Here is a 508,378-nt window from a genome sequence, read left to right as displayed (position 1 = left end):
CCGTATCCATCAAGACCTCCAGGTCGTCTTGAGTGTCATAAGTGAAGTTGAACCACCTGCAACTAAAATGCATCTGAAATTATTCAGAATCAAGATCAGTCAAAAGTTGTCCAAGTGCTCACTAATCCTAGCAGTTTCATTTGATTCTTGTGCCTTTTATGATGTAATAAAACACAGGTTCAGCAGAATGAGCAGCTTTTATGTAGATTGTACTTTGTAAAAACTTTGGATTTGGTAAATTCATACTGTATTAGCCAGAGGTTATTTTTTTCTTGCCACTGCACATTTGTTATTGTGGAAAAAATATACATAACTCAGTGGTCTCTTTAAATATTACATTTGAAAAAACTGTAACCTTGATTTTTAGAATTTACTCTGTAAACCAATAAACCATATTTATATAATAACACAGATTAGGATAAATTAACCTCAATGCTTGCACATTTCTGAATTGCTTAATGATGTAATGCAGATTTATACACACAGCTAGTCTCAAATAGTTCTTACAGTAAAACAGTGAACAGTAAAATATGAATTACAACAAAAATATCAACTTCGGAAGAAGTCACTATAATTATAAACTTCAAGTTACTGACGTTTAGCTGTAAAGAGCCTTTTGCAACAAGAAAAAGAAGGAAAAAAAAGATCAGTGTTTGAGCCGTGCAGAAATGCATGAAGTGCATGAAGTTTATTCTTCACACAAAAATTATATTAAATATGTGCAACTCCACAAAGTACAGGCCTCTGTTGTGAAGGTTTTGTTCCTAACAAGAAGGCAACAACAATATTAGAACATTATATATTTTGTAAAATGCTCAATATTGCATGCAAAAACAAATAAAACTTTATAAAATGTATCACGCATATAACTTCTGTAAGTGTCTTACAAACTCCCCCCTTCAGATTATGTAGATATGTGGCTTTAAGAGTTGTGGTGTTGCCATATGATGTTGCCCTCATATGTGCATCAAACTGCTAAGATATTAAACGGTGTTTTGACAAGAACCACCACATTCAGGCTTTTATTTTGAAAGTAAAACCCATAACTCTCTTTCATTCTTAACAGCCGTCTTGACCCACCTCAGCTTATCATACCTGTGCATGACTTCCGTAATTTGATCACTTATTGTGGCCGAGCTCCACCCTCTGGTGCTCAGGCTGTTCAAGCGGTGGATAAAACATTGATGAGGGCAAGGAGGCAGCCTAATTCCGGTTTCACTGCAGGACAACACACAGGCACTTCACGAAGGAACCAGGGCAGCCCGGGGATGCTTACAACTGAAGCCATTTATACATTTTTACAGTTACTGCTGAACGCTTGAAAAGCACGTTTAAGGATTTTTGCAACTTCTGCTCTCCATTGTCAAGCTTGCATTGTGATGTCTGAAATCAAAAGGATTACAAAAGAAACAAAGGAAATGCAAATCAATGAAAAGAAAGAGGAAAGAAGTTGAGGGGGAAAAGCACCTGAATGCATCTTGGACACATAACAAACCGGCACCCTCTGGTTGAATATAAGAGTGCCCTGTAGTGAGATTAATATTCCTATTATTCAACATAGTGGGATTACCAATACATGCTAATTTGAAACACTAAAATTCATTCATGATAGCATTCAGATAGGCGCCACAATTTCTGCACGACTTCTAACAAGCTTGTTGCCTTGATGCCCCAGGTTGACTGCAGTACCAGGTGGGACAAAATAAGTACGAAGGTTCACGGCAGTTCTGGACTCTTATAAAATATGATAAAAACCATAAACACCATACATGTCAACACAGTTCTGCAACTTAATGTTTTGTAGAAACATCGTCAAGTTGTGTCACTAAAAAAAGGTCCACTGTGTCAGAAAAAGTAATTTTCTTCGCAAGCAGCACTTGTTTCTCATGGAAAACATCATATCATGTTTTATCCCAAACGGTCTTGAAAATAAAGTTACATCTGCATTTTTTTTTGACTGTGTAATACATTTAATTTTTTTCTTATTTATTTATTTATTTATTTTTACACCTGAAACTGCCTAAAGAGGGAGCAAAATAGCTTTTTGGAAAACACAGGATAGCCACATGACACAAATAAAGAGAAGTCGATTTTTATGTGGTGTGTGACATGAATCGTGGCCAAAGCCGATGAGGGGTAGCGAGAAAAAAAACACCCAGCCCTAGAGGCAGCACCAAAGGCCGTTAAGTCCTGAGAGAGGAGCCAGATGGTGCTTGTGTGTTGTGTCCACTTATCAGCCGAGAGAACGGTTGTAAAAACACGCAGTTTGTGTAATTATGAGACCACAAACACAAACAGCTGACCCAAACCCCTGTAACAAGGCTCACACGGGTGTTAAATGCAGAAGGATAAATATTATTCTCAGTCCATTTTCAAATCTGCTGAGAACATGAGTATATTTACGAGTTTCCGTGCCAATAACTAATGATGTGACACCCGGAGGACTGGACTCATTTACACCAACCGACTCAGAGCTGAGCCTTGAAACAGACCCCAAATTGCACATTAAAGCCCAGAAATGAAGGAGGCAGCCAAGCAGCAGTGGATAAAATGAAAGGACACTCGCTGAGTTCAGTTTCTTTTTCTTTATTTTCAAGCAGCTGAATCGGCATTTTTACCTTCATAACGTTGATAAGCTTAAATAAAGGACATTTGGTGTGCAACATGCAATGTTCAGTGCACATTTAGCAATGGAGAATATAGCCACTCATCTTTCAGCACAGTGCTTCATTTCACATTTTTAACCCCAACTATGGGATCATAAAGACAGAGGAAATATTAAATGAGAAGTCCTCGCTTTCAGTTAATCGTTTCATCAAGTTCAGGCATAATTAAGGGCCCCGATTGGTTAGGTATAGCAGGAGCCAATTATATGGCAGATGAGGGATTAGTGTACTTAGAGTAAACACTTTTTCTCACTTTGTGTGTGGTTTGGGCATGAGTGGAAATCTGCAACTCTTCTGTGGCGAGTGTAAATTTCAGAAAGTCTGTGGGCATCTGCCTAATTCATAAACTGGCACCTTCTGTTCATATTGTTTGTTGTTTTGATTGCATGATGTCTGGAAGTCGTGCACTGTAGGTTGGGAACGTGTTCAATGCAAAGAAGGGCAAAAATTGGAGAAATACGTCCAGCAGACCTTCTTTTCAAATCAAACTTGTCATTGCGCACGATGCTGAATAACTTTCACATCCGAAGACTGACCAGTTCTTGGTTGGTTGAGTCTGTTTGTTTCTTGGGATTAAGTTCTTAAGTCATTTTCTGTTTCTGAGGTTTGCATCTGAGGCTAAGAAGATGAACTGCTCCAAGACAAGACTCCTAATGGGCACCACCCAAAGAAGAGCGGATTTTTGGATGACTTAAGAGCTGCGTCATTCAGACTGAGTCTAGGACTAGTTGGTCGGAGATCTTCCTGCGTAAAACACAGAACACACAGGCGTAACGATATCTGGAAACTTTTGCTTTTAAATTAAATATTGTCGGCAAGGAGTTGTTTTAACACCAAGGGCATTTTAGGACTCATAATAGGACCATACAAGTAGTTCATTTATGTATGGATTTCTCAAATAATTTTGTAATTCAGTACATTTATGTTTAAGAAAACATAAATGAACTGTATTTTTTGTATCTATTCGGTATCGACTGATACTTTTATCAGAAGTAATAAAAAAAAGCGTATTGGTGCGTCCCTACTCGCAGATGGCTTTGCATACTCATGATGTTCAGAGAAAGACAGATTGTTGTGGCTAAAGTAAAGGTTTATAGAGAATAAATGATATGACTGAGGAAGCTCAGTTTTTATTGAATTTTGAGATGAGGGAAAATCAAAAGGTGGCCTAGAAGGAGAGCTGAGTGGTGTGAAGGTGGAAAGGAATGGAAGAATAAGAGAGATGACGTTGAAGGAGACAAAGGTGGAGGAGAAGGAGGCAGATGATGAAGATGATGACGGAGACCGAGGACACGCTCTTGTCCAGACCCAACAGTTTCATTGGCCATGGTGCTGCTGTGACACTTCCAGAAGGTGCTCCTCTCCTTTTCTGTCTCCACCTCTTTATCCTGTTTTTTCAGATGCTTTTCCATCTTTTTCCTCTCTTTCTCCATCTTCTTATCCATCTTTGTCGCAATCCGCAAAGCCCTCCGTTCTTCCTCCAGCTCCTCCTCTAAAACCTTCCTCTCAAACTGTAGCTTTTCCGTCACTGATTCGAGTCTGGACGTCTTGCTGACAAACTTCTGCTTTTCCTCCTCCGCTTCCTTCCGGATCGACGTCAAGTGCTTCTTTTCCTGCAGCAGATCTTTGTTTATGGTTTGAAGCATTTCTTTTTCCTTCTGCAGATCTCTCCGTTCTTGTCTCAGCTGTGATTTTAACTCGTTCAACTCTTTCATCTCCAGCTGTAACTCCTGGTTACTGTCCTTCATTTTCCTCTTCTCTTTCGCCAAATCTTTTTTCTCCGACTCCAGGCTTTTGACTTCCTTATTCAGGCATTGTCTGAGTGCTTGCATCTTCTTGCTTTCACCTTTTTCTTTGACTCTTTGAGTTTCTTCTTTTCATTCTTAATCCATCTCTTTCTCTTCCAGCTCCATGCTTACTTCCTCTAAATATATTATTGTATCTTTCAGTTGTTTATCCATGTTCTTTAAATCCTTCTTTGCAGCCAGCAGGGTCTTTCCCCCCCTTCTCCAAAGCCTGCCTGTCCTGTTCTAGGTTGCCTCCTGTATTTTTCTTTTTGAACCATATTTCATCTGTTGAAACCACATTTTTCTTTTCATCAAAAGCTGATGATGTTCCAGTTACAAGCCATACAGAAACAACTGCAAACTGAGAACAGTACAGTGTATTTTTTATTGAAAATGTTCAAACACAGGGACGCCAAGCAGGTGAGCAGAAAACAGTAACTCCCCCCCCCCCTACCACACTGAAGAGTGTATGGACATTATTCTGACATTTTATGGATCATGTGGAATGTGTCTGATAAGGCATCGGTCCAGTTGGATTGAATGTACATGTCCACAGGAACTGTTCGTAACTGCACGGATGATAACCTGAACAGTTAAGACTAGTGAGAGTTGCTGACGGTGAACTGAGCTTACAGGGACAACGGGTTGTGTTTACAGGTGACGGCCGATCTGCGGGAATCGGTCCATTTATTCAGTTATTTCTCTACAGACTCAACATGGGAAATCACAAGTCCAAGTTTTAACCGTGGATTTATAAAAAGAGGTTCTAACAACCATAAAGTCTTACTAAAAATAATTAAAAAAAAACAACAAGTGGATGTCTGACAGGTGTGCTGATTCTTCATGTTCACAGGCCGATGGTGTAGGAGCGGCCGGCTGGATTGTGGATGGCAGAGCAGGAGGGCTCCGTCACTGCCCACTCGTACCAAACCTTCTTCCCATTGTTGCAGCGCCAGAATCGCACAACGATGTCATCGTCTCGGGATATAGTGATGGGTTGCTGTTAGAAAAAGGAAAGGATGTTTACTCCCTACTCTAATTATTACATTTCGACCCGTGTGGAGCTCTGACTTACTTTGAGTGGGAACAGAATGGGAAACCAGGAGAACATTCCAGGTGAATGCGTGTCTGGTTTTATACCTGCAACAAACGAGTTCATGAATTAAACCGCATCAACTGCCAACCATTACTTCTTCTTCTTCTTCACTCTAACTTACTAAGTGTGACATCTTTGTAGAGAATGGTTTCAAAGTAGCCTGCGAAGCCATGGAGCACAGAGTTGCAATCCACAGAGAAGCGAAGACACTGGTACCGGTTATTGTTCATGTCTGACAGAAAAAAAAAAGATAAACTTATTAATTTTAATAATGTCTTGTGATAATATTCTACAGCCTACAGCAGGGACAAGGTAAGCTAAAATACAACAAGATTGTATGTCTTGAAATGTTATACAATGACATTGATGAGTGTCTACCTTTTGTGGGGTGTGTAAATGTGAAGCAGGGCTTAGGTTCTGCTAGCTGGTGGAAGTTATGGAGTCGCACAACGTATGGGGTCTCAAAATGACACTCTGGGTCCTTGTCGCGTTCCCGGCACCCTCGGACTTCGTTGTACAGCTTGGAGGAAGACAGGGGAGCCAGGTAGGACGTGTAGGAACAGGGGATGCTGACTCCATCGTCTGCGTTGAAGAGGAAAGAAAAATGATACACGACGCAAGCAAGCGGTGATGGGAATGAAGCGGAACAAATGCTTCTTCAGGGTTTCACTCACTCAAATTTATTACTTTTTAAGACGGCTAAGAGTGAAATGTAAGACCTGGTAAGACTGAAGCTTGACCAACGTGTTCTAAGACCAGTAAACCTCCAACATCAGAGTTTGTGTCGCACCAAATGTTGATCAGATTAGTGGCAGTAGCAGCATTGACTTTTTTCTGGGAATCTTTTGCCACTGTCACGTCAAAACTGTGACATTTCTGGAGTCTGTTTGTGGCTCTTGGCAGCAGCTTTTGCTCATCACACTAGACACGGCTCTCTACAGTCTTAATCCCCGTAATTCTAAGTTTTTTTGACAGAATAAATGTAGCATTATGCAAGTTAGCATCACTGGTTCATTAGCATCACTGGTTCATGAACCAATGATGAGTTGGATGTCATCCGGTGAACTGGTGATAAATTTGAACTTATTTAGGATAAGCACGAAAAAGCCAGCTAGGTATAAAGGGTCTTTTAGCAGCTAGTTAGCGGTAGAATGTCATTTAGATGTCTACAGGCGACTCAAATTGTTGCCTGATAGAAAGGTCCAGCAGTTATTTACAATATATGACACTAAACAGCCCTGCCACGACAAAATTTAAGACCTGTGATTAACGTATTTAAAACCAACTTGTTTTTTTATTTATTTATGAATTTAAGACTTTTTAAGGATGCGCAGACATCCTGTTCTTGTATATCTTGGAGAGACATAGAAGTTTGTAGGAAGCTCCGGTATTAGTACCTTTGAGAAAGTGCTGCGCTCCATCCAAGCATTCGGGGGAGAGCTCATTGTCGCCAAACGAGCCCAGCAGCTCGCTGACGATGATATCGGCTTTCTCTGGTGCTTCCCACTCCCGCATGTCACATGACACCACAGTCACCTGGTCGCCCCACTCCTCAAAGCGCCAGTTCTCCAATCTGAACAAAAGAAGTTCTTTAAATTAAACAGTTAAGTCCTTTAAATGTTCCAGAAATGAAGCAGCTCTACTCACGTGATTACAGCATTGGGGTTTTTCTCAACAGCATATACTCTCAGCTTTCGGTCTGCCTGTCTGGCAGCGCGCAGGGATGCATTGACCAGAGGACCCCTTCCTGCACCCAACACCATCAACACCCTAAAACAACAAAACAAATTGATCAGAAGAAGAAGAAGAAGAAGAAGAATTACTTTATTCATCCCAGCAGGGAAATTATTTCGCAGTTACAGCAAGAATTTTTTATACACAGATTAACACACACACGACAGGAGCTGCGTCTGCAGGCAGCCAGCTGAGCAGGCGCCATTTTTGGAGGAGGACATGCGGCAAAGGTCGTCGGGACCTGTTTTTCCGCGACGTCCGCGGGTCTAAGGCCTCCAAATGTGGGGCGTGCTAACCCCCTGTGCCACCATAGCACGCCCCATCACACTTCTGGTGCTTCATACACCTTAAAGTGTTTGTGGTACTATTGTGAAAATGCTAAAAATGATGAGCAAAAAAAAAAATTACTATTTACTTTTTAAGTAACCGTATGGCTGTCAATGTCATGGCACAACATTCATAACAGCACAAATACTGCTCTTGAAAAACATGCCCATTTGAAATAAGTGTCTTCAGGACGCCACTTACAGAAGTGTGATATAACTGTACATTTAACTGAAATGTTCAAATTTACTGATATTAATTGATTCTGTCTTGGGACAAAGAAAGGAAAATAATAGTATGGCTAACGTTTCTGATAACGCTGACAAATATTTTTTTAAACACTTTTCTCCAGAACCAGTGAAGTTTACAATCAGCCTGACGTCGTTTTAGGTGAGTAATTCAGCTAAGTGTACCTTATTGCTATTGAAAGATGCAGATTCTGACTGATATTTGTTGCATGGATGTGTATACGGTTATTTTTCTCTTGTTCTATCACATAAAATCCATTGAACTCCAGTGAATTTCTAACATAAAGCCTCCCTGTGTTTCTTTTTTTAACCAAGAGTATTACAGGATGAAGGTAATGAAGGGTAGAGGGGAGCATTGACTGAGCTACAAATCATTACCCAGCTCAATTAAGAGTCCTAATTGTAATTTCATACAAATATAAGAACATCTTACTTACTGAACATTAGTGTCTTTCTGCTCTTCTGGTACTCTGTCCAAAAGACATTTATATACAGCCTGAAAGAAACCAAGACTATTAGACAAATGTGCATTCTGCACAAAAAACATTTTAGATACAAGCATTATTTAGATTCAATTTAATGTCAATAAATGTTTTCCCTTTCTCACCAGGCACATTTTAAAAAAGTCTCATAAGAAAATCACTTATTTAAAATTGGGTTTAAGGCCTTAACTTTAGATACATGAATGTAAGACTTTGTAAGGATGTGCGGCCAACCTGTGACTGGGATTGCATGGCGCAGCAGTCAAACATTATTCTTGAAAAATATTTCCATTTACAATATACCTATTATTCATATCACTAAATGCACTCTGTGACAGCCTTTAATTATGTTTTCAAATTTACCGACATTTATTGACGCTTTCGTGGATCAAAGAGCGGAGAAATTAAAGAAATAATATTTCCTATCGCCATCGACAACTGCAATTTATTGAGAAAATAAGTCAAAATTCTTGTCATGACAAGAAATCTTTCACAATAAATGCCCACACCCTCCTTAAAAATACAAAACAACATATGTCCATTGGCTCACCTGTTGGTACTGAGAATATTTAATGGGATCCTTCTCAAATACTTCATATGTCTGAGACTCCAGGTTGTCCATGAGGGGCTAAATGAAGGACAAAAAACAAGAAATCAATTTAGCTACAAATCAAAAAGCTGATTAAAGAAAAAAAAAATTGTGAGCACAGAGTGGAGGTGCTGACCTGTAGAGGTGACTGCAGGTAGTCTTCGTAGCCTTTGGCAAACAGCTCATAGGCGTTGGGCGCAGGCCTGTTCTGGTTGAGGTATTCCAGGTATTGCAGGTAGGACCTGAAGTCCTTCTCAGTGTGCCGACTGGCGCCTGTGAAGATAAATTGAGCCTCCAACTGGAAAGACAAGTGTGTTTTTGTTAAAAAGGAAACTTTGAAATTTGGATAATCAGCCAAACCACCGGGAGCTTTGATGTCGGACCTTAAAAAGCCGGAAGATTATCCTCTGATGGGCCTTAGACAAAACAGGGAAGCCTTTCTTATTGGTTAGGAAGATGCTAGTGGGAAGCACAGCTGCTTTGATCGGCTCTCCCAGCCACTTATCGATCACAGCGTCTGACGGCATGTCTGCTCCCACTTCAATCGCTGCAAGAATAGAAAACGAGCACATTCTCAGTAGGGGAAAAAAAAAAAAAAGACTTGTAACGCTTTAATTTGCTGCCTGGCAGTGAGTTCTCTCACCAAGACAGATCCTCTTGTTGTAATCACAGAGGGTTCTGAACGAGTGCCACCTGAAAAGACAAAGATTGATAAAGAAACTGAGCCGCAGTTTTCATTTGATGCAGCTCTCCTGCTGATGAGGAAGCAGTATAAAACTAACCAGCTCCAGGTTTTTTCATCTGTACTCGTCTCGTCTAAGCAAACGGTCGGTTCGTTCTCGATCAGGTCATCCCGCATGTCTTCTGGGGCCATCAACGGGACGCGGATCCAGAACTAACGAACAGAAAGAGAAGCTGGGGTTAAACAAGAACTGCAGCACGGATGCGTCAAATCCAATTACAGGCGTCCGCCGGATGCCCCGATGCTGTGTCTTACGTTTGAGGTGTGGTGTCCAGTGTGGATGTGGTTTAGCAGCATTCGGGCCAGATTGGCATTATTGGGGCCCTTCAAAGGGATCATGAAGACAGGCAGACCCAGGTAGGCTGAGAAGTTCAGTTCCTGTGTGAGAGCCTGGAGAGAAACGCAGAAAAACAAAAGGATGAGAGGAGAAAGTGACGGCAGATGCAAACAGAGAGGAGCTCTGATGAGACAAAGGAACTGCCCAGCCTCACAGCGGCAAAGGAAGTGAAAAATGTTCAGACTGAGGAACGTACAGCTTCCGAGTTCCTCCGTTCCGTCTCCAATTCTGAATCCGCGTCGACCCATTGGGAGAGCTTCCCAACAATCAGAGTATTCCAGTCTACAAAAAGACAGAGAATAGCCAACTTATTGTTTTTAAAAAAACAAAACATGTCCTCCATTTGCATTTACCATCAATCAGTTCAATATCGACATTTGTAAACCAGTTTACTGATGGAAGGTTCTGAGCCAGATCACCCCAGTTTTATCTGCATTAACTTTTGTGTTAAACGTTAAATTATCAGAGGCTCCCTCAATCTAGACAGCCTGATTTATTTATTTGGTCATTTTCAACCTTTACATACACAAGTAAAAATAAAAAACCCAATGCTTAGGCCTGTCGCAATAAACAACAAATCAATTAATCGCATCATCATTTTCCTCTCTTTTTCTGCCAAAGACTGGATGACAAAAGTCTTCAGTCTGGTAAATTGGGTCTCAACTAGCCTTTATTTTGAAGGACAATTTTCTTTATGGAGACTTCATAATTCATTTCATTTTTGGATTCTCTTGTTTTGTTTTGGATATTTACAATGTCTTCCAGTTTCAGTGTTCAATGTCGGTTAGAATTAACGTTTTGGATTTTCGGGAATGGGTTCTTGCATTATTTGCAATGGAAATTTCGTTGAATTCTGTTCAATGACAATAAATGCTATCTATCTATCTATCTATCTATCTATCTATCTATCTATCTATCTATCTATCTATCTATCTATCTATCTATTGTGCAATTATTGTTACATTACTTGAAAATGGTGTCAAAAGAACAATGTCATCATTTGTCGCAATAACTTCTGGGGCAATTTATTGTCAGAATAACAAATTTTGCTGAAAAATACAAAAACACAAAACAAAATAAAACAGCAAGACAAAACTAGGAATTTAAATATTGAAATTCCTGTGGGTGGCAAGAATACAACGTGTAGACCGAAAATCTGCAGATGGAAGCATAACTTTATAGATTTGGTTTCTGATACAATGTCACACGAACGGGTCAAGCTTTGACGGGTCACTAACGTGTCATGGAGAATGTACATGTACAATGCATGTACATTCATGTCAGTGCATGTTAGTAGTGTATTAACAGACACTACTAACACTGATACCACTTTGATAGAAAACTGGGATGTATTTGGCTGGGATGTTATTTGTCCAAACACAGAAATATCACACAGAGGTATCTGACTCTCTGATTCATGATCACAGTATTTGTGTTCCTAGACCTACAAGGTTAATGAAAATGAATTCTTCTACAAAGTTACCTTGTTTATTTGGATGTAGGTCTGTCTTATTTTAAATCAACAGTTTAAAATGAAACTGAAAGCCATGCAAGTTCAATCTGATTACACAGCTGCTTACGATAGTCAAGTCAAAATTATGAGCAAATTTAAGGAGACGTATCGACTAAAGTGGAGTAGGTACTTTAATTAGTTTTAGAAATATCAATTATTGGCTAGGTTTTAGGGCAAACAGGGGATTTTTGTCCAAAAGTTAAACAGAAAATAGTTGCTAGAATTCCTGTTTAACTCAGCTTAAGCATAACTAGGTCATAAAATTAGATACTTTGATGCATTTAGTTTTGCTGGACGTCTGTATAGTAAACGTTTTCATGTTCATGACTAATGTTAAGATGTTTTACATGATCTAATATTAATAGCATTAAAAGTATTAGTCAACATGAACTAGTTCTTTACAAAAAAAACATGAACATGAACTAGTTCTTTTAAAAAAAACATGAACATGAACTAGTTCTTTTTAAAAAAAGAGAAAAACCTTGAAACTCAACTTCATTTCCTAATGGGCATTAGGTTTGCATTTTTCTGGACACGGTTAAACATTACTCAATTGATACTTTATATAAGCCATCTGAGGAATTTCAAAGAGTAGGAAAATGGCCAATTATTTTTCTAACTGTAAATAAAAAAAACAGTACATCTCCTAGCTTTGCTGTGGCATAAAAACTAACCTCTTCCACAAAGCAGCAGGTCTGAACGGGTCTGGGCTCCGGATCTGGACTTAGCGGGCTCCAACTCAGACTCTCTCTTGAACCTCGGATGGAACAGGGGCATGCACAGGAAGTCAAACCTGTGGAGGAAAAATGAACCTTAAATAACGCCGACACGCTTAAAATAGACGCCTGGAGAACAGCGACAGGCACTTCCTAGAACACGTTTTGAAAAGGCGAGGAAATATTAAACACAGCAGCCCACGCTCCAGTTATAAACACTTCACAGGATCATCAAGCATCGTTGTGATGCGGGCACGTGCTGAGAACTCGCCGGCTAGCTTAGCCAGCATCCCGCTCTGACAAAAAGCAACAAGCGCAGGACGTATTATTACGGCTAAAAACCGACACGCAGGGTGGAACACTCTCCTCACCCGAGTTTGGCGACCGCAGCTAACGTGTCAGCTATCTCTGGCACGCAATTCAAATCTCTCCCACAGGACACTCTGCTCCCCGTACTGGCGGACGCCATGGCTTCTGTCCGACTGAACGGGGGGGACCGTCTTGCTCCTTCGTTCGGGGAAACTGGCGCCATTTTGGATCCAAAAGGACGTGGAAAGGCACCGCCTGAGGAGGCATTCAGAGCCAAAATGGCTTCACAAGGACGCCGGTTGCATATCCCGTAAATTACCGCGATAATTATCCAGTGTCGGGAATTTTTCCAAATTCCCTTAATTCAGTGACATACATAAATAAAATAAATGGATTAATGAAACCATACATACATATGAAAACGTTTTTGATAAATATCAAGGGAAAACCGAAAACTCTGATGTAACTATTGAACAATATCCTAATATATAATTATGATTTTAAAACGCTCTCTATATTTTTAAAAATAGTCTTAATACACGAAAAGTATATCATAATAGCACAAAGTCCCATTCAGAGTCTTCAGTGATTTTTCTGGCCACAGCCATTACTCCCAATATTGGTTCTTAAATCACACTAAAGCAAGTTACTATATCATCTAATTTCCCTTTAGGATTAACAAAGTGTTATAAATTGAATTAATGTACCTGCAATTGTTTACTGTATAAAGAAAAAAAAAGATAAACCAAAAATAAATAAATAAATAATCTAAGCTGTTGATATACTGGTGGTTCTAGCTCTCATCTGCTGAATGAAAGCAAAATAAAAAGTGTAACTGTTTCATAACTAGATAACTTACTCACCACACACACACATCTACATATTCACACTCTCTTCTCAGAATGAAAGCTTTGCAGAAAGAGGCTTCACTACATATCAAATTCACAGCAAGAAGAGTGAAACATTGCTTACAGATATGTTTGTACATGTATGCAGTGCAGGCTGCAGCATTTGCTAGAGCTATAAAAGGATAAAAAGGCACCCTTAGGAGCAGATAAAAAAGTGGACTTCGAGGGAATGATTCTTTATCAGAACCCTAGCTGTGTTTGGAAAACATATGGCTTTTGTCAGATCATTGCTTGGTTTTCTTGTGGACTACCAATCTTCTATGTTAACTGAAAGGATTTACAGATTGTGTGATCAACCCAGCTATTTACGGCTTTTTTCAACACTAATATGGCTCTGGAAGATATTTGTTGCTTCAAAGACAAGCCTACACAGCAATTGTTTCCTTTTCCAGCTTTGGAGACAGATTATCACAACCTTGAGTTGGAAAGACTGAAGACATCTCAGACAAACTGGGGGGATCCACAGCACATTTTCATACCACCTTTCCCACAAGCCACTCCATTCATCAGCAGACGCACGTCTCGTTTCAGACCACCAAACCATGCGTTGACCGTGCAAAGGCCTTTCCCTCTGTCTCATGGAACAACAACCTTGGGTTTCATTTTCCAAGGTGGTGTAATTGCAGCAGCAGACACACGTGCCAGCGCGGGTGGCCTTGTTGCATGTCCGGCTGTACACAAGATCACCCCTATTCACTCCCATTTAGTGGTCACCTCCTCAGGCAGTGGTGCAGACTGCATGCTTTGGGAGCGCATCCTGATCAGAGAGATCAGACTATATGAACTGCGGCATAAGCGTCGACTCTCCATAAGAGCTTCTGCCAAGCTTCTTTCCTTTATGTTGCATCCATTTAAAGGGACTGATGTATGTGTGGCACTCACTCTGTGTGGTTGGGAAAAGGAAGGAGGGAGCTCTGGGCTGGTTCACAACTTTGGCAACCAATCTCTTGTGACTGATGTAAGCTCTCCAGGCACTGCCGGCAACACTTCAGCAGCAGATCCGCTATCCCCAAACAGTGGCCCACAGGTTATCTACGTGTGCAGCGATGGCGCCCGACTGCAAGGAGATATTATCTCTGTTGGATCAGGGTCTCCTTATGCTTACGGAGTCCTGGATGGGGGTCTGAGTTGGGGTTTGAGTAAAGAAGAAGCCATCTCCTTGGCAAGAGAAGCAGTTTTCAGAGCCACTCATAGGGATGCCTACTCTGGAAACAATGTGGATCTTTTTCACATCGATGCCCAGGGTTGGATCCAAAGACCAAGGGAGGACCTGAAAGAAGAATATTACAGAGAGTTGGAGAGAAGGTCCAAGCGCAGAAGAGAAAAGAAAAAGAGAGATACAATAGAAAGCAGTTAGAGCAAACAACACAAGGGAACTGTGTTGGGCTTTGGAGATGAAAATTATGCACCTAGGCTGATCAAAAAGTAGTTATAAGTTGTGGGAAACCTCTTCTAGTTTTTAAGGGTACTTCATGAAACTTATAGACCTTTAGGGATATTCCCTAAAGTTAAATTCCCTAAATGTTACATCAGGAAAATGGTAGCTAACATTCAAGGAATCTTTATGTAACCCAGAGGTAACATAATCAAAGTTGTAGATAACCTTCAATGGACCTCTATAGAACGTTAAAGATTTTCTACAAAGAGTTCAAAACAACTTTTATTTACCTTTTGGGGATTGACCTCTGAACACTAACATTGTAAGAACATTGTGAAAGTTGCATGTATTGTTCCAAGACTCTTTATGGAAATTTCCCTGAAGATTCTTTAAAGGGTACATAACTAAAGTACCATTTAACCTTGCGGAAAAAGTTACATAACTAAATTACTTAACCTTCTGGATGACATTGTGAATTGAACATATTCTTCTTTGAACTTGTAGAGAACATGTCAGTTCCTAAATGTCACACTATTAATGGAGAGAACCTCCTGGTAACATGCCCTCCATGTTCTCTGAAGGATAGAAATGATCTAACCCTCTGAGGATGTTCCTCCAAGTAAACTTCAGGGACTGTTCAAAAATAATAACCAAAAGTTCAAACCGTTTTGGAAATCTTCCCTCAGGTTCTGGTAAGGTTAGTGCTTGTTGGGTACGTCCTTCAACAACCCATTAAATTATTTGGAAGTTAGTCTACACAGAATAAGGTTCAAAAACCTCGCTTTTTTCCCCTTTGTTTGGCCGTGACATATTTTTGACTGTTTCAGTCAATCACCACACGGGGGCGCTGTGTAATTTTTGCAGCCATGAAGAATACGTCTTCCTGCTCTTGCCGGAAGTTGCTTGCTCATCGCACTCTTTCAAAGATGGCTCTTGCTAGTGTGTTAAGTAGTGATTGTCCGGATTTTTCGTCTGATTATCGGCAGCCGTTCGCTTTCGGCTGCGGTTCCGGACAGAACGAAGGAGAATCTGAAGCTGGACCGGGGGAAAGTCTCAGTTTTTCCGTTAAGAACTCGCTGCTCGCTGGGGATGAAGATGGCGTTGAGAGGAAAATAGAGTTTCTGCACGGCACAACCACATTAGCGTTTAAAGTAAGTGCAGTAATCTTTTGTTGTTGCTAGACGTTTTCATTAGAGTCATACTAATTGGATATGTTTCAGAAAGAACATTTAGATTTGCTATAAATCACACGCAATGATTCATATCAGACAATGACCCAAACGTTAGCTTGGTGCCGCTAGCTCGGCTAAAAACTGCTTTCTCATGGCAGAGAAACTGACTGGTTTATTGATGAATAATGTCAAAACCAGAAGACCGTTAATGCCATACGTAGCTTTACCAACCTTTTTACCTCTACAAGCAGACATTAATCTGTACATCTTTTTATTCCCATATTGTAATTGTTAATAACATTACATCTTCAGATAAACTAGTTGGGTCCTGGACCCTGTGTTGTTGTCTTTGGCAGTAGGAAAGCAGACAGTGAATGCCTCAGATCTCTAGCCTGTGTTGTGTCTCTTATGGCAGCTATGTGACATTATGTTTATTCTTTAAAAAAAAAAAAGAAATGCCAAGAGGACCTGTCATCATTCTGTATAGGGGGCTACAAACCAAATAATAAAAGTTAAAATGGATAACTAAATATAATTAACAGATAAATAAAAATTAAACAGTATTATATAACGATCTTGTAGATTAGGATTCATTTCTTGCAAGTAAATACGGATTCATGGCACCAGTCAACATTCTGACATGAATTGAGTTCTGTTATTGTAAAATTTGCTTCAAACTCAGGACCGATTCCAAACTCCTATAATGTGATGTTTTTTATGTAGACAGAAACATCAAAGTAATCAGCATCTTATGCCGAAGCAGAAGATGGATTGCTTTCATGGGGAGATGGATTATTTTCTCGCCTTAAAAATAATTAAAATTGTAGTTTCCATTTTTTTTCTGACCGCTGTTCTATGAAAGTAGATGAATAGCATCAACATATTTAATTTTTTCCTTGTTTCTTTGAAAAATAGAGATTAGCAATGATATAGTTTTGAAAATGCTTTTTTTATTGGACTTTATTAGTACACATAAATAGATTCAAGATTAGTAGCTGAAATTTACAGAAACAAAGAACCATGTTTTACATTTACCTGATATGTGTTGTTTTGACCATAATTGTTTAAACATTGTTGCCATACCTAAATTTGTATTGTGTTGATTCCTGTGTTATAACACTTGATTAGTTACTGTGAATGGAGCATAACACGGGTCTTCTCCCCTTGTATCATTCAGTTCCAGCATGGAGTTATCGTGGCGGTGGACTCTCGGGCCACGGCGGGCTCCTACATCGCCTCGCAGACGGTGAAGAAGGTGATCGAGATCAACCCTTACCTCCTGGGGACCATGGCCGGAGGCGCCGCAGACTGCAGCTTCTGGGAGCGCCTGCTCGCCCGTCAGTGCCGCATCTACGAGCTGCGCAACAAAGAGCGCATCTCTGTGGCGGCCGCCTCGAAGCTGCTGGCCAACATGGTGTACCAGTACAAAGGCATGGGACTCAGCATGGGCACCATGGTGTGTGGCTGGGACAAGAGAGGACCTGGTAAGCACAACAAATGCATTGAAAATGTGCTTTTTTAAAAAAGAAAATGATAATAAAATTACTAGAAGTAGATTTTAGTTAAATTTTCTTTACCTTAATAAAACATTATATAAAGTACATCTTTTTAAAATCATTGTTTGCAGCTCAAAGCAAGTTTTATTTTATAGCAGCGGGAGCAAAAGTGGTTCTTTAAATAGGAAAAGGTAGTTGACCCCTAGTGTAGACTCTGCAAATCTGGTGGAGATATACCCAAGAATACTTGCAGTTGCACAAAAAGTTGTGCAAAATATTTTTTTCAGGGAGCTAAATACAAATGCATGTCACATTTTTAGTTGTTTTTTTTATTGTTATTATTATGAAAAAAAGAAAATCATACGTCATTTTTCTTTCTCCTTTGTATTTGTGCACGACTTTGTGTTGGCATGGCTGTACTGTAGATAGGAAGCATTTTTCTCAGAACTCAGGGGGTTAACAAATGTGCAGTTCCTTTGCCTAACCAGTAGATGGTGCTGCAGCGCCTCCTTTCCTCTCCCCTTGTTGATAATGTCACGCTATGCATTTTGGATGCCACACGCTGCAAGGCTCTACATCAGAAGGTGTGTTTAAAGAGGCCAAAACAGTGACACAGTAATAGGAAATCAATGATCCCTACGGGCTAGTGAGAGTGCCGCCGGATGATGGGCGGCGGGGGTCTCTGCTGGGACAATCCAGGTCGCACGTATAAATGCCACGACATGGAACGGTGATCAATGCCAGCTTTATCTTGTAAGGCTGACGCCGACAAACGCGCTGGACACACGCCTGATCCCCAGCAATCAATTGAGGAAATAAGGATCCTGTTATGAGTTCAACAGGTCAAGCAATGTAAATATGTCCGCGCTCAGCGCCTTTGTGACTGAGCGGAGAGGTAAATGTCAGGATAATTAAATCAATCACCATAAGGCAGAAAGCTCATTAAGCCGACTACAACCACGTCAAGTGCACTTATTCCCCTCAGATGAAGTTTCTTAAGCTGCATGCAAAATAAATGGAATAATAGCCACGCTAAGGAGCCTGACAAATGCGGCTCCATGTAATAACATTACATATTATGACACTTTGTAATCAGCGTACAGTTAACAGCTTTTATTTCAAGGGGAAAAAAAGTGACGGCGTAATGTACAGACTCCTTTCAAGGACAGGACAGGTTTGTAATAGGGTCGCATATGAATAATCGGGCCTCATTAGAGGAAAGAAGGGTACCGTGTCATCTGAAGCCTCGTCAGACGACCAGTGTGGCAGATGGGTTTTTACCGCCGCTCCCAAGAGGATGATGTAACGACTTCTTTTTTTTTTCATTTTTTCGTCCCTGCTCATTTTTAAATGGATTCAAGGACCGACCCAGTGGATGGCAGTCGTCCATGCACCACGCTGCGCTCATCACCTACATCTAAATACTGTTATTCCAGCCAGCTGCACAGCCTGCTGCTTAAAAAGGAACTCCTTAAGCACCTGTCAGCCGGTTGATAAAGTAGAAGAAGTCTCCGTCGGCCGGCGCGGCCTCACCGTCCGGACTGTGTTTCCGCTGCCTCCGCTCGTCGTTTCTTTCGCGAGCACGCACGGCGGCTGAGTCAGAGTTGGAGGGGGCAGAGACTATGAAGCGAAGCCACATTGGCTCCACAAAGGCCCCAGGTGTGCGCTCGTATACCGCTTCTATACTTGGACCTCTTAAAGAGTCCTCAGCCCTCCCCGCAGCCCCTTCCCATCAAGCATGCCACTCGACAAAAGAGGGCCGCCTTTACAGTTCTCTTTCCCTGCCTATTATGTTTTTAACGAGTCCCTCGCAGTTTCCAAGTGGAACAGGCAGGTCTTGGAATGGCAAATTGCCCCCGTGCGCATGCCGGCGCTGGATGATTATCATGGCAATCTAACGACAGGCTCAGGAAGCTGCAATTTGCCAGCTGAAACCAATACTAAGATTCTTTTCCTTTCTTGCTTCTTTCCTTTTTTTCTTTTCTTTTAACGCCCTGAAAAGCAAGTGGCTCTCGAGCTTTAATAGACTGTCACTAGTTAAGCTGAGAATCAGCGAGCGGGGTTGATCTGCATGCGTTCCCGGATTGGTTTTCACAGGTTTCAGCTCTGTGAAAGCGTTCTGAGGAAGGAAAAAAAAAAAAAAAAGAAGAAAAAAAAATTCATGCCTTTTTGCAGGCTGGCTTCTTTTCACCGCTCGTGGGCGAACTCGCAGGCTGGTGTTCGTCACTCTGGAGCCGGGCCCGTGGGGAGCGTGTGTCACGGCTCAGAACAAAATGTTGCGCATGTGTCTGTGACGCGTGGTGTGGAGCAAACTGTCCCTCACATGTCCGTCGAAGCGTTGCGGAAGTTGCGTTCGCTCGAGGGCTTGGGGCGGGTGGGTGGGCTCACGGCCCCAAACTCCGTGTAGACGGCTGCGAACGTGCCCGTCTGATGTCCACGGGATGTGAGCACGCTGTAGTAGTGTTGTTTTTTTCATTTTCTCATCCTCCACGATGAGGCGTGAGCCGCAGTTACCTGGACAGCTCAGGTTATGGGTCGATAGTTAATTTTTGGCCTGTTTGCAGAGAATCAATAAGAACCAGAGAAGGGGGCCTTTGGGCAGACGGCGTTATGGGGCCACGCCTCGTCAGCAGGTTCCGTGGTCGGCTTCATTTTGCTTGAAGAGGATGCAGCTGTTCATATCTGCCAGCCCTCGCTTCACTTGGAGGGGCTGCAGCTGCTCTTATTTTCTCTCCGGAGGACGTGCATGTGTATGTGTGTGTGTGCACGCGTTTACAGACTTGTGTGTTTTGTGCTACATCATTTTAGCAACACCTGAATCGGGAGAAGTAACTCCCCCGACGCCACCTCCTCACCTTCCCGACCTACCTTTTTGCCCTTTCTCTTTAGGGCTGTACTACGTTGACTCGGAGGGCAATCGGGTGTGCGGCGACCTGTTTGCGGTGGGCTCAGGCTCCATGTACGCCTACGGCGTAATGGACAGCGGCCTGCGGCACAGCCTCAGTGTGGAGGAGGCTTGCGAGCTGGGCCGCCGTGCCATCTACCAGGCGACGTACCGTGACGCCTACAGCGGAGGGCAGGTCAACTTGTACCACGTCCACAGCGAAGGTTGGACACGGGTCTCCCAGACCGACGTGCTGACGCTGCACCAGCAGTACAAAGAGCAAGCGTAACGGAAGGGGAAGAAGGAAGTTGAGAGGAGTGGTTGGAGAGCGGGGGAAACAAGAAAAAGTTTTCTAAATTTCAGTCTTTAAAAATGTTCTGAAAGGTTAACACATAATAAAAAGGTCTCAGTTACTCATCACCTTCCAGTTTCATCACTTCTGTTACTCGTTGCTAGCTTCATATTGTACATGTTAACAATGCCAGTAAGCTCCACTCACCTTGTACAGAGGGATAATTTGAGGGGCTGCAGAGAGGGCGCCGATGATTCAAACAAGCTTAACTCAGTGTGGGAGTAGTGTGGTGCTCACCCGGTGTACCATTCATTTCAGGTCCTACCCTTGAAAACTAAAATATCTTCCACAATAAAGCCTGTGTTCTTTCTCAAAATTGTGCCTCTGCGGTTTCTGTTTAACTTTGTGTCAAAGGATGTACAGATTAAAACCAATAGAAAACCAGTGATCACAGATCAATCAACGTTTTGGTAGGATTTTCACACATTTATTTCTTATGTAATCCTCAATGGCCACTGTGGGAGAACCCTCCTTTGTAATTGTCCAGAGGTAGATTGTTATAGCAAAATACAATGCAATAATGAAATATTGTGATTAAAACACTCCAAAAGTACATTGATAATATATACACTGCTCAAAAAAATAAAGGGAACACTTAAACAGGTGTTTCACACTTAAAGTGTTCCCTTTATTTTTTTGAGCAGTATATATATATATATATATATATATATATATATATATATATATATATATATATATATATATATGAAAAAAAATACTTTATTCTTTTTCATGTGTCTTATCCTGGTTTATTTTTCATGTTTTTTATGTTTTACCTTCTGTAAAGCACTTTGTGTAACCTAGTGGTTATTTGTAAATACAAATTTATAATTATTAGTGCAGTGCATTTGAAGAGCCAAGCAGATTTTTCATGATCTGCACAAATGTTTGAAACTTGTAAGATTAGTCACAGTTATAAACAGGTGAAATATCTACTAATGTTTCTGGAACACATTCACGGGGTTCCATATGTAGATGTAAATGGTGAAAAATTAACAGCAACCTGAATTATTTAGAGTGGGGAAAAAAGGGATTAAATTTCCAATGTCATATTGTAACCATGTTATTCAGTGACTTATAAATGTTCCACGTTTAACTAATATTTAACTAGCAAACTAGATATTCAGTTTGAACACTGAATATCTAGTAGAGGTCAACTTATATACAGTATATATATATATATATTAGCCTCAAGCTCTATATATTTAGCTTCAAGCTAGATATATAGTTGTAGCTGTATATATAGCATAGTTATTGAAGCTAAATATATAGCTTCAAGCTAAGTATTTAGTGAACTAAATATTTAATTAGCTCTATAAGCTAAATATTTAGCTTTCTAACTATTTAGTTGGCAAACAAATTATTTTATTTAGCTTCAAGGTTAAGCTCATTAGTTAGCTAACTAATGAGCTTAATGTTCATTAGTTAGCTTCAAGCTAAATATTTGGCTTTGTGCTAAATAATTAGCTTGCTGATCTTTTTTTTTTTTTTTTTGGACTAACTTCACAAACAGCAACCCATACATACGCAGCTCTGATAAGTAGATAAGTATACTTATAGGTTTTTGTGAGTTAAATTAAAACCACTGATCTCTAACCATGGCCAAAGCTAGTGAGACAAAATGTACAGTGTTATTTCATAGCTACCCACTGTAATGAATCCAAAAGCAGAGCTTTTGAAGTTGCATTTCTACATGGCCTCGAACTGACCAGTTGTTGCATTAGAAACCAGCAGTTATTGAATGCAGGCTGCTGGTTGCGTAATTAAATCATTAATTAAAAGGGCTGTGTTTAAAATAGTAGTGTGGGGTTTAATCAGTGAGTTTATTCATTCTGTGAAAAATCAGTTAGCTCCTATTTAAGCATAAATGTAGCTACTGTTAGGCATGCTGGTTATTGTCCACTCTCTGAAATCCTGAATCAGATGGATGGCTTCTAGAAGAGCATGCTTTGATTAAAGCTGATGTGAGAGTTGAAAATGTACACAGAAGCGCAGAAACTGATGGTCTGCATGAATGGTCTTGGCGATCGAAACCAGAAAAAAGAAAACTACAAACTACCATTTAAAGGATGAGAGCTAAGCTAAAATAACTCAAATCGGCGACTCCGGGGTGAATCTATAGTTACCTGTAAGGACTGCAACAAACATATGTGAAACCAGGCTTTCAGCAAGAAGCCAAAAATAAAACAATGTCAGCTGAAAAGGTTAATTTGTCAAAGAACACAACGACTGATTTTAACTCCGTCTGAAGACCTACCCAAACACTCAATTTAATCCATGATACACTGTGAAACGTGGTAGCAAATGTGTCATGATGTTTCTTGATCCTTGGACCTTTATCCAATAGTAATGTGACAGTTTTTGTTTGGTTTGAGCCTTTTTGGGTCCTTGCATATGGAATAGTTTTGGTTTGATGTTTGAATCCTCAACATAACAGGATGGTAGGAGCCAACACACATCAAAACTGGTTTCACAATGGAGAAAGTGGGTTGAAACATTATTGTCAAGATGAATCTGGTGGGATCTATGTGAACACAAGGCTTAATATGTGTTTATTTGAGGGTTTATGTATTTCTCTAATCACAGATAGATTAAAATAAATCCAAACGTCTTCAGCCAGTTCTAGTTTTGGATATTTATTGAAATTGTTATATAATCGTTACGCCCTGGAGTAAGAACGATTGAAATGGATCTTTGCATACAGCACATCAACCATGACGTGAACTTTTCCATCAGTGTTGTATTCAATGCCAATGCCTCCATCTTCCTTTTAATGAAGTTGATTTTCTTTTTTTTTTAAACCGCAGTTTGTGTTTACATTTTCGTCATCTGTTCCCCCAGCTGTTGGGATTTGGAGGTACAGCCAAAGCCTGTTTTGTCTCCTCTATATGTTCTGCATGTATTAGCAGGGAGTAGCTCTGTCTAAATAGCAGTATTTAATTGCACACCACCAGCCCCAGTAATTGTGCCTCCTGAGTTGTAACAGTGTGTTGTCTTCCCTTCACTGATAATGTTTCCTTCCTCTGCTCACGTTGCACAAACGCGTCTTTTAATTGGGAGGGGAGAGGAAATTTATTCTTTAATTCCTCCCAGACACGCTTTAGTTTTTTGCTTTTTGTTTTTTGGTTGTTTTTTTTTTGTGTCGCTCTCTGTGCAATGTTCTGTGGCACCCTGTCATGGTGTTTACAATAAAACGAGCGGTGTTGCAAGTAGGTGCCCCTCCGCTGGTTTTTATGCTTTGTAGTAAACACTAATAAAGGGAATTGGGTGGAGGGCTGCAGCAAGTGCACTTTGAAACCATGGTTAAAAACTAGTTTCACAGGTGACTAGTTGGCAGATGGAAAAGAAATAGGATTTCGATAAATGGAAATGAGCAAATCTCGTATGGGATGCTGCGCCGGGTAAATGAAGTGATGCTAGCTGCAACATCAATAGAAGCACACACTGATGGAGAGGCAGGGTTCCTTGGAGATATGCTAAGCAGCTGCAGAGTTGCAGGGATGCTTGTCCCTTAAATGTCCTCTGTAGCTGGCCTAACAAGCGAAGACACGGATTGACTGTGATTCTACATCAATGTCACGAAAGTGGAAAAAGTCAGGTTTGTTGTGAATGGGAAGTGTGAGAACGCCTGGAGGAATTTAAAAACGAGAGTCATATCCGAGAGATGCCTTTTTTTTTTTTTGATTCACCAGCTTTACAGTTTTATCCAGTATCTGGATGTTTACTCTCAAATGATTCAAGTAATCCCCCCCCAAAAATTAATTCTGCTCCTCTTTCTCCAAAGTTGTTTCTGTACAGAGTTGCAGTAACAATCTAGGAAGCAAACCATTCCAAGAATTTTGTCCACTGTTTGGGATCCTTAAACACTCAGAAATTTTTTTTGTCTAACAGTAAACCAGCTGTGCAAATGAATCATTTATACTAGAACTGCATTAGATCTTCAAGGCACAGATTCTACAAGGTGACAGAAACAATCCTAAGTGTTTTTGATCTATAATTTTTGAAATTTGTTTGAGGCAAATCTCCTCTTCTGCCCCATCCCAATTGAGGTTAATTGAGTTCTGGTGATTGTGGAAGCTCAAAAATACATTTGAGATGATAGCAGTGTTTTTTTAATTTATTTTTGGTGGTGCTTCATTCTGTTGGAGTAAACCATTAGGGATTAATGCTAATGGAGAATGAGCATTTGTCTACCAATATTAGTTGACCCAATAACATTTTTAACACAATTTTAGTCAATATTTGCATCTGTTTTGATCTTTAACACACATCTACGGACACAAACACCCACACCAAAGCACAATTTAAAGTGGCCAATTAGCCTAAAATGATTTTGGACCCCAGTACACATCTACGGGCGGGTGGGGGGGTACATTTGAAACAAAAAATATGCAAGAGAACAAATACTTTTTCATACCAAGGTATGACCGAGTTCCGTCCGACTGGTTGTAGAGAATCTGTGAATCATAATTTAACATTTTTATCTTGGTCTCAAGTCTTTTGCTTGGTTTTCTACCAGTATTTTCCACGTTTAGCTGGTTTGAGCAAACTAAAGCACCATCCTTTTTATGTTTGCTGTACTTGATACACAAATTGGCTTTAAACAGGACTTCTCAAGGCCTTTTATTTGTTTTTTTTTTGCAATTCCCACAGTTTTGTGGAGTGCATGACAAATAGTTGTCTCCACAAATTCTCCCACCTAAGCTGGGAATCTCCTCCAGTGATGCGTCTCCCTCTTGTATCGGCTACACAATGTTGTGTAGAGAATGGATGGATAGATGGGCAGGAAATTCTGAAGAAAACAGCTGGTGGTTTTAAACGTTTGCATAGTCCTGAATCTTACCCAAGTGCGTGAGCACGTTAACCAAAACACCATAAAAACAACCTTTCTAAAATGCAGCTCTGAATGCCCCTGTTTATGAGTCAGTGAGTCTGTCCGTCTTCCTAGCAGTAGGGATTTCCACTTGTCTTTTGAGTGAGGCACATGAAAGCGTCACTGCCTGTGGCTCAGGTCACCTTAAGTGTCCACAGTCGCCAAGCAGACTTTTATTTTTGCACCTCGGGTTCAAGAACCTGTTTGTGTAGGTGGGCATGTTCCTGTCTGCCCTTTTGGCCTGTCCTGTTGCGCAAACACTTCTCACCTGTACTTTTTGCTTCGCCGTGTTTGGACTCAGCCGGCCCTTCTTGTGTTTACGTCTGACCTTGACACTCGACCAGCAGACGCCCGTGCGGTGCCAGTGTAGACACTCGACCGCGTCTGGTGGGTCTGTCGCCAGGTATTTTCAGAGCGGCTGCTGTTATCGGCGCCTGGCTTTCAGAATAGCCTGACACTTCGTCGGGGTAAGTCGGTGAAATGCAGGCGAGGCATGACAAAAATGAAGGAACTGGGTGGGTTTTTTTTAGCTCCAGTTTTGACTGAACGCGGTGAAAAAGACCAGCTGGCGACATTGAAAGGTGCCAAGACTATGATTTTCACACACTGTCAGAAAATAACCCCTGTGCCCACATTATGCCATCTGTCAGGTGGTCATATATGATTTCACTCCCCAGCAGCTGATCAAACCTGAACAGTCATAATGAAACTCCGACACCCTCTTTGTGGATTCAGGGACACCTTGAATATGAGGTGTTATTCGCCACGATTTGATGCTTGGACTTTATAATTGGATCTTGGAGGAAAAAAAACAAACAAACAACAAAACACCCACTACAGGAGTGCGAGTATCTGTTGATTGAGAATCTCGCAGCCATTGTTTATTCTTGTTGATGCTTTATCCCCTTGGAATAAACAAACGAGAAGTCTATTTGGCTTGGGTAATGACTCCCGGCTGGCGGCCCCTTGTCCAGCCTGAGGGCTCTCCGGGTGTCATATAATCAGCACCCCCATGTCCTTTAATGCGTGCCAATTTTGACAAACAGCGAAGCTGGCATGAGGATAATTGTGTTTGTGGTCTCTGTGCATCCCCTTCCTCTGTGGCGCAAAAGGCAGCTGCTGCCTCGCCTCGTCTGAGAGGTGCTGTTTTTCATCCCTTGTGATGACAGGCTCACTCTTGTCATTCCCATCGCGTACTTGCCTTGGCGGTCTTAACTCCAGATGCCCCCCTCCCCACTTTTCCTTCCCTATTCCTTCTTCTGCAGCAATGTTTCTGGCAATTGCTGTTCTTTTTCTTTTTCACTCCCCCCCCGATTAATTCAGTGACACGGTAGAATACAAGCTGGCAAAATAAACATCGGAGCCCTTCAGTTCTGTCCAAACTGAGTCGGTGCTTGTCCGTTTCCCAGCAGGCACTTAAGAGCTTCTGCCAGCACCTCTATTGCTGCTCTTGATGATGACGATCATGAGGGTGATTGTGAGGATGAAGAAGATTACAGCCTTATACCGTAGCAGCAGACTGCGCCTCAAGAGGCCCAAAGCAGCCGGCTGTTTATCCCTTGTCATGACACCTGACTGTATAAATGGGGCCTGTCTGTTTGTTTTATCGTCAATGGTACCAGGCCTTGGCTCCCAGGCAAACAGAGACAGGGTCAGGGAGACTACAGCTAAAGACATGGCAGTAAGAGCGATGGTGGCTGCCATGGTCACTCCACTTTCTCCCATGTGGCTCTTGGCTTTTTATTATTCTTTCTTTTGTACTGCAGTTCATCCTTTAAAACACGAGGACCAGTTCCCCCGGGGGCGGGGAAAAGTAAATTGCAGATTGTGTTATTTTCTGTGTATCAGCGCGTTTTCCCCCCACAGCTTCTTGCTGTTTTACTGGCAGTTCAGTTCTGGTAATGGGAACAGAACCGTTGGTGTTGGTGACCGGGCCAATCGGCAAACAGGAGGAGAAGTTGTGCACGATGACGGCGATTTTCTGCGCCATTGTGTAAATGCAGTCTGCCTGTAGTTTTAGCAATGGCAGCGGAGGAAGTGACAGAAGCCGTCGAGTCTGCGTAGGCCACACTTCCAAATATTGAATTTCAAGTAAGCTTTACAGCATCAAAATAGCTCCTTACACACGTCACGGTCAAACGTTACCGATTGGGTAACATTTAAAACTTCAACAGAAACCATGTCTCCAGGAAGCAATCGTTTCTCATGTTCGTTTTGTGTTTGAAAGCGTAAAGAGCGGAGACATACATTGTCATTAGGTTGCAGTGCTAGTAGTCATCAGTCTGTTCATTGGGTGATGCATTCTGCAACTAGAGTTTATTTTATGTTGGGTTTTATATTAAATGGAAAAACGCCCCACATTTGATATAGAGTACTTTACTAATAATGCTTCAGCTCGTAAAGTCAACATAATATAATTTTTCAGAACAGTAGGCCGTTTTGTAGTTCTGATTTTCAATGGATATCTCAAGCTAATATTAACTGGATCATTAGTTGGGCTATTTACTCAGTCAGCTGCTTATAACAGACAGATTATCATAGGAAGTTTAAAAACAGCACTACCGTCAGTGAGAGATAAGTGGAGTTCCCTTTGTGTCCACATTATGACTGTCTTGGTTCGTCAGGTCTGGAAAGACTGCCGGGTAGCTGAATGTCTTGTGTGTTAGGAAAGCCATCAAGCTAGCTGAAAGAAGGCTACTTCTGACCAGCAGAGGGCAGCAACAGCTAGAGGAGAGGGAAAATACTTCAAACCTTTATGCTACATACTGCCACCAAAATCTACAGTCACCTTTCACATGGAGTCTTGCAAGAACCTAATGGCTTAATTTCAGAAAACATTGTCTGCTTAGTTCATTGTCGTCTACCTCAGTTTCTACTAGGGAGTATTTGAAATATTCTTCAGTGTACCACCTTGTAGAGTATTACATGTTTGAAAAAAGAAGGTTGGGCTCGCTACCATCACATTTTCAGTAATTTGCTTCATATTTACCTCGTTGATAACCTTTACAATGAGTACTTTTGAAGATAGCCCAAGTACAACCAGTGGAATTATAATAGTCAAACCTTTAGTTAGTTTTATAAATTACCAACCCAATCATCACCTTAGATATCTCTGATTCACAATATCAATGTAATTTTGAGAGGAAGAGTTTGAAAAACTCAAACGGTCCCTATCACTCCTTCATTTTACTCCTGCTTTCCTTCACCTCTACATTCAGGCGTCTCGTTTTTCCAACGCTGCATCATGACTTCCGGTGCCTCCAGCCTCCAGCTTGCCTTCCTCCAGCCTGATCCTGCTGTAATCAGTGCCACCTTCATCTCTTCAAACCAAAGGGGGGGAAATGAAGGAATTAATTACCCTCCCCAGCGCTCGTTACTCTGGCTCACCCCTTTCAGCTTCCTGCCATCGACTACAATTGTAGCTCAGCCCGGGGGCCTGGACGCGAAGGTAATAACAGAGGGCGCCCATCCAAAGCGGACGAGAGCTTGCTGATGAATGATTCTGCCAGGGCCGGATGTGACGGAACCGAAGTGAAGCGGCCTCCGAGAGACTTTGACGTGATTGACACGCAGCTTCGGCGGCAGGATTACTTGCGAGAAAAAAGTAATTGATGACTTTTTCTTCCGGAGCTTAGACTAATACCAGAAATGAGTAATGACCTCTTGAGGGTTCAGCTTCTTCTGATTGCAAACAATAGGCTAGGTTGTCACCGCTGTGAATATGACAGGATTGATGGCATAATGAGTGCGAGGGGCTAATGGAGTAAAACACGGAAATGGCAGTTTAATTGAACATCAGGGCCCACGTTTGAACAACATTGTAACATTAGAGACGTCCTCTCTGATCAATATGGCTCTCATGGTACAACTGAAAAATTGACGCTCATTTTAAACGTAACTGCTTCTCACTTCCAATCCCCCACTGCCTTGTAATTCTTCCTCTTGCTTATCTTTTTTGTGCAGTACTTTGCCTCTCTAGTCTTAAGTGTGGAGTGCCCAGCAGTTGTCCCTCCTTTGTGCTACTCGACCTCTCGTTCTTCTAAAGCACTGGTATGAAAAAACCCACAAACATTTTCATTTACTTTGTCACTGTCCCTCCTTATGCATCGCCATTCTTTGCCGTAACCCTAAACCCATTCACTCTCGTTTCCTCTATCAGAGACTCCTTCTTATCCTCTTATGCTACACCCAGCATCCTGCTTCACTGCCATTTTCTCTCTCTTTTTTTTTTTTCCTCACTGCTTTCCACCATCCACCCCTCCCTCCGTCTCGTTCTTTCTCCACTTTATGCCTGTATCTTTTTTTTTTCTCCCGCTTTCCCCTCCTAGGCGTTTTTGCTCACAATCATTCTGCTCTCATTACATTGATGGCCCTGATGATTCACTTGAATGGTGCACTCTCTCCTTCTGTGTCTCTCCAAGGCCCTTTTCTTGCAGCCCTTTTAGACAGAAGTACTTTCTCCGTGGGCACCATGACTGTGTGGCACCTGCTACTGGGTCGTGTGACTCCGTATCATTATATACAGGCCAGAGCGAGATAAGCACACTGACATGTTCTTTATTTAACCCGGACTCATGGGAATAAATGTTGCTGCTGTAACAAGTTAGAACAAATTGTCGGTGCGTTAATGTGTTAAATATACTCGCCCGAGTCTGTGGAAGAGATTAAAGTATATTTTTATTTAGGCTGCTCAGGTATTAGACTTCCCTTTGATCTTGGAACCTGGCAATGAGTACAAACTCTGCACTCAATCTGAACCACCGTCCTCCTCATAGCGCAAATTTCCACTTGGAGAATTACCTGCAGAGCAGCCGACTCTACTCCCACTCATTCGTTAATCTCAGATATGCCAAAGTGCAAACAGTGCTGGCTCAAACTCTGCCTGGCCATAAATGCATAACAATGCAATGTTTTTACTGCTGAACATAATGCTGATCATTTACTCATCAGTTCCCCTGATGTGTTTTTATGACTGCATTATTTCAACGCTTAACCCAAGCAGTTATTCGAACTCCCATCGAGTCCATCCATGGGATCAGGACACTCAGATATAAAGCTTTCAAACATGTTGTACAGTTGGAAAACAATGTTAACATGCAACGATACTAGGCATAGAGGATAAATGACATGGCATAAAATAAGAAGTCTGGCAACTCAGTTTGGATTTTGTAGCCATTCAATTGAAGTGTCACCAGGACTTCAATATTTTAGCCTGGAAATACTTAGACCAGGCCAGAAAACTTGTAAGACATGTAATTTTGGTTAAGAGCCAGAATTAGTTTAATCATGTAAATCAATTTAATTCCTTTAAAATTTCAAAGTTTTTAGAGTTTTGCAGCCATAACATTCAAGACAGCTTCTTATCAAATTGCAAGAAGGAAAATTTTAAAATCCAATGATAAATCACAAAGATCAGAAGACACTATAAAAATATGACAGGATTTTAAAAAGTTACTGTTTAAAAAACTGCCAAAATACACCCTTCCTGTGATTTAAACTCATTTCAATGAGTTATCAGAGAATGTGTCGTGTCCGTGAGCTAGCTAGCTTAAGGATGGCTATATTATTTCTAGCATAGCTTTTCATAAATGAAAACACAATTTCGGCACTAAGACACAAAGCTTGGAAACTGAAAGAGTTCTTGGTTGCGAGATCAAACTGCAGTAAACATGTCTATTTTCAAGCTAGCTTGGTCATTGGCTGAGCTATTAGCCAGCTAACATTATCTTGCTGTATTTTTTTTTATCTATTTAATGAAATAAGACATGTTACACAACAGAAATATTCCATTACTACCCCTCTTACAACAAGACATGATGAAGGGAACCAAGCCCACCACAGGGCAGGACACACAAAAGAAAAAAAAATTATAATATTAAATGTGGTCTAAGTGTGTGTATCCATCCATCCATCCATCCATCCATCCATCCATCCATCCATCCATCTTACACCCTTATCCCATTGAGGTCATGATTGTGCTGGTGCCTCTCGCCCAGCTGTCAACGGACGAGAGGCAGGGTACACCCTGGACAGGTCACCAGCGTATCCTCAATGTTAAAATTTGTTCTTTTCCTTACTTGGACAACTTAAAGTTAATATGAGCTAAAAGAACAGAAATAGACTGAATGTGCAGTAAAGATGATGTCACATTTGCTCTCTATTGGCAACACTTGCTTCGGGTCAGCACATTCTGATCTTTTAAGCTGAAATATAATATATATAATATATCACATTGCCCAACCCTCGATGTCACCTACAGTACTCTCTTGTAATTCTCTCTGTTAAACTACTTTTTTTTTGCTAGAATTGCTTTGCTAGTTTTGTTCAAAACTGTACTATAATTTGTACTTGCCTAAAAGTTACTTACAGAGCACTTTTCAAGTCTTGAAGGGCTTTCTTTATGTTGCATTGCTGAGACAGCTTCATCTGTCAGCTGCACACTGACGGAGCTTTGTAGCATCAAACCAGGTTATTATACTTTTCACGCACATTGTTTCTTAAACATAACCCAGCTTCTGAAAAGGTCAAAGGACTGCTAATAATGCAAATCGCGTAACTCTCAAACACATTACTGTCTGAATCTATAATGACATTGTACAAATGAGTATGGTTTGCGGTCGCACTCTATGCTACTGTATTATTGTAATGCAGCCTAGAGCATGCTTTTTAAGCCTGTGTTGCATGACAGTGGGATAAGATGAACGGTCTCAAGGTGGACTTGAAGATGTTGGCTGTGAAAAAAAAAAGAGGAGTTCTTTAGTCCCAGTCAACCATGACTTTCTTTGAGTGACATCACTTGAGACTTGACAGGCCCTTATTAAATTTGACACGGCTCCCTCTAGGGTTATAAAGAGCTTTAAAGAACGTCTACAGTGTTCTCTAACACCTTCTAACACACACTGATATGCAGCATAGCTTGTTAGGTTAAAAATACACTCCTATTCTATTTGGCTCTAATTGAATTCCATCTTCCTTTGCTCAGAGAACAACGCCGTTTTGCTTGTTGAGCCTCAATATGTTAGCTCTGAACTGGTAACCTATCTTATGCCACCAGTGTATCAAAAAGTTTTTACTTATACCAGGTCACTGAAAAAAGAAGATTATTGACAGCTAAAAAAACTTTGATTTTTTTTGTTGTAGTCCTGCAACAGAATGAAATGTTCGCCACCAAAGACACAAGTAGAGAATTGGTCAGTTCTGCTATTTCTCCTGGTCTGCTTGGGGTAAAGCTACATTCCCCTTGTAAGAAGAGTCATGTAGGTTAAAAGACTGTATTTTGACATGATTTTTTCCTCAGGAGAATCTTTTTCGTCTCTGCTTTTAAGATTCTGGATCTAAAGCCTGATTTTCTTACGCTTTTTATTCGAGTGTAGCTAATCCACTTTTCAGAGGGTCTCATTACCAATGACTTCTCATTTAGGCATTTAGACTCATGTTTGACAGAGACACACTTTGATTGCTATGTCATTCTGGTGTCCAGCACAGTGTCAGTGTTTCCTACGTTTTAAAATGCAACTCCTGTAGTCATGTTCTGCTAGAAATTGAGGGCCATTTTGAAAATTGTAAAGCAACGATATCAGGTTAATTTACTCTAGCAAGTCCAGGTTTAATAGGTTCATTTATATTATGAGTCATCAAGAAACTGTGTAGCTGAAAGGAACTAGCAGAAGAAAATGTGACCTTTGGAAGAAATTGTAATCATAGTCAATTCCAAAAAAAGTCTTACATTTATTCAATATTTTATTAGCTGCTTCTCTTGTGACACTGAGTAAAAATGTGACTATAAAGTTTCGATTTTCCTCAGATACACAAAAACAAACTGATTCTGAAGTTTCCATTGAAGCAAGATGATGCCAAAATGAAAAAGCAACCATCAAGAAAAATAAAAGGATCTAGACCAGGGGCGTCAAACTCATTTTAATTTTCGGCCATATCAAAACTCGGAATGTTCTTAAAGGGCCGGTTCTGCCAGAATATATTGATAAAACCAATTAAACTGTGAAAATATCAGTAAATAGCTGTTCCTCTGGGATTTCGTGATCATTTTAGGATTTTTTTGCAATCAAAATGACAGATTTTGTGGTGAACATTTAGAAATGTTTGCAAGGAATTTTTACCAAATTTGTGGTAATGTATGATGTTATATGTTACTCTTTATCACCTGCCGTATCAGTTACGGATTCCATGTTTTTGACCAATTTTGAGAAAATTTGCAGTAAAATCAGAAAAAGTTTGGAAATTTGTTGATTTTGTGTGAATTTTGCAGATTGGTGAAAAACTGGAAGGACTTACTGATGTAATTTAGAGTTTAGAGGGCCACATAAAAAGCTGCGGTGGGCCATATTTGGCCCCCGGGCCTTGAGTTTGACTCCTGTGATCTAGACAAAACTGTAATCCTTTGCACAGCTTAACGGGTGTTACGTCAATCTGTGTTGCGTTTCCCCATCGAAAAGCATTTCACCTAAAGCGTCACACCACCAAGGGACGAAAACCATGTGAGCCCATTGTTTCTGGCTTCTAATTGCTCGCACCACATGCATGCTACTGCCACTGTTAAAGCTCAACGTGTTTTGGCAAGGCCGATCCAACGAAACTCCACAAAAACGGTCCTTTCACCAAAAAACATACACATAAACCGTAATTTGTACCATTAGGCAAGTACAAATGATAAAACAAAAGGTTTTCTTCACAAAAACCTTCAGAACAAATAGCTTGAGGTAGATAGTATTTCACGAATGACTTTAATAGTATCTCACATTGTGGTGGAAGAATTTTGTCTCTCTCGTCTTTATATCGTCACTGAAGTTCATTGAACAACAGCAATTCAATCAGGCTATTGGAAAATCTTGATTTAGTTTTCTTTTTCAGTGATTCTATTGTTTAATAGCTGGGGTCGGCTTTTATCCTGTCTCACATCCGACTCTCTTACTTTGGCACATAGAGGAGGTCATGAGAGATTCACTGACTGGAATGTGCCCAAGTTCTTTGGCTGGAACGCAAGTCCAAGTCATTACGATCCACCACCATGCTTAACAACCAAGCTATTTCTGTTGATATATTGTGCTTGTTTTTCACTAAGCATGATGCTATGGTCTGGTTAGGGCTGCATGATATTAAACTCAGAAGGCAGGCATTTACAGTATATGCAGGTCCATTATCGCTCCATGGAAGCCAGTAAAAAACGTTCCCTCCACACATCTTTATGTTCTCCCAGTGAAAATAACGCTTGGGGGCGGTAACTCTTCTGATTAATCTGATTGACCGGATTTTAAGCTAAAATCCATTGACAACCAGCCACCACGGGACTTGGGCTAATAGAAGAAGAGGAGGAGATGGAAGACAAAGAAGAATGAGAAAGCAAGGAATAGGAAAGGAAAAAAAATCAACAAACTTACCTTTTCCTTACCTGTTTTTTCTTCTATTCCTCGACATCCTTCTCTTCTTCTCCAATGCTTTGAATCCACATCACACTTCTTTCCTCGGCCACTCACCCTCAGTTAATATATGTGCTGTTGAGATTGCTTAGTACACTCCTCTGGTTTCTGGCAGCAATGTGACACCATAGAACATGACATGCTACCAACTTTTGAATCCAAACAGTCCTTTGAGATTGCAGTATTGGAATAATTATTACTGCAAAGTCTATTTGACAAATTGTGCAGCTCAAATGTTGGTCAACCACTTTTACTGTGATTTTGTCTTTTCACAGAGTCTTGCAGGTTCTTTAGATCCGTCTTTATGAACCTAATTCAGGTTGTCGCATTTCGTTTTAGGGAGAACAGAGAGACAAGGCAAGAAATGCACAGTCTGGTCTTGAGGGAATTTCCTAGACTGTCAACAGTTTTGAGAGTTTCCTACTTGTGAATAGTCTTTTTTACATGCCTTCCCAGATTGAATGGATAGCAATAACTGCTTCTTTAAGGCTCATTGTCTTTTCTCCTTGGAATTGATGCCAGACATCTGGATGCTGCAATCCAGCAAACTACCAGAAGCTGGCTTTCATAGAGGCGATCTCATTTGCTGATGATTGTAGTATCAAGTGCATTTAATTACTTCCTCTCCAAAAGTCAATGAATGGGGTGTACTTAGTTTTTCATACGCAGCTTTCTTATTTTGTCTTTATCTTTGTTTAATAAATCATGACACTGTAAAATGGATTGTGTGGTTTAGAACACTTAAGCTTGAATAATCATTTTTAGAACCTGATTAAGTCTAGGTAATTTTGAAAACCCTAATATATATATATATATATATATATATATATATATATATATATATATATATATATATATATATATATATATATATATATATATATAAGGTGTACTTTCTTTTTTATTATGGCTGACATTTTATTGGTACTTTTTCCATACTCCTGTCAGGCGCGTTGTAGTATAAGGATGTGTTCAGTTCGGTGTAGAAAAATGTTCTTACAGCACCTTGTTAGATTGAGAAAACTTTCTCATGAAAGCACGATTCTTATTTCTGGACTTACTATTAAAAGAATGGGAACTCAGAAACTACTGTGCTTGCAAAAAGTTGGGCAGATGAACAAAAAATGAGAGTGCAAGCTGTCCCATAAGGGGTGGGAGGAAAGAAAGCAACAGCTTCAGTGTTTCTTTGGTAAAGACTAAGATCCTATGCTAGATAATAAAATCTCCCAGCAGCAAAGCATCAGATAAGACAGAATCTCATCTTTGGTCATGAAATTAATGTCAGATTCAAGCATGCAGCATTTTGTACTGGGTATAAAGTGCTCCACTTTTGAATTGGGCACATGAATAAACCTCAGACACAATAGTCTGAAAAGTTCAAATCCAAATGTCATTAGAGTTTTTCATGCAGCCAGAATTTCTGGTAACTCCAGAACGTACATGATATTGTTCACTGGGCTTCATAGGAGCTTTTAAAGCTCTCTCTCTCAACTTTAGCTGCTGTTTCACTTACTTTCAATGCTTGTGTATCTAACCACTTCCAGAGTAATGGTTTTTATAGATCAAGCTAGTTTACACCTTATACATAACAAAGATTCGAAGGCTGTGTAAGAATACTAATGCTGAGAGAGTTTGACAGTTTTATTTAGGCTGCATGTGAGAGAGCACGAAGCAGATATAAAGGCTGAATAATATACAACAAATACAAACGTCTGTTGTGGAAACAAGATCGTTTCAGGGTGCATCCACCAGTCCTGTCTGCTTTAATCAAACTCTAGTTCTTTTGCCTAGAAAGTCCGGTTCATTTGGGGAGATGTGAATGCGCAATCAAACTCTGATGTGGACCAAAAAAAAACAAACTTTGGTCTACCTAAAACCAGACCGGTTTTTAGGAAGTCAATTCTGACATGGTTCAAATGCATACAGTATGTGAACACCCAGCAGACTGGAGACCACTCCAAAAGCAGGAATTGGACAATAGCCCTGGGCATTCTGGGTAAATACAACCAAACCAAACGCAAGCGCCTGGCGCTAGCGGGAAAAATGGGTCCTGGTCTTTTACCAACGACAAGAGAAAAATCCTACAATTCCTAAAATCTGACACCACTCAAGTGGTGAAAGAAAGTTGTGCTCAGTGTTTTCTTGAGAGTTTTTTTTGTGTCATGTCCTTCAGTGGTTCTTGATGCAACACCACCACAGGCGAGGGGGTAAGTAGGTTGCTCAAAGGGTTTGATTTGTTTGACACAGTTCAGTGTGGAATAAACCTATACCAGCTGCAAATGTAATAACTGGTGCAATATTTTACTGAGTCTACGGGTATGTCAGTTGTGAAAACAACCCTAAGAAACATTGAAATCTCCAAGTTCAGGTAAGGATGTACTTTCTCTTGGAAATAGACTGCTTCTGGCAATGCTAGCCATGCTTATGCTTAGCGTGATGCTGCTAATATGTAGTGTAATACACTTCTCTGCTTCTTTACAGACTTTTGATTTTACTTTTCTGCTTAGTCTCATTTAAAGGTTTCAGATCAGGCAAAGGTAAACCAAGGAAATACATGAAACGGCTGTTAAATTATATTTTTTGGAGGAGTTTTTTTTTTTTTTTTTAATGGGCATAGGGGGATCAGACCAGTATTGCAACCTTGTTAAATCATGAATGAGCTATAGTTTTCCCTCATATGTTAATTTTCATTTTTCACCTGTGTGTTTGAGGGGAAAAACACAAAGACAAAGAGAATTGAGAAGACCATGGAGAGGTTACACATAGTTATATGTAGTATAACAAGTATACATAGTTGGGTGTTTTGGAAGAAAGCTACTCTTAGCAATCCCAGAGGTTTTTACCCTGAGGAAAAGCCACCTTTTAAAATGAAAACTGAACTGAAAGCCTGTCACTGCGCTGGCTGTTCTCTGACCCATTGGACTGAGGTGTTGATGAGAAGCTGTTTTCCAGAGGGCTAACTGGTGAGCTAGCTATCCCATTGTTTTCTTGTGGCTGCCTAGGCCAGTCCCTACAGCTGTTATTTCCATGCATTTTCCCCACAAAGGCAGTAATTGTTACGTTTAAGTCTTTTGGCATTATTCTCCTTCCGCTAGCCATAACGACTGATACGACATAACGGTTGATATAAAAACATACTTGATGAGCCGACATGTACAGAGAGGAGCTCCATTTGACTGACTGAAACTCTTAACTCTTCCTAATTTGACCTCTATTAAACTCCATCAAGTGCTGTTGCAACTATAAAACCGGTCTGTATGCTGTGATTTTCACTCAAAGTTTTGACTGAATGCCAAACCTGTTAGCATTGCTGCCCAACCTCTGCATGAGCTTGGGCAGCGGCCCTTCGACAACGCGCTGAGGCACCTTTTTGTAGTAATGCCTCGACAACAGGGAGCTAAAGATGGGGCGGCAGAAAAAAACTCCGGGGCTCAAAACAGAAAACGGAAGAGGAGGAGGGATAAAGATGTTGGAGAGACAAAGAAAAACTTTTCAAAGTGGTTGAAAGACAGAAGGTAAGTAATGTCAGTGTATCAACAAGAGAGTTGTAAATATTCAGGTTAGCTTAAGCTAGGCTAAAATGACAGGCGGTTGTTGTTGTCCAATACGGGACGCGATTTATTCCGTATTGCTATAAATGTCTGATAGACGCAGCTACCACACACATCTTAACAATAAGTGTAATAATAATGACCAAAACAAAACACGGGAAATAATAAGGTCAACTAAATTGTCGTTGCATGACCTAAATACAACCCCTCCACGAACTGACGCTGTTGTCATGGTTGCTTAGAGACGGACACTACGCAGCCGCAGTGAGCTGCTATCAACCGGCGTCTTTTTAAAATGTCCACCCGATAAAACACCGTCCTTAGAAATAAAACCTCTGGCAAAAATACAGGTGGTAGTAGGAAGACACAGGCTGAACAACCACAGTGAAGTTTAATAGGGGCATTAAAATAAATGTGTCGGCGATATTCAGCGGGTTTGACATCAGACAGAATGGGTCAGGAGAGGAACCGCAGACCCGTCAGAACCTAAAGAACCAGACATCAGCCTCTTCATCCCTCAATCATTTCCTGAGACCGAAAAATAATTTAAATGGTAGTTTAAAGAACAAATCATACAATAGATTAATAGTCAATAAATAAATATTCTGAAGAGAACATTAAAAACGTTTGTTAGGATTGTGTAGGAAAAATGTTGATATCTTTTATAAATACAGTGTTTTGTGGTCAATATTATTTCACCATTTTATTAATGTAGGTTATTAGTTTTCATAAGGCTTCCTATCAAGCTATAAGAATGATAGAAAACATGCTAACAATATACCTCAGACCTGCAGCCCAAAGGCGGTTCTAGACACAGGCTAACAGAAGTGGCTCTTTGGCTCACTTATATATTAAATGATGAAATATTGCCCTGTTTTTTGTTTCAATCTTTTTAAATTGCCCTTTATTTATTCACATATATGTACATATATATTATTGATACTTTAATTAAAGATGAGTTGTACTAGTTTATGTCATCGGAGCGGGTGGGGGGTAGGGGGGTTGACATATTCGCATACACCTCAGAAAGTATATAGTTGCACCCCTGGTCTAATACCACACATATCCCTCTCATAGCCTTAAATCCAAATCCAACTATTCTCTGTATGAGCTCAGTTTATTTAACTTTTTTATCATTAAGCATATAATTCGAAATGATTAAGATGCTTGAAAAAGGACAGCTTTGTAGTGAAGTATATAACAGGTAGGACTGCTGTGAGGCAGGATTTTATCAGCAAAGCTTAAAAAATCACGAGAGTTTTCATGAATAATTTTGATAGTGTTATCTGTTGTTTTTCGTGCCAAAATACCTTATCTCCGTGTAAATAAAACTCCGAGAAATAAATGCAAAGGCTGTTAAATCTCCATCGCGCCGTAGCCATTGTTTTTACTGTCACGGAGTGCTGCTCGTGCAGGTGGCCAAGTAATATCCACTTACCAGTGTTTAGTTGGGGCCATTCCAAACCACAATGCTTGGAGATGTTTGGAGATGAAGAAACAAATACAAGACAAAGCGTGCAGCAGAAGGATGCCACACAAAGATGCACATAATTAGCCAACCATACCGAAATGGAGCAAAGAAATCCAACGTTCTGCTGCCTTTAATGCGGTACGAGCCTGCTTGCTGCTTTTGTTGCAGAATGGCAAGAATAAGAGCAAAACAACTGAAAAACAGAATTTAGACAGGCTTCTTCTAAATTATATAGCCATGAATGCCTAAAGAATAAACAGACTGTTGCTGCAGCAACAAAAAAAAAGCCTGGGGTAAGGCAGTGTTTGCTAAATAACGATGACTTTATCCTAATTCAGGATAGATTGTTGCATTGCTAAACTTGAAATGTAAAAAAAAAAAAAAAAAAAAAGGAAATCCAGACAGATTAAGTTCTCATTTAAGATGTGTGCAAAATAATCTATTGTTGAAAGTTTCCACATACAGAATTTTTCTGTGACCTTTCATTTGAAAACTCATAGAGGGAAAAAAAGTACAAAAAAAAAGTTTTGACTCAAAGTTGTTTTTTATGATGCAAATGTGCTCTTTTCTTTCGGGCCTGCCCTGCCTTTCTGTCAGGCTGGCTCCTTTTTATGAGAAATTCTCCAAACTGAGAGAAATTACTCTAACTTCTGTCGACTGCAGATACTGCTGCTGCCAAAGAACAATAGATAAAACCTATGATTAGTAGGAGGCTTTCTAGAATCCATTTTTGCTATAGAATGGCAAAACGTCAGTCAAACTGATTATTTTTGACTGAATTTTACATGGTGTCTAAATGTGAAGCACTAGGTAATTTAATGAGGCCAAGTAATTATTAGCCAAGATATTCAGGAAGTGTGTTAAACTGCTCCCCTGTTAAAGCTACCTTGGGATTTTGACTTGTGGAGGTGAGTGACTCTTTATTAGTGCAGAGAGAGCCTCTGCATAGAGCAGCACGGGATTTTATTTTTAAAGTCACTGCTGTGACATTTGAGTAGCACTTGCAGTATCTTTGGAGTCTCTAAATTGCAGCGGCAATGTCTTCGGAGGCCTAAGGGGCGGTACACATTGGTTGTCAGATGTCAAAAAAATAAATACGCCCCTATTATTTTTCATTAATCAGACTAAGACTGGCTGCCTGGATCAAACAGTGTTTAAGCTTCAGAAAAAGCTCTGAGGTTGAAGTCCAGTAATTTGTCCTACCTTGGGGCACTTTAGTATGAGGTACACAATGTGTGTCAGTCAGAGGCATCATTTGACGAGCATTAGTAGATGAGACACACCACAAGTCTTCCCATTAACTTAGCTTAAGATCACATTACATATTATTTACATTTGGCTGCAGATGTTTGTTTGCCATTGAAGTACTATACATGGCAGATATTTGACAGTACGTTGGCGAACTAAGAAGAATTTTGTTCCTCTGTTTTTAATGGATTGGCGATCTGTCCAGGGTGGACCCTGCCTTTCGCCCGATGATTGCTGGAGAGAGGTTCCAATGCCCTTTGGCAACCCTGCAAGGATAAGTGAGGATAGAAGATGGATGGGTTGTTGTTATGACCTGAAAGAAAGGTTGTTTGTAGAATGTTCCTCTCAGAAAGTTTAGCAAACACGGGACCCTGGACTGAAGAGGTAGAAGAAGCTACCTTGTGCATATTACATGACCAGCCACTCTGGATCCTGTTTTATGTTTTTACACTGTTGGAGGTATGTACTTTTTTTTTTTTTTTTTAAACTCCGCTAGGGGTTTGTAGAACAAACAAGGACAAAAGTAATGTTTTTGTTGAAACTGAATCTAAAAGCAGACCGTTTGGCCACAAGAGATAAAAAGGATTTGTAACCGCTAATATACTGGGATTAATTTAGACAGTTCACTTGCAGAGAACTAACAGGAAAATCCCTTAACAGCCAGCAACAATTTGTTAGGGCTAGAAGTAACAAAAAAAAAAAAAAGAAAGAAAGAAAAAAAACTCGGATAGGATTGCAGATAGATATTGTGACCTATCGGAGAAAACCCAACTGTAACTAATAACTTTAATAACCACTCAGACGTACCAGCTCAAAGGTCCTGGTATTGTGCATGTTGACTTGCTGCCAGCAGCTTAGCGGGAAACTTCAGTGGAACAGAGCCATCATTAGTGTGATTAGTTCCACCGGTGCTGGTCTTGCTTTGACAAGTCAGCGTCTGCTGTGGGGGAAATAGGAGGCTGAAAAAGTGTTAGAAAAGTTACAGTAGTGCGTTTTAGTTCAAAGTCGTCATTCATTCACAGCCTTTATTAGTAGAGGTGAGTCCCAATGAGACGGGTCTTATGTTAAACAAATACATATTGAACTACTACTTTTGAAAAGGCTAAATGTTCCATTGGCTGACTGGTTTTTTCAGAACAACTAAAGCAGGAATTGCCATTTGCTGCCATTGGAACAATGTACTTTTGTGACCCCCCCAGGTACTCAGGTACAGTATTTTTTTGTCTTAATGCTTAAGTGGCAGCAGAATGATCTCACTGACTGAACTCCACAGTGTGATTACATTGGACACACCACTTTGAGTTAGTGATTCAAAGTGTCTGTGCCAAACTGGTTCTGATCGTATTTAGCAGACAGTTTGTGTCATTTTGCAATCATAAATCTGAGCACACAAATATTTAATGTGGGGTTTCTCAAGGCTCTGTTCTCGCACCGCTTTTATTTAACAGTTAACTTATCCTTCTTGGTGCAAGTTATGCAATATCTGAGTATTTCAGCGTCAAAACCTGACTACAGTCGCTGAGTCGGCATAGTCGATGGAGTCTGAATTTCTTCCACCTTAAATCAGTTTGACTCCATTTCCCCCTCAAGAATAAATTACTCGCTGAGCTCCACACTGCTGTTCCTATTACTCTACTGCCTACTGGTAAATTATTTGCCATGTAGGAATATTATTTTTTACAAAAGCGAAAAGATGCTTAGTGATAGTTTTCTGTTATTTTGAACTTTGCTGTTAGTACTGAGACCCAGAGATACCAATTACTCCACAAAAATTGGGCTCAAAAGAGTAAAAAAGACAACCTCAGAACACTACAGCTGTGCTTTATGTTCTTCTTTGTGTGTTTGTTTAAAACAAAACCCCTCGCTTTTGAAACACTTCATTAATATATGATGTGGATTATTCCCTGACTCTACCTTTGAAAAATATACGCGTGTCTCACGCAAGTCTGAAGAAAAAACTAAAGCCTTTTCCACATTTTAAAATTCCTGCTGTCCATCCACTGTTTTTCTCTGCTTCCTGTCTGCTTCTTTCATGTCAGCTATGTTATTTTATTCCCTCCGTTATTTTATTTTATTTTTGTTTGTGTTTTTTGTCCCTCATGTGAAAACATATCAGAGCAAGCTTTGCCTTTGCCTGTAATCCCTTTAGAGCTTGTAAGTACAACACCCTTCATCTGACTATTCACTTGTGTGGCTTGTTATTGCTTTGGGAAGGTTTTCCAGGGCTGATGCTTGTTGCGGATATTTACCACTGTGCACTGCTTCTGCTGTGTATTGTTGTTCCTCAAGACAACCTTGTAAAACTGTTCAGCTATATTTATATGGTGTATTCTCCACAGTCAGATGTGCTGTGGCTGTCCCAGACCATAAAACATTAAGGCGTTCTTCTCACCTTGGAGTGTGGCAACACTTCTTTTTGTAGCCTGCGCCTTTTCTCTTCATAAATCCGCTTTTACAAGGCTGACCCCCATTATCTGTTGCTGCCTTTTCTTTTAGGATCTGTTTATTCACATAAAGCTTTTGCTTATTGCTGGATCTCCTGTCCAATTCTTAAGGATAGCTCCTGCTCTTTGCGAAGCTGGAGTGAGCGAAGGTAAACATTTGCACTATCACTGCGATCCTCTCCTTTGCGAGTGAAACTTGTTTGCATGCGCTTCTTCTCTTCACCTGAGTCTTGATCATCTCTCCTCTCTGTCGGGGAGCTCACGGCCTCACTCTGGCGCAGGCTTTCATCTCGCCTAATTGCTTCTGATGGCCTATGCAGGGAATTTCAGGGCGAGAGATACTGCAGTGCTCAGCAGGAGCAGCCGGAGAGGGGTTAAAAACTCCCCATGAAGGATTAATGAAGGGTTAAAGCAGCTGACGAGGGGAGAGGGGAAGAGGTGCGGACCGCCGTTTGAAGCCACATAACTCAAAAACCCCAGGCGGCACGTAAAAAAGGGGAAAAAAAGAGGTGTTGGTGGTAACCCTAGGGGGGGGTTGTAGAACGATGCTTATTAGCATGTGGGACACATTCTGCTCACTTGTCTTCGCCTGTGGTCTAATTTGTTTGCATCTAGTCAATGTTGTGTGAATGTTTGTCTGTGCGGAGAAGCATCTGTGCGTGCTGCTACCATCCAAGTGGACAGCATCACGGTCACTGTTTTGTTTCCGAGTTGTTTCATCTGGCCCGTCGGGGGACGCGGCACGGGTTGTAACGCGCTTCCACTCGAGATAAAATGGCCCAGTTGCAATGGCAAGAATGCGGGACTATGGCACCTTGCGAGAATTTATACATATTTTTTTTGTCTAATGGCCAAACTCAAATAAAGTAAAGTGATGTGTGGTATTCAATACGTCTTACAGGAAAAACCGTACAAATGTATTCCACCCCTATTCTTTGCCTCAAAGAATAGGCAAAGAATAGAATACCGGCTGCACCGGTAAGCCCTTGTTAAAGCTCGGTAACTTTTATAAAAAATGTTTTTTAAATTTTAAAAAAAATATTTGTTAGAACTGTCACTATGTCCTTACACTATGGGATGAGATGGGTAATCTTTGAAAAGCTCGAGCTCCTCCATCTTCTCCCAGAGTGGCTGTGTCTGAAGAAATGCACCGCTCCTGGTCCAAAACAACCAATCAGAGGAAGGGGGAGGGTCTTAATCGCTGTCAATCACGCACCAAGTTTTTTCTCATACTACTGTATACCGTCATAACCTAGTGACAGTTTTAACAAATGTGTAAAAAAGCAGATTTTTAAAAAATAAGTTGCATGCCCCAGGTTTATTAAAGCCCACACCACCTTTTGACCCCCTTGCTTTTTTGCACTTACCCCCTCACCTCCGTCTGCCCCCTTATTTATGGTTTTTGCCTCGTCTTACCACACCTGGGGTCTCAGAGGCTCCACTCCTCTACTTCCAGGTGTGTCCCCAATACCAAAGGAGACACACCTAAATGAATTGCCTGAAAGCCCTGCTTACGCCGCACAAATGCACGCAGCACGAGCGCTTTTCCTGTTCTTCCGCACGCATTGTTTTCCTCCCCTTTTTATTTAATATTTAAACAAGCAGGAGATCTGAGAGGGTGGCTCGTCACCGCAGTCTCTCTTCTCCCTCCGTTTTATCCATCAAACGGCTCTGATTCTGTTTGTGACATAACTCTTCCATCTCCAAATCACGTATCGCTTCCCTCACATCTAAAGCAAACACGCACGGTGTCGCTGAAGGTTATTTGGTGTGTGTGATGGAGTTCTTTTTTTTTTTGTAAATGTCAAAATTCGGTTTGTTTTTCATTTTCAACCCTTCCTGGCGCCTGTGCCTAAATATTCATAGCAGGGCAAAGCAGCAGGGGCTTCCATAGCAAACATTAGTCAGTCTGCCTGTCATTTGCCCATCTGTGCTGCATCTGTGTGACCGCCCAGCAGCTTTCTCAGATCCCTTCTCCGTCCCTCTTGTCATTTTCTAGTCTTCTTGTTGACTCTCGCCACATGTGTCTGAAGTAATCAGTCCCCCACTCAGGCTTGTGCCATTATACGCATTTGCGCCTGAGTCCCAGGCTCTTTCCCGTGTGCGTGTGTGTGTGCTTGTGTGTTCTCCGTGGCAACGGAGAATCTGTGTTTCGGCATGTTTATGCGTCTCTCTGTGTTTGTGTAAGGCCTCCACGTACCCGCCTGCCAGTCAAACGTCCATCAGGAGGGCAGTATCTATCGGTAAAGACAAGGTCACGGTGACTCGGAGCAGCACGAGCAGGTAGAGTTACTACAAAACCCTCGAGTCAAGATAGTAGAACAATCCTTTTCACTACTTATTCTATTTGAGGTGGAGCAGCAGCAACACAGAACTGGGTTGGAACAAGCCACATACATGCTGAATGTGTTTGGAAGGCATAAGAAAGCCACACACCGATACCCTGCAGCGTGTATTGCTAGCATCCATCTCAGTTCTCCGACGGGCTTCTCCAATAGTGTTTTTTTATATATACTTATATGTATTTGTGTCCTTGCTTTCACCGTATGGCATGAGATTGCTGCTGACATTTTGGCCACACTCATTTTTAGCTACCTGCAACGCAGAGAGTGGCTGAGCTGGCGGCTTAATCACAACTGCCAGACGGATCTAAACCGTGAACTTTGGGAGAGCGGCTGTAGCTGAGGAGGAACCTGCAAAGGCATTTCTTTTAGGTGCTGCCTTACAAACATTTTCCCCATCTGCAGACCTGATTTCAGATTAAGATTAACTTTCAGATTGGATTCGGATTCACTTTGCAACATTACAAAAAAAAGCATACAAAATAAAATACTTTTACGCGCCAATAATTTACCAAAGGAATAGGAAGACTTGTACTTGCCCACCCTATTCGTAGACTCATTAGTCTACTAGGGACGCACTGATCCGCATTTTTACTCCCGATACAGATATCTGAAAAAAAGCACAAATCACCATTCAAGTCATTCCACAGTTTAAAACGCATTTATGTTTTACTTCAAACTTCGTAAATTATATTTAGACTCTAATTTCTGAATTCCAGAAGGAAGACTTTGGCTCAATGCTTTATACATTATTTCAGATATTTATATATATATTGTGTCTTTAAATTTCAAAGTATTTCTCTGAGTAAAAGGTTTAAAGGGTGATTCACAATATTCCACTTTAATAAGCCTAATAGCTTTTTGTTGTAACTTTGTCATTCGTTGTTTATTTGCATTTCCCCATATTTCAAGGAGGATAGAAAATGCAATCTCAGTTTCAAGGGTTGAAGTAAGCCTTGTTCAGTCATAAGTCAAGGTTAAAACCATTATGTAAAACAAGTTTTCAATATTTAGATCATGGGTAGACTGAGCTGATTTGCCATTATAAGTCAATTTATTCACACTGACTGTATTCCACCCAGCATGTTTCTGAGGCCACGCACTGGACTTACTCATAACATATGTTATCAGTCATACATGTCGGGATCTCTGATCAGTCATGTGAATTTTTTAGTGACAGCCATTTCACTCACCATGAGAGAGAGAGGTTATGTTCAAGTACTAAGAGTTTCAGCCATGCTTTAAATAGTACGTCATGCATCCCGCCTACAACTTCAGATTTTAACGATTTCAACAGAAAACTGGGCACGACTCTGGACTTAGTTTCTCATTTAAAAGTAGAAAGGCCAATCCCAGCACGAAGAAATGATGAAATAATGGCTTTGAAATGGAGAGAAAACGGAGAAAGAAAAATATTCACTATATATTTATCCAATCTTTAAAGATCAACTACACCGTGATGCCACGATGGTAAAACAGCCAATACCAAAACACTCCTCAAAACTCATAATGACCCCAGAACATATAGTCAGTGTAGTAGATCTCTCTAGACCAGTGTGTTTCCATCTTTGCGTAACAGTACTTCTAGGGAGATTAACTCTGATTACATGGAATATTGGTGCTAGATGAGGTAATGATCCTGATCTGACAAAGCCACCGATGGCTGATTGGGAGTCGCCTGCTCAGCCCTGTTCACATGCAGCTACAAAGCCGTTTCCTCATGGTCACATTACACACCAGGCTACACTGTTACTCACTCTGGTTAATGACAGCCTCACAATTACATGCAAGTATTCCTCATGCAAAACTTTTTGTACAAGTTTCACATCGGTGAAATCTTAAAGAGGCAGTACTGCATAAAACTCACTTTTTTGAGCGTTACATCGTGGTATGATGATGCTCCTTTCATGCTTGTTTGATAAATCCTTTTTAATCTCCCATGGGAACCATTGAGCTGTGCAAAATTCTTAGGGGGACAGAGCGCTGCTTTCGAGGATGCAGCCTGTGAACTTCCACCTCAGAGAGCTTCCCTCCCTCACCACTCCACCACTCATCTCCTTCAGACTAGCCAGCAGCAATTAGCAAACACCTGATGGAGCTGCACATCTGTTGAGTTCCTGAGCTACTTCTCAGTGCAGTGCTGGTAAAAACATTGTTAAAGGGTTAATAGAGGAGCCATGTTGTGATGCTTTTCTGACGGCAGTTTTAGAAAGAGCAGGAGTTTTTTTTTTTTAAAGAGACAGAGGCACAATTTCAAGTCATATTTGATAAATTTGGCTTTTTTTTCAATAACTGAAGGTAACATGTTACTTGATTGTGCTATGAAACTATTCTATGTGGCTGGAAATCACAATACTGGCTCTTTAGCAATTATAAGACAAATTATTCTGTTTTCTAATTAAGATGGTTAATCAATTTACTTATCACAAAAAAAGTTTAGAATGGTGTTTTGTTGCAGCCCCGGTATGTGTTGAGAATTTTTTTAATTATTTCAGTGCTAATCAGTTTTTTTTCTTTTAACAAAGTTGGAGGATATTTGAGCCACAAATTGAATGCATTCATAAATTTTTAAAGAGTACCTACAAAAGGCTGGACGCTGCCAACAAGAAACTTGAGTCAACACACGTTAAGTGAATTTTGCTCTCTTCTCAAGCTGGAGCCCTGACGACCCGCAGTCAAATTTGTAGTGATACAGATGCGGCTCTTAAAGTGGTTTCCACTCTGACATGCCACCAGCACAAGAAAAAAAAAATGCAGGCCTTTTAGCTTATTTAGGAATTGCATCTTCAAGTGCTCCTCTGGCAATGTCCCCTTTTCCTTTGCTTGAATCAGCAACAAGATTCTTTAGGGGTTTGTATCGAAATAGTTGCACACATCAGCAACGAAGACCCCAGATTGGATCATCGGATCTTTACTTTTCCTCATTGCTAGTCCTGGCGAAATTGGAGCTAAATGAGAACCTTTTGATAAACTCCTTTAATTTTGCATCAGAGAAAATAAACGTTTACTTTCAAGCCGTATTGGATGGTCTTCTACTTGCATTAATTCTTTACTCAGTAGTTAACGCGTATGCATAGATAAACTAAAGGTGACTAATATCACATGCACAATTTGCACTGAAGCGAACCACTGTTTAGTCTCTAATCAAGCAAATTCTGTCTGAATGCAGATATACTGTAACAGATGGTGGATGTGCCGCATATAGACACACAAACAGACATGTTTTGGCTACCTAAGCAGATGTGCACTCTACATAAAAAAAACACACACACACACACACACAACCATAAGTTTGAAAGAAGAACCGTCGTCAGAGATGACTTCAAAACGTGGGCACACGCGTGCGCGCGCAAACACGCAGACTGGCAAGGAAGCAGGCCAGATGCCCGCAAACACATGCAATGATTGCAAGAGGGAAGCTAGTCACCCATGTGAGTGCACACTGCGTCGGAGGGAGCTGAGGGTCCTGGGCGTACAGAACTTGGATCTCCACCGCATGAAGCAGGAGAGGAGGGAGGAGGAGGAGGAGAAAGAGAGAGAGAGAGCGACGGAGGTGGAGAGTGAGGGAAAGGGAGAGGGAGCAGATGGGTCAGCCATCTGGTGGATGGAGCAAAAGTAAGGGAGATGAAAAGAAGAGGGGAGTGTGCACTGGAGAGAGGGTTGAAGAGATGTGTGTGTTTGGGGACGGGGATGCAAAATATATTAAAAACGAGTGTGTGAATGGAGAGAGGGTATGCGTGTTCGGTTTGTGTGGGAATGCGTGCGCACAGCAGGGCTGTTCAACTGAGGCTCAGGTGGCTGCAGACAATCCAGTTGAGTTACTTTGGCAGGCTGTTGAAAACATTTTGCTACCTCTGCACACATGCAGCGTTGCATTTTTATTAGATTACATTCATTTCATTGATACTTTACAAAAACAAAACAAAACAAAACAAAAAAAAACCAACCCCACAAAACTTTAACCAGAGTCGACTTCAAATGGGGACCGCGCTGTGCTGCAATCTTCTTCCATATCCATTTAGGACAAATTTGTGGCAAATACGGCCAGTGTGAGGTGGGACATGGAACTGTGAGTGTGGACACTGTGCACAGTGATCACTCCTTGATGTGTCCTTTTGAAGGGTGCTGCTCACAAAATGGGTCTGCGTCGCCGTGACCCGATCCCTTCCTGGTTCCGCTGAAATGATTGGGAGTCGTCTTATTGCAGGGAGGGCAGAATGACTGTTTCATCTAAATTTATTATCAAACTGCTTCTATGCTAAGTGTGTTGTTTCTAAAAAATAGATTTCTTTTGGTGGAGCCTCAAGTCCTGCTACGTCTAACTAAGTATATGGGCCTATTGGCAGGGCTGGCCCAAGGTATAAGCAAACTAAGTAGCCGCTTGGGGCCCAAAGGCCACTAAGGGGCCCCCTCAGTGGAGCTGATTTTTTTTTTTTTTAGCAATAATTTCTATGTCATTCTAATATCAAAAATAGACAATTTCATCATGAATAATTAGTTTTTACAGTAATATATATTTGATAATGTATGTAGAAATGATTATTTTATTGATAAAAAGAAAAAAAAAAAAAGCTCTTGGGGGCCCCTGGTGGTCGCAGTAGGTACCGCATGCTTCCCCGGTAACATGAGCTGCTGTCAGAGCGCATCCAAACATCCAAACGTCCAAAGCTTCGGTCAGAAGTTAAATAAGCAAAACAATGTCTCAAAAAAGGGCTTATCCTTCAGGGAAGGAGAAAGGAAAGAAGAAGAATAGAAAAAAGCCAAGATAAAGATTTGTTTTAATGTGCCTTGGTAATGTAATGTAATGTAAAAGATTTGTAAAGCTGCTAATAGAAAATTAGCTTGATAGCGACCTGGAACGGTTGAACGGCCAAACATTTATGCTCGGGTCTTTGTGTTGGTGTGATACTGAGTTTAAACTTTAAATGAGTTGATTCTCATGGTTGGCTCTGTATATTTCTGAGGTATTTTGACTTCAAAACGACGTGTTTGATAACGTTTGATAACAATTAAAACTTCTCAATGTCTGACATTGTCTAGCAAAATGTTTTTACTACATAGCTATAGGCTACATAGCTGCTACATGGATGAGCTGCTCTAGGCTGTAGTTGGGGACATGTTGTTTGCTGCTGAGGATAATCATTTTGTGGCTAAAAACATTATTTTTACACCAACTTCTAAATTATGCGAAACTTCTGTTCAAATCATTTGAATGCACAGAACAGGCCAGTTCCAGTCTCGACTTCCCTTGGTCTTGGTCTTGACTCGGTCTCGGACCCTAAAAGTCTTGGTCTTGTCTCGGTCTCGATACACTCTGGTCTTGGTCTTGACTTGGTCTCGGGTTAGGTGGTCTTGACTACAACACTGACATCTGTTTTGTATAGTATGTGTATATTGGGATGAAATATGTTAAATTTATGAAATAAGGACCCCTAGTGACCAAAAGAAATGGTGAAATCTGATTCAGAGAAATACAGCAAATGTGATTAGGACAAAAAGTTGACAAGTGTTCATCATAAAACTATTTTGGCTATTCAGTGACTGATTAACTCAATAGTACCATTAACATGGTAGGCATCAGCACACTTCATTTCAGTGACACTTTATTAATCCCAAATAGGGATTGCCTTCAAATAACATTGGACAGGAGGAGTTGTTTAAAAACAATTCTCACTAAAACTTATTCAGTTTTTATCTGTAAACAAATTCAACTGTTGAGCTAATTAACACTTCATATTAAAACTTGTATCTAATTGTTTTTCAAAGTGCACACATTTTACAAAAATATTTTCTCACACAAAGGTTTTGCTTTTTCTTATCATTTTGAAGGTCAAGTGTAACTTTAACTTACAAGCATTTTCAAAAAAGCAAAAACAAATTATTGTTGTAGAGCTAAACATATGGCCTTAAAACAGCATCTGACTTTAAAAATACAATAACCAAGAATCAACAGTGAAGTAAATTAAATGTTTTCTTAACAAAATCTTTATTTTCCGTAAACAATTTGTGGTTTGAGTCGTTCACACTTCCTATCCTTAACTGCATAAAACTTAAGATTGCACAACATAACAAGGGAAAAATCAGAAAACATAGTGACTCATTTTCCTCTTATACAATGCAAAGTAATGACCCTTCTGAACATATTTACATAGACGTGAACAACGGATTCATCTTGACAATCATCTTACAACATGCGGTTAATGAGCGACGTGGAAGTTAAAGTAGCTCACTTTTACTGGAATCTTGCCCATCGCCCTTTCAGAACAGCAAAGTGATCAATGACCTTCTCATTAAAGCTATATAGATTCCTGACTTCCTTCCCACTGAAAGCATTGCCAGTGAACCTGACCCCCAAGCATTTCGCAGGAACGTCTTCATTCTTTTTAAAGTGGAGAAAAACCTCTCAGCTTCACCTGTTGTCATCGGAGTGGCAGTGTTTGACGGAGTCGCGGTCTCCTGGAAGTTGGATCTCTGGAGAGCCTAAAGTGGGCCCAGTGCATCACAGCACACCTTGAATTCAAGATCCTGACAAATAAGGGACATTTCTGCCTTGGGCCTGGACTTGTTTAACACTGGACATGCCTTCATTGTAGCATTTAGAGCCTCAGCTGGAAACATGTGGCAATGCTATCTCTCTGGTCTTGCAGGTTTGATGTTTCGTAGATCAATATACCTTGCCGTATTAATGTCCTTTGCTTCATTTTCCCAGCATTAAAACAGCTTTACTGCATGTATTCATTTAACTAGGGCAGCTCTGACCTAAAAAGGGCTGAGCAATATAATCCAATCTTACCTTATTGCCTCCACACAGCTTGTGAAGCTCCGGAGGACACCTTAATCAAGAGCGCATCAATGTCCTTCGGCAGCCGGTACAGCATGTCAACATCAGGCATGATTTTTGTGAAACGGCTGCAGAAAATACTGTGATGGGTACTCATCATCTCATCACACTTACAAAGCCAGACGCCTCCATCAGTGTGGTACTGTTAAAAAATTCTGATATCCTGATGGTTTTCAAAACACTAGGAGGTCATCTTGGTTTCACATGATATTGGTAGCCGCCGCTGCTAAACTCCTGTCTTGCAATGGAAACTCTTAGCAACCTTCTTGTAGCAGTCTTACTTTGAATGCTGGTGTTTTTGGCCTGCTAAAACTGCCTGTGCCACTCAATATTGAAAAAAAAAAACCTCACTGCTTGTCAAATTACATTGGTGTGCACTGGAATTTAAATCCCCATGGAATTTTGCTGCACTCAAACATGTCAAACGTGCAAGGTACATGTTTTTGCACCCCATTGTCCTATCGCGCACCAATAGGACAATGGCACAAGCCGTGTCTGCGTTGAAACGTCGACGGTCACATCAGCTTTGATGGCGAGGAATTTCTCAGCACTGGTCTCCTCCGCCAACATGCTTTTTGGCAGCTTGACGTGGACGGTTTATGAATTGCAGTTTTCAGGTGCTCCTCAAATGCATCGTCCTACCAGGCTTGTGACGCCACAATGTGTGATAAAATTGTGTTTTGAAATGTAATGACATCACCAAAACTACATTATGTTGTAATCAACGCAAAATGCAATAAAATCCTTGAATGCATTTTGAATCCATTTACCTTGAACAGCATATAGATTAATACAGACGGTTCTGCTTTCGATGTGGAATGGCAGCTAACTGACCAAAAGTTCACCATTTATTGACTAAAGTTTCAATTTAAATGAGTATGGTATCTACAAGATGATTGCTAGAAATAGATTAGGATGAACACAGTTAGTTTATTACATAAACAACATTATTACATTTTAATTTCTAAAGTGGAGCTACCTCCCCATTTTGTAATAATTGGTGCAAGACGTAGTAATGTTATTACACATGCGGCAGAAAGTATTGCCAAATGCGTACATAATGCGGTTCAAGTTTTTTGACATTTTCAAGTGCGATTTTTGTTACATTATAACGCAGTGTTTACAAAGGCTACCAAAACCACCAAGCCATGGGAAAAACATCTGGGTTGTTTGAGCCCCGATCTTCGTCTTTACCCCGCAGGGCTAACTCAAACGCTTCCCACGGTCTATCAGACGGGCTAGAATAGAACAGGTCTGACGCTTGTTTCTTCACCTTTTCAGTCAGGTGGTAGACGTTGACGCTTTAGTTGTCCAGACATTAGCATCTGTGCTGCCATCTGGATGGGGAAAAAAATGCTGGGGAAGCAGAAAAAAGCACCTTATGTTTTTCCATTCAAACCAAATGCAGGAAAATCCTCAAATACAACTGTCTGTCCTTTGTGAAAACTTTATTTAAATAAATTATGAAACATTTCTTTCTTCATCTCCAAGGTGACAAATTCTGTCAGTGATGCGTCTGAGTTGCTCCTTTACATCGCCCACATTGACACTCAATGCGGTCGTGTAACTGTTCGGGGTTAATTGCTTGATTTGCATGATGAAATCACACAGGGCTTGCCCTTACGAACCTGTAGGCAGTGTGTATCGCTGTGTCTGAATGTTGATATTTCAAAACAAATCAATCAAAACAGGAAGTAGGTCTGGGGTGACGCGGACTGTGGCCTCTGTCGGCTTTGCAGGGCTTCAGACAGCAGGGCGTTATGTTGAGTGGAAAATAACAGAGGCAGGGCAAATTTCTCAAAATTCAAAAGTCCTCACTGCTCCTCAGTTTTCACTGCTTGCGTCTTTGCCCAGCCACGGAACGGACTCTACGGTAATTGTGTACCCTTTATGGTCAATGAGCGGATTTATATTGCCTCCGCAGGGCGCAACTCCAATCTATCAATCAATCAATCAATCAATCAAATTTTATTTGTATAGCACATTTCAGCAGCAAGACATTTCAAAGTGCTTTACATCATTACAAACACAGAATCACAATGCAATATAGAATCAATCATTAAGTCAAGTTACATCAATAAATTTGTAATTGATTACTCCACACCACAACGCGGCAAAAATTATTGTGCTCAAAAACTAGGTATAAAAGAAAAGATGGCAATTTTTTCCTTTTCTTGACTTGTCGACCAGTTGCTCCATGAACAAGCCACCCATGTTCAAATAGGTATAAGCTAAATGACCCAGAATGCCCTGCATTCCCTCTGGCAACAGGCAACGATTAGTTAATACGTTTAAAGATGTCCACTTTTTAGCACTTTAAAAAAAAAAAAAAATTCAAATTTTTAACTCAGTAACAGATTACTTCAATTGTATTTGAGTAAAATATGTAAAACACACATCACCAAAGTAAAAGTACCGATTATTAAACCTGATAAAAAAAACAAACTTATACGATTAGTCGCAATTGAACATTCAGTACATCTATATGACAGGAATGGATTTTATTTCTTTTGTTAAAACCCACATAAAATGTTTTCAAAAACGGAACAATAAAAAAACGGTGTGAGCGGAGCTTAAGTCCAGATGAGACACTTTTTTTTAACACACACCGTCACACACTTTGATTTATTTTTCTTTTCCCGGCGACTTACAGCAAACGCATCACTTTTATTTTGTGTTTTGTGATAATACTTTATCCCCCCCCCCTGTTTCCTCCAGCTCAAAACCATCAGTCCTATTTGCAGCTCTTTTGTTTGCTGTCAAACGCCATTAAATCCTCTCTGTATGCTGTCCAAAAACAATTAAAACCACATCAAAGAGGCGCACTGTTGCATCTGGCAGCGTGCTCTTCACCTCTGTGGGCATATCGCTTGCTGAGTGCCAGCCCCGCATGCATCCGCCTGTGCTCCAGCCAGAAAAAGCGCAGAACGTGTATTCATACCTGAGAGACTGAAGCTTCCCTCTGTATGCATTATTTACTTACGATCACCGGAGTCTGGCTGCAAAACAAAACCGCAGATGTTAAGAAGCCGCCCACATAGCGCCGCGTAATGAGAGCGAAATCCACACCGTCTTTCCTTTCGAGCGTTAAAACAGTCAGGCAGTTATTAATAAAACTGGGAACTGTATTTGCTTTAGTTTAACAAGGCTCCTTGCTAAGGAGGTTGTTTGCACCACTCTTTGCATTTGTCATGAAGCTGAATTACGTGTTTGTTATGACCAGAATTGAACCTGCAGCACGTTTGACGTATTAATAACTTTTGTCGTCCCATAAAAGTCACGTCCTCGAGTTAGAATATCTTCATCCGTTGGGTGTTGTTTTGCGTGACTTGGTAACATTGCTAAACATGAATAAAAAGCTTGTACAAGTTGGTAAGTTATGAGTAGTTTTAGTGCAGTCAGCTGACTTCAACAATAAATCGGGTGAGTTCTTTGCCTTTTTTTCCCCCCCTCTGGTGAAGATGAGAACTTTCTAAGAGCATAATAAATTATGATATCAGACAAACAATCCCAAGCGTTACAAAGCAGTGACCCAATTTCAACAGAGTTCGATGTTATTGTGCAGTGTTTGGATGTCTCCTGCAGCTTGGTGAGGACAAGTGTCATCGCTGTTTTTGTAGTACGCCGTCAGAGCGTTTTGAACTTTACAGTCACAATAATGTGGAAGAAAAGTAGCTTTCAAATGGTTTTCATATGTGGGGACTTAATTAAGCGCAGTTCTAATTATTAATTGTAACTATTTTGTCCGGGTGGAAAGAAAACACTTCAAACAGCTTGATGTGATTTGAAAAAGAATTGAATGCATGAGAACTGCAAAAACAATCTTGCAAAGCATTATGTATTCCAAGGCTTTGCAAATATCTCAGTACTTGAAATAAGTACCAATAATTTCTTAATATTGGTAAAAAGTTCTAGTAAGTGAAATAATCTTATAGAGAAACTAGTAAAAAAACAATAGTTTCACTGATATAATTCAATTTTTGATTGACGTGTATATTTGTACCTATAAGTATAATTTTGACCATGTGTGAAATGGGAAAAACAAGTAGCTCAATTCTTAATTTTTGTAGCAACTTCCCTTTTTATGAAATTGGTGATTTTTCATTTATTTATTTATTTTTAAAGGTTTTATATTATATTCATCGACATTCTGGGTGTATGTTAATGCCATCCCCAGCACTCTATACTCTAAAAGCCTTCCAGGTTTTTCAGCCATGAAGCTGGCGGGGACACTGTCAAGAGCTCATAGACCTATATGGATATTTTTAGCATGTCGAAAACTGTCAAGACAACCGTAAAACAAACTGAACGCACTCACTGGTGAGTCCTAATATTCGACTGGCGCTGGATGCAAAAGAAAACAGAATAAAACAGCTCCTGCGTAGGATTTACCTGCCAGAAAAGTTTGAGCAACAACCGTTTCTTTTCTTTTCCAGACTTTTAATTACCACGTACAGAAAGTCACTGTATAAATACACGCGAGCACAAAACGCGTAAGAGAAACATGCTCATACTTGAGAGAGCAATTAAAGGCTCAGGAAACCTTGAGTTAATGAGCTAATTGAGGTGTGACAAAATGAGTTTAGAAATACTGTGTTTCTCACAACGCTCCAATTTTCTGGGTTTTTTATAATTTGTAAGCGATAATCATCAGACATGGTTTTCTGTGTTTAAATTTACATATTAATTTAGCAGTAGTGAACCAAGTGCAAAGTAAAGGAATAGTAAAATATGCAACCCTGATTTAAGCAGCTCTTGTCTTTGGTAAATATTTACATGGGAAAGGTGTAGCTACAGCTCCATAAGTTTTATACAGTTGCGTCAGATTGCCAAAGTACCCCCGCCTGTCAAGTATTGACTTTTCAGTATTTAAGTCCGATCAGGTTTGGCGTTCCCGATCAGGAAGAGAATGAACAGTGAATTTGATCCTTTATCCCAACTTCCGAGGTCTGGCTGATTTCGCCTTATTTTATACGTGCATGTTCAAAAGCGCCGACCATCTGTGGAAACAGATTTGTGCGTTTCTTTACAAACTTATTTATATTTAGAAAATCGTTTGCGGGGCTGAGCTGCTCACGTATTTTAAGTGAGAAAGTACACAGAGATCTTAGTGTTTACTAAGACGCATAAAAAAGGCACGACATTATATGGAGCGGTTAATGAAAGCTGCACCGACACAGAGAGTACAAAGATGAAAGAAGTGGATAAAAAAAAAAACAAGCAATAAAGAAAATGTAACTGACAGATTGAGAGGGGGGGGGGGGGTTTAAAAATAAGGCAGGCAGATGGCTCAGAGTACGATAGACGGGACAAGAAGCGAAGAAGAAAGCATGAAAAGGAAGGACGCAAAATGGAATACCAGAAAATTTCCTGTCAGGCTGAAAGGATCAAAGAAATCGTCAGCTTCCAAAAGCCTTGATGTTGTGGAATAGAGACCAATTTACTGTGGATGGCAGAAAGCCTGGCTTCACCTGTAAATTACACTATGTCAGCCGGAGCAGAGCGGAAACAAAACCGGGTCTAATGAAAGGGAAACTGAACATGACGGAAAATGACTTAACGTGTTGAAGCGACAAAGATTCAGCGACGGGGCTTCGTATCCCGCTCACAGTGCTCACTTCTGTTGCTGTACGAAGGAAGCCAACGCTCTGATTATTGTTGATAATGCACAATTTATCACTGTTGGTTGTACATAATCAAGCTCAAGGTTCCCTGCATGCTGAGTAGGGTAAAACTACACAGCATATAATTTGTCTTAACTTTTATTTTGTGCTTTGCTTGGATGGTAGATTATTGTCATCCTAATGGCGATTAACTCTCAATTTGCTCTTGTTGTGTTTTTTTTTTTTTTTTGTTGATAACAATGCTCGCCCCAAATGACTCTGCAGGAATGTTGGAGCCACCTCTATGTGTTTTTATTTTTTTTTACTTTTCGCTCTGTGTTTCACCTATTCTAATATAAATCACAAGGACACAACGCATCTTTAACAAAGGCTCCGAGAGTCAAAACAAAACAAAACAAAACAAACAGTTATCTTCTGTCCATCAGATCCTTGACATTGAGCCTGTACTCTTCAAGCTTTTGAAGTATTCCAGCCACATTCACACAGGAATATGTCTCCAGATTTATTACTTGATGATGCTCAAAAATCCAACATTCGGTTTGAAACTCTGAAGTACTTTTGCTCATGGGGCTTTAAAGACTTGTTCTAAATGTGTTTAAAAAAATAAAAATCTAATTTCTTTTGTAATTATCTAAGAGGCCCTTGCGCAACTGCTGAAAGTAACTCTTTATTGTCCCAATTCTGCACTATTAGTTGTAGAAGTAGCAATCATAGTTGACTAATGTTGGGAACAAAAAAACACGCCACGCATTTAAAGACTGTAAATTAGGGGTGTCAAACTCATTTTCGTTTCGGGCCACATCCAGATAAACAGCATCTTTAGAGGGCCGATTGTGTCACAAAACTACCATGAACAAACTTTTTTTTCATTTGAGCACTTCTTGAAATTAAAAATTACTCATCTGTTCCCCTTCACCTAATTTGGCAGAATACGGAAAAAAAAAACAGTTTTGATTGATAAAATACTGTTTAAGCACGCTGCTATTGTGAAGATTTCATTCCCAGAGTGTCAAGAACCGCATGAAATCTTCTGACGGGCCGGATCTGACCCACGGGCCTTGAGTCTGACACATGTTCTGTAAGTAAACATTGGAGAACCTCAGTCAGCAGTGGCCTCTCTGGAAAGAGATAAGGATGAAAGATCCTTTCACACATGACGGAACCAAACTGCTGCTGCTTTGTCCATCCTACACTTCTTTTTGTACAAAACCTATCATGTACGAGAAACGGATAGATTTTGTACAGCCATAAAGATGCATGCAAGCATGCACGTCCTCCAGCAGGAGCCTTTTGTGTTTTGCTTTTCGGCCATTTTCCATCTCCGACTGCATTTGGATCTAGTAGTGGTGCTGGCAGCTCCTTTTTTTGTCCAAAGCCTACATTCTGGTGCTGTGGTGCATGTCTTGAGCTAAATCCGAAAGCTGCAACAGAAATGGCACAAACTGCAACAAACCGTTGGCCAGTCCGTCAGTTGTTTGCAAGCAAAATACAGGCTGCTAAACCGATTTGATTGAAGTATTTTTTTATTAAAAATTGTTTTTCCGTAATAACAAAATCTCAAAAAAACAAACCCTGACACCCTGTCAGGATCTGTGTTTTCTGTGTTCATTTAGAGTTTTTTGTGTCCTTGAGTCTCTTCGTTGTCCTGTCCTCCCCTTGATTGTTCCCAGGTGTGTCTCGTCTCTGTGATTACCCTCCTGTGTATTTAACTCCACCTGTGTTCCTTGTTCCTCGTCGGGTCCTCGTCAATGTTCGTCAATGTTAGCTTCAGTGTCGTCAGTGTGTCCTTGTTCCTGCTGTTCGTAGTTTTGCCTGGTTTTCTTTATTAAAAAATCATCATTTTCTTCTTACCTGGGTCCGCTGCGTCTGCCTCACCACCTCTACACCCCGCTTCATGACAGTAGGACCCGACCAGACTGAACGGTGAGGCTCGCTTCATGATGGACCCAGCAGCATTAAGGAGGTTCCCTCCAAAAGGGCAGAGCGGATCGAGGCGGAGATCCGGCAGGGAGGAGAGGACACTGGCTGAAGCTCTCTCTGACCTGCAGCGGGAGCTTTTCCGGGGAACGAGGCTGGTGTTGGCACCCCCCGGATTCGGCCCCCGTCGATACCTCCATCCGGAAGGTCAGCGACGTGAGCCGCCGGTGGAGCCGGCCCCTCGTCGCTTTCCGGAGCCGCCACCTCCACGGTCAGCCCGGAGACAGCGACGTGAGCCGCCGGCAGACCCGGCCCCTCGTCGCCTTCCGGAGTTGTCACCTCAGCTGTCTGCCCGGAGACAGCGACGTGAGCCGCCGGTGAACCCGGCCCCTCGTCGCCTTCCGGATCCGTCACCTCCGCTGTCAGCCCGGAGACGGCGACGTGAGCCGCCGGCAGACCCGGCCCCTCGTCGCTTTCCGGAGCCGCCACCTCCACGGTCAGCCCGGAGACAGCGACGTGAGCCGCCGGTGGACCCGGCCCCTCGTCGCCTTCCGGAGCTGTCACCCCCGCGGCCGGTTCCAAGGCTTCGCTGCGGCTCGCCCCCGCGGCCGGTTCCAAGGCTTCGCTGCGGCTCGCCCCCGCGGCCGGTTCCAAGGCTTCGCTGCGGCTCCCCCCGCGGCCGGTTCCAAGGCTTCGCTGCGGCTCCCCCCCGCGGCCGGTTCCAAGGCTTCGCTGCGGCTCGCCCCCGCGGCCGGTTCCAAGGCTTCGCTGCGGCTCGCCTCCGCGGCCGGTTCCAAGGCTTCGCTGCGGCTCGCCTCCGCGGCCGGTTCCAAGGCTTCGCTGCGGCTCGCCTCCGCGGCCGGTTCCAAGGCTTCGCTGCGGCTCGCCTCCGCGGCCGGTTCCAAGGCTTCGCTCTGGCGCACCCGAGGCCGAGTCAGCCGGCGTTCCAGCCGGCGCACCCGAGGCCGAGTCAGCCGGCGTTCCAGCCGGCGCACCCGAGGCCGAATCAGCCGGCGTTCCAGCCGGCGCACCCGAGGCCGAATCAGCCGGCGTTCCAGCCGGCGCACCCGAGGCCGAATCAGCCGGCGTTCCAGCCGGCGCACCCGAGGCCGAATCAGCCGGCGTTCCAGCCGGCGCACCCGAGGCCGAATCAGCCGGCGTTCCAGCCGGCGTTCCTTCCGAGACTCCCAGTGTTCCTTCCGAGACTCCCAGTGTTCCTTCCGAGACCCAGACCCCCAGCGCTCCGACTCAGACTCCCTGTGTTCCTCCAGAGACTCCCTGTGTTCCTACCGAGACCCAGACCCTCTACGTTCCTTCCGAGACCCCGACTCCCGAGACCCTCTACGTTCCCTCCGAGACCCCGACTCCCGAGACCCTCTGCGTTCCTCCTGAGACCCTGACCTCCTGCGTTCCTCCTGAGACCCTGACCTCCTGCGTTCCACCCGAGACCCTGACCTCCTGCGTTCCACCCGAGACCGAGACTCCCTGCGTTCCACCCGAGACCGAGACTCCCTGCGTTCCACCCGAGACCGAGACTCCCTGCGTTCCACCCGAGACCGAGACTCCCTGCGTTCCACCCGAGACCGAGACTCCCTGCGTTCCACCCGAGACCGAGACTCCCTGCGTTCCACCCGAGACCGAGACTCCCTGCGTTCCACCCGAGACCGAGACTCCCTGCGTTCCGACCGAGACCCCCTGCGTTCCGACCGAGACCCCCTGTGCTCCACCAGAGACCCTGCCTCGGGGGGCTCGTCGTCGCCGTCTGTGGGCGGCCCCCGGGACTCATCGCCACCTCCAGCGCCGCGGACGGCCGCCGGACCGCCTCCGTGGTTCCCGCCTCCAGCGCCGCGGACGGCCGCCGGACCGCCTCCGTGGTTCCCGCCTCCAGCGCCGCGGACGGGCCGCCGGACCGCCTCCGTGGTTCCCGCCTCCAGCGCCGCGGACGGGCCGCCGGACCGCCTCCGTGGTTCCCGCCTCCAGCGCCGCGGACGGGCCGCCGGACCGCCTCCGTGGTTCCCGCCGCCGCGGACGACCGCCGGACCACCTCCGTGGTTCCTGCCTCCTTTGCCTCCGCCCACCCTGTGGGTAGTTTTTTGTTTGTTTTTGGACTCTTGGCCCCTCTTGTGTTTCCGCCCACGATGGTGGGTTGTTTTTTGTTTTTCTGGACTCTGGCCCCCCGTCCAGCGCCCCTCCGCCCACCCTTGTTGTGTTTTTGTTTTTTCTGGACTCTGGCCCCCCATCCGGCGCCCCTCCGCCCACCCTTGTTGTGGTTTTTTTTTTTTTGGGCGTCTGGTAGCCGCCCTTGAGGGGGGGGTACTGTCAGGATCTGTGTTTTCTGTGTTCATTTAGAGTTTTTTGTGTCCTTGAGTCTCTTCGTTGTCCTGTCCTCCCCTTGATTGTTCCCAGGTGTGTCTCGTCTCTGTGATTACCCTCCTGTGTATTTAACTCCACCTGTGTTCCTTGTTCCTCGTCGGGTCCTCGTCAATGTTCGTCAATGTTAGCTTCAGTGTCGTCAGTGTGTCCTTGTTCCTGCTGTTCGTAGTTTTGCCTGGTTTTCTTTATTAAAAAATCATCATTTTCTTCTTACCTGGGTCCGCTGCGTCTGCCTCACCACCTCTACACCCCGCTTCATGACACACCCGGCCAATAGGAGAGCCACTTCTTTTGGGCAAATTCTGTTAAATTTCTCAGCATACAAAGAATGTAGCAACACAATCGCTGTCTTTCTATGAAAGAAAACCACTGCTCTTTGATTTATTTAAATATGTACGTTTATAAAATTTCATTACATACACTTTTTATGTATAAAATATTTTTCTATTTAAGATTTCCCCCTGCTTTTACTCTGTTGTTGGACTTTTAATTTTTCAGGCCATCAGAAATTTTTTTTTATCAGTATATCAATCGACCTGAATAAATAAATAAAAACAAATAGATGTATTAATAACTTTATTCAGGAGGGAGCCACAGTACCTTGCACCACGTTCAGTTTCGCTAACCACAGCTAGGACTACTTACCGTCAGACCTGAAGAGCAAAAGAAATCGCTTTAACCGAGCCCGTCTAAGAACGAGACTTTAGGACTCCAGGAAACCGCACTGAGAGCCATTACCCGTAATGTCCTTCCCGAAATGACTTTAAGAACGCAACAATGACTCATCCTGGAGGATTGGACAAAAAACGGCGAAAACCTCTGGCTAAAAAAAGAACACAAGGGCCCATCTCACAGTTTGCAAAAGTCTTGGCCTCTTTTCTTTATTTTTCGGAAGTATTCTGTACCGATGAAACAAAAATTGAGCTTTCTGGATGAATAGATCAAGTCAGAAAAAGAACGTAGTACCCAAAGTTTAAATGTGCTGCAATTCTGACCAGCTGTCAATTGACCAGCTTGGCTAACTTATTACCCCTTTGGACAATGATCCAAGGAAGGCACCCTAATCAGCAAATCCACCTCTGAATGCGTAACCTCTGAAGTTAAGGTTATGGACTAGCCTAGTCAAAGTCTGGACTGACGTCCAATTTAGATACTGAAGCATGAAATTAGACTATAAAGCAGAGTAGGCCAAAACTCATTTTAAGAAATGTGATTCTTACAACCGAGATCATTTTGAGAAAGTAAAAGTAATGTATTATTAATTTAGTTGGTGGCAAATGAGGATGTCAGAATTGTGCATCATACGAACCTGCACAGAAGGTTTTGTTTGTTTTTTACAAAGCACAACATCACAGAATTATTGACCAGTGTAATTGCATTCGCATGTGAACTGAAAATGAAAAGAAAAAGAAAAAAAAAAACATCTCTTGTGTTTGATCTTGTAAAAAGCTTCAAGGACTCTGGGGAAATTTCAATACATAAAAGGCCAATAACAGAGTAGTGCCAGTATTAGATGCGCCCTTTAAGCTCTTAGGTGCCACTACATGACAAGCCATCATGTTATTGTAATCGATAGACTCACAGAAGCTGGGGATCATCTCGGAAAACCAATGTCGATCACCTCCAACCTTCTGACGCATCAGTAAATACGACCTGAGGGTGAACACCGCAAGGACGAAGACGTGCCTCGCTTTGTGCAAAGTTCTGTAGCTCGTCTCAGACGGTGGATGTGTGTTCTCAGATGACTTCTTGTTTCTTCTTTGTGTTAGGCAAAAACGAGAAAAGAACCCTGCCTGTGTTTCTAGACGTCTACAAATTAGAATAATGTCCTGATAGCTGTCAACGAAAGCTGCCACCGCCAGCAATTGTGATGATGTACACCCAAGAACGTTTGAGGATATCCGTTCAGTATGCATGTGTCAAACAAATGGTTGTTTTATAGTGCACAATGCAGCCTTCTGCTACACAAGTTTCAAAAAGTGACAACAAAACAGAAAGGACTTCAAGCTATTTCTAAACTCTTATTTGGGAACATTGAGGTTTCTCCTGCAGCTACACTGCAGAAGAAAACGATGGACCAAACCACAGCCTTATGCCACAGTATGCAACCTTCAACAGCAATAAGGTATATAGTTGGCTCTGCACTTTACTGAATTATTAATCTGAATGAACATCGCGGTAAATGTAAACGCAAATGTGAGTGGTACTGCAGAAAAATCAGCTAAAGTTCAAATTCAGCCGCCTGCAGCATTCAACCAGTGTCCCAAACCATTCATATCAAATGACATGCAACAACACAACAGTGCTGTCATGGCAGAGGGGATTTCACTCCAGCTGCACTTTTATGGTGCATTCAAGTACATCTTAAACGTTGGATTGGCTAAATATTAAAACCAACGTGATGTAAATTTTTTTAATTTTCAATTGTCTGTACCTTCTTATAAAAATTCTTAGACAGTTTGGAGTAGTTTTATTGGTTTAGCCGATGGCAACTGGTGAATGTGCATTGTCCACCTTCCAGGCATTCTGGAAAGCTTTTTTTTTGTTTGTTTGTTTTTGTGCCTTTATGCAACCTTGGTCTGATCTTTTCATGACGGATCCGAATTTTACAAATGCAACTCAGGGCATATCTGGTCCTAAATTTGATGCATATTCGATCTCTTCAAATGTGACCTGTGTCTGTACGCCATTCATCCGACTTGTACGTCAAACGTCACTATTCTGCATACTGATACGCAGAAGCGTGAAGAAAAACAACAACCACGATGCAGATTGAGTTGTTTAATGTGCTGGCTCCAGTTACAACAACTTTATAATCTCAGGATGCGCTTCACCATTACCATCCATGTTTACTTCTGTAAACACTGACTTTGTGAAAGTAAAGTCAGTGTTTGCTGACTTTAATGCGATGTTATTGCCCTCCCCCCAAAAAAGTGGAGGTCGAACATGTTAGGTCAGCTGGTTTTACCGCTGTATTTGCTGTGCAATGGCTGCTGGAAAAGACAAAGGTTTTTTTTGTGGTCTTACCATCTACAAACCAATTTACTGCATTCTTGTTGGTTGAGCTGGAGGTACTACTTCTGCTTTTGGGCCAAAGATTTACGGTTGTACAGTTGTGCATCTGTTTGTAGCCATTTTTATGCGTGTTAAGTACGAGTGTAAACACTGATTTGAGCGTAGGGGGTGCGGGCAGCAGCAGCTTATTTGGATTTGAAATGATGGAGTCTGAAAACAGCTCATTCTGAAAGATCAATCTAGGCAGAACTCAGCAGATGAAACCTCATTATCCAAGAATGATTTTGTGAAAGAATTGTAGTGAAGTTGTTTTGTATAGCCTACAGGCCTACGCTAACTTGTTCAAGGAAGCAAAATAAGTCCCCTTTAAGAAGACCCCAAAGTAAATATTTAGTCTGGTGAAACATCTAGGTTACATTCTCCAATAATCAGAGCAGAAATTGCATGGAAAACCACTTTGAGACAAGAACGAGGCTGCTATGAACAATGTATTGCACTTTTGCATAATTTTCTCCAGCCTATCAATTAAATAATACATGTTGTTTCACACTTCCAACCTCCTCACTTTTTGTTCCTCACATCAGATCTGAAAATCTCTAAAATGCACTATTCTGAAAGATTTCTCCAACAGTAGTGTTAAATTTGAATATATTCACAGTTTCTTTGATGGTGTGCAGTTTGTATTTCAAAAACTTTTCGCATTAAGCGTTAAACATCTTTGTCATTGTTAGTTAATGGGAAAAGGCAAAATTCAGAATGAGAGGCAGTTTCTAAAAGAACGCGCATCATTATTGAGCAAAACAATGGACAAAAGGGATGCAGCCAAAGTGAACGCAACTTTATATATAAATACAAGAACGGAAAACATAAAAATATAAGACAAACACCAACAATTTTACCCAAAACAAAAACTGTTCCACCAAAGCAGTCTTTAAAAAGTTGCTTAATTTACAACGGTAATGAACCTCAGGTATGTTATGGACATACCATGCACAAAGAACAAATGTATGGAAAGCAGTTTTGCCAAATTCTGCTTATGACCTAGGAACCGTCAGTCTTCGGAGGACTAGATGTTACACATAAAGGTATTTTAGCAGACTGGAGACCTAAGATGGAAACTCGCTAAGCAGTGCATTAGCAATGAGAGTTCAAATGCGAGCTTTTCTTTAGACTGATGAGACGATCAAGCTAACCAGGTTAAGTTCACAAAAGTGAATCCTTGCTGTGGCAGCTGTAACAAAACGCAGAGCACCATGACAGGCCGGGACCAGAATATGTTCTGATGAGGCTCGCTTTGTCAGATGGAAAGCATCTTATGAAAATAACCTTTAAGCGGGCATTAAACATATTTTATTAAGCCCAAATTTCTCAATTAAATGTTTTTTTTTTTTTGAAATTATCTGTAATATTGTTAGAGCAGAAATATATTTAAAATTATTCTAAATATATTTTTTTTCCATTAAATGGAAAATCATCATAATTAACCAATGAAGGTTTTCAAATGTCCCTTTTGTGTGCAGTTAAATCGATATGCCAGTGATACTTAGAGTTTTTAATAAATTGTATTTTCAACAATATTCAAATTTACTCATTGGGTCTATGTAATACAAACATATGTACAAAACATAACTCTACTTAAGTGTGGGTGTGGTTTGGTTGGTACGACGGCCTTAACTATTGAGCTAAAATGTGACAAAAAAAAAAAGCACCAGCTGCTTGAGTGTCAGATAACGATGATGTGTCTTTATCTGTCGTCCACTGACGACATACAAAAAAATATATTGGTGAGGAAACCTGTCCATTGGACGAGGCAGACACTCAAAACTACCAGTGTGCTTAGAATGACAAATCCCAGACAGTAGAAAATGCGATGGCACAAGCACTTTCCTTATTAAGAGTGAGACCTGTCTGGGCAGAGTGAGAGAGACGGGAAGAGCGCGAATAGAGGTTAACCCCGACTGCATCACTGTCGGCAACACGACAAGTAAAGAAAATAAACCGAGAAGACTAGATTCTATTCGAAAGTCCTCCAGTTGCAGCATTAAAGCGAACATCTTTTCTCAACGTGTTCGACTCACAGTGTGGTCTTTGATTTAATATTTTATAGTGAAAGTTGTTAACTTCTAACTGTACAACACAAACATTTGTAAGAAGGTTAAGCCCCTGAAAGTAGAAATATGGTGGCCCATGGTTCGGCATCATCTATCAAATATGCGAGCGTGTCTCCTCAGGCCTTTGGGCTCTTTGAGAAAGTAAACTTTAACCAGTGTGTGTGTAGCGGTTTTCCTGGAGGTCTAAAGTTTGTCTTGAATTGGTTTGGAAGCTTGGAGTAACTAGCTGGACAGATGCACAGCCACTGGCCTGGAGCTGCTGGACGGAGCAGGACAGGTGACCCAGCAGCCAAGCAGAACAGTGTGTAGTCTCTGAGAATCTATTAAAACCTCTTTTTTTACACTTTGGCTGAAATTGTGGAGCATCTAAATGAGGAGCGTCAAACTCATTCAAATTTCGGGCCACATCAAGATTATAAATGTCTTAGTTTTACTGCCACTCCTCTACAAACTGAAATCATAAGGGGGAAAAAAAGACTCTTCTCTCAAATTACATTGTTTTCCCCCAAACTAAACTAGCCCCCTTTCTGTCACGTTGCTGCCAATGATGCCAAAAAAAAATCTACAATTTTTAGAAATTAAATAAAAAAAATTATTTCATAGTTCTTGCAGTTGGAGATGTTTTTCAACTAACAAACATATCAAATTATCCCTGGATACAAGTTTCCGTAAAAAATCTCAAAGTTAAACAGCTGCAAAATAAAAAATATCTTGACATGTAGATTTAGCGTTTCTCAGTGTTCTTGTCGCCACTTTGCTTTCTTTTTTTTTTTTTTTGAGCGTGTGGATCCATCTGTAGTGTTGCCGCTGACGCTCGGTCCTCTGCTGGCACTTGGCTTTCGTTTGGTCATTTAGCAGCTTTCCAGCTTGAAGCCAGCGAACATCTGGGCACACGAGCCGATTAGTTCTCCAGAGCGCTCTCCGATATTTAATATGCTCGCTGACATGGGTAATATTCGTCACGTTATTCTAAGTGGAATGCATTGGCCGCCTCGCTTTAACATCCACGTTAAAGTTAAAACTGCAGCCGCGTACGTTTAATTATGCCGCCGCTGACTCGCTACATGTCTGCTTCTGTGTGTGTGTGTGTGTGTGTAGCGTAATGGCACACTTTTATTTGATGAGTACTATAATGTAGTACAGGTTGGAGCTTATAGGCTATAATTGGGAGGCATTATCATGATATGGTGGAGAACTTTCTCATTGTGTTGCACATTAATTGGCCCGCCTACATGTAAGAAAATATAGGGTGCATTTATCTTCCCACAGGCTCCCACAAGGTGTCAAAGACTTACTTACATGTAATTACAACATTTTTGGATTTTGCCATCAATAGAACCGCCTCACTGTAAACTGCAAAAAGGTAGACGTAGTTTTGCTCAGTTGCAAGGTTGCAGGAGATAAGACCCGATATATTGCCTCTTCTTGTAGTTTTAGTTGAGTCTTAAAGCGGCAGTGATTCCTTCGTCCATGTGTGCAAAATCACTTAATCTCCTATGGGAATCAGCTGTGCAAAACATATGGGTGGAGCTACAGTTTCCCAGCTTCCGCCTCACAGAGCAGCCTCTCCCTCGCGACTCCTTCACTCAGCTCCTTTAGGCTAGCCAGCAGCATTTAGTAAACATGTGTTGAGCTACTTCCCAGTGAAACGCTGGTAAAAACGTTAAAGGATTAATAGAGGAGCGATGTTATAATGCCTCCCTGAAGGCAGGGTTTCAGAAAGAGCAGGTGTTTCTAAAGCGACAAGAGGCCCAATTTCAGGAAGTAAAATTTCTTGTCATCTTTGATATATAGCATTCATAACCACTGAGGTTACTTTTTTTTTGGCAAGAAAAGTTAAAAACTGTATAATTTTCACTCCTCTATACAATTAGGCACCACGTTTGTACGAATGTGTGAAATTTGAGTGGTTCTGAATACTTTGGCAGGGCGCTGAATGATTGCTCTGTTGACACACTACTTGCTTTAAGGTTTTATGTTGGTGTTTTGTTAAATGTGTTTCTCCCCAGTAGCCTACACATATGCAAATTAGCATAAAACAATGACCCCCCCCCCCCAAAGCAAAACCTTTTCATCAGAAGTTTGGTAAAAAGTTGAAGTTCTACATACCAGCTGTTGGTTTCGTGGGTGGAGGATTGTTAGTGGAAGCAGAACTAGTCACACAAAAAATGTTAACTTTCCTTCTGCAACAAGATTATTAGAAAAACAATTTTTTTATAGTGAACATTAAACTCTGGATCTTCACCTGGATCCTGTCTCAATGGCTTGGATCCAGGTTCCTAATTATTAGACTTGGGGCTTTCTGAAACCTTTTACAGGCGCATAGAACGCTGTATAAAATGCTGAAGAGAAGGGGTAAAATCTTACAAAAACACAACGGCGGCCCCTTTAAGGTCTGGGAAAGACTGGAAGTGGACAAATAGACATTAACTCCACTCTCGGCTCATCATCGCAATGCCTGCCTTTGTACACAATCTTGCAAATGGCCCAGTCATTAGGATACACTGTATGAATATGAAACTTGCACTTCCCTCAACAATTTACCTGATGCTCTGCCAAGCAGCACTGGCAGTCGGAGGCAGAAAAGACAGCTCTCAGAAAATGCGCTGTTGTTGGAAATCAAAAATGTCCCGACATGATCGTTGCCAGCCTTTCTGCAAAATAACATAGCCTTTCAATTTTTCTTTTTCTTTTCTTTTTATAAAACTGAAAATGTTTTGCATTGTTGGCCCAACCTATCACTGGAAATCTCAGTGTCTTGCACACAGACTGTTTCACATAGAAGAATATGTATGTATATATATATATATATATATATATATATATATATACATATATATAGAGAGAGAGAGAGAGAGAGAAGCAACATTATCTCGCGTTCCTGAATCTATAATGCTATCGCTGTCGCTGGGTGGAATGGCTATTGTCTCCTGTGAGAGATTATGTCAGCTCTACTAAGTACAATTGTATATTTTCATACATTCGAAAACAATATTTTCTGGCATGTGAATTTTTAACTCTGTGTGGAACCCCCCCCCAAAAAACACAATTACCCAACTGGAAATAGCAGGCCATCACCAGCTGCAAATCTAAAACTTGGGAGAAGGTTTTAGCTTTGCAGCTCTGCAGGAATGATGTGACAGCAGCACTGCTGCCTTGCACCAAGAATGTCCTTGGTTCAAATCCTGGCCTGTCGTTTTTCTGCATGGAGTTTGCGTCGGTCCTCTCCCAAGCTCTCCAGCTTCCTCCCACAGTCCCAAAAGCATGACTGTTAGGCGTTTCTCTAACTTGCCCTAAGGTACTAGTGTATGACTGATTTTGATTGCTCGTTAAGAGTTGTGCACCATTGGCTCCATTAAGCTTTTAAGACACTCCGCATACAAAACGTACAAAGCAAAACAGCCCCATACAAATCACGAGCTCCACAGAAATATCATTATATCTTTAAACTCAACCTTCAATTCAGTCTTCCGAAGCTTCGCAGAAAAAAGCAACAAAAGCCAAAAAAAAAACAACAAAAGAAAACACCGTACTATACAGCCAACTCATAATTTTATCCTCAGAAAACCAAAATACATCTGCATTCCCTCTACTGATGCAATCAAACACCAACAATCTAAAATGTTAGTTAGAATTGCCTGGTGATGACTTGTTATTGTCTCTTCATTAATTTTACATCCTAGCATTGTGCTGGTGGTGTAACGCTCTGGGGAGATTTTGGTACTAAGTAGTGCTTGGTGTAAAGGGAGTGGATTAATAAAGAAGGAGGAAACTACATCCAAATTCTTCAACTTCGCTTTAAGTCAACATCTGAACAGGAATAGGGGGGCGTTCCAGCAGGATAACGATCCCAAACCTTCCTCAAAACTACTTTTGGAACGGAGAAAGAAGTAAACAATAAGCGTCAGAAATGATCTCCACAGTTCTGCTGAAGTGCTTTGAAGCCAGAGCTCTGGTAGGAAAGTCATTTTTAAATTAGCTTTTGTTTCGATATTCAGCCAGAAATGATGTCGGAGGCTAAAAACTGAAGCTACCTTGTGACTCGATAGAGGGCTGTGATCCAAATATTAGAGGGGAGGTATTCATGATCCTCTGGGTATTAGAAGCTTTGTAATAAAATCAAACTCGTGATCATAATTTAATTTGTATATTGATTATTTACAACAAATGACTCTGAAAGAGGCCTCGATGAGCCTGATGAACGCCTGTAAACTTCCCACCAGTTCTGCGTGTCCAACACACTAAGACTTTTTTTCTCTTTTGTGTATATTTTCCGTAGGTCTTCACAAATCTGGACGCATGGCTTTTTAATTTATTTGTTTGTTCATTTAAACAAGGCCGCCTCCTCTGCCTTTTCCGTCCTCAGCCCATATCTTTCTCTCCCCGGCTGTCAGCCGTTCAGAGGCTGAAATAACAGGCGGAAAGGACTGAAGAGTCGGTTGAATGACAGAGAGGAAATAAAGGGGGGATAGGAAAGCTAAATAACAACGCATTCATTTACAGCCATTAGCATTCAAACAATCGTTCGGGCCTCGCAATCTGGCACAAAGCCCCCCCTGTCACATCCTCACCTTGGACTCTTGCCACCAAAACAGCCTCGCGCCTCATACAGTCGTTCCTCGCGCCTGCCGTCCACCGGCTTTATTTTGAGGGCGTCGGCACTTAAATGCCACTCAGAAAAAAAGGGAAAAGGGAGAGGAGCGGGATGGAGGGGAGGGTGGTGACAGAGCCTGAGGGAACAAACATCACCACCTGTCTGGCTCTCTGACAGCAAGGAGCAGACAGGTGGAGAGAGGAGGAGGACAAGCAGAGCACAGTGTGTGTGTGAGAGAGACTTCTTCTTCTTCTTTTTGTGTGTGTGTGTGTGTGTACAGAGCTGAAGCATCTTTCCAGCCGAGAGATTGGCATCTGTCTCCATTTGATTCAGACTATGCCGTGCGGCAGCTGTCCGTGACTGTCTGCGTAGCGTGCTATTAGACGCCATACCTGGCCAGTTCCTCTGGAATACCTACATGCATCTGTCCGTCCGTCTGTTATCCTCACGCCGACTGTCAATCCGCCCGCCTTCACTCATGTCCGTCTCCGTGGCAAAGCCGCGCGTCCTCATTGTGACGGGAATGCTTTCCGTCGGTTCCCCTGTCACTCTGCAAGATTTTCTGCTTTCGCGCTGCAAACTCCGCCGTGTTCTTGTCCGTTTGTTCCCAAAGGGAACCCGTACACTGGTGGATGACTGGGAGATGTACTGGGATCAAAGCGTAGCCTTCCCCCCACCCACGCACCCACCTCATCCCGTGTTTCCATTCCTCAGACTTCCAGGCTCCTGACGGTGGCCTTCAAAAACAGGCTCAAGCTGGCAACTTCCAGACACAACCGATATGAGACACAGTCACCGGTTAAGTAAGGTGTGCAGAAGCTGTCATAAAATTTAACGTGCAGCTGATAAATCAAGTTCCCATGTGCGCTTGAATGTCAGAGAAGGTGAAGGTCTGTTTGATTTCCACAGCTGATGCCACTGGGTTAAAGAGAAGCTTAGCATTAATCATCTGAAGGAGAAATAAATGCCATATTACGCCACAGAAATGTTAACGCGCCTGCTTGCTTAATAGGATGTGATTTGGAATTAAAATGGCAAAATAATTTTCACGGACGCTGATATTTTATTACTTTAATAAAGACAAACATTCTGGATTTGATTTCAAAATGACTAAGCACGATCAGGGCCGGCCCTAGCCTCTTTGGTGTTTGTAGGCGAGATTTATTTTGTCCTCCCCCCGCCCCCCAATCAATTCAATGTGTATTTATGACTACACTCAACACTTTTGATTTTATTTTTAATTAAAAAATATATCTAAAACACATTGTCTACGAACCAAAAAGTATTCTTACTAGTGACATCAAATGAAAGAGGATTAGGACCGCTGGAAAAAAAGAGGAAATTCTGACTTAAATCTCAGAAATCCGACTTTTTTCTCAGAAGATTAAAGTCGGAATTCTACGCAAAGTTAGATTTCTGAGATAAGTCGGAATTATGAAAAGTGAATATTTTTTTTCTAAGTGGCCCTAATCCTCTTCCATAGAGTCATGCACCGAAGAAGTTTAAGGTAGGGAGAAATTCAGATGTATAAATCTGTGTATAGACGTGTCACCTCATGCACTGCTGTTATAAATCTGCATTTGCGGTGAATTGGAGGCAGCTGCACCTGCTTTCCAAGCCACTCTATCTCTGTCACTAAATGGATACACAAATTAGTATTCGTACCCGGGACGCTCCCTGCATGTGTCTGAATAACCACGGCAGTGACCCTCGCTGAAGTCTGTTTCAAATCGCTACAACTAATGAAAGATTTATTTTATTAAAGGAGCCTTTTGATGAAATTTGTCATGGAATTCACCTTCCAAAAAAATTAAAAGCAAAAAAAGGAAATTTAGAGAATTGAGTCATATTTTGTTGTATATTATTGCTGACTGAAAAGGCTTGTGTTGCCACTTGCATTTTGACAGCAAGTCAAAAGTTTGCATGCATGTGGACGACTGTACACTTTCACAAAACTTTAATTTTTGTACATGCCGCGTTGTTTGTGTAAAATATTGTCCCACTTTCCTCTCCATTTTGCAAAGCGGTTCACTCAAATGTCATTTCATCAGTCCAAACTCCATTGTTTCAGCTACGTTAATCAAACAGAAATCGCCTGTTCCTAACTATTAGAATAATAGTCTGTTTCACACTCCTTCACACGATTCTTCAATTGGCAAAATGTCCGTGTTGCACTTTATCAGCATGGATGGAGGAGGTCCAAGGCAGGTGAGAATGAGCGATATTTCTTTTTACTGCAACAGATTTCTTTTACACCTATTTTCTTATTCTCTGGTATATTTCATCTGTCATTTACATTTGCAGTATTATCTGTAATCTGTATACATGTATATTTCAGTTTTCAGCCACAGTTTGAAAAAATGTCACGGTATTTGCTTGAAAGAATTTCTGATTCTGGGTCCTATTTATTTTATTTTATTTTATTCCAGAAGGAAATTTTTCGACAGCCTTGAAATATCAACAAATGGTGCTGGCATGAAAGCGATGTAATAGGCTTCAATGACATCGGTGCACTTAGTGCTGCATTGTCGTCCATTATGCAACGATTGCTTGGAAGCGCACGTACACTTGTTTGCAAGTTGTGTTATTTGAAGGTACTGTTTACTTTTGTTTCACATCTTCAGTGATTTGGCACGTTAAAGACTTTTGCGAAGAAAATGTCTCTTGGACCATGAATGCCATTGTTTAGGCCTGTGTGTGTTTAACTGTTCTGAAAATGTGGGGTTTTGAGTTGACAGCTGCATGAAAGCAATCAAGAAAAACTGTTTGGTGATATAATTTAACATTCAGCACCGCCGCACCCACAACAACTAGGCTAACAAAATAAAAATGTGACCAGATACAAATGAAGAAAAAATGTAGTTGTGCCAACTGAGCAATGTAGAAATAAGCAACCAAAGAAACTAATGGTGACGTTGTTAGAACCTAGCTAGGCTATATATCGATTAGCTTCATGTTTGGCTGGCTAGGTAGCCTAGCCTCTACCACAGCAAATGAAAACTGCACAGGTGGGGCGTGCTGTGGTGGCGTAGGGAATAGCGCGACCCATGTTTGGAGGCCTTGAGTCCTCGACGCGGCCGTCGCATGTTCAACTCCTGGACCCAACAATATTTCCCCCTCCTCTTCCCCCTGTCCTGTCAGCCTACTGTCATATAAGGGACACTAGAGCCCACAAAAGACCCACCTGGAGGGTTAAAAAAAAATTAAACTACACAGGCAATTTTATCACGTTACTTTTGTACCTCTCTGACTCTGGCTCATTTTCCCTCATCTTTTCTTTTTTGGTCACCAGACAATGTGAAATATTTTGACATAATGCTTTCTGAAGCCACTTACATTACAAACTCACGCCACTCATCCCACCCAGAGCGCGACTGTCAGTGAGCAGCAATGGGGCAGTGAAGGGAGATGGATGAAGGAGTAAATTATCATTATTATTATCATTAGATGTTATGTTTAATATTCTTTGCTATTCAGTTGAATTGGTGTACAATCTTTAACATTACAAAGTTATACTACTGTTTACTTTGGATCAACACTATTAGCTTTTTCTTCTTTTGCTCTTTCTTTTGGTTTGCTATTTTGTTTGTATTTCCTTTTAAATCCTGTTAAGCACTTTGTATTGCGTGGTTGCTGAAAATGTGCTATATAAATACAATTACCGTTACCTATTACCTATACATTTTAAAAAGAATAGTTACTCTTTTCTTAAACAATTTTATGGCGCCCCTGGTCTTTTGGTGCCCTTAGCATTTCCCTATACTAGCTACGCCGTCAGCCGGTCCAGAGTATGATGAATGATAATGAAGGGACTTGGGTCAAGCCATAAATTACGGGTAGATGGACAGACAGAGATGTCGTCTAAGCTGGGTCAAAGATGAATAAATGCAGTTTAGACATTAATTCATTGTTTTGTGGCCCACTACCAAAATAATCAAATAGAAACCATAACAGCTCAACATCCATTTGTGTCTATCTAAAAGCTGGAAAACCATTTCGCTCGTTTTATGAGAGTAAGCAAGAAAATGCCATCAACTTAACTTTTGCGATCGAGAGTATTGAAAACTCTAACATACCTGAATTGGTCTATTTCACACAAAAACAGAAGGAGGGGCTCGACTAGAGTACCAGTCATGCTAAAACCGCCTCTTCTCTCATGGTCATAGTGAATAATCACAATTCGTCGACAGTCCTGACATCAGGATGTGACGCAAAACATTTAGTTTTGGCTCAGGTTCTGCTGAGAAGCTTGGTTTGCTCCTCATTTTACCAGTAGCTGCCGTTATGCTCAATGTGGACGTTCATTGATTCAGCATTTTGAGGTAAAGCTGATCTGTAAACACTTACTGATCTGCTCTTTTTGAAAAATAAAAAATCTTAAAAATGTTTATGAAAAAATAGAACGGTTGGCATCAAGTAAGCAGAAGTGACAGGGTTAGAGCACTTCCTGTCGTTCATTAAAAACAAAAAAAATCCTCTTCAGCTGAGATTTATTTTGACTTGCAAGCTGAAATTGTTGCGTCTGAATTCCAGATGAAGTACACCCACTGGCATTTTGTTGTGCAGGTTGTTTTCTTCATCTTTTTCTTTTTTTTGATTCTGGAAACAATATATTCAGCCTGCTTCTGTGGCTCATCCAACTCAGAGTGCCTGCCAAACACATGTATGGCAAAACTGGCTCTCCAAGCCGCAGAAAATCCAGGCAGATGTGTTCCTTGGCCTGAATGGGGAAGAATCGGATGCATTCAAAACCCACAGAAACGAGCACAAATGTATATTTTTAATCCAATGTAATAGTCTCCCACTCCATTTTTTCCTTTAATAATAGAACCCCCCCTCCCTCAAAAAAGAAAAATAAAAAGGAAAAAAAGAGGCAAGAGCATACAGGTTTCTCTCGCTCTTTTGACAAACACTCTCACAGTCTCTCTCCGGTGGATAAATCAGCCCTTTCATGCTCTGTCGTCTGGCCGGCCCCGTTATTCTCTGCTCTTACAACACAGTCCCTCTCTCTCTCTCCCCCTCTGTCTCTCTTTTTTTATTTTAAAAAAAAACTTTTCTAATATTCACACATACTTCTCTTCTCGGCCTCCTTCGTTCTTCAAAGAGATTCCGCTGGAGTCAATCTACAAGTACCGAGTCGACTGGAGATGTGGGGGTTTGCAGCACGCGTAATGACCGGCGAAACGTGTGCGCTCACAAGAGAGGGTGTGTGTGTGTGTGTGTGTGTGTGTGTGTGTGTGTGTGTGTGTGTGTGTGTGTGTGCGCGCGAAGACGACAAGGTTTAATTTGTTCCGTGGTGATAAGGAACGAGGTAATGGCCCTTTGAAATAAAACCGTGACTGCGATACAGATGGTCTGATTAACATAAATATAGAAATATTATCACTTGATTGTCAGCTGGTGACCACTTTGGTGTGAGAATGAGGGTAAAAATGTTTGCTCAGGACAAGAAACGGGGACGGATTCAAAATGATCTCGGTGGATATTTGTGTTCTGTTCCTTGTTTGTTCTTTGTACCCAAACTGAGGCTGTATTTTAAATTTGTCGACAGCAAAACGCGCCGCTGATGTTATGCTCTGCTTTCGATGTTTGTAATTAAAAGGATTCCCTGCAAATTATTGCAGTCAGATTAGCAGTAACGTTGTGATTAATGCAGCAGTAAGGTTCACACTATGGATTTATTCCTTAGCATTCTTAACAAAAGGTTGCTAATAGCATAACTGTGTGAGGGCCAGGCAGCCAAGTACGGCATAAAATAGGATCCAATTAAAAGTGCCAGCAAACTTAATACTTAGAAATTGTAATTATTTTAAATTTTTACCCATAGTGCATTGGAAAAGTTTGTGTACCTGATGAATGTTTCTCCATTTTGTTATGCCACAAGCAGAAATATAACTTTTTTTATTCTTAGTTTTGTTGTGGTTACAGATGGGACTCCATAATTTCAAAGTCTTGCCTTAGATCGGTGCTTTGACTGGGCCGTTTTATCACATGAACATTAGAGGTGCACCGATTTATCGGCCAGCCTATTTATCGGTGCCGATTTCCTCAACTTTGGGAGCTCGGTGATAGGACGATTTTTACATGTGAGGCCGATCTTATCCACCGATCTTATCAACCTCGGCAAAGGTCTAAAAATCAACCACTGTGGTTTTTAAAGAGTCCACGAGTTATGGGGGGAGTTCATTTAAAATCAGTGTTGAAGTCGACCAGATCATGTCTGCACATTTACAGTTAACGATAGTCACCCCATTGTTGCCAGTTCTTTCTTGATATATTGAGCAACATTTCAGACAAAAAACTGCTATCAGCCAAAAACAGAATTGGTAAGTTAGGCTTTTTAAAAGATTGGTAATTGGCGATCGGCCAGATAATTGCAATCGCTGCACCGCTAAAGAACATGCTTTTGTGTTTAAGGTGCTTCTGCTGGATGGTAAATATCCACTCCAATCTCATGTCTTTTCCTGCCTCTGTTACAGTATTGATCTGTATTTACCTCCATCTAATTTTATCATTATTTCTGACAAGAAAAGCATGATTTGGCCACCACCATGTTTCACTGTGGGGATTGTATGTTCAGGGTGTAGTGGAGACAGGAAGTCCAGACAGTCCAGCTGTGACCTCATCTGACCAAAAATTCAGATGTTAGTTTTCAATTTCCTTTTAGAAATACGTATTTGTCTGCGTCGATGTGTCACATAAAAATCACAGTAAAAAACATTGTTTGTGGTTCAGTTTGAATTCTCAACTTGCCACATAGCTGAGCTCAAAGCTGTTACCACAGCAACACAAAATGCACAGGTCAAGAGTCCCGGTCTGACCCTTTCAGGTCCGTTTTTACATGTCTGCTGGTTAGCAGCAGGTTCTGGGGCCACAAACAAAACCCCGAAGGCCTCATGCCTTCTGAGATTCATAGACGTTTATTCTCAGAAACCCTCAACGAATATTTGATTGTTTGAGAGAGCAGGGTGTGTTAGAGCTCACTTTTCCAGAAACCAGAGAGAGAACTACTTTTCTATGTTTTCATTTATGCTCTTCATCTCTGTTTCTGCTGCTGACAGGATTGGCGCTGAGCCTTCTTTTTCTGCACACATCAAGTCTCCTCTGCTGCATGCAGACTCCATAAACCCCCGAGCTTTGCAGTTGATCCAGTACTTAGTTTTTCCTAGCTTTTTAGTGATTGAAAGTAAGAACTGTAGCTGAAATCTCTGCTGCCCCCGCTGCCCGACCTTTTGGTTCGGCAGAAGACGATGGATGGATGGGTATAATTTATGGAGTGCTGTGTACAGCGGCTCTCGTAAGTGTTGAGATGTTTTTATGGTAGGGAACAAAAACAACATTATAAAGATTTAAACTCTTTCCACCTTTAACATGACGTGTCCATGTTTAGCCCTTGAGCTAAACCTTTGTCGAAGCTCATTTTGATTCAGTTTCTGCAACAAAAGTAATCTTTTGTTGAAGGCGATTATCATCCCACATCTTGACTTCTCCAAATTTCTGACTTTCTCTAATATGGTCTTTAGGTGACCCCACTGATGTTCTGTCAAATTTATCTGCGGACTCTTAAGCCATTCCAAAATTTGACTCTCGTTCCAGTCAGGATTTCTTTTGTTGAATAAAAAATAAGTTTGGACTCGCTACAATTCTGTTGAAAGAAAGGTGGAAGGGACAAAACATGAATGAGGACAAAAGGTGTTCAAAAGGAGAAATAAAATCTGTTAAATAACTTCAAAAAAGGTCAAACTTCAATGTAAAATAAATCAAATTACACATAGCATGGATTGGGCCCAACTCAAGTGACGTCAACGAAACGCAAAACTGACCAAAGAACAAAAGTTGTTTAAATTGGGGGTGGAGTAACTCAAACTTGCCACATGAGGGAGGTACAACATAATAAAGGAACAAAAAGTGCAAAATTAGCAAAAACACATGTAAAACAAATAAAGCAAACGTGACTAAACTTAACTTATTCACCAAATAACTTAATATTAAAGTGACAAAATTTAACAAATACAGTTCCAACGCTTCGGCCCTTTGTAAAAGCTGTATGTTCCTGACTTCAGCAACTCTATTTTTTGCAGAGCCTCAAAATAAAACAAAACAAACAAAAAAACAAGTGTAAGTAAACCAGACAAATATTAACTAAAGTGCGCAACCAATAGAAAATAAATTGAACTTATGCATAGTGCAGTTTCCCTCAATGTTAGCCAAAACAAGCCATGCTAACTCTGTGGTGGGAGGAGCATCCACTATAGGTGGACACCGGATTTTTGTTAGATGTTCACAAAGGAAGGATGAAGGCTAAAGTTTTAATTGGGTATTCCACCAAAGTACAAGGTTAAAAGCATGTGCATGCATCACACCAGGGACAGCTCCTTGTTTTTAATTGTTCTCCTAGATTTGTTTTTCATTTGAATGTGTGAGATGAAAAAATGGAGAAACTCTTTCAGGTCATAAATCATTAGGTTGCCGAAACATGTCTGACCTAAAACAGTTATATATATTAAAAGAGAGAAAAAAAAAGATGTCGGTGGTCATGGGGTGTGTTTGGGACGGTTGACCTTTTGTTTCCATGAAGTTTTAATTGGGTTGATTTGAACCTTGGCCATGCAGTTCTGTGTCTCAATGTTTCCCTCGATGTTAGCTTAATTGCTGGTTGCTGCTAGGAGTTCTGGTTCTGAGTGGGTTTGTCCCCATCACTCTGCAACCTTGAACAGGTCAAGGGGATTACAGGAAATTCATGAATATGTCTTTCGTGAACTTTTCATCAATGTGTATTAATGAATGAGGGAATTGTAAATGATCCAATCCATCTGGGGTGGATTGGATCTCTAATGAAGAGATTTCTTCTTTTTTTTTTTTAACAGCTAAATTCTTTGTCAAATTAAATTGGGGGGGTGGGGGTGGGGATGAAGTATTGAGAACTTGCTGTTGTTAGGAAAGCCCAAGCCCAGAGGGAGCGTTTTGACGTCCTGCTGAAAGCGGCATCATTTTGAGTTAAAGGCTCCGAGCCGAGCCTGTGACATAACGGCGCCTTTCAAATCCGAACGGCCCGCTGAATGAGACATTTTGAGACGTAGGCAGCCCGCGAACAAAGCGAGAGGATTGTGTAATATTAAAAGTTTTTATTCCACAGATCCCTCCCAGCCCCCCAAACAAGCGCTCTCGAGCAATAAAAAGTGATTATGTGTCACACGTCTCCTCTAATCTTGCATTTCCTGAAACGGCAGGGAAAGGTCCGAATCAAGAGTATTAATGGCGAACGGTAATAACTTGCACTCTACCACCGATGAATTTACGAGACACTTTAAAAGTATTAGAACCGCCTTTGACAGCAAACTCTAAAAGCTTTACACCAAACGTGAAAATGTATTAGTTAGGATCGCAGCTGCGCCGGAGGGCTGTTCATCTGTTTTGCCATTAGCTAAATTGCACAAAATCAAATTAATGCACAATGCAAACTATGTGCAAGCTGAGTCTAAGTACCCCTTGTAAATCCCTTTTGTCAGAACTGCGAGAGCTCCTGTGGCGCTCTGAGAATCAAGTCTCGTGTTTTTACATTGCCACGTACTTTATCAGCCGTTCACCGAATAAGTAAGAGTACGGGAAGCAAAGGCTATCGACTTGTGCGTTCATGCTGCATTTCTAAATTAAGTTTAAATAAGGACTAATGGATGCTTTGTAGCTCCAATGTGCCCATGTGGAAAGCTTGGAAGAGCTGGAGCATAAATATGACGGCACTGCAAATTCTACAACTAGAGACCAGGAAGGGACATAGTGACTTAGTTATTTATACAGGTCTTTACCTTTCTTTTCCACTTTTTAAAAAAAATCTAATGAAACCCACAACTCCATTATACTTCACTGGGATATTATGTGACAGACCTAAATGTTCAAAATTGTAAGGTGGAAGAAAAACTGTTGTGTATTTCTGAAGCCAAAAAAAAAAAGCATCCAGCTGTTCTGTGAAGGCATCAGAGGTTTGTTGGAGAACATGAGTAAACAAACGGCACCGACAAACACCGAGGAACACGCCAGACAGGCCGGGGAGAACGTACTGGAGAACGTTTAAATCAGGGTTGGGATGTCAACCCGTCTTCCTGTCTTTGGATATCTCAAAGTTCTGTCCAGTCCATCGCCTGTGACCTGATGCAGTACGGAACAAAGGCAAACCTGCATGGACATGCAATTCTGGCCGTTACAGAAAAAAGCTGGTGTTCAAAGAAAGTCTTAAGTTTAGAGTTTGTCATAAGCAGAGTACGAGTAACTAGTTACATTTACTCAGTTTCTAAAAAGTTGTGTAACTTTTAGAAAAGAAAAAAGCATGTAGTATTTTTACGGCACTTCACTTTTATTTGGCTGATATTATTATGAACTATTTCTACTCTTGAGTACATTTCTGGACGCTATCCTATAAAGTGACTGCAATGAAGAACATATTTTAATCAAAACTGTGTAAGAGGCAGACACATCTACAGACTTTGTTCTAATGTTGTTTTCAGTCGGCACAGTGAGAACTGGCGGCAGCATCATGCTGTGGGGATGCTTTTCCTCAGCAGTGGCACAGAAGCTGCTCAGATTTTTTATTTTTAATGGGTTTTGTTGTTGTTTTTCAGTCTAGTGGCCTTCATTTGAAAGTGCTCAGACAGGAAAGTGGGCAATGAGAGAGAGAGAGAGAGAGAGGTAAGACAAGGGCAAAGGTCACCAAGCTGGGAATCAAACCTGCGACGGCCATGTCGCGGACTGAAGCCTACATTAGATTCAATAATGTTCTTCTACAATGACACAAAGACTTAAATTTCAAACAAAATGTTTAGCTTGTGAATTTAATGTTTAGTTTGTAACTCTATTTACAATCTAAATATTTAGCTCCAATTTAAAAAAAAATGGATTTTGCTAACTAAATATTTAGATTGCTAACTAAATATTTAGCTAATATAACAATTAGCTTGTCGATAAGTGGAAGTGGAATATCAAAATAAAAGGTGGAGTTATAAACCTGCGGATTAGGACAGACCAGAAGCTTCTTAAAGAGACAGAGGTCGATTTCAAAGCGTCAGACTGGAAAGTCAAATTTCTTTTTAATCATATTTGATGCAGCAGTTTTATAACTGAAAGTGACATAGCGCCATTTTATAACCCAATCAAGTAACCATGTGCCAGAAAATACATAATATGGACAATTCAACTGAATTTAACAGAACTTGAAGCTTTGCTAAAAAGAACAAACACACATTTGTCTTGAAGAAGACTTGGCAGCGAAGGTCCCTCAAAGTATTTACTCAGGTGAAGGATTTTGTTGAAAAGCATTCCACCCACCCTCGCTCAAAAAACAAACAAAAACCAATAAAAGTTGTAAAATGACAATGTGAAAAAGTTTCTGCGTGGTGTGATGATATATATTTGTAATATTATAAAGATTAGGACTTGAATGGAAAGCTGATCGAGAGTTAAAAGTTACTTAACTAATTATGGTGAGATGAAATGGGGGGGGAGGCGGAACAAAACTCAGATTTTTCACAGAAACGTGGCCAAATGGAGGCTTCAGAAGCTGCGCCGATGTTTGAAAGAAGATCCTATTGATCATCACGATGGTCACGGACGGTACCGCGTGTGGTAATGAGTCATAATGAACATAATAGGGCACACGTGTTAATCACTTCCGAGAGGGAGATGAGATGGAGAGCCCGACAGAGAACCAGGAGACAAAGCCGAGCGAAGCAGAGGTAGACGCTCAGGAAAGGGGAAAAGCAGGGGAGGGCAGGGAGACTTTTTCATTTTCCTTTTTTTTTTTTTGGAGTCCCGTTATTATTGGTAAAGCTGAGCTGGAGTCAGAGCGAGAGAGGGAAAGAGAGAGAGAGAGAGAGAGAGAGAGAGAGAGAGAGAGAGAGAGAGAGAGAGAGAGAGAGAGAGAGAGAGAGAGAGAGAGAGAGAGAGAGAGAGAGAGAGAGAGAGAGAGATAGAGAGAGAGAGAGAGAGAGAGAGAGAACAGAGAGGAGAGAAAGCCGACGATGACAGCGTTCGTCCTTCTCCGACTCAGTTTTGTGACCGACTGACGGACAGCACCAGCAGCCGAAGAGGAAACTTAAGATAATCACGCCGGGAAACGACACCTGAAGGTATTTTTACCTCCTTTTTAAAAAAATGTTGTAAACCATGATGAACATGTCTGCTTCATATTTTCACCTCGGTCACGCTGAGTGGAGATGAGACCTAGTTTCCCCTCATCATCACCACCATCGTCGCTCGGGTATTTGGGAATCGCCTGTATCTCCCCGTCTGCTCTTTGGCATCCCTGCTTGACACTTTTTTTCTTTTTTTAAAAATCAGGCTTAAATTATTACTAATATTCTTATAAACGAGTCTTTCAAAAAAAAAAAAAAATGATGCTACGTGGATCCGTGGATATAATTTTAGGGAAACGGAAGCGTTAATGGAACAACTCCGTGCGCATTTTTTGCGAGACTCGGCCGTGCCTGAGCTTGCTTTTATTGCTACGAAAAGACAAGAACATAAAAAACAACTAACAATCGAATTAAAGTGCAATATAACTGTATAAAAAATGTAAAGCGGAGCCAATTCTGCGATGGATGATGGTTAATAGGCAGGAGCCCCGTTTGGAAGTCCTTGCTCCAAGACTGAACCTGTCCCCTAACGCACAGCAGCACGCGCTTTAACGTGGGGGACTTTAACCGCCTTGATTAAAAAACACACACACCGGATAGTGATCGATGCTCTGATTGATCACATTGATCCGTTCGTCGTTTCCACCTGATTCGTGCTCCGTTCAGGTGTTGCCCTCGACCGCAAGGTGAAGGAAATGACACCCCCAATTGCCCCCACTCTCTCTCTCTCGAGCAAACTGGACCGGCTCGATATATATATATATATATATATATATATATATATATATATATATATATATATATATATATATATATATATATATATATATATATATATATATATATATATATATTAATTCCTTTTCTCTCTTTCTTTCTTTCTTTTTTTTTTTTTTTACGCGTTCCTGACAGACAGGCGCAGACAGTCCGGAGCGCAAACATTTTACCCGTCCGCTTATGCGCAAATCTGTCTGCTGTCCAGCGTGTCCCCAAAGAGGCTGCCAGGCGCTTAATTGCCAGTGGCGGTACCGACGGGGGGTTGGGGGGCATGTGACGAGGTTTGGGGCAGGGGTGGAGGCCGGTTATACCACTTCACATTACATCACTAAGAGAGCCATCAAGGGAATCATATAAGCCAGAGATGATGTATCTGTAGTAGTAGTATCCTTTATGTAATTTATTCTATTATTTCTATGTTTTATGCATGAATTTAAAAGAACAAAGACCAAACTGTCTGGATTTGCAAAATTAATTAATTAACATAAATATATTTTCTTTTTATAACACTGTGCATCAATTTATTATGCACAACAAGCCTCTGGAGTCACTGGTGCTCCACCAAGGGGACCACCAGTAGTTGCAATGACCACCCTTAGTCAGACTGTCCTGTATGCATATATTTTTTGTATGCATATGTTTAAGGGACAAGCTTTTATATGACAGTTTGATATGTTTGATGATCTTATGCATTAATTTAAGATGGTAAAGGACTAGTATTGTTGCAACACAATAGGGTGTTTTGACATTCGATTGGCACTTAACACATCAAATCAGCCTTGTTAGACTTGTAGTTGACAACAGGAGCTTACCAGAATGCTAGGATGCTGTTGCATTGGACCTAAACTTCACATTCCTCCATATCCCCATTTCTATTAAAGCTCCTGAAATTCTGTGTTGGTGGTTGGTGTTGGTGTGTCGCTACAAGATTATTCCAGCCCCGTTTCACCTGGCCACCCTCTTGCAAAGTTTTCTTGAGGCGCCCCTGCTAATTGCTTCCATTCATTACACAACCTCATAGGTTGGTGATAATAAGTCTTTGGCTTCCTAACCGCTTGTGCTGGCAATGTGCTCGTGCCTTTGCAGATATCACCTATATTTTTTTATTATTATTATTTTTTTCCCCCCGTGCAGAAATGTAATAATGTGTGCGTGTGAGAGACCTTAAGCATCCACTGCCCCTCCTGGGAAATACATTTGCTTGGATTTATGACCTGCCTTCTCAGGTTATATCGATTATTACAGCCTGCTGTGTACCAGCTATATTTTTGTAAGAGCAAGAAAAGTGGGTCTGCCGTATCTATATATAAATTGTGGATGTTGTCGGGAGCACAGCGAGCGTTTGAAACAGTCATCTCTGCAGCTGAGGTCAATTCTCCAATGAAACATCTTTGCTCTTATAGCCCCTTGTTGAACACATTAGGACTAATGTTATACATGAATGGCTCCCACACACACACTCGCGAACACCCCTATGATGGGCCTTAAGCGAGCATAATGGCTCCGTTCGGTGTGAGAAGTGCTTATGTATGTGGAAAGCTCATATAGCAAACATCCCTGGGTGAGAACCGCAATTACATTTGTTTACGTATACAAGTCCATAATTTGCTTCTGAATGTGATGATCTCTGCGTATCAGTTTCTTTGATTGCATTAGCACTTGTTTGTCATCTTTCCCCTGACCAGCAAGGGCATTGTGGGAACTCAATTGGTAGGAAATCAAAAGAGCAAAGCATGCTGCTTTTCTGCTTTGGGACGTGCCAGTCTGCATGTTAGCATTCAATGAATAGCTTTTTACCCAAATGGGACATGGAAAGCAAAAGGGGTGATGCAAAGCCAGGATGAGACGATTAAAAAAAACAACAAAAAAAGGCATTGAGGTATGAGAGGGATGGTGTGATGAAGGGAAGAGAACTCGATGAAAGGTGGACAAGGGTAAGGTTAAAGAGATAAGGAGAAAGAAAAATGAGCAAAGAACAGGAAGAGGAAGAGCAGGTAGATGTGGAAACAGGTTACACAAAGTCTCTGAGTGATGTTGATGATGAAACTGCACAGACATTACAAACTGAAAGGAAAGGTGTTGCTGTTGTAGCATGGGAAAGACAGACTTGGCATAGGTACTGTCAATCTGAAGACAGCTGGGTTGGGAAAGGATGACGGTAGAATGGACATACTGTATGAAAGGGAATGTGATTTGTTTTTTAGCATCTGAGGTCTTTTACAAGGTTCCTAAGCTGGAACCTTGTTGCATCTCTGGGTTATCTGGAAGGGCTATTGAAGTCAACTCTTACCCTATCCACTTGTTTGCCTCTGAGGCAACAAACAACGTAGTAGCAGTTGGTTAGCCTTCTTGTTGTGCGGGTTGATAGTGATGTACCAATGACAGATGGTTTATGTGACGTGCAGAACCCAACACACATTGGCAGCAAAGGAAACCAAGATGGAACGAATCACTGGATGTTACCCAAGAGTAGTGTTGACACTAAAAATCAAACTGATGAGTCATCATGCTTATCATAATGTGAATAGGAGTTGCCGGACACACTTATGTGCAGCAGTCTGTGAACCCCACTGAGTTAACCTGCACACCTTCCCTTGTTACTGTCACTGTTACCTGACTCCATTGTTGAAAGTTCTTGTGTGTGGGAAATAGGCTACCTGGTGGGTGAGGAATAACATCAAAATCAGATAATAAGAGCTTGTCTTCTTCATGAAACTGATGGTTTTAACAAGATCTCTAGAAGCTTACAGTACGAGAACCATTAAAGAGTCCCATCATGCCATTCATATAATTGATAGTCATTTTATTAAGATGCTAAGGGAATTGTTGGAGTGATCAGAGTTTTCCCTGGCTGTTTAAGGTATAGGGTAGGTTAGTGTGGCCCCTACCCTACCTGTTGCTGCACACTTCCAGCAAGCTGCCTGATGAGGCTCTCACCTTGTTTGCAGTGTTGTATAAAGTACTGAAATCTCAGAGTCAAGTAAAAGTACAAGTACCTCTCCAAAATATGACTTTGGTAAAAGTCGAAGTCACTGACTGAAATGTTACTTGAGTAAAAGTCTTAAAGTATCTGAAACTTCTTGTACTTAAGTATGGAAATTACTGTAAAAATGGATGTACTCAAGTAATGTAATGAAAAGTACAAGTAAAAAGTAAAACAAAGCAAATGCAGGTAGAATGACATTTTTTATATTTTGGTAAACTTGTCAAATACACTTAAAATAATGTACCCAACCAAGTGCAGGCAAAATTGAACCTGCTAATAGATATACCTGCAGGCATCATTTAGTTAAGAAAATTAGGTGCTTTACCTATAGCACAAGGTTAACTTAACCTGCTTTACAACTGAACCAGCTTCTTAGTAAACCCTCCGGGACAGAAAATGCAAAGTTTTTGTAAGCCTCAAGTTTTCCCTTCAAGTAAGGTCAGTGCTGAAAATGAGAAAAATAAATGGTACAGAAAATGCGGCCAACATGAAGAAAAAGAGCTGTTACGATTACTCTACTTCACAAATCAGTGAATCAGTCAATAGGTGGTGCACACAACTGGTCATTATGCAAAAAAAAAAAAAACCCCAGAAAACTTTGGAGCGGGGGGGGGGGGGGGATGCTGCCCACTGACGCGGCTCAGGGATTACGTGAAGTAAAAGTGAAAGTCATCAAAAATTTTCATACTCCAGGAAAGTATGAAGTACTCCAAAATATACTTAAGTAAAGTAGTGAAGTATTTTTACTTCGTTACTATACAACACTGCTTGTTTGTCAATAAAGACAAATTAATCACAAATTATTTTATAGAAATGTTTTGTTGCATGATAAAGACAGACATTATTGGTGTGGGCTCACCACACCAGTAATGTCTGTAATACTACTATTACAAACTCTCATTGAGTTTGTAATAGACTCAATTAGAGTCTATTTAAATCCTTTGCTAAAGAGGCTAAAGATTGATAGGAAAACAAGATCTGAAATCTGCTATGTTTTATTTAATCATTTCTTCTATGGACATTCACACCAGGTTGTTACCTCTAAGGCAGTGTTTCCCAACCCATGTCCTGAAGGCTCACTGCCCTGCATGTTTTAGGTATTTCCTTGCTTCAGTCCAGCTGATTTCAATTGATGACTGATTAACAGGCGGTTGTTGAACTGCAATCAGTTGAATCAGGCACATTAAAGCAGGGAAACCTCTAAAACACGTAGGAGAGTGTACCTTGAGGTCCAGGGTTGGGAAACACTGCTCTAAGGTAACTAGTGTTTCCTTGCTGGAGTGACAAATCACTCACTAGCACAGTTGCAGAGCCTACGTTGGCTGTCCTTTCTTTCTAGATGTGATCACAGTCCGACAGCGATCTTGCAGATATGGGCCAGCATGGTGCTATCTGTTTTGTTGAGGCAGATGTAACGTCCACACAGGGAACACGGTAAATTATCAGTGAGTTCCTCATTTCCTTTTGATTCCCTCCTAATGAGAATGAGAGAACCCCTGTGATGATCACCCTCGGGGGCTTTTCTCTTTTGTGGCAATGCTTGTGTGTGTGTGTGGCAGTCAACAGCAGCGTACCATTCATTAGCTGACAATTCAGTGAAATGAATCAGACAACATAGGCTCCCAGGGATCTATGTGGAGAACAAGGAAATGACTGCTTATTGCTCAACACACGAACATTCCCCTGAGCCCTCATGCACAGAGATAATGCAGTGGCTCAATTCCCTTTCCAAGTCTTTCTAATGGTGAAGGAAACATGGCGCTTCTGCAATCTAGCATTGGTTCAGATCCCCCTTGTGCTCGCCTCCGTGTGCTTTCCAGGGATGAGGAGAACAGACTGAGCTGTGCAGAGCTCCTCTTCCTCTTGAGTCGGACTTTGGAAGGGGGAGTAATAAGGCCTGCGACTCTGCACTGACTTTGCTGAGAGCTGGATCTCAACTATATCAGCTCAAATTACCTACTCAAGGCAAGTGACTGATGAGCCATTTCTCACCCACACGTGATGCTCCTTTTATACACCAGATAGATGTATTTGTGTGTGTGTGTGTGTGTGGGGGGGGGGTGATGTACTATCCCTTCCTCTCAGTGCCCTTTGATGGTGATCGCGCATTAAAGGAAGGGAAGGCGGATGATTGCTGATGCAGACTTTTCAAGAAGGGGAAATTTGCCAGCAGTTTCACAGCAAGATTCTCTGAGGAGAAGTGTTGGAATTAGCCTGAACATCCCCCCACCCCGCTCTTCCCTCAAATCCCAAATATTTCTTGAATGTTAAGCTCTGCCTTCAGCATACCCAGTTGAAATTTAGGGCAGGACACACTGACCCTCAGCCTTTGCATTGCTATGTTGAGACACGAGGCCACCATCTCCCTGGCGCCGAGGGAGGAGGTGGGAGAGGGTCATTTAGAGAAAATGGTTCTGTCTGGCGGGCGGCACAGTGCTTCCCCCCCCCCTCTGTAGAAGCCTGCGGAAGAGTGTTTCAGACGATGTCACGGTCTGATTGTCACAGACCAAGAGCGTTGTTTACGTGCGCGCATGTGGCAGTGTGTGTGGCCGGCACATTTTCATGCACATATTCAATTGAAAGCTTTCAAACAGGCTTCCCTATGTGCTGTTCCTCCAGTTTTATTCCCCTTTCACCAGAACTGAAAATGCAAAGATCCATTTTTTTTCTCCCTCCTACTAACTGCAGGGGTCTGTATTACTGCCTGGTTGAGCTAGTTCTCTATACTAGATTGTTGAAAACAAGTCCCAGCTCTTTGGTGGATGGCTGTCAGGATGGGCGGAATAAAGGAGGATTCCAGTGAGAAAAAATAAATTGCACAGCATCTCGCTCCACTGGAGACAAAATACAGAAAAACAGGAGGCTGCCCCAGGCTGGGTGGCTTGGCATTTGCGTGTACATGGATGTTCTACGTATTAACATTTATACCCCACTGTGCAGAAATGAGAATGAAAGAGGGCAAGCGAGGCAGACATTGACAGAACGAGAACAAGTGCAAGGGGTGACTGTGTGTGTAGATGGGTAGGTTCTTGGTTTTGCCACCGTTGGCTGCAGCATTAGAGCGGTGAGCTAAAAGAGGAGTCCTTTCTTATTGCTTTGCATAGAAAGTTTGAAGAAAGTTTGTTCTTTATGTAAAAAGTGACGCAATGTTTTTTGTTGTAGATGCAAAATATCATTCGAGAGATGCAAATGGTTTGTGACAAACTGACTGGCGTCCAGACACAGGAGAGTTACTGTATGCGGATGACAGTATGTGTTTGGTTGTTTAGTGATTACCTTTCTCTGTAATATTGAGAAATGGACAATGTTACCTTTTCAAGCAACGCTCCATTATTGCTGGCAGGATAGCTTGTCTCACCATGACAAGGCACGTTTGTCTGCAATAAATGAATGTCTGTCTGTAATTTGTAACTAAATACACTTTAGGGTTGTCCTATTTGTTTTAGTTTTCTTAAATTAAGTTTTTTCACACAATACCATTAGCTATAAAGTGACCCGTTCCCATGGCAATAAGCTGCAGAACTATGCACTTATTCAGCTACAAGATTCGTCCAACGCAGTAGTTTGAGGGTAAAACCAGAACTGATGCCAAAGCATATTCTTTGTTATTCTATAAGACAAACTCAGGAACTGATTAGGCTTTCCACAGTTAGAGAACTGCCTTCATCCCAAGTCATTAAGTTGTCGAAAACATCTCTTTGTAAAGATTTGTTCCTCCTTCTGTTGTATTCAAAATTTCTGTAAAAGACAAATCGCATCATTACTGTGAGTATCCCTCAGATGTCTCGGGTCACCATTTTACTTTGTAAAGGTAGCTTATAGGCAATGAGGCAACTATAACCAACATTTCTGATATTTGATCAGTAATTATCAGGAAAGCTACAGCTGAGATGTTGCCACCAAATGCTGACGTGAAATACCCCAACAGTGTTCATAAACGTAGTCGGAAGCCCTTTCACATTAAAGTTTCGTTCTGTGACTTGCGTTTGTTTTTCTGAGTAAGAGAGCGTAGCCCTGGAGAAAACTGAAGCTGCTTCCCTTTCATTCCACCACACATGATCTGAAAGCACACATGGCCAATGTTCTCAGCAAGTCAAGTTTATTTAATAGTACGTTTCGTCAATATGGTCATTCAAACATGATCCATAATACAAACATAACACAATAAGCAAAAAAATAGAAAAGCATTACATTACTGTAGCGAATTAAAAAAAAACTAATAAAGTTGCAATCCAGATGGAAATTAACGGTGTTCTTGATATTAATTAAAGACAACTCTAAGCAAAGGGGTTTTCAGCCTTTCAGCCTTGATTTAAGGAAACCCAGTGTTTCATCATTTTTGCAGTTTTCTGGAAGCTCGTGCCAGATTAAAGAAGCATAAAAGCTGAACGCTGCTTCTCCACATTTGGTCCTCACTCCAAGAAGAACCAGAAGGACCCGAGTGGTCTGTAAAGCTGACGCAACAACAGCTCTTTAATGGTCTCCTCCTATAAAAGGAAAGAACAAAAAGACCCAAATTGGGTGATTCATGCTTGCATGTTGATCATAGAGCTTTGACGCGAAAAGGGCTAGAAATTGAGTTTGTAGACTTCATAAACCGTGGCACACTGTGTTGCATCAACTCGTATAAAATTTTGTAACGGGCGATAATAAAACTGATATCTTATTGCAGTGAACAGATATTGAATCTTTAAAGACCGGCGTCTTAACGGTTTGTCTTAAATGAGGCACATTGAGAGGATGTCGAACTAGAGTTTTAAACGTGGCACTCACAACAGTTTGACTGCTGTGTTGCATGGGCCCATTTTCTATTCCAGCAAAGAGCCGGTGCTGAGGTTAGCCACTTTTATGGATTCTGTCGCCACATTGTGCACCAACCCACTACCTCTTCTTTGCATAAAAAATGGAACATGCGTTGGAAAAATAGAGCTGATTTAGTACCGTCACTGGTTTGGCACTTGAACCGCTTCGGTTGATTGGGTGGACAGCTTCAAACGTGTGTGTTCACACTTGACATTGAAATTCATCCTAAATGATCACATCTAACTTACCTTCTCTTTTTGCAATTAAAGGTGGAGCAAGATCAGAGGGCTCAGAACTGAAAAATAAACCAGGCTCTCTTTCTTCTAAATTTCTCTGAAGTTAGTCTGACTGAAGTCATACTCAATAAAGTCAAAAATAACGAGCTATAATAAAGACCTCTAATAGGCTAATGAAACTAAAATGTGATTGCTATATTTTAGGATTTTCTACTATAAAAGCAGGACCTTCAGCTCTACCCTGCCTTTACATGCTTTTATCACTGTTGGCTGAAAGAGTTCCAATTTTGGAATGAAGGGTGATTATTTCTATTTTAGACCCACTGAACAATGGATGAATAAATATGTGTAATTCCAGTTTCTCCTACATAAGCAGCAAATAAAAACCATATTTTTCGGACTGTAAGCTACTACTTTTTTCCCCACACTGAACATGCGGCTTATAGCCTGGTGCAGCTTTTCTGTGGATTTTTCTTCAACCACCAGGGGGCTCTTTAGCAGGAAGTGAATCATTGGAAGCAGGGGCGCCGCCAGGAATCTTGGGCCCCATAACAAGAAATTTAATTGGGGCCCCCCCACACAGCTGCTGTTACAATTTTTTTTAAGTCTATCGAAAGCGTCCCAATTTTAAAGACTTGCAACTGCCTTGCTTTCTTTGGTCCAATACTGATAGTAGCACAATATTTACTTCTCATGAATTTCACATCCAACAGTAAATCCACATACAGAATGCAAGAAGGTTGCTTAATTTTTTCTGTTAGTTTTAGATTACTGAAATGTCTCTCCCCACGAGCAACAGTCATAGGCAAGATGCAAAATATACATGAAGCAATCCAGACTTCTCAAAAAATGCTATTTAGTTGCATTTTATTCAAGATGCAGTATATAACTTTAATACAAAATATGTTTTCTCCATATTTGTTAAAGCTGTCACCATGTCAGATAATATGTGAAAACAATCAATCTTCTCCCTGACCTACTATTACTGGCTAAAGTAATGCAACGTTCTGACCAAAACAACCAATCAGAACCAGTAGGAGGGTCTTAGCGCTGTCAATCAACCTCATTCACTCGCTGATAAATGTGTTAACGGTGGAAAAACAACTTATCATTACAGGAAAAATGTTTATCTGCCGTCATTGGTAGCTATGCTAACTAGAATGAGCATTAGCAACAGGCTGCATTAGCTGCAGCATAGGGATGAGCAGCCACATGAGATTGTTATTGACAGCAGTAAAACTCTCCTGTCTCTGATTAGTTGTTTCTAGATAGTACTGGGAGAAAGAAGAGGAAATAGATTTTTCACAGATTATCACTCATGCCTTTCTGTCACGACATAATGACAGTTTTAACAAATATGTTAAAAAATTTTTTTTTATAAAAGTTACATACTGCAGCTTTAATTTCTCTTAGGAGACATTGGTTAGAGATGCTGCTTACCACTCATCTGTTGTTAAGTGGTAAAAGGTACAGGGACACATTAAACATATCAATATGTTGGTCATTTCTTTCCTTAATTCATTAAATGCTAGTGAAATGGAGGCAAACAGTAGTCTGTAGCTAAGCTACCTTTGTTGAACGGTTGATATTCTCACACAGTCTACCCACCTCTCTTGGAGAAAAACAGGGTTATAAATTGACACTTTTACCTTTTTCTCTCTCTATTTCTCTATTTTTTGAAAACCTACTTTATAATATTTCTTAGCAGCATAGTAACAGCCACAGTCGTTCTTGTTTCCCACTGTCTGCTGCTCAACACCGTCACCGTCCAAGCAGGAACGAACCATTTCATGCAGATCCAGGGGGGTTCAGGGCAAATGTGAGCTTTTTGGTCTGGGAGGGGCAACATTTAATTTTTACTGCTAAAAACTGTTTTAGAAAAAACAATATAATTAATTTTGTAATCGATAGGGCCCAATTTTTTTAACTGTAGGCAAGCATTCAGCAAATACAGGCTGATTCCATAAATTAGAATATGAATGAAAAGTTCTTTTGTCAGCAGTTCCATCACCAAGTGAAAGACATTATATAGATTTATTAGATTATGTATGTTTTAACATATTTATATTTCGTAGTATGTTTAATACCTCCTAAAAGATTATTTTTGAAAGCTACTATTACTCTGACATGCCTGATCAGGACGTATATCCTAATTTATTGAATAAGACTGTATGACATTCACATGGAAGTTTTGGGTTTATTCTATTTATTCTTAGCACTAGAAAAGTAAAGGTCTTCCAGTAACTGTGGGTGCATCAGCGCCCTAACGCCGCCCCGCTCCTCTTCATCCCCATCAAATTGCAACACAAAGTTACACCCTTGCGTTTATAACATAAACTTTACCAAGATTTGCGTTTGAATATGTCAAACCACAACTCTCAGCGTTTCTATAAATCATGAGTCATTGTGTTGGGAAGACAAAGGTGTTCAAGTTGGAAACAGATGAAAGAACAGGAATATCAGTCACGCTGCCCGGCTCGTATTTCTTCCATGTTCAGGGATAATGAGGGTGGAATCCATGAGGAGGGTCAAATCTCACTGGACCACACAGAAATCAAGCGAGCTACAATTAGGAGTTCGGCTTGTGGACTCTGGTATCGTAACACCGAACAGACGGATCTAAAATAGATCAGAAGCCACAATGGAAAAGCAGTTTTCAGCTTTACAGCTCCATTTGTGTTTTTTTTTTCTGCTCTTGAGCGCATGTGAAATTGAAGGCAGCAAGTGGAGCTAACTGCAATAATTTCATTATGGGTTAACACAATTTAGAAAGACTTTCATATGTTGTTCAACAGAACGGTGCCTCTGACTGTAAGCAGTGCTGAGGAATGACAATTTTTTTCACATTTAGGAAATTAGCTAGTGCTCTGAACAATTGGGTTTGGATCAAAGCAGCAGCTTTCACACACTGGTAGTAGTGCCATGGTGCTGGCACTGGCAGCCCAAAGTAAATTAAAAAAACACCCATAGTTGTATTTTGCATCAAATACTCAATAACCTGCTAATCAGAGTAAAATCTGTAGATTTCAAATAATTCGACTTAGTCAGAGGAAAATAAAAAAACTATTAAGACCAACCTGACCCTACAGTATGTTTAGAGAGAGAAAAAAAGTTATTTGCTTTTTTAAATCGTAAAATAGTGACGTCATTCAAAGGAATGACTCTCTTCAATTGGATGGCATGCATCAATCAATCAATCAATCAATCAATCAATCAATCAATCAATCAATCAATCAAATTTTATTTGTATAGCACATTTCAGCAGCAAGGCATTTCAAAGTGCTTTACATCATTACAAACACAGAAACACAATGCAACATAGAATCAATAATCAAAACACAGCATTGAGTCAAGTTCCATCAATAAATTTGTAATTGATTACATTTCAAATACAATTCTAAACAGGTGGGTTTTTAGTCGAGTTTTAAAAGAAGTCAGTGTTTCAGCTGTTTTACAGTTTTCTGGACGTTTGTTCCAAATTTGTGGTGCATAGATGCTGAATGCTGCTTCTCCTCGTTTGGTTCTGGTTCTGGGGATGCAGAGCAGAACCAGAAGACCTGAGAAGTCTGGAGGGTTGATACAACAACAGCAGATCTTTAATGTATTGTGGTGCTAAGCTGTTCAGTGATTTATAAACTAACAACAGTATTTTAAAGTCTATTCTTTGAGCTACAGGGAGCCAGTGGAGGGACTTTAAAACTGGTGTTATGTGCTCTATCTTCCTGGTTTTAGTGAGAACGCGAGCAGCAACCTACCGGAGATTCTGAAGTGTCACGTCAGCCTTTCCCACCTCATTTCTTTCCCTACCTTTGTGTTTTATTGAGTCCCTTCCCTGTTTCAGAGGCCAGTGCTTCGGTATTTGCTCAGGTGGCTGATGATGCGCTTCTGAGTGGCTGTGAGTTACAGTTCAGCCTCAGATGTGCCTCTGTGGTTGTGGTGGAAGGCCGGGGGGACCTTGATGGAAGAACACCTACAGCATAAGCTGCCTCCCCTGACACAGGAGTCCTGCAGGAATTTACTAAATCCTATTGCAAATGTCCCTTCTCCATGAAGATAATTGGCTTATTCCTGTGCTAAATAGCCGGTCCTTCAGGATACCGGGTTCAGCATGCTGTGTGTTAGGGACTTACAGACATATTACATTCTTCTTTACTGTGAGAAAATGATAAACTGATAGCAGAGTGGCTCTGCGTGTAGCCGCTGTGCTGAGGTGTCTCGGAGTGCAAGGACATGGGCTTGATTCCCAGTGGGCTCTTCTGTTGAAACAAGCCAAAATGGCTCCTTCTTTTTGACAGCGGATACACAGACAGCCTAGTTTAGGAACAATCTTCACATCCAAACTGCATTTTTCATGCCCTCTAATGCACTCAGTTTCTGCTTTTTTTTATTTATTCGTCTTTTTTGTTGAGCTCTACACCACAGTTTGAGGCTTCCACGTAGACTTGGATGTGGAGAAGGTGTTGCCTCGCCTAAATCATTACCCGCACATCAAAACACAATCTGGGTCTCTCTCGGAAGAGTCCTTCGCTCAGCAGTCTCGCGCCTGCAGGAGACTCGACCTCAAAAACTGTGCGAGCGGCCCGCGCGCACGCGTGGGTGCTCGCATACAGATGGGCTCGCGTGCGCCTCTTTTCACGCATACTTTAACCCCGAAGTGGCTCCGCAGCCGCACTAACAGCGGGCGCCTCTGTGTTCTTGGCCTCCGGGCAACTGCTTAGCGGTGAACCAGACCTCAGCTGATCCAGCAGCTCGGAAAGAAAAGGAAATCAACTCGACGCTCGAGCCAGAAAACGAGCGGGTTCGGAGATGGATGAATTGTCGGCGGATGCGCAGCTGTTCGCGTCCTCTGCGAGCCCATGTTAGAAGCCAGAGAGCTATCGCGCATAATTCTGGGACGTGACCGAAAACTGTCTAGTTAGAGTGCATCAGGAAATGGATGAAAGGGGAGAATTCCCCGCACGTGGTGGGAGGAAAGAGACGGAGCTAAAACAAACAAAAAAAAACAACAAAAAACGCCTCGTGTGTGTGTGTGTGCGTGCGTGTGTGTGTGTGTCCTGATGGCTGCTTAGTTGAACAAAGACAACAGAGAGACAGTTGCTATGATGCAGTTTCAAACCGAGTGCTCTGTCAGTGTGAAAACATGCTGGACCTGCTGTGAAGTGAAATGGTTGAAAGCATCTTTTCAAAAGCCTGACTGATGATATTGAGCAGATAAAATGGCAGCACCTCAGGGAGGATTTTTTATTTTTTTTTTAAGCTAAAAATACAGAAGCAAAGTACAGTTAGTTCAGGCTCATAATGTCAAATTACGTTAATAAATAACATGATGTTTTTTTAAAAATTGTTTAATGTAGCTACTTTGTCACATGGGAGAAGGGATTAAGAGTTAGCATTCTGCTGAATGGCTGTATTTTCCAGGCTATCCTACAATCACAAGGGGCGAGCCACAGAGCAGGAGGTTCATCGGCGGCGTAATTAATGCAGTGTAGTTCAGTTGTCATGCGTGATATTTCAGAACTGAGATCTACTTGAAAAGGCCTTTTGATGAATGGCCAATTAGAGGCAGACTCCTCATGCCTGGTGGCTGACTGATCTCTTTTTAATGGCACTCCTGTTTCTTTGATAAAACACAAAATGAATCATCGATACCCTGTCCTGGGGGGGGGGGGGGGGAGCGCTGAGCTCTGAATTGAATAGTAATTGGGTTTGCAGCAGCAGTTCAGGGTCAGCAGCGTCAGTTTTGGGCTGCAGCGGCTCTGTGGCAGTGGTGACCTGCCTCAGTTGTACTCTGATTCACATGGCTGCTCCTGCGATTTGTTGTTTGTTTTTCTCCTAACTACTGCTAACAATTTAATCCAGAGACCATATGTTTGTTTTGTTTTTTTACGTTTGCATTCAGTGGTCCTGGACCCTTTTTCTCCATTTCTAATGCTAAACTACGGAATAACCGCTGCTGTTTGCTGTCAGACTGGGAAATTTGACTTCCAAAGAAAAGAGAGAGAATGAGTCGTCATGTCGTTTGAAATTGAAACCTGGAGTGAATAGAATAAAAGTTCAAACTGGAGTCACTGTTGGGTGTACTTGCTTGTTCTACTCAACATTTGACTGTGTTCTTGGTCGGAGATACTTCTGGTGGAGATTCTTTCCCTTTTTATGCAGCTGGAGTCAAAACTGCCTGCAGCCAGACACTCATACAGAAATCATTGGTAGGATATCTCAAAACTTCTTCCACAGGTACTTGTTTTGATCTTTTCCTGGATGACAGCTGGTACTTTGGACAGCTGAGTTTTGCAGACTATTTTTTGCTTCTGTGAGCAGATGTTTATAAAATCTGAGATTTTTGTGTGGTTGTACCTTTTTAAAGGGCCCGTCTTATGTAAAATTGACTTTCTTCAGCTTTGCATCATGTTATTTACTTATCAAAAACACACCTGAAGCGTTGCTTTGATTCTGTCACGTATGTTGGAGAAGTCCTTTAATTTTACATGGCAACCATTCGGCTGTGCAAAATTGTTGCGCCTCAGAGAGGCGTGTTATAGGAGTCACTTCGGTGAAACGCTGCTAAAAAAACGTTCTTAAACGCTTAATAGGAGTGACGTTCTGAAGACTTCCTGAAGGCGGACTTTCAGAAACAGCAGGATTTTTTTTTTAAGGAGACAGAAGCCCAATTACAAGGCTCTAAATGATTTAGTTAAACCTTTTTTAAGTCATATTTAATGTATACAGCATTTTTACAACTACTGAAAGTAACATAGTTACTTGGTAGCGCTATAAAATAGATCTGTATGCCTGGAAAACACATAACGCTGCCTCTTTAAGTTTTCCACATACAAATCTTTTCTGTATAAACACCAACTTGAATTTGTGAGGTTATTTAATATGTCATCCAAACAACATTAACATCAATAGGTTCAGCTTCTAATGTGTAATCCATTATTTTTTTTTGTTGCATGATTATTTTAGATTCTTCAGAGTTTGGCTTGAAAACCCCCCCACTTTGATTAAACATGAGATATTCTTCCTTGATGTCTATGCTCTGATTGCGATGCATTGTTGTTTTTTTTAATGTTATTCAAAGCGCATTTCTTTTTCTGCATAATTAATGGTTTGGGAATAAAATACAACCACAGCAGAGATAAGAAGTGCCGCAAAAGCTACAAAAGAAATACAAAGTGTCTAATTTTCTCTTTTATTTACCACTCCTCCTCTGGAGATGACTAATACGTGTTTGCCTTTCCTCTAAAAAAAGGGGTTGTCATGGGAGAAATGTTGAAGCTGCAAATCCACACTGTGTGGCAATTCGAGCGAGAGGCCCACCAGGCCGCTGTTGGCCCACCCAATGGGCAGCGACACCTTTTTACTTTTTTTTAAAATTATTTTTTATTTTTGCATCAGTGTTTTGCAGCGGGCGCCTGCAGCCACTGGAGATTTCTCCGCTTCCCCGAGCAAACAGAAGAGCCTCAGATGGAGGCGATTAATGCTGTCAAAATGTCACTGCATCCACCTGCTGGCGTCGCGGGAGCGGGACGATAATCTTATAATTCATCGCATTAGCCCGCAGGAGAGCGTCTCTTGTATGCATCTGGCTGTAAATGGCACAGGAGTTTATGTATACGTCTCTCCGCCCGCCCCCCCACACCTGCCTCTCCCCTCCGTTCCGCCGCACAATGCAACGCGGCTCCCCCGCGTGAAAATTGCAGAGAGGCCCCTTTCGAGTTCGGTCACGACGGAAGTTCGTTCGACAGGTGGCCGCTCGGGGAGAGATACAGAAGGGGGGGAATCTCATGTTGTGGGTTTCCACTTTATAAACGTCATTATCGTCTTCACCTGACCCCGAGGTTGTTCCGCCGTTCAGCGTCGACCCCAATTTTGTCGGAAAACCTCGAGTCGCGGCGCGTGTGGTTTCCTTGAATGAAATTGGCAATCGAGTCAACAAAAGGGACATTTTTTCTTCTTCTTCTTCTTTTTCTTTCCTATCTCAGAGTGGAGTGTTAGGCGTGACTGCATGTGCCTCTATGTGGCGTACACTGACTCAGCAATCTTTCCCGCCTGGAGCCGTCAGCATCTTTGCTCCAAACAAAGTTTTCTGACTGCGCCTCTGCCAGATTTGGACCGTGTAGAACATTAGTGTAACAGCCCACGCTCCTAGAATACAGATTTGTTCTTGAGCGCACGCCAGAAGGCCTCTATATTTTACGAGCCCCCTCTCTACCAACACAAAGTCTTGAGACTAATTATCGCCGTCGCACTCAGACACAAAGCTCGTTTATTATTGCATCGACATCACATTTGTTTTGGCCCTGGCCTACATGGCAGGGAATCCACGGCGCTCAGGAGCCGCAGCCGCTCTGAAGTCAACGGAGCACGATTCAGATGGAAAATCCGCTCTACTGCGCGTCGTAGGCTAAAAGGTTGTTTGTTTTTGTTTTGAAGAGTCTTGTCATTTGTCTCTTCTCAGTCGACGAGGCTTTTTTTAAAAAAAATGTTCCCCCGTCTTTTCCACATGTGAGCTGCTCACTTGGGAACCGAGCTCGGTTCCCGAGAAGCTCTTTTCCTCATCTGTCCTGCCCTAGAAATGCCTTGATACTTTTATTATCATACTATTTTAACCCCCCCCCCACACACACCTCCTCTCCCTCCACCCAGCTTATTGTATCTGTTCTCTGATTTAAACTATTTTTACACATGGTGCAAGACTATTTTTAAGAGCCCGAGAAATGTTGATCGCAAAAATGGAAGTGGAGCACGCCGACGTAGTTTAATAAAGCCACTCACTGATTCATGGGAAGAATTTTGCATTGCAAATCTGGAAATAACTTTTTATCCAGGATTACGTAAACAAGTGATACATTTACCTTTATTACGTCTGAATATCCTGGACGGGCGGTATCTACTTCTAGCTGTCATGTCACGTGGCAACACGTGGACGTTTTGTGTTTTTGCCAGTCAATAACGAGCTCCAATCATTTAACATCCCAAAATATTCCCAGGTTGAAGGGACTTTGCAGTCGATCCTGGCATGATTACTGAGGAAAATATTCCAAACAAGCTGTCAATCTCACCACGGCTGAGAGAAATAGACGCAAAAACACATTAAATATGTTGTTGGTAAAGTCTCTGGAACATTTGGCTTTGGAAGGATAGGTTAGATATTTAATGGCGTTAAAACCACATAACACTGAAACAAAATAATACACCTTAGAAAAATATTCATACTCCTTTAACTTTTGATCTTATACATTATTGGGATTGTATGTTATAGACCATAAAAAAGCCCATAATTAGTAAAGTGATGAGGGAATAATGTATTCCACAAAAAATCTGAAAAGTGTGGCATGCGCTTGTATTATTAAGCCCCTCCCCTGATGCCCCGCCCCAAAGGGTGAATAGTTTGTAGAACCGCCTTTCACTGTGATTACTGCTCAGGCTTCTACCAACTTTGCGCAAAACAGCTCAAGACCCTCTTTGAACAAAAATGGTCGAGTCTTGGCAAAGGTTCTTAATTGGATCTAGGTTTTTACTTTAACTGGTCCATTCGAACACATCGATATGCCCTGATCGTAGCATGCTAACCTCCACACCAGTCTCAAGCCTTTTGTACTCTGTACTTGGCTCTATCCATCTTCCCCCAACACTGAGAAACGTATGTCATGCTGCTGGAGGTCATAGCATGATATAAAGTTTTATAAAGTTTCTGCCATTTGGCCACGTTTCCTGTTGTCCTCTACATGCCTTGTGATAAATTACAAACAGGCCTTCTTATTACTTTCTCTTGAAAATGGCTTTTTAAGTGGACAGCCGGATCCTTGTTTGGAATTGTGCTAAACTCTATATTTTGTGATGATGGACTGAAAAGGTGTCCATGACATGTTCAATCCTCAGGATATTCACCCATTCAACAGGGGCTCAGTGAAAGGGAGTTACCAGTTTATCAGTTTGTGTTTTACTTTATGTTGAGTATATTATCTGTTTTCTGTATGTGAGGCTGCTGCTGCTCCCCGGTATCTCTGTCACAACGTCTGGGTGTTTTATGGTTTTGTTACGGGTTTTATTTTCTTGTCTTCTAGTGTTTTATGTTCATAGTCGTTACTTTTATTAGTCGTGTCTGTTAGGTTTGTATTCACAGTTCTCCTGTTCTTCGTGTATTATATCTCCAGGTTATTTTCTGATAATCTGGGTTTATTTTATTCGTGCCTAATTTACATTTGAATACTTGTTTCTGTTTTCCTGTTTGTTCTGCTTTCCATGTCTTGTCTTTACTCTGCTAGTCTTCATCCAGCCTTACTCCATAGTTTACTTTCTGCTCTTGGTTATTGTGCTCTTCATTTATCAAGTTCTTGTCTCGTTTGGTTCCAAGCTTTGATTATTTTCCCGTCAGGTTTCATTGGTTTTAGTTCAGTTTACGCCCCAAGTTTCCTGTTTCCTGTATTATTGTGAGGTCTGTCGGGTTTCAGCTTTGCTTTTGTTGCAGTTAATCAAGCTCACGTTTTTCACCTGTGTCTCCCTCGTCTCTGTCAGGCTTGTCATCTGTCTGTTGTGCTATTTGAATCCCTGTCTCGCCGCTGTTTGGTTGCTGGAGTCTTGTCATCGTTAATCGTCGCTGTCAGTCGTTTTTTCGTTCACGCTAGTCACGTTTGCCAATTTTGTTTTTGGTTTTTGTAGATAAATCTTCCCACCTAGAGGATTTATCTACCAGGTGAATAGACCCAAATGCAGTCACCATCTGCATTTTGGTTACCCTTTAAAGCAAAGCCATCAAAAAAGTATATCTTATGTTGCTTAGTAATCTAAACTTGCTTTAAGCCACTCCAGTGTTATCCTGCATTTCCTCTGAGATTAAATTACACACTTTGTGGATTATGAGTAGTAAACAGGTGACCTCTGAAGGTTGTAGTGATACTTATTTATGTGTAACAGAATAGGGGGAGGCTGAATACAGAGTAATGAGTAAAATTAATTTGGATTTGTATGATTTAAAGCAATCACAGATTCTCTTTTAAATCTCTTCTGATGTTGGGGCTATACTTTTACCTCTGTCATTGTTAGTCATTTCCAGTCCAGGTCTTCATCTCATTTACAATCGACCAAAACTGAAAACAGACAAGGTCGAAACCAAAACAAATTTGTGCCCGAAATTATTCCTCAACTTGCCTCTGTCAATGGGAGAAATAGAATATTTTTGTCTCATCTTGCTCCTTCTTTTAGAAGCAATTACAGCTTTTCTCTCACATCACTCAGCATTCCCCTGGCTCCTCTCTGTTTACCGCCATGAATGGCACATAATTTAAAAGCTGTCACCAGACATAAATTCAACTACAACACTGCAGGGAGACTGTTCCTTTGGCTGTGTGGGGGCCCCTTCGTTCTTATCCAGAAGTAAATAAAACAGATTTACCCGAACATGACAATTACATGCTATCGTGTCCTTGCAGATCTGCTTTTCTGTGGATTGAGTGTTTTAGATTTGTTATGCTTTTTTGTTTTTTTTCCCCCGAAGTTTTTCTCTTCTCTGGACACATGCCGTGACGATGACTGCGCTTGCCGATGTTCAGCTGACTCCCACGATGTGACTCATGAATTTTAAGGCTATTTATGTTTTAAAGCCTTTCAGTCTAAAACTTTTTTTTGTTTTCAGTTGGCCAGTTGAAATGCCTCCAAATACCTAATTAGAGATTCTCGGCCTGATACGACGGACGCCCCTCCTTTTCCCCCATAACGTTTGATTCTGACAAACTATTTCAGCTCACCTTGTCTTTAGCGTTTGCGAGGGTGTCGGGCCTCTTCTCAGAGGTTTTTCCCTTCCGGTGTTTTCGCAGCAACAACGATACACTAATGTATTCTGCTCTACTTTTGTCACAGTCCCTCTCTACGCACCTGCACCAAACACGCCGTGACACGGAACGCGGTAAATGTCAGCAGACACGAGGAGGAAAGGCGAGTGATGATCGGATATTTCTCTGATCCGTACATATGGAGTCAATCAGATGTCTGCGAGTGAGCCTCCTCTCTCTTTTTGTGTTATCGCATGAGATACAGCTGGAGTTGGAGCCGAGGCGTGGGGAGTGTGTGGGTGTTGTGGTGTGACACATCTGGGTAAAGTGACATGAGGAGGTCCTGATAGATTTGGGCTGAGCGGGAGCTTGTTTCTGTTGTGCTCCGTCAGGCGAAGGCTCCTTCCACATGCCTGGCTAATGCTCCTGATAACTGCTACCTAGCCTGAAGCTGCTCTGTGTCTTTATATAGACAGAGCAGCTCAGAAGTTTACACACATCCATCTATGTCATGAGTGTCTTTGTTTTATGCTATTCCGTTCCTTTATGATGGACTGATAACAGATTACAGGTTCAATGATTTCTGAAAACCAAACAAGAGCAAAAAAAAGGTTATGCGCAAGATAAGTCCATGCACATAACCTGGACTTATCTGTAGATAAGTCTTTGAGTAAGTTGTACAGAAGGTTTTTGGTAGCCATCTTCAAGCCTCTTACATAGTTCTGATTGGATTTGTGATCAATCTTCAAATCAAAAATGGCATCATGTCGTTGGTGTAACGTCAAAAAAGTGCCTACATCTCAACGGAGACGGACTTTTATCATGCGTCAATCCATGCTGGTGGAAACGGCTACCGAGCTTTTCCATACCGGGATGTTCCTGAACCCCTGAAGAACCAACTTCTCCTACCCTGAACTGCAAAACTGATGAATGTTAGGTAAGGTTGAGATCCCAGAGATTCGATGTTAGCCTCTTCAATCCCTTCCTCAACCAGTTTTGATGCGCAATTGGGGAATTGGGATCATTGTCCTACTAAGAGTACACTAGTGTACCATTTCAACTACTTAGCTGTTCATTTTAGGTAAAGTTGAAGAACGTCAAGATGGTCCATTTTTAGTTTTTCATTCTCTTTCTGCAATGTTGATGAAAGAGCTCCGTAGCTTGACGTTGCTACCACCAGGCTTTACAGTCAGGACAGTGTTCTTTGACTTGTGTGATGAAATGACTCAACTTTTCTTTTGGGTGACAATGCAAGTTTCCTGCAAGTCATTTTACGTATTCATGTGGACAAGTTTCATTCAAGCTTGAAGGTGCCAATTTTGGAGCGGGTGCTTCTATGTTGATTGGCACCCCCTCTGTACAGTTCAACATAAAATCTTAATCTGTGAAAGAAAAACTTAACTTCCATCTATTGACGGTGACATTGCTCTTCGAGCTGCTTCCAGATTTTGCTAGGCTTAAGCCCTAGTGGTTCCTATGTTTATTCCTGGGCATCCTAATGAGTTTACTCACGCCTTCCATTAGCTGTTTGGGTCAGCGTGTTTAAATTTTAACTTAATTGGGTCCTTCAACAAGACAGTGATTCCCGAACACAGATCAGAACCCACTTTGTACTGCAAACATTAAACTTCTGGAAAGGCCCTGACCTCAACTCCATTGAAAATCCCAAAATCTGCTTAAGAATCATGTCTGCACCAGTAAACCAGTCAATTTAATTCAGCACTATCGTCAGTTCACTCTGGGTAAATAATAAGGGGTTAAGTGCATACGCAAAGCTCCCAAATTAATATGAGACTCATGTACATCACTGGATGCTTCTGACTATGCATATGTGTGTGTCTCTACAGGCCACGGGTCAAAAGTGCAGGCAGCATTGCAGAGTGTACTCTGAAATGTGCATGTATGACATGATTTGTGAGTCCGGCGGAAGATGGAGGGTGTGAGATTAAAAGGACGCAACACAAGGACGTGAGAAGAGACCTGCCTGATGCCTTTGCATGCAAAATGGCCAAAAAGCCCTCAGTTGATGAATGAAAGTGTCAGTGGCAAAAATGCAGTATGACCATGAAGTTGACAGTAAGAGCGACATTGAGCCCAAACAATTTCCATTTTCTGTTGAATTTCATTTCTCTGTTTCTTTAGCCAACGCGCGTCTCAAGGTTAGCTGCTAGGTTGTGCTGCTGGTGTGTGTAGTGTGCTGCACAGGAGTGTTTTGTGCCTGTGCACAGGAGTGGGTATGTATACGCATGTGTGTGTGTACGTGAGTTGGGCTCCCAGTGGGAATTGTATTTCGGTTGCTCAAGTCTGACAGATAACAGCCCACCCTGCTCGTCACATCAATTATTGAGGGGACGGGAAATTGATCGGCTCAAACAGTGAGTGTTACCCTGCCTTGCTAGGCTACTCGGGTTCTGTTTTTTTTTCTTCCTCATACTCATGCAGTTCCCCTACTTTATTCATCCTCCATCTATCTCTTCCTACTCTTTTAATCCCTTTTGCCCCTTTTCTCATTCGTCCTGTTTTGCTTCTCAACCTCTGGGCCTGACCCACTTCCTCAACAACTTTCTCTTCTGTTTGAATTTCCTGTTCTTTGGGACGCCATTGGCTGACGTCTCTTGATATTTGCCTTATCCTACAGTCATGCTCCAGGATATAGACAACTGCTTTGACTAAGTTTCTTAGTTATCCATGTAATTCGACTTCTGGTTTTCTGGCAAACTCTGCTCTGTTGTGTGTCAACACACCCGATTCTTATTCCCTTGCAGTCTGTACAAGCCCCTTTTCACCCCGCTTCATCCCTGCATCCTCTCTTTGCCAGCTAAACATCTTTGATCCGTCTCCCTTGCAGCTCTTTCTCACAGAAACTCAAGTGTTTGGTCTTTGTCGGGGCGACAATGCCCCTCAGAACCACGTGCTGCTAGCCAATAGGGATGTTTGCGTTCCTATAACAGTCGTCACTGGAATGAAAAAGCAGGCCTAATTTGAGCTCAGTTCATCATAGCGAGATTGCCCCGCTTTTATTGATAATTGCCTTTTTCCGTTCAAAGGGATGGGCGCTTAAACTGTCAACCGTGTAAACATGAGAGATGCAGCTGTTGCCGCAATTAGCGTCTCACTTTCCCCTAATGAAAGGATTAATCCGCCAGCAAATCTCTCGGCTTCTTTTCAAATGCCAAGCCCCCCATTCAGCTCGCTGCCAGTGGAAGAAAGGCGGCCCGTGTCGAACAAAATGGGACTATCTATAACCGGAGCCAAAAGTCGCATTCATCGGCTCAGCCTGGTGTCACGTCATCTGGGTCCCTTTGCTCGCTGCGGAACAAGAGAGACCCTTAACCAACTGCTGTTTGATGATTTCCTGGGTGCTGCCTTTGCAGTCGTCTGTTCTCGCAGCGTGGCTCCTCTGCAGAGCCACCTCCGTCACTACGTCTTCAACCTTTTTGCCTCAACCGTCTTTTCTCCCCCCCCCCTCTCACCCCTCCAAATCCATTGAGCTCTCAGATCCATGCGCTCCGGCCCTGAAAACACAACGCAGCCTCTTGTCAAAATCCCTCGTAACGGAGAGCTTTGCTTTCCGCAGACAGTTGAACGTCACTAAGTGAATAGCTGTCTCCTCCTGGAACAAGATGTGTCTGGCCAGCCAGCAGTGAATGACGGGCAACAGAGAATAGAGGAGAGCTTAGGCTACACCTTTGAAGCCATTGATTGGACTTATTGATTGGTTTTCTTTCTCTGCAACATAGAGACAAAAGGCACAGGTGTGGAGTTGCCCCGCAAGATCAACTCCATTACGAATACTTGCATCCCAACTCTTTGAGGTCAAGTGTTGTTCAGAAAAAGGAACATAATTTACATCCAATTATTTCAAGTGTAATTCAGTCCAACTCAGAAGTCAGATTGCCTTGCAAAAGTATTCACAAATATTGACGTTTTTGGTTTTCTCACATTAAAACCTCTAATTTTAACATATTTTGTAAGAACTTTATTTGACAGATGAACACAAAGTTGCTCTGTCATATAAGGACACACAGTTTCTAAATGTTTTAAAAATAAAAATCTAAACTTACATTCACCTACACTACAAAATCACAAAATCTTACTAAGTATTTTTGGTCTAATTTCTTGTGCAAATGTCTTAGTACACTCGACATACTAATTTCACTGGCAGATTATTTCACTTATAACAAGACATTTTCTCATGTCAAAAGTGAAATGACCTGTCAGCGGATCTGCCGCTTTTCTTTTTATCAGCATTAGAAAAATATTTATTGAGACGGTCTTTATATCTTGCCGGAAAGTTACTTGTAAGTTAGTTTAGTCTCATTTCAAGTTTACAAAGATATTTGTAGTAGAAACTACGCAAAATATACTTGATACAATTTTGAGTTTTTGCAGTACATAATTTCCTAATAAAGCCGAGCACACCTAAATGCCTTCAGATTTAACCTAAGTTTCATTTAATAATATTATTCATCTAGGTGTCTGTTGATTTGAGAACATTCGCGAACAAACCGCATCATACAAACTAAAGAAGGGAAGAAGTTGAAGAAATTTATGCAAGGTTAGTTAAAAAGATATCCTGAGGTTTAAACATCTCGCATAGCACTGTTCAATCTTTTATCTGAAAATGGAAAGAGTTTGGGACAACTGCAAACTTTGTTAGACATTGTTGTCCATCTAAACTGAAGAAGAAAAATAATTGTTTAAAGAAATATTATAAGATATTCTGTTTTAAAGTCTGCTCAGGTACCACCAAAATATTGAAATAAATTTATATACTTTATGGCACTGACATCATTTTTTTATCCCTCCAGGGGGTCTTTTGTGGGCTGTAGTGTCCCTTATATGAAAGTAGGCTGACAGGAAAGGGGGAGGACATGCGGCAAATATTGTCGGGTCTGGGAGTCGAACCCGCGACGGCCACGTTGAGGACTCAAGGCCTCCAAACGTGGGTTGCACTAACCCCTACGTCACCATGGCACGCCCTACACTGACAACCTTTTGAGTAGTGGAAAACATTTAACACTCGACAAGGGAAGAATTTTAGTAAACCTGTAAAAATAAACAACAAAAGACATTTAGTAGCTCTAAAAAAACTTTAGACTGGGATGGAGATTCACCTTGTAAGTTTAGACCAAATACATAAATTCCAATAAAACTCAAACTTAACAAATGCTATTAAATTTGTCTAAGTGCTACACGTTCTGGCAAACTACAGTTATGTTTATGTTTCTTGCGCTTTAAATTATTTTACTATGTATTGTGCGGCACATCCCCGCAATAAGCGTACAGACGGGGGTTAAAGTGGTGATAAGAAACCCAGTCTTACTTTAGCAGTCACTTGAGCCTTTAATGTCACATTTTGTGGAAGGCAGTAGGTAATTCATCACAGCGACTGTCACATTGGCTCAGCCCTCTGATTTTGTGGCAAGAAGAGAGGCCAACACTTGGCAAGCTCACTCAGGTTAGTGTTGGGTATTAATCAACTGCAGGAGCTCTCTGCTCTCATGATCTTAAAGCAGTGGTGACCTAACCAGAAAGTAGACAAAACACGGAATTAATAAAAAACTAAATATTCCGGCGTTCATTAAAGATATTAAAGTGGGTTGTACATCTTAGTCACATCAAAAGAAAAAAGTGTATTTCCACACGTTGGTCTAAAGTTCTAGAATAATTGCAATGATGAGGCATGGAAATAAAATAAGATTTGAGAGAGTTCCCTTTGTAGTGTTATCAGATGACCCTGCAAAGTGACAAATAGGCAGGTAGCAAGTTTTAGAAGGTGAAGTCATGTAATTAGTGAACTGAATGATTCTACAGTTTTTTTTCTCCTAAATGCACATTTGGGAAGCAAGCCGTAATGAAGTTTCAAACAACGGTTTGAAACTGAATATTAAAAATAAATCACATCGAGGCTAATGTGAATGCTGCAGTTGAGTTTTCAGATTATTTTCAAGGTAGCATGATTATTTTTTCATGCGTTATGAGGGTTAATTTACATTCTGTAGCAATAAACTCAGTGTAAGGATCAAAAGTGTCTATACGTATTTGTATTGTAATTTTTTCCCCCCCCCAACTGTTTCATTGAAGATTATTTAAATAATTTTGCATCTGCTGGATTCTGAATTTAATCAAAAGATGTGGGATTCATAGTTTCACTAACACAGACCTCCATCTTTATATCAATAAACTCTGGAGGTCTTGTTTTGTGTTGCTCCTCGCGATGCCTTCTCCTTCTGTCAGCTCTTTTTGAACTCTTTATCAGAGCAGATAAACACATCATGTGTTAAGTTAACTCGACCTGTTGTGAGTCCACAGTTTCATTTTTACCTCACACGTCACGGTCGGGCTAATGGCGCAGGTGACACAAGCGCACCTAGAAAGTCTGGATAAAACACTGACGTCTGTCATTTCACGAGGCTTTTATTGGCTCTCTGTTTGCGTGGTTTTCAAGACCGCTTCAGGGCTAACAGATGGTGAAGTTTCACCATGCGTCTCTGTCACAGTAGAAAGGAAATAAACTTGTTTTTGGTTGGTTCTCGGAAACAAAAAAAGAGATTTCTGGGAAGAGCGTCGTGGAATTATCTAAGTTATTCCATGATTATTTAATCTACACAAGTCATGCATTAACCATCATAAAGTGATTAGTGCTGGAAAACAAAATGGAGATCTTTTAAATAACACAGTGGATTTTCTTGGTAGGTTCTGTTTTGATGTGGAGTCCCAATCAGAGACATTTTTTTTTTAATTGTTTTTTTGTTTTTGTTTAAAAGACCACTATCAGAGTCTTTGCTGATACTTACTGTTGGTCTACTGTCTGCCATTTTATCCCAGACTCACTTGCACAAGAAGTCGCAATGTTTGAAATGGGCTATATGGGCAGTTGCCCAGGGCGGCAGTAGGAAGGTTGTGCACCAGAAAATGAAACTTGGTGTTCTTCATACGTTTTCCCTTGGTTTTACGTATGTGTAGATGAGAATAGGGAATGACTATATACAACTATATGTTGTTTCAGTGAGATGGTACTTAATGTTATCCCACACTAGGATATCTGATAATTTCTCCCGTTGTCATTGGTTTGGTTTGAGAGGCAGTTTTCAAAAGATTATTTCATGTTTTCATGTTTACTGCTTGCAACTCATGTTATAGGCTGTGAATATAATTTTGTTGATTTACCAAATTTTATTTTTCATTTAGATTTGAAGTGTTTTTTTTCTTCTTTTGTTTCCACAGTGGGGCCTGTTGTTTAGCCACATGTACAGTAAATGCATCAGGGCTATATATTTTTTTATTGTATCATAAAGATTAGCTGAAAGAGAAAAACACATTTAGCACTTTAAAATCAGTCTGTTGTGAAAGATGGCCCTCCTGGCTCACACTACCAAGTGCACTCGTATGCAGCTACAACCGACTCTATTTTGAACTGTACTTTGTTATTAGTACATTGATTGATTTTAAGAGCCCTGGATAAAGCAGCCATTATTGGTCAGGGTATAAAGCCTAGTTAAGTGTCTGCTCTCTGTCTATTTTTAATTTATTCGCTCTGAGCTGCAGGGGTTTGCAGAATGCTAGTTAATTATCTTATTTGAGTTCTGAAAACTGTGTTTGTAATTACAGCCAAACGCATCCAATTGGACTTTTATTATGTATTAATTGGAATATATAAGTTAAAACCCAACTGCCCTTAAATCAAATATTCAACTTAGGAATTGATCAAAAGCAGCAATTGAAAGATATAATTACTGAGAACTTTGTGGCACCTGGCTTCCAGCTGTCCGACTGGCTCACCGGACCAAGCATAACCAGTGGAGAAATCATTATAAATATGTATGCAAACAGTATTTGTACTGATTTTTCAAATGTGTATCTACTTGGGAAGTGAGCCATGAAAGGACAGTTTTCAGACTTGGTCAACAGTTAAGTTCTCTCAGCATGTACGAGCTCTTAAAGCGGGAGAAATGAATTCACAAGCAAGAAGAAGCCAAAGCACATCAGCCATAGGTTCTGTTTACCTGTGATTTAATATTAATAGATCATTGATTCAATAAAATGCAATCTGCAACAGCCTGAAGTTTGCTACATACATGAAATAAAATTACATTGCCCGTTGTATTCCCATCAACAAAAGCAATCAGTAAGTGTCAGGTAAATACAAATTGCATTTAAAAGAGCATGACAGATATTTTCCATTTGCACCAAAAGTCAAAACGAGGTAATCTAAAAGTTTTTCTGTGTTTTAGGATCATCAACATGATTGTAATTTGTTATTTCGGTAAGAAAGACCAGAATGACAGAACATGTTATCTCCTTCCTCCATTTTGGTAAAAATAAAGTGATAGTGTTGTCAATCATGCTTGTGTACATGCTGCTCAGTGTGCTAATGGCGGAGAAACAACTTATAGATGCAGGAAAACTGTTTATCTGCCGTCATTGGTGGCTATGCTAACTAGCCTGAGCATTTATGGCAGACTCCATTTTGGGGAACCATCTGTAGCACAGCAGAGAGAAAGGAGGATGGAGTTAGATGAGAATGCATGAGGGTGATTGGCAGCACTAAGCTCCTCCTCCTGGCTCTGATTGGTTGTTTCTGACCGAGTGGTGTATTTCTGCATATGGCAGTAGGACTGCAGGGAGCTGGTTTTCTCACAGATTACCTGCCTCATTTTATACTGTTATGAGAGTGGCAGTTTTAATAAAAGTAAAAATTTTCCACAACCACACCAAATAATTGTAGTTTAATACACATGCTTGCATCACAAGTTTAGTATTTCTTTTTTTGGTGCAGTCTTTACACTGGATTCAGGGGTTTTATCCAACCAACTCTCCTTATCTTCTGTTTTTGTAGCTTGTGCCAGACTGATTGAACAGAAAAATTGGATGAAGCAAAGCCACCTGGGAAAAATCTATGGACTATGAGGTAAGAATATGCAAGATTACTTGGTAGCCACCAGCTAATCAATTAAGCCCCTGTCTTGACCTTCACAGATGAGGTTTAGTTTGTTGAGTTTATCCTTCTGTCTGAGGTCCGAATGTCCGCCCACAGACCTGACCATTTAGGTATTGTTGGTATGTGATATATTCATTCTCTTTCTACCTGAATACTGATCGTTAATGGTGTTTCATCTGCGACACTGAAACTTATTTTTAGATTCAGAGCCAGGACTGATTATATGCTCGTTTTTAATAAGATTTTTATTTTATGCCTCACGATGCGTCTCCCTTGTTGTTTTCTCTGCTTGACCTGAACCAAGGTCTATTTGAGTGAGGGATTAGATCTCAGCCGCCATACAGATACATAAACAGTAATTGTCTTAATCCCTTGTCCCACATCTTTATCTCTGTCATCGTTAGCCTCGTTGTAAGGCTACCTACTTCTCCACAATCCCCCCCCCCCCCCCCCCCCCCCCCCCTGCCTACCCCCCACATCTATTCATCCACTGTAATTTAGAGCTCCTCCACTGACCTCAGTGGTAGCCGGCTCATCTTAAAGCCCAAGATTACACAACTGCCCTTCTCCGTATCTCCACCACTTCATCTCGGACTCTTCGGCTCTCTCTTTGCTAATCCAAGCGTATTATCTCTCAGCTTTGACTGTCTCCCAACTGCCTAATTCGTTCCCCCACCCCACCGTTTGTCCCTCCCACCCACCACAGGACGCCTCCCCCCCACCCCCAATAGCCTCCTCGCCCTTCTTCCCTTCCGTCACTTCCTCTCTCTCTCCTCGTTTTTTGCGTTCAGCGTTTCAGACCGAGTTTATTGCTATGACAGGCGATCATCAGTAGAAGCTGCAGCGTTTAATGGCTGTAAGCACGCACCGCCGACACGCACGCCGGTCTGTGTGTTTCAGCGCGAAGCAGCACAAGAAGCAGGGTCAGCGCACACAAACACACACACAGTCTCTTTCACAGCTGAGTGAGCATCCTGCTCCCTACGTGCTCCCCTTCTCTCTGGCTGCGAAGGAGCAAAGGAAGGAGAAGGGAAAAAAAACCGTCTGGCCTGGACTTCAGCTGATAGTAACTAATGACTGTCTGATTAGTTCATTAGTCTGGCACTTCACTGCCTGCCTGCTGGAGTCAGAGCAGTTTACTTTTTAAATTTTTTTTTTTTTTACTGTAGATCAACTTCATGCACAAAAGCCACCCACGGTCTTCCAGCTCTATCTCCCCCGGCTTTGTTATGCTGCTTCGCATGATACTTTGAGCAAGGCGAAAGGATTTCGCCTTGGAGAAGTTCCCGGACTGATTGTTGAATTTTCTCCTTTTGTCTTAGCTCGCATCGTCGGTCTCAGCTGGCCAAGCTGCTGCGAACAGCTGAGCCTCGATTTCATTGCTCAACATTGAGGCCCAGCAAGAACCAGATACGGCTAGACTCCCCCGTTTTAGTTTTAGCAAGTGGAGTGAACGGGATTATCTGCCACACAGCTGGATAAATGTTCAGATTTGAAACGCAAAGAAAATAGGATGCTGCACGTTGTGGTGTCGTCTACCAGTGAGAATTCCCAGCACCTCTTTTTATTTTTTGGGAGTTTGACAGAAACACTCACCTTTATCTCAGCCTCCCCCAGTTCTGTCTCTGATAACCATGACTGTTTTCTATCAACTCCTGACAACATACCCATAAAGTGAACCAAACAATCTGTCAAGAACCAAGTTAGAGGCAGAGCGAGAGGGATTTTGCAAGAAAACTGCGATATTGCGAATGAATGAGATGCCTGAAGTCTGATATTTGATTTACCTCCGTCAATGATTCATTCCCTAAAAACCTCTTTTTTTTCCTGAAAACTGTTTATCTGTCTCACAACATGCATTTGTAGCCTCTGAAATTATTTTGAGATTACATTTTTCTCAATCAGTAAATGGCAGTGCAGCACAATAAATGGAATCACAGCAAAACGCTGCACTATCAGTATATGCAAATCTATAATCACAAATAGCTGCTTGGATTGAATATTTGCTGGATCGCAACAATTCTAGTTCTGTCCAATACTACATGTCAATCATATTTGGCCTATTGACCAAGACCACAATGTTCTGAGAAAGAAGTGGGGGCATCGTGCAACATGGCAGACATGAAATGGTGAGGGAGCGCAAAAGGTCATGACCTTCCCAGCAAGACATTGGCTGGCATGTTTTGACTAACTTTACATACAAACTAAATGGTTTTACGGTATCAGAATTTTCAAAAATAAAAAGTTTTAATAATTTACATGATTGTTTTTATCCAAAAGAAAAACACAAGCATAAAAAAGATGCATTATTCTGATAATCTTTTATTATTTCTGTGTAAACTTGAACTAAAATGTGGAGTAAATTTTCTATGAATTTTAAGTTTAAATTTGGCTGTTTTGCTTTGTAGAGAACAATATTAGCTTACAAATGTAGCTAGGCTTTATAAGCAGGCTAGCTACCTTACAAAAGCTAGCTACTCTCTGTAAGTAGGCTAGCTACCTTACAAAAGCTAGCTACTCTTTGTAAGTAGGCTAGCTACCTTACAAAAGCTAGCTACTCTCTGTAAGTAGGCTAGTTACCTTACAAAGGCTCTCTACTTTACAAAAGCTACTCTTTGTAAGTAGGCTACCTTCTTAGCTAGCTTACTTACTAGCTACAGTCATGCTACTTTTTGCTTGATAACTGTAGTTTTTGAAGTAATGGCGTCCTAATAGAGTGACAGGTGGCTCTCCTTCAGTTTATGCTTCCTCTCATGATTGTCTGTGATTTTATAAATATTTTATATATCGAGTATTTACAGCAACAGTTGAATTTGTCTTTATTGCCCGAAAGTGCAGCAGCCTTCTTTCAGGCAACTGACCATCAGTGCACATCAGCAGTGTTAAATCACGCTGACACTTTATATGGCTTCAGAGAGAGAAGCCATATAAAGTGTTTCTAAACTGCTGCGATGGTGTGATAAAGCTTTTAGAACCTTGATATATCATCATGCCTTGACCCATTTCTTGAACCTTTTAAACTCCTGCCATCATGGATCAACATGAAGACTTGAAATAAAATCTATTTTATAAGATATTATTTTATAATTTGTTTTGAAATCTTTTGACGACTCAACTGGTTCCTATCTCCAGTAGTCAATAAGCGAGACATTATTAGGGCTTCTCCTCATTCTTTAAAGACTTGGCAATCATTGCTGCAGCTCCCTTATTGTTTTACTATGTAGCCGACTTGAAACAGGAAACATTTAGTCTGATTTGATGTGAGAGAAACAGTTTCTTCAATGAGTCGCTTCCATTAAAGGAACGTATTAATTAAAGGGAATCAGCTTGTTTTGCTGGTGTTCACCGTCGTCTTCACGGTTCCGTCTGTAGTCAAACGTGGAAAATAAAGTGACTTTAGGAGTCTTCCGCTTGGCCGAGGCGTTCGAAGAGCGAGATGAAACAGAGAGGGGCTGTCGAGCTTCGAGGTTGGCTTGCTTTGTGCAGGAAAGCGAGCCGGCTAAATGGATGTGAAGAGTCAAAAATGATTGAGAAGAGCGGTGGGAGATGGAGTGGAAGGCTTGATAAAAGACAGTGGAGAAGCAGTGGGGGGGAAGGAGGCTGTCCTAAATGAGAACAGTAACCTGTGGAGGGCGATAAGAGCTGGCAGATGGGTACGGCGATAAATAGGCAGATGGGTGGCTAGATAGATGAAGAGGGCTGATTTGCCGAGATGGAGAGGTTGGGAGAGAAGATGGGCAGATGGGGTACAGAGATACAGCAGAAGTCAAGCCAAACTTTCTTCCTGCACAATCACTTCAGGGCTAACTGCTTTTTTTGTTTGTTTGTCTGTTTCTTTTCCTTGTTAGCTGGTCTTTCGCTTCTCCCTCTTACATTCGGCCTCCGTTTCCTGCCCTTCCTCCCGTGCGCTCACTCTGCCGTCCTCTCCCCTTGCCGTTTTCTCCTCAGCCACCGCCGCACTCATGGGATATTTTTAATAGAATTAGGCCGCTCTTGTTATCGGCGGAGCGGGCAGCCGCGGAGTGAGGCGAGATTGAAACAGCGATTTCCAATTTGAGATTGTGTCACACACATCCACCCGTGCGCAGATAGCATCGACGAATCACCAGCCACCATCCCTCTTTCCCTCTCCCAGGCTCTCACCCGGATATTTCGGCCGCGCTCGGTTTCCCCTCCCAACACCTCCTCTCCTCCTTCCGCGCATGCAGGGCTACATCTAAATGCATCCATGCTCGCTCTCTGTCGCACCGGATTCCCCGGCTCCTTTTGACAGTTTATCTCCCTGTCTCCCTCGCTCTCATCTGGGCCGCATGCAGAACACATCCCTCTTTCTTCTCCCGGGCCCTCGCTCACTTTAGAGCCTCGCGAATGTTGCCTCTTCTCCGTTTTTACACTCGGTCTTCATGTCTTTTCCCACTCCTCCCACACTTGCTTCCACCTCTCCGTTCGCTTTTTCTCCTCTCTTGTTATTCTGCCTCTCTCTTCCCACACCACCTCCTCGTCTTCTGCCTCCAGTTCCTATTTTATTGCATTCAGAGTTGTCCCCTCACTTGAAAATGTTCCCCCTTCATTCATCCTCTCTTCCCTGCCTCCTCAATTCACTGGATCTCTTTGGGTTGCCTTGTCAGGTCTCCGGGTCGCTGTTGTACCTCTGGAGATGCATAATGTTGCGTGTTCATTGAGTTCAGTCAGAGTGAGTGTGTGCAGTGTGGGCGTTTGTCAGGTCATTTACTGTTTTCTATGGCTAGAGGGTCTTTTCTCTTTGCTACAGCGCCACAATTCCACCTTTTGATACAATTCGGCTGAATTGTTTCCTAATGCGCTGCCCTTATTATAACTTCCAGCAAATCAGCAAGGCAACATTAGTTGAAATCTCGCCATGCAGCCTCTCATCACACAGAGATCTGATTCATTATTCACATTGGGATGAAGTTTATGACACATTCGCTCTAAAACCTAAGAAATACGAAAGCCAAATTTACTGACTCACTCCTGTTCAGATTTGGTTTAACCAAGATCTAAAGACAAAGTTTGTCTTCTGCTTTGAAATACAAGTGAAGCTTTGTTTCATAAATGCTATATAAAGTGCAGCGTTAAAGTGAACAAAAATTTGGCTTCATAAAAGTAGAATTTATTGAGTTATTCTGTTTTTAACACCGACATCAATAGTTGGAAGATTGGAGCTACAAACTAACTTTCGCAGCTGTACATGTGCCTCACAAAATGTAAGTCTGTTTTTTTTTTTTTTTTTAAATATGTAAAAGCTTTATGTACGTTTTCCTTGGCAAATGGACAGTCAAAACATCAAAAGCACAGCTGGATAAAGAAGCTTGGGTTTTCACTGGAGCTGAAATGATTCTTTCAATGACTCATATGATGGTGTTTTCCCTGCCAATATATTAGTGGAAACTGCATCCCCAGTTTCCACCTAAAAGGTCGAGTTAATTTTATTTATCATATTTCCCCAAATTGAAAGAGGATTTTTAAGACGGGCTCGTTTGTAGAATAGCTTGTCTTTTTATGTATTTATTTATTTTAAACTGCGCCTTATGCTACGTCATATATTTACACAACGGCTCTGTCTCTTCATGATCGTGCCCCAGTCTGATGGTTTGGCACAATTTTGAAAAGTTACAAAACCATTTCCTTTTTCTGTCGCACCATTTACAAAGCTCAAAGTAAACGGGTGAATAAGATGGCCGAGGAAGTTTGGAATAGAGTTTTCTTTTTAGTGGCACAGTGTGCCCTGTGTTTTGATTTCTGTCATTTCACATTTGACATTTCACCTTATTTAAGAAAGATAACCTGATGCAAAAGTCATATCTTGCAAACTAAAGGAGCTCCTTTGTTACCATTGCTAAGGTAGTGCTTTAATAAAATCACATCTATTAGAATTAGAGGAAGCTAACCTGCTTTTGCTAAGCGGGAGAGCGCTAGCTAGCCAGCTAAGCTAATAATCTGGCTAGCTAACCAACCATAACGACTCCTCTCAGGCTCATATGACTATTTGAGGAGCTGAACAACAAGAAACAATACTCCGTGTTAAAAGTTAATTCAACTAAAAGCCAACTTAAACTTAAATTCAGCTGATGTTTATTCCATATTTCAATCTTCTAGAAATTCTTTAAATTGAAATTAGTACTTATGACGGAAGTGAAATTTAATTTGTCTCTTCTAAATATCCGTAGCGCAGCCAACCTTATTTGTAAATCACTGTCGCGGACCAATTTTTAACGGGTCACAGTCGACATTTGCTCGTGTTGTCTGAGTAATAACATTCAGTACAATAAATAAATGTTGTGGACAACATTGTTATGACTGTACTAATGATACGACTATAGATGCAGCAATTACTGCTTTTCTGTTTTAAATAAGCACAGTGTTATTATCCTTTACATGTTTTATTTTTACAATTTTAACATGATATGGAGGTTCAGGTTTCCTTTTGGTTGTTGGAACATTCTATCAAATATGTAGACAGCAGAAAAAAAGAGGGCTCTGTGAGAAATTTAGACCTGGATGTCCTGAACAATGGGATTCCCTGAAGTTTGTCTCAGTAATCCACTCCATCCATCCCTCCTGGAGGAAACATTCAATTTCATTTTGAAGATCTTCTCAGCGCAAAACATCTGCCTTGATGCTTTTTTTGTTGTTGCTCAGAACGGCATACCGATTATTATGACTACCATATTTTCTGCAGGGTCAAGCGTATCGCATGGGGATGGTAGCACAACATGGGTTTGTTTGCGATGGAGGAAGATGGGTGATAAAGACAGAAAAATCAGAGGATAAAGACCCTGAACATGTCAAGTTTGATGCTACGTCAAACAACAAGCAAAAGCCCCACAGGTTGTTTTAGCTTAGTGGCGTAATGTCAACAGCAGCCTTGCAGATGGATGCGTTTCTGGTTCTTGAAAATGGCACCACCCATGGGGAAAATAAATTTTAACCACTAAAGCACGAAGCAGATGTGATGTCCCGAGTCCTCTAGCAGAAATCGTAGGAACAGCTGTGAGTCGGTCAGACTTCCAAGTAAGATTTGCAATAATCCACACCAAAGAAAGAACAACAACAGATCGGAGCGTCTTTGTGCGCAGATGGCGCATATTTCCTTTAAAAAAAAAAGAAAGGAATCATCAGTTTGTTGACTTCAGTGTTTCCAGCTCACAAGATCGAGAAACACTTGATTTGGTGTCCCATTAATGTTTTCAGAAGAACACAGATAAAACACTTTGGATTATTGATGAGCATGCCGTGTCCCCCAGGCAGGACAAACGCAGAGCTTTAGGTTATTCTACTGGAGACTCTCTCAACTTACAAGAATTAATAGCAGTATGAGTGGCATACTGATAACTTATTTTTAGGAGAAAAACTATTGAGGAGAGATTTTATACAAGGACACTTTCCTGGAATGATTGGTTACAGGATATGAGTGTGCATATGAGTGTGCAGAGTTATGATTGTTAGCAATGGGAATCAGAGAATTTTTTTCATACTACTCGACTACTAGAGCATTCAATCCAGAAGAATATTCATGCGTTTTATTGCAGGACTTCAATTAAAAACATGCAAACCACATGTTTTCTAAATGAAAACTCCCAAAATAACCCATCGGTTTACTTTATGCCTTCTGTGATGTCACTAAATGTGGAAGCTCGTTTTTGGGGAGGGTACATTTTATTTCAGTTTAACGAAGTTTCACAACAAAACAGCAAAACGAGTATAAAAACCGACCACGACGCGTTGCTCTATAGATTACGTGCTATATCAAAGACAGCTTGTATAATTTATTCTGAAAGGTCTGGCTTGCAGCTCTAAAAGCACCTAGGTGTCGGTACATGCTCTCTAAAGCTTGTCAGGGGATAAAAAGAAGTGGAAAGGGGGTTTTAACATTTGCTGTCAAGCGCCCACATGCACCTGGATGGAGCCGAAGAGACTCCGAAGACTTCTAATCTTCCACTTTGCGCTTTCTAGGTTCAGATTTTTACTGCTGAATTGCTTTATATGTGAACGGGAGAACAAGATGGTGAAAAAAATCCATTCTTTGCTTAATTGCGTTTGGGTATCTGCTCGCTAAAGTAACTTTTTACCCCTAGGATTGCTGCAGGCTTTTTCTCAAAGAAGTGGAGAAAGGAGGAGACGCAGCGGGGTGCAGTGGGGGATGAAACAACAGACTGTGCTTCTCTTAAAGCTGCTCTCGTATTCCTGACCATGTGTATATAAAACAAGCCCTCTTTTTAGACTGAGTTATGCTGAAAACGCCAATCCTCACCCTTTTTTTTTTTCTTTTTTTTTTTGCATATTCAAAATTTTTTTTCTTTTATAAGATGTTAAAAGCCTAGAAAGAAGCCAGTAAGTAGGAATCATGTTTGAAGTAGAGCCTCGTTAGAAATCCCACTGTCAAGGCCAGCTGAATATATTTACTTATTCAAGTCACCAGGAAAATGAAACGGAAATACATTTTGGGTTTGCATATATAATTCTAAATTTAGCCAGGGTTTGATAGAATAAACTCTTGTTTCCTGTTGTGCAGTACTCTGTATGTCCGCAGAGTTTTGGAGTAACTGATACGTTAACATGCCAAAAGTAGAAATTAATGCTGAGTGGGCGTGAGCCAGTATGAGATGACATCGCAGTATTATCACAAACATTTAAGACAAATTGTGCAACAGAATCTAAATAGTTTATTTAAATAAAAAAAATGAGCTGCAGTCATTTCTAATGATGCTAAATTACAATGTATCAATATAAAATGTATATAAAGTAAATTATATTGTTATGCATTTACAAACATTACAGTTGTAGTCTATGACATTTAATTTTTTGTTTTGATCAAATATACAGATTAAACATTTGTTAAAGTTAGTTGTTATTTGAAAGTTTTCACTGTGTCAGATATTATCCCGTTCCAATATTTCCAGTGCAGTAATCTGCTTTTAGCCAGCTGACTGACAGCATGTAGTAACAGGTGGGGGAAGGGCATTATCCAATTCTCTACACAGCCAGGAAAAAAAAACTGCAGGACTGATAATGGAGATTTTTTTTTATTAGATTTTTTTTTTTTTTTTGCAGTTTTGAAACTCAAGCATTTTGAAACTTTCCGAAGGTTTTATTTGTGTATTTAATCCAAAAAACAAAACAATGCTGTAAAATTTATGCCTATTTCTTTCTCAGTGCTAATTTGCCAGAAGTTGTAAAGAGACTCCAGGCCAGCAGGGGGCTCACAAGAGCTTTTAAATTCTCGTACAGACTATAGATCTTGCAAAAAACAAAACAAAACAAAAAAAAAGTTCTCCAACAGCTTGTGAAAGTGACCCTAGTAGGAAATACATTTCTTTAAGATATAAACTTTTAATAAAAGATAAATGTTAGATGTTAAGCATCTGCTGTTTAGAAGTCGAGACAATTTTCAGGCACCAACCAGAGTTTCACCTGACAACTTTAATCAAGCTCGGCTTTATCGCTGCTCTCTGGGAAACCAACTCTGTCTTTCTCCTAAACTCTTCCACTTAGCTGGCCAAAATTAAAACACGCTGCTCCGAACAGGACAGGTTTGCTAATGCGATCAAATGCGCTCGCGCACACACCCCCACACCCCGACACTCCCACACACCCACACCGCACTAATAACCCACAGAGTGAGCTGCTAAGCAATGACTGATGAGCTTCCGATGAGGATGATTTGATTACGTCGGCCGTTTGTCCACAGATATTTTACCCCCTACCACTCTCTTCTGTCTCTCTCATCTTTCACCTCCCACCGTGGCAATCCATTTCCCTCTGAAAGTGACACTGTAAGCGGCTGATAGCTCTTTGGTTCAGGGCCTCGGATCGATGGCTGGCGGACACGGGGCGTCAAGGTTCACCAAGGGACATGGAAGTTGAGGTGAACGGAGTGGGCAGAGACTCTTTTAAAAAAGAGATGTCACCACATAATACTAACATATCCACAGAAAAACTGAAGGCAACCTTTAAGTAGTGTTTTAAAAATAACTGTGGTTTATTGTTCCATTGGCGGAGAAGATATTTGGAGCTCCGGTTGTGTGACAAGTAGGCACTGATGATCTAGTTTGTCTGTGCGAAGATCAAAGTGTTAGCATATCATCCCCATTTACTAAATTATTCGTACCCTTTACGTCCCTCATCCCTCCATTTTTGATGCACAGGAATTGAGTGTGTTTGTTCACATAGCCTGGTTTTGTTAACTGTGCCAGGGGCTTGTACTGTGCTCGCGGGGCAAAGCATTAAAATATTCTGTCTTGGGAATAAGCTCCAAAAATCACCTGAATCTGAATGAGCTCATTTAAACAAGTGAGTTTAAGCAACTTTTAGATGTTATCAATGCTCAACCGTCTTGCTGTAAATGTTTTTGACTGATGAATTTGCTTGTGATTTGGCTAAACACACATATTTGTTTTTTTTTCTAATTGAGTAATTTTCATGTTTGTATTTTTTGCTGTTTTTTGTCGCCGTCTTCTTAGCGATGCTAAAAATTGCTGTCAAAGGACTCAAATTCATGCAGGAGGCTGGCAGGATCCCATTAAAAGTGATTTATTGTAAAGCAAGTGCACAAAAAAGCCATTGCCTAAACCAGCTTGAATACTGTCGGGGTGTGTATTGGAGTAGAAACAGGTGAAATTGAGCTAAACATGAACCGCTGTGTGTAAGGGTGAACTGAAGGAGCTGGGTGAAGAAATAGCAAAACAAAAGAAGAAAGAGAAAAGTTGAAAATATTTGGATTTAATTTGGAGCTACAGAAAAGTAAAATCATGTTAACTGCACGGAGAAGCGATTGTGGTTAAAACGAAAACAAAATCCCCAAAGTAACTTATTATTGGTGAAGAAGCTCCCTTTTTCATCCTCCCAGAGTTATTTCTTCTTGCTACAAGCATTTCCCCCCCTAAAACATTTGTTTGCATTCATGTGCACATCCCAGCTCCTATAATTACTCTACCTCTTCTGTACGCCTCACTGCTCCCGAACAGAGTGGCTGTGAAAATAGAATCCATTTTTATTTTCACAACGGGTGGCGAGGCGTGCAGCTGTTTCCGTCAAGGCAGAGACGCGGGGACAGGCGGGGTGAGTCTGGCTGTGTCACGTCTGTGTCTCTAACCAACCCCGTGGTTACGGGCGATCCATCCGTGCCAACTGCCTCCATTTTCGGCCCCTGCCGAGCCTCCCGGGGAAGGACCTCAAACCCAGATCGGCTGCCTTCCTCCCCCAAAGCAAGCCTTGGCAACGGCCGCCGTGTTCAGCCGGTTTGACTTCTGGGGAGCCAGGAGCTGTGGAGTAAAGATGGATAATTATTCAGGGGTAAAGCCCACCTTGAGGTGCAATGTGTGAGAGACCATAGGGAGAGGGGGGGTAGGAAGCACAAGCTCCCGGCTGGGATGGAAAAGGGAGTGGAGCCAAGCCTGTTTCCACACCATCTTCATGCACCCCAGGGCTCGTCACACAACCAAACCATGGAATCAAGGACAAGAAAAGGAGGAAACCCTCCACCCCTTCCCATCCAACCTAACCCAACCCACCCTCCTACACACATGCGTCCCCAAAAGAAACACAATGCCCCAAAGTCTGCAACTTTCTCCTCACATTTTACATGAGAGGCATCTCCAGCAGCACAAACGGCCAAGCCGAGATCAGGCCACGGTAAAGTGAGAACGGCATGAATATTCATCGGCAAGCGAACAGCAGTGCGGAGGAGAGATCTCAAAGGGATACCGGGATTTTCTTTTTATACATCCGTGCTGCTGTGAGTCGGACTTATTACTGTGTCAGAACATTTGGTCCTCTGCAGTTGGAAATGTCATCCATGTAACTCGGAGTCAAATCTAAAAGCAAACCATCGCCACAAGGACTCTTTGTCCTGGACTTTCAGAGGCCGGATTAGCGGCTTTGTGAAGCTCCCTTTTTTGTCTCGTTCCTCGCAGGCCCAGAGAGATAAAGCGCAGGCTTTTAGTCCGCGTTCACGCAGCCAGATGATGCTTTGCCTCCTGCTGCTGACCCCCCACAGGCACTGGATTGCGACCCAGCGTGCCGGGGGCCTCCTGGCCTCTCCCCTTCTCTTCCAGCTTCCTCCTGGCGCGCTCGTCTCCTATCTCCCCCATCTCCCCGAGTCCTTATCGCGAGACCACAGAACACCATATTTTAATCATGCCCTCGAATGGAAGACACTTTTCCAATTAACGGCACTGCCGCGGCGACGCACTGTAACTCGGGAGCCGCAATGCGCAATCAGCTCAATAAGCCGCTGACGTTGTTTGATGTATAACTGCCTCATGAGTTTTGAATGGGAACAAAATGGGTTATTTATTTATGTTTTATTTTTTTGTGAACGGAATAATCTGCGCCGAAAGTGAGAGAGTGATGCTCGGCTGAAGCTGCCGATGGGCCGCCAGCGGACGTCTACGGTCGGCTGTCGGGCGGGGAAACACGAAACTGTAAATAGTATGAGAAGAAGAAAAAAAGGAGAAGAGCATGCACACTTAGCGAAAAGCTGCCGGGGATAAACCATAAAAGGTCAGAAGCTGTGTTGTGATCAGACTGTGCCAAGTAATATCAGAATCTATTGACAGGTCACACTGCAGACAGCCTGCTATTCTTCCTGGCAGGCAGCAGCTCTTCTCGACTAAAAGAGATTTGAGTTCTTATGTCTAACAACATAAACAACCAAAAAAGAGCTTCGGAAATAAATGGAAGCGTCGCAGAGATTCTCTCGCTTTTATACTTGCACTTTATTTCTGGGATGCTGCGTATATCAAATTGTGCATTCATAACAGGTTTGTTTCAGCTCAGACCGGGAACAATATCTTTTCTCCTTGGCAGAGCGGTGGGAAATTGCAGTGCCTGTCACAGATTTTCGTACTCTGAACTTCCCCACATTGTCATGTTGCAACAACATTGTCCATTGGGCTTTTATGCTGTAGACCAACACAAATTAGTGCATTATGTTGAAGTCGATGGCATGTGATGCATGGCTCTCAAATAAAAATAGTACACTTCAGAAAGTTGGGAGTGCATTTCTATTCAGTCTCTATTCTGATTTACTTAACCTTAAAGTAAAGTTAGGTTAAAAATAACAGTGTGTTAACGCTTTGTAGTTCTGCATTGAAGATATTGCAAACAACAGACGTGGGTGTCCAACTAATGCCTGGCTCACATGGCAAGATTTTAAACTGATCAAAACCTAATGGAAAAAAAGACTTTAACGGGTTTCGTCGTACACTGTGTGGTGTCGAGCAACACACCACAAACCATCCGATCTTTTTCACCAACATCTTGCAAAAAGTCTTGCAAAACCTCTCAAGGCCAAATGTCAGTTCAGCGCAAACCAACATGGCAGATCGAGAGGATGCAATAGCGCTAGTTTCTGGACTGTATTTAACTATTCAAAGACGTCTCCAACGTCCACTGGACTTTCTGGTCCGCCATGGCAGCTGTGTTGTGTTTTGTATTTTGAACTCCCCTCCGTGTTTCCGTCACCTCGCTTTCTGACACATTAAACAGAATGTTGACATTTGTCCTCGGGAGACACCATACAAGTTACAAATACAAGTCCCAACATCCTTCCAAGTGGACCAGACCACCGCGCCACAGACGGCACAATCTAAAATATCTCTTTAGATTACCCTAAAGATTGTCAGGAGGAAGAAATCGGGACAAAAATTGCCATCAAAAACCTTGGCGTTTGAAGCAATCACAACAGGTCAGGTAATGAAATCACAATTCAGTGACTGCAAAGATGCACATCTCAGGATAGAGAAAAATACATGTCGACACGGCAACTGTCACTGGGGAGTCCACAGAACAGGCTTCTATGAAGAAGTGACAGAGGAGTCAGGTGTTGAAAGTAAGCCATAAGTAAGCCATGCCACACAGTTTGAGAAGCCCTGGTTTATATCAAAGCATATTTATGTATTATTATGACCTTGTCAAAGCGAGGAAGTAATCCAATTGAGAGTCTGAGGCAAGAGACACTCTCCATCCAATAAAACTGAGCTTGAGCTGTTTTGCAAAAACGAAATGGCAAAAAATGTGTAAATGTGCAAAGCTGATGGAGAGTTACTCCGAAAGATCGCTGCAGTTAAATCTCTTGAGTAAATTGTAACGTGGAAAACACTCCACTTTACAATTATACACAAATTTCTGTTGGGGTATCACATCAAATCTCAATAAGAAACATAAAACTGTGGCTATAAAGTCAACAAAAGGTGGAAAAAGTCAAGGGGTATGAGCACGCGGATATAAGCGGCCAAAATGGGTTTTCTCTATAGGGTGGCTGGGCTCTCCCTTAGAGATAGGGTGAGAAGCTCAGTCATCCGGGAGGGACTCAGAGTAGAGCCGCTGCTGCTTCACATCAAGAGGAGCCAGTTGAGGGGCATCTGGTCAGAATGCCTCCTGGACGCCTCCCTGGTGAGGTGTTCCGGGCATGTCCCACCGGGAGGAGGCCCCGGGGAAGACCCAGGACACTCTGGAGGGACGATGGCTCTTGGCTGTCCTGGGAACGCCTCGGGATTCCCCCGGAAGAGCTGGAAGAAGTGGCTGGGGAGAGGGAAGTCTGGGCCTCCCTTCTGAAGCTGCTACCCCCGAGACCCGACCCCGGATAAGTGGAAGAAAATGGATGGATGGATGGGTATGAGGACTTTTTTCTTTTTTACAAAGCACTGTGTAGGTAACAGTCCATGTGTAACTCACTGTCTCACTCCAGCTTAGATGGGGACTAATAAATTTCCTCCTGGATGGAGTGGTGGGGAAATATGGAGTTATGTGTTTGATTATGTTTCTGTGACACATCCAAGGCTTATTCTAAAAGTTGTTAGGGCTTGAATACAAATGTCTTCAGGCGCCATTGAAAATGGAGGCCTTCAGTCACCTGAGTGCTCACCCCTCTCCCAAAAAGGCGCGTACCTCCCTTCACACTGCAGCCCTTTACGCAACCTGTGTACTTCATGGCGTTCGCTCCGTTGGCTGCGCGTATTAACTCGGCCTCTCACCTCATCAATCAGCCTGACACCAATCAGCGGGAATCCGCTGTGCCTAACATGTTTACGAAACCAAATAATTTTCCAGTGCCTCACCGGTCCCAGCAATACGGTGAGCATCTTCCACCTGGCTCTCCTCTAAAGACGCACTGCCTCCGACTGAATTAAGAGGGAATTGGCTCTTCTCCCGCGTTGACAGCGAAGGTTGAACGGGCGTATTAACCAGAGGTAATTGAATGTAGAAGCAACAGCGCACAGTCGGAGCGTTGGGATTAACCCTTGCACTGCTGCTCTTTCAGTTCAACAGAGGTCTTGAAAAAGAAACTAAGGTTTTTGTTTTGGGCAAGGTGGGGGGTCCTGGTGGGGAAAATATTTCAAGTTTTGATCCTGTGAGACCGTCTGAGTTCAGTACAGCTTGTTGCTAATTATCATGAGTGACAGGCAAGGAGATGGAGGGGGAAAAAAATAACTCAAACGAAAAAAACCATCTTTATGTGTTTTACTACTGATGGCTGGAGCCAACATTGTTCTTACTTGTGTTCTTCGGAAAACAGTCAAAAACGAACAGGCGATCTATCTCTGTTTTCGCTTCGCTGCCATGTTTGTCACAATTGCGCGGAGATTTCATTCTTCTCCTAAAAGATTTGGACACAAGTGAGGCGATGTGGAAAGAAAATAAGCACAGATGTAAGATTTAATCCGGACTTTTCCGTGATGATCTCACATGCTGACATTTGATGCAACAGACCTAACTCGAGGCTTAATTTTTTCTTTTTTCTGCTAGATTTTATTACAACATTGAATCTGACAGGGAGCGGCAGAAATAACCTTCTCATTTTTAAGGTCGGGATCATGACTTTTCTGCAGGCATTTTTACTTTTGATTCATTTTTCTACTTATTTTCTTTTTCCAAAATTCTGACTTGAGAAAATGACCTGAATTTGGAGGAAGTGTTTTCATTTTGTAGGCATAGGAGGATATACAGGCAGTCAGAAGTTTACATACACAGATTGCGTAGACATGGATACCGAAATATTCAGTAAAATTAAAATTGTCCAGTTCTTTAGGTTTTACAGAGTAACTTAGACTTGGAGTTGTTTTCCAGACCTGTCTGTTTATGCACATTACAACTGACCTAAGCAACTTAGAGTTGCTTAGGTCAGGCAAACCTAAGCAAACACTTATCTGGCTCAATTTAGCAATTGACCAAGCAACACTGATGTTTGTTTGGGTTCATTTTCACATCGAAACACCTGCATGACCCCAAACTTTACCTGCTCAGTTGTTGATTAGAAGTTCTACTGAAGAGATCTTTAAGGCTTCGGTCTTTATTCCATAATTTCTGTCGCCTCAAACTTTAGCTTCCACAAGTACGGATGTCCTGATCTGCTCCCAGATTTTTTTTTTTTTAAGTGATCGGTATGGTACTCTGTGTCAAAACATAACTTGTCTTTGGTCTGCTGTCGGGGATTTTTATCAGACAAAAAGCCACAAGGCAGCCTCTTTCAAAAATGCTGATCTCGTATTTTCAACCTTTATAAGAACGTTCACTAACACTGATCTTCCGAGTTTATAAAGCAGAACAACAACTTTTACTGATGCTTTCTTTCACATGCCATTAACTAGAACTACTTTGAAATTTAAGTTGAAGACTCGTAGCAAAACAGAAAACATGTCAATGTTGGCCTAAAGCAGCTCTACATGGTGCTCCAGATGAAACTGAAGTTAGACTGAAGCTATTCTAAAAACAGTGCAATACTGTGAAAAGGTTTTTTCAAAGTTATTTCAGAAAGGAAAATTTAAATTGTAAAAAAAATCATTGCAGGTAGTGAAATATTTATTGCCTTTATTTCTTATGATGTTCATGATTGTGGTTTACAGAAAATAGAAAAAAACCCATAAAATTCAGTGTCTCAGAAGATTAGAATATTACATAAGCTCGGGAATAAACAGAATGTCTTATAGGAACCATCAGGCTTCTGAGAAATGCTCATTTTTATGCACTCAGTACATTCTTGGTCGCATTGATGCAGTATTGCGGCGTGGAAGCGATCAGTCTATGCAAGGTCAGGTTAGAAAGTTTGCTGTCCAACCAAGCGACGTCATGGTTACTAAACCAGCTGTTGGTATCTTAGGCAGTTTGGACAAGTGCCAAGTTCTGCTGGGAAAAAGAAAATCAGCATCTCAACAAACCTTGTCAAAAGAAGAAAGGATGAAGTGACTTTTCTGATGTTGTTTCTGGTTCAGTTTAGCAGGAGGGGCCCATGTGTGTTCGTCTGTGTAGAGTGGCTCGTGATGCACTGATTCCGACTCCAAACTGAATGAATTTTGCCTGACAATCCCCTGAAGGCTGTGGTTTTCCCCTTTTGGAGGTGCACCATTTCCTGCCAGACTTTCCTCTTCCACTCAACTTTCGTATGCTTGAATACAGCACTCTGAGGAACCAGCTTTATCAAAGACGTTGTTTGGCTTCCCCGCCTTGTGAAGACTGTCAACAACTGTCTTTTGGACATCTGTCTAGTCAGCGATCTTCGTCATGGTTGTGTGGCCTATTGACTCAGACTGAGAGACCATTTAGAGGCTCAGGAGACCTCTGCAGGTGTTTTAAGTTAACTAGCTAACTAGGAAGTCACACCTCAAGTTTCCAATATTTAACTTTTTCACAATATTGTAAATGTCAGGGACACAAATTTAGCTTTTCGGACTCATCAGAGTTATAAGAAATAACGACTTGGCATATTCCACTCTGTGTAATGAATTTCGCTTTCAGAAACGAGTGAAAAAACATTTAACTTTTTCACAATATTCTGGTTATTTGAGATGTAGTTTCAGCTTCATATGTCAGAAACATCCCGAGAAACGAGCGATAAAGCCATCGGTGTTCCAGCGCACATGTTGTCAGAACGTATTTAAAGTTTCTTAACTAAGTAAAACTCAAGGTGGGGCGCCATTTTAATGACGTTCTGTAAAAATGCAATCAAACTGGGACGACACACCTGTTGCTGTAAAGTAAAGTGGATCGGACAAGACGGCAGTAACGGGAACGTTTCTGGTGGGAGGATTGAGTGCTGCAAAACCGGATGCAGATCATTTAAAACTGATTGAATACAGTTTGTTCCTTTTATATATATATATATATATATATATATATATATATATATATATATATATATATTATTGATTTCAATTATATACCAGGCTCTGACTTTGTATCGATGAAAGCCTATTCTCAAATGTCTTAGCTGGGCTGAAATAAATCCCGATCTTGGACACCTTGTCTCCTTGTCAAGGATAACAGTTCCTCAAATTTCCCTCATTATGGACTGTGTTAGACAGTGTACTCTGTAGTGTCAAACCAACTTTCTGTGTCAGCACAGAGAAGCTGATGGCCTCAGGCTACCCTGAACACTAATGGAAATTTAGCCTCTGTAAAGGTAAAAGACCAAATCACAGAAGAAATGGGTGTTACTTTTTAAAGCTAATTATGCACGCTGTGGAATTAGGAAAAGAAAATCAGTCGTTCTATGATATTCATGCTCTTGATGGTCTTTCTATCGTTAAACGGAAGATACGTCAATCGACATTTAACACTGAGAGAGACGTGAGCCAACCCAAAGGAAGAATGGTCGTGAAGAAGGACGGAGAGAAGGAGTCTAATTGTTCGAAAGGGAATGCGATTTTCACACGAGTGTGTTCGGTGATCCGTAGAGTTCAATCAACAGGAGAAAAGAAAGGAAAGTGGATGGAAGGGGAGGTGAGGAGGGGGCAGGATGGAGAGTAAAAGAGACAGACACGGCCAGAGAGTCGGAGAAAGAGAGGTCCACCGTGTCTCCATTTCCACGGATACACAATCTGAGCTAGTTTCCACCAATTACATTCGTGTCAGTGTGTGTCCCGGATTCAGAATACAACAACAGCCTCCGGGGGCCTTCAGTCTCCGAGTACTGCTCAGCATCTCTCCTTGCCTGCCACCGCGAAGACACACACACACATGCACACAAATAAATCAACCCACACATGCAGACTCCGTATATGCATGCCTCACATTCACGCACATATAATAATCTCGTCACTCCCTCCAGCTTTGTCTCTTTTTGTCACCCACACGCTCACACTCACGCATACACCTTCCAACCAGCCAAATGCTTTCCCACCCTGCATTCACAAACAAACACACGCATAGACACTTAGAGACACACAATTTATTTTTTTGTCATTGCCTTCCACTGTCATCCAGTTTCTTCCTCTCACCCTTTTCTCCTGAGGCTCTTCATCCATCCATCCATCCAGCCACCCCCTACTTCTTTCATGCTCTCTCCACACATACACAAACACGCTCGCCCATCCTCCGCCCGCTCTCATAGATTTTTGATTGTGTTTCGATGAGCGCGTGCCCTCTCCTCTCCTCTCATACGACGGTAATAAGGAACGGGGATTGGCAGCGATAGAGATGAGCTATGCCGCCCATTGATAACCGTGTCCATGACGGCGAGCGAGACGTAGGGGCCCCTTCATTATTAGGCGCCACAATAACAGAAACATTCCGGGTTTAATTGAATGAAAACGGCCCGTGGCAGTCAGACTTACGAGCGGGAGGTGGGTGAGAGTGTTAAGAAATAAAACAAAGATGGGACACGGGGAGGGATTGATGGCGAAGTAGAGAGGCAGAAATACGATGCCGGGGGAAGGAGAGAGGTGGTGGGGGGGAAAAAGAAAAAAAAAAATTACAGTAAGTGAGGGAATTGAAGGGAGAAGCAGAGAGGAAAAGAGCTGGAGGAAGAGAATAAAAGAGGGACAGTCGGTGAAGTGGAAAGTGTGGCCCAGAGAGTATTCTGGAAAGAGACATGACAAGGCATGTGGGAAAAGTGTGGACAATAAGGACTTTTTTTCATTGAGTGGGGTGATGAATAAATAATTGACATGGTAGTGTAAGAGTGGGAAGGAAAAAAAGAAAATTAGGCTTATAAGACAGAAGGGGCTTTTTAGAAAGAGCCAGGAAGCACATAAAAAAAATTATATGGGCAAAGAGGAAATATTAACATATTTTAATGGACTGATTTATTCAAATAATAAAAAAAAAAACTGAAAGACTTCAGTGACTGACAAATTTTCTTTAATCTGCTCAGAGTGAGTACATTTTGAGTGAGTTTTGTATGTTTTCTGGAGTTTCAGCAAATCCTGCCATAACTTATACTATCTTAATTACTTACATATTAGGTAAGGCTGCACTTTGACACAAAACAATGTAATACCTAAAATATTACTGAACATTGCAATAAAAAAATATCAAAATCCCATTTTCTCTTTTCGTCGCATTGAGTCTGTTTACGTCTCACATGAGGGATTCCAGCTGCAAAGTGGCGGATAAGAGCTCCCTGCAGAGGATTGTGACGGGAGCTGACAAGTTGAATTGGCATGCAATCGTCACAGTATGATGAACTTGGATAGAATGGCATGGCTTCCCAGTACTCAAGCAAGACTACACACAATGACGAAATGATGTAATTGCTTTTACATAACACATCTTTGAATTGCTGCTCTAGAGTGAATTTATGTATATAAAAAAATTGGTAGTAGTTTTCAAATATTTATTGTAAAGAATAACATCATTTTTGGATTTCTGATAGAGAAACAGAGGTATAACAAACTGAGATTAGCTTGTTAATTAGCCACGCTATCTGTTCAGGCAGGACTAGCCTAGCTACCCAAACAATGCTAATGCTAGCGGCGTGCTAGCATTAGTTTTGAAATGGAACTAGATTCAAAGGAGTGACTGGATGTTGTTCTTTCAGTTCCTAAACCTTTGTTGGTGTTTATTTATTTCCAATTTATAGTTCAGCCCTAATGCTAACTCACCGCTGTGCTAACAAATATTTGTCGTGCGCAGCATAAATGAACTTATAATAGAGTTGCTATGTTGACTCAGCTCAAGACATTGGGTGTTTTGAGGTTTTATTTATATAGCACATTTTCAGCAACAAGGTAATTCAAAGTGCTTTACAATGAGTTAGAAGAAACAGAAACAAACAAAAGAAAAGCAAGAGAAAAATGAAAGTATAGAGCTACATATTGGTTCCCCATGTTTAATGGGGAATAAGAATAAGAATGTATAAACCAGTTTGGGTTCCTCTGGATTTTTGAACCGATAAAACTAGATCTTGGTTCTCCATGTTTGATTCTATAAAGCAGATGATCCTAAATGTTGATCTAAGATAATGAGTAGTTTTTTCTAGATAAACTAATAGGAGTTTCTCTGGATTCTAAGTTTGTTCTAATTCCTGTTCTGGGTCGAGTGAACTATATAAAGTAGTAGTGCTCCTGTTCTGGATTGCTAGATAAGTTTTACGACTACATCGCTTGAGAATTCTTGTGCAGTCAAAGTTCGTAGCAGCCTGTGTTTGTTTCTTTAAAACTGGTGGAAGAATGGCATTCTGTCGTGTTTGCTGCCAATTAGAATCACGCATGTAATGAGTCTTCTTAAATTGTTTTATTGCAGTTGACTCAACACAATCACGAAGAGTCAAAGGTCATTAAACACGCATGTAATCCAAGAAGAGGCACTCCAATCAGAGGCAAGTCCAAAATTACACACAGTCAGAATCACTGGAGACGTTTGATATGGAGGACAAATATAAACAAGAAAGCGAGGAAACGGGTCAAAACATAAAATGGTGTGGAGGAGCGATCACTAGTGGGGAAACACAGAAAGTGCAGCAAGACAAGATTAGCGTGCAAAATAAAACTGGAAGTAGACAAACATCAAAAGCAGATGAATTACTGTAAAACGAGCTGGACACCACAACAACCGGCTGGGTTTTTTTTTTTAAAGTGGACTTTCCCGATTTTCTGTATTGAGGCCCAAAAAGCATCATCCCATGATATTGTCAAACAACAGCAAAAAAGGATATTTATGCAAATTTACTTCAATCATGCAAATTACACACTGATTGTTCCAAATGCACCAAATGAAAACTGATTTTATGCATTATTTTTGCCCTTTTTAATACCCGAGCCTCCACTCTCTGAGTAATTCACACATCAAACCGTGCGCTAGTTTTAAATATATTCACGTCGGCACTTCAAAGAGCGGTCTACATTGAAACAAACAGGAGCAAAAAATTCTGTGAAACTCCGTTGATCCCTAGTAAATTGAAAAAGAAAAGAAAAAATAAATCAAAACAAAAACAAAAAAATCAAGATCTTGGCTCACAGATGGCTCAGTAAGACGTTCATGTAATTTAGATTATGTGTTGGTGAAGCAGGAAAGCGAGAAGATCTATCAGCGGGGCACATTTTTATGCCAAAGGCCTGTTGTGCTTTGCTTGTTTCTACAAGCGGCGAGGAAGAGAAAGGCAACTTAACATATCTGTCAGGGGAAGTTGTGCATGTTTCCCGGATAAGTTTGCTGAAGTGCATCTCTGTAGCCACGATTTTCTTCATCGTGACATTTGTTTAGTTGCTTTCAGACGTTGACTCACAGTAATAATAATAATAAAAAAAGGCAGTCATTCTGTGCCCTCCTGTTATTGACAGCCTTGATTAAGAAGTACAACAGCTGCACGTACAAAGCTGCTAATCAAATTGTCAAAGCGCGCCGCAAACATGCCAACTACAGAGACGAGACAGGTCCGGGATCACGCTAATGACATCATCACTCATAATAAGACGGGATGATTTGCCCCATGCCCTTTCTCTCCATTTCTGCCTCTTCAAAATAAAAATACTCCCCCCACCAAAAAAACCCCCAAAAAACAAACAAAAGCATCACTGAGAAAGAAAGGAAAAGGATAACTGGAGGAAAATCAATGTTTGTATCTCCTCTTGTTTCCATTTCTTTGTGGGAAAGAGAATATATTAATAACCAAGGTCAATTCACGCTAGCTTAACGGAGTAAAGGTAGTAAATAGCTAAGACGTAAAGCTGAAGGTATCGGATTTCTCATGGAAAAAGAAGGATGGAAAAGGACAGAAGAATAAGAAATAGGATAAGAAAAAGAGGTGAAAACAAATCCAGAGTGGGTAAAAAGACAGACAGGTGCATGGCTCTGCTCCTGAGGTGTCTGAGGGACGCTACAGGGTGGCGACGGAAGCAGCTGCCCTGAATTTTTTTATAACCGGCTTCACGTCGAAATGGCAGAGAGAGAGAGAGAGAGACACCGTGCTAAGTCTGAGCCGCACTCCTCCGAGAGCGGCCTTTCATTAGTCGTCTCCCGACCCAAGGTGAGGGCGGCGGGGAGACCAAGTCGGGAGGAAATAAAAGTCGAAATTGTTTTGAGAGAGAGGGCCAAAAGAAAGTTAATATACTGAGGAAGTTGTGAGTGTATTTATGGTCCTCTGAAAAATAAAAGCATTCGGTCTCCGCTGCTGGGGAGCTGTTATGATGGATTTTGGGTAATGGAGTTTTGATGGATGACCTGGGTCTGGGTGGAGAGGAGAAAAAAAAAGGAAAAAAGAAAGGGTATTGCTGGCTGCACCGTACTGATATCTGACCACAGGAAAATTACAGCATTCCCTCCCTCCTGTTCTCGGAGGCCTGCGTCTCTTAATTCTCCTAACCGAACTGTTTTAAGTGTGCCAGATCTTCTAACCTTTTCTAAAAACTCTGAAGAGACACAAACCCCCCTGAGTCAAAACCACAGAGGAACCTGCAGAATCCGCTTTCCCTGTGATCTCAAATATCCCAACTCCCTATCGGCCGTCCCTCTTTAAAGGCTGCAATTACGTGAGGTAAAATGATAATGTTTTCTCCAGCGTCCCTTCGGTAAACATTGCCATTAGGATCAATTAACCAGCGGCTGATGAGGAAAGTGGGGGATCTGCCTCGATATTGCACCATTGTTCATTGGTGATTTTTAATTAGTGGATTTTAAAGTGAAAAAAATTGCAAAAGTTTTAATTGTTTTTCTTTCTTTTAAAAATGTATGTAGCTGTGATGGAGAGGGTTGTGGGATTCAGGGGTGGGAGGGTAAGATCAGAGTGTTAATTATAAAGTAGGGGGCTTTAAAGTGAGGAGGATTTAGACTTTTAATTAAAGAAGAATTTGATGCGACCAACAGACTTGGTTCAATCGGCAGGCACACAATCCCCTGCCCATCATCTTCTGTCTCCTCCGTTCTGCAGCTCGCCATGTTCTGCCACTCACCCTTGTGTGGTGTTGATGTCTGACTCGTTTCGGGTGTTGCTATAAGAAGGCGGATTAGGGATTTCGAGAGCCCCGCTCTTCAAAATGGTGAAAACGAGGCTCGGGTTAAGACGAGCTGAAGGAGGAGGGCAGCGCGGAGTTTTGAGGGGAGAGGGGGGTCGATGGAGAGGCTCAGTCACTTGATCGGATTTTCAAGATTGACTTAAGTGAGCTTTAGACAAATCCAACTTCGCTTGGTCGTGTTTGCTTTTTGGAAAGAAATAAAACTCACAAAACAAGATGAGACAAGATCTTGGCAGATTTTGCAACAACATAATTGAGATTAACCATTTTTCTCAGAAATCACAAACGACGTACTATAGAAACACAGTTGTATCAAACTATCTGTGTTTGAAAAGTTTGTATAAAGTGTTTTGTTTCATATTTGTTACACTGTACGGCGTTTCCAAAAACACACACAGAAAGTTTTCCTTTTATGTGTGATCATAAAAAGAATAAATTAATCACAAATTTAATGAAAATGACCGTGCAGTGTAGAAATATCCAGTTCAGGTGTGATCACTTTAGGCATTTTAGATTTTGAGTTGCGTATAATCAAATATGGCCGAGTCTCATTGAAAAACTGCCACTTTTGCTTAGCGCTGAGGGACACTCCAAAATGGACGCCAACTTTAGGAAATGCCAATCCCATTTATATAGGACAATTAGGAACCACAAAGTTGACAAAAAAGTTCCTGTCAAGATTAAACATCATTAGAGATGAAAGAAAGTTAGATTTAGATCAAATATACTCCATAAATTGAGGTTGAAAATAAAAACAGTATTGCTGACGGCTAATCGTAGGCCAGTTTTGGCCAGATACCCAAAACATTTAAGTACAGAAACTCTTTGAAAGTGCTCGAGGCTTTTCAAATGCACATTCAACTGTGTTATCGACCAGATGGACAAAGATGGCAACTCACAAAATACTTTTGTTTTGTCAAAATAACAGTTTCAGACAAATACATTCGTTCTTAGCTCTTAGCTATGGGTTGGTGCTTCCTAAATGTTTTAGTTGGTGTAACTGAGGTCTAAGAAAACAGCTTCAGCAGACAGTCCTTGTAAACTAAGAAGGCAACAAAGAAGCTACACTTGCAAACACCCTCACAACTACATTTGAGTGTATTTATATTTTTAATGGGAAATAGCTTGGACTGTTACGATATATGACACTGTGTTTTACTGGTAATCAGCATTTTTTTCATATGATTTTAATTCTGAAATAAAATACAGAATGAAAATCATGCAAAACATAAAATACCTACTTACTGTAATGCAAGTGTCAGTCTCAAAATTATTCTCATTCTTATGTTTGGGGGGTCAAGATGTTTTTAACATGTTTTTGTTAATATATTGGTAGTAAGCAAAAAAAAAAAACCCTAAAAACAATCAAATTAGATTGTTTTTTAGTTATTACTTGGGAACAGTTGACATTCTGTTTTGCTCATTAACTTGTTAGAAAATGATATTTTTCTCTCGCAGAGTTGGTAAATTGGACACGAGGAATCAGTGAAGCCTGATGATGGGTCGGCTTCTTGAAGAAATGTTGCATTTTGAATATTTGAACCTTTATCTTAATTGTGTGCCAAGGATAAAAGGATAGCCAGGGGTTGAGGTAACCCTTGGGAATGTCGAGCTTAAAGAATTTACCTCCGTATCCAGGGCTTATAATAACAGCATACTTAATCAGGGAAAGCCACATGACTTAGTCTTAAGGAGGAATATTGTAGCGTTTCACCATTGCCCGCTCAGCTCTCTCCATTGTTCCTCCTTCTCTTCCTTCCTGCAGCCTCGCCTCCTCCGCCTGTCTCTCCATCTCCGCCAGTCCTCAGCTGATCTCCCTCAACGGCGCCCGAGATTGTTTTCATAGCAGTGATAAATTAGGCTGAAGTGATTAGCGTGGTGTGAAACATGATTACATACTGTAGCTCTGCTGATTTGTCAAACAGATGCCCTCCACCAGCCCCACTTCGGCGGGTTACGATGTTCGACTCGGTCCGGTCCACAGCTGGAGACCCCAGCAGATCTACGCAGGTTAATTGCCTCGATTGAGGATAAAGCTCTGGCGTACCTTTCGGGAACGCAACTTAAGTTTTGTTTATCGTTCTTCTCGCGGCTAACAGCCAGGCACAGCGTTCACGCCGCCTCGCATGGACATGCTGGATAAGCCTGTTTGTAGTCCGGTACTCACTTCCACTAAAGGCAAGAGCGAAAAGTGGCTGGGGTTGAGACGCAGGCGTGACGTGGGACATTGAGTCATTCTGCTGTCAGTTGAGTTCACGAATAGACGGAGAGGGTAAAATTAGAATCTAAGAACACAACATTTTGCCAGTCTCTAGGATTAATGATTTGGCAGGCTAACTTCAATCAACAGCCGTGAAAATGTGAGACAAAGTGCTGTTTTTTGGGTTTTTTTTTAAAGGAGTCACATCAACAGTGGCAGAACAATGCGGGCGGAATACCAACTAGGAAAATGTCTGACCTCCTGTTGTCTCACCCCTTCCTCCCGTGTTGCCGTGATTACGCCAATCACTGTCATTAGCATTCCCCGCTATTAATGTGATTTCTCATGCTTTGTTGCATGCATGCTAATGACTTACACCCAGCTCCTTCTCTTGTTCCAGCTGCCGAAGCCATCCACGTCTCCCTCTCGAAAACACTTAGCCGAATTACCGGGGCTCCTCGAGCCGCACTGTATTAATAAGCGGCATGCAGCCCCACAAATCCACCCCTGATTAAGACAATAACCTGGCCCTGCGTTCATCTACTGCCTGAATCAGCCCTTATCAGTTTTTAGCCCCGTGTGATTCTCATCTCTCCTCCGTCTCCCGCTCTATCCTTAGCTCATCTTGCTTGCCCCATTTCAAGGAGGAGCGGGGATTACCATACGCCACTCTACCCCCTGATCCCTCCACCTTTTTAACTTTGTTGCCTCTCATCACGTGGGCTCTCTCCTTATCTGTTTATCCCTCTCTCACTTATCTTGTTTTTTCCCCCCCTACTCCTTTACTCTCCCTCACTCCCTGCATTAATGTCTTTTCGTTGCCTTCATGTGACTCATAGCATCTCCTGTTTTCATGTGTTCTCGGGCTTTGCTTAAGGTTGCTCTTCAATTGCACATTAACCATGTTCCTTACACAACAGACTGAGTGCTTTGGAGATGCATTTTGTCTTGTGACTTGTGTAGCATGAAGCATTAAGGTCTCCGGGGACATTTTGGAGCACAAACAGGATTTGTAATATTCATCTGAAGGAGAGGGACATGTAATAGTATTGTGAGGAGATTATTACTGTTATGTATTTGTTAAACAGAGCGAGTAGCCTGCTTGGCTATGACCTAAACCTTTTTTGCACATGTTGTGCACGAGGCACGCCAGCGGTGGAGCTCCTGCTTTGTTCGGAGCGAAGCATTCACACAGATCCTGGAATCCTCAGTCATACGGGCAGAAATTTGCTGGCACAAATTAGTTAAGATTTGTAAAATGTATTTTTCTTGCGTCGTAGAAGCATAACCTCTCTCTGACAAGGTTTGAGACGCCAGACCTTTTAATTTGATTTAAATCAACGTTGAAAAATGATTGCTTGAAGTAGAAAATCTCCGGTGACGCATTGGACAGCATTCTGTGTCCTCCTTTTACCACAAAGGGAGAGACCTTGAACCATTCCTTCATGGGTCCCGTCTTCTCTCTCAAACTGACATCAACATGAATGAAAACTGATTTTGTGTCTGGTGAGCTTTGTCTCTGCTGATTGGGCCACATCTGTTGTAACGATGCCCAACGATGAGCTATTTCCAATTTATTAAGTTGTGTGTTGTGTGAGGAACATGGTTAATGTGCTACAATTGAGGCCATAAAAGTTTTATGTGTAAAGTTCACGTATTTTGGAGAGGTTGTGATGTGATTCTCTGGAACAAGGCTCCTTGTGTCCTTTTCCTTTTAAGAAAGAGGCCCAAATTGTCCACCATATTCAAGTTTGGCATGAGTTGCCACGCCACATATTATCCTTTGCTTTATCCCAAACCCTTTTGAAGTGTTACTGTGTGAAGGGGTTAATAATTGTCACATCTGACCAACGCAAATGGTCTCAGTAGAGTTGAGGAAGCTCCACGTTTATATTTATGAAAGTGGAACAAAAATGTTCACTTTTCTGGTATCGCACCCAACAATAAGTTGCATAGGTTTGATGGTTAAAGACTTGGTGAGGTCAAGAGTTCACTCTCACCTTCAGTTTTTTTCAGAGTGAATTTTGGTTGACTTAGCATAGTCAGTAAGGTGCGGTTACTCAGTGCCTAACCTGTCAGTACTTTTAGTTTTTATGTACATGTTGTGTCTCTTCCTATGTTCTATTTCTTTGGATGAACTACATCTACAGGCGCTGCAGTCTCCTTATGATGGGAGTTGGCTAGGAGTCTCACTTGACTTTCTCCTTTCACACAGCATGTTGGTGGACATGTCAAGGAGACCAGCTCTCGTTGGAGAACCGTCCTTCTAGGAAAGAAAAACACCAGAGTTCTTGCTAACAACATGCAGATTTTATCTTCATTCTGCATCGTTCCCACAGAGTGGTACGGAATGGATTGGTGCGGTTTGGTACTCTATTTGATCTGCTTTCACTATAAAGGAAACCCATACAACCGACCCGTACTGCACCATTCCATGGCCCAATCCACTTGGGAGTTCATTGGACTGTGGTATGGTACCATTGGGGTGGAGCCAGTGGAATCCCACAACACAGTTTAATAATTGGGGGTTGTAAAAATGTCACTGTTTGTGACAAGCAGGTGATACAGCTGGCTGTGGAAATGCTCTCCTAAATACGCTTCGCCAGGGATCCTCAAGTTGCCGTCCTGCGACTTTCAGGTGTGTCCCTGGTTCAACACGGCTCAATCAAATGGCTGAGTTACTTCCTCAGCGCAGTCAAGTTCTCCAGTCTTGCTAATGACCAGATTATTTGACCCAGGTGTGTTGAAGCAGAGTCGCATCTAAAACCTGCAGGACACCGGTCTTCGAGGATTCCTGCACCAAACCATAAAACAGCTTACCGACCCGCACCTCCTGATGCCCGATGCTGAACCGCTCAGTGGAAACCAAGCAAAAGAGACCTGACTTCATTTATTCATCCCAGACTTCGAGACAAGACATCAGGCTTTAGGAAAAGCTGAGGAGGGCCCCCTGCATGAACATCCATAAAAACTGCAGTCCTAATAGTGACTGTAGACACTCCCTGTTTCCCCAGAACTAAAGAGGTACAGGCCTATTTAACTCGAGAGAACTCACTGTGGTCATGATGGTATAAACTCCAGATACCAACACTAACTTTGACATTTACATATAGACATAGAGATATCCAGATGAAATCCACATCAGAGTACATCAGCAGTTTAATTTTAGTATATAGGTTACAATAAGAATTGAGTTGCTGAGTGTGTACATTTGCAACATCAACATGTGTGCTCACCTAACCTACTGGCTGGGGGCAGTGGAAGACAATTGGGCCTCCGTGTCATGTTATATTTATGCCCCGTGAAAACAGAACGCTAATGATAACTAATTAGATTACAATTATTTAAAAGAGGTTGTTAGCGGTACCAATAACTGTGCCACAAGTGATTGTTGAATTAATTAGCTGAAATCAAAGGTTGAGTTTTTTTCCTGCAATTTTCAGTGCGAGACTATGCTACCGCAATAAAAGATGAATTAGGCTTGAGGCTTTTCTTTCTTTCACGCCGTTAACTAGATGTTGTGAACCATTCAGGATCAATCACTGCGACTCTAACATTTTTCAGCGGGTCCAACATTTTTCCGAGGTCAAGAAGGTCCACTTTTATTTTCTTTTATTGTTGTAATTGCGCTGCGGCCATGCCTGCCAAACATCAGTGTGTGCTGACATTATCATTGTGAGTGCCCTCGCAGGGGCACTCGTATTTCTGTGGCGTCTGAGTCTCGCCAGAAAACCCCCCAAAAAACAAAAGCTCACGGTTCAGCGCGGCACTCTCGGTGTAAATGTCAAAACTGCGAAGCAGGTGTTATTTTCCGCTCGGCGTTTCCGGCCTGAACCGCTGCTTTTTGTTTTCGTGAACCTGAAGGCTCACTCCGAGCAAGGTAGCATTCATCATGATTATGCCTCCATGATAATGAGACGTGGCGGAATTAATATTCATTTGTTCCTCGCCTTCCGCGGGGACTCTGAAATGTAAATAGGTGCACTCTGCTGTGACACGCTAGCTAATGTACAATATGTAAGTTTAATGAAATTAAAAGAGAAAGTGTTTAGAGCTGCTTTGGCCATTTGGCTCAGCTACATTCAGCTCTGCTGTTGTATTGTCTGTCGCCCATTTGTCTGTTTTCCCATCAAGCTTTGAAAAAAAAAACTACAGAGCAGAGTTTCATAACACCTTCTGGAGCAGAGAGGCTCTTCAGGGGCAAAGCAAAAATGCATCCAATTTTGGGTCCAGATCTTTTTTTTTTGAACTGCTAGGAAGGTTGTTCACCTTGACAGAGGGCTGACCTCTGCTAGCTATTGAACCCGGCAGAATCATTATAGAAGTTTAACTCCTGCACTGCTGGAGAGTCAACCCAGCAGTAGGCACATTTATAAAACAAGTATTTTATTTAAGGACGCCTCGATACTAGTCGTCACCTTAGGCATTTTCTAGCACTTCACTAAAATTATTACCATGAATGTGTAGGAATACGCTTTAAAGTGTGGTCTGTTTTCATACAATTATAAATAATATTTACTCCCTGTTTTGATATGACTTGTTAATAACTTGTTACATTTGTTTTAACAAAATGTTTAATGACTAGTGTTTCGGCTGCTCCTGTTGCAGTTGAGGATATCTGGGCGCAGAGCAGGTCACCTGACACAGACAGGAAGCTGGAACAGCCAATAGCTTTGTAAACGATGAAAAACATTTTAAATGCTAGCTAAACCAAAGGTTTATTAGACCAACAAAGTTTGCACTAAGTATGCAAATGTGAGCCAAGCCTACAAAACTTAGCCTGGCCATTGTCTAGATTCTCATCTCTCTTCACTGCTCTGTCTGGGCTTTCTCTCATTAACTTGGATTTCTTTGGTAGATTTTCTACCAGGCCAATCAGCGAGCAGAAGGAGAAGTTGTGCACAAAAGATGGTGATTTTTCTGCGCTGTCTTAGAAATGCAGTCTGTCTTTTACCAATGGTAGAGGAGGAAGTGAACGAAGCCATTCAGTCTGTGTTGGTCTCGCTTCCAAACATTGAATTAACATCAACAGCCGCCTCATTCAGCTTGACGGCTCTCTCTTTGCAGTGGAGGACGGTTGTTTATAGCACAGACCTTTGCTTACTTGTTAAAATTGTCACCGTCATGACAGTATGAGACAGATAATCTGTAAAAAAACAAAAAACAAAACTATATTCTCTACCTCCTACCCGTGCTACTGTTGCAATCTGCAAAAATGTAATACTCCTGGTCAACCAATCAGAACCAGGAGCAGGGTCTGTCAATCAGGCTTGTGTACGTGTCTCTCAATGTGCTAATGACAGAGAAATAACTTACAGTTACAGGGAAACAGTTTATCCATAATCATCTTTGGCTGTGCTCACTAGCCTGAGTATGGGGGACAGTGTGAGCAGCGTATACACAAGCATGATCGACAGCGCTAAGTTCCTCCTTCTGGCTATAATTGATTGTTTCTGATATAGTGGTGCATTTCTCCAGTTACGATATGTAGCTGGAGAAATGCTAGCTTTCTTAGCAGAGCTAGCATTGGGAGCAGAGGTGCTAGGTTTGTTTTTACACTACTATTCTGTCATGACGCAGTGATAGTTTTAGGAAATATGTAAAATTCTTTATTATTATTATTATTAAAGTTGCGTACCGCAGCTTTAAGTGGGAAACAAGTGGGACTGCATGGCTTGCTGGGGGATGACATACGACCAACTACAACTAGTATCTGAAGTCAAGATTACTCAGGAATCCTGATAGCTACCATTTAAAAAAGCCTTGATGGGAACCTGGAGTCGATACTTGGGATCTTATTAGCATGACTTATTATCGACATTATGCGTCTTAATTAAATGGGGGAATCAAAACCTACTTCTGATGTTGTAACTCGAAGTGGAGCAAAAGCAACACGGGTATTTAGATTTTTTTTTTAAATGCCACCTAATTACATACCTCTGTGCTTTTTTCCATATATTACATCTGTTGCCGCGCTTCTCCCAGGCTCAGCCGCCGCTTTCAACTAAAACGTTCCACTGGGGATTTGAAGTTGAAAATAACATCAGGTGTGTTTTTGATGAAATGAATGTTTTTTTTTTCTTTATTTTTCTCGCTCTTGGTGCTTTGAGTCATGCAACTTTTGCATGGTGGAGAATGAGAGAAGCATATGTATTTCAGACTGTAGCACAGGTTCACAACGTTCCACTTTCAGGTAAAAAGAAAAAGAAGTGGTGGTGTGTGTGTGGGGGGGTATGGGGGGGGAAAGAAATAAATAAAGTTGGATCTCTGAAATGATTTGCTGAAGGGGACTGTTTCTATTGCTGGCCTTTAACCTTTCAGTTTATTAATTCCTCTCTGCGGTGCTGTACTCCACATGGTTATGTGTGTTTTGATGGTTGTGATAAGTGCTTCCTGCGCTCTAAAGAGTTGCAGGGCAGTCTGGGTGCAGTCCAGAGCACCTGGCAAAACCCATCACACTGCAGAAAGAAAAGCTGTCCTGGTGAAATGCAACGGCCTAGATAAATAAGGCCGCACTTTTCTGCTGAGCAGGACGGAGCGCCTCACATGACTCCATTCATAACTCCACAGGCTGCTTTTCATTCATTTTGTACCGGTGGGTAGAGAAATGTGTCTGGTAGAATGTATGAAAGGTCTTAATATAAATGTACATTTTAGTAAATCAGCAGATTTTGTGAGGAAGAAAAAATTATATTAGATGTGAGCACATTTATTCGTTCAGGGTATTCCATGTTAGGAAACAATTATTTTCTAGAAAATCCCTGTTGGCACATTTTTTTTTTTTTTAGTTTTAATCACTTTAGAAGGAAATTAATTGACACATTTATTATTTATTTAATTTTTTTTTGGTAATTTTAATTTATTTTTCCAAGTAGACCAGAGTTTCTGGGAATTTTAAATTACGAACCCATAACTTTCTTTTATGCCGGAGGCGTAACTGCACACAGAGCCCATTTCCTTCAGCCGCTGGCCAGTACCGGACAAGCAGTTTATCTTCCACCATGCGTAGTGAGCAGGATGGAGAGGTAGAATCTCACTGTTGGAGGAAAAACGAGTGGCATCTTCCATAACAATTAGTAGATATTTCTGTATTGTTCAGTTGTTGCTTCAGGTCATGCTAACCTCAGACATGACTGAGTGACCTCGGAAGGCATAAGAAACTCTTCAGTCTTAAGTTCTTGTAAAGGTAATTATAAATCAAGTTTGGAAAGTACTGCTGTGTTAAAGGGTTGATAGGTAAACATATCGACAGCAGAGCTACCAGAAGTTGCACCATTGATCGTTTTCTTGAAAGCATTTCTTCTGTAATATAGGAATGCACTCAAAGATCAGGGTGTTTGTTATGAGGGATTTCAACCATTTTTTAAAAATAGAGACGCACCGATCCGATGTTGATATCTGCATCGGTCCCGATGTTGAAAAAATGTTTAGATTGGGTATCAGTGACGACGTGCTCGATCCATAAGGACGGATCTATTCAGTCTCATTCTACGCTTTATGCTCTGAGCTTTATTATTCGATTTCCATTGTATTTAAAATGCCTAACTGCACTTTTTGAACCACTAGACAGGTTTGTTGCAATTTATTTCTACAAGTTAGTCAACCTATTGGTTTTGTCAGTTTTCTGTTTCTTTATTATTTTATTTTAAATTGACTGTTCTACTCCTAAATTGCACTGAACAAAGGAAAGTTGCATTGTTTGTACATGTTTGACCAAGCTTGTGAAGGTATTGGTGTACCGGTGCAGAGTTATCAAATAAACTTGTAAACCAGTTCATTTATGTCTATTCAAAAAGACTCAACTCGGGGTGTTTTTCTGCATCGAATCGGTATCAGCTGGTGCTGAGTCTCAGATAACGGGATCGGAAGTGGAAAAAAAAAGGATCGGTGCATCCCTGTTTACAGCTTTCACAGATTTTGTCCACAGTCACTACGTCCAACTGTCTTCCGGTGCTTGTTTCCTTCTGATAGCATTCTCACCTGTGCGATAATTAGCGTTGACATCACCTTCTCTCTCTCTCTCCTGCGAGCGAGGAGTCGGGAGCGGGTGAGGACAGTGCTCAGGGTTAACCGACACGGCCGAATGCAGACGTCCCGAGAGCCTTTTCGAAGGGAGAGCGAGGGAAAAACACGTCCGAGGCAGTAAGGTGGAAATGGAAGGATGAAGGTGATGGAGGGCTGAGCAGATATGACCTCTGCAGCTCTGCTGATGACATGAAGCAGAAGACGAGGTGGGGCGAGAGGGTGGGGGATGAGCAGGGAGGGGGAGACAAACTGAGCAAGGAGGATTAGGAAAGCAGCTGGTGAAGATGATCCACCCGAGAGGCGGGAGGGAGGGCAAGGAAGAGTGACGAGGAGAAGGAGGACGCTAGAAGAAAGTGGAAGAAGGGGAGGTGCGAGAGATTGATGAGAGAGAGTGAGAAACTAATTCTCACTTCACTCTGGGATGGGAGATTAGGGAAGATTAGAGAGATAGAGTGAGGCAGCGATGGAGTTTGGGTGATAACTTCTACCACGTGCCACAGACAGATCTCTGAATGGCTAATACTCAAGGAGAGACAATGAAATGGTGACTGAGAGGGTGAGATTGTGAAGCAGATTGTGGGGAGGGTAAAAAAAAATGACTTAAAGAGTGAATGATAAGGAGGGAGCAGAAAGAGTCTGAGACGGAGAGTGATAGGCGAACGAGTAGATAAGGAGGTACGTGTGCAAATCAGGCTCCAGGAGCGTCGAAATGTCCCGTAAAGCGGAGGCCGTTTTTGCCGGAGTTCAATAATCCTTGCAATGGGAGCGTAGATGCAAAAAATCCAGGTCATCTTTCTACTTTTTCCAGCTCTCGCTTTCCCCGAGACTCCCCACTGGGATTCACTCTCTTATGCCGCGCAAGTCTTTGTGACAGCATCTTTTACATTCTGTTCTTTTTCACTTTGGAAAAGAAAGGGGGGAAAGAAAGAAAGGAAAGGGGAAACCTATTTTCTATTCCCTGACACCGACAACTATTTATTCTCCCCTTAGAGTGTCCTGAAAATATTTTAGCAGACACAGCTCTGGGGCCTTTTTGTTGCATTTTCAGGTTGAAGGGGGTGACGAAACTAATGCAAAAGAAAAAAAAGAAGCTGCGAACAACCATGCGAGCGCGCATTATGCCGGTGTGTGCCGTCGCCGAGTAGCTATATTATGCTTTGTTTGACAAATGTAGGTGTCTGCATGCCTGAGCACGCGCCTGCTGCCACAGAAGTTTCTGCCGAAATGGAGAGGAAAGAGAAAAAGAAAAAGTGTGGGGAAAACGAGAGGGGAGAGTGCTGCAGTGGCAGACTCAATCTGTCATGCGGGATTACAGTGTAAGCTTCTCCACGGCCATAGATGTGATTTTTATGAGAGAGACACAGGCTTTTCTGAGGGCAGGGGCCCATGCAATCCCGGATCCACATTAGAGACAAAAGCAAAGGGCGGAGGAGGCGGATACTTCCAGTGAGATCTTCATCGCGACACAGTGGCTATTGATACTCCTTCAACACTTTTTGGTTGTGTGTGTGTGTTTTTTTTTTAATGCAGCAGACCTACAAAGTGGAGGGAAAGCGAGACTGTTGGCAGAAAATAATTTTTTTAACAAATTAGCACTGATGGGTAGTAATACGTTACCGTAATTTGATTACTTTTTTTCAATTAGCGAGTAAAATAATGGATTACATTTGCAAAAAATAAAAAATAATAATACGGCATTGTATTACCGTTACTTTCTCTGTTGCTAAGCCGTGATTTTGTTTGCGAGCGTCCGTCGTCATGGCAACAGGCAGGTGAGGCGAGTGCATCAGGACCGTGCTGCGTCTAATGCTCCTGATAAATGTAACTGTTGCTACATTCAGGAGAGGCTGATTTAAATTTTTTCATCTTATCGCTGACTTTTACGTTTATTTTAATAAAGGCGCGCAAACACAAAAAGTAACGTTTTTTTTGTGTGTTGGAATAGGAAGAAATACAGTTTTAACACAAGTGGAACTTAATTTTCTTAAAGTATGTAGTGCAATGTGGAGACAAAATCTTCAGTCTGTCGCATTTCATTAAACTTTTGGTGACGCAATGTGGATGAAGAGTGAAACGAAAGTTTTAAAAAGAGCCACTTTCATTTGATTACAGTTTTTATGATGGAATATGCAGAAAGAATAGAATTAGGCTGGAAGGTATAATATTGCTTTATACCATATTCACGTTGTATGTCTTTTTTTAAAAAAGTAAAGTAATTAAGGTAACTGATTACTTTTGGAAATACATAATAAGTGAAATAACTATTACTTTCTAGGGGAAGTAATTTGTTACTAATTACTGTTTCCAAGTAACTTGACCAACAGTGTAAAGGACAATCCATCTAATTTAAATATAATATAAAAACTTAACTTTAGGGATCACTTACTCATTAAATATTTCAGTGTAAATCCAGTTTAGATCAAAGCATATTCATGTGTTAGAATGGCCCAGTCAAAGTCCAGATCTAAACCCAATGTATACTCTGGGGCAAGTCTAGAAAATAAAAGTAGCTTTTCACAGACACTCTCTGTCTCAGTTTGGATTATTTTGCAAGAAAAAGAGGAATATTTTGCTGCGCCAAGCTGGTAGAGAATAGCAAACCATAAAACTTAAGTATTATTACATTCCCACTTCACAGTTGTGTGCTACTTTGATTTGATCTATCACATTAAATCCCAACAAAGTACACTAAGGCTTGGAGCGGTAATGTTATAAACCGTAAAAAAAGAAAAAAATAAGTTAAAACTTTGGCAAGCCGCTGTGCTGCTATACCCTCAGTTACTATAGGATTGGGTAAAGGAGCAATTTGGGTGCCCAGCACACCTGTGGCTTCATATTCTGGTGAAAAGAACCTCAAAACATGATTTTCTTTTGATTCCAGGAGTGACGGTGGAGTGCTCTTGTCCGCGTTTTGTCTTTTTTACCCCCTCTTAATGTGAACCCCCAGCGCTGCGGTGGAGGTCGAACATCCAAAACCGCATAAATCTTGAAGAGATGTTCCACACAAAGCAAGACGAAACGAGAGGGGGAAAAAAACCCCACAAAATCACCCTGAAAACAATTTGACAAACTTTTGATTTCTCGCTGCACACGCCTCGAAAGGGCAAACAGAGCTTTGGAAATTGTTCCTCAGCCTTCAGGTGTTTTCTTCGAACAAAACAAAAACAAAACAGTCACTGACATTGCCGGAAGGTTGGGAAAAAATTGCAGCACGCTGACCTGCATGCTGCTTGGCAAATGTTGCCACATGAACTCGTGATCATCCTCGCTGAAAAGAAGATCCGTGCCGCACCGCTGCTGCGTTGCTGCGTGTTGCCCAAACACGCACGAGGCGCTCGGGTTTAATTTCCACGCCCTTTATCGTATCACGAGCCGAGGTGGCCGCGCGCTGCAACCTGCCAGAGACGGCGACTTAAACGCGTCGCAATCTGCTCCATCTCCCCGAGCTGCGGGAAAACAAACAGACCGGCAGACTGACCCAAATACACAGAGACAAAGGCGAAATGAGTTTGAGAGTCAGGCAACGTCCTTATTAGAATAACAACAATAAAACCGCCTGTAATGGCGCAGGAGAGGAGCATGGTAGCGTGAAAGTCACAAAAAGAAAGGAAGGAGCTACATATACATATTCATACACACACACACACATACACACATATATATATATATATATATATATATACAGTACAGACCAAAAGTTTGGACACACCTTCTAATTAAATGGGTTTTCTTTATTTTCATGACTATTTATAAGGCAAGAAGTCCCACTTATTAACCTGACAGGACACACCTATGAAGTGAAAACCATTTCAGGTGACGACCTCTTGAAGCTCATCAAGAAAATGCAGAGTGTGTGCAAAGCAGTAATCACAGCAAAAGGTTGCTACTTTGAAGAAACTAGAATATAAGGGCTATTTTCAGTTGTTTTACACTTTTTTGTTTAGTGCATATTTCCACATGTGTTATTCATAGTTTTGATGCCTTCAGTGTGAATCTACAATGTCAATAGTCATGAAAATAAAGGAAACTCATTGAATTAAAAGGTGTGTCCAAACTATACAGCCTTATAAGACTCGGCAACTATGGAGCGAGAGAGCATGAGTTTCCTGTCGGGTTCAGCCACCAAGGCAGATCAAAGGTGTGAATTACAAAGAAGCAGGACACGACAACATCCCCAGGACAGATGATTCAGACAAAGCGCTGCATAAAAAGCAGCCTTACCATTTATGCAAGTTGGGCAGCGTGTTAGCTGTTGATGAAGTGAAATATAGTTTCTGCACCTTTGTCACTTTTTACAACTTCGGGCAGGTTTATTTCTTGTAACGTCTCTCTGTCACAGCTGATAAAGGTTCCAGTCAAGTCTGTGACTTACATGGTTGTTCTTTATGTCTTTCTGTTTTTTTATGACGCGGTTTCAGCGCCCTTTTGTAATCTCACAGTGTGTGTTTACCAGGGTTGGATTTCAGTTTGGGTTTTTTTCCAAAATCTTGTGCGTCAACCATGGAGGAAACACGATGTCCTGCACTAAAAGATGTGGACTTTATCCTGCCCAATGCATTTATGAAAGCTTGATAATAATCTTTAATATTTTTGACCCTTATGAATCCTGGCCTTGGGCAAAACGAGGGCTGAAACAATTAATCGGATTATTGGTGATGAATAGATTCATTAAAACAATTGTCAACCCATTTGGAAATCGATTAAACGTTCCCTGGGGTGTACAAACTCAAAACAAGGCAGTTCGCTAAAAGAAAAGCACACTCAGAGCAGCATTCAAGCCATCACTGTACGAAAAAGATTTTGCATTTAAGATGAAAAATACTTTGTCTTTAAATATTTTCTACCCAGAAATCCTCAAGCGGCATTGGTTAGCTACACCTGGTTGAAATCCTAATCCAAAAAAGCAATTAATGGATTGGCCTTCTCTGTATTGATAAGTTGAGCAGAAAGAGCTGAGCTTTTCACGTGTTGACGTTTAAAAGTATTTTTCTCAGCTGCAGATGGATCCTGTGCTACAAATAATCAAGCTTGCACTAAAAGATTGCTTTGCTGTTGCATTTCAGGTAATAAAATGTTGACTTTAAAAGGAAACTGAATTATTTGTTGTATGTTTTAATGTATTTTAAATATGATATGAAATGCTTAAGTAGTTAAATAAATAAAAAATCTGTAGAATATGCCCATTTTTGATACAATTGATAGATTAATTGCCAGAAAAATCGATTGCAAAAATAATTGCAACTATTGAACTTATTGGTTTAAAGCATCTTTACACCTGCGTATGTGGACAAAGGCATACATAAGATGTTTATTAACAGAAATCAATTGATTGTAGTCAACAACAACAAAAAACCAAGTAAATATGAAATCCCAGTGGACCGCCTCTTTGTGAACCAGTTAGCTGTATCATAAAACCCTCAGCAAATAAGTGCTCAGTCTTGTAGGAATTAAATTTTTATATCAGGCGGTTCTTTGGTTTTAAACTCACATCCACACCTTAAAACCTTGAGTCGCATTCACCGCTTTGCTCCTATAACACATATCAAGTAGTCAGGCGTATGATTCTGTGAATGCTGCCCTGGACTCGCATGGAGGATGAATTCGGAGGAGAAAATCCCAGTTCACAGTGCTGGCGCACTAATCCTGCAAGAACCTAATTAACAGTCCACCTGCTGGATCTGCCCCGGCGTCACTCTGACCTCGTCCCAGTGGGAGACGACAGAAAAATAAGATATCTAAGATAAAAAAGGTACCAAGAGAGAGAGAATGGGGTGGGGGTAAAGCGGAATATCGATTTCCTTCAGTCGCTCTCTTTATTGGCCGGTGGCCTTGATGATGCTTTTGAAATGTGCCATCTCCTCCCTGCCGTGTCGCATTATCACAGGCAACCTTGGACACGGTATTCATCTCCAAAACGACGCTCGTCCGGCCCGGGCGACTCTTGAAAGGAATGCCCTTGAAAGGTAAACAGCAGAGCTGAGTTATATCCCAGACGAGTGCCACGCAGCGGTAAAGCCCCGCCCCCTTTCCTTCTCGTAAAGAGTTACTCACTCAGGCTGACCTGGGGAGATTTGTGGCTCATGTGGGAGAACTCTTGAGTTCTGCTGTCTTATAAAGTTTCTCCTTCAAGAGAAGAGATATTCTGCCTTTGTTTTTTATTCACACACTCACACACGTCCACACACACACACACACACACACGCAAACACACCCGTGCACAACTTGAGGGAGACGAGGTCCGTCTGCTATTCTGGAGGACTTGTGCTGAAATGTCAGTCAGCGTGTTGAGAGGATCAGATAGGTTTTTTGATGTTGCACACGCAGCCAGGCGGAAGAGGAAGAGAGACAGTCTTGATGGGCATCAGGTGTAATTCCAGTAACGGCTCTGGCAGCTGATGACTCACCATTCCGGCTGAGCACCAACCTTGAGAGAGCGGCTGGCTCCGAGCGGACGGGCCCGCCTGATGTCTAAACATCCCCTGACCTTTGTGCATGAAGATCATTGGAGCTGATCAGCTCATTCGGCTTCTCAGCGGCGAAGCGGCGCGAAGGCCCGAAGGTGGAGAGATGTCAGATGTTGTTAAAGTTCAGTCGCACAATGATAATCCGGCGCACGATGGAGACGCAACCGGGATCGCTTGATCTGAAGGATGAGGCGGTGGCGGCGGGTGCAAATTCATATTTGATACGGTGTGAATAGTTGCTTTTTTTTTTCTTTGTTATCGAATGCAAAATTAATAGCTTCCAAAAGGATTAAACTGGGAGCCAATTTCTGGGGTCTTCAGTAGGTTGGCGCTGCCACTGCTGGTTGGTTTTCACCTCTTCCCGGCACTTTACCTTTCGAGCAGACGGATCGGATTGAGGACCACTTGAAAACGCGCCAGATCAGTAAAATACGGGCCACGACAACTGTTGTCCACGTTGTGACCTGCTGGCTCGTCTCCTGGCTCTGCGATTCCCTGGACCGCCTGCTGTCGAGATTTATTTGATCTTTACGGCATCTCTCACTGTTTACATCCCGCGGTGGAAACAGAAGCAGCAGCTTGCTTCTACCTGTTTTCTTTCAGACTGTTTCTGTTTCTGACTGAAAAGGTTTTGTTTTGTTCTCAGTGAGTTTCAAAAAGGAAGATGGCACACCGCACTCAGCCTTGATTTTTCTGGGAAAATAATCATTCGGCTTCTTTATAAATAACCGCGTAATACAAAGCAACAATGGCTTCAAGCACGGCTGCCGAACTCCCAGTCCTCAAGCGCTGGTATAACCTGCAACTTTCACACACCGGAGTCACATAATTGGGTCATTAGGAGGAGTCCTGTAGAAACCTTAGTACATCAGGAGTAATTCAGTCATTTAATTCAGTCAAATGTTGCAGGACTTTGACTCGAAGGCTGGAGTTTTACTTCCTTGAAAAGATTGTAATCTGGCATCTGCATGAACTGCGATGCTGATTCTCAGAAGTTAAGGCTTTAGCTTCAGCGTTTGGGTCAAACTAATTTGGATTTATGCTTAATAAAGACACCAAGAGTGAAATCTACGGTAGGCAAGAGATAAACTGCTTACAGCCTTTTAACAGAAACCTACAAAAGCCTGAACTATCCCTTTAAAGGACCATGTTTACTATAAAAGTATTGTTCAAATCATTTAAATTTCAGTGTTTCGGTTGTGAGGTCGGTCTTGGACACAGCCGACTAAAAGCTGTTGAAGATCTGTGGCTGTTTAGATTTGCGAGTAATTTTCTGCTAAATAACTAAAACTTTATTCTTTCGTCAGATTATTATTATTATTTTTTTCTCATCAGAGCCGAAGCCGAATCTGACCTCGACACTTCCCGATCTCTCTAGCTTATTCCCTTCCCGGCACAGAGGGGAAATAAAGACTTTTTTTTTTCTCTCGTTTGTTGTTTGGCACCAATTTGCATCTTTAAAAGTGTTTTTTTGTGTGTGTGATCTCAGAGAAAAGTGTTTTCACAGAGCGTTTCCAGCTTTTTAGCAACAGTGCTCTTCCTCTTTGAAAAGAAAGCATTACAATGCTGAGTGCGATGGAGTCAGAGATCATGAAAAACACCTCAGTAGATGCGAAACTCGACTGAATTGTCAGGTTCAAACATTTTTTTTGTGTGCTGCAAGAAGCATCAGTATCTGTTTAGGCGGAAAAGGGGGTAGGAAGCAGTGTTGTATAGTAACAAAGTACAAATACTTCACTACTTTACTTAAGTATATTTTGGAGTACTTCATACTTTCCTCGAGTATGAAAATTTTTGATGACTTTCACTTTTACTTCACTATATTTCCGAACTTAATTGCGTACTTTTACTCCGATACATTTTCAATGTGTGGTTTAGTTACTCGTTACAAAAAAGCGAGAGAGAAACAAAGTGTTTTGACCCCACCTACTGATTAGCAAGTAGCAAGTAGGCTACCGAACAAAGTCCGTAGCCTGCTTGCCTGGGCTTGTTCATCACCTCCAATAGGATACACCTGTTTCGCTTCTCCCATTGTTGGGGAAATCAGAAATCAGAACACCTTACACCGGGCGGGTGGGGGGGACGAACCGAGAAGAGTGCTGCCCGCACTGACGCGGCTCAGGGATTACGTGACACGCAGCGCCGTGCCCTATAATGCACTGTAAGCTATGTAATGTGTTTGAGGCAGTTGACCAAAATCCCGGACAATTTTTAAATTCCCCCCGGACATCTTTTTAGGTCTGAAAAGTAGGACATGTCCGGGAAAAAGAGGACGTCTGGTCACCCTAGTTCAATGGGGGACAGAAGCCATAGCGATAGCAATTTAGACTAAATTTAACGAATATAGGAAAGGCATGCAAGTTCAAAACCACAAACCATTAACATGTGCTACTCTTTAAAACTGGAACAATTTATTAGCAGGTTTCATTTTGCCTGCACTTGGTTGGGTACATTATTGTAAGTTTATTTGACAAGTTTACCAAAATATAAGAAATGTCATTCAAACTTGCCTGGTTTTACTTTTTACTTGTACTTTTCATTACATTACTTGAGTACATTCATTTTTACAGTAATTTCCATACTTAAGTACAAGAAGTTTCAGATACTTTAAGACTTTAACTCAAGTAACATTTCAGTCAGTGACTTGGACTTTTACCAAAGTCGTATTTTGGAGAGGTACTTGTACTTTTACTTGACTCTGAGATTTCAGTACTTTATACAACACTGGTAGGAAGGCTGGAAATATATGTATTTATAGGAGGTGGGGGGGATATTTCTAAGTTTCATTTCATTCTTTTATCTGTACAAATAAACACTTTTCCAGATCTAAATTTGTTAAATATGATATATTTTTTATATAAATTTGCATCTGTAATGGCTCAGAAAACGATAAATTTAAAACGGTCTGTTTCTTAGTCGAACCCTAAATATATGTTCATGTAGTTGTTAGCGATTTCCAGAATGAAAGCATAATGCGTCTCTCGGCAGCTCTGAGCTCAAATCAGTGAAAAAGTTTCTGTTGTGTCGTTGCAGTTGTCGAGAGTCATTTTAATAATATGGCAGAGAAAATGTTGGTGACAAAGGAGCATTTCTCAGCCGCATGCAGCTCAGAGCAACGCAGCGAGGAAACAAATGCAAAACATGAACATTCACGAGACGGAAACTACGACTTTGTGCAATAAGCATGTTAATTTGGAGACCAATTCTGAATTCAGCAACTGGTTATTATACCTTTAGTAACAGTTTTGTCTCTGTAATAATGAGAACCAATATATTGACTTCAGTGTTAAAGCAATTAGGTGTGACTTTTGTTTTGAAGGTTTGCGTTAATTTTGTATTTTATGTGTGGATTACGACTGTAAAATAAATCCAACAAAGCAACCAGAATCCGCGTTTCCCGTCACATTCCACCTGCGCCTTGTAATTTTACACACGTAACCCTACAGCAAGTCGTCTCAGTAGAGTTAATAAACTCTAAAGTGATTTCCTTTGCAAAGGATAATAACAATGTTATGTTTATTTGTCACTAGCTGAGGAGGCGTTTGTGCGACGGCAGCACACCTGACCTGTACAGGAGCAAATATTGTTTCTACAAGAAAACAAAAGAGAAAAAAAGAGGTCCAGATATTTAAAGAAAGGGGGGGAAATTCACATAGAAAAGAGCTGTTCAGTTTTGACAACTTGTGACTTTGCCTGTACATTGCCTCAGTTATGTCTGCACTTTCTGTCATATTCCCATTCCCTGCATGTCACCGGCTGCTGCCCCTTTTTACTCTTGCTGCTCTTTTATTCTCCTGAATGCGGCAGGAGAAACGAGACGGCTGATTACCTTTAATGGGGAGCAAAACTGGACTAGAAATGGATCTATAATCTCTATGACTGGTATCCTTACCTTTAATACTTGTGTCTAAGTCGCCCAGTGAACCGTTCTGACTGCTGGGCAGAGCTGTGGGAACTTTTCCGATAACATCTGACACAGAGAACACCTTTCAGTCACTTCCATGGCCACAGGTGTAAAACGTCAACGGCTACGTGGACAGGCTGTATGTACAAACTTGTGGTAAATTCCTTAGCTATTAAATATTCCACTGTTGTTTTGTGGTATTATGACACTTTGGAAGGGATTTGGGAAATGGCATTAGCTAGGCCACGTAAGATTAAATACAGATTGATTAATTCTCTGGCGTCAACAGCAGCAGATCTCCTAATTTCATGTGCTCTCTTGATTAGCTTGATCACAATGGATCGGGTTGCCACGGCTGAGCAGCTGCATCCAAAGCCTACATCACCGAGTGGAAATGTGTTCTTTGGAAGAACTGGAATCATTTATTACAGAGACAGTTTTGTCTCTGTAATAATGAGAACCAATATATTGACTTCAGTGTTAAAGCAATTAGGTGTGACTTTTGTTTTGAAGGTTTGCGTTAATTTTGTATTTTATGTGTGGATTACGACTGTAAAATAAATCCAACAAAGCAACCAGAATCCGCGTTTCCCGTCAACCACCTGATTGGTCTGGGTTTGATATTTGTTGGGAGAATTTAACTTGTTTGAATGCATTGCATCAAATATAAAGTTTGGTGCTGGGTGGATTAATGATGTTGATCTTTTTTTTTTTTTTTTGAGCAGCTGCACCTTTGTTCTAGTGAAAGGAAGCTGTTTGAGGATTTCAAAATGGCAACTCTTTTGGAAATGTTTGAAGATGTTGCTATTCCAACGCAACTGCTCCACCGCACAAAGCGAGGTGCTTATAGACACAGATATGCGAGTTTAGCGATGAGGAGCTTGACTGGCCTGCAGATTCCCAACCTCAACCCAACACCTTTGAGTTGAATTGCAGTGGTGACTATGAGCAAGGCAGCATTGTCCAACATTAGTGTCTGACCCCACAAATGTGCTTCTGAAAAAATAGTAACAAATTCTCATAAGCACACTCCTAAAATTATGTCGAGACAATTGTGAGTAAGTAAAACTTTGAAGATAAGAGTCAGAAAGTGCTTCAACAAACAAAACAAACACACAAAACTGAATTAATCAAAGGCAGATTTAAAAAGAGAGGACATAGTTGGCCTTGAGTTCGCTCATCTGACCGGCATGCTAAGATTTTGCGTTCATCTTCCGTACTGTTTAAATATTCATGATCGACAGTCGACATGCAAGGAGGCGGGTTGGAGACATATTGGGAAAACTTTAGAACGCGTCACATTTTAATTTTCAGACTAAAAACCAGCCAACCGTATCTTCCAGTCATTGTCCTGAAAGCATGCCACCCCTCAGTCAACAGGTTCTGCTATTTCATCTTAATTTATGCTGTTTTATCATATCTTACTTCTAATCAAAGAAAAAGTGACACTAACTTGCACATAAATACTAATCAACCTGTCAGATTTCTCTATCTTGTTAGCTTTCTTTAGCAAAGTTAGTTTTCAGACGTTAAAGCACAGAAGAGACATAACTTGTACGATTGATGATATGTTTGTGTATCGAGTCGAGGTGAGAAAGAAAAGTTGAATCCTTGGCTTGATCGTGTTTTCCATTCTAAATGCACTTTTTTTTTTGTTAACAGAAGTGATATTGGGTGATATTCTCCAAGCCATGAATTTGTCTGTTTATTGTAACCCTCTGTTGTATCTGGAAGCCAGGCAAATCCAAAGCCCCTCCCTCCGTTGTCACACTGAGTATTTTTAGTCTTAATCTCACCAACAGGCAAGCGGCCACCTTTAAGTGGACTGAAACGTTGAGCCGTCGACATGCAAAACGTAAATTCATCCTGATATCTTCCTCTGTTCCCCCGACCCCTCCTCTTGTGTCCAACACCCAGTGGGGAGTCTTCCAGTGTCCACAGGCTGCTGTTGCTGCCTGGTTTACCAGGAGAGATTTGGACCTGCTGTCGATATCTCTGTGGGGCTGAGATGGTTGACAGAGGTTGGTTCACTGGCGAACAAAGGCGTTTTACATGTTTACAGATGAAAACCAGCCGCCGTCGCTGCTCTCCCCCTGACAATGACAGGTCCGCGTTTTAGCTGCCACGGTTCAAGGCGGCAATGCAGCCGCTTCACGGAGCTCTGCACTTAAAACAGCCCGGTCGGTCTTCATAGGATGACCAATTCCCCACCCCACAAAATCTTCCTCTGAGCCCCCCGCCACCCCACCTCGGTAGCTGCCATCCTTCACTGATGAACATGCTGATACACCCATGAAACATAGATGCTTCCCCTCAGTTTGTTCTTCTTCCCTGCCTCTCTTCTGGATCTTGTCTTTGTTTTTCCATACATAATTCTTTTGGGATTGATGCTTTTTCTATTCCACTGGTGTGAGGGAGGGCTGCCTTTTCTTTTTTCCCCTTTCTTTGACTTTTCCTGCATCCACAGAGTCGATCCCCTGAGATTTCTTTATGCCTCCTACCAATTCACATTTAAGTGGCTGTTCTGTGTAGGCTCCGGTTTTTGGTGCCATTGACTTCATGAACGTGTGTTTTTTTAAAAAAAATAGATGAATAAGCCTTTGTGATTCAAGTTGTTTTTTATGGATGAATGTGGAAATATATTTGGTTTCATGGTGAATATATTTTTCTATGGGGAATGAAGTCCACAGTCATATGTGTGTGTCTTTGAGGACAGACACGCTGTGTGATGGGGCGTTTAGTGTTTGCGTGATTAATGGATTGGCTATTTAAGGAGAGGCAGTTTAGGCACAAAAGCAAAAAAGATGAATCGTGATTAAAATTTTCAGTCTCGTTAAGTTGCTGACAGCTCACAATCGATGGTGAGGATCTGCTTCCAATACTAACGAACCAAAGCCTCTGAGCTGATGAGTTTTAGGAGGCACGGCAGAAGTAAAGGGAAAATAATTAAGTTAGTCATTGCCCCAATTTATCAATTCACTGAGACATACGATGCACCCTCTTTCAATTATAAGTTTTCACATATCAGGACATAATAAAGAGTCTTCTGGCTCCCGCCAGAGCCTAAAATTAAGCAAATAAAACCTCAGAAGAAGAACTACAACGCAACTTATTGCTCATTATTTAATGAATTAAACATACTCGGCGGCAACCCTGTGAAAAGCTCTTGAGGAAATTGGAAGAAACTCTGGCGTTTATTATTCCAGAGTGGGAAAGATTATTTACAAGTCGAATGTAGTCAACACGGTTTCCAGTTTTCCTATAAATGAGCAGTGCAGCGACATTCAGCAAGACCACACTGTGCAGTACTTAAGAAATTACAGTAAACACAGTGAGAAATTAGGGTTGGTTGAGAGGAGAAGGTTCGGTTTCTCAAAGGAAAACATGGCAACATTGACAAAAGTCAGCAAAAACCATATCTGAAGAAAGTATTTCAGAATGACAATAAGACAAGAAAAGGGCCGTCTCCATGATGGCCCTTTTGAGGAAAATTTAAACAGCCTAGACACAAATGTCTCACATCTGTGTCTCAGATATTACATTGATCACCCAATATTCTCATATCATGCTTTTGCTAACTGTATTCATAAAGATTTGCTCGCCTGGGTATGCTGAATGCTTGAAACTAAGAGTGAATGTGAGGCTATAGCTGCTGTTAATTTACCTAAAATTATTTGACCTATTCAGATCAGAGCATTTAAATTTTATTCGTAGACAGTCGGTCCTTAAGTATGAAGAAATACATTAACAAGTTTGCGATGTCACAGAAAACACAGCAATTGAATACTGTGAATTACACACCTTTGATTCCAACATACTGGTGTTATTCAGAACGGGGGGGGGGGGCATTAAAAATGACACACACTCTATAAACTTATGAATGAACTTGATGTTCAATGTTTTTCACTTTTTCACCAAGGCAACATGCAATTTCCAATACAGAGGCACGGAGCCTGTCAGCAGCAGCAGAAGCAAATGGCTCTACAGTAGAACAGTGTTTTGGTTGTGTGTACTGAAGCATCCAACCTCTCAAAGAGGATGACTTCAAAGAAAGACTGATGTGGACACACAAAGGATGACTCGTTTTAATGAACACACTGCCACTTGGTTTTGGTTTTTGTCTGAAAACGACAGTGTAACGCGAGTATATACAAAGAACCAGATGACATTATGCCCAGCTACCAGAAACCTGAGTATTTGAAAAGGAAGATTTTACTGTTCACTCAGTGTTTATGTTATAATGCAGTTTAGTTGGACTCATGTGGTTATATTTCCAGAAAAAGAAAAACTTGAACAGCATATTTTCAAAAGCAATCATTGCCCACCGCATCACCCCATAAGCCTTATTTACACTTAGGAAAATCATTATACCTTAGTAAAGCCGAGTCAGACTCTCTGCCCCCATCCTGTTTCCATAAGGACACAAAACGGCAGTTCCATCGAATTGTATTATGAAACTCTAATGAAAAAATGTGACCTGCCCATCGCTTCGTACTGCAACAACACAATTATGCTCACTTACGCTGTGCGGCCTGATGCGGCGAGTCTAACCACCGCTCTGGGTCAAAGGTGCCCAGCTCCATGTGAAACCGTGCAACACAGATGACTCCGCTGTTCTGAACGGTGTTGCTCCCAAAAACTGGTGCAGAAGATCAAAAGGTTTGAAGAAAATAAAATATATTTATTTCTACTTTGATTTTTTTTTGTGCTTCAAAGAAAAGTTCACACTGTCAGAACCTCCCACGCAGAGATGTTTGAAATTTGTTCAGTGCAGACGTCGCCCTCCCTCCCCCGTGTCAATATTCAGCCTTGCGTCCGACCACCTGCCCGGGGTTTGTTAACAAGGTGCCCGTGGCAATGATTGCCTGGCTACCAAACTCCCAGCTGATAAGTTCCTCTGGGAGGGAGAGAGAGAGAAACAAAGGACTCTGGACACTGAATCTCCCTGATCGCCTACTCTTGCTGTACATTGGAGATAATGTTTATCTAGTCCCAACCTCACATTTGTATAAAACACATTCTCTAAAATCCCCATGGTGGGGTTTTCTGAGTCTCTTCCGCAACTCCGAAGTCGCATCCTAGATTTTACCGCTCGGTGACTCGATTTATACGGACAATTACAGTGCTGTCGCCTGTCGGCAAGACGGTTGCCAACGAGACACCTGTCACTTCCAATGTTGCAAGACCGGGGAAGAGGATTGGCCAATTGATTGAGGGCCGAGTGCACAGAGGGTGAGGGACGTGGTGACAGGCTAGTGATTGACACGGATGAGAGGGAAGAAAAGAGGACGGAATCGAACAGCGACGAGGACAGAACGCTAAACAAGCGTGAGGAGAGGGGTGGATAGAGGAATATTTACAAGGATAGAAGAAACAGGTGGTGAGTGGGAGAGGTGGGCTCAGAGGAGGGGGAGGGGTGTTTCTTTTTTTTAATGCTTTCACCAAAAGAGTTTTGCCTTGCAAAAGCCTTCAGGCCGCCTTTTCACATTTTCACAATGAGAAACTCCAGTGTAGTTTACGACGTTTTATGTGATAAATGGAGAAACCAGCGCAAAAAGCGCATCGGTGTAAAATGGAAAAGGAATGGACGCCCGGTTTTTAAGGGATTTTCAAACTTCAAAATCTGAAGAAAAAATGGATTTCGTGTTGCCCTGCGACAGACTGGAGGCCTCTCCAGGGGTCCACTCTGCTTCTCGCACCAATCCTCCCATTTCCATCTGCATGGATAAGCAGATGGAAACACAGACACCTGATTATGTTGTAAAATAGGCTAGCAAACTGGGGAAAATAAGGTCGCCACGTCATTTTCACCCAGTACAGGAGAAAAAAAGAAATTCCCATCACACAGAAGGAATGCAATTTTCTGTCAGATGAATACGTGCCCATTGGATATAAACCACTCATCTAGCAGCTTATGAAACAATATTGGTGTCTTTGTGGCTTAAAGTTTAAAACTCAGTGAGATTTTCTCCCCGTGTGTCAGGTATGTGCTGATTTATAAAGTCCATTTCAATATTTAGCTGCTAGGTTTTGCTGGCAAGCGGTCCCAGGGCTGCTGTTTCTGTGAGTAAGTGGCAGAGAAATGCGTCCGTTCGCATATTGTTCCTGCTATCCGGTCTGCCGGTTGGATCTCGGTCACAGGTCTGAGCCGCCCGCAGCCCAACACCTGCGGGGTCATGGAAAGCTTTCTGCCTTATTTCGTCCGATTTATGGACAGAACTGTTATAACACGTCGAAAGCCGATTCAGATTCTCTTCGTTTTACCTTTCCTCTCCAGAAGATCTAAACTGTCTGAAGATGTCACGCTGAAATGAAGCAGGTTGATTTTTTTTCCCCTCCTGGTTGAATCCTCGGAGATGAAGGATGCTGGAATTAAAATCTAATCAATAATTTCTAATATATCTTTGTTGCTTGCTGGTAAAAAAAAAAAGAAGAAGAAGAAAACGTTGTTGGACTAAAACCAAAATCTGAACCAAATTGTTTTTGCATACAATTCCAAGTGTTTTAGGGGAAATGTCTCTGCCAGCTTTGCACGTCTAGAGACTAAACTTTTTGTGCAGTTCTACAATAAAAATCAGCTTAAGCTCAGTCAGACTGGATAGAGAGCTTCAATCATCTAACAGGTTTTCTCCCGTCATATCTCTGTGTTTAGTTTTATCCGTTGTTGCGTTTACTCTAACCAGGTTTCCTTTCACTGCAGGAGCGACTTTGGCTCCTTCAACACATACCGGCCGTGCTGTTCGTTTTTTTTTTTTATCAAGAGTCGGCAGAGCAGAGCAGATTGCTGGACTTTATCTCTGTATGTAGTTTTATGAAGAGCTTTATTCTTCCTGACTTGAACAAGTTTGGAAAGTGTGGGTTGTTCAATAGAACAGAATGAATTTGTACGTTTCATCAGAGTGTGATGGTGCCACTGTGCGATACCCTTTGGTTTTCCTGTGATCCGGATTCCCCGAGGGCCTCTTATGTGCTTCTCTTATTAATGATCTTTCTGCTGTCGGCGTGGATCGAGGGCCTTGTCTGTATAGTTTTGCCATATTTTTTTTATTTTTGGGTAACTGTGGAAACAGAATTGAACACGAATGTTTCTTTTCCACTTTACAAACAGGGCCTACTTTGATGTTGTCAAGAATATAAGATCTGAAACTATTAATTGGGTTAATCGCCATGAGTGGATTATTGAAATAATTGTCAACTGATTTAATAATCTATTAATTGTTAATTGGACTATACAGACTGGAGAAAAGGCTTATTTATTAAAGAACACTTTCGGAGAAGAAATAATGCCAAAACTGTTTAGAAATGTATACATTTTGTATTTAAGATAAAAAAAAAAGCAACTACTTTGTCTGTAAAAATATTTTGCCTAGAACTTCGGAAGTGCCAATTTTAGCTTTACATGATTCAAATTCAGTACAAAAAACAAAATCTTCATGTTACACGCCTGCATCCTTTACTACAAATGATCAAGCGCACAGAAAGAATGTTTTACCATTGCGTTTGGGCAACAAAATATTGATTTTCTTATTTAAAAAAAGAATTGAAATATGTTTTTTTTTTTTTTTTTTACTTTTTAGGTGTTTCTGATATTGTATAAAATAATCTTAAGTAGTTAAATGAAAAACTTGCGTTTAATGTGCCAGTTATTCTATCACATTAATTGATTAATCTTCAGTGCAATCGACTGAATAATCAATAGCTAAAATAATCTTTATTCGTAGCCCAGAAACTCTCAATAAAAGACATGAAAATTTATGATCACAACGTAACAAAAATATGAAAAACATTCGAGGGGCGCAAAAACTTTTTAGCGAGGAAGTGCAAAGAGCAGGAGGCTGAAAGCAACAAGGCTGAGGAGAAAAAGAAGAGGACGAAAAGTATTCCAGGAGGAACCTTCCGACTTCAGTCTCGCCCCAGCGAATGTGCTGACGGGGTCCGTCTGCGGCGGAGACGGGAGAGCAAGTGTCACACAGCCAGATAAAGTGAAACTGGCACCTCGTAATCCACAACACTTGGGTTTTACAAACTGCACACACAATAAATTCAGATTCACAAGCCAACGCCAGCTCGAGCATCGAGAACGTAGAATTGTGGCCTTTTTGACTTTAAGACTGTTTGCGTCGAGTCCGGTTTGCTCCGGAGCAAATGAATCCGCATTAATGTAGGTTTTAAAAGCTAGAGGCGTTCCTCTGCCTTAGGAAAAGGTGTCCGACAGCACAGATTTATCAGTCACCAGCGCTTCTGTTTTGACCTTCCGCTTATGAAGTCAGACTAATCCACGGTTTCCACTTGCGGTTTGCAGATGCAGCATTCAATCATGGCCCTTTCCTCCACCTCCTTGAACACACACACGACTCAGGTGGAATAGTTGCGAGACTAAGCTGTAAATCAGAGCCAATAAAAGGCTAGTTATTGATTGTTTCCTGGTGCTAAAGCACGATTATAAAAACGTCCACACCTCCACACGGCCCCTGCCACATTATCAGATTTTATGTGAAGCCCCCGGTTTAGTCTGAGTAGCCGTCTGGGACAGATGTGCAAAGACAACAGGAGAAAAGGAATGAAATATGGAGGAATGAACTGATTTTTGTTGAGTTTTTATTCTTTTTTTTTATGGTTCCATCTTTGGTGTGTGTTCAGGCTCGCTGTCCACAACGGGAAAGATTTGTCCTCACAAAAAGTACGCCAACGCAGCGACGGTGAGTCACTGCACGCAAATAGACACTGACTCAGTGGCCAGAATCGAGGTGCACCGGTTCAAAAACGTAGCGGATTCAAAACCATTTAAATATAACGAGATGGTGTGCAGGTCAGCTTAATGAGATGATAAAATAAAAAAGAAAAGAAACGAAGAACACCATCATCCAAGAGGCAAAACTTATCAAAAAACTAGTTTGTTTTTTTCAAAGTTGCTGTGTTTCCATTTTAGAAAAGTAAAATTGCACAATTACATAATCAACGGAAACGCCACCAGTGTTGCTTCACACTGCTGATCGGTTAATTAAAAGAAGGCTGCTGAACCTTTCCCTTGAATTCAAGAGTCAAAATTTGGATATTTGCTTTAGAAAAGTAAAGGAGTGCCTTGAAACAAAATCACACACACTCAGATATTCCTGAGAATATCGCTGTAAAGCTTCTGACATGTTGTAGCTTTCTACACATTGCAAATATAAATATCCAATCAGTACTTCATAACTGTGACATTACACGCAGAGATAATGAGACGACAAGAGGTGCAGGTAACTGCAATCACGACATCCGCATGTGAAGTGTTGTAATTGTGATGCATTGTTTGCAGCATTTGCTAAAATGTAACGTTTTAAGAGTTCCTGCTTTATAAATCCACAACATGTCCGGCCAGTTGAATGGACTGTAACTTTCAAAGTGTTTTCAGCATCTATGGCTCGATGAGAGGGACGTTACGTAACGGGACGGAAAGAAAGAAAAGTTTCCTCAAAGTGAGAGTTAATCATAAATACGGTCATCACATTTACAGAAATAGTGTCACAGTGAAACATCGTCCTGAAACTGTGCAGCCCTAGCGAAGATGACTGTCATTTCATATTTACTGTCTTTCCCCAGAGCCACGCAGGCTAATGGTTTGGGTTATTTTTGTACATATGTCTGTGTGTGTGTCTGTGTGCATGTATTTCAATCATGCCAAGTCTCCTGCGAGCCCCGCAATATCATGGAAGTGTTTTGCGAAATCTGTGACGCCGAATTCCGAGTTTTCTTGCATTACAAATCCCTATCTGTCTCCGCACACGTGGTAGCAAAGAAAAGCTTGTTATGTTAATGCGATCTGGCAAACAGCGACTATATTGGCTTGTCAGATGTGTAGGCAAGCATCATTGAAACCTCACTGAGGAGTGTCTAGTCGTGTCGTGTTACAATTTTTTGAGTGTATCTGACCCATCAAAAGCGTCACAATTTTAAAGACTTGCAACTGCCTTGCTTTCTTTGGTGCAATACTGATAACTAGCACAATATTTAGTGCTCATGAATTTTACATCCCACAGTCCACATACAGTATGCAAGTACTGTTTCTGGTCGGGAGACACGCACACTCACATTTTGATTCTCACGTGTGTGTCTGGAGTGCGGGGCGACACCCCGAAAGCAGCAACGTGATAAACGAGGTCCGGCAACCTTTCGAGTCGCTCCAGGCCCCTTAATGCAACAAAGTACGGCTACGTGAACTGAAGTCTATTCAGGCTTCATCTGAATAGACGTTTAACTGACAGGATTTGTGTCCAACCAGCTGATTAATCAGAAATCAAAGTGTTATGAAAGATGGCTTTTTTTGTCCGAGCTTGCCTCTTTTTTATTTTTTTTCTTGTGCAAAAGTGGTCATCGTCTTCTCCCGTTTTGAAGAGAACTTATACATGGCCTTTAAATACTACCAATTTGAACAACTTAGTGTGGTTTATAATGACCCACTTTAAGTCACTTCTTAGCAGAAAACCCTCCCCCTGTAAAGTTGTATGTCTACATACTAAAATTTCTGCCTATCCTTCTCACCAACATAGCAGAATTTAGATCGTCTGTGAAGATTGATTTTCAAGTTTTCCTTCAAATTTCTTTAGTTCTGTATTAGCTGGGTCATTCAAGCACAAGATATCCTTTAAACTAAATCATTAAATTGTAGATCTGTCTTTCTGTTTTGTGTGTCCAGCATTGTACCATACCATACCATACCAACTTTATTTATAAAGCACTTTAAAACAACCACAGCTGATACAAAGTGCTGTACATTAAAACACAACATAACAATAAAAAGCATAAAATAAAAACTTTTATGAGTTTAAAAACTTTTTAAACACAGGACTTTTATATTGTCCTGTGTCTTGACCCCATCCATCGTCCAATCAACTCTGACCAATTTTTCTATCCCATCTCAAAAAAAGTGTCCTTCAAGCATGATGCCGCCACCACCATGTTTCACCGTACAGATGGTGAATTTGATGACATGCATTTGCAGCTTTCCAACACGCATAACGCTTTAAAATAAGTTGATCTTTGGTCTCATCTGACCAGAGCATCTTTATCCACAGGTCTGCTGTCTCCTCTTTTTAAATTTTTAACCAGGACTTATTTAGGCTTTTTACAACAATCGTTTTCTTCTGTCCCCTCTTCCATTAATTTTCTGAATGCATCAGCTGTCCTGGAAACAGATTATCCCACCTGAGCTGTGGATGTCAGCTGCTCCTCCAGAGGCGCCCTGAACCTCTTGGCAGCATTTCTGATTATTACCGTCCTCATCACTTCTGTTGGTACTTCGACGACACACTGAACGCATAATTGTGTGATGATGAAACTGGGCCTCCCCAGTGAAAGAAATAAAATGTGTACCATTATGAGGGTATAAATAGAAACATGTTCAGAGTTTAAAATCCCCATTATGCTGGCAGAAACGTGATTGTCGCCATGTTAAAAGGTCTCCCCTGCCTGCCTGTGAATCGTCCTACCTGTCTGCGTGGCTCCGTTTTTAATTAACGCACCGCAATGATTAAAGTTTTGACTTAATTATCTTTATCTTTTCTCCCAGGGTGTTCGAGTCTCCGCGGGAACCTGAATGAGATGCTTCACAAGGGAGGAGACAGGGGGAGAGAAGAAAAACAGCTCGCGGAGGCTTTGTGAGATAGACGGAGATATCGGACCGCATTGACGGAAAAGGAGGAAGTGATTGACACCTGCCCTCCAGCTCGGTGTGAAGGGCAAAGGATGGGAGAGTGAGGGGAGGGGGATGAGGTGAAAACAAAAGAGAATGAAGACAGACAGAAAACAAGAGCTGCCTTATTACATCCCCCGTGCGAATTAGAACGTCCCTCAACAAGGCAAGATGATTGCAAGAAATCTTCTCCTGTTGGTGTTCTTGTCCCTTTGGGAGGTTCTTTTGGGAGGCGCCTCGGCGAGCAAGGTGATACGCAGGAGAGGAGTGGCCGGGTCGCACATGGCGAGGCGAGGGGAGAGCAAACCAGCAGATCAATGGGACGACGGCGAGGATTCAAACACAATGCCCATGGTCACGTTGAGGAACCTGATAAGTCACGAGCAGCTGAGCAACTCCAGATTCCCTTACGCCAAAATGGTTTTGAGTAACAAAGAGAGGCAATCCATCAAGCCCAAGCGCGAGGTCGACTCCGTCAGTAGAAAAGACGGGATGCCGACTATGTTGTCCAGCAACAAGGCGTTGAACCTGGAGATGAGTAGGGTTAAAAACAGCACAAGAAGCGCAGAGACTTCCAACACGGTGAGGTCGGAGAAATCGTTCGTCCATCACAAGGCGGACCTGCATTCCAATAAAACCAGGATAAAATCCGGCTCAAGGTCCAGGAGCAGGCCCGATTTGAGCTCTCACACCACAGGTATGCCCGGGAAAGGGTTCAGCATCGATTCAAGCAGAAAGCTCAACCTCACTGGTAGTTACGGCGTCCTGAAGCTGCTGTCAAAAGAGAACTTAGTCAGGATTGTCAATTCCCAAATGCAGAAAGTTCCCGGCCTTGGCTTTCCGAGCAAGGGCAGCCGGAGCAGGAAGAGAGACTTGATTGACGTTAATCACGAGCAATTAGAGACTCAGAAGGAGCAGAGACAAGATATGGCTGCCATTCAGCCTCACACTGGATTCGATAATCAGACCGCATTTCCATATGCGAGCACGGTTACCAGCCCAGATCTCTACCCCCGCCAGAACGCCGCTACTCATATTAATCTGCCGAGTGACGCCAAGCCGGCTTTAAGCAAAGGGCAAGACAGCTTGGGAACACCGAGCTCTGACGGTGGTGATAACAAGAGCAAACACCTCGCTCGTTCCCTGTCGACACCTCGCAGCGAGGTCGGCCTCGGCCTCGAGAAAGAGGCGATAAGCAGCCAAACAGAGCCGCCGTTTACATCGACGAAGCGTCTCCCTGTGTATGTTCTTCCAGAAACAAACGATTCTCCTCCATCTGTGCTGACGATGCAACCCCTGGGAGCAAGAGGAGGGAACAGAGCAGCAGATTCCCGCAGAGACCCATTAACAGAGTCAGCTCGCGCCGCTAAAACCGATCCCGGCACGGCGAAGTTTCTCACAGATGAAGACTACAAACTTGTCAACAGCAGCCATGTCCTGAGGCTCCAGCCCGCTCCCAAGTGGAGCCACGGCGCAAAAGAAGCCGAAATCCAAGCCGCTGACCCGGTAAATCAAAATGGCCTCGTGTTCGAAGAGGCGTCGGAGTCGGACGCGGAGCGGGAGGTGCAGCGGCCTGTGGAGGGGAGGCGGTCACGCTCTCGCAGCAGGAGGAGCTGGATCTGGAACCAGTTCTTTGTGATCGAAGAATATGCCGGCCCAGAACCTGTGCTCATTGGACGGGTAAGTAAAAAAGAAAAAGAACCCTCTACCTTTTGTGATGTAGAAGCATTGGACATTTTTACAAAAAAAAAAAAAGAGTGTAAAATAAGGTTTTCATCTGGGATTGCCCTGTACTTAGCTTCATCCATCTTCCTAGCAGCTCAGCCTCCCTGTCCCTGCTGGAGAAAAGAATCCCCACGGCAACACAGTCTTTCACTGAGTGGATAGTGTGCTTAGGGTGATGTGCGGTGTTAGTCTTCCTGACACATGCAGCATTTGCATGTAGGATAGATTTACCCCTACATGGCTTTTGTCCTGCCACACTTCCAAACATGCAGAACGTCCACTGCACAAATAATAGCGCTGTTTTCGACACATTTTCCCATCTGAAAAGTGAATCTCTGCAGCTCTTTCAGATTTTTCTATTTCTAATCAAAGCTGCAGTATGTAGTTTTCATGATATTGTGACAGTACAACAGGAGACAGATTAAAAAAACTGAGCTCCTCTGCCTCCTTTCTATGGCTCTACTGCCATCTGCAGTCAGAATTAACCAGTCAGAACCAGGAGGTGGCTCTTAGTGCTGTCAATCATGCTTGTGTACATACTGCCGCTGTGCTAATGGAGGAGAAACAACTTAGCGTTACAGAAAAACCTTTAATCCGCCATCATTGGCTAGTTAGCATGTGTATGTTAACTAGCCAGGGGGGCATTATCTGTCTCATATTTTACTCTCCTGATATAGTGACAGTTTTAACAAATCTGAAAAATTATAATTTTGTCATACAAGTTACCTGCTCTGCTAATTTAGTCCTGGACTTTGACTATGCATTCTAACACATGAATAGGCTTCAATCAATCAATCACTCAATTAATCAATTTCTACTCTATAGATAAGGTTTGTCCAAATGGAGGGCAAACCTCCTCCCCAATAGTTTACAGCCTCTACCAGGTTTTTCCTTTGGGATTGCACTTTATTACCTCCAACCATCTTTGCATTAACTCTCACCAGCTCCCCTGTTCATGCCTCTGACCTGGATCCCTCCAGCACAGTTTGCTGCTCGACCCATGGCTCCTATATGCAGGGCCTGAAAATGTGTTGAATCAAAAACCAAAAAAAAAGGCTTTATTTACCTTTTATTGCTCAGATGCTGCAAACAATTTTATGAATATTGTATGAAAATTCCAGGCACTCGAGTATTTCATGTAGCTTATTTAACCTCAGGTGATCATCTCTGTTGCACTCCTTACACCGAAGGTGATTAGTGTAATATAATCCCGGAGTCACGCTTCAAGTTTTTTTTGTGTGTGCGCATCGCCATAACCCTGCAATTGGAATTGATTTACATTCCTCGGCTGCGACTCGGTGCCTTCCAGGTAGTCGTAAAATGTTCAATGAATCAATGGTCTACTGAGGCTCAGCAGAAGCCCCAGATCTCTTCTGCCCAAGAGCATAGTCATGATCAGTACCAATCTGCACACACCAATGGGAATTGACATGTCCAACTGAATTAATAGGTTGGTTTTTGTTTCCCTCCCGCATCTCCCACCATTGATCCTCTCTCCACGGCAGAGAGGTCAGAGTGTTCCCTCATGCTCCTGTAGGCCAGACCTGTCAGCTCTCCTCCCTGCCGGTCTGTAAGGTCCTGCTTATGATGTTTCATTCAGATTGATCTACGCTCGGTTTGACGGCGTTCTCCTACCGCGCTCTTCCTTTGCTCAACACGCGCTGGGCCGTGGTCCTACGGCTCTGCAATTTATTACACTCGTTGACCGGGCTTGTCTCGCCACCGGACTCCACCGCCACACATTCTCTCCTCTTTCCAAAGAATTACGAGCTTCAGGGAGGTCACGTCGACTGGACAGAAGGTGTCTCGAAAGCCGGGCACTGTAATGGCTGGCCTCCCAGTCCCAGGCATGCGCCAACTGTCTCTGAACCCAGCTGCGGTAGATGAGCTAATTTATAAGCCTGTGTGGCCAGTCTGCTCAGCAAATGAATAGTAATGATCCCTGTGTGACTGCTGCGGGCTGCAGAAAGCCACGGAGAGCGAGAAGTGTGTTTGTGTAAGTGTCAGTACTTTAAGTCGGGCTGCTGTTTATGAGCTTTTCGGCACAGTGGGACGCGTCTCGCACTTTCGTAGACAAAAAGGCACAAATTGCTGTTGTATTTTTAGGTCTTGGTTCCCTCTTGCCCACATATGGATGCGACCTGAATTATCCAGCCTCCCTGCCGTTTAGCTAACATTCAATTTGGCTTCTTTTGCGCCTTGACTGATAAAGGTCTGAGCTGGGGGTGTGAAAAAATCTCGTGCTACTCGATCTCGACAAAATATTTTTTTGGTCAAACTGAAGTTTTTCCTACTTGCCATCAGTTTTGGAAATTTGCCTGTTGGAACAAGTCTGAGTTATTATTATGAGTCCTTCATATGAAGACTTGTGCTGTAAACTTGACACCCTGTGTCTGTGTTTGAGACTCTTACTTTGAATTGAAACAGTGGTTGAGTTAAACCGATGACTTGATTGTAATTGAAAATAAAGACTTCTGGCTGGAACGACCAACACTACTATTTTCTTGAAGGATGTACAGTATTATTTACTTTTCAGGCACCATTTCATAGCAAGGAACTATTTTACTATGATCAAATAAACTTCCAATTTATTATAAACTGTGGAATAGAAATTTTGTGTTGTGACTAGCCAAACAATTTTTTTTTTCCACGACGGTTTGCTGTTACCCAGGTATGCTGCTCTCAAAGTGTTTCCAAATACCTTATATCTTACCTGTCACTCTGTTGCTGCTCGTACGTCTTACTGAGTATCCAAAATGGTGGCTGATAAAAGTTGTCGGTAAAAGTAGCCGGTTGTTGTCCACCAATCGGTGGCTGTCTTTATTAACCTCCTCTGTCAACACAACGCAGCAGCTGTTTCCAAGCTTTCGCGCTTCTGCCTCACAGAGGAGCCCTCCCCGACTCGGCTCCTTCAGACCAGCCAACAGCAATTAGCAAACACACCTGGTGGATTTGTGCATCAGCTGAGCTCATTATACCAGTTACGTCTCAGTGCAGCACTGGTAAAAACTTTGTTTAAAGGTTAAAAGAGGAGCGATGTTGTGATGACTTCCCGAAGGCGGAATTTCATAAAAGGGCTGAATTTTTAAAGAGATCCAATTTCAAGGCGTTAATTTAGTGAAGTTGAATGTCTTAAGTCATATTTGATATGTAATTTTTATAACAACTGAAGGTAACAGAGTTATACGGTTGTAAAATAAATAACACTGTCCTTATGAGATTAATGAATGCCTCATTCTGTCCGCACAAACAAAGAGAGGGAGCATTTTTACGCTTTGTCAGCCATTAAAACCTGCTTTAAAATAAGTTAAAAAGCAAATAAACTACCACTGATACATTAGCTAAGACTGGATTGGTAGGTTGTACACTCATTAAAAATGATCTCCTAAACAGTCTTTGACTTCGGAAGCCTTCACTCTATTTGCGAAAACCAAACAATTTCAAGTTTTGATGAGAGCGTTGCCATATTCCCACCTCGTTTCACTCTCTGGAGCCCGATATTGTGCACCGCACTGCCTCGTTTCAGCAGCTAAACGCAAAATATGTAGCCTGAGCGGAACGCAGTGATGTAGTGGGGCTTGGAGAAGACGTTCGAGCCAGCAGTCCAGCTTACAGATGGCATTGTGTGTAAAGCCATTAGTGCCAATCTGCTGTGTCAAGCAGGTACTGGTGCCAGCACATTGTAGGGTACTCAAGGAGGGAACCATGCCAGGCCACACACATGTGCTCATGACGCCGTCGACACTTGGGAGAGTTCCCAGACCTCTGCTGTGACTATGTGTTTTCATGCGTGCCCTCACTCAGAGATGTGTCCGATTAGTACCTCGCTGTAGCGCGCAGTGACAGCACACATGAATAATGCTCTTATAGATCGTAATACGCTTATGAATTTTTAATCTTCAGCTCTGCTGTAGCGTAGGCTCTATAGGTAGAGAAATCAATGTAAACATTCTCCATTGTTTCTTTCTTTTTAAATTTTTTTTTTCCCCCCGTTCACCGTTGGAGCCTTGATTGTGCTTTAATGGAGAGAGATACAGTGATGGCGTTCTGATCCCAGCTGCACCGCTCAGGCCCGAACGCCTCCATCTGGCCAGATACAGCGCAGGTCCAAACGAGTTCAGTCAACGGCAAACGCGGTCGCCTGAGAGTCGTGATGCATTTTTCACCTGCACTCAGCCGTCTGGTCTTGGATATAGAGCAAGGACGGTGTTCGTATTTTCTATTTTATTTTTTTTTTGTTCTTTTATCGCCACGATTCTGTTGCGTGTCTTAATCAGCCGTATTGTTTGGTTTTCCAGTCTGAATAAATCTCCACTAAAGCTGGAAACAAGAGCCAAGGCTCTTATCTGGTGATGTCAGTGGGAGACAAATAATCTTTTGTTAAACTGATAATGAATTATGGGGTCAAATACGGAGAAAAGCAGGTGGTTGAATTTCCAGTAGCTGTGAATGTTTTGTTTTTTTTCTTCCTTTTTTCTGTTAAACAAATAGAGAGAAAAAGAGTAAATCTAAAAAGAACCAGTCAAAAAAAAAAAACGAGAACGGAGCCCTTGAAAATTTTTTTTAATCTCTTTGAGATCTGAGTCTTTTTGTAACGGGTTGTTCAGGATCACAAGTCACCAAAAAAAAAAAGAAAGAAAAAAAAGTGAGAAACCTTTTAGCATTAAAATATCTGAGTATTTCCCCTATCAACGTTCGCTCTTTATCTCTCACCTGCACACGCACAAACACGCAGATCACACCCAACACACACACATGCACACCCCCCTGCACCGCTATACGCACTCATGCTGGAGTGTCACTGCCCCATGATAATTGTGAATTTAATTGATGCTGTCACATGGTCTGTAATGGGGTTTCAAGTGATTGCAGAGGCTGTGTGAAAGCAACAAATTTTTTTTGAGAAGAAAAGGCGCCTCAGCAGAGCAGGGATTAAAAGAAAAAAAGCCCTTTCTGATTAGCTTTTCTTCTCCCGTTACTCTTCTCTTGAAATGCAAACTCCCCAACAGCGCCTGTAGGGAGGAAACGTGACATGTAACAGTTTCTTCCTCTCAGTGATGCGACTCCATCTTGGCCTGTGTCACCTTAAAAGCAGCTTTTGTGAATGAGCTACATAGCAGGCTAGCAAATGTGCAAATGTAATGGTATCGCAACAGGAAATAGACTTAGGCTATTTTTGTAATTAGCATATCATGAACATCACAATGCATATTCATAATACATTGTGTAATGTGGTGGCATAATAGTAGCTATATCACAAAACAAGTGTGGGCTGGTGTGTAAAAATACTTGAAACTTGTGTCAAGTGAATACAACCGTAATATTTTCTAATAAACAACCCACATCTGCTGTGTTTTAGTCGATAACTATTCTACGCAGAAGTGTTTACAAATTACTGTAATGCATCATGTCGTTAACGAGCATCCATGTAGTGACTTATAAAACCTGAAATTCTTAAAAAATATTTCCATTTCTATTCATTAGTGTTTGTATATTAGTAAAATAATCTAACTTTTTTGCCATCCTGTGCTTTCACTTTACGTTAAAAGTGTTATAGTGTTAGGCCATCGCTTTACATAGGAAGAGCATAACAAGCTAAGCAGTTTCATTTGTTGGGCTATCCGGACTGGGAGCCAGCCCACAGTCAGCTGCTTTACAGACATGCCACCCTCAAACATATGTAACTTTAGGATGCATTCACATCAGCCCTGTTTAGTCCACTTTAATCGAACTCTAGTTTGGTTCTCTAGAAAGTCCGGTCCGTTTGGTGAGGTGTGAATGTCCAATCAAACTCTGAAGTCTACCTAAAAAAAGTCTTGGTTCGATTGAAGTGAACACCGGCAGTGCTTGAATGCGTATCTGGATGCAAGTGGATCAGAGACCGCTTAAAAACGAGCAGGAAGTGGACAATATCATAGGGCATTCTGGGTAAGCAAAACACGACCAAAAGAAACGCGAGTCTAACCTAAAGTGAGGAGTGGCTTGCGTAATTACATGAAAGAAAACATGAAAGACAAAAGAGAAATCCTACAACCGCTAAAATCTGACATTACTCCATCTTTGCTTAGATTTCACTAAGAAGGAAGTCGTCTTCTTCTGACACAGGTTTTCTCATCGTTTCCTTCAGTGGTTCTTGGTGCAGCGCCACCACAGGGTTTGCACGGGTTTTTCAAAGAGTTGGGATAGTTTGTCACAGTGCAGTGTGGAAGCGAATCGCACCATATGAAAATGTAACAAATGTTGCAACTCCCCAATTGAACCGAGTCTACCAGGCCTTAGTTTGCCTTAGTTTTCAGTCAGCTGTCTGGCAATGTGCAGCAACAGGTGGGGAGGAACACACTGTTGTTTACTGGATAAAACTTTTCCTTTGGGATCTCGTCATAAGGACTTGATGTAAAACCATAGAAATAGTGTGGAGGAAAATGTTGTTAGTTTTTATTTTTACTTTCTTGATAACAATTAGCTGAAATATACAGCATGGACAAACAGTAATGTTGTGTTCACTAATAGTTACATTTGACACGAGATATTTATGCTTAATGTTTACAATATGCAAATATCTGTCCTACAAAATGCACTTCTTACTCCTGTCTCAGGGTCTATGCAGAAAAACAAATAACCCACTTACTGCCCAATGTGTTATTGATAACTCTGGTTCCTCAGTGCAACAACCCCTCTGGGTGTGATCTGCACAACACGCGGCATTGTGAAAACACTTGTAGAAAATCATTAGTGAGATGCAGGCAGGGAGGAGAGTGTCACAGGAAGGTAAAACGTGTTGTCTCGTTGAAGCCCTTTCTGCAGCGGGTGGGTGACGATGTTTAGGCGCATCACGCAGCTGCTGTTTCCGTTGGCGTTTCTCGTGCTACGCCTATGCAGGCGCAAACATTTATGGCTGGCATGTATCGACTATGGCTACATACTTACATTCATGCCTCTCTTTATAGCCTCAAGTTTAGCTGTCACTTCCGAATCATATTCGACGGTAATGGCGTGCGCCAAGGTTTAAATGAAATGCTTTCCCCTGCTGAGGTTTAGTGAACAAACTGCAAAGATATTCTGACACCTTTGTGATCTTTTTCAAACTGAAATTGCCTATCTTGAATCTTAGACTGCAATTAGACAAAAAAGCTGTATTTTTTTATTAGCATTGCCAGCGCTGGAAACATAAATTATTTAAAACACTTTACACATTCAATTTGGGATACCTAACCCAATCTGTTTTGGCTCTATGTAGCTTTCTGTATGCTACAGTAACATTTCTGAATGCAGCAGGGCAGCGTGTTCTGTAGCAATCCCTCAGACCCATGTGGATATATTGTTCACTGTGCCGTGGTCTCTCATGTATTTCCTCCTGAGGGCTGGAAGGTCGCATGCATCAAACAGAAGCTTTCACTGTTACCCTTTACACGCTGAGATTTCCCCCGACTCCCTGGATATTTTTATAAAACAGCTAACTGTGGATGTTGAAAGACCTAAATTATTTGTGGTTTTCATTTGAGAAATTCTTCTTTAACCAAGGGATGAAACTGGGCTGAGAGAGGTGGATTGCAACCAGTCCTTTGTTAAAGGGTTAAGACTTTGGTAGATGCTCTTTCAATACCTAATCCGTAGTCATAGGACAGTTAATGTACTGATTACATTTATGTAGAAGTGTACAATATACTGAATAGCAGATATCACACTATATAGTTTGAATACAATACATAAGTGACTATCCTTTTAAAAATGATGCATTTTCTTTCTGCATGTATACTTGAACAGTTCAATGGACATTCACTGGCTCTTGTGTCCACACCTGGTGAAGAATGTATTCATTGAGATATAAGAGCTCACACAGATTTCAACTCAATGAAACTTAACGATACTTTTTGTGCCAAAGGTAAATTCAATGCTGTCATAACTGATATCATCCAAGCATCTTCCTCACCTGTGGTGGCGCTGCACCAAGAACTACAGAAGGAAATGACACAAAAACCTCAGAAGACATGAACACAACTTACTGCCATTAAATCACAAGCAGTTTTAGGCTTTCTCTTTTGTTTTGGTAAAAGACCACGAGCCATTTCTCTTGCTAGTGTTAGACTCACACACTCGTTTAGGTTTCATTTACCCAGAATGCCCTGCGCTATAATCCGCTTCCTCCTTTTGGAGCGCCCTCCGGGTTTTCAGGCGGACCAGAGTAGGTGTTTTGGGTCCACATCAGAGCTGGATTGCACATTCACACCTCCTCAAATGAAGCGGACTTTCTAGACAAACAAACTACGTCTTGATGAAAGTTTTTTGACTGGGATTTTGATCGATTATGGATTGATGGATGGCTTGAACGTCCTCCTCCTCTCTCTGCTCTTCTGTTTCTGTGAATCCTCCTTTTCAACTCTGCTGGTATTTGGGGTCGCACTTTATGTATTAAAGACAATACCTTGTTCCCATGGTTACGCGTCACAACTGTCGTAACCTAATGAAGTCAGGCAAGTACCATTGACATTGCCAAACCCAGAGAGGCAGGGTTGTACTCCATACAATATGTCTCTACAGCACCACAGCAAAGTCCAGTGGTGCTTTACTCCAATTCCTTGACTTGCATTTGGTGCTCAGAGTCTTGAAAATGTCCAGTCCATGGATCTCTTTCCTCATTGCGTTGAGTTAATCTGAAGGTCTGCAGAAAGTTGGTATCTTCTCTGCACCAGCGTCCTACTTTGTTTTATTACCACCAGCAGATGTCTGCTGAATGTTTCACAGCACGGGAGAGTCACAAATGCACTTATCGGACAGGCGACGTCCTGTCAGGGTACCACACAGGAAGTGACTGAGTTCCTGAGAGTGACCCATTCTTTTACAATGCAGTCTGCATGGATTTGTACTGGGCTCATTAAGGGGGAATACAACATCTGAATTCAATGAGCCAGTTTTAAAAAAAAACATATTTTTCTTGATTTTTTGCAGAATACTTCTACCAAAAGTAAAATTGCAATTGCATTATATATATATATATATATATATATAAAAAAATCTCCATCACCCGTAGTGTATATTGATTGTTTTTAGTGGAATTTGTTTTAAAATGATACACTTGTGTACTATTTGCAATAGTAGTAAACATTTTTTTCTTCAAAGCTTTTTCATTATTTTTGTTTAAATTCCCTTCATCTTCAGCAGATCTAACACTAAGCAGCCTACACAGCGACTCTTCACCTGCATCTATCTAATGAGGTCAAAGCTAACAGACTTTTTGTTTAGGAGGGCCCACCAGTGCTTTGATGTTACCAGTTTAACTGCGTTTTGCTGCTAATGAATACAGAAGTGTTTCATATATCCTATCGATCCTTTGGCCTAGACAACAGAAAACTTACCGTTTTATTATCGTCTGTGCTGAAGTCAAACAATTTACAGCTGCAAACTTCTGCTTTCCAACAATGTGACTGGAAGCTACTCTAACCTTACAAAGAGCTGCAAGTTCAAATGACACACCGGCACCGAAAATACGTAAATACCGCACGGCGTCAAAACTAAAAAGGGCATCAAAAAACACCAAAACCTTGTAAATATGGCTTCAAAGTGTAAAAAAACCCACCTCGGATAAAAGGGTGGCTTACGAAACTACAGGAAAGAGAGTTGCACAGACATAGAAGGGCGGGGGTAGAAAACCCTGTATGATGGTGCCAATAGGAGGGCCAAACTGACTGTAAACACACACACCTCCTGACAAGCAGCTCATCAATAATAATAAAAAAGGCAAGTCGCTCTGCAAATATCTCTTGTTTTCATGTGCTTCCATTCTCCCTGTAGAAATCATTTAGCCTCTGGGTCCAAGCACAGCAGGGGTGAGACAGCAATTAGAGAGTGACTTCAACGCAGAGGGGAGGGAGGGCTGCGGGGCGGCGCGTGTGTGGGGGGGTGGGTGTGTGTGTGTGGGTAACAAGGTGGAAGAGAGACATTACTACATTGGACAAAGGAGGGATGCTGGGGTGAAATAAGGTAAAAGAAAAGAATAAGAGCAGGGTTAAATAAAATAGAGTAGGGGAATGATATACGGTACTTTTCAAAAGTATTAATACTTGGGTTAATGTGTTAATTTTGATTAATTACATACAGTAGTTTTAATATGTATTTTTTTAATGCAATTAATCACATGTTCTTTTTTTTTTTCTATCCAAAACAGCCGGAACCTTTGTACTGTGTTACTGTGTTTCTGGTACACCAGTAAATCTGACGCACAATCTCAAAACAACAATCTGGTTCTTTTGGCCCACTGGGGGTTAATATTTGCTTCAAAAATAATCTGATTGGACTCTGGGAAAGACTATTGTTGTCTATTACATGAAATACCTAAGCCTAAAATATCTTTGTTGTTTCGATCATTTATCTACGTATTTGATCATTTAGCAGCAAAAAACCTTTTCGGACATATTGGCTAGTTTGTTAATATATAGTTTTCAAATAGATATAATTAACTAATTACAGACCCTGAAATGAACTTGATTAAACATTTTATTTTAGTTCTACTGCTCAGTAATACCTCTTAAAAGAACCCACACGTTTGGAATACGTACAGCTGCAAACTTAAATGTATTTTATTGGGATTTTTTCTGACAGACCAACAAATAGTATTGCAGAAGATTAAACAATATAATATAAGTCACAGTTTTCCTTATTTTTATGCACATGCAAAACTGAAGAGCGCTTCACACGTTTGTTTCTGTCCCCCTGAGACGATCATTTGTAAAAAAATAAAATAAAATAAAATAAAACCTCTGGCTGCAATGAAAACTGCCAAGTCCTTTGAGGCATGTCTCCACCAGCTTTCCTAAAACAGAGGATAAAGTTTTTGTCTTGCTTGCAAAAGAAGGAAAAAAAAGGGAAATCTCATAGCTTAGCATCTCCCAGCTACCTGTTTTTCAAATTCACGTATTCTTCATCGCATGTAGGTCTGGACATTGACTGGACCATCCAAAACACCCCACTACATTGTAGCTCCGGCTGGATGCTCAGTGTCTCAAATCTATCGCCGTTTTCTTTCAGGATTGTGCTGGTTTTTGCTCCATCCACCTCCCCATCAACTTTCACCAACCCTCTAGTCTCCGTTAAACACAAGCATGATGAGATCAGGAGTGAAACATACTGTAGATTGGGTCAAGCTTTCGCTGTGTCTGCCTCAAATCTGTGAAATGGCACACTCCTGCAATCTCTGCAATGATCTGAATCATTAAATCAGCAGTTAAAAGTGTTTGGTTTTGGTATTTTTATTTTATTGTTTGTTTGAATCAGGAAGCACTCTGGTCAAATTAGTTTCCTTTAAAACCTTACAAGTGGATAAATCTGACATTGAGCAGTGCGGTCTAGTAAATGTGAGACTTTCAAATGCACTGCAAACACATGTTTTTAATTTGTAGTAAATGTTGAATGCAATTTGTAATTTTCATTTCCCTTTACCATTACGCACAACGTTCTGTTGGTCTACCCCATGAAACTCCAACGAAATACTTTAAGGTTTGTGCTTGTATTGCGACAAAATATGGGGAACAAAAAAAAAAATCGAAGCTATACTTTTCCACGACAGTATAAACATAGTAAATAAACGCTCCGACAGACGGAGGCAGGGTTCTGAATCTTCTGCCACTGACCTCAGGGTTCGAGACTAGTTGTCAAAAAAATGTCAAAGAGGAGGAAGAGTTTTGGAAAAGATCTTACGGGGAATCCGAGGCATCGACTCCGAGGCTTTAAGAGTTTGCGCAGCGTAAAGCAGGAGCAGAATCCAATAAGAAAGGGAGAGAAAGAATCGAGTAAGCAGTTAAATACCATTTTACTGCAAGCCTCCATGGGGGTTTAAATGTGCCTCTGTGCTGAGTGGGTGCAAAATCACATAGAGGGAGTAATAGGCCGGCTGACTTAAGGAACAAGGCTGCGTGGGTAAAGTAGGAGGAATAAAAGGGGGGCAACCATAGAGTCTATTAAAGATGAAATTCAACGGAGACGTAACATGCCTTTTCGCTCCTTTATCTCCCTCCTTTCTTACCAGCCCGTGTTTCATCTCGGGATAATGTCGAACAAATCTGCAAGGCAGGCGTCTGAATTTAAAGCATTTTTTTTTTCTTTCCCTTTGGATATTATAATGGCAGTTTTTCATCTCCGACAATGCTGCTCGGAATACAGCTGCGCCCGTTTAAGCCTAACGTAGAAACGGATTCGCGGATAACCCTGGAAATGTAGGGTAGAGCCTGCGAAACGCTAACGAGGTGGTGTCATAATGTAGCATAAAGCCTAAATTGGTGTCGGAGGCGGTTCGTCGCCTCGGGTTTTAACCCTTCAAGGTTAGCTGCATCAGTGGTTTTTGGGAGTGCATTGCTTAAGTGTTTAGTCTGTGGGCAGTAATGTGACAGAGGGGCCGTGTGAAGTAAGGGGACTAAGCAGGAGCTTGGTTGGTGATTATGCATAGCCCTATGTGAGCTCTGTGACCGTGACCTTCAACTAATATTTATGCTTGGGCCAGGACTTTGCGCTCCACTTCTCCCCGTGGCCCCGAAGGAGGCCGTGAGTCGGGGAGGTTTCCCGTCTGCTCCTTCTCCGTCTCCGACCAGGACGAGGGCAGAGGGGACGAGAGGGCACAGTCGAAGTTAAAGAAGTTATTGGTTTTAGTAAGTTGTCGAGGTTTGTACCTGCATACAGTTATTATGCAGGAGTTAAACAGTATTGGTTTTCATCACTACAGTCAAACCCAGATATTTACTACACTGTGTAGAAAGATATGTTCCATTTGTATTATATAACATGAACATACTGTTGATAAAACCTTTCATGTTGTAGTTCAGTTAGATTAGTTTTTTAAAATTTTGTTCAAATTCATTAATTAGCATACATTTCCTTAACTTTAGGTAGAATTGACTTCTCTACTGTATAGAAAGCATATAAATAGTTTTCAACCCCGTGGATGTTTAACCTTTTTTTTCTTTTTTTTTCCATTTACAAATCAGGATTCACAAAAGTTGGCTTTTGAGGAAAAGAAAAAACAAAAACATCAAAAATAACCTGTTTAATGTCGAAGTGAAAGTGATTTCTACAAAATACGGCCAATTAAATAAAAGTTTTGGAGACATTTGAAGCTGCAGAATGTAACTTGTATAAAGAATTATTTTACATATCGGTAAAACTGTCACCATGTCATCGAGCTCCTCTACCTCTTCCTGGTGCTTCTACTGCAATCTGGAGAAAACAGCCAATCAGGGCCAGGAGGAGGGTCTTAGTGCTGTCACTCACACTTGTGTACACACTGCTAATGTCAGAGAAACAACTTACCGTTGCAGGGAAATTGTTAATCCGCCATCCTTGGTGGCTATGCTAACTCACCTGAGCATTAATGGCAGCCTCCGTGTGCTAGCTGTGCTAGCTGTAGCACAGCAGACAGCCAGGGTGGTTGACAGGGTGTGATTGACAGCACTAAGACCCTCCTCCAGGTTCTGATTGGTTGTTTCTGACTGAGCGGTGTACTTCTGCAGATGGCAGTAGGACCACAGGGAGGAGGTAGAAGAGCTTGATTTTTTTTATTAACAGATTATCTGTTTCACACTGTACTGCCTGGTACAGGTTTAACAAATATGTAAAACATATATTATTTATAAAATTTACTTTAACTTGACCATCCAACAGTAGGCCGTTGCTCTATGAAGTCAGTAAGAAACACGCCGTCATTAATCAAGGGCAAATATATTTGTTTTAGTATTTTGTAGCTGAGCATCGTTAAAAGAAACACTAGCCAGCTTACAAATAAGTGAGCTGGGAAAGCCGACTGATTTTCTCGTTCGTCGATAACTAGCTGTCTCGGCCGTTCAGCACAGAGCCACAAGTAGCCTGACATGCTCTCACTGTTTTAAGACATTTCAAGCGTCGCATTCAATTGCTGGTTCACAAGGAAAGAAGGGTTGATGTGGCACAAACAAGATGTAATTAGGTTGGCATTTATCTGCTGCGTCATCCTGTGTGGAGATGGCCTTCAGTAATGGCACTGCTGGTAAAAAAAAAATCTCATAAAGGAATTTTCTCTCAGAGTGATGTGTGTGGCCTCCCCTAAAATTTTATTGAGAAATCACCAATAAGTGTCCATGATAAATGTCATAGTTATCTGTAACCGTTTTAGACATCTTACCTTTAAACGTATTACTTGTGCTGCTGAAACGACCTGAAAACAAATGCAGCTGAGTTTTTTTGGACAACTTAAAATATAAATGGGGTGGGTGATACTAATAAAACCCTTTTAGCTTAAAGTTAATTATATATGTGCCACAGCTGCTGTGAGCATTGAAAACGGCGTGGGGGGAGAAAAAGGCCCTGATGCGGATGCTACAGGGTACACGGCGAGGGCTTGTCTGAAGAGCGTAGCGATAATCCGATGTGAAGAGCAGAAGGCCAGAGGAGAGGAGAGCAGCCCGGTCAAAAGGTGGTGCCGGGTGGGAGGAGGTGACGGGGCTGAAGATGGAAGAGAGGGAATACGGGAGCAGAGGAGGGAACAGTAGTCAGGGAGGAGCAGGAATTTATGACACGTAAAGTCAGGCAGGTTAACACTCTGAAATGACCAGGGTATGTGTTCTGTTTTAAATTGGCGGTAATATGTATTTTCCTGGCACAAAGTGCCGTTTATTTATTTTTAGCACAATCAAGTAACCATGTTACCATCAGTTGTTGCAGTTTACAACCATTCTTAGGAGCGACTGTGGGGTCCAACGTAGCAGACTCACAGGTGCACCAGGTGTTTTCTAACTGTTGCCGCCGCTAGTCTAGAGGAGCGGGGTTGTGGGGGAAGCTCGTCTGGAGGTGATAGCCCAGGGGAGCTTCAGTCTCCCTGAATGAGTTGCCATGGGAGATTCAAGGATTACTTAAATATGTATGAAAGAATCAAAGCCATACTCCAGGAATACTTTTGGTGAGCGAATAACATTGTAACATGATACAAAACTTGTTTAACTTCTAAAAAATAATAATTTACTTAATAACTAAAGGAAGTTCAATGTAATTTAATTGTTAGAACCCAACTCTAACACCAAGGCAATGGCTTCTAAACCTAGGTTGAAAACTTGAACACTTTTATAGCAAACACTTTGAAACCACATTACATGCAAACAGTGATGAAGCCACTTCACACAGTGGACTGTCAGCTGAGCAACAATCTGACGATTCTGTAACATCACCAGAACATATTCAGTCTTCAACATGGCAAAGATTCGTCCAAGCCGCATTTGTTATTTCAGGTACAAAGTGCTTGTGTATGTCTGTGTAGCCGAACAGAGAGAGAGGAAGAGTAAAATAAATAATGTGGGGCTTTACGCCGCTCTGCATCAGCACGCCGAGAATTTAACCCTTAAAACTGTTTACAGGGATGTTTTGATTGTTGGTTTGTGCACTCTGTGCTGTGTAGATGCACCTTCCACATGTCGACGCATTTTTAAAGTGCAGTGAAAGCGGCAGATTTCAATCAGTGCCAAAAACGATCAAACTACATAGTTGAGAGCCGCTGGTCAATAAATTCCCTCCGTGCGAGAGAAGGTTTGTTTTTATTGAATGGGATTCCGACAAGTTAGACTTCCATCCGAAAACAAGTCATATAGCTACAGTGTTCCTGATGTCGGTTTGATCGCCTCACCTGAGAGCACAGCTGATTTTGATATCAATACGTTTTTGTTTTTTTTTTCATGCTGAGAGTCCTTCTGGTAACTCTGCAGCATGAACATGAAGTCGTGTCAGTCGGTTGAAATTTAATGTTACCAAGAACAGACAGCATTCAGATTCCCAAAGTTATTCAGACACAATTATTCAAGGCCACCTGTGTTGTGTGTGTGTGTGTGTGTGTGTGTGTGTGTGTGTGTGTGTGTGTGTGTGTGTGTGTGTGTGTGTGTGTGTGTGTGTGTGTGTGTGTGTGTGTGTGTGTGCGTGCGTGTGTGTGTGTGTGTGTGTGTTCACACCTCTACTTAGCAATGTGTGGACACAATCTGGCCGCCGTTCAGGGTGCATGTTAGCGCTGGGGTGTGAGCCGGGGCCTGAAGTTTCAAAACAGTTGCCAAGATTTCCAAATCCAGCGTTTTTTAACCTAAAAGTGAATCTATACAGTTGGCTTGCTTGTGTAGCAAAAATTGCATTATTACTTGAAATTAACTGCATTATATGAATTATATGTGGCTTGACTTCCTATACCAGGCTGTTTCTTTTTGTACCTTAAAAGTAAGGTTGAAGTAAAATGACTAGCAAATGGCAAAGTTTAGCTTTCTGTTGGTAACCCCCATGTACAGTATGTGTGTAATATTATTGTTAGTAGTATTTTATATTTAGTTTCTATTGGATTTTGTCTGGTAATTTAATGCACCAGAAAATCGGTTTCTATTTTAATTTTGGGTTTTCGTTTGCTACCAGAAACCGCCAGTAGGTGGCTTGTGAGTTTACACTCTGGATTAGACAGTAGAGAAAAAATAGGAGTAGAAGAAGGAACCGCAGCTGGCTGCAGCACGTTGTGCTGAGCTGAGAGAAAAGAAAGAAGTTAAATGATAAATTCTGATGAATTCCGGTAACGGTGGACAGAAGAGAAGATAAGTGTGATTTGATTTTCTCCGGTGAGTGTTGTGATGTATTTTTGCAACTTGAAATGAAGCTCATGCTAAATGGTCACAGGCATTAACTGCTCGTATGTTCCGACAAGAAAATAAAAGAAACATAAAACCAATCGGAGAAATGTGTCACATTGGAATATTAGAATGATTTTTAATTTATTGCATTTTTGTTATGTACGAACTTTTAATGGTTTGCATACAGTGATATGTTTTTTTTGGCAAGCTTGCTATTAGTTATAATTTTTTTGTGATAAATGGGATTTATTACTCCTGCATACTTTTGGACTTTAATAGTTATTTAAGTTCTATATATATGCAGGTTGGGTTTTTTTTACAACCACATTCAACTTGGAACATTGTCCAGCTGCACACCACCGCAGGCCTGGATTGGATGTGCTGAGCTCCAGGTTTCAACCCAAGAAAGTGGGACCTGCTGGATCCGCTGCCTGCTTTGCACTGGATTAAGATAAGATTTTGGATCCAAAGAAACACATGGCCATTGAATTTGACAAAGACTTGACTGACTGACTGACTTAAATTTCAAATACTGAACTAAAGAAAGGAACTGAACAATAAGAAATCTGGACTAAAAGAGAACACACTACCTGATATAATAAGGATGGACACTTTCTGTTAAAAAAAAGTTACAATAATATTCTGTTTAATTTTGTATTAAACAGTCTGTTTATTTTTCTTGACAATATAGTTGAACTTAGCAAGAAGACTAATTGTAACTAGAACACTTGAAATCTAAATTTCTCAACTTATCTGTTCGTAAGTTACACAAATTGGTTACATGTTACAATAGCTAGTATGTCTGTAAAGAAGCCAGTTTCATTTTAAAGGGCCAGTATAATGTCAAATTAACTTTTCTGAGCTTTATGTCGCGTTATAATGTTATTTCCTTCTGTCATTCTGTGGTGACTAAGCGCTTGCTCCCACAAAGCGCCACCTATTTACATGCAGCTCCCCTTTGGAGCTGTAGTGTCCAACACATTTTATACCTCGTAGAGCAACACTCCCCCTCAATTTCTTCACTGAGCTCCTTCAGACTAGCGGTAGCAGCAATGAGCAAACACCAGGTGGAGCTGAGAGTCTGCTGAGCTTATCGGCAGACTCTCAGACAAACGCGCCATAGGACAAATGCAAACAGCACAATGAGAAACATTGTTGTGATGACGTACTTATGGGGGAGTGTTAGAGTAGGAGCTTCTTAAAGAGATAGTGGCCCAATTTCAAGGTGTGAAATTACAAAGTTAGTTTTCTGTTATGTTTAATTATATGCCGCATTTTTCCAACTGCTTAAGCTAAAGTTACTTGATTGTGGTGTAAAATGAGACTCTATTCATGGAAAATACATAAAACCATATCTTTAAATATATTTAAATATGCTTTAAATGGGTTATTTTACCTTTTGTGAGACTTGCGATTTTTTTTGCCATTTTTGAGTTTCTGACCAACCAGTCAAAATAATCTGTTTACATTCAACACCCTTTCGTTTTTTGCTTTTAGGTTTTTGCATTGCAGCTTAAAACTTTCTATCATTACAGCACATTTTTTCCATCATTTTCCACACAGACATTCTGACTCCCGCGTCCCAGCGACATAAAATATTCCCCCCAGCGGTGTCTCGCAGGGCACCACATATGTGGGCGAGTTGCCCTTTAAACGTACAGTCAGGCCTCCAGTGGCCTTTTCTCAAGCCTGTCTCTCTCGGCTAAAAATACGGGCACAAAGTAAACGATGCTCGACTGGCGCTCTGAAGCAACAGAACACAAACAGTCGTCTGACTGGCTGCCACACACACACACACACTGCTCCTCGTACATCAGCTGATTATGATAATCAAAAGGGAGATTTGCATACTCTGAGGCTAAAAGCAAAATTTAGTTTTGAATAATGTATTGTGGAGGAAGAGAACAGTGGCAAGATGCATTGAACATCTCATGGCACTAAAGGAAAAGTCTAATAATAATGAATAATGGATGCTCTTTTAGGAAGTGTGTGAGTAAGAGGAAGTGCTTGAGTGCAACACGGAGACATTTAGTGAGTGTGTGTGTGTGTGTGTGCGTGTGTGGGTGGGTGTGTGTGTGTGTGTGTTAAGAAGGCTACATGCATTGCCCTCCAGAGACTTCCTGAATTGGATCAAAGAAGAACGGGTCAACATGTCCACACCGCAACTGAATTACTGACTGTGTCTTAGCTTTCCAAAATATCAATGCCAAATCGATGCTGGATCGACGGTAAAGACATTACCTGCTGTTCTTCATAAAGGATTTAAAAAGCACTAAGACAAGTGGACAGGAAGCGGGACGTCGGGGTTCTCAATGGCGACGAGCGGAAATCTCCCTCACAACCCACATTTACTCCGAAACAGAGTTTGATTAAAATATCAGACGGAATTTGAAAACCTGCCTTCCCTCTGTAGTCACAAGTGGCCCTTATAGTCTGACAAGTTTTCTGATCTGAGCCATTTGATGTCTGATTGGAAAAGTGTTTTTGTTATGTGTACCCACAGTGATTAAAGAGGAGAGCGGGGCATTTGGATTAAAGTGTGAAAACTTGTGTGTGTTTGTGTCACACCCGGGTGAGAATATTTTGTTATGGTTGTAGTCGTTTCTCATAATGACTGAAGGAGTTTAGTAGGTGGACTTCATAAGTCCATATATTATTGTGATATTAATATATTTCACTCGAACTTCAGGATGTTAACATTTCACCACAAGGTTGCCTGGTTTGCTCTGTTTCTTTATTTGTTAGTCAGATTAATGTTTAAATAATGACTTGATTTTAAAGTAAGTTTCACCAACCGCTACATCGATCTTTTTTCTTTTATTCTGGTTCTTTAACGTTTGATTTGACTGATCCTGTTTTGTTTGAACTGTTCAACTAAATCTGAAATCTTATCGATAAAATGAAGCTGCTTGTTTTTTCCATGAAGTGATTCAGGAATAGTAGAAAGTATGGCTAAGAAATTAGAGTTACTGTGTAGATGCTCTTAGTGCTCTTAACCCAGCAAACCAGGAAACAATGTTTGAATTTAAAAACCTGAGCAGTTGAGCAGAGTGGATTGGACAACTTGGTTTAAATATTTTACCGCTCTCATATTGTAGTGGAGCTACATCTAACCACCTCTTGAAAAGTTGTACAAAAAGTTAAAGTAATCTATTCATTAAGATAATAGTGCTGGATTTCTTGATTTACACACATTTACAGTCCGGAAATAAGCACGGCATGAAAGAAAATGGAAAGACTTTAAAAAAAAAAAGTGCAAAAATAATGCTGAAGATTCAGAATCACGAGGAAGAGCCACAGAAATCCATTTGATACGGAAAAGATAATTGTAGCTTTTGACGGTAAATTAATTTTCTTACAAAGTGGGCGATTTAAAATGTCGTTCCAGTCTTGCTTAGCTGTATCAGCTTCATCTATAATCACAGATGGAAATATCTGCATATTCATGCTACTGTTAATATACACCGCACGTCTGAGGCTCACATGGGACTCATCACTCGGCGTAAATATATACAGTCATTCGTAGCAGAATAAGAGCAGCCCATTAGATATTAAGTGTTCTCAAAAGTAAATGACCAAGCAGCACTTAAACAACAAACATTTTACCCTGCTTTAAGTGTTTAACATAAATGATTAAATGAACAATTGTTTATATGACTGAAGTAAGAGTGACACCTAACCCTCTGTGTGTCACACCCTTTGACTGAAATAGTTTTAGTGAGAAACTTCGTGTAGGTATTTAAGAGTATGAAGTGAAGAAAATTCTCATCACCTTCATCTGTGAGATATTATGTTGAGTTTATGACAAAAATGTCCTTTATTCTGGTGCCAGAATCAACTGTCTGACGAACTATATTGCAGAAGTTCTGATATCTGTCTGTGTTGTCTGCTGGCAAATTTTATTCTGATTTCAAGGTTTTTTGCACCTTGCCATATCCTTCTAAGTGTACACACAGACACTTTGGTATCTTCAGTGGTAAGAGCCTGCCTGTTGTGAGTCCTGTGGACTGATTGAAGGGTTTCTTGGAGTCTTCTTTCGTAGTGAAGTTCCTTGAACGGCCAGATTGTCCACGTTGGCATTGGCTTTAATTGTCATGCATTATTTCCAGTACAGCGAAGCAAATTCTTGTTTTTGAACTCTTTAGCTCTCTTACCAACAGAATGTTATTATTAAAAACAGCAATAATAAAAAAAAGAAAAATCAAAATGCATGTCTACTATCCACTTATACTCTTGACTCCACTCTTGTGCAACTGGTTCAGCTTCTTCCAAAGAATGTTGCATATTTCCCGCATATTTCAATGAAATCGTGATGAATTTGAAAGCTAACTGGTACATTTTGATGGCATCACTTCACAACTGAATTCTTAGACGGCTTAGTTGTCCATCTAAGCCTGAGCTTCAGTAGCTGATATTCCATCTTCTTGGCTCTGAACTCTCTATAGGTCAGCTTGCTCATCTCTAGGTCAGTTGCTGTTGGCGCTCAGAGACACACACGCGCACACACACTCACAGGTTCTTAGTCACGCGTTGGCTGCTTGTTCACTCTGGGCTGTAACTGTGCCAAGCAGAGCTTTTGCCAAGCCCGAAGAAGAAGAATCAGAGTCATTACACTGGTTTCTTGAAAGTTACACACACCGCCGCCCACACAGATACACTCACCTGTCAAGTCTCTTGCTAAAATTTCCAGCAGCAATAAAGCTCACTTTGACTCAAATGTGGACATGGAAAATTTACACACAGCCTCAAGCAAAAAAGAAAAAAGAAAAAAAGAAGCATTTGATAGGATGGAAGAAGGTAAACTGGCCACGGGGCATGGTTTCATTTCGAATTGGCTGTCGGAAGTCGTTGTGGGCCCTGTCCCCCCAAAAAATATTTCTGCCGTTTTTTCCTAAACGGTCGGCTTTCTCCGGTCATGTCTCTGAATAGGGGGGACCCGCTTTAAATCGATTGCGCCGCCCGACAGGTTCTGACCGAGTCTCACCTCGCCCAGCTTTGCGTCCGCCACAATTCAGTCGTGGTTGTCCCGCAGGCTTCCAGCTCTTTTGAATTCGCCAAAAAGGGGAAGATGAAAAGGCCTTCCTCTCCTCTGAGGCTTGCTGAGGGAGATTACGAGATAGTCGAGATATTTTCACACCTGCCGGCTTGCCCTTGCAAACTTTCCCCGATGCGTTAAGGGAATATGAACCCCGCTGCCAATCACAGGGATCAGCGGTGCCCCGCGTCGCTGCTATTTGCCCATTGGCATTTCACACAGGCTGCCAGATGATTTTCCACAAAGTTACTTCTCATGCTTGTGTAACCTTGTCTGCACAATAACAGCATCCACACACACACGTACACGCGCAAACGCACGCAAACATGCCGAATTTGTGGGGAAAACATCCACATTCATTAGGTTAATGCACATCTGTGGGAGAAAAAAAAGAAAACACATTTTCTTGGTGTTTTTATGATTCATTGTGCAGCATAAATGTGAAATTGTGTGTATGGGATATTAGTTATTTAGGTAATTTAGAGGTTGGCAGAGAGTATTTTTCCTTCTCACTTTGTGATTTATGGTTATTACAAAAATGCGAAATCGAGTTTATGAGTATAAGCATATTACCTTATGATAATATAAATAATTGAGGAGATTTAGGGTTCTGGGGAGAGAGGGAGAGACAGGGTGTCGCATTCACAATGGCGTCAGAAAATGGAAACAGCCGCTTCTCAGGTTTAAATCATTCTCCGAGCGGAGAATTTGGCTTTTGTGTCCAGTGGTTTCACACTGTTTGGCTCTTGATGTATTCGATAGTATATCAAGGGGGGGATATGAAACACGGGATTTATGAGATCTGGCATTTTTCTCACTGAGAGGATGTGATATATGGTGATGGCCGGTGTTGTTTAATGAAATACAGTTTTGTTACTTTTGCTCTCTAAAAGCTTAGCAGTTCTGAGGACCGTAAAGTATCCGTCGCCGTTATTCCTTTTGCTCCCCTTGATATAATTTCCTATTAATCTTGGAGGCAGAGATTTGGGTGAGAGGTCAACCTTAAATGGATTTTGTTTTTTACTTAGGTTGAGCTTTTTTTTTTTCCTTTTGCTCCAGAATGACTCTTAGCTGTGCTTTCAATCAGCACCGCCACCACTCAGTGAGGTAATGATGGCCGGGGCTTCATTAGGAAGCTCGTTAAGTCTCCTCGTTAAGCCGCAGGGCCGTTAAGACTTTGATTGTTAATGGCTTTTTGTTAAGGAGGAAGAGAACCCAGGCTCCTCTGGTGGTCCTGACCCACCGGATGTTTTGGCCAATTGCCCCCAGATGGCCTCCTCTGAAGACGAGAGGAACCCGTTACTTTAGATTAGTCCGAGTCAAAAAAGTAGGACATCTTTTAAAAGAGCAAAACAGAAACCGTCACGCACACCAAGTGGGTAGCGGTGATGGACCTGATGAAATGACTTGTAAAGGAAGAAAAGTAAAAGATGATGAAATGAATCTGTTTCTCAGACAGGAGCTGTTGACCAAAATCACCAACCACTTTACTAAGTACTTATTTCTTGTACTGGGTTAGATTTCCCTTTGCGTTAGAGAAATGTTTTAATTCCTTGAGGACTTTGCTCCATGTTGACAAGACGGCGTCGGGCGGTTGCTGGTTTGTCGGCAGCATGTCCGTGACGAGGATCTCCCGTTTCACCACAATCTGATGACGTTGCTTTACTGCATCGAAATCCTGTGACTGTAGAGACCAGTGGAGTACAGTGGCCCCAACACCCAATTTGAGATAATTTGACCCGGCTTGGCAGAGATATTAAAATAAAATAAAATAAAACTTTGTTGGTATTAAAAGACCCAAGAAATCTTTCATTAAAAAACAGCGAAATAGCCCTTGATGTTCATTCATTTGAATTGTTTGGTCCAAAAATCTTGCCCAGGATTAATTTTCAACATGTGTAAGCTTGTCGGAGGCTTTTGTAGCAGCAGCAACTCCGTTTCTAACCTGAAAACAGGAGTGTTAAGTGTAGATCCAGCAGAGTTTCAAGCAACAATCACTCTCTTTCACATCTCATAATAATCCCTTCCACTAGATAAAGTCACATGCTGACAGGAAAGTAGTGGTGCTTCTTGTGACTGACTTCACTATGATGTGAAATATCACGCTGAGATCTTGTCACATTCCCCGTAATAAGCGCTTATTTAAGTTGCCGCTGCCTTTTTATCTTCATGAACCAGCCTGCCCATTCTCCGTTGACCTCTGACATCATCAGGCTTTTTTTGTGTGTTCACACAAATGCGGCTTGTCAGATTATTTTTTTTTTTCCTTTTTTGGACATGTTTCTTAGTAAACCCAAGAGGATTGAGCTTGAAAATTGCAGTTGATCAGCAGTTTCTGAAAGACTCACTTCAGTCCCAAAGGGGAAATAAATGTTGTAACTCAAACTGTCTAAGTTTCTTCTCCAAAAAGTGACTATAGATTGTGATGACCTCCTATTGCGGTCTGTATTATAGCAAATCTAAAGCCTCCGACTGAAAACACAGTCTAATGAAGGGGATCCTCATTGTTATTTTTTTATGTTCTTTATTTTATGAAGCATTCCTTTTTGTGCAATTATCAGCTGAACCCCAAACAGAATCAACCTTATTTATCCTCTTGTTGAGCTTTTTCTAAGTTTTTTTCCAACAGATGATGTCTGAAAGGGTTGAACTCATTACGACAAACTTGTAGATGATATGCAGCATCTTTCTGAAAACACCACAGGAACAAGTTTTCAAAATAGATGCCGTCTGCTCTGTAGCTTTACTGTTGCACCTCCAGTTTGTCGTCTAGAGGTGTGTTCACATTTGGTCTGCTTTAAATAGACCAGAGTGTATTTCCCCGGACCTTTTGTGCAGGTGTGACTACACTCAAGCCTGCTGCGGACCAAACAACCAGACCAAGACCCACTCTTCTTTTGAGGTGTTCTCAGTCCGCTTCCAAACAAACTTTGGTGTGGTTCGCATTTGGTGTGAATACAGACCGACTTTGATCTGAACTTACAGGAAATATATGTCTGTTTGACTGCACAAGCCACGGTTACTGGACATTTGGATAAAAACGAGCCCTTAAGTGTTGCTAACGCAACTACTGCATGCACTTATTGTACTTATTGACATTAAGTTAGTACAATTCTCTGTACCCGATTCTCTGTTTTCTGCTTAGCAACGCTACTGGCAGCATATTGTGGGTCAGAAAGCGCAAAGCATCTTGTCTCAGTCAGCCTGGAGCACGCATTGGCCTACGCCGTTCTAAAATTTGAAAAATATCATAAAACCTACGTAGAACGAGCTGCTGTTGACATTTTAAATTGCTGTGCTGTTATTCGGAATAACAGCACATATGTGTACCGCAGAAATGCAACACGCAGGTTTTCCACGTTTGTTTTTTTGGGCTCTGTCCCACCGCCGTCATTTCTGTTGAATGGGAGTCACGTTGGATCGTCACCGGTGCAACTTGGTCCGCTTAAAAAAAAAAAAAAAAAAAAACAGAATATGGAAGCAAACCACAACAAAAAAAACATTATAAAGTACACTTTTTTCCCGACCAAACAAATGACCAAAGGACACAAGTATACCTTCATCTTAGCCGATGACAGGAGGTGTGCGTAGTGAAATGAATAGCAACAGTACAGGTCCCTGTGGTACTCCTCTGGCACTCACCACCTGGTCAGACAGACGCACAACCTTTCGGCCAAACAAACTGTGGTCTGCTGACCTGATCGTTATTGATCTGAGCGATTAGTTATTGATCCAGGCAACAACTACCTGTATCCATGACCTCGGTGAGAGTCCATCTTTCACCGATATTCTGATGTTTGGTTTAAACGTCAGCAAGGAGTCTTCACCACCTCTAGATGCTTAGATGCACCAAGATTCTACTTATGTTAACATAAAAAGCGGTGCTAAATAACGTAGCAGGTGAGTTTTGTTCAGCATTTCATTGGATTTTCTTGGCTTCTCTGGTGCAGTTTTGCTTTGCGTTTTTTTTTCTTCGTAGAGCGAAAATGAGGCATAGGCCTCATTTTTGTCCTGAACGATTGCAGCTCTCGCTCAGTTAGGGCTGGTGTATTGTACCAGGACTTCCCATAAAAACAAATGCTCACGGAGAGACAATTCATCTGCTTTATTACTGTAAAAATATTAAGTCTTGTCTTTGTTGTTTGGTGTGGGCTCAACAGCAGATGGATAGTCTGCAACCAGGTCCCCGATGGGGAGAGAAAATCAATTCAGTTCAGCTCAATTCTGCTTTATTAATATAGCGCCAATTTATATTTAAAAAAAAAGGTGAAACCTAATACAATGCTTTGTTAGAAAAAGGGCAAAAAAACTGTGGTATTCTGACTATTGACACAAAGAAAAACCCCGAGTAGAACCAGAGCCTAAAGGGTGACTATCCTTCTTAACATATTATACACTTTTGGCAGAGCACAGCAGGGTACCGAAGGTGTAAATAATGACATTAATTATAGTTTCTTTTTTTTGCACCTCCTTTATTTTCACAACACTGATACAGTACTTGCAGGCAAACCTTCCTGCTGCTAGTACTTAGCGGGACATAGGAATAGAGCATCTTTAATGTGATGCTGTGACAAGTCGAGACGTGTGCTCTCAACATGGCCCAATCCTTCCTTTAGAAAAGGGGTCTCAAACTCCAGTCCTCGAGGGTCTCTGTCCTACAGTGTTTAGATGTGCCACAGGTACAAAACGCTGGAATAAAATGGCTTAATTACCTCCTCCTTGTGTAGATCAGTTCTCCAGAGCCTTAATGACCTAATTATTCTATTCAGGTGTGTTGCAGCAGAGGCACATCTAAAAGTTGCAGGACTGCGGCCCTCGAGGACTGGAGTTTGAGACCCCTGCTTTAGAACAAAAGATAATACAATAAAAGTAATTAAAAGACAAACGGACAATAATAAGGGAAAAATGTGAGCATAAAAAATATCTATGTATCTTGATAACTTTACCTGCTAAGCACCCGCTTTACCATCAGAGAAAAGAGCAGATAGAGCAGAGCGATTAAGTATTACTGATTAGGGAATTTTTTTTTTTTTTTTACCCCTCCAGGGGGTCTTTTGTGGGCTCTAGTGTCCCTTATATGACAGTGGGCTGGCAGGAAACAGGGAAGGAGAGGAGGGAAGACATGCGGCAAATGTCGTCGGGTCCGGGAGTCGAACCCACGACGGCCGCGTCAAAGACTCAAGGCCTCCAAATACGGGTTGCGCTAACCCCTATGCCACCACGGCACGCCCACCGATTAGGGACTTTTAAAGCAAAATGATTGCACTTTGTTTTATTTTATTTAGCACTATCAGAGTTTAGAGGTCTGAATGGAAATCCCCTCCCGTTGCCTTTGAATTCTTATTTGCAAAGTTTATTGGAAAATGTGCATCCTGTTACTTTGGCTTGACAATTTTGCACCACTCTGTGTTCGTCTGTCAACATAAAATCGATACAACGGTGAAGTGTGCAGTTGAGACATGAAAAATTGTGGAAAAGTTCACCTCAGTGTAAATACATTTCCAAATTCATTTTGTGTGAGTAGTTCCCGTCAGAGGCCCTTTCCTCGTACCAACAATAAAACCATTTTGCCGTCCAGCGCCACCTGCTGATGGGCCTCACACACTTGTGCCGATGCACACGAAAGCAACAATTCTGTAATTGGGGAATTTGTCTTTCAGAAACCATTTCCAGAAAATTGATCTTGCATACTTTTGTCCACAGTTGAGAGGTTGGAGTGTTTATGGAAGTCTGCCACAGCCTTTCATTTCATTTCACCGAGTTGTTGAAGTGTCAGACGGGTACGGAAAACTGAAGAACAGAGCTGCTGGGATGACAATCCAAAACTTTAGTTTGTTTTCTGTTAGAAATATTTCTTTTAGGCCAAATCACCTTGGAGGCAAGCTTCTCATCATAGCTAATGTTTTCTATGTGCTCTGTGCTGGAAAAGTAGAAAGCCGCCGGCTACTAGCTGTTTTTGTAAAAACCCACCATCAACAGCAAAACGGATACAAGAAACGGAGGACAACAGGATTGTTCCAGCTATTGTCTATATGTGTTTGTTTTGTAGAAAATTCTCAAAACCTTTGGCTATTGTTTTGTTATATTACCATATCATCTGTTGTCTTCCGTTGCACATTATGCAATTATAGGCAATGCTTTGTGGTCGTATTAATTGTCCTGGTGAAACTTGGTTACCACTAACATGGATGAAATAAAGAATCGTTAAGCTCCACCTATTTAGCTAGCCACCCTTTTTTTTTTTTACATCTCTGTTTGTTTAACTGCTAAAATTTGTTTGTCCTCAGGTCAATTTGGTTTCCAGCTCGTACTGATGCCGCTCCTGGCTGAATTTCAGCAACTGATTTTTTTTTTTGTTAAAGCTCTGAACTGCCATTAAAGATTTTACTTTCTTTGATTTTCTCTCTTGCTGAAATGTGCTATATAAATTAGCTTGATTGATTTATTGACTAAACAAAATTATAATTGTTATGAAACTGAGGTTTTAAACTGCTTTTCACATCTAGATAGATAGATAAATCTTTATTGCCATTGTCACAAGAATAACGAAATTTAAAAAGTTTGTATTTAGCAAGATTAGCATCACTAATAAAAATCTCTGTGTGTATTCTCTGCAAAGTCCACAGAACCTCTTTCATGTATTTTTCCTAACAATATTTACTAGTTTAGCCTGTCCTATGCTAACCCCTACTTCAAAAAGATAGAACAGACGAAGTGGTAATACTTTCTGTTATCTGGTGACCTTTGAACTTTTTTCTTTTGAGTCTTCTTCCTGTAGTGGCAACTTCTGCATTGAAGAGTGTTGTGCACAGTGCTACCTACGAAGGCCATATTCACGCAAAGTTTTAGTTACCGATCAAACAATTATCAAATAATGGCAGCCAGGCATTGGTCTATCGTGATCTCTAGCAGACTTCTCAGGATGAAAAAAAGTGTTAAAAATAACTATCAGCCGTTTTGTGCAGCCCGCATTCCCCTATCAAATGTTAATGAGCAAGCTAATTATGGCTTTAAGTGTTTGACAAAAATGGGATGTTTATTAGATATGTAGCGATTCTACTTTCTTTAGCTTTCACTTAAAATTCTGGACCTGAAGTCTCTGCTTGGTACAAATAACCTTGTCAACATCCGTGCTCATCGTCTGCACCTCAGGAAGCTGGCGAAGCCGAGCCATCCCGCTCCAACATCCCCTGTGAAAAATGGCAGTCCTCAAAGTAAATGAACATTCGCATTCACGGTATCCATTCTCATTTCATTTAGCTTAGCTGTTGCCACGCAACAATGCTTTCCCCCAGCTAAACCCTCTTCCTCGTAGCCCAGCTGCCTCTCCCCGCATCTCCTCTGCATCTGAAGTCACAGTGTCACACTCACTTGAGAGTGGGGGCTAATTTACCGCTTTCTTTCTATTTTTTATTTATTTATCTTTTTGGTCACAGTTGCTATTCCATCCATGTCAGAGCGGGAGGTAATGAGATTGAATCTGGATGCGCTCGCCGTGTCCCGCTGACTCGTCTCTCTCGTTGTGGGGCCGAGGACGGCGTGGAGCCTTCCCCGATATTACCTCTCCCCGCGTGAGAGGATGCCGGTCGCTTTGCCGCCCTGCCAGGCGCTGATCCAATAAAACGCAACACGGGGGCTGTGATCGATACCGAACGCGCCACCGCCACGCAGCCGTCCAGTCTCACTCATAGACACCTATTAGGGAATAATTGATTGGCCTGCTGTTCGTTATCCCTTCGATATGGCGCTTTCATTAAATCTCCAGCACCCCGCTTGTGAACAAACAGTTTTTCTGTCCACTCTTGCTGGGAACCGAAGAAGGGCTCAAAGTGTGAGCAGCGGAGTTTGTGTACTGGATATTTTTAAGATTAAGGAGATCCAGGTCCACAGCTGCTCATACAGTACAGCAGAAATAGAAACATGAAGCACCAAATAACAACTGCAGGAATGAATAAAATAATTAAAAAAAATAACATTGTGAGGGAGAGCGAGGTATTGTCTGCTTTTCTTTTCTCTCCTTCTGCTTAAATTCATTATATCCTGGAGGCATGCGGAGGATAATCTGCTTGTTTTGTCTTCACTGCCTGACTGTCTGGAGAAAAAACAATCTTAATTTTTAACTGGTGTTTACTCTTGTCTTTCTTTCCCACCCATTGCATGCTTATCTTACCCCACCTCTCACTACCTTACATTTTCAATTTCCACTAATTCCTGTTCTCGTCTTTGCCTGCCCCCCCGACCTTCCCCTACTCCCTCTTGCCTCTTCTCATCTAGCTCCACACTGACATGGACAGGAATGATGGCCGCACCAAGTATATCCTGCGAGGTGAGGGGGCGGGCTCGGTGTTCGTGATCGATGAGAAAACGGGCAACATTCACGTCACCAAGCCCCTGGACCGGGAAGAGAAGGATGAGTACCGTCTCATCGCCACGGCCACCGACAGGCAGACCGAACGTGCCCTGGAGCCGTCGTCACAGTTCATAATTCGGGTGCAGGACATCAATGACAACCCTCCCGTCTTTGATGAAGGCCCCTACAGCGCCACGGTGCCTGAGATGGCAAATATAGGTACTGGAATGGGGGAGGGAGAGGGTGAGGTGGGTTTTGTGTGAATTTGGGTTTGTTAAAGGAATGTACTGAAGAATCAATCATGGCGAAAACTAGTGTAATTTGTTTCATCAGCATGTCTTTGGAAGTAGGATTGGAAGACTTGTGCTACATCACATCATTTTATGATTTTATTGAAGAAATAAAAGCATAAAATGATACAACAATTAGTATCTTTTTAGCTTTCCACTGCAAGGAACAGATGCACTGTTTAGAGTTACTTTTCAAATCTCCACACCTCCATGTAAGCACACGGCACTGGTTGGCATAAACAAGGAGAGGATGATGAAATTATCACTGAAGTCGCAATTGAAAATGTTATTTTTCAAAAATAATGTGATGCATTGTCTATTACATGGGTGCTCAAGTCCAGTCCCCGAGAGCTACCTTCCTGCAACTTTCAGATGCATCGCTGCTCCAACACATCTGAATCAATGAATGGATCGTTGCCAGGCCTGTTCAGAGCTGATCCTGGTCTGTTGGAGTAAGGATGCATCTAAAAGTTGCAGGGCGGTAGTTCTCGAGGACTGGATTTGAGAGCTACCGTCTGTATTATATGTTATTGGATATATATTTTTTCAGTCCACAGTAAGTGCTCTGCAAATGTCTTCAGAAAGTCAACAAACGTTTTGAGATTGGGGAACCCTAAAAGACAATAAGTCATAAAATGTTTTCGCCTTGCTAGCACGGTTGCTGTCAAAGTTCGCTAACTGTTAACCTGAAGAGAAGAGTGCAGACATCTGTTGGTCAAACATTTCACAACAAATAAAGCTTTAAGAAGATATAGCATCACCTAGCTGAAGCTAAGCTAGTCGTAGCTTTAGCTGCAAGGACAAAAAATGAGACCCACAAAAGTCGATATAGTAGAGGTGGAAGGGATGAGCTCTTGGTTCTGCTAGCTGATACATTACAGGTTGCAGTAATATTATATAGAACTTTTTCATCCATCCATCCATTTTCTAACACCCTTGTCCTTAGTGGGGTCGGGAGGTGCTGGTGCCTATTTCCAGCTAACGTTCCGGGCGAGAGGCGGGGTCACCCTGGACAGGTCTGTCGCAGACTGACAGAAAACTACTGTGCACATACACCACACACTCACACCTAGGGAGAATTTAGAAAGTACCTGGAGAGAACCCACGCATACACAGGGAGAACATGCAAACTCCATGCAGAAAGACCCCGGGCTGGGAATCGAACCCAGGACCTTCTTGCTGCAAGGCAACAGTGCTACCAACTACGCCACTGTGCAGCCTATAGAACTTAAAAAAAGTTTATATGAAAATTAAATAGAAATATGAAAACAAACAATTGACATGATGCTGGTATGGGTGATGTCACACTGCTAGTTGTCCATACCACTAAAAAAATTTTTTTATTGACTATGGAACTTTATTTTGAAATGTAACAAAGACTTCTGGAGCACAAAATGAGTAAATCTTGGTAGACATTTAACAGTTAGCTTAGTACTGTATAGACAAAATAAATTTAAAACAAAAACTATTTATTCTATATAAAAAGGTGAGCAAAAGCTTAAAAATCTCACTTCTTTGTAAACCGGAGCTGCAAACTGTTATTCTTCTGACAATTTAATGTAAAAATGTCTGTAAGACAGCATGGAGTGGCATTTAAATAACATAGGATAAATGTATTCATTCAGTTAAGGCCAGTTATTAAAGCACCTGACAAATTTCTCGCTTATAGTGTCGTGTATCAAGCAGTCTGAGATGGCAGTTTCGTTGCAGCACATTAATCAGAGCCTTTTTTTCCCCTTTTTTCTTAAAAATCACAGTTATTCGATCCGTCTTTCCTCACTGAAGGAGAAAGATGATTCATTAAGGTTTGGACACCAAAAACAGGAAGCCAAGGTCAACCAAGAGAAACAAATAATATCACAGTAACTGCAAACTCTGTCTTTTTATGCATAGTTTTCTTTTTAATGATGTTTCAGTCTCAAAACTATTAGTATTAAGTTCAAGCAAGATTCGTGTTTATAATAACTAAAAGTCAATTTAAGCTGAAACCAAAACCAGTACAAGAACTTTAGTGTTTTTATGTTTTGTTGCCCTAATATGCTCCAAAAAAACTTTAGTATAAACAGAACAATTATAAAGAGGACACCTTGTTCCCCGAGGCTCTCCAGAAGGAGTTTCAGTTTTATATAGCAAATAAAGATACACACTTTAATATTGGCTCCTAAGTCCCTATTGGTTCTCAAAGTAAACCTTGAGGCATTAACTATTCAGCTTATAGTTCTGTGCTTTCCATGACATCATATTATTGACCAAAACTTTTAGTTATTTCTTAAAAATAAACAGGGTTTTGGAACAATATAAGATTTATTTGTCATTGTCATCAACAGACTACAACGAGATTGAGATATGCTTGACTCAAGTTAAAATGCAGGTTATGTACAGTATATATACATAATATACAATATACATACATAAAAAAGATAAAGAAATAAATAGTACAAAATGAGAAATAAATAGGCATCAGAAGATGGTTACAGATTGACTCCACCTGCACTATTTTGCCACTCCGCTTAAAAGTTACCAACCATGTGCCAATGTAATGGTCACAACGTACATTTCAATATTTATAAGAAAACATGATTGTCTGTTCCATTTTTAATATCTCCTGACTTTTACAGCTAAACTTACTTTCTTACTTTCACCTCTTCTCTAGCACAAAATGTTGATATAATCAATATGACATGACCGTCCAAATTGAGGTCACTTTGGAAAGATCATCAGGTGCATTTCAGTTTGTAAAGTTGCCTGGGTGTGAAATAATAAAAAAAAAAAGATCATAACAGGGCAACTTCAGAACTACTTCCACTTCACTTCATATCTAGGCATCAAAAGCAGCTGGGTGACTCTGTGAGACAAACTTAAAAAAATATTCTGTCGTCTTCTTGTCACAAAACCCTCTGTCACGACTTCTCACTACGCTTCTAAACAAAGCATTCGTTAAGCATTAATCCATCCAAAGCGTAGTGAATTATTAGATTTTACAGGAAAGAAAGATCATTGTATTTACTCCTTTGACAGGCAATGTGATTAATACCTGAAAATTTAAAACGGCTAATGTTTAATCTCATTTTAAATGCAAATTTGTGTAGTGCTTTTCAAACCCATAATATCAGAGCGCTCCTCACTATAGTCACATTTATACACCGGCATGCAGATCGGTAGGCAGCTAGGGGGTCGAGTGCTTCGCCCATGGGCGTGTCGGCATGTTGCGGGAATTGAACCAACAACCTTCCGATTGCAAGACAACTACCCACTGTGACAGAATCACCCCTGATACAAATGTACTTAATAAAAAAGAAGAATTAAAAGTAATTAACTTGAACATCTTGCTACAAATGGTGAGATGTTCAACCAGCAGACAGGTTGTTTTCCTGGAATTTTTAATTTTTTTTTCGTCTTACATACCATTTTTACTGCTGCGCCTGAGCGCTGAGAGCAAAAACGAAATGATAAATAATCTCAGTGACAGGGATAAGAACTTAACCTGACACAGTGGGGCTATTGAAGTTACATTCTGTATACCAAATAAGGCTGTAGCATTTTATTAGTTTACTGTTTAATCAAAATAAAGCACCGGCCAGTGACTGCTGTCGAGCGCCAAAGTGATGGATGTTCCACTTGAGCGCAGCGAGACAGTATGTTTTATTATTTCTGTCTGAGAGGGGGCTGAGTTGTCTGACGACATTTTGTTCGAAAGCCTTTTAGTCTCCATGAAGATGTCCTCTACGGTGGAAAAAAAACAAAAAAAACCCCTGTAAAATACGTTAAAAAACAAAACAAAACACACAAAGTGGCTCTTACCGGCAGTAAAATAAATCAATAATGAACTCAGCGTTGGATCTTTAAAAGCCTGTATTAGGTTAACTGTAATAAAAAGACCTATTGTTAGAATCACTTAAGTAGAGACATTAAACATTGTTTGCAACACAAGATGGTATACGTGAATGTCTTTTTAAATGACGTTTTGACAGGTGCAGTCACACATCTATTATATGCAATGAAGCAATGCCATAACATTGATGCCTACAAGGATTCCTTTTGCAAAACGAAACATTTTCTACACGCACTTAAATGATGTTCAAAATGGATGCCAATGGCAAAAGAGAGACAACTGAGGAAACCTGACATAAAAACCAAGAGTTTAAATTCTGCATCTGGTTTCAAAGGACCTTTCAAGCAGCTTACATTTTTTATTTTTTTATTTTTTTTGCATATCTCAAATGTACCTTTTGTGCTGGATAGAAACCAACTCACTTGTTAGCTGCTACCAGTTTCCAGCATCTTTTAGGTCTGACCCGTTGATTTCAATAATGAAACCTTGGATCGCAAAACATAAAAGAGGAGAAAAATGTTCTGCGGGTTCTTTGATAGAGGTAGCGGTTCTGAATCTGACTGCAGATGAATACATTAAGAGATCATTTATACATGAAAGCATATGTACTAAATTTTATCTGATATTTTTTTCATGAAGCTTCAAAAAAACGCGGATGAAAGGGCATAATTTTGGTTGATGTCGATGCAGACCAAAAACGGTCGGACGTTCTTGGTATGTTAGCGTTTGTTTTATAGAAGGAAAAAGAAACATTCATCCTGAAAACTCATTAGAAAATTGGATGAAGCTGATCTCTGGTCAGTTGACTGGTGCATTTCTATATAATATGATTATTTTCAAATCCAAGACGAACAAATACATTTAATTATGCATGACAAAAGTTAAAGTAGTTGGTTTCTTTTTCTTTTTATTTTTCCTAAGCTAAAACAAAGTCAACAGGATTTTTTTCTTACCTATTTTTGCTCAACTTCCTTATCGCTGATCCTCTCTTTTCTGAAAAGTAGTCTAGGTTCAGATCCAGCAGTAAGGGACAGACGATAAGGAAACATGGTCTCGGTGTGATATACTTTTTACTCAAATACGACTGAAAAACATTAGATTGTCGGGTAATAAAGCCTAACCACAACTGAGACTAGATTTCTGATGTTGCAGCATAGTAAAGAGAGAGATTTTTTTTAGAATAAAATTACAAATGTGTCATACAACAGTGTTTTCCTCCTTGATTAGTTCTTCTGACTTAGGTTTTTGTCACACTTTAGTGTTACAGGTCATCAACCAAATTTTAAAATCTGTCAAAAACAGACTGAGTGATTGCAAAGTGCAGGGGAAAAAAACAAAAAAGTCAATCCAAATCAACTTACTGTTACAGGAAAACACCCCTACCATCTTGTTAAATCATTAATTAACTGTAACTTAATTAACTGTAACTAGTCATAACTATAGTTAATTATCCCTAACAAGTAGCAATTAGGCCAGGAGAGTGTTGGTTTCATCATTTGAAACCTTCATTTTGTATTTACTAAGCTTACCTTTGTCTAAAAAACCCCGTAAAACCTGTAGATGTGACAGGAAAGTTTAAAAAAATAAAGATTTTTTTTTTTACAGTTCAGCTTGTGTTAAATTCACAACTGGCTACATCTTATTCCTCTGAACGTGTGATTGCACGTTGTTGCATTTTAGAATAAAACGCTAAAAAACAGAGATCGATCTCCGAGTCTACCGAATCAACACCTGTTTTAGGCTTGCGTTTCTTCTTTTTAGGCTCTGAAGAGTAATCTGCAAACATTTACTCATGTTAGACTGGCAGGTGTTAAAATATATCCCTTCCTGTTCTGTGCAGATTGGATCGCCGCCGCACGTCTTCAGAAAAGCTTTTAAAGCTGCCAGGAACTAAAAGCAGCACACAAGCAGCAATTGTCCAACAGAGGGGAAAAAAACCTAAACTTCTCACTTGTTTCACTTTGCCCCAGCAATTTTCTAAACAGTCGCTGCAAGAAATACACAGCGGTGAGAGAACGGATTTGCCTGTTTTGCTATTTACAAGGGTTTTTTTTCATGTTTTTGCCACTTAAATGTTTCAAATCATCGAACAAATTTAAATATCAGACGAAGACGGTACCAATAAACGCAATCTGAATGCATAAAGTAACTGGTGCAGCTGAGTTCAATTCCTTGAGCCACACTCAGGCCTGTTCTCAATTTAAAAGAAAAAAAAAAACATAGTGAGAGTCATTAACTCCTAATGGTGAAAACATTTGGAGGAACAGCAGTGATCCTTCCCAGGAGTGGACGACCAAAACGATCCCAAAGCGTAACAACGACTCGTCCAAGGACAACGAACCGCTGGCCTCACTTTGCCTCAGTTAAATTGTTTATGAACAATCCACCGTAAGAGACAAAAATGACCCGAAAAATGAAAACCACTGCTGAGCTAAAGAAACGTAAAGGCTTGTCTCGGTTTTGCCAGAACGCATCTTGATGGTCCCCAAAGATTTTTGGGTGAAATACTGTGAGAACTAATGAGATAAATTATACTGTTGGAGAGGTGTGTGTCTCTTTAGCTCTAGCAAAAGTTGACAGCATTTCAGAAAATGATAATATTGTGTAAAATATGGCGGTGACAGTGTGATAGCCCGTGGCTGTTTTTCTGCCTCGGGTACCGGGGGGACTTGTAGCGGGAAAATGGAATCATGACTTGTGCTCTCTCCCAAAAAATGTTCTGAAGGCGAACGTCCCGCTATCCGTTTGTGACCTCCAGCTGAAATGCGCTTTTGGTTCTGCAGCAGAACGACGATCCAGAACAGAGTTTACTTCTGAATGACTTGGGGAAAAACAAAACCAGGAGTGGCCTAGTCAAAAGTCCTGACCTGAATCAAATTCTGATGCTGTTCTTTGGGTGACCCAACCAGACGTTAGGTTTCTGATTTCCTCATCTGCGTGTCAAAAACATACAAAAGTTGACAGGTGTATCTAGTATAATAGCCAAATATAAAAAGTTGATAAGCATACAAAATACTTTTACAAATATTTAATGAGTGGCTAAACAAATATGCTGTCAGCTGAGAGGTCAGATGGTGGAGTTCATTTTTTTTTCTTATTTTCTGTTTCTGCCACAAAATCTGCCCCTGTGTTCACCACCCGCCGCTGCAAGGCTGGGGAAAGTAGCTGGATATGCTCAGACACACAGATCTGTCCAGCATCGCAGAAAAAAATGCAAATGACAATCCAATTTAAATGCAATGCTGACAGAATCTGCAGCGAGTCAGATTAACATCTGATTGTCAATGGCGTTGCCGCCAAAGCCGCTTTTTATAATGCATGACGCCCGTCGTCTCTCATTACGGTACAGAGTCCACATGCTGTACCTACAGTGACTAATTTAAAAGATGTACAGCTTGTGATTATGCACAGGTCAAACGACGTGGGTGATATTAATATGGCGATTGATTTCATGGGGAGCGTCCCTTGTTACGCAATCTTTAGAGGCTATTGCTTCTATTTCTGCTCTAACGTCCATGCTGTGTCCACATGCATGAACGGTAAAGGTATACTACTCCATCTGAATGATTTAATCACTTTTAATCAGACAAAAAAACACATAAAACCTTAAAAGCAAAACCATGTGCCTGACGGGGTTCCTTTCTGTTCATGTTTGCGCGGCGTGCTCTCTGCTGCCGCTTTGGGACGGCGCTTAATTGCTGCCTGAACTGTCCTCTGCGCTCATTTAGACGCTGACATCCTCTTTAGAAACGTGTCGAGGAACTGATGTGACCATCAGTAACTGAAACCATTAAACCTCCAGCTACAAATAATGTCTTCTGACTCCTAATGATCCCGGCGTTCTGCTGCAGCGTCTGGTCCTATAAGCTAAAAATTTAGCAAGAATTAATTGGTCACGCCCAATTGTTTTCCTGCTCCAACTCGCACATGTCGACTGCTTTAATAAAGCGGGTGCTGTTTTAAGCATATTGAGGCCGAAGGGGGTCAGTTCTTCAGAATAAGCAGGACTGGTTAATTATTGTTGGCATTCGAAAGGCATATTGATTCTCGTAAATCCGTTCAAATTCAACACACATTGTTTACTTCCATGGCTGTCGGACCGTGGCGTCAGCAGATGTGTTGTCTAGAGTCTGAAACTTGCGCCGTCTTGAGCATCGGAACTGTGAGGGACATTGAGAGTTGTCTAACACTTCTGACGGACTACGCTAATAGCTGTGGTGTAACTACTGTTAGCTATAAAATCTAATGATAGTAGGTTTCTCACTATTTCATGCATTAAAAACACAAAAGAAAAATGTTACAGTGCTCGATCTGCCACTGAGATACAAACTGTCAAAGCTGCTAATGATTAGATATTTTAGCTACATTTAACATGCAAGGCAGCACAGATGGGACAAGAATGTACCCTTCTGTAATGTTCTTTTAATTAGAGTATTGTGTGTGGCCCAAAGCAGCACATAGCTATTGATATGTAATGTGGTGGCAGCCATGTTGGATACTAACCTAGAAGTGTCCAACATGGAATACATGTTGAAGGCTTGGACACCTCTGATATTCCCAATCAGAAATCCAGGTTCAGTAGGCACATCACGCTCTGGTGGCACTTAAATCGCAAAAACAAATACTTTAAAATTCACCTAGACTCATAGTCCAGGTCTGGTTTCTCAAGACAATCATAATTTCCTCGATCATGAATAAATGAAATAAAAAAAATAAATAACAGTTCATAATTATGACCACACTGGTTTCTCTTTAAGCTGAATTCTGTTTGGGCATTTAGAACAAAATGCACTTTATTTATCTGGAACATAATATTTTCTCACTGTTGAGTGAACATCATAGTGGTCTGTCATTGTAAAAGCACTTTATTTTCTCTGTCACTCACACATTTTACTCTTTGATCTGTTATGCATAATGTACCTTGAAGCATGTTTACTCTAGATTTGCACTGGAGAAGAAAAAAGTGAACAATTTCAGTACGTTTGTTGAACAGGCTCTGAAAAACATTCAGAAAATAAAAGCACTTACTGTTTGAGAAAAGATGAGAAACTAACAAACGTTTACCGATTGCTTATGCTAGTTTTCTATCTATACAAATGTATAATTCTATTTTTAATAGCGTTAATGTGATACTGGGACATTTCAAAGATAATTTTGTTGACTTTTTAAATGACATATTTATAAAAAGATTACTTATACAAATGTGAAAAGATGTAGTGAGGTGGTACTTGATATAAACTGATGACTTAGTTGAGGCTTGATGGTGACGCAGAGAAGAAATTCTTGCTAATAACAAACAAACACAATGTTGGCGAGTTAAAGATAATAAACCAATCTTGTTGGGTCAGACAGAAAGAGTTGTTCAAAACAGAACTCTTTATTTGAATGTTGATAAATATGAATGAGAGAGACTAAGGCAGAACCTTATCACGGCTTCTAGGCTTATTCACATCAGTATTTTCACCTGAAGACGGCAGCAGAATGCTCGTCATGGTGATCAGCCATAGTGACGGGATTGTCAATCTAATCCTCCACAGAAGAAAAAAAAAAAGAAGAAATCCTGTACAATCCGATAGCAACTCTTGCAACAGAAATGACATCAGAGCAGAGCGGGTGGACTTTTGTACCCTTGTAGCAGTGTGAATTTAGTAGGACAATCACTGTCTGAGATTGTATTTCAGATCACGTTTGCAGAGTTGATTGTACAAAAAGGCCAGTATGTCCCAAAAGTACCCTCATCTTCATTTAGACTGTGCCCGGGCCCCTGAAACGGGTTCTACTCTCGCCTGGCAGAATTGCTTTTAGGAAAACTTTTGAATTTGCTACAAAAACAGCCATTATTCTACATAATTCCCCCCCTAAAGTATTTAGTTTAGAGAAGTTCAGAAAATCTGGCATGGGGTCTTCGCCATCTGCCACTGAAAGGTGTTTTTTTGTTTTTTTTTGTGCTTCCCCCATCCAAGTTTCCTCTTGTGCAGAATTGTTTAATTGAGATTAGAGTAATGACCCCCCGCCTGCAGGCTGCCGGGGCAGAGTCCGGGGAGACGATGCAGGCGAGCGGTATTTAGTAATCCTATCAGCCGCCTTATGAGCTTCTGCTCCTCGCCGAAGCTCAAGTCTTCAGATTGAGTTGTTCAGTCAATCATGGATTCGGTATTTACTCACCGATTCAATATTTACCAAAGCACTTTCCGCCGAGCATGACTGAGGAGATAGCGCTGCGCTAAGGATCCCATCAAAGCCTCGTTACATGAGATTTTCATGGAGGAGACGCATGGAGGTGGAGGCGAGGACGTCTCCTGCGACAATATATGCGCGCAAAGCTGCACTGGAACAGAGCCAGTTCCTCCCGTTCGGGGGTTTTGTGTTGGTTTCACCCGACTGGTTGTAAACATCCCTCCAGATGTGTATCTGCATTCTGGGAGAATGACTCACATCTAAAGTTTAACCTTGACAATAAAGTCCCGGGATTCTCGTACACAGAAACTAGGGATTCCTAGATTCCAAGGCTTCGTCCTCGGAGGACAGACGTCTTAAAATAAGAGCAGGCGGATGAGTGGCGGCGTGAATATTTGATCCTCGTGAAGTGTGGCTGGCTGTGAAGCGCGGCCGACGGGATGCATACCAATCAGTTTTTGCCTCCGCTTTGTACTTGTTGCGTCAACCCGCATCATCGTACAGTCTGAACCCAAAAATTGATTTTTTTTTTTTGTCTGCTGTCAGAGACATTTATGTCTACTTACTGATCTGCTGATGAGTTCTACATGAAAAATGTCTGAAATATAACAAGAAACAAAGGCAGACTTTTTGCTCTGCAAGCAAAACTAGTCTAGGAGTCGTGACATAAAGTACAACTTTTAATGTTTTTTTTGTTTGTTTTCTAAGTAAATGGCATTAAGTCACATTCAGATTGTTCAAATATTTTAAAACGGAGTCAAATTTCCTTTCTCACACTCTGATTCTGGTAAGCAGGAGTCTCAAAGGATTTTTAGCTTGCCGGTGCCTGACTGGAATGTTAGAAAATTGAAAATGCAGGCACTGAATGCATCATAGCTACTCTGAGCAGGTCGCACTAACCACAACCCCTGAGTGAACAAGACAAGATGGCTACTTTGAGCATCAGTCAACATGTAATCTTAATACATGAAAATCAAAGTAGGACCTGACCTTAAGGCGCTAAACATAATTATTACTGAATCTTTAGTGTGCTGTTTAGCGTGTTACACACATTACATTTTTAAAAGTTGTTCAGACACAAAACAGGTAAAAGAAAAAAAGAACAAGTACAACCTAGTGATTTCCATTAAATTATGTATTGTTGTGTCTCAAAAGGTCCAACAAAGGTCATCATACATTTTCAAACTCCTCTGTGTTTCCTTTGTCAATAAAAGTTAGCTTTTCCAGCAAAGTAAAAATATATTTTCTTCACCCACATTCTTATTGGTGGGTCAATTTTTTTCCACATTAGGGCAATGATTCTTCTAACATTTAGTAGTCCAACGTCAACTAGAGACATAAGAGATATAGAGTTTTACATAAAACAATGTCTGTCTTGTCTTTCTTCAACTGTGGCATACCTAAGTTGGTCACTATCTAATCCAGGCTGCCACAGAAATCAGCGAGTACTAAAATGTTGGACATTAGCCCCAATGCTGTGGAACTTACTGAAACATTATGTAAATGTTACGGCAATTTATCAGTATTGGTGCTTAAAGGTGCAGTATGTAACTTTTATAAAAAATGTTAAAACTGTCACCATGTCTTGTCAGTGTAATACGAGACAGATAAGATCGACCATAGTAGCTCAGAGAACTACTATTAGCTAGAGCTACTTCTGTCGTCTGAATGCGCCACTCCTGACTAAAAGCAACCAATCAGAGCCAGGAGTGCCTTTGTGCTGTCAGTCAATCTCATGTACTCGCTGCTAAATGTCCTAATGGTGGAGAAACCACTTAAAGTTACAGGGAAACTATTTATCCACTGTCATTGGTGGCCATGCTGACTAGCTTGTGCTTTCATGACGGGCTACGCTAGCTGCAGCGAGCAAGAAGGAAACGGAGAGGGGGGATTAGTAGCGCCACATGGAGGGAGATTGACAGCACTAAGCCCCTCTTTCTGGCTTTGATTGGTTGTATCCATATAGCAGTGGGAGATTTTTGTATTTCACAGAATATCTGATACCATACTGTCATGACATAGCGACAATTTTAACAAACATGTTCAAAAAATATAGTTTTATACTGCAGCTTTAATCTCATGCTAGTATGCAGAAGCTCTATCTGGACTGAAGATTAATTCACCTGAGCTGAATGTTTGAAGCGGCTCCAACGGCACGGCGGTTCGACCTGCTTTCTGATCCTTTTAGCTGATAATTATTGGACTCTTGGGAACACTCATGAACTGTATGCAGGGCATTGAATCTTCATCTTTATTATGAATGAAAATATGCATCAGCAGCGTTAACTCAGGTTTACTTGAGTTCATGCTTGTTTTGCTTTACGCCCATCACCGCAGTTATTAACATGCCTCCTGCGTGTAACGATGACACTGATACTCGGGGTTTTCTTGAGCTAATTCACTTTACTTTAGTTTAAACAGAATTTAGTCTGTCTGTCCTCCAAATAAAAGTGTTGGCGTTTTATGCGTCCTCATGAGATTATCTGAAGGACTGACAACAAGCGGATTTCACTCTAAACTCCTCACCAGTAGAAGGAGATGCCCATCTTGATTTATTCAGCTTCATCTGAGGATCTCTTCAAGCTAAAAGACAGTTTTCCTTTTCAATGTCGCCTGCTCAGGATTCAAGCGACTTCAGTGGCAAAGCTACTTTTAAATAATTTGCATAATCGAGCATAGGAAAAAAAGCTCTTTATGTGGAGAAAGGCTGTCAATTCAGCATGACATATATTGTGGTGACTCAATCTCAGTGGGAAAACCGAATCAGAAATTGAAGCTTTTATACTAAAGTGTTCAATGTAAAATTCATATTGCTAACACTCACATCGGAAAGAAAAGGTGACCACCACTTGGCAAAGATTTAAACAGCCTTCCTTAAAAATGTACCGTAAACATCAGATCTAATGGTCAAAGAGGATAAATATGGACAGACCAGTTGCGAATTGGCTCAGCAGTGAGGGATCATGTAGTCCCAATTCCAGTTTCCACACATTTAACCAGTAGAAAAACACTCCTGATTGTTTCCGCTGTGACTCTCTCTGGGTATTGATCACAAATAAACCACCGGCTGCCACCGTCCTCCTCCCTCTCGACTCGAATTTTCCCTGAAAAACGCTCATTCTGGTCGCCCCTCCGTTTTTGTTTTTTTTCTTTTTCTACATACACACACCTACACACGCATGCAACAAATGGGCTTCGGTTACTGTCGTTCATATATTCATATATTCTTATTTTTGCTTACAATTTAAAAAATAAAAAAATAAATAAGAAGAAGATATCCTGCCAAATTGACACTCCCTGATCCGTGGAAAGAAGATTTAAAGGGGGAGCGAGAGGGAGGCCAGTTGAAGAGACAGACGGTCTGATTGAGAGAGGGAGCGAGAGGGAATTGGAGACGGAGATGAAGAGAAATGAAGTGAGACAGAGGGAGGGGAGGGAGGTGACTGGCAGGAGTGAGGAGGGCGACGACGGGGATGTGTGTGGCGGGCCAAATGAACTATTTGTCACACTGGTGTTGGAAAGAGATTGAAAAACGGAGCTGGGAGAAGACCGGAGGTTGTCCTCACGCGAAGCTTCGCACGCTCCTAAAGTGCGGTTGGTAGTTGGGTCTCTTGATTCTCATCCTCCTCCTTCACTTATTTATCGTTTTCCTTTTTTCCCCTTGCCTTTCCTGTCCTCGTCTCCTCTGTCTCTCCTCCTCTGTCCTCCCCTGCAGGCACGTCCATAATCCAGGTGACAGCGACAGATGCTGATGACCCGACATACGGGAACAGCGCCAAGCTTGTGTACACACTGGTGCAGGGCCAGCAGTACTTCTCCGTCGATCCCCAGACAGGTGAGTGCACGCACACGTACACGCCCGCACACCCCCACGCACACAGGTGGTGCAGAGAAAAGCTGAAAGGATGGACAGATGTCGGAAAGCAAACACTCCTGCACGCTCTGCGGAAAATCAAACATGCCCAAGTTGCTGAGGAGCAAACAAGTGAATTCAGTCTTGACTGATGATCAGTGCACAGATGCAGCTCTGAGGATATATCTGTGTGGATAGATGGGGCCTGGAGGACCCGCGCGTACATGAACGCTGGTTGGCGTGTGTGTGCGTGCATGTGTGTGGAAGCGTTCAAACACAGTTGGGTTTCTTTCTTATACTTTGTGTCTAATGCATTTCCCACCCCTGCGTTCTGCCGTTGCCCCGTCACACTCACTCATCCGTCTTCCCTACTTGTCGTCTCCCTCCTGCGCTCGTTCAAACACACGGAGGGAACATTAGGTGGTAAAATCTCGCCCCTTTTTCGCAGCTGTTTTGCGCATGCTATTCCCTCCGTTTCTGCCTGAGAATAGCAGAGCAAATTGCAGCAAATGCACGCAGACGCCAACAAATCCAGCGGATTGGAGCGATTTGCAGTTATTTTTTTTAACACCAGGACACAGTTCTTTAATGACACTAAGTGGCAAGAGAGAAAAAGAGGGGAATAAAAGGATTGAGTAAAGTGTCTTTACTTTTTATGATTGAGCACAATTTCAAAAAATGGCATGCGTTGCAACAGTTTAAGTGCAATCTATTGTCGTTTTGTGAAATAGCAATATTTCTGCAATAAAAAAGTGTTTTTTTTTTCAAATATAACAATCAGTTGAATCAGTATATAGACTTTTGCAATCAGTATTCAGATCATGAAGAGCATTTCTTTCTTGACTACATGGAAACTGGAATGTTGTGAATTTGCTTTCATGCGACCATAAAGATCCAGATCATTTAAAATGTTTGGATCCTGACCAATCAGCAACTCTGTGCTCTTGTAAATCTTGCAGACATTTTGAGAAAAGTTAAATATGTCTACATTTTACACGACAGGGTTTCTATCATTGTTATATTCATGGATGAATAGCCTCTCTTTGTCACCTGCGTTTTAGCAGAAACAACATTTTTAGGGTTTTATATCTTAAATGTTAAGGCTCTGAAGTAACAAGTATTATTAAAGCTCACAACATACTGTAAGCGGTTCACATCAGTCGATGTTGATAATCATTGTGAACATATGAAATGCTGACCAACTGGTGACCTTTCCGTTTTTATCCACGGTTTTCACTCCACATTGTTTTTTTAATTTGAAGCAGTTTTAAGGCACGGTGGAGAAACCTGAAACTGCTGCTGCGCAACTTACTCAACAGGTTGTTGCTAGGTAACCAAAACATGAGTGAGTTAGTTAATGCCACCCATCCTGCTCAGCTGGGGCCTTTCCTCTGCCTACATCCCCCAGAATTCTGTGCGGTTCTGCATCCGAGTTCAGTGAAATTCTTGAAACTTTTACATCTGTTAATATTGATCACGTCTATCGCGACGTATGTTATTATTGACTTATTGTCCAGCCCTAAGCAGTGGCTGTGAAATTCACTCTCAGAAGCAGCATGACTTTACTTGTTTTCCTGTTTCCCAGTCCTGTTTGAATTTATTACACTGTAGCTTGATGAATTCTTGTCTTTTTTTTGTAAAGCCAGCATCACATCTAGTGCTTTTTTGTATCCCCAGGTTTCATCAGATGCTATTTTTATCAGCAAACTGCATCAGAGCAGAGACACTAATTGCACTGTAGATGTATTTTAAGAGATTTCTTGAGCTCAGGTTTCCACACATTTAACCCCTGCAGGTATATTAATGAAAGCCACCTCCATCCTAAACACACACACACACATTCACCTCTCTCCTTTTGCAACTATTTCTGTTAAATACCTAGATGTTTTAATGATATGCCTAAGCTCTGCAGAACAAAAAAAGAAGCTACAGTCTACTGTTATTCCTGCATGATGAAACACAAAAAAGTGACATGTTTATGACAGACTTCAGGAACGATTTGTGTAATGTAATGCAGACCGGATTGCAAAAGAGACAAAGAATCTGTCTGTCGTGTCACCTAAGGGCACGCGTGTCACCTAAGGGCAAAAAGTTTTGTGGTGCTGCGGCGGGTGCGTTCTTTCTCTATCTATTTATTTTTGTTTGCTTTTGAGCTCTATATCCCCCGAGTGGAGTCGTAGTTCAGTTGTCTCCAAGATGAAGTTTAGCCCGGCGCTTCAGATGTCGCTTTGATAGACAGCCCGCATGGAACCACTCAGGATTTAGTTCACAATGAAATATATCTGATGTTTCTTTTCTTTTTATTTCTTTTTTTTTTTTTTTGTAATGTGTGTTTTAGTTTACCCTCTTGGATCGCAGGTGGGCAGTACTCTTGTTTTTTTTTGTTTAGCAACATGTTTTATCTAGTAATTGATTGCCTTGACATACGGGAGTTGCGGCTCGTTTTGAAATGCTAATGCGGAGTTTAAGCCCAAAGCCACACAGCGCGTTTTAGCCGTGACTGTGTGTCGCCAGGCGCGCCGGAGTATTCCGGACACGTCTGCCGTCTTCCTCCCCGTTTGTAGCTGCCATTTTCATCCCCACCGTCTCTCTGTGGTTCTGCTTTCAAATCATGAACTCGGACACTCCCCTGTTTGTTCATGTATCCGTTTGTTAGCGTTCAGCAACGAACCCGCGTTGAATGTAATTAACTGGAGCGGTCGGGTCACATGAGCAGCAAGAAGCCATGCGCATAAAGTGCGGCAGAATGAAGTCGTTTACGGAGAGGAGGTGATCGATGTCGAACGATGCGTCAAGATGAGAATTTGCTCTCTGTCAGCATGCCAGGCTTTTGTCATGGACTGATTTCATTCTTTTTCTTCTATATGAACTTTTTTTTCTTATATCCGTGCTTTGAGATGCAGGAAAATGTTTGCACAAACTTGACACGAATGTCGTTCATTTTGGTCTTTTAATGGATCATTGGAGCTCTTTTGTTTTCAGGGTGACATGATTGGTTTCACAAATATGAATTTATTGTAGATTTTCTCTAATCCACCCAGCATTTCGTCACCTTGATTGTCATTCCTTTAGTCGTCGTCAGAATGATTCTGGCCCAGTATTTGACCAGACTTTTTAGAGTTTTTCTAAGCTGATTAGTTTCCTTAGGTGGACAGGGGTTTTAAATAATTGGTGTCCACACATGTTTTTATAAGCTTGAAGTCAGGGCTTTGGATAGGCCCTTTTTAGGACCTTGATTTGTCAATTCAAAATCCACTTTTTCCCTGTGTTTGGGATCACTGATGGAGAACCAAAATTTGCACTCTGGGAAGAGCAGCACTTCTTCAACACATTTTTACTCAAGTAAAAGTTCAGCTAGAATTATGCCAGAAGCTTTTTGATCGCTACAAAGAGCTCATACCCGAGATGTGGCTTGCTAAAGGAACTCTGGTCTAATAACTGTGGAGGTGCCTGTTTTACTACATGGATTTTAAAAAATCCATGTGAACTCAAATCCATACATCTATTTTTTTAAAAATTTTTTTTAGAATAATAAACATTTTTGTTTTACAATCGGCTCACCCTGGAAACTCAATAATAAACCAAAGAAAGGCCAGAACGTCTGGCATCCGTCCCAATGGCAGTCGAATCTAAGCTTTTCTCTGGAAGCGTGTTTATATTTGTGTGTCCGAACTCGTGTTTCTACGAGCCGTCAACAGGAGATGAAGTCGTATATTGTCGCTGTCAAATTGAAACAGAGGGTCTCCAAAATGTCAGGAGAGCTGTCAACGTGTCAGGAAGAAGTGTCATGCCTCCGGCCTGATGACGGTGCTTTTTTGACACGGTGCCAAAGGTTTCAGAAGAGCCTCAAAAAAAGGAAAAAATACCAAAGCGAATCCGTAAGTGGAACTTTATCCATCAAACAGAATAAAAGCACTCTAATTACCGTGGAAGTACTTTATGACTCTATTACCTTTGGTAATGATCAGATAACAACGAAGGAACGCTGACAGTTTTACAGCTCGGCTCAGTGGCCGGTTGTGATTGCATGAATTAAGTGCCCAAACAAAATCACTGTCCTGTTCTCTCCGAGTCTTAACTGCATTATCTGGTAGTGGTACCTCTCTCTAATGAGGTACTTACACACAGGGGCTTTATTAGCTGTAACTAATGGATTCAGTTATGAACACGTTTGCGAGGCTGCTGAAATACGTTCACGCTCAGAACTTTTACATCCACACATAACAGACATGAATGTGCTATTAACGGTTTCTTTAAGCTGCTAATTGTTTTGGAGTGGAGGTTGGGTTTTTTTTGGTTTTTTGGTTTTTTACAACAGAGAGTTAAAAATTAGAATTGGGTTTTAATTCCTTCTGGATCTTTTCCCCCTTCCAATGTTAAGGGTGAATTTCGACGGGCTTAAATACTGATATGGGAACACAACAGGCGCTAAAATATGGTAGTTTCCAGGCCAAAACGGGAGACTTGACAGGTATGACTTTGAAAATTAAGCTAGTCTTCAATTCTGTTGTCATTATGCGCGTCAATGCATAATGCGTCAATGCTATGAATTTCAGTCCAGCTTGAAGATGGTGCAGCCAGTGACACTGGTGTTCCGCCATTTTGAACCTCGGTGGTTTCTGATCAATTTCTCTCCATTTGAACAGAACCGTGAAGGTTAGATCATTAAAATTGGGTTTTCCGACACGACAACGTTACAAAGCACACATCAAAACAGATTTTGGGAGAGTTAAATTAAGCTTTTTGATGAGTCTCCCCAAAGTCCTGACCCTAACCCTACTTAAAATTTATGGAATAATGCTTCAAAGCTGTTTCCATCCCATGAAACCAATTATTTTAAAGTGATCTCATTCTTCCAAGAAAAGTGCTCAGACATCCAGTTAGAAAAATACTGAAGATACAAAAAGCTACAAGGTGCAGATTTAACCAACCATGTAATTATTTGAGTCTGTTTGTAAAATTCGGACTCTGTAAGAGAAAATCCACAATAAAGAATAGTTTAAAAAAAGCACAAAAAAAACCCCAACTAAAATTCTCAAATCAATATAATATATATTCCCATGGCGATAAGAACTGTATCCAGACTGGAATATGAAGCCGAAACTAGAGATAGTTTATGACTAGAGATGTAAAATAATTACAAGCAAACAAATAGCTCCAGTGAACTTACTAGTTATACGACATATCTAATAATTTTACAACATGTCAAATCAGCAGAGCAGTTCATAACGTTTCTAAAAAGAACGAGCTGCAAAGCATCTGGACTCGACGCCTTTAGAAAACATTATTGGCATTTCTAGCTGGAGGCTACTCGGCGTGAAAATCAAACGAATGCACAACATTTCATTAACGAGTTACTAACACGTGTAAGCGGAGCCTTAATGAAGTCTTAAACAAAGGGGCCATGACACCCTCAGCTCATAATGGGCCATCAAATGTGCTGTTATAAATGTTAATAAGTCATTAATAAAAGGTCAAGCTGTCTGTTGGAGTTTTCTCCCCAACATTTCATGCGAGGCGCGGCTCCAGCCGGCTGTGTCTGCCGTTTTCATGCTCCAAGAGAAGAACACTGAAGTAGTTTACAGTAGCCCAGTCGTCAATGCGAACCCACTACGTTGCAATAATCCATCAAGCCTGATCACAACATCTGGTAACGGTATTTTTAACGGCACGTTGCTGATCCACGAAAAAGTAAATGAGTGATTTTTAATCATTAGCGTGGTAATTAGCCCGGGATTCTGTCTGACAAAGTGATAGAGTTGTGGCACAAAAAGGTGTAAAAACACTTTCAGTATGTTTACAACATATTCAGTATGAAGCAATGCAAATGAGGTTGAATGAAGTCTCACTATAGATGAAGGATTTTTCTCGAATGGGAAATATAATTACATTTTTGAGCCCTTTCATATTGAAAGTATGAATCACAAAAAAAAGTTTGTCACAGTAGGCGTATTATTTTAAAATCACTTTTTGACAACAACAAAAAAAAGCATTTCTAGTCACATCTTTCTCGTGAAATGGGAGCAAAGCTCAGTATCAAACTGGCTCGTTTACATTTGCAATATTCGACAAAGTCATAGACCAGGGATGGGCAACTCCAGGCCTCGAGGGCCGGTCCCCTGCAGCTTTTAGATGTATCTCTACTTCAACACACCTGATTCAAATAATGAGGTCATTAGCAGGACTCTGGAGAACTTGACTGCACTTAGGAGGTGATCCAGCTGTTGGATTCAAGTGTGTTGGATCAGGGAGACATCTAAGAGTTGCAGGACACCGGCCCTCCAGGACCAGGATTGCCCGCCCCTGATCTAAACTATCTGAACGAACATGCGGCTCGGGAAGGGGAAATACTTCGGCGCAGTGCCGCTTGGCATGCTATTGACTGGCATTTGCAAAGCGGTCAGTCCAGGAGTGCCATTCATTTCCGTTGGTGCTGATTGGCTGCACCCCCAACAGTGGGGATAAGAAAGACTGCAAATATGTTCTTCTGTGGTTCTGCATGGTTTCCACTGTTTACATTAATACATATTATGGTGTTTGAACCCCTGAAAGTAGATATTTTAGCAATTATTTCTAGGGAGGGCCTCAGGTATTCATGGGTAATAGTTATTTACAGTACTAGCCAGTGTGGTACCTTATTCATGGGGTTCCACTGTCACCGTCTCGTCACCTCTACTATTCCCTGGAACCTACAGTACATGCATGTTATTAAACTATTTATACTCATTTATATATTCCCTCCTTCTAGTCCCAGTCAGTCATGTCTTCTATTAGCTTTAGATTCTCTCGTGCTTTCCATCTTCATTTTGTTTCCTCTACGTTCTTGATCTCTCCTGGTAAAGTTGGCCACTTTTATAAAGGATTCTTGAATTTTGTTTTGTTACTTCCTAACAAAGTTCGAGTTGTTCTCAAAGCCCCTCATATAGGACGATTTACAGACATCTACAGGCAGGGCAACATTCTTACTCTTCGTTTTCATGCAAGAGCAAAAAGAAAATGCTTAATGGTTATGTGGCACAATATTGTTAAAATATTGTAAAATGATGAAGCACTCATCTACGAATAAATCGTCAACGCTAGAGACATGGGTGAGAAAGGATAGATAGCTCAAGCAAGACCACGAAGGGTTTTGCTTAGACAGTTTCTTTTTTTTCCTCTGTGTCTGAGCCGAATGAAGGAGAGTGTCAGAAATGTGATTGTATGTTCGTATTTTAACTTCCCTTCCATGATGTGACTCTTTAGGGCCAAGCATGTTGTCTCAGAACTAACTGTAGACAATAGAGTTAGAGTAAAGTAATACTGTAGAGAGTTTTAACTGTTTTTATTTTTGTCTATGGCAACTTGTATATGTTCTCTACTGTCTTGTGCTCTTTTTTTGACTTTTTTGTTTTTACTTAAGTCTTGATCTGAACACACTTGTATAGGAACATTTGTAAAAAGAAAATAAATCACCATTCTGTGGCCTTTAATAAAAAATAAAAGAACAATTTTGAAACCAACAGGTAATCACTTATAAATATTGAACACAACATAAAAAGCTTTTAGTCTCTCAGGCATAAGTCTTGACCTTTTACTGTTTAGTTTTACCAACTTATTATAAAAATTAATCTTGGACCTGATTTTTTTTTTGTGTGTGTGTTTCTATTTGTTTATTTTTATTTATTTTTTTTACAGGGATTTTACGCACAGCGATCCCTGATATGGACAGGGAGACCCAGGACCAGTACCTCGTGGTCCTTCAGGCCAAAGACATGGGGGGCCACCTGGGCGGATTATCCGGGACCACCACCGTCACTGTGAAGCTCACGGACGTCAACGACAACCCTCCCCGTTTCACCCAGAGTGAGTAACTCGCGGCGGCTCGCACGCTTCCCAGAAACAGACAGACAGAGCAGCTCCAACATATGGGAACGCCCGGCCTGCTGGACGCGCCGCGCTCGCAGGGAGGGGGATGCATATGGGCAATAATTGTTGTTCCTCCTCCAATTCGCCAACTCTCATGCATTCTGTTCGCGCGCGAGCAACATGTGGGAATAATTCCTCGCGGTCCACAGAACCGAACTGGTTGGGCCAGCGTCTCATTAGAACAAACGAAGCCGAGCCCAGCTGTCAGTCACCAAGCAAACTTGTGGAAGCGGCTTACTTTGTTATGCCCCTGCTAACTCTGTTGTTCCTGTTATCAGAAAATTCAAGGAGAAAACAAACACGGAGGGCTGTTTTCTCTGTGCAGCAGGAGACGGAGGAGGGTTTTTTTTTTTTTTTCAGAACCTTTCTGACCCACAGGTCTTGTCAGGATTTTCGCAGCTGCAGCCCGGCAGAGGAAACTCCTGCAGGGCAGGAAAGCATCTCATCAAACATTCAGGCATAGATTTAACTCGCCTCTGCTATCATAGATCAGCTATTTCCATCTGCAGCTGGACTGTCAGATTGCATCACATTTTCTGACAGAGCCTTGACATGCGCTGGCCTAATTGCTTTTCTATTAACAGTGCTACCGTGTGATTTCTTCTATGTCGCAATCAAATTATTATTATTATTATTAAAGAAAGTGGAGAAAAAAAAATCAATGCATCATACTCTCTTCTTTTCACGTGTTGAGCAGGCAGATCGTTGATTAAACCTTATCCCTAAAAGACACTCTGTAGAGCAGACTGATTGGGAAGTAAATTGCCTAAAAGTTGCGCCTCAATGTTCAAAATCATGATCTGAGTGGCTTTAAATTTTTCATTAAGGCGTTTTTTAAATATACACTGGCTAAGCATGTCATGTCAGCGTGCTCAGATTTGAAGACTAGTTCCAGGAAGAAGAATTAAAGCTAACGCAAACTGACAATGACAATCATGATAAAATACCCTGTGGTTCAAGTTTCCTTAAAGGAAGAAGGTTCCTGATAAGAGCCTTGGCAGGGTTCTTTCTGTGTATGGGTGTGTGTGTGTGTGTGCGTGTGTGTGTGTGTGTGTGTGTGTTGTTAGCGTGCGTGTGTGTGTTGTTAGCGTGTATGGCTTTCTACAGGCCTGTGTGCAAAACCTCGCCTACGCATTTACACTCCTGTTGCTGTGTGTGTTTTTTTTAGCCTGCTGCATTCAGGACTTGGATTTATCAGCCTATTCTTTTGCATTGTTTGAAGATAAAATATGTACATATACATTTTTTATATATATTTTGATGTGGTAGAAAAAGATATAAATAGGGAAAAGCAAAGGAGACTACAAAGTTGCAAATCCAAGGGAGCGTCTTTGAACTCAGGACTTGATAAAAATGCTAAACAAGTACAGATCATTCACCATTTACATATCTGATATATTTTTGTGAGTAAGAGTTTTCATTAAAGCTGCAGTGTCTAACCTTTATAAAAAATCTTATGTTTTTTGACGTATTGGTTAAAAGAGCCAACATGTCGTGACAGTACGATACAGATCATCTGTGAAAAGATCGATCTCCTCCACCTCCTTCTGGCGCTAATATTGCCGTGTGAAGAAATGCACCGCTTCTGACCAACACCAACCAGTCAGAGCCAGGGGGAGGCCCTGAACGCTGTCAGTCATCATCATGTACCTGCTGCTAAATATGCAAATGGTGGAGAAACTACTTACCGTTACAGGAGAACCGTTTGTCCGCTGCCATCTGTGGCTATGCTAACTCGCCTAGCATTCACAACAGGCTCTGCGGAGCTGCAGAGGACAGAGCAAGGGGGGAGGAGTTGAGTAGCGCCACTTGGAGGGTGATTGACAGCGCTAAGACTCACTTCCTGTTTTTTTTTTTGTTTGTTTGTTTTTTCTTTTCTCCGAAGTGGCTAGTGGCTCGTATTTTTTCAACAGTAGGCAGACAGGAAGAAGGGTGAGGAGAGGGGGGAAGACATGCGGTAAAGGTCGTCGGGACCGGGAGTCGAACCCGCGACGTCCGCGACGAGGACTAAGGCCTCCAAACGTGGGGCGTGCTAACCCCCTGCGCCACCACAGCACACCCCGCTTCCTGGTTTTAACTGGTTGTTTCTAGTTAGCACTGGGAAAAGGCAAAGGATCTCAATTTTTTCCCACAGGTTACCCGTCTCATTTCATGCTGTCACGACATAGTGACAGTTTTAATATGTAAAAAAAAAATGAACATTTGTTTTCCCAAAAGTTCTGCAGCTTTAATTTTGTTTTTAGGTCACCAACTGCTTCAATCTTGTCAAGCTATAAACTTGTTTGGACATTTTATTTTGGGTATCTGGTCAGGCCTCCTTATTGCCCCTCTTTGGGTTTTGTTTTTTTCTAGCTGGTGTATTAGGAAGTCCAGGAGTAGAACAAGAACCCTCCAGACCGAATGCCGTCTTTCTGGTCTTGGAACATTTTAGGGAACGCCCCAGAGGAATGCTCGTGTTGTTTCCTGCATCATTACCCCGTGGCCCGATCTGAGATAATTGGAAGACATTTGAGGGGATTTATGAAAATACAAAATGTAAGATAATGGTGTATAATCATTCAGCTACAGCTGTAAATGTTAAATCCATTCTGAGCAGCTAGTGACGATATAGTTTTAACTTTAGCTTTCCATTGTGTTTCTCCTCTCTCTTAGCTTGAGGCTGCATTCATATTTGCTATTCCTTTCTACCATTTATTAGTCAAAAACATCTTTATTAGACCAGTCATGCACACATTGTATGCAGCCTTGAAAGAGGAAGTAGCAGCCTTGGGCTTGTCAATCAAATATCCTCAATTATTTATTTCTGTATATTCTGTATAATCTGTATAATCTGTGCATATAGCTCCCATATTTATATTTATATTTATACACAATATCTATATCTCTTTGCTATAACCCCTTATAGTCCATACATACATAGTCTTGTACATCTGTAAATAAATATTTATATCTTGTAGAGCACTTCTGGATAGATGCAAACAATTTGAACTCTATCATTTTGCAGCGACAAAGATTACTGGCAAGGGGGAAACATTTAAGGCAGATATTACTGATCATTCCACTCTTACGATACAACATGTGTTCATACTAGAATAAACAGAACTGTAAACATGCCGGGTTCACGGCTGTCACGCTCACACTCTTGTTTTAATAATCCGTGCTGCTCTTGCAGTGTGGAAACTTTGCCACATTAAGATTTCACACAGGATACGACTCCTAGTCCAACTGCCTGCCAGGTACAGCTGGAGATAAACACGCACCGTTGCCATGAAGACCGCAGGTACAGGCAGGAAAAGAACACTCAGGAGCCGGACCGACCGGCTTATGATAAAGGTTTCTTGTCCAACGCAGCGCTGGCTTCAATGCCAAAAATTGAACTAATGATGTCCTGGGGCGGCAGCTTTGTTGGTCGACTTGATTCTCCATCAAATATGGCGTTTTGGACTGAGCTACTTTGAGGACCAGAGGGCTTCTTCGACGAGAAAAAACCCCCAAACTTATTTTGTTCTGTCTGAGTGACGGTGGCTCTGACGGCGCCGGTGGCTACTCTGAAACCTCCCGGTCCCCCAGATTCTCCACACCGTGTCCTCACCTTATTGAATCTCTGTGCCCGGATTTTCTTTTTTTGTGCGTATGTGTGAGTGTGTTAACGGCCCACGCGTTCCCGTGTTTTTCCGTGTGCGGATCGGGCGTTGCGTCCCGCTCTTCCCCCCGCCCCCTAACACTCTGCACCCGGAGACGCCATCAAAGCCAGCCATCCCGCCGCTTCACTCGATTACGCCGGCGGGCTTTTAAGAAGATACCCTCAAATCCGGCCCCTGTTGTCTCCCAAGGTCAGCGCTGCTTATTCCGTGTGGCATTTAACAGAAAGAGAGGATTACATCATACTGTGCAAAACAGGTATTGGCTACGCAGCAGGGAGGAGGGGAAAAAAAGAAAGAATAAGGAAACCTTTCTCTCCTGCTTATTTGCACTTCACCCTAGAAATTCTTTTCCCTCTCCTTCCAAGACATGATTTTAGAAACTAAGTGAATTTGTTGTGTGCATAGTTTTAAACATTGTTAGGGGATTTCTCTAAGCCCAAAGGAAGAAGCGCAGCGGAGAAAAAATAGGTTACTATGCAGATTGTGGCTGATTTTTTTTTTTTTTTTTTTTTGAATGAATGAATGTTGGATATTTCCAGGTGCTTCGTTGGCAAACATGACAATTTAGACACACACTCCTTTGGGGATCATTTTTGAAATGGCATAAAGGAACCTCTAAATGTATCTGAACAACCGGGTTTTTTTCTAGCACACTGCTGCAGTCCTCTGCACAAGAAATATCGTTACTCACATCTAAGAAACTTCTTTTTTTTATTTATTTTTTTTACAAAATTAAACCTTTAAGTTGTTTTTCTCAAGATACAACTTCACTTCGATGCAGTGCAATGGACTTCTTTCTCCCAATCTACCAATCTGAAGCATGATTAGACAGTGGCTGAGGTCAACATACTGTGCTTGGGAAAGTTTCAGTTACACTCTGAAAAGTGTGGCATGCTTATGTTTTCAGCATTTAAAACATGTTTGTACTGCGTCAAACAACAAGCGTCAGCTAAATATCCTCCAAGCATAAAGAGTCAAAACGTGTTTCACCTTATTTATTGTAGTTTCTTGCTATATTGATATTGAGTATTGTAATAAAGAGACAGTAGTGTTATTTATATGCTGGGCCGGATTTTAGCAGGGGCTTACCGGGGCTGCAGCCCGGGGCCCCGGCATTTCGGGGGCCCCGAAGGATGTTTTATATTTTTGTGAATGGATAGTGTCAGAATTTAATCAATGACTACGATGATTTTGACAGCACCGATGAAAAATGTTCCAATTTGTTCTGGCAAACGTCCATCTTGAATGCTTGCTTGTTATTGGTCCACTTTTGACGCATCTTACGCATTGGGGAGGAGGAGCGTCAAGGGAATATTATTTTACAATGGCGGACAACAGAAAATATGACGGAAAAGAAGGAAGAGAAAAGAAAAAGAGCATCGCGCCAAAGAGGCGACAAACAAAATGCCTAAACTGACAGGCTTTTTTAAACCTGTTAGCGGAGATGGAGCAGAAACATCATTATCCCCCGCTCCTCAAACCCTTACCTATGCTAACACCGGCACTAAAATCCCGCCAGAACCTTTAACCGTGACTGAGTCGGTGGCTGGACTGGCGTCTGTGGAGTCAGAGTCGGTGGAAGCAGGATCTTCTTCCGCAGATGGAAAGACGACTGTGGATCCGTACAGTCCCGATCCGGCGCATTGGGGGGAAATTGACGAGTCCGTGCAAGCTTACTGGGCTGAGCGAGGACCGGAGAGCTGTCAAAATATGAATGTTGGCTTTCAAGCATCAGAACGGGTGTACAAGCATCAAAAGCGTCACTTCTCCAAATCTCACTTTAATCGCAAGATGTTAAATGGTGAGTACATCGAAAGACCGTGGCTGCTCTACTCTCCATCCACCGGAGCTGCATTTTGTTTTGCATGCCGCATTTTCAGCAATGCTAATACTCAGTCAAACTTTGAAACTTTTTTCAGTGACTGGAAGCACGCAACTGAACGCATGAGAGAGCATGAAAACAGCGAACATCATAGAAAAGCAATGCTGACATATGTTTCACTTGCAGCAGCCAGCGGGAGGATAGACACAGAACTGCAGAAACAATTTGAATCTGAGTGTTCATATTGGACTGAAGTGTTGAGAAGAGTTGTGTCTGTTGTCAAGTTTTTAGCAGAGAGGGGACTGGCTCTGAGAGGAGCCAGTGACAAATTTGGAAGAACTGATAATGGGAATTATCTGGGAATACTGGAGTTAATCAGCGAGTTTGATCCTTTTCTGAAGTCTCACATAGAGAAATATGGAAATGCAGGTTCAGGGAAACCCTCATATCTTTCTTACCAAACATGTGAGGAATTTATTCAGCTGATGGGTGATCGTGTTCTATCAGAAATAGTGAGTGAAGTAAAAATGGCAAAATACTTCTCAATCTCTGTTGACTCCACGCCAGATGTGGCACATGTTGATCAGTTAACATTTGTGTTAAGATATGTGTCACCTGAAGGACACTCGCAGGAATGCTTTCTGAAGTTTCTACCAATTGAAAGTCATACTGGGGAAGCTTTATGTGCGTCTGTACTCAAGGTTTTGGAAGAGATGGGGATTGACATTGCAAACTGCAGGGGGCAATGCTATGATAAGATATTGTTTATATCCATGTTCTGTCTGACTGGCAGAGAAGCACTTTTTTGACATTTATTTCCTCCACTATTTACCAAGAACTTTAAAACCAAAGAAAAAGTTTGAGTTTTGATATATTCCACTTGTACTTATATGGACTTGTAAATGCTGGGGATATTTGTATAAATATTGTTTTACTCGCTTTGCTTTGTAAAAGTATATTTGAGCATTGCACGTTCTTGCACTCAATCTGTTTTATAGTTTGTGTTGAAGTCCAGGCAACAATAACTATTCAGTGATTTTATTTTGTGATGCAAGCATCATATTTTAGTTTCAACCCCAACATGTGGTTTAGTCTTTCTAGAAAAGAGTTCAGAGTTGTTTGTAGTTTGTGACAACTGGCTTATTAAAGTTGTAAGTTGTCAAAACTTACTGTTCGGTCATTTTCTGCTCATCCTCTAAAACAAAACAAACTATAAAACAGATTGAGTGCAAGAACGTGCAATGCTCAAATATAAAATATATATATATAAATATATATATATATATATATATATTTTTTTTTTGACTCTAGCCCAGGGGCCCCCATCCTGACTCCAGCCCAGGGGCCCCCATCCTCCTAAATCCGGCCCTGTTTATATGAATCATATTTTATTTTGTGTGCCACAAATTCTAAATGAGATACTGACCTGAACTTTGACCAGGCCATTTTAAATAACTGAAATCTGCTATTTTCAGCTTTTTTTCCTCTGAAATCTCATCTTCCTCCAACCACAGATTTGCATATCGAGGTTTTCTTGTCTGGACTTGCTTTTGTGCGCAGCTATATTTGTGCAAATTCACACACAGCCAGTAAAACAAGAAACCTTCTCTGTTTTATCTATTTAATGACTTACTGCAGCATCGGTTGTGTGCAAAAGACTTCTACTTTCCAATTGGTATCAAGAAACGCCTTCCCCAAATTTCTTACTTCTTGAATACCGTTGTGACTTTCAGACACTTATCTACCAGAGACAGTTATTTCCTTACACGTCTAATACTTTCCTATATGACCTTCAGCTGCACAGTTCTCTGTTTTTTCTGGGGGTTTTTTTTTCAGGACTCAATTCACACTTCCCCAAGATGCATTAAAATCTTACATCCCTCTAGGGAAATTGCCGTGTTGCAGCGAAAGTACGTTGTGAAGCCCGCTGAACCGTCCTTGGCTTTGTTTTTTGTTTTTGTGTGTGACTCTTGCTAGGGAAAATCACATCAGAATGTGTTTTTTATTTTATTTTATTTTTGGTGACATGTTGCTAAGAGCAAAGAACTTGAAGATCCCATTATAAGTGGGCGGTTCTGTGCTACGCTCTTTGTTTTTATAAATTGCTGCAAAAACCAGTCCAGTACCTGAATTTAGATATATTTGCACATGAATGATTTATAGGTTAAGTGCCGTAGCAAACAAACAACAGCAAAAGTAATAATAGAGCGAATGAGTTTAAGCTGTAAAAGGAACCGAGAGAAGTTGAAGAAGATTTTTTGCAAAAGACCCAGAGTCAGATTATGAGAAGTCCTTGCTTCTGGAAGCAAGCTATTAAGAAATGAGGGCTGGATGAATAGTTTTGCACAATTCTATGTTTACATATATAAGCAATATAATCCTCCTTCATCCTACGTTTGAAAAGCCAATAGATGGTGTAAGTGGCTGATGTGTATCCAGTTTTATAGACTGACAAATAATCCCAGACGAAGGTCTGAAATTTTTCAGCGATCTTGTTATCTTTTGGTTTTCCCCTAAGTGTTACTTTGCATGTAGTTCTTGGACCTGGAAGAAGTGATTTATTTTGGGAAGAAAAGTCAGTTTCCATTTCCGAGATCACTTCAGAATGACTTCTTACTCTTACTCTAAATTACAACACAGATCTTCCACGAGAACAAGAATCCGTGTCGGAGTCAAGTGATTAAAATGGGAGAACATTCGAGGAAGACGTTGCTGGTAACTTAATTACGCAACTTCCTATTGTCACAAAGACTTAAAATACAATTTGCGATGAAGAAATCGGTTTGCTGAATCCCTTGAGCTTTTTGTAAAGCTACAAGTTATTCTTAGTGTTTCAGCTAAAGTAGTTGAAGTCAGACAGATGCTGTTGTTCCGATACTAGTTGCGGTAATTTTTTTTTTTTACACCAGATAATACTTGTGGGTGTGTAACATGTGGTGTGTCTCATTAGCTGTCTTGTAATGTGACTTGCCACCCGGGACAGCTTGACCTTATAGGGTGGCACAAACACTTCACAAAACGTTTTTTTAAATTGCACCCAGAACAGATTTCTATTGATCATTTGTCCGGTCAGTTTATGGCGCCTGCAGACAGAGTAAGCCTTCTAATGAGAAATGGCCGTAAAAACCAAACTGAAGCTTCAATTTGATTGGCAGCTTCAAACGCACAACTGATTTAAATGTCAATTTAACATTTTTTAAAGTAATCTGGACTGCACTTGATTATTCTTTGATGTACAGATAGATTTATGACATTTTTTTGTGAAATAAAGGGATGATTAGACCACCAAAATTTTGCTGAAATGTAGATATTTGCTGTCTTTTTATACATCACTCTCTATAAATCTCGACATCTTCCTTTGTATTTTTCTATATTTCCCTTTTGTACGCTCATTAGAAGTAACATGAATGAGATAATTGTACAGATAATTATTAAATGTAAGACAAGTTATATGGTAAAAGGCTTCTGTGTGTTGGTAGAATAGGCTTCAGCAGAAGACAGTTGTCCGTTCATGCTAGAACCTCCACTGTCATTGTGAGAGACTTTTATTTTGAAGTTAGGCCTGGACAAGATGACTGAAAACTGTAACGCGATGTAAGAGTTTCATGTCACTGCACATTGATAATAGTTACTAGGTAACCAAGGAGTAAGTGAGTTAGTTGAAAAAGCCTTACCTGTTTCACTTGTAGGTTAGCTAAACGGCTAGCTTAACTAACTAGTTGAGCTAGCTCTAGCTGAACTAGCTTAGTTCAGGTAGCTTACTAGCTAGGTAGCTGACAGGAGAAACAGCTAAGGCCTTTTCTTTGCCTACAACCCCCAGAATGCTGTGCAATTCTGGTTCAAAATTCAGTGAAATTCTTAAACTCCATCATCGGTACTATCTATTGACATTGATCACGTATAATGTCATTGTTATTTCCTTGCCCATTTGGGGGAAAAAAAGCATTTATATCTTGAGTTGAACTGTTTCATTGACAGGAATCCACTAATCATTGCATAAGTCAACAACACTCTGTTACGAAAACATAGAAGACAATTTTACTGATATTAAAATGTCCTCAAAAGTCTTTGATGATCAGAATCATCCATGAGAATCATCCACGTTTTCAGATCCCATTTTCCAGCATATTTTATAAAGTTTGTATACTTTAACAAGCTGGATTTAACTCGGCTGGAGCTGGATTTTGGACCGACTGTCTTTATTTTCAAGTTTATTTAATTTGTGAAAACACAAAAAGAATGATTTGCAATTTGCTCATTTGGTTTCATTTACGAAAGTATGAAAATGGAAACAAATGCACCAGTTAAACATGGACAGGAGTGCTCTAAACTGTTTGCAAACTCTTTAAAACAAAATTGTTGATTTGTGATACCCTTATTTGTAAAAACCTTACAGTTGAGATTTTTTTTTATTTGTTATTTTTATCATAAAACATCTTTGCTTGGCCAAAGATTGTAACGCTTTTTATCCTGGGAGCACCTCTGAAGTACTGTGGGACAAGCACTGTTGAAAATATTAAATAACTACAAAAACACAAGTTCTCCCAACTACAGAGTTTTTCATCAAACCATCAAGGGCAAAACTTGCTTTTAATGAAACAAATCACAACCACTTTATTCTTTCTAACTTGAAATGCCACTATGTGTCATGATGTGCCAGAAACCCTAGAGATCAGTCCACCTGCTCTACCCCATCCAATAAATCTGCAGGCTCCCAAAGGGCAAAACTTTGATTCAGTGCCTGGTGATGCTCGCTGCAGCCTTTTTTCCACACACACACACACACACGCACACACACACACACACACACACACGCACGCACGCACGCACGCACGCACGCACACACACACGCACGCACGCACGCACGCACACACACACACACACACACACACACACACACACACACACACACACACACACACACACACACACACACACACAAAAAAAACTCCCAGATGTTCCCAGAGACTCATAACTTGTGCTTGAAAAACTTTCTGTGTGAAAGAACCGTTTGAAAAGCCACAACTCTGCTCGGTGACAAGTCCGCAGACAGGAGCGCAGGTGCCACTTCGCGTTTTTTATTTTTTATTTTTTATGTGGCTCCCAAACAACCTTGGTTCGCCAGCGGTGTCACATAAAACACTGAGGGAGCCATCACTCCAGCACCGGTTTGATGGATGGAATGATAGATGGGCTGACAGATGACTACATAGGTAGCGCCGATAAGATCAGTGTCATTTTATGCACCAGGGAAATGAGACACGGCGTGAGGGAGCGACCGAGAGAGTACCTCAGAGTGGGCTTCATCATAAATATTACTAATTCATTCCCCTGGAGAGAGAGAGAGAGAGAGAGAGATAAGTTGTAATGGAGAGAGTGTGAATGGGATGAGAAATTCATCGAGGAGGAGGAGGAGAACGAAGAAGGCGCATCAACGTATGTTTATGTTTGAGTAGGAACATTCTTTTCTCTAAAAGAGAGAAAGATGGAGTCTCAATAAAAAGGGACGTGATGAAGTTGTTAAGGAAGTAAGACAGTGAGGGAGTGGGTGAGGAATGGCTCTGGGGATGTAAGGGAAGCCACGGAGAGACGGGGAGACAAACACTCCGGCGTGAAACGAGTGGGGGGGAGGAGTGAATGAAACGGATGAAGTAGAGAGGGGATGAAGAAAGAATTATGTCTTTAAGCAGGAATGAGACGTAAAGAAAAGAACAAAAGCAAAAGACAATACAGCGGGATGAGAGGAAGAGCCAGCAGTGTACACGAAGAATGACATAACCTCGGTTTTTGCCCAAAGCTTCCCTGCATCCATGGAAGTCCACCTTAATGCTTGTGATCTCTGTGACCTGTGCTAAGGAACAGGTACACACAGGTACACACAGGTATGCACAGGTATGCACAGCTCCGTGCGCTTGTGTGATCAGTCAGAGGTGAGCAGACGCACACGGTCTAGTCGTCTTCACACTCAGTGAATCCTGGTGTCCCTCATCGCAGCCTCTCCCATCTGTTCCTGTTTGAAACACTCGCAGCGCACAATCACTTTTAGTCAGCCTGGCAGAAATTGGCTTCGCTGACAAATCCCTCGTTAGGCCATTCGCTTTCACAGTCCCACCATAAACTAGTGTAGTCATCGTCAAGTCCAATCGAAAGCAATCAGTGGTCATATATATATATATATATATATATATATATATATATATATATATATATATATATTATAATGCTGTGCCTTAGAAATTGTCTGGTTGCCACTATCAAAAGTTGATTTCCAAACAAACAAAAAAAATTCCATCATACAGTTGTGATAGTATTAAGTCCTTTGGACTATTATTCCAGAGAAAGTGGCTGTGTTATATGGATCATAAACTAATATAGAGCTGCCCCTCCTCATCCTGTTGCCTTGTACTTGTGCTCAACTGGTCGAGCTGATCTTACTACATTTTTTAATAGGTACATTTGTGGGGGCACAGATGTGCTGAAACACACAACTTTGAACCTGATATTTTATGCTTGATCCCCAGTGACAGATAAACAACATTGTCTACTGTAATTGGTCTGATTTTTAGAGAATGGGAAAGATGGAGCAGTGTTATATCTCTTAAATTTGGATTCTGTCCCTTTACCCCTTTGTCTGTTAAGATTTCGTGAAGAAGTCTTCCCCTGAAGTCTTCCTCTGATGTTTTTGTGTCATTTCCTTCATTGGTTCTTGGTCCATCGCCACCACAGGCGAAGGTGAGAACAGGTTTTTCCAATTAGTTTGGATTAGTTTGACACAGTACAGTGTGAATGTGAACCCCAATTGAACTGAGTCTACCAGACTATGAGATGTGTAAACACCCTCAAACAGCCTGACCTACTTTCTACCTAATTCAGCTAATTTGGCCATTTTGAGGCAGTTAGAAAAGATTTAACTTTAATCTCCGGAAGATTAGTTGATCATTTAACCAAAAATAAGTAACTAAATAAATACAAGACTGAAGAATACAAGCGGCCAAAATGGGTTTTCTCCATAGGATGTCTGGGCTCTCCCTTAGAGATAGGGTGAGAAGCTCAGTCATCCGGGAGGGACTCAGAGTAGAGCCGCTGCTCCTTCACATCGAGAGGAGCCAGTTGAGGTGGCTCGGGCATCTGGTCAGGATGCCTCCTGGACGCCTCCCTGGTGAGGTGCTCCGGGCACGTCCCACTGGGAGGAGGCCCCGGGGAAGACAAATGTTTCACTCTGTCGTTATACAGTGTATCTGAGAATAAAGTTTAAAAAAAAACACCCCCCCTCCCCCCGCCGTTCCCCCCACCCCCACAACAGACTTCTTGTGGCTTTGATGTGAAGCAGTGATGTCACTCATCCTGTCTGTGACATCACTGGTCACTGTCTCTGTATTCCCAGATTCCACAGAAAAATTCATTTGCGGTTTTAGGTTCGACACGAAGAGACAAGTACCATGGCAGAGAAGGATTATTTTTTGGCAAAAGTAAAAACCACTTCAATGGGAGGAAACGTTTTCCTGGTGGAAAGAACAAACAGTTTGGAGAGGAACTGCATAAAGTACGAGCGCGAAAACGAGCAGCTCAAAGAAATGGTGGCAACGTTGATGAAGAAAATCCAGCGTCTCCAACGTAGCCAGAACACCAGCGACACGAGCAACTATGAAACAGTGAAGGAGATGCTTCTAAGTCGCAATGAACATTGCAAACAAAAAATCAGACGACTCAGTTCAGATTTGGACGAAGCCAAGAATACGGTACAAAGATTACAAACCGACTACGAGGCCGTGATGAGAACCAATGTGCTCCTGGAACGGACACAGAAAACTATAAAAGAAAACGCACAGGATTCTCTAAGAAAGATGACAGAAAAGATTGAATTCCTGGAAGCAGAAAATGATCAATTAAACAAAGAGATTGTTGTTTTAAAAGTGAAGCTGGACAGAGCCAAATCCAGGACAGCAAAAAAATCAGAAGATGAGACGCTGATGCTGGAAGAAACGCCAAAGAGAACAATGTTTCAGAGAATCGGGCGCACTTTTCTGGAAATATACGAGTCGGGAACGATAGGGAACTGGTTCTCATCATGGATCTTTTAATTTCTAAAGTCTTCTGTGTCCGTTCCAGGAGCACATTGGTTCTCACCGTGGCCTGATTCAATTAGTACGACTGGTTCATTATTGTCATTCAACCATGTTTCTGTCAGAAACATAACATTGATGAAATCATTAATTAATAGAGCTTTAGCACAGAGAAATCTGGTATTTAAAAGAGCTAGTTTAAGTGCCTTTTGAGGCCAAAAGTTCTTCAGTCTGAGGTTCCTTTAGGCAGGGGAACAGTTTGATGTTTGAATTAGGACAGTTTTATTTTATATTTCTGATTTTTGTAAATTTTCTTGTAGTGATACGGACAGGTAATGTCCTGTTTTGCTGTGCCGGGGGGCCAGACAGATTCTGGAGGAAGATATGTGTAAAGATAAAATCTGGATCCCAGCCTCAGACCTCAGAAACGCAGAGTGATGGATCCTCTGGGAAGTTAGAGTCAGGTGGCTTAAATGAAGTGAGGTCTGCTACGTGAGCGCTAAGGAGAGACGTGCCGAGGAGAACCTGCTGATTCATTCCACCTGTAAATTTAAGAAACTCCGGTCCAGAAGACATTTCTTCATAGGTATCTTGTGAATCTTGTGAATGAGTGGGTGAGCAGAGAGGGGCGGGGGGAAGGAAAAAGGGAACCAGTCTCTCTGTCTCCAGTCGATGTATCAGCTTGTTTTTTAACGGGTTGCTCCTGATATGCAGAGAGTTCCATATAGTCAGAACTCCTTGAGCCTGTTCTTCTGAAGCGATGATCATGTTGCTGTCCTTGTTGATAAAATGAAAAAGATTTGCAGTGAAGGCTGCCCTTTGTCACTGATTCTGTTCATCACTTTCATGGAGAGAACTTCTAGGCGCAGCCAAGGTGTTGAGGGGATCCGTTTTGGTGGCCTTACGATCTCATCTCTGCTTTTTGCAGACGATGTGGTCCTTTTGGCTTCATCAGGTCGTGATCTACAGCTCTCGCTGGAGCGGTTCGCAGCCGAGTGTGAAGCGGCCGGGATGAGGATCAGTGCCTCCAAATCCGAGGCCATGGTCTTGAGCCGGAAAAGGGTAGAGTGCCTTCTCCGGGTCAGGGGGGGTGTCCTGCCCCAAGTGGAGGAGTTCAAGTATCTCGGGATCTTGTTCACGAATGGGGGAAGAAGCGAGTGGGAGATCGACAGGCGGATTGGCGCAGCGTCTGCTGTTAAGTGGATGCTGTACCAGTCTGTCGTGGTGAAGAGAGAGCTGAGCCAAAAAGCGAAGCTCTCGATTTACCGGTCGATCTACGTTCCCACCCTCATCTATGGTCCTGAGCTTTGGGTCATGACCGAAAGAACGAGATCGCGGATACAAGCGGCCGAAATGGGTTTTCTCCGTAGGGTGGCTGGGCTCTCCCTTAGAGATAGGGTGAGAAGCTCAGTCATCCGGGAGGGACTCAGAGTAGAGCCGCTGCTCCTTCACATCGAGAGGAGCCAGCTGGTGAGGTGCTCCGGGCACGTCCCACCGGGAGGAGACCCAGGGGAAGACCCAGGACACGCTGGAGGGACGATGGCTCTCGGCTGGCCTGGGAACGCCTCGGGATTCCCCCGGGAAGAGCTGGAAGAAGTGGCTGGGGAGAGGGAAGTCTGGGCCTCCCTTCTGAAGTTGCTACCCCTGCGACCCGACCCCGGATAAGTGGAAGAAAATGGATGGATGGATGAAGGAAACTTTAGCACACCCTGTCACGAGACAGTACAACACAGCTAGCTTAACACACTTTATGCTAATTCGCACTATACAAGACAGAAACTTCTAAGATCTGACTTGATGCCCCCAAAAAAGAAGTGATTCCCTCACACTGAGTGTCCTTTTCCACACACTAACACACATGGGAAGTCACACACAGTGCAGACAGCAGCTTTATAAAATGTTAGTGGAACACAAATGCTGTAGTGTAAATTTGCTCTCTCTTGTTAACAGAGGCGGTAGATGATGCCACTGCTTCTGGCATGAGCCAACATGCTTCTCTGTTCTGCTCTCTCTTTAGCATTCCAATCACACTCAGCCCCGTCAAATACATATCGAAAATAGCTTGTGTCCTCTTCAATAGGGCATCGATAATGAATTTAGTTAAATGCCATAACTAATGTGCATTTGTGGACTCGTAATGGGCTCAGTTGGAGTCTGGGCTGGGGGCTGGGAGGGGGGAGTACGCAAGACCGGGCCAACTCGGCTGCCCACGTCTGGCCGTCCCCGTCCAACGGTCGCCACCCACACGGCCCCCGCGTCTCCCGTTGTTTGGACCGGCGCGATAAACTCTTTAGAATGCATGAAAGCGAGTCCCGGGGGGCAGGTTCACCAAAGTGTGAAGGATGGAGGGAGGGAGATGACAGAACGGAGGGATCGGACGTGGAGGTGGTAGCGGGGGGAGAGGAGTAAAAAAAAAAAGCAAATGGCTTTTCGGCAACACGAATAATCAGGCTAACTAAAAATCGCTTCATCTCATGCAGAGCTGATGCGGTGCTGATGGCGTGCTGGGAAATGGAATGCAGCAAATTTTCTTGTGTTTAGACGGTGCGATGCGGGCAGATGTGATTCTGTTTGTTTGCACGCGCGCTGCCAAGTATGCGCTGGGAAATCGGCATAAGGCTGGTGTACAAGCGATTATTTACACATGCTGCTGATCATTGTCTTAAGAGTTGGTTGGAAAATTCGAACACTCCGATTCTATCACGAATGCATCTCACATGCGTGCGTGTATGCAGAACGCTGGATTTGCAGCCAGCGCCAGACAGCACTGGGGCCTGAAATGGCTCCCTCGCATCACAACGCACAATTAGGCCTGCCATCGCATTAGTGCCCCGCAGTCAGTGGTGGCACAGTTCAGAGCTCTGCTTGGATGGCTTCCTTTAGGCTTTCACCCAGCGTGGGTATGAAATCTGCACCAGCCCCGCTAACTGCGCTGCGTCTCGTGTCCAGCACTTGCTCCAGCATTAAAGAAGAAGCAGGATCAGTCAGCCCCTGCGGGTATGAGCTGTTATTATCTTTCCTCTATTGCACTTACTACATATGCTGTAAATGTGCAACAAATGACGCTTCTCCCCCCCACCCTAACATGAGAGCCCCATCAAATTCTCAGCCCCTTTGAGGGAAGAGCTTTGCCCCTGATGAGGTTTTCTGCTGCAATCCAGTGCAGCCAAAAACAGCCTGTGAGCAGAGATTCTACATACATATATTACGTTGTCATGTTATTCCTGCAGGTTTGAGAAATCCTTGAATCTCCCATAGCAACCATTCATCGGAGCAAAAGGCCTGGGTGGATCGAGCGCCGCCTTCGAGCTCGAAGCTCCTTCTCGGAGCTGCAGCTTCTGAGGTTACCCTTTACCCGCGACCCCTCCACTCAGCTCCTTCAGACTAGCCAGCTGCAATTAGCAAACACCTGGTGGAAGTGCGAACCTGCTGAGCTCAGTAAATTAGTGGCTTCTCAGCACAATGCTGGTAAAAACTGCTTGTGGGTGAATAGAGGAGTGATGGTGTGATGACTTCTTGAAGGCGGACTTTCAGAAAGAGACAGAGGCTCAACTTCAATGCGTTAAATTATGAAGTCAAACTTCTTTTAAATCAGATTTGATAAATATAGTAATCTAGTGTCTTGACTGTGCTCCAAAATGGTACTGACTAGAAAACACATAATACTGCCCCTTTAAATTATCCCTAATTTGTGGGAGGACTGTGGATCAGTGGGTAGAGCAGTCATCTTGTATTTGGAAGGTTGTAGGTTCGATTCCAGCTGCAATCCTGGAACAAGTTGGAACTAAATGTATTTGTGTGGTGGTTGTGTATTTGTGAGTGCGACTGTGGGTCTAGTGTAAAGTGCTATGAGTTTTCGACATGGTCCATTTTCAATTGCAACTTCTTGCGTAATAACGCAGGAAAAGTGGCAAATTCTAAACTTCATAAAGAGGCCAAGACGGAACCGTTTTCGTCCCCTCCTTTCTCCTTTTTTTGGTTGTTTCAACCGTGGCTTTGGTGGAAATTGGATTTATCCGTCGCTCTTTCTCCTCGGGTCGTCCGCTGGCTGAGAATGTTCAGAAGTCACGGCGAGGCTGCCTTCGCTATTATTCATTTATTTATTTATTTTGCATTTCTTTTTCATCTGACCTGGCAGTGTGCCCCCTCACGTAGAATAATTGGAGCTAAAGCCATTCTTTTTCTCTTTTCTTTTATTTTTTTCCCCCCTTCCTTCCGCCAAGCCATCAGTGAGCCGTGGAGCGCCGGAGAAAGCGATTTCCATGTTAATGGGAAGCTTCCCGGCAACATCTAAGCCTTTCTCCGGCTTCCCTTTTCCCCTCCGTCGTCGTCGTCGCCTCCTCTCCTCTCCTCCTGCCTACCTCGTGGTTACCTCCTTCTCTACCTGCCGTCATCCCCCAAGGACTCAATCCTTCTGCCATTGTCTTGCAACGTTACCTTTCACCTCTCAGCCTCTGTTTACCTCCTTCTCCCTCTCCTCTCCGGCGCTGCCTTTGTCTCTGTCGAGCTTGATAAATGGAGTCGCTGGACTGTGAGCGGCACATCCTCAACAGGGTGTGGTGAGCCATTGCGAGCTGTCTCTCATCATTGTGTGTCTATTTATTTCTTTCTTTTCGTGTTTTCTACTCCAGTTAGCCCCTCTCCTCTGGCATGCAACTGAGAAACCCTCCGTCAAACTCAGACCTCTCCATTTGGGTTCGCGGGGAGAAACTCGGACGGACAGGAGAACTCTTTGAAAGTCTCTGAAAATCTTTTATTTGATGTTACAGAGGAGGAACACTGATCTCCACATGGCTGAGCATACTGTATGCGATGCACACCTAACCCTCTGAGGATCCCTGAAGCCTCCTCCTTGAGGTTTCTTTATTTTTTTTTCTCCTCCACCTCCCGCCCTCACCACATTTTTTGAGTCAGTGTTTTCTTGGGCTCTTCAAACCGCAGCAGGAAATGGGCCAAGACGTCATCTCCCTCGAGGTATTCTGAGTAGCTCCATCCACCTCAGAAACTCTGTCAGGAAAACAGCAGTGGGTAAGCTTCCATATGAATCAGCTCGACCACGCACTCGTTTGTTGTACAGAGTCCTCGACACTTATTGGCGCTCCTAGTGAATGTGTGCGCAAACCTTAAAAAAAAATAAAATAAAAGAAAAATATATATATTTTTTATCACAGGATCAGAAAAATGACTACATTTGTTCACTAAAGGGGAAAAAAAATATCCCACTTTACAAATTGCTAATACCAGGCAGGCCCAGCATTTTGCTAGCTTAACCGCTTTAGTTCTTTGTGACATAAACTACAAAACTTTAGTCAATTATTTCTATATAGCAACAATATTTATTGGTAATAAATATTAAACCATTGCAAAGGTCCTTAAATTACATTTGTAAGGAAAATGTCTCTGGGTTGAGCAGAACAGTTGAATTTGTAGGTTGCTCCAATGAAAAGCCTCTTAAAATGCTATTAGCTTGTTGGATTGGACTTATTCATTTACATTAACTGTTCATCTGATTAAAGAAAACAAACAACGGTCTCCGTAGTACATGGGAAAACTGTACACAACTACCTGGCATTTAAAAAAACAAAAATTAAACTTTCTTGATAACGTTTTTTGAGTTAGGATGAGGGCTTTTTTTCTTTTTACAGGCATATAGAAACGGATGTATTCTTCAAAGCTTCAATAGACGCACTTCTTTTTGCATCTCACGAGTCACGTGATCAAACAGTCAGATGTTACTAGTGGCAAAAGCCACAAAGAAGACGATAGGAAATTGTAGGACTACAATGGTTTGTTTTTTGGACGATGTGCGTCTGACTCCTCCAGAGCTCTCACAGCTTTGCAGAGTTCATAAAAAAAGTTGTGTGCAGTCTGAATGTGTTGAATCCATTGCTCTTCTCTAAAATTGGCCGACTACAATTTCCCCAAAACGCCGCATATGCAGCCGCTCAAGAGCATAAGTGGCTTGTCGCTCCAAAGCCTGAATAAGGTGCCGGCGTCTCCTCTGATGGCTGATAGATGAGCGCTAGCAGCATGGCTGAATTATGAATATATTTCAGGTAGCTGTTTACGTCTGTCGCTGTCATAATCCTCAATGTCAAACTTACTAACGTGTGATTTTAAGTTTCCTTTTTAATTTAGTGGAAACACCACAGTTAGGAAATTGTATTTGGTTGACATCAGCAGAATAATGACAAAGATTTGCTCACATTTTTAATGCCTTTGACGGACTCTGCTCTCGAGCGTTGACGTTTTGGAAGATACAGTTGAATCCCTGAGAGAGGTGATGTCGGCTTGCTTTCAGAACGCCTTAAACGAGGGAAATCTTTGTTTTTCCCACTAAGGCAGATGCCGCTCCACTTCCTCCACCAACAGTGTTTTGCCATCTTCAAGCTTTCCAATACCGTAACTCACATATTCAACTTTAGCTGCTGAACCCAAAAATGTATTTTTGTGAAAAAGTCGAGATTTTCAGCTGTGCAAGATTCACTGCCAAGAAGCAATTTCCCAAGGTCAAATAAATTGACTAAACAGAAATGTCCTCACATTTTGCGCTAAAGTATAGATTGAACAAGATTTCAGAAACATTCCCCTGAGATTTTGGTTCTTGTCAACATGATGGCATCTTTTGGTTACGGCAACTTTCCATTCCATCACATCCTCTGTCAGATGTCTGGTGATTGTGGAGGCCGTTGGAGTGGAGGAACCTCTTTGCATTTAAGGAGCTAGCTGGATGTTATTTGAGCTTCTTGTCACGGTGCTTTTTCTTTTGAAATGCGTACGGTTGGGAACAAAACACTAGTAGGTTGTGGTGGTTAAACAATGCAGCTATCAGCATTAAGGCGTCCAAACTGTGCCTAGAAAATATTCCCCAAAATCATTACCTCATCACCAGCCTGAACTGTGTAGGGTAGATATTTGTGTGGACAAGCAGTTGAACAAGTATACCTAATGGAGTGGAGATTAAGTACATTTTACACCTTTACACATTCATTTAATCATAAAATGGACATCTTAATCAATGGAAAAATCATTTTGTCAGAGCATAAAACAAGCACAGAGGGGATGCAGGAAGATGGATGTGAAGCCAAGATGGCTCCTGCAGGGCCTCCATGGTGTCTGTAACTTCCAGTAGTTTAAATCTTATACGGTTTGACAGGAGTCAGTTGTTTGTTTCATGTGGCTATAAATAAGTCTTTCATAATAATTGGAACAGGAAAGGAGAAATTCATGAGGTTTGTCCTGAGAGGTAGGCGAGGCTGTTTTCACAGCACCGGACAATTCGCTCTGCTGACTCGAATTGGTGGGGGGGGGAAGAAAAGAAAAGAAAAACACATCCTCGCTCTGAGTTTCAAATGAAAATGTCTTGCTGCATACTTTCTGAATGTTGTTTCTTTTCTCCCCCCCACCCCCTCTTTTCTGGTAATGTTGCCGAAGCGGAGCACCTGCACCGTCGTTGTTTTTCAGAAACGTACGGAGGCTCCCGCGTGGTTTAGCACGTTGTAACGACCGCACTTGCAATTATGAGTTCAATTCTCACCAGGCTCATTCTGCTGCGGCGCGCGGATGCAGAGTAAAGTGCTTTGCATGAAAAACACTAAACGGCTTCTTCAGTCTGCGCCGTGCAAGCTGTTTGGGAAATATATTCGTCCATATCGAAGCAAATCAAGTGTACTTTATTTCACAATCTGTAAAAGTTGTTATAGTTTCCAATTATAAACACCTAAATTAGTTTGTGTAAGATTTCATCGACTGCATTGTTGTTTTTTTGTGCTGGGACACGTTTTCCTCCTTCACCTGCATTTCCTGCGCGGAGCTGCTGGCTTGCACACACAGACGGTGGCGGCAGGATGAGCGACATTTGGCAATTTCACCGAGACTCAATAGACGACGCATCCGCAGAAAGTCACTTTGCTGAACATCAGCGAAAAGGGTCGACTCTGCAAGTTTATGACAACGCGAAAGGCAGCCGGGCGATGCCATCCCGGGACACTGCCTTTGATAAAAGAAAAGACTGCGAACGGCTCAGACAGGACATGATGTGAAAGATTTTTGGGGTTTTTTTCCTTGTGGTCTCGTTCAAAAAGTAATGGCAAAGCAAAAAACGCACGCCACCCAGTGTGACATAACGGAAATAAATCATCCGAAAGGGCATACAAGAGGATCACCGGCTGCCTAGTCGTGCACAGTAGGAGCCAGATTTGGCTTTAATATTGACCTTATGAAACAATAAAGAAAGGTCAGCCAGCTAAGTCAGATTTTGGCTTGAGAAGAAGCTCACATGCATTGGGTCGTCTCTTTAGGACGTTCAAGTAAACACAAATGAGTGTGATGAGCACTTTATTTAGCCAGACCTGCAACGTTTTTAATCATCTCATACAGGTCATAAATGTTAGAACTCATTTAACTGGATTTTTATCTATTTTTTTTTAGCTTTCTGGCATTAAAACTTCATTAACTTTCCCTAACTTTTCTCTATTTGATGAAATGTTAGCACTCAGTCGCTCAGAGACGCATTAGAGCTGCTCATTTAAACTGTTGAGCTCATTTCTGCTGGTTTCTTGGCACTCGCCTGGCTTTTAAGCACACACAGATGTTCAATATGGTTTTGAAGTTTGGACACTTTCGAATGCAACTCTGCCTTACCCATTCTAAAATTAGTTTTGATTTATATTTGGGATCATTGTCCAGTTGGAACACCCAATTTACTTGAGGTTTAGCTGTCTAGCTGATTATTTGGTAAAAAAAAAAAAAAGTAATCATATTTAATAAATTAGAGTATTCTTTCTCATGATGAAATTGCAAACTTTAACAAGATATTAAATACACTTCCCATTAGGCCCACATTTCTAATATAAATGTTTCTTATGGGTTTCACCATAAGTGGAAAATTATAGTAATTAATAGATATGAAATAGATATGAAGGTTTGGAAACATAATTTGTATGTTGTGATAAATAATTCTACATGATATGTCTCATTTAGTGAGTGGGAGTTACTGAAGTAATTTAGCTTTTCAATAATATTTCATTTTATTGGTTTGATACTGGTTTCCTTTTTCTTTGAGTTCGGGGTCAGATGGTGGAAACTTGAAAAGAGTTTGGTGAAAATGCAAACGCATCTCAAAACTCACTTCAGAACAGTTGAAGTAGGCTAAGATTATGGTTTTAGGAAGGCTTCGGCACTGCTGGAAATCTGTAAAAATATACCTAAAAGCAGGATCTGTGCCATGAAAGCAACTAAGTAAAAGTAGCTTTTCCAGTTCTATCCAACAAGAACTACACCAGGACTTTGTTGATTCTTATAAAAAGTGCAAAGTTTCTACATCAGTGCGTAAGGAAAATCCAACTAAATATAATTTCTGGTGTATTCCCATATCTGAGACTGTCTGTATAAACGTTTGCTCTATAATCATTTCGACTTGGGAGGGAAAAAAAAGTCCAGTTCAAATCTGTTATAATCCCCAAATTAAAATATTCATGCATGTGCATAAACTTCTCACCATCTCTTCAGTGTGGCTCAGATCTTCTGATTGTTGGTAAATAGCTACTGCACATCTCTCTGAGGCCCCTCATGCATTGACTGTAAATCACTTTGCCCAAACAAGTGTGTTTTGTGCATTTAGCTTAAGCCATGTAGAAATCTGATCCTGCGTCCTCTCTCCATACTGACAAATTGCTGTTTTCGTTTGAAAGCCATCGTTCTCATTTAGGTGTATCCGTGTCCGCGCGCCGTCAGCCCTGCGGCCTCGAAAGACGCTCCGTGTTAATTAATCCCGACTGCTGGTTCTGAACCAACAAATTCCAGGAGGAGGAGGGGAAAAAAAGCCAAATTAAGCCTTTTGATTTAAAAAAAAAAAAAAAAAATCCTGACTTATTTCATCTAGTGTTAATGCTTGGTTGAGGTACAAGAGAGTAATAATGATTACTGTGATAACCCAAACAATTAGGTAACAGGCAATAATTCCCAGTAATTGGTATTCCCTAATTAAGTTTTACATGTGCAGAACCCAAATAGGAGACGGAGGAAATGGAAATGAAAGGAGAAACTAATTAAAATGGAGGTGCCTAATACTAGCACGCTTTTTATCCATTTATTTTCTCCATCCCTCTGTTTCTCTTGCTCTGAATTAATATTTCATCTAAAGTTCAGTGCTTTCCGCTTCAGTAGACAGTAAAATCACTGCTGGAAACAACATAGCTCTTGGTCACATCTCACTCTCTCTCCCTTTCTCCTCCCCCCCTCTCTTTTCCTGTCTTTTCCTTCCTCTTTTATTCACTTTCAGTCTCTCTTCGCCTTTTCTTCACTTCTCTTCCACCCCTCCCCTCCTAATCTTTAGTGCTTGTTCGTTTCTGTGGCTCTTCTCGTCTCTCTGCCTCGCAGGTGGAGGCAGATGTCGGCCACGACTCTGGATGTTGTAAACTCTTACTTTTTCCCCTCTCCCACATCAGTCAATCATTCAGCCGCAGCTTGCCTGCTAGCTTGCCGCAGCGTCACATTATCGTTTTTATCTGAGCGCTTTAAAGTCAGCCAGTGCACAGCCTTTTTAGCCGCCTCGTTTTGGGGGTGGGCTGGGGCCGACATTTATCATCTTTTCATCTTTTGCAGCCGTAATACGTTCAAAATGACTAGGCAGTATACGTCTTTAATGAAAACCTCAAGTTGCATGTCACTTTTTCAAGTGCAACGTACGTAGGTGCCCACACCCGTCACTTCACCTGGAGAATAATATATATATATTTTTTGTAATATTCCTTTATTTAATCAGGTAAATCCCGTTGAGATCTAGATCTCATTTTCAAGAGGGACCTGAAACAAACTTCACTCCCCGTCGGGGAATTGAACCCCGGTCTCCCGCGTGATAGGCGGGGATACTCACCACTGTACTAACGAGGAGTGAAAAGAAGAAACCTTTTGGAACGTTTGGCTTCTTGCTCGCTGCGTAGAACTCTCATTAGGAGTGAAAACGAAGATTACTGGACAGTAAAACACTGAAGTACCTACAGATTCGTAATTGTACGGTATAGTCGCCTGAGATCACGTGAAAATAATGATGGGCTTCACAGACATCAGATAGGTGTGAATTTTCTTTTTAACTAATAGTGATGCATTGGATGTCTTTCTGGGCATATATATATATATATATATATATATATATATATATATATATATATATATTCATATTAGTGATGCGTAAAATGAGGCCTTTTTAAACCTACTTATATGTGAGGTTTGTCAGTGTCAAGAGGTCTTGTAAATGCTTCAGATCACCAAATAAATTTTAATATCAGACAAAGTTAACCTAAGGGGGAAAAATATACCCTATGAAAAAATATAAATGCCCCATTGTTAAGTCATGAACTGGATTAGCCACATTTTTATGGTTCAGTTTTAATAGCCACACCGAGGTCTGATGAACCCGTAGAATTAGGAAATCACTTAAAAAGAACCTGTGTGACAACTCAAAGTCGGTCAAAAGACCTGAAAAAGTAACGACTTATTCAAGAACAGACGAAAACGATAATTGGAGGGTCTACAAAGCCATTTCGGAAGATTTGAGACTCCAGCCAACTTCATAAAAAGCCATTAGCCACAACCGGAGAAAACACTGATTAGTGGTGGCTACCAAAAATACTCCAAGATCACGTTGACTCATCCAAGAGGTCATGAAAGACACCAAATTAGTTCTAAAGCACTGCAGATATCACCAACAACTGCTATGGTCAATTCAGCCATAAGGAGGTGACTGGGAAAAAATCAGTATTCATGGGATAGTTGAAGAGCCAAAAGCCCTACTGACCAAATACAGAACAAAGGCTCTTCTCATTTTTACCAGAACACCTCTTAATGATCCCAAAGGTGTTTGGAAAAATAGTTTAAATGGTGGAACTTTATCAGATTCAGAGACAGTCTTAGGGAGTCACACAGTTAGCACTGTGGGAACACTGCAGCTGTTGGCCACCAACAATGCTGAAGACCTCTATCCTGAGCAAGAAAGCTGAGAAACACTATTGATCAGGGCTAGCAACGCTCGCAACTCCAACTCCTGACTCGCTACCGGGAAAGTATATAGTATGTGTGTCTGAGGGAGATTATTTTATACCCAAGGCTGTGACGCAGACATCAGCCAAGAAGTACCAAGTGGCATTGTGTGGCGTAAAGTTGTACCATTATGAGCAGTAGAGAAATTCAACAGTGGTAGCCACCGTTTCACTCAAAGACCAAAAACATTTACTCAAAAATGTTAAAATTTGCTCTAAAATTCAAAGAGTGCACCCTTAGGAACCTATCAGCAAAAAAAAATATATAGTGTTTATTTGGGGTTTAGCTACTCTTTAAGATGATCAACCCCGAACCAGAAAAATGGATTGCGGATTATGAAAAACACACTTTCTAATTTGTGAAGGCTTGACTCATCTGACACAAACTTGGGTCAGTTCAACTGTTAAATCCGGTAAGAACGGATTTTTAAAAAGTGCATTTTTCTTCGTTTTGCATTGGTATAGATGTGCCTCAAGCACACAAAAAGAACCTCTCGTCGAACCAAATGTAAAGTAATTTACAACTGATTAGTAGTGATACTTAAAATCACTAGGAAGCATGTTGTCATATGATTAATTAAGGGCACCTTTACACTGGGGGAGGCCCTGGTTACTCTCTCTGTGACCTAGTTAGCCTGTTCTAGCGGGATCTCCAGTTTCTTTGGAAAGTCGACCTCAGCATGAAGGTAATGATGACTCAGCTAAGCTCTTAGCGCTCACCTTACAGGCTGTTCTCTGCTATTTTTCATTTGCCAAAGAAGCTTTCTTCTACCCATCCTGTACGGTTTGCACCACAATTGGACCGTAAGTTGCCCTCAAAACATTATTTGGCCAACTTGGATCAGGATTCAGCAACGCATTTTGAAATAGGTTTGCTGTTATCATAAAGATGGCCATGACTGGTAAAGAAAAAAAAAGGGGGACAGCCCAGCTTCGGGTTCTTAATGACTGTAGAAGCTCAGAACCCTCTGGGAACTTCCTCAACCCATATTGGGGAGTTCACTGCTTCTTAATACTCCCCAGAAGAGCTTTTCAAAGATCATCTGAAGTCTGGCTGACGTTTAACGTCTTAATTCTGCCTCCAGCAGGTGTGAAGGGACCCAGCAGATAATTATGAACAGATCATTTTAACATTGCTGAGAGGATTTGACACCGTGGAATTTTCTACCTCAACGACAAGAGGGAAATTCAATTTAAGTAAGCTATTAAACAAAAAAAATGACACCTTTATCTTTTTATCCAAATTCAGGGATTGATTTGAACATTGATGGAGAATATTTATTCTTTAAAGCCTTTTCTGAAGTAAAGAAAAAAACAACATGGATCGGACGGGAACAAATGTTTTTAAAATGCTAAAAGGCCGTTAGCCTGGCTATAGGCTTCCTATGCAGTTCTGCTTGATTCAAATCTCACTTCCCAGCATAATCTGGGATTTCTACCTTTCACTTCGATTCCTTCAGTAGAATTTCAACTGGGCCAATCGGCAAACAGAAGGAGAAGTTGTGAGCGATGACGCCGATTTGTAGTCCGCCTGTATTTTTAGCAACGACAGCGGAGGAACTGATAGAAGCTGTTCAGTCTGTGTTGGTCACGCTTCCGAATACCGAATAAACAACAACAGTCGCCTCATTCGGACCAGCATTTTTCTGATCCTCAGCGGAGAAGAAGAAGAAGAAGAATTACTTTATTCATCCCAGCAGGGAAATTATTTCGCAGTTACAGCAAGAATTTTTTATACACAGATTAACACACACACACGACTGGAGCTGCGTCTGCAGGCAGCCAGCTGAGCCGGTGCCATTTTTGAAGGAGGACATGCGGCAAAGGTCGTCGGGACCGGGAGTCGAACCCGTGACGTCCGCGGGTCTAATGTGGGGCGTGCTAACCCCCTGCGCCACCACAGTACGCCCCCTGGCTGGATGGCTGTTTACAGCGCAGACAATTTCTGGCAAGCTTCGTAGCTTCAAACTGCTGCGTTACGTACGTCAACGATAAACGTTAGCGATTGGGTAAAGTCTCAATCTTCAACACAGGCAATCGTTTCTCAATAGCTGAGCGGCTAGCCTCTCTGTACGAACAGTAGGACAAGGATCTGATTTTTACCAAACAGGCAATACAACTGAAAAATATACCGATGTACAACCCGTTGTTTCTTAGAGGACGTTAGCTATGAGTGAGTATTGAAATATTTATAAAATACAATGCTCTTTAAAAATAATAAAACGTGTAATTTCTAAACAATCATGGGTCATTGTCATCACCTTATATCCTTCACAGCTCCAAAATTGATAAAGAATTGAAAAACAAAACACGTTCTCTGAAGGTGTTACGATCAGGAATGTTTTGGGTTTTTTTTTAACTCTTCGTCTCTTTCGCCGCCGGCAGTTCTTGTAGGGCCGTTAAAGTCGGCAGCAGGCAACTAAAAGACACTAGATTGGCTCCGCGTTGGCACCTGGGTGCGCCCACACCTGTGTGCTTCAGGGCGCTCATTCACACGGTAATGGGTTATCGAACGCGCACGCACTCGGGCACACCTCACATTTTTACTCCTACTCCACACGGCGTGTGAACTGAGCTCGGTAATGGCTAATGGCCTACCTCTGTACACGGCAAGTTAAGCAGCAGCAGCAGCAGCAGCGTGCGGCGCTCCGCAAGGCTTGCCCCGGAGCCGGGGAAGAATAAAATCCTCTCTATTTTCTTATTAACCCCATGAGTACTGAGATGGAAGGCATCACTTACACTTTCACAGCATTCAGTCTAATTCCACCCCCACTGTGCCTTTGGAAGGATGGAAAAAAACAAGAAAAACCTCTTTAGATGGCAGTTGCAGGACTCTTTTCATCCCTCTATCCCTCCTTCATCGGTCTGTCTCGGTGATGCCTAAATCACAGTGGGCTCGTCTTGATCATCCCCTCCGTCTCGCTGGCCTTTTTCCTTAAACCCTCTTGGGTATAAATACCTCTGAGATGGACTCCTCCAGCCCCACGCCCGCCACCCTTTCACCAAAACGGATGCAAATTTTATTCAGGCTATTTTCAAAACCACTGCATGCGCTTTAGCCAGCTAGACATTTTTTTTAATGACTTCCCTAACTCGCAGCCTTCAGCCACCAGCGGCATCACAAGAAGCATGCCTCCTCTGCTCTTCTGCCTCAGATAAGATGTGGCGGTGCGTGTTCTCTTCTTCTTCTTCTTTTTATATATATTTATATATTTCCACTTAACCCCCTCCGCCTCTCATATACAAGTGCTTTTACAGCAGAGTTTCTTGTCCACGCTCATCTTCACAACGTGCGGTTTCTCATCCTGTCTGTTCTTTTCTTCACGTCTCTCTCACACGATGGCTTTCATTTTACATTTATTAGAAATTTTATGACACTTCCCCTCCCCCCTCCATCCCACACCTACCCGATAACCCCTTCTTAATTCTTTCAGTCAGATCACACCGCCTTTATCAGGCAATTTGTCAATTTTAGGTCTTTTTCCTGCACTTTTAAACCTGTATTAAACTGCAGCCGCTCCAATTAACACCCACCACCTGTCATTCTGCTTCATTTCCAGCTTGTGCTGCTGCCGCCAGTGTAGCTGAGTTAATTTTATTTATTTATTATTTTATGAACCTTCCCAAAACATTTTTATTTCTATTTTGTCGAATTAACATGTCTGCTGACATGGCTATTTCTGTTTTGACTGCTTTTATTTTTGGTTCCTAATGTAAATATTGTTTTGGGGGAAACGTTATTAGTGTTGCACGAAGCAATGTTCAGGGACGTAGCTGCAGCAGCCAGGCAGAAGCTGCCTAACGGAGCTGCTGGACTGACAGTGATCGTGTATCATACCTGGTGCTGAGTGTGTTCCACTGTCTTATAGGAATAAAAAAAAGAAACCAACGCAGAGTACTATTCCTTTCCACATCTGTTACACCAGCGTGGCTCTAAATCATCAAGTCACCTGAGACAACTCTCAGTCCCTTGCAGCAACTTATAAGGCTACTGAATGCTGTTTGATTTGATCGTCTCAAATCTATCAAAACAATCAGTCTGAAGGAGTAAAGTTTTTGCCTTAATTTTGGATACGTCTAACTGCATAAATTAATAATATGTATATTGAGAAACCCAATATTGATAGATTAGTTGAAATTTAATGAACAAATTGGAACTTGACACTTTTAGAACCAATCACTATATTATTGGTAATATATTCAATGGTTTGTGCTTAATTTGGAGTTAATTTGTCCTAACTGTAATAAAAATGAGCTTTTGCACCCCCACTACAAATCTGATTAGAGGATTTAAAAAAAATTTTTTGTTTGGTTATAAAATCAGACTCTTTTTGTCACTGGAAGCCAATTTTGGACGAAGCAGATGAATTTGCAGATGGTGAATATTTCTATCCAGTCGTTGTCCAGCTGGGCAGGTTTGACTCACTGGTGGTTCCTTTCCTGGCACCAGCTCTTAAATGTTTTGGTGGATTTTTACTAGGATTTCGAAACCGAACAGTAGTAATAATGAAAGTTTTTTTTTTTTTTTAGCTCTAGTGACCTTTATTTGCAAGTAAAGCGACAGAAATGGGGGGAAAAACATGCTGCATTTACAGAGGACGGGATTTGAACTCGGAACCACTGCGCCGTGCAACACCCAACAGTTGATAACAGTAGTCTCAACAGAGAGCTTGTGCAACTTCTGCTACCAAAGCAAAACAAATTGCAACCTGTCAGAACTTTACAGATTATATGGTGAAAACAAAAGGTTGCTACCGATAGAAGCATTGCAACCAGATCTTAACCAAGTTGACAATCTTGAGTAAAGGCTGGTTGACTTGTTGGTTTGGCTGGCAGACAAGAGCCTTCGTTTTGAGAAATCTCTTGACGCGTACTCAGATTTCGAAATAAACAGCTTCTGTTCTTGTTTTTGAGAACGTAGCGGCACAATCTGTGGTAGAAAAGATCATTTGAATTCAGTCTGTTACCATAATGGAGGCCTTCTGCACACAACTTAGTCAGAGAGAGTGAAATATTCAGAATTACAGAGCCGAGTGTTTTATGCAGCTACACCCTTTCAGCAACCCTGCGGTGTGCAGCAGTCTTGGGGGGAGTCAGTGCAGGTGAGTTGAGACAGTGACATGAAGAGGAAGAGCCTTTTGCTGCTAAGATGGGCCCATCCACAGCACAGGAGCTCTCCCCGTCCTTTCCGTGGGACAATAATAGCCAGCTCAGCTACATTAGTGAGATATTATGAGCGGGGCTGACATGTCCATGCTGCTTCTTGCAGCTCTCTCTAATGGCTTCAGCCGTGTGAACAAAAGCAGAAGACAGGTCGTCCGTGCGCTATTTTAAACCAGAGGTGTGATTTTTTTATCACAGGCCAACCTCGGCCGCTTTTTGAGCTTCTTTGATTTGTTCGCGTACCACTCACTTTTTCTCCTCTAACCTCTCTACCCATTTCCCCAACTGGCTCTCTCACTCCCATCCCCTTCCTTCCCGCCCTCCTCTACCTCCCAGTCCATCACAGGTGGAAATGATGTATGGGTTTTGTTGCCAGCTGCTCTCCAGTGTGAACAGAAAGCTGATAATGACTAGGGCTAGCCTACTTTACCATCATCACACCCCCTTTGTCGCTATTCTCCTGTGCGCTTCCCAAATGTGACAAGTGTGCATTAGACAGAACAAGGCTGTAAATGTTCTCTGTCTTGGTGTGTATGTGCAAAGAGAAAAAAAATAAAAATAACTCCAGAGCATGTTGTGTCCTACTTTGCCACACAGTCCTCTCCAGATCAATAAGAACCACACACTCTGATTTGTGAGTAACTTTGCTAATTTGCTTTATTTTTTATTTTTGTACCCCTCCAGGGGGTCTTTTGTGGGCTCTAGTGTCCCTTATATGACAGTGGGCTGACAGGAAACAGGGAAGGAGAGGGGGGAAGACATGAAGCAAATATCGTTGGGTCCGGGAGTCGAACCCGCGACGGCTGCGTCGAGGACTCGAGGCCTCCAAATATGGGTCGCGCTAACCACTACACCACCACGGCACGCCCTCTAATTTGCTTTCTCACTAGCAACAGGCACATTTATGTTCAAACTGCCTTCGTTACAACCTTCTGGTGTTATGTCAGTCCCAGATGGTAAGCTTTGTAATCACGCCACATAAACTGGCATTTAGCATTGAGTTATTGGCACTTTCTGTCCCTTTTCAGCGAGCCGAGCCCCGCACGGCCATGTGGGCATTGACAAACTTTGTCGACTGTTAAATAAATTCTCCTGAAAATGGTGTGCTCTCTGACTGCTTTCATATGCTTTGTAATGTACAGTACTGCCATGGTTTGGGTTAACCTGCCAAAGTACAACAGAGTACGAAACCGTACCAGGTGTCACCTACGGTAACTCTGTCAAAGACAGTTGGGGTGCATTCTGATCAGCCTCGTTTCATCCGCTTTAATCAAACTCCGGTGTTTGCCTGGAAAGTCCATTTAGATTGTTGAGGTGTGAATGCGCAATTGGACACAAAAAAGGCAAAGTCTGGTCAGCTTAAATACCTATTATGTGAGCGCTAAGCGGACCAGAGACCCCTTCAAAAGCAGGAAGCAGACTAAGGGGAAGGGTATTCTGGGTAATGCAACCAAAACAGACACAGAAGTCTAAAACTAGACGGAGAAATGGCTTGTGGTCTTTTACAAATGGCAAAAGAGAAATCCTGCAACTGCTGAAATACCAAGCCACTCCATTTTTGTTTTGCATTTTGAGAAGAAGGACGTTGCGCTCAGTGTCTTCTTCTGATGTTTTCATGTTGTTTCCTTCGGTGATTCTTGATGCAGCGCCACCACAGGCGAGAGGGTTTTTCAATTATTTTGTGTTGCTCAACACAATGCGATGTGAAAGCGATCCGCACCAGCTGGAAATGTAACAGATGTTACTGATAGAAGTAACATTAACTAGGTCTGGCCTAGACAAGGGGTCCCTAGAGGGGACCAGGATGGGAGGCAGAATATGACTTCAGGGATCCAAGCCTTTATCACGTCTGATGAGAGGTTCAGGCCCTCTCCTGTTGAGTATGGTGTATGTAGCATTATATACCCTGGTGCCCCTGTAAATTATATAGTATTCTGCCCCAGTCCTTGTTGACTCATGGTTGCTAAAAATTTACAAGACCGACTGATTTTAGTGACATAGTGGGTGTAAAATATTGAATAAAATGTTGTACTACATGACTTACTTTATTTTCACTCTTACATTTAACTTTATGACACACAAAATTACAAGCGGATCGTCCATATTGTCTCCAAGTGTATTCTGGGTAAAGCTTGTCACCAACCGTCCACCAACGTCATCAGTCACTTGGCAACAGATGGCAAACTAGCTAGAGCATTTCTATGCGCTGCTGGTTCAACACGTCAACCAGGCTTCAGGCTCTGAGTTGAAATTGATAAAAGTGTTAACATGATCCGATCGCTATCCGCGGTTCAGAACTGATTTGAATTTGTGTTGTTTCATCATTAGTGACCAGCAGCCTGATGTTTCTGTTCTCTTGGTTTGTTGTACTTTATGTCAGATGGATTTCAGAATGACAGAGTGGCTCTCTGTGGAGGTGAAACTTGTAAGCTCCGCTGTTGCGGGCATGTCTATGTTATAAAGTTAAATTATCAGGAGCTTTATTATTTGGGTATAAAGGGCCCGGTCATTAGCCCCGCCCCCCGGCCTGACTCTGACTTTATCCGCTACTGGCAGGTGTGCAAACATCCTTAAGCACCAAGAAAGGCAGAGAATGGTCTTATTTGGAATAAAAACTATTAGTCATTCTCTCCACAAAGAGAGTTTATTTATGCAAGAGTGGCAAGAGGAAAGCTATTGTTGAAAGAAAAACATAAGAGCCTCCACCTGATTAACGATGCACATTCATGTTGGGAAGCTCCATACAAAAATCTAATTGAGAGTCTGTGGCATGACTTGAAAATTGCACAGAGGTACCCATCCAGTGTGATTAAGCTTGGGTTATTTTGCAAAGAAAACCGATCAAATATGTTAGCCCCCACATGTGAAAAAAAAAACCCCTGGAGATCTGCAGCTGTCGGTTTTACAAAGTGTCCATTTAAAGGCGCTGAATGCAAATGTGTGTCGAGCTGTTTGGAGTTTTTTTTTTTCTCCATTTTGAGTATGTACTGCTTTCTGTTGGTGAGTCTCATGAAATCTCTGCAATACAAACTATAAATAATTTCTAGAGGTATGAATATTTTAGGAAGCCCTGTAACGGTCAGGCAAACACTGACTGAAAGTCGCCAAACACAGGTGAGGATTCCTCATACAGTACACAGCATTTCTGTCACTTTATAGAGTTGAATAGGGGCCACGATTTTGGGTTTGTGTCATGAAGGTGGGTCGTATTTCGCAGCGTTGCAGTCATTTGGTATGTGAGCATTCCCACCTATGTTCTGTTTTTCTAAATTGTGGGGAGTGAAGAGGTGGATATTCATAAACACAACTGATCTTAACATATATTTCTAGTCTTTTTTTGTCATTGAGAAGATTTTGATGTTAGACAAAAATGTTTTCAAACGGTGATTTGATTTATTAAGTAATTAATAACGGCTGGTAGTTTGACAACTGGTAGTTTGTTTTGTCATCGCTGTTGTGGACCTTCCTTTTAACAACAATAAAGAGTTTTCCACCATGATCAGCCGGTTGACATTCAGAACTTGACGTGTTCAAATTTAATATCTGACTTTTATAACATGTCTCCAAAACATTTGTATTTACTACATGGTGGTGGAAATCCTTGTGTGTGTACTGTTGTTGTCCTGCTGCCCTAGTGTGTTTAAGCCGGATGGATTTAATGGATGGAGGGAAGGAGGGATGGATGGAGGGAAGGAGGGATGGAAAGAGAATAAGTCTGTAAGGGGGCAAATACTTTTTCACATCACAAAACCAGTTCCCGTCCTTCATCTCCACCAAATCGCGTCCAAATCCGACCATTTGTTGTTTTGCTATAACAAGTCTGAGCAAGCAGCTGTGGGGCAGCTATGAAAGATTTTTATTGGACTGTTTACAATGCGAACATCTGATTCATGCCTCCAGCAAATGTTAACTTCCTGTTATGGTGAGTGAAGCTCAAATTATGAGGTTTCCTTTATCTTCACTGAGCGGTTTGTACCTAAAGAGCAACCACAAAATCAATGTTGTAGTGAAAGTCAAATAAAATTGCCTATTATCAAGTGGCTGATTTCTCCATGGACATTATGTCCATTTTTAGTAAGTTTAGTTACTATTTGGGCCAAGAATAATTCAATTTACTTAGAGAGTGAGCACAAGTTTATTATTTAACTAAGTTGACATATATGTTAAATGGAAAAAATTAAGAACCCCATTGAAAACGTCCTGGTTATTCCACCAAATATTGATTTCTAAACTCTTCCTGAGTTAAAACATTAATATTGTTGTTTCTAAATTAATATGAATGCATTTTTTTAAAGCCTGAAAACGCTGCGTCTTTTTTTATTATTTTTGATTTTCTGCAAATAAAAACTAAATTTGTGCTTGGAATTTCAGAGACATGTTGTCTGTAGTTCATAGAATAAAAGAACAATGTTCATTTTACTCATACATATTCCTATACAAAGTAAAATCTGAAAAACTGTTCATCTTAAGTGGTTTCTTCAATTTTTTTCCCCAGAGCTGTATATAAAAAATAGTCAGCTACATCCTGTTTTTCTTTTTCTGAGTTTTTGAAAAGAAAATCATATAGCGCCACATCCACTGAAATCAGTCATCTTTATTTTTCCCTTTTTCTTTAAAGTAGCTATTTGATGCAAGCATATTGAAGGTCACTGACACTTTTAACATAGGAGTTTTAAGAGTGGGAAGGACTCCTTGACTGCATCTACTGGAGCACCTTGAGAAAATTGCAGAAAGTCTGCAGACTGAAAAAAAATAATAAATAAAAAAATAAATAAATCAGGGAAAGAAATAAGTGGCCTAAAGAGCTGGCTGGACGGCTCATGGTCCCTGGGCGCTCAGAATCCAACAATGGGTTTATTGCTGCTGTCACAGTTACTGCTCAAAATGTGTGTGGAGGAAATGATTTGGTTCCAGCGAGCAGAATCACTTAGACATATTAGCAATAAGAAACAAATCCCTCTCTTGTTTATTTTTTTTTTTCGAAGCCCTGAAAAATAAAGCTAACTCTCCATCAAATTCAGAAGAAACAACAGTTTATTCCCATTCCAATAACGAGCACTGTGCTCATATTCATTAGTTTATGACAATATTTAGAGTGATACTAATTTGGCAGTGAATGCTTTCACTGAGGTAGGTCGTGGATGTTGAGCTCTTGCCACAGCTGCTTGTCCTCATCTTATCACAGCTGCTTTTGAAAAAATAAAAAAAACGGGGTGGTGAAGATCATAATGTCTTCGAACCCACACATTAGATATAGGCATTATTGTGTAGCCCACTTTATACGCTCTCTATCCTCAAAAACTCCAGAGTGGACATTGGAGAGTGAGAGCACAAATATTTCATTTCACGTGAGACACTTTGAATTGCTTTGTTGGTGAAATCTGCTGAGATAGGAGTGGATTTTCAGTTTAACCCCACAAATTCATGCTTTTTAGTTTGAATTTGATTGGTTGAACTTAAGTTGGATATAACATTAATATAAAAGGAAACTAAAGGAAATGGTCACAACTCTGCTTTTTGCGGATGAAGTGATTTCGTTCAAGTCTTGGCTCTCGTGAAGCAGTTCCTCCAAGTCTAAGTTGTAAAACCATGGAGACTGATAGATCAATGCCTCTTTTGCCAAAAGGCATAATTCATGGGGTATGCATTGTTTTGGTATATTGTGGTAAAGAAGGAGCTAAACCAAGAAGCTTCGTCTATATTCTTACGTTCACCTGTGCTGCGCGTGGAATGGATCATGACTGAAAGAACAAGATCGTGGACAGAAACGGATGAAATTTGGTCCATCTGTAGGGTGGCTGGTCTCAACTTCAGACATGGCTTGACATAAATCAGCTATCGGCCATCTGAGATGTCTGGATAACGAGTGAATTTGGTGTCTTATTCAGGCGTTCGAGCGGCAAACCCCTTTCACTTTGGAGCAACTTTGTTTCGCCGTTTTGGGCAAATTGTCCTCGGCGATTTTACAGAAGAGAAGAGAATGATGCCCAACTTTTTGTGAACTGTGCGATGCTGTGAGGCTTCTGCTGCAATATCCAGAAATAAAAAAAAACCATCATCCTCCGACTACTTCCTGTCATCTTCTTTGTTGTTTTCACCAGTGGTAACATTGGATTGTTGATCACGTGACTTAGAAGTTTTTCCGTTGCAGTTAATACATCTATTTCAATATGGCAAGAAAAACACCACTTTGTTTAATTTTATGGCTGATGAAAACTCGGCCAGCGTCGGTGGTTTGGGAAACTTGCTTTTGTAAGTAAGTTCAACTGGGAGAAGACCCGACGGCAGACGTAGAACACATTGGAGGAATGTTGTGTTTTCTGACCCGACCGCAGACGATGAAAAAGATTGAAAAATCCCCCATCATTCTCTAGGAATTCATGAAATGTAGCAGCACACACAAATGTTCACACCATAGATGTAAAGCAGCCTATCACACTTCATAAGCATGCATATAGGAAAAATAATTGCCTCAGCAGTAGATAAATGAAGAAAGACTCGATATTTCATCTACATATTTATGCATGGAAAACTGTCCACAAAATCTATTGTTGAGATGCATTTGTGACACCAGAAAAAAACAACAGTTTGAAAGTTACAAAAATGTTTTGTTTTGGGGTTTTCTTTAACTCCTACAATGTCATATTCTGTAGCAGATTGGAAACAGGCTTTTGATAATAATAACTACTCATAAGCCAACCTCCACAGATTGGACCTCAGCGAGCGTCTTCAGGGAAAGACTCTCGCTGCCAATAGACGCTTTGACATCTGAACCAAAACTCCGATCGGCAAACTGACACCACGTTCCCTCCTTGTTCTGCTGCGATGTTGGTTCACGTTGCAGAATTCACCTGGCTGCCTGTTGGCGCCGATACGGCCTCGTTGAAGCGCTATCTGTCTTTCATCCTGTCAACCCCGACGTGTTTGTTGAGACGTTGTTCTCTGTGGTGTTTACAAGTCTGATCTGGTTCCTTTAGCCTTAGCCGAGGGAGATAACAGCCGATGTTCGATGTGTGCGCGCCGAACCCGTTTCCTCGATTTCTACATTTCTCACAGACCATGTTCTTGCCCTTGGCAGCTCTCTCTCTCTCTGTCTCTCTCTCTGTGTGTGTGTGTGTTAAGATGAAATGAGATGTCTGGATAATGTGTGAATTCAGTAGCGTGGGAGTGTGTCGTTTTTAAGCCTAAAACGTTCCCTCGTACCTTGTATTTTCATCACAAATCAGACGTAAACTGCAAAGCCAGCAGATGGATTCATGAAGTTCTGCTTTAATGTACACACCGCTGGAAAAAAGAAAAGAAAAAAGCATGTTTTAACATAATGGCAGCGAACAGGAAAGACCCCGGTTATCTTAATGAATGCTTGTTAGGCAGGAGGAAGAAATGGACAACTCTGGGACTAAAAAGCAGATGATTGTAATGAGTAGGTGGCTCAGTTCATCAGGTTTAAATGGGAGGTAGACCGAGAATCTCCTTTCACTGCAGTCTGTTCTTTCGCTCCATCACCTCTTTCCTGTCTTTCAATCCTAGCCTCCTTTAATTTAGTTATTTTTGCAGCGAGTTTTCCGTCTTTTAATAATATCCTAGCGGCTAGCGCTCAAGCGTGCGCGCGGCCTGCCTTCATCCGCTGCGCTGATTTAAATTAACAGCTGGCCTTATCTGTTAATATTTACAACAGCAGAATGTTGTAAATATTAGCTCGGCACAGGTGTGGGGAGTCGTTCCGAGGACGTAGCGACGCATTTAGTTGACAAATTAATTGTGTCGAGCGCTAATGACGTGACGCGACTTGGACACCTTTTGCGGAGACTGCCACCAGGTGCCAAGCAACACAGGATTGGTGGTTAAGCAGTTCATGCTTAATGTGCAAAGTGCTGGATTAGTAATAGGGAAGCATTTGAACGGAAAGAAAAAAAATGTAATGAGCAAACTAATTAGTGCTGAATGCAGCGGTGATGGATATCACCGTATGCATACGTAATGTGAAATTGACTGATGGCAATAATGAAAGCTGAATAATAATAATAATAATAATAAAGCACTGTCAAAATGCGTTTTACCTCAAGTGTTGCATTGTTTCCAGATATACATTTATGTGCATATACACGACCCCAGATCATGGTGCTGCCACCACCGTGTTTCACCGTAGGTATGATGCGCTTTTGGTAATGTGCAGTGTTGTGTATGTTTGATTGGATCAATTTCACTTCCTCCTACAAGTTTGAATTTTTTTTATTTTTTTATTCAGTGTTAGATGTTTTCACTGTCACAGTTGCTAGGCAACAGCACATAGGTAAGGGCTGGAATACATGTGAAAGCTACACCGCCCAATTTCACAGTCCCAGTCAGTTTTGCAGACCGTAAATCTGAAAACACCCACAGTGCTTACCTCTTGATTTGTATCTAACTCCTGACTGGTACCTTTGTTCAATAAAATCACATATATATTCTTGTAACCTCTCTTCAAGCTACGGCTTTAGAATGCTAGCAAGCAAATGATGATAAAAACTCCAAATAGGACAGTTTCAGTTAATTTCAGGTTAATTCGATGAACTATAACTGATGTGACCTCTGTACCAAGAAAATAATGCCATTTTATTTAATCAGAGGATCAGAAGGATGTTTTTATTTTTTACCTTCTGCACAGTTTTCTTTTCAATTGAACATTGAAGGATAAATCTTGTGTTACTTTTATATGTCACAAACTGGGAAATGGCAATTCTTTAAGTGACTGTTGCTATATTTGCATGCAAATTTGTGTATGTACTGGATGTTGCATCTAAATCCTAGTCGCATATGAAACCCTGTGTTATTAAAAAGAAAATTAATGTAGTTTAAATGGTCAGGGAAGGTTCAACTACAAAAACATTTTACCCAGTCACCAATGCTTTGGACCTCAAGACAAAAATAAAAAAAGAACAGACAAGATGACTCAACAATATGGGGAATATTTCTATATCATTTAAGGGACAATTCCATATTTATTTAACGGGTGGCGCTTCAACCCTAACACGTGTCTCCGTGCGTCTGCTCCCAGGCATGTGGTCCTTCTCCGTTTCCGAGCTCGCCATCCCCGGCGCCGAGATTGGACGCATCTCCGCGACCGACGCCGACCTCGGCGAGAACGCCAAGCTGGAGTACACCATCCTGGAGGGGGAGACGGGGGAGACCTTCAACATCACGGCCATGAGCCAGGAGGCGGTCATCACCCTCAACAAGGTGAGAGGAGGAGGACAGAGGATGACGCGGGGTCAGGATGCAGGTCCGGTTACAAAAAACCGAGAAGGAAAACGTTGATTGTGTGTTTGGGAAAGAGGAGAAAAAAAACTAAAAGAGACCCCCTCCCCCTTAGCTGTGTGTGAGAGGTTTTGGAGAGCATAGGCAGACGGGGAACAGATGATGAGGGGATGACACAGGTAACGTGGGAAGGTCTTTAGAAGAAAGCTGTTTAGAGTCAAAGCATAGCTAACAACATGTTGTCTAAGCCCATTAAAGTAGAATTACCTGGAAATAAACAGAAACCACTGTAAGCCTGTAAGGTTTTACGCAGCTCATCAATTAGCAGCCTCTTCTCTCAGCTTTCTTTCTTTTTTTTCCCTTCCTGCTTTTGAATCCAGCTAATCTGTATTCATCCTACCTTTTCTCTGCATCCCTCTCCCATCGGATAGGCAGCCTTTTGATGGCTTTCTGACAACAACAAGCTCAATTTCTTGCTTGATTCACTCGCAATGAACCAGACTCCCTTTTTTTTCTTAATCAATATTTCCATCTGTTTACAGCAAACACAATGAAACATCTGTACGGAAATCAATTAAAGCGCCGCGCATCTAAATGCAAATGCCTCCCTCCGGTTTTTTTTTTGGTTTTTTTTTTTGAAGCAGAGTGCAAATTACTGAAAAAGTGTTTTGACCACCGCTGAGGTGTGTTTTGACAGTTTGCGTGGATTGCTGAGGCTTTTTGCATTCCCATTCGGAGTGCAGCTGCCTAATAGATCCCCGTAGCGTAACGCTGGATCCCTTTCAGTTTCAAAGCCGCCTGCCGTTTCCAATAATCACGCTCCCGTGAAACCGACGCTCGCAACCGGTCTCCGATCGGACACGCGGTGGAGGAGAGGCTGTTGTGGGAAGCCAGTGTGCGACATGACACTTTCATGCTAAATGAGCTCTTCAGAAGCCTCCCCGGAGCTTCAATGAAAACACACAGAATTCATTTTTAATGATGTCAGAAGTGTGTCTGATCCGCGGGGTGTCAGTCACTGAGGGTTTTTTCGAACATGACATCGCCGCTCAGCATGTGCTAAGTGCTCTATTATTGAGGCAGGCATGCGCGCGCTGAACAGGCCTGGACCCAACAATGCGGTCTGTCTCAGTTCCCCTGCAAAAATGTTCAGGTTTGATGTCGTTCAGCAACACAAAAGTAACTTGAGATCTTTGAGGCGGGAGAAAAAAATGTTCTCATTTGTGTTCTTCCAAATGAAAAAGGGGTAGCCCACATTTTGTATTCGGCCCCCTGAGTCGATACTTTATAGAAGAACGTTTTGCTGTAATTAAAGCTACAAGTTTTTTTGTTTGTTTTTTCTGGAATAGTTTTTTTTTTTTACAGGATTTTCACATCCAAACTTTGAAGTTTAAGCCATTCTTCTTTGTAAAATATATTTAGCTTCCAACAGCAGTAGGTAACTTTTACAAAAATGAAATTTTATTTAATTTTTTACATATTTGTTAAAACTATCCCTATTTCGTGACAGTATTACACAAGTCAGATATTCTGTGAAAAAACTGAGCTCCTCTTTGCGGAAAATTTGAAGAGATTATTTCTCGCGCTTCAGTTTCACATACTTCTTTGAGTTGGTCTGTCTCATAGAATAAATATAATTTATGGAGGTTTGTGTTTGTACTCAGGACAAAATGTATGGATATTATACCGAAGCTCTGTACATGTGAAGGAAAGTTGACAGAACTCGATAGTAAATTGAGTAAACTCTTTAGACAGCTCAGGGATCCTTCAGAGGTTTATTTAACTTTTCCACTCTGTGAAATCTCAAATCTGCTTTGGGAGAATTTGATTATATGTCTAAACTGTTTTCACCCTGACAACAGCAACCAAAAGAATAAAGTAGGGTGTGCTAATAAGTCACTCTGATGTTCATGAGGATTTGATATTTCGAAAATCTGGATTTGATGTTTTTCTTCTTCACTAACGCACTCTTCGGGCTTCCATAAATCACAGTGATGCCAGTCTGTCCAGGGCCGGCCATCTTGTTTTACAGCTTGCGTTTGGTTGAGCTTTGAATTCAGGTCGACTGCCAGAAGGGATGATTGAAATAAAAGTTGTTGTTTTTTTAACATATCCATCATTTGTCCTTTTAAAAAAGGAAAATAAGGAAAAAAATTGGGCTAGAATTGGTTTTGGGTATGAACATAACCACCAAGAGATTTTATTTTTCAGCTGTTTTGCCCAGCCCTAAAATAAAGTCAGGGAAGCTTATTAACCAAGAACCTCGTTCAGCGATTCCTATGCATCTCCAGACCTTTGAACTTATTCTTTTAGATCATACTTTTAGTTTTCACAAAACGTTACCGGCATGGCAATGAGTCATTAGGTTTAGGGTTTAATTTGTATTTTTTTATAAATTTTTTTAAAGTAGTCTGAGTGGTTTGAAAATAATTTTTTTGCCCTAACTGAATTTGAAAACTTATACTTTTTGGTTTTTTTTCTTTTTTTTATTATAGGCTTGCTTTGTACAGAAAATGACTATGGTCACTGAAAAAAATAATTTAATTGTGACTTTTTCTCCTCCAAATTCTTACTTTAATGCCAGAATTGTGCATGTAATCTCATAATTTTGACATGTTCCCCTCCAATTCTGACTTGTTTTCCCACAGAATTTTGAAATTAGTCAGATTTCTAACTTTAATCTCACAACTTTTCCTCAGAATTCTGACTTTAGTCTCAGAAATTAGGATTCCGAGATTAAAGTCGGAATCTTTTCATTTTTCAGTGGCCCTAATCCTCTCGCATAGCGTTGATATTAAAATTAGCTTGCCTCTGAAACATTTCAGCGCGACTGAAAGCAAAAATTACAAATAAAAGATATGTGTTAAGCGCTGAACACTGCCGCTTTTAGAGGTAAATCTAAAAATATTGACAAAAGTCGACATTTTACACGATCTTTTCTGATTTGTTGCTTGTAAGCCTGTTGAGACGCAGACTGATGCATGTAGATGAAGGATGCAGGTGTGAATTCAACAGGGTGTCACGTTACATACAATCCAGAACTTGAGGGCGACATGTAGAGCAGGGACTCCAGACCCTCTGAAAGTCTCTTTGAAGAGAAGCAAGTTGATGAGGGGGAGCAGGATGAGGGCGGAGGGGGGGCTGTAAGACGCAAGAGGAAAGAAATGGAAGGTAAGGAGCCCGGAATGATGAGGGAGAAAGAGACGTGGGGATGAAGAGATGGCAGCAGTGAGGGGAGCGTGTTTAAATGAGGTCCTGCAAGGCAGTGACAGGAGAGAGTGCACTATAACAAGGGAATAAGAGGCAGAGGGAACTAGAGAGAGAGAGAGAGATGTGCAAATAGACAGAGAGAGAGATGCACAGACAGCAAGAGCTATGAAATCAGTGACAGCCTCGCACAGAAAAATAAGCACAGCCAGAGAGTGAGAAGCGCGGGGAGGAAGAGAGGAAGGCATATAGACAGCTAGGCAAGCAGGCTAAAATGGGAGGAAAAAAAAAACCTAGTCGGGATGAATTTAACACAGGGAGAATATCTTACAGGGAGAGAGGAGGACATTGGGGCAAAAATATGACAGAATAAGACAGAGAAAAGGATGTGTTTACCAGGGGAATCGATAGCGTACAACAGGCGGGGGGGTAAATTGGACGTACAGTAAACAACTGCAGTGAGCGTATCCCGCCCACAGCGCCACGACAGGGACCTGCAAAAATATTCCTGCTTTTCGAACTTTTTTTTCCTATTTTGTCACGTTGCAACCTCAAATATGTCGTGTTTTCTTAGGATTTTACCACTGACGAACACACAGCGCACAGCGCAAAAATGGTCTTGAACGCATGAAATCATTAAACGCATCAAAATTTTAAACAGTTTTTTTGTGGGTCAAACGACTGGCAACAAACGGGCAACAGCGTGGTGTTTCTGTAACTTCAAAGTGAAAAGAAGTGAGACGCGCTTTCCTTTTTTTTGCTTCGCAAATTAAAATCTAAAAAGTGCGGCATAAATTCATAATAAGCTCCAGTCTTGAATTGTTCGGTCTGAGTCAGATTAGAAGGGAGAGAGTAGGCGAACATCCTTTCTAAGTCTTGTTGTGGGGTTTTTTTTTTTGTTTTTTTTTTTAAAGAACATTTTTTAAATGTAATATATTTTAAAGCTTCAGCTCATACAGACGTTACACAGACGCAGATCCCAAACAGCGTCGCATAAACGACAAATAACAGACGGCAACACTCATGAGGGTCCTTCTGCCTCGTCACTTTCAGGATGGGTTACATTTGATCTGCGGTCGAACAGGCGGTACTGTTCATCGAGAACCTCGGTCTCAGTATCAAAGATGATATTCTTCCACAACAGAAGTGATGGCGGCTCATCACTTTGTCATCGTTGCCATCCCGACCTCCATGTCAATATTGTGTTCTTTATGTATTTTGAATGAATCAGGTACAAGTCCCAACAGACACGTTAATGCATCAGGCTACAGCTTCTGTCCTAATCCTCGGTGCACACGTGGGACCAAACTGCTGAATCTCCTGACGAACCGAGAGAGCGTTGTAGTTCCCCCTGAGTTTTTTACACTTTAAACAGTTTCGACCAAACCCCCACAAAAATGCATATTTACTGTACATTAATGGAGATATATTAGCTTTATTTATAACATCATGTCACTGTATCTGTTGCTGATTGGTACCATAGCTCACAGACCTTTTTTTTTAAAACAGTACACACCAATAATTATAGTTTTATTCATGCATTTCATATTGCCATGGCACCCCTGTCTGATTAACTTAGTAGGCAGGCTTGTATACTTAACAAATTGTTGGAAGTTATTGTTTTCCATTGTTACTTAGAGAAAGTGTAAACACAAGTCAAGACTCGAGTTTTGAGCTTTCTCTAATATGTTTTCCTCCGACATTACCTCGCCTTTAATTCCGTCTGGAAAAGAAAAAAAAACATCCACACAGGCTGATGCCGCCACCAGCGTGTTTGACATTAGGGATGATGTGTTCAGGATGATGAGCATTGTCAGTTTTCTGCCACACAGCATTTTACACCGTAGTCTCTGAAGGGAAGTTGTTGTGCACGATTTTATTCCGGGGTAAGAGAGTAAAAATTAAGTTGAACACGCATGAAGGCCACACTTTTCATATTTGTTTCTCTTGCATTAAATAGGAAAAGACGCTTGAAGTTTGTGATGGTGACTTTTCTTGGAAATCCAAGAAAAGTTTATGAAGTATTCGCCTTTGTTTTGTTTTTAATCGCTTTTATCGGTCTGCCAAGACACGACGAAAGGTCGTGAAATTAAGTTGGACCAGGTTACTGCCATGTTTGATAGAAAAGTAAGAAAATCTAAATCACTGAGCTCTTTGGAATAAAACTAAAATGGCTGCCTTTTGTTCCTGTTGGAGGCTTTTTCCACCAGCTCCCGCCTCTTATTTGAAGCCCTTGTGAGTGAATAAACGTGGCTGATATCTGGACAATTAAGAAACAAACAGCTGAGGATGCATGAAAAGGGAGTTAATCCTTTAAGGGAATACACACTTTACTTAATAGAATGTGAAGCAGTTCATAACTTTAATAGAATTAAAATAAACAAGGTGTTAAATTAGCGCTAAGCCACCGTCTGTTTGACTTCATTAAACCCGGAAAGGAAAAAGAAAAGAAGGAAATTTTGAATTTTTACGCAGGCATTTTATGTGCACGTTCAGGGTATGTTGTAATGACTCGCATGCCCTTGTGTTCATATTTTGGAGCAAAGACGGCTCTCGCGCGGTGAGAAATTTAAAGCGGATCGAAAGATCCGTCGTTGTGCCTTCAGGGAGAGAAGGGCTTCGGAGCGGAACCACTTGTGATACCAGAGCGCCTGGACTTGACCTCCACGGCCGCATCGCAGCTGTGGGCAGAATCTCTCCGGCCGGTCGTCTGCGAGAAGCGTCCTCTCGTGCACGGAGGCCGCGGTTGGGTAGTGAGCGTGGACGCTCACCTACACATGCGAGCTGAAGCCGCAGAGAAACACAGAAGCCCGCATCGATGACGCACACTTGACCTCGCGGCTCCCCGTGTTTAAACTGCCGGGGAGCGGAAGAGAACTAAAGGGAGAGCAGGAATGCAGCGTTCGCCTTTGCCTCAGAACGTCATGTCAGACGGGAGGTGGGTGGGAGCTGCAGGAGGGTTAACAGCAGATTAGGAAGTAGCAGAGATGAGAGAGAGGGGAGAGGGGAGAGCAAGGATTTGGGAGACAGTTAAAAGAAGGCTGCAAGAGAGAAGAGAATGTTTGATGACAAAATGGGGAAAAGGCTGAGAAAAATTTGGAGAAATGAAGACTGAGACAAAAAGGGAAGGGAGCATCACAAAGAGGAGGATGGGTGAAACCGGGGTAGCGACTTGCAACGAAAGCTGGGTCATTAACACCCTGCGAGTCTGGAGGTAGGGGGGGGCTGAGGCCGTCTCCTGCTTATCTCTGCTTATTTCCCATCAGCACCTGGAAATACAATTTAAACAAAGGAATTCTCCCACTTTTCTTCTACCCCTCCAACCTCCACCCTGCCATTACGTCTCTCCCAGCCCTGTCATCATCGGCTCCTGCCTCTTTGCATTCTGCTCTCTCCCTGTCTGAGCTCCTCACACGTCAGGCGAATACAGAAAAAGGGAGCGAGACGCGACGGGCGTACATGCACGCAAACACGCTAACGCAGCATCTCTCCCCGGCTGCCTCGCCTCGTCCTGCCTCCGCGTTCTGTCTGGAGGCCATGTCAGGCCGAGCCCTCGGCTTGTCTGAGGGTCTGACTCAGTCCGGGTACGCGTTTGCGCTCACAGACGGCCAGTGTCTGTCCGTCTTCACGAGTAGCGTAGTCGGAGTTCATTTCCACTTTTTCGTCTAGTTCATTTCTCAGTCTGTTTACATCTCTTTGTTTGCCGCTTAGAAGTGATTCGTAATGAGAGGAAAAACTGACAAATTAGCTGCAGAATTAGCATAATGGTTTTTAGTTGGCAGGGTTTTTTTTAAACATTACTCGACACCGTTTTCTGTTGGTCGAAAGGAGACAGTGGCGGGAGCCATAAAGCTACAGTAGGTACAGTTTGTGAAAAATATGTCTTTTACATAATTTGTTAAAACTATCACTCTGTACTCACAGTGTGAAGTGAGACAGATAATATCGAGCTCTTCCATTTCTTCCCATCTGCAGAATTGCTCCACTCTCGGTCAGAAACAACCAATAAGAGCAAAGAGGATGGTCTTAGTGCCGTTAATCATGCTTGTCTATGTGCTTACACGTTATTTACCTTGTATGTTTCCCGTGCAGGAAGAGCATTAAAAGTGCAATTACTCTTAAATAATTATTGGCTTCTGTGTAAATAACCTACCCAGTGCAGTTCATTAAAAAAACATTTTATTTTTTCATTTTTCTTTTTAATTGGTCTTTTTAAACTAGTAGTTCAATCTGGAGAGACTCAGACGGAGATAAGAAGACAATTAGAAGAGTTTATTGACAAACAGAATTTGAAGTCTTTGGCGCTCGGGCCCCAGCTGGGGATAACGGTTATCGCAGCGTTAGCGATAGGCTTCAGATGAGCATCCCCGATGCTGTTAGGAACGTCATCCCCCCAGGGCCCGGCACTGGTGGTGGAGGTTGAAGGAGGGTGCGGGCCTCAGGACCGGGCGAATGGAGGAGAAGGGGTGGTGGTGGGTTGAGCTCGGCTGGAGAGCGAAGGACACCATGAATGAAGGTCCTTATCAGCTGGGACTTGGTCGATGATTGGATGTGACGTGGCTTGGTCCAGCGTTGATAGGTCGACGATTGTGGGCAGGTCGCTTCAATTAACAGGTCCTGGTGGGGATAAAAGAGTCTTCCAGTTTGAATTTGCACCTAGGCTTCATATGTCTCCATTGGTCTCAACCTTTCTGACCAGCTGATCTGGATTTCCACTCAAACAGCGGTGTACCAAGTGAGTCCTCTGTAGCTAGCATACTGCGTGTTTTAGTTCTTTTCCAGTTCACACCCCAGTCTGATCATGGTTCATCAACACGGCCTCTGCTGAACCCGGTTGGCTGCCTTGGAGCAGAGACATCTAAAACCCGATTGGAGCTGGATACTCAGGCGCTAAATGAAGAGGGTTAATGAAAAGCAGTGGAGATTTTAACCAACGGGTTAAAAGCGTAATCGGAAAAAGCGACAATATCTCTCGCCAAAGTGAAGTGTGTCTTGCAAACGGCTGTCAGAATGCTAGTTTAGCCTAAGCTTTAATAAGCTCCGGGTACAAATATTGTCTCTGACACCTCTACTGTATTTGAGGCTAATATTAACATAAGAAGTAGATCAACTGATACAGACTGCTGAACAAAATGCAGTGACTAGCTAAGAGCTGATGCTAATGTTTGAATCTTCATTTTACCCTTTAATTCAAAATCCAAACTATTTAGAGAAGTTAAACTTATAATTGTGCACTAGCCATACATTCTTTAGACTTTTAGAGATTTCTAAAGCTTCCACTTTACTTATGAAGGAAAAGGGAGCCATTTCACATATTTTGGGGCATTAAAACCACCTTAGAATTATGGTAAAAATGAGCCTTTCAATGTCTCCAATGGACCTTACCAAGCTCCGCCCACAACCGACCCACGTGACCGCAAGTCTCACAAACAAAGCCTGGCAGCCCGTTATTTCTATGTAAACATGACTGGATTAGTGCATCATTTCTACCGGATTTTCACAATATGTCAGCTACTAAATGGACAGAGGAACTAACAAGTTCATGTCATCATCTGGGAGGAGGTTACTGGTTTCTCAGTCACAAGCTGGTTGCAAACCTGAGGCCAGCAGGTGTCAGTCAGTTATGGTAGATCTGACATTTGGTTTGATGACGTCAATACGAGAAGCTGCAGTCTGATAGGAGGAACCAAAGAGCTCTGTAAAGGTAAAGGCAAATCTTCTGAAGTTGGGATATAATTAATTTAATTTCACATAATTACCGCGGTAGAAGCCATTTGTTTGTTAAAATGTTATGAAATATATTTGTTCTATTTGATGTTTGTTGTGAAAGACGTAAACTCACAAACGAACGAGGAAATTAGTCCAACGTTTAGAAACTACAGCGGCTGTAATGAGCCACAGCAAAGGTAAACAAAGGTAAAATAACTGAACAGGTGATCAACTCAAAACCACTCCTACCTTTTTACTCTCTCTCTCTCTCTTTGTAGCTTAAGCACACCTGTTACCGTGGCAACCGCCTGCGCCCCGCGAGACGAGCAAAGATTACGTTAAAAACATAACATTCAGTCCGTTACGATATCAAGTTTCCAGGCTTGATATTTATTTCTCGATTATTAATCAGCGCTTCCCTGAACACAGCGATGGTTGATTGACTAGCTGTACTTGGTGCTAACGTGGCTAACAGGAGTAACAGTTTAGTCCAAAGCCTTTTCTGCTCAAATAAAATCTTTAGTGTTTGTCAGATACAGACACATTGCATATTGATCTGTTTAGCTAACGTAAGACTGTGTAGCAGACAGGCTTCAAGGTGTAGAAGTTGTATCAGTTCTGCCTTTATGCTGTACTTAGCTAACGGGAAGCTAAGTGTGTTTGTGAGACGGCCACGCACGTGACCACGTAGAATGGGCATCAGCCAATGAAAAACGGCCCCTGTGGTAAGGTCCATTACTGCTGTTTTCTGCTTGGCGATGCTGCTGCCAGCATGTTGCGGGTTAGAGGGCGTTCCAAAATTAATATCACATCGCTAAATCTGCATTGTATGAGCTGCTCTTGATATTCAAGATGATACTGCAGTTTTAATAACAGCACAAATTTGCAAACACACATGCAGAGGTTAGGTCTTTTTTCCCCCAGGTTTTTACTTTGTCCCGTCTCCCATCAGTCCGGTCGAATGGGAGCAACATTGTCTTTGCATGGCTTTTGTTTACAAATTACAGTCTGGTTTAAAAAAAAAAGAAAAGAAAGCTAATTGCTCCAGAAGAAATAAAATTGTCTGCTTTTTGTCTGGACCAAGCAAACGGCAAACATTTCCTGGTGTGAATTCACAGTAATTCCGTAATTCAGTCACTAATTTGCTTTGATGGAACAGGGAGACGTCTAAACCAGGGCGTCTCTCCAGGACTGGTGGCGCGTTTTCAGATGGGCCTTCCACAAATCCTCTCCTTCAAATGGAGCTTCACACGAAAAAAAATGTGAACTATCCCTTTAACAGGCGCCTGGAGGTGACAAGTTTCACTTCGCTGAGATGAATCCATTGTGGCTCAGTTAGTCTAACAGAGGTGGGTATCTTGGGGAGGAGTAAAATTTTTCCCGCCACAGATGGGTAGTTAAATGTTTGCAGCTGCATTTCTAATCTCTGTCACAGCAAACTGTTAACGATTTGCGCAAAAAAAGAAAAAGAGGCAACTGTGATTTTTTTTTTTTTTTTTTTAAACACCTCATTACACATGTACACCGCTCCTAATAGCATGTCGTATTACAAAGTGGGATCACTACAGACGCCATCACAATGGCAGCATTAACATGTGAAATATGAAATGGTGTCTGTATCCCGATTCACCAGCAGGTTTCACGTTTCAGGTGTGCTCTTTGGGGTGTGTAAAGCTCGCGCTGTTTTGTGTGCCTTTCATTCTTCCTACCTGAGAGACGGGGGCCGGGAGGGGGACAAACTAGACGATGCGTTCGCCGTTATTATTTCCATATGCTCTCACTTAAAACGGCTGGCTAATCCCCGGTCACACGCCAGCAGCGCGCTCAGGATTATCTGTGTTTGTTTTCTCACACCGAGGAGAGATTGTGTTAATCTCCTCAGAGGGGAAAAAAATAGAGAGATGGGGAAAATTAGCACAAAAAAAAAGAAAAGATAGAGGGTCAGACCGATGTTTTGCCCGTAGGTTTAAAGAAATAAAAGGAAGCTTGAAGGGTGGCGCAAGACGGTGACAGAACGCAGGAGACAAGTGACAGAGGGGAAGGGAAGATGGCAGACAGAGTCAAAAGGGAGATTTAGCAGGCTCTTTGTTCTCTCAACTCTGCAGCTGGGCTTGTTGGCAGAAACGTCCAAAGCTGTGTTTGTCATCAGACAAATGTGATGTATGATCTTGATTTAGAATGCAGGAAATAAAAAAAGGGAGAGAGAGAGAGAGAGAACCAGCTGCCAAGGACGGCAGGGCACAGCACGTACAGAAACCTGTAAAACAGCACACCGCGATGAACACACAGGAGGAGGCGAAGGGGAAGGATATGCAAAATTCATCTTCATTTACATTCGAGCGAAATCTTTATTTCTTAAATTTTTTTTTCACTCGGGTGTAGTAGAGGTAGAGAGAGTCATCACCTTGCTAATTCGAGATCCCACCTTTCAGTTACCCCCGTTAAAACGCGCGCGCTCACTCACAAACACACGCGGTGGAAATTCGCGCGTGGCCGTGAGCGGGCCTCCTCCAGGAGAGCCGTATTATGTTCTGCCAGTCTAGCATGCGGGCTAGCTGATTAATTTCTGCTTACTGTGAGCCGAATCTGAAAGGGAAATTGAATAGGAATTAGAATTTCAAAAGAGGGACTGTTGGAGCACGACATCACTGGACGCGGGAAGGTCACACTTGTGGAGCGCGTGGGCGTGAAAACACGAGGGCGGTTTGAGGAGACGGTGCGCTGTCTGCGCTCGCACGAGGGCCACGGGCCAATTATGTTTCCTCAATGTCAATCTGTTGGAGGCTCTTCTGCCTAAGTAGATGATTATCTGTAAATGTTCGCCAGATACGCTCTTAGACTTGCTTGTTTTGATTAAAGAATGCCACTGAGTGTAATGATCTTCCTGCTAAAAGTGTATAAATCAGCTAATTCCGGGTAAATGGAATCAGCGAATGTTGTCTGTAACTGCACGGTGAACTGGTTCAGTCTTTTAATTGTCAATGTTATTAATTAATTTTCCACTCCGCGATCAGGCTAATTTCATTGAAACACTTGAATGAAAGCGTTACATGTTTGTATGGGAAGGGATAGATGCTTATCCCGAGATGAGAAAATAAGTTAACTCTTAAATGTGTCTCTCTAAGGTTGTATTTTTCTTCCACGGTCACATTTATTTCGGCACCGCAGTGGTCACTTTTTTAGCCTTACTTTTGGTGGAGTTTTATTTTACTTTTCATTCAGTAGTGCTGGAAAATGTCGGAGGGAATGAGGCTTTCAACAAGAATAACTGGTTAACTTGTCATCACGAAGAAAACGTTCAAAAAGTTATTCAGTGTTTAAATAAACTTGTTTTATATTAAGTTGAACCAAACAAAACAAAAATCAAGTTAGGTGTACATCAATATAAATTCATCTAATTGTATTTATTAAATGAACTGCGTTTGAAACAGTTTTGTAATTTGAAGCTTTTTAAAATATTTTCTTTAATTGAAAACCATTCCACTCAGGTGGCTAAGCTGAATGAAAATAACAATGAGGTTTTTATTTATTTTTTTTTTAAAGTAAAACGTGATGGACTAGCGACCTGGCCTGTCCAATGACTGCTGGAAGTAATAGCAAAAAATCCTTTATGTCGGACTTATTTTGGCCAGTATTATTGAATTTATTCCCCCTGGACTTAAAGGCCATAACCAACTTCAACATGTTCCTCCATATGACTAAACCTTGGCTAAGAGAAAGCTAAAAGCTCTGTGCTATTATGATATTCATGCTAAATTTGACGTCTGCCACCTGATTGTCACAACTGATACTGAGACTCATCAGACCAGGCTTTTTTTGCTCACTTTGGCTGAACTTGTGTGAATTGTAGCCTGTTTTCCTGTCGCACCAGCACCAGCCTTGGTGTTCTGCTGCTGTCGCCCATCTGCTTCAAGGCTCCGTGTCATGCGTTCAGCGAATCTATTCTGCACACTTCATTGTTGCAAGTCCTTATTTGTGCTACTGATGTCTCTCTATCATCTGCAAACCATCTGCTTATTCTCCTCTGACATCGAGACTTTGCAAAGAAAACATCTTCATCCTCACAGCTGCCACTCGCCGGGTGTTTCCTCTTCTTCTTTTCCTCACACGACCGTGTGGGATTTCTGATCCTTCAGAAATCAGATATAGACGCGTTTCAGTTTGTGTTTCAGCGCAGTTGCAGAAAGCAAACAAGTTCTCAGATTCATTTAAAAACATGCTGTTAGTTCATTTTCTTGGCATGTTGCTGTCAGTCTAAGACAGTCTGAGATCTGCAGGCTCAGGAAGGTCTGAGCTGCTCTGGTCAGTCTCGATGATTTTCAACAGTTGCAGACGCTGAAACTGTTCAAAATCACAAAACAAATGGTGGAGCTTACCGAGCAGCTGCCAAAAGACAGAGTTGGAGGTGAGCAGAAGAGGTCAACCGGTAATCACTTCCCTAAATCTCTGCAGTGTTCATAAATCATAACAGCAGACGTATTAACATTAGTGTTAATATTAGTGGTTTATGATAGAGACTCAGTTATTATAAGTATCTTAACGATATAATTAGTTTAATTAGGTTTTATGTCTCGGCTCTCGTCTGGCAATAAGTTGCGAAACATACAGCCACATTGTTAAATTACAATTCCTGAGCCTCTATTTCAGGAGCGAAAGGTGTTCAAAATCATGTTTTCGCGAAGCAACACAGACGTGTTTTGACTGAGTTGCAGTGTTTTCATCTTCTTTGATCTTTACCAAATGAGGAAAAAACGGAAATAGAATTTACAAATCCCCTTACTAAGCAGCCTTGTGCTGTGAAAGAAACTGTTTGTTTTTTTGTGAGAAGTGTCGACACTAAAACTTGCTCCTGTGTTCCATTTGTAATAAGATTTACTGAGATCTACCTCAAAATTCAATCTGGCTGCCATATGTATAATAAATAGTGCTGGGTGCAGCAATAAACTCGTGCATCTCAACAAAGTCAGCTTCCAGTCACAGGGATGTCTAAAGGCATGAAATGTTCACCGAGCTCAACAGTTTGCATATCTAAATAGTTTTTTTTGTTTCCAATGTTGAACATCTTTGACAGGTTTGTGTTCCCGGTTTTAAGGTGAATGGGACATTGCGGCTTTGAATGGAAGAGCCATTCATCAAATTAGGGAGAAACGCACCGTTGACTCAAACCTTCACCTAAATATTTAAAATTCCATCACAAATTTGGTCTCTGTTTAAATTCGACTCCTTTTGTCCTTATTTTGAAAGTGTTTCCTTATGCTGTTGTCAAAAACAAAAGGTGCTGAATACTGCAGCTTGAGCTCTTGTTTTCACCAGCTGTCAGTCAGCGTTAAATTGAGTTCGACATGAATTTGAGCAAATATTTTCCTTTTCTGTAAGACGTTTGGTCACTGTTTATACTCTCCTGTCTGTGTCGCCTGCCTAAAGCGACGGGTCTTGTGAAACGTCCAAGCTGTGTGTTGTATTTTACACACTTCAAACAAGGAATCCTATCTGCAAACGTGCCTTTGTGGAGGAGCATGCGCCATTTTCGCTGCGAAAAGGTGGCGACTATTAAAATAATGAGGAAATAATGTATTTATTTTCCTGACTCATCACTGCTCCCTCTGCTCATTTGCGCCCTAACCAGCTCCGCCGCGGCAGCTTGAGGAGCACTCTTACTCGCTCCCCTGCTGGTTGAATCAGGCAAGAATAGTGAAGTTAGAATGTCGTGTTTACCAATTTTAACAATCCCTGCTGGGGTTTTTTTCCCCTCATGGGTTGTTAGCTGCTAGAGAATGCTTGTTGGTATATTTATATAGATTGTGCATAAATCCTTGGGAAACTGATCAGAAATATGAAAAAGTCAGCTTTTGTTGATTTATTTATTTATTTTTATTCCTCCCCTCAAAGGTTCCTTCTGTGGAAACGTCTTTCTATCAAAGACTTTTTTTTTTTACCTTCTTAAGTAAATAGATGCCTTCCTGCTTTCTCATTCTGCACTTCCCCTTCCACATCAGTGTTAAATTAATATTAAGAATTTAATATTCCTCTAAATCACTGCCTTGGCCTTGGGTGAAGGTGGAGATCTGAGGGTTAATGAAGTCTGCGTTCCTGCTGCCAATTTCAGGTTGTAAGAGAGACATCTCCGCCCGCAGCCTCGGGGATGCTCTGGTGCGGATCTAGCTTGGCTTTCATGTGTGTGTTTTGTTCTTACAGCACGAAATCCTGAAAAGACCCCAGCTTATCCGGACTTCTCATACAGTGTCTTGGAAAAGTTTTCACGCTCCTGGAACTTTCCCACATTTGGTCTCTTTACGGCCTCGACCGTCGATGTGTTTGGTAGAGATTCGGTATGATAAAGTGGTGCATAATTGTGAAGTTAAAGGAAAGTGACGTGTTCTTTTCACATTTTCTTATTCTAACAAAAGAAAAACGTTGAACTGTATCGTCTGCATTCAGTGCCGTTTACCGAGTTGAAGTCTTAGTATGCAGGATGTTATTTCTGTTACCTAGCAACCCAAGTGACGCTTCAGGACGCTTGGTTTTACCGCTGTATGAATTGCACAATGGCTGCTGGGAAAGACAAGTGTGTTGTTGTCGACTTATCATCCAGACACCACTCACTGCATTCTTGTTATATGTGCAGGAGGCTCCACTTCTGCTTTTCATGAAATGTTCACCCAGCACAACAGTTTATGGTTGTACAATTGGGGTGGCCAGCAGCAGCTGTGTCACTTAATTTTAAAGTGACAAGAGGCTCTTAAATGGAGCTCAAAATATGCCGCACTGACCGGACTAAAATCTCATTATCCAAGAATGGTTTTGTGCAAAATAATGTAATAAACATGTTTTGTTAGACCTATCCTAACTTGTTCGAGGAACCATAATAGGTCACCTTTAAAGACTAGACTGAGAATGTGCCGTTTCAATAAAGTGTAACCTTTGGGAGATTGAATCAGACATACATGGTTGGATGGCTGTAAACCTCACACGAGCTAGCGGTGGATAAACCCATAGCACACCAGAATAACGGTTGCAGTGCCTGCATGGTAACTGATTCATGTTGGGGCCCATGAGGGTAGGAGGATGTGTGCGCTGCGGTTTGACACACACACAGAGTCTACAGGGAAGGAGAGAAAAAAAAGATTAGAGTTGGTTGATCGGGGAATAGGTGATGGAGTGTGTGAGGTGGTGACGGAGCGGTGGCAGAGTGATGGAGCTGGATGGAGGGAGGGGGTTGATGAGTGTGCGCTCACAGTGTAAGTGACACCTCTCCTTCTTAGACAGATTGTCTCGTTCTCCCAGTAATGTGGGCCCCGTTAGAGCGCATTCTCCCTCCATCTACCCTCCTTCCACACATCCACTCCATCATGATCTCCGTCTCTCTGTCTTCCGTGGCAGCTCTTTTTGTTTGTTGTTGTTGTTTGTTTTGATTTTTTTTTTTTTTTTGCGCCTCGGAGAAGCTCTGCAAATTGCCTCCACTGCGCCGTCTTTCTACTCCCTTATTTTTCGGCATAATTTTTAATCAATCCCGATTTCTGTCTAAAACCGCAAATTTTATGGGGTTTTTTTTGGGGGGGACTTTAAGGCTCGGAATGGGAAAAAGTAAACACAGAGCAGAAGGAGAGAATATCAATACTTATCCTTCTGACTGGATCACATGAGTGATTTTTTTTTTCTGTTTTGCTGACAGCGGAAATTCCACCAGAAGTCCCGTTTATAATTCATCCAACATGATTTATTTATAAATTTTTCTTTTCACCCAATCCCAGCGAGACGAATCACATACATTGCTTCCCTTAAAGACACATTTTGAGCAAAAGACAGGCTCAAAAGAAGCACTTGTACACCCACTCGTCCCTCAAACAGATATTCTGAACCAGACTCAAAACGTGTTGCTTTTCTGAAATTTAATCAGCAGCAGGTGCATGACGGTGGGAGACAGTAGATGTGTGTGATTACTCGTGCGTGCCTGTCCCCTTGCTAACAATCATCTCGACGAACCAGATCAGAGGCTGTCTCTTCGCTTCAGAGCCGCCGTGCTGGCAGGAGAGCGGCGCACAATCACACAGAGACCTCAGAAAAAAACAGAAACGACAGAAGAAAAAACAGGCTTCATAACTTCTCTACCCGAGTCTCTATCCCAAATGAAATCTCTTACACCTGCATAAATGCAAGTATACAAGGGAATTTATGATGCTCCTTATATCCAGGTACAGGTCTCCATGGTGATGGGGGAGTCTCCATGGAGATGGAGATTGTCTTCTAAACTAGGGAAGCGTTGTTTGTGAAAAATAGGATGGGATGCTTTCGTTTGCGCTTTCATCATCGGAAGCTCTAATGTTTATGGAAATGATCTGCCGACGTAACATCTGTACAGCTCAGCAGATGCTGTGCAGTTCTGCAAAGAGTGCAACTTAACTTTTACCTCTGAAACAAACCCTACCAACACTTTTGTAACTTGTTTTTTTTTTCCATTTAAATGCAACGACGTATCTCAGAGTTTCTGGCAGTACTGCAGGAGCAAACAACAGGCTAAAACCTCCAAAAAGGAAAATGTGGTTCCACTGTGCTGCTGTTACTCACAGAGGAGTCAAAAATACCCAAACATAAGCTACTAAATATGTAGTCGCATCAGTGACTGAATATTAAAGATGCTCTTGGACTTTGTGCCAGGGAATGCATTGCCAATACTGGATGGATCAAGACTAGATGTTATACTGTTAGATTTAAGCCGTTCCATTGTTCTTCTTGTTATACGTTTAGCGTCCCCACCTGGCTGGAAGGTAAAACTCTACTCCATTCTGAAATTTTTTGCAACTTCTAAGTTGTCTTTGGTTGTAATTGGTCTTTATTTAGCTCTTGATGATCCATTTAACCAGATTTACTATCCGTGGGGAAGTTGTGATGGTGTGCTCAGCGAGGGGTACAGCTTTAGTTTCCCTCCACACGCGACATTTATTTTGAAAACCTGAAAATATGGCCTTATAAGTTAAATCTTAAAACTTCACAAAAGAGCTTCGTTACAGAATCTCTAAGATTATAGACGTTTGTGATGAAATCAAGCACAGGTGCCTAAACTCGTCACAATAGCAAATTTTGCTGGATAATAAATGACCCCAGAAACGATTGTGATAAATGTGTTAATATCACGACCATTTTCAGGCCATGTATTGATAATGGCATAACAATGCAAGTTTGCCCTCTTAAACTTAAATTTTTTAAAAAGCACTTAATGCAACTGAAAGATATGTTAAATATCCAAAATCAAAAACCAATAAATAAAACAGAATTAAAAACCACTTACAACCAAAACAATGACTGATATGGATTATGAAAAGGCTGTAAGTAAAATTGCAGTTCAAAATAAATAATAGAATGGAAATGATTGAGCTAATTAAAATTTGAAATTAGATTAATGACTTGCTGTGACGGGCTTACAGATAGAGTTGCTTAAAAGTGATTTCATTTAGGGGTATCAGAGCAAATGAGTCTGAATGCAAATGCATAAGGAAGCTGCTCCTACCAGTTCACACCAACACATTGAGGAGTTTTTGCCAGCGCAGTGGGAAGAAAACAATGCTAAAGCTAAAAAAAGAGACAAAACTGGATTGGCTGCTCAGTGCAGCCCTGCTAATCTCTCAACTCCCACAAATACACGCAGCTTCTTGGCAGAGTTTTCCTCAGCTGTACGTTCTGTAGTCTCAGCATGTCAAAAAGTATCCAAACATCAACTCGGAGCGACATGCAAACACATAGTCACATCAGTGGCTGAGTTCTGAAGAGGCTTTTTAACTTTTGAGTGTCAGGAATCTCGTTGGCGATGCCGTAGCATCGCCGCCTCATGAATGCGTTTTCTCACTTCACACACACACAAATAAAGCCACCATCTGAGAAGCCGCCCGCCCACAGCAACCTTCAAAGAAGCCTCTTTAGAAATCCAAATGTCACAACATGGAAGGTAACCGTGAGATTATTTCCCTCCAAATTGTTCCGAGCCGATTCTGGACGTGGCCGCTCTCCCTCTCTGATGTGCTGATACCGTTCATTATGCGCCGTCTCGCGGATTTTGATATGTAATTCAGCAGCCGTCCGCGGATAATTTGGTGTGAGAATTAGTTCAAATGAAAGTGCAGATTGTTGGATTTGATGTTTAAAACATTAGTATTTACGCCTTTTCTTGCTGTTGAGAAAAAAATATATATTTAAGTGCTCATATTCTTAAATCTTTTTATCTGGGCATTTTTTAAACCATTTTTTTGTTGCTCTCCCCACAGCCTGTAGACTATGAGAGCTGGAGCTCCTATTCCTTCTCAGTGGAGGTCCTGAACCCCGTAGTGGATCCTCGTTTTCTACGCCGTGGCCCCTTCAAAGACAGAGCTTCAGTCCGAGTGGCTGTGCTAGACGCTGATGAGCCCCCGAGGTTCTCCCGATCCAAATACCACATGGACGTGTCTGAGAACTGCCCACCAGCCTGCACCGTGGGCCGGGTCAGCGCCGTAGACCCCGATACCGGTCTGACTAATAATATCAGGTAAGGCATAAGGCGTCTAAATGAACTGCTAGTGATGTTTGGCTTTGTTTTTGAGGAACAAAACCATCCAGTGTTTTTTCTCGATTCATATTTGTAGGTCAAGTATATGGAAGAGCATTAGTGCCAATGGAAGAAAAAAAAAAAATTCGGACTTTTTACTTTACTTTTCAGGCAAGGCGCTTTTATTTGTTTGGCACATTTTATGCACACATTTCATGGAAAAAAAGTCAAATCAGACTTTTAGGGCTAGAAGGTAAAAAATTTCAAAAAGAGTACATTTCCACTAAAACAATCAGAAATGTTTATATTAAGCTTAGAAAGTTTTCTAAAGCAAAATAGGAAATTTGAATTTCAAAAGTTGAAAAGATTTGACTTTTAAAACTGTAAAATTTCTGTGTTTTTTCTAGAAAATTTGTTAGATTATCTGAAACTTTCTGAGTTGACTGGTGGAAATTTACTCCTCCCGAGTTTTTTTCTAGCATTTTTTTTTTTTTACTTTTCAAACTCTGAAATTAAAAAACTAAATTCTTGAAAAGGTTTTGCTGGAATTTACTCCTTTTCTTTCTTATGTACAATGGCCCTATTGCACTGTGGTAGTAGCTAAGGATTGGGACGGCAGGAAGGAGTCGCAGCAAAAAAACACAGAAGCAATGATTTAAGAAAAACACAGAAAGTATTTAAAGTTAGTGGCATCATCAGCTATGTCCTGTCTAGAAGCGAGATAAAGTATAAAAACAAAAGCACAAGGCCAGAACCAATTTGTTAAAGGCAAGAAACACAAGTTTATAGCATCAAAAGCTCTCAGTGGTTACATCTAGGATTAAGAAATAGCTAAGCAAATAAGTTCTAGACCAGGGGTACTTTCCACAGAAAGAAAGGCAAGAAAAGTACACAAAGGCAATCATAACAGTAACTTTCTCAGAAGCACTAGACTTGGTGTACTTTCTACAAGAAAGAAAACCAGGAGGTAATGGCATTAGTACTTCAGTCAATACATTCATCCACAAAACAGATAATCGCATAACCCAGCTGCACTTTCTATACATAAGTCAACTACACTGTGTGAAAAGGTTCTGCACTTTAATTTTCATTTGTGGGAGATCCTGACTTAAGAAGTTTAAAGTAGAGAGAAATAGAAAAAAAAAAGCTAATCAACTCCAAAAAACCATGTCCCAATTAAACGCAAAAGCACTAGGAGTGAAGATGTGGGGAAGAATGATAGCCGGTATATTGCTGGAGATCTTTTGATAATCCTTTTCACTTCAAAAAAAGCCCCAATCTGCCACGATAATCTCCCCATATTAATTCCTTGGCCATTTGAATGCCGTCCCCCTTATCGCTCCTTCACACACTTGCCCCGGCTGCTTCTTTCACTCCGTGCCCCGCTGCCAACTCCGCTTGCTTCCTTCCTTTCTTTTGCTGGGGCACTTTTTTATTTTTTGTTACCCCTCCTCATCTTCCTCACCTTTCTTCTGATAACTTTTTCCTCTCTTTCTCTCTCTCTCTCTCCGCTTCAGATTCTCAATAGACCCTCAGTCGGATCCGGAGGCCCTGTTTCGTATCAGCCCAGAGACCGGCCTCATCACCACGGCGATGGAGCTGGACCGCGAGCGGGAGCACTGGCACAACATCACTGTCATCGCCAGCCAGAGAGGTCAGAGGCCACATTGCTGCATCATTAGAGCGTTTTTTTTTTTTTCTTCTTCTTCTTTTTACTGGGTTATGTCTTCTACCGAAATCATTATTTCGTTTAAACCCTGACACCTGGACCCAATGACGACTAAGAGGTTTAGCGGAGCAAAACTCGACGTCGTACAATGTCTGAAAAGCTTGGTATCCTTTGTGAGTTGCCACTCGCTAAGCGGCTTAGCCTTCAAGTCATCAAGCCGTGAGGGGGATGCTGGTTGGCCGCAAGACCGATTTGTTACAGCGTGCCTGAAAATCAGTAGATCTATACGGTGTCGGTTATCCGACGCCGCAACAGATCCCTTCCCCACAGGAATACGAGCTAACTCGCCGCATTAAAGCAGCAAATTAAAGACAAGCATTGCTTTCCTGGCACATTGTGATTGCAAAATGGGAATGATAAACACCTACGGAGTCAAAGCAAGTTATAGAAAAAGAGTCTGGCACACCGAAGAAAAACAAAAAAAACCCAACAGACATCTGAAGTCGATGTTGTGGAGCTTACAGTCATGCATGAAAGGTAATTTTGTAAATAGATGTTTTTGAGCGATTTGTTTTAAGAAAGCAATAAGTGCCAGCGTAGAGCCTTTCGAGTAATTTGTGTTGTACCGCCTCGTGCCAACACACAAATCTCCTGCAAGCCAAACAGTGCATTAATATGCTGCAAAGTCTTGCATGCTGTTTCGAATTCTGCGTGCAAAAGCATAAAGAACGCAAAATTTAATAAAAAACAAAAGGAACTTCTGTGCATAACAAAAGTATTCACACCCTTCAGACTTTTCACATTCCTTTATGTTCTAATAACAGACTTTAATGTTACGTCACTGGGATTTACCGTGGTGGACCAACACTGAGTTGTCCATATCAAAGAAGTGGAAGGAAAATTCTACATTTGTTTCAACATTTTGCACAAATGAAATCTAAAAAGTGTGGCTTACCTTTGTGTTCACCTCACCTTCGGAACTGGCATATTTGCTCATTCCTCTCTTTACCCAACAGCTCAATTCAGTAACATTGGGTAGAGAGAGCCGTGAACATGTTACAGAGTCTCAGTTGGATTCAGGCTTGGACTTTGACTGGGCCGTTCTAACACATGGATATGCTTTGATCATACAGCTCTGGCTATATGTTTGATGTGACTGGTCTGGATCTATAGTGGATCTTGTCTCCTGTTGGAGACCGGGGGAAATATTTTTAATTAAAAAGGTAAAAGAAAATGAGCTAGTTGATACAAAGTATTATTATTTTTTTTAGTCCTTTTGTTTTGTCAGTAGCATGTAGCTTAAATATGTTTTCTATATATTTGTCAAAACCGTCACCATGTCATGACAGAATAATATGAAACAGATAATTTGTGAAGAAATTGAGATTTTCTGCCTTCCCCCTGTGGTTCTACTGTCATCTGAACCAAAACACAGCGCCATCAGATCCAGGAGGAGGGTCTTAGCACTGCTAAATGCTAACGCTAGTTAGCATGGCCACCTATGACGGCGGATAAATTATTTTCCATCCGCCATTAGCACATTGAGCAAGCATGTACACAAGGTTGATTAACAGCACTAAGACTTTCCTCCTGGCTCTGAATGGTTGTTTTTGACCAACTATACGGTAAAATTCTGGCAACCGCAGCTGCCCATAATTTACTGTAAATTAGAGACTTTTTTTTTACAGTGACTCACAGTTTATCTGTCTCATGTTAAAACTGTTACAAGATGGTAACAGTTTACCAGTTGAAAAACTGTTACAAGATGGTAACAGTTTTACCAGTATGTGGAAAAACATATTTTTGTAAAACGTACATGCTGTTGCTTGAAGCTGAAAACTACATGTTATTTCTTAATTCCTCTGTCCATCCCTCCCAAAAATTCAAGTGTTCCTTTAAGAAAATGGTGACCTTTGTCTTCTTTCGCAATTTGTACATTTGGCTTTGCTCTAAAACTCAAAATTAGATTCTTTTTCTTCTTTAATATAACTATACTAGAACATATGCAGACTGGCTTTATGAAGATAATCTAATTACCCTAAGAATATATCTAGGAATATATTTGAACGTACAACTAATTCTATCTAGTCAACGCATTCTGCCACCGGAGCTGTGAATCTCTGCAGCTCCTCCAGAGTCACTCTCTAATTAATGCTGTTCTTTCCTGGCCTGTTGGCATAATTTTGGTAGGTTTGTTCTCTCATGTTTTCTAACATGAACTTTGACAATTAAATCACTAGGTTTGTGTTTATCACAATGTAGAAAAGGAGGAAAACGCATAAAGGCTGTGTAGTTGAATAAAAAGGAAGCTATTTCTCCAACCCAATAAGTGGAAAAATAGACCAAGTTGTATAGACGTCGTTTCTCATTCACCACAGGTAATTTTACTGGAATGAACCACAGCGAAAGTCTGACAGCAGCACTGCATCACCATCATCATTAGCTAGCAGTGAAAAGCCAGCTGTGGCTGCTAATTCAAATAAAACACCGTTTCTGTTTTAGCTCACCTCACCTTGTTAGCTTTTTAGATTATCTCTGTGAAATATAACTAGCAAAAAGAAAAGAAAAAAGCCTCAGCCGAGAAAATGGGAGCACTGAAGTGAGATAATAGCACCTCATTTTGACGTTAAAGACAGCTCCTCTTCTAAACCAAACATCGCTTTTATGCCTTATCAAATCCAAACTTTTTCTCATCTGCCAACAGTGTGGGGGATCACAAAAACAGCTAGATGAATCATCTTATTAGTCATTCAGTAGTTCTATAGCGCTGGCAATCATCCTTGCTGTCAGGCTCCAGACTCCGATTGCACGTTATTGAACAGACATTGACAAAAACAAGAGTCTATAATCTGCTTTATTTCTCTTGGTATTCTTAGAATCAACACCAGCTTGTTGGTAAAGCCTGGCTCAGTTCCAGTAGCATTCTTTTTTTTTTGGCTGGCTGCAATTCATTAAAGCCCCAAACAACGTGATCCATTTTTAATTTTTATTTCTGTACAAGCGAGAGAGCATTGTTAAATAATGTCGCCCACTGCGTGCAATGAAGGAAAGTTGCTTTCCTGCCAAGTCCTGTCCCGGACGAAGCTAATCTTTGCTTAAAATCTACTCAGGGCTGCTTGTGGCAGGAGAGCGCCGGTACAGCTGAGGCGGCTGCAGAGCGAGCTCCTGTCTTGAATAATGAGCTCTATCTAATAAACAGACTGTTGGTGGTTGTGTTGACATACACACAGTGGGAGCTCTGCCATGGCCTCAGGCAGGCCTGTTCACCCAGTGGCATTGCGGCTACAGCTCATTTTCAGCTTCCTCGGTCGTGGCAGGGAGCGGTCGCCGCCGTCCCGTTGACGCATCGCTGCTCCTCCGCGTTCGAAATGTGTTCATCTCACATTTATAGAAAGCGTGGCGTCGGGTTGGCCGCCCAGATAAACAAGTTCCAGTGATGTTTGGAGTTTTTTATACAGCAGGCTAAAATGTAAAACGGGCGAATAGCGAGGGGACTTTACACGTTTGACACTCTGCCATTGGAACTTCATGGCCGAGCGCGAGGATAGCCAAGTGATTGTGGAGTGGAAAAGCCAAAGCCAATCCATTTAAACTGCACCCTTGTGTGACGTACACCGACTGCTCTCGACATTCCTCTCTGCCTGACATCTCTCGTTCTTAAAGGAAGGAACGCGACACTTTGAGGAGCGTTGGCTGCGAATTGAACGCTTTGATGCGAAGAGATCGGACCGCCATAAAAGCATCCAGATGGGATCCTGGGAGCCCCAATATGAGCCAAATGAGACCAAATGTACCACGGCTCCGTTAGCCAAATGACTGCTGGCTAATGGGATCTGAGAATTGTTGAGGCTTTTTGGACAAAGACTAAAATGTTTGATCGTTCCTACGAGGACAATTGCACGGACTTAATGAAGCGCAAACCTGCACTCAATTGTGTGTGTGTGTGTTGTTTTTTTCCCCCCATTTGTTTGTGTTCATATAATTTTTCCAAATGCAGGTCAATGGGTTGATGTTTTGGTTGGCAACATTAAAATGTCTATTTCTGCTCTTTGCCTTTCCCAGACAATCCCAGCCAGGTGTCCAGAGTTGTGGTCGGAATAGAGACGTTAGATCTCAATGACAACGCTCCCGAGCTCGATAGGCAATACTCCACGGCCTTGTGCGACTCATCCAACGCTGGCCAGGTCGGTATGGGTTTAAATGAACTTTAAAAGCTGGATTTAAATTGTTGGTGGGAAAGTCTAGAAACTGAGAATATTGTCCAAATATTTGGGTGCTGTGGTGGCGCAGGGGTTAAGCACAACCTACATATGGAGGCCTTAGTTCTCGACGTGGCCGTCGCAGGTTTGATTCCCAGCCTGGTGATCTTTGCCGCATGTCTACACTTTCTGTCATTACCCACTTTCCTAAATAAAACCTAAAAGAAAACACTATATCCTGTTTTTGTTATTTTTTATTGTTATTATTATTACCAATCATCCTGAAACATATAGGATTTCCCGCAGTGTATTATAAGCCTGGTGGGCCACCAGGCTTTACTTGTGCCCCCACCAGGCTAAGCATTGCTTATTTACTTAAGTTTTTTTTAATGTTTGCATTTTTTAAGATTTTATAGTTTTAATGTTTAAATGTTTTGATAACACATAATTATCAAGTGATACTTTCAAATTTCCTGTGGTCAGCTTTAAACATTTTTTAACTCTAAAACATGACGGGCCGCTGGATGAGTGACTGCCTTAGCACCCAACCACCGGGCTTAGCAAGTTTTCTGGGGGAAACCTTGAACATACAATGTATAAGTCATCATTTGGCTACAAACATGCCCAAATCATCACTCATCCACCGCCATGCTTAACATGGTTGTATTTTGTTTTGTTGACTAATTGCTGCAATTTGGCCAACAATCTACATTTGTGCCTCACCTGGTAAAGTTATTGTATATGAGGACTTTGAGTTTGTTGAAACAACAGGCAGGAGCTACAATGCAAAGTTACTTTTATGCAAAAGAGAATTTAAATTCATGATTTTATTTTTGTTGTTTAACACGCCATTAAATCAGTTAAGTCCTATAGAAACATATAAGGTGTGGTCAGCTTTAATTATATCCTTTTATTCCATAAATAATGAAAACAGGTTGTAGATTAATATTTTATGAGTTGTATTTACTCACTTACCATATTGTAGGTATGCTTGTGCTTTTCAATGTTTTTGGGTTTTTTTGTATTGAAATCAATCATAGTGACTCCCGATTGCAGATCCTTTCTATATTCTGATAAATATATGATATTTTGTGTAATGTAGAGGACCAACATCTCTTATAAGCTTGTCATTGACAGTTCAGGATGTTTAAAAGCAGGTTCAGGTTTGAAGAACTGCATGAAGATCACTAAGGTGTGATTGCACCGAGAAAGCAAAAAATGTCAAGTATAGCAGCACAGAAACCAACTTAAAATGAAGTGGAAATGGTTGGGGTCAGACTAACTAAATGGCGAGTGAGAATTCGATCAACAGTCTTTTTTATGTGGATGAAAGCACAGTGCAACCATCAAAAGGAGAAAAAAAGAGCCACCAATCAAGTCTTTTGGGTCGAGTGGCTCCTCAGAAGCATTCCTCTCTGAACTGCATTAGACAGCTTCCCGCAAGTTTTTCCCAAATTCTGCCGAATAACTCCAAAGGAAGCAAATTTTCTCTGATCTGACAAAGCTGAGAACGTTTTTTGATCAACTCCCCAATACATGTCTGGACGGCGGAAACTGGGCACTGTGCTTCTTTTAATTAAGGCTATCCCGATAGTTGAGTGTATCCGTGGCAGCCTCATTCTGTGATGATCTTATTCTGCTTCAGGACGTAGTAGAGAACGACTACTAAAATTAAGAAGAGATGCTGGCAGATAAGCAGTGATCAGTAAATCCTTGAAGAGGATTTCGCATCCCCTGCGAGGCTCTTGTGTCTTAACTTCAAATATCTTTTATCAGCAACTTTTCTTTTTAAAACCTAAGCAACACCCCATTTAGTCAGGAACAGCAATCAACAGAAAAAACTGGTAGCCTACTTGATGCATTTCAAAATTTAGATTTTAGTAAGTTACGGTCTTTCATCTGGATAGAGCCAGTGTGTCTAAGCTGAGCGTAGCAGGAAACCTCGGAATAATTAATGTTTTCAAGGCCAAAGCAAAATATGATGACCTCAGTAATATGGCAACGGACTGGATGCTTTACACAAGTAAAATGTCCATCTTACTCACACTGTACCAGTGACTGCTTTTCCACTAGCCATATAATTACGCAAAATGGAAATACGGAAGTAAATTTGCTTAATGGAAATATGGCGATTAAAAAAAAAAAACTGAACTTTTTTGATGAAAAGATTTAGCCCTAGAATGAGGTAGTTTTTCGACTGTATCGAAATTAGTGTGTTTGGCAAAACTGCAATGGAAACACTTTTGTTTTCGCTCCGCAGCAGACATGTGATCAACAACCTGATGTTACTAATGAAGACAAAGTCAACAGGAAGTGGTTGTGTGGCATGGTTTTTGAATGACCTATCGCGGGAACAAACTTTTTCACATTATTTAATTTTTTTTAATTAAAATTTTTTTCTTATGTAATGGGAACATAGCAGTTGCGAAATTGTGTTTTTTTTCGACATGAGGGGAATATCAACAAAAGTATTGCTCACATCTGTAAAGGAAACGCAGCTCCAGAATTAAGGGTCAGTTTTTTAGTGCTGTTCTTTGTCAGCAGGTAAAAAAAACAGGCAAATTTCAGACATTCCTTGCAGATCGAATGGTTAAAAGGACTGCTTGAGTTTCTCTACACAAGTTACTAGAATTAACTTAGTCTAAACTTTTGCCTGATAGGTTTAGGTGAAAACTCCTCAACTAGTTTAGTGACTTGCTTGGGTGTCTAAAAACGTCAAGGGAAATGACAGAAGGGAATGTCTGGACATCAGTTTTCTCCAAAAGAGTCAGATTTGAGAAGGGAATACTATGTTAACAGATGCTTGTAGAAGGCTGGCTCGCTTTGTAAAACAAGATTTTTATAGCGGACACCACCTGCTCCGTACTAAACCTGGTAAATGTGATCTGAGAAAGAAGGAGGAAATAACCGGTTGGATGTCAAGGGAGTGTGAAGTGAGAAAATGCAGAAATTTAAATGTTTTTCGACCACAGTCCACTCCTAGAGGAAATGTTAGATCACTGGAATAACTGGTTTATCGATATGCAGAGGAAGACAAGAACCCAGGAAGGACATGGGTTCTTCCTGGGTTCATGATTTTATTTTTGGACCGGATCCAGCTCCTTCACCAGCCCTGAATGAAGATTTCTATTCTCTTTGGATTGCAACTACTAGTTATATTATTAGTTATATTACTAGGATATTATTTTTTTAGTATTTCATTTCTTTTGGATTCCTAAAATACTCAGAGACAGTTCCTGTTGGAAAGGTAAAATGAGATTAAAGCATCTGTTAAGCCAAAGAAGAATTTAGGTATAAAGAATAAATGTAAATGAATGATTATTTGTCTGGGATGTTGCACCCAATCAAAGTTGCGTTTAAGGGGCAACATTATAACTTCAGCTTTAGGGCTACAGAACATATTACAATATGTTCATTATAGTAATAAAACAAATAACTGCTTGAATTGCAGTAAATGTAGATATTTAGGTATCCAACCTGAACCATTTAAAAGGGTCTGCCATGACACGCACTTGTCCTTTGTGTTATTATGATTCCCAGATAGGTGAGCTGCACTTTGACTGTTTTGAATCCAAGTGTCTGTTCCTTTAGAAGAAAAAGTTCACTTGGAAAAAAAATGGGACTGGATAGGTAATGACAAAGGCAGCAAAGAAATAGGACTTTAAATAAAAAGTATCACATCATCAGCATAAAGTGAAACTTTTAGTTCAGTGTGACCCCCTCCTATTACCACAAATACGGTCACAGCACCAAAAGGGACATAGCTGCAGGTTGCAATGACTAAACAAAACATTATGACTAAGGGGGCAACCCGTTCATGTGCCTCATCTAAGGTGGGAAACTTTACTTTCACCTTTTAACAAACTGCTTTTCGAGTAAGATAAAGCAGTCGCAGTGTTGCTGTTGGAAACCCATTTTCAACGACATAACAAGCATATTTCGAAATGTCACAGGTTGTACTGTGTGTTCCCACCTTGGGAACAACTTTATAAACCTGTTCTATACTTTTTCTCTGCTCAACAACTTTTAAAGGTTGCCGGCTTTGCTAAAGATTGCAATTTGTCACCAAGATGTCAGAAGAATTTATGCTTTCATAATGGCAGGACTGCTGCCGCTGTAGGTGTTAATGGCTACATACATGGCTCTACAAGCACATGATTGACTTTCGGGGCAGCAGCAGATGGACACTGCATTCAATGGAAAGTCGTTGCTATAAACATGTAGAGGGAAAAAAACAGATTTGCTGTCTGGAAATGTGGTGCAGGGAAGATGGTTTGACAGTTTGATTCATAAAAATATAAGTTTTCTGCTAAAATTTGATTATTTTGATCACCAAAATCTCAACGTTCCTACAATATGATATCCTAAAGTATTAATACTCATTTCATAATATCACAGTATTTCTTTAAGTGTTTTTAAAGGGCACAACATGATGGAATCACTTTAATTTAAAACAAAAAATCAAGAGTTTTTCTTCCGTTTTATGAGTCATAAATGTTCTTATAATTACAAACAAGAAGAAATTCTTTAAAGTAGCTGACCAAAAGTTGGCAGAAACAGCATTGTTGTTTTACTTTACGCAAACAGTCCGAGAAATTTCTGAAGAAACTGCAGAAATAGCAAGACATGTTTAAATTGTTTTGAAAATATACATTTTTAAAACCTTGGTATATCTTGATACCAGTAACCAGCCAACATGGGGTTTCAATACAGACGAAGCGTTATTGAAATTTTACTTTTGCCGCTGCATCTAAAATGATTGTGTTTGTCACCTTTAACCATTCATGTCAATATGATGGTCAAAGTTGAATCGGTGGCTCTGAAATCATCTTATTCAAATTTAAATTTAATTTCTCCTGTGGATTTGTTAACTCACACGGTCGGTCGGACCTTTATAGCACAGACTGGGAAATGTAAACAACGTGTTGTGAGCACGGAACAACTCATTGAACATCCTCAAGTAATATTGTTATTGTGAAATTATTAAAGTGTTAAAATCTGTGTATAGTTTGACGTCTTGCAATTTGGAGGCTGATTTATTAACAGGCTTGTAATGACAAATCGGAAGGGTCACAAATCATTGTCCAGTCCCATTGTAAATAATCTTTAAGGATCAGTGGGTTTTAGCAGGTTCTGCTCAATTGGTTGCGAACTTGCTTACCTGTTAAACTGCCACGGGAATTTTGAGCCGAGTTATTTTCCCCAAGCGTGAAAAGTCTGTTTAACTGCCTGCTGTTTCAACACAATGGACAACACGTGAGTGTGACTATTAAGTCATTAAAGTCTATCATGCAGCAATAACAACTTCAACTTGATTATAAACCTGCTGAGGGCAACAGCTGTTTTGAGTGTTCCCCTTTTGAAAACTCATCAGGGTTATTTTTAAAGCAAATCACTTTTTTTAGTCTTCAGTAACTGTAATTACATTTTTATATCATCTTCCTATTTCAGATTTCCAAGATATAGCATGAGCTTGGAAATGTCTGCTCCCTCTAGGGCTTTTTTTTTTTAGTAAGTGAAGACAGCGCCTTTTAAACACCAAAACTGAAACAAAATATAACAAAAACAAACAACAAAAAAGAAACACTACTATTTATTTACCCCATGGTGTGCAAGTCCTGGCATGACGCCACATAAACAAAATGCAGAAATCCCTCAAAGACTTTGTTGAATTATACCATGAATATATCAGGAATATTTTCTAAAGACTACGCTGCATTTGTATTTTAGAGCAAGTTAGGAAGGCGCAGCAGAAACAGGCAATCTGTGAACACATTATTAAGTCATTAAAAAGGGAATTAGATAAAAGCGCTGTGATGTTGTTTAGAATGTTATTAATTTCTCCTAAAAGAGAACATGAAGTATGTCAAAACAGCTTTGTATCAAATATGGAAGTGCACTATGCTTGTGTGTAGCCAAGTATAGAAGCATATAGGGTTTGGTGATACGGCCCTGAATGTAGAGGAAAATGAATTCTGCTTGGCTGGGTATCTAAATACAGCAGCTATTCCCAGAGTAATTAAACTCCAACCTTCTCCCACACTGTATTAGTCAGTTTGAAAACTGGATTACATGCACATTATTTTGTTGACGCAGCAAATTTAGGCTTTCCAAGGCAATCTAAATGTGTTTTCCCCTTTATGTTGATGCTCACACTTAGCGAGACAGTACTGGCTGCTGACCCTGAAAATCTCGTCGCCTGCTTTGTGCGTTGGGCTCACGTTTTCTCAGACCACTTTTTATTTTGGAGGTCACCAGGGCAGAAAGCAAGTGGAAATTCTGAATTGAACGCCCTCTTTGGATATCTTTTGTCTAGTAAATCTGCCCCGACACATGTAGGCAACCATCTTGTCTCTACGGAATGCCTGTAATGCCAAGACAGGACACAAGAATAGCAAAAGGAAATTCTTAAGTGAAAGCAACGACAATGCTTTCTGTCTAAATAACATAAAATTCTTGTTGAAAAGTAAAAAATAGGATACGAAGATGTCCAAATTAGGTCTTTGTATATGAACGTGATCAAAAGGTAATTTTAGTTGATCAAATAGGATGACCAAACCTGACTTGTCTCATTGTCTTGCAGGCTAAAAGTAAAACATGGTAGCATTAAGCTTGCATCCATGCTTGAAAATACAATTTGCAAATTGTTAATGGTAACAAAACTTGGGGCGGTACAGAATCTACACTGAAACAAGTCCTGTTCTCATCCGGGCTGAAAGGACATTCAGAGATGTAGAAGCCATATTACATTTAGCATATCCATACAGGGACAAAGACCTTCATTTTAATCTGATGGAACTAAAATTGAAGTCTTTGGCCATGCAAATATCCTGTATTGTCAAGCATCATTACATTTGGAGGAATGAAGTTGGAATCTTGCAAATCTAAAACAAATTGAAGCACTTTACAGGGAAGGACACAACATCACATGGGATTAATGAGGCCACACCTCAAAACATTAGAGCCAGGAAGTTAATTTGTGCCCAAGGCATTTTCACCTTGAGCAAAATGTGTGTTCCCATTGGACAATGACCCCAATCATAATGCCAAAATGGTTACACAGCGGCTTAAGGACAAGACGGTCAATGTTTTGGAGTGGCAATAATCATTGATTTTAATCTCGTTTTAAATTTGTGGGCAGAGATGAAGAGGTGTTTGTCAGGAAAGTGCCAACAGACCAGACTCCATTACATCCGTTCTGTCAAGAGGAGTTGGCCAACACTCCAGAAAACTAGTGAACAGTGAGAAGCATGTGGAAGGATGCCCAAAATGTTAAAATTACATCTTAAAAGTTATTTCTTCCAAATAATGACATTTATATTGTATATCAATTTCCCAAAACCGCTCTTCACTATCCTTGCGTTTAGCATAAAATGAACTTTTTTGGAAATTCTAACTGCTCTAAAGCAGAAGCTGTTTGAATGATCTTTATGTCAGACCATTTAAGGGAGTTTGCTTAGCGTATATAAATTTCTGGTTTCGACTGGAAATAATTCTAAAAGCGCACAAAGTTTGGTGAAACAAAGTTTAATGTAGAGGAAGGTGAGTGCTCCTTGGCCTGTTATCCAAATGCAGCAGCTATTCCCGGTGTAATTAAACTCTAGCCTTCTCCCAGACTGTCTCCCTCCATCCCACTACCCTTCATGCTTTATTTGTCTTCCTGTCTATTTTTCCGCATCACGATTTCCCATATTTGATCCCATCTCAATTATAAAAATCTTGTCTTCCCTCCTCAGTCTCGCCGCGGAAGCCAGCCTTTCGCTCTCACTGTTTTTATGCTCTCTCCTCCATCCTCTGTATTCCACGCTGGCTCCGACGCTATAATTTGGTGTCTTGGCCCATCTGTTGTTTTGGCTGCTGTTTTTATTGCTCTGCTTGAATCTTTGTCGTTTCGCCACTAAATCTGTGATTCCGTGGCAACGGCGTTGATTTATGTGCGATCCTCGTTGTTTTGTGTCTGCGTATATTGTTATTTGAGCGAGTGGGAGACGACTCAAGAAGATTATGATGTCTTTCACTCCGTTAAAGTTGCGTGTTCACGTCTCGGCTTGACAAGTCATTAGACAAAACGCCTCTGAATATTCACACCAGAAGCCGATAACGTAGTGGGACTCGACACAGCGAGTCCTCTGAAGGCCTGGAGTCGCTGACTGACTCAGAGAGCATCCGGCTCCATTCATTCCTGCTTTTCCCGCCTTGCTCTTGAAAGCATCCCAAAAAAAAAAGAAAAACATATTGCATAACGACAAGCAGAGTTTTTCATTAAAACGAAATTACCCGTCACGCGTGGGCTGCGGGAGATATCTTTTAGATGAATTTGGTTACCATTTCCAGTGAAGATGCTCTTACTAAATTGAAAGCCACACTTCACTGTATTTGTGAAAGCTGATTCACATCAGATGCTGTTATTTATTTGGTGTATCAGACACTGCTCGCTTGTGTCTTCATACTAATTGGCTTGTTATGATTCCTGCCGACATCAGCTAATGGTTCATCGCTAAAAGCACTCTCTGTGAAGTGTTTTTTCATTGCTTTTTGTTTTTTTTTCTTCTTCTTCTTTTTCTTCTTCCCCCTCCATGTATTTCTTCTTCTCACACAGACACATGCACACGCACTTGTTCATACCTGCCCCTTGCTCAATCTCGTCCGTGCTCTATCGCTTTGTTTCAGGTGGTGCAGGTGTTGCGGGCGATTGATAGAGATGAGGGAGGGAACGACAGCACCGTGTATTTCAGCATCCCTCCAGAATCCGGCGTTGCCCTCAACTTCAGCGTCAGAGACAGTGGTGGTAGGTATTTAATCTTTACCTCCCAGGTGCTCTCTCTTTATTTCTTTCCTCTCCTCCCCCTCCGTCTTTCTGGCAGACAGACAGCTTTTCTGCACTTTGTAAGACCCTAAGTCCCAAATGTTTTTCTTTTTTCCCCGACATTTTCTTTCCTATCGCTGTTTATTCAGATATCCTCCTTCCTTATAATTTTATCTGTCTGTTTCGCTCAAACTCTCTTTCCTCATTTTCTGCCACTGAATCTTCATCAATCTGTCAACCAACTCTAACAGTCACTTTGTTCTGCCTTATTATCCATCTTTCTTCTTAGTTTAATCCACTGGTTTGCTGTCCTATTTCTCCCTTGTATTTATCTCCCCAGCACTGTCACATTTACTTACTGTTTTTGTAAAATGCTTGTGAAAAGACCAAACAGGTTAATTTCATTGAGTTCATCTCAATAGACATTAGAAATTAGTCCTTTTTCTATTAGCCTTTCTTAGTCTCTTGCTCTTCTGTGTTACGCTAAGCATTTGCCTAGCTGCTGCTTGGCTTCGCCAATTTAGTGATCTTAACATTCCTTTTAACTCTGGACTATAGAAAACATTTCACCTTCCTTTTGTTTTGTGGTTTTGTTTCACTCTGTAAAAACCCAACACTGGAGTTTAAACTGCACCCCAAGATGATGCTTGGAAAATATCCTTAAGTGTTCAACACACGGGAGGCAACGTTGCTCTCTCTCCACTCATTTTCTATTGAACTAACACAATGAGGATATGATCACAAGTTTGTGTTATTTTTCAGCTGAATAAAAGCATCCAGCCATATTTATATTCACTTTTATAATCAAATAGGAAAATCCAAGAGTTGTTGTGTAGAAACACGTTGTTCCATCCACAAAGTGTACATTTCTTGGCTGCACAGCGGAGGAGATGTTGGCAGCGTTGCCTTGCAGCGAGATGGTTCTGTTTGAATCCCAGCCAGGTTGCATACATAGATTCTCTCCAGGTACTCCGGCTTCCATCTACCGTTCAAAGACATGGATTTTAGGTGAATTGGTCTCTCCACATTGCCGTTAGTTCTGTATGCATGGCTGTCTATTCTGCGTGTTGTCTCATGCGTCCAACGGCACCCTCACAACTCTGGATGAAAGTGTCTATTTTAGCCACACAAAGGAACAAGTCTAAAGTCATCGTTTCCATTTTTACATGCTTCCAGATAATATAGCATAGCAACAATTTTATCTCTGAAATTCGAAGGCTTAAACTCGTGTTTCATTTAAGCGTCAGTGGCACGTAGGGACACCCGGGTCCCTGCGATACAAAGCCTGGAACTTTTTTGAACAGCTTTTTGTCCCTTGATTAGAACACAGTGATGGATCCCGGATCAGGAGGATAAATCCACTGACGTGTGGTTTCAAAGTTCTCTTTGATGTGTCATCCAGCAGCAGAACAGAGGAACAATAAGATCATGCTCTGTTCCCATATGGACAGCTTGTCACAAAAATGTGCCTCATTATTTGCTTTGTTACCAAAGAGAAAGATCTGATCTGTGATTTCAATCAACAGAGAAGATTCAGGATAATCACCCTTGTCATGTTGGTGCAACTTTGCAGTGACATTCATGTTGATAAAGAATATCCATGCCCTCTTTTATCTCTCGGCAATCTGTTTTTTTTTTTTTTTTTTTTTTAGTCTATGTTATTTGATATAGAAATATCTAAAAAAAAAAACATTTTCCATGCACATAGACAAATCTATTTGTTGGAGGTTAGAAGAGACATTTCAATCGCAAATACATTGCATACGAGATTCTCAATATCTTGTATGCAAGATATTGCATACAAGATACACTTTAACATGTCAGATTTTGTCGCGTTTGTACTCTCAGAAACTTCAGCCTCTTACAAAGGTTTTCATATCCCTTGGCATTCTTTTATGTTTTGTGCCCACAGCCACAAATGTAAGTGTATTTCACTGGAATTTAATGTTATTGAACAAAAAGTAGTGCACCATTGTGAAGTGGAAGATAAATCGATAGAAAAAAATGGTATTTGGAAGCATGGTTACTATTTCTAAATAGTAGCCCCCTTTTCTTGGGTACTCCAAAATGAGATCCAGTGCAGCTAATTAATAGATAGAATCCAACTGAGTACAACTTCAAATTAACCAAGATGTGACCGCTAACCAAAACTAACAGGGTGGGCAAGGAAGACGTTAATCAGCAAAGCAGCCAAGATTTTTATGGTGAACAAGAGAAAATGAAACAATTCAGAGTTGATTGAAAGATGGCTGGAGTGTCGGACTTGAGAATAGTGTGGAGGTTTCCCTTCCAGCAGGACAAAGGCTAAACACCCAGAGCTGCAACGGGCGGGTTTACAAGACATGGTTTATGAGTGTTGCAGTCCGCCTCGATGGATGATGATTGTTGCTTCGGTAGGGATCAGAAGTCAAGAATAATGGTTCCTTTAATGGCTCGCTAATCTAGTAATTGGCCTGTGTTGGTGTCCACAGAACTGGCATAAGAGTTGGGCTGAACCTGCTGAAATCAAACAGTATATTTGTGAATTTAATGCTTTGGATTGTTTCATTCTGCATGACATTTAGTCTTTTACCAGAGTAGGAGCATCTCTATTGAAAGGCAACTAAGATATATTGATGCAGCTTGGCATTTTGACATGTTCACATCTCTTAAACTGTCATGACTCTTCAAGTGGGCTTTTGATACTGCAGTGCCATATCATTAACTTGTATAGCATTATACAATGCTATACATGTAACACATTCTTGTTACAAGCAATGTGGTCTGTCACTTATAGTGTTCAAGTTGTGTAAAATGTAAAACAAAAAAAACTAAAGAAAAGTTTGAAAATTTCAAAGGCTTTTTTCCTGCTACTGACACAAGTCACAGATTTGTGAACTTGAAAGCTGGGATTTTGGGGCTCCATTTTCAAAACGCGACCTCCTCCCATGACTTAGCACAGAAAATGGAGAATCATAAGAGGCAGTTAACCACTGATTAATAACATGTGTCTTCCTTTCTGTCTGATTTCCCCGGCAGGCCCCACAGCCAGCCTGGTGCTGCTGTCCCAGCTCCAGCCGTTATCCCGCTCCCCATCCTCCACCTTGACGTTGTACGTCCCGCTCGTCCTCAGGGACGGGACGTCGGGCCTCACCAGCACGGGGACGGTCACCGTGTCTGTCTGCCCCTGCCTGAGGGGAGGAGCCCGCGCCGAGGAGAAGGACAAGGAGACGGAGGGAGATTCGGACTGGGAGAGAGAGGCAGTGTGTTTGCCTCAGCAGTCCATGCTGCCCTCCCCGGGGCTCAGCACTGCCGCTCTGCTGGCTATCCTGGCTTGTGTTGCTACGCTACTGGGTAAATATTTTGTTGCATAAAATATGCAGTTGAAACCAGATACCTGCACACACCAGAAATACACATTAAATCAGACAGAAACTGCTTAAAATGTGTGTATTTTCTGCGGCTGTCTGGAAATTTGTCCCATTCCTCGTGACAGAAGTGAATCAGGATATAGCCAAACAGCTTTTCCACTCAATCCCACAAACTTTCTATGGATCTCCTGGAGCTGGACGATATGGCAGAGAAACAAGCCACGACAGAAGGGACCGATATGAATATCAGTCCAGATCGATAATTAATGATTCGTTTTTGGTTTCCAATATCTGAAATACTGCCAAACTGGTGGCGTGACCTTTCCTGTTTCATCCAAATTTTTAGTTTTAAGCAGTTATGAGGCACGGCGGCGAAACCTGAAATTGCTGCTGCGCTATTTACTCAACAGGTTGTTGCTAGGTAACCCGTGAGCGGGTGAGTTAGTTGATGCCGCTCACCTTGCTTTGCTGGTGATGAGAGGTTGAGCAGCTAAAGCCTTTCCTCTTTCTACATTTCCCAGAAAGCTGTGCGGTTCTGGATCCCAGTTCAGTAATTTCTTTTTTGGATGGCTGTCTTCAGGAAAGTGTGATGCTCTCTCTGTGACTCTTTCATAAAAGCAAAGCAAAACATGCAGGGAGGGACGGGGAACCCTGGCAGGTACAGATGAAAATGACACCTTTAGACCTCTAGATGTTAAACCCAGAGATCAGCCAAACTTGATGTCCAAAATGCTTGTTTATTTATTTATTTATTTATTTTTTTATTTACATGTCACACAAGGATATAAAATACCTCGAACTATGACGTCATCTGGACATTCCCAAATTACGTGGACACAAAAATCCCATTAAAAAAATGAAGAAAGATTATACAAATTTGATAAAAACAGTTGTATGACTTTGCAAATACAAATGTTGCTGACCCTTACTGACCCAAAGTAGAAAAAAAGACTAATTTAAAGTCAGACAGTGAGATTAAAAAAAAGAGATTTTGTGTCCTTTCAAATTAAATTGTGGTTTTAAACATGTTACTGCACTCTTTATGAGATCTCTTTAACTAAAATAGCTGCAGTGCTGAAATGCTAAGCAGAGTATCGCTAATCATTTCCCAGTAAAAAAAAAGCTTTTCTTATATAACCTCATTGATGACTATACTCCAGCACTCATTGTTATATATACAGCAAAGAGATATAATTTTCATTTTAATGCAAATCTAATAAAAACTGCTGAGCAATTGGTGTTTTAGTGCTGTATTTTTACCACTACATCAACTCCCTGGCTGCCTAATCTGCATATGGAAACAATAAAAGCAGCAGTGTAAATATTTCTCTGAATCACAGCCACTCAGTAGCCGGGTTTGCTTTCTCTTTCAGGTTTAGCCCACTTATTTCTTTTGGCAAGGTCAGCTCCGATCAGCGCTAACGTAGCATTACCGAGTGATTATCTGGGTTCTCCGTTTTCGTTTTTTTTTTTTTTTTTTTTCTGCAGCAGCATAACCAAATGTCACTGCTCCGCCTCATAATGCTGAGTCTCAGAGAAGGCCTTGGCTGGCGGCCAGCATCGTTGTCAGTTCCTTTCAGCCAGCTGGATCGCCACTCATGCCGTGTTTGATGCAGTCGTTATTATTCTGGGAGCGGCCGGCTCAATCACAACACTAATGTAACATGGTGTGAGTGAGGGTGGCTTTGATGGAGCCGAGGAATGAACCACAGTAGGTAAATGCCTGAACTGTGTTGTAGAATTTGACAGTCTGTAACAGGGTTTGTTTTGTTTTTTTTAGTTGTGCGATAAAGATATAACACAGAGGCTTTGACAATGGCTCCATGAGGATCATGTCTGGTGATTAAGAAGATACTCGGCCCGCATTAACGACCTCTGAGAGCTCTCTTTTAGTGAGAAAATATGTGCAATGTGCTGTGAAAATGAGCCCACATATTATCATGGATAATATATATTATCCATGATATAATATTTTTGCACATGGATCAGTGGATTTTATCCGTAGAAAATAAATAAAGCAACTTCTGACAATATCGTGGCAGCAGATTAACTTAATGCAGCAGCTTAGCCGCCTACATGACACCCACAAGGAGATATAAGCGTGCGTATGGACACGCAATGATGCTATCATTCTCTTCTTGCTAAATCCCTTCCCTAAGCTTCTATTGCCAAATTGTAAACAATTGCAACACAACAAGAAATTAATGTTTTAACCGTGTAAAATTTTCATATTTATTTAGCACGTCTGGTTAACTGATCAATCAGTCGTAACAAAGACATACTGTTATGCCTCAATTTCGCTAGAGCGGTACGTCACGGGTCGGTGTGCGCTATTTTATTTGCATGGTGTTTGTGTAGCAGGAGCATTGGTGTACGGTCTGTTTAATGCCAATTTTGGGATCCGTTAAATGGGATCTGAGCATAAAACATGCTCAGATCCAACGCCGGGTCTTGGATTTTGTAGCTCAGTTTCTGTGAGTGTGGACTGGTGGGGCAGTAGTGGAAATAAAGCTTATTAGTCTGTACCATTTTTCAAATTATAACAGGACAATTGGAGAGGGTCAACCTCTTTGGTTCCCTTGTACTTGGAAGCAGACACTTAGAATCAAACCTTGTTTCTGCGTACTGATGTTTTAATTGTTAAATGATCTTGGTTTGATATAAAGTTTTTGTGAAAATGACAATTAAATACAAGGCTAGTAGGGAGAAAATACTTTTTTGACGCCACTGTAGATAACAGATAATTAAAAAAAAATATTTGGAAATAATAAATAGTTTTGGACAGCAGTAACTGAGCTCAGGATTTTTTATTTTCTATTTTACTTAAAATATTGTATAAATTACGTGACTAAGTTTTGATCAGTTGCACAAAACAACCTCCACAAGACACACGGAGAATATTTGCAACAGACATTGTGTAGTTCTGCACAGTATTGCACTGGATATGAGACTCGATTTGACGTTCAAAGCCTGCACGGTCTGAAGATCGTCAAATTTCTTCAGAACCTCGTTACGCTCTCCTTATATGTGGCTTTTAAATGAAGTAACATGACAAGTATGCTATTAATATATTACATCGTTTCTATGCCCAAATCTAGGCCAGTTGTTGAAAAGCGAGTTTCAGAGTGTTTATTAGTTTTCATGAAAGATTTCAGATTTTTGATTGGGAGTGTTTGTGAAAGTGATGTTTTGGTTCTGATGAATTGGTTTTATATATGGATTCAATCTAAAGATGAGTTGTGTTTGTATCGTCCGTGTAGAAAAGATATTTTTGTCTTTTCATTGGATATTTTCCAATGGTACTTCTCTCATCGGTGGGAGACATCCTACTTATGCCATCACTTGCTAACCAGTCAAAAAGGAGGAAATGATCTGATATTCAGGTCTAGGACAATATTCAGTGCAGACTTGCGGAGAGCACATAACCCAGTTTCTGTCTTCTCAGCAGCAAGTAGGAGACGCAACACAAGGGGGTGCCTACTTCCTGTTGACAGCACATTCATAGAAGTATTAGAAAACTGGCCTCGGCTGACAGATTGACATATTTTATTACCAGGATGCTCATGTTCCGACCCACCTCCACTCTACTGCCACCCTCAACTACTGCTCATGTGCCCCACATCACTTTTATCAATTTTTCTACAAAATGATCATAATAATAATATGTTAAAGGGGCAGTATTGTGTAAAATTAACTTTTTTAAGGTTTACGTCATATTATAATGTAATTCCCTCATCAAAAACATACCTGGAGTGTTGCCTTGATTCTTTCGTGAGAAACCCTTTAGTCTCCCGTAGCAACCATGCAGCTGTGCGCCGCCTTCGAGGACGAAGCTCCTCCTCAGAGCTGAAGTTTCCAAGCCTTTGAACGTCTGCATTACAGAGCAGCCATACACACACTCGGCTCCTTCAGACTAGCCAGCAACAATTAGCAAACACCCAGTGAAACTGCGCATCAGCTGAGCTCATCATACAAGCTACGTCTCAGTGCAGCGCTGGTAAAAACGTTGTTAAAGGGTTAATAGAGGAGCTATGTGGTGATGGCTTCCTGAAGGCAGAGTTTCAGAAAAACTTTCTTAAAGACTCAGGGGCCTAATTTCAAGATGTGAAATTATTAAATCAAATTTCTTTTATATATATATATATATATATATATATATATATATATAGCATTTTGGCTGGAAAACACATAATACTGCCCATGTAAACAAGTTTCAATATAAAAAATAAGTTTGAGTAATAGTTTTGAATTAGTTTAAATCCAAGTTCAAAATAGTTTAAAGTTTCATGCCGAGGCATTTGCATTCCATTTTAAAGAGGATTTTTTTTATTCCCCTGACACCAAAACACATTGAAACTATTCATTGTTGGGTCGTTTTTTTTTTTTCTTCAATCTGATTGTTGCCCTACAGTTACACACATAGTAACATTTTCCCCAGTTAGTAAGGTAATTATGATTCCATTGTAAATTATGAAACCATGCACAATGGCTAAACGTGGCCACAGGTATCCCTGCTGAACACGTGCTAATGAGCTTCCATCGCTCTGCTCATTGCCACAGCTCAGGGTCAAATGCAGCTCCTTGCTTGGAGAATATAGAACAAGAGTCATGGAGTCATGAGAGAGTAAGGTATCAGTTTGCCCAGTTAGAGCGCAAAGTCAATTACAGAGTGGAGGCATGCAGTCTGCTGATATGATATACCGGCCCTCTAACCTAAGGCCTCTTCTGCGTTCTCTTTGTCTTTGAGAATTTCACCTCTTTGTCCATATGACTCTCACTCACTCCGTCCTCCACCTGCTTTCCTTTATTTCCCCTGTGGCTTATGATGCACCTTCTTCTTCATTGTTCATCATTCTTTCTCCCTCTCTCTCTTTTTCTTTTTTTACTTGAATATCATCGACGCCTGTCCCCTCCGCAGCAGTGAGCGCCCTGTCGCTGTCGCTGCGCCGTCAGAAGAGGGACTCCCTGTCGCCGCTGGAGGAGGACGACGTGCGCGAGAACATCATAACCTACGACGACGAGGGCGGCGGGGAGGCCGACACGGCCGCCTTTGATATCGCCGCGCTCCAGAGCGCGCCGCACAGCTCCCGCTCTCGGGGCTATCGCACGCTAGACAGCAGGAATGTGTGAGTAGGCTGAGGGTTGTTTACATAACACTCATACAAGTTCGGTTTCATCAAAACCTCAAAGCTGGTCTCACATTACACGCCAAAGGGAGCACAAGAGGTAAACATCACTTCCTCAGCACCCCTCCGTCCCTCCCTCTGTAGAAAAGGCTTCCATCGCACTCAGGACTCAACCGATCCACTTAAGCAACCAGTCGGGTCGCAGCTCCCGGGTCATAATCAATCCCCGATCAAAATGCCGAAACAGAAGGCTATCAAGCGCGGCGGTCCCGGGAGACCACTTTGTTCTGTCCATTTTTGTTAAAGCTCGTTTGTGTCCCGCTACATCAGAGGGCTGTTTGCACCCACTTTGATGCTTCTGTGAAATGTTGTTATTGCCTTTGGACTAATAATTAGTTCCCGAATTCATGCGGGCCATATGGAGAGAGGCCATAAACAAGTACAAAGAGTGCCTGCAGTTTATCGAAAATTGCTTTTTTTTTTTTTTCATTTTATAAGACATGGACACAACAACATTTAGAAAAAATAATCTAGTGCAATAGTGCAACATCACTGCAACAATTCCTTTTTAGGTTTTCTTGTTGTTGATGCAGTGTGCCTGAGAAGTTATTCAATTAAACTTTGTGAAGCCGCGTTTTGCATTTTTACCCAAATTATGATAGATTCTTTTGCAAAGCAGTGATTTATTGCCTTATAATAGCATTAGCATATTTGAACAAACAACGTTTGCTGTTAGTTCAAGCTCGATGTATTTTCAGTAACTTGCTCTCATAGTGGCTGATCTTGTACAGGATTATATTATATTAGATTGGTAGTTTACAAGCAGGACAGTTGTAAGATCAAAATATCCCTGTTTAGTGTAACTCAGATAGCACATTGCTAAAAAAAACCACTAAATGATACAGGACTGGATGAAATGGCTGAAAAACATATAAGCATTACCAGTCAAAATTGATCATTATTGCTTTGCTTTTTGTTTTTAATATCTGAAAGCAAAAAGGCAAACTGGCAAAGACAAACTGTGAGAACTGGGGATAAAACTTACCCAGTTTTATCCCCAGTTTTATCCCCAGTTTTCAATAGCAGTTGCATGCTATTGTTTTTTATTTTGAAGTTATGAGGCACTGTGGCAAAACTTGGAACTGTTGTTGCACAATAGACTCAACAGGTTGTTGCTAGGTAACCAGTGAGTGAGTGAGCGAGCGAGCGATGAGAGGTTGAGTGGTTAAAGCCTTTCCTCTGCCTACATCCCCCAGAATGCCATGTGGTTCTGGATCAGATTTCTGTGAAATTATTGGATATTCTAACAGATATTCTAGCAGTATCACTCACTGCACAGCTTGAAATAGTGCAATTATGAGTTTAATCACAAGCAGCGCCAGAAACGAGCACGCTAACTTTTGGATCACGCCGCTATCACGATATACATTATGGATTTATTGTCCAGCCGTAAAAGGATCTAGTTTTGAACATTTTGTTTGTTTTCCAGGCGTTACACCCAGCAAGGTCAAGACAAAGGTCGCAACTACGCCTGGCCCCAGAATCCAGGTGTGGACAGCTACTCGGCACCAGGAGGACCCCTTTACGGTCGCCTCTGCTACAGCAGCCACACCCTCCCTGTTCTCCGCCGTACACCAGGTGGAACCTTCGATCCGGGCCTGGTGGAGCTGGCGTACCGTATTCCCGGAGTCCAGCCGGACCACTCCCTGGTCATCCAGAACCAAGGCGCCATGGTCGGGCCGATGGAGTCGGGGGCGGTGTACGTAGCGCCCACAGACCTCAGCACAGGGAGCCGAACGGGCAGTCGCACTGGCAGCCGTGATGGGACGGCGCCGCAAAGCGGAGTAAGCACGTCGGACGGAGGGACTCCGAGGACTAGCGACAGTCAGGAGAGAGGAGGCGGGACGGGACCGGGAAGCAGCTGCATGGACGGAAGTAATGAGGACAAAAGTAATCACAATCAGGATCTGGACTGGGTGAGGAATATACGGAAAAGATCGCTTGGAAAATATGCATTACCTTGCAGAAGTATCTACAACTTAAGATGGAGCTAAATATTGCACATTTCTGAAAGAGAAACCTAAAAAAGACTGCAGGTTCATCTTATCGTAGGACACCAACCCAAAACACCGTCAACACATGAATGTCCTCAAAGGGCAGACAGTGGCAGGAAGGATTGATAAAACTATCTATTAACAAACTGCTAAATTTTATAGTTTTCTATGCGTTGATTAGCACTTAAAATGTAACATTTTCTAAAATCTTTTCACACTGATGTAATTTGGTCTTATACAAACAAAAACTGACTTGAATTGACTAATAAAATAATAGTTAAACATTCAACTATTAGCTTAATTTATGTGGCCCTCTGTATGCCAGGGGCCACATAAGTAACTATGGCCTCAAGCTTAACAAATGTGCTCAAAGCATATTCATTTGTTGCAAATACTCAATTAATTCCTTGTTGGATTTGAGTCTAGGCTTTAAGTATCGACTCCTTTTCATTCCACTTCTCACATTAAAGTGTGTGCCTATGTAACTAAAAACAGAATGAAGTGAAGACTTTTGCGAGGCACTGTTGAGATTGATTTGGAAGTTAATTCAATTGATGTTGGATTATAAATCAACTTTTTGATGAGTTGAAAGGAAGTGCCCTGTTTGCAAAATGTATTTTGGTTCGGATTTGCGGGACGTACTGAAACGGTCCGTCTAATTATCCTCACGTGTTCATTGTGCAAATCATGCATGTATGAGCATTTGGTGTGAAAACTGGCATTCTGCTCTGCAAAAGCAGTGAAATATGTGAACAGATGGAGAGCTAGATATCATGAGAAGGAAGAAAAAAAAAAATAAAGGTAGCTGTAGCGCTAAATCATAAAATAAATGTAAATAATTTCGTGGCTAATGATAGATGGCTGCATCGGAATTGGAATTAAAGTTGAATGAGTGACTTAATTATTCTGTTGTATGAGCAAATAATATGTTAGAAAGTAATTAAGCAAATATAAAGGAATTGTTAAGTTTCCATTTAACTTAATACGGTAGATAATTGCGGTCCTCCCACATTAAAGCGTTTTAGTGTCTGTAAATCAGCAGAACTGAGCAGGACAATGGCGGGAGAAGTTGATGGTGCAGATATATCAGCACATTTATACCCCATTGTACATTTTTGTGTCTTCTTTTATTTATTAAGTCATAGCGAGGCTCTCCGCTGCTTTATTTAATTTTCAAATATTCTATCTCTCTTTCACTTCCCGATTCATCACCCTTTCACTGTTGGCTCATTCTGCTTTTCAATTAATATCTATGACTTCGTGCAGCTCCTCTTCTGCTCCCTTCACTTGAGTTCAGTTTCTCTCTCTATCATGTCAGGCCCTTTCTATCATCGTTTTTTTTTTTTCTAGCTTTTTCCACAGGGTTCCTATGCAGCGAGCAAAATTCTGGAAGCGGATGGAAATTGATTGATGTTTTTTTTTTTTCCAACTCTGGATGAGTTTGGCGAATGATGGGTTTCCATATTTTAATTTTATTTTTATTCCCTGTTCTATTATCTGAAAGCTGCTCTCATTAATTCATCAGTCAATTTCTATTTCGCCTTCATTTTTTGCATGCTTCCCTTCTACCTTCTTTTCTTTTATGCTTCCAATATTCTTTTGCTCTTAAATCTCTTCCTCCCTTCCATTTCTTATTTTCTTGTTCATTTCTTCCTATTTAGAAACGGCTACATGGAATACAAGTTATCGATTAATGAGTTAATCTAAAGCTGATTCATCATGGTAATTGATAAGCAGCCATTTTCTTAAAAACTTGAGATTTCTCTTGAATCAAGATGGCCGGCCGTCTTTCCAAAATGTAAAGGGCAAAACTTTCCAAAATACGCCGAATTAAAAAAATATATATATATATTTTGTGTCAGCTGTATTTAAATACTGCCTGAATAAACCGAAAATGGCAGTTTTTTCACATTATTAAACTTTGTAGCACATCAGTAATTTGTGGTTGAGAAGTATTTCAAAACAAAACCGCCTGAAGGGCATTTTGCGTCCCACATCGCGCTCTTTTTAGACCGTTTCTCTTTCCCATTTTGGAATCTCCCCGCCAGCTTTAGTCCTGTATCAGCTGACTCTATTTTAGGGATGACAAGCGGTGCCCTCTTCTGAATGAATGGCAAACTACAATGCTAATAAGCGGACGTTATTAATTCAGTTGATTCAATTAATTTAATTGATTGAAACAAATTTGAATCTAATAATCCAATCAAGAAGTAGGCTGATTAATTGTTTGTATCCCTAATAGCTACCAAACATTTTTTGTGAGGTTTTCTGTTTAAACTTTAAAAAATGAAAATAGGCTAAAGAGGACCGAGGATTGTTTAAGTCTGGAAAAGTTTAGACTTTTATTAAAAACTGTGTAGGAACCAACATCTGAACTTTGTGTCACCACTCTCTACCATATTTACTGTCTCTTATGTAAAATTTTTCTTCCTATTTCGGCTAATAAGACTGATTTTATTTTCATAACTGAATGTAATCATGCTCACCTATGTTTCCCCCAGGTGCAGTCAGAGACGTTGCCCAGGGAGCACAGCCTCGTTATGACCCGCTCTGGCTCTTTGATGGGTCAGGGTCACGCCGTCGGAGGCTGGGTTTGTGACTCGGCGACCCTCCCCATGGCCGGGCGCAGGGCTTCCCGCTCCGGCCCGTCCCCGAAGCGCACCGGCCCCGGCCTGCCCGAACACGACCCCAGCGGGGAAGGAGGAGGAACCGAAGGGGGAGGAGGGGAGCGGGGACGAGGAGTCGGGAACGCTTCCAGAGATGGACAATCAGTCGGCGGACGCAACTACGCCACTGTCCTCCAGGGGGAGGTGCCTGGAAAGAGGGACTACACCAGCAGTCTGGGGAGAGGGGGCCTGGAAATGGGAAGCAACTTTGTGGTGGCGAGACCGGACAGGGAGAACGGAGGAATCCCGCTGACCGGAACGCCGTCCGTCTTCTCGGAGGCAGCTGGATTTATGGGGGACTGGCGAGAGCAGATGGGTTTAGGGGGGTACGTTTTGGGCAGGAGGGATATGAGCCCCCAGCTTTTACCCTTCCCGGGGCAGCCGAGGGGAACGCTAGGGGGAGTGATGGGCTATGGGCCCGGCTGGGTTCCTGGGATGGAGGCAACGAGAGGGCCACAGGGCCCCGGCGGTCCCTCCTTGGCACTCAGGGTGGGTGAGTTCCTACGCCTGCGTCTCGCCCAGGTCACTTTCGACCCTTCTCAGCCGCCGTACGACTCTGTGCAGGTGTACGGCCTGGAGGGGACAGGATCCAGAGCCGGGTCCCTCAGCTCACTGGAGAGCGACGGCGAGAAGGAGGATTGGGGCGTGGGGCTCGAAGACTGGGGCCCTCAGTTCCAGAAACTAGCCCAGCTCTTTAAAAACAGAGAGAAAGCTAGAGAAGATCAAGAAAAAGTTGAAGAAGTTGCCAAAAAGGAGAGAGAGCAGAAGGAAGAGTCTGACCAAACAGAGAAAAGAGAGGTGGAGGAAGCAAGAGATGAAGGGAAAGACTGAGGAGAGCAAAAAAAAAAAAAACGGAAAATCAGTGGGGGCAAAGGAGGCAGTAAGGAAGGGTAGGTGATGAAAAGGCAACTAGAGGTAGAATAATGTGAAGAGAAGTTAAAGGAGAGAAAGATGAAGAGGCAAAGTAATAAAAAGAGACAGAGAAAAATGAGCCAAGGGAGGATGGAGAATGTGAGGGCAGGAGAGGGAGTGATTGATGTAATTTAAAGCAATAAGTGTTGAAACGCTGATATGGTTGAGCACAGATACCGAGACAATGCGGAGGCTGCATGGGCTCGGGGCAGCAACAATTTGTTAAACGCTCTGGACAAAGAAAAACAACCCAAACATCCCAGACTCGATTTAATTCAGCCCGCACGTATGGAATGAGAATTAGCAGGAAAACAAGGAGAAAGAAAGAAAGATGCTACTTGTATGCGTGTGGGTGTTTGTGTGTGTTTGTGTGAGAGAGAAAGTCTGGCTATGTAAGAACAAGTGGATTATTCAGACACACCAGTCTTCGTGAGCTTAAGTGTGAAGAATTAAATAAAGATAAAAAAGAGAAAGAGATGAGGAGTAGAAATCAAAATACCCAGGGACAATTTAAAGAGAAGAATAAGAAGTAGTGCTGCACAGGCGACGGTGTTGGTATTTGGAATGATGCGCAGACGGAGTCGGAAAGTGGAAAAACACACAAAATGGCCGGAAGGGTTTCTGGGATGAAGAGGGACTGGGATGGCGGGAATGTATAGCGTCAGAAATGATCTCATAATGAAGCGATTGTACAGCGAACTATTACTTTTTATTCCTTCTGCTGGGGCAGAAAAGTGAATAATTCAGCTTGCTTCTCCATTCCAAATGAAAATGATGAATCATTTAAGTCCCGCCAAAAGATTCCAAACCTCCTTTGAGTCACAGTAAAACAGACATTGTGAAAAATTTAAACCATTGAAGGATGTTGTCCCCCACTCTCCCAACACCACCACCCCGTCTCACGCCCCCAACCTTTTGTAGTCGAGTGTTGATATGTTTACAGAGATTTTACACGCCGACACGTCCCAACAAGAAGGACTGAATAAAGTAAAGCATTGATTGTACTAAAACAAGGTGATCCACAATACCTTCAAAAGTATTTATTTTCTCTCTTGAATCTTTTGCATTTTGTCACACTGTAACCTTCTAACCTAAGAAGACTTGAACATTCGGCAACACAAAGTAGTGCATACCGACGAGGTGGAAGGATTTAAAATGTTTTCCATGCTCCCATTAACTCTGACCACCTTACAAGTTTGCTGGAAGAAGCATCTCCACAGCATGATGCAGCCACTACCATGTTAAACAGGAGACATGATGCACATTCTGTGGTGGTTTTCTGTCCCATAAGCTATTGTCCTTGCTAATGCTAACTGCCATTTGTGCCCATAGTACATTTTCTATTTGCCACTGTCCAGTAAAGTAAATTGAAATTGAGTGCCCCCACATATAGCTTAAACACCAACATTTGTCTAATATTGCTATGGCTAAAGAAATCGACGTTGGTGTTTGAGATGGAGCTTGAAATTTTTCCCAAACTAAAGTACATTTTCAGTTTCGTAAAAGGACTGCATTTGATCGCCTATTGTCCCAAATGTACAAATAGTTCGATTTGGCACAACTGAGCTGTTCTACACTAAACACCACCTGTTTAAACAGTGTGTGTTTGCTTACTTGTATGTGTTGGTTGATGGGAAGAATGTCAAAGAAGGCCTACTGATGTTAAATTTGACATCAGGGGGATGTTGACTATATAGGAGACTTATGAAGTCAATCCACTTGATTTGATTTAAGGATGTCCAGTTAAAGGGGTTCAATAAACTGAAACCAAATTGTTCTGATTTTCAATTGTAACACAAAAAAATTTTTTTTAAATAAATCCCATTCTTTCCGCTTTACAACTATGCACTACTTTGTGTCAGATTTTCTTTTTAATTTGCCAATTTGTTCATACAAAACAAACATTGCAGACTAGCGAACAGAAGTATTGCCCTACAAAATAATTAATTAGATATGAGAACAAAAGGGAAAAAAAGAACAAATAAAGGGTACAAATTAAAATGGATACATTCAGGACAAAGACAAAAAACACAGAATGTAACCATGTGGTGTCACAACAAAGTCCCACTAAAATAACTACCTAAGTCTATTTTTTTCAAAAGTGATTGTTGGAAAAGAAAAATCAACACCTCTTTAATAATGCGAAATAATCAGTTTTGGCACAAAAAGAAAGACTTTGCTATTATTTTATGATTTACCATAAAATCCTTGAGGTCTGTGATTGCGACGTCACAAAATGTGAAAAGGTTCAGGGGTTAGAAATACTTTTTCAAAGCACTGTACAAGTATTCAACTCACTTTTTAGAACACTGGACATTCAGTTATCGAACAGTTTTACCTGTGAAGTCTGCTGTTTTCTTTCTCCTTTCTATTTTCTGTGTCCCTCCAAAGCCGCCCTACGTAGTCTCACCGTACGCACCTTGAGGACCAAGTATGATTTCTGATAACAAGTGGGGGAGGGGTAATCGGTGCCGATCACTTCCTTCTCTGAACACTTGTACTGCCTAAATGAAAAACGTTCCACAAACCTTTTAATTAAACGGTAGGGGCGCATCAGCACAGAGACTCCCGCCGTAGGCCGTCGTGTTGTCATCAAAGGTCATAATGCAAATGAGTTTTGAGTTTTCAGCTGGAATGCACTTTTCTACTGTACGATGTTCAGTAACGGATCATGAACAAAGTCAACGATAACACTTGTTTTATAAGATGTCGATTAAAAATATATACGTTGTTTGACTGTATGTAAAATCATTTTAAATGTAAATACCACTGAATAATACTGCTGAAAGAGACTATATGAGATTTAAAAAAAAAACAAAAACACTTTTGTTTGGGGGGGGGGAAGAAGAAGAATAATTTAGGTGTTCAAATGGAGCACTGTCGGGACTATATGTATGTATTGTAGATTAGAAATCGATCAACTGAGCTGGAATAAAAGCAGCACCCTGTATTTAACATTTGTAAATGGGTTCGTCATGTGGTAGCTCTTCTCTCGACAATGGACAAGCCGACCGTTCAATTATACATGTGGCCTCTGGCAGACGCTTGTTGTGCAAAACAGTGGTGTAGTTACAGAGAAACCTGTTGGGAAGCCTGTCTCAGTGAACAACTCATTTGAAAGAAACTGTGTACGTGGGGGTGTGTGTGTCCATACACACACACACACACACACACACACACACACAAATCTGTATTTCATTTCTATTATGCACTAAAATGGAATATGTCAGTACTTGGTTCTGCCTGAGAGAGATGGAGGTTTTATAGATACTTACCTCTCTTTGGGAATTTAATAAACTGTGAATTAAGGGAAAGTGGCTTTTTTTCATCTTTTATGCATTTCTGCCTCTGCAATTGAAGTACCAAATTAATTTTGCATTTCAATTTACCTAAGGAAATTCTCAAGTTCTCCTAAGAGTAGCTAAACACTCGCATAGGTGTCTTATCTTAGAGAGCAACTCTAAGTTATGGTATATAAAAGTCTCTTTTTTTAAAGTAATGTTCACATGTCGGTGTGTAATTTGTGTTTTGTTGGTCTCTGGGAATGAAATAGATTTAATTACAGGTCAACACCAAAAATGAGCCTACTAATGTTTGCAAAATCCCTAATGGCTAATGTTACATCGTTGAGAATTTTCTCCCATGTTCATCCTGTTTTAAGTTAGCCCAAAGCATCTCAATGAAATTTTTAATTCTTTCACCCATGACTTTCCTTTTTTTTTTTTTTTTAAATTCTCAGTCAGTTTTTGGTGGATTTTATGAGAGATTTTGGGTTATTGCTGCAGAATCTATTTCTGACTCAGTTTTCTTTTACGCACATCTTTCTCACAAGCTAGCTTTGGCTAGCTTGTGAGAAAGTGTACTTCAGAGGCATCACACTGACTTCCACTTCCATTTGGTTCGGGTAAATTTTAACAAAAGGGCAAACTCAAGGAGCTGCAACGAAGATATCTGATTCATGATGATACATGATGTTGACTTCACAAGAATCAGATGGGATGTTTACAATATTCTTGGGGAGAAAAGAAAGCGTTCCTACTTGTCACAAATAGTGTGAAACTTTCACAAACCACAAACTGTTTAAAATGACATATAATCGGTCCAATAATATCAAGATTTCATTAGTTTGAAGTGTTTGGAGCGGTGATATAGTACAGGAAGTGTATCTTGGAGCGAAGCGTTAGCTGCACGTTCTCCGAGAGCTTAGAAACTCTTTGTATGCTGTCCGTTTCTGTCTTGGATGTCTTGGCATTTTAAAAATAGCGTTCCTCAGTGCTTTTTTTTAGTGGTGTCAGCCAGTTCCAAAGGACAATTTGTTAATTTTGTCAACAAAACATCCCAAAATCGACTACTACTTTTCTTATTTCATCAAAATCAGATATTTAATGTTTCATACTGAACATTAAGCTTCCAGAACTCCAGCTTCAAAAGTTTAGTTGTTTTGTCACATGAAGTTGCATGCTGTCAACCACAGAGCCTTTGCGTCAAAAATATTCTGACTTTTTAATACTGAAAAGTACTGTCGGATGTTTTACCCTTGGCGGTAACGTGATAAAATGATCCATTAAACATTTAGTGATGTTTTTAGTGAAGATTTGATTATGTCCTGGGTGATATATTCACTTTAAAATCTGAAATGTGTAATAACTATTTACTGAGTTCATATTACATTGTGAGCACCTGTGTGATGCTTTGCTGTTACATCACTTGAACAATGTCATCACTTCAGCTTTTGTGAAATGTTCAAACTTTTTGTCTCACTCAGCTATTAAAAAAACAAAAACAAAAAAACTGTCACTCATTCCTGGGCAGTCACCGCAAAAGTAATTAGCATGCCATCCCAACAAGTGACCTTTCTCTCCTCTCTAATTAGACACTTTATTCCACTGCCTTGATTGGCTGCAGGTGTCTCATCTGCAGTTGATTCAGCGCTCCGTTCGACTGATTGGTCAAAATCAGAAGCGATGATTCTCTTGATTTGTCCTATTTCTGAGTTTTGGATTGCTGCGCCGACTAAACCACTTGACAGACCTGATTATCGCTCCCTCTGAGCCTCCCAAATTGGTTCAATCAAAGCCTGATTAGTGGAATCGTTTGTTTTACGGAGAATAAAGGCTTGCGGATGGAATCCGCAGCCCTCCACGGCTCGCTTTTGAAACTCTTTCAGCTTCCATAAATACTCAGACAAAAATGAAGACTGACTTGGGCCACTCGTCAAGTCCTCACATGACTACAAGTCATGAGAGCAGATGATTGTTGCTTAGTTGTTGCCTTTGAAGTGTCACAAATTTCAGTGTATTCAATTGTGACTTTATGGGAACAGACCAGAACAGAAGTGCTTAGCTGAGAGGTGGAAAAACAAGATTACAGGGTTTTTGTCTCAATCAGCTTTACTCATGTAAATACTGAAATTCTTGCCTAGGCTTCTTTGCAAAACAACTCGGGCTCAGTCCAATGCGATTGGGATGTGATCTTAATTTTCAGGTTTTTAATTGGGTTCAGATATGGACTTTGTCTTTCCCATTCACGACACAAATTGACAGGCCTTTATCTAAATCAATTCATTTCACCTTTGGCTCTATGATTGTTTTGTTTCCTTTACATCCCTGCTGGGACGTAAAGTCTTTTGTACCTTCTAAATGGTTTTGCTCGAGGATTCTCCTGACCCGCGTCTTTTGATCACTGCTAACCAGGCTACCTCCTGAAGAAAAGCTTTGTTTTGTTGTCATCGGACAGGAGGACCTTCATCCCTGTCTGCTCCATACATTACTTGTCGCAAACTCTGAATTAGTCCAACAAAGACTCTTCCTTCCAGTCCTCCATGACGACCTGACTTGTGGAGTGCACTAAAGCGAGACGTTCGGTTCTAGCTTCTTCCACCTGAGCTGTGGATGTCTATAACTACTCCAGGATTACCATGACCTTTACTCTCCAGCGTGGTGAGCAAGTCTTAGTAGCTTTTCAGTTGTTCCATACCCTTGCTATCTTTTGGGCTGATGGATTGAACAGTTTTCTGTTGAAGGATTGTTTTTACAGCCTACTCTTGCTATAAACCCAACCTCAGCTTTGTTCTTGATCTGTGTGCCTTTACAGAACAGCTACATCAAAGGGTATCAGAGTAAAGAGGGGATGGATACCAATACAAGGCGCCTTTTTCAGAGTTGTGTTTGTTAAAACGTATAAAACATATGTATCATCTTCTTTATAGTCTGCTGTATGTTGGTCAATCAGCAAATATGTTAAAGTTTCTGGTGTAACATGACAGAATGCAGAATAGTTCAAAGACAATGAGAAGGAAAAACAGGGAAGAAGAAAATAGGAAAGGAGAAAGTAAAGGAATATGACGGTGCTTAGCACGGCACTGTCTGTAGTCTCAAAGTGCCACGTGGGCCTGACCTAAAGATCTCTCTTTAATGAAACAAGTTGGTCCCGTCAGTTCCTGAGCCCCCTGCCGACTTCACTGCATCGGCATGATGTTGTCGATACGGTTCCACAAACCTATCCTGAGAGTCTATTTGTGATCCTTGTCGTACCATTTCTAGTCATAAATTCTGAACAAAAGCGGAACCTTTTCAAGGATGCAAGTGCATCCCGCACAGTGCCTTCTCCGCCAGTCTCCCAAAATTGACAGATAATTGGCCCCATCTGTTGCGTGTGGACGGCTGAGAGAAAGCTGGAGAGAAATGGCCCGCGTCAACCCGCGGTGCGTCCAAATGCGAGAGCGCCTTGTTGAGCATGTGTCTCCTCGCGAGACGGTGGGTGTGCTTCATCAAATTGGTCTTTTGAAACTCCCGAACCAAAGGCTACGGTAAACGTGCGGGTGTGTGTGTATGTGTGTGTGAGTGTGTGGGGGTGTGCGCGCCGGCCGGCGGGCAGGATGAAGGAACACCTTGTCTGGTCTGATTTCCTCCGACAGGAAGATGCGAGGTCAGTAATAGAGGACAGAGAGCTCTGCAGAGTAATCACGCTTTCACACAAAGAGGGAATGTTCTTCGTTTGCGCATTGGCGATATGGAAGACAAAGAATGGTGGCGGGGGGAGCAGGAGGGAATAAAAAATATTTTTTAAAAATGCTATTCAAACTCCAAAGCAGAAGCAAATAGAGCAAACCCGACAGCTGCTGGCGGAATGTACGAGGCCCGTTCAACAACCTTTGCGGCTCGCCTGATTTCTGCAGCGTTTGTCCTGCCGGATGATGGATTGGGGAGATGTGCACCATTGCTGTGTGACAGAGTAGCTAGTTAAAAAGATTTATTACAATAATCAAATATGAAGGAGGGGATTATTACTACATGATGGTTTGGAGAATGAGCGTGTTAGCTGGGTCTTCGCTTGATTATAATGATAATACCCGCCTCGAGTCAGGAAAAAGAAAGAAGCAGAGAGAGAGAGAAAGGAAGGAGAGAGGAGCATATTAGCAGTTAATATGCAAGTCTGTTGCATTACAGAAAATCATATTTGTGAAGGGTGAGAGTTGATTCTGCAGGCTGCGATAGAAAGAGCCTTTGCCACCTCTGTCAAAGGCGATGCCTTCCCATAATTATGAGGTGCTGGAGGCTGACTTGCCCCCCTCTTTGCGAGCAGCACCCTTTATCTAAGGCGGATGGGAAATCAGTTGGAGGCCAAATAGGGCATTAACTTGCATTAACCACCACCAAACCTGATAAAACATATCAACATGTAACCAGCAGAGCCGCCTTATCAATTTGCAGCTCCCTTCGCGCACTTGCCCGCTTACCGGCTCCCTCCAAGTGTCAGCACTGCAATGCAGCAAGGCTAGGTGAGGCGCACTGTCACGGCTCTGTCAATAATTACAGCATGCATAATTGATCGTAGTTTTAATGGCGTAGCTGGAGATGAAATGGGTTCTTATAGCGCTACACACCTGGGAGTCCCTGACTACAAACACAGCTGGAGAGCTGCACACAGTCAATGTTGCAGGGTTACATCACAGGACACAAGAGCTGGTGTGTATGGGTGCATATATGCATGTGTATGTTTTGTTTTTGGGGGGGCTTTTTTTCGGTTTTTTTGGGGGGGATGGGTGTTTAAGTCCATTGAAATTCCTCATTCTGTTTGAACCTTTGTGACATACTCTATCCCTCTGGCTACTCAGCACAGTGTGAGTTCTCGTGTGCTTCGCTCTGCACCACACTCACGGTCGTGCATCTCTGAATTTCAAGCACAGCTAACGTGTGAAGAACTGCAGTCGATCTCAGCAGACCTGCATTTCAAGCTCAGCATAACTTTTCAGACGTGACAGCCTCTATCTCTGTGAGATTTAGAACAGTTTCCAGGCAAGCTCCTGCCTCCATCTGCGCCTGTAGTAGTTTCGACAAAAGCCTCTTTCACTTCTACTTCTCGCCTATATGGTCTTCCTCCGTCTTTTCTTTGTTTTGTTTTTTTTCACGCTCTCTCACTCATGCGTTTTTTGTTGTTTTTTTTGCTGCAGTTGCTCTCGACGTTCAACGGTTTCTTTGAAGTGGAAAATTAAATCTTCATTAACAATCTTAATTAGAGTTCGATCTCCCCCACAGCGAGTTGACAGGGAATCCATAGTGTAACGGGGGGAGACCGAGAGCAAGGGGGGCAAGCTTTTCGCTCAGGTGGGGAAGGTGGAGGATTAGCCGGGGTAATTAGTGGCGAGAAACTTGGGGCTAAATTATATGGGAGGTATTTACACTTTAGGGACAAAAGGGGTTAATTGGAATCACCTCCAAATTGCAGTAGTTACTCGTCCCCTAGTAACGACTGCGGACAAAGGGGCAGTCGTTACTAGGGACGAGATTCTCATCGTGTAACCTATGACAACAACTTTTCCACTGGTTGATGAGAAGGGCACAAAATGAGGGGTCAAAAGGTATGCCCACTAATCTTCTTTCCTATCTTTCAGAACATTCCTGTGTCATTTTTAATCAGAAACTTCTTTGTCTGCTATCAAGGTCTTTACATCAAACTCTACCCATCACAGGATGGCATGCCTGTGATGCCATCCTAGCATAACTGTTCAAACTGAGTGAGATTGCATATTGGTAAACAATATTTTTTGAGTCTTTTGTGAGGCAGTGGAGTTGGAGCAGCAAGGGAGGTGACAAGTAATCAGTGCTGGCAGACAATACAAGGTTTATAGTGGTTTTGATTTTTTTGACATCTTGGTTCTCTGACTTTAGTCCCCAGTTGCCAAAATCGTACTGGTTTTATACACAATTAGAAACACGGCAGCATTTTATTTATCTGTCGTTGGAAAATAGGCCAAACCAAACAACAAAGTCTAAACAGTGAAGCAGGAATAAGATTATTTATCTAATCCACAAACCCATATGCTCAACTATATGGGCTCTGAACTAAAACAATTAAACTGCAGATCAAGTCAAAAGGTCACTTTAAAGAAAAACAATATGATGCAAAAAAGAAAACCCTCCATTTGGTAGAGCCCAGTGATGACATCAAACACCAATTCAAACAGGAAGTGCTGGGTCGGCGTAGAGCTGCTCTGGCTGCAGGATCTGAAGGATCCAACAACGGTGAGTACAAAAGAAAACAGAAGTAATTTACCAAAAATGTACCTTGAAACAAAAGGAACATTTAAACTGATGACATGGTTCAGTAGTGTTAGCTTTACAAAAAAACAAAACATGGATGTAAACTGCAACATAATGCTACCACAAAACAAACCTGGGATAGTTAGCAAAGCAACAGCAATGTTTAAACTAAAGCATTAAGGCCAACTGTAGAAAGATAAAATAAACTATATAAATGATATTAAGTTAGTTTGTTTTTTGACAAACTTTACCGGAACACACAGGTTGTTTGGATGTCCGTCACGGCAAAGGGTCAGTAGTGGCCTGGCTTGACAACTCCACCTGACTCGAGGTGTCTTGGCGGCGCCACCTTTTTCTCCAATCGACATCCGAGAATACCAGCAGTCTCCAGGCAGCAGTCTTTTGCAAACGTAGCCTTATTAAAAAGCACATTAAATGGTAAGAACAGTTCAGCAATTTTGAAACCGTAAGTGTTTGAAACCTTAGCTGGACCGTGTGTGACAGTCACGTTGGTTTAGAGCATGCAGCTCGTGTTGCTGACAAACTGTGCTCTGCTGGGAGCCGTTGAGGTTAAAAGCGTGACATTACTGGTCAGAAATCTTCATTAGGATTGCCTCTTGTCATGTTTTCTGCTATGGCGCTACTCGAGGCGACATAATCCCTTATCATGCCTCCATAGAGCTTCTTCCTAATACCAGCCACTAATCATTCAAAGACACTGTTAAGCACTTAGCCCGACGCTCGCTCTCTTATCCACATTTACATGCTATAGTACTCGGTTTCTGTGCAGAGGGATCGGCTTGAAAACGAAACAATTATGTTGCTGCTCAATTAGAAAGTGCATAATGTTGTTAAAAACAAAAGCCAGAGCCTTGCTTCTTTTCAAGCTCATTCAGTCAACAACATCCATAGTTCACAGCTTTATTGGTAGACAGCTATACTATCAAAGAGCATCATAATCCACCCTGCAGTCCCTTTTTGTGGCTGCAATAAGCTGAAAAGTAGACTTCTTTTTTTTTTCCTGCCTGAAGGGAACCAGGCAATTTGACCAGGTCTGGGATTCGGCCTGGGGGAGAGGAAGACCCTCAAACACAGCCCAACATCCGAGCAGTCGCCAGGCGGTAGATGTCCTTGTAATATTTGCTCAGCAGTTCAGGTGCATCCTTTTTTCTTTCCCTCCCTCCCTCCCTGATCCAAATAGCAGCAAAAAATATTTCCGAAACGGTGAGGCCAGCAGATAGCGTCTGGACCTCGGTTTTGTTTATCTGCTCGGAGCGGTTTCCAGGGAGCTGGGCTGGTTCACAGCTCCGAGCTGCTCGATCGTATCTAACGTCTCCGTGCGACTGCTGAAGACTCGGGAGACCGGGGATGCGTGCGAGTCGTCGGGAGGTGACAGACTCTATTTACACGGCTGATCATTAGAGACCAAAAAAGAAAGAGGGAACATGATAACCAATTACCGACACGCAAACAAGAGCCGAAGCGAGGGGGAGTCAAGTACGTTCATTAGTGCTTTGTGTCAGATTGGTTAATTGTTCAATGAAGTGCGCGGAATAATAACTCGGCGAGGTGGTAACGCCTTTGGTGACATGTTGATAGGGATTCACTGTGATCAGATACGCCTGTTTTTGTCCTGTATACATCACGGAGTTCTGCTTTTGGCGGAGTTGCACCAGCGTTCGCTGAACTGCTTAGCTTCCAAGCACCAACTCATTGTGATGAGTGGGTTACCATCAGATATTTTCTGTCCATCCATCCATCCATTTTCTAACACCCTTGTCCCTTTAGAGGGGTCGGGAAGGTTGCTGGTTCCTATCTCCAGCTACGTTCCGGGCCAGAGGCGGGGTTCACCCTGGACAGGTCGCCAGTCTGTCACAGGGCAACCCATCAGATATTCTCTTTTGAATATTTGATGGTAACCCATCAAATAATATCACTATTATTTCTTTAGGAAATAATTTCCCGCGCTCCTGAGCCCAAGAAAGAAAAACAAACAAATCTCCCCACGAATCGTGCCCTGCAAATGTATTCATAGCCACATTGCATACATGCAGACAGTTTTACGTTGGCCTCAAAGTTACATTTACGTCTAACTTGAGGAAAGCACCGTATACCAAGTGGCTTGCTTCCTGCAGGAGAAAAGTCTCACTGCAGCATGGTGGCGCCACTATCAATTTCACGTTGAAATGGGGAGATATAACTGGAATTAGTCATCTTCAGTAACTCAGAATATTATTAGAAAGTACATTTTATTCAGTAACTCAACGCTTACACAGTTTTGCAGCCTTATTTACTGTATATCTTTATTTTGAACAAAATAATAATAATAAAAAAACAAGTATATATGAACATGCATTCAAAACACATGCACAAAATACATTTTGCAACATGAAAATGAGACATTTTAGCTATTTCTGTTTATTGTTAGGACTTTCCACTCAAAGGCCATGTTACATTTCAGAATTGAAGAGTACATCAAACCCATTTTTAATACAGAAATGTCTGCTTTAATACCAGTTTAACACCGGCTCCAAGGTTATTTTTTTAAAAACCACTTTAAATCTGACAAATGAACACTTAATCTAGACGCACTGATGTAATCTCTTTAGAAAATAGTTTTTCTCTAATTATTTTTTGGGTGTAAGATGTTTGAAATGTGTCTTCATCTTATTAATTAACTGTCCCGAGTAACTTTGTGTTGGAGTTTCACACAAAAATCCTTTTCGTCATTTTCTCTTAATGAATTTGCACCTTGACGTTTCAGCCGCGCAGGTCGATGAAAAAAGCTGCACATTTTCCATATTGCGCTTCAGGTTGCACTTCTTCCAGAACCTGGTATGTAACTAAAGGCCTTTTTCTTTAGGCCAAGTCATTAGTTTTCTGTCTCCAGTGAGGCCCTCCACAGTCAACTACGTTATGCAACGTTTTAAATAAATATTGTATTTTCAGTTGGGGATGCGAACGTTACTCCACGTGTCTTAACGGAGTATGACCAAACCAAATCCGTCCCGATTCAAGAGAATCAGAGCAGCAGAAGTTTTAAGCTCTTGGTTTTGTTCCCGGGTTGAAGATCACCCTTTTCCTCGGCTCGTCTCCTCCAGCTGCTTGTGCGAATCAATAGACTCCAGTTTGAATCAGTTTTACATATTGTGTTATCAGCCTTTTTCGGCTCTAAGCTTTATGATTGAGTTATTTACTCCTCTGTGATTGTTTTGCCTGCAGCATTTATCAGATGGAAATATTGAATGTGTTTGGGGATCGGTGATAGAATTTTAATTTACAGCCGCTCGCTGCAACAAACACAATGCCCATAAGAAGTTGTCTGGAAAAAACAAACAAAAAAACCAAAACGGGATATTGTTTTGGTTAACACGAGTCTCAGAACAAATTCAATTCCTCTTCTCTCATCAGTCGTACTCGTAATGCTTTACAGTGATAGAGAGGGTATTTTCTCCTTTATTAAGAATAGATTGAAGGAAAACAATTTACAAAAGTATTCAGAGTCTTTGTGAAGAAATCTTATCAAGCTGCGATGTACAACTTAGCTGGAATCAATCCTAACTAAATTAATTTGATATAGATAACGACTCGCAGTGATGGTGAAATGAGAATCAGACGGTGCTTAAACTGTAAAGCAGGAGCAAAACAGGAGCAAAGTCTGATGCAGCACTAAAAAAACACATTCTTTATTTTATTTTTTATATCAAACGGGATAGCTGTGCTTCTTATCACTTACCAGAGAATCCTAACATGTTACTGTAGTAGTTTAGGTAGAAACGTCCCTCATACACTGATAACATCACTGAGATCTAATGACATATGAAGATGTCTTTCTTTAAGTAAACAACATTACAACATCAACTTTCTTTACATGACCTCCGACTAAGTCAGGGTGCCGTGGATCTTTGGGGAATTTCTTGAGAAGTTCAGCTGCGAGAGCGTTAAGTTGCACTGTTGAGGAATTTTCCAGTGACGCAACAGTGATCCCCTAATTTATGCTACACTACGCAGACGCTCTGTTTGCACAGGTGCAGATTCAGTGAGCCACCATGGTGGAGGAGTTGTACGTTTTGTGTTAATTGAGATTGTTCCCACCTGTCTGGGGACATTCATACAGTGTTAAACGTTTGTCCTGAGATGGCCAGGCGATGTGATGGAAAGTACAGATAAAAATGCATGAAAGAATATTTTAAGTTATGTGACATATTTCTTTAAAAAGAGAGATAGAGAGAGACAAAAAATACCCCCCCCCCCCCCCCCCCCCCAAAAAAAAAAACCCAAAACTAAAAATGTGCACATCCTCAAACCGATACCTCAGTTGTGTAATATATTTATCTGATTGTGTCCATCAACATTTCACATCTTCCAATATCTTTTCAACTAAAAAAAACAAACAGCTCTCCAATCTTATCTTGTAATGTTCACAATTTTATCAACCGTCGTAACACACTCTCCAGTAAAATCGTGAGAAAAGTGTCCTGAGAGCAGGATGCTGCCACCGCCGTGTTTCCCTGTGGGCAGCGTGTTGTTTTTGCCGTTTTCGTCTTAAAGCTATGCGAACAGGGCGCCAAACCAAAACGTCAAGTTTGGATTGGACCAAAAATGCTTCGTTTGTCTCTGGGTTGAACTATGCAGGATGAAATAAAGCCAATAATGTAGTGGAACTGTAGCTGAACAATACATTTTGAAAGTAAAAACGGTGTTACGTTACTGGCCGATGAGAGCTGATATTATGTTGGCCACACGATGACCAGTCTCTTCCTGAATGCAAACACATTCGCCAACTGAGTGCAGCTTAAAGCAAATAACTGAACAAATTTCCTATATATGTGAAACCAAATCTTTAGATGTCATGTAAATGATTCATGTAGAAAATAAATCTAAGCCACAAATAAGGAGAAAGAGTTTTGCATAATACGCATCTTTAATGAATGCAAACGATTTTGATGATCAAAATTCCACAAAAATATCTTTATTTCTAACAAATGCAGTCCTTTGCATGTGTCTTTATGTCATTGGCTGCTGCTATGAATAAATGTTAACGTAACATTAGGTTATTGTTAAAAATGTTCTTGGCTTTAACCTTTGGAAAACATCAATACGCTATTGGCAAGATATCGCATTACAAAGTTTACTGCATTGAAAATGGTCAAAATGATTACATTACTAACAGGTATCAGGTTATTGACCATTATGACATTATTTGCTACATGGCTCCTTAAAAACCAAAATGCAGTTATTGACTGGATTCTTTCCTGAAATGTTCATGCTGGAGCATTAAAGAAAAGAAAAAAAAAGACAAGAAATTTTAGACAAACGCCTAAAGGTTGGACCTTAAGATGTTGATCTGTGTACAGAAATCTGAAAATATTTGATTAATATTTTAGAGAAAATGCTCAAACTTAAACCAATAATGCAGACGGTCTGTATAATTCTGGAAGTAGAATCAATTCTTTTTTCTTTTTTTTTTTGTTATATGAAACTCTTTGATAATGTAGCCATCCTTTGAGTTGGGGGAGAATTTCCCAAGACTCATTAGAAAAATGTTATTAAGACATAAGATGTTTGACAGAGAAAATCAATTGGGGGGGAAAAAACAAAAACAAACATGAATCGTAGAAAAAGGTTGCAAAGGTTAAATGCCGCTGTACATGAAAGAGATTTTAAACACGAATGACTGAAAATGTCCCAAACGTGATAAACGATCAATGGGGTGGCTCGACAGAAACCAGGTGAAATATTTCAACAGATGCAAAAAATAAAAATCTGTTTCATAATCATCACTTGGAAATAATCAGTTCAGTCCAAATGTCTCATTCAGCTGCAGCCGGCCTCTCTGGGGCAAACCAGTGCAGCGCTGCATCACACCAGGGTGTGATTAAAGAAACTGCTTGTCAGCCTGCTAACAAGGAACTCAACCCTCTCTGAAAACACAAGTGTGAATGCTTGTTCATAAGCGCCTCCTATTTAACCCCCCCCCAAAAATAAATAAATAAATCCAGACACTCAAATCTCCCACCGAGTCACGAATCTAGCACAGCTTGTTGGAGCTAAAAAGCCCACCACATGTCGGAGCACACTGACATGACAAACCCCTTCCACATGTGACGGAAACAGTTCATTGGTTTGTGTCTGCTGCCACCTGCTGGGGATAACGGTACCAACCAGACTCTTTCCCCAGCCTTGCTTGTTTATTCCGGAGCTGTTTGGAGTCCGTTGGAGCATGGCCGGAGGGAACACCCTTCACAGATCATCGGCTCATTACGGAGTTAACTTACTGCTTCGAGCTATCATTCACATTTCCACCTGAGGTCAATTAAAGCTCTCTTGATCTGCCTCGCCAAGCCCGTGGAAGCATGTGGACATTTTTTAAAATGTGTGCCTGTGCCCTGCAGAAACATTCACATCACTTAAGCCTCTTCTCAAAGAACAAACGGCATCACGAAGAGCAGAGGAAAACAAGCGGTGGAGGTGTTTATGAGCAGGGTTTAGGTTATGGAAACGGTGTCGTGGGGCTGAGAACATCTCAGAGACTACCAAGACGAGGACATCCAGCCAAAATGAAAGAAAAATAATAATAATCAGGAAGGCAGCCGAGGAGCTTAGTGTGGCGGCTTCACAGATCTGCAGCTCAGGTGGCAAAACCTGTTGACGGGAAAGCTGCCGGTTGAGAAATAGTGCTTTGCTGCAAAACAGGCGAGAAGACATGGATGCTGCTAAGAGTGCAGATCATTTCTAAAATCCACCAGTCCAGCAGTGAAACATGGGGGTGACCGTATCATGTTGTGGGGATACTTTTTATTTTAAGACATCATCTAATCTGATGGAGCTAATGATCATTTAAAGAACGTTTTACTGTATAGCTGTCCAAACCTGGTAGAGCTGGTAGTATCTCAGTGGGGGTTACAACAAGACACATTCTTCAGCTTTTTGGTTGGAGGAAGAAGAAGAAAAGAAAGAAAGAAACATGCGTCACTTTGGTTCCACTTCAGCTTATTATTTTGCTTTGGTCTGTCCCGTAAAGTCCTGACAGTTACCTTGGCATTTTTAGGCTGTACATAACGTGAAGACCTGAAAATTTCAGGGGTTATGAATACTTTAGCAAGGCACAGAGCATCTCAAAGAAAACTCCCGGCGTAAAAAGCTGGAAGGAGGAATTAAACCTTCATGTCAGGAGATTATCACAGCGGGGGCTCCGGCGCCACAGCACTTTGCCCAAGTGATTGCCTTGAATTTGAATGTCGGTGGGCACTTTGAATGACTAACAGCATTAACTCCATCAAACGCGAGGAATGCAACTAAACATGGAATATCTTCAAAGATTAATGTGATAATAACATAGCGTTTGCAGTCTTTTGCTTTTTCTTCCGCCAGGTGTTGGATGTTTTGGCATCGTTACTCTTTGAGGTGTAGAAGAGAATTCTGTTTCATGTGTGTAAATGAAATATTAATCAACCAGAGTAGAAAAGTGTTCCAGTTCTTACAATAGTATATATGATATATGAATTATTTTATAAGTACGAGGTGTTGATGTTTGTCTTGTTTTGTCTGTCTTTTGGTCAGTGTTTCCAGTTCAGTCCAGAGCTGTAGCTTAGTGGTGGCCAGAGGGGGGCTACCCCACATAATAAATGATAAAAGCCTCCGACAGTTTCTGAAGGTAGATATAGTCCGTCTGCTGGCTGAAGGGTAATTCCTTTAGAGAGTAACATGCAGACTAATTTTGAGAGAGGAAAGTGTAACCAAACAAGAACATTTCTCCTTTAGCTACAACAAATCACACTACCTGCCAGGATTAGAAATGACTCAGTCAATGTTTCATTGTCCCCAGTACAAATCAAGTAAATCTATGCATTTTTTGACTCCCAATCTGATGATATAGCAAATTGCTTAAAGGTGTGCCAGATATATTATTAAACATTTAGACACAATATTTAAAGTGCACTATTCACATTACATTTAATCAGTATAACACTGTCTACATTAGGATTGTGACTGTATGCAGTTTATCTCAAACACCAACAATGTCCAGGAAGCTAAAGTCTGGTATTTTTGAACACAGATATTATTATTTTAACCATAGTTCTTTCAGGCAAATTCATGTTTTGGTAGGTAAGGAACGTTGCTTTCTTAAAATGCTCTGCAAATCATTTCTTTGTTCTTTTTTTTTTTAAGATATATAATATGCATTCTGAGATGCTAAGCTAATGCTAAGGCTAACACATCTCCTCTGTTTTTATGTAAATCGGGTCGAAATGTGTGTCCAGTGGTTCCAGTGACGAAATTGCAAGAGAACTGCTCACCTACCGGTTTGCTTTCAGCGTTGCAAAACTTTGTCTCTGGTGTTTCAGCTGCTCTCTGCTGAACTCGTACTCATGGAAAGTTGTTCAGGAGCATCTGCAACACACTCTCTCTTTCACTGTGAGAGGAAGGTGAAGGGAGGTAAACGGACTGTAGGGGGAAAGTCTGAATTATTAGGGCAATAATGTGCAGTTTTGCAAACAGTTAATAACTGGCCGCACCAAACTCAGCCACAAGCGGTACTAACAACATATTTAATTGTGGACACCACAACTATGTTCATTAACAGATTCCTTGATCACGACTCCCATTCGATACCTGGCATTAGTGTGAGGAGGAGCATTGATGTTTTAAAAACTGTGTTTTAGTTTAACCTTTAAAAATAGAAATGTGACCTGGATAAGGATTTAGATCTGTGCTTCAAACAAACACTTACGCCCACACTCACTGTCGTAAGATCAAATCTCAGCAGGATATCAGTGCTTGTAGATTTCATATTGACGCTGACAGAAAATAAAATAAAATACCACTTCCCAGCAACAACGTTTGGAGACTAAGCAGGGTCGGACTTCTCGTCCTCACAGACAAAAAAAAAAAAGACTTAAAATTTGATATGCTACAATATCTGGTACATAATGAACAATCTTTTTTTTTTTTTTACAATCATCAATCGAAAACCCCTTCGGCTCATCAAACTCCGACAGAAAGAGTCAAATATAATAACTCAGCTTTTCTTTTTCTTTCTTTTTTTTAACCCAAAACTGGTGAGATGGTCACTCATCCAACAAACCAAAGCAGCGAAACAAGACACAGCAAACAAACAAGGTGGTCTGTTATTACTCACCTGCCCAGCAGCAAAAAGGGTTAGTCAGCTTCCTTCCAACCATCCGTCTTCCTTCTGTAGACTCATTACAGCAAATAAAAGCCTGGCCAGAGTTGGGTTCCTCCTGGCCAATTGTCTGTTCGCTTTCTTTATTTCGTTTCCCAGCCTGGTCTTATTGTGTTTTCATCTCTTCACTGCGTCTGCCATGGTGTGTGCCCGTCCACAAAAATGTCTGTTTTTTTATTTTCACTTTCAGATGGAAAAAAAAAACCAAACCTTCAACAATTTCTTTTTTATTTTATGTGGGGGTGTCACTGAACGTGTTTATGGGTTTAACTGAGCAAAAGTGTGACTAAAAATATAGCAATTCGTTACAGCTGTTACTGAAGTTAGAATCTGCTTTGTATTGGCTCTAAATTAAATTATTTCAGGTATTTAAGAATCTGGACGGATTTTTTTTTTTTCAATCCCAGTACAAGTTGTGCAATACTTCTGCACATCTAATCTAAACAGGATAATTCTACACTTTGGGGGTTATGATTCTGAGAAAACTCAAAAAGGGAAACATCTTGAACACTTTTGCAATCACGAAGGAATTGAACAAGCACACAAACTGTAAATTATGGAGCAGGTAGCATTTTTACACACCTTCACGGGTAAGAGGGAAAATTGACAAAACTTTTTGGCGAGTCACATTTTCATCTGAACAACTTTAGTCGGATTTATCTTTAATTGTTTCTGCTTAGAGAAACACAACAATACTTGGAATACAATTGATAAATTGTTAATGTTTTCTTGGGCATTTTATTATTATTATTCTCAAGAATAAAGCTTTACATTTATTGTTATGTGAACATCTTATGTCTTTGTACCTCATTTCCCAGGAAAAAAAAACCTGGACACACGTTTGCCTCCAATATAGTGCCATATGCACCTGTGAAAACTATGGTGACAGAGAAAGGGTTAATTTCCATAAACCAGCAGTTTGAGAACAACCAGAAATGATTTGGACAATTGTCATACTTCTCTACTTATAATTGCATGGAATCATAGTAAGTAAAACAGAAAATAGTTTTAGGAATTTTATTGAAATCTTACATAATATGTATAATCAAAATCTCCTTCAAGTGAAGACAATTTTTGTCACCATCTTTAAACTACAAAAGGGCCAAAGACATCAAAAATTAGTTTTGTAATATCTGGATGTATTCTGGATGTTTTGGTGCCATTTGCATGTTTTTTTGAAACGTGACGCATTAGAGTTTTTTTTATTATTATTATTATTAAAAAAAACAAGGCTCCTCTTTATGGGCTCTGTTAAAACCTCGGACATCATGGAAAGTTTAAAAAAGACATTCTAAACGCAAATAAATGTTGTCAATTGATGTGTTATAAATGTCTTTTTGTAAGCCGAACCAAAATGAAACTGCGGTAAAAATAACTAAATACTAATGAACTCTAATCAACATTTGAAGCATTCAATGATTCCACACATACTGTATAAGTAATGCTGTAATCCCAAGGATTGTAGCAGATAAAAAGTGCAGAAGCGTATCACTAGCACTGCATAACTACACACCGTCTCTGTGGCATAAAACTGAGTTTGATCTGAGTGCGAACTCCTGCACTAAAAGTCAGCCTGGAGCAGAAGTTCCTATTACATCATACTAAAAAAGTGATTTTACACACACGCTGATGTGCAGATGTTCCAGAGTGTGTGTTTTTTTTTGCAGCAGAAACTGTTCCGAGATGTCTTCGACTGACGAGAAAATGGTGTTTGCCAAAATGTCCGGAGGAGCTTTTGCATTTAAAAATGCTTGTGTCAGTCTTAAAACTCAACTGCTTCAGGGGAGCTCATTGGGTTTGTTGCCTCCGATTTGCATGATGGCAAAATAAAAACTTCTAGCTAAACTCAGCCGCTTGAATTTTTAGATCTTTTTAAATGTTTTTATTTTTTTTGAGTATTGCCTTGTTTGCACTTGCTGATCTTTGCTGACATTCTTTTGGGAGGTGATTTCTATCCATCCATTTGTCCGTCCATCCTCCATCGAGTCTGTCTCCACAACAGACCAAGTAAAACAATATTTTATCTTTTACTTTATTAAAGGGGGAGTAGTGCGTAAAATCGCCTTTTTTGAGCTTTTAAGTTATGTTAATATGTTATTTCCTCAAAAACATCCCTGAAGTGTTGCCTATATTCTCCCATGCATGATTGAGAAATCTTTTAATCTCCCATGGCAACTACTCAGCTGCGCAAAACACTCGGGTGGGACCAAACGCCACCTTTAAGGATGAAGGTCCTCCTTGGAGTTGCAGTTTCCGAGCACACAACGCTCCCACTCAGCTCCTTCAGACTAGCCAGCAGTAATTAGCAAACACCTGGTGGAACTGCGCACCTGCTGAGCTGCTTCCCACTGAAATGGCGGGTAAAAGCAGTTGTTAAAGGGTTAATGACCTCTTGGAGGCGGAGGATCAGAAAGAGGCCGGGGTGGGGGATTCTTAAAGAGACAGAGGTCCTAATTTCAAGGCATTTCATTACAAAGTCAAATTTCTTTTAAGTCACATTTGACATCTATTGCATTTTCATAACAACTGAAAGTAGCACTTAATGATGCTATAAATGATTTCATGAGGCTGAAAAGCATAATAAATAGCCTCAAACACCTTCACGTCTGGGGATCACACTAAGAACTCTAACGTGGTCAGGCTGACTTCGTCTTACGTGTTGCTCCGAAATGACTTATGAATGTTTCATGAAATAATCTGAACATTATTATTACCTTCCACTGTTCCACTTGGTAAGGAGACTGTATTATTTACATTTTTGTTTGTTTGTTGGGTTTATAATTTAATTGGTCCCTTCTTCCTGATTTATTGATTTCTGACTACTTCTCGGTTGCCGTGTAAAAAGGTTGATAAGACCGGATGCATTATGCAGCGTTCAGCTTTAGCAGACACAACTCACAGAACCATTATTAAATGTTTTGACTCCTTTCCCATTAAAGCCAAAGTGCTTCTTTATTAGCGCTGCTTTATGTGCGGACTCTGTTTGATTTCATGCTGAATAATTTGCTTACTGGCCCCGTTTTGCCCTCCACGACTTTATTTTTTATTATTGAAGTCTCACCTCAGATCCTCGGAGTCGGTGGCAGTTCTCTTTCATCCACGTCCACCAATCTGCTCTCCTTCCACTGGTAGGAAAAGCTTCTTTGCTCACGTCGGTGTTTTCACTTTGTACATATTTCTTCAGGCTGAATGATATCAATCCAAGCTGCAAACACTAGGGAACTTAATTATTGATCCCCCCCCCCCCCCCCCTTCTTCAAAGTTTATTAGTTACAAAACTAATAAAACAGATCAGACTATTCCCTTTTATCCCGTTTGTATTTATCTTGCTTTTCTCCAACCCTGAGCTTAAATTACAGCATTTTCATATTTTCAGTTATTAGTCCCAAATCCCTCTTGAGCAGCAGCCATAAGAGGTCATAATAAACTCCAGTGAGAGGCTGCAGCGCAGAACGATTGGAGTTTAAGACTTAAAGGACAACAACTCCCCGAGTCTCCAGACAACTGTTTCATAGTTTCAGACTTATAGACTTGGTAGGGTTTTATAACCGAGCTGACTTGCTGTCATCAGGCCTCTGAGGATGCAGTGGGTGGAACATATAGGGTTTTTTTTTTCTTCTTCATTGCTGTTGGGAAAGATGGGCAAATACAGCTGTGAGTAGAGCTTTTAAAGTGAGCACCTGTTAAAGTTCCCATCACTGGGGCAGAAAAAAAAGGAAAAAAAGTCCATATTATTGGAAAATTTACAATTTGTGACTTTGATTTTTGCAAACAAAGAAGTTTAAGTATTATATCACGATTTGAAACTGTGCAAAGAGTGAACTTTCGACTGTTAGATGAACTCTGAATGGATCTGGATGAAACACCTTCTGTTTAAAGTTTAAAGCTACTTTTGCCTGAAGCGTCAACGCTTCTGCGGCGGCTTCTCTCTCTCTCTTGCTTGTTGAGTGTTTAGTTTTCACATAAAGAAAAAATAAAATAAAATAGCATATTGTCACAGATTTACTTTCCTTGCTAAAATGTTTATATTCCTTGAAGCGTTTCCCCATTTCCTCACATCAAAATGCAATGTTTGTTCTATTGGATTTTAGTGCATTGTAAAAAGAAACAAAACATTCTATATAGTTCTGGAAATATGTTCAGATTGGAATCTGAAAGTGTGATGTGCAATTTCAGATTATTTGTACACCCATCTCAAAATGAAGCAAGACTTGCTAAAAGTTTCCTAAATCTTTGTTTGTTGTGCTTTCAGCAATTTTAAATCATTGTAGAATAATTCAGTCCCTATTTGACTTTTCTAAAGATAGCAGTTTTTACACTGGGTCTAAATCAGGGGTCTCAAACTCCAGTCCTCGAGGGCCACAGACCTACAGTTTTTAGATGTGCCACAGGTACAAAACACTGGAATGAAATGGCTTAATTACCTCCTCCTTGTGTAGATCAGTTCTTGAGCCTTGCTAATGATTTAATTATTCTATTCCGGTGTGTTGCAGCAGAGGCCCATCTAAAAGGTGCAGGACTGCGGCCCTCGAGGACCGGAGTTTGAGACCCCTGGTCTAAATGAACAAAAAGTCTCATGATTTCACTGTTTCCTGTCAGGTTCACGCTACTCCTCCTCACTGCCCCTCCAATCGCTGTAGACTTCTGCTGATTATTAATTGTTCCCGCCTGTTTCCGCCTGTCTTCCTGTCGTTCCTCTAACGCACAGGTGTCAAACTCCAGTCCTCAAGGGCCGCTGTCCTGCAGTTTTTAGATGTGCCACAGGTACAAAACACTGGAATGAAATGGTTTAATTACCTCCTCCTTGTGTAGATCAGTTCTCCAGAGCCTTAATGACCTAATTATTCTATTCAGCTGTGGTGCAGCAGAGGCACATCTAAAAGTTGCAGGACAGCGGCCCTTGAGGACTGGAGTTTGACACCCCTGCTCTAACGCTTCCTGGATTGTAGACTGTCCGCGATAGCCCGGCAAAAATCGGATAATAAGCGACAAAAGGAAAAAGAAATAATAAGTAATGCACACCTGAACGCTACCAGCCAGCCGCCGTCAAAAGAAGAAGAAGAAGAAGAAGAACCAAAACAACGCTGTGACGCTACGTTATTGGAAACTTGCTCCATTCTTATGAGGTAAGGACTGTGAATTTTGTACATTTTAAATTTCCCCCAACGAAAACACACACGGTATGTAAAACAGAGTGCATAAACAAGTCACATACTTAATACACCACAAAAACAAACAAACAAACAAAAATCTTGCTAAGTATTTTTCTACTTCAAATATCTTTGCATAATTTAAGTCAAAACTAACTTACCAAACGTTTTAGCAAAATATAGTAGCTTGGTTTAAGTTAATAATTCCATAATGTTGATTTAAAAAATAATACTTATTCCACTGGCAGATTATTTCACTTCTAATCTTATAAGAGGGTCTTGTTACATGTTAAAAAAAAATCTGCCAATGGAAGTGGTACTTTTATTTAATCATTATTAAGGAATTATTGACTTAAAACAAGCTCCTCTATTTTGCTGGAAAGTTGCTTGTAAGGCAGGTTTGTCTTATATCAAGGGTACTAAGATATTTTCACAAGAGACTAGACCAAAATACTTGGTGAAATGTTGTGTTTTTGCTGTGCGGCAGGATTTGATGTTTTACATAGTTCCTTTCTTTACATTTGTTCCCATGATGAAAAGTGTTTTTTATAAACGTATACACAGCAACATAAGATGCTGAGTGACGGCAGCTTGATAATAAAAGTCATGGGAGGGGAAAAGCCCCCATTGTTGTGTTGCTGGTTATTCCAGTTACCTGCTACCAAGAGCGAAAAATATATATATGCTTCTAGAGCAGTGGTTCTTAACCTTTTTTGAGGTACCGAACCCATCAGTTTCATATGCGCATTCACCGAACCCTTCTTTAGTGATAAATAAAATATATTTTTTTTCCAAATTCAAGACATAGGTATATGTTTTCTTTGCTGGTGCACAAAATGAGCCGTGCACGAACATCACCTTTGCTCAAAGAACAAAACCATGAACTCACAGCAAGTTACAGTCTTACTTTATTCTGGCCCCCCAAAAATATTTTGGCCCCATAAATGAATTTCAGCCCCCAAAATATTTTTTTACTATTTTACTAATTAAAAATAAATTTGGATTTTTTCACAGAATTAAAAAAAATGTTCTTAATTTTTTTAAAATGTAATTTGTTTTTTGTCATTTTGAATCCACAAAATACTTTTTTGGGGGCCAGAATAAAGTTTTGCACAAATGAAATACCTGCAAATCAGTGTCACTTCTGCTGTTGTCTTTGGGAGACCAGTTCAGAGAGGCGTGGCTTCACCTTGGCAAGTGCATCTTCAGAGCAAAGTCTGTTCATTTTCTTCTTTTTTTGCTCGACATATTAAGTATGGATTAAAATATTAAGAAAGAAACTACGCGACGTACAACTACGACAGCCGCTGATACTGCGCGAACTAAATTCCCTGCAGCACTGATTGGCCGAGCAATGTAACATGATCCTCTGCAGCAAGTGATGGCCAAGCGGGGCGCGTCATCACGACTTTACACAAGTGTGTCTTTACCTCCGCGGCAGAGGCTTCGCCGAACCCCTGGGGTTCGATCGAACCAGGTTAAGAACCACTGCTCTAGAGAATCTAAACTCCTCCTGCATTTATTTCTGGGGTCTCAAGAGTTTTTAGTAGCAACTTTGGTGTAGGGTTTTCCAGCATGACCTGCAGATTTTTAAGACTTTAATAACTTCAGTGCCGTCAAAAACGATGGTTCATCTGTCATCAAGACAGGCCAGCGGCACATGAGTTTTAAGATTCTCCACTTCGTTGCACTTTTTTAAAAATAAAAAATAACCAAAAAACATTTCTACAGTACATGAGTTCTCTTCACCATCCTCCAAGCCTGTGTCCGCATTACTTTCCAGGCAAAAAAACCCCATGAATATCTCCTTTTTTTTGGCTAATATTGCCAAAAATAAACGCATTTAAGATTTAAGAGGGGGATAAATGCGTATAACCCTAAACTCATCATTGCTAATCCCATACCACCACCCACAATTCACCACAAGCCTTTTTGATCTGCGAAAGATAAAGCCTTTTCCTGCTTTTGAGCATTTTAACGCTTGCTAAAGTAATAAATGTTTACTTATTTGCTGTTTGCATGTATTAGTCCCACTGATAAAGGTGTGTTAAAAAAAAAGTAAAAAAGGAGAGTATGATTTCAGCAGATTAATCTCACATAAACAATTAGAAGAAAATGCATTTATTTGCCTATTCAGTGGGGCGGGAAAAAAAACATGTTTAGAATGAGTTTTTAACTAAATTTGTCCCGACACGGTTCTTGGCAGCCCTGCTTTCAATACTTTGTACAATCCCACTTTTGTCAATAGGACAGCTCTTGTCATTCCAGTCTTTTCCCACAGCATTTCACCAGTTTAGAGCATTTAAAGATGGCTACATTTCACTCTTCTTCTTTGCACAATCTATTTAGAACAGTGGTGCCTGTAACAAGGTAGCCGTTCGCGGTAGGATTTTACAGTGACGATGAAGCGTTGAGGCAGAGTCAGGTGGAAAACAGCAGTGGTTTTATTCTTCACATCACATCAACCAACAACTTCACAGGTGAAAACTGCAGTCTTAAATAGTCCCAGCTGTGACGGATCAAACCACCTTTAATTCACAGGGGAATCTCAATTCATCAATATCCAGTTATTTAATTAAAATACCTTTTACTAAATATAAACATTTCTATTTACTTTTTATAAATATTTTATGTTTTATCATTACACCAGATGAAACACCACAAAACCCATAAACAATTCCCCCCCCACACACTTTTCAATGGCCTCTCCCAGAGACTATATATGGTGTCTGGACCCCCGGGGCAGCATTTGTCCAAACACCCTGGAGAGGACACAGAAAAGACAGGTGAGTCACTCTACATTAGCACTCCACACCCAACAGATTATGCACAACACATTTGCTCAGTTTTACCCACCAGTAGCTCATTGCTCTGCGTAACAATTATCCTCCCTCCACAGGCAACCACCTCACTCGTCAATGAGGAGCAGCTGTGCAGAGCCCAGAACAAAAGGCTACACGCTAATGTCTAAAAATACTCAATAAATACAATTAAAACTTCTTGTGTGCAAATTGTTACTGATGTGCAAATCTATGCTTAAAGTGCAGTGCTAAATAAAGTGCTTGTTAATAAAGTGCAAAAATACTTTAAAAATGCAATACAGTGATTTCAGTAAAATAGTCCCAGTAATGAAGATCTCTTCATTACAGTGCCCAAGTCCATTCCTTGAGAACTACTATCCTCCAATGTTTAATCTCTTCTCTCTGTTATTATCTCAGCACATCCCACAGGTTTTGTTAAAGCTTTAGGTTAAGGAGTGACATGGCCATTATGCGCAGAATGAGGTTCTGAGGATAAACTCAATCCTAATCTCATCTGAGGAAAGCACAGGATTCCACATGCAGTTCAGTAGAGTTTAGCAAACTCTAAATGTTTATACTACAGCAGAAAATAATTATTTTTGTTTCGTATTTTTGTCAATCAGCTAGCTGGGATGGAGACGGCATCTTACTGTTGTTCTGGATCGCTTGGAGCCTTTGCTGCAGTTCTCTAACTGTGAGATTTTTATTTTTGTGTGTGTGTGTGTCTTACCATCCTGATCACCAAGTGGGATGGAAAATGGGGAGAAAAAGAAATGATCATTTTTGTACTATCACATTGAAACGAGAAAAAAACAACAGATCAATGGTAGAGACCAATTAATTAGAAATTTACAGAATCTAATAAACTGAAAAATGTTGACAAAAAATACACTTCTTATTACCAGATGTTCTCCCAGATGATTGTATGAACTCAAACTACACTACAGTTATGTTTTTTCCTGATTTTATTTTTTTCCAGTGTGAAATGATGCAACTGCAATGAAACGTGAAGTTATTTTAAGGCTCCTCATACATCTTTACAAGGGTTGCTAGTACACTATCTTGCCAGAAATATCGCTCCAAATCATTAAATCCCAGTTTTCCAGTCATCATGGCCACAAATGTATAAAATCCGACACCAAGACATGCAGACGGCTCTGCTGGGGGAATTCAATATAGATTTTCATTTAATCACCATGGTGTGCCTGGCGCGACTGTCCAGTCCTTACAGTCTGCTTCAAAAATGAGAAATCTTCTTAGTGAAATGTGACACGTCTTTTTCTTTTTTTTTTTCCCTGAAATTTCTGACAGCGACTGTGCCACAAAGTGGATGTGCTTATAAAATTTCACACTGGGCTCGGTGGATCGTAGGCATAGACGTCACCAACTCCCTGCATCAATAGGTACAGGCCTCCCAAATTTGAACAGACTGGCTCAGGGACGGTGTGTAGAGAGCTTCGCTAAATTGTCGAAAAGCCGGGATTTTGAGAAACGCTGCAAACATTTGGCGTCCAGCACAAAGAAGTTAGTTTGTGTTACCTGCCACTTTTGCCCGTTTTTCCTGTTTAGGCTAAATGGCTATTAGTTTTTGAAATGCAGTTTTGGTTGCTGAGACTCCATAAGCCATTTTAATTATTGTTATTTTGGTTGTTTTTATTTGTTTTGGATATTTGAAATGTTTTCTAGTTCCAATGTTTAAATGTTCTCTATAAATGAGTTTGGTTTTTTTCTTTGAGTGTATATACTTTCATTAATAAGCATTTATTATTATTATTATTATGTTGGTTGAATATGGTCTCAAAATAACAGTATTACCATTTATCGCAATAATATCTGAAACAATATTACTGGATGATTTTGCTGCTTGTCATCCAGCAAAATTTGTTATTGTGACACGCCTACCTCTGGAGTATCAAATTATGCCTCACTCTTTAGCAACTCCGTGGATTAGTTTAGGTTTGTCAGTTGCCAGGGGAACAATATTGTGAAGTGTAAAGTTTGTTGAAAGTTTAGAGTTGCCTTTGATTAGTATGAAAGACGTGCGTTTGCTTGACGATTTTGACGGTGTCATTAGTCAAAACGTAATTTTCATTGCTTGTGTTCTAACTCACAACTGCACAGCGTAATGCACTTTGAACTGCGCTGCTGCTGAAATGTTCTATACAAATAAACTTGACTTGTCTTCTTGGCAGCCCTCAGTGTCTGACCTCAGAAATGCACACGAGGAAGAACAGGCTAAAACTCCCATGAACGCATTCATAAACCTGATGGAAAGTTTTTACAGGAGAGTTGGAGCTATTGTAGCCGCAAACGATGTGGTGACGACGTATTAAATCCCATTTTTAAGCCGTGGGATTTAATGTCATTCGTGTTCATGTATGTGAATGCTGTCAAGCAAACACTTTTGGCAATATAACATAATGTAGAGGGCACTGTCGGGTTTTAAAATAAGCAGCATTTAGCTCTTTATCATAACGTGCCTTATGACCACTACAATAAAACAGTAACATAGTTTCAAAGCAGAATTAATCTTTAACAAGTAGCGGCTCTCATCCATATTTAAGGGCACTTGAACTGCCTGAGTCTGGATACATTTTCCCTGTTATTTTTTAATTAATGCAGCACTCTGCCAGTTATGACTTGAATTAAATATACGAGTTACGCACACACACACACACACACACACCAGCGAATACATATCCTTGCAAAAATTGTTATATTTCTGGACGCTTTATGTGAGTTCCAAGGATTCAAGTAATTACCACGGATACTCTCCTAAAAAAAAATTTTTAAAATCCTTTTCTGTGAAAACATGCTTAGAAGGTGCAGAAATAATGGGATGGTAGGAAGCCAATCCTTGAGAAAGGTATTCTTTGAAGAATTTTGAAAAGTGAGCTCCTTCAGAACTTGATACTGTCGTCCCTTTTTTTTTAATAATTGCAAAAGTGCATCGATTTTTCTCCCACACTTGGTCTCCGCTCTTCCCTCTGTCTTCATTTGAAACCCTGAAATAAGAAAGCAAGTTCATGTTGTAGATAGAAGAAAACATGGAGATTTCTTCTTGGTGTGTTTTGTTGCTCACTGATTATTGAAACAGTAATTTGATTTGGAGCCTTTGATCGATCGGTGAGGTACTGATGAGGCACAGAGGTACGGCTGGTTAGAAATAAACTCGGGCAGAGAATGGAGTTGGCTGACTCTCCAGAGTAAAATGTGAAGATGACTTTATGAGCTTGTTTTAAAGCTTTTCTTCCCCCCCCCCCAACTCGAGGGCAGCAGCCATTTCAAAGTTGACGGGTTATGATTGCCTGATGAGCGCTGAGTGAATCATTTATCACTCGGTTGGGGGATTGTGAAACTTGTGAAATGATTTTTTTCTTCGTCGAAATCTGTACCAGACTGACAGCTCTGTTAGACGGTCAAGATTGACCGGTCTGATGACACCTGCATGTATCGGGCTCTGGGTGAGCAATTTAAGGGTGTATCGCTTTAAAGAAAAATCCCAAAAGGATCCTTAATAAGATTTGTTGGAAAGAAACTTGAGCTGTATATCCTCACCTGCACAGCCTTATTGACTCTTTTTTTTTTGTGCTGTTGTTGAATCAAATGGTGTTGCTGATCTTCTAACATGTTGCTGCGCCGGTTTGTTTTTCCCCTCGTCATTATTTTATAGATTGATCCAAACAGGCAGAGGGTCTTAAAGTATTCAAACGAGTACCTTCTGTTGAGTTGCACCTTCAACTTTAATGTATTTCACTGAGATTCAATCTGACAGACCAACACAAAGTAGTTTATATTTATGAAGTGAAAGGAAAATAAACCTTAAACGTGTAGCATAGATTATATTTACTCTCCACTTTGATACCCTGAAATGAATTCCAATGCTGCCAGAGGAGGTTGTCTAGTAGGTAAACAATGTTCATGACTTTTATCTTCAAGTTTAGAGGCCAGACGAGGAGAACATTAATCTGAGAAACGGACAAAAAGCTCCAAAGTCGACTCGTCCCTATATCCAGCGGTCGTTGGAGAAAAGGAAGAGTATACACCCTGGAAAGGTCGTCAGTAAATCACAAACAGGATTTTGTGACACACACATACACACCCCAAACATGCAAACTACATGCAGAACAACTCCAGAATGTTGCTGCGGGGCAACACTTCTACCGATAAAAGTGTAAAAAAAAAAAAAAAAAGTGGATCATACTTATTCTATCCACAATTTGCACAAATCTGTGTTGGCCGATGTAAATCTCAGCAAAACGCATTTAAGTTTATGAGCGTTATGTAGCAAAATGTATAAAGGATTAACATGGCAAGACACTGTAAGTGTGTCGCGTTTCTACAGGAACAGCTTAGGTCCAAATCAATAAGAACAATGAACAATCTTGGTGAGGATTGTCACAACTCGAGCATTTTGTCATAATTATGTATTTTCACCTTCATCATCTTCTTCTGGTGAGGTTGGGTCTGATAAGCCAAGCCAGGTGTCATTTCTAATCTTGGATGAAGACTAAATAAATAATGAAGCTGTGTCATCTTGTAAAATTTATGTACAACCTTTTCTCTGGAAGAGGCGTCAAAACGTAACCATGCGGCGGGTTCCCGAGAGACGAAGCCGGAGAAGGTCCTCTGTGAGGATCTCCCCGACTTTCCGCTGTGAAAACACAGAGTCACTCAGTTCACCTTGGAAATGTCAAGAGAAAAACTTTACAAAAACACACTCCCATTCTGCTGAATATCTTCTGGAATAAAACTGTTTTGCTTTGAAAGAATATACACAGTTTGGATGTTAAAGAACAAAAACATTAAAACATTGCTTTGACTCTAGATATGAAAAGGATAAAAATCGTAATAACGTGTCGTTATTAAAAAATGTTTTCGAATCACCTTTGGGAAATTTAGGGTGGTCAATTTCTAGCCATGTTTCAATTAACATGTTTTTTTATTAGGCACACTTTGAAATATCGTATTAGAATAGGTTGATGTAAATGGCAAAATTTGAAATATTTTCCTTAATTTCGAAACAAGGAGCTTTTGAGCTTTTCCCAAATTTGCCAAACAAGTTCTGACATAATGAACTCCCATTTACTGGTAGGTCTGTGCCTTACTAGAGGCACAATACTCAGAAAATGTCTAAGTCCAGAGGTCTAACACTCCCTTTTTCTGAGGTGTGCACTAAATGCTAGTTTGCAACCTCAGCATCCTGTTTTTTTGTTACAGCGTAGCATCAACATCTGAGCCTGGTTGAGTTAATCCAGACAAGTAAACGGAAATGTTCCAAATTTTCTTTTTTTTCTATTTTTTTTTTTTTGCAACATTTCAAAAGTTAGCAGCCCATTCCTATAACAGCTCAGTGTAAGCTAAGCTATATATATATATATAGAAATAGTGAGAAATATATTGACACGATTTAACACTCTTCCTTACTCCGAACTTCCTCCAAATGTAAAACGATGAGATCTAAAACATCACCGCCCCACACGATATTAATAGCCTTTTGTTGTTAAGGAGACAAACACGAGCTGCTCCGTTAAGTGAAATCTACTCCATTGTTTTGGTGTGGCGTTTTTTTTTTCATTCGCTCATCAATTTAACTTTTCATTTGTGCGCTCGTTAATGTTCCTGCTCATGAATGCGCAGTCAGGTCCCCGGAGAACCCGACCGCATTAACTATGCTTATTGCCTGACACAATAGGGCTGCCGCTTTGTTGCTGTGAATGAGTACCACATTACTTATTCTCATTTTCCTTCAGATCATTTTCAGCCAAAACAAGACTCATTTCGCCGGTCATGCTTTGCTCCGAGTGCGCGTGTGCGGGCTGGCGAAGGCAGGATTTCTGGCCTCGCAGAGGGACCAGATGGGCAGAGCAAATTAATGTCTGAATGAATAAAGATCTGCAGGTACCGCTGAACTGCTCACTGAGCTGAGGTTCTCCGGACTGCAGAAATCCTTTACATACAATTTAGATTATAGCCCAATGTCATCTGCGCAGTCTAATAACTTTGTGTTACGTTTTAAATCGCAATCCCCGACACACACAGGGATTTAAAGTGCTGTTTTGCAATAAAGACGCTCCCGAACATACAGGGCAGTTGCATCATCCATAGCTGCTTCAGAAATTTGCAAATAATTTTCTGTTTATTCACTCCTGAAAAACAAGCAACTTATAAAAAGTTTTGAAAAGCGATTTACATGTTTAGTATAATAATTACATTTGCTCTTCCTTACTGTAGGTTCAACAGGAATTTATCATCGATCACACAGGTGAAAAGATCTAACATGAGCCGTTGTTCTGACCATCTGTGCTACCTCGTCGTTTTGCTGTCGTGTCTAAAACTTTTACCGTGATGTTTACAAACCGAAAACTATAGCAGGCTGTGTTAATGTTAAATATTATCATTTCTGATCACGCATTTCTTTATGTGACGAGACTGAAGTGGAAGCTTAGAAGTTATGCTTAGCATAGCATTGGAACAATTTACATGACAAAAACACAAAAATATCACTTCATCAGAATATCCTACCCGTTTAAAATGAAAAGCTATCGCAGATGTTTGCACTAATCCCTTTATGAGAATTAAATATTCAAGAAAGAATTTGATATAAATTATACGTTTTGTGATTCACATCCTTAAACTGCTGTCCACTTGTTTTGGCGCTGTAACTTTGTTGATGCTTTTTGGCAGAATCTGTGTGACTTTATCCACAACAACATAGAAGCACAATTTATGATATTATGGGAAGATTTCTTACTTGGCCTCACTAAAATCATGCTTAGCAATTCTGAGTTTCTCATAAATCCTTTATTGCCACTAGCTAAATATCATATTCATTGTTCCAGGTAGAGAAAGCCATGCCTTGCTGTGTAGTTAAGTTTTATATCCTGACTATGAAAGACTCTGACAAAAAAATAGCTATTAAAACAATTTAAATCTGTACTGCTTTGAGTTGGGAACCGAAGCCCCTTCGCTTTTTCTTAATATGTTTATCTGTATTTGTTTTTCTTGAGGCATAACAAATGTTTCACTCTGTTGTTTTACAGTGTATCTGAGAATAAAGTTTAAAAAAAAACATCCCCCCCCCACCCCTCTCCCCCCGCCCACGCAACAGACTTCTTGTGGCTTTGATGTGAAGCAGTGATGTCACTCATCCTGTCTGTGACATCACTGGTCACTGTCTCTGTATTCCCAGATTCCACAGAAAAATTCATTTGCGGTTTTAGGTTCGACACGAAGAGACAAGTATCATGGCAGAGAAGGATTATTTTTTGGCAAAAGTAAAAACCACTTCAATGGGAGGAAACGTTTTCCTGGTGGAAAGAACAAACAGTTTGGAGAGGAGCTGCATAAAGTACGAGCGCGAAAACGAGCAGCTCAAAGAAATGGTGGCAACGTTGATGAAGAAAATCCAGCGTCTCCAACGTAACCAGAACACCAGCGACACGAGCAGCTATGAAACAGTGAAGGAGATGCTTCTAAGTCGCAATGAACATTGCAAACAAAAAATCAGACGACTCAGTTCAGATTTGGACGAAGCCAAGAATACGGCACAAAGATTACAAACCGACTACGAGGCCATGATGAGAACCAATGTGCTCCTGGAACGGACACAGAAAACTATAAGAGAAAACGCACAGGATTCTCTAAGAAAGATGACAGAAAAGATTGAATTCCTGGAAGCAGAAAATGATCAATTAAACAAAGAGATTGTTGTTTTAAAAGTGAAGCTGGACAGAGCCAAATCCAGGACAGCAAAAAAATCAGAAGATGAGACGCTGATGCTGGAAGAAACGCCAAAGAGAACAATGTTTCAGAGAATCGGGCGCACTTTTCTGGAAATATACGAGTCGGGAACGATAGGGAACTGGTTCTCATCATGGATCTTTTAATTTTTAAAGTCTTCTGTGTCCGTTCCAGGAGCACATTGGTTCTCACCGTGGCCTGATTCAATTAGTACGACTGGTTCATTATTGTCATTCAACCATGTTTCTGTCAGAAACATAACATTGATGTTAAGCACAGTGATGAAATCATTAATTAATAGAGCTTTAGCACAGAGAAATCTGGTATTTAAAAGTTTAAGTGCCTTTTGAGGCCAAAAGTTCTTCAGTCTGAGGTTCCTTTAGGCAGGGGAACAGTCTAAGGTTTGAATTAGGACAGTTTTATTTTATATTTCTGATTTTTGTAAATTTTCTTGTAGTGATCCGGACAGGTAATGTCCTGTTTTGCAGTGCCGGGGGTCCAGACACATTCTGGAGGAAGATATGTGTAAAGATAAAATCTGGACCCCGGCCTCAGACCTCAGAAACACAGAGTGGTGGATCCTCTGGGAAGTTAGAGACAAAGGGCAGTGAAAGCTGCCCTTTGCTAGTTAAATCAGATACAGTGTCACCAGGAGAAGAAATCACTCTCGTTTTCTTGGCATTGCAAACGTGACTGATTCCATTTACTGCCTCATCTCCAACAATAAGCACTTTTGGCAAACCTTTCGTTTTCCTGGTGGTTTACCTGCTTTGTCCTTTGGAGCTTTTCGGGGTGGATGTGTTGGTTTTGCCTCATTGTTGATGTTTGAAGGCAAGGTTTCACTCAGAGGCTCAGGCTGGAGTGCAGAAAATCTGTTTTTCAGTGGGATTCCCACGGAGTCAGAATGTTTTGAGGCCCGGGCTGGTCGCTCTGTCCTTGGGAGCGGGGTCTGTGGAACTGTTTTGGTTGCAGCTGCTTGTTTGTTTTTCTTTGGTGGAGCAGGTGTTGAGGTTGAAGGTGGGTTTCGGCTCAGAGCCGGCCACGCTGATTCGTCCAGGTGAGGGATTTCTCCCTGTTAGTTGTCTCCACGGATCTGCAGTGTGAGGCTTTTGTTTCGGCTTGGCACCCAGAGCGTTCCAGGGTGAGCTGCTTGATGCGAGGCGTACGGCCTCTCCGTTGATTTGAGGAAGAGTTGTCTCATTTCCACAGGTAGCGTTGATTTCAAAGTTCACCTCCAGCAGTTTGATTTTCATTTCTATAGACTGAAGTCATTGTATAACACTGCTAATGTCCCTTGGGGTTAGCTGGAGGCATTTTGTCCTGGTTCTACTTGGAGATGAAGAAAAGTAAGGTAAAAAATAAATGTAAATGTAAGAAAATCCCCCAGTCCTTAGGTTTGAAGTAATCCAGTTATTATGTTGATAATGTAAATATAACTATAAAAACTGTCACTTTAAAAAGTAACACAAATTCAATCAGTGAATCTGTGTTTATTTCTTAAATACCCTTTCTCACTGAGACTTAGTTACATCTTCAATCACTGGAAATTAAAGGCAATTAATTATTAAGGTCATAAATCACTCCATTGATTAAATTTTGACATAAGGGTGACTCTATAGTCTCTATTGTTCACTTATATATGTTGTTGAAGCCTGATCCTAATGCTATGAAGCATTATATTTAGTATCAGGGTTAAGGTGTAGATTAAGTTTAGACTGAGGTTAGGAGTAGTTTTGTGTTCTGGTAACGTCAAGGTTTGGGGTTGTCTAATGGTGCGTTCACACCAAACGCGTTACGTCAAAAACGTGCCCAAAGCTTCAAGTTCAACGCGTGTCCACTTTGCTGCGTTCACACCAAACTCGTTTTGAGCGTCAGGCGCGTCTGGTTTACAGTCAAAGTCTATGTGGAGGCTCGTCGAAGGCCGTTGTGCGTTTTGAATCGTTTGACGCGTCAAGAGCGTCCAACGGAAAACAACGGCTAGAGCTGACGTGCCCTCGACACGCCTCCACAGTCTTTTAATGTACACCAGATGCACCAAATGCTAGTTGTCAAGCATTTGGCATCAAGTGTCTGCATTCAAAGTGCACAGTCGTCGAACTTGAAGCATCGGAGGCGTTTTTGATGCAAGTAACGTGTTTGGTGTGAACGCACCATTAGAATTCAGGCACTTGACGTTTTGCTCTACACCTATCGTTTTGTGCATCTGGTTTACGTTCACAGTCTATATGGAGGCGCGTCAGACGTGTCAGCTCTAGCCGCTGTTTTCCGATGGACGCTCCGATAATAGCGTGTTTGGTGTGAACGCACCATTATGGTGCGTTTACCACGAGGCAATAAACCACTTTAAATATACAAGATTACAGTCCTGTTCCCACTAAGTTATTGGTATGATTTTCATATCTGTATTGACACACTTCAAGCTGAAAAACAGGGCTTGCAAATATCGGCAGGCTAATAATTTGCTGTACCAAAATAAGCATCCCTGCTAACTCAGACACATAGTAAGGCTTTCTGCATAATCACACCTATTATATGAACTACTGGTATGAGTTTCATATCAATAAGATTATATTTGTGGGAAGTAGACAGGCCACGTATATATCGGCAAGCTAATAATTAGCTTTGCCAAAAAATGCATCCCCCTTTTATCTTGAAGAAATAAAGAGTTAAGAGTGAAATAACCTTTTCTACATAATCACACTTGTTCTATGAGCTCCTGATATGAGTTTCATATCAATAGGACAATAGACAGGAGATGCAAATATTGACAGACTCAGACATTAAAATGCATCTTCTCCTATATTAATAGACTGGACAGTTAAGGGTGATATCAAATGTCCTACATAATGGACCTCTGTTTTCTCATGCTTTAAGTCAGGGGTGTCAAACTCACTTTTTTTAGGGGCCACATAAACTCATTGCAACATTAAATAGAACTAAAACAAAAGTGGACTTGTTGATTTTTATATTAAACAAATTTCACTTTTACAAAAGATGTTATGAACAACCTCAGAGTTTTTAAGAAAAGTCTGTGCAATTTCAATAATACTTTTACACAGTTAAACATTTATTTAAGTGTATTATGCATAAGAACTGATCACAGTGATCGCACAATGTTGCAAAACATTTATTCATTATTAACTTAAAACATTGCCCTGCATGACAGAATACATTAAACAGATACAAATTAAGAAATGATTTAAAATCAATTTTCCACATCTGGGAAGCAATTTGAACAAATTATGTGACTTCATTTGAAGTCTTTAGTAGCAGCTGTTTTAAACAGACATTTGATTAAGTAGATTCCTCACCTTTCTTGTTGATGCATAAAATGCATACATATAGAAAAACGTGCATACATAACACGTATTGTATGTGTAACCCAGGCTTTCCCTCTTTAATCCTGCAGCTGGTGGAAGACACCCAATGGACTCTGCGTTGTGTTTGTGTGAGGGTGGGATGTGTTCCGTGCAGGAGAGGAATCAGACACAGGGCTCTTCGTTGTGGGGAGACTTTGGCGCGTTTATTTCGTCCACCTTACAGGCAGTAAACACACTGTCAGCATTCAGTCGTTTTCTTTTTACAAAATAATCAAACATCACCAAACCAAAATGTAATTTATACTTAAAAGGCAAACTGAACAAACAGAAATAGATCGGTATATTAATGTAATGTATACTTTACACCGAGCTAGCAGAGCTGCTGCTTACCTTACAGGCGGCAGTTCGCGCACAAAAATCCCCTGCACTACGGTGTCCCCGGCAGGACAAACACGTCACAATTGTGGTAGTGCCAGGAATTACAGAAAACAACAGCACCCTCTTTTGGAACATTTATGCACTGCTTTACATATGTGTAACCCAGGTGTCCGCCATGATCCAATCACCTTCCCTTTAAGCTGTCCCTTTAAGTTGATTGTCATGTGTGCTTCCGGGTTTTGTTTTTTCTTCCCCACCTTGCTGCTACTCACTGTTGGTTGTCGTGTTGGTTGTTTTTAAAACAACCTGGAGTTTCTGAATCGACTCATCACTCATATTTAATTTCTAAAACTTGAAGATTGCGGTTGTGATGCATTGAGAGCTGGTAAACATTCTTGTTTTGAGCAAGTTATCATTGCATCCACCTCCTCAGATAATCCGTTACTCGACGGTCAGGTTTTTTTCCCCCTTTGCCGTTGCATTGACTCACTTGATGACTGAAGATGGCGAGCTACCCACCCACCATCTGGTGGTAGGAAAACGGAACTACACTTTCCCTACAGAAACGAACTGAACTCTGAGTATTGAAAAGGGAACATAATTATTCTCTTTTTGTTCTTGGATCTATTGTGGACTCTATTACGTTTGAAGTATCACTGATTATTATTATAATTGTTTTTGTTGGTTTGTTTTTTTCCCTTTCTGTTTTTGGAAATTTATTGTTTTGTTGTTTTGGTATTATTATTATTATTATTATTGCCACTGCAATAAATAGCAATATTAACAAACTTTACTTTTTTTGTATCAGTTGTATTAATTATTCACCCCACTCATGACTCCGTGCCGTACCTACTTCTGATTATACAAACTGGTTAACACTACACCTCGCAGTCAGATCTGCTCAGTTGAGAAAGGCGCTACATATGCATGAGAAATATTTTACTCAACAAAACTCTTTGTTGTAAATCTGTTACTGACTAGCACTAACTTTAACAGAATTAATTCAGCAAATATTCAAAGCTATATTTCTTTAATAGTGCAACGTTGTCAGTAACATTCCATAGGATTTGGTTTTACTCAGTTTTTGCCCCTGAAATTTGGCATCTTTTATCCTGGACAAGAACATCAATATCAGGCATCATGTCCTGAGCAGCAGCCAGTTTCAGAGTCTCATTTAAGTGTTTATCTGTTAGCTTTGAGCGCAGCTTTGTTTTATTCATTAGTGAGACAATTTGCTCACCAAGGCAGGTAGTCTCAAACATGGACACTTTTGCAGCCAGTGCTGTCAATTTAGGACAGCCTGGTAGGAGACACTTGTAAAATGTGTCTCCAAGCCAACCGATGCAAATTTGTCCTTCAATTCCACATCACACTGCAAATCAATGATTTCAAGTTGCATGTCAACGGGCACATCAGAAGCTCTGACTGTGAGCGGTGAGCGAAAAACTGAAAATCCTGTCTCGAGCTCGCTGAACACTGAAATGCAGCATCACTGTACTTCACCGCAGCATCACTGGCGTCTCGACAGCGGGGGAAAACAGATTGCTGTTTCCTCAAACTAGTTTCTCAGTTCTCAGTGCAAGTGCTTGTATTTTTCGCCAGGCTGAGTTTCATAGTGGCGCCGAATATTGTATTCCTTAAGCACCAAACCTGCTGCAGGCACACAAGGCGCACGGGTTTTCCATTCACCTCCGTGAACAAATAAGAAGTCAATTTTTCTTGAAAAAAGAAAAAAGACACTCTGTGTCTACCTTTCTCTTTTTTGACAAAACATTTCGTTGATGAGGTTGCCAGGGTCAAAATAAAAAGCTGCTAAAGTGATAGAATCGAAGCCGTTTACAGAACCTGAAGCTCGGTGCTAACATCTGCTGTTCTGATGCAATGTTGCGTTGCTGGAGCTGAGAGAAGACAGAGCAGAAACACAACTACAGGTCAGGAGATCAGGAGAACTTTCCATGTTTGTGGAAATGAAAAGGAGAGGGAGAACGGTTGGGTGATGGCAGCATCATGTCAGCCAAAGCCCTTTTCCAGGAAGTAATCACAGCTAATCAACGCCAGACCAGGTTTAGCTTCTGTGGAGAGAAAAATAACTGAGGAAACAAAAAACTTACTTTCTAACTAAACTGTTTGTTTAGTTAGAAAGACCAGAGCGCCACCTTCTGGCCTCTCTCCAGATCAGTTCAGTTCTGAGTAGGGAACTGTTTCTGGCTTTGTTTTTTCCCCTCTGTGCGCTGCCACCTTATCGTGGTGGAGAGGTTTGAGTGTCCCGGTGATCCCAGGGCTGTCGGAGGATCTATTTGCCTCTATTTGGGTCGGGTCTGCCGGGGCAAACAGATCCTAGGTGAGGGATCGGACCAAGAGCAGCCAATAGATTGCTTAGAAATATAAACACAGAATGTTTCTATTTAGAGATGGCGAAAAAGATGGAGTTCATGCTTACAACCAGAGCTATAGGCAGAAGTCAGTTTCTCCCAGTGTTTTATCAGCCTGGTGGGCCACCAGGCTTTATTTTTCTCCCCTCCAGGCTTTATTTTCCCCCCTCCACACTATGGGTTGTTGTTTTTCTCCACCAGTGACGGTAAAGACAGATTAAAGTAAAGGTTTATAGTTGAGGAGTTGTGAACCATCAGTTGCCGGTTGGCTTCACACGCTCTTACTTCTGAGTTTTGAGGCCTGATCCTGCACCTCCGACTTTCTGTAACTTGACATTTTTTTAACCCAAACACGCAGCAGACTGCTGAAGGACTACCATTTCTTAAACCCTAGTGATCACAGTTTGTTTTTATGTTTAATAGAACTCAGTATCCGGTAAACCAGGCGATTTGTTGATTTTTCCTGTTAATGACAGTTCTGTCTGGAATATTTGTGCTAATGGCTTCAGATAATTCATAAATCTAATTATTATATGCAGAATCAGGATCGCATAAATTAAAAACAATGGTCCAAGCTCTGCTCTCAACATTTGCACCAAGCTGCACCAGACTTATTACATTCAGCACCTTACAACTAATCTCACAATGGAGAGGTGCAGATGTATGTACTACATAGAGAGCTGTCACCACTGCTGTCCAAGCTCATTCCCACATCAGCATGGCATCAAACCTCTGACCAATCAGACAACACTTTTCACAGAGCTCTGTTGAAATAGTTTGAGCTTAAGTTCTGGTGTTGAGTTCAGCAGGTACACACTTTTCTACTAACAAAATGAAGCAGTTTGTGTCGTGAAATTGGCTCAATAAGCTCCAGTTTTGGCACCTCGCATGAAATATGTCAGAGTTTTAAGAAGTTTTTCCACTGACAATTTGTGCACTAACCACTTAATATCTGGTTCAGTTCTAAACCAAGCAGTGAGCTTTTCCATTATCTGCTCTGTTCCTCACTGGGCAGGACGTGAGCAGCAGCAGCAGCTGCTGTGATGAACTCTCTACTGATCTGCAGTGAACAGTTGACCACGGCTGCAAGACAACTCAACAATGAGAATCTTGACGTTCTGGTTCTGATGAACCAAAATAAACCCAAATATTTAATTTTGTCTAACAGAAATTAAGTAATTAAGTCAAATTAAGTAATTTGACTCCCCCTGGGTTTATCCATCAGCTTTATGATATAGCTGAGATGTCATATCTCCTCACTGCATCAGTTGATCTCCACCAGATTTTTGGTGCCTCGTCGGATAGCGCTGCCGAACGCATCGGTGCGTATCGCCTGTTGGACGGGTGCGGGAACTGCGCGAGAGCGTCTGCAATGGCTGACGGGGCGGCGGCGCCCGCGGTCGCCAGGAGACCGGAGCGGCGCTGAGCTGCGAGGGCCGTTTGAGACTGCTTGCAGATTTAATTGGGGCCTGCCCATAGCAATGCATAAGGAGAGCAGTACTGACTTGCTTTGCAAGTCAGTACTGCTCTCCTTATGCATTGCATGGCAGGCACCTATTATTCTACACCCAATAGAATGTCTCTTTATATCTTTATATCTTTATTTTTCTTCCATCACCGTTAATGCGGCTCGTACCGCTGCGTGCACCCCCACAAAAGTGGTATCAAAACGTGTGGCTCGATGCCGAGAAGGGAGCTATTATTTTTATAAGGAATTGGACTTACGATGGCGACGTAAAAAGCGAAAAACGAGCAAATTTTCCAACTGCCAAAACGCAGAGCATAACTGACACCAACTGCCGCTTTTTTAGAGTGAGAAATGAAGAGAATTTTTGAGCCCAAAATAATTTTGAAATCGCCGTCACGCCCATAAATATCGCACGATTGGTATCAAACTCGGTCCTGACATTGATACGCATGCCTGCTCCGGTAAAATGTTTTCGAAATTTCTCTAGGGCTTACGGTTTTCTGTCACGGTGCTTCAGAGCAAAGTCATGCGACAGGATTTTCTGTCGCTCTCTCCCATGTATTTTCATATATTTCTCAAAAATTTCAGATCTGGGCACACCATTTCTTTCTCTTATCGCTGTTAATACTGTGAGTGACGTAGAGATATGAATCGCGGGACTATCGGAGACGACAAATAGCCCTCTCATACGCTTCAAACGCTTTTCGAATATGTATTACGGTTCCCGAACGGGAAGGAGTTGTTTCCAATGCTTTTTTTAGTTCAAACTGGCTGGCTCAAACAGAGAATTGTCTCCCCCTGCATGTCTCACTCACAGCTGACAGTTGGCAGAGAGAATTATTTACCATAGCAACGGAACTCAAGAGGCTATTGGCTGCTGGTTAGGACTACAAATATGCATCACTGTAGTTCTAACTATAGAGGAAGACTCAGTTGAAACAGAGGAGGACTGAACTGGCCTTTACAACTACTTGCTGCTATGGGCTGTATTTAACTGATTTAACTCAGTCACTGTTACACATGGGATTAGTTTGGAACATTAAAATGAAGCATACTGAAAATTTCAAAATAAAAGCCTTGAATATTTTTACATCATGTAATTGCTCTTTTTGGCTTTATGTGACTTTTTTATCCAAAGCACTGATACACATGGGATTAGTTTGGCCTTTTGAAATGAAGCATAAAGAAAATTTCAAAATAAAAGCCTTGAATATTTTTACATCAACTACTTGTGTTTTGAGCATTATATAACTGATTTAACCCAATGACTATTACACATAGGATTAGTTTGGACCTTTGAAATTAAGCTTAACAAAAATTTCAAAATAAAAGCCTCAACATGCCCCTGAGGTTAGTGCACTGCCGCAGGCGGTGCAATAATATTATTCTGCATTATCTTTTTCTCCCAGGTTAGGGAACTGCCTTGCACAGCAAGGCAGTTCATTAGCATTAGCATTTTAGCTTAAATAAGCTATTAGCTATTTATTTGACTTATTAGCCATGTTTAGTATACTGAATGGAGTAAGACCATTATAGAAAACATCCTAGTGATGTCCCACATGCTAGTGACAGCAATGATGCTAACATTAGCATTTTTGCTAATTTTAGCTGATACACTTACTTTATCATGCAGAACGGTGCAAGTACATGTTAGTCAACATTCTTGTCATTGTCCTCATATGATTGCGGCTTTTTTAGCATTGATGCTAATTTCTAGCATCAGAACGCTGGGTCCAAACCGACGGGCACACTTTGGCAGGCCCCGGTTAAATTTCTTCAGGAATTTTCTAGTTATTATTATTATTGCTGACTTATCTCCAAGCTCCTACATCTTTCTACTTAGTTATTTCAAGTGTACAAAGTTGTTTGCACTAGAAACTACTGTAGATCAAAACGACTCGATAAAATTTTGTGATTTTGGATGTCTAGAAACAGTTGCCTTCTTTTCTCATCATTCTTCTCTAAATACCTCAAAGCAAAACAGACTGGTCTTAAAATTACTTTTCCAAGTGATGCCATTGAGTCATAACTGAACTAAGGCCTGAAATTTGGGACATTTTCACAAATTGTTTTCATTTCAGCTACTTGACTTTAGCTGTTTGTGTTGAGTTATTGTCGTGCTGAAGGATGAATCTCCGACCCATATTATATCTGCATGGAAATTGCATATTTTTTAGATCTTATTTTCAGGTCTTAAAGTTTTGTTGTTGTTGTTTTCCCCCCCATTGGCTGTTTAACAGTAAGACAGTAAGAAATGTCCTAACCCACCCTGATGGCAGCGACTCAAGGTGAGTGTGAGGAAGCACTCAGCTGATTTCGTGCCAGATTTTTCATTAACTTTCCGAACATGGCTGATTAAAAAGAAACACAGATGGACACAAACATTAAAATGATCTTCCTATTTATAGCAAAAGACACTCCAAAGGTGTTTTAATGTACAGAAAGCAGTGTTAGTGATTTTTATTGAGGGTTCGGTTTACATTAAGCATTTAGTGCATGCCTTAGCACTATAAATATCCGGTGACCGATGGAGTCTCTCTCTTAAGCATCAGGGTAATAGGGCTGTGAAGTATTGCTGGCCAGCGATAACATCCATTTAGTCACATTTTCAGGCCTCTGTTTCTTGTGCCGTCGATGCTGTGCAACAGACTGGCAGCTGAGATAAAGTGCTTGGATTCCAGATTCACTTTGATGTATTATTGACTCTCTTCAGAGAGAAAGCAGTTAATGTTTGTCTAAAAATCAATGGATTTGTCATTAGGCTCCTGTTCTGAAATAAAGACTCGCAGGGAGTTTTGCTGCTGCGGCTTCAGCCTCACGCGTTTGCCGGGTTTAGAAACGCCGGAGGTGTTGACAGAATATTTGGTTAATTTTTGTTGTGTTGATTATAAAACAGAGTTTACCTTTTTTTTTTTCATACATACATCATATAAAATGCACATAGCCATTTTCTCCTGCAATCTGTGTGACATACCAGACTAAACTTCCTGTTTCATCTTTTGCCAGATTTAGAAGTTTGAAAAACTTTCCTTTAGTATTTAGCTGAATTGCCTTTTCAACTGCATGAATATTTACTCTTTGGAATTTTGAGTTGAAATTCTGTGACCTGGGTCAAATACCTGAGTTATTCCTGAGGCTTCACATGATAATGTGCTGAGATTCTGGCCCATCCCTCCTGGTTTGTTGCCCTTTTTCTTGCAAACACCTATTTTGTTGCCTGTTCTTCCGACAATCAAGCCTTGCCTCAGATTTTCAGTTGGATTTTGTAGGCTTTCCTCTAGGATCTCCCCGAGTTTCCCACATTTTTCCTTTAATCTCCAACCAGCTTCCCTGTCCCTGTTGAGGAAAAACATCCTCACAGCATGATCCTGCCGCTACCGTTTACAAATTGCTCTCTAAAGTGGCAGTAATCTGTGTTATTGAGTATCTTTTTGTTGTCGTTTTTCACAATATGTGGGTGAGAGGTCACAAAGATAAATCGACAAGGATGAAATTGCTACGATTCACAAATTCAGGGACAGAAATGAGCAAATGACACGGAACAAAACCAGTAAAGTAGAAATTTAGCTGAATTCAAGATTGATTTATTTCCATTAAAATAAATTTAAACATTAATAGTAATAACAAACTACTGGCCATACAAGGGTCGTTTGAGGTTTTTAATTTTTCTCTTGTCAATCTTGTTTTTCTGTCAACACTGCAAAAACAAACAAATAAATTTCTTTAAAATAATTTTATAATTATGTTACAATACTTTTTGAGAGCCTATTTCACCTAGTTTCACCCCTAAGCAGTCCCTTTACCTTATTTTTGCATATTGAATGAAAAAATACAATGAAATTAAATGAGCCTCAAAGGTGAGCTATATCCCCCCCTTGTGGAAGTATAAAATAAAACAGCAGAACCAGATGGACAGTTTCTGTGTTCACCTTTTGGACCACATGCTGCATAATTTCTGCCCACTTTTTCTCTTTCTGTGTCCATCATGGTCCTTCCCCCTTATTTTATAATGCTAATTCACAACAAATGTCATCTCCAGGGACTTTACATACAAAAATAATTTCCTTCCAAATGATACTAGTTATCAAACACTACTGTAGGCTAACTTTAATTTTTCAAAATAGTTTTAAAGGTTCCTAAGGAAACCCAGCAGATTGCATCAAGTCAGTGACTTGCAGCATTCACTCCTCCTGGACGTAGAAACGGTAGACGATGGCTTGTGTTGTTGTTGACTTTACAGCAATTTGTCATACAGAGCGTGTGGTAACAGTGGAGAGGAAAAACTCCCCCTTTAACAGGAAGAAACATCCAGCAGAACCAGAACCCAGCTAAATATAAGTGTCAAAAGCCATGATGAAAATGGGATGCGTTTAGGTGAACGGTGGTGAACGGGATATCGCGTTGCTCATGAACATGTACGTATTTGGTTACATGTATTCCTTGAATTTGTCAGTGTTACAAAATTTCCAGCCCTCTTATTTGCAGTATCTGATATTTGGACAACTTTATTCACGAATTATGAGCAAACAGAAGTTATTTTAAAATGTTTGCGTTTGGGCGTGCCGTGGTGGCGTAGGGGTTAGCGCGACCCATGTTTGGAGGCCTTGAGTTCTCGACATGGTCGTCGTGGGTTCGACTCCCAGACCCGGCGATATTTGCCGCATGTCTTCCCCGTTTCCTGTCAGCCTACTTTCATATAAGGGACACTAGAACCCACAAAAGACCCCCTGGAGGGGTAAAAAAAATGTTTGATTTTAAAATAGCACCAGGGACACTGGTGGCTGTTACTGCCACCAGTGTCATCATCATGATTATCATCAAGTGAATCAAGTGAAAATTCTGAGGTTTCTTCATCCAACTAATGCACACTTTTTCTACAAAAAACGGAAATCAGCCCAATTTTATGTACGATTTAAATATCGGTTTCCAACACCATAATGCCAGTGAAGGATTATAATTGGCATTACTGATGCCAATTGTTGGCATTTATTGATTGTAACATTCAGGATTTTTTTTGCCTTAACTTTTTGAAATTCGCCGAAAACGTTCAGGCTTGCAGGCCAGAGGAGCTCTAAGCTGGAAAACTACATATTCATATTTTTGCAGCTGACGTTTTCCACATCAAACTCAAAAAAAAAAAGAAGAAGAAAAAAAAAATGGTTTCAGTAAATGGTGTGACTGAAAGCTATTCAAGTGAAGGTCTCATCGTGGGGTGATGTCAAATCTCAGCAGTTATCTTCGTATCTAAGTCGTCGTCGATGTCTGAGAAAGGACAGCGAAGCCCTTCAGGCTGCAGTGTCCAATCAGTGCTCTTTTCAGGCCTTCGATGTGTGACATTAACAGATCAGTGGAGCCATGAAATGGAAAGCCGAGGAGTCCGGCTCACGCTGTTATCCACTCTCTGGTCTTAAAAGTGATCCCCTCCCTTCCTTACCGCCCGCCCGTGTTACTTCAAATAATTCACCGACTTACTGCCCAATGCTTTTTTTTCTTTTTCCTCTCTCTTGAGGCAAACTTGTAAGAAAAAGATGAATAAGAGGAAGTGGAGTGTTATAACAGCGGGAATCCAGCCAAAGTGGAGTGTATGGCCTCTGGAGGGGGAGCTGAACGGTGAGCTGCCTGTGTGTAGCCAGCAGTTTCACGCTCGCTCCCGATCTGCATGCGGACTCATTTAGCAGCTGGCCGCTTATGATTCGGCTTTCCGGAGCGGGGTCGATGCAGGGAAAGGCCGAGGAAAACGTATGCCCCCGGGAGGCCCTGGATGTAGAGGACAAACTGTGCAGTGCGTCTGCTAAAAATGTTAGGTTAGAGAAAAGTGCAGCTGCCTTCATATGAAACTCTATGTTTCATTTATAAGACGGTTCATTTAAAGCTACCTTATTCCTCCGGTGGACAACGTGGGCTGCTTGATAAACCAAAGCTGTAGGTCTTTATTCATCCAGTGACATGGCAATTTTCCCTTCACCCGAGCCTTTCGTAAATTAGCTCATCAGGTTCTTGCCATTTCAGGATCCTCTTCCAATAAGTTCATGTTTCTTAATCGTGTTTTAGGCTGTACTCTTTATATGACTGCCACGCTAAACTATGTTCACTTGCTAAGGCTTTTCCTCACAGATCCTGTCTCTGATTTCACCATGCAGGAGTTTGAAGAAAACCGTTTCGTAGACAAGATTCTTGCTCCGGTGTGTAATGAAGAGTAATTCTGACAAGTATTGCAACTCCTCTAATGAGACGCATTAATTATAATATCTTGTGATGTTGTTCCTATCCCTACGTGTTTTCTTTGGCAAACACACATTCGAGGTGTGACCAACACGCCGTAGCGCAATAAACTGCCAGGCAGCACAAAGAAACACCCAAGAGGCCCGTGGTAGAGAAGCCACAGCTTATGTGGGAGAATCTGTTGACTGTAACCTAGTAATTTTTATTAATTTTTTTTTTTTTAAATAAAATGTATTCCTTTATGCTCTGGAAAAAACTGGGCGATGAAATTATAAAAAGTCACACAAATTCAAATAATAATAATAAAAAAAATGCAGTAACATGCATTGAAAGCCACAAAAAGCTTCAATCACATTGAGGTCAGGAAAAAACTAAAAGTGTCCCAAGACTTTCAATAGTCATACACTTTCCAACTCTGACCTTTTCTGAGTGGAAAGAAGAAAGAGCCACGTAAAAACAAAGTCTTCCATTGTCGCACGTGCATGCTCAGACTGATACTTGCTGCAACGCAATCGTCTGTCATAGCAACATGCTCTTTCAGGTGCAGAGACTGCTGCAAAGTCAGTCAGTGAGTGCAGCAACCAGAGTTTCTTTGTTTAGACTTCTTACCTGAAACATAAAGTTAACAGTATAAAAACAGCAGATCATGCTACCTGGTGAGAAGTAGATGAGGGAAGTGAAGGAAAGTTTAGACTCCAGCAGCCTGAGTGGGAGAGGCAGAGCCCCAAACGACTGAGCAAACATCACTGTTTCAGCTATAAGCTTCAGAGATGAAAGAAACTAGAGGCTTGTTTAATTTGGTCAAAAATTAAACTGAGGATCTTTACTTCATTACCAGAGGCCAATTTAATGTCATCCGGATCAAGTGATTGACTAAGTACTTTCTTTTTCAGAGGTTCTGGTTCAAAAAATACAAACTTCTGCTCGTCAGAATTTAACAGCAGAAAGTTTAGGGACATCCAGGCTTTTACATCCTCAAGACGTGTCTCTAATCTACCTAACGGATTGGATTCATCAGGATTTATGGATTTATATAGCTGAGTACCACTAGGCATACAGTGGAAATTTTTCTCATGTGGTTTGATTTTATTTTGTTGGGATTTTTTTGTTCCAACTGGAAGCATGCGTAGTAAAAAGAACTGATCTTAACACAGAGCCCTGTGTTACTCCACAAGTCCATTATCTGAGGCCAAGAGAAAATCATTTGCAACTTTCACAAGTGCTATGATGAGCTCTGAAACGTGACCAACTCTTCAAACAGGTCATTGCCACTTATTATCTACAATCCTCGAGGAAATAGTTGCTAACAAAGTGTGTGAGCATTTAAGTCTCAGACCTATATCTAATCTTCCATTCTTAAGATGCGTATAATGGGGACAGTAATCTAAAGGAGCAGCCCAAACTCATATCGGGATTTATAGTTATGTTCAGTCCTGTATCACATACTGAAGCAATTGTGTTCGGAAGGAATGGGCAAAATATGGTCTTAACAAAGCTTCGTCACAGAATGTGAAAACCATAAATCATTTGTTTCACCTCACAATTATGCGCCACTTTAAAACCGTCTCAAAGCACATTTAGTTTTAAATTGTAAGTGGAATAGCTTAAGTGGTATGTTACTTTTTCAAGAAACATCCAAAATCGTAGCCACCAGCACGTCCAGTCCGCGCAACCAGTTCCTTTTTGCGCAGTCTGCTTCTTTCCATCTCCACTTGCATATTGATGACTTGCTACTTAAACCCAGCTCCTGTTTGCTATGATGCAGTATGATGATATACTGTAGATCCTGGCTTTTCAAAACATTACTGGATGTCTACATGTTTCCATCCAGACGAGGGCAGCATAACACAACTTTAGAATCTTCTGTTGTTCTTTTACCGTCCCCCAGTATTCAGATGGAGAGTGCACAACCCGCCTATAGCAGTCAGATGTACTAAACCATCTCATGTAGCATCTTGAATCCCAAAAAGCCAGTGGGATGAATGCAGTCTGTGGCCGCTGAACGCTACAGCACTGAACCACTCTCCCTGTGCTATTTACCCAGTAGGTGATTTATTGTTCTTTGAGCAGGCAGGCCGGCCCAACACAACCAACCTACAGACAGAGTCACAGAAGTAAGGAGTGCTTTTTAATAATCCTGCTTCTCAACTCAGCTGGCTCCCTTTGCTTTCACTTTCTTTCTCTCTCATACAACAATAACACATGGACTATCCTCACACACACACACACACACATCACAGACTGTTTTCTTTACACACACATACAACCTGTAAATTTTATCTGCCATTATTTATCTATAATCCATTCCCTAACATTCTTGTACATTCTGTATAATCTGTGCATAGAGCTCCCATATTTATATTTATACACAATATCTATATCTCTTGCTAGTCCATACATAACTATAGTCTTGTACGTCTGTAAATAAATATTTATATCTCGTAGAGCACTTCTGGATAGATGCAAACTACGTTACTTGTACTTGTGACAGTGCAATGACAATAAAGTTGAATTCTATTCTATTCTATGAGCCTTTATGAGCTGTGATGCAGTGCCGAAGAGAGAACAATTATCTGCAGTATAAACAAAAGAACATCTTCTTCTTTTTTTTCTTCTTCTTCTTCTTGGTCAGCCGTGAACACGTCGCTCCCTCAGAAACACCCTACCTGAATCCTTTCGTTCAGGCTCATGCTGCAGACTCATATGCATACAGTAGACGGAGAAGTAATTGAGAGTCCCGACTCCTACGTATCCATGAGATGCAGCGCTGATGAATAAATAATGGCAGCTCCTTTCAAGCGCACCTTTGAACAGAGATGAAGTTTTAACCCGATGAAACCTGGAGACAGTTACAGCCCCCTAGACTATAAACCTCTTATTCAAGCCTCATACGCTTTTGCCTTTCTCTTTCAACGCCCCCACCCCGGTTTTCTTTCTGCCATAATGCCCCCCCTCTGGCTCTCCTTTCATCAGCACCAACTCTCGGCGACATGCAAACACAAAGCTCTCTCATACGTTATGAGGCGAGGATGTGGCAGACCCCCGCGCTCCCCCCTTGTTCACTTTTGTGGAACAACTCAGGAGCCCTGGAGGTGGAGGAGGGCAATATTTTTCTTATTTTGAAAATCCGGAGACAGCCGCACCTGCTGCAGCACATTTGTTTGGGTCCTCCTGAACAGATCTGTCATATTAGAAAGTGATGTATGGCACTAAAAGAGTTAAACCGCGCCGTCTAATTTCGGCTGGCGCTGATGAAAACGGCTGAACTGTGTTGCACAAGCACCGACATCGACAAGCGGCAGCCATTCAGACGAGTGGATGAATCACATATCGGCGTTACATTCAGCTTGAGCTTCAACCTGGCCTCCCGACGCACCGCCGGTAATCCCATCACGGCCGCGAGGAGAAGAACTCCAAGTGAAAATGGTTTGATGTATGGCTCTATTTTGCTTTTTGTCCTCGTATTATTACAGGAAAATAAGTCTGAAAGCACGTTTATCAAGGCTGCCAATGAGCCTTCCACAGTGACGTGTAAAATGAAAGGCCTTTTGGTTGGGGGTCATGTTTCTTCAGATAGATTAAATGTTTTCTCTTTTTTTTGGTTTGTTTATTGAATAGAGTTGAATTCTTTTTCATTTTTGTTTAATCTTTTTTCTATTGTAATTTGTATTCTCTTTTGCTTACTCCAATTTTGTAGATGTTCTGGCGATTTTCTCTTTCACTTGACAGTCTTATTTTTTGCTATGCACATGTTGGACATTGGTCTTTATGTTTTTTCAGCACCATGACTTAAATTTCTTTACTGAAAAATCTTATATGCATTTCCGTAAGTTGTTGTGACTGATAAGTTTGGCACTAAATTCAAAGGCATAAGAACTTCTGCTCTTGACACCACTTTGTTAAAAAATGTAAATTCTGTTGCGACACCTCCAGGCGCTTCAACCATCTTCTGATGTCTATTTATTTCTCATTTTGTACTATTTATTTCTTTATCTTTTTTATGTATGTATGTACTGTATATGTATATTGTATATTATGTATATACACATAACCTGCATTTTAACTCGAGTCGAGCAAATCTCAATCTCGTAATCTGTTGATGACAATGACAAATAAATCTTATCTTATCTTTTTAAGAACAGAACTCAACCTCCAAGCTTTCCAGTAAGGAAATCTAAACTTTAATGTCATTTCATTTTTGTTTACAGTTGTATTATTTTCTCAACTAGAATGTGTTGCTGTGCTAACTCTGTGTGCTCTCAGCCAACTATGCAAGATATATTCAGACTGACTCGTTTAGGAAATATCTTTGTTTTTTAGTTTGTTTGCTCATGGCGGCGCAGTTGCTAAGCTGTGGTCCTGCTTTTGAGTTCCAAACATCTGAGATCCTTCTAGAGTTTGCATTTTCTTCCATGTATTAGTTGTCTGACAGTGCTCTGGCTTCCTTTTACTGCCCAAAAAACATTAAAAAACGGGGCAAAAATCTTGTTTACAAACCAGTTTGTATGCAAGAGACATCACTGGACTGAACAGGAATGGGAAATATTGGAGACGCACAACAGCAACCAGAAACCCTGGATGAATTAAGCAGGTAAGATGGATGGACAGTCAGGATGAGGAAGCCTTCTTCTAAAGTTAGTAAAAAAAAACAATCTTACGTATAAAAAAATGGCTGCTAGCAAAGTTTTGAGCCCGCGACGAAGGAGTGATGGTGGAAACTCATCGAACAGCCACCGCTCTCAGCTGGATTTTTCTAGGATTGGCTATTTTAGCCTTCGACTGCCGGTGTCCTTTCTGTTGTAGATCATTTTCTGCTCCGGCACACCTGAATTGAAAGAGTGGGTCATTAGCGGGCTCCTGCAGAACTCGATGACAGGCTGAAGAGATAATTCGTCAGTTTGAGTAAAAGCCCAGCGCACACCGTGGGACTTCAGATATCGTCAAGGTCTTGAACATGTCACACCGCGGGAGTTTGATGTAACTTGTTGATGCTAACTTCTGTCACGCTTTGCGAACTTCACCTGTCACCAGGAGCATCGGACAGACACGGATGTAATGAGGAGCAAGTTGCTCTGCTGTTAAGAGATTTTGACTCAGCTGTAGATGTGCTCATTGCTGGAGGAAAAAAAAAAGGACTATAGGACATGAGTCACAGCAGCAAATAACGCTGCTTAATGTTTCCAGAAAATGCTTGGTTAACTTTTGCTTTCTCAGACTACTTAACACATCATTGTGAATTGCCAGTCTCCCTTTCAATGATGACAAAATATTTTCTTATGTTTCTGGCAATGATAGCTTTCGTTTGAGATGGCTGAACCAACAAGGAACCAACAAAGTCTCTTTGACCAGAAACACTTTGAGCCCTGAAGAGCAAAATGACCCTGCTTTTTTTTTTTTCAGTGTCTTACGAGAATTCCTTCATGACTCTTCAAATGGCTATCCCTCTGTTATTTACTTCAAGCAAGATACTTACTACTTGTAACTACTCCACAAAACCCTTTCTGAGAAAATCAGACAGCGCCTTTAATCACAAAGACATCATGTCCTGATCTCAGCACAGACGTGAAGCAAAGTGATTGATATTGTTCTGGTAAGGGTAACAAAATGTTTCTAAGACTTTTGAACTTCAGACATCATCGTCAAATAGAGAAAACATGGGACAACGGTGAACGTTTCCAGGAGTCGACCAAAGTGACTCTAAAATGGCAAAAAACCCCAACTTTTTATTCGATTAAACAGACCAGTAAAAACTGACTGAGTCTGGGTCTCTAAGTTGAAGTGTTTGGCTCTCTGTTGAAGCCTAAGGATGACAATGACACCAAGTGTCATGACCCATGGGTCTTTAATGTTTCGGTTTTCTTTCAAAGAAAAACAAAACAAAAACTTGTTTTGGCTCTATCAAATGAATTGAGCGTTTCTGGCCTCTGGGGAGCTGAATGACTGAACGCTGATGGGAGGATTCAGAAACCTGATTGATGTGTTTGGGATCAGAAATACTTCTAACAGCTGAAGTTGCCGTGATCGATAGGTGTGCCTCTGTTTTTCTTTTGCGTTTCTTTTCCGAGACGTATTTATGCTCGTGTTGCTCACTATTGTTTCATTTCTTTGTCAGTGTCTACCTGTTTCTTGTGTTCTCCTCCATGCAGTTTGTTTTATTCTCTCTTGTTATTGCTTGGCTTTTTTCTCTTTTTGATCTGCAGATGATCTTGTGTCTAGTTCGGCTTTCTGCGTGTCATACTTATTAGTTTCATTCTCTCAGTTTCCTCTATTCAGTGCTCTCCCACAGCTGTTCATCAGTCCCCTGATTAGCCTCACTTGCTTCTCATGTCACCGATCACGTCTCCTCTGCATTTAAACTTCCTGGTTTTCATTATTCACTGGGTTTTCCTGCTACCCTGCCCTCAGTATGTCCTTACTGCAAGTTTGTTGGGGTCTTAATTTTTGCTCTCTGCGATTTGTTCCTGCTTCAGTCACACAATTTATGACGTTGATTTAAAGTAATCAGTTTAAAAGTAATTTTTATTTCTGTAGGTTCATTACGGTGATTTTACACACTTTTTCTATTCTAATTTAAAGTCTAAATCAAAAATGAAGTTCTCATGAATGTGAGCATTACTAATACAGAAATGTTATGGTCATCATAATCATGAAGGAGCCTGTTGATTTGATGGTCTTTGGGCCGGCCTTCATTGAAACTTTTCACAAAGAGATGATTAAAAAAAAAAAAACAGTTCAGACTGCTCTACCCACACATGTTAATGAAAAGTTGAGTGGAAGCAAAAAAAGTGCTAGAAAAAGATGTACAAGGAACAGGGATAACAGCAGTGTAAGAGAGATTGTGAGGCTTGGGTTAATATCGTGTTGAATTGAGATTTCATTTGGAAATCAAAGTCCCGGAGTCTGGAAGAAGAGCGAAGAGTCACACAGTCCAGCTTGAAGTTCCCAACAACAGAGTGTGATGTAGGAAGCAATTTCATTGAGCTTTAATATCAGATCAGTTGTATCATTGTGTCAGTCAAATATTTGTACTGGACCGAGTTCAACATCAATGTGAAAAGATGTTGAAAATAAAGATGGACTAATCAAACGCAGAGAAAACTATAACATTTTAAGGTTCTTAAAGGGTAATTTAATCGATACATTCTGCCACAAGCGGCTCTTTGAGGAGGGAAAAAGTTTGTCACCCCTCCCATAAATGAATGCTTGGACTACATTAATCTGTGTGTAAATGGTCTATTTAATATGTAAATTTGACTGTTTAAATATAAAGTAGACTAAATAAACTTTTATACCATTTTCTATGCAGCTGCATATTGAGACCCTTTCTTCCATTTCACTTACTTTTGTTGTCTCATCCACCGGATGGGAGCCACATATTTTAGGCCCTGCAGAATTTGGCCCCAGAGCTTTTACATTTTTCCACAAAAAACAAAACAAAAACAGGCATCCACCACCCTATCGTCACCAGTCTCCCTTTCTCTCCTCTGTGTGCCTGCTTCCCTCCCTCTTTTCCTCCCCCCCTCTCTCTCTCCCTCTTTCTGCTCTTTTCCTGGGTGCCTAAGTGGAGATTGCAAGTGCGCACGGTGGCAGCGCTCCGCGTCTCACTTTACGGACTTCTGCCACGCCGAGGAGTACCTGCCGCCGGAGCCCGGATATTTACAGGATCGGGGGAGACGGGAGCGTCAAAGAGGCGGGCAGCGTCTGTCAGCGAGTGGACGTCTGAGAGAGGACGGGGAAGCGGCCGGAAGGGCTGGACGGACCGCGGCGCGGCGCACCATGGCCTCAAAGGAGAGCTCAGCGGCCGGCTTTGTCAGCGTGAGCAGGGAAATCACAGGTAAGTTTAGCAGGAGCAGAGTGGGGTCAAGACGTGTTTTAGAAACGAACGAGGAGGATGCGCAGGGGGGGAGATCTCTGGATGTTTTATCCCCCCCTCCCTCGCTCTCTCTCTCTCTGAATGTGATTTAAAACGAGTTTAAGACCGCATTATTGTACACAATGCGGTGTGTGTGTGTGTGTGTGTGTGTGTGTGTGTGTGTGTGTGTGTGTGTGTGTGTGTGTGTGTGTGTGTGTGTGTGTGTGTGTTGCTGGAAGCGCAAAACAAACTAACAAAATAATGATAAAACTGTCACGCTTGCTTGCGTGAACTGTGGTCCTATCGATCTCGGTGCGTGGACGCTCACTTCTGGCGCTCATCTGTCCATAAAACTAAACCTGCCTTTTAACTGGAAGCGCGCGCTGGGTCCAGTTCATTTTCCGAGCTATTTTTAAGCCTTTAAGTGTGCGCGCGCTGCACTTTATGGATTTATTATGAGTCCGCCCCCCCCCCCCCTTCCCTGTGCGCGTGTAGGTGGGAGTTGGGATGTGACTGGGAGCTGTGTGCGTGCAGAAGGCTGTAGCAGCATGCACTGGGGAGGGTGGTGGTGGTGGTGCGTGTGTGTGTGTGTTACACTGCGAGTCCTCGGACAGTGCAGCCCACAAAGCGCATCAACATGTTTAGACGATGGGATGTCAGAGAAGGCGCGTCTTTCAGTGTTGATTATCCTGATGCTGCGAGTTAAGTCCCGCTATTTACCAGGTCAACCTTGTCAAGCCCCTTCTGTCTAAGCACCAGGCGGCATTTGGTTCATTAACTCACCTGCCAGAGGAGGGCAAGGTGGAGAAGGGGGTGGGGATAAAGCTTCTGAGAAACCTGTTGGAAATTGTAGAGAGACTTTGTGGATTTGACAAAAAACCCATGTAGCATTCAGAGGAAGGTTATCAGGCCAGATGAGACTGAGAAGGATTTGCATTCAAAAGACGGTGTGGGGCGACGGCATCATGATGTGGTGATGCCTTTCTGGCTTGTACAAATTGCTGTGTTTGATGAAAAACCAACACTAACAATAATCACACCATCCTGGCAAAACATGGTGGTGGAAGCATTATGCCGTTTGGATTTATTATGGAATACGGTCAAAGTACATGAGGAGACAAATGGAACGTCATAAGAGAAGAAAGCTTGTCTTTCTTGTACAGGCCAGCATCCTTACAATCCAAAGAACTAGTTTTCATTCTTACTGATTCCTCCAGGGTGCCCAAAGTCGGTCCTCCAGGTCCGGCATCCTGCATGTTTTAATTCTCTCCCTGGTTTTAATAACTACCATTTCAGCATGTCAATGTTCTTCTTAGGCCTTCTAACAAGCCATCATTGGATCCAGGTGCGGTAAACCAGGGAGAGAACTAAAACATGCAGGATGCCGGCCCTCGAGGACCCACTTTGGGCCAGAAATCATATATAGCCCTTGAAAGAAATTTAAGCTACCTTTCTTTTGAGGAAAGTTTAGCATTTTTGGTATCGCTAAGCTGTGTATGACTTAAAATGTTACTGAATTAGCAATAAACTGCTTACATTTATTCTAAGAGATGAAATGCACACATTTCCCATTGAAATGTGTCATTCTTAACAGACTACTACTGCTTCAGGGTTGCAAAATTCAACTTGTTAGCAAGTTAGGCATTTACATTAGCTCAGTCACTAAACCAGCCAACATGTAGGCGAACCGCAATGCTCTAGCGATTGTTCTTAATTCCAAGACTTACGAATGTTTTTAGCTATTAGTAAGTTAAACGATTAATTCAACATGCAACTCATGTTCCATCATTAGCATGAACTGCCTCAGGGTAATGAAACTTGACTTGCTAGCATGTTTGACTTTAGCATTTTTGGCATTGCTAATCTATACAAGTCTTTAAGTACCACTGAATTAGGAATAGACTGTTCAAATTTATTCTCAGAAGTGCACTTCCAACTTTTGCCTTGACAACCACGGTTAAAATGTGCCATTAATGACCAGCTGCTGCTTTAGGGTTTCAAAAACTCAGCTTGTTGACCTTTGTGTTAGCTTTGTCACTAAGCTAGCTAATGTTGGAGGCAAACCTCAAATCTTGCTCCAACACAGAATCATTTGTAATTCTAAGTCTTATGAAAGTTTTCTTAATTTTTAGTAAGTTGCACGATTTCCTCAACACTTCATGTAAATATGTGAGCCTTAAATTACACAAACCAACTTTTAGTCTTGATGGTATTTGGTATCTAACAAGCAGCTAATTTTAGAATTCAATGAATATTATATTCATTTGAAATGTAATGTATATGAATATAAGTAAACAACTCAAGTGGCTAGTATTTTGTCTGCCCTGCGACGTTCATTTTTGAAATGCTTGTTAATTTTTGAAATGCTTGTTAATTTTTCAAACATTCAGAAAGGAAGAAAGCAGGGGAGTCTCTGTTTTTGCTTCTATCCTTCCTCCTCTTACTGTCCCTCTTTACACCTTCGTGAGCAGATGCTGAGGTCACCCGGGCAGGCCACCGGGGTGCCGCATAGTAAGTTAAATGGTTTAAGTGATTGGGTCTTACCCAGCCTTAATGCCAATAACTCCCGTGTTTGCCTTCAGCTGATCCCTCCTTCAACCCACCAGCGAGCTCCCCGCCCCCGCCTCATCCTCCCCGCATCTGCCGCTGCTCGATCAGGCGTGACAGCCAACTTCCACCGCCGCTGCCGGACGGGGGAGAATTGCAATCTGGTGGGAGAAGTCTGGGAGAATTTGACACAATGGAGTGTCGTGACACAGCACGACTCGCTGCATCTCCATCTGCTGAGCTCCAAGAGTGCTCATTTCGAGTGCCGGGCTTGGTTATGATGTGGGCCGCGGATATATCTCGCAGCTTGTTGGCGTACGCGCGTGTTTGCCGTCAGAAGATATAGGTTGACATTATGTTTGTGTAATAGCGGAACATGCTGTGGCTCAACACTGGAAATTGTAAATGGAGGAAGCCTCGAGCGGGTTTCAGTGAGTCGACCAGCTTGACGTGGTGTGACTCTCTCGCAGGTTGTGCATCGGCTTTTTAAAAGAACTCAGACTTACTTTGTCATGTTTTACCACATTGCAGCTGTGAACCGTATGAAGCAGCGCAGTGCCATAAAGTAGTACCAAATAAAATCGTGAATAACTGTGAGGTGGAAAGACAATGACATGTGATTTTCAATTTTTGTTTTTATAAAACAAAAATGAAAACTGTGACAAAGATTTCTGATGAGCCCCCTTAACCTGATGCCACAAAATGAAATCAGGGTCATCAGAAGTCTCCTTATTAGTATACAGCATCAACGTAATTAAACAGCAATAGTAAACTGGCGGTGCAACTAATCGATTAATTTATCGATTATTCTGACAATTAATCTAATAAAGATTTTTACATTTTGCTGATTTTTCATTTAAACACGTAAGCCTTTTTTTAAAGAAATACATCAAATAAGAAAATAAAATATTTTACTGCCTAAAATGCAGCAAAATATTATAACTTTAGTGAATTTTAACTAAAGTTAAAATAAATTTAGTGGTATAAGCTAAAACTATACCACTTGAGGAGTTTTGGGTAAAACATATTTACATGTGAAAGTGTTACCTCAAATGCAAAATGTTACCATTATTTGTGCAGTTTTGGTGTAAATAAAGCTCTGAACACGCTGGGGTTTTTTTTTCAGCAAATGACCTTTTACTTTGAGTCTGTACACTTCAGTTAATGATTAATCGATTACTAAATCAGGCTGTCCTGTGACGCCCTCTGAGGTTTGTTAGAAAAAAAAAGTGAACAAGCATCTTTGTGAACACCAAGGAACTCGGCAGACGGGTCAGGGAAAACGACGGAGAAGTTTACAGCAAGGTTTTGTCGTAAAACAACAGTCAATGCTTGGAACATCTCACTGTTCTTTGTTCGCTACATTTGAAAACCAATAGCACGGTACACCTCCAAACCTACCAACGACATGACTTTCAACCTAAAATTGACAGACTGGGCAAGGATAACGTAAATCAAAGCAGACGAGAAGCCTTTGGCAACTTTAACTGGAGAGAGACCAGAGCCGAGGTGTTGGAGTCTGTTGACAGCTCTCTACAAATCTACTACCAAGACATGGCCATCCGCTTGAACTCACGAGGATGGAACGGAGAGCATTAATCACAGTAGCGATCGTTTCGGAGCAGCTCTTGGGATCCATTGATCAGGTGGAGGAATCTTTTAGCAAACCTGGTATGTCACTCCACAAAGATTTTTTTGTTGTTGTTGTTGTTTTTTAAAAAAGAGTGGCCAGAAAAAAAATCATTGCTGAAAGAAAGACATAGAATCATAATTCACACAATCCATGCAGAGGATATAGCAAAACATGAACAAAGGTTCTCTGGCCAAATGAGACCAAAATGCTAAGAGATAGATCAAGCTAATTAGTGGGCAATTCTGGTAGAAAAGAAAAAACAGAGTCTGCTAAGGACTTGAGACAGCGGTGCAGGTCCACTTTCTGTCAGAGCAGCCTTTAAACACAGAGAACTACAAAAGAATGACTTAGATCAAAGCATATCCATGTGTTAGAATGGTCTAATCAAAGTTCAAATCTAAATCCAATTAGGAAAACCGATGTTCAAAGACACCCTCTATCCAGTCTGGCTGTGCTGGAGCTACTTTGCAAAGCAGATAAAGCACAAAGTTGGACACTTCTGAAACCTGGCAGCTGGTGGTTTTACAAAGTTGTGGCTTAAGACGGATGATCACAACTATAAGCCAAAAATAAATGTGTAAAAACAATGTATTTTTCCTCCATTTCACAATTATGCACTACTTTTTGTGACACATAAACTCCATCCAAATAAAATTCACAGAGGTTTACGGTTGCAATGTAACAAAATGCGAAACATTTGAGGTAAGAATACTTTTGAAAGGCGCTGTAGCTCTGAAAGTGATCCGCCGAAGTGAAGCAGGGAGCTCAGTTCATTCTTGAGCACATTGTTAGTTTTCCATGTGGCTGTTCTCACAAGCTCCTTGTCTCTGACTGTACATCTCCTGTATGGCTGTCTTTAAATGAGCAATCCATATTAATAAGAAATGTGATTTTTCTTTTTTTTTCTTCACTTTTGCAATGAAACGTAAACCCCTTTTAAGAAAGATTTTGAGATGGAAGAAACGCAGATCAACAAATTATCTCCGGATGGTTCCCAAATAAAAGTTTTACTCAGATGTTGATGAAATGAAACAAAACCGAGCACCAAATCGTTTGCTTCATCGTCATCTTTCCTTCTTATTGTATATTACCCTCTCTGGCAGGTTCTTGTTCAGTTATTGAACCCCAACACAAAGCAAATTTTCACATGGTGATTATCATGGCATGCACAAAAGGCCTTTTTATATTTTGTTAAATCTTATTTCCCTCTCCTAGCAAATCATTCTTAGTGGAGAAAGCGCAGTTGATCATGTTCGAAAGCTGTTAACTCCGGAGCTCAGCATATGATTTACAAATATTTCACTCAGAGGTGAAGACCCAATGTGCTGAAATTGCATCTGTGCTGATATGGACGTCATAATTCTCGTGTTATATTGGCAGTGAATTAACCATATTAAGTTGTAGTTCTCTGTCAGCATTTAGCTTTAAAAGGTTCGTATCAATTTAAATAACTAAATAGGGGTCGGAGTGAAAAGGTGGGATCCGAATTCACGTGGGAAATTGGCTTTTTTTCCCCCAGTCACTTCATTTCAGGGATTTAACTTTAGTAGAAAACTAACAGAATATTGAGGATAACAGGTCAAGCTCAGTATTGCTACAATCGATACTTACTGTGGTTTCCTTAAATATATAAACCCCATTGCAACAGGAGTACTCTGTTCTTCTGTTCATAACATCTTGAGCTGCTACTGTTGCTGCAGCAGCTCAAGATGTTACTTTGTAGTTTCCTGCAGTTTTGCATATAAGCAACATTTGCATAAATGTAAATCACTGTGTGCTTTTCATGATTAAGTTGAACTTTTTCCTTTTTTCAGCGTGGAATGGTTGTATAACGACTTCAACAAATTGTAGAAACACAATTTGGAAGCTTGAATATATTGTGAATTTTTTCTAAAACACATTAGGGTCACCATCCATCCATCCATCCATCCATCCATCCATCCATCCATCCATCCATCCATCCATCCATCCATCCAAAATTGAAGGATTTCCAGTAGTTATTTCACTTCACTGTCATATTCAGTTTATCAAGTGAACTATTTGCACAAATAATGAACTATTTGCACAAACGCACAGCCATGTTGATGTTCTTTAGTTTGGAAATCTCACATTGACCGCTGAACATTCTGTTCATTTTGCAAAATGGCTACATATACTGTATATATCTCCTCTTCAGGGGCAAAAGTTAGGACAATTCCTAGGGCCCCTGACCGACAGGGGGCCCCACAAAATATTTTCTTTTCTTCACAGAAATAGAAAAAAAAATAGGGCAGTGTCAATTACAAAATTAATCATATCATGTTTTTTTTTAAAAGTTATTTTTAACAGCAAAAATGAAATTTTACCTCTCCCAGACCAACAAAAGCAGACATTCATATTTGCCCTGAACCCCCCTGGATCTGTTAAATGGTTGGTTCCTGCGTGGCGCTTGACGGTGACAGTGTTCAGCTGCATTCAGTAGAAAACAAGAACAACTGTGACCTTTACTATGCTGCTAAGAAAAATTATAAAGTCAGGTTTTCAAAAAAATCAAAACAAAACAAAAAAAAAGAAAGCAAGAGGAAAAAAAGACGAGAGTGTCAATTTGTAACCCAGTTTTTCTCTAAGACAGGTGGGTAGACTGTATGAGATTATCAACCATCTGTAGCTAAGCATAGTTAGCATCATTCCAGGGAATCTATAGGGATTTATCTCTCTTTGCTCTGTTTACAATTGCACAACAAAAACAATGCATCACTGACAAGATATTACTGAAACTCAAACAATCTTTATAAAATGATAATGACAAAACAGCCTCCTGTCTGTACTGGAGCCAGTCCACACAGTTTTATCTTAACTTGCCTTTAGATTACAGACATCCCACATCCCTCATGACCTGTCCCCGCATAAGTGAAATTAAAGCTGCAGTATGCAACTTTTATAAAAAATTTTTTTTAATATTTGCTAGAACTGTCAACATGTCGTGACAATCAGAGAAGTTATCTGAGAAAAATTAAATCCCTCTTTCTTCTTCCAGTGCTGTCTGGAAACAACCAATCAGGTGGGTTTTAGCGCCGTACATCACAATCTTTAGCCAGCAATAGTATCTCAGGGAGAAGGTAGAGGGGATTGATCTTTTCACAGATTATCTGTCTCATAACAAACAGTCATGACACAAAAAAAGTATTTTTTTAATTAAAGTTATATCGTAGCTTGAATAAAATGCAACTACATATCATTTTTTGATTGCTTTATGTATATTTTGCACGTGGCCTGTGTCTGTTGCTGGTGGGGAGAGACCTTTCAGTAATCTAAAACTAATTTTAAAAAATTAAGCAACCTATTTGTACATTGTATGTGGACTGTTGCATGTAAAATTCATGAGCAGTAAATATTGTGCTACTATCAGTATTGAACCAAAGAAAGCAAGGCAGTTGCTTGCCTTTGAAATTGTGATGCTTTTGATGGTTCAGATAGACTCAAGAAATTGTAACAGCAGGTGCAAAGGGGGGGCCCAATTAAATTTTCTGACATGGGGCCCAAGATTTCTGGCAGCGCCCCTGCTCCTCTTACAATAAAACCTTTAGGAGACTCTTTGTCTGTTAGCAGCTGTCAATCACTGTCAAACTCAAAGGTTTTGGTGTATGGACTTCTCTCCCAGTTCACACTTTCTTGGTCCATGTTGACAGTGACACTGGTGTTCCAGCAGCTTCCAGTACATTAGAGGCTCGAGTTTTAATGGTTCTTGGGTTGCTACTCAAAATGTCTCCTTATGTCTCCGTTTTCCTGTCTCCTGGGTTTGACGGCTAAAACTTTCTCTGCTGGGATTTCTGACGAGACAGTGACACCAAGCGTACATGAAAACTGGTTTTGGAATAGATGATGCAGGCTAACATCAAAACTTTGGGACTGATTCTGAACAGTCCTGGAACCGTATGGCTTTAATCACTCATTACAAAATAATGATCATTTATGAATGGGGAAACTCACCATTTCTGTGGTTGAAGTAACTTTCAATGTCTTTACGCTCCATGTGGGGAAACGACTCGGTAAGGACCCATCAGGGAGCAGAAAGTAAAAAAACAGCAATATTTTGGCAAGCAGCGTTTTGACTTCAACCAATATTGATCATCAATAAAGACGGGGCTTACTTATAAGAGCTTTTACACTAATTCTTTGGCCCCGGCTGTATATTTATATTGTGTACATTTTCTGTATGAAACCCTTTAGCTGTCTTTTAAGTTATTCATTTAGATCACTATGATTTCATATTCTCTCTCTCTTTCTCTGTCTCTTTTTTTTCCCCAGAGAGCATCAGGAAGGTTTTGGACAAACAGCCTGTTAAGTTTGTGCGAGCCATCAAGCAGGAGACGAGAGGCGGCAAGTCAGAGGACAGAATCCTGGTAAGAGCCTTCGCTCTCTTCCACCAACAGAGACCATATTTGTGAACACTGGTAGTTGAGCTTGGAAGGGGAAAAAATAAAACAACAACTTGTCATTTAAGCGCTTCAGTCGGACCGAACTCCAAGAAACGGAGGGAGTTGTAACAAGTCGCAGATTGCGCTTTGCTTCACGAGACGTCCGACAGACGCGTTGCAAATCAGGCTTAGGACAGATGCCGCCTAAGCAGAGCAAAGTGGACACCATGCCACTGCCTACTGAGTTCTTGCTGAGAGTTTATTAGATGTGGCAGGATGACCTTAATGCCACAGGCGGGAGTGGTATGCGTGTGTGTGTGTGTGTGTGTGTGTGTGTGTGTGTGTGTGTGTGTGTGTGTGCGTGTGTGTGTGCGTGTGTGTGTGTGTGAGAGAGAGAGAGCATATAAGCCCAGACGTCGTGTGCTGGCGTGGCGTTTGTTGAGTTTGTTTTAAAGTAAAGAAAATGCGGATGCCAGAAGGCCCGTGGGCAGCCCGCGGCGCTCCGGAGGAACCCGCCGGCGCCGAGGCCACCGCTGTTTATGAGACAGTGACAATTAGTCAACGGCGTTAGTGACCGATCGCTTACTCACATGGTGTCGTTATGCACAGGAGTGAGCTCATTACCTCCCCCTGAAGACAGCAAGATGCACATGCTGATAAGTGAATTAGTCGCTCTCTACATTCTTCTTTTTTCAATCTCTATTATCTGTCTTCCATTCTGGCATATATTTTTATTGTTCCAGCCCCAACCCCCTCTCTTTATTTTCTTTCCCTCCCTGCCTCCTTATCTGTCCATCTCGATTATTCTCCACCCTGTCATCTCCCCTCCACCACCACGCTTACTTCCTGTGCTTCTTCTCCTCATGCCCTTCCCCTCCTTCCCTCCATCCTCCCTCAAACCTGTTAAGGGGTATTGAGCTCCTCTTACCATCCAAAGCAATTCAATTAGGTCTTTGCCTTACAAGATTTTTTTTTTTTTTTACTATCCAAATAAACCCTGGCCGCTTCTGCTGCTAAGCGAGGGGAGGAGGGAAAACTCATAGACTATTTGAATTCATTCCAGCTCGTTGTCAAGGTCTCTATTTCTTTAAAGGTAATCTTTTTGCTCTAATGAATGCGTTTATCTGGATGAAGGCTGAATAGCTTTATTCAGCCTACGCCATGCACCAAATACCCACAATCTCGGAAACATCGCAACCGGTGAAAGGGAGCGTCTGTTTAACGGAGTCGACTCGTTACGTACGGCGTTTTGCAGACGTGTTCGTGACCTAGGAAGTTTAAAACCGATGTGATTCACACATAAAAAGCTAAAACAGTTAAATATTAAGCACCGTTTCCTTCCGTGAAAGTTTTTGTACGTGTACCATGTTACATCCCAATAAACTACACTGAAAATTCCGATTTTAATAAGTCCAAATGTTGACCACAGGAGGTTTTCTTCCTTTGCAATGTATTTATTCTTCTTAAGCCTGCAGGAAACGGCTGCAGTAACTTGCTCCTTTTACCTTCTTCGCATGTGGAACTGAAATGATCTGGTCAAAATCATAGTTGTCATTACAACATCTCCCATTTTTCCCTACTTTTTATGGCGGTAGAGTAAAATAGATTAGTGCTTTATGCTTCTGGTTTATGTATATCATTAAGCCTTTATTCTAAATTTTGCTCCCTTCTTCCAGCCCCCTTTTCGCCTCTGGAGGTTTGTTAATATCCAACTGTCATTGTGTGTTGACTGTACCAGCCGTCATTCTGTGACACACTCACACACACACACACACACACACACACCTCAGACAGACCCTGGGAGGGCACAGCATGACATCCAAACAGCACCCAGGGCAACGTGTCGGGACGCATCAACACGCGTGCATCTATCGCATCCAAACACACAACATGCGTGCATATTGGCATGTACAGCACGCTTAGACATAGACACACACATGCACACCCCCCCCCGCACACTCCCACACACCACACACACACATAAGGCTCAGAGCTACAGAACTCGCTTGCACACGCACTCTTGCGGCCATTATTAGCCCTCTATGGCATGGCGTTGCCCTCAGGCAACAAACCACATAGCTGTACCTCACATTGCTCCTTTATTTTATTTTTTGGGGGGCATGATTTTTGACATATTTTTGTCCAAAAAATAGTTCTTTTATGAATATAGTTTTTGTTTGATTTGTATTTCATTTCTCATAATCAGTGTAGACAATCTTGGTGTTCTAGACCAATGTTACCCTGAGGCAACAAACCCAAATCTGGTTCCAGGAGGTGTCAGAGTCCGATTTTATGATTGACATGTAATTAGGGACCACCAAGCTCCCAAAGAATGCAGGAAAATATTTCTTCCCCACAAAAATAAAAAGTCATGCCATAGAGGGTTAGATCACCCTATTTGAAGATTAGAGGCAAGTCAAGAAAACAAAGCATCTTCAAAGGCAGAGAGGGCGAGGTGGGGGGAGAGAGAGGTAGTGAATATGATGGAGGAAAAGGGGAGGGCTTCCCACTGGAGGAGTGTGAATGAAGGATGGAGTGAGCAGGGAGAAAGAAAGAGAGAGAAAGTGCGGAGGAAATCTCTGATGTGTTGTGATGCCCCACTTGCCGATTTGGCTCTTCCGCCACTTATTTATCCTGATCGGTTGCTCCGTTTCATCCTCTGTTGACTCTGCGGTTTCTGTGCTCTCACCAATAATAGGCCAATTACTTGCTGAGCGAGTCACTGCTCGACAGTCCTGGACACACTCGGGTGCTCATCCCTGCCCAGGGTTCTACAGTTAACGCAGAGAAGCTGCTCAAGAGAACTCGGCGCAAAGAGCCGAGGTCGGCTAAGTGCTACTCCTCCGTCTGAAGGTTTAGTTATGCTTGGATGTTCAGCGACTGTATAGTTGTGTGGTTGGGGGGGGAGAGGGTGTTTGTGTGTGTGTGATGTTTACGGCAGGGTTGTAATTTATGAAACTCGTGGTGGGTGTAATATGTAATGATGATTTATGGCTTTGAATTGCCTTTTAAAGTCCCCCTGTTGCACATAAATCATTCATAAATGTGAGTGGCTCCCTGTTTTCTGGACTCTACAAGCTGAAACCGGTTGAAATGAGATGTTTGCAGTGAAAGTGAACTTTCATCCTAATGGGCGAAGGTTCGTCTTGTAGACGATGACGCAGCGCTGCCTTCGTTTGTTAACAGCCCGGCAAAGATGTGGGGGAAGTTTGAAAATAAATTCCTCTTTTATGCGCGAAACGTCTCGCACCAAAAAATTTTAGAATGCCACCTTTAACTTGGAAAACACCTGATGCTCAGGAATTCCTGGGCTGGATAGTGTTAGGTAGTGTTGTAGCACTCTGGCCTGGCTGGAAGAAGGTCTTCGGTTCAAATGCCAGCCAGAGGTCTTTCTGCACTCCAGTTTCCTCCCACAGTCTAAAAATATCTGTTAGATTAAAGCAGGGAAAGCAGGATGGATAAAATATTGTTTCTAACAAAATCACTTGTAGCACAATTGTTATTATCCCTTCTGTTGGTACTTTGTATAACCTTTGTATATAATTTCACAAGAATCAGAGTTCCGTGTTGTATTTTTTTGCTCTTATTAAAAAAAAGAGGATCATTTAATGCTAGCTTTGGACAAAAAGTTTTGGCTCTTTCCTCTTTTCTCTCCCGAGTCCTTGGCGAGTGACGTTCTCCGTGTGCGACGTGCAGCGACGGCGTGCTGCTAAAACGAAACAACAACAAAGCGTGTTGACGTCACAGATCACAGAGTTTAATCTCATACAAAGCAATCGACAACAAAGCTGCAGAGGAACAGAGATATGCATTTTCTCATAATAATAAACACACACAAGGGGAAGACAAACAAACACGAAACAAAGACAAAAAGGCAAAAATAGCGGCAGCTCTCTCTCTCCCTTGGCGTGCTCCGTGTACGTAATTTTATACCAAATAGGTGTTTCCCTATTTAATTTATGCAGCCAAGGCGTTCCTCATGCTGACCAACTGGAAACTCCCTCAGCCCTCAGAGAATTTGGAAACTCCCCTCATTATGGCAAAGGTGTCTGGTTTTTGTCTAAGTAAAAGGGCGGACCTCTTCGTGTTCATCTCTGTCTGGTACGGGGAGAGGCGCCAAAGAGTCTCTTCCCCCTTCGGAATGTAAATTTTATTGCTGTGTCTGTCAGCGGGGGAGGAAAGCCTTCTTATTCAGCTCCTTACCGCATCTCAGACGAAACCTGTTCCAAATAAGAGTATTGAATATAACTGTTACACATGTCGTAGATTAACTGTATTAAGCACTAAAATTAATTATTTTTCTTAACACTCTACTCTTCGGCTTATCTTAAAGCTTTTCCAGGATTTAGTTCGGGAAGATTTCTGCTCTGGTGAACCATTGCTGTCTTGATTTGCCTTTTTTCCCCCACACCTTAATTTTTAACATTAATAAAACAATACATAATGTAAACCAATTGACATGAATAAATACCACAATCTTGCCCTATGTGAAATATGACTGAAGTAGGTGAAAATGTAGGTAGAAGTGACACATCAAGTTCTGATATAAAATTAAACTGAAGAACTGAGGAGAAGCAACGTCACTGACCTCTTGAAGTCTGGAAACGGATGCAGACCCTTTCTACGGGTTTGGAAATCAAACGAATCACAGTGAGAGCCATTATTTTCGCAAAACAGTGGTGAAGCTTCCCAGGGGGCCATCCTGCCTAAATGACCCCAAAAACAGGAGGTCAAAAACATTCATTTTCCTGAATTCCCTCTTCTACATGTCTAATGTAAACTAAGCTTTCTCACTTTGATTTTTTTTTGTAATTTAATGGTTTTGTGTTTTTACAGACATTTATTACCGTTTTAATTTGTGTTTTTAATGTAGAAAAGTGTCCTTGGTTCTGAAAGTTACTGTAAATTAAATGCGATATTATTATTATTATTATTATTATTATTATTATTATAAGCCCTGCCTGTGTAGGAACCTCTCATCCAGCCACAGACAAATATGCAGCACCTTGGTGACTTGGATTGCTGTTTGTTGTCCCGTGTGGAAGTGGATCTGTTAACTGAATCACCTCATGTGGTTCTCAAAAACAGATGTTGACGAGCAACGGCGCCTTTCAAAACGTGCACCCGTGTGAAACCATGGCTGAACATTGCCTCTAAAACGAAACCATGAAAGCCTGAATGAGACTGCGGCAAGGAATGTCTATGACGATGTAAATGGAATGCATTTTAGTGTTGTTGTTGGGTAAAAAAAAAAACCTTTGGAAAAAAATCGAGCCCTTTGATAGAAATTGAAAAGCTATTGCTCAGTGCCAATAAAAACACAAGGTAGACTGAGTCATTTGAAATGCAATATCACAAGGTCACAGGGCTTTTGCACATATCTTTTTACCAAGAGAGAAGAATAACTGAGGCAGCTCAAGATTCTCACGTTATCATGAGTAAACCTACTATTATTTTGCAGACATTCAGCAGAAATTGAAGAACAAAAAAGCAAAAACTATTCTGCTGCTGTGAAAGTAACACATCTTACAGATTGTTAGTTACAAATAAAAAATGCAATGCTTTAAAAAAGTAATTTTGTTCTCACAGGTTTCTTCTGTCTTTGCTTCTTTGTTGCATTTTAATTTCCCTGGCCATTGCCTTCCTACCCAATTCTGCCCAATTCTCATTCTCTTCAGTGCTCTGTCTGGAATTTCTCTCATTAAGCTCAATTTCTCTGGTTGAATTTTAACCGGGCCAATCAGAGTTAGGGGCGATGGATATTGATTTTCTGCAAAGTTTTAAAATTATAGTCTTGAAGTGAAGAAAGCCGTTCATTCGGGTTGGCCACACTTTTTCTATCGGCAGTGAGAGACGGTTGTTTTACGACGGACACAATTTCCGGTAAGCTTAGCGGTGAACTGGTTACATACATCACGACCAAACACTAGCGATTGGGTAAAATGTAAAACTGTAGCACAGTCCACGCCTCCAGGAAGCAATGATTTCTCAACAGCCTGGTAAAACTGCTTTTTACCCACCTACAGTTAAATGTTTCCACAATTTTGATAAATTTAAATGTCAGAGACATGTTCTTAAATATCAAACAAATTTTCAAACAATTACATTCATCAAAGAAAAAAGCTACCCAGAACATGTTTGGGTAGCTACAGCCATCCTGCTGTAGCTATTTTATGTAAAAAAAAAAAAGAAAAATAAGAAGTAATTGCATCTTAAACGCAGTTACTTCCAATTCATCTGATAATGACTTACCGAATTAACAAACTTATTCATTGTGATTTTAATTGCATTTCTTATTTAATGGAAACACCCCAATTGCGAAATTGTGTTTTATTGACATCAGCAGAATATCAACAAAGTTTTACACACATTTTTAATGAAAACACAACTTATGACACTTGATATATTAACAAGGAACCACATAGAAGCAACATATTATGGACACAAATATATAATCACCACGTCAAAATAGACTTTCGATGTCAATAATATGTTTCACCAGGTTGGAGTCCCTGCAGCAGAGACCCACAGTGGACAATGGTGTCTGTGATACTAAAGGTCAACCCAGAGAGTTTGGCATTTAGCGAGCATTAAAATGACCGACGAGAGACAAAGGAGTCAGCAAAATGTTCATCCCAAACTATGTCGTATAACTATTGGATTAAAATGTTCGCCACTGCATAATTTTCTAATATCACGTATCCATAGTGTACATTTACGGCACATTAGATGCCATAACTTTAAATGCTGTAAGAGAAATTGCAGCATTTACGTGACGTAAAAGCTGCAACTGAATTACTCCAACTCGAAAATGGAAAACACAAAATTATTAGAAAACGGGTCAGAAACAACAACAAAAAAAAAGGAACAAAAAGCATCACCACAGCATGATGCCACCGCCACAACAGGGGATGAGATTTTAAAACAGACCAGCATTGACTCCGGTTATCGACAACGACATAAATTTTCTTTTTTCTTTTTCAGAATTGGGTCGTACACGGAAAGCGAGGCTCGGAAATCTGTTGAGCGGTGCTTTAACGATGAGTTTCTCAGACGATCTCTAGAGAGCGCGCACGTCTTCTGGGAGACTTTGATTTGCTTTGCGCTCTTACTTTTATTTAATTTCAATTCTTCCAACAAGGTGCAGCACATTATCCAGACATGTTTAATGGCACATGGAAGCGCTGTTTCCACTACAGCTCGCCAAAGCTGTTCAAGACACCTGACCCGACCGATAGGCAAGAGCGGCTCCTAATGCTGCCTCAGCGTTTGGTGTTTTTAGCGCCGATAAAGAAAACGGTGAGCAATTGTAGCATACAGCCGCCTGAGGGCTTCCTGATTGTTGCGAGGGGAAAAAAACGCCAAACCGCATCTGAATCCTGATCTTTTTCTTTTTTTCCCCCCCCCCCAGCCGTCTCATGCATATTTGAGGTTTTCATGCTCACAAGAAAAAAAAAACAAACAACCCAAAACTCCTGAGTTTTGTTGAACGTCTCGTTTAAAAAAAATCACGAGCGGGAGAACGAGATGTACTCCTGAGGCATTGCTCCGTATCTTTTTGTTTTTTAGTGGTTGGGAAAATGCGTGTTCACGGATCATGCATAAGATTGATGTTTTGTTTAGCCACATACAGATGCCACATAGCGGATGCGCCCCTCGCCGCTCTACCTCTGCAAGTATTCATGGGCACATCAGAAATATAATGCCAAGTCCAGAAAATGTCTCGTTCTTCCACACGATTCCCCCCGGAGTTCAGTAGCCGTGTCTCATTTGCTTATTGAATGCGTCCCACCAACTTGAGCTCGTCGTGCAGCAAGTCAGATTGGATGTAATTTGTAAAAAGCTAAGTTCACGAGTGAAACTTGGAAAGTTAAAGCTCAACGCTCGTACTCGGGGAAATTGCGTAATTGAAAACCTGCTTCTGAGCAAGCGTTCTCCTCCTGCAAACTTCATTGCTTCACCCCAGTGACACCTGGTGCTGCATCGTCAGCAGGAAGCGCCCGGCTGCCAATATGAATAAGTTGCCTTGTGTGTGAAGTCTAATGTTGTCTGCAACTTTGTCTTCCAGCTGGAGGACAGCCAGTGCCTTTCCCACTTGCTGTGCCCTGAACTCCTTGAACAGTCGTCCCGTTTTGCCGCAAAACTCTGTGTTTCATTGGGATTTTGTGTCTAAAATATAATTGCCTTTTATTGTGGAAGGAAAAACTATGCTTTGTTTTCTAAATATTATAGATTTATATTATAAATCTGAGATCAGGGATGAAGCTCATCTTTGAACAGCAATTTTCAAATCTTCTGCTACATACCTCGATCTAAACTATTCCACTGTTGTTGTGGTTGTTTTAACATTGTTGTTCTGCTTTAAGGTGAACCTCTGTTGTAGACTTTTGCAGGTTTTCTTGCCCTATATTTAACTTTACCCATTTTCTAAGCAACACCGATGAGCTTTCCTGTCCTTGCTGATAAAAATAAATAATCCCACATTATGATGCTCCCTAACCCAGTGGGGGTGATTTGTTCAGAGCAAAAAGGCAAAGTTAATTTTCTGCCACACATAATGTTTCACATGATGGGCAAAAAACAGTTTGTCCAGTTTCTCTGTCTGCTGAAGAAAAAGCGTCATGCTTTTGGCAGTATGTTGCTAAACCAAAAAGGTAAGGTCGCCTAGCAACACTTGCATGGGGCCGAATTTGATGAGTGCACCAATATTTGTCCTGAGATCCTCCTACCTGAACGAAGTGTGAACGATATGGACTTAAATATTTATCAAGATAGTTTGTGGTACTGCTGTAAGAACAAAAACTATTACTACTTTTTTTTTTTTAGATAACCGTACAACTGTGACCGCATGACAGCAATCACAGTCTCTCTCACAAGCACGAATACCGCTCGTGAAAAAACATTCCCATTTGTAATACGCAATCACATAAAGAAGTTAAGAAGTGATTTTTATCGCTGAAATGCACACAGAAACTGCGTTAATTATAATTTAAAAATTTGCTGATATTCATGGGTACACCTTTATGGAACAAAAGGTTAAAAATCGTGAAAATAGCAGTCCTGACAATGCGGCGAGTTTTAGGGGGTTTAAACTTAATTAATTTGAATATGTTGTGACAACGTTGAATCAAAATATTATCATGACAAGAAATGTATCACAGTAATTGATAAACAATAAGATAAATGCCACCACCTAACCTGAACTGTGGATCGCTTTGGCTCCTCCTGTGTTACCAGGAGCCTTTTGGCTACTATTCTCGTTAATGCTAGAGCTTCTAGTCTGTGTCAGAAATATATTTTCTGTTGCAGAAAGTCTGCGTTTTGTTTCTGTCCTCTATAGAGTTCGAGACCCCACATTTTCTGTGCTGTAACGAACCAGTTCAACGCACTAAAAACTGAAAAAACCCCAAATCATCAGTGCCGCAGTCTTTGTTCGCGATTGCTTTCGGTCCTCCGCATTTTATGCTGTCGTTGAGAAAAACCGCGTCTGACACACCACAAGTCCGCTCTGATAGTAAATAAAGCCTAAAGCGCTCTCTGTGAATTACATAATTCAAGATGGTGAAAGTGAGCCTGCGAGATGACTCAGTTTCCCAGAGACCTCCAGCTGTGTTCTGGGGCTCTGAAGCACAAAGCTCTGATGCAGACATGGCCCATGCTTTTTGGCTGAGTCCCGCATTCTGGCAGTCTCCTCTCTGAAATATAATACGCTCGTGTGATAGCGAACAACGCCATGAATTTCTTTTTACGTCTCTGTCCCTGCGAGATTGCCTCCGAAAAGTCGTTTTTCTCGGCAAGCCTCTAGATTTACCATCTGATGGCGCGTGGTGAGCGCTTGGCGCTGTAATTAGGACTGAAATTTCCTTTGATTATCTTAACACATGTTGGCTAGCCTGCGGCGGAGTGAGTGTGAAGTGTGACTGCTGACCTTCTCTCTTCCCTCGTGGTAGAGGGAGAGGGGAAGAGAGAGAAAGTGTGAATGAGTGTGAGGGTGCACTGTCAGGACTTAAAGGCAAACTCCGACTGTTTCTGCCCCCTCTACATCTTATTCATTTCCCGTCTCTCTTTTCAATCCAGACACTTGTCCTTCTCTCCGTCTCGTCTGTCGGTAGCCATTTAACCCCAGTCATTCTCTACGTTTATCTTGCACCACGTTTACACGTTGTCAGTCTTCTTTTTTCCGTCCTGTCCTCTTTTAATCTCGGCTTTGTCAGTTTACCAAGAGTTTGATTTTTTTTTTAAATCTAGGGATGAAAGCTCTGGATTATAGTTCTTTTTTTCTAAAAAAAATCCAGAGCATTGTTATATTTTTAAGCTCTACGTTTCTTTTTTTTTCTCATTTTGTTTGATCTCTGTCATACATCAGAATCAGGGACATATTCATTTTCCCGATCATGAACAGATTGAAGGACAACATGGTTTTGCTCTTTTTTTTTTAGCTGACTTAATTTATTGAGTTACTTAGCTACTAGCTTGTGCAGTTTTTTGCTTTTCTTTCTTTCTTTCTTTTTTTATAATGGCTTATTGTTTCAGCACAAGAACCAGTTAAGACCAAATTATTCACCTTCATGCCTGATTTAAGTCTACAGTATATATTTTCTTCTTTTAACTTTAGCTCATATTGCATGTTTAGTTATATCACTTATCCTTAAATTTTAACATTTTTTACAACTTTTTAATGTTTTGTCACATGTAAAATACTACTAAAATGCATCAAAGACTGTGGTTGGAACGTGATAAAATATGAAACAGTCCATGGGGTATGACTAGTTTTTCCAGTCTCATGAATGTGCGACATGTTAGCATGTGTCCGCTTCGATGTGAGCGTGTTGGGGCTTTTCTGTGCGCTCGTTTTTGAGATGCCCTTGTGGACGGGCCAAAAATATCACTGGTGACCGAATCTGGCACAGATCCCCCTGCTTGTTTCCTCAGAGGCTACGTCACGTCGCGGCGCGCGCCCGTGTGCAATCACACACCATCCAGTGCAATGCTTTGATTTCCACCACATCTCTTTTGAAGTGCAAGAGCCTGACAGCTTAAGATTAATATAAGCCCCCGCCCTCTGAACCTCCCTCATGAATGCGTGGGGGTGGGGTGGGCGTGTGTGTGTGTGCAAAAAGAGAGACAAAGTTGCTCTCTTGTGCGTGCGGCGCAGAGGCACCCCTGAGTGACACACAAGCCTCGTCCCGCTCTCGCGGCGTTGCTGCCGGGTCCGGCTGGCTGGTTGGTTCTTTGAACTGGAGCTTCTGACACTCACACATCACAGCAAGGGCACCTCTGTACCTCTCATCTTGTCATCTTTACATTCCAGTCCTTTCTCCTGCCACTTCCTTCATCCGTGTTTTTTTTTTTGTTTTTTTTTCCAAACTGTCACTTGCTGGCTGCTTGGCTGACCACATCAAAGAAGCTGACCATCTCATCTCAAGCAATTCCAGGGGCATAAGAGCAATGTTTGAGCAGCTTTTTAGACATTTTGGATTGAGCTCTATAGGACGAGTGTTGGCAGAAAGAATGCAACAAGTAGGCCAAATAGTCTGATTTCGACTGGCGGGGTTTGTCTTAAGCTCTGGCTGGCAGGGCTAATTAATAATAAATTGCTGGATATTCTTTCTTGTGGCTTAATTTGTGTTTTTGAGACAACTCATTTATCCAAACATAAGTGGGTGCTCCCAATCCAAGGACATAATCTTTATGCATAATTACAACAATCCTCTTATGAACCCATCTAAAAAGTATACCTTAGGGCAGGGGTGGGCACTCCTGGTCCTCGAGGGCCGGTGTCCTGCAACTTTTAGATGCATCTCTACTTCAACACACCTGAGTCAAATAATGAGGTCGTTAACAGGACTCTGGAGAACTTGACTGCACTTAGGAGGTGATTCAGCTGTTGGATTCAGGTGTGTTGGACCAGGGAGACATCTAAGAGTTACAGGACACCGGCCCTCGAGGACCAGGAGTGCCCACCCCTGCCTTAGGGTGACTCTACCACAGATTTTATTGCGTAACTCACTCATATTTGTAAGTATAAAATATGGATAAGGAGGGAAATTATAATTCCAACCCCCCATAGGCGTAAATCCCTGAGGGGGGGGGGTCTGGAAATCTTGGAAAAGTCTAGAATTGCCCCCCCCCCCCCCCCCTCCAAAAAAGTCATTGAAGAAACGTTTGCGTCTAAATAATATCAATACGAAAAGACAAAATAAACCAAAAAAACCCCCCAAAATAAATCTACCATTTATCTCAGAAAAACAAAAATTTACTTTTTAGGTCCTCCCCTACCATTGTTAGAACAATGATTCAGTGTAAAGTGTGGGAGCAGCAACAGCAGCGCTGAACGGCACAGTCTGATCAGAGCCGCTGAAGTGAGGAGCTAGCAGTTAGCTGTGGCTCTGCAGCACAAATAGCAACCCTTCAGTAAGTAAATACTTAAAGCAAAAGACATGCAACACCCTTTATTTACATTCACTGCTCATTAAGAAGAAACTCATTAACAATAAAGATCAGACTGCAGTTCGCTGTTTCATTACTTTTGCTGAATCATGATAAGCTGCCTCATTAGCAAAACTGCTACACTGTTTTCATAGACTTAAGCTTTTTTGTCAAAGGTAGCAAACATCTCATTCATATTTAACTTTTCAACTTTTAGTTAAATTAGAAGAATTTGAAACGGGAGGGAGAGGCTGAGCAAGTGGACCCAGCTCAGAGTGGGAGCCGAGAACAGATAGAAAAAACAGAAAGTTATGGCTTTATTTCTCACTGTCTTCAACGTAGAGCCTTGAAAACCACAAAATAAAATCTGAATATTTTTCTATATAAACCCTGGTGCTTTAAGTGTTACGTTTAAGTTATGATATTCCCCCAGATATTCATTTCTATCTACTTGTTTGTTCTCAGTCACCCACAACGTGACAAAACAAAAAAAGGCTTAAAAATAAAGAAACTGAATAAGTTATAATTTAGATAGCCCATAACTTGTATTGGGAGCCATTTCAATAAATCATTGTTTATGAGGAATTTTATTAAGAGCAATTACTCATTAAAACTTTTTTATTTAGAGCCTTAAATTTTTGTAAAGGTGTTGCAGAGATTAGATCAGTCAGACTGAACAAAACTTGTATAGAAGCAATATTTTAATTTTAGTTTTACTTCTCAACAGTTTGTTTACTGACAAAAACACGTTTCATGTGCATTGCTAGTCATTTTTGGTCTTGCAGCTTGAATGTGGTTTAAAAACGTTTTAAACCATATCTTGCATTACATTTCACTGTAACTTGGCTAACCCCCCCCCAAAATTGCTCTTAAGAAATTTTTCTGGGATTTACCCTCCCGCCCCCCAAAAGGACTCAGAGATGTACTGAGAAATAAGTTGATTTTCAGCTTATTCAGGCTGTTTAAAATTCAAAAATCCAATCAGTAAACACTCACCAGAGCTACCAGTACACAGCAACAATCTTTAGTGTAGAAGCTGTCATAGCTCAGTGCCTCAGTGATCAGGTGAGGTCGCCTTGTGAGCATTCAGATTAGTTGATTTTTTTAAAGTTATGCCTCAGCTGGATGGATGGTGGAAGATCATAAAAGTCTCTCATAGACGTCTCATGGATGAATAGTAATTGTTCATCATTATTTAGAAATATTTTACTTGAACCATTCTTTTTCTTGCTGAAAAGTTACTTGCAAGTTATTTTTTGTCTTATTTCAAGTTTGCAAATATATTTGCACTCTGAGAATTTCAGAGTATCGGTTTTTTTTCTGAACCTCTTCCACATCAGTCATGCAGCAGAGCCGCCGCTTTACCGTTTGGGCCTCAGACGCAGCGTCACCTCAGGCAACCTTCTATTCACCTTTTATTATAGGTTTTCTTCGTATAAGTTTTATCATTTATTTATTTATTTAACACAAAAAAACACCCACCAGCTGTTTGACAAGTGTCAGATTGACATTCTGTAGCCTAAGGTGCCCTGCTTATTGTAGAGGGGCGCACATTGATGTAACCTGGGCTTTTAACGCCATGTCTGTGGCCCAAGTCGTTTGTTCAGTACATGTCAGTATTCCAAGATGGAGAACAATTACATTTACTGCTTTCTTTTACTCAAATGTTGCTTTCTGTCAAATAAATGTTGTTACTATGGGGCTAATGATAGTGTATCATTGTACTGCCTGCATCATACTTATCGCGACAGGGACATAAAGAGTTCATTGTCTGATTGACGTGCGCTGCTGTGTTAGAGGTTCCTGGAAGGTTAGCTGAACTATGGTATGCATAGGAGGTAAATTGCCTTTGCTGCTCGCTGTCTCCGTTACGCTAAGGTAACGGCATTAAGATTTCTCAACTTAAGATTTCTTAAACCTAAGTGAAAATAATTTTGCTGCGTTCGCCCGTAATGGGGCCTAAACTGACATTGAACGATACTTCACTGTCTGTTTAGGCAATGACAGAGAGGGACAATCTTCAGAACAAGCTCGCTTCCGAGGTTCCAGCTGGCCCTTTGGCGAGCTTGCATTATTGATGTCTTTGTTTACACGAGGAGACCCTTTGTCAGGTTGCGGGGCCTTTTGAAGGCTTTTATTAGTCACTTTATAATTAGTTGTTTATGTCTCGGCTCGGCTCCGTCTGGAAGGGCCCCGCTCGTCTCTGGATTTACAGCCGCTTTTAGACTTGTCCTCAAGCTTCTTGTTTGACTTCAGATCTTCAGAGAAGATGCATTCGTTTTCTGGTTTTGTTCCCATTTTGTTGGGAGGTATTATTCCATCTCCCTTTTGTTTCGTCTCAGAACTCCGTTGGAGTCTGTTATGCGTGTCTGTATATTTAAGACACTGGGTGTTGATGTGTAACGCTGTCTCTGCCGGGAGACGATGTGGTATCGTTAAGAGGAATCCGAAGAGTCCATTATCAGGGGGGAAAAAAGAATCGAGTGTCTCTGCGTTTCTATCTGCCCTTCCCCTCTTCTTTCTTTTTGTCTCTGTACGTTTCATTTTCTTTCTTCCTCTCTCCGCCTCTCTGCAGGGCGCCATTAGCCATTCAGCACAGAAAGGCCTTGAGGAATTGAAAGCGACAGAGCAGAAAAGGAATAGAAAAAACTGAATTGCGAAGGGAGCGAAGGGTGGAAAGGGCTGAGGGCACAAGGGGACGGAGTGAGGTGTTGGGGGTTCTGGGCACAAACTCGACAGAGAGGACTTACAGCGTGGCACATGGAGATGGGAGGAATTAGGGACGGGCCAAGAAAATGAAAAACAAACAAAAAAAAAATCGAATGGACTGACATGAAACAAGAAAGAGAATTAGAACTGAGATAAAAAGAGAACTAAGCGCTAGACTGGAAAAGATACAGAGGAAGTGTGACTAATAGACAGAGAGGGTTAGAGTGGAGAAGAGATGCACAGTGCATACATGGGGTATGCTAATTGTGGATTTCTGAATTATAAATGAGATTAATAGGATGGGTAGAATATTAATATATTCTCGTTTTGCTTCTCCTGTTTTACCCCAGACACTTTAAAATGGTAATGCCCTTTTTTTTTGCCAACAAAAAGCATATTTTGTTTTTTCGTCTCTCTTCCATCTCCCTCCTGTTTCACCTATGATTTCCTCTCTCTCTCGCACAATGAGGCACATGTTGAATAATTGCTACTTAGTTCCATCAACACAACTTACTGAAATAAATTAGTCTGTCACATGACTCGCAGGCTCATCATTATATTTCTTTCACATTCTTCCTAACCCCGTCGCCATTAGCAGGCTAATGTTTAGAGTGCTCCGTTCGACTTGCGAAGACATTTGGATGAACTGCGGAGACGATTCGCGCTCTTTTTGTGCCGTGCCATCTTTTTGTTTGCTGTGATTTGCATCTTGCATTTGCCGGCTCAGTGACAGAAACAAAAATAAATGTGTTCTCCCCCTCAGGTCCTGGCAACATGGAGACTGTATCTCTTCGCTGTCAAAGTGCCCACCAAGGTAAATGTTTCTCGCTCTCAGTGGAATTTAATGCCTTTTGCTTGCCAGACATGAGCTCACGCTAATGCAGAGGCAAAGCAAAATCCTCAGCAGAGAAGGGAGAAGTAATATTTACAACTCCGATGATGGTATGTAATGATACTGACCGTAAAAGCGATATGTGGCCATTGGTATAAGGCATTTTAAGGGTATCTTAAATATTGAAAGCAAAAAAAAAAAAGCTGTAGTATTCTTGAGGCAAATCAAACTTTTATTTCCCAATAAAACGGGATGATCTGTATGTGAGCCAGAAACAGACATAAAGAGAATCTTTGTTCCTCTTCCTGGTCCTTGTCCTTGCTTTTGATGTAAATTGTTAATCCAGATAGTTTACATTTTTTCCCTCAGTATGAAGTCTACAACTGAAACTAGACATTAGTAAAGCTCCCTATTCTGTGCAGTATCTCAGCTGATCCTAAAGGTTGTTTGTGCAATCTATTGCAGCAACTTCTTCAATTTCAGGGTCATAGTGCACCAATAATCACTGGCACCAATGAGACCTGGACTCTCCACAGCTTCTCTATTTACTTTTTGAGACCTTAATTTGTTTCTGCTCACTGCTCTACTCTTCATTGGGGATCCATGAAGTCTTTGCTTTGCCACTGTCTTAAACCCAGCTATTATGTGCTGATCAGTTCCTGGGTCATCTTTGCTCTGCCTGAATCTTGAGTCATGTACGATGTGACGAACCCAGACATTTACCATTTTTGTGCTGAAAATCTGCTGCAATAATTAGTGCCTTTGTGTTGTCCATCAGTCCAGGGCTCTTTCGCTATTGGTGCGACTTTTCAACATTGGTTACCTCCCTTACCCTGTTGGTGCCATGTAGAGGCCTGTCTTTTGATGGTGTCGTCTGGTCCTGTTCTTATTCTTGGGACTTCTGCTGCCTGTTACATTCACTTAACAGTTCTTCTTTGGGTGCCATCTTCCTGATGTACTCCTGGTTCTTTGCTGTTATGCCCTGAATATTGACTTTGACACTCATTAGTCCTCAAATTAGTCCTTCATCTGCTTGGCATACAATCTCAGGATGCCGGAGTTTGGATAGAACCTTCCGCGTCTTCACATCAGTGGCTTTTATCTCCTTTTTTCAGTGGGTTAATGGATGACTGATAAAGCATATGGGTTGATGCATTGGAGTCTTTTCCTGTATTTCAGCCAGCCTTTCAGGACCTGTCTTACTCAACTTATCACTTGTAAGTTGTGGACTCATCATGGTTGCCATTTTCCTGTGGAATCTGTTGGCCATGAGCAGCAATAAGTTATTGTTTCTAAGGTTAGACACATCAAGACAGTTATTACTGAAGGCTATGGGCCCAAAAGGTTAAATGACAACCCTCTAAAAAGACCCTTGAGGATGCTGACTGTAGCCCAAACAACCACAAATGAATAAATAAATAGATAGATAGATAGATAGATAGATAGATAGATAGATAGATAGATAGATAGATAGATAGATAGATAGATAGATAGATAGATAGATAGATAGATAGATAGATCTTTATTGTCATTGTCACAAAAACAACAAAATTTAAGAAGTGCCATCAGACAGTGGATATGCATAAAAACAAAAAATAACTGTCTCACAATTCACACACAATGTAAGAATTTAAGAACACAATTTGTTTTTAAAGTGAGAACTTTAAGAACAAATGATCTTGGAAGGTCATGTCTCTTGCCGAAAAATCAACTTCCCCTTTTTCATTTGATCTGAATCTAATTGTTTTCTTGGCTTTAATTTGAATGGAAGTCAATGTGAAATGACTTTATACATAACAGAACTGTATTTGATTTGCATTTGTTTGACTTTTAAAGAGCCTCACAATGACATTTGCTGTAAATTGGCCCTATTTTGAACAGAAATACATTCTTGATTCAATTTGTGTTAAAATAAAAGTTGATGTAAAAAGTTATGCACAAAAATAATGAGATGTAAATTTAATCACAGATATTTAAGGTGTGAGACTAGAGTTAGCCGAAATTGTTGTGGGTCAATTTGCATTCATTGTTTTCTGGATTCAGCAGACAGTGACCTCTTGTTTTGACCCCATCTGAATATTTTTTTTAAACTCCAAGGTCTAATCAATGTTGTAGCAAATTGTTTTTCTTTCTTTTTTAAATGTGCATACGTTATGCACATCACTTAAAACCAAAGTGATCGTTTGTTCTCGTTTTCTTTTTTCAGGTAGAAGTCACTTTCAACTTTTTGGAAATCAGAGCAATGAACACCTATCCAGACTACCAGGTCAGAAGCGCACCTGTGTGTGAACCATCCAATAAGTGTAACTTGTCACAGGAGAAAAACTGATCTCGTGTTTATATGCAGGTGGTCATCGATACAGACAAGACCACCTACTCGCTACGCCTTCAGACCCAGGAGCAGCTGGATCACATGGTCAACCACATCAACTACGCCCTCTCCCGCGTCTTCAACAACTCCATTTATGCGTAAGTATTGAAGGAGAAGAAATAAATGTTTTTGTGTTTTGTTTTTTTTTCTGAGATGAACAGCCCTCGTCTTCGTGCCGGCGAGTCGGCATCGTCGTATTGTTTTCTTCTTTAGTCGTCAGATTTGTTTTTATCGGCGCTGTAATTTGCATCAGCTTTATTTCTGCCTCGGTACATGTTAGGACTCGGCAGCAGTTGCTGTTTTTGAAGCGGTTCATGTGTGGAAGATAAAGCAGCCGTAAAACCCACCGGCAGTGACTTAGCAGCAAACCCTCACTCTACATGCAAGAAGCCATTCTTGAACTGGCCTCTTGTCCTATGTATTTTAGGATTCTCAGTCTCTGAAGTTCCTCGACGTTTTTCAAACTCAACCGATCTGACTTTGTCCTGCTTGTTGGCGCGCTTGTTGGCCATCCAGTTCCGCTCACTTAAACGGCTGTTTTTCATCCGGCTCCTGGCAGATGCTCGCTTCCAGTGAGCACATTTAAAGACACTAAAGAGCGGAGAGAACAGAGGGAGAGATGATGATGTGGGTTTGATTGCACAGCCGTGTAACTGATTGGTTCTGCTGCGCCGAAGTGAAAAACGCAGATGGTGTAAAAATAACTCGCGCCCGATGATGATTGTGGTGATAAGGTAAGGATTAAGGTCGCTAATGTGGTCAGGTGTGTGCGGTTTGTTGACAAACAGGATTTGTGCAGCGCGGTGTGTGCTGAATTCAACAGCATGATGTAATTCTTTCATAAAAAAGTAAGCAGATGCAACCAAACATTTTGTGCGTACAGTAAAAGGATTCTCACTTATTTTTTTAAAAAATTTCCGCATTTGGTGAGTTTATGATCGCAAGCTTTAAAGTGTGTTGTTGACATTTTCCACAAAGTAGTGCATGATTGTGGGAAGAAAGGGGAAATGGATGGCACAAAGTCTATTCTCAGCGACCAGAAAAAAAAATCTATTTAAGGAAGATTTAAATTTGTCAGTTAAAATCTCAGAACAAGAAAAAATAAATAAAAATCTCCGTCTGCATCAACTGCTTGCTGTGGCAGGCAAAATTTGTACCATTCTCGATTTGACCTTTCAAGTAAGGTAAAGTCATTTTATTTATGTAGCACATTTTCAGCAACAAGCCAGTTCCGGTTGATTTACATGAATTAGAAGGAAATACAAGCAAAACAACAAACCCAAAGAAAGACAAAAAGATTAGTGAGGTATAAAACTAAATATTGGTTCTCCAATTGATTCTATTATTAAGTATAAAGTTAAATATTGGTTCTCCATGTTTTAAAAAAAATATATGTATATATTATTCAAGGAGTCCTAAATGGCACCTTACACATGGTGTTGATGAAGCAAATTCAGTATATCATACTGGTACAATCTAAGTTCAGACCTGAATCCATTCTGGGAATTCTTAGAAAGACGTGGCAGTTGATGGCCTCAGGCGTTCTCCATCCAAACTAACAGAGCTTTCGCTATTTTCCACAGAAGAATGAGCAAAAATTTCACTTACTTACATGTTCAAAGCTAGAAGAGAGGTACCCCAAACACCTTAGACTTAGACTTAGACTGACTTTATTGTCATTTTGCATGCACAGGGTGTATACAGAACGAAATTTCATTGCATACGGCTCAGGACAATGTTTTGAGCTTCCAATGTTGTGAGGTTACTCCAGAATAAAATAAAATACAGTATAAAATATGAATATAAATATAAATATAGAATATAAAGTGCAGTAATGACAGTAAAATATAAGTTATTTAGCTCTGTACATGTGCAAGGTATAAAGTGGAGACCAGATTTTAAGTGCAGTCCAGTTAAGAGTTCAGCAGTCTGATGGCAAGTGGGAAAAAACTGTTTCGGAACCTGGTGGACCTGCACCGGACGCTGCGGAACCTCTTTCCAGAGGGCAGCAGAGAGAACAGTCCATGGTGGGGGTGTGAGGGGTCACTGATGATGTTTCGGCCTCGGGACACGCAGCGCTGGGATTAAATGTCCTGGATGGAGGGAAGGGGGGGCCCCGATGATCCTCTCTGCTGTCCGCACCACTCTCCTCACGTTCTTCCAGTCGGAGGCGCTGCAGCTTCCACACCACACAGAGAGGCAGCTGGTCAGAATGCTCTCTATGGTGCTTCTGTAGAACGTCTTGAGGATGGGCGGGGGCAGGTGTGCTCTTCTCATCCTCTGCAGGAAATACAAACGTTTCTGTGCCCTCTTGGCCAGAGACGTGGTGTTCACAGTCCAGGTGAGGTCGTTAGTGATGTGCACCCCCAGGAATTTGGTACTGCTGACCACCTCCACAGCCGAGCTGTTGATGAGCAGTGGAGAGTGGCTGGGCCGGTTCTTCCTGAAGTTGACGATCATCTCCTTCGTCTTGTCAACGTTCAGGATCAGGCTGTTGTCTCTGCACCAGTCCACCAGCTGCTCCACCTCCTCTCTGTAGTCCAGGTCGTTGTCGTCTCTGATGAGGCCCACCACCGTTGTGTCGTCCGCAAACTTCACGATGTGGTTGGTGGCGAACCTGGGGGCGCAGTCGTGTGTCATCAGAGTGAACAGCAGAGGGCTCAGGACGCAGCCCTGAGGGGAGCCTGTGCTGAGGGTGATGACATCGGAGGTGTGTTGTCCGATCCGGACTGACTGAGGTCTGTCGGTGAGGAAGTCTAGCAGCCAGTTGCGCAGGGGGGTGCTGAAGCCCAGGTGTCCCAGTTTTCCTGCCAGATGCTGTGGGATGATTGTGTTGAACGCTGAGCTGAAGTCCAGGAACAACATCCGCACATGAGTGTTCTTCTCCTCCAGGTGAGCCAGGCTCAGGTGTAGGGCGGAGGAGATGGCGTCCTCAGTGGAGCGGTTTCGGCGGTAGGCAAACCGCCTACAGTTTGCCTACCGCTGTTGCAGCAGAACCTCCTGCTGCAACTACAGAAAAAGGCAATTTTAAAGTATTGACTGAAGGGGCGTTAGAACAAACACACACCACACTTTTCAGATTGTAATCTGTAAAAAAAAAATTGAAAACCCTTGTATCCTGTTGCTTCATAACTTGGCTCTATGTTTTGTTGGTCTGCCACACACAATCTCAATACGATATATCGAAGATTGAGCAATATGAAAAGGTTTTAGGCATGTATTGCTTTTGCAAGGCACTGGATGTTAATTTTCTCCAGAACTCGACCTATTGTCATTTGTGCAAAAATAAAAGTCATGTTCTCTCCAGTACAGTATGGTGTGTTTGATGTATTTAGTTGGTTTAAAATCCCAGTTCTCATAGATCTCTGCATACTGAGTGTCAGTTTTCAGAAAAGAAACAACAGTATCAGAAGTATTTTGCTGTTAGGTTGCCAACCAGCATCTCCGGAATCAAATTCTCCTTTCTGCTTTTTATTTATTCATGACCAGCGCACAATGTCATAATCAGCTTTGACTTTGTAGAAGCTTTTGATGCATCTCAGCTCTGACTTAAGTATCTATAATGAACAAAAATGAGCCTGTTGCAAATGAGCCTCTTCCTCGGTGCAAACAGGGCTCTGTAGTAACCTTAAAAAATATTACAGAATTTAGCCGTGTAGGTTTGTGTAGTTTTGTTAAAATGCTCTCTTTGTGCGCTTGTGGAACTCAGCCAGAAAGGAGAAATGCATCATTGTTATTATTGCTAGCAGAAGCCTGCCCAGCAATAAACGGGTGGGCTGCGCCGAAGCTTGAAAGCCGTCTTGTGCCAGGCCTTTGAGTGCCGCTATGAAAAGCAAAAAAAGGGGAGTCATTTGCAGAGCGGTCTGCTCACTTTGTCCGACCTGCAACTCAATCCACAAGTCTTTAATTCGCAGCTCCTGCTGGGAGCGATCTGAGTCAGCTTAGATGTGCCTGAAGCACTGAGGGTGTTTTAGATGGCGCCTTACGAGCCGTTGGATTGATTACCGCTTAACCTGGTTTCAGTGGTTTGTTAATTTGCAATAATTTTTAGTTTTTGTTGTTGGCTTTTTAACTGTTTAACTATTATCACCTTTGAACCGTCAGCCCGGTTTTTAACTGTTTGACAAAATGTGGCAAGGGGATACCTAGTTGGGTCTTTACTGTGAAATACAGCCGAAAACCTGTGGGAAAATAGTTTGTAGATTGAATTACTTGTCAATGGCTAAATTAAATATAATGCCACTAAAAGGCAGATTGAATTCGGGTGAAACAGCTGAAACACTGGCAAAAACAAAGTGAAGATATTTGTAGGGGGGGGAAAAAAAATCATTTTTCTGGCACAATAAGTAGTTAGATGGATCTGAAGCCAGTGAAACGTTTCGACATTCCCAGCTATTCATTTCCAGACATACATTTTTATGTCTGTTCTTCCTTAGAAATCTAAACCTCACCTCTTCCTTTGTTGCAATTACCACATTTCATCACGCCAACACATGGCTGCAGGACAGTAACCAAGAGAAACAAACATCCACTTAACATCTGCTTGATTTTTGTTTTGTTTTGTTTTTTTCCACTGCAGGTATTAAACATTAAGTTGCAGCTTAGCTCGACATGACCTGCCTGTAGATTTATGTGCGGCTGAATGATTTTTATTCTGTTTTCTTTTTTCCCTTTCAGTCCTCCAATTTGCCGAGCGGAGGGAGATGTGCCTGATGGCAGCCATAAGTTTTCACCCAACTCCGAATCGTCATTAGAGGCTCCTAAAACCTGTGGTTAGTTCTGCACACACATGCCCACATAACTGGAGATCAAATATGTCTGCAATTGAGAGTCCATTTCCCCGATCTGACAGTTACACCATAAAAAAAACAAAAAACTTTTTAGGACTTGTCCATAAGTGGGTGAGAAGCCCAAATTATTCTTTTTTCTTTTGCTTGTAATCTTCTTAATCTACACGAAGAGCTCTTTGAAGATCTCCTTGTCGTCTTTCAACTCACCGTACCGCAGCCTATCTCAGCCTCACACATTCTGACGTTAACTTTAATGCACCTTATCTCTTTTAAGCTTCAGATTCCTATTCAGCTTTTTTTTTGTATTGCACCTCGTCTGTTTGTGATTTGTGGACGCATCTCGTCATTCCAGGCGGTTTTTCTGAGACGTACGCTGCCCTTTGTGACTACAACGGGATCGGCTGCAAAGAAGAAGTCCAGTGGGTGAGAAGGCCATGTTGATGCTAATTCGATTCCTTTTTGATACCATCAATATTGATGGAATAGATCCACCTCAATGAGTTTGGATATCATCAAAATGTAGACGTATATTTACGTTATTGGCTAATCAGTAAAATATTGAAACTCGTATAGGTTTGTTATATTTGAAGTGATGCATTTGATTTTTTTGTTTCTCATAAACTTTAAGTATTATGTTTATTTGTGTTGGTCAGTTAAACCTTTCCATACACAAGTCATAAAAAGAAAAAGAGCACAAAATCTTGAAAAACATAAAAAAAGAGACATAACTAGTACAGAAACAGACCTGTAGTATTTAAGTTCCTGTGAATGGCAAGAACACAAAGTGTAGACCGAAAAATAAGTTTATTTTCTAATTTTGTGTAATATCTTTCACTTTTTAAACACGCAGCGTCATCAAAATCAAAACAACGCAATCTTTCCCGTATATTTTCCTCCTAGGAATTTCAGCTGAGTCTGAAGTCAAACTCGTGAAAAAAGAAACAAATAATCAAATCTCATTGTATTTGTTGTAAAAAAAAAAAATTGTATTTAAATAATTTGCTAATTTAAAAAGTAAAAAACAGTTTCAACTTCTCACAACTATTATTCTGCACCTGAATCCCTCTTACTCAATTACCATTGTATTTAATATTAACTACACAAGGCCAAGGATTTCTAATGCAGATATGTTATGACTACATTTTGTTCAGCACAACATCCTCTGCAAGGAGAATAAACAACTAAGGGTCACTACTAAAGAAACTGGGTGTTCAGAGTGCTACACCCATGAATATTAATAGAAAGTTGAGTGAAAGGAAAACATTATAGAAACTGGCGCAGAAGGAACAGGATTAACCGCGTCTGATTTAAGCCTGTCAAAGAATTTTTAGGAGATTTTTCTTCATACTTTCAATAAACGGAACAAAATAGAAAAAAAGGCTGATCTGCTGCTTAGCAGTCCAAACTTCTCCCTCTCCTTCGGGTGAAAGTACATTTTGTATTTCATTTGGAAATAAATACTCCAGAGTCTGGGGGGGAGAATGAAAAGGAACAAAATCAATGCTGCTTGAGGTCCAGTCCAAGATTTTGAGAACTTCCTGCTTCTCTTGACTGATGATCTGCATCTCATTTGCTGAGATGCAGATTTTGTTTTTGTTTTTTTTTTCACAAGGACTTGGCACCTGCCCACACCGCCAAATGTATCGACTGATTTAAAGACCATGGTAAAATTGTGTTTGATAGGACAGAAAACTGCTCTAGGCACTCAAAATAAACATGAAAAACTAGAGAGTACACTGCAGAGGAGCTGAGGGAATAACAATAATGAATGCATATGTCTCAATTACCCCGTTTTCAAAACTTTTGTCTTTTTACTTTTGTTTGCTTCCCTGTCGTTTCAGGATGTTGACACGATCTATCACTCTCAGGACAACCGGGAGTTCAACCTGCTGGACTTCAGCCATCTCGACAGCAGGTGACACACTTCTCCAAACTTTGAAAAACCTCCAGACTCGTTAAGGCTCGCCGGCGTCTGCTGCTTTCAAAGAGCGTCGTTGGGTCGAGCCAAAGTTTTCGACTGCGGCGCCACACCGCTCCGACTCCATCGAGTTTGACACGATGCACCGAAACCAGGGCAAAGGCATGAATAAATGAAGGTTGTTTACAACTCCACCAAGGGCCATTTAGTAACTGGAGGAAAATAGCAAACACACATTTGATACTTGTCAGTTCTGCTGCAGTCGATATCTGGCTGATGTCTGCGGGTTGCACACATCTGCCTGGTTTTTCCTTCTTTTCTTTTCTTTTTTTTTCTTTCCTCTCTGATTCACACATACAGCCACGTCTTTGTCAGTAGAGAGACACAGCTGAATGAGTCGGTGTAAAAGTGATTAATCATCAAGGTCATGGATGGTGTGAGATTTGCTAATATTTCTTAACTGCTTCAGAATGTCTCATTTAAAGTTTAAAAAGCCTTTCATCAGTGCGATGCATTACGCACTTGATCTGAATTAAGAAAACATCCAATGTTTTGAGCAGTAATTGCTTACCAAATTAAATGAGACTTGGAACTAAGTTGTGTCGAAGTGGCTGAGTTCGGCTGTTAACTCCACTTAACTTTGAACTGAGAAATTTGCATTTGGAATTTTGTAGATGGCCTGGGTTTTGCAGAAACTGTTCATGGACACAGTTTTCACATGTTGTAATCTGAAGAGTGTGGCATGCAAGCCAAATTTCACTGCAGTTACTGCTCCAGGAACTCCTGCGTTGCCTTAACAAGGTTTGCACATCATTTAACCTCCTCAAGGCGTCTCATTGGCTACGTTCACACGGCAGATGTTGACGCTCAACTCTGTTGACACCAGTCAACTCTGTTAATCAGACATAATCAGACTTGCGGGTGAACAATTTATGACTCCAAAGTGACCCGCATGCGCAGAAAAAGAACGTAAACGTGATAATGGATCGATTTTTGAAGCAATTGTCGAGCAGTGGGAGCCGACAGAATTGTCAGAAGATCATAAGATGAAGGAAGCTAAGAAAATAAAGAAGGTACAACTGGTAGTAATGACCTTTTGTGGAGCTTTGGCTGCAACGTCTTTGGAGAGGTCTGTAGGGATGCGACTTTATCTGACAGAAGTCGGTCGAATGAAACGCGTCACGACCGTTCTGACTTCAACTGCTTGGTAACGATCAGAAACAAATCCGATTTAGTGCCACATTTGGAAGTGGTACAAATCAGATTTTTTTTTAATGAATTATGTTGAATGTGGCAGCAGTACCGTGTACCTGCTTGGTTTGGTTGTGATTCTACTCCTGCCCTGGTCTTTAAAAACAAACCCTGCTCCTGTTCGTCCCGTCAGGAAGGTTCATTTGGATTGAGATCCGTCCAGTCGTGTCTTCAGCAGACACTCCCTCTGACTTTGCAAATAGAGAGAACTCGTCTTTTTTTTTGTGTTTTGTTTTGGGTCTTTTTGTTTGAAAGCCAGCCATTTGCACCTACTATTCATTTTAATTACTCCTGCATCACTATTTTGTTGTTTTCCATTTCATACTCATGAACATACCATGTCATGCCTATGCACTAAATTCCATATCACCATATTTCTGTGTTGTTGGATATTCTGATGAGGTCAGGTGATCAAAAAAATCTCACAGATAATTTATTTTTATATTGTGTTTGAAAGATATACCACGATGTCATAAAGTAAGTTTATAACAAGCAATCTACTTATAATCTACATATTAAAAAGTGAACATCTGAAACCCAAAATTGATCAATTTTTTCTTGCAGTGTTCTCAAACTAGATTCTAAAAGCCAAGATAATAATTGTAGTAGCATACAAGTTGGTACTCTGCACGACTTGCCATTTCTGTTTCTTTTTGTTTTTTTGACCTCATGATATTTAGCTAAAAGGTCAACCACATAGACTCGAACACCAGTTCTATATGCCTGGAAGTAAGCACTCTTCAATATATTATTAATGTTTTACTTCCAGCAGCAGTGTAACCTTTTTGGTTCATACCAAGATCAAAGCTGCTGTTTGTCCACATTATTGGATAGATAGAAATAAGCTTCCTTGAAACATGGTTTAATTTCACCCCAAATCTCTGCAAAGATTTTAAAGTATTTACCAAAAAATGTTCCCAAATAATCCTCCCATTACAGGCTTATCGTGTGGTTTAAAAAGTATGATAATTAAAGATAATAACACCAATGTTCCGGCTGTGACTCAGTAATTTTGGCAGAAATGGTTGAGGGTAAGGATCACGGCATGCCATTTAAAACCGAACTTGAGTTTTCTCAAGCGCCATCGAACAAAGTGGTTCACGTTTTTCTAAAGTCGGGTCACAAACCAAACTGTGACAGGAAACCGGATGTCAAATGTAGCTGAGATTTCCGCTATTGTTTTGTATGAAATCTGTTGGTACGCGCCTGAAAACACTAAAATATATTTCATGTGTCCATCTGTTACCTAAACCCTCTCATCCTGGCAGGGGTCGCAAAACTTTTGTTTTGTGAAACTTCTCCTTTTTTATTTTTCTTTATTGTTTTTTATTGCGCGTCATGGCATTTGGAGCAGAAGCATTTCCCAGATGATGCATGGCATCTCATCAGCTGTCACTTCACATGACAGTGGAGTATTTTTAATCTGTTTTTAAGATCCTGTCTGGGTAAAATATTCAGTGTCAGTCTTTAGTTCAGTCCTTGGCTCCCTTTCTGTCTTGTGCGCTCTTTTGCGTTTTTTGTAGATGTTTGGTAATCTTGGAACACAGAAGGTGGATGATATGCTTGTCAGAGGCAGAATCAAGGAGCTGCAATGTGCCATGTGCTTACTTTGCTCCTTTGTTGTTGTTTTTTATCTTGTTTCTTAACTCAGGTTTTTGGGTTAGAGTGTGTATTTTCAAGAATTTTCTTGTTCCTAAAATGATTTGATGGATGATTTTGACTGCTTTTTCTCATCCTTATCTGTTGCTGGTGTCTATCTCCAGCTACGTTCCGGGCGAGAGGCGGGGTCACTCTGGACAGGTCGCCAGTCTGTCGCCGGGCAACACAGAGACATACAGGACAAACAACCATTCACACACACTCACACCTAGGGAGAATTTAGAGAGACCATTTAACCTGACAGTCATGTTTTTGGACTGTGGGAGGAAGCCGGAGTACCCGGAGAGAACCCACGCATGCAAAGGGAGAACATGGGCCGGGAATTGAACCCAGGACCTTCTTGCTGCAAGGCAACAGTGCTACCAACTGCGCCACTGTGCAGCCCTTATCCTTATCTTATGTTTTATAAATATTTTGTTCTGAAAAGTTATCTTAGGCTCGTTTTATTTTCCGTTACATCTGTAACTGCGTTGCTCCCAGTACCTGAAATGCTTTCACCTCTTTGATAATATAGTAAACAGACAATATCTTCATTAAGCAAAGTAGTCTAATATTTGTAGAAAATCAATCTTTGTCATTATTGATCCAAAATTTAAACTGGAGTTTGCAGAGTTGCTACATTGAATTAAAGGTAAATATTTCCCACATTTTTTTTAGATTTATTAATTTCATTTATTTTATTATTATTTATTTATTTTACATTTGGCAACAAATGGGCAGCGCTTTCTGATTTTAGCAAAATGTAATAAATGAAAACAGAAAAATTGTTAGTAAAAGAAAATACTTTGTCTTGCACCTACATAAAAAAATGTTTAAAGGAGATTTTGTTTTTCTGTGAAAATCTTTGGACATCCCTGGTCTAATATGACCAAAATTCTCACCTTGGCTACAAGGTGACACAATTTCAAACTAGGACTACCTTTTCAAAAACACTGCAAGCTGATAAACAATAAAGGGAGATATGAAAATACGGTTCAGCAGTGAGTCATTGCATGAAACCGCTGCCTGCTTTCGGTTCTTTCTGACATCAGTCCCATTTTCGCAAATTAGTTGAGCCGTATCAGTGAAATGAAGATGTCTGCATCAGATATGCTCCGGCAAATCACAAAAAGCTAAACGTGTCACTGTGCCGCCGCATCGGTGTGTGCCAAACAAGTCCCCATGAGAGTCAGCAGAGATCACTTCACAGATGCACTCCCGTTCAGCTCCGTGACTGCTGCTGTCGCCTTAGAGACGCATCAGTGGCAAGTCAACTCCAAGCCTCGCCCTCCTCTTCCCACCCCCGATGCCGGCTCTCCTCTCGCTTTACTCATAATATCGAGGCAAAACGGAAACCGCATCAGGGCCATCTTGGAAGCTTTTTTCCACTGAAAATAATGTCTTCCTTTTAAGATGTTACTCCCTTAAGCGAAGCGATGTGTCTTGTCTTTGGGTTGTCAAAGCAAACTGTTAGGAAGTAATCAGCTGTCATTTCAAGGCAACTCTTCGCAGGCCCGAGCCTATTTGCGGCACGCCGCTTTTCCTCTCAACCCCTCTTGTCCTGGCACATTTTCACTCCATCCGTCTCTCTCCCGTCTGATCTCGTTTTGCGTTGCCATGAGTGACGGGGAGATGCTTTTTATTTTCCCGTTGGTTGACGTCCGTCCAAACATTGTCTTTGGTCATTGCTGTTGACTGAAAGGGGACAACTATTTCTGCCTCTCCCATCTCCTCTTGTTATCCTAAATTTACTTTTGACCCATTTTTCTCCATTGAGTCAGTCAGGGGCTGTACCTGCCACCATTCTGTCTGGCCTCTTGCAGGATGACAACACATTGCAGAGACGGCACAGCAATGTGATTTTTCAGTCAAATTTGCATTTGGACGCATTCGTATGTTCTGCTTGTGAAAACGGCGAAGCCTTTCTGTTTCAGGAAAGTGTTTTGGCGCCTTCTGACATATCAGTCGTCTCTCTCTCTCTTAATGTGCGCTTTAGCACGTACTAACAGATGCAGGTTTCCAGATTGTCATAGCCTAAGGTTATTTGTTGAACAAAATTTCATCTGGACAACAATGTGTAACCAGTGGCCTAAATTTGTCACCACTGCAGGCAGTGAGTCATGCTTAAAGTTCTAGATTTTAGTGTTGATTTATAGCAGCGTTGAAGCATATCCATGTGTTATCAGATGAGCTAGTTCCAGTGAAACCCGGCGACTGTTCTGTCTCTGCAAATCCAGACCCTTTTAGATGCATTGTCTTGACATTTGCCAAAAGTTTTTCATTTTCTTTTTTTCGCTCGACAAAGAGAAAACCATGCGAGAACTCACTCTGTTGTAATTAATTAGCATGGTTCGTTGCCGTAAAAAGTTGCAAGCACGTTCCCGCAACAGGGAAACTTTTATTTCAACCAGCCCGAGTGTCTTATCTCCGGAGCAGCTTCAGAACTGATCGAAGCAAAGTTAAGCCTCTGCTGCACTTCTACTTATCTCGCCCTGTAGGTTGGCGTATCTAAAACGGAAAGAAATTCTGCACATTTTGTGAAACCTCAAGTCGAATCGCATCTAAAGAGTGTGTGAGTATAGTGTGTTATTATTGGAACAAAAAGTGCAAAACAGATTGTCTGGTGCTGATTACCTTTGGGATGGTATCACCTTTTAGTGTTTTTTTTTAAATTTCATTTTCCAAACCGTTGTGTCTGAGTGCCCTCAAATGGGTTAAATCAAAAATATCTGAGGGAATATTTGCTGCACATAGAGAGGGGAACTGCAAAATAATAAAATCCGATGAGTAAAGGGCGATGGGGACTTTCGTTCCTCAACTTTAAGCATGATACACGCTTATTTTCATCTTGTACATTCAAACCTAACCACTGAGCAGCCCTCCATTAGGTAAGTATCACAGCTTGTCGTCACTTTGTAAAGCTGCCGGAGAGACTTTCACTTCTTGCTCGAAAGCATTTTATGCATCATTTCCAACCACTGCCTTTTCAGTTCAGTGAGTTTCTAGGCTGTCCTCTATTTACTACACCTCTGAATCTGTCCATTTTAAAAGGGCTCCGTGTGAGTCATAGCTTCTGCAGCGGCTCGGAAAGATCCCTCTCACTTCTCGAGCTGGTTTAGTTGAATTTGTTTGATCAATTCATAGAAAACAACCCCTGTCGGCACTCGCACTGTCGACGTGTACAGGGCGAGTCGCCACACCCCTCGGCTCTGTGAGACAGAGGTCAATTACATGTCCCGCTGTCGGTACGATTCAGCGCTGATGACAGATCTTGACATGCGCTCCATCTGTTCGGGCACAAACACGGACTCAGCTGTTAGTCACAATGGACTGGTATGACGGTTGCGCTTGGTAATGAAACAGGATCGCAGCCTGTAGCTGATTTTACTTCCAAGAACAGCAGGGATATCTGAAATTCTGTGCCTACTGGACCCTTCCTGACTAGATTAACCTTTTCTCCCTCTCTATTGTTCTTTTATTCTTCCTCCCTATAGCTGCATCTTTCTTCCTTCCTGACTGTGGGCTTCTTCTTCTTTATCTTCGTGCCTTCCCTGTATATTGGCTACCTGTTTGTCAGATGACGTATAGCCGGTGCAGAGGCAGCACGGTTCTAGTTGGACCTCGGAGAATTCGACAACCCTCCCTCTCCGTTCCTTTAATCCCTCTCAAACGTGCGAATCCGTGCTCTCGGTAACTGTGAATGGTAGCTGTATTTGAGGTCCGTAGCCAGATTCAAAGTGTGGCTTTATTGAATAATCCACTGACCCATCCATCGATCCCCCTCGTCTCCCCCCTTTTTTTTTTCTTTTTTTTCTTCCCTGTCTCCTCCACGGTGGAGCTGCAGTATCAGTCATCTTTAGGAAAGCAACTCCGCCCGGGGTGTTCTCCCTGTCACAATGACAAACTGCTCTTTTACCAAACGGGAGAGCAAAGTAAAAGTTTGGCCCAACATAATGGGAATTTATAGATGGTTGACATAAAATGTTTTTGAGCAGATGGCGTTGGCTAATTTAAACATTTGAATTTTCTATCTAATTTGTGTGTGTTTGTGTGTGTGTTTGTTTCTTCCAGGGACTTGGCAGTGATTGTGGCATCCATTGCCTACAACACCTGGTTCACCAAGCTGTACTGCAAAGACATGCGAATAGTAATGAAAATTAAATTTTTTTTCTCCATATATTTATCCATTCCAAACCTTTGCACCAGATGCTGTAATTACCTAGCCTAGACTTATTAGATACTTATCGCTGGCATTATTAATAATTTTATCAATCATTCGATTTTTGGTTTTTACTGTATAATTTCTTCCATGAACAAATAAGAAAACAACAACATACAAATATTTCTGAAAACAATAATTACGTGAAAGAATTTTAAATCATTGCAGATTTTCTTTTATCTACACAAGGCCAAAATTTTACAAACAGGCTTAAATATGTACATACAGCCTACTAATATTTTGGGTGGGGGTTTTCAGAGGCTTCAATTCAATTTCAAAACCAGTTTTAATATGTCATGTCTATTTGTGTAGTACATTTCAGCAGCAAGGCAGTTGCATCATGAAAGCATCATGCAGTCATCAATTATGAAACAAGCAACAAACCTGAGCTCCACGGAGTCGGTGTAACGACCTTAGAACTGGGGCGATGTGCTCCATAATCTTCCTGGTTTTAGTGAGAATGCGACCAGCAGTGTTCTGAATCAGCTGCAGGTGTCTTGACTTTTTTTTAAGTGAAGACACTGTTGCAGTAATCAGTGCGATTAAAGATAAACATTTTGATGAGTTTCTCTAGCTCTTGCTGTGACATTCGTCTTCTAAGCCTGGAAATGTTCTTCAGGTGACAGAAGGCCGACTTTGTTGTTGTCTTCATGTGGCTCTGAATGTTCAGGTCTGAGTCCGTCACCACACCCAGATTCTGGGACTGATCGCTCGTTTCTAGCTGCAATAGCTAAAGCTACGCTCTCGTTCTGGATTGTTCCTCTTTAGGTCCAAAGATAATAACTTCAGTTTTGTTTCTGTTCAGGTGGAGAAAGTTAAGGTAGTCCTTGTATTTTGTTATTTCATCTGTCTTATCTAATACAATGGTTTTACTGTTGGCAAAACAGACCCTTACCATGATGCTACCACCACCATGCTAGAGAGTAGGAGTTTGTTTAAAAGCCTGATTAAAATTTCACACATTCGTCTTGTCATTGTAGCTAAACAGCTCAACCTTTGTCTTGTTTGACCAGCTTTACTCCAGAAGGCATCTTATTAGATATTAGATGCGAGTGTACGAGTGGGTCAATGGAAATCTCATTTGAGCTTGAACGTGTCAATTATAGAGTAGCGCCTTCTTTCTTTCTGCACAAGCTCTCAGAGTTCACTCTGAACAGTGGCACTGGCGTTTTGGCAGCTTTCCGGTTGAACATCCACAGTTCCTTTCATCTGAAGGTGACAGATTGGATCTAATGGCTGAAACTGGGGCACAATAGGTAGTTCCAACATAATCACAATCGCACATTAAAACTGTTTTTTTAATTACTTAAGCAGGTTGAAACGCAGCCCAACTCTAGTCCGATCAAAAGTTTGTGGGTTGGGCGTGCCGTGGTGGCGTAGCGGTTAGCGCGACCCGTATTTAGAGGCCTTCAGTCCTCGACGCGGCCGTCGCAGGTTCGACTCCCGGACCAGACGACATTTGCCGCATGTCTTCCCCACTCTCCTTCCCCGTTTCCTGTCAGCCTACTGTCATATAAGGGACACTAGAGCCCACAAAAAGAACCCCTGGAGGGGTAAAAAAAAAAAAGTTTGTGGGTTAGCCTTAAAAGGCGGGTCTTTGTAAGGAAACCAGACAATTTAAATTGGTTTTCCAGTTTTGCCAAGAAAAGTGATGAACTGTCCAGCAAGAAACATGTCAGTTCTGACAAAAAGTGTGTGATCAAAGTATAGTTCCTAAGGATCATTTAACCAAAAATAACTGGGTTGCTCAAGAGCAGTGGACACATCATGGCTCTCTGTCTGGCAATCCAACCAGCCATTTTTGGTTAGTCTGTTGCCAGGAGACCGCATTGTGTCAAATACAAACTTTGGTGCAGATGGGTAAATAATGTTAGTATTTCTGAGGAATAGGGCCTGGCCTCTTAGTTTAAGTAAGATAAAATCTTGATGCGGCAGCCTATAAAGACATTTTGGACAATTTCATGCTTTTAACTTTGTGGAACCAGTTTGGAGAAACTTAGAGCACAAAACAAAGTCCATCAATGAAGACGTGGATGATTAGGTTTGGGGTGGAAGAATTGGACTGGTCTGCAAATACATGACCTCACAAAACACATTTTGTGTGAATTAGAGTTGAGACTGTGAGCCAGTCCTTCACGTCCAACATCGGTGTTTGACCTCATTTTTGCGATTCTGGAAGAATAGTTAAAAAATCCCATAAACTCCCTCCTCAACCTTGTGGAGAACCTTTCTAGAAAAGTTTAAGCTGTGTTAGACATTGTATTTACTACTAAGGATAATATTTATTGATATGTGGCATAATTGTATAGATTACGTATGGATTAGGGAAAGTTTTACAATAAATTGAAACTTGTGTGCTCAATTCTTCTTTTTAAAAGTCCCTTTCAGTATAATCTTTTCATACTTATAAAGAGTCTCTTCAATTACACACAAAAAAAAACTACATTGAAAACCTTCTCAGTCAGGGCTGCATGTAAGCTTCGCTTCTGATCTGAATTGATTTTTCTCCTCCAGCCAAAGTTTTATTGCCTTGTGGGTGACTCATAGCAAAATGTTTGCATAAAAACATGAATTATGTGTCATTGATGCTGTCCTAGTTAATACACACACCAACCTGAGCCCCTCATTGAGATTTTTTTTACACTCTTATTGCACCTGACGCTTAAAGTCGAAGCCATCGCTGCGTTTCGTAGCTGTGATTTACACATCAAAGTTGAGGCACTGCATTGAGCTATTTTTAGTAGGAACCTGAAAAATCCACATTTTTCCTCCTTTGTGGAGATTTTTTTATGTAACTGTTTTGCAGCAAGCGAAGCGGTGCCGTGTATCAAGTTAGAAAATGCATTCGTGCACGACGGTTGATTATTAAGACCAATCAAGGAAGGAAGATTCAATTTGAAAAGCAAAGGCTGAAGAGGACAGTGCCACGCGTTCCAGCTGACTCACTAAGTCCTTATTAATTATTTATAGTGCTCATAGTTTTGGGTTCATACTGAGAATAACTTTAATTTCATACGTTTACCATAAAACTTGAACTGATTAGACTCGACCAAAACTCTGATTTTGAGTCAGTTTCTTGTTCTTTAACTTCTCCTCTGGAATTGACATTTTTAACTCTGCAAAACTATCTAAATTGCTTTAACAAAATAGCTCAAATAGTTTTTTTTTTTTTTTTTTAAGGTTTTGGTAAAGATGAAATGCACTTTGATTTTGCTACATATTAATTTCTGCTATAATTCTCCATATATTGGTGCTTGACATATCTCGGTTTCAGCTCTTTGGGTTGTGAGGAATACTTTTCTGAAATGAATAAAAAGCATTAGTCGTCTGAAACATTAAATTAAAAATAAGTTCAAAGGGGATGCAAATGCAATTAATTTTGAACTTTTCAGATTTTATTATTGCTTTAGTGAAATAGTGAAAGTACATTATGGAGATAAATCACTACCCTCACCCTAGTTTCTGTATGTACATCAAGGCTGACTAGTTCTTTTTTCCCCACCAGAAAACCTCAGCCACAGATTGTGCTTTGCATTTTTCAACAGGGGTCAGAGGTGGTGGACCAGATTCTGCACACGGTCAGCAAGTCCAACAGTCTGGAGGAGCTCACGCTGGAGAACGCTGGACTTAAAGCGTAGGTTTCCACTTCCCTGAAAAATGACCAGCCTACCCTGTTAACTCTTTTCGCTGAGTCCAATTTAATCTCTTCTATTTTCTCTTGCACCTTTACCTCTAAAACACTCCTCCTATTTCCCCCCTGTTCTTTTACTCGAGCCTTTCTCTCTTTCCTCTTTTATCCCATCTTGTCTTACCTCACTCTCCTCCTTTTCTTTGATGGCCTGACCTTTCCAGTCTAGTCTCTTCTCACTCTTCCCCGTCGCTCACCTCCGTTCAGCCTCGGTCTTTCATCCAGCAAAGCTCCGATAAACCCTCCCTTCTGCCTTTTGATGGCGAACGCGGTGTTTATCTGCTGAAATTACTGAGAAATCGCGAGCAATAGCTGGCAGTACCGTCCACCTGCGGGGCAATGCTGCTAAGACTTAGCAGGGCATTTTTCTTATTTAGCATTAATTGAGATGAATTTGCTGCCTCAGGGAGAAATAATTTACAGCCTCATAAAGGTGCAGGGTTTTATATTTTCCTGGTAGTTGCGCTCTTCGCGTGGGAAAGGCAACCGGCCTTGCAGTAGAAGTGCATCAAAAAACACTCCTGCCCTCAAAAACAACAACAACAAAAATCTATTTTCAATTGAATGGTGAAATTATATGCCACATATAAAGTCACGCACTAGGATCCTGAATTTAAGTCTTATTTTAATTTGGGAGCTGAAAGGGTTATTAAATGAGAAATGCAACACAAGTAGTGCTCATAGTTTATTTTTATCTTTTTTTTTTTGGTCTCAGACAGGTTAAACCTTTGCTTTAGCAAATATAAAACCAATTAGGTTACCTCAGTCATGCCATATCAACAATAAGCAAAACTGAATATGTGATCCAAATGACACCAGTACATTTCCTTCCACATTTTCTTTTAAAACTGCCTGAAGATTTAGGGTTGCTGTGAGTCACTGGATGAATATTTGGTGGCATAACCCCATGTTTCTGAGAACCGCTTCATGTCTGTGTTGCGTGAAGACGACTGACTTCTGGCACCTTTGATTGGGCCACATTCCACAGTTCCTCCATTTCTGAGATTATCCTCAGAAGCAGCATCTGTGAAGTCATTCCTACTAGTTTTCTATTGGATTAAGGTCTGGGTATTGGGCTGACCACTCCATAACATTAAACTTGTTGGTTTCAACCCAAGGTGTTGCTCACTTACTAGTCAGTTTGACTCCATTTTCTTGTTGACTTGCCCTTTTCAAAAGCATTTTGCAAAAATGACCTCTTCTTGATGTATTCAGTCTGATCTCCAATCCACAAAATGCAAGAAATAGGCTCAACAACACTGTATGAGAAACATCCCTATATCTTGTTGCTGCTTGCAGGTTGTCTCTAAAACCCAGAATTAAGTTTCGTCAGCATAGACAGACCGTCTGCATAGCGTAGCATGTGATTAAATAAAACCATGCAGCCATATTTGCAAAGCGCTTCAATACATTGTGATACAGTGATACCTACGTGTGTTATGAATGGTCCATCCAAGTGGTGTTAAATTTTTTTGACAGATCAAGTACCCACCTAAAAAAATCTAATTACCTACATCAGACCAAATGTTTGGATGCAAGTTCAAACTGATTCCTGAAGATAATGCTTTACACTTTACCATAAAATAAATTATTACATAAATAATCATGTCAGAACACATTATCTCTTTCTTGCTTTGCTTTTTTTTCTTTGTCAACTTAACCTCCTCTGGCTTTAACAGCAGCATTGAAAACATAAATATGCAAACTATTGCTCTCAGGTTGTGCAAATTTTCTCAAACCTAAAACAAAGCCCCTTTTTGTCAACAGCGATGGTCTGGCAACATTGATGCTTACCTAAAGGTGAACTGAGGACATTATGCTTAGCAATGACAGAAAAGAGTGTGATGACACAGAAAGCGCATCCTGAAACCCACCAAATTCACGCCGGATTTTAAGGCATAGTGAAAAGGAATTGGAAGTTGCTTCCAAACTTGTGGGGTTGGCAATGCATGCTACAGATAGCACATCTAGTGACATCTTGATGCTTAAATTTCTGTGGTGAAAAAATTAGCATAATAGACTCTTGAATGGATGACACAAAATATTGCTTATAGGAGTTTTTATACATTTTATTTTATTATTTCGACTCGGAAGGTTTTTTTTAAGCCTGTATTGTATAATTGATTTGTTATGGCACTTGGGGATAAACGATCTATACAAAAGTGTTGGCAAACAACAGCCACGAACGAGCATTAGTATTCATTCCGAGTTCAGTCTTTGGCCAGCAGACAAATATAAATTCCAGTGCCGTCTGTCCTTTAAGCTCTGTGAGAAATGTTTGATCCTTCGATTGTCGTGCTTTCACCGTTTGAAAGTTTCAACCTAATTCCTATTTTTGGCTCGATCTAAGTTTGTTTGTATTTATCGAAGTTATTGAAACTGGAACTAAATGGGGACAGTAATCCCTCCGCAGGTGGGTCAATACGAGAAATGCAAACGACAAAAGCGGGAATTGTTTTGACGGATACTTGTTTGAGGAGAAATGTTTAAAATAACAGAGTTGACAGCCATGCTCAACTTTTCCATGTTTTAGGTGAGATAGATTTTTAGACAAGTGCTAGTGATAAAGCCGCTTTATTACAATGCTTGGACCTTGTGGATGTGTGGAAAAAAAAAGTGACCTCAGAAGTTCGGCTTAATTCAGTTGCTGAAAGCAGGAGGGAACTTACTGTTTTCCAGGGAATTCAATTTCCTGTTTCTCTTGTTCTCTCCAGGGATTTTCCACAGAAGATGGCGTCGGCTTTATCAGAGAACCCGGCCTCCGTGATTCACTCCCTCAATCTGGCTCATAACACACTTGACAACCAAGGTAGCGACTCAGTGAACTCATTCTCCCTCCCACTGACTCCTCTCTGAGGGCACATCCTCTTGTTCTTTGGCTATTACTTGAGCAAAGCTTTTGTTTGCTTTCAAAGAACCCTGAATCAATCACTGTCCTTGCAGCTCCCTCACTCTCGGCGTTCCTCCCATCCACCTTTCATTGTGTTTGATTATCTGTGCTTCTCATGATAAAAGGCTCTTTCTTTTTCTTTTTGTCGCCACAGCTGAAACTTTTTTGTTTCGTTTTGCGTGTAGAAATAAATTGCTATCTTATGGTGCATGCACAGGCGATGAACACAAAGAGGTGGGACATACGGGAAAATGATTCTATTCAGATTTTTTTTTTTTTTATCATGACACTGTGAGTATCACCAAAAATATATAACTTCTTAAATAAAAGCATAAACTGGAAGTAATTTCCCTGCTGGGATGAATAAAGTACTTCTATTCTATTCTATTCTATTCTATAAACAAGGTCATAGCACACTTTTAAAATATGTTAATGTGTTTCTGCCATTTTACCAGCATGTCTAAAGCCCAACTAATATTTAATAATTAGGCACCAGGCGATTATGACATTGTAATTTTATGACAGTCTTGAGTAAAAATACCACAACAAGATGGTGTTAGCAAGAACATTTAAAGCAAAAATGCATAACATAATTTTATAACAATACTACATGGTGACTATTAAAGTCATAGTAAATCAATCAATCAATCAATTTATCTCCATATTTTATAAACTCATGACAGTGACTCGCTAAATAAATGTGTTTATTTTAGCTAACATTTTAAATTCAGAGGTCAAACTGAAAATGTAATAAAATTTGAAGTCAGCCCTGTAATAGCTTTTTGTGTAATTGTTCTTATAGCAATGCCTTATTGTGAAAACACAGTTTATTTCTCTAGCATAAAACCTCAAATGAACGCATATCTAAAACACTGAGGATTGTTGACAGTGTTTTGAAGGATTCACCAAAACTTTTTGCTCGCTGTTTTTTAACGCATTAATTTCTTTGGAAATATTCAAAAACACCAGTCTGCCCCCTCCACTAATTAAGGTTTTAGCTCATAGATGCGCCATGTTTCACCTATAAACAAGTAAGCATGCAAGTGTAGATAATATCATTACTGTAACAAGCATTAAGCAGGAAGTAAGGGGCGAGTGGACACAGCTGCATAAGAGAGAAAAATCAGCGCATTAGCTGTACTGTGGTCTAAGCTAGCTAGAGCTAGCAGAGCTAACAAACCATTTTCTGATTTGTTAGGCTAGCATGTTAACAGGTCCAAGCTAAAAAAAATGCCTACAAATAACAAAAGCAGAACCCCAGCTTTGTAATGTTGTCGTCGTTTTGCTCTGGTTTAATTGACTCGATAGTAACGCTAGCGCATCTGACCAATCGTTGCTTTCATGACTCTCCTCAAAATGTTGTTTTGTTTAAATGGATTTTGGGAGCCTCAGCCTCGGGTGACGCTGTGATCTTGCTTCCTCGGCGGATCCTCAACCCGTTCTAATCCCTCACAATCTATCATCCTTGTATTGCTTACCCCTACAAGGAGACACCGTTGGGCTTTGTGTAAGCCAGAGCCAGGCTTTCACACGAAGGCCACCGTCCCTCATTAGCTAATTTATATCCCTCCGTCTGACACTTGTCACTTCCACTTGCCTCAGTGGATTCCTTGCGCTCACACGTATCAGCCCCCTGGTGTGTCGCCATGTGTTTATGAGTATTGACAGTGTGCAGGCCTTTTTATTGTGATTACAAATGCAACACAGCAGCAGCCACTAAATAAGATGTATGATCACAAAAAAGCTAAGGATCACACAGGGATCCTGAGCATAAAAATAAACAGATTTTTAATAAGGAAGAGGCTTTTATGTGTCCATCGTGATTGCTGTAGATTAAGAAAAAAAAAAAATCAATTGAAACTGTGTTACGTAATTTGGCTTAGCACATGGTCTGCGTCTGGCTTCATCCACTGCATGCAGAGGAAAACAGAGATAAAAGTAATTTGACACCCGCTTTTATGCATGCTTATTTTATTTGATGATTTAAAACATAAATACACATTTCTCTTTGAAAAATATCTCTTTAGCTGACAATTTTGATAAGTCTTAAGTATTTTTGTTTTACCTTGATTATTTCACCGTTTCTTCCGTATAATCAGATGCATAATTCAACTTTATTACATTTTTAACTGATTTACGTTTTTCAGCACACACTACTTGGCATTCCTTTCTTTTTTTCCTGTGTTTGAAATGTTTAAGATGCAAGGAAATATTTAAATTGAATAAGTCCGCCTTCTTTCTGTGTATTATTAGTCATCTTTTTTATTAAATGGAGGCCCTTTCCCATCTTTTCTCTTTCCCCTCCCCTTCCTGTCTTCATCCAGGAGTCTCCAACCTAATTCAACAAGTCTGCCGGCTCAACAAAGGTCTACGACTCCTAAATCTCTCCAAGACCTCTCTCTCCTCCAAGGGTAGGCATAGCAGGGCCTTGAGCCTGACCTTGTTCACTGGGACATCGCTGAGCTCTCTTAAACGTAATGAGACGTGTCACAAAGTTGAGGGTGGGAAAAAAGGTCTACTGATCCACAGCAATGCCTCAAATACTTTTGGTTTGCCCCTTTTTCACGCAGATTAACAGACCCGTTTACATATGACTCATCTTCAAAATGATATTGGGGTCAGAATTATAAGCAGTGTTTTTTTATTTATTTATTTTATTTAATGCCAGATGCGGTTGTAGGCAGTGCCCCAGTTGCTTTTATCCTCAACAATACGACCATCCTCGAACAAAATCGTTGATTCAGAAGGATTATATGTGTGCAAAAGCAAATTCACGTATATTCTTGCCAAAAGCCCTCTTTTTTTAGATTGTTATATTTCAAGCCATTTTTAAAATCTTCTATAGCATTTGTAGGTCTATTAATTTGACATTTATTATTTTCCATAGAAATATGCAAAAGAATGGCTGCAATGATTGTCATGAATAAAAATAGTGCACCTTTGTTAATGTCATTTACAGTTAAATGAGGGTGTAAGCAGCATTATAACATAGATGTGTTTCTATTTCTGTCTAGTACATAAGGTAATAAGGGTAAAGTACTTATATATATAGTCAATATACTGTATATTTAATTATATATAGTGTTTACTGCATCTTTTTAACTTTCAAATGTCTCAACTAATTGTAATATTACTCAAGCAAAGGTTAGAAGCATGGTGTAATAAAATTATTCCTAAAAGTACTTTTCTTTTTCTTTTTGTTTATTTTCAAAAACCTACTCGACTACATGTAAGTTATTAGCTCTTATCCACCTCTGCTTAGATAATTTATCAATCTAATATGTATATCTACATTATGTGTTGCAACAGATACTAAGCACCTAATAAATAAAACAAGGCAAAACAAAACAGTTCATATTCCTTTATTCATTCAAATTTTAGCAATTTGCATTAATAAAAATTTTAGTATTTGACACATTTTTTCAAATTATAAACTCAGCCTAAAGGGAGAAACGGTGTGGAAAAACTACAGATGGCGATTCAATAACTTTTAGAAGTTTAATCGGTAGCAATGACTTAAAGGAATCTTCCTTTCATCAACCTTTCATTCATCCCAAAGGAGGAATCTTTCAACCTTATCTGTGAGTTACGTCATAGAGAGTTTAAATTCAGACACACTTTGAGTGAGGCTGGCTTCAGGTTTAAAAAGACAAGTTTGAGAGTAAAAATGTATAATTGACATCTGGATGTGTTATACCAAGACAGAAATAAAATGAGACACCTTACTGGGCTTATACAATTTGCTAAAGTCTTAGCATTGCTTCAAAATGCCAGGAAGTTTTTTTTTTTTTTTTTTACAATTCTGCCAACACATTTCTTTGACCTGTCATGTAGCACCTTTTGTCTTCTTTCCTTAGTTCTGTCTATCAGTAGATAAAGGTTTTTGTGTGATGTGTGCAGAGGTGTAGGTGTGATCTTCGATTCTTTAAAGCTTTTTGATTCCTTGTCATGTGGACGGCCGGCCTTATTTGATTGAAGCATTTTTGACGATGCCTGCTCTGTGTACGGCATTATCCTGAAGAGCAGCGTTTAAACATGGCTGACGTCAAAGCCAAAGATGTGTTGTGTCCAAGAGGAGACAAGACGATTGATTTGGAAATGTTTTTCCCATATTTTTGACCGAGTCCTGTAGCGCTCTGACCCAGTTTCGGTCGTGGTTGCAGAAGCAGCTCCTCTTTTGCAGCTTTTCTTCGCTGTATTAAAGTTTGTGAACCTTCACTGTTGAACATTTCTGTTAAATCCCACAACAACATCTCAATAGGGAGCAGGCACTAAACTGGACAACTATCTCACATTTCAGTCCTTCTCTCTCTCTTTATTTTAAGAGTCAATTTGTTGTAGATTTGCTGTGGTTTAAGACAGCTGACTTGTTGCATGAGTCACATTAAGTGCTATCCAAATGATAGCTTTATTTTTGACCATAAAGACTGACCCCCTTATTTGTGCCATAGATTCAACTAGGTGTCGGAAACATTGGTCAGACATGTTGGTCTACATTGACACACTGCTAACTGTTTGGCAGGGCACCCATGACAAGAATTACCCCTTCCTCTACTGCTCTTGTAACTGTGGAGGCTAATGATGGATAGTCATTGGTCAAGAAACATGCAATCCAATATCCTGCTGGAAGATAGACTGTGGTAAGAAAAAGATAGGTTTAGCAATCAGTAACAAAACTGACAAAATATCAACAACTATCCTATGATAAAAGTTGAAATCCCCAAACAAGTTTACTTGTTTACTCCAGGCCCAGATGCCTAAATGCTCTGAGTTACTGACATCTGATTGGCTGACAGTAGTTTACCTGATGGAGTAAAGTGGATTTCATTGGCTCACTCAACTGAACCAAATTTAAGGGGCTAGAAAACAAGTCAACATCATCCCTTCTCCAGCAATAGACGCTTATCGGTATCTGATGTTCATTCTGTTTAACACCAATTGGGTCTCATCTGTCTAAAGGGCATTCCCTAAAAAAAACCATGTTTTGTTCAGACATGATTTTGCAAATATGAGTAATGTAGGTTCTGTTAAGGGACAAGAAACGGCACCTCATGCAAAATGACACCTTTTTTGCTAATACTCAGAGCATTTGTCTTTCATGTTTTTGAAAATGAACCCTGTCCTTTTTCTGTGAACATTGACTGTCCTAACTATTCCCCACTTGAGTATTTTCTTGTTCTTTGTAAAACAATGGATGACAGATTGTTTGAAAATGGCCTTGCAGCTCTTCCCATGATGATTGCAAAAAAAAAAGTGACATAGTGTTCACACACACACACACACGATTTTTCATATCAACACAAAGTCAATGACTCTGTCTCACATTTCTTAAAGTTGATCAAGTGTCTGTTAAGCAAATGTATTCACCCACTCAGTTTTTCTTCATCTTTCTGCTCTGGATGCAGCTTTCCTGTGCGTTTTCACACAGCGGATTAAATAAGGACAGGCTAAATGCAATATTTAAGGCTAAAGGTGTCGTGTGTGTTCCAGATAGTGACCCTGACACCAAGTTAACGTGTTATAAATGAGACTTTTTTTAAAAGCCAGCAAGAACAGGCAGTGATTCAGCAGGATGCAGTTGGTATGACCTTGAGTTGTAGTTGTTGGCGTGACTTTGGAGAGGCTGACCACTTTTTGCTGAATATTTATAGATCTCTCTCTCTCTCTTTCTCTCTCTTTTCCCCCTCCTCTTCATTTTCATGTGATTCTTAAACACCTACAGGACAGTGCCTTTTGAGTTCAATGCTTCTACGTTTAGTCAGAATACGACCATCAACTTTAATGTATTTCAATGGAATTTTACTTGATAGAACAGCAGAAAGTAGTGATTAATTGTGAAGTGAGCCAAAAAGGATGCATGGCTTTCAAAGTTGTTGTTTTTTTTCCAGAGACAATTTGAAAATGTCATGTCCTGTATTTGATCAGTGCTTTGTAAAACCACTCAATATTTATTAGTCTTGTCTATAAAATTAGTGGTTGTAACAGGACAGAATGTAGAAAGACGGTGTACGTGTGCGCCAGAAAAACAACATGTCCACACTTTGGCGATAAAGTCGGGTCATCTTGATGGCTTTCTAATGTTCCCCCCGCTCACAGCAGCTGATGACTAGATGGATGGTGGGGGGAGGATTAGACTCTTTGTCCCCTCTTCCCATCATTTCCCTCATAATCGCTACAAATTAAGGGATGAGGAGCTTAGCGCCTCGTCTGCTTTCGAGCAACATGTGCCATATCTGCCTTCTAGCACAGATGCTCTTTGAAGCAATAGAATGGGCAAAGTGCGCTTCCTGCACCTGCTGCTGAGGGCCCAAGATGATTCCCTTACTGTATTGTGTTTTTGTGCAACGAGACGTACTTCAGGCCTTTGATCTGACCTTTGTTTTGGGTCAGGGTACACTCTGAAAGTACAATAGAGAGAACAGGTTTTTTATAGCTGCTTTCTTATGAAAACCTATTTTAAAAAACTCCTTTTTAGTTTCTTTTCACCCATTTTGCCTCTTTAATCCATTTTGACGCTTTATAATCTACTGTTACTTATTGCTCACCAACAGAGTATTAAAATTGTCACTTAAAATGAAAAGGAATGTGAGTCAGTCCTTGGCTTGCTAAATGATGCATCCCTTCATTTCTGTTTTATTCCACCAGGTGTTGTTTCATTGTCTCAGGCTCTGTGTTCAAGTGACGACTACTCCAACTCTCTGCTGCACCTGGACCTCAGCAAGAACCCCGGGGTTCTGTCTGGAGAGGACGCCACGGTGGGTGACTCTTATCAAGCTACATGGACCATGTCTGCTGTTTTTATGGAGTTTTTTTGTCGGGAAAAGCTGCATAGAAACTGCAATACAGACCTGCTAGTATTGGCATCTCAGACTAAACAAGAAGCATGTCTGACAAATTTCCAAAACTTTAGAGTTGAAAAATGTACCATAATTTATCCCAGGTAACACTGAGAATCACTGCAGGCATCTCAGTCTGCCCAAAATTCGCAGTTTTTTTCCCCTCACTATACCAAAGAAGATTCTTCTAGCTTTCTAACATTACTTCTGGCAATATTGTGGAAGCATGACAAGTGAATCACCCAGTCAGTTCACCGTGTCTGCACAGCGTCTACAGACTGATCTTCTGAAGCTCAGCTGTGCTTCAGCTGCATTAGTTCCCTTTGGAAGCCTCCATCTTTAGTTCCCTCTCTCAGTTTTTGAGAACAAACTGTATTAAGGGTCCTGCACCACAAAACAGTTGATCTCAAATCAGTAAATTTTTCTGGGGTGTTGTTTGAACAATCAGAATCGCTAATTGACTACAGCATATCGAACCAATTATGCAGATATGTGTTTTTGGGTATGTCTGATTAAGAGTTGCACCAACAGTACCTTGCAAATGTAATCATGCTCCTTGACTTCAGATGTATTTGTATTATTTCATAAAAAATTTATGTGAAAGACCAACACAAAGTATAGTCCTCATCCATCACTTGTAGACAGGATTTGTTGCAGCTTTTGTTTCTTGCCAATGTTCCATAAACATCACATTAGTAGCTCTTAGAGGTTAACGCTTGGAACATACCGTTTTATAAAAAATCAGCTTCTGCCAAACTTTCTCCCTGTTGTGTTCCTTTTATCAGACTTATCTGTTTGTTTGCCAAAAAAGTCTGGTTCATTTGGGGAGGCGTGAATGCACAATCGATCTCTGATGCGGACAAAAAAACTCGAAACTCTGGTCCGCCTGAAAACCTAGGCGGACTAGGTTAGGTCTTGGTTTGGTTAAGTGAATTCTGGCGCGGCTCAAATGCGTACTGTATGTGAAAACCGAGCGGACTGGAGACCGCTCCAAAAGCAGGAAGCTGACTCTGGCGCAGGGCATTCTGGGGAAATGCAACCAAAACAAACACGAGAGTCTAGCGCTAGCAGGAGAAATAGCTACTGGTGTTTTACAAAAGACAAGAGAGAACTACAACCACAAAATCTGACGCTATTCCATTTTTGCTTACATTTTGCGAAAATGAAAGTTACGTTCTTGTTGTCTTCAGAGATTTTCTTATTGTTTCCTTCAGTGGTTCTTGGTGCAGCGCCACCCCAGGCCAGGAGGTGAACAGGTTTTGTTCAAAGGGTTTGGTTCTGTTGGTCCTCAGTCGAACAGAGACTAACAGACTACCAGGTGTGAAAACACCCTAAATTGGACTCGACTCACAGCTGTTGTCAGTTCTAAAGACAGCCGATTTAACTGGTTTTCATTTTATGGTCTAAAAACATGGGGGCTGAAAACACGCCACACTATATTCCAGTTCAAAACAATGTGCTACTTTGTGTTATATAAAATCCAAATAAAATATGTTGAAGTTTGTGGGTATAACATGAATACACCCGAATTATCTTTTAAAAGTCTTTAGTGCATTAATTGCCTGAAACACATCATTTGTTTTTCTTCCTCTGCAGAACCTGTACCTGTTCTTGGCCCAGCCCAACTGCCTGGTCCATTTAGACCTGTCAGGGACAGACTGCACCGTGGACTCGGTTTGTACTTCCTTCCTCTTTTATTTTTTTTACAGTCTCTGTCCTCCCAGAGCTGTCTGATTTCATCTCCCGGTACGGGATTCAGGCCAAGAAAAGTGAGGGGTCTACTGTCCTGAATGCAAATAGCACCATCATGCAAAAACCTCGGTTGACTTTGTTATAGAGCCGTTCTGTGAAAGCTCCAAGGAGGCACCACCTCGGAAATCTGTAGCACCTCATGAATTATACGGATGTCTTTTATGAAACTCGTAGTGTTTTATATATATATAAAATATATATATATATATATATATATATATATATATATATATATATATATATATATATATATATATATATATATCTAAGGCAAAGTGACAAAGTTGTTGTTCCTGAGCTTACAAATCTGCGCGCCAGCAGCGTCTCACCCCATTAGCAGATTGGCTAACAGCTGACGGGGTGCGAGTGCGTTCTGTCTGAGAAGAGTTTAGTAACTGTCTGTGAATGTGTCTGCCTCCGTATGTCTCCGCCTGATAAGGCCTTTCGGATTGTGTCACTGTTTTCATTCAAGACAAAATGTCAGCTCAAAGCGGGAGTTGGTACGTTCTGGTGTCTTTATTTTCGAAGGCATTATGGGGAGAGTAAAAAAAGATGTCTGACTCTACTTAAGAGGTTGCGTTTATTGTTCAACCTTTCCTCGCGTCTGTTTTATGAGTGCCGTGTTAATGCTGATGGCACACAGCACAGGCGGCTCGATTAAGTGATGAAGATGGATGTTGTTGTTTTTTTTATCCTGGTTGTTTTCATATCGGCGTCTGCTGCAGGGAGAGTTGAAACCAAAGGTTTACATACACCAAATAAAAAGATATGTATGCCTGTTTTCTCATTACCAATCACGAACCGTTTTCTTTTTTTGGCAACGTTATAAACATAAAAACAAATCAAGAGTTGATTTTGTATAAACTGTTGGCTATGTAGACGCAAATATTTATACAAGATTAGGTGTTGTATATGTAAGACTAATTTTAAAATCAAGTTATTCATCAGAAATTAAAAAGTTTTGTTAGTGCTATTTGGTCCAAACATCAAATTATTGGTTCAGATAAATTATATCGTTTTAAGAACAAAGCCAACATTGTAAGGCATTCCAAAAACACGAGGAAAGTTTTCAAATGACTTGAAAAGTAAATGTTCCAAGTTGTTGGTGAGTTTCTTTGAGATGGGATAACCTCAAGAAAAAGAAAGCTCTATTGTATTCGAATTATAGCAATTCTGCCAAGAAAAGTGTTGCAGCCTTCCTCCGCGCTGATATAAAACACTCTTTGTGGATGTTTAATGGAAGCTGGTGCTGCCAAGGGTGGCAAAGACATTTATTGGGTTCAGGAGGTCAGCATTTTCCCGTAGTTTTCCCTTTGGACAGCCTTTCCAATTTATAAAAAAGGAAATTATGATTTGAAAAACATATTTTGTATTTCCTCAGGTTATCCTAAAATGTCATGAAATATTAAATTTGCTCACTTTACACGGTATTTAATTTCAACCTGGCATATATTTATTCATTTTAAAGTGTGAGTAAAGGTCAGTGAAAAACAATTTATTTATTTTTTTTGTTATGTCTTCAATGCAGCAGCCAACCTCATTCTTTGTTCGCAATGCTTTGATATATTTTTGGCCAATAATACTGTAAAAAAAAAATGACACATGATTGATGGCTGTCAACACTATTGATTTTGGCTTGTCTTTCTGCAATACCTTCGAAATTGAATGCTTTAAACGTAGCACCTCTTGCTCGTGCACACTGCGAAAAGATATTTCTTTTGTCTTTTCCTGAATGCTATTTGATTCTAAAAATTAATAAGTTAAGCAGTCTCCATATACAATTCAAACCACATGTTTACATACACCAAATAAAAACACATCTTTTCTTCTTACTCCCTGAAGCTAAACCAGATTTACATCAATTACAAGTCATTTCTGTTTGCAAAATGCCAACTATCTAATTCTTATATATTTTATTTTTTACTCTATTTTTGAAGTTTTATCTTACGAAAAAAAACCAAATACAGTTTGGAGTTATTAAACTGCAAACAAACCCTTTATTTAAGCGCCATTAGGAAACTCTAAAGTAGGCGTTAGCTTCAGCGCTAGCAGTGGCTAATGGTCTTGGTTTACAAATTATTTGTATTTTTTCTGTCCCTGTTTCATTGTACTAGTGCCAGGGGAATGGTTTTGGAGAAGGGGAGACTTCAGAAGTAATCCAGAGGAAATCAATGAGTAGTTTCAGAAGGGGTGTAACGATACATCTAACTCGGGACACAGGGTTGTGCTAAATTGAGGGTTAGCTCAACTTGGAGCTAAAACACATACAGTGAACACAGAATCTACAGAAAGACGACTCCAGGTGAGGTTTCACAAATTGTTACATTGTATTTTGTGTTTTCATATAAAAATATCTCATGGCCTGAGATCCTCTGACAACTCCAGTACTAACCTAAACCTGTCCAACTAAAAAAAATATAAAACTGGAAACTGTTTCAAGCCAGGCTGGCTGAGCATTCATTATTATCTTTCCCGTACGCACAGAAAGGGACAATAAGAGGGGGAAAACAAACCTCCAAAATTTACTGAAAATGTTCAGTGACAAGAAGCATGCTGCTGTTATAAAAGATAAATGGATTTTACTCAGTTTCACACATCCGAACCAGAGGTGCTAATTAATGTGGACTGTGCTGTAAATACGAACGTAGAAAATCCTTTTTGGCTTCAAAAGGTGTGTGTAAATACACAAATCAGAGAAAAGTCTGCACTTACAGCAAACCGTAAACACAAATATAACAAGCTATTATTGAAGAACATCTACACAGATACAGGCAAAAACAAGAATGAATTGTTTAAGCATTTTTTTATGGAAGCACTGACATGAAAGTTGTCGGTAAAAAGGTATAGAAAGCCCAGAAGCTAGCTAAAATCTGTCAGCGTTTAGAAAGCATTGATGTTGCTAAATGAAAATTAATATTAGTGGGCTTAATGTAAACTAAGGACCATAAAGAGATTGCCTATTCAGTAAAAATGCCCTAATTTTGCAAAACAATATTAATGGGAATGTTTACAGCTACGCAATTTAACTTTGTGAATGTTAAAACGAGCACAGTCGGTTCCCTAGCCGCATACAAACAATAGTCCCAACCACATAGTTGAGAAAACTGCTAATTGGTTTGGGAGAAACAAAGCAAAACTATGAGAGTGTTCAAGTTAATCACCTGACTTGAAAATCCAGGGAAAAGGCCAAAAAGATTTCAAGATTTGCAGATGGTTTGTGTGGAAGAATGGGTCAAAATGACAACCGAGCAAATACTGAGAGGCTTTCCATAAAGTATTGAGTACTTTATGGAAATTCTGCAAATGCGTGCAATATGTTTTCCGAACGTCATTCCAACTTCATGTGTTGAATTAATTTGCTTCGATTTAGTAATATTTGCAATATTAGGTAGTTGCTAACATCTGATGTAAATCTCAGTTGCGTCATTGGAAATATTTAAACGTTCTGTAACATGGATAACTAACTGTTCACATAAGCATCGAAACCGTGACGTTTCTTTCTGATGGATTTTTTTGGTTTCACTGTAAAAAAAAATTGTCCCAATGGGTTTAACTGCTCCAGGTCTTCTAGTTTTCTGGTTTTCTGTGATTTGTTTGTTTGCTTCTCCTGCAGCGCCTCACCTCACACTTTAAACACCCCATTAGAGAAGAAATTGTCAAGCAGGAATACGTTTCACAGAAAAATAGCCCGCCCTGAGAAACCAATCTCCCTTTAATGTGGGGCACAGATTTTGTTTTGAATTCATTCGGGGATTTTTTTAAATATTTTCTCAAACTCTCTTCTCTCCGGGATCCGCCCGTCTTGTCGTGTCCTCCATTTTCATTTCATTCACCCTTGAGAAGTCCCAGGGAAACTCATCTTTTTTTTTTTTTTTTTTTTTTGGTGTTAGCATCTTAAATTGAATTACTGATAAGCTTCTGATTTAAATCTGCATGCGTGTTCAGGCGGTGGCTGATTAGTGATGCTGCATGATGGATCACGTTGTCAGGAAATACCTGAACCTCTCCGATACTGTAACCTCTCACTAATGACGAGACGCTCCCTTTTTTCCTCTTTCTCTCTCTCTCTCTCTCTAAGCGTTTAATGTTGTCCTCTTCAGTCCAACAACCACATTCGGGTCATTTTGTTCTAAGAGTAATTGGCTCCCTGTTTCGTTCATTTAAAGTTCTTTATCTAAAGCTGACCAAAAACGCTCACAAGAGGAGCGCTTGATTTAATACGCCCATTGATAGATTAACGATAGCATTATAGGTTTACATTGATTGTTCACTGCAGGCACAGGAACCGAATGTGTCTCAGTATGCTTAATTTAAGGGTCTCTGAGGATGTCTTTCCCATTTAATGTAAAACTGTACATTTGATGAATATGTGCGATAAGAAGTTGAAGAACAGTAGGTAATTAATTTTTTTACCCCCTCTCCTCCCGATATGGGCCTCAACTTTGATTCAGTGCTATACGATTAAACCCTTATTGCTCATTTGGTCCCTCTGGCGAGAATTTGTGCAGTTATATCTGACAGAGGAGCGCTCTCCATACGCACATTGACAGATTGGTAGGAACGCTGGCTGCTGAAGCCGGGCCCAGTGATGGATCAGAGTGTCGAAATAATTGGCGAAAATAAGTTATGGTTATATCTCCAATGGTGTGTCTTTTATTTAAATGGCTGCTCGCTTTGGGAGTCGGTCTGAAGGAGGAGTGTGGTAAGGATGGGTGAAGGGATTAAGCAATTCAGTTGAGAAATTTGATCATGATTGCTTTAGCACTGAAAAAAAACAAACAATATCTTACCAAGTATTTTTGGTCGAGTTTCTAGTGCAAATTTCTCAGTACGATTGAAATACGGCAAAACTAACTCACATGTAACTTTTCAGAAAGAAGTAGGAGATTGTTTTAAGTCATTAATTCCTTAATATTGATGAAAAAGTTCTAGTTCCATCGGTAGATTATTTCACTTCTTATTATCTTCTTACTTCATGTTAAACAAAATATGTTTATCATGTTATAAGTGAATTAATCTGCCAATGGAAATAGTAATTTTTCATCAATACAGGGATTATTGACTTGAAACAATCTCCTATATCCTGCTGAAAGGCTATTAGTTGGTTTTGTCTTATTTCAAGTGTACTAATATACAGTACAGACCAAAAGTTTGGACACACCTTCTAATTCAATGGGTTTTCTTTATTTTCATGACTATTTATAAGGCAATAAATCCCACTTATTAACCTGACAGGGCAACACCTATGAAGTGAAAACCATTTCAGGTGACGACCTCTTGAAGCTCATCAAGAAAATGCAGAGTGTGTGCAAAGCAGTAATCACAGCAAAAGGTTGCTACTTTGAAGAAACTAGAATATAAGGGCTATTTTCAGTTGTTTTACACTTTTTTGTTTAGTGCATATTTCCACATGTGTTATTCATAGTTTTGATGCCTTCAGTGTGAATCTACAATGTCAATAGTCATGAAAATAAAGGAAACTCATTGAACTAAAAGGTGTGTCCAAACTTTTGGTCTGTACTGTATTTACACTAGAAACCCAACCAGAAATACTTGGTAAGATTTTGTGTTTTTGCAGTGAAAACACTGAGAATTCAATAAAATCCAAATCAAATGATTTTATTTGTCCCCAAAGCGAAGTTTCAAGGTTCATAAGTAGTGCAAATAGTCTCAAAAGTCATAACTCGGACAATAGAATTCATCAAATTCACACATGGTATTTAATATAAGTAGGTGGCGTGATTTGTGACTGTGTGAAGTATTGAACAAAATTAAGAGAATCCTGTTGTAGCTTAAACGTGCGGCACTATTATAACATCATTACTGCGAGACACATTGCAATTGTGAAAGATTTTATTTATCTACAATGTATTTGGTGCGTTAGATGGACTCGTCGGTGCTTTTACAGCTGTGATGCTAAAAGCACACAGAGACCGGTGAGATCATTGTGTAATAGTAAATAAAGAAGAATGTCAGGAATATTATCTTTAGTGGAATCAATTTCACCGTTAAAATTTACAGCGATGGTGTCGCAGTAAAATATTTACTAGATATTGTGCAACCGCCACTGCAGTAGATTACTCTCTTACAGCGTCTTCTACATCAATCAAAGTGATTCTATGTTTACAGCAAGCAAGTTGTCAGAGTGGAACGACTTCTAATTTAAAAAGGCGTCAAAGTATTCACTTGCCTTTACGGAAACCCTAATTTTTGAATCAGATGGTTATTTACAACTAAGAGTGTGGTACAACAAATGCTGCTATGCTAATAAACTTTGTTGTCAGCTAGCCTAATGTGTCTTTCTTAGCCACATCTGACAAATCAAGATCTGCTTCCATTCCTTTCCTCTCCTTTCAAAATAAGAGTCTCCAACATAGGTAAAGCTTAAAGCCTTCGCCTCTGTGTTCATAAAATTGTTTTACCCTTACTACTTCAGGACAATTTTAATTCCGAAAGCCATTAAATCGTGCTTCGTCGAAGAGATTTCACTTTGTTCCCCCATAAATTGAGCTCTTGTGTAAGTAATTACCTAATGCCGTTTGAAAGATTTGTAGAAGAGCCTTGATTTAGATGCGACGCATCTAAAAACAAAAACAACAACACTTTTTTGTGCACAAAGTGCTGACTAGCTGCAGCTTTAAAGCTAATCTGTTTCTTGAAACTAAACCTTCATGACTCCTGGACCATATTCTGCCCTTCCTTGATCGACCTGCGTAAAGTTAATAGACGAAGAAGTATCGGCTGCATTGTTGAATTTTGATGGTTACCTCTACTGTTTACAGTTCTTTTAGTTTTAAGGCAACCACTGAGTTTTATGTTTTTTTATGTTTAGTGGGATACAGTAATGAATAATTTAATTCAAACACCTGGCAGATTTAGGCTTAAAGCAATCTTTTGATTTTTGTCTATGTGCTTCCTCTCCATGGAAACAATATTAAAGTTGTGCAGACTAGAATCTGAATAAAACTCTAGGAAAAGGAGCTAAAGATTAGGGTGATGATAAGGAGGACTTCCAACCTCAAAGACTTGAAAGACCAAAGACGAACATCTTTAAGTTGTTAAAATACTAGTTAAAAAATTAGAAAAAGTTGCTCATCGTTACTCGGCATCGACTGTCAGACATGTTTTTACAGAAGTTAACGGCAAAGAGCAAAGTTTTCTGTATGCTAGTGACTTCGTATGTAAACTACTTTTTAAATTTCTTCTTTAATTCTTTAAAAGTATTAATACAATTAATGCAACACTGTTTTCATACTTTTCATGTCCTGTATTGATTAGTGAAACCCAGCTAAAGGATTACTCTTATTTATTTCAACAAACATCTTAAAGTGAGGCAGAACTATACAAGCCATAGCTCAGTAATGAAATTCTAAAATATAAGAAAAGAAGGAGAACTCCTCCATTGCTCAGTCTTTTCTATTAATTATCGTGGAAAATGGCAGCTGGTTTATTCTTCGTTTAATTAGAGCTCTGGTTGTTCCTTTCAGTTGTCGCTTGTTCCTGTTTTTTTTTTTTAAAGTACGTTGGTGCTTTGGGGCCAGTCGTTGACGGCGGTGGATTTGGTCTGCCTCGGAATGTCACAAGATAAGTTCAGAGGGTTCTCCTGAGGTTAATTGAAAGGCGCGTTGAAAAGCAAACAGTAATTAATTATAAGAAGTCTTTTGGCCCTTACTCATGTGGAAACAAAGCAGACTTGATCCAGAATCCCCCGTCGGTTTTCTCAAACCAACCCATGTTTTTTTTGTTTTTTTTTTTCCTGGAACTAATAAGAAGTTGTTTTTCTTATTATTCAGTGGTCAAAGTATGTATGCTGGCAGTCATTTCTAATGTATATGGAAATTGCTTCGTTACCTTACTGAAATTAAAACTTGGAAACTTTCTACAAGTTGATGTAAAAACGTAGAGATGCATGTCAGAGATAAATCACAAACACTTCTCAGCGGATGATTTTTGTCTCACCTGTGATGCTTTTGCTTTTCGATGTCCTTCAGTCTGCGCTCCGGCATTCTCCGCACGGCTAAAATAACTGTTGTGCAACACGATCGCCGAACAGTTGTGAATAGACCTCTGGTATTGATCTGTCTCTCTCCTGGCAGCTATTCGGGGCCCTGCTGCGAGGCTGCTGCGCCGACCTCTCCTACCTGAATCTGTCCAAGAACTCCTTCTCTCACAGGTGGGCATCAGATATCTTTCTTTGTTCATCTTTTTAAAAAAAGAAGAAGGAAAAAAAAGTAACTCGGGAGACTTTTTCCCCCTCAGCTTTATTAATGTTTTGTCTGGGACCTACGCTGAGAGAGTTAGCGTATTTTCTCCTCTTCCGCTGAGTCGTTCTTCCCTTCCCGCATATGTGTTTGCAGAATGTGTTGGTGATTTTTTTTTTCGTCCATGCACACGTCTCTGTTTGCCAACAAGTTTTCAGTCTGTCAAGCGCTCGTTTGGATGCCCACAAGTTTTTTTCTTTTCTTTTCTTTTTTTTAAATGTGTGCATGTCTTTCTGTTTACCTTTGCTGGAAGGCTGGAGTGGTTCCGGCTCTCGACAGACCGCGTCCCCCAGGGGCCCGGGAGCTTCCCTGCTCAGCATATTGCATTACGGAATTACAGAGTGGGAGAAGTTGGTGAAAAATGAGACTAATTTTAGATGGGGAATTATTATTGTTGCAGTCCCCAGGCTCCCATGAATGCATTTTTGTGGGTGTGTTTGTTCTGTCTTTGCATCTGCTGGATCTCTTTTATGTCTCCTCACCACTCTTTTTTTTTTCTTTTTGTCTTCTCTGCCCCATCCACCTTTCATCATCTTTCCCAGCACTTCCCTCCCTCCATCTGTCCTCCTGTTCATAGTTCCTCCCGCCGGTCCTCTGGTGTTTTAATCCACGCTTCCGGTAAGGCGGCCCCAGTGTTGCCGTGACAGCACGGAGCCGGGAGGCTGAACGGGGCCAATAAGAAACGGCCCCGGCTGCTGATTCTCATGAATACGAAACCCGGGCCCGGATCACCTCCCCTGTCCGCCGCACACGTACACGTGTCTCCTCTGCTTTCGAGAGACAACGAAGCTGTCCTTGTAGATGCTGTTACACACACACACACACACACACACACACACGCGCGCACACACTCAGAGTTGCTGATAAAGCTCTCTGGGGAGCGTAACGCGAGAGAGACGGCGACACCGTATCTTCCCGGGCGACACAAGCCGTTGTGTATCTGTGGAGAGACTCTACAAGCTGTATGCTAATCGTTAGAAATGAACCGAAAAAAAAAAAAAAAGAAGAGAGGGAGGTTATCGCTCTAACTGCGGCTGTAATGCAGCTCCCCAGCTATCTCGATGGCTCTGTCTTCCTTTCTTCTATTGACCCTTTCCATTTTTAGCCTGCATAACTTCATTTGCTCTCCATTTTCTCCGTCTTTATCTCGTGCCTCGTTTATTCACTTTTATCGCCATGCCAACTTAACATGCTTTTATCTCTGCAGGGTGAATATACTAGAGGATTTCATGTTTTGTCACTTTAAAACCATTATCTGGGTTTTACCAGGATCATTGGGACGAGAATTGAGACAAAGTAGTTCAGAATTGTCCAGCGTAAGGAAGATGATACAAAGCTTTTACATAGATTTGAGGAAATTCTGTCAGGGTGTTTTCATTTCACCCCTGATGGTCCAGTAGACTCTGACTGACTTGACCAAAATTGCAGCATTAGTTAGATTTTCAATTTGCTTTCACACTGCTCTGTGTAAAATGAACCAAACCTTTTGAAAAACTGGTTTACCTCCTAGCTTGTGGCGGCACTGCACCAAGAACAGGCAGCTCGAGGTCAATGTGTAAGTCGGTAGCTGTCGTGTCTAAAACTTTTACCGTGATGTTTACAAACCGAAAACTATAGCAGGCTGTGTTAATGTTAAATATTATCATTTCTGATCACGCATTTCTTTGTGTGATGAGACTGAAGTGGAAGCTTAGAAGTTATGCTTAGCATAGCATTGGAACAATTTACATGACAAAAACACAAAAATATCACTTCATCAGAATATCCTACCCGTTTAAAATGAAAAGCTATCGCAGATGTTTGCACTAATCCTTTTATGAGAATTAAATATTCAAGAAAGAATTGGATATAAATTATACGTTTTGTGATTCACATCCTTAAACTGCTGTCCACTTGTTTTGGCGCCGTAACTTTGTTGATGCTTTTTGGCAGAATCTGTGTGACTTTATCCACAACAACATAGAAGCACAATTTATTCTGTTATGGGAAGATTTCTTACTTGGCCTCACTAAAATCATGCTTAACAATTCTGAGTTTCTCATAAATCCTTTATTGTCACTAGCTAAATATCATATTCATTGTTCCAGGTAGAGAAAGCCATGCCTTGCTGCATTTTACAATGAAGTTAAGTTTTATATCTCGACTATGAAAGACTCTGACAAAAAATAGCCACTAAAACAATTGAAATCTGTACTGCTTTGAGTTGGGAACCGAAGCCCCTTAGCTTTTTCTTGAATATGTTTATCTGTATTTGTTTTTCTGGAGGCATAACAAATGTTTCACTCTGTTGTTTTACAGTGTATCTGAGAATAAAGTTAAAAAAAAAACATCCCCCCGCCCACGCAACAGACTTCTTGTGGCTTTGATGTGAAGCAGTGATGTCACTCATCCTGTCTGTGACATCACTGGTCACTGTCTCTGTATTCCCAGATTCCACAGAAAAATTCATTTGCGGTTTTAGGTTCGACAGAAGAGACAAGTATCATGGCAGAGATGAATTGTTTTTCGGCAGGAATAAAAACCACTGCAACAGGAGAAAACGATTTCCTGTTGGCAGGAACAGACATTTTTGAGAGGAACTGCATAAAGTACAAGCGTGAAAACAAGCAGCTTAAAGAGATGGTGGCAACGTTGATGAAGAAAATCGAGCGTCTTCAACGTAACCAGAACACCAGCGACGTGAAAAGCTATGAAACAGTGAATGAGATGCTTCGAAGTCGCAATGAAGATTGCAAACAAAAAATCAGACGTCTCAATTCAGATTTGGACGAAGCTAGGAATACGGCACAGCGATTACAAACCGACTACGACTCCATGGTGAGAGCCAATGTGCTCCTGGAACGGACACAGAAAACTATAAGAGAAAACACACAGGATTCGCTGAGAAAGATGAGAGAAAAGATTGAATTTCTGGAAGCAGAAAATGATCAACTTAACAAAGAGATTGTTGTTTTAAAAGTGAAGCTGGACAGAGTCAAATCCAGGATGGCAAAAAAATCAGAAGATGAGACGCTGATGCTGGAGGAAACGCCAAAGAGAACAATGTTTCAGAGAATCGGGCGCACTTTTCTGGAAATATACGAGTCGGGAACGATTGGAAACTGGTTCTCATCATGGATCTTTTAATTTTTAAAGTCTTCTGTGTCCGTTCCAGGAGCACATTGGTTCTCACCGTGGCCTGATTCAATTAGTACGACTGGTTCATTATTGTCATTCAACCATGTTTCTGTCAGAAACATAACATTGATGTTAAGCACAGTGATGAAATCATTAATTAATAGAGCTTTAGCACAGAGAAATCTGGTATTTAAAAGAGCTAGTTTAAGTGCCTTTTGAGGCCAAAAGTTCTTCAGTCTGAGGTTCCTTTAGGCAGGGGAACAGTCTGATGTTTGAATTAGGACAGTTTTATTTTATATTTCTGATTTTTGTAAATTTTCTTGTAGTGATACGGACAGGTAATGTCCTGTTTTGCTGTGCCGGGGGTCCAGACACATTCTGGAGGAAGATATGTGTAAAGATAAAATCTGGACCCCGGCCTCAGACCTCAGAAACACAGAGTGGTGGATCCTCTGGGAAGTTAGAGATTCTTGTCACCGATTCTGTTCATCACTTCCATGGACAGAATTTCTAGGCGCAGCCAAGGTGTTGAGGGGATCCGATTTGGTGGCCTTGGGATCTCATCTCTGCTTTGTGCGGACGATGTGGTCCTTTTGGGTTCATCAGGTCATGATCTACAGCTCTCGCTGGAGCGGTTCGCAGCCGAGTGTGAAGCGGCCGGGATGAGAATCAGTGCCTCCAAATCCGAGGCCATGGTCTTGAGCCGGAAAAGGGTAGAGTGCCTTCTCCGGGCCAGGGGGGGTGTCCTGCCCCAAGTGGAGGAGTTCAAGTATCTTGGGATCTTGTTCACGAATGGGGGAAGAAGGGAGCAGGAGATCGACAATAAGCACTTTTGGCATACCTTTCGTTTTCCTGGTGGTTTACCTGATTTGTCCTTTGGAGCTTTTCGGGGTGGATGTGTTGGTTTTGCCTCATTGTTGATGTTTGAAGGCAAGGTTTCACTCAGAGGCTCAGGCTGGAGTGCAGAAAATCTGTTTTTCAGTGGGATTCCCACGGAGTCAGAATGTTTTGAGGCCCGGGCTGGTCGCGCTGTCCTTGGGAGCGCCGTCGGTAGAACCGTTTTGGTTGCGGCTGCTTGTTTGTTTGTTTTCTTTTGGTTTAGCAGGTGTTGAGGTTGAAGGTGGGTTTCGGCTCAGAGCCGGCCACGCTGATTCGTCCAGGTGAGGGATTTCTCCCTGTTAGTTGTCTCATCGGATCTGCAGTGTGAGGCTTTTGTTTCGGCTTGGCACCCAGAGCGTTCCAGGGTGAGCTGCTTGATGCGAGGCGTATGGCCTCTCCATTGATTTGAGGAAGAGTTGTCTCATTTCCACAGGTAGCGTTGATCTCAAAGTTCACCTCCAGCAGTTTGATTTTCATTTCTATAGACTGAAGTCGTTGTATAATACTGCTAATGTCCCTTGGGGTTAGCTGGAGGCTTTTTGTCCTGGTTCTACTTGGAGATGAAGAAAAGTAAGGTAAAAATAAAAGTAAATGTAAGAAAATCCCCCAGTCCTTAGGTTTGTAGTAATCCAGTTATTATGTCGATAATGTAAATATAACTATAAAAACTGTCACTTTAAAAAGTAACACAAATTCAATCAGTGAATCTGTGTTTATTTCTTAAATACCCTTTCTCGCTGAGACTTAGTTACATCTTCAATCACTGGAAATTAAAGGCAATTAATTATTAAGGTCATAAATCACTCCAATGATTAAATTTTGACATAAGGGTGACTCTATAGTCTCTATTGTTCACTTATATATGTTGTTGAAGCCTGATCCTAATGCTATGAAGCATTATATTTAGTATCAGGGTTAAGGTGTAGATTAAGTTTAGACTGAGGTTAGGAGTAGTTTTGTGTTCTGGTAACGTCAAGGTTTGGGGTTGTCTAATGGTGCGTTCACACCAAATGCGTTACGTCAAAAACGTGCCCAAAGCTTCAAGTTCAACGCGTGTCCACTTTGCTGCGTTCACACCAAACTCGTTTTGAGCGTCAGGCGCGTCTGGTTTACAGTCAAAGTCTATGTGGAGGCTCGACGAAGGCCGTTGTGCGTTTTGAATCGTTTGACGCGTCAAGAGCGTCCAACGGAAAACAACGGCTAGAGCTGACGTGCCCTCGACGCGCCTCCACAGTCTTTTAATGTACACCAGATGCACCAAATGCTAGTTGTCAAGCATTTGGCATCAAGTGTCTGCATTCAAAGTGCACAGTCGTCGAACTTGAAGCATCGGAGGCGTTTTTGATGCAAGTAACGTGTTTGGTGTGAACGCACCATTAGAATTCAGGCACTTGACGTTTTGCTCTACACCTATCGTTTTGTGCATCTGGTTTACGTTCACAGTCTATATGGAGGCGCGTCAGACGTGTCAGCTCTAGCCGCTGTTTTCCGATGGACGCTCCGATAATAGCGTGTTTGGTGTGAACGCACCATTATGGTGCGTTTACCACGAGGCAATAAACCACTTTAAATATACAAGATTACAGTCCTGTTCCCACTAAGTTACTGGTATGATTTTCATATCTGTATTGACACACTTCAAGCTGAAAAACAGGGCTTGCAAATATCGGCAGGCTAATAATTTACTGTGCCAAAATATGCATCCCTGCTAACTCAGACACATAGTAAGGCTTTCTGCATAATCACACCTATTATATGAACTACTGGTATGAGTTTCATATCAATAAGATTACATTTGTGGGAAGTAGACAGGCCACGTATATATCGGCAAGCTAATAATTAGCCTTGCCAAAAAATGCATCCCCCTTTTATCTTGAAGAAATAAAGAGTTAAGAGTGAAATAACCTTTTCTGCATAATCACACTTGTTCTATAAACTGCTGGTATAAGTTTCATATCAATAGGACAACAGACAGGAGATGCAAATATTGACAGACTCAGACATTAAAATGCATCTTCTCCTATATTAATAGACTGGACAGTTAAGGGCGATATCAAATGTCCTACATAATGGACCTCTGTTTTCTCATGCTTTAAGTCAGGGGTGTCAAACTCACTTTTTTTAGGGGCCACATACAGCTTAGTCTGATCTCAAGGGGCCACACTAGTAAACTCATTGCAAGATTAAATAGAACTAAAACAAAAGTGGACTTGTTGATTTTTATATTAAACAAATTTCACTTTTACAAAATATATTATGAATAACCTCAGAGTTTTTAAGAAAAGTCTGTGCAATTTCAATAATACTTTTACTCAGTTAAACATTTATTTAAGTGCATTATGCATAAGAACTGATCACAGTGATCGCACAATGTTGCAAAACATTTATTCATTATTAACTTAAAACATTGCCCTGCATGACAGAATACATTAAACAGATACAAATTAAGAAATGATTTAAAATCAATTTTCCACATCTGGGAAGCAATTTGAACAAATTATGTGACTTCATTTGAAGTCTTTAGTAGCAGCTGTTTCAAACAGACATTTGATTAAGTAGATTCCTCACCTTTCTTGTTGATGCATAAAATGTATACATATAGAAAAAAGTGCATACATAACACGTATTGTATGCATGAGAAATATTTTACTCAACAAAACTCTTTGTTGTAAATCTGTTACTGACTAGCACTAACTTTAACAGAATTAATTCAGCAAGTATTCAAAGCTATATTTCTTTAATAGTGCAACGTTGTCAGTAACATTCCATAGGATTTGGTTTTACTCAGTTTTTGCCCCTGAAATTTGGCATCTTTTATCCTGGACAAGAACATCAATATCAGGCATCATGTCCTGAGCAGAAGCCAGTTTCAGAGTCTCATTTAAGTGTTTATCTGTTAGCTTTGAGCGCAGCTTTGTTTTATTCATTAGTGACAAAATTTGCTCACCAAGGCAGGTAGTCTCAAACATGGACACTTTTGCAGCCAGTGCTGTCAATTTAGGACAGCCTGGTAGGAGACACTTTTAAAATGTGTCCAAGCCAGCTGATGCAAATTTGTCCTTCAAGTTTGGACCGTCCAGTTGCGCTTTCACACCTCCTCAAACAAACGAGAGCTCGATTAAGTTGGGATGAGCGCGACTGTTGTGAATTCATTTACGTTCAACCAGTTCGTCACAGTTTGAGCTGTTTTGGAAGTGATGCACAAAACATGAATTCATATTGAATCGGGGGACTAAATGCAAATGCACGCCACACTTTTCAGATTTCTATTTGTATTTGACAAAAGAAAAGAAAAGCTCTATTTGTCTAAACAATTCATGGCATTGCAACCTTTTTTTTTTCAGTAACCACAAGCTGTTTTTATTTTTATCTGTCGCAGGCTGAAGATGGGAGGATTCCTAAAGAGTTATAGTGAACTTAATGATCCTTCATCCTAGTAATATCCTGTGTGTGTGTGCGTGTGAACCTACAGGCTGTGGAAATGGAAAAAAACAAAACACAATCCAAAACAAAATCCATTGAAGCTTGTAATCTTTCATTATCCCTAAAGCCCAAGTTGGCAAGCTATCAGTCAAGCTCTGATTGTTCTAATTTTGACTCCTGATCATTATAAAGCATCGGGTCACGACATGCACAAGGACAGGATGGGTGGGGGTGGGGGTGTGGGGTGGGCACGGAGCATGAAATGTTCTGAACTGAGCCAGGAACCGGGAAGGCAGAATGATTCGTCATTTTAGTCCTAATACGTTACATTACCGCTCTCATATCCACGCACCAGCTGTGGCAAACGCATGAAGACGTGGAAAGAAAATATTATTATTATTTTTTTAAAATTGGTTCTGCAATCAAAGAGGAGAGCAGAGGGCAGCTTGACAATCCATTTCCGAGGTTCAGGTGATATTACAGCCGCAGCTGCAGGCCGGGTATTTCTGAATAACCTCGCCGTAATAGATGAACTCAGGATGAACAGACAGGAGAAGGCATCTTTTCACAATACCAGCCTTATGAAAAAAAAAAATAAAGATGAAACAGAGGTGATCAATGCCTGAAAAAAAAACCAAACAAACTCCATCTTTCCTCTGCCACTCATCACTTCACCCTGCGTTCCCTAGAAACCCTTTTTCCCCATCCACCGCTGGGGTGAATTACCCATACAGCGGGAAGCAGAAGTGGCAGCTTGGTTGCCGTGACGAGTGCTAAACACATCTGTACCAGCTCCCTCTCTCTCTCTCTGTCCCCTGTTGACAGGCTAATTTACTGTATCTGCCAAGCAGATGGTTGGCTGATTTGCTATTCTTACCTTTTAAGGTGGTGGCAGTAATAAATGCGAGACCCAGTGCTATATAGCGCCTCCTGTATGTAATACTGGCCTAAATGTCTCTGCCGGCATCTGTCTGCTTTAGCACAGCCACATTTCCTCTCCGTCAGCTCCCCGCTCATCTGCTGAACGCTTTCCGTCGCTCTTTATAAGCTTTTTTTTTTACCCCCTCCTCCTTGTGCCGTTCTCTCTCTGTTTCTCGTTCAGTCTTCCATCTGTTCTTGTTCTCGTCTAAGCACTTTTTATGTACTGTCGTGTCTGTCTGGCTGTGATCCGTCTCTCTCTATTTAAACGTCTCTTTCTTTCCTTTTTTTTTTTGTCTGCTCTGTTGTGCCTTCCCAGGAGAGGGAGAGACTCTCTGCCGACTTTCCGCCAGTTCTTCAGCTCGGCCTTCAGCCTGACCCACGTCAGCCTGGCCTCCATGAAGGTCCCGCCGGATTCGCTGAGGTGAGACATGGGCTTAAGCGGCCTCTCTTAAAAGTCTGCCGGCGTCTATAGGCTGGGCAAAACAGCTGTAATTAATTAAGTCCCGAATCGTTTTTAATTGAATTTCGAACGAATGTGTTCAGTTTAAAAGCCGGTTTTACAGCCAAAGTGACCTGTAAAAAAATAAATAAATACATTTTAAAGGTCTGTCGCTTTTTAAGTGATGCATAAATCAGCGTCCCTGCCAGACTCTGTTCTAATGAAGGTCATAAAGCAGTATCGACAGTAAAGGTTAAGATCATTTAAAAAAATAGTCACATTAAAATTCAAAGTGAGGGTAAGGGCTGTAAAGTAGCCACAAAATTAGATTTCTATTAAACATAGGTACACCTTGCAAATGTAAATCACGCTTTTAGTCAGCCTATTGATGCCGATCTCTCAGTATACACACAGAGGAAGCTTTTTAAAAAAAAATTTTTTTTAGCCTTTTGTATTCAAATGATCTCCAGTTCATGTCTGCAGAGCATTGTTCCTGAGCCCAGGGGAGATAAAGACTGAGTGGAAACATGCAGCAGAATAATGGGGATTTTCTACTAAAACTGTTCCAGTTCTTAACAATGACTGGTGCTTGAACTAGGCTCGACTGCTTCCATAAAATGACCTGTTTGGGTTTCCACAGCCACAGAAGTAGCTTATTCCCTCATAATTACAGCGGTCTTCCGCCTTTTAGTGGTTTAGTATTCACAGATTCGCTTGTTTGTGGATGTTTTTATGAAACGTGACCCCAAATTATTTGTGAAAAATCCACCTATTGGCTTTTTTTTTTTTATAGGGCATATCTAAAATATTCAACACAAACTGCAGCTAGGGAAGCTGTAATACCTTGGTTTAATGCTACTTGACACACTATTGGCTGTAGTTTGCAAAGCAGCCAATCCAGGAGCAGCCTTTCTTTTGCTTGCCGATGATTGGTTGATGATTGCGGAGATAAAGAAACCTGTAGATGTTAGCTTCTGCGGTTGTGCTAAGACGGTGCTCAGTGTGTGTAAAAATGCATATTAAAGGTGTATTTGTTGTTTGAACTATTAAAATAGGTATTTAATTCTCCAAAGATTTCGTGGGTGGATTTGTTCCTTAACCCCTGAGAAAACCGGTGGTTCTCTATAAATCACTAGAAACGCCTCATTCAGTAAATATGTCATCCACTTGCAGCGCACTATTGTTCACTTTCTTTGTTTTGGTGGTACCCGCAAGTCGTCCACTACCTGGAGTAATTTCACATGATGTTTTACCGAAGACAAAAGAGAAACCCTACAACCGCTATAATCTGCCGACACTCCATTGGTTCTTGTGTTCGGCCACAGGCAGGGGAGGATTTTTTTTTTTTTTCCAAAGAGTTTGGATCGTTTGACACAGAGCAGTGTGAAAGCAAACTGCACCCACTGAAAATGTAGCAAATGTTGCCATTTTGGCCCCCAATCAAACCGAGTCTACCAGACTATCAAATGCGAAAACTCCAGCAGAAAAATCTCAAGAAAGCTACAGCGTAGCACCGGGAACGTGAGAGGGAGACTTTCAAAATCATTGAGGCACTTTGAACTGACATAAACACCTTTCCACTGACATGAATGTGGTTTGGGTTCTTTAATGACGGTGAAGAAGCTACGTTTTTCTGCCCAGTTGATGCATGGACAGGCTGTTTAACATCCATAATGGTAATGTTATCTGTTATTGATAATCCTTGTGCAGTGTGGTTCATCTCTCTTTACTTTTTATGCTGAATGCCACACATTCACACACACACACACACACACACACACACACACACACACACACACACACACACACACACACACACACACACACGCATACACACATTCCACCAGCCTCTCACCTCTCACTGAACTCACAAGTAAAAGAAACTGCTGCCTGGGACACTCTTGCAATCCAAGCACTTTGATTACAACTTCTTGCATCTAAGAAGTATAGGAGTGATTGTATTTCATTTATATATTATGTATTTATTTCACCAAGAATTTACAGCTTAAGAAATACCATCATGGAGCTGCTTCCATTGCCTGAGGGAAAAAAAAAAAAAAAAAGAGCGCTTAGCTGTGGTGGGTCGTCCACAAAAGGCAACTGTTTTCTGTTGTCTAACTCACAAAATCACAACCAAAAAAAAAGTTTTATTGAAGATATTCTGAACTAAAAATAGCATTAGTTTGTCTATCGACAGAGGATATTTTGGAGAAACTGAAATATCTCCAAAACCTTTACTCAATACTCAAGTTTCACTAATCTAAAAGTGTTTTTAAAGCACTTTTAGATTCCTTTAAAAACAAAGCAATCTAACCTTTTATCCTTTTATAGGATAAAAGGAAGAAGTCCCACTGAGTAATCTGTATGAGATGTTGTTTTTTTTTTACATCCGATACAGATTTAGATATCTCAGATTTAGTATCAACCAAAACCGATACTAAATCTGAGTGCTGAATTGACTTAAAACGTTTCTTGTTTTTTTTTAAAACACAGACATAAATACACTGAATTACAAATTTATTTGATAACCCTGCACCAGTCCAGCACACTTTAAATACATCCATAGCTTCACACACTTGGTCAGACATGTAAAGACAACTTTAATTTGTTTAGTCAGTTCTACTAGGAGTGCAAGAGCCAATGTAGAATTAATAATAAAGAAACTGACAAAAAACCAAAAGGTTGACCACCTTAGTCAAAGACATAAAATTAAAACTTCAGCAAACCTTTGGTTAGATGGGTTAGAAAGTGCAGTTAGGAATCTAAATATAATGTAGCATAAATAATAAAGTATGATGTTACTCAGAGCAAAAAGTATAGAAATAAACTGAATAGATCAGCCCATATGGATCCGGCACCTTTAATTTTTTTTCAGTATTGCGACCAAGACAGATATTGATTCTGGATCAGTGCATCTAGAGTATCATTTTAAAGATGCACAAAGAAAGCATCTCAGTTTTCTTTCTTTCTTTTTCTTAAAGCTTTTGTGAATCTCTAGTGGTATTTTAAAGAATCTCTCTTCTGTGTAGAACAATCCAAATGGTGTTTGACCAGTTTAGATATTTTGTATTTTCAACTATACGTGATCAAACATATTCCAGGCCATTTTACTTACCCCTTTAGTTTGCAATAACCCTTTAATTTACAACTTAAGCAGCATCAGCATCACTAATTATCCGTATGTTCTCAAAGAGTTTACAGTCTGCTCAACAAAAGGACTGTCCACTCTCCAACTATAAGCAGGTGAACACTAGTTTGGACCACAACTAGTAGATTACTTAATTTTTTTTATATATATTTTTGAATGTTTGGGGAATCCCACAATCCATGGCGCCCTGCATGGAGAGCCATCAAAAAGCTTGCGTTTTGTACAAGCTCAACAGCTGATGAGGCTCTGAGTGTTGAAGACATGAGAAAGATGCATTTTTTTAAAAATTATTTTATTAGAACTCTAAATTTGTGTGAATGAACTTGCACAACTACAGCATCACCACTTTAATGATCATTTTTCTGCTGCATCACACGGCCGTAATTACCCAGCAGTAAATCGCGCCGCCTCAGTCAGCAGGTGGAGATTTGTGTGATATGGGTTTTAATGTGCTTCATGTGCTCTGCTGAGGGTAACTGTACCCTGAGCTGAACTCATAATTAGGATTTGGTGTTAAAAATAGCAAAAAATAATGTCTGATAGGCAACACTTGTTTGTTAAATGACCATGTCTTCTGTTTTAATCATGTACGTATGATGTATGTACTGATTGTGTGCGGTGTTCCTGTTCTGCCTTTGTTAGGAACATTCTGCTGACTGTGTCTCTCTGACTAATGTTTCACCACCTGTGACAGCCACTTGGTAATTGAATCTCCTCTCCTCTCATTTGGAATGTCTTTGAACAAGAGGCATCTACTTCGTTGGCAAAAAAAATAAACTGCAATACGAGCAGTTTTTGTTTCCATACAGTAAATATCGAAGTAGTTTGATAAATAGTTTTAAAAAACACAAATCACTCAGGCGTTGGTCGTTATCAGTCAATTTTCTCGCCAACAGTTCTGACCGGTGGTGACTGACAAGTCAGCTTTTTTTTTTTCTTTCACTCGTCATTGAACGCATCAAAAGTGAGAATTGTCTTATTTTTGGTTTGCAAAAGTAACATGTCAGCAAATTTAATTTTGTGGTTCAGTATCTGCAGATCCAACTCTTTGTGAATTTTCTTTTTTCTGTGGAATGTAACTGCAAATTATTTGTGGAAAATTTGTCTGTTTGAGAATTTTTTATTTTTATACAGCATATAATATTCGAAAGAACGTGGCTGCTTGAGAAGCTGAGGTACGCTAGCGCAATGCTACTTCAGCTGCTATTGGCTGACATACGCAAAGCAGCAAATCCAGGAGCGTCATTGATTTGTAATTCATTGTAGTAAGCAAATACTCTTTAGGTCAAAAAATGTGTACAGACAGTTCTATTGCAGTAGGTAAAGGTCCCCACTTTGATATGTAAACATCGCTTTGAGATCCAGGTCCCTTCTTGGCAATTTCTTCAAAAATGATTAAAAGTTAAATCTTCAGTCATATTATGGTAATAGGGCTTTAATGTAAATTTTATTTTGGGTTTTTGCTTTTTCAACAAACTAGAAACAGAAGTCCCCTCTTGGCAGGATAGACTGACGGCCCCTTGTTGGTAGGGTGGGCGGTGTGCGCGGGTGTGTGTGTGTGTTGTAGTTTATAGGAAGAAAATTCAAGTTAAGTCAGACCTGGAAGAAATGTATGTATTTGTATTACTAAAACACACCAATACCTGACCAAACAGCCATCTTAGTAGGATCTGTTTTATTTGCCCAATGTTTTTTATTTTTCTGAATACTATTTATTACAACCAAATACATTACTAACACCTAAAAAAAAGAAGAATTTTAATAGATTAAAAAAGTTTAACAGCTAAACTATAAAAATAAATGTAAATGTCTGAAATTGTTGCAAAATGAAAAAAAAAAACCCAACCTAACCCTTGTTTATTCAACGGAGCAAACCTAAAAACTGTTTCTAGATCTGTGAAAGCACCAACATAGAGTTTCCTTAGATGCACTTTGTTGTGAGTCTTGTAAAAAATAAGACACAAGATGAGGGACATGATCTTATAACCTCGTCCTCTTTTTTTAAGTACAACATGACTTTTGAAATGAAGAGTTATTTTATCAGATGAGTTCACGGGTGAAACCATCTTGAGAAAGAAAATCAAAATTGTCAAGCAAACAAAAAAAAACCAAGAACAAAAAAAGACTGCAGCATGCCATTAACCTTAAGAGAAGAGTCTGAATGAGCTCTCCTAGCAACTAAACAACTAAATCCAATTGAATCCATCACTCTCATCTTGAATAAATCCCTCAGCAGTCTTGACAGATCCACCTGTTTGTCAGTCAAGGTTGGTAGAAATGTCAGAGCATGTTTGTTGTCGTTGCACGGAGCCGCTTGTGCTAAAAATATACCCACCTACAATGCTGGAAGGCGCTGTTGGTGAAAAACCTGGAGGAGAACATTGACGGCGTCTAAAGCCGGAGTGAGAACTCAAATATGAAAGTAGCAGCGGTGACGGCGGCAGTCATAAAAAAGCAAAAATAAAAAGATCTAAATTAAATTAAAAGTTCACAACAATCATTCTTCACAGGTTGGACGCCAGAGAAGACAAGTGTTATTATCAGCTCGATCAGATTACATGAGGTTACTTCACATGTACGTAAACAGAAGAGAAGAAGGTAGATGGAGCCTTTTCAAAGCTCTCGAGAGCATTGAATCAAGATTCACCTTCCTGTCGTAGTGTTCAATACTGATATAAGGATGACCTCCTCCTCCTATAATTGGTGGTTATAATTGGTGTGTTAAAATGTAAAAAAAGATTGAATCTCCGCTTTAATGTTTCACGTTGGTTGTTGAACTTTTATTTACTCATTTACTTTTGTCATTTTGGATTTGTCTTTACGTACGTAATCAATATGATGTCTTTTTGATTTTCTCTTTTACTTCTGCATAAATAGACATATTTTTATTTGGCTGAATTAGGCATTGTTTTCTTCATAAAGCATTTATTGATTATCTATTTTTTTATGTCTGTGCATAAATTTCTTTCACATCAGGACTTATTTATTTGCTTCTTGAGACTTTTTGTAGCCTACTTCATGTTGTCAGACAGGTACTTTTGAAGTGATGCCTTGGAGTTAAACTGAGCCAAAAAGTAATAAAGGGTGTTTATTACTTTTTCACATAGATCCAGGTTGGTTTGGATAGCTTTTCTTTATTAAATTGAGTTCCCATTTGGTTATTAGCTTGTCTTTGTTTGGTAATAAATTGGGTATGACTTAAGTGTCAAGAAAGTAAAAACAACACAAACCAAAGTGAGCAAATACTTTTCCACAACTCTGTATGATTTTGTTTCTCAATTTGTATTCATATCTGCATTATGCAGACTGAGGGAGCCTTTTTTTAGAGACCTAAAAGATCGACTATCGACTGCCTTCAGATTTTTCTACCATTGAAACTAATCTTCATTTATTTTTTTCCTTTGCATATTGTTTTAGGTTTGCAGACTAAAATAGCAGGTGCATGCAAAGGGTTGTTTGCGCCCCCGCCATCTGCCCATTAGTCTTCCAACATTTTCTTCTACAGTAGATCCAGTCGACTAACACGTGCGTGTGGACTGGCCTTCAATCAAACGGTCCGGACCGAAGCGTCCTGCGCTGACGGGACTCTGTGTTCTCGGCAGCTTCGGGAGATCTGCTATTGAAACCACAGTGGCCAAAAACAGAGAGAGTTTCTCCAACATGGATAAACGGAGTGCAGTAAATTTCCAGTTGCCCCTGTAAGGTGCACAAGCCTGCTGTTAACAAGCAAGAGCCAAGAAGCAAACAAAAACAAAAACACAATCAATAGCAGAAGAAAAACAAAGCAAAATTGGCAGCAAACAGAGAGCTGCATACTGCATGATGGATGCCTGCCAAAATGGAACAGACATTTTTTTCTGCTTACCTCCTTCTGGTGCATCAGTCTTACTTTTTTTTTTCGCAGGAAAATAAATTTCCTCCATGCTCCTGCTGCGCTGACGCATCCAGCTGAGTTTGTGCGCTTGCATAACTTTTTATGTCCCATTACAACTGGCTGTTTGGCCTTAATAAATATTGAAAGCTTTTTGAAGCAATTCTTCTTTCTAAGCTACTTTTCTCTAATCTTTTAAGAAGGCTCCATAACGTTTAGGTGTGGACGGGAAAATATGGAACAAGATGCGCTGGGGTGTTGATCCCATTCAGATTCTCAGAGGGAGGAGATTCAAGGTTGGATTTATGTGGAAGAGAAAGCTATTTTCATTTTTCCCCATTTCTTATCAGCGTTCCCACCTCTGCCGCACACATTTTCCGCCATTGTTATTTTCTGCTCTGTTTTTTCACCCTTTTTTCTCTCTCGTGTTTTCTTTCAGAGCTCTCTTCCTGGGTTTGTCCAACAACCCTCACATCTCCGACCTTCACCTGGACATCAGCAGCTGTGAGGTATCGTCCGCCGGCACCTCCCTGCTTGCGTGGATCCACTCGTGATCTTTCTCAGATAATCCTCCCGTCATGCTCCGCTCCGCTTTTTGTTCCTCCCCACAGCTGAGGTCGGCGGGTGCCGCCGTGATTCAGGAGCTCTTCCCTCGCGTTTCGTGCGTGGGGACTTTAGACGTCTCTGATAACGGTGAGAAACTTCACTCTGTCGGCCCCCTCCCCGCAGCGCGTTTGCTCTGTTACAGCCGAGGTGGTTTTCAGTCGCACAAAAAGAGGCTTTGAATGGAAATGCATCATATGTCACTTATTTTCATTTGAGAGGTGAATGCTTCAGTTTGTGTACAAATCGCTAATGTTTTCATGAAAGTGTTGATGCGGACTGCTGACGGTGGGTATAGATGGTGGAAGATTGGACTAATATACGTTGTCTTGTTCCAACCTTAAAGAGGCAGTATTATGTGTTTTCCGACCACATAGTGCCATTTTATAGTACAATCATGTAACTGTTACCTTCAGTTGTGAAACAAAATGTTGTATATGTCAAACATGTCTTAAAAGAAAATTTTCTTCCTGATTTAATGCCTTGAAATTGGGCCTCTGTCTCTTTAAGGAACTTTTGCTCTCTTTTTGACGCTCATCTCAACATCGTCCTTCTAATGTTAATAACCTTTTAAAAAACAGCGTTTTTACCAGCGCTGCACCGAGAAGTAACTTGTTTAATGAGTTCTGGTGATGAGCAGTTCCACCAGGTGTTTGCTAATTGCAGCTGGCTAGTCTGAAGGAGCCGAGTGAAGAAATCGCGGGGGAGGGCGGAAGCTCGGAGACCTCAGCTACGTCTTGAAGGTGGCGCTCTGTTTGCACAGCTGACTGGTTGCCACGGGAGATTAAAGAATTTCTCACACATTCATGAAAGAATGAAAACAATGGCATTTTTGAATTGTCATTATTTCCTAGAAATCAGTTTTCACGTTGACACTAAGGCGATTTTATTTTTGTTAAATATTTTTGTCAAAAAATCTACATTTTGTCGCTCCTGATTGATTCGTAAAGGCATGAAAAAGAGTAAAACATCTAAAGGGGTAAATATTTTCATCCCACTTCTCTTCAACTATATACTGCTTTCTTTTAGTCTCTAAATCTTAACAGAATACTGTAATATTTGTGCCTGTAGCAGTCGTGTTTTAGAATCAGTAACATTAAACTAGCCTTTTCAATAACGTGGACAAAATAAGTTTTGCACCTTTTCCTGCTTAATCATCTGGGCTGTTTTCTGCATTCATATATATACATATTGTTTTTTGCTCTCTGAATGAAGCTTTTTCAGTCTTGGATGCAGTCAGATTTTGCCATGGTTACCACTTTCTCTTTTTCTCCCTCATTTTACAAAAAAAGGCTGAGTAGGTGTGTGTGTTGGCGTGCAGTCGGGAATATTTTGGAATTTCTGCGGATTGTCTCTCTTCAAAAACGAGCCATTTTCACGATGAAGAAAAAACTGGCTCTCTGAGCCGTTCACACTGATTAAAAACAAACGAGTCACCGCTGTCACTCATACAACACCCACTGCGATTTGAGGAAGTATTTCCCCGTTTTTCTCTGTTTTTAATTTACTGGTCACACTTAAACGATTCAGATCGCTAATTTTTTTTAAATATCTGACTGAGACAACCTGAGCAATTATCAAAAGTAGTTTTCAAATGATTATATTTATTAAGAACTCTTTTTGAAAGAAAGACAAGTAATTGCCCACTAAACATAATCGCTGTTCCTTTCACACTTGATGGGGTGAACGGTCATCAATAATTTGCAATAATGAGTCCTTTTGAGTTTTCTCCTGTACATAGACAAAAAGCCAGCAGATCTCCGACTAAATAGCATCAGAGTAAAAAGTCTTGTTTGATTAGTTGATTGATTGACAAACCACCACATTTGACTGCAAGTATGATGATGTGCTTCGGAAATACTGTTAGCACTCCAGGTGTTTTTGATGAGGGTGAATCTATATTTATACACACTCTGGTTATATTTGTTTAACACTAAAACAAAAAATCTCTGTCCTTCTTTACGGCCCTGTAGCTCGTGGCAAAACCAACTTTTATTCTCTGAAATAAAAAGTGGGTTTTTTTCTGGGTTTTTTTAGTTCCTTTCCAGTACTAAAACGCTTAAAGTTGAACACCTGTTCTCGTGCTTTATTGGCACTTGCATGGCGGTGATTAAAGATCTTCTCTGAAGCAGGATCTCAGAACAACTCCACAGAGCTTAGTCCTGCTGGCTTTTTAACTCGATGCGCTTCTCTGTTTTGCGTTTGGTTCAGGTTTGGACGCCGACTTGTTGGCCGTCATCCCGGCATTCTCCCGGCACCCCTCCCTCAAACACCTGATGTTGGGGAAAAACTTCAACATCAAGGGCAAGTACGTACCTCAGCGGCGGCGGCGGCGGGGGGGAAACAGCAGCGCAGATGGTGGTGAAGTTGATGCAGATGATGAATGTTTTTTTTGTTTTTTCTTTCCCCCTCCCTCCCGTTTGTGCCTCCACAGGGTGCTGGATGAAATCCTGCAGAAACTAGTTCATTTGGTGCAAGAAGAAGAGTGTGTGAGTTCGATTATGTAACATATTGTACACATGCACGCATGCAGATATTCTCTGTGGTGTTATGCACAGATGCACGCCTACACACGCCTCACAAATTTGTCGCCGCACGCACACGCGCGTTTCGCACGCCCAGGGACACACACTTGTCACCGAGCTGAATCCTTGTCCTCGTTTATGCCTGTTTAAGCTCAATCCTCCACCTGCCACACACACAAGGTGCAAACATCCTCGCAAGTCATGTTGTCTGATGAATGGCTCATTTGGTCTCAGTCTATCCGGGAGACTCCAGAGGCTCTCTGTTTTTCTCAGCTCGGCAAATGCAGCATGACAACTCGCTTACTCAATTATTTACCGCTGTTGATGGCGATGGCTCACAACAGCGCGTGTGCGCTGTCTAGTTGTGCACAAAAGCGTGTGCGCATGAACTCTTACGCCGATCAGTGTAAATGAGCACGTTTAAAGGGATTGCGTGGATGAACTAGCTTGTCGCATGGCAGCCTGTCCTTTTTACACGCCTAGGCGATAACGACACAAACTTTAAAAGCGTCAAATGTCGAGTCTTGGGGTGGATCAAAGTTGGTCGTGTTGTAATAAAATTCTAGTTTGGTCCGTATTGGGAGGCACGAATGCAAAATCAAACTCTGGAACAGACCAAAAAAGCGAACTCTGGTCCACCCAAAGACCTAGGTCTCTTCTGTGGTTTAAATACACACATGAATGCCAAGTGGATCAACGGCTGCTCCGTAAGCAGAAACCGTGCTACAGTGCAAGGCATTCTGGGTAAATACAAGCAATACAGATGTGAGTCTTGTGTTAGCAGGAGAAATGACTCGTGGTCTTTTATCAAAGAGAAATCCTACAACCTCTGAAATCTGATGCTGTTTTGTCTTTGAAGATTTTTGTGTTGACTTCAGTGATTCTTGGTGTTACTCCACCACAGACAAAGGGAAAGGGGAAAAGGTTTTTTAAAGGGTTTGATTTGTTTGACATAGTGCAGTGTGAAAACTAACCAGCTGAAAATGCAACAAATGTTGCAGTTTTGGTCCACAGTCAAACCCAATCATGTCTACTGGACTATCAAGTGTAGAAACGCTTTATCTTGTTTTAATAATGAAGTATGAGTATAAGGAATTCGGCATAAAACATAAAGATGAGAATAGAAACTGCTAACCAAGAAATAGCATTAAATGAGTTTATAAACTGCCTTCTTCATTTACGGAAAAATAGAAGCCATAAACTGAACTCAAGACTAGGATTTGTTCACAGGATAAGGGGCATTTCATGTGTCTTCCACTCAATTTTCTCTCGCTGAAAAATGTGGATCTCATTTGCTAGCATGCTAACACATGGTGTTGCAGGATCGTGCTAGGGGACTAATTTTCCCTCAGTGGCACAGAAGTTTTTGTCAAGGTTGGAGAAGTTATTAAAAGATATAAATATTAATTAATTTAGACCTAAAACCAGAATCTGCTGAAGGATTTTGTTCCTGTTTATTTTGGGATTTCCTGCCTATTTAGGGGTCAGTATTCACGAAAATGCCTATTCAGATTTATTTTTTTCATAGAGGATATTGAAATATTTGAAAGAAAAAACACAGCTTGGGAACTTGAAATACCTACTAGACACACATTGGCTGGCGTTCGCGAAGCAGTTAAACCAGCAGCACCATTCACATCCCTGGGTGTTGATTGGCTGTTCTCCCACAGTTGTCTTTGAAAACCTACAGTTGCCATCTAAAGATCCTTATCCCTTTACTAGATTTGTCCCACTTTTCCCCATTGAATCTGGCAGGCCCTGCAGTCCCTCTCTCTGGCCGACTCGAGGCTTCGCCAACGGGGAACAGTGCTGGTTAACGCCCTGGGCTCCAACGCCTGCCTCCGGAAGGTGGACCTGAGCGGCAACCTGCTGGAGGACTCCGGGGCCAAGATGCTGAGCAAGGCTCTGCAGATCAATACGACACTCAGGTATGCACCTGATTTTATATATATATATATATATATATATATATATATATATATATATATATATATATATATATATTATTCTGTATTCTAAAGGGATTTTCCGTGGAGAACTAAGCAAACAAACTTACAGAAGTCAGTTGAGACGGATTAAAGGATATGGATAAATAGAAAAATGAAGATGCGGAGCAGAGACAGAAGAGTTGCTTAGAAGCAGAGATTCAGAGGAAAGGCTCACCATGCAGGGGGCAAAAACGTAACTGAGCACTCCGGGGAATTCAGCGATGAATCATCATAAGAAAACAAAAGTCCTTCAGGCATCCTGTGTGTTATAACACTCGTGAGTGAGAGAAATGATGCTGAGGAGCTCTTTAGGTGCCGGGAAATACAGGTATGAAAAGAAATAATGGGAGCTCGAGAAGCTGCAAATGAGAACAAAATCCACATTGGGGGAGTGGATGATTGAATGGTTGGAAAAGGGTGATGAAAGAAAGAAGGAAAGAAAGAAAGATATGGAAGGAGTGGAAATGGAAGACCACCTGGAGAGAGTGAGAGATTTGGGTTTGGTTGATTTGAATTTCTAGGGCAAAACGTGTTGGGGCGGAGACAGGGAGAGAGATAAAAAGGGAATATGGACAAGAACTGGTATAAAAAGGTTGAACAGATGCTGGATGGAAGTGGAATATTTCACAGGGACTCATTAAACGGCTAGATACTGTTCTTTCGTCCTGTATTCCCTCAATGCAGGAAAAGATTGATCTAATCATCATCCTACAGCCTACCAACTACTGTCACTGTCTTACAGCAGGAAGGTGTGAAAGGCAGCTGAGTGTCTTCCTCCTGATTTCTGAGCCTGTCCCTGTCTATTTCCTGTCTGTCCGATTCTCGCCCCCACCCTTCAGGAGCGTGACGTGGGATCGCAACAACACCACGGGAGTCGGCTTCCAAGACGTGGCGAGAGCGCTGGAGCAGTAAGCCGAACGCGACGTATACCAGCCATTTTTTATTTTTTATTTATTTTTTTTGTCCTTTTGAAGACAAGGGGCTCCCTCATAAAACAGATCCCTCACAGAGACACATGAAAGGCAGATAATCATCTTTCTGAAGTGTTTACTGTTTCACCGCATTTCATCAGTCTTCTGACTGGTGTGCCTGCCAGATCTGTAGAAGTGCAAAAGTTTCCAAACTTATCTGTGTGCACAAAGGCATGTGGGTGTTTTTTTTTTTTTTCTCTGGGAACTGGCTACGTCTGTAAAAGAGGAGCTATGGGCATTGTTTGTTTGTTCTAGTTAGCATCAAGATCGTTTTCTTTTAATCCATGCAAAAGTGACTTTTCTTTCTATGTCTCTCCCTTCTCTCTCCATCGCTTAGCAACTTCACGCTGCAGTACATGCCCCTCCCCCTTTGTGATATCGCTCAGGCGTACCGCGGCGCCCCGGAAAAGACCGAACAAGCCTTGGCCAAGGTTAGAAGTGCTAGCACGTTGTTCACTTACTTCACAGTGTGGTTAACGTACTTATCTTTTTAATGCTGTCATTTCGACTGTGGTGCCTCTTGAACTTTTTTGAACTCTGTGTATTTTATTGGGATTTTATGTGTCAGACTGACACAAAAGGGCGGATATCTGTGAAGTGGAAGGGAAATGATATATGGATTGAATATATATATTTAAAAATAATTTAAAGAATGCTGTGCCCACTTGTATTCCTCTCTTTTCAGTCAGTAATTTGTATTGCTACATGTACAGCAGCTAGTTTTATTGGGGGTAGAGTTTTAATACTAGCCTCGCATTTCTAGAAATTAAAATTTCTGCCATTAGTTAATTTAAAAAAAGTATAAAGCCATGTATCATTTAGAATAAAACACAAATAGCCTTTATTGTCATACAGAGGGGAAATTCTAGTGTTACAGCAGCCTCAAGACATATTCATATTTTCAAAATAACATGACTTTGTCACTCTACTGCATAGAATCTGAACAAAATACATTTGAGTTTGTCATAAAATGTAAAAAAAAAAAAAGTGGAATCTATAAGAATTTGAGCTTCTCAGTCCACTCTTTGTAATAAGTCTGGAGTATTTCTATAATAAAAAGCTGCTTGAATGAAATATTTGGAAGAATATTATGTTTTAAGTTCCATTCATCCAAATTATGTATACCAATAATATGTTTGCCCTATTGAATGTTTTTGCCATCAACTTCCCCGCTAATGTACCGTAAATCACTTTAACCTTTGATCGATGTGCCACACATAATTCTGTACTAAAAACATGCATTTAAAGAAAACAAAGTGATTTATAAATACAATAAATCTGTGGCTGTAATCTGAGAAAAGTGACTCCATAATTGCAAGCGTTGTTACTGTCGCATATTCAGCAAAAGGATCCCGGCGACATGCTTCCTGACATCCTGCAGGCCTAGTGAGAAATCATTTTTGCAGAGCAGTGTACTTTGTACAATGAAACCACATCAGAGTCATACATTTTTTATCAGTAAGGTCCAATTTATTCTAAATTTATTCTGCACTTGGATGGAACCTGTGAATGTGCGACAACAGAGGGAGGCGTGTGCTAGCAGCTGATCTGCCAGAATCCGCTCCTGAATGAGTATTTTTCGGTTCTGAAATGGGGCAGCCATGTTGCCTCTGTCGGTATTAGTGCCACCTACATACTTTGCTGCTCTCTGGTCTTGTAAACCGCAGTCTGTTTACATCCCATGTCAAGCTCTGCCAGAAAAACCAAAAATAAGCATATCTGCATCGGAATGCAATTTTAGCGCGATATCTGTCGGCTCTTGTTATGCCGGGTCACCTTTGCTGTTGTAACAGCACTCTGGTTAATTTATAAAAAAAATAATAAAATAAATTAATTAATGTTTTTCTTTTCCCTCCCCAACTCTCTCTGAACATCATAATTCCCTGCGTAATGTTCTACCTTGCAAAATTTGATGATCCAGCGTTTGTTTTCCATCTGCTGAGTCAGGAAAACAAATCAAAGTCACTCCTTTCTATTGCAAGGGATCTAAATCCTGTTTCCCTATTACCATGCAAATGAACTTGTCTTTTGCCTCATGCTCAAACCTGTGTTTTTTTTGTTTTGTTTTGTTTTGTTTTTTTCTGTGGGGGCCAGATCCAGCGTGCACTGCTCAGGAACAACCAGACTCAGCGCTTCTCTCAGAAGCAGGCGCTCAGACTGCATCAGGGTCTCGTCACCAGCACTGCTGAACAGGTCTATGTCTACAAAATATGTCGTGTGTGAAATATTTGGGTTGGACATTAATATTAATTGACGTGTTTTAGGTGATGGAGCGTCTTTGCATTAGGGTGCAGCAGCAGCTTTGTGTACTGAAGTCCTGCGAGGACGGAGACGAGGTCCAGACTGCCAGACAAATCCTCAAAGAGGCCAGAAACTCGAGAGCTGTGAGTGAGCTCTGTGTCCGGGTGTGCGGGTGTGTGTATGTGAGAAAAGCTCAGACTTTGGCTAACTGGGCATATTGTTGCAAATGGGAGTTACAGGAATTATTTCCACTGGATTTTGTTTTGTTGACACACTTTAGTGCTCGCAATCTGACAAAATCAAGAATATTTATGCAAGTCATTGTAACTGGTGCAGTTACAAGTGCTACAGTAAATGAAAAGGAACCCGGCAGTGTGCAAACAGCAAAGTATTTCTGTAGTCTAAATAAAAGGTTTAAATTTTCCTGTAGATGGACAAAATGAACACTCCAGGCATATAAAATAACAAAGTTCAGTCCCGATTTTTTTATTTTTAAATAGGGGATTTTGTACAAAATCAACTTTTTTTTAGCTTTGTATAATGCTATAAAATTATTTCATCATAAAAAAACATACCCCAAGTGTTGCTTTGACTCATTCATGCATGTTTGAGAAATCCTTGAATCTCCCACGGCACAGTAGCCCAAAACTCCGCCTTAGAGCTTCAGTCTCCAACTGAGCTCCTCCAGACTAGCGGCAGCAGCAATTAGCAAACACCTGGTGGAACTGGGAATCTGCAGAGATCCTAAGAACAGTTGTAAACGGCACCAATGGACGGCTTGGAAAAGCATCGTTGTGATGACATGCTTAGCGGGAGTGTCCGAAAGGAAGAGACAGAGGCCAATTTCAAGGCAGCAAACACAAAGTTATATCTTTTTAATGTTATGTTTGATATACTATATATAGTATTTTTACAACAACTAAGGGTAAATTATTTACTTGATTGTGCTATAAGATGACACCATATGCCTGAAAAATACATAATAAATTAAGCACGAATAGAAACTTTTGAAGAAGTTTCGCCGCGTCTGGCATGTAACCTGTCTGCATACTGATTCTACGAGCTGACTGGAAATCCTGTGCGTTGGCTTCTACAGATGTAAAACATTTCCTCATACAACGATGGAATTGCATCAAACTCAAAAGCTGTACATGAAAAGTACAAACTTTTAAAGTTTTCTTCAGAGCTTTTGTTTTAAGAATGTTCTCTCAGTTTCGCTCTGGATGTACTAACCCCACTGGTCTGGTACACTCATTCATCAACGCAGGATTTGGGATGGATCGTTCCGATAAGAAGCGAGGTATGATCAATGGCATTGATGGTGCTTAATTAGTCATGGCCAATTATGTTATCGAGTCTATAATGAAAAGTCCATACAGGGTCATTTTGAAGAATTTGCCTCAGTGAGCTTTGGATTTCCTCTGTAGTGAATCGCCAATAGTTTAATATTCAGGTAATTAACTAAATAAGCCATCAGGTCAGAAGTTACGGTGTAAGGACAGAATTTCTAAAAGCTCAAACAGCAGGAAGGTAACGCTGGGATGGTTATTTTTTCTGATTAGATGTAAATTAAATCAGCACCAACTACAGACAAATGGCTATTATTGGAGGTTTTATGCATTATTAAATGATGCTTGAACGACGCTTGGCAGAAGATGAAAGCAAATGAGTCAACTCTAGATGAACCGGTTAAGTGTTTATGCCCCAAATATCAATGCACCGAACCACTGCCCCAGGCTGGGGTGGAACAGAGGATTTTCATGCTCCCATGAAAAAAAAAGAAAAGTACATAGTACTTTTTTTTTTTCAAACAGTGATTGTTAGTAAACCAGACCTGCGAGTTACAGATTGGTTTGCTTTGACACAACAACAAGAAGAAAATGCAGAACTCACGCGTTTCCTGTTAAGGCTAATAACCAGGATGTTTACTGTACCAACATTTCAAACTGGAGAAATAGGTTTAAATCAACATGTCCAAAAAAAAAATACCATAAAAAATCAAATAACACTACAGGAGTATTTTTATTTAGTGTTTCTATATCGCGAACCAGTAGTTTTGGTGAAAATGGCTTAAAGCGTTGATTCCGATGTGCAGCCCAAAAGGCTCTTTCTCGAGCTTCAGAGCGTACAGAGCGTACTGTCAGAGGTGAAAACAAACACAGATGCCTTCTTTTGTTTCAGCTTAAAGCAAGTAAGAAAAGAAAAAGCAAACATATTGTCAGTGGACTAATTATCCAGCCTTCCTGCACTGCTGCCATTAGTGTGTGGTTGTCAGCATGTTTTGGTGTGTTCAGGAGCGACCCTGTTCATTTTCTTGAGTAATTTTTTTTCACCTTATTTTCTTGGATCACTTACAGCTGATTGGGTCGGCTGCCCCCAGGTTCCAGCTAAGTTCTGGTTAGCTTTGTCAGCTTCAGACTGGTTCTTAAAAAAATGAAAGATGAACAATAATGATACAAAAAAAAAGATCTAAATAGCACAATTTTTACCAGTGAAATATCCAGGATGGAATTATTAAAGACAACAACTAGAGATGAAAAGCTGCTATCGCTTGTCAATTTACACTTCGCACTCATAGACTCGAATTTATACACACAGGGTCAAATGGAAGGGAGTTTCAAAGGTTTCATAATGCTCTACTTTAATCTACCTCAACACCAGTTTTAGGGTGTTTTTGAGATCATTGCCCCTTTAGAAAATCCCACGTATTTCCAAACTGCTACCCACAGACAAAAGAAATTAGGTCAAAATGAGACTATATTTTCAGTTATTTGGCTACAATGTCTGAAGAAGTCTAGGTAAGACTTTCAGACGTAAGAAACGTGTAGAAACTGTCAAAGAAAGGTGGTGGTAGTATCATACTGTGGGAATATTTCACTCTCAGGTGCATTATGCAGGCTGGCAGGGAGTTGGTTGCATCCTTCCACCCTGAAAAATGTCTTTAAACAGCCAAACTGAATAAAACACGGTCTGTGTACAATTAACAGCTCGGTGTTTTGTCGTTTATTTCTTTCATATAATTCAGATTATATATCCCACCTCATTACTGACTTTGATATTGCTGCTGTCTGGGCATAAAGGTTATGCCTTCAACCTGTACTAAAGAGAATAATGTTCAAAATTAGTTCACATCAAATGCGATTTGGAATGGACTGTGAAAGTTATGTCTCCTTTTCAAACCGTTGATTTATTCAATCAATCAAATTTTATTTGTATAGCACATTTCAGCAACAAGGCATTTCAAAGTGCTTTACATTATGAAAATACAAAGTCATACAACACACTGTCAACATTTGAAACATTACATTTTGTCAAGTGCCATCATTACACATCAGATTGTTAATTAATGTTTCATTGATTACGTTTCAAAAGCAACTGGTAAACAGCTGGGTTTTTAGTCTAGATTTAAAGTGTTTCAGCTGTTTTTCAGTTTTCTAGAAGTTTGTTCCAGATTTGTGGTGCATAGAAGCTGAATGCTGCTTCTCCACATTTGGTTCTGGTTCTGGGGATGCAGAGCAGACCAGAACCAGAACCAGAAGACCTGAGAGGTCTGGAAGGTTGATACAACAACATCAGACTAAATGAGTTCAATTTAGTGAACTCTGGATGTTTGTGTCTCTGTCAGCTGTACCCGTCCCTGTGCGAGCTGGCCCACGTCCTGTCGGTGGACGGCCCCGTCAAACAGCGGCTGGACACGCTGGCTGGAGAGCTGGCCAAGGCCGCAGACAAAGAGCTGCAGGTAAATCACCGCTTTATTTCCGTTTACGCGATTGTTGTTTAAATAGGAGTGAACTGGCTGCATTTAGATTGCCTGTTAATGCTGCGCGCTGACTTCAAAAGAATTGTTGCATTTTAAATCCACAGGAGAAAAGAAACACAAACTTGCTAGCGTTTCCTGTGAAAATCATTTACAAAGGGAAATGAAAATGCGGATGTCTCGAGAATCTAGAATACTTTACGAAGTTTAATTACTTTGCTTGTTGGGATTTTTCAGCCATTTGCGTCCAACAGATGAAGCGAACATCTGTACGAACAGAACATATGATTCAGTAGCTTAATAACACCCTGAACAGCTGCGTTGCACACGCAGCCATGAATACATTTAGATGAACCAACAGTAACTTTTCGAGCAATCTTTAGTTCCCGTTGCAATGTGGCTTGTCCAGGTGGTGGTGGACTCCATGGTGTCTCTCTGCCGAGAGTTGTGTCCCATGTCCTGCTCGGCCGCCGAGAGACTCAGCCCGCCTCTCTCCGCCATCTCCGAGCAAGTCTCCATCCCTTGCTCAGCCATCCGCAGCGCTCTGATGGAGCGAGCAGCCGAAGACATCAACCAGGCTCTGGAGTAAGAAACGCCCGTAGATTCAAAGCTTCCAATCACGCAGGACTCTGGAGAACATGCTGATTGAACTGTTATTTCTCCGCGTGCAGGGAGGTGAAGCTGTCCGTGGTCTCCTATCTGACAAACTCTATCGTGGATCAGATCCTGCAGGAGCTCTACACCACCCATAAAACCCTGGTACTGGTAATATCTCTTTAATGCATGACTTCTTTTTAGATGGTAGAAAACACGTGTTTGTTGTAGTTTATAGTTTTCCGTTTTATTTTTCAAAGAACTAAACGTAGTGCTTCAATCGTAACCAGCACAATGTTTTTACTGTTCTGGAGGGAAAAAAAAGTGTCCACTTTTGTAAAAAGTAAAGACCTTGGTAACTTCCTGATTTGCGGTATTGGGAGGTGTCTTGATTTGTCAACACCAAGTAGGTATCAGCATTCAAGTTCCTGTCAACAAATCCAAGGAGAATTGAGACCTTTTTTTTTTTTTTTTTTAAACGTGAAGTCCATCGTGGTTTGGTGAGAAGTTATTCACAAGCGGAAAAACCTTTAAATCTTTCTCAAAGGATGGAAATGCTTTGACAAACTTAAAAAACCTCGAATGTTGCATCAGATACCGTACAGGTATCAGTTAGGATGTAAAATATTACATTTTAGAACCATGCAGTGAGAAAAAAGATTCAGTAAGTAAATATGTAAGAATGACTAAGACACATTTCCAGAAAAGAATATTTCTGTCTTTAAAAGGAGATGGCAGCATGACGTAGTTTTGTAAATCTTCATCTAAAAGAACCAGCAATACTTTGAACAGATGACACCAAAATAGAGATGTTTATTTATAATCCAATCTACATGTATAGGAGGCAGCAAAACACTTTAATCTGTCCATGTGACTGCCGAACACGAGGGTGGAGGTTTCATAATGTGGGCTTGTTTTTAGGCAGTTTGCAGGATCAAATTGACAATTAACTGAGCTATACCAATGTATTCTAGGCCCAAATGTGAAGTTATATTTGTTTAAAGATATCCTTACATAAGGGAGAGTTGTGCAGACTTTAATGAACTAATATTATGTTATTGTTGTTTTACACAAATATGAGGGTTGATAAAATTAAAACATCCAAATTTTTCAATATCATTTCTAGAAATTTTGCCGCTGCATGTTTTTCTACAAGCTATCAAGTTACGATGTCTGCATTTTTTCCCCAGCACTATATGGACAAGAAGGTAAACATTTTTTTAAGTCCATTCGATGCTGTTGACTTGAATTTTTCCAGAGCTGTTCGGCGATCTCTTTCCCTGGCCGGTTTTGTCTGTCAAACAAAGAACTACTGTATATTACCTCCTCATAATTGTGCTGCAGGAACATAATGAGTGAAATGAGCCCAGCTGTTGCCCTTAGCGTTTCATGCTAACGTATTTCATCTTGAAAACTGGGCAGATATTGTTTCAGTTTTATTAAACCTTAATGTATTTTTTTTTTATCAAAACTCTGACTTACACTAAAGAGCTTGAGTTAGACTGTAAATAACACCTTATTATTTCACCACATTCTGCCTGCTAGCTGCAATGCTAATATTGTATTATGTTGAGTTGCTAGCTGTTGGCTAATTGTTATCCAATTCTGTCATGTTACAGATGTGTAGTTATTTCTTCTTTTTTACCAAAAAAAAGTTTTCCCTCCAACTGTGACGTATCTCTACTTTCAAAAATAATTTACTCTGTAGCGCAATTCTTCCAGATGCTAATACATTTTCCGCGGCCGCCATACATGGTGATTCACACAAACTGCTATGAATTCTTCAAGACTCTTGATGTTTAGGCTTAAAGTTCAATTTCATCAACCTCTTCAAAGCATAATTAAAACTCCTTTCACCTAATTACAAGCAGTTACTGTATTAATAAGCTTTGTTAAACAAAATAATGAAATAATTCAGGAGATTTTGACGGATCAATTTTGCTAAGCATCTTAAAAGCATAGATGATTGATGGAGAGAGTTATAATTTTATATAATTAATTACCTTCATTGGCCTGTTTTTGTTAACACCTTTATGCAACCTAAAGAAAATGTTGAAAAGCGACTTTTCCTCTCATCTCGATGATGCAGATTGTGCCGCTTAAAGTCAAATCTAAACGGGATGCAAATGAAGACTTTATAGTGACCCTGTGCAGATGGAAATGTAAAGTGAATCAAAACCAGCATCAGAAATCTTATTTTGAAGGAATTGCAACCTGTAACATCTGGAGTTATGTCAAAGTGGCTGTGATTTTAGTGTTTACCTCCATCACTAGAAATGTTTACCCCATAGTAGGGGAAATATATATGCTCTCGAGCAACACAGAAACCTGGTTTTGAGGTAGTTAACTTTATGATCTGATGCTGCAGGGTCCAATCTTTACATAATGTAATTTTTTAAATGAACTCGACTGAAAAGTGCACTAGGAAAAGCTCCTAACAGCATCGCCGCCGCCCGGCCAGCTCTGCTTTACATTATGTTCACTGTCTCCATTGTAATGTCTCATTCTTCTCGCTGTGTTTTGCTGAAGTGCCAGCCAGTATCCTCCCTCGCTCTGCTTTGATGATCAAGAAATTGAGTGTAATTCATGTTTGTCTCAGGGTTTCCAAACCAAATTGCCCTTTTGTTCTGTTTGTGAACCTGACACGCAGAGAGGACAGACCCACCTCTCCTAGGACACCGCATTTAAGGACAGTAGTTTGATTGATGTGAGCACTTGAATGACGGTGTTGTTGAGTGTTGATGTGTGTGTGTGTGTGTGTTGCGTCAGCTGCGACAGGTCTCTCAGGCGAAGCGCTGGGACGATGTCGGGACGGGTAGACGATCCGTCAGACATTCGAGACTTGTTGAATCTCTGGATTTCCCCGATGAGGACTTTGGAGTGAACCTCGGAATAGTAAGTGTTTGCTAAACGTGATGGTATGACGGAAAGTCTAAATATGTTTATCGTCTTTCTGGCATGATATTGATGAAGATTTTAACATAGCTCCCACAACCATACAAAATTTCCCACTTTGGTTTAAATTAGGAGTATCCCGATGCAAATTTTTAAAATTCCAATATGATACCCATATCGCAGCTTTGAGTGTCGGCCGATACCGATGTTGACCCGATACGATATCAGCATGAATCGTAGATGTCTATTACGTATTTTATAGCGTGGAATGTGGGTTCCACTGGAAGATTATTTCACTTATAACAAGAAATTGTTCCCATATGATACTCTTCATTTGGCTGATATCAGACCAATTTCCAATATCAATCAGTTGCATTTTTGTATGCAAATCAAACACTTATTGCCTTGCAATTATATTCCTTTACATTTTTATTACAAATGAAAACTTAAGTTGGAATTTATAGTGTGTTGAGCATTTGTATTCAGGTGTCTTCCTAGCGTCTCCAGCTTTGATGCATTATCCCACAGCATGATGCTCTCACCACTATGTTTTAAGTGGATACTGTGTTATATTTACACCACACCTCATGCTGTTCATGCGAGCCAGAAAGCTCAAGGATAATGCACATTTTTGCCATGCACATTTCTAACATATAAGAAATGTAACTTATATTTTGTCTTCATCTTCCCTGGTAAAGGATACCATAGCGATCAAAAAGCGGAGCTCCAGAACCAGAAGGATCCGTCCCGTCTCCACCAGAATGAGTGAGTCTTCTGCCTCTGTTCCAGCTTGCTTTCGATGCCACACACCGCTGAGATCAAAGGAGACTGAAGCAGAAGCGGAGGAATATTTGATTAATGTGCTGCAGGTCAAACGCGAAAGGATAGAGAGATCTCTGTCCCAATTAATTCCTGTCTCCCAGGTTTAGGTGACGAGCCCAGTCCCTCTCCCACTCCCTCCGCTCCTTCCCACTCGGCATCTCTCACTCACTCGGCATCTTGGGAGTGCCTTTCCACTCTCCCCACCAACGGCTCGCCTCTGCGTCACGTGACCCACGTCCGGCCACGTCCGCCGCGACGACACAGAGCCGCACACATTCCTCCTGAATCTGTGAGTAGACTCCACTCCCGTTAAACGTTTGCAGAATTTGTCATGTTACCACCACAAGCTGAAGGTGTCGGGGGTTTTTTTGTTTGTTTTTTTGTTCTTCTGATATGCAAACACAAAGTAGTGTGTTTGTATATCACACAAAGGCCACATCTGCGTCCGAGGTGGGAGTATCGGACCATACGGCGAATATTAGTTGTGAACTCCATAAATTTGGCATTTGTGGAACAGTGGCGAGAAGAAAGCAAAGGACGCCCATTCAGTGTCTACATATTAGTATTCACCCTCCTTTGGATGCTTTACTCTTTTAATTGCTGTTGCAAAACAGTCAATTTGGCGTTTTTTGAAAAACAGTTTACAAATAAAAATCTTTCAGTGTCCAAGTGAAAACAGATTTCTATAAGATAATGATATCTAACTGAAAATATGAAACATAAACAGGTGATTACATAAATGTTTACCCCCTTTTGTTTAATTAGGAGTGACTGACCTAATTAAACAGAGGTCCTTTCAACTGGTGCCAGCAGTGGAGATCAAATGAGACTGTGTCTATAAAGTCACCTGGTTGTGGAAGGTGCATTCAGCGGTTAATCAGCCACTCCGAGCAAATAAGTATAAGTCAGGGGATGGGTGCAAAAAAACAAAACCTAAGTGTCTGAACATTGCCTGGATTTCAGAGGCTTGTAAAGGTACAAGGTAAAATGAGTGCAGCAAAACAATTTGTTTCCATCTGCAACAGAACTACGACTTCAGAGAACTTATATTTTGCAGCAAGAGAGCAAACCCGAAGCGTCCAACCAAATGGTTTGAAGGAAAGAAGGTGGATGCAAAGTCCAGCTCACAACTGATCCCCGCTCAACTCGATAGAGCTTGAGCAGTTTTGCGAGGAAGGATGGAGTAAAATTGCAGCATCCAGATGTGCAAATGTATCCACACAGACTCCATGCTGGGGCTGCAGCCAAAGATGCATCTACTAAATAGTGACTTGAAGGGGGTGAATAGTAACACAATCACTGATTTTATGGAAATAATTTCATTTAATTGTCATTATTTTGTAGGAATTAGCTTTTTGTTTGCTAAAAAAAAGCCCAATTTTTGTTGATTGATTTGCAAAAGCAACAAAAAGGCTATGACATCCAAAGGGGTGAATACTTTCTATAGGCACTGTAATAATTTCTCTCAACAGTTTTTTACAAGCCACATACAGGGGACTGAGCAATCATGTTGCTGTGGTTAAATTAGACCAGAAGGTAAGTTTTTAGTCTACATTCAAAACACTGTTTGTGTGCCATCGCCACAGTAAAACATGGTGGTGGCAGCGTCATGCTGATCAAAGCATGTTTATGTTTAATGGGGATATTTTGGTAGAAAAAAAGGTCTTGATGTTTTCTAAAGGTTTGACGGACAGCTCCCTTTGTTTGTTTTCGAACTCACATCGCAGCTTAAAGGTGACAGCGATTCAACCGTAATCCCAACACGTGCGACTTTGAGGGATTTTTTTTTTTCCTTCTCTCCTTTTCTACGTGTGAACTTTTGGTTTTCATTTTCTGTTTGTTGCCAGAGGCACCTTCCAAAAATAAGTTCCTTTCAAAGTAGGAAGCCGCCACATGTGTCTCTGTGACTCAAATGTTAATAGCGAACCGCCGTCTCCCCGGGAGACCGCGGGGCATCAACAAACTGAGCAGTTTGTTTGTTTAGTCTCTTTCAAAGCTCATTTCTAAATCGGTGCAAATTTATTTGGGGCGGCGTGTTAAAGGAGGTGTTTTACAGACGGACTTCTGCTGGCTTCGGATTCAGATCCGCCAGCCAGCCTTTTGAAAGGATCTCACCTTTTTGTTATCCTTTCCGCTTCTTGTGGACTTGGCAGACTGATCATTTGTTGTTCTCTTTCTTGTTATTTGTGTGTGTGTGGGTGTGTGTGTTTGTGTGTGTGTGTGTGTGTGTGCGTGTGTGTTTGTGTGTGTGCAGCATTGCTCTGAGAATGGAGGTGTCAGTATGCTGGAGGACGGACTTCCAGATTTCTACAGCAAGAGAGTTCTGCCTGACAGGTGGGGTCACACTTTGGATTTTTTTTTTTTTGACCTGTTGCTTTATGACCTCTGACCTGTAAAAGAAGCCATTCAAGGGTTTCTCTTGAATGGCTTCTCAGTTAGGTTACCTAGGCACTAAACTAACTGAGAAATGTAATTTTCAAAGCAGCTAAGGTCAGTAGCTAACTCATTTTTATGCTAGACTAACGCAAAATTATTTTTCTACTTTCCTACCAGCTGCTTTAGGGTTTCTAACAGACTAAGTGGATAAAGTTAAAAGTATTTTTGCAGAAACTGTAAAAAAATGATTTATTTTTTTTCCCTCACTGTTTCACTTTGAATCAGACTACACTTCACTTTTTTAACTCAGTTCATTTCAGTTCATTTATGCCACCCCAGTCAATTCAATTCAATCACACATTCAGTCCGACCGATCCTAGTTATCAAAACAGTACAGTACGCTCAATTAATTATTCGCCAAACAGGCTGGGACTGCCTCTGTATGCGCTCCTATATCACATGGACACAAAATCAATCAATTTGCAATAGAAAGACGAATCATTTACTGCTCTGTGTATGCGTAGCTTTTTAAGAACTTCTTGCATTTCCCCCTTTCACATGCAGAGGAACGCTGAGGCTGGGTTTTCAGTTTTTATCCTGTAGACTGCAAACATTTAGATTTGAAATCAAAGCATACGAGACGTTTTTTTCAAGCTTTATACATCTAGACAACTAAAAAAAAAAAAAGATGGCATCATTTGTAACGGTTCAAGGGCAAAAGTACTGCAATATGTCTCTGAGATACATTGCTGAAATTACACTCTGTCAGGTCGTGGCGCTGAAGACGTCTTTCATAATAACAGGTGTAACTAACATTAAAAAGCAGACAGCTGCCTATGGATGAAAGTCGAGCAATCGTGAAGATGGAAAATCAATCAGAGCTTTTTATACAAACACTGAAAAAAAGATAAAAGAAAAGCAGAACAACCGTTTTGGAATATCTGTCAAACTGTTCGACCGAGGAGCAAATTTAGCAGCTGACAGCAGAGACATTGCGAGAGCTTTTAAGAAATCCCCTAAAACTACCGTTAGTGATATCATTGCCAACCTGCAGAGGGCAGGAGTGAGTCACAAGAACATTCCATGGGCAAAATTGTGGAGGATATACCAGAGGATGCAAAACATTATTAGCTAGAGGAATAGGAAAACCAGTCAATAATTAGTACAAGAAGCTAAGAGAAAAACCTCTAAAAAAAATTAAAGAAAAAGAAAACTATCTGCTCATTCCTGCAAACATATAATCTTTCCTGTGAAATATCATGGTTTGAGCTGGCGCGTCTTCTTCTGGAACAGGTTCAATGATCTTTATAGAAGAAAAACAATCTTGGAATGTTAAAGAAAATTGTTATTTGCCTGTTGAAAGAAAAATGCAACAAAACCAGCAGATATTTCATTGTGGTGCAAGGTAATGACCCAACACACCCACTGCCAAAACAACAACACACTTACTCTCCGCACTTAAACCCACAGAGAGTATTAATTTTAGCTCCTGAAGAGGAGAATTAATGAACAAAAATAAGCATCGAGTGAAAGAGGTTGTGCTGAAAGCATCACAGAACAAGAATGCAAATGTTTTTTTTGGGGATGTCGGTGGGTCAGAGATTTGAAGCAGTTTTTGGAAGTAAAGAATTTCTTATAGAACAGGAACAATTAATTGTATTAATAGTGATTAATTGATGATTGAGATAATCTTCAACTGATTTAGTAATTGATTAATTGTTAACTTGAATATCAAGACTCTATGAAAGGACATTTGCTGAAAGAGCAAAATACTGCAGATGCAATCTTTGCTACAAATGATCGCAAACACAGTGCTGTATTATTGTTTTTGTGCAGTGTTTAAATTAAAAATCTGTAGAGTGACAATTTTAAAATTTGATTAATTAATTAATCATCGGAATAATCGATTAATAAAATAATAGTTAGATGCAGCCCTAATCTCATATAGACTCTCGTCCTTTTGTCTGTCCCAATATGTCGGCCCAACTTTAATAATGCCATCTTCTGAGCTACAGGTAACAGATCTATGTGCAAATTCAAGGAAATACAGACTAAAATGTTTGTCTTTTATTGTAAAAACCCAAATCTTTATGTATATAACTATGGTTTTTTTATTTTATATTATTATTTGCTGTTCTGAAACTCCACACTGGGAAATGTGCAACTAATTTTTACATAGTAAAAATGTGACTTTGCCTCCATTTGTGGCAAAGTGACGCCATACCAGAGGCGCGGCAGCTAGCTCCAGATATTAAATTGAAAGGTCGAGTTGTGGCACGCCAGACCAAAGAGACGCGCGGCCGCAGTTCAAACCGTTAAGTCTGTGAATCCAGCCGTGGCCGCAAAACTTGTTGTTGATTCACTGCAAGCGTGAATTTCCAGCTAATCGATCAAACTAGTGGTGATTACATCTACGTGAAGGTCATTGCTTTAGGGGAGAATCAACAGATTGCTATTCAGTTTTACAGCCTAGCTCTACAGAGCATCTCTTAAGGACGGTCTTTTATGCTTTAAAAGAAAAGATCATTACTTCCCAGGTCAAAATGATAAAAAAAGACAAGAGTTTTCAGATTTCTTTAGCTGGACACTCAAATACATGTTGCATGAGGAGAACAAGCTAACTCATTAGCTGTGTGTGTAGCAGATTTGCTAGCATGTCTTAAGATAGAAATCCAAACTTTTGAATGGATTTTCTCGCTAAAAGAAAAAAATAAACACTGAGATTTATTTTTTCTTTGCTTGTTTACAAACCACAGCTGTTGGTAACCCTGCTGCTTAAACTTCACACTTAAAACTGGTGCTTAGACTTTTTCTAATATTGTCAAAGGCTAAAATATACAGAGAGAGTCATCTTTAAAGTAGGGATGGTCTTTTCTCTTCACCTCACCCCACAGTTTTTCTTTTGTTTTTTTTTTTTTTTTTAAACTTTTGTTTATGGACTATGATTGCCATGAAAGAAGTAAATTTTGGATTTGGTGAAAAAGTTTGGTTTTGATCATAGGTTTTGGATTATTATTCAGATAGATTACACAATAACCATCCTATTTCAGTTTTTTTTTTTTTAAGCAGAACCCGCTAGAATTTTGCTTAAAATCTCCTGGGATAGAAAAAAAGGCCAATCATTTATCTTCAACTGCTCTTAAAACGGGACATGATGTTGTTTTCCACAGTTTCACATCTTCTGTTTTACATCAGACCTCACATGGAGTATTTTTCATCAGCAGAATGAGATCGATGTCGATATCGCCACCATATTCCTGAACGTTCCTGGTCCTTTAACAATCTGCTCAATAGTTGGTGAATAAATCACAAAACTATATATTTCTAAGCCGGCAACTTTCACGAAATGACTGAGAAGGAAATTAGTGTCGCAGTGCATCCCCGTTCCGCAGAGCTGGATGTCTTCACCAGACCTGGTCCTCTGCACCCGCCTTCCTGCGTGTTTTAGATGTTTTTCTGCTCCATCACAGACGATTTAATTGATTAAATTAATCCCTCAGCAGGTCATCGAGATCGCTGGCGGCTGTTTAATGGTCCGTCACTTTAAATCAGACGCACTGGAGCAACGGCGGATCTGAAACACGCCAGACTGAGAACTTCCAGAAAAATGGCGGTCGCCTTAATCGCGGCTTGTAGACGGAAAGCTGCTCGCTCTGGCTCGTCCAGCTCCGGCAGCAAATGTCTACGATTTGCAAGAACTGGGTCTTTATTTATTGATTTATTTTTTACCAAAATAACCAAATGTCTTCAATATCTGTCACATTTAGTCTGTTTGATTTGATTTGAGTATTTACACATGGAAGCATTTAGATTGGAGGCACAGTCGACTCCATTCGTCCCTCACGCAAAAACTTCAGCAAAAACTTTTTTCCTGATCCAGTAATAATACATTTGTGTGCAACATAATCCTTTTATAAACCTTTCATTCAAAATCTGTGAAACTCATTAGAGTGTCAAACACTCCTATGTTGATATTACATTTATAATCAGTTCATGCTCTCTACAGTCCTGATATCCTTTCATAAAAAATGGTTTTTTTCAGGGAGTTTTTGTTATCTTTTGTTTTGCTTGTATAATTGATTAAAAAAGACAACTATTGATTGCAGTTTCACAATCAACAGAAATCTCGGAAACACTACGTACCTTTCCATGTTTTGCAGTGCTACAACAAAAAGAAAAACTTGAATGTATTTTTTTTTAGAGCAAAGTGGTGAAGAAAATGAACCATGGTTTGTAAATTTAAAAAAAAAAAAAGCAACTGAAAAACAGCTCAAACTATCAGATGGAGAATTTCTCCAAAGAACGTATTTTAAAGTGTTGCTGCAGGGTTTCAGTTCGATTTAGGCATAAACTTTAACTAGGTCACTCCATTTTGCCTCAGGGTGATGAACCTCCTCCACATAGTCTCAAATCCTTTGCAACTTTTTAAACAATTTTCTTTTTTACTGATTTTCTTCATGTTTACATTTTGTTTAGTTTAAACAAAACAGATTTCCTCTTCCTCCTGAAAGTAACTTTCCAACAGCATTACCCTGCCACCGCCATGTTTTACTATGGCACATAGTTATCTTGCACATAAAATTTTGAGAAAATACATAAAAATTTATGACTGCGTTGTCTGAATACTTATTTTGTCCTCACAGGTTTTATCATTGCAACTTCCCCTCCCAAAAAAAACACTCCATCTAACTTCACTCTTCCAATCTTCTCTCCCGCATTCACACTTATTCTGTCTTTTATTTATATCCCTTTTCCTTCAGTCAGCTGTCATCCCTCAATCAGGCCCAATCACTCAGGAGAAAGAAGAGGCGCAGCGTACTGTCGATTTTCTCCGGCTTCCGCAAGAACCGCAACTCCACCTTCTCCAACCAGGAGTCTGAGTGAGTAAGCCGCGTCGGAGCAGGCGACCAGAGGGACGTTTAAGCGCGCCGAATAACCTGCGGATTGTGATGGCTGCTAAAGGAAGCCAGCTGTATGCATTCGCGACGCTTACTATTCATAAATATTTCAGCAGAGGGAAATGTTTTCCTTGTCTTCAGCTGTTTTTGCTCTGAATTTACGGCTCTCTGTACATTCAGACAGGTCTTATTTACTCCTCGACTTTTTAAAACTACGGCGTGTTGCCAAACGGAGAAAGTACGAGCCGGCAAACAATTTTTTTTTCTTTTTTCTACTTATCGTTACCCTCTCTGAGAAGAGAGCTGAGGGCAGCACTCAGTAGGAGCTCGCTTATTAAACTATGTCACTGATCAAAGAAGGAAAAGGTGACACTGGATGAAGGCTCCGGTTTGTTTTTCTGCTCACATGTCTGCTCAGAATATCGGTCACGCCGTTAGCTCTGCCGGTGAACAGCACTTCTATTGAGAAGTGAAAACACATTACATAAACCTTCGAGCTAATCAGAGGGAGAATTAAAGAGGTTCGCTCACTTGAAGGCCAGCCCTTATTAATTTGTCTCTTCGAAAACAGGTGATGTTGTTTAATGTCGGATAATAAATTGGTAGACGGGATGTTTATTGCTGCTTTCGCTCAGTCTTCTCTTCATTTTCACGATGGCTTTTTATATATATATATATATATATATATATATATATATATATATATATATATATATATATATATATATATATATATATATATATGTTTCTTGCAACAACTTTTGTGAAGGTTTTTACGGAATGAAGGTCGTCATACTTCTTGTATCTGTTGTGATGGTGGGTAGAACTGGGACAAAGATCAGAGGTCAAACATGACGAAGATCAACCAACCAACCAAACAATAGAGCTAGATTTTGATGGATATCAAGCTTGAGGAATGACTATTGTAAACTTCAAAGCCTCATATATGCTGGACAACAGAGAAAATTCACAATAAGTTCAAAGTTGTTTAGCCAAATATTGATTCAAAAAGAATAGATTATTATTATTATTATTATTATTATTATTATTATTATTATTATTATTATTATTATTATTATTATTATTATTATTATTATTATTATTATTATTATTATTATATGACCGGTGGACCCTAATATATTAAAAAAAGTTTGTGAATCACTAAAAGCCCAAAACATTAACCTTCCTTCTAACTATGATGGTTTTTAACCTTCTGACTTAAACAGTGTTTATTCTGTCAAATACTATAAACTGATTAAAAAAATAAAATAAACAAATTTTACTAGATTATTTAAACTGCAAAGGTGTAAGGCAATCTGAAAACAAGTCAGGCAGGGCTGAAACAATTAAACCGAATAATTATGATTTATTGATTAATGAAATAATAATCAACTAATTTAGTGGTAGATTAATCGCTAACTGGATTATTCAGACTCTAAAATGTGCCATTTGCTGAAATATTAGCACCCTCAGAGCAATGTTGAGCCAAAACTGTTACATTTACATTTTTCATTTCAAGATGACAATCCTCATGTCTGTAAATATGTTCTTCCTGGAATTCCTTAAATGGTAGTTTTAGCTTCACCTGGTCCAAATTTTGGTCAAAAATAAAGCCTGTTAAGAACTTATTGCTTTACAGCTATTATTAATTTAATCAAGAAATAGTCGGCAGGTCAGTCATACACTGTATTTATGCAGAGTCGAGAAAAAAGGGCTGCGCTTTTCACATGTTGATGCTGGAAGTTTACTTTTAGCTGCAGATTCACGCTTTGCTACAAATGATCAATTATACACAATAGTATTACTGTTGCTGCATTTTAGGCAATAAAATGTTTATTTTCTTATTTATAAAGTAAACCAAATTATTATTTGCGTTTCTAGTATTGTGTAAAATGAACTTAAGTGGAAATTGTTTTATCCGTTTAATAGATTAATTGATTAATTGTCAAAATGATCTACATAAAAGTCGATCACTAGGCTAATCGTTAGCTGCATCAGAGCCAGTGTGCTGACCAACATATTTTTACTTCAGCTGTCAGGTTACCGCTAAGGCCTGGTGTGTTTCCAGGTGCGCCTCAGAGAACGTCTACTCCATGATTCAGCATCCTAAAGACACCGGGAGGTCAGAGAGCGCCGTTCCGGGAGCAAACGGGACCCTGTCCTCACCTCTGCCAGCTCAGGGCGTACCTGCTCACGGACTCAGGGCCGCCAGCCCCCCCTGCTCCATCCAAAGACAGGTACAGTGTACCGGATCGTCGCTGGGAGCCAGCAGCTGTCGACACGCTGTCTGCTTTTGATTAGCCGGGCATCCTTGAAAGAGGGTCTGTGAGCTCAGTTTTAACAACAAATTATTCTGTGCAACAGCAGGTAGCAGCATTAAAAAGAATGATATGACCTTTGTTGTTATTATCTTAGTTCTTTCAACAGTTACACTCAGACGTGTCTAGATTTTTTTTTTCTACACTTTGTGCCCCTTCTACAGGGGCACAAACTGGAGAAGGGTGGCACACAAAAATTGCAATTTCATCTAATTGTCCTGCAAAACTGGGAAAACAAAACTATTTATTTACCCAAAAGATATGGCTCAGTTTAGCACGCCAAAAACGTGGATTATGGGGCGTGCTGTGGTGACGCAGGGGGTTAGTGCGCCCCACGTTTGGAGGCCTTAGTCCTCGACGCGGACGTCGTAGGTTCGACTCCCGGTCCCTACGACCTTTGCCGCATGTCTTCCCCCCTCTCCTCACCCTCCTTCCTGTCTGCCTACTGTAGAAAAAATACGAGCCACTAGCGCCGCAAAAACTCTTCGGAGAAAAAAATGGGAAAAAAAACAAAAAAAAAGTGGATTAGGGCACAAGCTAATTTTTCAGGTCACACAATTAGCCTGTTTAGCTAAGGATAGCTTCACTGTATACAACAAAATTTATAGCGCCGCTTTGCTAACTCTATTCAACTTATCAACTTAAAGTTAAAGTTATTGAACCCTTATAGACGACAAAAAATTGCAAATAACTGTTTAAAAAAAAACTTTTTTGAACGTTATGCTAACTCTAGCTAAATCATCAACTTAAAGTTGCAGTTATTGAACCATTGTAGATTACAAATTGCAAATAACTGTTTAACAACTAAATGTTCTCGTTAGTAAAGAGGTTTTTTTGTACGGTAGTCTGAGGCTGCTTTTCTGTATACAACTCTGTTTTTAGCACCGCTATGCTAACTCTATTCAACTTATCAACTTAAAGTCAAACTTATCGAACCCTTATAAACTACAAATTGCAAATAACTGTTTAATTACTCCCTTTTATTCTTTATGAAGAGTGTATTTTTGTGTAGTATTCTGAGGCTGCTTCTGCCATATACAGTACATCAACTTACCAATGGAACTAGAGATGGAAATTGGCCATTTGGCTATAATCTCATGTATAACATGTAAACGTTAATTGATATGTAATGTCCTTTTTTAAAAATATAAACTTGAAATAATCAACAACAACAAAATAATTAATGGCGGTTGTAAAAAAGGAGCAATTCTGTCATCTACTGATGTAGATGGATATGAACAGGCTAAGCTAGGGTGGCCAATCAGATTTCAAGAATAGTTGGTGCGTTGAAGATTATTGCATGATTAAAGAAGGAATATAAAGAACAATAAAAGCTAGGCTTTAAAGTTCGCTTTAGAGCATCCTGTTCCCACCTCTGTGGTCCCATGTGATGACAGAGCAGAGCTGCCTGCTGTGCCCACCACCTACTATTCCCAGCGTTTTTATGTCCTGGATTTGTGCAGCTGCTTGTGTGAAACATAGACATTAAGGCTTATTTTAAATCTCTGCTGCACACTCTTGCAGAACCAAAAGGTCTGCTCCGACTCTTAATGGCGAAATCTTTCAATAATTAGATATTTTGAATCATAATAGGTATTCGGTTTGTTGTCAACAAAATCTTTCCAGGAGTTGCGGGTGTGAACAATGCAAACGTTTATCTGATTCTGACTAATTGGGATTCTGCGTGCGGCCTTCCCCTGTGCTGCAGTCCACAGATCTGGTCAGCATGGTGTACAGCTGCATTGGGGCGGAAATAGAGGACTCCGACAGCAGCAGCACCTGCGACATCAAAGAGTCGTCGCCGCACAGCGCTGACGGATCAAACGCCATCTCGGACGCCCTGACAGATCCGTGGAGTAATGGACATGTGGCGTCCTCCAAACACCAGACGGACAGGCAGATGGAGACGGCCAGGCAGGAGAGGATCGTCCCACTGACGGAGTCGCGGACCGAGGCGGGAGAAGACGTCCAGAGCAGCGGCGTTGGCAGCGCCAGGCCGGAGCCGCCTCCGCACAGCACCAAGCCCAATCTGGCTGTGATAAGGCAGAGACATCTGCAGGACAGTTCAGGTACTGCAACTTCTACAGTAAGTAGAGTTTGATCTGTCAGCAGACACATTGTTGGAGACGGGACAGCCTCTGTGGTTATGCAGTGTGTTGCAAAAGTGTGATTTCTGATAGATGCCCACAAGAAAGGGTGTGATTGTGACGTATTTATGGTAAAAAAGAAAAAAAAGTCAAAAAAGTAAATACAAATGTATTATCCATTTGTACTAAGCCTTCCTTTTCTGGAATCATTTTAACTGCAATTACAGCTTTACACGTTAAGGCTGCATTCACAATAACCCTGCTTAGTACGCTTTAATTTAACTCTTGTTTGTTTACCTAGAAAGTCCAGGTTGTTTGGGGAGGTGTGAATGCACAATCAAACTCTGATGCAAACTAAAAAAAAAAAAAGCAAACTCTGGTCCGCCTAAAAACCTTGGTTCGTTTGAAGTGATTCAAATTTGAATCATGTGGATGCAAAGGGTTCAAAGGATTCAAGGCTCTGCATACTTCACAGTTCCAAACTGGTTGAAATGCGAACTTTGACCTGCAGAACAACCTTCTTAGACAATGCGATTTACCTAAAGCATAGCCACGAAGAAAAGCTGTCAGGTCTAAACGTAGGGGCTTCATCTGGGAACTGTGCCTCGTCAGAATTGTTTGAAAATTTTTTAAATGAACGAGCTGGTAGCTAGATAGAGTAAAAATGTGTTGGAGTGCAATGAAGTGATTTAATGATTCCGACATGATGATGTTCTCCAGATTTACAGAGTCATAGTCGAGGACTATTGGCGGTGTGTTGGCTGCAACCTCCACTGCATATTGGAATGCCAAATAGCAAAATGTAATTATTAATAAGCAACAGAAATACACAAATATTTGGCTTTTGTGGATGGAATAACTTGTTTGTCTTTTGAAAATGGAGCAACATTCTGATCTATAGTTACAGGTGGCTTGTTTTTACTTCAGCGTTTCTTTTCTTCAGCCATGGCTCACGTCTCGGAACCCTTGCTTTCTCTCAGAGTTTCTGCTTCAGGGCTTTTGGTTTTGAATCAGAAACAAAGTTTTGATTGATCATGGAGTTGATGGAGTTTCCTGTGGTTTTGTTACCAGAAGAGGCAGGAATGCCAGAGGGAGAAGAGCAGAGCGAGAGACTGCAGGAAGAGAAGCAGAGAGGGCGAGGACCAGAGGGACAGCGTCCTCTTATTCCCAAAAAGGTATGTGGTAAATAAATAGGATTTTTTTTTTCTGCTGCAGGCCAATAGACATGAAAAATGGAATAAACACGTGTTATCCTCTGCTCCTAGCCCAGCGTAGACCTCCAGAGAGACAAGACCTCTCCGGAAAAGACCAAGACTTCACCGAAAACTCCCGCGAGTCTTGAAGAACAGAACGACGACCAGAAGAGTTCGCCTCCGGCTCGGACAGCGTCTGAAGACAGCGTGAGCAGCGAAGCGAGGAGCCCTACGGTCTCTGTGAAGCCTGGCTTAGAGAATGCCGATCCCACCATCATCAGCCACGGTAGTATTAAAATGCCGTCACATGGTCGTAGCCAGAGATCGAGACTCAAATCTCAGATTTCAGACTAAACTTAGTCTCCAAACCAGAGGTCTCAAACTTCAGGTCCTCAAGGCCCGGCGTCCCGCAACTTTAGATGTGTCTTCAAAACATGTCTAAATATTCTAAATCAGATATGTTGGACCAGGGATGTACCTATATGGTGCAGAACAACAGCTCCCCAAGACCTTAGCCCCGTGGTCTGTGACTCAGACTGGACTTTGTTAAATAGGTTGAATACTGGAAAAAAAATTGTAACTTCTTACATTGATTGAGTCACTGCACTTCTCCTTCCTTTTTACTTTGTAAATTATATAGTACCTTAGAACATGTTTATTGTCTAGATTTGACAGCTTTAATATCGTTTTTGGAAAAGGGTCCCCTAATAATCCTCATTAAGGAGTGAACAATTTAGACACAGCCATAACCCGACTCTGTCATTACAACAGCACTCATTGTTTTTCAAACTAAAACTCTTTTTAGTTTGACTGGTTTTAAAATTAGATATTGGCCGCTGTATACACCTTACTGTTTATTTTGTTACTACATCCTAGAATATATATATATTTTTAAATCCACAGAAGCTAAGAGCAGTTTCTGTGTATCAAATTAAGTGTTTTTGAAAAATGATCACCGTTAAATGTCCTCATATTTAATTGAGGTGATTCGAATGGATTTTTGAATGTCTATTCTTACTTCATCTGTACTTGATATTGTTATTATTATTGAAGATTTTCAGACATTCTCCTTATCCCAATCAGCAGAAGTCAGATTTTTCTGATTGAACAGCTTCATTTCTACTCGTACAGATAAATCCTGTTCTTAAATGAAGGTAGTAAACCATTTGGGCAGAATGTGGTGAATAATGATGATGATCCCCCCTCCGTATACGCCCGCAGATGAGGAAGCAGATCATAATGGATTCCCCAAAACATCCCATCACACCAGGAAGTCCAACTCATTTGACATAGGTACTGCTCCTCTGACATGGTCTGTTTCAGGCCCCCTGCTGTGGCGCTCCTTTGTGCTGTAGAGTGCATGCTGGAGTATAAATGCATCTCTCTCTACATTTGTTCAAAACAATATCGTCATGCCTTTTTTTTAAACTTTCATTTCTATACCTAATGAACTCAGCATGGGTCTGTTATTTTTGGTTTTTTCCAACCCTTTAGACTGTGCTGACATCTTATCGCTTCCACCATTTATTTCGTCCTTTTCTTTACTTTAATCCCCACACTCCACTTTGTGTATGTCTCCTGACATTTCCCCTCTCAGGCATGGAACGGGACATACCCTATGATCCAGAGAGGTCCTTAGATCGCAGATTCGCTGTGAAAAAGCACAGAAACAGATCCTTGGACTTCTCTGCTGGGACTGGGTGTATGTATCTGCTCCATTCCCTTTCTGATGCATGTGGTATGACCACTACTTACCCTCCACCCAATCTTTTTTTTTTTTTTTCACTTTTCAATGTTTGCTGTTTTTGCTCAACCTCGCTTTTATCAAGCCCCTCACGCACGAGTCGTACCCTACACATTAAAAGCAAGGCTGTACAGTCGCTTTATAAATGATTGATCAAAGCAAGAGACCACAGAATATCATTTAAAGGGATAATCTGGCTAATTTCCAGGCATGTCTCACTTCCGTTGGCAGCCTTCGGCGAAAAAACAGACGACAGCTTCCTCATTTCCGCCCTTTTATTTCTCATGCTTAATTCTTTTCCTTGGTTCTGTTATTGTGATAATTGCCAGACGAGTTCAGCTGATTCATTATCATTTTCCACTCTAAGCAGCGCGGTGCTGAAGAAGTCGACCTCAGGGTTGCTGGAACTGAAAGAATGCTAATGACGAGGCAAAACCCACTGCCAATTACCCTTGTAATCCAGAGCGGTGCATCTTAAAATTCTGCTACAGAAATCTTCAACACAGTGAGGTTGCGCATCCTTGACTTTGTAGTATAAGAGCTAATTATCTCAAGTATAAAAGGTCTGATCCCCCTCTGTGATCCGTCATATCAGGGATTCAGCGCAGTTGCAGTTGTATCATTTGCTTCAGTTATTACACTGAGGTCTCAATTTCTCCCGTTGCAGATCAATACTTGACACAACGTCTGCCTAGTGAGAAAAAAAAAAGTCACCATTAGGTTTTCCTCTGAAGACAGCCGACTTGATGAAAGCGGCTTCGTCTCCGAATGCTTGGAATTTTAAATTGAAATTCCCGCAGACACTTGAAGAAACAAAGGGAGACCATCGCCGTTTGTCCCAGACTTGTCATTTAGGTTATCTAAACGTCTAAAATGTTAAGTGCTCACTGAAAGCAAGAGCAAAGAAAGCCAGTCTTTGATATGCAAGCCTAAAAATGTCAAACAACAGATCATACTCGGGATTGATAGAAAGGTGGAAAATTAGCTTTTTGACATTTTCTTTCAAGAAAACAAACCCAGAATAAAAACATTTTGAGTGATGTCGATGGATGGGAAAAGGCTCCTTTATAGAGAGCCACTAAGAAATCGGCCTGCCTTCAGACACTGTTGATTTTACTCTCTTACTTAAAACCCAATCTTTTATCCAATCTGGAAACTTGTCAGCAGGTCACTCAAACAACAACACTCTTTGGTGTGGAAGTTGCTACTGAGGGAGGAAGATTTAAAGTTAGTTATTTTTAGCTCCATTGAAGCATTTAGTAATGAAGGCGGATGAAGCACCAAGTTTTCCTGGCTGCTACTTTTTTTTTCTCTTCAGGAAGTCGAATGTATAAAAGTATAAAAGTGATGTTGCTTTGTTTTACCATTTAGGTGAATCCAACCTGCTGGGTTGGGAGAAGATGACCATCTTTCAGTAGTCTAATTGTCTTGTAACGGTCGACAGGAAATACTCACTTTAGTAGCATATGCTAACTCAGCATGCTAACTGCTGATTCAAGAGACTTTCTATTTTAACTCTAATTCTTTTGTACTTGTTTTAAAGTAGTCGTAAAATCCTCTTTCACCTGCAGAGCGGTGTCACACAAGCAGAGCCCTTTCTCTTACACACACACACACAGTGTGACGTCACCTCTGATCCCCATATAAATAATTCATAATCACAGAGAGGCGTATGGAAGCTACTCTATCGTCACATCAAACAACAGAAAAATTAACTAGCACAGTCTTTTAAAACATCCAATTAGACACAGCTAGTTTTATTCAGTTTTTGTTGTTGTTGTTGTTTTTTCATTTGAATGGATCTCTTTAAACACGAAGAAACGTTAATGTCCCTCAATGTGTCTTGTAAAGTTGTAAATTAAATATGGTGTTTGTTTTTTTTGTTGTTTTTTTTTACTTTTTGAGTTATGATGTCCCATAACCTGGAGGATTTTAGTTTTTGCAAGTTTGTCAATGTTCAGTCATCAGAAACACAACTCTAACTTTGGGATGTTTCTAATGTTTGTTTGTTTTTGTTTTTATTGCTGATACTGGGCACTTCTTTTTTTTTTTTGCTCATTCTTGAACAGACGTCAGGATTGGCTAAAATCTAACCTAGAGATTCATCTTTACAAAGTCGGTGATCAGAAATCAGCATCTTGAATCTAGTATTATGTCTCCATGTGCTGCTTTAGCATAAATAGGTTGATACAAATTTATATGTCAGGTTGTCATATAAGTTTCAGATCACAAAATTATGAACTGTGACCTCGCAAAGTGAAAAAACCACAAATATCATGCGATATTTTGTAAATTTTGCAGCAATAACCCACTAAATCACCTTACATATTTTGCTATGCCTACACTCCGTCTGCATTTATGAAGATTCTCTCACCTCAGCATGTCAAATGCTTGGAGTAGCCCAACATGGAGCAGCCTAGCTACTTAATCGGCTTTAAGTATTTGGACTTAACGCAATCAAAGACCATGAATAGAACATTGAGTTTTCATCCAAAGAAAGTCAGTTGGAGGGTAAAAATGTGACATGGAGCAATTACTCTTTTTTTTTCTGCATTATAGCGCTGTATAGTGTCCAACATTAATCCCAGTATGCATCAACTACACAAAATGGGAGCCCATGAGAAGCCACACATTTACCTCATGTATATAACAGGGCTTGATTTTTTTATTTTAGTTTTTACAAAATCTGCTTAATTCCCTCTGATTTAAACTCCAGTGCAACATCATGTTTAGGCTTAGACAGCATTACACTTTATACACACATGACATCAGTGTTAACGAGAGGATAGTGTTTATTATGGGCGAGCCAGTCGATTGCAACCTAATCGACCTGCATGTCACTTGCTAAAGGCATTACTGGAGGCGGAAAATTGCTCACAAAGACGTCGCAAAAGAAAACTGTCCTTTAATTAAGAAGCTTTGGAAGGAAGGAAGGAAGCATGGGAAGCCGATTTTGGCTCGAGCTCAAGGTTTCTAAATGTCAGACTGTCATTGTCCGAGGAAAGACTTTCAACAGAGCAATAAAAAATTAACATTTTATTTATTGTCATGGTCATGCATCCCATTAAATGTGAGTCCTTGGGAAAGAAAGCACTTCATTAGCAGGAGTTGGTAACCTTTCACCAGATTGGGATGTGAAGCACCACGAAATCAAAACCTTAAGCCCAGACGTCTGGGCATACTGTTACTTTAAACTGTTAGAACCTTTTGCTTTTCCACTTCTGCTTTTGTAACAGAACCCTTTCTGTGTTGCCTATAATTTGATCCCTTAACAATACAATTCAATAAGTCTAGCTTTCATTCCATCTCGCATTCCATTTTCTCCTGCAGGTTACGAAGGTGGTAACGGAGACGCATTATGACATTACCTGGGGACGGAGAGGACGCTGCTGGGAAGGAGAGACTGGAGAACGGAGAACTGGAGTGAGACGAGCTTTTAACACCCCACTCCCACGGACTTGAACTGAAAAACGGATTCATCAAGGGGATTCTTCGCCATTTCATCAATCTGTTGCTGAAAGTGCATGTTCTGTAAACCTTCTTTTTAACTGCTTGCACTCGTTATGGTTTCTCTCGTGTAATGAGAAGATTCTGTCACACACGCGCGCAGTAGTTTTGTTCTCCAGTAAGCTCACGGGAGTTTTATGCATTTATGCATTTAATGTTAAAAGATGTTTCCTCATCGCCTTCCCCCACCTTTTACTGACAATCTGTGATTACTAAAAGTGAGTTTGTACTGTATTTATTTTAATGAGATGTAGATCAAATGCACTAACCATTGTGGTACCGCTATTAGTTCACAATCAGGATTTAATTTATGATAATAGAATATTTGATAACTGTGTTCGAGTATGCTTTTTATTTCTTTCTGTTTGTTTTTTTTTTTTTTTCTTTGGTGTATGCTGATGTTGATTGAGAAACTTGTTACCATGAACTTAGCTCTCTCCCATCTCTTCAAGAGTATTTAAATCAGCCTGCGGGTGGTTTTAATTTGATTTCAATTGCTGGAAAATAATTATATTTTCTAAAAATGCTTCTATGAATCAGAATAAATAAAATTGAATTAATAGAAGGAAGCAGTGCGTGAAATGTCCAACTTGTTAAGTTTTCGCTTGTTTTCAAGTCTTACCGGATTACAGAGATCCACATCTACAAATAAATGCTGTATGCTACAAAGCGGAAAATATGGAACTACAAGAGTGCCACTAAAATCACATTTAAAAAAAATATATATATATATAGATAAATCAAATGTAAGAATTAAAAAGACAAAATGAGTGCAGAACAATTTTTTTTTGTTGGCCAAAAAAGATATTTCCAAAAAAAAGTTTTTAAAACAAAGCTTGACAAACGAGTACATCTAAAGAATTGCAATATTATATAGTTCAGTGGGATTTTTTTTCTCACTCATTTCAGAAAGCGAAACTGACACATGTTTATTACATAACTATTTCAAACACTTATTTAGATGGTTATGCCTTATACAACTGGTATGGAGGCAATTAGCCCGTGGTTCTGCTGAGATGTAGTGGAAACCCAGGATGCTTTGATTGCTGCCTTCAAGTCATCCGCATTGTTGGGTCTCATCTTCCCCTGGACCAATATGACATGAATTATCTATGTAGCCAGTTTGCTGGCACAGTAACTTGCTTGATTGGCACGGGGAAAGAGGGTCAAATGAGAAAAGAATAACTTACCAAAATCAGGTCTTCTATTCCTCTTGATAGATGCTTAAATTTGGCAACAACTCCTTGGAAAACCATTCGCTCGTCAGTTGAGACCCGATTTTTGCAGCACCTTTTAAACGGTGCCGCTAAAACGGATCATACTGGTAGTGTAATGGTTTAGAGGATCTTTTTGGCACACATTCAGTTACTAAGTATTTGGGTAACAGTAAGATAAAATATTTAACTCACTCTCAGTATTATTGCTGATCAACGTCCATCCCTTTCTGCCCACAGTTTGCCACCTTCTGGTGGCTCCTTCCAACAGTACAACGCACCTTGCCAAAAAACTTAAATCGCCTCAACTTGATTTATTTATTTTTTTTAACTATGAGCTCACTGTATTCTGGGTCAGTGTCCACAAACCTTTAAAACGTCTTAAATTCATGTATTGTTAAATTAAGGCCTTGAATTGTCTTACATACATAAAAAAATAATACAAGTTAGCCTTAGATACGTTAATCACAGGTCTTACATTTTGTCGTGGCAGAACCTTTTAATCTCGTATATTCTATGTTTGTTTTTTTTCTCGCAGGACTTTTCTGTCAGGCTAAAGTTTGAGTCGCTCACACACACACACACACACACACACACACACATCTTCATTGCGTTCTGTGACTTCGGGCAGTTGTGGGAACCAGTAACTAGCTGCTAATATACCCTTGATAGCTAGGGTAGCTGGCTAGTTTATTTTACAACAATTTCTTTTGTATTTTTCTGTCACAATACAGGTCTTAAATTTAATTCATAATGGTCTTAAAATGTCTTAAATATGAGTCGGTGAAGCCCACAGAAACCCTGATATTGAGATGACTTCCGCAGTCAAGATATCCCAGTTGGATCGAAGACCTTGAGAACATGGTGGAATAAGATGTTTGCGTCACAGATGAACAGATGCTGTCCCGTCCATGTGGATCAAAATCTTGGAGGAATATTTGCATCTGTTCCATGGAGAATTAAGGCTGTTCTGGAGGCAAAATGGGGTCCAACTCCATACTAGCGGGGGAACCTAACCAAAGAGGCTGGCAAGTTTAAATCCAAGGGTGAGTTCTTGAACTTATGGATATCAAAATGTCAAGCAACTAATGTTTAGAAAATGTAATGTCCACAGTTGTTGAAGCTTCACCAAAAGATAAAAACGGTTTAAAAACTGGAATAAAGTGCGGATGGTAGTAGAGGGTCCTCTGAAATGAGTGTTTCCGCTGTTGTACAGCAGGTGGCAGCAGAGACTGTGACAATTTGGCCAGAAACTCTCAGATTCAGAGTTCTTTAATGTGGCTGCCCAGACTCAGTGCTCCATCAATACTGTCGTGGATGAATCAGTGTTTTGTGATCTGATGGAGACTTGATCGTGCTGTGTTACCGACGGCACGACCACAATGTATTAAACAGTCACATGTCTGGCATGTGTTTTTGCAGACGAGCACTTGTTTCCTGCTCCCTATGTGCATAAGTGAGCCCAAGCGTTTGGACGTCCATCAGCCTTTTCCCAGACAATGACGATCCTCCTGACAATGAGGAGCTTTTAATTCCCTCCATGCGGTCACCTGATCTCCTGCACTGCCAGGCCTCATCGCAACCAGGGGTGTAGCATTCACATCCTTCGTGTCCTCAGATAAGCCCGTTTAAATCCCTCTTTGTCTCTCCACACACACACACACACACACACACACACACACACACACCCATATGGTGCCCGTTCAGCACGCCATATGCTCAGGTGAACACTTCATCACAGTGTATGTAAACCTACATGAGCCACACACGCATTAACATAAAGATGATCTAATAAAGCTGTTTTTTTTTTTTTTTTAATAATTCACTCAGATGGTGTGAGGTTGGCTCACACGCCATTTGCTGAAAGGTGTGTGTTACGTGTGTTTAACCAAGGCAAGTCATTTGATCCCTCTGCACAAACACTGGTTGTGTGGTAATGAGTTTATAAAAGCTGGCGTTGCACCTGCTGAGCAGCACTACACCAGGTAACAGCCTGTTAAGTCCAAAAAAGAAAATAAAAGGTTTGTATCCTGACAAGCCTCTCTGTTCAGTAGTAATACACCTGACAAAAGACGTCGGCTTAGAGTCTGAGCCAAAATGTTGCCCTTAGACTTTGGTACTGTCATCATAAATGTTACATAGTGCAATAACCCTCTTAGAAACACCTAAGCGCTGGCTTATCTACATGCGGACAAGCAGCTTTTATCCAGGAGTTCTGAGCAAGTCGGTGGCAGTAATGTAAACAGAGGAAGAGTGAACTTGAAGGCTGCCATGTTCTTATTTATGCACAGCTGTGCGAAGACCAGTCTTCAAATTGCTGGCTGCAAACTCTAGTCAGGAGGGAGTATTATGAATCAAGTAGCTCACTAAGGGAATGATAAAAACAGTGCCCTGCAAACATATTCATATTTTGTCCTGTTGGAACAACACATTTCAGTGCATGTTTGAGGTAAGCTAACAAAATAACATCCTATAAAAACCCTATAAAAAGTCATATATATGTGGCTTTATCTTTAGCCCTATTTTACCTGACACCCCGACAAAAGGTGGCCATTTATCCTGAAAAGTCAGCTAATTGGTTAATAGGACCTGCCTGAATCTGCTGGTTGATCATCCCATCCAGTTGTTTGGTGAAGGCCTTAGAGAACAAAAGCCTTCACAAGCTTTTTTCCCGTGCTTCCCCGCCTCGGAAAAAACTACTTGATCGCAGTTGATCGTAGTAATTGGCAGAGAAGTGCATTCATTACCATTTATCAAACAGGATAGGATGACGGCTGTGGAGATGGCAAAGGATGATTTGATGAGGGACGCTCAGGGGACGCCGTTGCTGATGAGGACGATTCTGATGTTAGTGTTTCAAGTCATGGGAACCACGATACAGAAGACAGCTACAGAGGAGGTGATGAAGGTCCTGAAAACAAGGGTGGACTGTCTGAGGGAAAACAGATGATGCTCTGTTGCCGGTGCTCTGACTCTGGGCATGGTGGTTACTACCATATATACTAGTATATATCCCAATACTAGCTTGACCATGGAAAATGGAGTGCATGCTTGGAGGCTGGTCTTGAGGGACATGTACTAGCATGCATTGTGCTGAGAAGAAAGTTTGGGAGTGGGAACACTGGTGGTATGACGTGAAAAAGAGTAAAAGTTGTTGTTTCCTTACATTTTTGTAGGGTCATATGTGGATTTCAATGTGGCGTACCTGGCCAGAAGCTAACGCTCTTTTGGGAGCAGTCTGGTTCTGGTCCTGGTTCTGAAGGTCTGTAAACTGCTGTTTATCTACTGACCCAGAATCTATGGAGAGTGAAGAGCTCTGCCAGTGGAACTATTTTCCCCCCTCAACATTAAGGAATCATTGACTTAAAACAAACTCCTTTTTCTTACTGAAAAGTTACTTGTCGGTGTAGGTGTTGTTCTGCTAGGACTCGGCCAGGATCACACCCCAGACAGAGATGGGACTCTGTAAGATCTTCCTCCCAGCACCAGCTGCGTGTCAGGCAGGTTCTTTAAGAAATTGTTGGCGCACCTCCACCGCCTCCTGAAAGCTTTGTTCTCAAACGTGAAGCTGTTCCCCATCCGCTGCGGATCACGTTTGATGTCACTCTGTGTGTCTGTTATGTCCAAAAAGGGCAAGGCACATTTGAGGACATGGAGGACATTTGCTGAATATCTTCATTTCACTTGTAGCAAAGGGCGCATCTGCAGATAAAAAAACAACATCCTAACACATCTTGGTTTTATCTTAAATGTAAAACGTAACCGTTGTGTGCTGTGTGACCCTTTAGAAATAGAGTTTGCACAAGTTGCCGTCAATAGAAAGACAAACATAATCAAAATAGACTGTTTCAACATTAGCATCCTGTAATTAGAACTGCTAAGTGAACCAGAGAGCCCATAAACCCAAATGCCTCCGTCTCCCTGCCATGTCTCTATTAGCCACCCTCGGAGCTTCTTGAACAGAGAGCAGAGTGTGACACAGCCCGGCTGAACGCGCTGTCCGGATTCCTCCGGCTCCCTCCGGCTCCAGTCTCCAGTCTGCACGGCTCAGTCATCTCCCCGTGACACAGCTGTCACTGTGTTTTTCCTCTCAGGTTCAGAAAGCCCTCCCCGCTCAGGTTGACCCATCTTTCCGATCTGAGGAAGCGGGTTTGGCGGCTTCCACGAATCACTCTTTGGCAGCAGTTGTTTGTTTTTTTTCCCCCCTTTACACCTTTTTCCATCATACCATTTTGCCTGGCTCTGAACTCTCTTCCAACATTTTCCATCGCCTCGCTCTATCACACTCCGACCCGCGTGTTTGTTTCCCTAAAAGCAACTCCGCCTCGCTGCCAGCAATTGGAGTAGATTAAAGCGGTGTGTGTGTGGTCTGGTGTGCTTGTGTGTGGGTGTCTGCAGGCCTCTTCTGTTTTGGTGTGTGTTTGCATTTTAGAAATGGAGGCCAGCACCACAGGTTGAGGGCTGATGTTAAATTTAGTGGCGATAGGAGTCTTTGGTAGACGACGGATGGCTGGAGGTTCAAGAGGCCTCACACCAAGCGTCAAGACTTCTGTTTCAGGTTTCCTTGTGTTGTGGAAAACCTGCTGCCTCGTGTTAAGTACATATTCGTTTTACATATGTCAAAATGTAAAGGAATTAAGCTCACTCTTAAATCTGGATTTGCGGTGCTGTGCACTGTACTCACCATATTACAAATTTCTTAAGTTCCAGCGTTTTTTGGTTAGAGTTGCATAAAAAAATCTAATCAAAACGACTTTACGTGGAAAAAAAAGTGAGCACAAATCATTTTGTTCCGAGTCTGGAACCGTGAACACTTACTGCCTTTTTTTTTAAAGCAAAGTAGTTGAAATCGGTCAGTAAAAGGGCTACAAAGCCGATTCTAAAGCTTTGTCACTCAGTGACTAAATGAGTTGGTCATTTGGCCACAGGCACAGCAAGAGGGTCAAAACTCCTGCCTACTGAACAATAGACTTGATTTCAAAGCTTTACATAGACCTTGTTTAGTCGAGACAGTTTGTTGGATTCATTTCCATGATTATTTGAAGACTGAGAAAAACTACCGAGAGTGATGATGGTCCATGGTGGCTTGTACTTAAATTGATCAATTTGTTCGGTTTCCCAAAATGTCAAAGCATGAATTTCAACTCATAGGCAGCTTTAAATGAGGTATTATTGTAAACTAATTGTATCCATTTTTCAGTGATACTGCAGTAACATTTTATATATATATATATATATATATATATATATATATATATATATATATAAGTGTGTATTTAAGTGTGTATTTACATATTTGCTCTTCACTGATGGAGTGACTCATGCGTTTCAATCTAAAGTGTTGCTGAACAGTCGAGCTTTTTCAGGTTGCGTTCTCACTGACAGAAAGTGATCAAGACAGATAAGGACTGGATGTTATATGTTATATAGAATTATTATGTCACCACAACATTAATAAAACCAGTCAAATATCTCTGGTTGCTTTTTTTTTTTTTTTTTTTTTTTGTGAGTAGGCGCCAGTCAGATCTAAATCAGATCCCGGACACCATTTAACTCTGAACCAGTGACGTGCGGGCAGAGCCTCAGCTGTCATCATGGAAAAATAATATATAATGATAAAATAATTTTACCTAATTTTACCCAGCAGCAGGTCACCTTTCGCAATAAGTGATCACGGTCATTTAACGTTCTCACTTTGTATTTCCCTCCGGCTCTGCTCCGTCTTTCCTTTTCCTTTTAAATACACCCGGGTCAGGTAATAACTGGAGGGCCAACTTCGTTCCCGATTTTTTATTTTATTTTTTAACTCAGCCAGGGCGCGTGACTGTGACGTACGCCGAAGTCTCCTGCGGTTTTTTGTTGCTGATTCTTTCTGCGAGCGTCTTTCGGCACATTAACATGAACATGTCATGTCGTTCTAGACTCTGATCTCTTGCGTTTTCAGTCTTTAGTTGAGCTGAAGTTTAGAGTATGAAACTACCTGTTTGTTGCAAGCCTGCGTGAGCCAGTTTTCATGCTTTAAACGAGGAACTTGCAAAAACACATGAAGCTGTAAAGAGGGCAGATGCACGAGGGATGAAGTCTGAAATATTTTTTTCTTTCCACACGCCATAAAATCCTTGATTTTTGATCATCTTTCTAAAACAATGTGTTCTATTCCGCTAGATCTTTTGGACGGCAAAAGAGAAGCCCAGAAGTTTTTGCTCTTTTCGTAGAGAACAGCTCAAACACATTGTGTGTGTGTGTGTGTGTGTGTGTGTGTGTGTGTGCGTGCGTGTGTGTGTGTGTGTGTGTGTGTGTGTGTGTGTGTGTGTGTGTGTGTGTGTGTGTGTGTGTGTGTGCGTGCGTGTGTGTGTGTGTGTGTGCGCGTGTGTGTGTGTGTTTTTCTTGAGAAACTTCCCGGGGAGGAAGTCACGTCACACATGGAGACGAGGCTGCCCAGAGCGGGAACCCGGCTCACTGGGGCAGCAACAAAAAGGTTTAGTGAAGCGAAAAGAAACTCCAGGAGCGAAATATACATTAAGAAAAACAAAACACGTTATTTCCATTAAAAATGACTTCATGCTGCAAATGTAGGTAAACTCTTAACTGTGATCCCCGTACTAAAGGTGGTGAAAACAGCTTGGAATCGGCCTCAACTTCTTCATCAGTTCAGCTCGAGGTCAGTGTGTCTAAAATTAAACACAATTAGTTTATTGTTGTGCATGTGATGTTTCTGTTCTTCCCGTCACGTTTTGGTTCTCGGTTTTCTTTCTTCATCTGGGCTGTTGGAGGCTTCCCTCTCGTCTCCTCTACGCCGTTTCTGATCTCTGCTCCCCCTGCAGCAGCAATTTATGAAATTCAGATTAATACGTATAGTTGGCCTCAGACTTATTTCTTAATTAAATAAATGTATTTTGCTTTTGGTAAACAGTGGCTTACAATGTTTATTTTTAGAGATCTTTTGAATTTTGTACGTTTTTGCCACATTCAAACCACAAACCTTAAAGCTGCAGTGCCTGTTATAAACACAGTTTTGAGATATTAAAACTCTCACCATGCAAGAATGTATAATATGAGACAGATATTCTGTGAAAAAAAAAAAATCTACTTTCTCGACCTCCTCCTTGTGGTTCTACTGCCATCTGCAAAAGAATCCACTGTCAGAAACAACCAATCAGATCCTGGAGGAGGGACTTAGTGTTGTCAATCATCCTTGTGTATGTTTAAGGTCCAGGTAATGTGTGCAGTGATGGATTTCAAGCATTGTTTTGGATGTAGCTTTAATTTTTAAACGAGACTTTTGATTTTTTCTCTTTTTTCCCCCCATAGAGACATTTGTTCACTGTTTGCTAGCAAACCTCTGAGGCTTTCACTGAACAGCTGGATTTATACTGAGATTAAATCGCACATATTCCATTTACTAATTAAGTGACTTGGAAAGCCAGTTGACTGATTGATTGCTGAGCTCTATTGGGGGTATCAGAGCAAAACATGAAAAGTTCAAGAGCTGGTGAAATACTTCTAAAGTCACCGTGTGTTTCCTCTCAAATAAAATTCTCCCGCTCACTTTTGCTAAACGCTGGCAAAGCGGCGTAGCTTGTTTTCAGCTTGCCCCGACTCCTACAAAGCGCTCTGGGAGCTCCCTCCGTGACCTTGTTCTGCTCCACAGCCAAAGAGCACATAATCACCCCCCTCCAAAGAAGGAATCAGGGCAGGATTGTTAAGCCTCAGTGAGACTCAGCATCACAGGGACAGATGGGTGAAAGAATGAACAAACATTTATTCATTCTTTTGTCCATCTGTCATTCACACACACTATTGTGGATGTGTTTGCCAAAGTGGGCGCTATGATGCATTCCACCACCACACTGAGGTACACTGAAGTTGTTTTGATGATGCAATAGATGAGATTGCTAAAAATAAATGTTTATGGTGGTATTGTTTGTTTTAAATAAGAAGCCCACAGATTGTTAGTTTTTTAGAGTCTATTCTCTTTCTTCCCTTTTACAGCTGCTTTTTGTGTGTTTTATCCTGGTCGACCCTCTTGGGAACAAGAACTCCCTTCACCTGCCTGTTTGTTTAAAACGCCTGCCTGAGCCCACCGAGGCGAGTCGTCTTGTTTGCGTCGTGACGCGGGCTACTTGCCGATGTCTTCGAATGTTTGTTGCCCAGGTCTCCTGAGAGACGCGCTGTCTCGTCTGAATCATCGGGCTTGTCAGTCACAGGGTGGGCCTGGTGAGCACTGAGCTGCGAGTGATTCAGGAATCCCGTGGAGGCAGCTTGTATAAATATGAATAATAGATTGCAGTTTGTTGATTATTGGGATGATAATTGTTCTGTTTATCTTTTTCACTTTTTTTAAAGTTTCGATTTGGCCTGTTAAAACAAGTTTACATTCATTATGAGTTTCCCCTTAGTTTCTTTACCTATTTTAGATTTGCAAAGTGAAGAAACAATCTTTTCTTCTGAGCAAATGCAGTGATGTTCACTGTATGTAAAATTAAGATGTAAAATTCTTAATTTCATAGATTTCTTTTTTACTCCGCTTTAGCTGGTGGGTCTTTCAGGTTATTGTTTGTATTGTTTGTAGCCACATAATTTCCTTTGGGATTAATAAAGTATCTATACCTAGCTAACTAGTTTCAAATGTTGTCAGCAACATTTGAAGCTAGCATTTGACAAGAAGTTGTCGAATGCTTGTAGCTAGCTAGTTTTGAATGTTGTTGTCGAATGTTCGTTGCTAGCTTTGAATGTTAATATTTGGAACTAGTTAGCTAGTAAATGTTCGATAACAAGTTGTTGTCAAATGCTTGTAGCTAGCTTCAGATGTTGTTGTTGAATGTTTGTAGCTAACTAGCTTCAAATGTTATTGTCCACAACATTTGAAGCTAGTTTGCTACAAACACTTGATGACAACTTGTTGAATATTTGTAGCTAACTAGTTTGTTGTCGAATGTTTGTAGCTAGCTATCTGAAATAATGATAGATGACAACCTCCATACTCTTTCACATCACCTCCACTTGACACATGAAACTTGCACTCATTCAAATGTCCCAAAAGGTATCAGGTTTCTGGAAATGAGCGAAGCGAAGCTCAGTTTATAGGCAATTAAAATGAACTACTATTTCTGAAAAAAATTCAGGAGTGGTCAAATATTCAGCGAGTCTCATATAAATCTTGCTAATGACTGCAAAAAGCATATCTGCAACATTTATTCAAATGTTTATGTGGTGTATGTACACATCTAACCTTATATGCAAAACTAGTGCATATTAAAGAAATTCCCCAGTAAATTCAAACATATTTGCCTAATTCTAGTTGAGAATAGTTTGTGTGAGTTTATCTAAACTTCTCACTGGCACTCGAAGCTAAAAATCTTCATAGCCCATAATCTCTCCTCTCTTTTCTTTTCTCTCTTTTCTGCACTGTCAGATTTTCCCGAAGCTATGCCTGCCATTGTCAACCTCCTTTTCAACGTGGTACCCACCAACACCACCATCTCCTTCACAGTGGTGCTGCCGATGGTGAGCCTGATCTCTCTTTTCGCCGGGGTCGGAGGTCACCTCCTGCTGTGGCTGGTGCTGGTGAGGAACCCACGGAGCCGCTCCAATCCGAGCTCCGTCCTGCTCCTCAACCTCAGCCAACCCACCTTGGAGCCCTACTCACCCTGCCCTGTGTGCTCCTGAGCGCCATCTTCCAGAACTGGCAGCTCTGCGGCGGGACCTGCGTTCTGCTGGGGTTCATGACTTCGGTGACGGTAGGAGTTGAGATCTTCAGCCTGGCAGCGTTGGCAGTGCTGAGGTATCGCATTGTTGCGCCACGGATGAGGCCGCCTGCTAGTTTGACGCAAGTGTGAGTAATAAATAACGAGGTCTGTTGTTGTTCAAAGGCATTGTCACAAAATGTTGGCCTTTTTGGATAGCATTGAAATGGAGTAACATGTTCATTGTGGATCTTTTTTTTTATTATAATGTTTTGCTTTACTGGTTAAGTCATCTAAGAAAAGTAAAAAAATTTATACCTAGAAAATGACCTTTTTCCCCCCATAACCTGTCCCCAAATCATAAGTGAAACTGGATTGGGTTTTTCACTACAATATTTATGAAATATAAACATTTGCAAGCACATAAACATATTGGAAATGTTTTCCAAATCAAAAGTGCAATATGGATGTTTGAAGCTGTCACCTTACTGTGTAAAACTGATGCCGATTTGTTGTAAAGATTTTTATTGTTGTTAATGTCTAGACTCTAGAAGATTGTTTTTCTAGATTAAAAATGTGGAGGTTAAAAGTAATCACACAAACTCACCACATCCTACACGGAGTGATACAACTCAATATTATGGTAAACCTAAATGTACTTTATTTAACATGTTCAACAGAGTTCCAAGGTTGAGCTGCTGTCAAACTGTTTTCCTATCCCTTTCTTTCAGTACCAGTGATTCATTCCTGTCATGGAGTCTGTTAGTTTCTTGATCTGTTGATGATCAACTCTTTGTGCAGCTGCGACTAATCTCTCAGACACGTTTGAGAGAGGTGGACTGTTTTCCTTCACTGTAAATCTCCTGTTGCAGAACTGTCCACGGTGAATTTCTCTTTAAGGGAAATAGGAAGCAGCTAAAACCTGCATTAGCAAGTGTTAAGTTTGTAAATATCTTTTTCTTTTATATACTCATTATTATCTTTAAGAATGGAGAGATTTCTGTTCTTTCTTTAAATATGTGTTTCTTGGAGTGATGTTTTATAGGAAGCAACAAGTATTCTAAAATTGGGAGCAGGTACTAGATGGTCTGCAGCAAGAGTGATAACTGACGTGGCAGAATAAACAATGGATGAATGGTCGAAGTTTATTAACCAGAGACAGAGGAACTGTACATGAGACCACGGAAACGCAAGACACCTCATTGTTCTGTGGGATCATCAGTTCCTGCATCATTTCTACAGAAGGAAGTAAACAAGAACTCTGAACATTGCACTCTACATGACGGCAGCTTGTGGGTGCAACATACCTGTGATTCAAGAGAACAGAAGAAACATCTACTCTATGTGATTAACTCAAGATAATCAAATAGGCTGTGTAACTAGGACCGCCCTAAGGAAATAAAAAGAAAGGGTCAGACAGGAGCTGTTTTAGAGCGGGTAGGAGGTTGCAATTGAAGCATGCTCCTGTCTGTTCTCCTTGCAAGTAAATCTTAAACTCACTTGTCTCTTTCTTCTTTTTATGGGTGCTCAGATTCTTCAAACCTAACAGCAAGTAAAAACAAAAATGCTTTAGTAGAGTGTTACAATACAGGCAAAATATGAGCTACTAAGCAAAGTTATTTGGAACTTTAGTTTTCTACGTTATAGGAACACATAGTTGGACCCATGCCATAAAGCCATGAGCACGTTTGTTGAAGAATGTAGAGCAGGACTACTTAAAATGATACAAATTTCAATAATGTCTGCAGCATCTTGGCTCTTCATAACTTGGAGAACTTTCATAATTATTAAAGGCACTGATTCCTAAAAAGAAATTCCCTTTAGTGAGGGTTAGTAATGCATCCGGAGGGATCTGCATTGCCGATAAACTGAAACCACATGCAGCCGGCCGTTCACTGCCTCGTAACATATTAAAGTTAATCTTTACTGGCTTCTGTGGGAGCTTCATTGATTTGAGATGGAAGACATCTAATTTAAACAGTGTGTCACATTAATCAACCTTTCTGTTAAGCTTCAAGCAATCCATAGACCTGCAATTTAATTTAGAGGCAAATTCACATTGGGACAGAGGACAGGTTTTTAATGGGAAATCCAACTGTCTCAAAGGTCGTTGCCTACGTGCGGCTTGAAACGCGTCAATGTGTTTAAGGTTGCCGTGGGGTTGGTGAAGCAGGTAACAGCTACATGATCAGATGTTTCCCCTGGAAGTCACTCTGAAGAGAGTGACCGTTGAAGACAAAGTATGATGGATGGAACTGTATTTTGTTATATAGGTGCGGATTTCATCTCCACTTGCAAAATGTTTGGGGTATAGTTAGAACAGATAAAAGAATCCCAACCCATTAACATGTTAGTGATTGGAAACAAGTGGTGGCTAATATCTAGTCTCAAACTTTTTCTTTTGGGGTGTGATTCTATAAGATTTGCGTATCAAGAGGGACTTCTTGTCCCATCAAATTAACATGCTTCTTGAAGAGCTCTGGATCACATTATTCTACCCAGAAAATAAGCTTATATTCTGTCCCTGTTTTCCTAAGGCTGTGCACAGTGGTGGCCATTTGGCTGGTCTCAGTAACCATGGCCTTGCCGAAGGTCACCTACATCAACTTAGACGGCAGATGCACCTGGTCGGTTGGTCAACAGGAGTGGCTGTGCTTCCTGGTCCCTGCCTTCCTGATGTACTACATGGCGCCCCTCTTGTGCATCGCCATCAATTGTGGCCTCATGATCTCTCACCTCCACCGCTGCAGAGGCAGCCTAGTTGCCGACAGACGCAACAAGAAAGCCACTGCCCTGCTAATTGGCTCGACGTTGGTTTTTGCTGTCAGCTGGTTGCCGTATTACGCGCTCGAGTTCGTCATCATTCTGTCCCCTTTCGTCAGTTCAGCGGCGTCTCCCACAAGCAGATTAGATACGGGCCCATCTTGGACTTTGTCCACTTTCTATCCACCGGCCGCTCCGTCCAGGTCCAGTGAGCAAACCTTGATGAGGGTCACGTTGCTGTGGGAGGTGGCCTCTCTGGCGGCCATTTTGTTGGTGTGTCTGGCTCCGTGTTGGAACCGTCCGCTGTACTTCTTGTTGTCACGCCCGGCTGTACGACAGCTAAAAGCTCTCCTGCCTTCTTTCATCTGAGAGCAGTTGGGGAGAAAGCCTGTGCGGCGTTGGCGCATTGCCGTCGTGTCTGACGGCGCCTGGCGTGGCCTCGGACCCACTCGATCGGCAAAGCCTGACGCACAGATTGACTCAGTGAAGATGGTAGCAGCTGTGCTCACTCTCATCCAGCTCACATGTGCCGTCAATGAAACGGCGCATGTCCAAAGACGTGATTCACAGGATGCACTGTTCATGTACGTACTGAGTACACTCATGGCTCTTGGCAACAATAAACTCTCACGTTGGATCATAATCAGACCCCATTCTAGGCTATAAACAGGGTTTATGTCTAAGATCACAATACCAGATACACTTAGCAACTTGCTGTCCGTTCAGTTCCAGCTAGAAGAGGGAGTCAAACCGAATGGAAAATGAAAACTGAAAAGCCAAACAATGCAATTTATTTGTGTACCACAGCCTAAATCATCATTTATATTCAGGTCACTGAATCTAAATATATGGATTTAAGCTCACACACGGGACTTGAACTGCAGTAGTTTGCTTTTTTGGTGCTGAAGGGCATCAGCTAAACCTATCCTGACTGGCTCAACCCATTCAAGCAAATATCAACCAAAACTCCCCACAGGGCTTTTCCATACAAAACCCTAACCTCAATGAAAAAAACAAAACAAAAAACATCCGGCGAGTAGGATAAACGGCATCTGCATTGTGGAAAATTGGCTTTGCTCTTTGCAATCTGTTAGAACCTTAGTACAACACAGCAATGCATCACAACATGCAGCGCAGGCCTGCAACCCCCATTACAGAGTGGAAACACAGGAGACGACGGCCTTTAGAAATCTCCCTGAAAAGCTCGGAGGCAGCTGATTCTGGATTCAATGTCATGGTAATAACCTCGATGAAAAGAGGGCCCTTTGACTTTGACGCGCATTAAAAGACGCTGGCTTGCTTGGTTCAGAACCTGAATGCTGAGAAGTGGGTATTAAAAAGAGATTTGACACAAAGTATTGCATCCGCTCTGCTGGGGGAAAATGACTTGCCTGGAAGTGGATCCTATCTGCATCTAGAGTGGATTAATATCACAATGTAAAGGTCATGTTGCGTACTGCCTGTAACTTGGTTATACTCATTAATGAAATAGCGAAGGCCGTATAATTTGTTTTGCTGTTTTCTATTGCCAGTGCAGTTTTATGTGCCGCCGAGGTCTGGATGTATACATTTGCAGAGCTATTCACACCCCCTCAGCTTCTTCATGTTTTGTCACGTTACAACCAGGAACTAAAAATAACAATTTGGACGTGTATTTAAATTCAGTCTCTCTTTACTAAAAGAAACTGCTAATAAAACTCCAGTATTTACCTTTAGGATAGCTGGTATACTAGCAAATATATTATTTTGGAATTTTATAGCAGAAATTGACACAAAGCGGATAATTGTGAAGCTCGATAAACAATATGAGTGGATTACAAAACGTTTTACAAAACAAAATAAAAAAAATCCAACAGGTTCCTCTCCTGAATTTTTCTGGAATGTTGCTCCATCCACCACAACTGGTTTCCTTTTCCCTGCTGAGCAAAGGTATCCTCACATCATAATACTGCTGCCGCCGTGTTTTACTGCAGGGACGGAGTTTTAGAGTTACTCTATAGTGTGACTTTTGTTGAATTTCAATTCACTTCACAAGGTTTCTTATTGACTCTCTTCCAACAAAGGCTTTCATTTTCTTACGCACCCAAAAAAGAGCAGATTTGTGGAGTACATGAATAATCCTTTGGTGTTTCCATGGGGATCTTCGCCGTTTGCCTGATTAACGCTCCCCGTGCCCTCGCCTGTCGGTCCGGGTGACTGGCTTGTTTGTTGGTCAATTTTCAGGTTCGTCTTTCTATCTGACTTTTGGGGTAAAGTCATTGAACAATGTTCTGTGAGATGTTTGAAGCTTTGCTGTTTGTCTTTTAAGCCAACCCTGCTTTAAACTTCTCCTCAACGTTATCCCTGACTCTTCTGCCGTTTTCTCCAACAAATCTCTGATGGCTTTACAGAATGGCTGCATTTATATACTGAGATTGATGCGGACAAATCCAGGAAGGCGGCTTGTGTAGGCAATTGGTTGTTCTGTATTTTATTCAGGGATATCAGGATATTGGATGTTACTGTTTGGTTTCTATTGCAGCCAAATTGACGGAGACTTGGGCTTATAACATGAAGCAATTTCAGAGAGTTGGAAAAAAAAAAGGAAGCAAAGCCATAGTCGTACATTCTTGTTTGTTTTCTTGCAGAGAATCAGATGAGAGTATTACTGGAGCGCTCCTCTTTGACTGATGAATGTTATGCAAATCTTGTTGAAGCCTAAAACATGGAACCCGCAATAGGGCAGGATAAGCTCTTTGAAAGTGTATCTCTAAAAGAGCCTCTATGTTACAGACCTTGGAGCATCCACTAATTAAAATAATCAGGTAAACTAAAGTGTGCTGCTGAATGTAATTTACATCAAAGGGGGATGCTGAACTATACAGATGCAAGAAAAGTACTGAAAACTCTGAACGGCTTCATCTTTGGTCAAGACCGTCCCAGACGATGCGACTGAATTCACAAACCTTCGCCGATCACGTCGTGACTGACGGTGCTGCTTTCTTCAGTTTCTCAGCCTGGTGCTGTCCTTGAGGCTGTTGTTTCGCTGTGTGACAAAACTGAAAAATATCAAACCACTTCCTGAAGATAAGGGTGAAACGAAAACAGGAAATCTCCAAGTTGGATCAAGATCACAAAATTTGCCTCTGGCAATGTATCTCCTAAGTGTAAATCACTCATTCTAGCTCCTAGCTGTAAGGGATGGGCGCCAGAGAGTCAGGCTTTATGTCTCTGTGTGTCCACAAGACTCAGTCATCCTCAGCCCACTTCTTTTTCATTTTTTACGGTCTTAGAGGTTTAAAAGCAGATCCTTCTAAGGACTTTTACCCTGATGACGAGATGCTACTTTAGAGCTTTTTGAACCGCATTGACTGATATTTTTGTTTTTCTTGTCTCACAAAACTGTTAAAGGTTGTGTTGATTCTTGGATAAATTCTTGTTTTCCTTAAAACAGTGCTGTGGGATGTTCTCATACATTTTTTTTTACTCCTATATTAGAGATTTAAGACACTTAAAATCACTCTGAGTTGGAAAAAAAAATAATCACCATTTAACAATAGAAACTCAGGAATATGTTTATTAAGCTATCATGTAACAGATTGACATAATTTGATCCATTTTAGATGAGCCTAAATGTAAAGTAAGTGTAGGGGAGTCGCTTCAAGCACTTGACATGCTAAGCTGAGTGAATCTTCAGTGCAAATAAAGCGTCTGCACAGCGTATAACATGATATTAAGTAGTGTTATTATTGGGTCATTATAAAAACATGACAATGGTATGATTGGTTAACTGAGAAATTATTTTTGTTATGTACGTTTCCTTATGGAGCTTGAATTTTGCTTGCACACACATGCACATCTTTCACTATCCTTTATCATGACAGAGTGAGCTTAAATGTTGTTACTAAAGTGCCTGTATTTTCTATCTAATGTAATTTTGTATCGTAATAATGTAATTTTTTGGTAAAGTTTGCAAGTGTAACTCAGTGAAACATAAATTACCCTTCAGATTAATATTTTTTTCTCTGCTTTAATTTGACTTTAAACTCTTTTGCAATGTTCACCAACAAATGCAGTCAATTTACAGCGTAGTAGAAAATCTGGTGTTAAATCCCTTTCCCAACGGCGCATCAACACTTGGCAGACTGGGATTGAACCTGCAACTTTAAGGCTGCAAGAGAACTACTTTTTCCACTAATGCACCTCGACAAAATAAATAGAAAGGTAGCGATAACATGAAATGCTAGTTACTTCTTGACCTCTTGACATTTTTTGAACCGCAGAACCAAATGACAACCCTAACCATCTCCATTACGAGGGACTTTTCTTTTTCTTTGTGCCGATATCATCTTGGTGGCTAATGAGATCTTTTATCTTCGTCCTCCGTCCGCACCGTGATCCTCTCATGCACCGCAACCCAGTCAGCTGCCATGTCTTGATGAGTCTGGCTTAATTAAGTCAGAAGATTAGTGAAAGCTTAAATTGTTTGTTTTTTTAAAAGTCGTGCTCAGCACGCTCCATTGATAGGCTCCTTCCCGTTTCAATTTAGTGTGTTTACGGAATCCCTCACCCATCTGCTGGGCTCCGCTGCTGAATATACGGAGCAGGATGAGCCGGAACACGGAGCTGAAGGAAGATTTAACATCTTAAAAACTCTGGGAGATAATCGTTAACAAAGGAAGTGATTTTCCATCATCTGGATGGGCATTTAAGTGATATCGATTTTTTGTGTGTGACAGCACTACTTACTGGCCTTATGGAGAATGCCAGCTCATTAATTGTCATTGATCGCTGTGTAATTCCCACGGGGAGGATTTATTTAATTCAGAGTTTATATATATCAGCAGTGATTCAAAAAGCCCACTTTTAACAAAGCCTGTTTATACCTACAGTCATCTTTGTCTTATCTCTGCAAAAGTCCCAAAAATAGTTTTTCTTTTACCTGAAAATATGACGATAAATTAGACATGCTTAAAATGTAAAACTGGAAATGTACGTTATCTCTTTTTCTAGGTTCTTATTAGACCCACTTTTGATCTCTTAACTTTTTTTTTTCATGAAATAATGATTAGTATAAATAATTTGTCATTTGTTTGCATGCCAAATGTCACACAGTGTGTATTTAAGAAAAAATGCAATTTTTATTTTGTTAAATGTCTCACAGAGAAGTGTGGAAAGCCAGAGTAAAAATATTACTATTAAAAGTTATAGTATGCTAAATCCACAAAGCTATAGCTCGACTTTTAATTAGCAGAAAGAAAACTGTAACTCCAACCTCTCTGGTAGTTGAAATTCATTTTAAGATCTTATTACAAGAATGAGAAAAATGATTGCAGGAAAACCTACATACTTGATCTTTTATAGTGAAAATATTTTTCATTAAATGCTCATTCATCTGCTGTCTATACCTGCTGAACCTGAGGACACGAATCAGATCAATAACTTGGACATTTCTTAAAATCTTTTGTACACTACTTTGGTTAACTCAATAGTCCTTTTAGAGCAACGGTCCTGAGCTCAAAATATGTCAATGTGTATTATTTTTGTGAAATCCTACCCCAGAGCTGAGAATGTTCAAATAACATTTAGTGTTTTGAGCTTTTATTCTTTGCGGTCAGAAATGTTTCATGCAATCAGTAAGCTTCTTCTAAGCCGCTTTAATGTATTTTTTACATAACTGAACCAAGTTAAGAGACACGCCAAAGTTAAAGAAAATTATCTTCTTGTCCGATTGGTTCTCATTAAAGTCGCAGTCAAATGAAATTTGATTCGCATCAAATGATGGAGGGCGGGGGAAGGAGTGATTAGCACAAAAAGAGAGATTTTGTGGCTTTGAGAGACAAATTCTAAGCCAGACGTTTGGAGCAAAATGTCAGTAAAGTCAGTTTTCCTCATAATGCAGAATCCGTTCTCCACTGTGGACGGATATAGACTGCAGGCAGGCCATCTACGCTTTCAAGCGACCGTGTTTGTGACTCCATGCGGCTATAAGTCACTCAGAACGAGGTGTGGAGATGTCTTGTGATGCTTTCGGGGGAAATAAAACACTCCCTTGACAAGAACCGATGTCAGGGATTTCAGTGAATGTGTCTCCATCGTTTACACCTTGATACACATGCAAGTCGTCATCCCAGCCAGGGATGTTTAATCTCCCTGCTTGAAGTCTGCCTGTCAGTTTCTTGTTACAGCAAAACAGAAGATGCATTTGTCTGATCACAGAGTTGGGACTTAAAGATCTCCTCAGTGCGCTGGGCTGTTTGCTGTGTGCTTTATGTCACCTTTCTGCATACCCGTGGATCGTGTTGAGCAACATTAGCTTTCATTTACAGTTTATGGTAGGTTAACAGTTTACTATGCCGCGTGTGCTTATATCTGAATGTTAGCAATCTTTTATATATTTTTGTTGCTTAGAGAAATACGCTTGAGTGAAGAATTCTGCTTTGATTTCGTTTCATTTTTGCATTTTGGTCCACATGTGTTGGTTATGTTCTGGTATCTGATTGCTTAATTTAGATTTTCTTTTGTTCAGATTCTCCTTCCACTTCCATGTGGGCCACTGAAAATCTGGAGGAGCTGCACAAATCCACACCTCAGATGGAGGAATTTGTTGACGGCGTGCACTTGACAAATCTAGCCATTTTGGGAAAATAGCAAGAAGAATCCAAGCATATCGTCAATAAGTTATTTGTAATAAAAAGGGGAAAAAAATGCATTACACACTGAAATTTTTTGAATGTTTTGTGCACAAGCCTTTCTTAGCGAGAGCATTTTCACGACCCATTCAGCTAGTCAGTTCCATACGAAGAAATTAGTCGCATGCATCTCTCAAAGTGGGCTTCAGCATGGTTTTTCTTCAGCAGTGGAGTCTTGCGTCATGAGTGTGGAGACAGGCCAACGAGGTCGGGTGCATTACTTATTGAATTCTTTTGGACCTGCTAATTCCAGGTCTTTCTCAAGCTTGTTTTTTGCTTCTCTGTAGCTGCGTTTCCATCACACGTATGAATAAAACTCTGACGATATTCCGCTCAAATCTAACCCCTCTCCCCCAAAAACCAACAATTTCACAATTAAGTAAGAAACACAATGAAACTCAAGTTTGTTCGCGCTACAAAACATTAAAAACTGCGCCGTGCCATCTTGCGGATGTTGACAACATCCGGTTGTTGATAGCAAGACTTGTGCGATGCAAAAAAGTGTTCAATCATAACACATTAACGTTATGAATGATTATTAGTAGGTAGATTTAGGTTATGATCTGACATTTTATCTTTTAAACAATTATTAGGTTGCTCAAGCGTTTTGAGACAAATACCTATTGATTGGACATTTTATCTTTTAGACAGTTATGTTACGTGAGGACACAGACGGAATATGGGGGGAGGTTTAGTTCCTCTGAGCATTGGGTTATATCGTACGCTCATGCCAGAAAACAGACCTTGCAAGAACAGGGAATAGCTGAACAGACTTTGAACAGGGTTATGGTATGATTATTTTGGGCTCCAAATAAAGACTGTTTTTGGGGGATAAAATCTCTGATCGCTTCGTGTGTTTTGCTGTCAAAGGTTTTAATGAAGTGTGGTCCCAAAGACATGTCTTCGCACTCAATAACTGTGATTCTTCTTTACCTCGCTGACTCTTTTTGTGCCGGGTCCGTGGTGATTTACTGTTCACAACATTAGGAAAACAGAATTTAACCAGCAAAACTGTGGAACTGGGAACAAACTGGTGACGGCAACACGATGGCGATGGCAGAGAGTCGGCTGATGAACGAGAGAAACGAGATTTCAGAACACAGGTGAGCAGACGAAAAGCAAATTAGGAACTGCAGAAAAATTAGGAAGGCATAATTCCTTTAATTAGGAATTAGGAATTCCAAAATTAGGATGGAAAGAACTAAATACACAGACATGCAAACACAGGGATACACAGGAACGCAAAACCCAACAGATCGTGACAGTTTCTTCTGGCTTTCTTGGTAATGAGACACTTTTAAACAGGCCATCCGCTGCTGCTAACCCAGCTGATATTAATTTGCACTATGTGGCAGGAATGGTTTCTGGTCACTGATAGAAGCTGGTGTCACGATGTTCCATGCCTTTTCCTCACCTCTCTTTCTTTACGGGTACATTACTTTACTCTTTCCAGTTTTTTTTTTTAACACCTAAATAAACGTTTTGCATTTTTTGTTCTTGAAAGACGCTCTGTGACGTTCACTTACCGAGGTCATATAAGAAGGCATTTTTAGGAGTAAAAGTACATCGAAAACTACGTATCATTTTCCCTACACATATTATCTACTGCTTTTGTGTTGTGTGTCTGTCACATAAAATCCTGAGACGATATGTCAAAGTTTATGGTTGTAATGCAAAACAAAAAAAAAACCCAAATGGTTGAAAAGTTCAAAGTGTCTGAATATTAACGCTAACCCCGTCGCTGCAGAGAGAGTCAGCCTCTGAATGCTAACCAGTTCGCTCACCAGGATAAAATCAGGCCTAATTTTCAAAGTCCATAAACAAGCGTTTCTACAGTGGAAGTCCTCCGTATCGGGAGGTAATTTGCAGGAGATCATGCTTTTTTAGCATTCTCATTTCAGCAGGAACCCACTGAGTCCATTAACACGATGCTGCCGCCTGAACCCATCGTTCAGACTGTTTTTATGAGTTAGCCGTCTGTCTCGTTGATGAAATTGCTTGGTTCAATTCACCAAACCCCTGTGTGGACTAACAGCTAACGGGCCTGTGATCACGCGGCTAGTCTGTGAAATTAAATCAATCTGTGCCCCGAGAGCTGAAAACAAGCCTGAATCTGACAAGGACGCTGCTCCTCAGCTGATATTATGAGGAATTTTACATAGAAAATCGCTCTGAATCCGTCTGAACCGTTTTGAAACTTTTTCCCCTCTCCCTCCCTCCCAAACGTTCATCCCTTCGGCTCTTGCAATGAATGATCGACACTGCGCGGCGCAATCTGAAGGCTGACCCAGCTCCTGTAAACCATCTTTAGAATAAAATAAATCCTGCTCGCATGTGCTCTACTTTACTTGCCTTCCAGCAGAGAGATTGGAGCTCGATTTGAAAGGCCAGGGGCAGAAAAGTGTTGGCAGCAAAACCTTTCATTTCAATGTGGGTGCTCTCATTGTTTCTTCTTCTTCTTCATTCATTGTTCCACCAAGGAACCATCTTCTTTTCCTTTAATCCCGTAGATTTGCCAATGGCCTTTTCTGCAGATTCACATATTAAATATGTAATCATTGAATTTAATTTGTCAATATCATTGCTTAAATTTGGCATAATCTCCATAAGTTTGTCACCTGCTATTTTATTATACATTGCCCAATTAGCCTCCCTCATTCTCCATTTAGGATACCAATTTTCTTCAACTACTACCTTAAAATCATGCAACTAAGGCAGAATAGTATAGTGATCACTTCCAAGGGGGTTATCATTAATTACTTCCCATTGACTAATTCCTGCTATCTGATCTGACACTATAATAAGATCAATTGCAGATTCTGCTCCATGTCTTACATCAAATCTAGTACCTGTTCCATCATTTAGACAAGTTAAATTATAATCATCCATAAATTCCTCAATTATGTTCCCAATTTCATCAGTCCTTTTACTCCCCCATAAGGTATTATGAGCATTAAAATCTCCACATAAAACATTTCTTCCATTTTCCTTCACATAAATACTATCAAGTCTTTCTCTACTTATTGTTTTTTTACAAGGGTTATAAAGATTTATTATATTAAATTTTGATTTACTACCTCAACCACTATTACTTCTATTTCTTCATTTATATTCAAAACTTTATAACTAATTCCCTTCTGAACAAATATAGCAACCCCTCCTCCTACATTTGAATTTCTATCTTTACGTAGTGCTGTGTATTCATTAAGAATAAAATCAAGTGATGGTTTTAACCAGGTTTCTTGAATACAGACTATATTTGGTTTCAATAAAAAATTTTAACTCTTGGCCATTAGCAATTAAGCTTCTTGCATTCCACTGTAATATGGATAAAACCATCAAATTTCCCCATTGCTGGACTGTTGACTTTCATTTATCCCAGCTGTTAAAACTGCACTGATTGACTCAAAAGACAAGTCTTCCATCTCAAGGTATTTTTCTGCCGCTTTAATTATTATTTGAATTCGCTCTGTTCTACTATCTGTCTGTGCTGAACAATTTATTACTTCCACAATAAGTGCAGCAAATTTCTTCTTCTCCACCATCATTGTACTTCCTGAAGTTCTCCGGCTCTGCATTTGCTCTGTTGTTTCAGATGGAGTTTGGGGCACAGAAATGCTTTAAGCATTAACATTTAAATTACTTACTGTTTTAACTGCATCTGCATAGGCAACTTTCTCCTTTGCGCATGTATTTTGTACCTGCACTGCTCTTTTATGAGCTTCACATCCTTTAAATGCAGCACTATGTTCCCACCACAATTACAACACGCTAACTTAGTTCCTTCAGAACATTTTCCATACTCATGCTCCTCTCCACACTTAGCACACCTCGTCTTAGCTCTGCAAGCAGCAGCAATATGTCCAAACCTTTGACATTTGTAGCATCTGGTTGGTGGAGGAATGCATTGCCTTACTGTATAACTGACATACCCAATCATCACTTTTTCAGGTAATCTATCCTCTTCTAGGACTAACATAACTGACTTACTAGGACTTTTAGCTCCTTCACTTGTAACAAACAAGTGTTTCACTTTAATCACCCGAGCTCCTTTTACATTACCTTTAATCTCTTCCTCCGTCAGATCAGTTGATATTCCAGATATTACTCCCATTACTTTTCCTTTGTCCTGCCATATTTGTGGCTTGATGGTTTTTCACAATAATGTCTCGCATCTCATCAGTCCCTGCACCTGATCTCTGTCTCTGCGTAACACCAGTAGATTGCCGTCTCTTAACGTTTTGACTGCTTTCACCTCACCTACTATTTTACTTATTGCCTCACTTATTTTTAAATTATTCAAAGCACATGGGTTCTGGAATCTAAGAATCACTTTAATTACATTTCTTTTATTTTCCTCTCTTTTTTCTTCATCAGATTCAAATCCTTTCCTTTTCTTAATTCCTCGGTTCACTGTTTGCCAGTCTCCTGTTTTTGCACATCTTTTACAATAATCACTATTCATACTACAATTATCTGAGTCATCTAATTCTTCCATCGCTCTTCCTTGTTTAAAGTAATCTGCAATTAACTCCAAATTACACCTCCGTCAGTTTAACTTTAACCAACAAACGCTTCAACGAACGCCCTCCTCCAGCCGCAACAACCCTTCTCCCTCATTGTTTCTGACTTCAGCTGCAGTTTAAATACATTTCCTCCGGTGTCTTTGGCAGCCAGCGCCCTGGATCGTTCAGCTAATCAAGGATTTAAGCAATCGGGGGATACTTTATATATCAAATCACGCCTTGAGCTGAAATTTGTCAACTAACGTCTTGGATGTTCCAGAAAGAAAGGATTAAAAGCAAAAAATTTCATTTTATTTGCCTGGAAGCACCAGCAAATTCTGAACATGTAACCTTATTTCCACAAAAGTTGGGACGTTTTCTGGAATGCCACAGCAGCGTTCAATTGAGATTA

At 40.9% G+C, this 508,378-nt stretch overlaps 5 protein-coding genes and 1 non-coding gene across 10 annotated transcripts; 4 read left to right on the top strand and 2 right to left on the bottom strand.

Annotated features, from left to right (window-relative positions):
* Nucleotides 1-4,829: 4,829 nt before the first annotated feature.
* prmt5 (protein arginine methyltransferase 5) lies at nucleotides 4,830-12,795 on the bottom strand. The gene is made up of 16 exons (XM_005809234.3): nucleotides 12,606-12,795; nucleotides 12,193-12,311; nucleotides 10,202-10,287; nucleotides 9,924-10,058; nucleotides 9,709-9,821; nucleotides 9,570-9,619; nucleotides 9,310-9,473; nucleotides 9,063-9,224; nucleotides 8,888-8,965; nucleotides 8,293-8,351; nucleotides 7,197-7,319; nucleotides 6,947-7,122; nucleotides 5,928-6,131; nucleotides 5,671-5,781; nucleotides 5,529-5,593; nucleotides 4,830-5,453 (listed from the first exon to the last, which is right to left on the bottom strand). The coding sequence occupies exons 1-16, from the start codon at nucleotides 12,764-12,766 to the stop codon at nucleotides 5,301-5,303; spliced, it is 1,959 nt and encodes a 652-aa protein (XP_005809291.2). The 5' UTR covers nucleotides 12,767-12,795; the 3' UTR covers nucleotides 4,830-5,300.
* A 984-nt stretch (nucleotides 12,796-13,779) lies between these two features.
* LOC102219341 (proteasome subunit beta type-11-like) lies at nucleotides 13,780-14,881 on the top strand. The gene is made up of 2 exons (XM_014472581.2): nucleotides 13,780-14,355; nucleotides 14,470-14,881. The coding sequence occupies exons 1-2, from the start codon at nucleotides 13,780-13,782 to the stop codon at nucleotides 14,806-14,808; spliced, it is 915 nt and encodes a 304-aa protein (XP_014328067.1). The 3' UTR covers nucleotides 14,809-14,881.
* Nucleotides 14,882-15,714: 833 nt separating this feature from the next.
* Nucleotides 15,715-21,049, top strand: LOC102236097 (proteasome subunit beta type-5-like). The gene is made up of 3 exons (XM_005809235.3): nucleotides 15,715-15,980; nucleotides 17,179-17,485; nucleotides 20,387-21,049. The coding sequence occupies exons 1-3, from the start codon at nucleotides 15,756-15,758 to the stop codon at nucleotides 20,668-20,670; spliced, it is 816 nt and encodes a 271-aa protein (XP_005809292.1). The 5' UTR covers nucleotides 15,715-15,755; the 3' UTR covers nucleotides 20,671-21,049.
* Nucleotides 21,050-84,536: 63,487 nt separating this feature from the next.
* LOC102236017 lies at nucleotides 84,537-315,928 on the top strand. Of its 2 annotated transcripts, XM_023335752.1 has the most exons (15): nucleotides 84,537-84,690; nucleotides 114,112-114,183; nucleotides 170,543-172,345; nucleotides 202,304-202,598; nucleotides 216,394-216,513; nucleotides 224,206-224,373; nucleotides 264,204-264,385; nucleotides 283,576-283,832; nucleotides 285,350-285,486; nucleotides 289,564-289,685; nucleotides 298,371-298,488; nucleotides 301,525-301,839; nucleotides 306,775-306,982; nucleotides 308,472-308,958; nucleotides 311,538-315,928. In XM_023335752.1, the coding sequence occupies exons 3-15, from the start codon at nucleotides 170,837-170,839 to the stop codon at nucleotides 312,531-312,533; spliced, it is 4,914 nt and encodes a 1,637-aa protein (XP_023191520.1). In that variant the 5' UTR covers nucleotides 84,537-84,690; nucleotides 114,112-114,183; nucleotides 170,543-170,836; the 3' UTR covers nucleotides 312,534-315,928. The 2 variants fall into 2 exon arrangements, with proteins under 2 accessions (XP_023191520.1, XP_023191521.1); XM_023335753.1 differs by lacking the exon at nucleotides 114,112-114,183.
* Nucleotides 248,787-248,858, bottom strand: trnad-auc. Its single transcript has one exon. It is a non-coding gene; the product is annotated as a tRNA-Asp (tRNA).
* A 52,428-nt stretch (nucleotides 315,929-368,356) lies between the features above and the next one.
* Nucleotides 368,357-483,664, top strand: LOC102236275 (capping protein, Arp2/3 and myosin-I linker protein 3-like). Of its 4 annotated transcripts, none has more exons than XM_023335788.1 (39): nucleotides 368,357-368,631; nucleotides 377,117-377,211; nucleotides 393,128-393,178; nucleotides 395,403-395,462; nucleotides 395,544-395,665; nucleotides 400,245-400,339; nucleotides 400,710-400,780; nucleotides 402,199-402,272; nucleotides 409,236-409,311; nucleotides 412,929-413,017; nucleotides 415,786-415,880; nucleotides 418,286-418,372; nucleotides 422,607-422,716; nucleotides 424,394-424,471; nucleotides 432,646-432,722; nucleotides 441,467-441,571; nucleotides 449,048-449,117; nucleotides 449,220-449,301; nucleotides 451,423-451,519; nucleotides 451,646-451,700; nucleotides 453,492-453,664; nucleotides 454,564-454,632; nucleotides 455,033-455,126; nucleotides 456,790-456,888; nucleotides 456,960-457,079; nucleotides 460,562-460,675; nucleotides 461,103-461,278; nucleotides 461,365-461,452; nucleotides 464,057-464,182; nucleotides 464,881-464,947; nucleotides 465,106-465,293; nucleotides 467,259-467,338; nucleotides 472,141-472,260; nucleotides 474,347-474,515; nucleotides 476,305-476,665; nucleotides 477,755-477,858; nucleotides 477,949-478,162; nucleotides 479,098-479,169; nucleotides 482,951-483,664. In XM_023335788.1, the coding sequence occupies exons 1-39, from the start codon at nucleotides 368,574-368,576 to the stop codon at nucleotides 482,980-482,982; spliced, it is 4,113 nt and encodes a 1,370-aa protein (XP_023191556.1). In that variant the 5' UTR covers nucleotides 368,357-368,573; the 3' UTR covers nucleotides 482,983-483,664. The 4 variants fall into 4 exon arrangements, with proteins under 4 accessions (XP_023191556.1, XP_023191555.1, XP_023191559.1 ...); XM_023335787.1 differs by having other exon boundaries at nucleotides 464,875-464,947; XM_023335791.1 differs by lacking the exon at nucleotides 482,951-483,664 and adding an exon at nucleotides 479,474-482,942.
* Nucleotides 483,665-508,378: the final 24,714 nt, after the last annotated feature.

The sequence above is a fragment of the Xiphophorus maculatus genome, chromosome 6 (genome assembly GCF_002775205.1).
Source record: "Xiphophorus maculatus strain JP 163 A chromosome 6, X_maculatus-5.0-male, whole genome shotgun sequence".
Classification (NCBI taxonomy): domain Eukaryota; kingdom Metazoa; phylum Chordata; class Actinopteri; order Cyprinodontiformes; family Poeciliidae; genus Xiphophorus; species Xiphophorus maculatus.
Note: the sequence above shows the minus strand (reverse complement) of the source record. Positions and strands in the feature narration are given on the sequence as shown.

What these genes read in the sequence shown, in the direction of transcription:
- prmt5 (XM_005809234.3), bottom strand. Translation starts at nt 12,766, where the DNA reads ATGGCGCCAGTTTCCCCGAACGAAGGAGCAAGACGGTCCCCCCCGTTC. An exon ending in CAGAAAGACACTAATGTTCA is followed by an intron (nt 7,320 to 8,292) that starts GTAAGTAAGATG and finishes TTGTTGTTTTAG; the next exon opens with GGTGTTGATGGTGTTGGGTG. An exon ending in AACCCCAATGCTGTAATCAC is followed by an intron (nt 7,123 to 7,196) that starts GTGAGTAGAGCT and finishes TCTTTTGTTCAG; the next exon opens with ATTGGAGAACTGGCGCTTTG.
- LOC102219341 (XM_014472581.2), top strand. Translation starts at nt 13,780, where the DNA reads ATGGCTCTGGAAGATATTTGTTGCTTCAAAGACAAGCCTACACAGCAA. An exon ending in TGTGTGGTTGGGAAAAGGAA is followed by an intron (nt 14,356 to 14,469) that starts GGAGGGAGCTCT and finishes TCCCCAAACAGT; the next exon opens with GGCCCACAGGTTATCTACGT.
- LOC102236097 (XM_005809235.3), top strand. Translation starts at nt 15,756, where the DNA reads ATGGCTCTTGCTAGTGTGTTAAGTAGTGATTGTCCGGATTTTTCGTCT. An exon ending in CAACCACATTAGCGTTTAAA is followed by an intron (nt 15,981 to 17,178) that starts GTAAGTGCAGTA and finishes TGTATCATTCAG; the next exon opens with TTCCAGCATGGAGTTATCGT. An exon ending in CTGGGACAAGAGAGGACCTG is followed by an intron (nt 17,486 to 20,386) that starts GTAAGCACAACA and finishes CTTTCTCTTTAG; the next exon opens with GGCTGTACTACGTTGACTCG.
- LOC102236017 (XM_023335753.1), top strand. Translation starts at nt 170,837, where the DNA reads ATGATTGCAAGAAATCTTCTCCTGTTGGTGTTCTTGTCCCTTTGGGAG. An exon ending in CCCTCCCCGTTTCACCCAGA is followed by an intron (nt 224,374 to 264,203) that starts GTGAGTAACTCG and finishes GTCTGCTCCCAG; the next exon opens with GCATGTGGTCCTTCTCCGTT. An exon ending in ACGCTAGACAGCAGGAATGT is followed by an intron (nt 306,983 to 308,471) that starts GTGAGTAGGCTG and finishes TTTGTTTTCCAG; the next exon opens with GCGTTACACCCAGCAAGGTC.
- LOC102236275 (XM_023335791.1), top strand. Translation starts at nt 368,574, where the DNA reads ATGGCCTCAAAGGAGAGCTCAGCGGCCGGCTTTGTCAGCGTGAGCAGG. An exon ending in CTGTCAAAGTGCCCACCAAG is followed by an intron (nt 393,179 to 395,402) that starts GTAAATGTTTCT and finishes TTCTTTTTTCAG; the next exon opens with GTAGAAGTCACTTTCAACTT. An exon ending in ACACCACCCATAAAACCCTG is followed by an intron (nt 461,453 to 464,056) that starts GTACTGGTAATA and finishes GTGTTGCGTCAG; the next exon opens with CTGCGACAGGTCTCTCAGGC.